This window comes from Filicampus tigris, chromosome 2 (assembly GCF_054856515.1).
Source record: "Filicampus tigris isolate MCC_2025a chromosome 2, RoL_Ftig_1.0, whole genome shotgun sequence".
Lineage (NCBI taxonomy): Eukaryota > Metazoa > Chordata > Actinopteri > Syngnathiformes > Syngnathidae > Filicampus > Filicampus tigris.
The window spans coordinates 24981961-25558676 of record NC_141218.1 but is presented as its reverse complement, the minus strand read 5'-3'; the positions used below and the strand labels follow the sequence as shown (position 1 = coordinate 25558676).

General features: G+C 40.8%; 22 protein-coding genes and 1 long non-coding RNA gene across 50 annotated transcripts; 7 read left to right on the top strand and 16 right to left on the bottom strand.

The window, feature by feature from the left end:
* Positions 1-84653: 84653 nt before the first annotated feature.
* On the bottom strand, positions 84654-127196 carry klhl4 (kelch-like family member 4). The gene is made up of 11 exons (XM_086023702.1): positions 126227-127196; positions 112531-112698; positions 110227-110363; positions 109595-109791; positions 100079-100291; positions 99155-99341; positions 98853-99077; positions 91932-92094; positions 89622-89834; positions 87747-87918; positions 84654-87522 (listed from the first exon to the last, which is right to left on the bottom strand). Exons 1-11 carry the CDS (start codon positions 126676-126678, stop codon positions 87463-87465), a joined length of 2187 nt encoding a protein of 728 aa, XP_085879828.1. The 5' UTR covers positions 126679-127196; the 3' UTR covers positions 84654-87462.
* Positions 127197-139821: 12625 nt separating this feature from the next.
* On the bottom strand, positions 139822-174975 carry ahnak (AHNAK nucleoprotein). The gene is made up of 6 exons (XM_086020670.1): positions 174785-174975; positions 166737-166800; positions 161525-161584; positions 161285-161441; positions 160951-161168; positions 139822-160636 (listed from the first exon to the last, which is right to left on the bottom strand). Exons 4-6 carry the CDS (start codon positions 161439-161441, stop codon positions 140660-140662), a joined length of 20352 nt encoding a protein of 6783 aa, XP_085876796.1. The 5' UTR covers positions 161525-161584; positions 166737-166800; positions 174785-174975; the 3' UTR covers positions 139822-140659.
* A 24589-nt stretch (positions 174976-199564) lies between these two features.
* Positions 199565-213701, bottom strand: eef1g (eukaryotic translation elongation factor 1 gamma). The gene is made up of 10 exons (XM_086020641.1): positions 213590-213701; positions 212663-212821; positions 212458-212521; positions 205012-205154; positions 204342-204485; positions 204088-204217; positions 202999-203200; positions 202478-202650; positions 200806-200930; positions 199565-199902 (listed from the first exon to the last, which is right to left on the bottom strand). Exons 1-10 carry the CDS (start codon positions 213599-213601, stop codon positions 199744-199746), a joined length of 1311 nt encoding a protein of 436 aa, XP_085876767.1. The 5' UTR covers positions 213602-213701; the 3' UTR covers positions 199565-199743.
* A 1162-nt stretch (positions 213702-214863) lies between these two features.
* Positions 214864-226759, bottom strand: polr2g (RNA polymerase II subunit G). Its single transcript, XM_086023530.1, has 8 exons — positions 226409-226759; positions 226160-226269; positions 223710-223869; positions 222286-222336; positions 222136-222201; positions 215500-215571; positions 215375-215408; positions 214864-215231 (listed from the first exon to the last, which is right to left on the bottom strand). Exons 1-8 carry the CDS (start codon positions 226418-226420, stop codon positions 215218-215220), a joined length of 519 nt encoding a protein of 172 aa, XP_085879656.1. The 5' UTR covers positions 226421-226759; the 3' UTR covers positions 214864-215217.
* A 431-nt stretch (positions 226760-227190) lies between these two features.
* LOC147151899 (uncharacterized) lies at positions 227191-230256 on the top strand. 2 transcript variants are annotated; one of them, XM_086024665.1, is made up of 5 exons: positions 227191-227357; positions 227434-227598; positions 227721-227820; positions 229161-229291; positions 229627-230256. In XM_086024665.1, exons 1-5 carry the CDS (start codon positions 227310-227312, stop codon positions 229918-229920), a joined length of 738 nt encoding a protein of 245 aa, XP_085880791.1. In that variant the 5' UTR covers positions 227191-227309; the 3' UTR covers positions 229921-230256. The 2 variants fall into 2 exon arrangements, with proteins under 2 accessions (XP_085880791.1, XP_085880792.1); XM_086024666.1 differs by having other exon boundaries at positions 227198-227312.
* An 11059-nt stretch (positions 230257-241315) lies between these two features.
* LOC147151898 (neuronal acetylcholine receptor subunit alpha-7-like) lies at positions 241316-281256 on the bottom strand. 2 transcript variants are annotated; one of them, XM_086020582.1, is made up of 9 exons: positions 281116-281256; positions 265088-265227; positions 261870-261914; positions 261287-261396; positions 251890-252137; positions 249608-249802; positions 246299-246385; positions 244587-244696; positions 241317-243692 (listed from the first exon to the last, which is right to left on the bottom strand). In XM_086020582.1, exons 1-9 carry the CDS (start codon positions 281183-281185, stop codon positions 243084-243086), a joined length of 1614 nt encoding a protein of 537 aa, XP_085876708.1. In that variant the 5' UTR covers positions 281186-281256; the 3' UTR covers positions 241317-243083. The 2 variants fall into 2 exon arrangements, with proteins under 2 accessions (XP_085876717.1, XP_085876708.1); XM_086020591.1 differs by lacking the exons at positions 261287-261396; positions 261870-261914; positions 265088-265227; positions 281116-281256 and adding an exon at positions 255573-255877 and having other exon boundaries at positions 241316-243692.
* Positions 281257-287816: 6560 nt separating this feature from the next.
* Positions 287817-290972, top strand: LOC147151897 (uncharacterized protein C3orf85-like). Its single transcript, XM_086020627.1, has 5 exons — positions 287817-287885; positions 288001-288036; positions 288486-288610; positions 289006-289091; positions 290440-290972. The coding sequence occupies exons 2-5, from the start codon at positions 288003-288005 to the stop codon at positions 290516-290518; spliced, it is 324 nt and encodes a 107-aa protein (XP_085876753.1). The 5' UTR covers positions 287817-287885; positions 288001-288002; the 3' UTR covers positions 290519-290972.
* A 2-nt stretch (positions 290973-290974) lies between these two features.
* LOC147151896 (neuronal acetylcholine receptor subunit non-alpha-2-like) lies at positions 290975-302232 on the bottom strand. Of its 2 annotated transcripts, XM_086020606.1 has the most exons (7): positions 302209-302232; positions 301753-301963; positions 298420-298571; positions 296139-296183; positions 295700-295809; positions 293519-294425; positions 290975-291866 (listed from the first exon to the last, which is right to left on the bottom strand). In XM_086020606.1, exons 2-7 carry the CDS (start codon positions 301820-301822, stop codon positions 291693-291695), a joined length of 1458 nt encoding a protein of 485 aa, XP_085876732.1. In that variant the 5' UTR covers positions 301823-301963; positions 302209-302232; the 3' UTR covers positions 290975-291692. The 2 variants fall into 2 exon arrangements, with proteins under 2 accessions (XP_085876732.1, XP_085876741.1); XM_086020615.1 differs by lacking the exons at positions 301753-301963; positions 302209-302232 and adding an exon at positions 296639-296729 and having other exon boundaries at positions 298420-298562.
* A 16485-nt stretch (positions 302233-318717) lies between these two features.
* LOC147151894 (neuronal acetylcholine receptor subunit alpha-3-like) lies at positions 318718-345955 on the bottom strand. 4 transcript variants are annotated; one of them, XM_086020539.1, is made up of 7 exons: positions 345702-345955; positions 327466-327605; positions 327338-327382; positions 327120-327229; positions 326388-326595; positions 325295-326281; positions 318718-321354 (listed from the first exon to the last, which is right to left on the bottom strand). In XM_086020539.1, exons 1-7 carry the CDS (start codon positions 345757-345759, stop codon positions 321229-321231), a joined length of 1674 nt encoding a protein of 557 aa, XP_085876665.1. In that variant the 5' UTR covers positions 345760-345955; the 3' UTR covers positions 318718-321228. The 4 variants fall into 4 exon arrangements, with proteins under 4 accessions (XP_085876665.1, XP_085876657.1, XP_085876683.1 ...); XM_086020531.1 differs by lacking the exon at positions 345702-345955 and adding an exon at positions 328660-328993; XM_086020557.1 differs by lacking the exon at positions 345702-345955 and adding an exon at positions 328473-328992.
* On the top strand, positions 329110-342549 carry LOC147151895 (uncharacterized). Of its 2 annotated transcripts, none has more exons than XR_015084235.1 (4): positions 329110-329277; positions 334174-334327; positions 334397-334459; positions 342310-342549. It is a non-coding gene; the product is annotated as an uncharacterized LOC147151895 (long non-coding RNA). The 2 variants fall into 2 exon arrangements; XR_015084233.1 differs by lacking the exon at positions 342310-342549 and adding an exon at positions 336895-337242.
* Positions 345956-358527: 12572 nt separating the features above from the next.
* On the bottom strand, positions 358528-383716 carry LOC147151893 (neuronal acetylcholine receptor subunit beta-2-like). Its single transcript, XM_086020408.1, has 6 exons — positions 383103-383716; positions 367083-367228; positions 366912-366956; positions 366090-366199; positions 363252-364236; positions 358528-362320 (listed from the first exon to the last, which is right to left on the bottom strand). Exons 1-6 carry the CDS (start codon positions 383155-383157, stop codon positions 362165-362167), a joined length of 1497 nt encoding a protein of 498 aa, XP_085876534.1. The 5' UTR covers positions 383158-383716; the 3' UTR covers positions 358528-362164.
* A 10301-nt stretch (positions 383717-394017) lies between these two features.
* Positions 394018-408609, bottom strand: LOC147151892 (E3 ubiquitin-protein ligase RNF38-like). 2 transcript variants are annotated; one of them, XM_086020394.1, is made up of 13 exons: positions 408268-408609; positions 407462-407735; positions 400319-400371; positions 399967-400148; positions 399429-399846; positions 399104-399244; positions 398803-398994; positions 398426-398587; positions 398243-398346; positions 397982-398063; positions 397775-397896; positions 397484-397583; positions 394018-394936 (listed from the first exon to the last, which is right to left on the bottom strand). In XM_086020394.1, the coding sequence occupies exons 2-13, from the start codon at positions 407727-407729 to the stop codon at positions 394874-394876; spliced, it is 1887 nt and encodes a 628-aa protein (XP_085876520.1). In that variant the 5' UTR covers positions 407730-407735; positions 408268-408609; the 3' UTR covers positions 394018-394873. The 2 variants fall into 2 exon arrangements, with proteins under 2 accessions (XP_085876520.1, XP_085876518.1); XM_086020392.1 differs by having other exon boundaries at positions 407462-407903; positions 408268-408608.
* Positions 408610-412517: 3908 nt separating this feature from the next.
* Positions 412518-422991, top strand: LOC147151891 (signal-transducing adaptor protein 1-like). 3 transcript variants are annotated; one of them, XM_086020410.1, is made up of 10 exons: positions 412518-412799; positions 412883-412954; positions 415380-415484; positions 415594-415650; positions 416286-416482; positions 416556-416687; positions 416866-416935; positions 417760-417862; positions 420907-421041; positions 421123-422991. In XM_086020410.1, the coding sequence occupies exons 1-10, from the start codon at positions 412698-412700 to the stop codon at positions 421236-421238; spliced, it is 1089 nt and encodes a 362-aa protein (XP_085876536.1). In that variant the 5' UTR covers positions 412518-412697; the 3' UTR covers positions 421239-422991. The 3 variants fall into 3 exon arrangements, with proteins under 3 accessions (XP_085876536.1, XP_085876545.1, XP_085876552.1); XM_086020419.1 differs by having other exon boundaries at positions 415380-415496; positions 416286-416467; XM_086020426.1 differs by lacking the exons at positions 412518-412799; positions 412883-412954 and having other exon boundaries at positions 414807-415496.
* ankrd13d (ankyrin repeat domain 13 family, member D) lies at positions 417387-433085 on the bottom strand. Of its 3 annotated transcripts, none has more exons than XM_086020375.1 (16): positions 432233-433085; positions 432006-432138; positions 431796-431920; positions 431360-431405; positions 430858-431001; positions 430577-430766; positions 428802-428868; positions 428506-428587; positions 428332-428393; positions 427901-428031; positions 427666-427823; positions 427474-427586; positions 425937-426119; positions 425084-425163; positions 424604-424837; positions 417387-422586 (listed from the first exon to the last, which is right to left on the bottom strand). In XM_086020375.1, the coding sequence occupies exons 1-16, from the start codon at positions 432314-432316 to the stop codon at positions 422523-422525; spliced, it is 1896 nt and encodes a 631-aa protein (XP_085876501.1). In that variant the 5' UTR covers positions 432317-433085; the 3' UTR covers positions 417387-422522. The 3 variants fall into 3 exon arrangements, with proteins under 3 accessions (XP_085876501.1, XP_085876490.1, XP_085876510.1); XM_086020364.1 differs by having other exon boundaries at positions 432006-432141; positions 432233-433084; XM_086020384.1 differs by having other exon boundaries at positions 425937-426109; positions 427473-427586; positions 432006-432141; positions 432233-433083.
* A 131-nt stretch (positions 433086-433216) lies between these two features.
* On the bottom strand, positions 433217-449193 carry kdm2ab (lysine (K)-specific demethylase 2Ab). Its single transcript, XM_086020355.1, has 23 exons — positions 448961-449193; positions 448516-448556; positions 444860-444998; positions 443963-444041; positions 443828-443874; positions 443528-443706; positions 443314-443420; positions 443106-443199; positions 442670-442823; positions 442478-442593; positions 441576-441702; positions 441214-441488; positions 441010-441087; positions 440552-440812; positions 440329-440457; positions 440178-440264; positions 439855-440091; positions 439690-439719; positions 438626-439608; positions 438327-438490; positions 435250-435396; positions 434458-434673; positions 433217-434368 (listed from the first exon to the last, which is right to left on the bottom strand). The coding sequence occupies exons 1-23, from the start codon at positions 448977-448979 to the stop codon at positions 434187-434189; spliced, it is 3891 nt and encodes a 1296-aa protein (XP_085876481.1). The 5' UTR covers positions 448980-449193; the 3' UTR covers positions 433217-434186.
* Positions 449194-450487: 1294 nt separating this feature from the next.
* Positions 450488-474797, bottom strand: stx3b (syntaxin 3b). Of its 7 annotated transcripts, none has more exons than XR_015084217.1 (12): positions 474316-474788; positions 462031-462105; positions 461844-461943; positions 461090-461164; positions 460937-461007; positions 460750-460858; positions 460595-460668; positions 459771-459905; positions 458232-458342; positions 453157-453276; positions 451116-452883; positions 450488-451025 (listed from the first exon to the last, which is right to left on the bottom strand). XR_015084217.1 is itself a non-coding variant. In XM_086020486.1 (12 exons), the coding sequence occupies exons 1-11, from the start codon at positions 474343-474345 to the stop codon at positions 453187-453189; spliced, it is 981 nt and encodes a 326-aa protein (XP_085876612.1). In that variant the 5' UTR covers positions 474346-474795; the 3' UTR covers positions 450488-452883; positions 453157-453186. The 7 variants fall into 7 exon arrangements, 6 of the variants coding, with proteins under 6 accessions (XP_085876612.1, XP_085876594.1, XP_085876560.1 ...); XM_086020486.1 differs by adding an exon at positions 457895-458005 and having other exon boundaries at positions 450488-452883; positions 474316-474795; XM_086020468.1 differs by lacking the exons at positions 453157-453276; positions 458232-458342 and adding an exon at positions 457895-458005 and having other exon boundaries at positions 451116-451196; positions 474316-474796.
* Positions 474798-475497: 700 nt separating this feature from the next.
* ran (RAN, member RAS oncogene family) lies at positions 475498-479078 on the bottom strand. Of its 2 annotated transcripts, none has more exons than XM_086023980.1 (7): positions 478940-479078; positions 478093-478139; positions 477918-478002; positions 476474-476599; positions 476196-476383; positions 475944-476114; positions 475498-475870 (listed from the first exon to the last, which is right to left on the bottom strand). In XM_086023980.1, exons 2-7 carry the CDS (start codon positions 478126-478128, stop codon positions 475826-475828), a joined length of 651 nt encoding a protein of 216 aa, XP_085880106.1. In that variant the 5' UTR covers positions 478129-478139; positions 478940-479078; the 3' UTR covers positions 475498-475825. The 2 variants fall into 2 exon arrangements, with proteins under 2 accessions (XP_085880106.1, XP_085880107.1); XM_086023981.1 differs by lacking the exon at positions 478940-479078 and adding an exon at positions 478874-478935.
* Positions 479079-481460: 2382 nt separating this feature from the next.
* Positions 481461-486595, bottom strand: ndufs8b (NADH:ubiquinone oxidoreductase core subunit S8b). The gene is made up of 7 exons (XM_086020346.1): positions 486478-486595; positions 484936-484984; positions 484354-484413; positions 484182-484271; positions 482689-482861; positions 482456-482584; positions 481461-481869 (listed from the first exon to the last, which is right to left on the bottom strand). The coding sequence occupies exons 2-7, from the start codon at positions 484982-484984 to the stop codon at positions 481738-481740; spliced, it is 633 nt and encodes a 210-aa protein (XP_085876472.1). The 5' UTR covers positions 486478-486595; the 3' UTR covers positions 481461-481737.
* tbc1d10c (TBC1 domain family, member 10C) lies at positions 485986-495920 on the top strand. Its single transcript, XM_086020252.1, has 11 exons — positions 485986-486087; positions 486895-487051; positions 487177-487359; positions 489508-489607; positions 489757-489864; positions 490817-490923; positions 491028-491142; positions 491227-491292; positions 491523-491712; positions 492538-492695; positions 494228-495920. The coding sequence occupies exons 2-11, from the start codon at positions 487026-487028 to the stop codon at positions 495686-495688; spliced, it is 2514 nt and encodes an 837-aa protein (XP_085876378.1). The 5' UTR covers positions 485986-486087; positions 486895-487025; the 3' UTR covers positions 495689-495920.
* On the bottom strand, positions 495750-523880 carry LOC147151883 (P2X purinoceptor 3-like). 6 transcript variants are annotated; one of them, XM_086020310.1, is made up of 15 exons: positions 509533-509616; positions 507392-507523; positions 506437-506497; positions 502357-502438; positions 501208-502134; positions 501044-501117; positions 500889-500937; positions 499419-499533; positions 499182-499281; positions 497860-497966; positions 497623-497729; positions 497478-497542; positions 497310-497396; positions 496508-496724; positions 495750-496134 (listed from the first exon to the last, which is right to left on the bottom strand). In XM_086020310.1, the coding sequence occupies exons 5-15, from the start codon at positions 501409-501411 to the stop codon at positions 496018-496020; spliced, it is 1242 nt and encodes a 413-aa protein (XP_085876436.1). In that variant the 5' UTR covers positions 501412-502134; positions 502357-502438; positions 506437-506497; positions 507392-507523; positions 509533-509616; the 3' UTR covers positions 495750-496017. The 6 variants fall into 6 exon arrangements, with proteins under 6 accessions (XP_085876436.1, XP_085876429.1, XP_085876447.1 ...); XM_086020303.1 differs by lacking the exons at positions 507392-507523; positions 509533-509616 and adding an exon at positions 506604-506925; XM_086020321.1 differs by lacking the exons at positions 507392-507523; positions 509533-509616 and adding an exon at positions 506679-506925.
* LOC147151884 (uncharacterized) lies at positions 502392-508232 on the top strand. Of its 3 annotated transcripts, none has more exons than XM_086020275.1 (6): positions 502392-503802; positions 503865-503989; positions 505617-506034; positions 506412-506529; positions 506628-506809; positions 507409-508232. In XM_086020275.1, exons 1-6 carry the CDS (start codon positions 503020-503022, stop codon positions 507673-507675), a joined length of 1893 nt encoding a protein of 630 aa, XP_085876401.1. In that variant the 5' UTR covers positions 502392-503019; the 3' UTR covers positions 507676-508232. The 3 variants fall into 3 exon arrangements, with proteins under 3 accessions (XP_085876401.1, XP_085876404.1, XP_085876391.1); XM_086020278.1 differs by having other exon boundaries at positions 502394-503787; positions 506625-506809; XM_086020265.1 differs by having other exon boundaries at positions 502394-503802; positions 506625-506809.
* Positions 523881-529542: 5662 nt separating the features above from the next.
* ssrp1a (structure specific recognition protein 1a) lies at positions 529543-545075 on the bottom strand. Of its 2 annotated transcripts, none has more exons than XM_086024128.1 (18): positions 544906-544998; positions 544244-544317; positions 542299-542484; positions 537760-537865; positions 537279-537472; positions 537093-537193; positions 536781-536910; positions 536516-536619; positions 535184-535312; positions 534852-535073; positions 534474-534546; positions 533661-533793; positions 533220-533265; positions 533001-533139; positions 532731-532898; positions 531007-531104; positions 530742-530922; positions 529543-529936 (listed from the first exon to the last, which is right to left on the bottom strand). In XM_086024128.1, the coding sequence occupies exons 2-18, from the start codon at positions 544295-544297 to the stop codon at positions 529865-529867; spliced, it is 2136 nt and encodes a 711-aa protein (XP_085880254.1). In that variant the 5' UTR covers positions 544298-544317; positions 544906-544998; the 3' UTR covers positions 529543-529864. The 2 variants fall into 2 exon arrangements, with proteins under 2 accessions (XP_085880254.1, XP_085880253.1); XM_086024127.1 differs by having other exon boundaries at positions 529544-529936; positions 544988-545075.
* Positions 545076-554872: 9797 nt separating this feature from the next.
* clcf1 (cardiotrophin-like cytokine factor 1) lies at positions 554873-561886 on the top strand. The gene is made up of 3 exons (XM_086023440.1): positions 554873-554897; positions 558507-558661; positions 559709-561886. The coding sequence occupies exons 1-3, from the start codon at positions 554873-554875 to the stop codon at positions 560840-560842; spliced, it is 1314 nt and encodes a 437-aa protein (XP_085879566.1). The 3' UTR covers positions 560843-561886.
* Positions 561887-576716: the final 14830 nt, after the last annotated feature.

The window sequence follows — 576716 nt, the reverse complement described above, 5'->3', positions numbered from 1 at the left end:
TGAGCCCTGAGCAACTGTGATGTCATTTTTCCGTTGACAGAAAGTGGCAAAATGGGTGGATTGAGATGGACAAAAGCGGGTGGATTGTACATCTTAATTCATATTCCACAAACGTAATAGTAATTTGAATGCCGTGTTTAGACTAGTGGGGCGACATATAACATAATATTGTAAAGAAAATGTTGGGGTTGGCTTTCCCTTTAAAGAGCAAGTCAACCCAAACATATTTTTTTCAAGAATATGTTCATTGCAAGCCGACTAGCTGAAACAAGGCACTCTGATAAATACTGTGTTTCTGGAATATAAATTAATCCACTCATTTTTTGCCATCTCCGATGGCAGCCCTTTTGTAATTTCTGTCGACTGAAAATTACATCACACCTACTCAGGGCTCAGGCAACGACCTGTAAGTAATAAATTAATACAAATAAATAAATAAAAACTGGAACAATGTGTTGGATTATAAAACATGCTGTGCATATAATAGCAATATTTTTAGTACCTTGCAAAGGACCTAAGAACGGAGTTCATGGCGCACACATGCATTGCTTTAGCTTAATATGTATTAATACTCACCCTTGATTTACTTTGTAAAAAGACTTTGAGCGACATTCTCTAAAATGTTATTTTTTTCTCTGATCTGACTTTTTCCCCCCCAAGGACATCTCCTCCTGCTGCCAAGACCTGTCAGGCAGGAGCATCTCAGAGTAGAGAGGTGAGAGGACACCAATTAGAAAGCCATCCTTGGCCAAGAGAGCCAGCGGCACAGCTTGCCACAGGAAGTGGGTTGTCTGACTTCCTGCATGGGGTCACAGCTGTTTGCAAGGAGGTTAGCGTTAGCAGCCAGTATGTGGTAGTATTTAGCGTCTGACGAGGGAGGCCTCATTTGAATAGCAAAGAACCGTTTCAATGTCACCAATAAATTTACATGATTTCTTTCCAGCTACAGCTGGGATCAGAGAGGGGACTTTGTTGGAATTAGAATAGCACGATGGTGTCACAGGAACAAGACCTGCTCGTTTAAAGTTGGCTGGCTTTGAGGTAGGGATTAATACTTCATTTCTATTCGACTAGATAACATCTTATGCTCAAAAATCCTTGCAGATAATACACTCACTGGCCAAAACATACCTGCAACATAAGCGGTATCAAAAAGTTTGTTATGCTCAGTTTTATTTGAATAAGCAGTGACAAGCATTTGGTACTTGCCTTTCACTCACCTGTATTGCAAATTGAAGTGTCTTCAGGCATTTTTTAAGATCCATGTGTTTTTCTCTGAGTATTTTTTAATATAAAAAATGCAAAAGATGAGAAAAAAAGACATCTAAAGGAAACATTTTTTCTCAAGGTCGTTCTTGACTCTACCCGAGGTGGCTTTTTGACATAAGCATGTTTACCAACAATGACACAAATTACACTTCCCAACTACAAACTTAACTAAAAAATGTTAAAGTTCTCATGTGCAAAGCAGATTCGGATGCAGCAAACGAACAACTGGAGTCCTAGCAGGGATGGAAGCATTTGATTGGCTCCTGCTATGAGCAGCTGTCTCAAATGGCCATATTTGGGCCCAACCCAATTACATTATCCCATCCCCAGTCATTGATTGGTCGGATGTAGTCATAAGCATTAATCTCCCTGTCTGAATATTTCACCATGTGTTAACTGTTCCAGGACCTTGCACACCCTCCCATTATCACCACCGCACTTCACAGCCCCACCATCAAGGTTGAAAGTCATGGCCAATCCTTTGAACTCCTTCGACTCTGGTGTTCCATTTGATTCATCGTGACTGTGGACAAACCATGCATGGACCGTAAATTCATTGCGTACAAGGTACAGCTTCATGCCAGTCAGCGAGGTTCAATCACTTGTTATTAAGTGTGTTTTTAAACCTGTCATTCGTGTGAGCTGCATGACAGACGGGAGAAGGAGGTCAAACAGATTTTTGGACCAAGGATCTTACCGACAAAATATCCTGGAGCCGTATCAGGAACCAATTTCAACAAATCATTTTCAAAAGCGACAGTGGTAAACAGAAGTTTTCTTTTTTTTTTTTTTCCCTGGCTTGCTATTTCCGAAAATGGAAAGGCACCTTCACCTGTTTGACAACGAATGACCCACTGGCCGAAGGGAGGAAAGAAAGAAACAAAACAGTATTTCTCACATCTTGCAACTTTGCTGCTCTGGCAAAGATGAAGCAAACCCTTAATAGTACTTCAACGTAACCCATCACATTGATTTGACCTTTGATTTGCTTGTGGAACAGTGCAAATGCTCTTAACCCAGCACAGTGAACAGGGGGGCTAATGTTAAATCTGAAATGGCTTCATCAGGGTCTGAATTACACGGAGCCTCAATTTCCCATTTAGTGAGCCCTTTTTTGCTCACAGAGATCAAGGGAGGAGTCTGTCCGCTCTCTATTGTCCCACTGAGAAAAGAAACTCATTTGCTTTGAACCATAAATGTCTTTGGAACGTAAATCATGTCTCCTAATCCCTTTACCAATGCCACGTAATACAAATTGTCTCTCAATTACACATCACACAATGGAGACAATGAGAGAAGTTTGCACACAGAGCATAGCATTGTCCTCCCCTTTGACTTTCAGCATGTTTGGTCATGCTGCAAACCTCTTTGGATGAGAGACATTGTGGACTTTTACTCACTGACTACATGCGTTATAAATGTAGGAGAAAAAGCTCTTGGGGTTTCACAAGGGTGAATTTCCCCTTGTGATCACTAATTCTGGCTTATCAAATACTGATGTCAGGTCATTGGCTGGTATAAACTAGGCCATGATAAGAACTCCTCAAGAATCACTGTTGAACAATGCTGTCAAGTATTAGAAGCATCAGCTAAAATCTTGCTTGAAGAAGTCCGAGAAAACACCTGACTTTAGATTTCAGGTGAGACTCTTGTTTTTCTTTCTATCACATTATTGAACAGTTTGGAATTTGAAAAATAATTATATGACCTGCATGGTTTTTCACCGGGTACTCCGGTTTCTTGCCAAATTTCCAAAAACATGCAGGGTAGGTTGATTGGACACTCTAAATTGCCCCTAGGTGTGATTGTGAGTGCGGATGTTTGTTTGTCTCTGTGTGCCCTGCGATTGGCTGGCAACCAATTCGGGGTGTCCACTACCTGCGATCCTTGTGAAGATAAGCGGTGTAGATAATGGATGTATGGATAATTAAAAGTTTTGAAAACACAGAGGCAAAAATGTTGACCTTGGCTGAAAAAAAATTAATTGTCAAAATTGGAATATAGTCTAATATTTTATTTTGGGTTCATTTTCATGTCCAACTCCAGAGGAGTAGTGCCTCACCATTCATGAAGCTTCCTAAAGGTTGTAGACTGTGGACGAACGGTTCCACTGTGGTTTGCAGGCCCTAGTTTTGCCAGATGTGCTGTAAGTTTTTAAGTTCATCCATGAGGTCAGCGGGGAAACAATTAGAAGCAAACTACAACCTTTGGTGCTCATCTGAAAACCACACCCCTGGTTATAGCGGCCCCATAGGTGAAGGGACTGGCGGCTTGATTCCAAACTAGGGACTGACGTCACTGTGCCCTTGAGAGAGCTGACAGGAACATGAAGTAATTTATGAGCACATTAAGGCGATTACTCCTCAAACAGAACTTTAAAGATTATTAGAGGTTGATCTGTAGTCATGTTGTCAATTGAATCAACCAACGGTATTAAATACATAGAGACAATGCTTCGGGAGAAAGTTCAGTTTGAACATATTGTAGTGCTTAATTTGCTTTCCCAAAATATGTTCACTCAGATTAACTTGCTTTATATCACATTTATGCAGCAGAAGGAAGCAGAACTGTTGCTAAAATTAAATGCTTGAATATTGACATCATAAGAAATCATTCTTTCTGTTGGTCAAGAAGAGACAGTCAGAAGAAGGGCATAAAAATGAGGCTGTTAAACTGGTAGATTCTTTCTGATGATGAAGCAGCACACATGGGATTCTTCTGTGCCTTTTAATGCCATTTCGCTTTAGAAATTGATGCATGAATGTTTTGTCAAGCTCAAAGTGTCATGGGAATTGATGGAGCACATATAGAGTCACAGCTAAATGTCAGCGGGCCTCCCTTGAGTAAATGATTCACATTGTGTTGGAAATAGAGAGGTGTGTGTGATTGAGCCAATTTGAACTCAAGTAGGAGGTGTTTGGCCTGCGAAGAGAAAAGCGACACTTTCTCCAAGACTTGTCAAATAGAGACTCTTGATCAGTGGTGGTAGGCTGATGCAGCTACCACTTTCATCATAATGTAAAATACTAGGAGACACAGGAGACCCTCAATCCTGCGCGTGGCACTTGCTCTATTTCGAAATTCCCACATCTTATCGTCATGCATGAAATACATATTATTGAAGTGATCACTCTTACATTATGTATTGATACCTTTGATCATTTCTCTGCTGTGTCATCGTGCATACTGCGCACAGCACAGTTCGCTGAAAGATTCAGCTTCATGATGGGCTGACCATATAATTTACATTTATTAACGATGCACTCTCCTCAATAGCTTTGAATATGCATATTTGAGCCAAATAAAATAACGCGACATACTCTATATGAAATAACAATAAAACCAAAAGATTACTGTACCATCTACCTTTTATTTATTGACAAATATTGAATCTTTTGTCTTATGTCTTCACTAATCACACTGTACACAGTATATAGTGTATACTATATTTGAGTTTCACTATTCACCAATCCACCCACAGTATTTGCATTCTTTTCTCCTATGGAACCTTTACCCAAGCTATTCATTGAAAAGCTCCCCAATTTGTTATTGCTGTGCTCTTTTTGAAACCACATAAGAGGCAGCAAGATGGAACCAAAGGCCTGTCTAAATAGGAAAGTAGTGCAATAATTGGCACAAGGAATTACACTGGCGCCTTGACTTACGAGTTTAATTCTTTCCTGGGGGACCAGATGTCCCAGTTTTGAGCCTTTTGTCCCGAATCCCAGCGGATTTTGCCAGCCCCATTTTCTTGTCCCTCCTTTACACCGGTCCCATCTTGGCGTCCCATTTTAGTATTTTTAGTCCAATCAGCAAATCAATTGTTTGGGCCATGTGTATGCCAATCACACAGTTGTCATAGCGATTCATATGATAAACCAATTAAAAATGAATTCAACCATTAACTTCCTTCCTATTTACGTTCACAAGGGTAAGTGGGGCAGGGTGCGAGTGGTAGTTTGTCGAAGTGGGTAGAAACGCTAGAAACGTTAGAAACGCTAACGGAAGCCCGTTTATTTAAAATGATAGTCGGACTGACCTATAGGCGATTACTATTTGGTCCGGCAGGACAAAATGGCGGATAAATGGACGGTGGAAGGGTACCCTGGCATTAGGCGGAAGGCGATGAACGGACCTCAAGATTTTTAGTAAATTGCCCAGCTCTGCCAAACAGTACTGACTAGTACATGAGCACATTACAGGGGGGTAGAAACATTTTACCATTTATTTGACGAACCAAAATCAGAACGGTGACATGTCAACTCAAGTTGAAGGAGCTGGGCATACAAATTTGTTCAAGGCTAGCTACTTTGCCAAAACATCGGGACCGAACAGAAACGATTGGATAATGATGAGTGCATTGACTTGTTTGGCACTGTTGAACGGTCAACCAAGATACTATTTAGCATTTGCTAAAGTAATAACAAAACCACCGGTCGGCAGATTGACTATCAATTAAATTTGTTACAAATAGTTACTGGTGAGAATATATTGTATATTTGTGTTGGGTGTTTCTCACTAAGCTTTGCATGGTCCTGGAGGTTCACATTGTTGTCAGAAGTCCTTGTGTGTAGTGGCACCAGCTGCTTTAAGCAGGTGATCCATCGCCACTCAGCTGCCATATAACAAGTCATGAGGGGTTTAAATAAATGAACACCTCACACACAACGCTCCATCATAAAACCTACCATCCCACAAGGGCATTATGTAGGTTGTCCTTAGTGACACCAACCAACAAGCATTAATTCAACAAGTTCCCCCTTAATTAGAATAATGTGACTGCATGATTACAATCCTGGGTGTTTTAGATCATTTTTAGTACAACTGAAGATTTCATTTGATCTCTTAATCCTTAAAAATGGCAATCATAATTTTAGTATGGATAATATGTTAGTATATATATTATATATATTTTAAAAATGCTATTTTCAGAGATTGCTTTTTCTCTGATAAGATCAGGGATATGAATTAAATCCTCAAAACAATTAAATTGGCCTATAGACTTGCCCCTCAAGATGTTTTTCCCCCCATACAGAAGCTGATTTTTTTTGTTGATAAGATATGCTTTGTATGGTACGCCGTCCTGCTTACTATCCCTAGTATCAGGGAGTGGTTCACATTACAGCATGAAAACAACGACAGTGTCAGTGCACATTTAACACGAGCAGCCCAAAGCAGTCACTTAAAGTCAGCTTTCAACTCTTCTTTGGATAGAAGACTGTTTTCACCAGCCCCTGGCTTTCATCCAAGCTTCTAACCCCCCACCCCACCCTCCCGGCCTGTAGGTTTAACAAGCATGATGCTTTGAGGAGTGACTTGTGATTCAACCCAAATTTACAAGCTGATTACTATGCAGACACTGAGTCGAGAGAGAACAAAATGCGCTCCTTATTTTTACCAACAATCTCGTGTCCAGAGAATCATGTTGTACGTCTGCACATGTACAGTATTTAATGTAACTTTGAAGTCATAGCTAAAAAAAAAAAATAAAAAAAAAAAAGGAGCTGGCTCTAAATTTAATGGCAATGTATCTTATGATCCTTCACACATAGCTGTGCAGGGGATCAAAGAGGGAAAAGTTGCGCCAAGGGCAATAAAAGATGTATTAAAATGTGTTTGAAGGCTATATTAGCAGGTTAAAAATAATGCAACTTGCTCAATTGAATACATAGTGTACATTTGCCTCCAGGTCATAGGCTGATTTCATCCTGAACTACCAAAACTGCTCTGATAACAACTGAGCCAACAAGAAACACAATCTTAATGAGCTGTTTTTCAAAGTAAAAGCCTCTGTGGGTGTGAAGATTATATATGCTATATATTTGATTTTGCCCTGCATGTGGTGATATTTTTATTCATTTTTTCGCCAACGTAAACACTTTTATCGCCTACACAGACAATGTTGGACTTAAACTATCTTGGATCAGTGGGGATGTTTGCATACAGTTCATCTAACACTTCTGATGTCAAACCCTTAGCTACACAAAGGTATGAACAAAGGAGCAATCCTAGTTGAAATTACCTCCCTGCATGCAAAGTAAGTGGAGATGCACGAATAGAACAAGAAAATATTGGAACCGTTTCTTCAAAGAAAAGTGTACACTATAATGCTGAGAAATTACATTTGTGTAGTCTCATAACTTCAATCCCTAATTATTGTATGTAAAACTGGAGGCGAGGTGTGATCGGGGCTTTCATCCTTTTGAGCAGGACTTGCTGCCAGGTTGAAAATGAGAAGCACCCATCTCACAAAAGGTCTCGGAGCTGTCGTTTTGTTTCGGCCGGAGTGATTCCCGTGGCCGAGCAATAGATTGAGACAAGTCGAGCTGAAATAGGCCGCCGCTCCCTCACAGGTGATCTATAGTTTGTCAGCACCAATCAGCCTGGAATGGGAGAAAAGTCCATTCATCTGCTCATGCCTTATTGAGGAGGGTGAGCTACTTTGGAATGCCTCAAGACCATAGCTCGTTCCGGTGGCATTATGGGATGGAGCCTCTTTATCTTCCATTTTATCAAATGTGAATGCATCTTTTGACTGACACATCCATAAGCTTCGTCTGACTGTAAGGAGTGAAGAAATGAATAAGCATGAGGAACCAATGAACAGCTCTTCGTGACATCCAGTAAATATCATCAGGATGTCTCATCAGAAAAATATATAAATAGAATCCCCTTCTTTTTCACTTGGTGCATGTGATTAAAGTATGACTTGACAAAATATGGTGTTTTAGCTTCTCTGAAATGGAAACATATGCATACATCACACAGATTTGCATTTAGACAAGGTATTTCAAGGGCAACATAGACTTCTACGATAAATATGTTCTTGTTATATGTGTACTGCGGATACCCCTCGGGAAATTTTAGATTGCAAGAATCCCAATTCCTGCGCTTCAAATCCTAGTGAATATCCTCACTAATCTGGCTGCACATTCAGTTAAAAAGTGATACCTTTCATCAAGGGTATAGTTACATAGAAAGAAATGCATAACGCATTCTGCTGACTCAAAGTTTGGTGTTAATACGCCTTTACATAATGCATAGTTTCTGCCAAGCAATTTGGTTTAAGATGTGCTCCAACTGAGCTGATAATTCCAATAAAGCGCAACAGCCTAACTTTATTAACTGCCACGTCAGAGAGTTTGTACTGACTGTTGCAGTGGCATATGTACAGTAGATGAGCTCTTCTAAAGAACAACTTCTGGGACAACTAGTTACAGAGCAGTCTGTATTTATAGAGCTGCAGAGATAGCCATTCCGTCCCAGGGACGGAACGGTCGTCTGTCCTGGATGGACGCCAATTTTGTGGACGGACAGACAGAGGATGACAACTCTTTTAAAAAGGACAGACTAAGCAAGGATGGAGGTGGGTTTTCGTCCGTCCCCACTAATCGTCCCTGACTGGATCACCGACTGACCTGTTGTGTTAGATTCTTTTAAAAAGCAAGACCACTGTTCTCCTCTGCGATACCACAGAGTTCCCTTTACCTGCCTGTACAGTGCACAACGCTGTAAGATTGCACAGGCATACTCTGCTCTTTAGTGGTTCAACACATGTAGTACCATGGATAACGCCACACGCGGAACACCACGCAGACGACTGACAGAAACACGCCCTGCCTTTCTTGTGTGTGTAATCCGGGATAAGGTATGTATTGGGCGTAGGAAAAGAGTGGATAGCAATTTTGTTTTGTTTACTAACTGTTAATATTTACATACCTATCCCTTTGCATGTAAAGTATGTCCTTATCCGGGACTGGAACACCTCTTGAGCGTAAAATCTCTGTCAGCGCAGCAACGACCCGTTTCCTTCTAAAATAACCTTGTGTTATTTTGCAATAATTATAATTATATTCCAATAATCACAAACGTTTTGCAATAAAACGCAATAGTATTGTGTTATAAAGCAATCTCGTCATGTCCCCTGGCGGACTCTGGTCAGATGACCGACCTGCGTGTATTTGGCAGCTAAATGCTATCTTGGTTAAACAGTTGTAAACAATTCAATCCACTCACGATACTCCCAGCCGGTAAGTGGTTGTAAATAGGAAATTAGCCAGCTAATGAGCTTTAACCCATGAAGGACGGGAGCGCGTTTCTACCACTAAAGTCGGGAGGGCTGTTGCGTGTTTTTCCCTTTAAAGCCGGGAGGGCGTATACGTCATTTTCTTTTTTTAATCCAATTCTCGGTCTCTTAGCCAATGAAATGCATCACAATATACATGTGACGGTGTCGTGAGTCCGGACGGAAGAAATAGTAATCACCTTTAGGCCAGGCCGCCTATGATTTTAAACGGGCTTCCGTTAGCGTTTCCGACTACCAACTTCGACAAACTACCACTCACCCACCGACCCCCGGCCGATATTTGAAAGGAAAGACTAACTCACTGCGGCAAGGAAGCCGGACTCAATGAGTATCCTTTTGGCACCTTCCAGGAGCTTTTTGGAGCTTTATGTACCTTTAAGGACCTCGGGAGCCTCGCCGCATTTCAAGGAGACGCATTTAGTCCAGCTGTTTCATTGGGAAAAGGTCACTTCCTCTCGCCTGTTCCCTCACTCAAATCTGTCCCCCAAACAACAACTAAATCTAACAATACTATTGTTACAGAAACCTCACCGCAGTCATTGAAGCCTCACCGCGAAAATAGATGATTACATAAACGGATAAAACTGGGCTTCCAATTAAGCTTAATTCAACTATTTTCTTAGGTTACGGCTTTATTGTTTATCGCCTACAAAATGGGTTTCCGTCATAGGTGGATAGATGGACCGGTCTGTCACATAGGCGGATGCCCAGCTCTGATCAATGCATTACTGAATTTCTTTGACCAGCTGTAGACTTTAAATGTGACAATTTAGCAGTAGCATGACTACATTTGAGAGGCCAGCTTAGTCGCCTCTCTCTATTGTGGGTGATGTTTCAAGCCAGCGCCTACCATCCAGTGTATGCTGAACCTTTTTCAGTGACTTTAGTGGGCTGCCATGGTGACAGTTTCTTGGAGAGCACCCGCTTCGTGCTATTGAGCTCAGCTGTTTGCTGTGCAGCACATATCAGATGAATAAATCCCACTCAGCCAGTGAGTTGTGTGTGAGAGAGATTCTTAACATTCTGTGAACCCAGCAGTAAATCAAACCTCACCAGTAGACCATCTTCCAAATTTAGCCTGCCCTCTGTGATGGCCTGCACCAACTTCGTGAAGTAATTCAAGATTTCATCTTAAAAGAGAGAATTTACTGCACAGCCATAAAAGCAAGTGCTACTACAGAGGCACAATGCATGTTCCAATAAAACAATATGAGATCATAAAGTGTGCACAATAATGCATCTTGGAGGCAGATTAAATGAAAATCAGGGAACCAATAAGGCCTTTAATAATACACTCTGTCAGAGAGGCTGTATAACTGGGCAGACATTTTTATATCTCAGTGTGCCAAATCATGATTTTTCATGAAAGTAACACATCAGCTATGGTCATAACTTGATATAAATTAGTGGCAACAATTCTAAGCGGAGAAAGAAGGACGTCCTTATTGAAATGTTATGTTGAAATACTCTGTGGGTCCACCAGACCAGGCATTACAAATGCAGTACAGCGTGTGATTAAACAGAAACTATCAACTACCAAATACGTTAGAGTCTGCTTTTGTTGAATATATGAACATATCTGAGATTCTGTATGGCCAAGGTTAAGAGATGCGGCTTTCTTAAAGTCCACATATAGCTAAGCCTTTCTCTTTGTTGCTGTGGAAACATCTTACAATTTACATTCGTCACTTGTGTTTTTGTTCATGAGCTCATGTGGGAATCAGAATGCACAACAGGGTTAAAGCTTGAAATGATTAGGTTATTGTAAGACCCTGGCTCTGAAACTTCAGACCATATTCACAGAGACCTGAGTCTCCCATGCGCGTAGGAGGGAAAAGCGTGCATAGCTGTGCGCTTTTCTGGCTGCACGGATTCTGCCATCAATTTAAGTCTTTCATTAACACTATTTCATTCTAGATATGAGCCCTGGGTGGAGCAACCCTAAAGTGTGGGCATTTGTTGTGAAAGCTGGCCTTCTACACATTCTGCCATTAACTTAAGGACATTCCCTCTTATGTGTTTCTGAGACTGTATTAAGTCAAGTGCCCAAGCAGGTATAAACATCATATTCCACTTGAAGGTTGAATAGTTATAATTTACACTACTAGAAAACAAAAGGCACCTGGTGATGGTGATGCCTGTCCCGCTGGGTCCAGTTTCTGGTCAGTTTGTTCTGTCATGTTAGGCGTGGAGGAGGACTCAAAATCAGGAGGCAAAATTCAACTGCAGTCTAAAGTGTTTCATTAAAAGAAAACAAAAAGGCCAACAAGGCACTGGAATAATTCCAAAACAGCATATTTTTATTGCAAAATAATGCAATAAAAAGTGAAAACGTGCAACAAAACCCAATAGTCTTGCGTTATTACGCACTCTTATAAATAGTCTTGTGATGTCCCCAGGCTTGCGCCTGTCTACATCATCATCATCATCATCTTCATCATCACATCATGACGGTGGTTGTTGGCAGCTAAAAAGCTGTCTGAGTTAAACAGTTGTATTCAATCAACTCACAATCCTCCAAGCCGGTAAGTAGATGTGCATAGGAAATTGGCAAGCGAATGAGCTTGACGCTTTTTTTTTTTTTTGTAAGGAACGGAAGTGCTTTCAAAGGACGGACTGGGTCGGAGGATGATAATTTTTATGAATAAGAACGGAGTGACGACGATGGAAGGGTACCCATGTCGGGGACGGAGGATGGGCCGGCAAAAATGGGTAAAGTGCCCAGCTCTGCTCTTCACTGTATATATGTTGTTTCTCAATGTGAAGAAATAAAAAGCTCAATTGAAATTCGCTCAAATGCAGTCTCACGTTGGCTCCAAATTCATGTATCCCCAACATTTCATCCATCCATCCATCCATCCATTATCTGTACCGCTTCTCCTCACAAGGGTCGCGGGGCGTGCTGGAGCCTATCCCAGCTGTCTTTGGGCAGTAGGCGGGGGACACCCTGAACTGGTTGCCAGCCAATCGCAGGGTACACAGAGACAAACATCCGCACTCACAATCACACCTAGGGCCAATTTAGAGTATCCAATCAACTTACCATGCATGTTTTTGGAATGTGGGAGGAAACCGGAGTGCCCGGAGAAAACCCACGCAGGCACGGGGAGAACATGCAAACTCCACACAGGGAGGCCGGAGCCGGGATCGAACCCGCGACCTCTGAACTGTGAGGCGGACGTGCTAACCAGTCGCCCACCGTGCCGCCCATTTCATCCTCTAAGTAAAAAAAAAAAAAAAAAATGTCTTGTTTTCAATGAACTTGAGACCAGTAGATGGACAAATGCATTGAAGGCTCTCCTGTTACCATGGCAACGGTGTACTGTATGTTTAAGTCAGTGATTAAAGAGTGTGCCTATTGGCTGTCAGGACATGTAGGACCTTAAAGGGCAGTTATTTCAGTTATGTCTTTCATTTATGTGCTGTTTAGAACTTGAATAGCATCAATTCTCCTTTTGTCCGATTTAAAAAAAAATTGCTTTTGTTTGGATTCCATTTTGATTGCACAGACTCTGTTTGATACGACAGTGTCAGTGCACATGTGTTCTTAGCTGCACTATGCACACTAAAAACAGCTGGGTTAAAAATAACACAATTTTCAAAATGGACCAATCCATCAATTTGGTCAGTTTAATCCCCCTTCTTGCGTTGTTTAGTACAGAACAGCCACATTTTTGGGGTTGTTTTGCAAAAAAATGCCCATTTTTGGGTTGTTTTTGTGGAAAACAAGTGGGTCAAAGTTGGGAGAGTTGGGTCAAATTGACCCAATTAGTGGATCGGTCCATTTTTGACTCAAAATTGTATACATTTTTAACCAAACTGTTTTAGAGCACGGTTAAGTATTAGCGGATGAAATAGAAATGGTGTCATAAAAACTACAGACATCCTTATTAGGTGTTTTATTCAACTGAAGTATTCAGTCTTCCTTACATCCATCCATACATACATCCATCAATGTTCTATGGCGCTTGTACTCATTAGTGTTGCGGCATCTCAATAAGTTTATACAGTGGTACCTCTACTTACGAAATTATTGGTTCTGGAAGAAATTTCTTAACTAGAAAATTTTGTAAGTAGGGACGTGTTTTCCATGTAAATGCCCTAATCCGTTCCAAGCCCCCCAAAATTCAGACATAAATGTTTCATAAAGAATAAAAATGCATCAAAACATGTAACAAATACATGTTACAATTAGATTATTGCACAATACATTAAATGATGTAAAAAAACAAAGAATAGAGTATAAAAATTATGGTCATTTACCTTTTAATTGCTGTCCTCATCACTTTTTGCCCTCGTTGGTTCATGTTCTCTCTCAGAAGTGGTTTTTGCCTGGCGTTTTGTAAAGAACTGATTTAATAACGTGGCGACTGTCGAAACATTACGGTCGTAGCATTTGGCGAGATCAACCAAACGCATCCCTTTTTCATACTTTTCTAGTATCTCTTGCTTTGTTTGTATGGACAAAAAAAACTATTTTCTTCTTTTTTTTTATTTTCCTCGTTTCTCCACCACTTTCTTGGGGTCCATAGCGAATACTCATCGGAACACCTCATGGCCCGAGGGGCGAATGACGAGGACGCTGCATAGACATATCTAGCACATATATATCTACCTACCTGTCTATCTACACACATAGACACATACGGCAGAGGTCCCTCTTACCCAATGGGACACCAGGAAGATGCTAGGTAATAGCCAATGGCAAAGCAGCTATGAGTATATTGCGTTCAGTAAACTCTGGAGCTGCGAGTAGCAGCCCATACTGTATTTTTACTTTTCGTATCCAGAAATTATTAACCCTAACCCTAACCCTAACAAGAGGCAACATTTTCCTGTTGAGGCATTTCGCAACTTGAACATTTCGTATGAAGATACGTTCGTAAGTAGAGGTACCACTGTATCATGTGAGCAATGCTACTGTTTTCATCTCTCCACTGACCTCAAATGGATCAACAGTCACGTTCCATTTAAACCTTCCAGTGGCGATATTCTCTGTGACACTGCTGTTACATGCGATTCTGCGTTCCCAACATCTGGCATGAGGCATCGCCAGTTTTGTCCCATGTCCTTCTGTTGTGTTTATCTTGTTGAACCGATGCCTTCACAAGTCTTAATGTTGGATCCTCTTGCTGGCACATTGCCCAGTCTTTGGCTCCTCATGGTCCTTGCCAAGTTCTGTGGCAACCATTTCTCTAAACAAGGCCCATTCCCCGGTGCTTGGTGACATGACAGGGCATCTACACTTGATGTATACTGACATTTTATGAGCAGACGGTACCCCACACACAATGTTGGTTGGGCCTGCTGGCTGAGTATATTACGGTATGAATAAGTAAAACTAGGTCACGGATCGTGACCCCATTGTACTCTGTGATAATGTGAATGGTTGTTTGACAGTTGTTTGTGAGATAAAGTTTTTAAACATGTTCTACTGTCAAATAAACTATCTGGTGGTGCACACAGTGACATTCACTGTTTTCAGGATCTATCGTAATTTCTCGAGCATCATACAATTTTTTTAATGCGTCCCCCCAAAAAAATCATAAAAAGGGAATGGGGAATATTAATCATGAGTACAAGAGAAAGTAAGAATATTTGTCACATTGTATAAACATTTACCAGTTCCCTAGGAATTGTGGAAAGAAATGTACTTTCATTCCAATATGATATCTCTCTTTAATGATAATGATTTATTATATAAAAACAGTATTTTTGCTGGTCACCAAGAATCATGACAGCCTCACGGAGTGGATTTGTACCAAAACGGTTGGGTGCCAGGAACAAGGAATCGGACGTAAATAAAAACATTCATTTCCTAGCCGATAACAAGTTTTTTTCTGCCACATCACCGTTTTTACAACATTCAGCCACCGTTGGAAACACTCGGTGCAGTTCTTCATTTTTGTGAGACGCCTTATAATCATGTGAGAGGGCTTCGTCTCATGCCAGGTACCGGTGACAGCTCAGATCAAAGCTCGAGTGCTGCCAGCTGAAACTGATAGCACGATAAAGAGAACGTTTTTCACCCAAAAAAAAAAAGGTGTCTGAAATCAGAAAATCTGGGGAAGTATAATTCATGAGTGCAAAGGAAAATTAGCTTTTGAAGAGCAATTTTCAGGGTGTGTATATTACACAAGTGTGTGTTGTATTCAGGAAATTGCAGTAAATGTAATATGCTTCTGATATTGTGGTTTTCAAGTTAATCGTCACACCGTGGCAAACTATGATCATTGTGGCAAATCATTCTTGGACATTTGTGTAAATATACCAGCTGTGGTTACGTCTCTTACCTACCGCTGTTCATTAAATAAAATAAAAAAATAAAAAATACAGGCATATAACCATATTTTCCTGAACTCTGAGTTTCATTGAAATTAATCAAAATGATAATAGATGACCTTCACATGCTGTCATCAATGTAATACAAATTGAGGACAAAACTGAGTTAATAAAACACAACATTGTCAGCAATCCGGACATTAAAATATGTGAGTAGAATAGTGGACAATTGAACAATTTGCATTCAGGGTCATATAGCTAACATTTAAGTACTGTGAGGATAACAAATGGAGGGATGATAAGTATTAGGACTGAAAATAAGGGTTCCATTATCTATCATGATTGAACTGCAAATTATAGTTCTTTTTCGGGCTGTACGTGCAATAAAAATGAAAAGAAATACAAAATATCTCGATGCACGGTAATAATGAAATGCATGTATTGAAACAGCTGTGGTTTTATCAATCGCTCCATCAGTGAAATGAAGGTGACTTGTATCGGGATTCTGCAGCAAGAGCTTTGGAGAACTCAGCTGGCGGCAAGATGCAGACCGGGAGATAGTAGCAGGCAGGGGGTCTATTAACGCTTTTGGGCGCCAGGCTTGACAGCTCCTTACTCATCTAGGCCCCACAGGGAAGCGTAGTCTTGCTCCAGCACTGTTGCAGTGGTCAATACCAGTGCTTCTACGCATACCACCCGGATGTTAGACTTGGATATTTTGTTGTTGAAACATTATTGGTCCATTTGGGATTGGATTCTGGGTAATAACAGGTGATCTTACTTTTTATTGCTGACTGCAGACAATGTTGGCACTCTGATTCTTAATTAAGGCGCTATGCATGGATGCTTAAACATGGTATGAGCAATCAAGGCAATATGTGGTTTTGTGAATGTGTTCGTGCACATGCATGAATCAGTAAACACAGTAATCAACAGCATCACATGCATTGTCCTGAGAGACTTCTGAGCATTGTGAATCTCGCAAGGCAATAATTGTGTCCATTTGGTGGCCATTTGTTGTTACTGTGGACCAGGAACTATCATACTAGCTCTAATAAAAGTGTCTTTGTTGCTTTACTTGAAATGTAATAACTTTAAAGTTACTTTTTTGGGCCAATTTCGTTCAGTAATGACAAACACCTGGAGAATCAGTGACCACATGCAGCCTCTATATAGTATATGTGTAATGTGTAGGCATGTATATCAAAATGAGTCAGAACTTGCACAGGTGAATTCCAAAACACAAAGCAAAATTGTTTAAGTCGGTCAAAATTTTCATAATTGACATAAGCGGATTAGACAATGGATGGATGGAAAAGCTCTATTAACAACTATTTAATAGATTTTAAGTTTCGATTTCATGAAATAAACATTGTGAAGTGTTACAATAAATGCGTTTGTGAAAGATGTCAGCAATGATCTCAAACTAAAACAAAGCAGTCGCTCATTACCATGCCTTTGTCATGATCCAAAAATTAATGACTAGAGTCAAGTCACATAATTCGAGTCCCTCACCTCACATCTGATAAACACTCTGACCTCTTCAAGCTTTTATTTTTGGTACTTCCAGTCATCAGCAGTTTTAATTTGCAAATAGCTAAATATTTAGATTTAACATTTACATTTATAGTACATATTAGGCTTTAGCATTAAAGCACGTGTAACATTTAATATTTGGATTTACCAGACAAATATAATTTGTAAATGTGGAGAAGTGATTGCAGCCAAATGTGATGAAATGTTATTTTCAGAATGAGCCGCTTTACAAATAGCAACCAATACTACAGTTCTAAAGTACATTTATTTAAAGGGAGGAAAAATATTTTTATGCCAACATTTTCTATACTTAAACATGTGTTCTATATTTGTGATCTCTTTGCATTCACAAAAGTTGGGAATATTTTACCATTTGACAGTTTCCATCACGCAAAAATAAAAAGAGTTCATCCATATGTCACTGATATCAATCTAAATGCATGCCTTCCAGAAAAAAAAAAAAAGATATGCTTTTGAATATATATATACTGTATATATATATTCCCATCCCTCTGCATATGTGACTTAATGATGTCTGACAGTGTTGGTGCTGTTATTGATGAAGCCTGGAAACATAATGAAAGTGAGCGCACCCCTTAACAATAGGTGACGGGTGAATAGTGAAAATATTCACACGCTCTGACACATCAAAGTTCTCTCTCCACTGTGAGATTCATGTCATTAGTGAGGTTAAAAGAAGTTGTTATACTTTGAGCCACATTGTGGAGCTATTTGTGTTTTCTTGTAAATGTTATGCCTTTGAAATTATCACTTGCTTCAGGATTACTTTGGGTAAAATTTGAAACTGTGTCCCATTCGTTAGTTGAGGAAGTTTGTTAAAGTTCCTTATTTATAAACTTCACCCAGTTTGACTCCAGGTGAGTGCCTCCAAGCTATGGTCATTGTTAATTAAGGCAGCTGTGTTCTGACTTATTGACCCTCATAGCTCAAGGGATTTTGATGGGTTATGGAAGAGCTCATGGAATCTGGCCCGTGGCCCAAATTCGTTCCGTTTTGGCCATCTGCAGTGTTTGATGCATGGCAATTTAAATCCTCTCATCTAATTAAATGTGATCTGTGCACTTGTGCTAAATGCCTTTTTTGCACAGGGAGAGATATCAGCTGTCTCTCACACACAAGGTGACATTCCACATTTCCATTATGCAGGATTATAACAGGTAGGTAGGACTTGGAGGAAAGTGTATGGAGAAGGTCGCCACCACGCTGGAAGTCGATCTTTTTTATTTCTGGTGAATAAGTAATAGTGATGAGCAGACTGCCAGCCACAGGGAATCGCAAGGATTTGGGGCTTAATTCACAGCTTAGCTACCCCATCTCTGGTGTCAGCACAATGCAAAGTTCAGGGCTAAATCATTAATGAAATAATGCCATCAGTCAGCCAACAGTCAATGCAAAATGTTGAATTGTAAGACACCTTGTGGTCAATACTTGTGTCCACAAATAGCAAAAACAGTGTTCCGTCTCGTGTGTGTGGATCATGAATATACTATGGAAAAAAAGAAAAAAAATTGTCAGTGACTCGTTAAAAATGGAATGCCAGTGAGAATGAAACACTCTTTTATGTGCAAGTAATCATGAGTGTGATAAAGTGGGCGCCAAATGCCCAACACAATCGCCTCCTACCGCAACTCCTCTGCTGGATATGGTGGGTCACTGCTCAGCTTGGGCCCAGCCTAAGCGAAAAATTCAAATAAGACACTTCATCTACTCCTGACTCACAAAGGGCACCATTTAAGCTCGTACCACCACTGATTAGAATGGTGCAAGGTATGAAGTAGTTTGGCTGGGTAAAGATGAAAAATAAATGCCTCTGGTATTTATGCCACCTTAGTGATCTTTATTTCCCAAGGCCAACATGTATCTCATCGAATGAATAACTCTTGCTTTTGAAAATCAACTCTGATTAGTATTGTTGTGTTTTGGCAGTAGAATTGCATCAGGGCTTATCTACACACTTCAAATTAGATACAGAGTTGGACTGATTTTCAGGTCTCAGGGTTTCATCAGACTTCCCATTTTATTTTGAATTGATGGTTTTTTTGTTTTTTTGTTTTTTTTTTCCTGTTACTCTTTATTTTGATGATCATGTCCTCATCCTCTGATCTATGGTTGTTTTCTACTTTTTTGCCACTGAGGGAAATTTTTATTTTATTTTTTCAATTTTCAAACTTGAATTGATTTACTTACACTTGAATATAGTTCCATTTTTCCCCCACTTTGATGATTGAATACTTAATGACTTTGTTGTAGTCTTTCCATTAAGACACACAACTGCAGGCAAAAGTTGAAGAAGAAAAATATCCCACACAGTGTAAAAGAGTAACAAACAAAATTAGGTCTTCCCACAGAGAGAGATTATGCAAATAATTACCCAAACAATACAATCATCAAAAGGCATTTTTGGTATGTCACAAACATTTGTCTTAGTGCTACTCTGCTCTCAAGTCAAGTTTACTTGTGAATGTGTTAAGATTCTTCCTGCTTATTTCTGAACTGTTTTCACTCACCCTTGGGTAACATTTTCTGAATGAATGAAACCCGTCCACAAATGGAGCAGAACATAACAGTGAAGTGCAGGTCTTTGGTGATCGTGATTAAATATGACAAATGTGAACTTGCTTGTGGACAGGTGCTATTAATCACCCCTGAGGGAGGGGTGATTTATAATTTGCACATCCTATGAGAAAGCCTCATTTAAAAATTATAAGTGATTTCAAAAGGAATAAAAATGTGCGTATAATCTCCATTTGTGGTGCTGCAGTCTTTCTGCTAGTGCAGATGTGTGACAACTCAAGCAGCATCTGCTGCGGGGATAACTGGTGCATTCTACTGTCAAATAATATGCATCAACAATGTAATGTTGGCACCGGGGCTTTGTGAAAAGAACAGCTTTTAGCAATCCTGTCTTGAAGCATTTGATGCTGAGTGTTGATAAGGCTGTGCAGTGATTAGCGTCTCTGTCCCTCAGTAGGTCTTGCCTTTGGGTTACTGTGGTCACTTCAGTGGAGCCCATCAAACACATTTGGGAAATATCTTCAGTCGTTTTCAATTATTAGAAGAGTGTTTGACTTCAACTTGGAATGTGATTTGTGTGAATTTCAAGCAACAGTAGATGTTTGTGTGAATTTAAAGCAACAGTGTGTACTTTATTATTATTTTTTTTTATTATTACCGGAGGCTCTCCTTCAATTTACAAAGTTAATATGAAATTAAAATCTAACATTTTTAACATGCGTAGGTTGGTCATCTTACTGAGATATAGGCCAATAAACACATAGATAAAAAGATACAGTACCTTATGACCGACCTCCAGAAAATGCCTGTCGGCCAAGTAATCAAATGTTTTCTATATCCACTAAACCAGAAACATGCATGTAAATTGCCTTGGCAGTTACAGTTATCCATGCTGCTCTATGTACGCACAGACTGACCAATGTTTGTGTCGATTTCAAGTAATCCGGGTAATCCGCAAAAATTAAATGGAAGGCAACTGGATTCCTTGGTTGTTAAAACATTTCACGTTAATACATCTTTAAGGGTTTTTAACTTTTTCAGATATGAAGAAGCCTTTTGCCAACCAAGCCCGCAGTAGGTCCACTGCAAATAATTACGACTCATTAACCAGCCAATAGTTGCATGAAGTTTGACTGAAGAGGGCAAGATGAATAAGAGAAATGCAAGCCACAGTGCAATGTCAGAATTCACACTTACATGGTAATGAGATGCCCCTAAAAATTTGAAATTGTGGCACGGCGCTATTTTAGGTTGTAAATAGAGGACAAGGAAAGGGCGGCAGTAGGTTAGCCTACTTCAAGTGAAGTACAACTGCACATTCAAAAGACTAGGCTCAGTATGAGTCCATCCCTCATTTCTAAGAACATTTGGCTGAGGAAAATAAAATGCGCTCATGCCACCCACCTGGATAGATGACAGCCACAGTGACAGAGAGGTGTGTTCACGTGTCCCCGCATCAAAACTTGTTGAGTTTAACCTGTGAAGAAGAGATTTGTGTCTGATCGCTGTCTCCATACATCAGCTTTACTTGCTGGATGCGTTTCAGGTCTCGTCATGATCACACTCAGCACTAAAGGATCCTCGTGGGGCATGCTTACTGTGGGGGAAACAGCCTCTCTTCATACAACTAATTTAGTCTCACAATTACATTCCAGTTTGCAGTCATATGCAATGTACAAATAAATGCAACATTAATACAAATTGATAGTGGGCTTACCACACATACAATGTGTGGTTAGTTTTGAGCTCTTTGATAAAGGTTGACTAACGTATCTAAATATAGTAAACAAAGCACTACCAACTTTTTTGCAAGGACACAATTTGTACTGTATTTACTAATATGGCTGCTCAAAATTAGTTTGTATGCCAGTGCTGGTGTATGGCAGTGCTTGGTGCTGTTTGTTGGTTGCTTCCAAAACGGTTAAGATGTGCAACAAAAACATATCACAAAAACAATCATTTTAGAATGGAATATTCTCATTCGGCGTCTGCTAGCGGCTATGGATATAACATGTAGAGCAGTAAGACCAATGATAATCCTCTGAATCAGTTTCTATTTATTTACATTTTTGAGGAGGCCAACATCACCAGCATCACCACACCAGGTACAATGAAGAGGGCATATAATTTGCTTCTGAAATACATGTTGTACTGCCACCGGAAGAAAGGACAGCCCACCCACGTGTGATAAAAAAATTTAAAAAAGCGGTATAGTCCTCATTAAAACAAATTGCTTCAATGTGAACACCAGGAGGCAACACTCAAGAAAGCAGAAAGGTCTATGAAGGTACAGCACAAATGCAACAGAACTTCCATCGTGCTGCAGAAGTAAAGTGGCAACAGAGGAAGGAGTGATTCACAATTCCAAACAACAACCATGACAGTCACTTATATATGCCACGATTGCAGTAGAAACTGTGGGTTAAAGATTGACCTTAAAGATCTATTACTGAAGTACCTGAAGACCCACAGATAACCCACCAGCCGGGAGACAATCATACTCGTTTGGAATGATCACCAATAATGATGATGACCATGAAGAGATTGTTTTACAGTATATGTATGTTAATATAGCAGGAAGGAAGAAAGAATACAGAACAGTAGATGGGGTAAGAGACCTGTATTTTGGGTTCCGACAGAACTTTACTCATCCAGTTCAGAAACTGTAGCCTATAGATCTTAGATAGCTATTGATAATCTCTCCTTAATTTATTCAGAGAAACTCCTTTTTGCAGCTGAAGGTTCTGGAAAAAAAGTGTTTAGTGTATGTGACATCTCTGTTGAGAAGGAGGGAATAGTAGTAGTAGTGGAATCTGCAAAGTCCAAAGCTGACACCCTTTATTCTCTTAACAGGACAGGAATTTCTGTGGTCCAGTGGCAAAAGGAATGTGTGCTGATACCGAATGGCGTGAAGACATCCTTTCAGTAATATTGTGTTACTTTTATGAACTGCTGTGCATCTGATCCGCTTATGCGTACTAAAGCACTCTTCGCTTGAAGTATCATCACCGTTGTAGTCAATTCGGTCATGAATAGTCTCTTATAGCATCCAATATGGACATTGAGTAGGCAAAATGGTAAGCGGGAATGAATGAAGTGGATAAATATCATCATCACTTAAAGACCCTGTAAAGTAAATTCGGAGATATGTCTTTAAATCAGTCCTTATCAAATAGGGGGCCACGGTCCACTATTTGGAGGGGGGGGGGGGGTTGGATGTCCTGACCCCAGGGCACTTTTTGCCTTACTAGAATAAAGTGTAATTGTACCTCCACTAGAGGTGGCAGTGACACTCTCATTGTCAGAGAGTGCACAAGGAATATTAGATCTTCAGAAGAGAAGTACTTTCAACAATTTTATAGACAAATTATACGATTTATCAGGGCTGGGCATTTCACTAAAAATTGAGCATCCGTTATTGGTCATCCGTCTGCAGCGTGTCTACCCTTCCGTCGTCCATCATTCGCCTTTTTTTTGGGGGGATAAAAAAAGAGGCCGCCTCTGATTTTAAACAGGCTTCCGTCAACGATTTCTAATGCAAACTTCAATAGCATCCCCCCAATCCCCCCACTGGCCAATATTTGAGAAAGAGAATATCTCAGAAAGAGTGACTCATCGTGACTCTCTGCGCCATGGAAGCCAGTTCACAGAGAAATTCCCCACTTAAATCTGTCCCCAAAGCAACAAGTTTCTATTGTTCCTCGCAACGTTCGCCGCGGCCATCGAAGCCTCGCCACAAAAAATAGACTAAAGACGGACTACGGACAAAAGACGGATTAAATACATGGGCTTCCGACTATGCTTAGTCCAGCTATTTTAAAATTGTACCCGTCATTTGTCAACCGTCAGCAAAATGGGCGTCCGTTATAGGCGCGTAGGCGGACCAATCGGTCACATAGACGGAATGCTATGCTATTTATAGTCATGGCGGAGAGTTTGGGAGGGCGCAAAATCTATTCTTTTTGGGGGGGCACAACAGAAAAATAATTGAGAACCACTGCTCTGAATATGCTGTCAACATGGATAAGGAAGCTTTCAGTAATTCTGATGATTTCGACCATGGCTAATACAAAGCTTGGGTTTTCTGGCATAAGTTGGCGTTGTGCGTTCTTCACATTTATTACATTACATTTAAAGTGTTAGCTTGACTTACTTTTTCTCAGCGGTCCCCCCATGCGCCGCCTATCCGAAAATGAGGTGCGTTAAATGGCCATACTTGGCTGAAGGGACGGAAGCTCTGGAAATCCGGTGGTCTTAAATCTTTCCAAGTCCAACTTTGAGAATTCGACAAGCCAACCTCCGGGGCTTGTATTTATCTGAAATTGACGCACACGGGCCGGCCCACTCGCACGGCATCGCTGTATCTCTGGCCAGACAGAATTAAAGCGTTCACCGCAACGAGAACTCCTCTGTAGCAAACACGGCGCCCCTGGCTGGCTAGCGGGCAGCTCATCCTCATGAATGGAGGTAAGAAGATCTCCTTCTGCTGACTTTGACTGTTAGCAATCGAAAGCTAACTCTAGCCGTAAGAGCTAGCGGCTGATGGGAAAATAACAAAGCGTTTGCATCACGAAATGTCTAAAAACTACGATCAATTGTCACTAAAAATCATATGCACATTCCTGATATTGTCCACTCTAACCGGTAATTAAAAAAAAAGAAAAAATGATCAGCACAATACAGTATTTTTTATTTTGTGGAGGTGATAGAGTTTTTTCCTCATAGGATCTCACATTTGATGTTAATAAAAACTAAACATTTTGCCGCCCGATTTTATATTTTCACAGTTTGAATGGACAAGGGTAGGAACGTGCAAATTAATTTTAGTGGCAATTAATAACTCTCAGACACTAGGTGACAAGGGAACGTGACAAACCAAAACAAGGAACAGCATGGATTAAGCCTCCCTCTGATGACGGTGACAGCCTGAGATGGAGAGAAAAAAAAAACACGCCCCAAAAGTGGGCGGGCCAATTTGCGGCTTTAGTCATCACAAAATAAGACCATAAATCACTACAGATTATTTTAGGGGGTGAATTTTAGTGCACACGTAAGTGTTGATGTTCAAGCCAATCAAGTGTCTCTTTAAGGGAGTCATAAAAAAGATAAGGTTCACCCAATGGGAGAGTATATTAAAAACTGAAGGGCTAGGCTTAAGGTAGAACATACAAAATTAGTTTGGGCTATGAGAGAATATGGTAAAAGATAAGGTTTCGCCCAATGGAAGACTGTAGTAAAAATGATGGAGTTCTCCCTGTGGATGAATATGGTAAAAACAATATGTTTAGTACTCTTGGAGACTGCAGTAAAAATGATAATTATCCCTATAGAAGAATAATGTAAAAACAATAGCGTTATAGAAGAAGTCAGAACAAAGGAGTTCATTTGCTGTTTTCTCCAGGGCTTTTAAAGACACTTGTTTCTGAGTGGCCAATGTTTTGTAAACAATGGCGAATGAGTACTTCAGTTGATTCTGACAGCATGTGATGCCCTCTGTAACAAAAGTGCTAGTCACTCTCCACGGCTTGATTAAACTTGGCTGCCTTGCTTGCATACTAATTGGATGAAGTATGGCAAAGTGTCCATGTTCTAATGCCGTAAGTATTATGATTTACCATCATTTTCGACACATAGGCCTTTTGAGTTGAAGATTGTATTTATCCATATGTATGTTTAAGTTAAGTATGTGAACATTTGCAAGCATAGAAACTAAATCAGCACTGGGAGCTTAGTGAGTCCTAAAAAAGTTATTAATTCAACCAAAATGTTGGAGTGCCTGCGGCTTCTTCCTGGTGGTTCACTTATAAATTGGGACAAAATGTGTCGGGAAGTCAAAGCATATATTTTTTAATGGGACAAACTCAATGAGCTGTGTCCCAAGTGGGTGTGAGGTGACACACAAGTGCACATACAAATGCTTTACCTGCAGAATTGTAGACCGGCCTAGCTGACGCCATTGAGAGCGGATATAAATGGCCCATAGCGGAACAATTCCCAGCAGGCATATAGTGATAGTCAAGCAAGTTCAAGGTATAATCTCTGTTGGCGCATGGGGGGGACTAATGAGTGACTGGAAGAAGGGGGGGGATGATTATACTTTACATACTAACCTTGGCAACTGAGCCTGTCCTTTAATGACGGCATAATTCAGTGTTCACCTTGGGAGCCTGCCATGGGTTTTGGTTTATGAGGTCACCCTGGTAACCTCAATCATTCAAGTGTGAGCTCTGTCTTTGCTTCAGTGACTTCCATAAACACACACACACGCACACACATATACATTCATTTGGACACTGCCCCTGTTACATGACCAGCAGCATTACAGGTTTGGATTACAATCTTGCTTTAGTGCCTGTTTGAGATCCTTGTGCAGGGCAGACTTGTAGTTATGAGTCGATTGATAGCTGTGCATATAACCCTGCATTACTATCAGTTTGAATAACAAGGTTGGCTTTGGTTTATGGTGTGTAGCCTATGAATATAATGCAGTTATTTATGGTTGATCCAGAGATCATCCTTAAACCTTTCTGTCAGCTCTTCTATTGCAGACAAAATAAAAGTCTCCCAATACTAAAAATACAGATGGATTTAATTCTCATCAATACTGTGTTTATTGCTAGAATTACACCCTATGTTGTGTTAATTACACTTCAACATTTTTATTCTGTGATGTTTATGCCTCCTGTATTGACTTTACTGCTGTCTACCTGTAGGGGAAAAAGTTTTTTTTTTTCCTATTTACTCCCAACCACCACTAATTGATACGCTAGCTTATTAAGTATTGATCAAAAAACGACTGCAGCACATCTAATAGCATCATCTAATTAGATCAGACATAAGCAACTGGCGGTCCGTGGCCTTGCTCAGTGTGACCCATGAGGGTTGCCACCTGAATCACGTTCAACTTCTAATTAGTTAAATCACACACAGCGGGGTGTCTACAAACAGTGAAAGCTCAGCAACTGCCACCCACGGACTGTGATTGACCATGCCTTTAGGTGTGTTGGGAGGACGGAACATGGGTCCACGGTGGTAGAGCTGCGCATCCATCGTTCTCACGTTCTCTCCCCATGCAGTCTTGGTGCCTGGCACATACAGATGGTAGGCCACAGCAGCATGACTGGTTGTAGAGACACTTTTCCTTACTTGAATACTTTCCACTCAACTTTCTCTCACTGAAAATATATTCTTAAAAAGGGAGACCACCACCCCGGTCTGCCAATCCAGAGGCCCTTTCCCCGTTGTCCACGCGATGTTGTAGAGGCGTGTCAGCCATGACAGCCCCTCAACATCCAGAGCCTTTATGAACTCCAAGCCAATTTCATCCACCTCGGTGACTTCAACCCGAGAGATAGGAGAGCCCACCTCAGGATCTCCAGGCTCTGCTTCCTCAGTGGAAGGCGTGTCGGTGGAATTGAGGAGGTCTTCGAAGTATTCTCCCCATTGACCCACAACGACCCGAGTTGAGGTCAGCAGCATCCCATCTCCACTATAAACAGTGTTAATGGTGCACTGCTTTCCTCTATTGAGATGCCGGATGGTGGACCAGAATCTCCTCGAAGCTGTCCGGAAGTCATTTTCCATGGGCTCCCCGAACGCCTCCCACACCCGAGTTTTTGCCTCAGCAACCGCCAAAGCTGCATTCCGCTTGGCCAACCGGTACCTGTCGGCTGCCTCCGGAGTCCCGCAGGCCAAAAAGGCCCGATAGGACTCCTTCTTCAGCTGGACAGCATCCCTTACCGCTGGTGTCCACCACCGGGTTCGGGAATTGCCGCCACGACAGGCACCGGCCACCTTGCGGCCACAGCTCCAATTGGCCGCCTCAACAATGGAGGCACGAAACATGGACCACTCGGACTCGATGTCCCCCGCCTCCGCCGGGACGTGGGCAAAGTTCTGCCAGAGGTGGGAGTTGAAACTCCTTCTGACAGGGGATTCTGCCAGGCGTTCCCAGCAAACCCTCACAACACGTTTGGGTCTGCCAGATCAGACCGGCATCTTCCCCCACCATCGGGGCTAACTCACCACCAGATGATCAGTTGACAGCTCAGGCCCTCTCTTCACCCGAGTGTCCAAAACATGCGGCCGCAAATCCGATGATACGACTACAAAGTCAATCATTGAACTGCGGCCTAGGTTATCCTGGTGCCAAGTGCACATATGGACACCCTGATGTTTGAACATGGTGTTCGTTATGGACAATCCAGAGAGGTGACATTCCATGTCCCAAGAGCTAGTTTCTGTAGCCGGAGATTGGACCGCCAAGGTCCCCGCTTTTTACCGCCGCCTAGCTCGCACAGCACCTGACCCCTTTGGCCCCTCCCACCAGTGGTGAGCCCATGGGAAGGGGGACCCACGTTGCCTTTCAGGGCTGAGCCTGGCCAGGCCCGGCCACCAGGCGCTCGCCATCGAGCCCCACCTCCAGGCCTGGCTCCAGAGGGGGGCATATATATTTTTCATCATTTAGTGGTCCAAAGGATCACATAAGTCACGGTTCGGATCGTTTATTGTATGAGCAAAAAAAACAAAAAAAAAACTAAACAAACAAACAAAAAGAAAAAGAAGTTAAAAAAAAAAAGTAAATGAGCCAAGGTGCAGCTGTTGAACTAGCAGCTAAAGATAACAGCTGCTAGCCACTAACGCCGGACACTTGTGCTGTATCATACAATGACAGCGTAATTAACCAGCAGTTTGTTCGTGTCTTAAATTAGCGACAGAATATGATTTCGAGACTGCCTTGTGTTAGTGTTGGTAGCAAGCGTTAAAGGTCAGGATGCAAACATTTTTCACAGTCTGTTAAAATTCATATTCTCTCTGGTAATAGGTTTTATAATACATACAAGTCACCTCTCGCAAGTTGTCAACCACAGATCGATTAGAAAATAGGTTTTACTTACTCATTTCGAGTGTTTCCGAACCTCATGGTAGCTCGAGGAATCGTGGCTCTAGCCGCCGGAAGTGACACCATAGACTGTGCAATTTCCATGCGCTACAAAGACAGCACATTCAATGGCGAGCAGATCACAGTGTGATTCCCAAGTCGTATGGCGAAAATGTGTGGCCCTTGCAATCTTCAACGTTGTTCAATCCTGAATTAGATGATGCACTGTATATTTCAGATGGCTGTTTTGCAAATACTGCTTCTGCACACCATTGTATTACAATATTCATTATTCACGCAAAATACCAAAACATTTAACTTTGGGTTTTTTCTAGTCCACTTTGGCTGCTATGATGTTAAAGGAGCTGCATGTGATTTGACACAATTTTTTGATACATTGTGCAGATGGGGTAAAGTGGCTCTCTTGTCTGCATTATTAAAAGCCTTAGATGTGTTTTTCTTGTTTTCGGCTGATGGAAATATATGATCACAAAACTGTGGAAAGCTAAAACACCACAGAAATTATCAAGCACTCACGGTTTGCATCAGTGAAAAGTAGAAAGATGAGAATGGTTCATTATGGAAGTACTGCTTGTTCTGGTTCTATATTTAAAAGAATAGTTTGGGTGTCTGTGTGATGACCGGTACAGAGGTTCTATTTCAAGCGGGGGAAAATCCTCAGTAGCTCTTGTCATACCAAGTTACATAATTATATACCAGTCTGTGGGACTAAAGAGTTAAATGTTGAGTGATGGGAGAAAAAAAAATTGGAATATCACACTGGAATAAATGTAATAATGTGATACAGAAGTTGTCAGTAGCATTTCTGCTGCAAATGCAAAGCATTTTTTAACCTCAAACTAAAGCCAACCCAGAGTAAAATTGTATTGATTAGACAAATCTTTCTCAGCAACCAGGTCTCTGCACCAGAGAATCCAGAAGTCAAGTTATGGGTTGCCTCCTATTATAACATCATTGAAGTGATTGTGGCAAACTCTAGTGTACAAATTGGCTGCAACATTGGGAATCTGAAATACATTCATGTACTGGTGTTGGGTCGTTTCGTTTCAAAAGAACGAATCTTTTCAGTGAACATGAGTGAATGGATCACTTCCTCAAGTGATTGGTTCTTCTTATATATATATATGTATACATCATACAGCATATATATATATATATATATATATATATATATATATATATATATATATATATATATCAAAGTACAAGTCGTCTGCCTCAAACCCGTTTGGTGGCCAATGTCGTCACACTACAGCAAATTAAATTGGACAAATTACAATACCCCCCTTTAAATTAGAGTCTATGCGCTTTCTTATTTTCCAATTTTTTTTTAAAATTCACCTCGACCCTTTGTCTCCATGTAGTAAAGAGAATTACAACCAACTGAAGTCAACCCAAACCTCCATGCAAGCCCACTAGTTGAAACAAGGCATTCTGATAAATATTGCGTTTGTGGAATAAGAGTTAATCCACCTGTTTTTAGTCATCACTGGGGGCGGCCATTTTGTCATGTCTTTCAACTGAAAATTATATCACAGCTGCTCAGGGCTCATCTAAGGACCGATCACAGCTTACCTGTTTTCTGAAACTGAGCCATGATTGGTCATTATTTGAGCCCTCAGCGCATCTGTGATGTCATTTTCAGTAGACAGAAGTAATAAAATGGCCGACCCTTGAGATGGTAAAAAATTGATGGATTTTACAACTTAACTCACATTCCACAAACACAATATTAACCAGAATGGATTGTTTGAACTAGGGGGCCTGCATAGAACATATTATTGCAAAAAAAAAAAAAAAATGTTTGGGTTGACTTTCTCTTCAATTAAAAAAAACAAGCATTGGATTCAACTCACGCGAACAGCCCCTCAGCCCTTTTCAAACACACACACATACACCCCCCACACACGCAGGCGCGCGTCTTTCAGCTGTTACTAAAAGCATGCAACTGAACACCAATTGATTGGCTAACCTTGTCTTGCTTTAGAAAGAAAATACAGTATATGTGACAAACACAATGCTGCATTTTAAGGACAAGCAAGGAAAGTCTATCCAATCTAGGCAGTATATGTAGCCATACGATGTATCTGTATCTACAGTATTTATGTATATGCTGCAGTATATGCTGTATGATCGTAGCTAAATATTAGCTGGATAGCTGGAAGCGGGCCGAAGAGTTGAGTGCGAGTGGGGGCGAGCTAACGTGCTATTGCTATGCATCGTCGGCGGCAGGAGCCCGAGGCTGCGCGCCATGCGCACGCACATTTTTTTTTTTTTTTTAATCGGTCGTACTTCGTTAGTAGCTCTTCGAAACTTAGCACCGACATTGTAAAATAAGAACGGTTCCGGGAGAACTGGAATGATGGAACTGATTACACTCGATTCGTTTTCGGTGTCCAACCCTAAGGGGGACACAGCCGTGCATGTGTCAGCACTCATTCATCCTCATAGTCAATATTTTGAAGCAGATGTAACGCCTCCTCTACTCTAAAGCTTTTTTTTTTCAAGATACATATATAGATCATGGTGACCAGCAGCCTTTATCAATGCAGCCGCTGGTTGCTATGGCAACCTTAATCATGCGATCAAAAAAATGGATGGCGTCACAAGGGGGTTGGATTATTTATATATATATATATATATATATATATATATATATATATATATATATATATATATATATATATATCAGTTTTGGGGCGGCACGGTAGTCGACTGGTTAGCACGTCTACCTCACAGTTCAGAGGTCGTGGGTTTGATCCCGACCTCGGCCTCCCTGTGCGGAATTTGCATGTTCTCCTCGTGCCTGCGTGGGGTTTCTCCGGGTGCTACGGTTTCCTCCTACATTCCCAAAACATGCATGATAAGTTGATTGGACACTCTAAATTACCCCTAGGTGTGATTGTGAGTGTGTGTGATCGTTTGTCTCTGTGTGTCCTGCGATCTGCTGGCAACCCCCCCCCACACACACACACACACTCACACAGCCCAAGACCCGCCCCCATAATAGCCTCCACTGCGTGTTGTCTGCTCTCAGAACACAGGCGTTTAAAAAAAAAAGATTTTAGATGCACATTTGAAAATTGGTGCCTGCCGGTCAGGCAAGCAGGACAGCGAGTCAATTTGCGGGACGCATCAAAAATCATTAAAATGCGGGACATTCACACGCAAATCAGGACATATGGTCACCCTACATCCATCACCATTATTTGTGTGATTTAATTTGAGAATGTTAATAATTTCATTTATGGTTTATAATATGGGATTATTTATTTACTGGATTCTGAATTCCAATATTTATATTAAAATAAATCTTATTGATACAAAAATTGATCAAAGGTGGTGATATCTCACCATAAAGTCGAAACACTTCATATTATAGCCCATACTCTATATTAAATACGCTCCTAACAAGTTAACTTTACCTGCTACAGTATGGTAGCAAATTTTGCATGCATGTTCCTTTGAAATTGTTGAAATCATTATTAAATAAATTCATCAACGATTACAAAAATAAATAAAGTAACTTTATTATCTTAAAAGCAACTTAAACTTGAGTAAAGCATTACTCCATAAATATAGTAATATTGTAAAGAAACATATCACTTCCACATGCAAGTAACTAGTAATATGTAATATATTACATTTAAAAGTACTTACCCAACATTGGTAACATCACTATCAATTTTGGTCATAAAGTGCAGCCTGTTAGAGGGAAATTATTTCTGCAGGAATGAGACCCTTTCTTATAACAATGAAATTGTATTCAGCATGTTTCAGGAATGGCGGCACGGTGGGCGACTGGTTAGCACGTCCGCCTCACAGTTCAGAGGTCGTGGGTTCGATCCCGGCTCCGGCCTCCCTGTGTGGAGTTTGCATGTTCTCCCCGTGCCTGCGTGGGTTTCCTCCGGGTACTCCGGTTTCCTCCCACATTCCAAAAACATGCATGGTAAGTTGATTGGATACTCTAAATTGCCCCTAGGTGTGATTGTGAGTGCGGATGTTTGTCTGTGTGTGCCCTGCGATTGGCTGGCAACCAATTCAGGGTGTCCCCCGCCTACTGCCCAAAGACGGCTGGGATAGGCTCCAGCACGCCCGCGACCCTTGTGAGGATAAGCGGTATGGATAATGAATGAATGAATGAATGTTTCAGGAATCAATAAAAGCTTCATACTTATGAGTATGTATAATTTCATAACCAATTCCAGAAGAACTTTACTTGAATAACACTTTTCTTTCTTATTATACTCAGTGATGAGTTGTGTAAGAATTGGCTTTGCACTAACTTAATGTGAATGATAATTGTCAGCTCATCCAAATAAGTTCCCGGCAGCGATGGTGTGATTTTCCATCTTGCATTGTATATTTGAACACCTGTCACTTTTCCACACTTGAAGGATGCCAGAATGTACTGGAAGAGAAATCAGCAGGCGTGTGCTTCTCTTGCCTGACAAGATACTATAACGAAACAACGGTCAGCACGTGATAATTGTTTGTGAGTTCAACTTCTCCCCTACAAGCTGCACTTTTTTTTCGCCTCTTTGGTTACAAGTGGAAAATTGTTCTGACCAAAACATCCATACCATTCAAGGGTGTCTCTGTATGCTTCAGTGCAGTGAGACAAAATCTTAAGGCCACAGTTTCGTGTCTAGCGCAATATGCAGTCTAACTGTGCGCATCAGGAACATGACCTCATGGTAGGCAAGTGAAGCAGTGCCATCCTGCTGTTCTCTGCATGTGAAAAGTTAAAAAAACAAAAAAACAACAACATAATGACTACATAAAATTATGTTCCATTTTAATTGTATGGTCCATGCTTTAAATGGATTTTCTTTCAATCAAATAATTTTCAATGATTTCATCATTAAAGTAGCTGAATTTGTAGTTCCTTTTCAAATGTGTGGGCAAGAAGTGAAGAGAGGCATTGAACAAGACTTTACACTGAAGTGATCGGATCGACAGATATTTTCGTTTTTATGCCAAATTGGTGATTGGTTGATCAATTAAGTCATTGATCAGAGCTGCAAAATAAGAATACGACTTTACAACAAACAATCTCATTCACTCCAGGGAGGTTCTGTGCTGCCTTCGTTAATATTTTTTTTTCAACTATTTTCAACGTTAAGTTGTGTTAAGTTCATTTTGTCTATTATCTATATTTTGACTGATTCGCTTACAACAGCCAATGCATGATACGTTGTAAACGAAACGAATCAGTCAATTTAATTTTTAAATAATTTCGGGGGGTCTGGGAGAGAGGGGGGTATTTTGGGTATTTGTGGACTGACCCGATCCCAATCACCCACTATTAGCGAGGATCGACTGTACTAAGTAAGTACTAAATAAACAAGGAAATAGACTAGTCCATCTTCTGATCGGATTGGTGATCGTTTTTTTTTTTTTACACTCGCTGATCGGCTCAGAAAGAAGATGTGCCATTTATTTTGCCCAGCCCATGTATACCTGTCTATAAAAATAGGACCCTTAGTGTAAAAAAAACATTTCCACCCATTTCTTCTACTGATACATCTACATTGAAAAACTGTGAAAAGAGGAATAGGTGTTATGTCTTTCACTCCTTAATCTAACATTAATTGTCTGTTCATAGGCAGCAGTGATGTCACTAAATTGTACTGTAATATGATCTCATCTCTCTGCCTTCCACCAACTTGCAGGCACCTATCAGCCACGAAGGGTTTATGTTACTAGACTGCCCCCCAGTGAATGCTCATGAAGGTCTCTGTTTCTGTGAGCAACTGATGGATGCAGCTACTTTGCAGATGACATCTCCGTTTTAAGGCTCGTTTGATGGCGACACATTACTTTAGAGTCATTTAATGGCAATGTGTTTCTTGCTGGGAATAGCACACAGAACTGATAATAGATCTGTTAAATTTGCTCAATAATTATTTTCAGAACTTTTCATTTCTGCACGTACTACATTAAATATGGCAAAAGGAGAGTGGTATAACAGCACTACACATTGTTATTCTAATCACATCATTTATTTACTTTTTTTTTTTAGAGATTTTTAGCACTAGTTGTGCAAAATCTATAATTGTTGCCCTGGTATTATCTACCACACATTAACAGCCTTTAACATTGCCATTGTCATATTTTTTTTTAATCAGTTAGCAGCTTTTCTCCTCACGTCACCAAAGTCACAAATCGACCTACTTAATTCATGATAATGAGTGGTGTAACCTTTGCTTCAATGTTAAAGTGTTGTCTATTGTTGATGCACATACCTTGTTTGTGAGGGAAGAATCTTCACTTGTCAGCGTAGTACAACTGCAAGTTTTGTTTCCTACGACGTGTGAGTGACGAGTCTACACTTTAGCAGATGGTGTCCCGTCATTTTCAGATGTTCAGCGGAGAACCTCTTGATAGGAGCTCATAAAAAATATATTGTAAGATTTCATTTTGCTTTTCTGTCAGTGTAACATGTTTTATTAATATACATTTGAATAAGTATTGGCATAACATACCATGACTATACTGGTTTCTTGCTATAGAGGATCTGAAAATTATAATCCATTGAGGTCCTGCTTCTTCTCACATGGATGAGAAAATTCCAGGACTAGTGTCACAAAAGTTATATTTCAAATCCAAAGTACAAATTGCAAGTTTTCCTCTTTGTACAGTAAGTATTCCCCTGGAGGCTAACACCTTTTCTCTGCCACACCTGCACTCCTGGAAGGGTTAGGGAAAGGTTCTTCTGGGTTTCTCCACACCTCCATCGCGATGGTCATTAATCATGTCCATTTCTTCAAAACCCGACCCTTAATACCTGTCAAATTGTACACTTACGACATAATTTGTACAAGTGGAAACACCTTTTCAAACATGTACGCCGTACATTGTTAATTTCCGTTCACGTGACAGAAGCCATTCGAACATAATGTGTAAGATTATATACAGATACGTAAAAGCAAATTGCAACTTTTGTAAGGTTCAGTACATGCCGGGGTTTACAGGTGTGCCCTTGAGTTTGGGAAAGAAGGGGGGGGGGGCAGATTGGGTGAGTAGGAATGTTTCTCCAGTAAGCCAATCATATTATTGGCCAGGAACTGTCAGATGTTGAGGGCAATGTGAGCAGTCAGATTGTCATGATGAAGCAGCCACCAGTTCTCCTGCCAAAGCTCTTCAAAGCTTTTTCTCGTGCACTGAATGAAGAAAACACCGCAGGATCTCTTTATAGACATGCTGGTTGATTGTCTGGCCCTGTGGCAAGGCCTCGCAGTGGCCATTGCCCCGCACATCGAAGAATGCAATTGGCATGACTGTGACTTTGGACATGGACCATCTTGCTTTCTACAGCTTTGGTGACATCGGCCTCTTCCATTGAAGGCTTGACATTTGATGTCCGGGTTGTACTAGAAGTACATTTTCCATTTGTCCATTCCAAGCCAAGTGAGAAGATCTCCAATATAAAAACTGAGATGGCAGCTATAAATAACTCAGAATTACTTTTATTTGAGGTTCACAAGTGTCTTGCCTCCTTAGTTTATGACAGAGACTTGTGACCATTGTTAAAATACAAAAAGAAGGAATGCATGCATTATACAGGATGCAAGAAGGGACAGAAAGGGGGAGGGGGACATCAAAAAAGACAGCTAGCTCTGGAAGAAAGTCTGCAAAACAAAGAAGCCAATTAGAGCAGCAAAATTAGAAGATTCTTACAAAGTACAGTGCCCAGTAAGGATTTGTTACTTAACAATTTAACCAATTTTATCAAATGAACATCTGAAAGAACTGGGATGAAAACCCTAAAACGTTTTTGTTTTCTCTGATGACAAATACCAGTTTATATTTCTGCCGGGATTAGTATGTGTGCCCAAAGGAGATTATTCTGAGTATTGCTCCATTTGTATATCGTCTATTGTTACAAAAACAATACTGCATCCCTCTAATGCACCCCTGCATTAATGACTTTGTACATTTAATTTCAGATTAAAAAAACAACAATTTAATAATAGATAACAGAAAAAATATATACAGCACTAAATAATAAAATAGCAGGGGAAAAATACATTCTTGCAGCTGTAGAAATAGGTTATTTTTGCTGCCTTTCACCCATTAAAATGCTTAAAGGGATGAATTACTTCACATTTTACTGGAAGCATATATTCTGCTAATCTATTGAACAATGGCTTTTGTATAGACATAATTTAATGAACATCTGGTTTTTAGAGGATGTCTAATGAATTCACATTCATCTTTCTCTAAATGGATAAAGTGCAGGCAATTACATTTTTAATGTGACTATGTTTCCGTCAATTGGATTGATTCACTGCTTCAGCATGGAACACATCATGTGATTTGAGAGAGGGTGCAATTCTGCGCGCTTTGTGGAGAACAAGTGTGTGTCTTCTACGCTAAAGAAGATCAAAATAGGATATCTGGGTGGGGGGCGGGGCTATATATTTCCATATATTGCTTTCTTCTGCCACCATAATTTCATGATTGTGCAGCAATACTCATTATGTCCCTGTTCGCAGAATAGGAAATGTTATGACAGGATCGCGGGTATAATTTGGCGCTTTCTGTCTGTCATTCATGTACAATTCAGAAATGTTTCATGTTCCTAATGATAAAGACCAGTTCCCAGACTTCCCAGTCCGAGAGACCTTGTGAACCCAGGACTGTAGTGCTGACAGCCATTTCGAGTGTCCTGATCACTAATGCCTCATTAGAAATGATGAGCTTCTTTATCACCCTTCTTAGGGAAAGGTTAGGCTACGGCCTGGAAGAAAGGTTGGAGTCCTTCACTCCGGACTTGATGGAAAGCTTTACAGGCCTGCAGTTATCGATTTAGGCCTTCAGGTTGGCTTTCCACCAATGTAGGGATCTGCACCGCAGCATACTAAGCTGATGCACAATCAATGACTCATACCATAGCTGGGCTCTCCGCGCAGACCCGTCAAATTATACGGTTACCATCCAATATTTGATGCACTGTGTTTTTAAAACTTCCTTCTGGAAGAATGACACACAAAGTGCACAGACCAATTCAAACAAGTAAACACTTGGATGGCACACAACATGTTAAACATAAAAAATGTACATATATTTGCAAAACCCAAATATTCTTGTCGAGAAAACAACTGTTCGGTCCTTTAATTTACATGCCTCAGTCCACATGATGAGTACATCATCTTAAATTCTTTGTTAAAATAAAATAAAATAAACCCAATCCTCAGTCGCCTTTCGAGTCTCCAAGTCCAGCTGTGAAATGTGCCCTATCCGTGCACTTTGTCGGCAGCAAGCTTCAATGTTGCCCTCCCTTCTCCTTTTCACAGAGACTTAATGATATGCACAAGCACACTCCGGGGCCAGCTTCCCAGAACATTAATCCACAGAGATATGATACTATGCTGGATGCTGTCATCCATCACAATCCCCCTGCTCTCTGCTTTTTCTCTCTTCCCCCGTATCATCATCATTTGCGCCCATTGTTTGAGTGGACGCTCTGTTGTTTATCCGTCTGAATGTCCTTCTCATCCATCTCCTTTGTATTGATGGAACCATCCATCCTATAATTCTTTTTAAATGTAAATTAAAGATGTGCTGTTTTACTCAGTCTGCAGGTGTTCTAATGCTATTGAAATCTTCAGGATATCTTCTTTTAATCAATGTGTTGAATTTGTGTAAAAAAAAAAAAAAGAAAATCTCACTTCAACCCTAAATAAGTCTCTGTCACACTAATGGTATTAGTCCACTTGAAAATGCATTTTTTCATAACCACCAACGATATGTCTACGTTTGTAATTTTTTTTTTTTAAAGTTTAAAGTTTTTTTGTTTTTTTACAGAAAAGTACAATACCGTAAGGGTATTCATACATGTTAAGTAGTAGTAATAGTCACATCACATTCAAATCTTACGAGCAACTTGTGAACTGCAAACTATACTTTTAACAAAGTTGAAAATAATGGATGATAAAAAGTAAAAGTAAGCACAATCAAAATCTGAGATGAGTTATGGAAGGTTTTAGTTGTCCTAAATTTTCAGTGAAATATAATATAATCTTTACATGAATAAAACTCAAATTTACTTAAAATGAACAAACTGAAAAATATATATTTTCATGTGAATTCCCAATCATGTGCTATTCATTTTAGCAACGGGTTTCTTGGGTTAGGGCATCTATCTATCTATCTATCTATCTATCTATCTATCTATCTATCTATCTATCTATCTATCTATCTATCTATCTATCTATCTATCTATCTATCTATCTATCTATCTATCTACCTACCTACCTACCTACCTACCTACCTACCTACCTATATTGGAATGAATTGGGTTATCTGTGTTGTGGTCGGATTTGTGTGTTGCTGAGTTGTGATGTTTCCGAGGTTCATGAATGCATCGTACGACAAGCGAGTGGAGCAGCGGAGAAAGAAGAGCGCGAGCAGTTGTATTTGGATTAATAAAAATGTGATAATTAAACTACGTCTGACGGCGTGTCCCTGGAAGACGCTACAATATGATAAATGTCGCTATTTAAGTTTGACGTTTTTGCTCCCTCGTCTAAGAAACATTCACAGTCGGATGATGCCGTGCATGTTAGACGTGTTATCTGCAACATAGCGATCTCATGTAGCAATGTTGGCACACAACTTTGGGACTCCTCCACGCACCTTTCCCCATGGGCGATGGGGAAGAGGAAAGCCAGAATGTTCCCAAACAGGAGACCGCAGTGTACGGGGTACCTTCGAGCTCTGTCTCTTTTCTGGCTCTCTCTTTTGTGCCGCTACCCTCCTCTCCCGCATGCAAAAGTCAGTAGCGCCTGGTCGTGAACCCGCGCTAAAAAGTGGACTGAACCTAACACAAGTGGACCGAACCGAACATGCCATACCGTAACGTATTAATACACCCACGTGTACCGTTACACCCCTACTATCTATCTATCTATCTATCTATCTATCTATCTATCTATCTATCTATCTATCTGAAAGCTACTTATGTTGATGTATTTTGGGGGGGGGGGGGTTATTCATAGCATAACTCAGAAAGACTACATTACAATTTCCTGAAAAATGTTTCAGCATCTATTTTTATATATATTCTCCAGATCAATATTGTTAAGTCAACACATGCCCATAAATACAATCCTTTATCCATTACATGCTCCATTACATTTCCCCACGGCATATGGACAAGCCATTAGGTAACAAAATCTCTCTGAGAAACGTAATATTTCACATCACAGGATGGTCACTTTGTTGCCTTCATCGGAACGTGTTGCCACGCCTTCCTCTCAGCTTTACTGTGCAGTGTAGAAGACAGATGGGGGGCTATTAGTACTGTATTAATTGCATACAGAAAATCACTCTGCATCAATCAAGCAATTTTTCCCTCCACTTGTCATGTGTAATTTGGTGACACAATGAACAAAAATCTTGGCGGCCCAGTTTGTTCTTATCTCTGCTGTTAACAGCCTGTGTAGCTCTGACAGAGTGGAACACTGAATACATCCTCCTCTTGTTTCTGCATGCCGTCGTGCCACCCTACTGAGCAAAGGTTCACGAAAGCGCCTCATTTCGAACTGATGCAAATGATCATGTCAAGATAGATTAGCTGCGAAGATCAGGCAAAGACTAATGATCATGACTGTCACAATGAATAGATGCACAGAAGTAGCGGATAGACGCTCTTTAGTGGCCATCATATACAATTATCTTTTCTGCTCACTCGCGAGAATGAATGTCACAAGTAGCCCTACAACTCAATCCAAATGCCACTAATGATTATAATGTAAATCAAATTACCACACGCAACTTTGACAGGTCATTTCAGATGTGTGGGATATGTTAATACGGTTGAATTGAATTGTTATTACAGTAAAATGTGTGCTTTATTCTACTTTTCCCTTAAGACAAGATATCAGCATTTCAGGAAGTAACATCACATTTTAAGTTAAGAGCAGATACACTGTTTACTTTAAAAGTTTAATTCAACCATGCGTATAACTCAAAATGCTTGTATCTCATCTTTCCTCTATGAAATGAATGGAAAAGTGATTAATCCATTCCAGCAACCTATAAAATACATACAAAAATGGTATTGTATTGTTTATGAAAACATACAGTAATAACATAATTAGATTTTAGAATTTAAAGAATTGTGTGTCATGATTTTATGCATTCATTATTCAGCTCTTTCTGGTGTGTATGCCCTTGCCACCAGGAGAGAGTATAGCATGAGATACATTTACACAAAGAAAATGATAACAACTGTTCTGTAAGCTGCAGTAATATCAGCCGCTTGCAGAGGATAAAGAATATACTGTATGTAGCTATTACTATATTTTCCTTCTACATGTGTTGCTGCACCATTTGTGCTTGAATATTCATCATTTAAAGGGTTATAACACAGCAACATCTATGCTAGTGAAAAACTTCCCTGTGGACCTCTGCTTGTTCTGTTATCTTTAATATTTGCTATATAAACATTAACTAGTAAATTTAAACAAATCTGTTGATTTCACGGAAACTTTCTGGCAGCTGGGGTTACCAGAAAAATTCTGTAAAAAATAAAACAACATTTGCGCGGTAAAGAAATTCACCAAAAAAATATGTAAATGAATATGCACTATTTGGAGTCACAATTGATTCACAAATTAAAATCTGTTGAGTCCACAAGCAATTATTGATAATTTAACAGGAATGTCTGGTATTCAAAATAACCCTTTTCCGTGCATGTTACATATATTTTATATATATTTTGCATCAAAAATATGTGGACGTCATTAAATATCATTCAAGAAAAAAAAGGACTTTAAAGAGGGAATCAACCCAAACACATTTTTTCAAGAATATGTTCCCTACCACTCAGGGCTCAGGTAACGACCAATTACGGCTCAGCTTCAGAAAAGAGGTCAGCCGTGATTGGTCGTTACCTGAGCCATGAGCAACTGTGATTTCATTTTCAGTTGACAGAAGTGACAAAATGGCCGCCCCCAGAGATGGCTAAAAACGCGTGGATTAACTCTTATTCCAAAAACGCAATATTTATCAGAATGCCGTGTTTCAAGTAGTGGACTTGCACAGAACATATTCCTGAAAAAAATATGTTTGGGTTGGTATTTAAGAGCCACAATCACACTTGATTTAAAAAAAAATAGTTCTGTCTAAGTTTTACTATATATCGCTGGCGTCAGGCCAAAACCTTGTACCTCCAAGACAGTCACTTTTCAGGAGACGCCAAAAATGGCAAGACCGTTCATCCATTAGCGCTACATCGTGAAAGAGAGCAAGCCATTTTCAACACTTTAGATTGGTCAATAATGTGTAAAAATAATACCTACATGTGTGGACTGACTGATATCGATTTTTGAAAAAATATTAAATTAACCGAAATGTGATTTATGAGGTTTTGGCCTGATGCCAGCGATACAGTGTATAGTTGGGAAAAAAACAGCTAGGTAATATAGCAACACATCAATGATTTTTCGGGATTTTGGCGTGCCGGTGGCCCTATTGAACAAAGACCAGTTGGTTCAAAACAAGGAAGTGAGGGATTCTGTTCTCCTGCCTTGTCACTAAGCGAAGAAGATACTGTCAGAACTGTAGTACATTGCAGGCAAATGACACGAGCCATGTCAATTGTTATTTTAGTCTATGTTGCGAGCCGCTAAAAATAAATGGCAGTAGTTTGGACACCCCGAAAAGAATTCGAACTGGAATCAAATCAAGGAACCAGAATCAGTCAAATTCAACGGCTATGTTTTGTTCTTGGTCATTTGTACCCCTGGCAGTGACTCCTACATTTCCAATGAATACTGTACCGTAATGCTACATAATGACGTTTAATACGCCCATTGGCTGTGCAAATGCCAATAGTTAACGCTACAGTCTAGAGTGGAACCAGTGAGAAAAATGAACAGAGATAGTGTGAGGGCAGAAAATAAAAACGGCGGAGCTAAAGTTAAAATAAATATATTTTAAAAATTGGCTGGTGGAAATTCTGTTTGGCTGGTACTTTGGGGAGACCAGCCACATCGGTTGGTTATTAAAAAAGTTAATTTAGAAACCTGAATGTAGGAGTCATTGCCAGGGATACAAATGAACAAGAATAAAACGTAACGTAGAGTAGTGATTCTCCACCTTTACTGAGCCAAGGCACATATCTTAATTTTGCAAAATCTCACGAAACACCACCAAACAAAAATGTCACAAAAAGTGGTTGCACATGTCAAATTATATTTTGCCATCAAACACATGATCATGTATTTGCTCTGTCTTTCACTATAGGTCGCTGGCATAGATAATGTAGATGGACAAAGATACATTATATAAATAAATACATTTTTGACCAATTAAGTGAAATGTAATAATTTCCCGTGGCATATTATATACTATATTATATCTATATATCTATATATAGTTGGGAATCTGGCGTGGAGTATATTCAACCAAAAAGATTGCCTCATGCATCACTGACCAAACTGGCAGCTAAATTTTTTATCACCACACACTAAAATGAATTTTAAACTGCATTTGGCAGGATTGGCATATGTTACTTTATTACCCTGGCTATCAGAGATTTTTTTACGTGTATAATCTCTCAATTAAAAATTGGATAAGGTGTTAAAAATCCGTGTCCTTAACTAAATATACTGCGGCAACAGTTTTCAATTCCTTGCCACAAGTGATATACTCTAGTTTGATGCTTAGGTTGTTTTAATGGAAGCATAATTGTATATTGTTTCAAATATAAATCACAGTTGATGCGTAAAACAGAATTGAAAATTTAAAAAGCAATTCAATCATTTGAATGGATAAATTGTTTATTGAGGAGGAAGGGAGATTTAGTAATTCACATACTTTATGGATTTTGCAAAAAATGATATAAAACTATTTATGTTAAAAAAAACACTGTGGACAGCACCATGAGCAGTTAGGATTAGACCTTATCAAACCATTACCAAAGAAGAAGATAGTGTTTTTAATGTGTTCCAGCATTTGTGAATTTATTTCTGCTCCACACCTCTTTTCCATGAAAACAGATTTGGCAGCATGGTTAGATCTGCAGAAAGCAAAGCAGAATATTGGATTATCTCTGCTGCTGCTCTATGAGTAACTGCTGTAGGCCCTCAGGCGCAGGTATGACAGGAAAAGTAAGAACAAACATTTTACCTCCTCTGAGCCTCTGCACTGCAAGCTTGGCCAGTTTAGTACGTGCAGGGCCCCTCTGCGAATACACCGTGTGCTACCATTGACACAGATTATAGATTTTTACCTGCTTAGAAATATGCTATGCGGGAGTGTGAAAATGTCAAGGAAGGCACCTAGGATCTGAGATTGACTGGAAATTTATACATCACCCAAATGCTGCTCTCTAAAAGAAAAACGAGGGAAAGTTCCTGTACATGCAGCCAGATTGTGTTGAATGCAACCACAGTTTCCTATTCCACCCCGAGCAAGAGCTGATATCAGGCAAATTTGCATTTACATGTATTTGCACAGATCCAATCAAACATCAAGGTGCCGACACAATTGTGGGCTTTCAGACCGGAATACCAACCAGTGTTTCAGCGGTAACTAATACCTCTGGCCCCAGGAAGTAGAGGGGAGGGTGCTTTATCTTTGAAACTGATAACATTTAAACCACAGAGGAGTTTCAAGCAGACGGTAGAGAAGGCCAGGTCGGGTCACTTGTTCTTGTTACAACCGCGGTGTCTCATGCAAGTAGAATGGATTCAGGGTAGACACGTTACGCTGTCATAGACCATTCAGTTCAATAGGGCATCTTTTGCTGTTGAATATTACATTTTTTAGAGAGTACGGTATATCACACACACAAAGTATTAACTCATAAACAGGATTGTAGTACTGCCATGGAGACCCCCCAGATCATGTACTTTATTGGATAATTCTATTGGTGGACACCTCATGATATGGAGATGTTAGCAGTTGAGTTCAGTTCTTGATTTAACTTTTTTAGAGTGATACATTATCTAATAATGTTTATTCCATGATATGATGCAATAACACAGATGAGAAATAACACCTTCACTACTCTAAACATGGCATTCTAATGAATATTGCATTTTTGGAATATGAGTTAAAGCGGAAGTCAACCCAAACATATTTTTTCAAGAATATGTTCTATGCAAGCCCACTAGTTGAAACACAGCATTATGATCAATTTTCGTTTGTGGAATAAAAGTTAATCCACTCGTTTTTACCCATTTCTGGGGGCGGCCATTTTGTCTTCTGTCGACTGAAAATGACATCAAACCTGCTCACAATGACCAATCACGGCTCAGATTAAGAAAACAGGCCAGCCGTGATTAGCCAAAATGGCCGCCCCCGGAGATGGCCAAAAAAACGAGTGAATTTTGCTGCTTAACTCATATTCCACAAATTAAAAATGAATCAGAATGCCGTGTTCCAACTAGTGGGCCTGCTCTTGACTTCCGCTTTAAGATCCTATCCCACTGAGCTGCAAACAATTGCAAGTGTGTTCGAAGGCAGTGAATGTTGCATTCATGTCAGCGTTGTTCACAAAACGTTCGCCAACAGTTTTAGCGATTTTTCAATATAGGTGAACGAACCCTGATGTGAACGCACATTTTTCTACCTTCGCCTACCTTCGCCAACAGTCAGAAATATTTGCCCCGAAGTGGGATAGGGGCTTTAAAGGGGGAAATCAACCCAAACACATTTTTTTCAAGAATATGTTCCCAGCGGGCACACTAGTTGAAACACTGCATTCTGATTAATAATGCATTTGTGCAATATGAGTTCACGGCTCAGCTTTTTTATAAAACAGGATTGGTCGTTACCTGAGCCCTGAGCAGTTGTGATGTAATTTTCAGTCGACAGAAGTGACAAAATGGCCGCCTCCGGAGATGGCTAAAAGCGGGTGGATTAACTCTTATTCCACAAATGCAATATTTATCAGAATGCCGTGTTTCAACTAGTGGGCTTGCATAGAACATAGTCTTGAAAAAATATGTTTTGGTTGACTTTCCCTTTAAGCAGCAAAACCACCTGTGTTTAGCCCTCTCAGGGGGGAGACATTTTGACATTTCTGTCGACTGAAAATGACATCACAGTTGCTCAGGGCTCAGGTGACGGCCAATCACATTTCACATGTTTTCTGAAGCTGAGCCATGAATGGTTGTTACCTGACAGAAAGTGGCAAAATGTCCGCCCCCTGAGATAGACAAAAATTGGTAAATTTTACTGCTTAACGCATATTCCAGAAATTAATCAGATACGCATAATACACACATGCAAAAAAAAAAAATTGTAAAGAAGATTTTGGGGTTGACTTCTCTTCTAAACAACAATGTCCCTTGCTTGTCGTCGTAACATATTGTAGTCTTTTCTTGAGGAATAACAGTAATCATTTCAGATGGTGGAGGAAGAAATTGTATGAGAGGTCAATAAAATATTCTACACTTTCAATAGTGATATGAGTAAAATTTAACAAAAAAAAAAATCTCATTCGTTGCCTTCAGGATGTGTTATTAGGGAATGATTTCAACAAGCTCTTAGTAGCTCTCATTAGATGGGGTATCTAACCAGAACAAAACTCACTTCTCCTAACTATGTGGAGGAAGTGAATTGGAAAATTAAATGGGGAGAGGAAAGTGAGGGAGCAGTCGCTGCCACGATCTTGTCACCGTGTCCCCGCTACCGTTAACAAGTCCACTGAGGCTCACGATGAAAGTCATTCACATGGTCTTTAATTTCACCTCATTGATTGGAATTTAAAGTCCCGGAATATGGCAAGGAAGACATTAAGATTATCTCTTCACTAAAGCCTGTGCTAGCCATTTGTTTCAAAATTGTGTGACAGCTTACAGGCTTGTCGTTTGAGTTGCATGCCCAAAAAAAATACTTGAGAAACTTTACAAACTGAAACTGCACTCACTGCAGGGTATCAAATACGTGACTACAGACTTTTAGTTGTTGTTGTAAAACATGTATTTATATGCTGCATGCTGTAGATCAATAAAAGCAACATTTCATTAATCTTGACAAGCTGTTCCTGCTCGATGCCAGATGCTGGGGACGCAAGCTGTCGAAACAATAGGCATGCTCTTCCTTGCTCACTTCCCCCTTGCCTCTGCTACTTTGTTTGCACTTGCAAAGACGCCATTACATCTGTCAGCAAGATATGATTTACATAAACATCAAACTATACTTCAGAGTATCTGTCAGAGAAACTCTTGAGACTTGCAAAATATTAGCATTTCAAGGTTGCACTTACACTATGTTCAGAGCTTTGCATATATATACTATTTAAAGTTTAGGCGGTGGCCCTTTTTTTTTTTTTTTTTAAATCCTGTAGGAAGAGAAAAGGCTTCGGACATTGTGTCACTTGTGTCATTGCTAAAGACTTTTTTTTGTCTGCAAAATACTTTGAGGTGAGAGGCATCAAGAAAACATTTTTATCCAAACCATATCCACCTGGTGATGAGAAACCAGTCAAGAAAATCAACATAAACAAGTATCAAATCATGCAGTAAGTGCATGCAATCACATCCTGAATTAATGGAAATTACACCTCTCAGGACTACATGGCTATTTCATCGATTTTTTTTTCCAGTGATTGTTTGTCACTGCTACTGGTCTGCCTGATAGAAACCGTGATGATGACAACTATGGAAATTCAGTTTGTTTACTGTGTGTGTTAGTTAAATGCTGATGTGTGTATGCTGTGTGGCGGCTAACGTGAGAGAAACAACCAGTGTTTTCCAGACGCAATTTGCATGTTAGTTATTGTTACTGAGCTAGACTGAATGTTAGACTTGATTTACACTCATAATGAGAGTGGGATTACTATTTTGATAGATTTTTATTTTACACCTAAACTCCATTGGAAGTCCTATAGTTCGGTTATATAATCCAAAATCAGACTGATAGCTTCAAGAAACAAGTGGACAACTAAAATCTAGATTTCAACCATTGAATGAAAACTAAGATGACTTCAAAACATTAATAACATCCTAAAATTATAAAACTGCATTAAGATAATAATAAAACAATGACAATAAAATGAGTAAGTTGAAATAAACATCAGTTAAAAGCTAAAAAGCAGTGCATGTCTGTGTGCTTGCTACTCAGGAAAATATGAAAATAATAAAACTAAAGGAAGAATAGCATGCACATAGGAAAGTGAGTTGCATCCAGTTTCTTACAATGACTCACTTCTAAAGCTTTCATCATCAACTCCATCATTGTTTTATCATAAACTACACAATCTTGTTGATCATCTATATTAATAGTTGTTAATACATTTTATGCGTGACAACTCTTAATACGTGATAGCATCCATTACTCGTCATCAAAGTTTGAGTGGAGTGTACATTTATTTGTTGTTGTTGTTTTATTTTAGAAATAGGTTTTACTACTGAAAGCTGTTAATTCTGATTTGCATTTGTAGGACATTTAATAATGTTAGCATGTTACTTTCTGTATTCATTTGTTGTACAGTTAATAAAAGCTTTTTGATGGCAACGGTGAGAGACAATAGCGGTTCTACTGCATGTGGTTTATTTTGGCTGAATTTTTGTAAATAGCAAAAACTGTGCTTAAGTTCAAAATATTCAATTATTATGGGATGAAGCCCGAACTGTTGAACTATATTCTGACGTTAGGATTCTCGTAGGCATATTAGAACTGCAATATGGACGTCAATTGAACCTGCATTTTAAACAATAGACTCTTGCTTCTGGACACATCAATATTGTAGGCGTGCGTGATGTTTTATCTTGCTCAAATGTAAGAATCAATACTCAATGAATTTGTAAATTAATGAATTTGAATCAGAGATGACTTTATGTGTCCCTGAACATGGATTTGATGCTGATTTAAAAAAGTATATTTACTTTTTTCTATCACATCACATTTTTAGATGCAGTATTTTCATTTTTTTGTTGTTAAATTTGACCTATAAAAGATTGCTCAATATAGATTTTACCATGCGTTGTAATTTATAGCTATGACATTTCAGAAAAAAAAATCCACCAGTGCTGAATCCAACCCTTAATTCATAAACATAAATATATTTACTATAATATATTATTTTTAACCCCGCCTACTGCCCGATGACAGCTGGGATAGGCTCCAGCACGCCCGTGACCCTTGTGAGGATAAGCGGTATAGATAATGGATGGGTGGATATATATTTTTTTCTACTATTATTATAATGAAAACCTGAACAAATGAGGGCAGTTTCTAAATCAGTGCAAACATTTTTTGAGAATAGTTTACTTGTATCTCTGATTTAAAAAATTGGTAAACATTTGTTGACCAGTGTAATCAGTGATTAGTTGAAATATTTTCTATTGGCATCGTTAGCAGTCTTCACACTGTACGTTGCAACTGTAAATTAATTTAAAGATTGAGCATATCGGTCAATAATAGAAAAGTGGCCTTTATTTGGTTTCACATTTTGATTAGCACTGAAATAAATAATACATAACAAAATCGTGCAGCATATCTACAAAACTATTTCCATAATGGGTACCGTCAGATAATTCTAAGTTTTCTCTTGGAATTAAGAGCAAGAAGTTTCTGGCTTTGTGAGCCTAAGACAAGACCTTTAGTGAATTACATAATTGGATGTCATGCTACATTTGAGAGCGTAAACTATTGTGACTTGGTATAGACTTCATGGCATTATAAGGAAGCAATATGTCAAAAAAGTACTCACAGAGCCAGATTCAGTTCGGTTTTAGCAAGCACCTTTATGAATAATTAAGGCATTCATGCACAGCACCCACTCCAACTGACACAATACATAACTGAAACATATGAACTCTAAAAGTGAGGCGGACAGTCTGAATTGCAGCTGGCGCAAACCCAACCAGTCTTGCAGAGCATAATCTTTGAGACATTTGTATTGAAAAACCTTGAGTTTTATAGCTCATGTTCTTTTATAACACACCTAACCAAATGTATGATTTATGTTCGCGACAACACAAAGGTATGTGTTTACCATTTTACTTGCATGGGTCACAAACAAAAAAAATGGAATGGCAGGCCACTGTTCATCCCAGGACACCTTTAGCACTGTTACCATGACAGCCAGCCTGTGGTGTTGAACCAAGGACTTTCTTTTTTGCTCCGCTAACAAGCCTGTAATCAAAGTCTTTGCAGGCAAGGAAAGGCCACATTGGATCATATGGTCGTCATGGGGATAAAGACCTACCGCATGTTGTACAGTATGTTGCTATCACATATACTGTAGCTTTTGTGACATTCTAGCATTATTCCTGGAGAAGCTATGTAAAGTGTAAATGTATTCAAACCAAGATTGGCAGATGGAGGCATCACATACTGAATGGTACTAGACAAAAACAATTCTGACATAATGTGAAACACATAAGAACTTGTACACAAATACACTAGAATTAGTGACTGGCGTTAGCTGGGAAAATATGAGCTTTTTTACTAATACACACCTTTGGAAAGTTGATATCAAAGGATGAATGAGGCAAGCGATCAAAATGTTAGCTTTAGGGTTAGTATTCATAATAAATAACAATAATATCGTTGCAGTAAAAGTGCATGTGAACCCTTTGAAATTACCTAAATACTAATAAAAAAGGACATAATGATATTTTTTTTTGTCCGCAATATGTAAATGTAACAGTGTAGTGTGGAAAAAGCATATAAACTTTTGGATTTAATAACTGTTTGATCCTCCTTTAGCAGCAATCACTTCAACCAAACCTTTACTGTGGTTACTGGTCAGACCAGCAAAACAATCAAGAGGAATTTTAGACCATTCCTCTTAACAAAACTGTCTCAGTGGAGCAATGTTTTTGGGATGGCTGATGTAAATCACTCTCTTTAGGTCATACCTCAGTACACCAAGGTCAGGAATCTGAATGGGCCATTCAGAAGGCATATTTTTTCATCTGATTAAGTCATTCTGTTGCTGATTTACTCTTCGTGTTACATCACTTGTCTTTTGTTTCACTTCAAATGGCTCTGCAAAATGTCTTAATAAACTTGGGAATTTATTTTACTGCTAATGACAGCACGGTGTCCAGGCTCTGAGGTATCAAAGCAGTCCCAAACCATGATACCCCATCCACCGTACTTCACAGTTGGAATGAGGTTTTGATGGTGGCGTGCTGTGCCTTTTTTTTTCCAGCCAAACAGCTGAAATTTGTTTGTGGAACATCCAGACGATCTTTTGCAAACATCGAACTTGTAGCAGTGGACAGCAGTGCTTTCTTTGTGGTGTCGTCCGTCGAAATCCATTCTTGTTTAATGTGACGTCATGTAATGTCTCATCATAGGCTTGTCAACAGAGATGTTAAGATCTTGCTGCAAATTTCGGAAAACCTTCAGTCAACGCTTTGGTTTTTTTTACCTCACTGATTATTCGGCGCTGTGTACTTGTGGTCATCTTTACAAAATGGCCAGAGCTGGAGCGAGTAGCAACAGTGCTGAACTTTCTCCATTCATAGTCAATCTCTGTTAGCATGGACTGCTGAACAACATCAGAGCTTTCCGAGATACTTTTGTGACCCTTTCCTGCTTCATGCATGTAATATTTAAAGTTATTCTGAGAGCTCTTTTGTGCGAGGCATGGTTCACATCAGGCAATGGCATGTTTGTTTTTATACGGGAGGGCAGCTTTACCATGCATCTCCAATGTCATCACTTTAATTTAACCTCTAGGTTGGTTGAGTCCTAACTCTGATTAGTTAAGATAAGATAAGATAAGAAGGCCTTTATTGATCCCACAGTTCTTGAAGAAGTCATTAGTCTTGAGGTTAACATACATCCATTTCGCCCTGCACTGTGAATTTACATTCTTAGTCCAGTAAAACCATTAAAACATGTAGTTGTTTATGTGGTAATAGTTAAAGAAAAATGTGTTTGTCTGTTGTGACTTAGATGAAGCTCAGATCACATTTGTGAAAAATTTGTGCAGAAATTCGGGTTATTTCAAAGGGTTCACTGACTTTTTTGGCACAACTGTCTATGACTGCAAATGACTAATATTTCTATTTGATTGGAATTATCTTACAGAGGTGGTCTACGAGGTACTTAGCTCAACATTCTCTCAGTGGAGTGCTAATACACACTCAGACGGCTTGGACAGTAATCCTTGTGGATACAGTGATTCTACATTGGCAAAAGGACAATAGTAATGATATTCACCTAATCTTCCTTGACATATTCAGGACATGCTTTTCATTAAGACAAAAGTGGATAAGAGAGCAATAAGCACTGTTTCAGAGTTTACCTAAATCCTTATAAAATAGGTAAAATTCACATTCTGGTGGAGCCTGTTTCTGGCTGCTCAGGATTAAACCAGTGCGGGTACAAAACATACTTTGATGCACATATTTTATTTTATTATTATATAATCATTCATTCATTCATTCATTATCCATACCGCTTATCCTCACAAGGGTCGCGGGCGTGCTGGAGCCTATCCCAGCTGTCTTTGGGCAGTAGGCGGGGGACACCCTGAATTGGTTGCCAGCCAATCGCAGGGCACACAGAGACAAACATCCGCACTCACAATCACACCTAGGGGCAATTTAGACAGTCCAATCAACTTACCATGCATGTTTTTGGAATGTGGGAGGAAACCGGAGTACCCGGAGGAAACCCACGCAGGCACGGGGAGAACATGCAAACTCCACACAGGGTGGCCGGAGCCGGGATCGAACCCACGACCTCTGAACTGTGAGGCGGACGTGCTAACCAGTCGACCACCGTGCCGCCCATTATATAATCAACCAAATATAAATTATATAATCAAACTGCATTGCATTTGATGGTGTGATGAGTGATGCTTTGTGTCAGACAAAACATAGAACATATGATGCCGGAGGGTATGGGCAGTGATACAAAATATCTCCTGAACATACTACTCATGGCAACATTGAAATGTGTGACTATCAAGTGGCTGAGGCGAGATCCCTCCACATATAATACATGAATTCAGAAAATACGGGACATTTATCAGATGGAGCAAATTACATATTCATTAAGACGTTAAGACAAAACGCTATATGTACCAAACGCTGGAGACCTATTATGCCTATCAAGTGTACAATGATGGGTTTGTTGTTCAGAGTGGATTATTATTATTAGTATTATTTATTTTCAATTGTTTTATTCACTTTTTTTGGTTTGTAATATGATTGTTAATATTTTCCATTTACGGTATCTTTATTTCTTTTTTTACACTTGATTGTCCATCCATCCATTATCCATACCGCTTCTCCTCACAAGGGTCGCGGGGCGTGCTGGAGCCTATCCCAGCTGTCTTCGGGCAGTAGGCGGGGGACACCCTGAATTGGTTGACAGCCAATCGCAGGGCGGACAGAGACAAACATCCGCACTCACAATCACACCTTGGGGCAATTTAGAGAGTCCAATCAACTTACCATGCATGTTTTTGGAATGTGGGAGGAAACCGCAGTACCCGGAGAATACCCACGCAGGCATGGGGAGAACCTGCAAACTCCACACAGGGAGGCCGGGGCCGGGATCGAACCCACAACCACTGAACTGTGAGGCGGACGTGCTAACCAGTCGACCACGGTGCCGCCTCCCTAAAATGTGATCATTTTAAATTTTTAATAATTACAATCAAGTGTGGTCGACTGGTTAGCACGTCTGCCTCACAGTGCAGAGGTTGTGGATTCAAATCCGGCCCCGGCCTTCCTGTGTGGAGTTTGCATGTTCTCTCCGTGCCTGCGTGGGTTTTCTCCAGGTACTCTGGTTTCCTCCCACATTCCAAAAAACATGTATTGAAGGTTGATTGGACACTCTAAATTGCCCTAGGTACGATTGTGAGTCTGAATGTTTGTTTGTCTCTGTGTGCCTTGCGATTGGCTGGCAACCAGTTCAGGGTGTACCCCGCCTACTGCCCGATGACAGCTGTGATAGGCTCCAGCACGCCCGCGACCCTTGTCAGAATAAGCAGATTGGATAATGGATTGATGGATATTATTAATATGGAGCCCATCTGTAGTCGTATCTAATCTTACTTTAATTGCTAATATGTTTCATTATATAATGTGTTAATCCAATTTATCTAAAAGTCGTCAAAGTGAAAAAAAATGGAGACTCTTGCAAATAAAATAAAAACGTGACTTTTTTTTTTAAACTTGTGCAGGACAACATTAAGCGTGGGCGATGGCACACATTTTCAACACAAACAAACAAACAAAAAAGCTTTTATTATAACTCAGTTTTGGGGTGGAAGTTAACCATATGTCAGCCATAGTTATTCCAAAAAGTGAAAGTGTATCAGAATAATTTCTTTTCTAGTTGCAAATAATGTAATAAGGAGGAGGAAAGCACTTATTTTTTCTTTTTAATTAGCTTGATCCAAGGAATTATCCTGCAATAATGTAATGACTCGATTCATCTCCCAAACCATCTGGTATGAGAGAGCTGTAACCTCTGGAGTTGATTGCTTTCCCCTGGTGTTATGTCCGGGTAATAGGCTGTTCAAAGGCTGCTCTGGGCTCGGACAGCTGAGTGGAGGTTGGGAAGGAGCAGCTGGCCATGGCGCCATCGGCTGGTGCCTGTCGGAGGGCTTCCCAAAGGGCTTCATGCGTATCTATAGTGCATGGACAGTATCTGTGTATGTCTGCACCCTCGAGTCTACGTTTTACATTCTTCACCGATTTAACTCGTACATGGTTTGCAGGGACACTAAGTTAGTGGTTAGCACATCTACCACACACTTCAAATTTCTGTGTTCAGGCTCCATGATCTCTCTGTGCTTGTGTAGGATGTTTGTTTATACAGTATTTGCCCTATCATTGGTTGGCGACCAATACCAATAACACAACATTGTTGTTGTTTTTTTGGTTTTTTTTCAATTACATCTCACTTGTTTTCTGAAGCTGATCCATGATTGTTAGCCTCAGAGGTGTAAGGTGTTAAAATATATAAATAAATAAATAAAATGTACTTTTTTTTTTTTTACATGTCTTTGTATTGGAATTTTAAATGTGTCCTGTTCATACTTTCAATATACATTAACAATAAGTACTCGGACAGCAAGGTAAACAAAAGCAGAACAAAATGAATAAACAAACGAAAACAGCAAAACAGTTAAACAGATTGACTCAAATACAAACCCATTCCCCACCCTCCCTACAAAGAAATTAGACCAATGAATTGTCTAGAATCTACATTCACAAGACCGTCAAACAGCACTTACATTATCAAGATATAACATACGTAGTTGCCTTATTGTCTCAAATTGTTGGAGTCTGCCACTCACAATAAATATATCTTATCCTCTCCAGATGCAGTGTGTAAATTAGGCCTTCTAGCAACATCTTCACTGTCGGAACCTTTGTACTTTTCCATAACATAAGAATCTGCTTCTTTGCTATTATGAGCCCATATGAGACAAAGCATTGTTGGGGTTTGCTCAAAGTCTTAAAAGCCTCAGATATCCCAAGGACAAGGACTAGAGGAGCCGGTTCAATCCCAATCCCAATGACCTCAGACATAATATCACATACATCAGTCCAAAAGTTATGAATCTTCGGACAGGTTACATAACTATGAAGATGGGTTGCAACAGAAACCCTACATTTGTCACATGTGGGAGAAGTATCAGGATAAATATTATGTAACCTGTTCTTTGTAAAATGAAGCATGTGCATAATCTTAAATTGAATAAGACAATATCTTGAATTGTATGAACAGGTATTAATATTCTCGAGTACCTTCTTCCATAAATCATTTGGGATATATTCACCAAGCTCTTTCTCCCATTTGCATTTGGGTAAATGAATCGGGTGGGGGGGGGGTGATCTTAAAGGCAGAAGAACAGTATAGATACGGGTTATTAATTTTGTCTCGTTCGGTTGCAATTTCAGACAATCATCTATCAATGACTTGGGATCAATCATTAAGTCTTTCAAATGTGTACGAATATAATCTCTAATTTGCAGATAATTAAAGAAACCACTACTGCTTAACCCGAATTTCTGTTGTATCTGAGAAAATGAAGCAAGTACCACTTCCATGTAAAGATCGCCAATACAATTAATACCCCTCTTATTCCACATACCAAAGGCACCCCCTGAAGCAGAGGGAGGGAAAGTAGGATTCTTATTTATGGGCAATGCCGGAGACATAGAGCTAAAATGAAAATAGGACCTAATCTGTTTTCAGGTACGAATCATATCATGAATGACAGGGTTGCAATTATACAGTGATTTATTGATTTTATTTGGAGCTAACAAAATTGTAGCTATTGGATATGGAGCACAGTCCTCTTGTTCAATCAGCAACCAGCTATGTGGGGCAGTCGAAGCATTTAACCATGAAGTTAATGTTTTCATTGATGAAGCCCAGTGATAGAGTAAAAGGTTTGGAAGTGCCAGTCCCCCGGTGTTCTTTGATTTGCAAAGATAGTTTTTGCTTATTCTAGGTGTGTTCTTGGAAAAGAAAAGTATGTTTCTTTGTTACTTTTATCCCTAAATACGTACATTTATCTGAAACAATTCGAAATGGGAGATCAAGCAGGAGTGACAAATCATCCATACAAACTGGCATTAAGACACTTTTTGTCCAGTTTATTCGGTAGCCTGAGAAGGTTCCAAAGAGATTAATTTTATCAAGGAGTGCCGGAATAGTAATCTGTGGGACTGTGATATAGAGAAATATATCATCTGCATACAGAGATATTTTATTAACGGTATTGTTAGTTGGTCAATCCTAATACTTTGAGCCAATGGTTCAAATAATCAGTGCGAAAATTAAGGGAAAGGGGGCAGCGCTGTCTGGTACCCCTGCACAATTCAAGTGAAGACGAAAGTACTCGATTAGTTTTGCAAAGGAGTCCTACGAGTGACAGAAACGTAGCTCCAAGATTGAATTTGTCAAGAACTTCCATCCATCCATTATCTGTACCGCTTCTCCTCACAAGGGTCGCGGGGCGTGCTGGAGCCTATCCCAGCTGTCTTTGGGCAGTAGGCGGGGGACACCCTGAACTGGTTGCCAGCCAATCGCAGGGCACACAGAGACAAACATCAGCACTCACAATCACACCTAGGGGCAATTTAGAGTATCCAATCAACTTACCATGCATGTTTTTGGACTGTGGGAGGAAACCGGAGTGCCCGGAGAAAACCCACGCAGGCACGGGGAGAACATGCAAACTCCACACAGGGAGGCCGGAGCCGGGATCGAACCCGCGACCTCTGAACTGTGAGGCGGACGTGCTAACCAGTCGACCACCGTGCCGCCTGTCAAGAACTTAAAATAAATAAATAATGAATAAATAATGCCACTCAATCTGATCAAACGCCTTTTCAGCATCAAGTGCAACTATAGCCAGATCAGTGGACGAACCTCACTTTGTGTACATGACATTAAAAAGGCGCCTAAGTCTGAAAATAGAACTTCTATTAGGTATAAACCCTGTCTGGTCCGGATGAACCAGGCACCCAAGAACTGGACTAAATCTATTAGACTATTAATCTATTTCCCCATCTACATTCAGGAGAGGAATGGGCGGAAAGAACTTGTCTCTAGCGGGTCTTTCCCTTTCTTATGAATCATTGTTGTCAGTCAGGGTCGACGGTAAAGTACCTGTTGTTTGGGCATGTTCGAATACTCTTAATAGATAAGTAGATAACTGTCCACTATATTGTTTATACAGTTCTCCCGGAAGTCCATCCAATCCTGGTGTTTTATTACTTTTCAATGAGGCAATAGCCATCTGAATCTCTGTGCATGTCAGTTTTGAATTCAATAAATCACGTTGTTCAGCACTCAACTTTGGGAGGTCACATCCATCTATAAATGCAGCAATAGATTCCGAGTCTGAAGTGGACTTGGCGGTATATAGATCAGAGTAGAATTCCCTAAATCTATAATTTATATCTCTTTGTTTTGTAAGTATTGTATTGTCACTGTCCCTTATTCCATACTCTCTATTGTTCTATCGTTTTCCATTTTTCTAAGTTGTCGTGCCAACAATTTATGTGGTTTGTCACCGAATTCAAAGAACTTCTGCTTAGTATACAGGAACATTTTGCTTGTTTTCATTGACATAATTTGATTGTACTCACATTTCAACATTATCTTTCTATGTAGAGCTATAGATGGGGATTGGGCATTTTCATTATCCAAAAGTTTAATTTGTTCCTCCAAATCTTTTAATTTAGCCCTATGTTCTCTTTTCTTTGACAGTTCAAACGAGATTATAGTACCTCTAATATAGGCCTTGAATGCCTCCCAAAGAATAGATTGATTAACCTCGGGAGTATCATTCATCTCAAAATAAAGAGAAATATGATCCTCCAAATATTCAACGGACTTTTTATCCATAAGGAGATGTGTATTGAACTTCCAAGAATTATGTAGTTTATCCAGATCTTCTAAACATACTGAAAAAGAAAGTGGGCTGTGATCAGAAATCACAATACTATGGTAGTGCACATTAAGATGTAGGGCACAAGCCTGGCATCCACTAAGAAGTAGTCAATTCTACTATAAGAATTATGCACTGGTGAATAAAATGAATAATCCCGACCCGAAGGATTCATTATCCTCCTAATGTTTAAGATATTTTCGAATTCTTTATAAATGCATTCAAGAATTCAGATGAAGCATTGTTGGAAACCCTCCTTGAGGAGGAACGATCAAGATATGCATCTGAAACAGTATTAAAATCCCCACCGATTATTAAATTAGTTTGTGAAATATCTGGTATAAAACAAAAAACTTTTTCAAAAAAAGCAGGATTATCAAAATTAGGGGCATATATGTTCACTAAAGTGACAGAAGTATTATAAATTTCTCCCAGGATTATTATATAGCGACCCTCTTTATCTGCAATAGTATCCTTCAGCAAAAAAGGTACAGTCTTCTTAAAACTACAACACCTCTTGCCTTAGAAGTAAAAGCCGAGTGGTAAATCTCTCCTATCCATTTAGTTCTGAGTCTGCCATGCGAGTTACGATTCAAATGTGTCTCTTGCAGAAACATTATGCCTGAGGTCAGTGTTTTAAGGTGGGACAGAACTTTCCTTCTCTTAATTGGATTATTCAAACCCCGCACATTCCAACTGGAGAATTTAAGAGAATTTATACCCCTGGTGTCATAATTCAGGATATTTCAATTTTCAAAATTGGTGTCATCATCACAAATCCTCCTAAATCGCTGGAACTGACTGTAAGGGAAGTTTTTTTTAACGACCATGGGTGGTGGTAACTGACTACTATAGCTCTTCTCTTGTCTACACGTTTGATAACTATATCTTCATTTATAGACAACACATCTAATGCATTTTCTCTTCCATAGTTAGATTATGTGCATTTCTTCTTTTTGATGTAAAGATTTTAGCAAATTCATATGTCACTTTTTTATAAACAATATTTCGGGTCGGGTTATTGATATTGTGCACAAATGTAGATTTGGGCTTAAATCCTGTTGTTGTCCTGGGTTGTACCCCAGATTGGAGACCAGCTTGATTAGAATTCATATAGCGCCACAATTTCAAATGAAGGTTAGGATGAAATTTCACAAAGTCCACTTTAGTTTGGCTTTGTTTGTTGGAGCACATGTAAGTCATTTGGACAACACAGCAATTTGAATGGGTGTGGGTTGCATATCAGATAATATTGATCACTCTTTCATCCCGTCCTTTTTCCTTGTATTTGTGTCTTATTAAATGACCAACCGATTGTTGTTTTCCATCTGTAAATTTGGTCTCTTTTAAACTTCGCCGCTTTGGACTGTTTAAGTTCTCTCTGTAATTTTGCCAGTCCTTCTTTTATTTCTGCTTCAAAAGAAATAAGTTATTCAAGGAATTGCAGAGATATTTCATCTTTCAACAAGACCCTGTCCTTTTGTATTTGAATTTGTTGGGGGTTTTTTTGCCTCTTCAATCAACAGGTAGCATGAGGGATTACTGTACTTTGTTTTATTTGCTTTCTTGTTCGCCAGTGAGAGAGCTCCTTTGGTTGACTACATTTCATCACGTCACAGTTTGCAGTCAACTAGCTTAGGAGAACTCGTAAGATTTTTGGTCGTAAATATTGAAGACTTTCATTAAAGAATGGATCGTTGTGTACTGGGGACAAATCCACTCTTAACATATCTCCCGTACAGTATAAGGAGTTTAAGGATTATTTTATAAGATATTAGATTGTCAGGCCTTTGACGTCCTTGGTTGGGAAGGGGCATAATTGGGAAAATAGTAGCCTGATTTTATATTTGCATGTGTGAACCAGGCCTTTGACATGGTCACAAGAGCCAGGGATCAAACCCACACCCTCTGGGTTGGGAGACGACCACACTACCACTTGAGCCATCCCGCCGCCGAAAAGACCCACCATCTAGGAGATACTTGCGCCTGATTCAAAACCATCACTAGCTAAAGTAAAATAGGGATAACAATGTAAACCATCCATCCATCCACATCATATGGTGGGTCATTTTGAGGTAATACTTTAATACATTTCTTGGTTGAAACGTATCACAGTATAACACTTTAGGCCTAAGGGGCTACTTTAAGCCGTAAAAATGGCTTTTTGTTCATGCATATGTACAGTAGAGGTGCTGTCGTATCACAATGAGTTATTTTCCCCATAAGGTAGGATATGTTTTATTTGATGCTTTAGTCACAGACTTTCCCCAAAAACTTCTCAATCATAAATGTGGTACTGAAATTGTGTTAAAATGTACAAAACTGTGAAATGTGTCTTTTTATTTATCTTTCAGCACCCTATAATCCTCTGATCCTAGAATTGCCCTTGGTAAAATCATTGTTACACTCTTTCATCTAATGCCGATTCAATTTGGAATTAATGTGACACATTAAACTCATTGGATGGATGGATTTTCTTTTGGAGCCTTTTTGTCACTTTGATCCTGTCCAACTGTGTTGCTGCCAGCTCTTTTGTATTTCTGCTGTGAGTGTTTTGCCCTGGCATACAATTGACATGCTCCACAAATCCGGCAACAAGTGGTGATCTAATGGCTAAGCATTTTATATGCTATATGCAAGAACTGAAACTATTCTTAGAGGATGTCAATATGCAAGTTAATAAGAAGCGCAGCCGAGTACAAAACGGAAACGGCAAAGAAAATTTGTGAGTTTGTGACTGTAGTTGCAGCTTGCTTTGTGGCATTTGTGTGATCTGCATATCAACAATTGGAGTACACTCACAGTACTTGTTTATCATATGCCGCAGCGTCTTACTGCAAGCAACAAGCTTGTTCAGTCACTCCTCAATTTGCTATTAGCCAGTTGTGTGTGGTCCACAAATACAGGTGACAGACAAAATAGAGCACACATGTACAATAAATTGAGATACATAAACTGGAATGTTAAGCCCGTCAATTAAGGTGTATGCGCGGGGGGCTGTGGGGAAGGGAGAGTTATTGAGGGTATCTTATCAACAACAGTTGAGCAACTTTATGGCTTCTAATAGGCACCCTGTAAGATTGAATTGTAAATGTATGACACCATTGTGCATTCAAAGGGGCCTATGTTTCTGCTTCATTTACCAGGTGCTATAACATGCCCAAACCATTTATTACACAGCGCAATCCACTATTAATATGAAGAGAGTCTCGTAAGGAGAAGTGCTGCCTTACCTTGGACCACACTGCACGCAAATCTCACTGTGACTTGAAAACTTTCCATGCACACAGCAAATTACTATTTGATTTCCATCCAGATTCCTCAATTAAAATTATACGGGTTTGCATTTCATTACCTGAGCTTGGGGCAATTTGCAGGTCATTAAGCCCTCTACCTGTATCTGGAGATGTTTGGAGGTGAGCATCTGGGGTTGAGGAGGCAGAGCATGAAATGAAATGCCCCTGGCTCGCCGTTATGCCTTTTGTCCACAAGGGCCGAGAGTATTGGAGTGTCATGCATAGTGAAAGTGGGTTTGTGTGGGCCGCAACAAATTGACTTGTGATCAGAATTGAAATAGAAAATCAACCATGAATGTTGGATAGCAGTCGCCGTTCAGTCACCACTTGTAAGGTATTTTAGGGCTACATAATACTGCAGCTGTTTTCTCCCAAATGAATGTTATTTTTAGTCTCGTACTGCACACACTGAGGAGTGCGACGTACCGTATGCCCGATTTCAAAACACCACGAAGGGCAAACATTTCATTGACATCTAAATCCTGTATGAATTATGACACCAGTCCCTATAAAACTCTGATTGATTTTTATGCCATGCAATAATAAAGATACCGCAAAGGAAATACTCATTTTAGAACTTCAATCAATCTGATCTCATTTCACCATTGATTTATTTTTCCTCTAAGGCACATCACATTTTTAAATAATTACAATTTTACCAAATAAACATCATGTGAATTGGTGGGTAACTAAAAGCCGCCGAGTCTCCGAATTGTAAAGCATTGCACGTGAGCAATTGGATTTCAAGTTTGCCCATGTATCGTTTTAAATGCATTTTTTAAGGTTTCAGGCACTGTAATGATATTTAAATTACTTCATTAGATATCATAATAATATATGTGATTATTAAAATGGATCAACTTGAAATGTAATTCTTTATTTTAGTCATGTCTTATTTGAATCCTAACGGTATACTGTCACAACTCTACCATTTGCACAAAACACCCTGACATCGAGCAACCCTTTCTGCGAATAAATGCACATCTAAATATTCTGAATAATTAGTACATGCCAAAGGGTGCCAATCCCATTTACGGAAGAGTTCATACAAATGGATTAGTGCAAAAGGGTAAAAATCTCATTAATGGTTTCCCTGGATCTGATTTAGCATTTGTCATTACATTTGGAAGATTGCTGTTTCATGTAAAAATGTGCCTTGCTTTATGTAATAAGTAATATCCATGCAAAGAAGTGTTTTATAAAAGGTTACTCGGCTTCCTACTGGAAACCATCCTGCAGCCTGTATGAGGCGAAAAATAAATATAAAAAAAAATAAACATGGCAAATCCGCATATTTACGCAGCAAAACTTTGGTGTGCCTCTTCTCTGCAAATAATAATATTTCTTAGTTGGGGATTATGCTTTGCCACAGGGTCCTCCCATAATGGCTTTCAGCTTGTCAAATCACTGCAGTGAACGTTTCAAAGATCACTTTCCATTGCAAGCTCTGACAGAGAAAGCTATTCCTCTCTGTTATCATGCTCGCGCAGTGTTGGGATCTCGCTGGAGATTTGCACGGTACAAGTTTTATTCGAGATGATATGCGGTAATCAGGCCCTTTGAGTCCTTCTGTCTGACTCTCCCCTCCTTTCTTTTCTCTGCCCTGACAAAAGCGGCTTCTGCTGGTGCACTCAAGTTATCCCGTGTTTAAGCATTGCATCAGTCCGCACGGCACACTGTTAAGCTTTAAGGGAACTGGGAAGACAGCACAGTCCTTCAGATTTGTCATTGCAGCGAGCTCGATTTTTGCTATACGCAGATCAATCCCTTGTTGACCAGATGAGGACTCAGCCCGGGGGTATTGCTCATGCACATTTTTCCATCCTCTCTGATACAAAGTGTGAACAAGTAGCGAGTGATCATCAAATATTCCCTTTTTGTGTTTTTTTTTTTGTGTCAGCATCAGTAATGCGTATTTGTTCTGCAGAGAGGCCCCCGCCTCCGCGCGCTGATGTCTTATTCCATACAGGTACAATACGATGTCATGGCGACGCTTAGTTATGCGGCGGAATTTATTGTCTGCACTGCAGCAGATTACCATTGCTTAACATGCCACACATGAGACTGTAAGAGGCAGCACCTTTCACAGCGCTGCATCCTCCTGGCAAATCTGTTGGAAATGTTGAGGCGTGCCGGGAAGCGTAATCATGAGTTCCTGCGCTGCGACACACTGCAGCCATGCCGCACTTCACTTGGACAATACAATGGAGCCAATAAAAAGGGTGACATTCACGGCGTGGATTTTCTATGTCACCTCGCTCACGACTGGGTCTTCGGTCACTCTCAATCCTAGATGCCATCCTAATGTGTATTCTTCCTCCAAACGCCAATCCATGGTAAAACGCAGATTCCGCCTAAATAATTCAATGCGGCAGCAAGTCCAACAGCAGTATCAGGCAGCCATGAGCCTCAGGACGAATTTGAAGGGAAGGCTTTTTACCAGGCTAAAGGCTGTGTAACAAAAGACATGGGTTTTCTTGCAGAGACTTTGTAGTAAGACAAGAATTAATCTTTTGAAGTTGTTATCTGCATACATGGCTCCTCAGATTCAGGCGCCAGGCTATAGGAGGACAAGAAAGGTTCAGATTTCATCTACCGTGGGCGATCCTTGTGGCAAAACTCAGTGTGGGTTTTCGCCTGTGTGATTCCCATTGCCCGGGGTTAAGCAAGAAGCAAAATGTTCGAAAAATTTATTAAATCAACCCTAGTGTGTCTCTGCTCAGATCTCATCTGTAGGTAATTATAGACTTGCCTACAGCAGAAATGCTGTGGCAGTAGTATTTTCCCAATACCACTTCACTGTACGTGCATATTGTAATAGCAAAGAACTTGGATTTTCTTGTCACGTACCTTCAATTCTTATCACTTGAGTCACATCTGTACTGTCAAGGGAGAAGTTACTTAGAGGTGCAAAGTAGCTCACCTAACCTTTCTTTGTCTTTCATTTTCTTTCTCTTGAAGGATTTGAAGCGATTTCATACACTCCTTACATTATACATACTGGAAAGGAATTTCCTTGTTTCTGCTGAGGTCCCCCTTGTCTGCAAGACGTTCCTTGGATTCACAAAGTGTTTCAATATGTTAATTGTAAAAGTTGATTTTTAATTTGTGCCACAGGAGTCAGGACGCCATTTCATATACTAACAGAATCACACCCAGCTTGTCTTGTGTGGATAGCAATTTGGTTTTGTTAACCAATTGTTAACATTTAGTACCTTATCCTTTGCATGCGAAGAATGTCCTTGTGTGGGACATCTTTAGACCGTGAAATCCTACTTGCACCAACGTACATTTAAACGAAGTGGAAGTCTTTGTTTCCTCTTAAAATAACCTTGCATTATTTTGCAATAATTATTTTATAAAAACTGACGTCTTGCAATAGTATTGCGTTGTTACTCAATCTTAAATATTCTTGTGATGTCCCCTGGCTTGTTCTAGTCCGCATCATCATCATCTTCATCACATCACAACGGTCTTGTGTTGGCAGATAAATGCTATCTTGGTTGAATAAGTCAATCCACTCACAATATTCCCATCCGGTAAGTGGATGTTCATAAGAAATTACCCAGCTAATGATCTTTAAATAATGTTTATGAGTGCACAGAAGTTTTTTTTTTTAGAGGCGGGGGGGCATAATATAGGGACAGAAGTGCTTTAAAAGACAAGGACGGACGGGGTTGGAGGATGATTATTTTTATGAATATCATAGTTTTGTTTTGTTATTGCCCTCCCCTCCAGCGGGAGTGGTGGGCGTGGCCCTCAGCAGCACACCTGTCCCTAATCTCAATCACTGGACTACTTAAAGACTGCCAGACCGACAACGCAACATTGGCTTATTTGCCTTCCTCACGACTCTGTCGCCAAGAGATCAAATCTTGTAGACCGGGGGTTGGCACCCCGCGGCTCTTTCATCCTTATGTTGCGCGAAAATAAATTATAAGTGTCCGATTGAAGTGTATTGGAATTTCTTCCAAAGACACGACGTCAGATGTATTTTAGTTATCGTCCTTTTTATTATTCCAACACGGCTACTACGGGCCGTAGTCGACGCCGACTACAGTGCAACAGCAGTTCCATCATAAGTACACACGGATCTCTGGTCCTTCTTGCCGTCCGCTCACTCCTCACTCACTCGCAGACCCCTCCCATCCAGCGAGTTGCGTGATGCATTCAGGAACCTCGGAAACAACACAATTTAGCAAAACACGAATGTCACCACAAAACACAGACATCCCAATTTACAGTATGTTATTTGACTCAAAAATGTGTATCATGTCTTCTTATTAAGTCCACGTTTTTAACTTCTTTCTTCAAACCTTGTGCAATTTTGGTGATCAGCATTCACCTTCTTCAGAGACATTTGACAGCACTTCATGACGTGTCAGCAAGCAGCCGGCGTGCGCAGAAAGCCCAGTGACACCAAAACTGCACAATGTCTGAACAAAGTTTTGTTGGTGTGTGTTTGTTTGTTTGATTGTAGTTATAAATTGTAAGATTAATGTGACCTTGAAATATTAAAATAAAATTATATAGTCTGCCTTTTTTCTTTTAGACAATAACAAGTGAAAATCGTAAGGTTCGCTGGATTACGTTGGCTTGTTTAATATGGATCGATGAGATGCTTCGTTGCAAAAACACCCCCTCACGTGTGTCGTGAGTTAAGTCTCTGTTTCATTTTATATGCACTTAGTTGGATCTTTGTTTTATTTACATCATGCGCTTAGTGAAAGCGTTGTAGCTAAAATGAAGATGCGTTGTATTGCATTGCAATTGCATGGGGGTGTGACATTTCAAAGGCTGGGGGCACGATGGGGGGCTTCACATGAGCGCGGACTTTGAAGCACTCGGATGTTGCTGGCTTGGCTTTTGTACTCTTTTAATCAATTCAAGCGTCAAATTACTGACTAAATATATTTTGTAGGTGTAGATGTGAATACAAGGTACACAATTTGAACGAAGTGGTGCCTGGGAACTCAAACAAGCTGGCGTTTTTTTGGAGGTTAATGTCAATAAGTGTTTGAAGCTCCCAATGCTCTCTTTTTCGTGGAAACCCGGACGAATTGGCTCTTTGAGTGTGAAAGGTTGCCGACCCCTGTTCTAGACGTTCCATGTTTATGCCCGTTTGCTCTTGCTTTTGCTATCTAGTTTGTCCTGGTTTATTCAAACCAGCGTTCTAAGTTGAACTTTGTCGGTATTGCATTTTTGTATAAATAAACTTTTTGTCAATTCTTATACCTAGTCTGCGATTAAAGAATCCAATTCTTTCTCGAGTACTCCAGAACTCTGACAACGAATAAGAATGGAGGTGCGGACGGAAGGACGGACCAGCAAAAAAAAGGAAAGTGCCCATTTTGTCAGCATTTAACTAAGTTTCTGTCTTTTGCCTCTTCCATTCCCTTCACCTTGAACTTAAACACTGTTGTAGGGTATTGAAGTGAATTTTTAGTAAGTAAATGATTATTGACAATAATATGCCGTATTAGTTTTCAAATAAAATTTCATTTGTATTTGCCTCTGTGGCATAAAAGTAAATTAGTCAGGCTCAGTCTGTTAGACACAATGTGTTGATTTTGGATACTCTGGTTATACTCCCCCAGAATTACCCCCTGGGCTATTCTAACACATCCCAAATTTGACTCTCCACTGATCACAAAGTCAAAATTGATTTCATCCGTCTATTAATCATCAGAGACTAAGTGATCTCATAGGATGGTGAATTAATTGCACAAGCGTTCATTTATTTTTTTGCTGTCATTTCACAGGCTTCCACTGTGAAGGGTTGCTGTGTAATTCCACAAAAAGCAATTTTACTGACACGACACAAAGCAAACCGCTTAAGTGGTCGGACAGTCAAAACTGTTTATGATGGAGGTTTGAAGTATTAGAGGCGTAACAAAGGCATAATGTTGCTCGTTTTCCAACGCTGTGCAAAGTTGAATGCCCAAGGATCAATGCCCATTCCCTTTTTGTTGAAAGCAGTTGTCACCTTTGTGGCCATCCCCATACTGAGGGGGAGAATTTTGATGTCTGTGATTTTTCTCCCATTTTCACATGGATGCAGTGTTCTTAGAGCGGTTGATATTCTGCTACATGGTTTCTTTTAGATATTAACTGCATATTTAAAGAATAAATATACAATTGATCAGAATGCAAACTCTAAAATAACCTGTTGCAAGTAAAGAACATTCAATTATTTCAGTCAACTACTGATGGGTCCTGCGACACCAATGCATTGGCGCATTTGCCAAGCTCATCGAGCAAACCCTGTGTCGGTGCGTGTAGCGCTTTAAGAAAGTCACGTGACAGGTACAGCGAGCACTTCAAACTGACAGGTACGTGCCACACTGCCTTCCCAAAAGGAAGCGCAACTTAGGGTGCATATTCCTGAACCTCAAATCTTTTAATTTCCTTGTTACATCCCGTTTCTCTCGCAGTACACATTTGATTTACTGAATTAAAAAAAAAAAATCTAAGTGACTCACTGCAGGTTTACTATTCATATTATTTTTGTTCGTTTTGCAGGTTAATTAAATGTCGCATTTGTTTCGACAGTATTGTCGTATTGCTACAAAAGCACCTCCTCAATATCTCTGTACTCCGGCATCATCTGTCCCATATGAGCAGGTCTTTTCCACAGCTGGGGAAATTGTTTCAAAAAAGAGCAACAGATTGAATTACAAAACGTTGGGACTTGTAATTAAAATAAAATCTGTCCACAAGCATAATCATTCACAAGTTCACTTAAAATGCCACATTATGATACATATTCACATTTATCGAATGTATCTAACAATACAAGACTCAAATTGTGGTAAATTGTGGATAGGACCAGATTAAACTGAGCCAAGTCCCTTTTTTTCCCTGCTAATGTTCTCCAGCATTCCCTGCTTCCCTTCTCCTCTTATGCTGCGTTCTCACCAACTGCGTTGGAAGCATTTCTGGCGGCGCGTTTCAATTGGAGTCAATGTAGTCCGCGTGGGCGGGCGCGGTTGTGTGCAGGGCGGTGCGAATGATGCGTTAGGAGCGGTGGGACGCGGAGCAAAGCACCGAAAATCCGCCCAATCGTCGCGTACAAAACAAAAGAACTTTTTTTGCTATTTCGTCTCGCGGCAGCCAAACGGCATCGAGCATACTACGTCACACACAGCCATACAGCGTCCTGTTCACTCGGCGGCTTTTTTTTTACAGTTCTTGAACTTTACCAAGACGGCAATATCGTTAGCATTAGCATAGTGTGTCGGCCACTTGATTGCGATGTTGAATAGTGCTGTCGTCTCTACTACCAAACGAAGCCCCTCCCCTCTCCGCTGTGCATGAATGAGCGGCTGCAGCATTCAGGTTTCAAAATTCAGGCGGTCAAACGCGAGCGAATGAAGCGAAGCGGAACGCTTCATCCGCGTTTGGTGTGAACGTAGCATTAGAACAATCATCTCTACCTTTTCCCCTCCCTCTAGATCTCCTTTCCCCCCTCCCTTCAAGGATTAAGCTGTTCCAAAGTCATAGATGTCTGTACCAAATGAAATAGTTCATTTACTCAAATACTTCCGTATTTATTAAACACAATTATACAATAGGCCCTAAACTACTAGCTTTTCTTTCAATACAGGCCTGAGAATGTTGCAGCGTGTGCCCTAAAAGATAACATGAAAGCTGAGTACTTGTAAAACAATATTTCCTGAAACACAAAAGCTGAGGCCTTGTACAAGAGGGTGTTTCTTGGTATCCCTGTTAACATCAACATCAGTGCTAAAACATCAGGATGATACAAATGGAATTTTCATTCTCATCATTTATCCTTTGACTCCCCACCACTCCTCCATACTCTTTCCTTTCATCCATTCATTCCTTTAACCTGGATATGGATCATATTAACAGGTTTTGTCCAAAAATCTATTTGCACACCTGCTGAACAGAAGATGTACAGTATTGTAACAAAATGCATAATGATGAAATCAGCATTGGAGCATATATCAATTACATTGCTCCACAGCGTAAATAAATTAGATGGGTCAATTTGAGCCACCGGCTCTGTCCCTCAACATATTGTTCAACTTATTCCATGGCTACCATATTGAAATTAACAAATTAAACTTATAAGTCAAGGCAGCACATTATAGTCTGTTAATACATAACAGCATATCATCGTACTATATAATGCCCAGATAGAACAATTTCATGATTACTGAATTTTTGGTGCCTTTACAGTCGCTGTCAAACTTGCCAGCAAGCTTTTATTTCTAATAGCAATTAATTGGCCAAAGACTATGGCGAAAAGATCTTTGTTCTTTAGTTAACTTTTGTTACTGATGGTGCTGTCAAACTGTACAATGATATGACTGGGGTTTTTGTTATTGTTGTTTTTAACGCAATAGAGGCAAGTGTAAATGTTCAGAGGTTCAAGTGGTCTAAGTGGAGTGTTTGTTTATGCACTGTGCATTTGTTACAACGTGTTTTACTTTTCAGTTAGCTATAATCACCGCCAATGCAGCCATCCCAATACACACTGCGCAGTTAACATACAGCATACTCTAGCAACATTTCTTTATTTCCATCAGAGGATGCCAAATGCAGACAGCGCACTGTTCTCTTCTGTGCTGAAAAGCATGACACCTAACTTTCCTTACAGCTGAAGTAATGGTTCACACCTTTAATTGTTGAGAGCCGTTCATCTTCACCAACAATAGCAGTGTAGGCTGAGGGTAAAAAAGGCAGTCATGTTTAACAAAAGAAGCAGTTTAGTCCTGGAGGCAGTCCATACAAGTGCATTGCAGGGACAGCAGTAATGTGCGGAGAGGGATGACACAGGCTGAGAAGCATAAAGCCAGTACAATTGTAACACATAAGTATTTTTCACCCTTTCATTGCAAAGATAAATCTGAAAAAGAGAGGCAGTAAATGTGTATTGAGTGTCCTTCAAGGGTAAGGCTTTTATTAAATATAAGTGGACATGATGTTCTCTTAATACGGGATAATGGAAAGACACTGAGGAGTCAGGAAAATGTACAAAATGTAGACATTTAGTACAGATGGTCATTTTCTGCTTGCAGGTTTCTATTTCCTCATTGGTCCATTTGATGTCAAAACCGCCTTCAAAAGTGTAGCGTACTTTAAGTACTGTTTGTTCAAATTGCCAAGCCTTTCAAGGAAGAAGAACTGCTGCATAAAAATATTGCTATTGATGGGGTATTTAAAAAAGAAAAAGAAAATGGTGATGGACAAGTCATATAAAAGCATGTTGATTCCCATTAAAATGAAAATGTTGGATACGTGTAAAGGGATACGTTACATCCACAAAAGCGTCCTAATTGCATTCGTTCCTCTGAGAGCTCCATCCACAAATGTTGAACCTGGATTCTCAAGCGTGTTGGCAGCAAGCTGTGAGAAAGCAGATGACTGGCTTCAAACAAGTAGCCGTGGAGATAGGATGTAAAATCTTGACAAACACTGAGAGAGCTACAATCCACATCCTTGTCATCTCACCCCTGACAGGCTTCCTCATGCATGAATTCAAAGCTGGTAAAACCATGACTGGATTCATTTTGATCTGACGTGTGTCATGTAGATGAGTGGAGTGGTTTTCACTGTACTGTGTCCACTACAAGGCGGCAATTGGCCCGTGACATCTGTTTGAACCAGTCACAAAGCCGGGACCAATCTGGCTTTTTTTCAACACTTGCTTGTGATTCTGGGTGCTAATTGTGTGAATTAAAATAGCAACGCAAGTACCAACATTAACACACTTCACTTACTTTTGTCTTAATGTCGCGGAGAATGCAAATTAAAAACGATTAAAGGAACGCAGCCGATGTGTTTATAGTGTGAGAGTGTGTCGTGTTGAGGTTCTGCGTTTGCGGTGAAATTGCATCAGATTGCTGTCTGTGCGGTTTCTTCACCCTCGGGGAGGATGTGCAAATTGGAAAATTGGGAGCAACCGCAGAAAGGGATTTTTTTTTTTCTTTTCACTTGCAAGGAGGAAACAGAAAAAGCCTCCAAGCCACTTTTTGGGTGGGGGGCCACCAATGTGCACCAGTTTGGAGTTTAAAACTCCACAGAGACAAACTCCCCAACCTTTTATTGTCATGAATACACTTTTACAATCATTTCACCATAATTGACACCAGAATTCAGCTTAATATTGAAACACGTAAGCAGTGGGCAACAATGGTTTGGATGCTTGTCAGATAACAAGAGGTTGGAATCGCAATTTCAATTGCATATTCTCTTCGTGCTTGTGTGGGATCTATCCAAGTACTCCACCTCCCTCCAAAACACTCATAGGTCTGATTGTGAATTGTGCTCAGGTAGGATCAACTCCAGCTATCCTTGCCATCCCGGCTACCCAAATGTGGGCCAACTTTTGACCCTGCTAAAGATTGCTGGAAGAAAATGATTGCATGGATAGATTTGGTGGAAATTCTAAAGTTGGATGCCCATGAGGTCATATAATTCTGAAAAATATGCCTCTTAAGTGCCAAGCAATGTCCCAATACGTTTCTCCATTATGCGCCTTTACTTATCAAAACTCGGGGAACATGTTAAGATTTTTTTAAGTTTGCAATGGTTTACTTCAATTTATAATTTTACACGTACAGTGTGCGTGACAACTAAGAATATTCAAAAGTAAAATTATTGAGGCAGATCTGTGACTAAAATAGGATACAGCAGGAATCCAGCCCAGGGTTCAATTGGTGCCCGTGTTCAAATTTCCACCGACCTTCTTTCATAACATTAACAGTCAGCACTGTTGAAAACGATAGAAAATACTGTGTACAAAAAAAACTATTTTATATTTCACTACCAGATGGCACCAGACCCGTGGCCATGCTCTCAGGTGTGTTAAAAAATACACTGAGTGCGCTTTGTCGCTCCAAACACACCACTCTCAGAGGCATGCTAGGTATAAGAGTGAATATTCAAACGCGCTGGAAATTGGCATATTGTTTCACTGTAATACGAAAAAAACTGTCTGCCTAATTTGCTGAGACTATGGCTGTTTTTAACTAATTCAATGTCAAGAGGCACTACCCGACAAAACATGAAAACAACAACAAGTTGACAACAAATGAATGCAGTGAAAAATTATAGCAACTAGAATCTGGTTGGCCCACACACAATTTCACACTCTAAAGACAGTTGGGTTAAAAATAATAAAATTTTAGATCAAAAATGGACCAATCCACAACTTGGGCCAATTTGACCTGAATTTCTTACAGCATAAAAAATGTAGTTTTGTACAGAACAGTGCAAGAAAGTGGGTCAAATTGACCCAAATAGTGGATCGGTCCATTTTTGACCCAAAATTGTGTTATTTTTAACACAACTGTTTATAGAGTGCACCTTTCCAAATCTGGCCCTCTTCGCAAAATGTTTGGATACCCCTGGTGTATTGTATATTAAAGTGGCCATATCATACTAAATCAACTTTCTGGAGCTTTTAACCATGTTAAAATGCTAATTCCTCACCCAAAACACCCTCAATGCCCTCCACCCTCCACTCAGCCATCTCTGAGCATTCTTGCTCATTTCCTCCTCTCTTAGCAACAGCTCCGGCCAATCCAAGAAAACGACTGGGTCCTCACTTTTCTACAGTATGTCATAAAGTGCTGATCCACCCCCACCACCTCTGCAGACTAAACACATGCCCGCTTTCTCCAAGCAGGCACCAACTGACTTCGAACGCAGCAGAGTGAAGACGACAAGCCGTTGACGGAGTGGTGTGTGGTGTGGGGCTGTTTGGAGCTAATGGAAAAGCGGCACTAGACAGTCTTGCGATAACAACGGTTCATTACTGTTTTGTGGGTGGTGTGCGTAGCAACCAGCTTTAGGACGATATCATGAAAGGGGTGCAGCTGTCACACGGGTAGAAGCAGGATTTTAGTGAACCAGGCATCAGGGGGGTGGCTGCTGGTGGCCGTCATTGCCAGGACTGCCCCGGAAATACACCGGTCGTTCTAGAAAATTCCGGATGGCCACCCCACCCCTGCCCTTCTCCCAGCTTTTTTACAACGTGTTGCAGGCATCAAATTCAAAATGAGAGATTATTTGTAAAACAACAATAACTTTCATCAGTTTGAATATTTAATATTTTGTCTTTGTAGTGTATTTATTTGAATATTGGTCGAAAAGGATTTTACATTACGTTCCAACTTCATTGGAAATGCAGTTTGTATTTATATAGCACAACAGAAGTTATCAAGGCACTTAACATAAGGAGTCGGTCTAGAAGCACACAGGAAAAGCCCAAGTGACCCCCACATGAGCAATTGTTGTACCTGTCAGCGAGGCAACAAAAACACAACGTTCACTGTTGAGTGCACACTTACATTGCTTATACAAACTCATAACCCTCTCGTAACAAACAAATAATAATCCATGGAATGGACTGGGTGAGTGAGAATGGTGTGGGGCATGACAAGCTAAATGTCAATGCTAAGGCACAGTAATTGGAGAGAAGGGGAGAAGCCGAACAACTCAGCCCATATCAACACACACGCAAACATTGGAAAGCATCTGAATGATGCTGATGGTTCAGTTTATTGAATGTCAATTTCCGCCTGTTGCAAATATAATTTTCTGATCAGAACTGTCAAAAGTAGAAATTTGTGTTTTCAAAAGTTAAATAATATGCGGCTCCATGATTCAAGGTGCCACTACTGATGGGCATTACAGTTCTTTTCAGTGAACTGAATTGTTAGAATCAGTTCATCAAAAAGAACCGTTCAAGATTCGTTCACCGAATCGTTTGAGAACGACCCAAAACTAGGTGCCACTATGTTGGCCTGTTTACGATACTGCTCGAACGCTAATCAGTTGAATCCAGTGCTTTAAGTGGAAAGAAACTAAGTGCCAGAATTCCCCTTATTCGACTGTTGCCAAGTAAATTACGTAGTGGGAAACAGCAGATTATTTAGTCAGTTAATTGAGAATTTAATATATAATGGATAGATAAATAAATAAATATCGATAGATAGATAGATAGATAGATAGATAGATAGATAGATAGATAGATAGATAGATAGATAGATAGATAGATAGATAGATAGATAGATAGATAGATAGATAACAAGTTAATACCTCATTTGGTCGTTTTACCAGAAGTCTGGCCATTCGTAATTCTGGCCAATTCTTGTTGACACTGCTAGCAACAAGTGAATCGTTGCTAGTAACGTAATGTTACTGTTAGCTGGTGGCTCTTCACTTACAAGACTTGTGTCAACATTACCCACTTCTGCACCAGTCCAGGTTCTTTTTGGGGTGTTTTGGAACCACGCCAATTTATATGAGTTTAAATGTTTTCAACCTTTTTCTATCACACACTCGACTTGTGAGAGCGCCTCACGGGGGACAGGTGTGTGGTGCGTACCAGATAGTGATACAACAGATAAAAAATAACTTACGGTTCAGATGGGATCACAGATTTGAGTCATGGAGGAATCCTTTAGGGATCGGATCAGCAAAAAAACCCAAACAAACAACAAAAAAAACAAGACAAACTAGAGCTGCAAGCAGCTTTAAAGGGCCCTCGCAGCCCTGGCAACGTTGGGATACCGGCACATTGGGATCCTCGCACATTTAACGAACATCGGAATTGAATAATCGAAATTAACAAAACTAACAGCAGCTTTTGTATGAAAGAACAAAACATGTACTTCATTTAGCCAGTAAGTGGCGCTCCCACTACGATGAAAAGTTAGTTCGTTGATGTCTTCAGGTGTAGATTCTCATCAAATGTGTGAAATTTTGACAAGATTTTATCATGTGGATCACATTACAGCTGCTTTTAAAGTCAATGTGATGCCGAATTGTAAAGTAAATTCAAAATGGCGGACTTCCTGTTAGGTTTAGCACATGGTTCCAAGAGACTTTTTTGTAGGTCTTGACCTGTTACATATACCACCAAATCTTCATCGATATAGGTGAAACGTACAACCGGGGCTGATTTTTTGAAAAATTCTAGGGGGCACTAGTGAGCCATTTTTTAAACAATTGCAACGTAAAACAAAAAAAAAATGATTTCACCAGGCCTGATGTGTGTGCAAAGTTTCGTGAGATTTCATGCATGTTTAGTCCGTCAAAATCAGCGTAGCTTTATTTGCAAACTGACCATTGCCATGGTGACACCTTTTAACGAAAAATCACAAATATCGCATTTTAACATCAGGAAGGTCTACAGAGTCTTCCGAGCAATTCTGAGGTCGACCTGGAGAAAAAGATCAAAGAATAAACCATGTACTTTCTTTAGCCAGTAGGTGGCGTTACCACTACGATGAAAAATAAATTCGGCGATGTCTTCAGGCTTTGACTTTTATCAAATGTCAGTAGGTTTTTAGAAGAAATGATCATGTGGGTCAAGTTCCAGCAGCTATTGTAATCAGAGCAAATTCATACTTTAAACTTAATTCAAAATGGCCGACTTCCTGTTTGGTTTAGCATCTGGCTCCAAGATACTTTTTTTGTGGGCCTTGAACAGTTACATATACCACCAATTTTTTTGCAGATTTCGAAGACACGTACAACCGAGGCAGAATTTTACAAAAATTTCTAGGGGGCGCTAGCGAGCCATTTATTACAAATTGCACAAAAAAATAAAAAAATATATTGATGAATTCCCCAGGCTTGATGTATGTATTTTGTGCATGTTCAGACCCTCAAAATTAGTGTTGCTTTTTGGGCGAACTGCGTGCTGCCATGGCAACAGCTTTTCATGAAAAATGACAAATTTCGTATTTTAATATTAGGAAGTCCTAAACACTCTTCTGAGCAAAGATGAGGTGGACCCGGTAAACCTGCTAGGATAAAAACGTCAAAGAAAAAAAACATGTATTTCCTTCAGCCACTAGGTGGCGCTACCACCACGATGAAAAATACATTTGTAGGTGTCTTCAGCCCTTGGCTATCATCAAATATGAAAAATTTCGAGAAGTTTGGATGATCTGAGTCAAGTTAAAAGAGCATTTATTGTCACTTTGTATAATCAGACTTTGCGGCACCATCATGGCTACGCCCTTTGCCGAAAAGTCACAATATTCGTCGTAGAGCAAGATCAACGTCTTGAGGCTTTTCTGACAAATTTTCAGTCGGATTCATTCAACGGGCTTCGTGCAATAAATAGAAATGTAAAAAATGACATTTTTTGTCGCCGGACTGAGTTCATTGAAATTTTTTTAAATGTCCAGATTGGCTCGGGTCCTTCGCGCCTGCTGATGATGTCACGCTCTATATTTCTGTAATATATTTCTTTGCCTCTATGTTTGTCACCCTCCTGGCTAAATGAAAAATAAAATACTCGCTACTTTTGCGAGGCAGCTCGTACGTCACTTCCGCTTATGACCCGGGAAGAAGCCGCTGCCCGTCTTGTGAAACAAGATTAGCGGAACGTTTGCGTTTCTCCTGCCAAATTGGAATCAATTTTCTGGTTGACTCGGGCTGTAAGATTGTATGAACTGTACATGATGTGAAGTAAAACGGAGAGGATCAAATGATTGGTATGATGTCTCAAGCCGACTCTATTTTAGAGTGGCGAGGTATGAATGCGGGTGCTCCTGTCAGAGAACGCAGGCCCGTATTCCACTTGACACGTCTATTTATTGTGGTTTGCAACAACAGACAAAGAATAACCCAGCAACATAATCCAATGCACATCGATTAGTTAACAATATGCCTAAATATTCCAATTCACTGTATTACGCAATTAAAAGCCAAACAATACATACACATTCACACTTCATCACTAGAATAGTTAGCATACTAGCCGAAATAACTAGTATTCATCAACGTGACATCACTCACGAGAAATATATCTAGGCTATTATGTACAGCAGTTACCTGACACGGACCTAAATGATTAAACTCACCTTTTAACATGGACACACAACAACAAACGTGGTAAAACACGGGCAATCTGCAACTACTGAGTTTGCTGGCATGAACAAACTACTAGCTAGCTGTGTCGAAGGAGGAAAAAAAAACAAAAACCACGTCTCTCGCTAACAACACTTAGTGCTTGAGGAGCATTCAATGCCTTAATAAAGCGTCTTTTACGCCAAATAACTTTTCACCACAATCCGATTCTGAAAGTCACAAAAAGTGATGTGAAGTCTTCAGTAGGCACGCAGACGACCGAAGGACGATCCTCACAAAAGTAGCGGTAATGTTCATTATAACAACAGCCAGGGGGTGGCAAACATAGATGCAAAGAAATATATTACAGAAATAGTGTAACGAATCGAGTTATCTGTGTTGTGGTCGAATTTGTGTCTTGCCAAGTTGTGTTGTTTCCGAGGTTAATGAATGCATCGCGCGGCTCGTTGGATGGGAGAGGAGCGGAGGAGGAGAGGTGTTGCACTTTTTTGACTGAACGGTTGTCGCATTGTATTGGCGTCGGCGGTGGCCCACAGTAGCCGGTTGGACTAATAAAAATGTGATAATTAAACTACGTCTGTGTTCTTGGAAGACCCTACAATATATTTTAATGCGTGACGTCATCGGCAGGCGCGAAGGACCCGATCTGCTACTCACACCGGCTTGCTGCAGGCCGGATTTAATAATAAAGCAATATCATCCCATCGGCCGTAGAAAACCTTCTCTCGGGCCGGATGTGGCACGTAGGCCTTGACTTTGACATTAGTGCTGTACACTTTAGACTATGGCTGCAATGGAATTTTTTGTACATCTTGGGGTGCTACACGTGTCTGCCAATTTTCGTAGGCCAAGTTCAAACGGGCTGGAATTCTGTATTGTTTTCCTACTCTAGGTGGCGCTACAGAGCCTTTTCGTTTGCGTCGTTTATGGCGACTTTAAAATATAAAAATTTTCTCCAGGCCCGATGAGACTGCAAAGTTTGGTGAGTTTTCCTGCATGTTTAGGGGCCAAAAATACAATTGAACACGGAGAACATAGAAAAAATAAATAATAATAATAATAATAATAATATTAATAATAATTTCTACAAAAACAATAGGGGCCTCGCAGCAGTTGCTGCTCGGGCCCTGATAATAATAATTTGGTCCCATTAAATTATTAAGGACCATGAATGAAAAAGACCTCAAAGTGCATTTTAAGATACGTCCTCTTCTTTTAAAACTTAGAGAGTGGATTACAAACAAACCTATGCCAACAACATTGAAAAAGAAAAAAAGAAAGAAAGTAAAGCAACAGCCGTCGGACTGTTGTAGTAGAGTGTTTTTGTCAATGGGCTGTTACTCCATGCTGACTGTATATGTCGAAGAAGCCTTTGACTTACTTCCAGGGGCGGAGCCATGGGTGGGCCTGGGTGTGCACAGTCCCACCCAGATTGACAGACTGCCCACCCAGTGAAATTCATGAAAAAATATATTATTTTACATTTTTAGTTAATTATTATTAAATTATTTTGGAATTTGTTTTTTGCTGTGTTTTTTATTTTATTGAATATCAAGAATGGCATAATTGTGGTTGTCTAAGGAAGCTCCGAACTTCATATTATTCAGTTTGTCATTTGATTTGAATATACGATGTGTCGGGACAGGAGGATTGTGCTCAGTGAGAGAAATATTCAGGCCCACCCTAATTTTTCTAGGCCCGCCCATTAGCCCCCTTCTGTCTCCTTCGCCACGGTGTATTTTCCGGATGGTCCTGGCCATCCCACCCGCCAACCAGCCGTACCATCCTGCCCGTCAATGATTACGTTTCAGTGCGTGACGGCCACACCCTGTCACTGACTGCGTTTCAGCGCATGATGTGCCGCAAGTCACCCCTACCGCCCAACCCCCATCATATCACAAAGTGCAAGAGAGAAATAGACACATAACAGTGAAAGGGCAAAAATGGTTTACAATTGAATAGCATGTCAAGATATCTTTTTCATTGCTATTTGGGAAAAGGGATCTTAAAATGTTGTCCTGTCTGTACTGTGATATTGTGAAAAGGTGACATCGGAGGAAAATATGGCACTTATATTTTCTGAGAAAGTTGAGGGAATATTAAGGACAGATTATTATTCCACAGCAACAACAGCAAGACTTTTATTGACATTAGAGCATGCATTACACCAAATATGACCTCTGTATTTAACCCATTTAGAAATTAGCAAAGCAAGCAAATGACATTAGTGACGCACAGTGGAAAGCTCTCCACCACATGACGAGTGCCTTGCTCGAGGGTACCTCGGTGATAGGAGGAATGCAGGGGTACCAAAATCCCTACGGCTATTGGTGTAATCAAGCAAGGGGCCCTCGAGTTACAGGAACATTAGCCTCCACTCTCATATTTGCCCCATGTGTTGCAACATTTTTGATGCACGTCAAGAGCTCTTTTGCCCACCCACAGTTAGACAGTTTTCTCACTCTGAGAGTGACTTTAAAAATGCAGTGATTTAGAGTCCCAGCCTGCTCATGGTACCGGCCTCTCCCTGTTGCAGATGGGCCGTGTACAGCATCTCCGTATCGCCCGTGTGGCTCAAGCATGACGCCATGTGCGTTGAAAGCGTTGGGCAGATGGGACGTGTCTGATATCACTCACTCAACGTAATGAGATGAGAATGTGCTTCAGCAATCCCGCGGCCCGTCTGATGGCAAGAGACATGGTGCCCACTCGTACGGGAGGGATCTTTCCCCTCTTCAAAGATAATGAGATGACAATGAATTCAACTATCATTAGATGGAGGAAGGCTTCCAAGGGGGAAAGATGGAGGGTGGAAAGTTGTATGGAACTCGTCCGCCGCCTTTGATCAGCCAAGAGAAGCAACTGTCATTCTTTGTATGTGGACTCATGAAAACTCTGCTATCTAATTTATCGCCACAACGGTGGCTTAAATAGGAAGTCACACCAGGCATATTTTGTCCAGTTTTTTTCAAGAATATATTCTATGCAAACCCACTAGTTGAAACAAGGCATTCTGATAAATATTGCATTTGTGGAATAAGAGTTAATCCAGCTGTTTTAGCCATATCTGGGGGCGCCCATTTTGTCATTTCCGTCGATTGAAAATGACATCACAACTACTCAGGGCTCAAGTAACGGCCAATCACGGCTGACCTGTTTTCTGAAGCTGAGCCGTGATTGGTCATTACCTGAGCCCTGAGTAGTTGTGATGTCATTTTCAGTCGACAGAAGTGATCAAATGGCCGCCACCTGACATGGCTAAAAATGGGTGGATTCCGCTGCTTAACTCAAGTTCCATAAACACAATATCAATCAGAATGCCGTGATTCAACTAGTGGGTCTGCATAGAACATATTCTTGAAAAAGATATGTTTGGGCTGACCTCCACTTTAAAGGCTAGAGTTGCTTTTGTAGCTCCTGAACCCACTTCAGTACTTAGCAAAACAGGAGCATGCATTTTCAATATAAGTGTAGTAAAAATCTATGAATGCAGTCACAATGTCCCCCCATGCATTTTTTAATAGTATGAAATCAATTTGCCAGAAGCCAAAAAGAGAAGAGGCAAACAGAGTATTTTTCCTGACATGGCTCCAGAGCTGCACGTCAAAAGTACTGTGTTAATGGGCTTACTTACGTTGGCATGACAAGAAAATCTTTTTTCAAGTTGACAATTTGTTGAAGCACTTGTACGAGGATCTACCTTGTCTTTTGTCCCTGCGGTGAAGATGATCCCCTACATGCAGTTTATTTTTTGTGACATATAAACCTTTTTTTCCCTCAGTAGTGTTCTTTGGAGCTTTTAGATTTGCGAGATAAAGTTGAACACAGATGTAGAGGATGAATGGTCATCATGTCATCGGTCAACGTGTTTCGAGACCACATAGAGACCCCCCCCCAAAAAAAAATCCAGCACGATTGATATATTTTATTAAATAAATGACTGAAGAAATGAATAACAAAACACAACCACCCACACTGAAACCAAACTTTCAACACAATTTATAAATAATGTTGAAATACAAACTGGAATGTGCAAAAATTTAAGATTGAAAAAACACAAGCCAGTTAAGAAAAACAATCAATTCATTAAAAAAGAAACAAAAGCAGAAACGTTTCAAATTCTACATTGCTGCTGAATCCTCTCAGCTGCCCAAGGTCCCTTTGCTCTGCTTCTGTTTGTTAGTCTTATGCCCAGTTGTGGGCAAACAAGAGAAGGGCATTTTTGAAATTTTACAGAGGTGACTATTCCGCCATAGTTTGTGGAAAGCTTCTGAACGTAAAAGGTCAGTATAAGACAGCAAGTGAATGACACAGACTATGTTCACACTGCAGCACAATTTCTATTTCTTTTTGCCAAAATGGAACATGATTTTTTTCATGCAGAGTGAACAATACAATTCCGATTTTTTCAAGTCCAACCCCGGCCTCTTTCGTATGTGGTTATAAATCGGATATGTATGCTACGTGTCTGCAATATGAATACTCATCCGTACACATCCGCCCTATATGTCAGCAAAGCCCAATATGCTTTCCGCACAGTCAGGGGAGCGTTTTAGGAGACAGACTTGCAATCTGCTAAGTATAGTGTTGACTTTATATTTGACTTTAATTCAATTCCACTTGAAACATGAATCATAAAGTTCACATTTGTGGTGCTAGTAATTCAGCCATGCAGATGGTTCATTTATTACACACGGCAAAGACATGACGTAATCTTAAATAGACGTCTCTATCAAATGAGGAGATCAATAAGCACTGCATAATTTTTCCAAAATATTTCTCCCTACTCCCGCATCGCTCCTTTGTATATATGAGATGATAAAAAGATAAGACCCCTACATATAGGGCCATTTTTACTTCCTTGAACACTGTGTCACTCAAGATCATACTTTGTACGCATGTGTGTCACATTGCAGACACATTCCGTTCAGATTAGAAGTCGCATTTGTTTTTATAATGTGAATGAGTACGTAAAAAGATTGCATTATGACAACAGTATAACAAATGTGACCAAAAATGCCTCCCCCTCCCGCACCTCCCCATTAACGTCTTTCGACATTTGTTTAACAGTTAAAAGTTTTAATATGTTACCCAAAGCATTGCCTTTACCTGGAGCAACGGTTGCAGTTTGACCCTGGAACAGATTATTTCAATTTTCATTTTTTTAATTAGATGAAAACTGGTATTCATTTTATTTCCCTCATTAATTATTTAAATAGCTAAAACCCAATGTCCACTTTGGCAAATCTTCCACTATTAGCCAGCTGGCTAATTCCCCACCACAGAGATATTATGTTTTTAATTTCTTCCAAGTTGAAAAAAATATGCTGTATAAATAAACACCCTTGTAAAAGACCAGCTATTAATATAAAACAGATTCCAACTCATGGTGTCTTGTTGCTTATTTGTCACATCTCGTTTCATCCCTGCAGCTCACTGTCACACAAAATAAATAAACTGAGAGACAGAGACAAAAGAGTAATAAAAAAAATAAAAACATGAGAACAGGGATCCAAAATAGCACGATCTGTCTGCTTTTGTCAAGCAATTACACACGATTGTTTCAAACTCTGTGATACCGCCATCCCTTTAAAATCTGACAAATCCTCTCTCGAGTCGTTTTGGTTAAAACTCAGCAAGATATGTTCATTTGAAAGAAGAGACAGAAGACACCTCTGCTTCCAATTTCCCTTCATTTCATCATTTTAATATTTTTGCGGGGTGATTAGCTCAAGTATTCGTCCTTGGCTTTCTTAATGTCACTTGACGGTTATTTTAAAAATTGCAGTGCTGTGTGATGTGCGTCATGTGCAAGCGTGACGTTCTGTGCGGTACAACAGCACCCTCTCTTGATCATTTATGATACTGTCTGATAATGTCACCGTGAAGGAGCGTGCTCTTTTAATGAGTGATTGTTGTGTAATGCTCCTCCATTGTCAGTGCTGCAAGGTAGAAAACACTGTGGGCTGGTGGTGTGCGTGTGCGTGTGCGTGTGCGTGTGCGTGTGTGTCGGCGTGGGTGCGTGTCCGCGCATGTGCGTGCATATAGGTGTGTGCGCACTCGCCTGTGCCCGAGCGTCACAAATTGGGGGTGTGGAGGGATATGTAGGGGTTCTACATGAGTTGGGTGCTATTGGAATTCCAGTAGGGTGGGCCCTGGCTCCTCTCCTACATTCAATTGTTTTTATTAATACTGGCACACGTGTTTGAAAATTTCACGGGGTTCTAATGATGGATGGTTTACCTGCGGTTGAGTAGAAGCACCTGTGGCTAAATACAAACTGTGGTTGTGGTCGTTTCTGGACCAGCATTTGACACCTCTGTCAGATAGGATTTGCATTTTTGTCCATCGATATATAGACGTGTGTGTGTGTGTGTGTGTGTGTATATGTATGTATATATATATATATATATATATATATATATATATATATATATATATATATATATACACACAGTGATCCCTCATTCATCGCGATTAATGGGAGGACAGAACCCGCCGCGATAAATGAAATCTGCAAAGTAGAGTCTGACTTATGATTATGATTATTATTATTATTTTATTTGATATTTATTATACTGTTTTATTTTGGGGGGATTTGCGCCTCTGTTACTTGTTAAACAATCAATTTAACTATAAGTAAAAGTAATAAATGAAGTATATAAATACCAAGCTGTAGGCTCTAATAAGATTTTAGCTTCGACCGACCGCGGCAGCTGACGATCACGACGGAACGTTCGCTAAAAACTATGTTAAAGTTTTTATTTTTATCATAAAATTGACTTACCTTAACTAGAATGCCATAGTGTAATTTATCCAATCCTGCACTTTGAAACGCTTGTCGTCGTCGTCGTGAAAAGTGAAAGTAAAACGGCCTCTTCTTCTTCTCCTCCAAGAAGCATGGCCGCCGGATAGGGATCATGCATTAACTTTATCTTTGCACAATAACATTAATAAAGTCCTTTGGATAAAATGCAACGCGGGATTGTAGTTAAGGTAAGCTGTTTTAAGACAACCTAAGACAAACCTAACAAACACTTTCATACTTTATTTGGCGAAGTCTAAGTCGTCCGTGCCGCTGGCCGGCCGAGAGCGCGCTGCGCTGCGCTCACGACTTATAAACACAGCTGTTGTACTGTACTATCCGATTTTTACAAAACTTTATTAGAGCAAACACATCATTACAAATATGGAGGAGAAAGTATCCGGCTTGCCTCTGACTAAATCAACGGCACATTTAAATAGTGGACGAGACTAGTTGAGCTTTATAAAGTGAGTTTTATTTATTTACTCTCTTGTGTGTGAGGAACAGTTACTGGAGCAGATTATGCACTTTTCAATTGTGACACTTGAATAAATGTCAAATGTCACTTAAGTTAAAACTTTGGAAACAAATGCCTCCGTTTTTTTTAAATACAGTATTTTCTGGACTATAAGCCGCACCTTTATATAAACTGCACCCACTCTATGTAAAAAAATAAATAAATAATGAAAAAACGATATATAGCCCACACCGGGTTATAAGCCACACCTATCTATGTTGAAAAATTAGATACTTACTGCATTTACAGAACGATTTTGAACCGTAAATGTACATGTATGTACCCGAAAAGATTCTTTCCAAATGGTGCCTTTTAAAACAGCAGCAACTTGCTGATTAAAACGGAACAGAACCAAGAGAAAATAAAGTGCTTATCTTTATTTCACTGCCCGCTGCCACTCCAGTTTGTCAGTTAATAAAGTCCAACTTTTATTGCTGTACTTCTGAATACCACCTAATTCATAACATAGTGCATAGCACTATACCTGTTGAACTCCTCCAACTGCAGTCACATCGTGTTAATGGCAATTTTATTGGACAGTATTGCAATTCCGGTTAGAGCGCCCTTGGCGGTGAAAGAAAAATCCACAGAATAGCCGCACCTTTAAATAAGCCGCATGGTTCAAAACCTAGGGGAAAAGTAGCGGCTTATAGTCCGGAAAATACAGTATATATTTATAGAATATTTAAGTATCGCAATATGTATCGGATCGCAACCCAAGTATCAGGATCCGTATCATATTGTGACAGAAGTGTGTCATCCCAGCCCAACTGACTATAGTGTACAGTGTACTGTAGTCGATAGTAAACTGTGTTACACCTTTATTACATAATGTTACTTGTTTTAAAGCACAGGCATCAAACTGAAGGCCTGATTCAAATTAAAATTTGTACCAAACGTTGTAATTGGCATACAGTTTGTGATAAAAACTAAGGTTGAGATATTGCAAGAATTTTTTGGAGTGGGGTTACCAAACCCCATTTTACTTGAGCAATAGTTGAAACAACTATTGTCCTTGACCGCTGATAAAACTAGTTATCAATTTAGTAGTTACATATAATAATATGAGGCGATTAAATGTTTATTTCGTTTCACAGTCCTAACAGTCCTTTGAGAGAAACCATAAGTGCAATGTTATCCGCAACAAAATAGTTTGACACCTGTTTTAGGTAATAACAGCTCTTGTCTCGTTGCCGATGTAAATTACACCACATTACTGTGGTAAAAATAATGACTATGATCATAAAAAAATGACGTTATCGTGTGAATACAGAGCACCATTCACACAAAAATGTATATGTATTCCACTGTCTTTAAAAGTCAAACTCAAATAATGAACATAATCCATTGCTCAGCCTCAATGATAAAAAGAAAACCACTCTAAAGCGACAATGTCATAACACTTTCATTAGTGTCCATTTAGATTGGCCTGAGGTCTTTCTCACAGCCCTTCTACAGCATATTGACAAATTGAGGGATTGTTATAATAAGCTGCGATGTAATAATCAACCAACATAAAGTCCTTGATCCATTTTGGCATTAAATAGAAAGGGAAAATACACAGACCAGTTTGTAATTGATTGTGACGCAATGTTTTTGTTCTGTGTTGATATTTTGTCCATTTTATAAGACCAACAAGTTCCTGTATCAAACATTTACATATTCTTTGTTGACACTTAAGACTGCATTTTGTATTCAAAATCCATTTCCACCAATCTTGAGGAGGCTGTTTGTGGTGGAGCTTTGAAAACAATTTGGAGGGTAAATAATGAGCGGGGGGGAAGGAGATAAGCAGGTGGAGTTGGTCCTCAGTCTGTTGATGAGACACTCATGCTTGGCTTATAAATTGTTGCACCAAGAACAAAACTGACAGCGCCGACATAATAGCTTCTGAGGCCGTTTGGGTAAAAAATGTTTCATTTGTTTCCTCAAAATGTTCCGACATCCATTGAGAAACATGGATTTGAACATGCAGTGAACTTAAATGAGTCTATTCATGCTGTACAAAATCATGATTAAAAACATAGAAAGTAACATTCATTCTAGGAAACATATTATCATAATAGTTAGAAATTCATTATTTGTTATTTAATTGTTGTGAGTGGAAGATATAAAATATTGTAATAAAAACATCACATTTTTGGCAATAGGCCTTGGATATTGGGTCATAAACTTGGACAATAAACGCTAAACATCTACATGACCCTAGAAGGCATGTACAGAGCACACAGTAAACTTGACATAAGCCTTGAATACATAATAACAACTGCAGTAATCTGAGCACACATCTTAAAACAGGAATCTATCAACATAATTGTAGCAATATGAAATATCAATATGATATATCCTGTGTAATTCACAATTCTGTAAACCTTCATTCAATCCACCAGACTTCTAAGGACAAGCAAATTACTTTGGTCTTATATATTGCTACAGTCTTGATAATAAGCAACATATTTTAATGTATTAGGGACCAAAAAAGCTGATTACCTTCTGTGTTCATTATTCACAGTGACGTGTTTGTTTGAGTTACTGTAAAGGGAAAAAAAAGTAGCCCAAAACAATACAGTTCGGACAACAACCATTGGAAAATGTTGAAATGTATATATAAATCTGTAGTCCAGATAATGTGACCAAAGTGTAGTGTTGACATGTATGTATAAATCTGTAGTTCAGATAATGTGACCAAAGTGTAGTCCTACACAGAGATTTTTGGAAAAGCAGAATAACAAAGCAATACATCAACCTCTTGGCAAGCTGCTACAGCTTGGCCAAGAGTATGAAAACTGTTGATCGGTTGAGAATGTCAAGAATGCACATTCCAGTTTGGGAGCGGGTCCTCCCCAGTGGGCCCACATGTGCGGCAATGATGGGGGAGAGTTTTTTTTCTTCCCTCTCACAAATCTGGAAAGCTGAAAGGATAAAAACAAGTGACTCTCGGAGGACGCGTCCGTGTTGTTTTGGTGGTCTGCTCTTCTTCATTTGTTTATACCAAGCAGGCGTGGGACAAAAAGCGCTCAAGGCAGTTTCACCACCACCACGCAAGCACCTGCCCTGCCAATGTTTAGCGGGACCTCCTGCAGAACGGAAAATAGGTTAACATACAATTTCTTATTTGTGGATTTCAGATTAGAAAAACATTGATGAAAAGTAAAAATAAGATTAAAAAAACTGTCATTTGATATGGAGTATACTCAGTACATTCTACTTTTCTTTTTAATGCCGAACTGTTGGTGCAGAGCTTGGTGTAACTAGTGTTATGGCTGCTATATGTGATGTGTATGTGTATGATGTTTATTACCTCAGTCCAGTCATTGTTCTGCGCATCGTATGACTCAACAGTGTTAAGGTAGGATTGCCCATCATATCCGCCCACAGCGTACAGCCTATCACCCAGCAGGCAAACGCCCACTGCGTCCCGAGGGACGCTGAGAGAGGACACAGTGGTCCACGTGTCCGTCTTGGGGTCATACCTGAAATTTGTCACATACAGTATGTGTTTTGTTAAGACATACTAAGAGAGGTGAAATATTACTCTGACCACAGTACCAAAAATCCCAGGGATTAAGTATGCTACATTTGGAATTTTTCAAAAGTATGCTTCCTTTAATAATATAAGATCTTTGTCTAATGCAGTGATTCTTATAAAGATGGCACGAGTTGCAGGAGTGGCATGAGGGCTCCCTCTGGTGGAGCGCAAATGAATTACTCAAATGTTCAAACTGCATAAAGCTACGGTGAATTTGACCTTTTTTTAAAATTAATCCAGTAAAGTAGATTAGTCACATACAGATGACTTGCATAAATACAATATACTGTTTGATTAAGAATACACTGCTTTCACGAGTACCAGCAAGATCCTTTACCAGTGTGTACCTGCTGCTACAACAACTGAATGTTTTTCGGAATGAATAGTGTTAGCCACCCATCCAGCTATCATGCCTCATCTGATTTAGGGCAAAAGGCGGACCACATCCTGGACTAGTCATCACCAGTCAAAGTCAGTCGACCACTCACACTCATATTCACACGTTTTCTAAGTGGGAACTATACCTAAACAGTCTGCTCCAAAGTCAGGGGAATATGCCACTACGCCATCAGTGACTGAATAGCCTTATCTAAATCTTAATTCATTTCTTTGCCTTAATGGGCAAACAGCAACTCACAAGTGTACTTGGCTTGATTCCTCTTAATCACAGAAGCCTTAGCATTCACTAATGGGGCTTGTCTTTCAACAAATAGTGAAACTCTTGGAAGAGCATCTGGCAGATGATGGGTCCAAAAAGAGCCAAATTAAATGTGGGAACTTATATTTAAAATAATATTGATGGTCGGTTTTGTGGGGTTAAAAGTCGCATGTGATATGTTGTTGACTTACAGAGTGCCTAACTTGTACTAAATTTCATGTTCACGGTCATGTTATGGGTGCAATAACAAAAACAATCTATTAATTAAAGCAACGCACTCTGCGTTTGTTGTATATGCAGTGTTGTATGTTAGTCCACTGCTAAATGTAATTTCACATATGCAATACGGTAGATATTTTTTAAATTGCGTCAGCTGATTCACACTGATCCATAAACTGTTATTAGAAAAACCTCAGCTTTTAATTACTTTCCCAATCTGTGGAGATCACTCAAGCATTTAATCGTTTAATTATAATTAATGATCAAGATTATTAATGGATTTCCAAAGTGCAAAGTCATTACAATTAAAGAGAAACAAATGAAAAATGCACATGTGCCAAAATAGTTTGTATTGGTGCAAGCCAAATGGATAATTAATTGGCATACGACATCCCTTTATTTATTGACTCCTTTAATGTATTCATTTTTAAAAATCTAATATTGTATACATAAATATCTAGTATAAAGTTTGCACATTTTTGTAACAGTAGCTGAGCAAGAATTACTACTCTTGTACCGTACAGTTCTGTCACATACATGTCTATAGAGACCACCAGATGGTGCTAGACACCTTGAAATAAATCAATTGATGGAAAACATGACCTCAGGAGCATCCGTCTGGGGAAACAAATTATCTTTTGTTCCAGTGTGAAAGTCATCATTGTCGACACCCATGAGTGAATTCCTCGCGCACACTTGGAGAAATTCCAAAATGTGCTTGTGTAACATTTCTTTGTGCATGTTCCCCAGAGGAAAATAATTTCCCGCACCTTTCAACACAATCTGAGAGTCGGGAACAGTGGTTGGAGGCCGGGGCATCGTGTCCGCCCACAGCATACAGGAAGTTGTTGTACGTGGCCACACCCACTCCTCCTCGCCTCTTGGCCATCGGGGCGCACATGCTCCACTTGTTGGTGTGAGGATCGAAGCACTCCATAGACCTCAGACAAGAGCTGCCATCCCGGCCACCTACTGCAAACAATCTGGGAATTTCAAAGAACAATGGCGCTATAATCTTAAATACTGATAAAGTTAAAAACATCCATCTATCCACCTGGGGCTTTGGGAATAAGTAGAGCTGGGCCACTTTAACTATATTAGCAAGGGGGCTGTTTCTTTGTGCATTCAGATTTCAAATTTGTCTCACACGGCCAACTAGCTGGCCTAAAATATCAAAATCCTTTTTCCGTCCTTTGATTGGTTTGTCAGAACAAGTCAAGTTCACCTGGCACAATGCACAGTAAATAATCAGCATCTCCGGTAAGTATTATGTATTTTTTTTTACATGTTTTTGATATTTTTATCATATATATATATATATATATATATATATATATATATGTATTGATTCTGAACTGTTGAAGATAATTTACAAGACACATCTGTGTGCTATTATTGTGCCTTTATTAAGGTGTTTTAGCATAGTATTCAACGTTTCTATAGTTGCAACGTGATAGTTGGAACTAAGTTGGGTAAGTCCCCACTGAGGCCCCAGGCACCAAATACAAGTTCCATCACTGATATCACGAAAAGTGGCAGGAATGATTCAAATCAGCTGTCCCACTGTTGAGAAGCGGTTTCCTGCCGGAATCATCACGAGTGCCTTAAACCTTAAGAGCACGGCGCTCACAGGCCCAGCAGTAAGACAGTAGATAGAGGCTTGGAAAACAGTTTCCTCATTGTCTTTTTTGACCTACATTCAGAAATAACTGCACAAATATATTTAGGCTGTGAGTGTTCTTGTTACAGTCCCTTTCACATAGTGGGGCTGAATTGTCAGCCCACAAAGTGTTGTCTTGGAATAAATACGTGTGGCAAGGGTTTAACGAATTGCACTTCTAATATAATAGAGGTGGGCATTCCGTCAGACTGACGGACTGGTCCGGACGGACTTCTGATGGACTAACTAACAGACTGAACTGACGGACTGACGGTTACAATACAGTTCATCATGAAAACTTACGGACTGACGAATGACTGACGGGCACCCTGGCCGCTGACGGATGACAAATGACGGACCAGCAAAATTTCGTAAAATGCCCTCTTTTGTACAATTATGTTGCTGCAGTTTTTCCAATATCTCCCAGAGCTGGGCCTCCCGCCTATGTGATGGAACGGTCCGTCTATCCGTCACGACAGACGTCCATTTTGCTGATGATTGACGACTAACGGAAACAATTTTAAAATAGGCGCACTAAGTATAGTCGGAAGGCCCTTTATTTAGTTCGCCATTCGCCTATAGTCTGTCATTAGTCTAAGTTTCGCAGCAAAGCTTTGATGGCCACGGCGAGACTGTTTGCGTGTGAATATATTCAAGAAGGGAAGCAAAAATAAACAACTGAAACGATGTAATTGCACAAGCGTGCACACGCTAAAAACAGAAAACGGCTGTGCTCAAAATTTAACAACCACTTTCAAATTCTTTTTAAAATGGAGCCAGCAGACACCTGCCACCATTTAAAAGGCATCTGATTAACTAAAATTAATTTCAATTGTTCTCGTTGTCTTTTTTTCTGACAGAAGCCTGACAGAAGGTTTTGTGCTTGCACTGAATCCTATTTCAAACTGTTCGTAATTATTTCGCCCCAGGTCCCAGGTCCAGCTGAAGAAAAACAGCCCTACTCACTCACTCACTCACTCACTCACTCACTCACTCACTCACTCACTCACTCACTCACTCACTCTACTGTTAATAATGTGTAATTATTTGACACTATCAGAGAGCTTTTAATTTAACAATATGTCAATTAATGTTTTGTTGGAATGAGACTGAAATCATTCTTTGTAGGGACAAAATATTTAATTCAACTCTTGCAAACAAGTAACTTTTTAAAGCATTGCACCATTAATAATTTACGAGTCCTGTTCCATTCCTCACAATGTGGTATGTTTTGGTTTCTTTCGTTTTTTTTCTGTTGGCTGTCAGTTTGTTTTTCCCCTCATATTTTCCATCAATTTCGTCCCCCGGCTCGAAACGAAAGCAGCAGATGGTCAGGAAGTTTTTCCTTATATATTGCATAAATCAGCATTTTGCCATGCACAGGCTGCTAGCAAGGGTTAGAAAAGGCCAAGCAACTTACTTCCCATTGAGTGCGGTGACTCCCATTGTGCTCCGTGGTGTGGACATACTGGCAACGTAGTTCCACTGTCGGGCCTGCGGGTCCCAGCGCTCCACTGTGTTGAGATAGCTCCAACCATCATGACCGCCTACAGCATACATGGGGCCCTCCAGCACAGCAATACCTGCACATATTAAGCCATGGCAGATGCTGTGGTTAATCAACTGAGAGCTCATTGCAATAGAGACTTCCACTGTATTGCAAAGGCCAAGCACTTAAGAAATGCAAACTTGTTATTTAGAGTATATATTTATCAATGCCTATATGAATCGTGTTTTGTATTTGATTAAAATGGGATATAGTAGTACAGTAAAAAGCCACAATATACTGCAATTATATACAGTATTAATCTTCCTTATCAGAATGCCCTTTCAACTGGTGTGCTTGCATAGAACATATTCTTGAAAAAAAAATGTTTGCGTTGACTTTCTCTTTAAGGCAAAAGAAATGTTGAGATTAATCTCAAACAAATCTTAGTATGGGCTATAGTAATAATGATCTTAATTATGTTAAGGCCATTTGGGAATGGGCTGAGGCACAGTTGTAACATTTTTAAGTCATAGGAGTGACTGCAAACCCCAAAACTATTAATACTAAAAATGACTTATTATTGCTATTTCAAGTGCCAATTTTAAATTTATAACTACTAATAGTGAAGTAATAATTACACTAGTATTAGTTAAGCCTTTACTATTGCTAGTATGACTATATTTACAATTCATGCTGTTCATAATACTATGGTAAAAATGTAACATACACATTATTACAATCACAACTACTGAAGGATATGGGGGATTTGAGATAAGCCGGTATGATAGCTAGATATAGTCAAGTGATTATTGTATGGCAGATGGACAATCATGGTTTCATGTGAATTAGTATATTAGTGATACATGGCTCAGATAGTTATTGTGTTATAAGATGGTTATTGTGTTATACATTTTTGGTAATGGCACTACACATTTATGGTCATCATACACAATTAGCTAAATATCTTCACACGTAAGCAGTCATAAGACAGTGTCTTGAGTAAGATCACAGACACACACACGCACACCCTCGCACGCACACGCCAACAGGCATTCATTGTTATGCACACTTTTATCTGTACACGCAAAAACATAAAAACTTGTGGAGGGGAATGCTGCCTCGAGTGTTTCACAGGGCTGAGTCCTTGGGACTGCGGAGCCGCCAGCCAAGGGCAGGACTCGAGGCGCCAAGATGACCGAAGACTTGGAGTGACACGCCACGGAGGGAGAAGATTTGAGTCTACCGACATTTCTGATTAGATTCCTCTGTTAGGGCAGTATTAAATATATGTGAGGTCTGCATTTTAGATTTTAGATAGCGCTCTTTTCTGACTGTGCCCGTCACGGGTACGAGTCCCTCGCGAGGTTAAGAAAAGCAGCCCAGCTTGACTTTTGTGAGATTCCTGAATTTCAGAGAAGAAACAGACGGAAAATTCAATCAACTTGTGTGAGACTTTATTATTATTTTTATATTTGAATGCCTCCTTGAAAGATAAAACGAACACGCAGTGAGTTGTTTTTGTGAATTAATAATTGCGCTTGTGCCCTTGTGACCCAAACCTAACAACTCCAACACTACTAATGCTATTGTTACTATTGTTACTAATATTACCATTGATATTAATACTAATTATCCATCCATCCATTATCCAACCGCTTTTCCACACAAGGGTCGCGGTGTCCAATCAAACTACTATGCATGCTTTTGGAATGTGGGAGGAAACCGGAGTATCCGGAGAAAACTCACGCAGGCACAGGGCGAACATGCAAACTCCACACAGGAAGGCTGCGGCCGGATTCGAACACACGACCCCTGCACCGTGAGGCGAACGTGCTAACCAGTAGATCACCGTGCTGCCTTAATACTAATATTACTGTAATAATATAATAATGTAACTATTAATATTTAATACAACTACTGCCATTTCTATTGTTATTACAACTGCTACTTATTACTACTGCCAATACTATTACGACTTAAAAAAATGCTAATTACAGTACTCATATTCTTTTCTTATTACTACCACTACTATTACCTTATTTGTATAATTGCAATTACTATCACAGTCAGCGCTATTATAATTAATGTCAATGCTAGTTTTACTTCTACACACACACACTCCAAATTCTTCAATTACTGCTACTACTACAAATACAAACATAACATTTTATTCAGTAGCAGCACCTCTCTCAGCAGTGATGCTTGCTTGGCACATAAAGTCAACCATAAAGCACAGAGGAAGCCTGAACACATAAATTGTAGGACACAACTGGGCAAATCTTTTAAAACATGAAGACAATGAAACAGCCTTGTTTTTCTTTGGTCCCAAATCACAGAGGAAGCGTGTTTTACAACAGCACACAACATATTTCTATATTAGAGTTCAATAGCGAGAGTTGGATTATTTTGTGGGAACCAGAGGACAATACTGCACTTAAGAGAGGTTTGAACTTAATCAACAGTGTCACCAAGAAACAATTCTGACGAATGAAGCTTTCTTTTAGTATGGTTTTGGAAATCAAAATAAACTGTTTTTCTGGTCTTCAACCGTAAAGCTCACAGCAAGCTGTGGGGACACTGCGAAACACACAGTGCAGATATGTTTTGACTCAAAATAAGCATGGCACAGCCAGAGCAGGCAGGTATTCGGGCTTAACCAAACATCAAAGAAACACCCAGGTGATGTGTAAAGTGTTCTCTCGCTCGAGCTCGCTGAAACCCGAGGCCCCACCGAGCTTTGACAAGATCTCCGTGTTCTGTTACGCAGACCTCTTTCAACTGTGAATCAAAACGCTTCTGATATGAGATTTGTCTCATAGGGAGGGTTGAGGAAGAGCAGGGACAGCACTGCCCACCATGCTTTGATCGGGGAAATGAAAAATATCAAAGGTGTATCTCAAAAGATATGTGTGATTTCAGGTTCACAGCAGTTAGCACTTGGAGCATACATCCAGAAAATATCCTGTATTGCTGTAAAACTTTGTTGCCTGGCTGAATGAGCAAAAGCATGATATGAAAAATAAGTGTGTATTTAGAGATGAATTTTTCAGTCTTGGTCTACCAAAACTGAACACTGAATGATGCAATCATGAAGATTAAATACCAGAAAAGGGCATGAACTTAAGTCGATTAACACCTCACAGTGTATCACCACAATCCCAAGAGGTGTGGTGGGAAATTACCCAGTTTCACCTAATTTGTCTGAAAACTATTATTTATTAATTACAAATACAAACACTAATTCCAATGAAGTTGGGAAACTGTGTAAAACATAAATAAAAACAAAAGACAATGATTTGACAATCATTTTCAACCGATATTCATCTGAATACACCAAAGGGACAATATCTTTAATGTTCACACTGATGAAAATAATATATTTTTTTGTATTATTTTGGGACAAATAGACTCTCATTTTGAGTTTGATAGCTGCAACATATTAAAAATAATTGGTCCAATTGAACAGGTTAATTGGAAACAGGTGAGTGTCATTATTGGGTATAAAATGAACAACCCAAAAAGGCTCAGTTGTTTACAAGCAAGGGTGGGATGAGGATCACCACTATGTAAACAAGTGTGTGAGCAAATAGCCCAACAATTTAAGAACATAATTTCTGAAAGTACAATTGCAAGGACTTTATGGATTTCATCATCTATGGACGAGAATAATCATGAGAATGTGGAGGAATCTCTGTATGTAAGTGGCAAGGCCGAAAACCACCATTGAACACCCGTGACCTTTAACTCTTAGGTGTCTATATTACAATTCAGTGACACTTTTTTAAAGAATATTGTCAAGCTGTCTCAGGAGCACTTCAAAAAAGCATTGTCGGTTAACACAGGTTGTCACTTCATCTACAAGTGCAAGTTAAAACTCTACCATGCAAAACAAAAGCCATATATCAATACATAGAAACGTCCACAGCTTCTCTGAGCCTGAGTTCGTCTGAGATGGACTGACGCAAAGTGGAAAAGTGTGCCGTGGTCTGACGAGTCCGCATTTCAAATTGTTTTGGGAAATAATGGACATTGTGTCGTGCCCTGCAGGCAGCCAGTTCAGTGTGTACCCTTCCTTTGCTGTTTTCGACAAACTCACAAATCCCCCAAATCAAATAATAATCATTAAAAAACCCAGCAAAATTCCAACATGATGCAGCACTTAAAATCACCCAGTAATAATTTAATTACCATGACAGAATTTGACACAGTGGATCAAAAAACTATAACAGATTTGGTTCAGTAGCTGAAACCATCAACAAGCTGCCTTGACCCATTACCATCTGACTTTTTCTAAATGATTGCGATATCTGTTCTAACTGAATTACAGCAAATAATCAACTGTTCATTTCAATCAGGCAAGTTTCCTGAAACCCAGAAAGTAGCTGCCATCAAGCCCCTTCTAAAAAAGGATGCTGGATGAAAGGACCTAAAATTGAACACTGGTGCAGGGAAGGTGTTGGTGCTAGTCTTGTTGGAGCTCAGTGCAGCATTTGATACAATTGATTATAACATACTTTGAACAGGTTGGAAATTCGGGTGGGATTAACTGGCACACTCCTAAAATGGTTTAAATTTTGCTTAGAGGAAAGGAGTTACTTTGTGACCATTGGAACCTTGTCATCTCCATAAGGTCCTCGTCTGTTAGGGGGCTCCGAGTGGTGTCAGTGTTGTGATCTTCTGCTGTCACGTCGGAGAACCCTTCGGTGTCTAACGACCGAGCCAACCTCACAGCCTTATCGACAGCAGAGTTGTGAACTTCCTTAGGCGTAAATCCTGAGGAGTCTTGGATGACGTCCGGCCACAATTTCTTCCAGCTTGCACTTATTGTTTGTTCCTTCATTTCATTAAGAGCATTTTGAATGTTGGCCAGGCACGTCGCAATGGTGTAACCCCGCCAATAGCTCTTGAGGCTGAAGTCCTCATTTCTTTCACCAATGGAGGAAATTAGGTCCTCCATCGTGGACCTCGTGTAGAGGGCCTTGAAGGCCCGAATGACCTGCTGGTCCATGGGCTGTATGAGGGAAGTGGTGTTGGGGGACAGGAACTCCACCTGGACCCCGTCATAGTGGAGGTCGGTTGCACGTCCTCCCGCACAGTCCATCAGAAGGAGGACATTAAAAGCCAGCCCCTTCCCAGCGAAGTACAGCTTCACCTGTGGGATAAAGCAGTTCAAGAACCATTCAAGTGTGAGGGCTTTCGTGATCCATGCCTTTCTATTGAACATCCAGTAGACTGGCAGCAAGGCTTTGTTTTTATTTTTCAAAGCCCGAGGATTCAGGGACTTGTAAATTAGCGCGGGCTTTATCATGAAGCCCGCATCATTTCCGCACAAGAGGAGAGTCAGGCGATCTTTGTGTGCCTTAAAGCCTCGCCTCTTCACCTCGTCCTTGTAAAGGAATGTCCAGGATGGCATCCTCATCCAGAAGAGGCCAGTCTCATCCATGTTGAAGACCTGTTCTGGGACTTGAGTTAATTTTGGGAACTTGTCCTCAACTTAACGGCGAGCTGCTTCTGCCGAGGACGCCTCCCCGTACAAGGAAACACTGCGAAGGCCAAACCTTCGCTTGAACTTCTCAAACCAGCCTCTGCTGGCAACAAAACCATACTTTCCTCACAAGGTAGGCTCACTCGAGGCACTAGTGCTAGGCTGAGGTTCATCCTCACCGTCACTACCTTCGCCGTCTTCGCTCGACTCTCCTTTGGGAGCAAGGTTGTCATAGAGGGCTTTGGTTTTGGTCCGAATCATATTGGTGTCAAAACTAACCTTCTTTTCCCAACAGTCAGAAATCCACACTGATAAAGCCATTTTCCGTTTTTGCTACGCTCATTTTCAAGGTGTCATAACTCGCTTAGCATCCCTGGAAAATGTTATTGAGGCAGTCTTACGGATTTTCACCTTTTTTTTTCTTTTTTTTTTAATGTAGCGGACCGTTGATTCATTCAGTATGCACTGGCGTACTTTGGCCTGCTTTAACCATGTCCAATAATTTTACCTTCTCTTCCACTGTCATCATTTTTCTCTTTTTCTTGGGTTTGCTAGAGGATTTAGAAAGTTTAGGAGCCATTTTCAAGGTGAAGGTGCGCGGTGAGACTAAGCAACACTTAACAAGCAGGGTGAAATGTCTCAGCCAATCAGCATGCGAGATTCCCGAGTTGGGAGGGATATATTAGGGGATGATACTGACCAGCGAGAGGTGGATATTGATTTGTGTGGCTCTCACTCCCTTCTGCTTGCGCACGGGCACCATATTTTCTAAATGTTCGATGCTTGATGAATATTTTTTCTCAATTTTTAATTTTTTATGAATGCTCTCGGAAACTGAGGGCGCGAAACTGAGGGCGCGAAGGTTGAAGCGCGAAGTAGTGATGGATCACTGTACTCCGGTTTCCTCCCACATTCCAAAAACATGCATGGTAGGTTAATTGATCACTCTAAATTGCCCCTAGGTGTGATTGTGAGTGTGTATGTTTGTTTGCTTCTGTATGCCCTGCGATTGGCTAGCAGCCAGTTCAGGGTGTACCCCGTCTGCTGCCCGAAGACAGCTGGGATCGGCTCCAGCACCCCCTCGACCCTTGTGACGATTAGGCAGTATAGATAATGGATAGATGGATGTATTTCCACCTGTTGACATTCACACAACAGATGACACAGCTTCCAGGAAGTATATCACATTTGCGTTGAACTAAAGAGGCCCGAATTTCACACCGAGTAAGTACCTTTGAGAGTAAATTGAGAAGAGATCATTTGATTTGATTCACACTTTTGTCTAATGTTATATGTGTGCCTTGGATCAATAAAGGTTGGACAACAACTCCAATTGGATGGATGGGTGGAGACCGGATTCCACTTACCAAGTCCATGTCGGTGTGTTGACATGGGGGGCATTGTGGACCACACTTTGTTGACCGGATTATAACACTCCACCATGTTGGAGGTCTTGAGTCCATCTCTTCCCCCAACCACATACAACTTGTTGTCTATTACAGCCACTCCAAACTGCAGCCGACGTCCATCCATAACTCCAAGTGGGACCCAGGTGTTGGTACGCAGGTCATACTTCTCAATGGTGGTTGAACCTAAAACGCACAAATCCCGGAGTGAATTGATTGCTTTGCTATGTTTATATATCTGGTGTAAATGGGTCATACGTTACCTTTGGTAGCATCCATCCCTCCAACGGCATAAAGTGCCCCTACTGTGGACTTTCTGGGTTTGGTTCTTGGGCTCTGAAACATGGGACGACGCTCAGGCAGGAGATGGTACTTCATGGCCTCCATCAACAGTTTTTGGCATTCCAGATCGTCAGAGAACATCTTGTTGTTTTCCAAGTCAGCGATAAGCTGCAGTTCAAGAAATTAAGACCATAGATACACTAAATCTGAAGCCACACATTTGCAATCGCCAAAGTCAATGGGAAAGAAATCCATTAGCTGTATAAAAATGGAGCATTGTTTATATGAAAATGTTTTGGATTTTAGCATAAATGCTTGTTATTTCCTATCATTACAATACATTATTATTGTATTGTATTGCCTTGATTTACTGTATTTGATTTTGTAATCGAATAATATGTAATGTCTTTGAACTTTGGGTGGCCTGACAGTCAAGTACACTGAAAAAGTCTTTGTTGAATTTACTCAATTTTATTTTGTCAAGTGATTGCATGAAATAAAATCATCTTTTGTCAAGTGGTTGCATGAAACAAAATCATCTGAATCAAGTACATTTTTTAAGTAAACTATAATACAGCTACTTAAAAAGATTATCTGGATCCAGATGATTTAATTTTGTGCATTTGACGAAATAAAATTGAGTAAATTCAACACATCTCAAGACAACACTTTTTTCAGTGTCGTGACACTGTCATAAAAATAGTGCCGCAAGTGTCTGTTATACAATGATAACATATCCGGGATTGAAAAAAAAAAGGACGATGCCAGTCACGAAAATAGTGCCGCAAGAGTGTATTATACAATGATAACATAGCTGGGCTTGCAAAAAAACATACAGACAAAAAGGAAACCTCCACAGAAAAAAATGCATTTTCATAAAGCAGCAAGTAAAAATGATGTGTCACCTGCGGAGGAAGAAGAGGCAGGCGAATATAAGACAAAAGCACTCCGAGGTCTTGTTGTCGATGCTGGACGTCGTATCTCACCCACATCATCAGAGCCTGGAAGATGGTCTCCTCATCAGGCACGTTGATGTCATCACTGGACAGCAGTTTGAGTATCTCAGCCGTGGGTAGCAAAAGAAACTCCTGGTTCTGAATGACCTCCAGAAAGTTTTCCTGGTTGAAGAGACGCCAAGGGGAGAGATACTCATCAGTTGTTAGGCCAGAACTTCGCCTGATGCATGGGACTGTGTGTCTATTTTTATTACTGCAGCAAGGAGAGCAATGGCATGAACGCACAGAGAGGAGCGTTAAGGCTTCTAGTCTTCTTCATAGCTGATAACAGCAATGACTTATGCTCCATTGCTTCAAATTCCAAAGGCGTAGATATAACTGTCACTTGTTAAATAAAATGATGGTGGCTGCAAGGAGACCTAGCTGAAAACATCTCCCCCCCAAAAACTTCATCAGCTTACAAAGCATTTTTGCTGCTGATCATACTGTACATGACACCATTAAGTCTTTTATAAGCCTTTTTAACGAGCAACAGAAAGGCCCCGCATTATCATCACACCTCTGCGACTTTTGCCGTGGACGCTCTTCACTATTGCCCTCCTAAAGATTGATCTTCCTTTTACTGGCCTGCAGCCTGGCCATGTTACAACACTCGACGGTAACCTTTCCAAGGACACTATCTCAGGGCACTTCCATTAGGGATAATGTGATACAAAACGCCTTATACACCCCCTGTATTATCTTATCAACACGTGTGAGTCCAGCCAGGAGAGTTTAACATGTTTTCTTTGTGAACAAAGCATTCATTATTAAGATGCTCCAGTGGATGCTCAACAACGATCTAAAACAAGCCCACTATTGATCATTAACGTCCAGATTACAGTGTGTCGCTCAGCTCCATTACCAGAGCAGGATTTGAGATACTAAATACTACCAGCATTAATGAAAAGAGGGATGTGTATTGATCAGCTGTGGTTACACTTGATGGCGAGACTCTTTGACGTTACTTTCGGACCACTAAATTGTAATTACCAGCCTGACAAGAAGATTGATAGCTAAAAAGCGTTTGTTTCATAATGATATGAGAGGATGAGATTTCAAACGCTTGCAAACTCACTGGTGGGTAAAACAAGAGCAGGGGGAAAGGATATGCATCAAGTGAAGCCCTGCAAAAGAGGAATCGTGGAATAAATTACATCGGCCAGAGTTTGCTTGTTTTGTTTTTCCATTTAGCTGGTTTCCACACTACTGTGTAAAGCTAATGTATAACTGTAGTAGTTCCACTTCCTTTCTTCCTTTTTCCGTTTTGAAAAAGTAAATAGCACGAGTAAGATAAAAGGATTGGAAAAAAATACAAAAAATAAGAAAAAAATGTATATTTTAGCATGGTTCTGCACATTGTTGTTGATAGAGTAATTTTCATGCTTTTATTTGCAATATTTATTTTCATTCTCTGTGAACCAGGAAATAGCCTGCTAACTACAAAACACAAATATGGTTCTTTTACACTTCTGCTGAGTACTTCATAGGTAAATACTAGGGATGTTAATTTGAATACATTTTCCCGAAGAACGATTGGAAAAAATGAACAATCAATTCATTCATGAGCTGTAATTTTAAAATATAATTTCTCTGGGTTGGGAAAATCTATTCCTGAATATTATGAACTTCTCTTTGAAATTATTAGTATTGTCTTGCGCCAAACAATGCTATCGGGAGGACAGCTCTTCAGATATAGACCTTGACTGGTGATGTCAATGTTGCTCTTCTTCACGTAAGACTAAATCAATTGAATTTAACACTTTGAATTTAGCTATTACAATTCCATTATCGTAAATAATACAAACTGCTTTGTTTGCTTTAACTCTTTAATACCTTCAACTTTTGACAGATGACACTAAATATCCAGTGGCCACTCATGACCTGTAATGTATGCTTCGGCAAAAGAAGTGAATGTTGGCGGCTTACTTACTTCTCAATCTACGTCAAGAAAATACAAAGTTTAATGCAATTTTTGCATACCTTGAAGAGATCAAGACTGCCGTAGGATATTGTCCAGTTACACTCAGAGAGACAATGATATACAGTATATCGGGTTTACATTTCCACTGAAAGCGTTTCACTTTTGTCATTTCTGCCAGAATGTCAATTCTCTTTTTACCCACCAGGTATAGATTTTTTTTCTCTGGATAGGTTTTCCAATATTTGACATTTGGGCTACATTTAGACATATTTACACTTCACTCTTTTTGAATTCAATTTGATGCAAACTAATACGAACTAAAATAAATAATTGCTGTTAAAAAGAACATAATTGACTTGGTTTAGCAAAGTAACTTCCGTCCAATTATAGAAACCAACTTTTTACAAAGAGAGGTTGGGGAACCTCTACAGATCACATTCAAGGTCAGAGCGACCTCGTCAGTGACTCTTGAAGTGGCCTCAGCAGCGGCCAATCAGGCAAGCAAGCACATGATTTGTAGGAATGCAATTAATACCTCAAATCACACTGGTTTTGAATACATTAAAAGTGGTTACAGTGGCAAATTGTAAGGTTGGAGATTAATTGCTACTTTTAGATTTCATGAACAACACTTGTTTTACAGGTTTATTTTCTACTTGGACACGCTTTTGTATGCCAAAAGAAGGACAGAGCGACCCTGCATGGCCTTTATCACTTTTGACACAGACTGCAAAGCAAGTTTTAGTTTTAATCATCCACTTTGTATATTATTTGTATTGATGTGAATAAAGTTTTTAATGATCACTAGAAGTGCACTGTTTATTAATTATTTTACTAGCATTTTTAGCGGCTGTGGTTTTCACTCTCCATTTGGGTAGACCACTCACAAACGGTTTAATTACTATCATGTCTTCGATATGCCTATAAATGCCTGATGTCAAACAAATCGCCTTTTACATAATGAGAAAGTTAAGATGCATGCATCGAGACACAATTTGAACAGTGTTTCTAAAATGAGATATTCCATTTCAGTCAGGGAAAAAAAAGCTGATTTAAAACAAAAACTCTCTCCCCTGCTAACGTAGGGGACAGTCTTCCAGGAAGTCCACAGATCTTTCTGCTCATTACCAAAGCAATTGAACAGGAAGTTCAACCATCCTGTGCAGTTTGATGATTAGATTAACCTCCCGATCCTGGAAGCGGGCTTTGTAAACAGGCTGAGCAGATGTCCGTTAGGAGATAACGCTTACCCCGTCGTGTCACCCCTGCATGGCCAGCCAAGACCTTATCTGACAAGCATGTGTATGAATCTTAATCCAATGCAAATATTTCTCTCTGAAATGTAACAGTCAGAAATCCCATTTTGCCAGGTTGAGTTGGTGCACTAATCAATGTGCAGCTAGGTGGTATCGCTTCCTGGCAGCCGTTGAACTAAATTAAATAAAGTGAAAGCATCAAACTTTTCAATTTCTATTCAAATGTGCATGTCAACCATTTCTCTGCACACAAATGAGATGATATAAAATGAGACATCTTCATTTCATTTCTTTACAGGTTAGGACAGCCTATTTGAATGCAACTAGCCTCAAAATACAAGACGGTCACAGAGAATATGAGCGCTTGCCACATATTGACATTATCTGTAGACGACAAAGGAATGTGCAGCGTTCCATGACATTTATTTCAAAAACTGCTTGTTATGGAAAGGGTATTGAATTGACAGAAGTACTTCTTGCAGGGCGGAAAATACAATATTGAAATGTATTCTATATGTCAACTCATATTGCAATGTATTAAATAGCGCAACTCAACTTGTTGTGCACTTCAACAACAACCGCAACATACAGTTGCCTCCAAAAGTATTGGAACAGCAAGGTCAATTCCCATGTTTTTGTTGTGTACTGAAGACATTTGGGTTACCAATCAAAAGACCACACAACATTTCAGAATGCCAGCTTTTACTTTATTTGTTCATTTATTTATTTATTTATTTTTATTGGAATTTACATCTAGATGTGTTAAACAACTCAGGACAGAGCACCTTTTGATTGAAGCCACCCAGGTAAAAATATTGGAACGTGCATTCAATTAACTTACAGTGAATAGCATTTCATGTAACTGCATCAAGCTTGCGACGCATTGACTTTACCTGACTGTTGCATTCTTCATTGTGTGTCTTTTGGGTCTTTATCTTGTTACATGATGAAGCTTCTGCTGATTAGTTTGAATGCGTTATTCTGTAAATTGTCAGCCAAAATGGTTTTGTAGATTTCAAAATCCATTCTGCTGCGACCATCATGAGTTACATTATCAATATGTGTTAAATTATATAATATTCATGCCATACCACAAGATGCAAACCACTCATCAGCAAAATGAATCAGAAGGCCACATTGGATTTTGCAAAGAAGTATAAAGATGAGCCACAAATGTAAGGAACTAAGTTTTATGGACAGATGAGACCAAAGTGAGGGAAAGGCCAAAGTATGGAGAAAGAAAGGATCTGCTGCTGATCCAAAAGACACAAGCTCATCTGTGAATCATGGTGGAAGTGCTGTCATGGCTTGGTCTTGCATGGCTGCTTCTGGAACGGGCCCACTTGTCTTTTTTGCTTATGCAACTCATGATGGTCAAAACAGAATGAATTCTGAAGTCTACAAAATGATTTTGTCTGGCAATTCACAAAAAAATGCATCCAAACTAATGGAGAGAAGCTTCATCATGCAACAAGATGATGACCCAAAACACCGTGCCAACACAACAAAGGACTTCATTAGGTGGGAAAAGTGGAAGATTTTAAGACTGGTCAAGCCAATTATCGGACTTTAACTCAACAGAGCCTGCATTTTACCTCCTCAAGAGGAGACTGAAGGGAGAACCCCCAGAAACAAAGAAGAACTGACAGAGGCTGCAGTTAATCCTGGAAAAGCATTTATGAAGAAGAAGCAAATGAAGAAAGCAACAGTCTGGTGAAGTCAATGGTTTGCAGACTTGATGCAGTTATTGCAAGTAAGGGCTATGACACCAAAGAATTAAATGTTATTCTCATTAAGTTAGTTTAATATTATCCATTACAATGTTTTTGCTATCTTGAAAAGTGGGTGGCTTCAAACAAAAAGTGCCCTGTGCTGAGTTGTTTAACACATGGAGGTGTAAATACCAGAGCTGCTGGGCATTCCATCCCAGGGACAGCCATAAAATTCTAAGTTAATAATTTTTTGCGAAAAGCAATAAAGTTCATCAGTTCGAACATTAAATATCTTGTCTATGTTGTGAATGAAATACAGGTGAACATGATTTGAAAATCATTGGATTCTGTTTTTATTTACATTTTACACAAGGTCCCAACCATACCTGTGAAGTTGTAGGCTTTCGGCGTAATTTGTACAAGTGGAAACACCTTTTCAAATATGTACATTGTACATTGCGAATCTGTACGACCAATGTCAATTTTATCATCCATCCATTATCCTCTAACAGCTTATCCTCACAAGGGTCGCGGGTGTGCTGGAGCCTGTACCAGCTGTCATCGGGCAGTAGGCGGGGTACACCCAGAACTGGTTGCCAGCCAATTGCAGGGCACACAGAGACAAACAAACATAGACACTCACAATCACACCTAGGGGCAATTTAGAATGATCAATTAACCTACCATGCATGTTTTTGGAATGTGGGAGGAAACCAGGAGAAAACCTACTTAGGCAAGGTGAGCGCATGCAAACCCCACACAGGAAGGCCGGTGTCGGAATCGAACCCATGACCTCTGAACTATGAGCAACATGCTAACCAGTTGAACACCGTGCTGCCCTATTTTATCATGTTTACTTTTTATTTTTGCCACCATATATGTTTTTAATGGAGTTGTACTTCATTGCTACCGCCATTTGCAAACTGTCGTCTGGTCGCTCTCGTGAGATTCTCATTCTCGTGCCTCGCGATATTCTTGCGTGACCTTGATTCTGTCTGCTAAAACTGATTTCTGAACACGTGACAGCAGCCATTCTAAAATAATGTGTAACGTGTAAGATTATATACAGATATTGTTGAGACTTTTGAATTAATGGACAGATTTATTAAACTGTTGGCCGATAAATTGACATATAATATTGAGGTAAATGTGAAACAATGATGTCTTAGTTTCTCACGTTTACACTTCATTTATTTGTTACTCCTTTTTTATTCGGGTCTGTGAATGTCCGCGGTGTTGTGTACGCACGCGCGGTACAAAGGTTACAAATACCATCTGACTGTCATTTGTCATTTCATCTCAACCGTCAATAAGGAGCACACAGCCCGTTGGCATGTGGTCCTCTACTAACACAGATTCTCATGCCATTTTTGTTATTTATATACCTTTCATTCGCGTCTATTATTATGTGTCCGCACCAGCACTCAAAACGAATTAAGATTACACGGGGAGTTTATGTAGTTTGCAAGTTGCGGACGCTCGAGCACGGAGACGCATCGAGGCGCACGCGATCGATCGTGACAATATGAGTAACTGATATTTTATTTTTGCACTGTGGTGTATTGGACATTGTAACTGCTACATCAACTGCAGTGTCTTTGTTGAAGTCTGTGTGGAAGTGATTGTGTGGGCAGCGCATTTTTTGGTTACCGGTGAGTGGCAGCGGGGACACGTTGTGCGCATGAGCCAGTGGTGCTACGCATTATGGGTAATGTTAATCAGAGTTGGTAATGATTATTTTGAACACGTTTTGTGATTAAAATAAAATTCAACCTTTTGTTGGAATAAATAAAGACGATATGGTATACATTTTCAACACTATTGACACTAGTTATAAATATCAAACTTGTATGATAATTGTTTATAATGTGATTTATTAGTATCGTATGTCATTCATTAGAAGATACCAATCGTAATAAAATCATGTTTATCTGTTTTGTTTCAGATTTATGACCTGTAGTTTATTGTTCAATAAACAAAAACAAACACGAGTTTTGAGCGGTGTGCGCTTCTGATGAGCCCATTAGGAGGGCAAAACTAAAATATCCAAACAGATATGTACGAGCAAATTACAACTTTCAGTACACCCTGGAGTTGGAATTGTTTGAAACTTTTTGGGGTTGTACTTAAAGCGGAAGCCAACCCAAACATATTTTTTTCAATAATATGTTCCCAGCAGGCCCACTAGTTGAAACACAGCATTCTGGTTGATTTTGCATTCGTGGAATATAAATTAAGCAGCAAAATGCACTTGTTTTCAGCCATCTCTGGGGTCGGCCATTTTGTCTTCTGTCGACTGAAAATGACATCACAACTGGCTGACCTGTTTTCTGAATGTGAGCCGTGATTTGTTGTTGTCAGTGGTTGTGATGTAATTTTCAGTCGACAGAAGACAAAATGGCCGCCCCCCTAGATGGCTAAAAACGAGTGGATTAACACTTATTCCACAAACGCAATATTTATCAGAATGCCCTTTTTCAACTAGTGGGCTTGCATAGAACATATTCTTGAAAAAACTAAGGGTTGCGTTGACTTCCTCTTTAAAAATGTATCTAAATCCAGATGATTTTATTGTATTGAAATTTGAAACATAGTGTAAGAGTGAAAGTTTCCAAAACTATGAATAATAAAGGAGGTACAGATGCATGAAAATTACAGTATTCATACTTGGTTACATTACAAGCCTGCTGTTTAGTCTAGTCAACATCTTCATGTTACACGGTTCTATATGTTATACGGTACGATATTTTTAAAGTCTCATACCTGGTTGGATAATGTACTTCAGACATGCAGTTCTATTTAAATCTGATTTCACACCCATGTATGATTTATGAGAGGCTAGCTTAATCACCTGTCAGCTGCAACTATTTTTGCCCCAACTGCATTCAACCAATTTGGCCTGCCTTTGCCTCTGATGTTTTTTCACCTTGATATTTGTCCTTAGCCTCTGAAGTCTCCATGGCCAACCTGCAAGGATGCCTAAGGAGCTGCTTGACACTGAGCTGTCAAACAGACACTGTGGCAGAATTACAGTGAGGAAGAAAATAAAGTGTGTGTTGCTAACTCTCACTGGGAAGGACTGTTAGGTGGGAGGAGGTGCACTTCATGAATGTAAATTATCAAAATGGAAAATTGATCATAATAAATATCATTCAAAAAAGGAGCCATTACTTTAGTTCACCATAGTTTTAACATTTTCAATTGCATATTTTAATAAGTACTTTCAAATGTCATCATGCACCGTAATTTTTGTCACAATTTCGGACGGTCGTATTAAGCCACATGACGTACGATTCCATGCAAGTAATGTAGGAGGTCTCATGAAACCCACTATTTCATCACTAACACGCAACACTACCTTGACATAATATTACTGTGACTGAAATATTAATGTACATTTAATTTGGTTTTATTCAACAAAATGCTTATATGCTCCATTTACGTTCATTTACTACACCTGCCTCACGTCAATCACGTCAAGTGTGTGTGATAGGAATAGAATACCTGATATATGTACAATTGAAACACACATTGTATTATTAAGCCAAACTGTACACTCACCAACTACTTTTGTCATCAGTGGAGGTTCTAGACAATTTTTTCTGAGGGGGCCAGCATGTGGCCAGGGGTTTTGCCCGAGTCACATTCGACCTGCTTCTAGGTACCGTAAGTTAACCTTTCCACAACACAACACTAAGCAAGCCTGTAATAGTAGCCTGTTATAACAAATGTATATGCTCACATGGTGTGGATTTCTCGCCATTGTTTTTTGTCTATATTTCAAAATGAAGAGAATATAGGACTACATTTCTGCTACATAAAAATGAATAACAATCAGGCAGACCCTGAGACATAGTCAAATGATGGCATTGAGAGAGCTGAAAAGAAGCAAGTTGAGAGCACCACACAGAAAGAGGCAGAGGACTTGGGCAAAACTATTTGGACAGTACAGACAAACAAATGAAGACCCAGAGGGAGAAGGCTGAGCGTGAGACACAAGCAAAGTGCACAGTCAATATAACATGCATTATGTGATATGGAGGGAAAAAAATAAATCGCCTGCTTAATGTATGTGTGCTACTCTTTATTTTCATGACATTAAAATGATTAAGAAATTACCCCAAAATGCTTTTTTTTAAGGGAAAATGTGTTGCATATAAGATGTCAAACATTGGCTAATTTGTGGTCTTAGTCACTGGTCAGGCTTTGATAATATAATGAAATATACTGAATACAATTAAATAAAAGACCATTCAATACCATTAATAAATAACATGAATAAATACAGTGAAACAATTTAGGCAATTGTGTATGTCTCTTCATTTTGAACTGCAGACCAAAACGCAATTGTGAGGAAGACACAACATTTCAGCAGTACTGTATATAAATAAGATTTATCAAATTGGATCCAATCCAATTTGGAGTTGTTCAGGTCTGCACTGTTTCGTATTGAGAGCCGTTTCTAACAAGTTGTCACCTCTATAGCTACATGCAGGAGAAATAAGACACACCTCTGAAACCTGTATTTCCCTACCATGGTGTAGTTGTGAGCCACATTGAGAAGGTCTGCGCAGCCCTGGGCATCAGCAAAGGAACATATTCCCAAGCAGTTGGAGGGATGAAGCTGTTTCATCAGGAAGTTGCAGCAAACTTGGATGACTTGTGAGAGCTGCAAGAGGCAAGCTGCCGCCAATAAACTCTCGATGGTCTCCTCTTTCAACTCAAGGACACCTGCAATGTCACAGTGTGCAAGCTATATTTTTTATCCAACGACTAAAAGTAGCTGCACTGGCAAAAACTGTAACGGCCATATAGTTCACTCGTAATTTTTGCCATCCTATCACGGAATACATAAAAATGAGCATAAATCCTTTTCCTAGGTGTTAACATTCATTGACGTAATAAACACCAAACAGCTTTTTTAAACCCCCTCATAAAAGCTGAACAAATTATCATAGTAACATCCTGTTTTTAATTTTAAATACTTGCAATACAGTGAAAAAAGGAAATGCTTATTCACACGCAGAAGGGCAATTGCAATGTTGGATGAAGTCATGAGGATGGCCAGTCATTCACCTCAGTGATAGATCCATTTTAATCACGGTCACGTTCCAGAGGTCTCATAACGACCTGCAAGTACTTGTGAATGTTTTTATGAGCACTCACCAGTGTAGGCAAAATGAACCAAGGCGGTGAGGGCATCTGGATCCACCCCCTCCATCTTGATCTCCTCCTGTTTGGCCTCCCTCACGTCGCTTGTGAACATTGCAGCAAAGTAGTCGGAGACGGCGCTCAGAACAAGTCTGATGAAAAGACAATTCAAGTAAGGCTCAAACGCAGGTCAGCGGGCATGTATTGTGGAACAGACTAGCACAATGACTGAATATTGTTTTTGCATTCATTAGTTGGAGTATGATAATATCATAAAATACTGGGTGGTTTTCACTATGATAGATTAAAAACCAAAAACCTGAACAATATGCAAAGGCGATCGAGACAGCAATTAAAGTTGGTTTGAGATGTGTGGAAGAAACTGGAGTGCAAGCGGTTTGCAGAAATGGACAGCCTTTCTGCATTAAAATAAACGTAAAGAGAAGCACCTAAGGATTTTCTTGCCTGGAAACATGTTTCACTCTCCGCAATTATGGAACAGGAAGCATACAGTCACTTTACTAGGCACACATGCAAACTCTATCACAACCCAACATTAGCACTGTATTTATATTTCATGTTCATCCGCTCACTTTTGATTGATACTTTGAGAGAATGCTTCATGTAATGTCTATTTTGTGGGTTTTCCTCTGCAAAAGTGTGCCCACATCAGAAAGAAGTTCACTGAAGACAAGGGGAGGTGTTGCAGTTTACGTGCCAAACGTCATACACGAACTCCAGCGAGTCTAATTTCTGTTTCCGCAATGCACAGTGTAGTCGGGCATGTGCTCTGTACCGCCCAGATTTTGATGCAAATGGGGGATGCTGTGAGGATTGGCAGGGAAAACACTACGCTCCATCCCACAGGTGCAAATGCCCCATTTACACCCATACTTAATGGCGCAAAGTCTAGCAAAATACCAAAAGAAAGAAAACTCTAACCATTGTGCACACTTAGACTGCGTTTTGTGCGCCCAGAACGAAAACAGGGCCCCTTGTGTCTTTTATCATGGGGACGAAGAGGTATTCAAGTTAAAAAATTAATAATAATAATAATAATAATTTTAATAATAATAATATCATGTCTGAAAATGTTGCAAGAAAATTAATATATCGAAAAAATATTGAACAGTGACTCTAGAGTATCTCATCGAACCAAACTGTGCATTTTGGGTATCGCTACACATGCTATCGTCAATAGGTCATTTTCACTGTAAAATTTGGCATTCAGTAGATGCCCATTGATTCTCATGATACATTTCAAATTGTGCTCCATTCAGCCAGCCACCCGAGGGCAAGATGTCCACATAACGACACGCCTGTGCTTTGGATCCCTGTGTGCGTCTGCGTCTCAAATGTAACATGTCGATGTGAGAGGGCAGAGGTGTAATTAGATATCAGGAGTGGGTTTTATTTGTTTGCGCACTGCTGAACAATGTATTTGCTCATCTGGAGACTCAACAGTCTCCTAAGGACTATTTGATTATTTCTCATTCAAAACAGCCCAGTAAAACCAGAGCAAAGCCGAACATTCAGGCTGGAAATCTTAAAAGGGAAGACTACCCAAACATATTTGTTTCAAGAATATGTTCTATGCAGGCCCAGAAGTTAAAACAGGACCTTCTGATTAATATTGCATTTATGGAATATCGCAAAACCCATTTTAGCCATCATTTTATCCGACATTTTCAGTTGACAGAAGTGACAAAATGGCCGCCCCCTGAGATGGCTAAAAACGGGTGGATTTTGCTGCTTAGCTCATATTCCACAAACGCAATATTCATCATGATGCTTTCTTTCAACTAGAGAGCTTGCATAAAACATTCTTGAAAAAAACATGTTTGGGCTGACTTCCCCTTTAATGAAGTTTGTGCATTTCACAACGTTGTAATGAAATAGCAGAGCTGAACATCGTCCCTCCGTCCCCGAGTTAACGTCCTGCATATTTAATCGACCCACGTGCTCCCTCGTCGGCGACAGCCAATCGCCCTGAAGAACGTAATTTATAGGTCGGATGCAGGCGCCGCCATGGCACACACGCCGCCAAACGAAGAAAAAATATCAAACAAAAATAACTGTCATGCACAGCGTGATAATTGGTGAAATATGAATAAGAATATGGGTCACATGTCAGTGTGTCGGGGAACAGCAAAGTGCACAACAGTCTTTTATTTTTTATTTATTTGTGTCTGTGTCGACGACGGTTGGCTGACTCCGACCGACTCGGACCACGTGGGTCGATTAAATATGCAGGACAGGGACGGAGGGACGATGCCCAGATCTGTGAAATAGTAAATGAGAGCCGAGAGAAGCACTGACCTGTGAGCTGGTATCTTGTGATCGCCTGCTATTAGGAGCACATCACACAGTTGTTTATGCTGCAAGTAGCTCTCCATCTTTCGGAAGGTCTGCTCGGCGTGATTTGTGGCCTGGAAGAATTCGTCCGAAGAGTTGTTGTTCATTCTGGTGAAGGTGCTCAGAGCCAACCTGGAGAAGACAACATGAAAGAGGACTTGGATTATGGACTCTGAACCTCATTAGTTGCCTTTCAGTCCTTTTGTTCCCTATGAAAGTTCCAACAGCCCCCTGTTTTTTGAAGAATAATTTCACTTTAAATCATATTGATGTGACATGACTTAGACGTTGGTGTCTAGGGTAAGCTTGAGTTTATCCCATCTGACTTTGGCCCAAAGGCAGCGGACACCTTGGACTGGTTGCCAGATAATTGCAGAGCATACTGTATATAGACAAAACAACCAATCACACTCATATTCACACTAATCAATCATAATTTGGAATCTTCAATCAACCTAACATGCATGTTTTTGGAATGTGGGAGGAACCTGGAGTGTCCTGAGAAAAACTCAGCTCAGCTCAAGCTCAGGGAATACAATACCTGTATGTACATGCAAACTCCATACTGGAAGGCCCAAGCTGAGATTCAAACCCAAAATCTCAGTACTGTGAGGCAGATGTGTAAAGCACTTTTCCTTGTGTGCTGCCCATTGACGTACGTGTCATTAACCCCTAAATGTTCCAAGAGTTCAATTTCAATTTCAAATATTGAGTGCTGACAAAAACTTCTACGGGTACATGGATTCAGTATCAAATCCTTTGAAATCGTGTCACGCAATGAATTTTAATTTGATAGCCACAGTAACTCTAAGTTTCCGCTTTGTCCATTGTCCCGTGTCTTTGCGATTCAAAACAAAAAGAGACAAGCACAGGAATGATGGAGGAGGGGGACAATAATGTTTATTTGGACATGCGACACACATAATCAGTTGTCCTCTGTGGTGCTTCTGCATCTTTCCAAGATGAAATTAAAACTGTTGTGTACTAAACTGCGTAAATAAGTGGATAACTAAGTAGCCCAGTCCAGTGGGACGAATAGCGCTACAATCCGCAGCCTTCCTTTCAGAACAGGCCTGTGTTTATCTTGTGCACACAAATGTGTGCCAATCACAGGGAGACTTAACAAGCGAAGACGCCTGTTCATCGCTGCATTGTGAGAAAGCCGCATCTCCGTCCCCGCAGGCTGCGAGATTACACGCTGTTTCACCAGCATCCCAGTAATCCCTCTGACGCGTGCCGAACAATGCAAACGGGTCGCTTTGTGCCCTTCACCAGAGCTGCTCCATTCTGACATTTGGGCTTGTTTATTCCGCTGCACAAGAACAACCATGCCATGTCACAGAAGGATTTCACTGTCATCAGCACAGTGCCTCTGCTGTGTTCAGCCTGACGCTTGAGGGCAAAAAAAATCTTTGATATTTAAGTCTACTCTTTGTCACTCATACACAGGGTCGTTGCCTGGGATTTGGGGTCCTGTGTAAAAAGTGTCACTTTGGCCCCCTCCACATCAATGGTGCATGTTGAAATGTCTTAAAATCGGCATCACTCCCCTGTTCATACATGTAAAAGAAACTTTATTATAGGTATACTTTGACAATATTGATATCCCATAAAAGAAAATCACCAGATCCCGTCTTTATAAAGTTTTGAGGTTCCGTGGATGTCAAACTTAATTAGTGCCCAAATGCGACCACTAGGATTAATTATGATTAACTTTACTTACAGAGTCCAGACTGTTGCCATCAGAAAACTTTTATTTATTGTGAATGCAATATTTTAAGTAACATTTTAAACTTACTGTGTTGTTTGCTAACCAGTCTAATATTAAGGAATTAAAAACAATCAAACTATATAGATAGAAAAACTCATTAGATAGATGATTGATGAGGAATAAACAGTACTGAGCATTCCATCCCGGGGGCGGAATGGTCCGTCCCTCCGTCCCGGATGGACGCCTATTTTTGGAAGGGAGAACGGGGGACTTTTTAAAAAACGGACTAACTAAGCAAAGGCGGAGGTGGATTTTAGTCCGTCCCATCTCAACCTACTCGACGAAATGGGCAAATGACAAAATTGGCCATTAATAACCCAATTGCGCGTACTTGCTTGCATTGGGAACACCTTGGCGGCAACGCTGTGCACCGCACATGATCGGTCTGCAAAAAGTTTAAAAACATTTTTAAAAAACATGTCTGCACAAAGAGGAGAAGAAGAAAAGGAAAAGAAGAAGAAGATAAAAAAAAAGAAGGAACAAAGAAGAAAAATAAGAAGAAGGAGAAAAAGGAGGAGGAGGAGGACACAATCACAGAGACAGAGAGAACAGAGGGCAAGCTCAGACAAAGTGAATGGAATCAATACGTGTGGTGGCAAGCAGTTCGTCAAACCGTTAAACCAGAAGTGGGTGCCCATAAGGTAAATGGGTTCGAATAGTAAATTAGCCAGCTAATGAGCTTTAAATAAACCTCTGTCGTTAGCATCTCTCCCGTGGCATCATGCATGGATGATTTCTTTTTTATTTTTTTTTATTTTGGTGGGCAGGGGCGGACGTATGGACAGATCCGCTTTAAAAGGAGGAGGACGGATGGGGTCGCAGGATGATCATTTTTATGAATAAAGACGGAGGGACGAATACGGAAGGATGCCCAGGTCGCGGACGGAGGATGGACCGGCAAAACAGTGCCCAGCTCTGGTAATAAATATTGTCATTTAAACACTTTCAGGCTCTCTTTTTTTTACACTGACACAAACTATAAAATGAGGTATTATTTCATTCAGTACATATTGTGACAGAAATGCCATGTAAAACATGGAAACAAAACATACACATAAAACACGGATTCATGCTTCACAATGGCCAGTTATATGACAGCTAGCCAATCGGGGGCTATACAAGATGCTAAAATTGCAGTCGGCACTACACCTTCACTCAGAGCTCCTTCTCATCAAGCACAAGGACTCAAAAATGTGTAACAAAAAGTCTTTTGTTCACTAAAAGATGGCCAATAGCAGCCCCAGCTGATAGTCTTATCAAGCCAATGGGACTGGAACATAAATCAGGAAGTAAAAATTTAACCGGACCAACAATTCTGCTCTGACATTCACATGGCTACCAGCGATCATCTCAGACTGACGTGCCTCTGGAATACTGATGTGTAACTTCACCAATGTAAGCAAGCTAAACAGAACAACAGTGTGGGGAAAAAAAGGATGATAAACACCTTTATGCAGTGCTGCACCAAAATGTAATGGGTTTTTGCAGGGCCCATATGCCCACCCTCTGGATAATTTTGTGGAAATTAGTGACGATTTTTAATCCAAGCTAACTAACAAAGCAGAATTAAAAGCTGATGATTCTCAAAGTATGTTCCAAAAAATGACCAGTAAATCCCGTTTTGGTTGGCAGCACAAAGTAATGACTCCAGAAAAAATTGGTTATGCAGGGAGAATGGAGGGGCCGGTTGCTTATATTAACGTAATGATTAACAGAAAGTTGTGTCTGACTTTCTCTGAATTGTTCGCTGAAGTCATGAAAACCTGTCTGTGGAACTTTTTAACATTGCTCTCCAGTCTCTTTAGGGTCAGTTTTTATGGTTTTCGTAATATTTAAGTGCAAAGCATGATACATAGTGCTGCCATGATAATTCCCTAATGACTGCTTCATCTTGGATGGGAAGACCAAACAAAACAGAACAACAATGGGGCCATAAAAACGAGATGCACTCCTTTTGTATCGGCTCTAAGGCCTGCTAAAACGGATTTTTCATACCTGCTCATCTCTCCGACACTAATTGCGGTGGCATCGCATTCCAGAGGACGGTAAATTTCTCTGAGGTGTATATTTCTCTTGCAGGAGTGGGTGGTATCATCAAAGGTATACAGCCTGATTTTATTGAGGCACTAAAGCATCACTACACCCGTCTCAGGGAAATGACTGCGGCCCACTGCAATACATCGCATACAACAAATCAATTGACTCAAGAGTCACAGACGCTATCAGGGCCTGGAGAGGTCTTTTGTGTTGTCCAGGAACAGTTCACTTGAGGCAATGTAAATTATTCTAATTAGGCAAAATGTTTCAGCAGATTTCAAAACCTTTACAGAAGCAAATAATCCATGACAACCTATTTTTTATGGTCACACCACAATTATTCACTTTTAGAGTGAGGGGGCCGGGGGTAATTATATAAATTGAGCTACACTGTGGTTGTCTAAATGCGATACTGTACATGCATTTCATGTTTGACATATTTATTTTACTGTGCTTGTGCAATATCCAAGAGTTTCTTATTGTTGTGGCTACGTTGTTTAGCTCCATGGGATGGTCACAATATTAAACACCCCTCAGTATAACGGAGTGCATTTCTCCGCTATCGCAAAAAAGTTATCCTGCAAGGTTTGTATGTCTTCTACCCAGCTTTCCACCTTCTCTCCTGACTTCATGACAAATCTCTTTTTGAGCCTCCTTGCCTGTGCCATGCAGCTTTTTCACCTGATGACGCACAGTGATATCTAATCTATAGAGAGCAGATTTAAATAATCACATCACATATCGTTCCTGTGCTGCAACATTCGCACTGTTCCCCAGATTGGATGATTCAGACCAGATTAGACCTGCTGGGTAAGGAAATATGAGTCAGTCATGTTACAGGGAATCTCAGTGAAGCATCAGCTGCTTCCCAGGCAGCAAAGTCAAGCCATGATTATTTGCCACTGAGGGCTTCTAGACAGAGATTGGGTTGAGCTTACAAAAGCCTCATGCAGTTTTATACTATATATATTTCATGAGCTCCTTCCACCTCAGTGCACTGGCAGTCGTGCATGCTGGAGTTGTGTGAGTGGGGAAAAAAGTAGTAAATACACCGACTGTGTATTAATGAAATTGAAACTGAGGCTGCAATGACGAGTGCTGAGAAATGGTCTTTTCTGTTCTGTACTTTTTCTGTTTTGGTGGTTAACATTGCACTGGAATTTTTGAACACTTCTAACTTGTTGGTGTTTGTAATTAAGATAATAAAGTATTACTTGTTGATTACTTCATATAAACATTTTTCACAAACTAAGACCACACAAACATACAAACTTATTCCCCCAAGTATGAGTACAATTATTTTCTCAACTGTACTTCAGAGGTTTATAGTGTTGAATTATGGATTGTACCAGATTTTAAAGAAGAAGAAGAAGACAGTCTGATTAAGTGAAAATTGATAGAAATCTTAATGGCTACACTTTAAAAACAGTTGGGTTAAAAATAACACAATTTTGGGTCAAAAATGGACCGATCGACTAATTGGGTCAATTTGACCCATGTTCTTGCGTTGTTTTGTACGAAACAGCCCAATTTTTGGGGTTGTTTTGCATAAAACTACACATTTTTGGGATTGTTTTTGCAGAAAACAACTCCAGGAAGTTGGGTCAAACTGACCAAAGTAGTGGATCGGTCCATTTTGGACCCAAAATTGTTTTATTGTGTTATTTTTCACCTAAGTGTTTTTAGAGTATAATATGTACATTTATAGTAGAAGGCAAAGTTTGGATGAATTGTGTGCAACAAAAACTAGTAGTTATTATTATTATTATTGTTAGTTGAATACATTTGATTAAAAATCACTTTTCATCAAAGACAGATCTCAAAGTGCTTCTCATGCAACACTTCATACATATGGGAGCAGATTTTTTTTCAAGTATATCAAAGCAGCGTCAGCTGGTCTTAAATAGAAGACAATACTTGAACTTATTACCCAAAGTGCACCCAGTGTGTGAAATGGAAAAATGAAGCACTGATTTTTTTAAATGAAAAAAATGATATTTAAACCGTTTGAAATTAGCTGTTGTTATGTGGCCTGCAACGTTCTGCCTTCTGATGCTAATAAATGATTTATGTGTGCTAGTGTTGGTGGAGTCTTTATGGTGAAAATGTGCAGATTTTTGCAGAAAGCTTGTCACACACGGTAGGGGTTCCTCTAATGCAAGGTTGACTCGTATAGTAAAAGAAAGTCATTACTGTTGGCGTATGATTCATGGCTGATGTTATCATTAGTCAATGTCATCCTTTGCTTCCTGTTGCTAATGTGCTCTGTCATCATGAGAAATGTATGTGTTTTGTTAGATGTCAATCATTGGGCCATTGCGGTTACAAACCAGCATTTAACAAATGTTTTAAATATATCTTGGTTAAATATGTTTGTTAAATTAAATCATATCTATAAATTACAAGCCTTCCATTTATTTATTTATTTTACCAGTTTATTACAGTTATCTATGGCTCGGTGATTCTTTTCAATGCAAATGACTGGAAATGAGTGCCTCAGGATACTGCAGAACTGAGTCATGCCCTTTCCTAATAGCATCCATGTAAAATTCATGAAAAGCTGTGTAAGGGATTATTTTCTTTGAATTAGCTCAATTTGCAAGAATGGAAATTGAACAGATGCTGATTTATACAGAAAAGAGGGGATGTGTCCAGCATATATATATATATATATATATATATATATATATATATATATATATATTGCATGGCATTACTCGGCAGAATCTGTTTCCTCTGTCCAAGATGATCTTATGAGAAAAACAATGTTGAGAATGTATTGCAAAATGATCCTGAATGCATTTTATCCACAAAGATGTCATTCTGAGATGACAACTCCACTTTATTTAGCCATTCGCCACCTCTAGCATGTGCCACACATGGTGATGCTTGTGGGGTTATAAGGCCTCCAACAAATATCTGACTTACTGCTGCTGACATGAGAGAGGCGGCGGTATTTCTTTTCCAAGGCGGCGGAGAGGGAATTGAGATATCATTCAAACTAACAACCGCTGACTCCAACCTCTGTTAGTGTTTATGTGCAAGAGGTCAGGGTTTCCATTCCATTCAGGTTAACGTGGGCTATACATTCTGTGCCAACTATGGAGTCTGTTTGGATGAGGACAGGACAAATAGAGATGTGGCTGCATCAGACACAAGGGTGTAAGAAAGTGAGATTGGCTGTGACTTACTCCACTAAATTTGATTTTGCAACTCAACACATGCACAGCAGGCTGAGGGGCATGCTTCTAATTGTTAAAGTCACTATGTACCTAATAGAGCACCAATAGTTGGAGGCTGAGAGCACAGCACGAATGAGTCAATGTGTTTGTAAGGTGAAATGGGCAAACAAAATGTTCCCTCACAGTTCCGGTTTCCTTGGGTGATGGAAATTCACTCTCTTAATGAAATTCGATTTTTGTATGATGACATTATTTTGCATGAATTTTCAAACTACCTCTCCCCTAATATTAAAAACTAGAAAAAGACAGGAACATTAAATGTGCATAAAAATAGTTACTTACTTACATTCCTGAACAAAGTAGTTTTTGGGATTGAATGTCTTGTTTGGTCATTTTCAGATTTTTCAGAGAAGCCCATAAACCGGATCAAATTGAAAATATTTGACAAATGATACCAGTAACAATAACATGTGGTTTTTGACTGATATTTCATTTACTACAGGGCAGACAAACAAACAGTTCCAAAACAGAAAAAAAGAGCCATCCATCCATTTTCTATACCTCTCAGTGGCAAGTGGTGAGTTCAGTGAGTATTCAAGTGGCCTCTTAATCACGTCATTATGTCGCAAAATACTGTACAAAAACATTATGTAACTATGTGTGGCAGAGGCCTTTTGCATTAGTTGAGGAAGAATACCATTATTACTAAAGCAAACAATTACCTTTACCTTCCAATATACATCACACTGCAACAATTCAGAATCAGTTTTTATCACTATAAAAACTTTACAAAAAAATACATCGTACTCACCAGAGATGCTCATGTAGACACAAGTCGTTGACCTTTCTTTGCTCCTGCTTGTCTCTGTAAGCCATTTGTTCCACTCATACAAACTGTTTTGAAAGTGCCCCAAAAATCAATGTGGGTTGAGACAAGCCTCATAAAGTCCTTTTTTTTTAAAAAAGAGCACCTTGAAATTGTTTTTTTAGTCATGTTTGACTCATCCTCTTGTTGTGACTGATTGCTTCTGGGTCCAAGGTCTCAGTTGCTTTGGTCCTTTATTTTATTGTCTGTTCTTTCTTTATTGGGTGTGGCCTGGTGTCTTTAAAACTTTTACTTTGGCCTTTCTGTGTTCTGTCTGTTTCTTGGTCCATATTCCGCTCCTCATGTCGCAGTACATTCTGATCAGTCATGGACCCAGCAGACTCAGACAAAATCCATCAGCCATCAGCACTGAGGGAGCACTGACTACGTGTACATGCAGTCAATATTCGGGTTAAACAAGATTTGTGTTAATTAAAAAAAAACAAAAAAAAACAACTGCAACCCCTCAATTTCACAATGTAAAGTTACACAGAAATAGCTGTAACTGACATCTACAGTAGATGGGGCATCCGTGTGGAGAGTTGCGAGGCGAAGTAGGCCAGCGACTGTGTGACACATTGGCAGCGAAGCAGATGTCACTGAGATGCGTACGTTCATTTACTCCACCAGCCTGATGCCCCTATTACGTCTCACATCATAAATCCTTGACACATGATTTGTCACAATCCTTCAGGTCAAATCTACAAATGATTTGAGCCCGGATGTGAAAAAGCACAACAGTGTTCACTGTCTCACTCTTCTTGGAAAGTATATCAGTAGCGTTAGGATTATTTTTTTCACACAATATCCAGTCATAGTTTAATTTATTGTCATCATTGTGTCTGACTGCAAGCAAAGCCTGTGAAACTTTAAAATCCAACAATATGTAATAGTTTCACCGTAAGCCTCTCTGTTGTTACATTGGCAGCCCCCAAATGACCTTTTTAATGACATAAAATATTTTGGGAACAGCTTGGATAACATGTTTGTAATCAATCAATCAATCAATCAATCAATCAATCAATCAATCAATCAGTCAACCCATCCATCCATACGGACATACATCTATCAATCAATCAACACTGATGAGTGTGAAATATGTACATTACAGTCAATATCCCTATTTCCTTAGCTTCTGAGCATGTCCTTATTGCTTCTATTTTTTACATCTTGAACATAATCCCATATTGGATATTAAACAGATGTTGACTGTCTTCTGAGGAGTATCTTTACACATGTCACAAAAGAATCTGGACCAATGAGTCAGAAACCATATCACTGATGGTGTAGTGGTAAATTCGCCTGTCTTTGGTGCAGGCAGTGCGGGTTCAGCTCCGACTCAGGGATGGTAGGAATGTGAGTGTGATTGAGTGCCTGCTACAAGATGTGACTGACTGGCAACCAATCCACCAAGGTGTTGTCGGATTTTTGCTTGAATTCAGATAGACTAGGCTCCTTTTGTCTTCATTTCATTACATGTGTCTTGACTACGCACCTTTCAGTCATTTGTGGGTCATTTCTTTTTATTGTCCAGTCATATTTTAGCTTCCATCTGTTTCCATGCAAATATTATTTGCCCAATGCCTTCAGAATCCCCAGTGCAGTCATCGACCACACTCACACACCATTGAAATCATTGTTTCTTTTATGAATCAATAAGATTAGGATTCACCACTCTGCGCCCTGACAAATCCTCACAGTGACGGAAGGATTTTTTTCATCTTCTGACTGGTAGAGCTATGTTTATCTCGATTGGTTGATCTTAAAATGTGCACCTAGGATTGATTTCCAGAGGAGGTGTGATGTGAGAAGCAGAATTTGGACCCAGAAGCAGACTGGACATGGAAGTGCCAAAGTAAAAGTGTTTATATACTTCCTGGTAGAATTCCCGGAGCAACAAACGGGTGGAGGGCTTTGGAAGGAGGGCTGAGGGGGTTAGGGGGGAGCGGTTTCAGGAGAAAGACACAGAAAGTGGGATGGATCTGAAGGGAGGATGTTTTTTTTTTTTTAACAAACGAGGCAGTGTTTTTATAACATTTTTATAAACGTTTTTTTTATATACGGAGAGGGGGAAATATTCGGTTTCAAAGAGCCCGGCTCTATGTGTAGACAAGGCCTGAGTTGACCAAGGTAGAAATTCTCAGAATGGAGTCCATAACCCCCCTCAGGTGCTCCTTTCTGTCGCACAGTGACTACATTTACATGCAGCCAATAAACATTTTAAAACCCAAATATTGGCAGTATTCAGGTTTTTAAAAGCCATGTAAACGTGTGCAATAAACCGAATATGCCCTTATTCGTGTGTTTAAAATCTCAAATATAATGCCTGGGTTACTCCCATTCCAACCTGAATCGGAATATCCCAAATGCACGGGACACACTGTGCATGCTCAAACGCAAGGAATAGGCTACTGGTCTTTGTAGTACAGGAAGTGCTTGTATGAACCTGTGTTTGGTGCCCAACCCACCGGAATTACATGTTTAGTGATAAACAAAACATGGCGAAAGCTATGAGTAAATACGAGACCGCACTTTTAAAGCGAGGAGGAAACCGTCTGCTTCAGTCTTGCAGTGAGTGACATGTATATAGTGAGTTTTATTGACGGAAGCAATTTACAAGTGGAGATGACGTATAATTACGTCATGTCGTCCGTGCCTCGCCATTTCACTCAGGTTATAAAAATGAGGGGGGTAAAACTCTGTCCGCTCAAGCCATGTAAACGGGTTGTTCCAAATGACTCAGAAATCGGAATTTTGACCTTAAGAGAGGTCTGTCAGTGATTATATCTGTATGGAGTAATGAGGGCCTTTCAAAGAATGAACTTCACCGTTTGCACCGACCATTCAGAATATATTATCTCAGTGTCGTGACTTGTGACTGACAGAGACACATTTTGCAGCGAATTTTGTCCTGACGGGCTTTGCCTTCATTTCATTGTTGATGGTTACAACAACATGATGCAAATGAATGTTTGAGTAGCACTCAAAGATATACCTTATAAGAGGAAAATTAAAATTGCATTCTTACCAAAGAAATTTTCATGTAGTGCTTCTCACCGACTTATTTATTGGTACAATTGTATGCCATACACGGTGGCATTGTCGCCATAGAGGGAAATCAATGTACTGTATTCAAGTTAGGCGGGCTTTAGCGAGTGGCGATGTAAGATGGCCACAGGTGGCTTCCCTTATCCTGACGGCGAGTAAGCAGTTTTGTTAGTCCATTCATATATAAGTCCGTGGCCGTAGTACCAAAACTGTGCAAACCTCTGAAAGGTAGCATGGTGCCACAGAGCATCCAGACTCCCAGGAGTAGTAGTAGAAAAACAAGAAGAAGAAGAAAATGAAGAAAACAAAGAGGAAAGAAAGAAAAAGAAGAAGAAGAAAAGGAAGAAGAAAATGAAAACAACAAGGAGAAAAAGAAAAACAAGAAGAAATTGCAGGAGCTAAGCTAACTGTTAGCTTGTCTGGTAACTACTGTACATTGCAATCAGCACAACCAGTTCCTCCTCTATAAGTGTCTGGCCTTTTTAGGTTTCTTGATTTGTTCCTTTATGTTTGTGTTCATTTATTCATTCATCATCATTGTAGGTTTTGTAGGTCACATTAACTACCTAGACAGTTTTCTGTAAGAGCCTCATTAATTTTAGATTGTTAATCTTTTAGGGTATTTTTTTGTTTGTTTGCAGTATCACTCAAAAAGAAAAGGTGACCGAAAGCCTGATTACGGCTAAAACAGTCTTCATGAAACATAATAAATTTGATGCAGATTTAGATAAAGCTCTGGTTCCTCCATTTTCCATCATTTATTCAGTCAATCATTTTCGTGACTCAACAAAATCTAGGCAAATTCAGAAAGTTTGCATATGAAACTATTAATTTTCATCTAGATGAGGAAATTGTTGGCCTTGGAAAAGGTCTGCATGCTACTGAGGGTCATTCTAGTTTACATTGAACTCATAATATTGAAAAATCAGCGTTGACGTTTAACAATTTCATGTGTGCAAAGGAAGGCTTTCTCATTAAATTGACTTTATATATCAGATTACTTTGCACGGTTGTGAAGCCCATAAATGCATGTTACTAAAACCAAGTGCAGGAAGGCCAAGGGCATGTTTTATGATCCCACGGAGTGCACCCCTTTTAATATTTCAGCATCGTTGTCAAATATGATGGTGCTGCTGTATTTTACATGACCAACATGAACTCATGGCCCCTGAGAGCCAGCGAGTAACACACATTTTCTTTTCCTACTGTGAGCACATCTCTTATGCATGCACTCTTCACACATTGGGACCCTCCACCAAACATGGATATCTGCCAATTATGAAGAGCAAAATGTTGAACTGATTCCAAAACTGCATGCTAATTTAGAACAATTCCCAGTCCGTCCTATTATCCCCAACTTTCAGTGAACCCTGCTTGACACAATGTTGGCATTCAGTTTATTCACTTTGAGCCTTTTCTAAAATAAAGCAACAAGGTGCATTTAACTATTTAATTCCTCACCAGGTATATGAAGCAAGCATAGTACCAGTCACTTAAAATGTCACAGACAAGATTAAAGGGTGGTTTCTCCGTTGATATGAAGGTGCTTTCCTTTTAGCTTTCAGCCAGAAAGCACACAAGCACACACACAGATCGCGGATAAGCACATTTAACAAGCAAAACTAAGCAAAACTATAAAACTGTGACAAGACCTCTGGAAAGATCTGGACAATTAGAACTAAGGTTTGCAAAACACCTTGCCTTGTTATAAATCAAATCGTGTCTTGCAGCCACTTGCTGTGATGGCATTTGCCTTGATCAAACTGAGTATTGAAGCCACTTGCTGTGATAGCATTTTCCTTGCAAAGTGGCATAATGGGCATCAGGGTAATTCATGTGATAACGCTGCTGTCTGTTTAAAAGGGGCCTCTTGCTGTTAAGTGATGTCACAGCTTTTTCCCGCCTAACACATTAACCCCATGAAAGTCTGACAGGAGGTCAGAAAATGGGCTCAAAACGGACTGAAGTTGAGGCTTTACGTCTACTGAATAATGAAAATAACCTGCCAATGATTTACCCTGTCCAACGAGCTGTGGAGCATGAAAGCGAGTCCCGAGGTCAGCAATGATTCGCCTTATTCATTAGACTCACTTGGGCCAAACACTTCAAAGCAGAGCTAACATGCACAGTATACACTTTTCAGTTAATCAAAATAAGATAAGTGCTATGTTCCCCGTTCGGATACATTGATACTTTGTTTTGATCAACACTTTAAGAAAGGCATTTTCCTGAATATTCCAACGTACTTAGTTTGTGGAGGGATGTCAAAATGAAGAGGCCCGTGCTTCTCAGGGGAGCCTCACAAAGTAAACTGGCCTGCTTCCAGCAACCATTCTCAATTTCCATATTTTTCTATCCACAGCAGGTCTTGAACCTGTGACTCCAAACAAACAGGCTTCCAAGATGACTCTATAGCTACTGCCGCCCTTGTGTTTACAAATATGGTTGTAATTTAAAGTTGTATATAGCTGTACTGGTCCATATGGAGGGCTGTTTCAAGCATGGGTTACATCAATTAACTCCACAAGTGAGAACATATTAGAATTAGCTTTCAATGTGAGTTCCACACCACTCCAAACTACAACCCAAATTAGAAACATGTTTCTGACTCTCAGTAACGGCAGATTTTTTTTTTAAACTGACGCACACTGACACGCTTTAGATTGTGCAGGTGTAAAGAATGTTGTTGGGTGAGTGTATGAAAGTGACTGAAGTTGCACCACATGAACACATGGTCTATGAGGTCAACAGTCGTACCTCTCTCTGGCCTCAACCTCTGCAGGTTCCTCTGTGCTGCTCTTCACATCTTCTTTGCCCTTGTTGGGGTCCTCCTTCCTGGGGGTGCTGGGCGAGGGAGCGCTCTTGGACGTGTCCTCGTTGACCTGAAGGCCCGGCACGGTGTGCTGCTGTTGCTGCTGCCATGACTGCTGACCCGCTCTGACATAGACAGGTGTGGGTCCCGGCGTCGGCGCCAGGATACCGTGGGCCGGGCTGCTCGACTTCCGCAGTACTCCTCCACCCCTTTCCCGAGAATGACTCTTGAGCCGGCCCTGGACGGGGGTCCCCCTGTGGTCGGTGCCATCCTGCTGAATGTAACCTCCCACCCCGCCACCACCACCGCTTCCTGCCGAACCTTGGGACGAGTGGCTGAACCAGCGCCAGCGGAGCCTGAGGATCTGCTTCACATCAAATTCCTTCTTCCCCGACATTCTCCCCTGGCTTTGGAGACGAGGGCAATAGTACGGTGAGTGCCCAAAAACATGGAGAGCGGACAGGACAGGAGCCTCGTTTTCAGTCTTCACTGACTACAGGGTGCCTCTTCTACTCGGTTATTGTCTCACTACACTCATGACCGCCCCCCACCTCCCTCCTCTGTTACACCTCTATTGTTCTTTTAGTGATGGAGAGCGGTCCTCTGCAGCTTTTATTCTAAGCAGCCTCCCTCCAACTCTCCTCCTTTGCCTTCTCCCTCTCGATGCCTCCTGCGCTGCTGCTGCGGCTGCTGTTTGCTGCTGCTGCGCCGCTGGAGCTGAGTTAATGCACATGCATGATCCACACTCCCTCCCCTTTGCCACCCATGTTTCTCTCTCTACCCACTTTCTCTCTCTGCTTGTCTATCCTACACGGACACACCCACACACATGCAAGCACACACTTGTAGACAGTGCATTTGAGAAAAATATGAAAATGTCCCCACCCCAGCCCAGTCACCTCTGTCTCTGCTTGGTGTTCTGCGTGCACGGGGGTGTGCGTGCGTGTGTGCGCGCGTGCGTGTGTGAGAAAGAGAGAGCGAGAGAGAGAGAGAGAGAGAGAGAGAGAGAGAGAGAGAGAGAGAGAGAGAGAGAGAGAAGCGAGAGAGACAAAGATAACAGCACTGTCTGCTCTCACTCTCAAAGGGAGGTGGGGTATCATGGAGCAAGGATGATGAGGTCAAACCTTAACCACGTAGAGTGTGTCTTTTGCTGCATGTTAATGTATTTGTACATTACCTACAGTACATACCCACCCATCCAAACATTTTGACACCTGACTGGTCAATCACAGCAATGGAATAATTTCTGTAATGCTCAATGAGACTTACAGTCTGTAGTGTAATTACGCTTATATTTGGTGGGTGCTCTCTCCAGACTGTATTTTTGGCGCCTTCCACATATTCATTGGGATTTTCAAAGGGATTTCAAATAGCACCTTTGAGTTAGCAACCTGGTAAGAGTGCTGCTAATTTTTTACTTTTAAATAGTATTTTCCATTTTTTTTTGTCTTTTTGTGCATGTGTGTATGTGTGTCATTTAAAATGTACTGTACATTGTGTGCACCTATTGCAGACAGTTTTGGCCGTGACATTTATTGAAGGAGAACATCAGTGCTCTGTGGTTGCACCGTTCCGGCAGTTTGTTTGCAACAGCACCATTTTTGTTGGGAATGTCGGGACTGTTCAACTGCCGCCGTTTGACTGCGAAGGTACGATCAGGGAGAGCTTGTTGTTTTGCGCCTTAACATTTTTGCCGTAAACCTGTTTTTGTTGAACCGAAATTATCAGCGCTGTTGGACTTTCTATGGTGGTACAACTGGAGGAGCTGTCATCAACGTGGAGCCTGGAAGAGTAGTAGTAGATAGTTTTTATATTTTATAGCACACTGCACAAATGTGCTGGATGCAGCAAAACTAGTCCAGAATGGGGAGTGATAATTTTTATGAATAAGGGTGGAGGGTCGAGGCTGGAAGGGGACCCAGGTCAAGGCCGGGGGGTCGAGGCCGGACTGGCAAAAAAAGGGTCAGCTCTTGTTTTAAGTTAAGGCTACAATCATTTTTGTCCTGCTGCATCAGTAGTTCATTTTTCTGTATATTTTCTGAAACTAACTTAGTTAAAACTGATAAAAGTATCATTTCTGTGACTGTTGAAGGAGTTTTCTATAATGGAAGTGTACCAAAGGTTTTGTTCATGTGTATAGACATATCCACTCACCACTTCAAACCAAAATGCATCATGCATCTGTTCACATCTGCTGTGACTCTCACATCAAACACAATCCCATGGGGGAGTGTCAGAGGGGTTGGTGTGGTAAAGGTGAGGTGGTGGGTTTTCTCCGTAAAGGTAACCATGCAGATAGATATTCCCCTTCGCTGTCTTGGAAGACCCCTCATGAGAACAGCAAAAATAAATAAATAAACTGATGAACCCTCAAGGTCAGTGAGATGCCTGTCAAACCTTCAGAGCACTCTTTTAAGAACAGACCATGCTTGTGCATAAGCCACCTATTAATATCCAGCAGTACTCTAAGGGGGACTATATATACATATATCAACAGCCAAAATGCAATTCTCCTATCTGACAGAGGTGTCAAATCCAGGTCCAGAAATGACCACAACGACAGTTTAGTCTTTAGCCACAGGTGCTTCTACTCAACTGCAGGTAAACCATTCATCATCCGAACCACTTGTAATTTTCAAATAAGTGCAGCATATTAATACAAACACTCGAATGTAGGAGGGGACCCAGGGGGCGCTAGGTGGAGCCAAAGCCCACCCAACTGGAATACCAATAGCACATGCCCAAATAGCCCATATAGAACCCCCCCCCCCCCACATACATATATATATATATATATATATATATATATATATATATATATATATATATATATATATATATATATATATATATATATATATATATATATATATATATATATATATATATATAAACCGTCCCTTCGTACATCCCTTGATCTTCGTATATCAAAACAGTCTTTAATGGCCTCAAATATGTCAAATTTAAACCTTTTGTGAGAATAAACTGCATACTTGTGCTACCCTGAACGCAGAAGCAAGGTAGCAAGAACTGTCTGATTGACAGTGCATTACAATTGTATAATGACCAATTTCTACATCTTCTGCTGCTGATGTCCCTATGAACATCATCGTTATCGTATTTCAAGTGCAGTATGTGTAGAGGTCACTCAACTTCATTCGTGATAAGGAGAATAGTCTTATTGTTGTGAACCATAAAAACAGGCTCCAGTTGCAGAGATGAAAGAGTCAACTTGCACTCAAACTGCTTCGAATGTGCACCTCGAAAGCTCTCATCCGCCTCCGCTGCCTCCCGCCTCATACTGGGAAGAGTGTGTGGGCATTGTCAGCGGGAGGGTTATTTGTAACCAACTCCTGTGTCCACAGGCATCGGATTAATCCCTCCATGCCAAGGAAATTTAATGGAGTAATTACACAAACATAATGATGATATCTATAGGTCACAGGCTACGCCGTAGACTCTACGGATTGCATGTATTTCCTTCCATCCATCCATTATCTATACCGCTTATCCTCACAAGGGTCGCGGCCGTGCCGGAGCCTATCCCTGCTGTCTTCGTGCAGTAGGTGGGGGACACCCTGAATTGGTTGCCAGACAATGCATGTATTTCCTGATTACAAATAATTTGCTTTAAATGCAGAGGATTCCCTTTACTAAAAAATAAAATTGAACAAGAGTGGATGAACGACAGCATGTGTCCTGAGAAATGTTGTTGCCATGCCAAAATACCATAGATACAGTATATAAAAATTACATCACAGGATATCGTAATAATCTATAGATACTACACAACTGTGCTCCCTAGTGGGTTTTTGCTGTATAGGCGTATGATTTAATGTGATGCTTATAAATGTTAGAATGTCAAAGTAAGTGTGAATTTTCAGTTCATCAATTTTCATCAATCAATTTTTTGGAGAGAAGGCTGAATACTTCTTGGACTAAGAAAAACAAGTTTCCTGTTCTGAATGAGTCATACTTTTTTTTTTTTAGTCCTAATATGATTGCAAGTACAAATGCTTTCACCAAACCCTAAGATGAAAAATATGCATGATTAACTGTTACAGCACACAATCTAACAGAATATTGTTTTGTGTTCTTCATATACAGCATGCTGAAAAATACTTACAAAATTATACAAAATACATAACTAAGATTTTTGCATCATAAAATACTCAGAGAATAGAACGATTTGAATAAGCATACACGATACAGTCTTCATTATTGCGAGTGAAGCACTAGTGCCAGTGGTAAAAACACAATTTTATATATGGTCATAGGTAAAAAAAAATACATTAATAATGAGTGCAATGTCTACTCATAAAAAAAATGTTTTATGGACTGAAGTGTGATGTTGTTTTCGAGCCCAAAGGGGCCCGCATACAAAATCTGTTCCCAAATGAGTCCAGATAATTGACAGGGTTGAAATGCATGCCATGAGTGTGTGTATCAAAGTATATGGTGAAATCCCTGCAGGGTTTCTTTCCTTTTGTCAGAAACAAGATTTTTTTTCACTGTGCAAGTGTAGCTCACCTTACCTCATCTTCACCTTTTGTTGCTGACTGACTGTTTAGCAACAAAATATAGCGATGATAAAAATAAGGCCATAAAATGATTCTTAAAGTTGTGGATTATGTGATGCAATGCGGTGCCATGCTCATTAAGTGCAATTAATGGCACGAAAATAGATGATAAGGATTATATGAATCCCCCCCCAAAAAATAAATAAATAAATAAATAAATAAAGTTTAATAGCAGCCATTAAAGGGTAATTAACTTGGTTTTACTGGCCAAATTAATTACGTTGCCCATCTTGACTACATTTTATTGCACTTGCACTAAAGTCTGGCACATTGTGTCAGCAGCTTTGGCAATTTCAGTCAGATCGGGGATGTTTTTTATCTGTTGTTTCGAAGTAGGAAACTAGAAGAGCACTTAGTAGAGTGCAGACCTCTGCTAAAGTTGAGCTGATAACAAATAGCGTATTTGACCACACTCTGGCATTTCTGAAACCAGAGGAAAAGGCTCTGATGAGAACAAGGCAGTGAATGAAAGTATAGTGTTTTTTGTGAACCAATTTACTAAGCAGGAACACAAAATGAGGCGGACAACACAACCAATAAACAGTGATCTCTTTGCCGGAGACAATTCCTGCACTCAACTCTATATGCAACCAAATGCTCCCCTTACTTTAATACAATGTCAACTTGTCTCAGAAAATGCATTTACATCCTCTTATTAAAGCAGTAGTAAATACTCGGAAGAAATAAACCATTTAGTCTCATTATATTATGAGAACACAAGTCGATTTGAATGAGATATGGCCTCATATATAGAAGCGAGTCATTACATCGGGTCACCGCTTCAATGCACGCAGGAGTCAAGGACACCATCTGGCTGCACTCCACAAGACACATATGATGTCAGATGTTACACAAGTGTGCTAAAAGCCATCCAATGTCTTCTTCCCACGGGATAGAGTTGTACTAATACGCTTTGTCGGATAGTTGGTAGAGTGAGATCTAGTTTTATCAATTACAATTTATTCATGTCTACAGTCCAATATTCTGGGTAAATGTGACATTTCCAAGCAAACCCCTATCTAGGACAGTAAGACTTCAAAATGATTGTCCACACATACATGTACAAGATTGGTTCTACATACAGTCAAGGAAATAATTATTAGATGACTTTTTTACAATTTCGTATTCGTTTTAATGTACTACTAAAGGTGTATTATGTGACTATATAGCAGACAGAAAATCAAACATTGAATGCCTCAAAGCACCGTTTTTGGCAGTACAACACCATAGCTATTGATGTAATAACTTCAGTGATTTTGATCATGAGAGAAAACCACGGAACATGGCAAGATATCAGCTCCTAAATTAAACTTGTCATGATTATATTTGTCCAAACAAATTTACCTTTGGTTGTACCAGACATTTAAAACCAACAAGAAACTGAAGAAACAAGGGTGAGCTAAGAATTGTTTCTATGACTGTTATTAGCCATACGGTTGATACAGTTTGCCAGTCATTATAGTTCAGCAATAAGAATTCACTTTTACAATCTGTGAAGCGATGCATGACCACACAAAGTAACAATGTTTGGCCCAGCAGTGGTGGCCAAAATGCTCCCTCCCTTTGTTCCAGCAACCCTCAACCCTTAATAGTGAGTAATATACTCTATAATCTTACCTGAAAATTGATTCAAAGTTGGAAACAAACTTTTAGATGCAATACCATCACAACTCCGCGGCACTCTTTGTCTTCTCTCTCTCTCAACACACAAATTCTTGCCTCTCCAAAAAGGAAAGGGGGGTACTTTCCTCTTTCAAAGGAAGGAGTTCCTTCCTTCCTCTGCACTGAATAAACACTTGCCTTCAAGTCACTACAATCATGCAAGGGTTGTCCTGTATTTGAGGTGAAATGCTTCTTTCACTGCACACTCAACTCAACTAAACCCAACTTTATTTATAGAGCACTTTAAAAACAACCATAGTTGCATATGTAAGAAGGGTGCTGCTCCAGTGACCTGGTTCACCTGATTGTGTGTTTTTATCATTGTGATTGCCATTTGTGTAGTGGACAATCTTGTGTTTTAGCAGGCTTAATTAGATAACTGGAGAAGCTGTACCCAACTAGGTAATTGGAGACACCACTCCCTTTCCTTTAAAAGGACGACAAGCAGGAGGGTGCGAGGTGTTCTGTTTGTCGCTGCTAGAGACCCCGACGTGGACGATGTTGCACCAACGACTGAGGAAGTATCGTGTGTCGGAGGCTGGTGAACACGGGCGGCAGAAGTTAGAGCTTCTGCCACAAATCTGCAAGGCTGGGATGCTGACGGCATGACACCCACGCAGGACGGTGGCGAAGGACCTGGAGTTTGCTGTGTTCAACCTGCAGACAACGCGCGTTCAGAGGACGCCAATCACCCCCAACCCCTCTTTTAGAGACTATTGCATGCAAGTGTTTTAGAGTGTGTTTTATTGGTTTTATTCTATTTATGATTTGAAGTGGCTGGTCAAAATTGCTATGGCCAGCCAATAAAGATTGTGTTGTGAACCACTTACGTGCGTCATGTGCTGCTCTCACTCGTGGTCCGAACTAGAAGGTATTGCCCAGTTTGGCGTTACCACCACCCTCGTCACATATACAAAGTTCATCAAGTACATAAAGTAAAAACCGGACATATAAAAACAAAGACAATTAAAACATTAAAACAAAGACAGTAAATAAAATAAAACATCAAACCAAAGCTGAGTCTCATCCAGAGTCAAAAGCCAAAGAATAAAAATGTGCTTTAAAGGGGAAGTCGACCTCTGCTCTAGGAGATAAAGCTGAAGATATACTGTGTGTTCTGCCCCTAAGCAATGATCAAGAAAAGAAAAGTATACAGATGTGAAACAAGCCTTCGAGAACCACTGTGTGAGCAAGAAAAATGTAATTTTTGAGGATTTTGGAGCACAAAGAGAGGAGCTTATCAAAGACAGGATTGTTGTAGGTACAAGCGATGCAAAGTTGTCTGAGTCATTACAGATGTATCGCGATCTCACACTGGAAAAGACAATGTCCAGAGTGTGCCACAGTGAAGAAATAAAGAGGCAGCAACCTGTACTCCATGGCAGTATGAATGAGAGGCAGTCTGAAAACAGACGTAATGACTGCAAGGCCCAAAACCCAGAGGGTTCCAAAAGGAGGATACAGAAGCAGTAAATATTGGTCACATTGACTTCAATACGTTTTTTACTCACTGAGAAGATATATTAGCATTAGCACACATAAGAAATCGTCACGCAACCTTTCAGTTGGCCATCCAAGCGAAAAAGAACGAAAAAGCCAAAGTGAATTCGAGATGGCGTCTCGAGAAGGCGGGACAACTTGACTTTGACCAATTAGAAAGTCATTATCACCTAAGTGATATTCCCCAAGGGAAATCAAGTAAGACAGAGAAGATGCACACTTCCTCTTACCAAAACAAATGTTTTTCAAAATAAAATGGTGCATTGAAATATAACGTTTTCTCTACTGGGTTACAAGTGCACGTCTCAAACCAGGAAATAAGGACAGAGCCACAAGCTGCGGAAGATGTGCAAATACAATAAACCACAATTGGAAAGACTGCCCCGCTAAAGACACAGAATGCCGCAAATGTAATAGCAAAGCACATTTTGCCCGAAAATGCTGGTCAGCTGGCGGCATCCATGAAATCACTGATAAGTCTACAGAGTGTGAATCTGACCTCACCTTTCCTGGAGAAATGATTATCGACATGGACTGTGCAGTGTTGTCCACATTAATTTTGAGGATTTACACTGGCTGAAGCAGGCATTATGGACCATTGATTCCGGCCAGAGAATCAGAAGATAGGAGATTGGAAGTTCTTGAATGCTTTAATTGGTGTCAGGTTGCATCATTCTGAGTATAATTTGTGTGTATGCGTGTGTGTGTGTGTGTGGTCTGAAACAGAAAGAAATAAGAAACAGCTTGAATAAAAATGAACTCAAACCCAAGGGAGACACAATAATACTTTTACATTACAACAACAGCTATGAGGGCTGTAATACTGTCGCGGTACTATCCGCCGTGTTGGCCCAGCACTGTTCTATTTTTAGCATCACCAATTCTCATAACTCGAAACGTCACAAACGCGGCAACAGTCATGGCGCAAATCACGCGAACCGCGAAATAAAACAAATTAAATATATTTTCTAAGCAGGTAGGCAATATTTCGCATAAACCAAGTACCTACTTCGTATCAATTGATGTACACCAAGAACGATGTCAAGAGGAAAGGGAAATGTGCGAGGAAAAGGAAGTCCCACCGTTCAAGAGACACAGAAGGAACGCACCAAAGTGGAACCAAACCTTGGTTCCCCCAGACTGTGTTGAAAATGAATAGACAGAACATCTTGAATTAAATGGAGAAACAAAAAAGTTTAAATTAGACACTGGAGCAGGAGTCACAGCTATCCCGTTTCACCACTACTCAACAGACAAACATGGGACTTTGAAAGCCCCCTGCATGGCCCGGGTAATCATTCCTTGGAGGTAACAGGGTACTTCAGAGGAAAACTGATAAATACACTGAACAAGTATTCTATATGGTAAACAATTTATCAAAATTCCTGTTAGGGCTTCCAGCCATTAAAGCGTTGACTTGACTTGTGAAGCAAATATAGTTGTGTTCAGTTCAGTTCAGTTCGCTGATTGAAGCCTGTTTAAAATCAGAGGTGGACCGGCCTACAGGCTGGTACTATTTTTTTTACCCCCCGAAAAAGGCAAATGACGGACGACGGAATGACACCCACGCTGAAGACGGATGAGGAATAACTGACGCTCAATTTTTAGTAAAATGCACAGCTCTGCTGATTTTCATCCCAACTGCTTCACAATCGGCTGTGGACCGCTCCAGTGAGAGTTGAAGATCACGGCTTGAAGAAGCCAACAGTACCACATCATCTGCAAAAAGCAGAGTTCTTAGAGTTCATGAATTGAAAATTAAGATGAGTGTCAATTGTATGGACTATTTAGGAAAATGGAAAGTAACAGATGCACGGTGGTCGACTGGTTAGCACGTCCGCCTCACAGTTCAGAGGTCGCGGGTTCGATCCCGGCTCCGGCCTCCCTGTGTGGAATTTGCATGTTCTCTCCGTGCCTGCCTGCGTCGGTTTTCTCCGGGTACTCCGGTTTCCTCCCACATTCCCAAAACATGCATGGTAAGTTGATTGGACACTCTAAATTGCCCCTAGGTGTGATTGCAATTGGCTGGCAACCAATTCGGGGTGTCCCCCGCCTACTGCCCGAAGACAGCTGGGATGCCCCGCGACTCTTGTGAGGATAAGCGGTATAGATAATGGATGGATGGATGGATGGACGAAAAATAACAGTGCGGGCGCGGGCGGGCATAGTAATTTAGAGCATGATGCATCGCCAGATGTTTGTTACTAAATACTGCTGTTGAATATGGAACCAGTGTACGGCAGTATCTTGATGACATCGTCCAAAAGCAGACAGCCCAACCTTCTTGCTTACGGACCCAAAAGCAATAGCATCCACACCTTTGTCATTGTGATTGACAAGCATGAACTTCCATGTCAAGCAACAGGTTCAGTAGCAGACATTGATGAACAATTCAGGGCCCATTATGTATTTGCTTTGGTACGTCATACAGTTCTTCCCTGGCTAACTTTTTCACTTTTCTGCAAACAACCATTTTGACAATGAATAAACAAAGGAAACTCCGAGAGTTACGGTCATGAATGGTACAAAACATTCAACATTTTGCTTTGTTTTTGGTTAATTTATGCCCTTCACATTGACTACCCGATGTGCATAAAAAACATCTTTAGTTTTATTCAGCAGGTAATGCTCAAGCTTGGAAATGTTTGGCTGGCACCAAAATTTAAAACGTTTCAAATTCATCTTACCATGTAAATGGCGATCAACAGGCAGTAGGTACGACTAATCCCAAGTGCCTGGTCTAAAGTAACACGTGTTGTTTTAAGACATTTGCCGTGCCTGGCTGTGGTCTTGCATCAATCATACACGCACGGAGCGGAGAGCAGAGAAGATGAACAGAGAGATAAATATGAACAAATAAATACATAAATACTTTTGTAGACTTGGTAACATGCTACAATGTAGTATATTTCCAAGAATGTAGCATCTACATGGTCGATGATTAACAAAAGACTTACCTAGTCAATCTACGACCATTTTGGTAAATTTAAAGTTATCATACCGTAACTTTCTTGTAATGCTACATGTGTGGATATTAGCTAAATGTTATCATCGTAGATTTGTGGAGATGATGTACACTAAAGTACAGAATTTAATTATTTTGATTTGATTATTTTTCTTATGAGCCGTTGGGCAGGTCAGTTTTTTTTTCCTGTTTACTATTCTTCCTGTTGGAAGTTTGGACCGAGGAGGCCCTTGCATGTGCGGGAGGGAACTGTACACACACACTCAGAAGTCAAGGATTCAAGATGGCGAGCCAGACCCACTAACTTTGGTTCTAAAGACAAACGTCCTCTTTATCGTGCTGGAGGATCCGCCGCATGGGGATAGACTCATTGGTGAACTTTCTGCCAGAGGGTTAGAAGTGTTGGAACACACTGAACTCTGAGTAGAAATATTGGGACGCATTAAACTCTGAATAGAAGTGTCACATTTTGTAATTTGATATCTTAATGGACAGTGTTGTGGTTCAGATACTCTACTCACAAAAGGTTAGGGATGATGAATGCCACTCAACTCCAGGCATGTTCAAGGGAGGTGAGAGGCACCCAAGTATCATGTCAGACCATTCAAAAGCATTACATCAGCATGGTAGACGACCTGCAAGGGTACCTGACCACACCACCAGGCACAGCTGGGATCATCTTGAATGGGCCAGGGAGCATTTACGCTGGATGAGGGACCAGTGGGCCTCTGTGCTGTTCTCTGATGAAAGTCCATTCATGTTGTGCAGAAATAATGACCGCCAACCACGTTGGAGACGTCAAGGAGAGCACCATGCTTCAGCCACTGTTCTGTTGTCACCAGACGCGCTTTTGGAACTGCCCTATGATTTGGGAATGGTACAATCACAAGGCCATGCTATCTGAATAACATCATTAATCCAGTGATTGTGCCCCTACATGAACAACACAGGCCTAATTTCATCTTCATGGACAACAATGCTCCAGCTCATCGAAGTTGCATCATCACGAACGGGTGTTGGAGACTGGTGTACCTCAAATGGATTTGCCTGCACTTTTTCCAGACCTGAATCCTATTGAAAACCTGTAGGATGAGTCAGTCCCCGTGTTGAGGTTTGAAACTCTGCACCCCAGAACCTCAATGACCTGAGGACTGCCCTTCAAGAGGAGTGGGATGCCATGCCTCAACAGACAATAAGTCAACTTGTGAACAGCATGAGACGTCGTTGTCAAGCTGTGATTTATGCTCAAGGGCACATGACGCGTTATTGAGACGTCGATTTTTTGTTGTGGTGTGCCCACCATTGTTGTTAAATTTTGTTTCAATTAATTGTTTGAGATGAGGGAATGACCAGTATATCCTTCTACTTAAATGCCCTACTTTCATGATATGATATCACTGTAGCGTGAACATTTTACATTTTCCATGCATTTCACCTGAAAGCCAAATATCCCTAACTTTTTGTGAGTAGTGTATATATATTACACTTTATTTTGGGCTTTCAATGATATAATTAATTCTCTCACTTAAAAGAAGAGAAAAACAAAGAGTTAACTCAGGAAGATAACTGAACTAAGATGAATAAACCTCAATTCAGGAAATTAAAAACCGGTCAAACACAACTGAACTATCTAAACTAAATAAATCACTAGGGGGAGTTACATAAAATGAATTACCTCTGATTTAGAAAAAAGTCCAGGTGAAAGTAAAATACGTAGAATTAGGAAAATATTGTTGCTACCTGCAGGCTGTTTATAAAATTAGCAGTGTTTTGTTTTTTGTTTACTTAAAGTAAAATATACATATACTTTAAAACTACCTGGTCTCTGGCTCAGTTTTATGTTACCCCTCTCTTTAAGAACATAGAACTGATGCAGTAGCAAGATAGCGAATATGTACTAGTGAAAACTAGTACCTGCTACAAACACACCTGATTCAAAGCTTCTGCAGACCTTGCTGATTGTCTGATCATTTGAATCAGGTGTGTTGCAGCAGAGAGAGATGGAAAACAGGCAGGACATTGGACCTCAAGGAACCAGATTGAAGACTCCTGTTTTACATGTTAGGCCCGAAGGGAAATTTATGTTAGGCATGCATATATACATTTATATATATATATATATATATATATATATATATATATATATATATATATATATATATATATATATATATATATATATATATATATATATATATATATATATATATATATATATATATAAATATATATAAATTGGATTGGGCACAAATTTGAAATACGTTAGAACAAATTACCAAACGTTATATGGCCTTTACCAAATGTTTAATAGACTACAAATGAGGTCTTAGGCCCAAAGTAGGAAACTTTATGTTTTCAGTATTTTTTGGATTAATTTTTTTCAAGTAAGGTTAATGGCTCTGTTAGAACGTCAGTCTTTGTGCATGTTGTCTGTTGTTGTTTGAAATATTTATAAAGTTTTAAAAAATGTGTGAAAACATGTTATTAAAAGTTATTAGTAATATATATTATATACAATTCCTTCATTTAACAGCTCTAAAAATGAATTTAGTGTGGGTATTTTGTGTGATATTTGTTACTGCTTACACTCGAATTTGCAATATTTAAGGTTTCAACAAATAAAGAAGAAAATGTTAACATTTAGTAGCTACTCATTTTTTGTAATGAACATTTGATCATGATTGCATAAAACTAAACCTGTGCCTTTAAACCATCATGGTGGTTAACAAATCAAGTACACTTCATTAGTGACACATTGCAGCAGTCGGTAGCCTTTCAGAGCCATAAGAAACAAATGGAAAAAATGAAGAAACGTTGTCATCATGAGACAACATACATTCTATACATTTTAATTAGTTTATCAGAGAGAATGCACACAAAAGGAAAAACAAACAATTCATTCTCTGTCTGCACATATCGGATCAAATCTCTCTGAATGAAGTTTGTCGAAACACATAATCAATGACATTAATTGTTTGTGACATTTCATGCTGTATGAAGGGTGAAAAAGATGACCAGGAAAACTGTACAAAAAACAGGTTAGAATAAAAAATGATAACAGATGAAGAGCAAATGTGGACAAGGTGCGCTGAAAAGATATGAGTTTCTAAACATAGTGACTTGTCTGTGCAATTATGATCTATAAAACATCACCAAACAGAGTATGTTATACAGGCCCAGCTTTAAGATACAAAAATGACTGATTATACAAAAATCAAAGCTTCAAACAAAACTGGAAATGGTTTATATTTGTGTTTAAATGTATAAACTTCCTTCAAAATAACTACTTTGACTGTTTGGCGAAACAGACCCTGCATAAAATTAGACCACACCCATTCATGAACAACATTTAATTGAATGAAGCAGGACAAAATAATACCAGTAATAAATTGTTAGTGGAAAATTTGGTGAGATGGTATATTCTCAATAAATCTTGACTATGTACAGGAAAACAATATTTATTACAATACATTTTATTTACAGTTTGATAGGGCCTTAAAGTATCCCTCTTCTTTCTTCTTTCTGTCTATCACTGGTAAATTTAAAAATGAGATGACTGCATTTTCTCTCTTTATATGCGAACCGAGGTTTGAAAATAGTGTATGTCTGGTATCTGCTATATCTTCACGGGGTAAAGGTATTTTAGAGTTCGAGTTTCGATTGTCAACAATTTAATCATTTTTTGGTGATACAGACAGTTCAATTTTTGGGAACTTGAAAGCACCCCTTGACCCACTATCACTGCTGGATGATGATGACAATCTTGATTTTGGGGTGGCCAATGACACACCTGCACTACCCTCCACTCCTGCTTCACTGCCTTCACCATACGTCACCTCATACGAGCCCTTTGACTTGGAACCAAAACCTCCAAAGGTGCCAATCTTCAACTTGCCTTTCTTTCCTTTGACCTTTGGTCCACTTAGGTCTAATGAAATATCGCTACCCTCTGCTTCAAGGTGTCCTGAAGGGGAAACAACTGCGAGCCCACACTCATCGCTCAAAGAAGAAGATCGATGTCTTGACTTCTTGAAAAGATCCAGTGATGCTGACTTACTTTTGGGTGAAACACTGTGTCCAGCATCACCCTGAAATTGTAATTTTCCTTCTCCACTATGTACACTGAAATCTTTAGATACCTCTCCTTTTCCACTAGTACTCAGTTCCACTTCTGTACCCCGAAGGTCCCCTGCACTCCTGCCCTTTGCTTTTGCTTTGCCAAAAAAATTTGGTATCTTCACCTTTATCTTTCCTTCACTCTGCCTTATTTCTGGATTGGAAACGACAATATCCTGTGAGCAGTGAAGCTTTCCACTAGCTGCAACGTCTGTCGCAACCTTTCCATCATCCTCTTGGCTCACAATCTGCGGCAGAATAAAACCAAATTTTGGTACCTTGAGCTTGGGAAATGTCACTGTACCTTCAGGATACCGAAGGCCTCTAAAAGTGCCCCCTGCTGGAGAAATGTTGATGTCTGGCATTTTGATCTGGGGAGACTTTAATTTCACATCCAAACCTTCGTAACTAATATTTGGACTGCTGGTAACAGACCCCTGTAACTCTACAGTGGGGGATTTCAACTCCTCAGATAAAGATCCATCACCTTTGACTTTTGGGGATTTGATATCAAGCTCTACATCAGGAAATTGAAGTTTACTAAAAATTGGCTTTTTCATTTTTGATCTTTGGACATTAACTGTAGATGTTCCTGCTGTTACATCAATTGTTGGTGCCTCTGTGTCAAAATCTGGTTTCTTTGCCTTTCCTGTTACTTTCGGAAGTTTGAATTTACCCCTCTTCCCCTTTATGCTGACATCTATATCAGGATATGACAAATCACCTTTCATGTTTGAACTTTCAAATGCACCCTTAACTTTTGGATCACTGATATCCAATTCTGGTGCTTTGATTTCTCCATCAAAATTTGAATCAGAACTTGCCAAATTTAAATCAACTTTTGGCATGGAGATGTTTGGGCCTGAGATTTTTGGTATCTTTAATTTTGGTCCCTTAATCATACCACTGGGAATATTAATGTCAACGTCTGGTCCTTCAACACCAAATTTTGAGCCTTCAATATCACCTTTTGGGAAACTAACATTAACGTCTGGACTGTGAACACCAACCTGTGGGACTTTGACATCAATATTAGCTTTTGGAATGTTGACATCAATGTCAGGGCCCTCCAGTTTTGAACCTTTGAAGCCAAACTGTGGCATTTTTAATCTAGGAATTTCAAATCCACCCATAGAACCCTTAATGTCAACATTTGAATAATTGATATCCGTTGCTGTGGGTTTTAGCCCTCCCTCCAAATTAGGTACTGACAAATCTACATTGCCTTTGACTTTCGGACCTTTCAAATTGAAATCAGGTGTGGAGATGTCTAAATCAGCTCTGGGGAGATTGACATTAAGATTTGGGTCTTGAAGTTCAACTTTAGGGGCTTTGACATTAATATTGGCCTTGGGAAGGTCGATGCCAATGTCAGGGCCCTCCAGTTTCGGACCTTTGAAGCCAAATTGCGGCATTTTTAATCTAGGAATTTCAAATCCACCTGTAGAACCCTGAATGTCAACATTTGGATCTTTGATATCCATTCCTGGGGCTTTTAACTCTGCCTCAAAATTAGGTACTGACAAATCTACGTCGCCTTTGACATTTGAACCTTTCAGATTGAAGTCAGGCATGGAGATGCTCGATCCAGATATTTTGGGCATCTTGAATTTAGGTCCCTTGATCTTTCCACTGGCACTGTCAATGTTAACATCTGGCAATTCGCTTTCCAATTTTGGGCCCTTAATGTTCAAATCAGCTTTGGGAAGATTTACTTCAACTTTTGGCCCTTGAAGTTTAACCTCAGGGACTTTTACGTCAACATTGGCCTTGGGAAGTTTGATGTCAATGTCAGGCCCCTCCAGGTTTGGACCTTTTATGTCAAATCCTGGCATTTTGATTTTTGGCATTTCAAATCCAGCCTTGGGACCCTTAGTGTCAATTTTGGGGCCTTTAATATCAATTTCTGGTGCTTCAATGTCTCCCTCAATATTTGGTACTGCCATATCAACATCACCTTTGAGTTTAGGACCAGACAGGTGGAAATCCACATTAGGCAATGAAATGTTGGGTCCAGAGAGTTCTGGCATCTTGATTTTTGGTCCCTTGATCTTACCACCGGGACTGTCAATGTCAATATCTGGCCCTTCAAAATCCAATTCAGGACCTTTAATGGCCAAATCAGCTCTGGGTAGACTGTAATCAACTTTTGGGACTTTAATGTCAACCTCAGGCACATCTATATTTGCCTTGGGCATAGTTATGTCAACATCAGGACCCTCAAATTGTGGACCTTGTAAACCAAAGCCTGGCAGTTTAATTTTTGGTAATCCAAATCCACTGTTTGGCCCCTTAATGTCAGCTTTGACACCTTTCAGTTCAATTTCTGGTGCTTTCATATCGCCGTCAATATGTGGCAGCTCCATGTCGAGATCACCTTTGAGTTTGGGGCCCTTCAGATTCAAATTGAGATTTGGCATAGTGATGTTTGGTGCAGAGATGTTTGGCATTTTGAATTTTGATCCCTTCATTTTCCCACTGGGACTGTCAATATCAACATCTGGTCCTTCAATGTCTACTTTGGGTCCCCTAATTCCAACATTAACTTTAGGTAGACTCAAATCAACATCTGGCCCTTGAATATCAATATCAGCCCTGGGAAGGTTGATGTCTGTCTTTGGCCCCTGAAATTTCGGACCTTTTACATCAGCGCTTGGTACTTTAATATCCATGTCAGCCTTTGGAAGTGACATGTCTGAATCAATTTTGGCTTTTGGACTTTCAAGATTAAAATCAACATCAGGAAGGGAAAATTTTGTTCCCGTAAGAGATGGCATTTTGAGCTTTGTTCCTTTGATTTTTAAATTAGGATCCACACATTTTCCTTCTGGTCCTTCAATGTCAACATCTGGAAATTGTATTTCTCCACTGCCCTTAGTCAGATTAAGATCAGATCCTGGAATTTCAACCTTAGGAACCTTGAAACCAAATTTTGGTATCTTAAATTTGGGTCCTTTTATTTTGGGGCCTGTTACATCCATGTCTACATCCACTCTTTCAATACTACCAGTCTTTCCTTTGATGTTGACATTTCCTTGAGTCTGTTTCACATCAATTTCTGGATTCTTTATCTTTGGGCTCCTGAAACCGAACTTGGGCATTTTGAATTTCGATTTCTTAGTGCTGAATCCCGGAACATCAACAGTAACATCTTCCACATCAAGCTCAACGTTTGGCAAATCAATGTTTCCTTCACCATCACCCTGAAATTTTGGGAGGCTTATGTCAACTTCAGGACCCTTTACATTGAGACCTTTGAGGCCAAATTCTGGCATATCTAATTTTGGTAGTACAAATCCACTCTTTGGCCCCTGAATGTCAATTTTGGGACCTTTACTTTCTAGTTCTGGTGGATTTATACCTCCTTCAATGTTTGGTACCGACAAATCGACATCACTACGAAGATTAGGGCCTTTCAGAGTTAAATCCAGGCTTGGCATGGTAACGTTTGGCCCTGTGAGTTTTGGCATCTTGAATTTCGGTCCCTTAATCTTTGCAGTGGGGCTATCAATGTCAACATCAGGGCCCTCGAAATCCAGTTTAGTGCCTTTAATGTCCAAGTCAGCTTTGGGAAGATTGACATCAACATCTGGAGTTTGAATATCAATCCCAGGAACCTGAACATCACCTTCCAGCTTTGGTCCTTTGAACCCAAATTGTGGCATTTTCATTTTAGGCAATTCAAATCCAGGCATTTTAACATCAACTTTTGAGCCTTTAATGTCCATTTCCGGCACTTTAATATCTCCCTCGATATTTGGTATCGAAACATCAACATCACCTTTAAGTTCAGGGCCTTTCACATTAAGAGAGAGGTTTGGCATGGTGATGTTTGGTCCAGAGATTGTTGGCATCTTTAATTTAGGTCCCTTGATCTTCCAACCTGGACTGCCAACGTCAACATCTGGTACTTCAATGTCAAGATCTGGACCCTTGATGTCCACATCCGTTTTGGGAAGACTGAGATCAACCTCAGGGACTTTGACATCAATATTGGCCTTTGGAAGGTTGATGTCAACATCAGGACCCTCCAGTTTTGGACCTTTGAAACCGAATTCTGGCATTTTGATTTTTGGCATTCCAAATCCAGTCTTGCCCCCTTTGATGTCAACTTTTGGGCCTTTAATGTCCATTTCCGGCACTTTAATATCTCCTTCGATATTTGGTACAGAAACATCAACATCACCTTTGACTTTGGGACCTTTTAGATGGAAATCCAAATTTGGCATGTTGATATTTGGACCTGAGATGTTTGGCATCTTCATTTTTGGTGCCCTGATCTTCCAACCTGGACTGCCAATATCAACATCTGGCACTTCAACATCGAGATTAGGACCCTTGATGTCTAGATCAGTTTTGGGGAGACTGACATCAACTTCAGGGACCTTGATGTCAATATCAGTCTTGGGAAGGTTGATGTCAACGTCAGGACCCTCCAGTTTTGGACCTTTGAAGCCAAATTCTGGCATTTTGATTTTTGGCATTCCAAATCCGGTTTTGGGGCCCTTAATGTCAACTTTTGGGCCTTTGACGTCCATTTCTGGCACTTTAATACCTCCCTCAATATTTGGTAGGGAAACATCAACATCACCTTTAAGTTCAGGGCCTTTCACATTAAGAGCCAGATTTGGCATGGTGATGTTTGGTCCAGAGATTTTTGGCATCTTTAATTTAGGTCCCTTGATCTTCCAACCTGGACTGCCAACGTCAACATCTGGTACTTCAATGTCAAGATCTGGACCCTTGATGTCCACATCAGTTTTGGGAAGACTAAGATCAACCTCAGGGACTTTGACATCAATATTGGCCTTTGGAAGGTTGATGTCAACGTCAGTCCCTTCCAGTTTTGGACCTTTGAAACCGAATTCTGGCATTTTGATTTTTGGCATTCCAAATCCAGTCTTGCCCCCTTTGATGTCAACTTTTGGGCCTTTAATGTCCATTTCCGGCACTTTAATATCTCCTTCGATATTTGGTAGGGAAACATCAACATCACCTTTGACTTTGGGACCTTTTAGATGGAAATCCAAATTTGGCATGTTGATATTTGGACCTGAAATGTTTGGCATCTTCATTTTTGGTCCCTTGATCTTCCAACCTGGACTGCCAATATCAACATCTGGCACTTCAACATCGAGATTTGGACCCTTGATGTCTACATCAGTTTTGGGGAGACTGACATCAAATTCAGGGACCTTGATGTCAATATCAGTCTTGGGAAGGTTGATGTCAACGTCAGGACCCTCCAGTTTTGGACCTTTGAAGCCAAATTCTGGCATTTTGATTTTTGGCATTCCAAATCCAGTCTTGGCCCCTTTGATGTCCACTTCCGGCCCTTTAATATCTCCTTTGATATTTGGTACTGAGACATCAACATCACCTTTGACTTGAGGACCTTTTAGATGGAAATCCAAATTTGGCATGTTGAAATTTGGACCTGAGATGTTAGGTATTTTCATTTTTGGTGCCCTAATCTTCCAACCTGGACTGCCAATATCAACATCTGGCACTTCAATGTTGAGATCTGGACCCTGAATGTCTACATCGGTTTTGGGGAGATTGACATCAACTTCAGGGGCCATAATGTCAATATCAGTCTTGGGAAGGTTGATGTTAACGTCAGGACCCTCCAGTTTTGGACCTTTGAAGCCAAATTCTGGCATTTTGATTTTTGGCATTCCAAATCCGGTTTTGGGGCCCTTAATGTCAACTTTTGGGCCTTTGACGTCCATTTCTGGCACTTTAATATCTCCCTCAATATTTGGTAGGGAAACATCAACATCACCTTTGACTTTAGGACCTTTTAGATTTAAATCCAATTTTGGCATGTTGATATTTGGACCTGAGATGTCTGGGATCTTCATTTTCGGCCCCTTAATCTTCCAACCTGGACTGCCAATGTCAACATCTGGGACTTCAACGTCAAAATTTGGACCCTTGATATCAGTTTTGGGGAAACTGACATCAACTTCAGGAACATTGACATCAACATTGGCCTTTGGAAGGTTGATGTCAACGTCAGGACCCTCCAGTTTTGGACCTTTGAAGCCAAATTCTGGCATTTTTATTTTTGGCATTCCAAATCCGGTTTTGGGGGCCTTAATGTCAACTTTTGGGCCTTTGACGTCCATTTCTGGCACTTTAATATCTCCTTCGATATTTGGTACAGAAACGTCAACATCACCTTTAAATTCAGGGCCTTTCACATTAAGAGCCAGATTTGGCATGGTGATGTTTGGTCCAGAGATTTTTGGCATCTTTAATTTAGGTCCCTTGATCTTCCAACCTGGACTGCCAACGTCAACATCTGGTACTTCAATGTCAAGATCTGGACCCTTGATGTCCACATTAGTTTTGGGAAGACTGAGATCAACCTCAGGGACTTTGACGTCAATATTGGCCTTTGGAAGGTTGATGTCAACGTCAGGACCCTCCAGTTTTGGACCTTTGAAGCCAAATTCTGGCATACGGATTTTTGGCATTTCAAATCCTGTCTTGGCCCCTTTGATGTCAACTTTTGGGCCTTTGATGTCCACTTCCGGCCCTTTAATATCTCCCTCGATATTTGGTACTGACAGATCAACATCACCTTTGACTTTAGGACCTTTAAGATGGAGATCCAAATTTGGCATGTTGAAATTTGGACCTGAGATGTTAGGCATCTTCATTTTTGGTGCCCTGATCTTCCAACCTGGACTGCCAATATCAACATCTGGCACTTCAATGTTGAGATCTGGACCCTTGATGTCTACATCAGCTTTGGGGAGACTGACATCAACTTCAGGGGCCATAATGTCAATATCAGTCTTGGGAAGGTTGATGTCAACGTCAGGACCCTCCAGTTTTTGACCTTTGAAGCCAAATTCTGGCATTTTTATTTTTGGCATTCCAAATCCGGTTTTGGGGCCCTTAATGTCAACTTTTGGGCCTTTGACGTCCATTTCTGGCGCTTTAATATCTCCCTCGATATTTGGTACAGAAACGTCAACATCACCTTTAAATTCAGGGCCTTTCACATTAAGAGCCAGATTTGGCATGGTGATGTTTGGTCCAGAGATTTTTGGCATCTTTAATTTAGGTCCCTTGATCTTCCAACCTGGACTGCCAACGTCAACATCTGGTATTTCAATGTCAAGATCTGGACCCTTGATGTCCACATCCGTTTTGGGAAGACTGAGATCAACCTCAGGGACTTTGACATCAATATTGGCCTTTGGAAGGTTGATGTCAACGTCAGGACCCTCCAGTTTTGGACCTTTGAAGCCAAATTCTGGCATACGGATTTTTGGCATTTCAAATCCAGTCTTGGCCCCTTTGATGTCAACTTTTGGGCCTTTGATGTCCACTTCCGGCCCTTTAATATCTCCCTCGATATTTGGTACTGACACATCAACATCACCTTTGACTTTAGGACCTTTTAGATGGAAATCCAAATTTGGCATGTTGAAACTTGGACCTGAAATGTTAGGCATCTTTATTTTTGGTGCCCTGATCTTCCAACCTGGACTGCCAATATCAACATCTGGCACTTCAATGTTGAGATCTGGACCCTTGATGTCTACATCAGTTTTGGGGAGACTGACATCAACTTCAGGGGCCATAATGTCAATATCAGTCTTGGGAAGGTTGATGTCAACATCAGGACCCTCCAGTTTTGGACCTTTGAAGCCAAATTCTGGCATTTTGATTTTTGGCATTCCAAATCCGGTTTTGGGGCCCTTAATGTCAACTTTTGGGCCTTTGACCTCCATTTCTGGCACTTTAATATCTCCCTCGATATTTGGTAGGGAAACATCAACATCACCTTTGACTTTAGGACCTTTTAGATTTAAATCCAATTTTGGCATGCTGATATTTGGACCTGAGATGTCTGGGACCTTCATTTTCGGTCCCTTAATCTTCCAACCTGGACTGCCAATGTCAACATCTGGGACTTCAACGTCAAAATTTGGACCCTTGATATCAGTTTTGGGGAAACTGACATCAACTTCAGGAACATTGACATCAACATTGGCCTTTGGAAGGTTGATGTCAACGTCAGGACCCTCCAGTTTTGGACCTTTAAAGCCAAATTCTGGCATACTGATTTTTGGCAAATCAAATCCAGTTTTAGGGGCCTTGATGTCAACCTTTGGGCCTTTGATGTCCATTTCCGGCACTTTAATATCTCCCTCGATATTTGGTACGGAAACATCAACATCACCTTTCAGTTTAGGGCCTTTAAATTGGAAATCTACATCAGGCATGGAGATGCTTGGTCCTGAGATTTTCGGTATTTGGAATTTTGGTCCTTTGATTTTACCACTGGGACTGTCAATATCAACATCTGGTCCTTGGATGTCCAATTCTGTACCCTTAATTTTCAAACCAGCTTCAGGCCCTTGAGTGTCTACCCCCTTGGCCTTGATGTCAATATTAGCCTTGGGGGTTTTTATGTCAATGTCAGGACCTTCCAGTTTCTTACCTTTAAAGCCAAAGTCTGGCAATTTAAACTTTGGTAATCCAAAACCACTCTTAGAGCCTTTAATGTCAATCTTGGGACCTTTAATATCGAGATCTGGAGTTTTTATTTCTCCCTCTTTCAGGTGAAAATCCACATCAGGCATAGAGATGCTTGGCCCTGAGATCTTTGGCATCTTGAATTTTGGTCCCCTGATTTTACCACTGGGACTGTCAATGTCAAGATCTGGTCCTTCTATGTCTGTTTTTAGACCTTTAATATCCAAATCAGCTTTTGGGAGTCCAATATCAACGTCTGGCCCTTGAAGTTCAACGTCAGGGACTTTGATGTCAATATTACTCTTCGGAAGGTTGATGTCAAAATCTGGCCCCTCCAGTTTTGGACTTTTAAAGCCAAATGCTGGCATTTTGAATTTTGGAATTTCAAATCCAGGCTTGGGGCCCTTAATGTCAACTTTTGGGCCAGTGATATCCATCTCTGGTGCTTTAACATCTCCCTCCATATTTGGTACTGACATTTCAACATCGCCTTTAAGTTTAGGGCCTTTCAAATGGAAATCTACATCAGGCATAGAGATGCTTGGCCCTAATATTTTCGGCATCTTGAATTTTGTCCCCTTGATCTTTCCACTTGGACTTTCAATATCAAGATCTGGTCCTTTGATGTCCATCTTTCCACCTTTAATATCCAAATCGGCTCTTGGGAGATTTATGCCACCTGAGCCTGTAAGTTCAATCTCAGGAACTTTGACGCCAACATCAGTCTTGGGAAGGTTGATGTCAACATCAGGACCCTCCAGTTTTGGACCTTTGAAGCCAAATTCTGGCATTTTAATTTTTGGCATTTCAATTCCGGTTTTGGGGCCCTTAATGTCAACTTTTGGGCCTTTGATGTCCATTTCTGGCACTTTAATACCTCCCTCGATATTTGGTAGGGAAACATCAACATCACCTTTAAGTTCAGGGCCTTTCATATTCAGAGCCAGATTTGGCATGGTGATGTTTGGTCCAGAGATTTTTGGCATCTTTAACTTAGGTCCCTTGATCTTCCAACCTGGACTGCCAATACCAACATCTGGTAAGCTAACATCTACATCTGGACCCTTGATGTCTACATCAGTTTTGGGTAGACTGACATCAACTTCAGGGACCTTGACATCAATATTGGCCTTTGGAAGGGTGATGTCAACGTCAGGACCCTCCAGTTTTGGACCTTTGAAGCCAAATTCTGGCATTTTGATTTTTGGCATTCCAAATCCGGTTTTGGGGCCCTTAATGTCAACTTTTGGGCCTTTGACGTCCATTTCTGGCGCTTTAATATCTCCCTCGATATTTGGTAGGGAAACATCAACATCACCTTTAAGTTCAGGGCCTTTCATATTCAGAGCCAGATTTGGCATGGTGATGTTTGGGCCTGAGATGTTTGGCATCTTCAATTTTGGTCCCTTGAGCCTCCAACCTGGACTGCCAATTTCAGCATCTGGTACTTCAACGTTGAGATCTGGACCTTTGATGTCCACATCAGTTTTGGGGAGACTGACGTCAACTTCAGGGACCTTGATGTCAATATTAGCCTTGGGAAGGTTGATGTCAATGTCAGGACCCTCCAGTTTTGGACCTTTGAAGCCAAATTTTGGCATGTGGATTTTTGGCATTTCAAATTCAGTCTTGGCCCCTTTGATGTCAACTTTTGGGCCTTTGATATCCACTTCTGGACCTTTAATATCTCCCTCAACATGTGGTACTGAGACATCAACATCACCTTTGAGTTTAGGACCTTTCAGATGGAAATCCACATCAGGCATGGAGATGCTTGGTAACTTGAATTTTGGTCCCTTGATCTTTCCACTAGGACTGTCTATGTCAAAATCTGGTCCTTTGACATCAATGTTTCCACCTTTAATATCCAAATCGGCTCTAGGGAGATTTATGTCACCTTCTGTGCCTTTAAGTTCAACCTCAGGGATTTTTACATCAATATTAGCCTTGGGAAGGTTGACATCAACATCAGGACCCTCAAGTTTTGGACCTTTGAAGCCAAATTTTGGCATACTGATTTTTGGCATTTCAAGTCCAGTTTTGGGGCTCTTGATGTCAATTTTTGGCCCTTTAATGTCCACTTCAGGCACTTTAATATCTCCCTCGATATTTGGTGCTGACACATCAACATCACCTTTGAATTTAGGACCTTTTATATTAAAATCCAAGTGTGGCATGTTTATATTTGGGCCTGAGATGTTTGGCATCTTCAACTTTGGTCCCTTGATCTTCCAACCTGGACTGCCTATGTCAACGTCTGGTACTTCAACATCTACATCTGGACCCTTGATGTCCAAATCAGTTTTGGGGAGATTGACGTCAACTTCAGGGACCTTGACATCAATATTAGCCTTTGGAAGGGTGATGTCAAGGTCAGGACCCTCCAGTTTCGGACCTTTGAAGCCAAATTCTGGCATTTTGATTTTTGGCATTCCAAATCCGGTTTTGGGGCCCTTAATGTCCACTTTTGGGCCTTTGACGTCCATTTCTGGCCCTTTAATATCTCCCTCAATATTTGGGAGGGAAACATCAACATCACCTTTAAGTTCAGGGCCTTTCAGAGACAGATTTGGCATGGTGATGTTTGGTCCAGAGATTTTTGGCATCTTCATTTTTGGTCCCTTGATCTTCCAACCTGGACTGCCAACGTCAACATCTGGTACTTCAACATCTACATCTGGACCCTTGATGTCCAAATCAGTTTTGGGGAGACTGACGTCAACTTCAGGGACCTTGATGTCAATATTGGGCTTAGGAAGGTTGATGTCAACGTCAGGACCCTCCAGTTTTGGACCTTTGAAGCCAAATTCTGGCATTTTGATTTTTGGCATTCCAAATCCGGTTTTGGGGCCCTTAATGTCCACTTTTGGGCCTTTGACATCCATTTCTGGTGCTTTAATATCTCCCTCGATATTTGGTAGGGAAACATCAACATCACCTTTAAGTTCAGGGCCTTTCATATTTAGAGCCAGATTTGGCATGGTGATGTTTGGTCCAGAGATTTTTGGCATCTTTAAATTAGGTCCCTTGATCTTCCAACCTGGACTGCCAATACTAACATCTGGTAAGTCAACATCTACATCTGGACCCTTGATATCTACATCAGTTTTGGGTAGACTGACATCAACTTCAGGGACTTTGACATCAATATTGGCCTTTGGAAGGGTGATGTCAACGTCAGGACCCTCCAGTTTTGGACCTTTGAAGCCAAATTCTGGCATTTTGATTTTTGGCATTTCAAATTCAGTCTTGGCCCCTTTGATGTCAACTTTTGGGCCTTTGATATCCACTTCTGGACCTTTAATATCTCCCTCAACATTTGGTACTGAGACATCAACATCACCTTTGAATTTAGGACCTTTCAGATGGAAATCCACATCAGGCATGGAGATGCTTGGTAACTTGAATTTTGGTCCCTTGATCTTTCCACTAGGGCTGTCTATGTCAAGATCTGGTCCTTTGACATCAATGTTTCCACCTTTAAAGTCCAAATCGGCTCTAGGGAGATTTATGTCACTTTCTGAGCCTTTAAGTTCAACCTCAGGGATTTTTACATCAATATTAGCCTTGGGAAGGTTGACATCAACATCAGGACCCTCAAGTTTTGGACCTTTGAAGCCAAATTTTGGCATACTGATTTTTGGCATTTCAAATCCAGTTTTGGGGCTCTTGATGTCAATTTTTGGCCCTTTAATGTCCACTTCAGGCACTTTAATATCTCCCTCGACATTTGGTGCTGACACATCAACATCACCTTTGAATTTAGGACCTTTTATATTAAAATCCAAGTGTGGCATGTTTATATTTGGGCCTGAGATGTTTGGCATCTTCAACTTTGGTCCCTTGATCTTCCAACCTGGACTGCCTATGTCAACGTCTGGTACTTCAACATCTACATCTGGACCCTTGATGTCCAAATCAGTTTTGGGGAGATTGACGTCAACTTCAGGGACCTTGACATCAATATTAGCCTTTGGAAGGGTGATGTCAAGGTCAGGACCCTCCAGTTTCGGACCTTTGAAGCCAAATTCTGGCATTTTGATTTTTGGCATTCCAAATCCGGTTTTGGGGCCCTTAATGTCAACTTTTGGGCCTTTGACGTCCATTTCTGGCCCTTTAATATCTCCCTCAATATTTGGGAGGGAAACATCAACATCACCTTTAAGTTCAGGGCCTTTCAGAGACAGATTTGGCATGGTGATGTTTGGTCCAGAGATTTTTGGCATCTTTAATTTAGGTCCCTTGATCTTCCAACCTGGACTGCCTATGTCAACATCTGGTACTTCAATGTCGAGATCTGGACCCTTGATGTCCACATCAGTTTTGGGAAGACTGACATCAACCTCAGGGACTTTGACATCAATATTGGCCTTTGGAAGGTTGATGTCAACATCAGGACCCTCCAGTTTTGGGCCTTTGAAGCCAAATTCTGGCATATGGATTTTTGGCATTTCAAATTCAGTCTTGGCCCCTTTGATGTCAACTTTTGGGCCTTTGATATCCACTTCTGGACCTTTAACATCTCCCTCAACATTTGGTACTGAGACATCAACATCACCTTTGAGTTTAGGACCTTTCAGATGGAAATCCACATCAGGCATGGAGATGCTTGGTAACTTGAATTTTGGTCCCTTGATCTTTCCACTAGGACTGTCTATGTCAAAATCTGGTCCTTTGACATCAATGTTTCCACCTTTAATATCCAAATTGGCTCTAGGGAGATTTATGTCACCTTCTGTGCCTTTAAGTTCAACCTCAGGGATTTTTACATCAATATTAGCCTTGGGAAGGTTGACATCAACATCAGGACCCTCAAGTTTTGGACCTTTGAAGCCAAATTTTGGCATACTGATTTTTGGCATTTCAAGTCCAGTTTTGGGGCTCTTGATGTCAATTTTTGGCCCTTTAATGTCCACTTCAGGCACTTTAATATCTCCCTCGATATTTGGTGCTGACACATCAACATCACCTTTGAATTTAGGACCTTTTATATTAAAATCCAAGTGTGGCATGTTTATATTTGGGCCTGAGATGTTTGGCATCTTCAACTTTGGTCCCTTGATCTTCCAACCTGGACTGTCTATGTCAACGTCTGGTACTTCAACATCTACATCTGGACCCTTGATGTCCAAATCAGTTTTGGGGAGATTGACGTCAACTTCAGGGACCTTGACATCAATATTAGCCTTTGGAAGGGTGATGTCAAGGTCAGGACCCTCCAGTTTCGGACCTTTGAAGCCAAATTCTGGCATTTTGATTTTTGGCATTCCAAATCCGGTTTTGGGGCCCTTAATGTCCACTTTTGGGCCTTTGACGTCCATTTCTGGCCCTTTAATATCTCCCTCAATATTTGGGAGGGAAACATCAACATCACCTTTAAATTCAGGGCCTTTCAGAGACAGATTTGGCATGGTGATGTTTGGTCCAGAGATTTTTGGCATCTTCATTTTTGGTCCCTTGATCTTCCAACTTGGACTGCCAGTGTCAACATCTGGTAGTTCCACATCTAAATCTGTACCCTTAATGTCTACATCAGTTTTGGGAAGGCTGACATCAACATCGGGGACTTGGATGTCTATATTGCCTTTGGGAAGGTTGATGCCAATGTCAGGGCCTTCCATTTTTGGACGTCTAAAGCCAAATTCTGGCATTTTGATTTTTGGCATTTCAAATCCACCTTTGGGGCCCTGAATGTCAACTTTGGGGCCTTTTATATCCACTTCTGGAACTTTAATATCGCCTTCAGCATTTGGTACTGGGACATCAACATCACCTTTGAATTTAGGACCTTTCAGATGGAAATCCACATCAGGCATGGAGATGCTCGGCAACTTGAATTTTGGCCCCTTGATCTTTCCACTAGCACTATCTATGTCAAGTTCTGGTCCTTTGATGTCAATGTTCATATCTTTTATATCAAAATCAGTTTTGGGGAGATTTACATCAACTTCCGAGCCTTGAAGTTCAACCTCAGGGACTTTGACATCAATATTAGCCTTGGGGAGGTTGACATCAACATTAGGATCCTCCATTTTTGGACCTTTGAAGCTAAATTTTGGCATACTGATTTTCGGCATTTCAAATCCAGTCTTGGGGCCTTTAATGTCAACTTTTGGGCCTTTGATGTCCACTTCTGGCGCTTTTATACCTCCCTCAATATTTGGTACTGACACATCAATATCACCTTTGACTTTAGGACCTTTCAGATTTAAATCCATATGTGGCCTGTTGATAGTTGGGCCTGAGATGTTTGGCATCTTCACTTTTGGTGCCTTGATCTTCCAACCTGGACTGCCAATGTCAACATCTGGTACTTCAATGTCAAGATCTGGACCCTTGATGTCCACGTCAGTTTTGGGAAGACTGACATCAACCTCAGGGACTTTGACATCAATATTGGCCTTTGGAAGGTTGATGTCAACATCAGGACCCTCCAGTTTTTTACCTGTAAGGCCAAATTTTGGCATACTGATTTTTGGCATTTCAAATCCAGCCTTGGCGCCTTTGATGTCAACTTTAGGGCCTTTTATGTTCACTTCCGGCCCTTTCATATCGCCCTCGATATTTGGTACTGACACATCAATATCACCTTTGACTTTAGGACCTTTCAGATTTAAATCCATATGTGGCCTGTTGATAGTTGGGCCTGAGATGTTTGGCATCTTAACTTTTGGTGCCTTGATCTTCCAACCTGGACTGCCAATGTCAACATCTGGTACTTCAATGTCAAGATCTGGACCCTTGATGTCCACGTCAGTTTTGGGAAGACTGACATCAACCTCAGGGACTTTGACATCAATATTGGCCTTTGGAAGGTTGATGTCAACATCAGGACCCTCCAGTTTTTTACCTGTAAGGCCAAATTTTGGCATACTGATTTTCGGCATTTCAAATCCAGTCTTGGGCCCTTTAATGTCAACTTTTGGGCCTTTGATGTCCACTTCTGGCGCTTTTATACCTCCCTCAATATTTGGTACTGACACATCAATATCACCTTTGACTTTAGGACCTTTCAGATTTAAATCCATATGTGGCCTGTTGATAGTTGGGCCTGAGATGTTTGGCATCTTCACTTTTGGTGCCTTGATCTTCCAACCTGGACTGCCAATGTCAACATCTGGTACTTCAATGTCAAGATCTGGACCCTTGATGTCCACGTCAGTTTTGGGAAGACTGACATCAACCTCAGGGACTTTGACATCAATATTGGCCTTTGGAAGGTTGATGTCAACATCAGGACCCTCCAGTTTTTTACCTGTAAGGCCAAATTTTGGCATACTGATTTTTGGCATTTCAAATCCAGCCTTGGCGCCTTTGATGTCAACTTTAGGGCCTTTTATGTTCACTTCCGGCCCTTTCATATCGCCCTCGATATTTGGTACTGTCACATCAATATCACCTTTGACTTTAGGACCTTTCAGATTTAAATCCATATGTGGCCTGTTGATAGTTGGGCCTGAGATGTTTGGCATCTTAACTTTTGGTGCCTTGATCTTCCAACCTGGACTGCCAATGTCAACATCTGGTACTTCAATGTCAAGATCTGGACCCTTGATGTCTACATCAATTTTGGAGAGACTAACATCAACTTCAGGGGCATTTATGTCAACATCAGTCTTGGGAAGGTTGATGTCAACATCAGGACCCTCCAGTTTTGGACCTTTGAAGCCAAATTCTGGCCTTTTAATTTTTGGCATTTCAATTCCGGTTTTGGGGCCCTTAATGTCAACTTTTGGGCCTTTGATGTCCATGTCTGGCACTTTAATACCTCCCTCGATATTTGGTAGGGAAACATCAACATCACCTTTAAATTCAGGGCCTTTCACATTAAGAGCCAGATTTGGCATGGTGATGTTTGGTCCAGAGATTTTTGGCATCTTTAATTTAGGTCCCTTGATCTTCCAACCTGGACTGCCAACGTCAACATCTGGTATTTCAATGTCAAGATCTGGACCCTTGACGTCCACATCCGTTTTGGGAAGACTGAGATCAACCTCAGGGACTTTGACATCAATATTGGCCTTTGGAAGGTTGATGTCAACGTCAGGACCCTCCAGTTTTGGACCTTTGAAGCCAAATTCTGGCATACGGATTTTTGGCATTTCAAATCCAGTCTTGGCCCCTTTGATGTCAACTTTTGGGCCTTTGACGTCCACTTCTGGCACTTTAATATCTCCTTCGATATTTGGTACAGAAACGTCAACATCACCTTTAAATTCAGGGCCTTTTACATTAAGAGCCAGATTTGGCATGGTGATGTTTGGTCCAGATAATTTTGGCATCTTTAATTTAGGTCCCTTGATCTTCCAACCTGGACTGCCAATGTCAACATCTGGTATTTCAACATCTAAATCTGGACCCTTGATGTCTACATCAGTTTCGGGGAGACTGGGGAGACTGACATCAACTTCAGGGGCCTTGATGTCAATATCAGTCTTGGTAAGGTGGATGTCAATGTCAGGACCCTCCAGTTTAGGACCTTTAAAGCCAAATTGTGGCATTTTGATTTTTGGCATTTCAGTTCCGGTTTTGGGGCCCTTGATGTCAATTTTTGGGCCTCTGATGTCCATTTCTGGCGCTTTAATATCTCCCTCGATATTTGGGAGGCAAACATCAACATCACTTTTAAGTTCAGGGCCTTTCACATCAAGAGCCAGATTTGGCATGGTGATGTTTGGTCCAGAGATTTTTGGCATCTTTAATTTAGGTCCCTTGATCTTCCAACCTGGACTGCCACTGTCACCATCTGGTATTTCAACTTCTAAATCTGGACCCTTGATGTCTACATCCGATTTTGGGAGACTGACATCAACTTTAGGGGCCTTAATATCAATATTAGTCTTGGGAAGGTTGATGTCAACATCAGGACCCTCCAGTTTTGGACCTTTAAAACCAAATTCTGGCATTTTATTTTTACGCATTTCAACTCCAGTTTTGGGCCCTTTGATATCAATTTTGGGACCTTTAATGTCCACTTCAGGAACTTTAATATCTCCCTCGATATTTGGTAAGGAAACATCAACATCACCTTTAAGTTCAGGGCCTTTCACATCAAGAGTCAGATTTGGCATGGTGATGTTTGGTCCAGAGATTTTTGGCATCTTTAAATTAGCTCCCTTGATCTTCCAACCTGGACTGCCAATGTCACCATCTGGTATTTCGACATCTAAGTCTGGACCCTTGATGTCTACTTCAGTTTTGGGGAGACTGAGATCAACCTCAGGGGCCTTGATGTCAATATTAGTCTTGGGAAGGTTCATGTCAATGTCATGACCCTCCCGTTTTTGATCTGTATGGCCAAATTCTGGCATTCTGATTTTTGGCATTTCAAATCCAGTTTTGGTGCCTTTGAGATGAATTTTTGGACCTTTTATGTCCACTTCCGGTACTTTAATATCTCCCTCGATATTTGGTACTGACACATCAACATCACCTTTGACTTTAGGACCTTTTAGATGCATATCCAAATTTTGCATGTTGATATTTGGACCTGAAATGCTTGGCATCTTGACTTTTGGTCCCTTGATCTTCCAACCAGGACTGCCAATGCCAACATCTGGTACTTCAACATCCAAATCTGGACCCTTGATGTCTACATCCATTTTGGGGAGGCTAACATCAACTTCAGGGGCCTTGATGTCAATATTAGTCTTGGTGTCAACGTCAGGACCCTCCAGTTTTGGACCTTTGAAGCCAAATTCTGGCATTTTAATTTTTGGCATTCCAAATCCGGTTTTGGGGCCCTTAATGTCTACTTTTGGTCCTTTGATGTCCACTTCTGTCAATTTACTACCTCCCTTGATATGTGGTACAGACATATCCACGTCACCTTTGAGATTAGGGCCTTTCAGATTTAAATCCACCTCAGGCATTGAGATTTTTGAACCTGTGATGTTTGGCATTTCCAATTCTGGTCCCTTGACTTTACCAAAGGTACTGTCAAGTTCTATCTCTGGTGCTTCAACATCTCGTTCAGTAGTCTGTGAAGACAGACCTATGTCACCTTTGACTTGGGGGCCTTTCAGATTAAATTCCACCTTTGGCATGGTAGTGCTTGCGCCTGATATGTCAGGTTTGGGAATACATTTACTAATCTGTGTGCCTTCTCCTTTTAGTCCTTTGTTGTTTACCTCTGGACCCTGGATTACGACATCTGGTGTTTTTACGTTCCCATCCATCTTTGGAGTTGACATGTTCACTTTTCCCTTTATTTGTGGGCCTGTCTGACTAATCTCACTTTCATGAGTTTTTATATCAAAATTGGAACCTTTCGCTACAGGTGATGATATATTTATTTGAGGCTTTTTGAAATCGCCTTGTTTCTGCTCAAGAGTTATGTCTGGGCTGCGAATGTGGTACTTTTTTGTTTGAATGCTGACATTAGTATTTGCAGAAGGACTCTTCAATTCACTTCCAGCATCAGTAAAACCTCCGCTCAATGAGACGTTTGGAATATTAATTGGGCCGGATTCCTTTGCATGTGGGTGACTAACAGTAATTTCTGGTAACTTTACCTTTGTTCCTTCACCCTCTTGAGTTTTTTCTATGGATGTCACAAAAATCTGTTTTCCTTTTTCTGGTATAGACACACATATTGACCCTCCGTTGTCATTATCTGTTGTAAAAACCTCACTACCTCCTGTCCCTCCCATTGAAACATGCCTACTACCAGTGTTTGAACTCTCACTTAGCTTGTAAGAGACATCGCCCGAGTCAAAAACTCTTCCTTCAGCTCCCACTTTACCTGAAGGGCTGCCATGTGAGATCCTTAATCCTAAAGAGCCATCCCCTGACTCTTGCCCCTGTCCCTTCAAATCTGGACTTGAAAGCTCAAGTTGCTCACTTATGCCACTCGGCATGTCCACAGTGTAGGTAGTGATACGGCGGGTAACAGTTGTAATTGTGCTGCCGTCGCTACTTGTGCTGCTATGCCGCTCCGTGCGCACATCTACTCCTTCGGCAAGGTCTTCAGACTTGAGCCTCGGTTTGATCTTCCTTGTGTAAATCCTTTTATAGTCTTCATCATCCCCGCTCTGTTAAAAAAAAAAATTGCAGACAGACAGCATTAGAATAGCACTAATGTACAGATTATATAAAAGCAAAGCATGATTTTCAAATACTATTATTCAACAACACCGTGGGCTGCAAACAAATACAACACCATGTGGTGTTCAGTTTTTTTTTCTAACGTTCAACTAATGCATAAAATATATTTTGGAATTTTTTTAATATGTTTCAATAATAACCCTCTGTTCAACAACATTATGAGATTCAACCGCATATTTTAATGGATTCCCCAGTAGATAAGAAGTAACATGTTAAAAATGTTTTTTTTAAAAAGACTTACAAGAAGGATGTCTGGACTGGAGCTTCCAAACTTCCCCTCCCATGTCAAAGTACCCAATGGAGAACGGCATGGTGTGCTCAGGGGAGAGCAGCATGGGGATTTGTCTTTATTTTGTAGTTTTAATCCAACCTTGTGACGGTTCAGTGTCTTCAGCAGCTCAGCTGTTTCTTCTGAGCTCATATTGTCAAAATAGATTGTTGCACCCACAATCTGGTCACCTATTAAATAAAGGTGCATAAGTTTGAGTAAGAAAGATCATGAATAAACCAGGTTTTGTAAAATTTTACTTTGGAAACAAAACAACAGATTAAAAGAAAAACAAAAGAAAAACTACCTTCATATACTTTCCCAGACCGCGCTGCTGGTGACTCTCCTTTCACTTCTTTTACGAAGATCTCTCCTTCACGTGTCTGTTCAATAGTCAGGCCAGTTTTATCTGGACCCTCCCAATCTGGAAAGAGCACTTCCCTTGTTTCCTCTTCATCAGCCATCTGTAAATATGGACGCACAAATAATAGGTGTGAGGTGGCAAGCTTGAATTTATGTTTACCTTGTGCAAAACTATCTGAGATACCTTGTTTTGTTTCTTGTGCGATCAAGCCCTGGTGGGAAAGGACGTCACCCCCTGGTTTTCCTGCGCATGGAAAATATTTTTAAAACATTTCCAATGCACAGACAGTAAAAGCATTTTATTCCATTTCAGACAACAGTTTTTCCTCTCGCATGTCTCAATTCAGTACAGTATGCCCACTTAATCTAATTTGTAGTTACCAGTGATTAACACTAGGGGACGGTAAAATCCTTTCAGACAATACGAGCTGGACTGTTTAGTGTCACATCAGTCCCTATTTAGCAAAAGCAGCCAAATGAGACATCTCCAGCCTACATCCAAAATGCGTTAAAGTTAAAAACGGTTATTAGAGCATGTATACTGCCAAGTGCTACTATCACTGATCTTATGCGATCTTCAACATATGAACCGAACTACAAAGTACAAAAATACTGTATTCATTGTGCGACCTTGCCCAGATCTCCATGCATTCTAATACACTGTGTACAAAGCCTCACAAAAACTATTTTCTTTTGTTACCTGCTGGGTGTGGTCATTTGCCTTGCATTACTGTGCATAGTACTAAAATGATTATACTAGATAATCGAACCATAATTGAGAGTAAACAAACTAGGATTTCACAAGTTCTATTGTTTATCAATGCTAATAAAAGATGTGTGCAGAAGGTAGCATCCATCTAATAGCACCGTATGGGATGTGCAACATTAAACTCAGTCTATTGACTGAATGAAGCTAACATTGCTGAAAAGACAAGAAACAACATTGAACATTAAAATATGGATATGGATGCGCTTTATATGAGATGTAATGGATGTAACATTATCCTAAATTATAAGAGATATGCTGAATGAACATGGGATGCGGACCACGCATGGTAATTACTTAATGAGCTGAGCATCACTGATTTTTCTTTTCATTTATTTATTTATTTTTTATATAATGGCACTAGAGAGATAATAATCAATAAAAAGCCTGAGAATGTGTATAGATTACTCCTATTTCCAAAGATAATTCCCAAAATTTAAACTGTTCCTTCATACTGACAGCAACTATTTTGGGAGGCCTCAAGCGGAATAAACTAACAAATTAACAACAGAGCAACTCGGAACATTACTTTGTGTACCCACTCAATTAGCCTCAGCAAATTTGACAATATGTTACATATCATCAGAGCAATTTCAACATTTGGTGGCCAGCACATGATTATTAATAGCCTGGATAAGCGGTTCGGAAAATGAATGAATGAATGAAATCCTTTTCATTTTTAACAAAACAAAAGTCAAGCATGTTATCTATTGTATGAGTTATATAGAAACACATTTTCTAGTCAGATGGCAAAGTGATGGACATTATTAATTTATTAAACATTTATTTAAAAATACATCAACTTAACAGCCTCACAATGACAATTACACCTACAGGAATTCAAAACAGAAGATAATGAATGCAATAGCTCCTTCGCCGAGTGATAAAAATGTTTCCTTGTTGGACCTAAAAGGGGCTGATGCCTCACAATATCAGCACAGTCGACACGGATTACATTTATGATAAAGACAAACTTTTTAAAGATATTAAAATTAATTTAAGATAAACATTCTGTCTTGCCAACCAGTCCACTATTTAATACTTCTCTAAATACACAATTGTACTTGAGTTACATAATCTTTCCTCAATCAGTGAATATTTCACACACTTTAAAAAAAACAAGCAGCAAAAGGAAAGAAACAACACAGCAGCCATGGGCTTTTGCCCCTCTGTTAATACGAATGAAAACAAAACAAAGGAAAATCTATTAGGCACACACCAAAGTTATTACATTTTAACATTGGAGAATTTCATTGAACTTAAGATCAATTACCAACTGGTTGCATTGCAGCATTGCTTGCATCCTGGAAACTACCCATGTGCATATAACATGCAATATGCTAATAAACACATCCGTTTTAAGATTGGTCCTGTGTGACTAAAGGGATACGGAAAATGCATGCAATGCTTTGAGACAGTATTAGTATTGCTCTCCAAAATAGATTTTCAAAGACTCTCAGGTCTTAATACTAAGAGTTGGGGTCAATGCAGCAGCAAGTGCAGGGTAAAGGGATATTATGCAAGTGACTCCAAGGCATCTGCAACCTGATCCTCCATCTTCGTTTTAGCTCAGTTATTGTGTGATGTTGCATCGACTGAGGCTTGGAATATGAATCTATTCCGACCTCAGGCATTACAGCTCATGTTATTTGAAAGGCACTGTCATTACATTGCTTGAGAACACAATTTAAGAACGCAATTGGATCATATTAGACTCATTTTGACCGCTCCAATAATCCCATTCTGGCTGTGTTTGGAAGAATCAGAGAATTCTCCATGAAATGTTGCTAACGCTAAACCTCAACCTCCTCACTTTAGGCACTCATTACAAACCAAGCAAAACATAGCAGACAAACGTGTCACATGACCTAATGTTTTGCTTCTTACATTCCTGACATTGCATGATGTCATAGCAATATACTGTTCTGTCATTAATTGAACAGACATGCACAGACCACTAATTGGTTTAGAAAGCTCCCTAAACTGCTCATCTGTTGGTTGCTGCCTCGTATTGCTCACCATTTTGCCTTAACTGCATTCAGAACTTAATCAATTACGAGAATCGCGAGTATACAGCAGAATTCCATCACATTGACTTTTAGATGCACTGCAAAGTGCAATCGCAGAATAAACACATTTTTAATCTGTGTCAGTCAAACATGAGCATTATTATTCATTGGATTGGATTTTGATAAGAATTTTTGCTCAAATGTTTACCTCGGGTCTCATCAGATTGCACATGGGTGCCCACTGCTGTGTGGTCTGTTAGGGCAATTATTAATATTTGTTTACACTCTTCCCTTTAACAAATGTCATTGAAGTTCTTCGTCTTTCCCTTGAGTTAATTATTTGGACTGAGCTGTTGACGCATATTCTGCTATATTACTAGGAAGGGAGGAGGGGAGGGGCCATGGCTGACAGCAACAGGACTGGGAGGAAACAAACTTTAGTGAGAAAAAAAGGGGGCTGTAAATGATGAGGAAAAGATGAAAAGTGGGTGAGATAGCTGAGGAATTGCTAGAGGAATGTCACTTCACGAGTTAACTGGGGAGGGAGTGAAAGACAACAAGAGAAGAGAAATGCAAATATAACACATGGTTATCATAAGGGTGAGCTCCGAGGTTGGTGAGAGGTGACCTCAAGGCTAGTCCAAGTCATTCAACACCTCATAGAAAACATGAAAACATGCCCCTCTCTTTGGTAACTTACTGTTACTATAAGAATATTGTTTGTGCTCTCAAAATATATCCTGTTCTGTAGCTATATACAGTTGATGTCAAAAAGCCTACACACCCCTGTTCAAATGCCAAGTTTTGGGTGAAATACAGTAATGATACCAAGATAAATCATTTCCAAACTTTTTTTCTCCATCATTAATATGATCTATAACCTGGCCAACGCAATTTAATGTCTTATCTGTTCAAGAGCATAAATAAACAATTGAAATTGATGTGGTTGTACAATTGTGCACACCCGCTTATAAATGGGATATGGCCGTAGTCAGATTCAAACAATCACATTCAAATTCATGTTAAATGGCATTTGGCATATACCTACCAGCAAGTACTACGGCTTTGGCTGTTCCAAAATAAATTTCAGATGTTCTGGTAGACATTTTGGGACTTTTCTTTTACTTTCTTGCAAAAGACTGGCAGTTTTGTGCTAACACTGACTGGTACTTGGAACTGTAATTCCCTCCACCTTAAGGCCACAGTTAAAACGAAAGAAAAAAGGGCCTAAAACATAATGCTCTCACCACCAAGCTTCACCACTGTAGGTATGGTGTTCTTTTGGTGATCAGCAGTGTTATATTTATGCCAAACATACATTTTGGAATTATGGCCAACAGGTTTACAACCAGAACCAGACCATAACATAATTTCCAAGATTTGTGACATTTTATGGTCCGATGAAACCAAGGTTGAAAATGTGTCCTACGGTGGCGGCGTCATGCTTTGGAGTTGTTTTTCCTTCCGCCGGAACTGGGGCTTTAGTCAAAGTGCAAGAAATGTGAACAGATCAAAATAACAGTCAGTGTTAACACAAAACCTTCAGGCCTCCAGTAAAAAAAAATTTAAGTCAGGAAAAGCCGACTATAACATCTGAGTCTGAGTGTGATTGGTTCATTTAGAACACAGCCTCATCCCAGTTATAAAAGAGTTTGCATACTTATTTAGTTTGTTTAGTTTAACATCCGCTCTCCTTTTTTTTTAATCACTTGAGCGGTGCACCTAGCATTTCAACTAGGTTGTGTAGACTTTTTATATCCACTGTAATAGGGCGTCCTGTAACAATTAAGCTGAAAGGATCATTTAATTCCATGCAGACAGATCCTCAATGAGTAAGCTTCTGTTCGTCATAAGACAGGCATGCAGTCGCACACCATGACGGTCATTATCTGTTCTTTCTCTTTCCACGCCTGAGCGGCATTCTTTGTGTGCCGTGTTTATGAAATTTTGTGAGGAGGCACAAAAATTTTTCCTAAAAAAAACTCTTTTAAAGCGGATAGAAATTGAAGCAGAGAGAGAGGTGAAACACTCCATGCATCACATGTGCTGTGGTTTGGAATGCGTTTAGAGCAATACAGAGCAGGACAGTGAGCCAGACAAAAGTCTTTATTGACTCGACTGTGACCAAAGAACATATGGATGTGTCTCTCTGCTCTGCCATTGGCCTACGGGGACATCACTGTGGTTTCTACTCGTCTTTTTTTCCGCTCAAAGGGAATAAATCATCTGACACTGCTGACATAAAACGGGCGAGCCTGGCGGGCTCTTATGGACTTGTTTCATAAGAAGCGGAAAGGGGGTTCGAGGAGCCCAACAGGTGGTGGCTGGGGGAGGACGAAAGGGGGTGCAAAGAGGAGGAAACAGGGTGCAAAAGTATCAGGTTTCCGTTCGAGTAAGAACGGCGGAGGCATGATCGCGAGTCAAAGGAGGCTTTGCAACAAACATTCCAACACTTTTTGCTCTCTGTCTGCATAATGGAGGGCTGTTCTGAGGTCACACTGACAAGATGGCCTTGGAGTGCAGAAGTGGGAGGGTGGGATTAGAAGGTTAGTTTTGCTTCCCTGACCAGTAACAGATGTATATAGAGGATTCCTTTTTGACATAAAGTCAAGGGCAATTACCTTGGATAGCTCAAGTGCGGCCAAGGGCTTCAGTCCGACGCGTTGGTTCTTGTTTTCTTGACTTCTAGTGACAGAAAAGCAGACATGATGAGAGTATATATAACAAGATATGACCACACTGGAATTAGATTGCAGTAAACAATCAAATGTTAAAGTTAAGTGTTTAAAATTAACACTGCCTTTCAGTCTGCTGCTTGGATGGCTGTTGCAGAGAAAAATTAGATGTCGTGACAAACATTCTGCAATTTATGGAAAAAAGCAGACAAAGTTCAACATAAGATGACAATGATGATGATCAGCACAGTAGTTCCAATTCAGGAGTGAAAGGGTGGTTCCCCGTGACATGTCGCCAACTTTTTATCACATTGTTAACATTGGATTTGTTTAATTCAGAACAAGCAAAAATCGGAAAGTTTATCATTTCTAAATATTTGCACAGCCCAATTCTTATTCCCAAGTCTGACTTTTCTTGCACTGTTAATATGTTTTCTTGCTGTGACTTGCCCAAGCTCTTACATGACTAGCGCAGATTGTTGCTTCAGCCCACTGGCACATTTGGAAACAAAGCCTTCACTTTGTTAGAGCAAAGAACAAACAGAACCAGACTCAATGTGTATAAAGGCAGGCATCTACCAGTGGGAACATGCCCCTCGGAATAATTCCTCTGCGACAGACTGTGCAGCTTCATCATTAACCGCTCCCTTACTCGTCCATCGTGTTTCATTATCAATAGTCAGTTCACTGAGTTGTTGGCTTTCATAAGCCCGTGGTTTTCCTGATGTGTCCGTATTGCGTTTTTTGAATTGACGCTCCTCTAAAATAGAAGGGACATTGCTGAGATAAATGCCACCCGATAGCAGTTGTCCTTTTGTTTGCGTAAGGAGGCCTGTGGTACAGCAGCTGTGCACACTTTGCATCCCGCACTCTTGTCGCCGTATCATAATCATCAGGGTGATGTTCAAGCAGCAATTCAACTAAATGAATACAAACAAACTCACAGGCGTATTCACCTGATTTACAGAAAACAAAATGAGATCGGCGTGTCAGCTCCATGAGGTTACGACTCGCTTGTGGCGAGACTCGTTGCTTGTGTTGATTTCACAGTATGTCGAAAATACCACTCCTACACCCTTGATACCTATAAGGGGACCTCACGGCCACGAGTGGACACCAACAAATAAAAACAAATAGTGAACAAATAAAAACGCATGTCCACGAGAAAACACTGCCCCTGAAGTCCACAAGTCCACTCACGTTGCTTCACCTCTGCTACGCTTGCAGAAGGAGAAGCTCAGAGCATGGCCCCACCCCGGCCTCCAGTCGCACACATTCCGCGATAGAGCAGTCGAGCCAGCTGGAAGGGAGCCCAGCCTCTCCCCGTACTGACTAACTCCACAGAAATGTTCTCTTTCTGCCTCACTCGGCCTCCATTCTGTGCCACCAGCCCAGCACCCTACATAGGTGCCCACTCCCACCTGGCTCAGTGAGTGCACCACACCGTCAATGAGCAGGTTCTGCTTAAATAAATAAAAACACCACGCACTTTCAGACACGTAACTTTCTAACTAGCACACACTTTCAAACGCTAGATTTGTGAAAATCACGATCAAATTGTTATTGGCCATCTCTGCGCCACAGTGGCAACAAAAAATGTGTCGTGCACCTTGCTTAAAGAGGAAAGCCTATCCCAAACATTTTTTTTTTCTGAATATGTTCAGGCCCACAGGGGGCGGCTATTTTGTCACTTCTGTCGATGGAAAAGGACATCACAGATGCTCAGGTCTCGGATAAGGACCAATCATGGCCCAGCTTCAGAAAACAGGTGAGCTGTGATTGGTCGTTACCTGAGCCCTGAGACACTGTGATGTCATTTTCAGTCGAGAGAAGTGACAAAATGGCCGCCCCCGGTGTTGGCTAAAAACGGGTGGATTAACTCTTATTCCACAAACACAATATTTGTCATAATGTCTTGTTTCAACTAGTGGGCCTGCATAGAACATCCATCCATCCATTACCTATACCGCTTATCCTCACAAGGGTCGCGGGGAGTGCTGGAGCCTATCCCAGTAGGCAGTAGGCGGGGGACACCGAGAATTGGTTGCCAGCCAATCGCAGGGCACACAGAGACAAACACCCGCACTCACAATCACACCTAGGGGCAATTTAGAGAGTCCAATCAACTTACCATGCATGTTTTTGGAATGTGGGAGGAAACCGGAGTACCCGGAGTACATGCAAACGCCACACAGGGAGGCCGGAGCCGGGATCGAACCCACGACCTCTGAACTGTGAGGCGGACGTGCTAACCCAACCACCAACGTGCCGCCCTGCATTGAACATATTCTTGAAAAAAAAATGTTTGGGTTGACTTCCTCTTTAAACAGCCAACCCCCGTAGGTCAAATAAATCTGGGATTCCAGTCAGCTCACGTCGATTTGATGGCCAAATGTAATGATTTTGATGAACACAAAACAGCACCCGTGTGACTGTGGTTACGGCTCAAGTGTAAGTGAGGAAGCCACTTTAGAGGATTTGGCAAAGCGTGAAAAATAAAGGCCACAAAGAAGAGAAAGAAGAAAGGAGGTAAGAAATTATTGTCAACAGAATGGACTCCCTGTTCTCACACTTTGCAACTAAGGGGAGAAGGCCTCGGTTTGCTATCCCTTCAAACATGCAGATAGGCGATGCATGTGTGACACATATAAAAGGAATGCATGTCAAGATAAGTGGTTCTCTTCTGTGCTCCACAGTCAACGTTCAGGACTGCATCCCTAAACCAAACCGCAAGTCTTGAACGAGAACAAAGCCTGCCCACTGACGCCAGCTTGCCCGCTTATTAAAATTGCTGGGAGTTTTGGAGACGTTGGAAATTGGAAGGAAAAAAAGGAGATAGACACAAGGAACTTCAACGGACAAAAAATGAAAGGTGGAGTGAAGTTATTTGCAGGGCAGGTTTTCATTGTTTTCTCTTGCATTACTGGATATGTGAGGTGGGAGGACCTCTGATTGAATTTCCTCTCCTGGGGTTAATGTTTGAGAGGGAGTGTTTCCTCCAAAACACCAAGGCTTTGTCAACAATGATTGCTTTTATTGGATGGATTCCATTCTTTCCATTTATGCAATATTAGGAAGGTGGAAGAAAACGTGAAATAACTGTTTTACACGATAAAGCCAAAAGAGGTTCTGACTGAAATTCAAACTCAAGAGAGGTGCATTTTCTTTACCTCGGCTTATATTACAATGACAGAAACAGTGCCACAACAAAAACAAGATAGCATGCGAGGCTTTTGCACATGATCCATAGCAGCATTACACACTTCGTAATTAAGTCAGGATTTGTTTCTGTCCATCACAGCTGCCATTGGAACAAGAGCAAGTGCAAGTCCATTCATAGAGCTGGAGAGCAGAAGGTGAAGAGGAGGGCCGAATTGCAAGCATAGTTTCAAAATGTACAGTATATTTATAGATATTAGACTTCCTTGGCTGCAGAAGTGCCTGACAAATTAGACCTGGAAAACATCAGAGAAAGGGAAAGAAAAGTCAATTGTTTTTTTTAGATTGCATGGGGAAAAAGCAGGCCTAACACCTGTGTCACATGTGGCGAGCGTAACGTTTGCTGTTGCTGATAAAGGTTAGCAAAAAAAAAATCTGGATCTGCTTTTTTCATTGGTACGACACTTTTGAATTACGTCAGTAACAAAAAAAACCCAGAAACAAACAGAGGCAGATGGAAATATAACACACCCTGCAGCATGTCTTCCCTCATGAGAGACGATTTGGCTTGCAAGGCTTAATATGTAAATATTTTTTTGTTTTACGGCAGATGCATGACCACACCTCTCTAATCACGTTGTCTGTACAACAAGGCAGACAAATGCACACTGTGGACCTTATGAGACATTCCAAACTCGAGCACTGGATGGACTAGAAGGGAGTGGCTGCAGGGTGGATTGTCTCGGAGGGCTTTTAATAACTTCACACACTGTGGTTACATGTTTTTATGCTGCTAGAGAATGTGTAAACTGCCCTCACGGAGGCACTTTTGTATCTGCAGACCTGCCATTGTTTTATTTCCTCACTCTGTTCGAGTGTGTCTTCCACAGATCGAGGATGTCTCAGATTTAAATTGGGGCCTCTGAATAGATGTCTAGTGCGAGGTTAAATAAACACAAAAACAAAGCAAGTCGTCAACTTCATTAAGTTTAGCTGCTATATCGATCCAAGCACATTGTGGCTGCTCGGCCACACTGGTTGGCCCTCCTATCAACAATATAACAGGCCCAACAGAGGAAAAGGAAGAGGAAGTGTGCTAGAGACCACTTTCTTTCCGTTCTGCCTGGCTCATACCGCTCCTTTTGGCCACTATTGCCGGGCAATAAGAAAATAATACAGAGCAGGTGGTGCTGCAAAAAATGCCGAGCACGTCTTGCACTTCTGGCTGGTTACGTCTGCGTTAAGGATGATAGTGATGTTGTTTGTCAGTCAGCAAAAACTTTGCGTAAAGGGGATCTTCCAATCATTTACAGTGCACATACAGTTGTATTCCCTTATTTTGTCGATGCTGGATATTTCATTTTCTTCTTTCCTCATTGAGCAAGGAATTCACATTATTTACATTTCACAACAATAATAGTAATAATAATAATAATCAGAGATGGGTACGTTACGGTATTTTGCTGGACCGTCCTCCGTCCGAGACCTGGGCACCCTTCCGTCATCGTCCTTCCGTCCTTATTCATAAAAATAATCGTCCTCCGACCCCGTCTTTACTTTTCGTCAGCAGGCCCATGCCGCGCTGCAATCCCCCCCCGCCCCCCAACCCGCCGCCCCCAAAATAAAAAGAGATGATAACGGCAGGTTTCATAATTCGTAAACATTATTTAACGCTCATTAGCTGGCTCATTTAGCTATTCACATCCACTAAGCGGCTGGGAGTCATGTGAGTGGATTAGATTGTTTACAACTGTTTGCGTGTCAACCTACAAAGCATTTAGCTGCCAACACAACCAATGTCGGTCAGCAGACTACGGAGCCTGCCAGGGGACATCACGAGAATATTTCAGATTGCGCCATACCATTGCGTATAATTGCAAAACCTTTAGGTTATAATGCAATACGTTTTCAGTTTTTATTGTGCTATTTTGTAATAAAAATAATTATTGCAAAATGACACAATGTTATTTTAGGAGGAGAATGAAAGACTTCCACGTCTGGGTCATAGCTTTCAGGTTATGGCGGCGCTGGCATGAGCATGAATGATGGTTCGGAGAGATTTTTACGCTCTAGAGATGTCCCAGACAAAGAAATACTTGGCATGCAAAGGGATAAGGTATGTGCTAAATGTTAACAGTTAGTTAACAAAGAAAATTGCTATCCACCTTTATCCTCGTCAGTGAAATGGGCGCCCAACTTTGAGTACAATGTTACTGCAGGGAACGCACATGAAAAAGAACAAAAATGACTATCTAGTGTTGTGCAGACAGTTAAAGGCATCTCTTTGGTATCGCAGAAGAAGAACAGTGGACTTTTCTTTTCAAAAGAATCCATCACAACACGTCAGTCTGTACTTGACCAGGTTAGGGACGATTACAGGGACGGACGAAAACCCATGTCCCCCCTTGCTTAGTCCGTTCTTTTTAAAAAAAAAAATTCTCATCCTCTGTCCTCTGTCCCCAAAATGGGTGTGTGTCCAGGAAGGATGGACTGTTTCGTCTCAGGGACGGAATGCCCATCTCTGATAATCATAATATATATTCCGGAGCTTCCTCTATTGTTGGAGCTTAGTATTTATAAATGGCGACAAATAAGGCCAGTACAGTCTTGGCGGAGGTCTGTCCACTAAGTTCCATTCTAGCTTATGATACACTTTGAACATAGTTGTTGACAAAGGCACCAAAATGAGTGACAAGATCAAAATCGCATGACTTGATGCAAAAGAGTGTGATTTCCTTGAAAATGTTTTCAATGACTTCACATGACATCATAATGTGGTCTCTGTGTCAATTCATTGCTAGGCAACACAAGTATTTAAACAAACGGTATTTGCCTGGAGCCAGAACGAGGCCCCGCTCACTGGGGAGTCTTTCACAACTAGTTCTGAGAGTTTCATCACCTCCAATCTATGTTGCATATTTCATTTTTGTGTTGTGAGGGTAGGTACACGCGCGACACAACCGTTCACCCGGAGTAACGTGTTATACAATGCTTCACACCACATTATCACCGAGTAAAACACAAATTATGACATTCCAAGAGGACTCTTGCCAAAGTACACTACATGAGACTCTTCGCCCCCACCTACTACGCCCCAGCCCCCGCCCCACCCTTGATCGATTTGGCTCTGTGAGCGGCCTACGTCACAGTCCATCACCTACACAGGAGCAATTTGAGAAATGCCAGACAATGACAACCTTGCAGCAGACAACATGGAGCGCAAAGAGTATGCAGAGAAGAGCAACAGTGCACCAAAATGTTTTTTGGGTGTGGCAGCAGAGCGCTGCAGGGGCCAGGCGACTGCACACGTTGACATTTTTCTCTTTGCTACAATAGTACAAGAAATGAGTGACTTCTTGCTGTAGTTTTATTTTCCCTGTTTTACTCTCTTTTAGTGAATTTGATCTAGATGATAAAGAATCTATTTAAAAGCCAAGCTGAAAAGATGTTATTTTTTACCAAACTTTAAGACACAGGAAAAGCATCTTAGTCACAAACGTGCAGTCTTAGTTCCCCCTTCATGCCTTAAACCTGGTTTCAATTAGCTTGTCTTTCCAAACCACTGCATTCCATTACTCCCCTCCTCACCCCTGCTCCGCCCATCCCCCCCCACAGACTCCCTACTTCATACTCTCGTTTCCCTTCTCCCTTCATCTCTACTGCCCTGTACCCCAGTCCAAGAACCAACGTTATGAGACCGGGGACGAAACGGAGAAAGAGCAAAAATCTGGTCAAACAAAACATTTGGAGATTTTAGCTATGAGGTGAAAAAAAACAGTTTAGTTAAATCTTTCTACTGTATGACACTCTATTACTGGAACGTTATGCAAAACGCAGTAAGGCTCATAAAACAAGTTACATAAAAAATCATATAAAGATGAAAATTTCTTCATTTATTATTCTTTTTGGGCAAATCAAATATGCCCTCAAATGCAAAATCACGAGTAAAACTATACTTTAAATCGAAATCAAGCATATATGTCCTTTCTGCAGCCAGCATGATACTTTTTGGTGGATTTGCCCTAAATGTTTGAGCATGGAGATTTCGACTGTACAAAGGGTGTGCCTCTGTGAGGAAAAGAACACAGGGAGAGAGAAAAAGGAGGGGGTGGAAGGAGGCGAAGGAGAGGAATCCACACCCAGACTGGTTGGTGGCTACAGGCGCGCATGGCTGCGTAACTTTACTTTTTAAACGTCCACATCCCTTGCACGCCTTGGCTTTGGAAAGCCTTTGCAGAGGGTGACAGACAACAGGAAAACATCAAGTGATAAGATCAACACAGGCAATTTGACTCTTATCTTGACAGCCATTCCCCTATTCAACTGTTATCAAGTGTGAGGAATACTCCAGTGAGTCACATGTTGCATCTGGACAGAATTAGAATGTATCTGAGTATTTGCTAAAGCAAATCCCATTGCAAATACAACATAGTAATCATCACTGAGTTCATATTTTATGCAATAAATGCCTTTGACTCACACGCTGTGTTGCGCAGTTAAAGGAAAAGTGAAGTGCGCAATTCCAGTCCTCTCCATTCATGTGAAGCCTGCGGGTACACACCCACTTTTTAAACTTGCTCCATTTTAACTTAAAAAAAGGAATTATCACAGTATTTTAAGTTCCCCGGAAAAGAAAAAACCTTGCGACACTAAGACAAGTTCACTAGTTATAAAAACAATCCATGCAAATGCCATGTGAATTATCACAGGTTTGCCGGACTGCCAAGTTTGTCACTTTCAGTTAATTATTACATTGTTTTTCTCCCATGATAATCACTGGAGGCAAAGCTCACATGGCAGTAAGACGTATGCGTAGTATAAAAATGGATCTATACCTGTGCGCACAACGCTGCGCCCGAGAAGCCTCACACAAGCTTGAGCATCCTTGAAAACGTTGGCGTCTTCCCCTTCTCCTCAGCCCAAGAAGAGCGTTTCTCAACTTTGTCTGACGAGATTGTCTGACTTCTCCAACTTTTCGATCAAGCAAAGTTTCCAGGGCGTTTTCTTTCCCCCCCTCCGCACTCTCTCCCTCCCTCCTCTCTCTGCTGAGTTGATTTTAACTTTTTTTTCCCTGTGTGGCTGCTCCTCTGGGCTGAGCAGAGTGTTCGGATAGGGTGCTGGGTTGGCCTCCTGGTTTGCAGAGGGGAGGGGACCAGTGTGAGGGAGTGGTCCTTCGCAGCCATGGGACGGACTACTGCTCCACATGAGGGGCCTCTGAAGACACACAGCAAAAAATTGTTGCGCTTTAAAAAAAAAAAAATAAAGCAAAGGTCAACAGTAAGGGTATGATCAAATAATTTTACCTTTGTAACGTATCACAGGGAAATCTTGATTGTAGTCGTATTAAAAACATACACTACTCCGACGGAAGTGGCCTCTGAGCTCAGAGAGTGTCATCGGCAGGTTGCAACACAGGTACAGAGAGACTGGAAGAGTCACAGAAAGATGTAGAAGGGGATCCCATGCTGATGACCGCTACATTGTGAACAATGCCCTGAGAAACCAGATGATGAATGCCACTCAACTCCAGGCATGTTTAAGGGAGGTGAGAGGCACCCAAGTGTCACGTCAAACCATTCAGGGTACCTGACCACAGCACAGGCGTGATCGTCTCGAATGGGCCAGCGAGCATTTACGCTGAACGAGGGACCAGTGGGCCTCAGTGCTGTTCTCTGATGAAAGTCCATTCATGTTGAGCAGAAATGATGGCCGCCAGTCATGTTGGAGACGTCAAGGAGAGCGCTATGCATCAGTCACTGTTGTCACCAGACGAGCTTTGGTTGGTGGCGGTGTTACACTGTGGGCAGGTGTGTCTAGTCGGTACAGAACTGTCCTACACTTTGTGACAATCCCATACTACCTCAATACAATACAATACACTTTCATGATATATATCACTGTAGCTTTTTACAGTTTCCATCAATTTCACCTGAAAGACAAATACCCGTAACTTTTTGTGAGTAGTTATGAACAACGATTTAGAAAAATATACAGCGTAATATTTTTGCCCTCTATCACATATTGGGCAGCATGTCTGACTCAAGGTTGACGCCTCGGCTCCGGCTTTACTGTGTGGAGTGTGACTGTGCTTGCAGATTTTTTTTTTCCGGGTAATCGGGTTTGCTCCCACAATGCAAGACATGCATTTTACTTTAATTGAAGACTCTAAATCAGGGGTCTCAAACTTAACTTATGTGGGGCCACTCGAGATTGTGTCTTGTGTGTGTTTGGGCCACATCAAGTATTAATAAAGTATTGTAATAAATTACAGCTAATCCAATCTGTATAAATAGTTCAGAACATCAACAGTTCTTCAGAATGTGAACAAGATTGGTGACCCGGTCCGCAATCTAATTTCCCTGATATTTTACATGCTCCTCAGTATGTCTAGTTGACTAACGACATCTGATTTCTTGAGAATCGCAACTTTCTCTGTGGATTCAAGACCCATATTTGTGCCCCTGTTTTTTCACTCTGTTCCGTTTCAACTGACCATACAGATACGATTAAAGCATTCACTTGCTGACTTAACTTTTATTGGAATAGGACAATCCAATGCAATACAACGTCACCTCCTCTCGCTCGTTCCCTCACCCAAATCGGTCCTCAAGCAACATAAACTCGAATAAATCTAACAATCCTATTATTACACCTGTGCCATTCTGTCTCCTGTTTTTCTTGGAACTCAGCTGTTCTTGTCGCTAACCTTTCTCTTCATGGCATGTTTTAGAAAAGACATGATTGGGACTGTGTATGACGGAGTGTCTTTTCTGTTCCACTTAGTGTCACTTGAGAATTGTGTTTTACCGAAAGCTGTCATGAGCCTCAGCTATGGTAGCCTGTAAGTGATTCGGGAAAAAATGGTGACACTGTTGGTGACCATTAAACTTTGATGTTAAGTAGGAGTCTGCAAAATATTTTTTTGTTTGACACCACTGCTCAAAATTGATCATAGGTGTGAATGTTAGGGAACAGTTTGTCTACATATGTCCTGTGATTGACTGGAGACCAGCCTCGGTCACTTATCTCGGTTATGTGATCTTGGGGAAAAAAAAGTAGGGCCCCCAGCTTGCAAAAATGTGTTTATAAAACAACAAAACATGTTTGGACAGCTTCTTGTATAAGGGGAAGTGGTCAAATAATGAGAAAAAAAAGCCTAAAGTATCCACAAAATCTGTGCTTAAGAGACAATTTCGGCACTCCTGCTTAAGGTGCAGGTTTATCTATAGTTGACTCATATGCACCAAGCCCACTGTGCGTAATATGTCAAGACAGGTTTGCAAATGAGGCATTTAAGCAATCAAAACTGCTTTGGCACATGGGGCCCAAGCGCCTAGTATTAAAAGACAAGCCTTAGGAGTTTTCTAAAAGAAAAAAGGATTACCCCAAGATGGGCTTGGCTCTTAGCTCCCACTAATTATAACAGCTACATTCAGCGAAATGGTGAGCATAATAATGTATATGTAAGCATTTGTTTTTAGTTGGGTTTTTTTTCATACAGATCTGTCAAAATGTGCCTTCATGTGAAACCGGCCAGTGGCACAATAAAAAAGTTGGGGACCCCAGCAATAAAGGACAAGCAAAACAGAAAATGGCTGGACGGATCACATCTTGGTTGAAAAATGTTTTTTAGCCTGCTAAAACTCAGATTGTTAGCTGTTTTTAGGCTGATGCCAAGCGTGACTCATACTACCTCTTTTTAGATAAAGCAGCTTTGGTTTCCTTGTATGGTTTCTAACACAATTAAGGCTGTGGACTTAACATGGTAGCTAAAATCTGTTGAATTCTAAATCAAATGAAATTCAATTTCTTGTGACATGAGTTCAAAGGAGATTAATTTAAAACGTTTTGTTTCACATTTCCCTAAAATGGCAAAAGAGAACCGGCATCATATTGTGATATAAACATGTTACAATAGCATTTAACAGACTTTAAATGACTTAAGTGCTTTGGTTGAAAATTGCACATACAGTACTTACGCTAGGTTATACTTGAGGTTTGTATGCTTTTGAAAGACCATCTGGACCTTCTTTTACTTTGAACTTCTATCATTTCTTTCAGTCATACATTTTCTCTTTCTGCTTTCATTCTCCTTGTGATTATCACATACTGTCAAATGTAGCAATGTCAGCCAGTATTTATAAGTAGGACCATTGTGCAGTACTTTACTTCTTCCCTTCCAGTTTTTTATAAAGATGGTTATATATATTTAAACAGGTGCAAATTTCATGTGACCATTCAAAAGCCACCCATTGTAGCACGCACGGTTCCTCACGTTTCCCATTTTCTGTCGCCATCATCGGACATCAATCCAAGTCACTGATTTTTTGCACGAGGCCTTGCCTGTGTCACACCCAGTCCAAGAAAACTGCAGCATGCTCAAACTCATCTTTAAAATGCAGTTTGTGTGGAAACAAACAAAATTAAGCCTGCGATGTAAAATTACGTGCGTGACTCAGTTCGACATGACAAAGAAGTAGCAATGAAATAAGCGTCGAGGAGGGTGCGTTGTTTTAAATTCATGCTGGAGTCATGGCCAGTATCAGCATGCCAAATAGGAGCTTAGAGGCTTTTAAATAAAAACCCTGGATGAAAAGTTTAGTTACTTAAGTGTTTATTACTGTGCAGTTTACATGTGACATTGTACACCACACATCAAATGTTTAGTGTCCTTGAAGCACCTCTTGTCCAAGAGTCACACCCGTTTTTTTTTTTTGAGACAGGAAGTGACTGTGTCTTTGCTGTAACACAACAGGGAGTGGCACTTGCCAATATTATGTTGCACCAGCAGTCATCACAAGAATGAAGATTTTGTTATTCTAGAGACAGTGTGAAGGACAGAAGCTACTGTGTGTGAACCGGGATAAAAAATGCAGAGTGAGTTTAGATAAGCCACACTTTTAGTTTCTGGACTCCTTGGACTGCCGCTGTGTTGTAAATAAACATTGCAAATCTGCAGGACTTTGACCGAAGGAGGTTCTGTGACTGAGTAAGTGAGCACGTTGCCCAACATGAATTAAGTCAGAAATGATACAACAACTGGCAATTCTACAAAGCCGCTGCACAAACACCAAAACACTTTGGGGCAGTATATTCAGAAAACGACAAATCGTAATACCAAATATGAAAGTGATGCTTCACTATATTTTCCAATATAAATATTTTATTTTGACATTATTTCTAATTGGTTACTGTTTCTGGTGTTAATATTTGAGTGAAAAAGGTGTGTCTGAAAAGTTCCACAACGTGTCTCATAACAAAAATACAGTATTACAAATATTCAAACAAGTTTTCCTCTTTGAAGTAGGCTCCCTGAAGTTGCTCTTTCCCAGCATTGTCTGCCACGCCTCCATGCACCCGTGGAAGGATGTTTCCCGCATCCCTTCGCAGCTCTTTCATCACGCCCATCTTGATGTCATCCATTTCCTTACAACAGGTACCCTTGAAGACCCTCACTGAGCTTGGCAAAGAGGGGAAAAATATTGCAAAGAGCCATGTCGAGTGGCGTATGGAGGTTGCTCCAGCATGGCAATGTTCTTCTCAGCCAGGAATCGTCAGAAGCTCAGGCCATTGTGATCAGGTGCGTTGTCATAATGAAGCAGCTATGAGTTGTCCTGCCTCAACTCTTGCATCTTCTTACACAATCAACAAAGCAAACGCCACAATGTCTCCTTATAGATGTGTTAGTTGATCATGTGGTCAACATCTAAGGGGAAAACTTGGGAGTCATTGGGAGTTTGGGTTTGAAATATATCTTTTGTGGCACCAGACCCGGAACCTCTGACACACTTTGTATTATGTTCATAAAATTCTCCACACAAATACAGTAAGTCGAATTTCTATTAATGAAAGCAACTGCATAATAGACAATTGAATGAATGAATTAGTCATAAATTGTCCTCCCAGGTTATGGAGAACGCTTGTTCATATGCTAATCCTAAATAATTACAGTGCATTATGTTTCAGAAAAAGCACTCCCCTGAACACAGACTCCATTGCATCATATTACAGAGAGGTAATTTGTTGATTCGAAAATTCCATGTTGCATTTGTGTTGCTGCAGATGACAAGCATGGTTTGTTGTTATGCTCCTCTCTCGGTGTGTTCTGCTACTGCACCTGTTTGCTCAGCTCCTTACATGTTTGATTTTTTTTTTCACTTGTGGGGCGTGGCCCTGTGAAGAACTGTTTCAGCTCAGAGCTATTGCGGCTTCCAGATGGACAACTTTTGTGTCTTTTGTGTAACGAGATGCTGTGACAACCTTTTATATTTCCATGCTCACAGAACAAGTCGTGGGTAAACACAGTCTGTATTGCATCTTGGCTGCAAAGGGTTTGTGTTTACTGTTTCACAAGAATGTGCGTTGAAAATGACAAGTCAAATCTAAGCGAGCCTTTATTGATCCCCACCCACTGAAATCACTCAACAGTGGGTTCTTAGATGATCCGATCAGCAGATAAGCATACGTAGTCAAATAAAGCCAAACTATTGCACAATTGGGGATTTGTGTATTACAATTGAGAACATTTCCTTAACTTTTTTCACGTTGAGAATATGTTTTAATCAACCAAATCCCTGCTGCCTATCACTATTTCAGGGCAGGTCACTTGAGCTGAATACTAGGATATGTGGAAATGGGTGTTTTTCCTGCATGGTCGTAGGTGTGCCGGCCATCCTGAAGCAGAGCAAATAACTTGGCTCAGACACACTGTGAGTCACTCACGCTCATGGCTACAATGAAAACAGGATAGCTCAGACAGCAGAGGAGAGAACATCAAGATCAGATCGGGGAGGGGCCTTTTTGCGTACACAAACTTGAGCGTTTGTCATTTATCTGTCAGAAGCATAAAGATGAAGAGAAGTCTGAGCATTCCACTGCAGAAAGTTGATACTGCACATTAACCCTCTAATTCAATTGATATTTATTGTTAAACTGTTAAATCAGGTATGAGAGGCAGCTGACATCGGTCAAGTATGGACTCACATTGAACTCCAGATTGTGACCTTGTGAATAATATTCTTTGTGCATACAACTCTAAAAGCATAATATACGATAATCAATACAATTTGATGCTAGTTTTGTTGTAGCCTCAAAGATTCGGCCGAATGTTGAAAGCATCAATGACAATGTGTTTCTTGTCTTTGAAGGCTAGAAATAGGTGGTTTTGCATCGCAGTGTGCGAGTCAAAATTTGCATTTTGCGCCTCATCAAAACACAATGAATAGCAAAATTGAGAATCACGTTTTTTTCTGATAAATGAACAGCAGAGACTCTCCCACAAAGCTTCGCTGGGCAGGACGTTTGTGGCATAACACGCTTATGTCACCTACACTCGGGTAGTCGGCATGTCAACGCAATATGCGTGCTTCTTACGCCACAGCAAGCAACAAGCTTCAGCTGGCTAGCGAGTGCGGCTAAACACGTTGCGGTTTTGCACCTAGGTCAGCAATCAGCCTCCATGGTGGCGAATAACACTTCTTTCAAGTATCATTCTCACAAGGGGATTATGAGGAGTAATAAACAGAAGGGTGAGAAGCCATGCTAATTGCTAAGATAACCTAATATAATCGGCAAACACCGGAATTAAGTGTTTGGGTGAGCGAGTACACTTTTCACAGAAGTCTGTCGAGAACCACGTTAAATAATAGTTCTCAAGAAGAAATTAATGATTTTACCTAGGCCAGGAAATGTGAGCAATTTCTCAAATTAACATTCTTTAGATGATGCTAAACATTAATATTCAAAGTATTTAGTGGAAAATATTAATTTAAGATCTCAGATTATTGTAACAGATTTAAAAAGCATGTTTTTATTACATTACTCACATTTAGTCAAAAATGAACAAAGTACAGGGTTGCGGGGGTGTTCTGCCTATGTTTGCCTTGAGCCTCCAAATGCCCTGAACTGAGCCGGTCAAAGTGTGCTTATTCACGGCTTGTGCCTTGATGGTACGATGTAGCTCGGAGTTGCAACAACTCGTGACTTCCATGACATGTTGGCCAATGACATTTCATATGTACGTCGCTGTAATATGCTTTAATTGTGCAGAAATATGTTCACTCAAGCATCGGGGCACATTTCTCTGAACTGTAACAAATTGTAGAATTTACAGTAAATAACAGGCAAAAATGTTGCAGGTTAAGTATCGTAAAATTTCAGTTAATTACTGTATAAACATTTTACAACATATTACTGTTAATGTTTTACAAGTGTTTACTGTATATAAATTACAATTACTTACTGTATTCTTATTTGTAGAAAACAGCAATTAATTGTAATCTAGGATACAACTTTTTCTTGTATTCTAATAAATTACAGTAATTACCTGGCAACTAAAGTTGCCAATAAATTCCTGTAAATAAATAATACAGTATGTTGCTGTAAAAAAAACGTTTTCACAGTTAATAATGGTTTTTATGTTAGCTGCCTTGCAAACTATGCAGATTGTGAATGAAACAAATAGCACAGTTTCAGAGCTGCCACAAAATACTTTTTATTAAACTTTATTAAGAGAACTTCATTAAACATTAGAACAGTTCTTATCTTTTGGATCCTAAGCAGAAAGCCATTTGTAGTCCATCAGCCACCTCAGCAGGGAGGAGACTGCGGATTGGTGGTGGTCTTCAGTTTTTTGTTTTTGTACCACTGCTGAGGTGGATTCCAACAAAACAACTCAAGGCCTGGATGGACCAATCCAACGTTGGCTAAATGTGACCGACTCTTACCCAGTGTGGCGTCGGGCCAGCTTTTTTCACGTCCCGTTGGAAAAATACGCTGCAACGACAGACAGCGACGCTGAACATTAAAGTACCTTTTGCGCATGCGTGAGCTGTAATACCCTTCCATACCATCGGTGGCGGTAGTCATTATTTCTCATGGTTAGAAAATTCCAACCGGAAATCTATTGGCGGGGGGCAAATTATAAAAATGTAAACAATGCATTCAGCTATATTCTTCGCTCACGATGAACTCCCACGTGAACTAAACCCTCACGTTCTTGACACGGTATCGTAAAACCATCGCTCTTGTACTTGTAAGAAGATTGAGGCAGCAACGGCGTGCTCACTGTTTATCTGCATTTGTCACATTTGTCACCTGTCAGTGCTCTGAGCGCTGATTTGCTAGCTAACAGCCAATCAGAGTGACCAAATGTCACGACTGACGATGCCGATTCAACATGCGTAAATGCCAACCAGATGCTTCCTGACGGATTACGACGCTACGACGATGATCACTACACCAATCAGGCGGCGCACTCAGACGCCACAACGCTTTACAACCTCTGATGTCGGATTGATGTATCTAGGCCTTAAAACAGTTAATCTTACAGAATCAGGATGCAGCGGTGTTCTTTCTGCATTAACTGCAGTTCCCAACATTTCAAAATCCCCTTCAGTTGTGTTTGGTCACCGCGGGTTTCAGTGATGGTGTTCACTGTGTGGCTCCCTCTAGCGCTGTAAAAATGAAGCACAATTTGCAAAACGACGGACATGGTAGATTATTACTTTATTATTTTTAACTAATGAGACTGTTTCTATAATAGCAGAGGAACAAACACGGAGAAGCGAGGACATTTTTATACATCTCATTTAAACACAATTCCTACAAAGTTAGCTTTTCCAGATTGGTCTAAAACTGTCCAAAACGCCACAAACTTAAAACTTAACCGAATAAAACTTTCTCTGCCGACATTACCGCAACCCCCAAACCCCCTTCTGCAGCTGAGTGCATACGACACTTTAGCTGTAATGCTGCCTGTTTATTGGAGAAATGCAATGTGAAGACAACGCAGACTGCCCTCGTGCTAAATGTTACATCCGCCTTAGCTAAAGTTATGGAACATACCCGTCAATGAAAAAAACATTACTCACCAATCGTCTGATTTCTAAACCTTGCTCCGGATAGACAGGATCCACCATTGCTTCCTCTCCTCACGGAAATTCAAATCACCAAAATCCAAATAACAGTATTTACATGTAATACATTTAATCCACATGCCTGAACACTGTTGCTGTAAATTGTACAATATTTAACCGCAAAATTATGCAGCACAAATTACTGCAATTTGTTTTTATCCACAATGCATTGTGGTATACAGTTAAGCACTGTAAAATGAAAAAAAATAACAAACTGTACATTTTTATTGTAGAAACTACTGAAATTTGTTACAGTGTGGTCATAGAGGATTGGTGAGATGGACAGCACGAACGCTGGATTACGTCGCGTTGCCAATTGAAGTGTTGTCAAACACATTGCAGTTAACTCCCAACTGTTACTGCTCACTTTCAACCTGTTTGAGCAATCTGAGACATACATACATACCGTATTTTCCGGACTATAAATCACTTTTTTTCATAGTTTGGCAGGGGGGTGCGATTTATACTCCGGAGCGAAATTATTAACACATTATTACCTGTATATCATTTCACATGTTATTTTAACCCACATAAAGAACATAAAGATAAATCCTAAAAGCTATTAAAATGCATGAATAATTCAAACTGTTAAAATCTAATATTGTATTAAATAAGTAATTAAAATAGTATGATAAGAAGACAATTTGACTGTCTATAAATCCATCTATACAAAGTAGTGTACTGTTCCTTTAAAAGGCGCCGTGCCTGGCAGTGCATGAGAGCGGAGGAGAGAACAAATAATTACGAACGAAAAACAAAAATACTTTTGGACACTTGGAAACATTCTACATGGTCGACGATAAATAAAAGACTTAATCGATCTACGACCGTTTTGGTGAGTTTAAAGTTATTTTACTGTAAATTTCTTGTAATGCTACATGTGTGGATGTTAGCTAAATGTTACCATCATATCTCAGTGGAAATGATGTGTACTAAGCGCACAATTTTATTCATCTGATTTATATGGACACATTTATTTGCGTTACGCGATAGAGACAACTTGGATTCCGAGAGGGGGTGGAGACGGGGTCAACTTGTACTCCAGTGCGACTTATATATGTTTTTTTCTTCTGTATTATGCATTTTATGGCTGTTGCGACTTGTACTCCGGAGCGACGTATAGTCCGGAAAATCACACACATATATATATATATACATATATATATATATATATATATATATATATATATATATATATATATATATATATATATACATGTGTATTCTTTAGTAAAAACTTGCTTCAGGTGCCTGCTGAAAGTTGCTCCTCAAAATTAGAAATTTGCTTCTCAAATGAGTTCTTTTATATGCAAAACTGCTCCTTAAGGAACAAATGTTATTTTGAGTCTTGACTTTGCATACGGATTTGTACAGGGAGTATAAAACTATCCCCCTCCATTGTACAAGTCAGCAATACAAGTATACTGACACCAAAAAGTACCAAAAAGAAAAAACATTTAATCAAGAACAATGGGTCATCTGTATACATATTTAAGTTACCATTGCTGCCAAATCACAGCATACAGCTGAGGTGCACGAGGAAAAAAGCGTGTTTATGAGTCATTGCTCTTGCTTGCTGAAGCATGAGCTTCAAATGAGAGAGAAAAAGAAGTAGGACATACAAATTAGTGGCCCACCCATTGTTTATAAGGTTTATGACACAGCTAGCCTAAATGAAACAAACTGGTAATTACTAAAATCATGTTTTATGTTTCTGTAAGTTATAGGTTGTAGCTCTTTAACAGAGAATGTGTTTAGGTAAATATATAATTACTAAAGCTAGCTGTGCATTTTCCAATTTTCTGTTTTCCAAAAAAAATATAAAAAAATTCATCCCCGGATGAACGAGAATATTCTCAAGCATTTGTCCTCATGCGGTTTGTTGGAGAGCTGTGGAGCCCTGGGCTGGTTGGTTGCCAGCCAATCACAGGGCTTGTCTAAAAACAATAAATGCATTCTTTTTTCTTTTTAAGGACATGATATGACTTGTGGATGACTTGTAATTTCAACAGGTAAATTGAATAGTCTGCTTTTCTCACGTGTAAAATAGATTATGTTTAGGTGTTATCTTAGTTGTGTTTTAGTTGATCAAATCAATCTAAAGTGAAAGCAGAATGCCCCATGGCATCTCACCTAAGCAAGGTTGTGATTAACGCAAACAACACTCCCATTTAAAGTTTCGGCTCACAACAAAAGGTGTTCTATTTACTGCTTTTGAGCTGCGTTGAAATGCAATTAAGTCTTGAAAGAATCGCTTTTGCATCCTACAATATGTCGAGAAAGTGCTCATTCACTCTGCAAACTGAATTGAGTGCAACAACAACAACAGCCCTTTAAGATGTTCATCCACAATACAACATTGTCAGTGTGGTGACAAAGAACTTCAGCCAAACGCTGCTGAGGAGGACACCAACATACAAACAAGTGGTGTAAATGCGGCCTGAATGAATCATTGTCGCGTAAGTGGAATAAATAAAACAGCATGTGAGACGTTGAAAAATGTTCTTTTTTTTTTTTTTTGGCGGGGGGTGACAGGATGACACTACTAATGTAACATGCCTTATTCTGATTCTCAACTCATTCAAATTTGACAGACTTTTATGCACCATCCTCTCAAAAGGCCCGTATTAGTTCAGTTTATATAAATTTAACATAATACACATAAGAAGTGGAGCCCAAATTAGGAAACAGACCCACATTGTGTGTAGCTTTTTTCACATTGATTTAACTTCATTCATTTAGTGCCAATAATTACTTTCTCCAAGTTGATTGGGCCCTCTAAATTGCCCCTAGGTGTGATTGTGAGTGCGGATGTTTGTCTCTGTGTGCCCTGCGGTTGGCTGGCAACCAATTCAGGGTGTCCCCTGCCTACTGACCCAAGACAGCTGGGATAGGCTCCAGCACGCCCCGCGACCCTTGTGAGGAGAAGCGGTATGGATAATGAATGAATGAATGAATTACTTTCTCCTGATCTTCTTTGCTACTAAACTACAAGTAAAACAAAGGCAGTGCATTATTGTGGCCCTTTACCAAGACAAAAAGCGTTAATTCAATTTGTCTCCCGCAACAATCTTTGTTGTGTTGTTCTAATAGATTGACACACGTGATTTTGTGCTACTTTGCCCTGAAGCGCAGTGACTCAGCAGATGGAGCAAACACACTGGGAGCTCCTCAAAACAGAGAAAAAGCTCAAATCACAAACTACATGATTAGAATTCGGCCCAAATGAGTGGTAGCTGATGACAATGTTTAGAAATCGAATTATAAGTTGTTAGAACTCCTGGGTTGCACCGCTTACGTCACGTACATCACCATAGAAACGTATCACTGTTGTGTATCTGTCATGTATCTTTTTGGAAATCCCCCCCACACAAACACGCACAGAGATGATTCAAGAAGTTGGTCCTTGGGCACTGAAAAGAATGCGAGGAAAAGGATACATACTGAATTGCGGTTTCAACAACCAGTTATGACTCACAAACACGAGGGAAGAACAGGGAGGGGGTGAAAAGATTATTCTGGGATGGCTGCTATAGCAACAAAATAAGCAAGGGGGCAGGTACTAGCTGGGTTGTTTCCATAGCAATGCCCTTTGTGTGTATGGATAAATATCACATGCCACAAAGCAGTTTGTAATAAGGAACTTTGTTCCGCCTTCTACTGTTGTTTTGTTTTTTTATTTGGTCTTTGAGGTGACACACAGACACACTCCTCCCTTTGCAAGTTGAGCCTTGCGCCTGCCACCGCATCGATTGCACAGTCATGAAGTTGCTGACAAATCTCCTTCACTATTCTACTGTTTACCCAATTGAACATATCAGCTTCAGGACAGTCATGTATCACCATAGATACGCTCAGTTATGAAACATGTACGAGTACGTTCACAACAAATTAACCCACAGTGTGCCCCACTCCTTCCACAATGCCTGATAAACCACTCAGACCACTCACAGTCCACACCTTTGAAGTCTTGTTTCTTGGGTGAGAAATTTAGGGTTTTGAAAGAGTTTGCTTCACCCTCACACCACCTCCCGTCTGTTGCTCTACAACACAAGCAGACACCTTCCCGAGCTGTACATTCCACTCATAACTCTAAATGTTTCAACACCCAAACACTTTTTCCTCTGGGTGGGATGAAACCACCAGCAAGTCCACACATGAAATAGAAGTGAAGCGTTTCCAAGTGAGGGTCGTAGTATTTGTTTTCTCAAAAGCAGACGTCCAGTGCTCAGCTACCGCCAGTCTGTGGACGGCTCGATTTAACGTACGTGTTTTGCTGTGTTCTTCTGTTTAATGAGAACTGGCAAGCAACTACAATCTATACCATTTGCCGTCAGTAGGGTCGTGGGTAAATGGAGCGTATCTCGGCTGACTTTGGGCAGGAGGCGGGGTATATACCCAGGACTGAGCGTGAGTCAATCTCACGGCAGAAATTACAACTGGTGGCCAAGTTGAAAGCTGAACATTCAGTACACGCCCAAGCCACAAACTGTCTGGGAAGCTATTGTTTACAATGGGATGTGTTCTCAGTGTAGTATTTCTGATACTACAGCCTTAGTGGTGACACTTTATGATCACTGCTCACATCAATACTTCTCAATATTGTGGTCACCAGAGAGCGCCTTCATTTTACTTTCCTGTGACAGTGGAAGTCATCGTGCTCCACCTTCAGATTCGAGTAATATGAGCTCAAGGCGACTCTGGGGTTTCCCATCCAGAAAAGCAGGGGCTGCCTGTTTTCCCTCCAACGTACGTCTGCCTCTCTTCCCTCCCATCAGGCACTCTCACGCTGCAAGGCAACCCAAACTGCCCTAGAAATAAACACCTCGTTCTTGTTACGTAACTGCGTCTGCTTTGGTAACGATACTGTGTCATTTTGTATTTCGGCGAACTCTTGGGGCTTTGGGTTTTTTTTTTTTCGCCCCTTGGCAGAATCATCTCTGACCTCCCTCATTGCATTCCGGTAGAGAATTGCTACGCTGCATTTAAGTGCCACGGAGAAATGTGTAGCTTTGAGCAAACAAAGGAGGAGAAAGGCCCCCCAAAACAATCTGGAGGTCACTTTCTTGCCTGGGATACAGTTACACAACCCTAGACATGCATTCCTGTACTATTTTTTGTCCAAGCCCCGAGTTGCCATTGGTTAACCATTGAAATATCTACTGCTCCACGTCAAGGGGTAAAGCCCTCAAATGCTGAGTAAGGATTCATTTTCCTGCCTTAATTGCCCCTGAAGTTGAGAGTGTTTGTGTGCTTAGCGGGAATTTTAAGCCCAACCCCAAACTTGAGTGTAAGGAAGCCTCTATAAAACTCAGAGGGTGGCTCTGTGCATGTGTGGCAGCTAAGAGCTGTTTTTGTCCGCTTGCAGACATTCCTACGCCAACTGACTTCTATGGGCCATAAAGGCTTCGGCAAAGCCCTTAAACATGTCAAAGGGGGAAGGCCATGTCTATTTAAGGCCAGCGGCCATGGCTTCAGCTTTTTAAAGAAGAAAAAGTTGCACATCCCTTGTATAATTATATGTCTCTTATCTCTGATCATAGTAAGCTGAACCAAAAAATGAGCTTCTTTTCTAACAGCATCTGCAATGTATTGACAGTCTGAAGCTGGTTTAGATTTTATGCCAATGGATCCTATTTTGATCCACGGTAGGAGCAGAGATTTGAGCACCAAATCGTGCTAACTAGTAGGCCAGGGGTGGCCAACCACTCAAAGGCAAAAGAGCCACAATTTTGACAGTGTTACCACAAAAAGCTACAGCATACACATACACTTAGTACCTTGATTGTCGAATGTAATCCATTCCAGCACCACATTCAAACGAGTCCTCCACACACACCGTATTGCTCACTTTGTGTAAAAGTGAAAATTTTCCTCACAATCCTGTCACGGGCCCAAATTACATTTTCATCAGACAAACCTGCTGTAATAATATCAAGAGCTCACGGGTTGGTTTTATCACAATATTAATGTCACAGTAAGACATTTATTGCAATATTGTGTGAAAGCTCACACACCCTAAAAACAGTTGGGTTAAAAATAACACAATTTTGGGTAAAAAATGGACCGATCCACTAATTAGGTCAATTTGACCCAACTTCCACTGTTGTTTTGTACAAACCAGACCAATTTTTAGAAAAACTAATTTTTTTTAAAAACTACCCATTTTTGGGTTGTTTTTGCAGAAAACAAGAAAGTTGAGTCAAATTGACTCAAGTAGTGGATCGGTCCATTTTTTACCCCAAATTGTGTTATTTTTAACCCAACTGTTTTTAGAGTGCAACACTGCAGTATCAGCATTGCTGGAAAGTTCACGGTACAAGGTCTGGTCACTAATTTGACAGTATCATATTTCTTATTTTTAGCATTTGAAATGTTATACTGTCTAGTGACAGTGATTTCGTTGCTTATCAAGTCAGAAACACAGGAACACTGTGAATAAAGGCAACGGGTATAGAAAAAGCCAAGTAACAATAAATAAAATAATCACCTTGTTTGTTTCTTTTTCTGTGCTTAGTGATACGCTTACATTTGGAGGGCAACTTATCTCTGATGTGTTGTCCAAGGCAAGGGTTGGAAGTCAGGGAAAGTGGAAGCCTCAACCACGGACATTACACCCCACCAGACGACGGCACGTCGTTGTGACATATCCAAAAAAAATTTAATAGGACGATAATGTACTGTAGCTCCGAGCATACGCGGCTGACTTTTGTTTCCATAGCTCCACGGGAGAAATGTCACGTGCGCCAGTCAGCCAATCACCAGTGGATTTCTTCAAACGTATGTGTCAAATTATCACGTGGGTTACACAGCCAACAGGGGTGCCTGTATTGCCTGTATTAACACAAACCCGGAAGTGAGGTGCCGAAAGGCCACACTGGTGAGTAAAATTACATTTTAAGATGGACGGCTCATTATTTTGCAGTGAAACAAGACCGATAGCAAGGACAATAGCAAGGAACCTTTACCACACCATTCCATGCTCCACACCCCTCCTCACATACACAATGGGGTTGACGGAGCATTGCTAAGCTCATTTTCGAAAAGGGCTTCAGGAGCCGCAAGAACCCGGCCAAAGAGCCGCATGCGGCTCGGGAGCCGCGGGTTGGCCAGTACTGTCGTAGGCCATCGTTCTGCTGCTGTCAATTTTTGTTCTTGTCACTTCAAATCCATGTCTACAGTACAAAGCTTTGTGTAACTCCTGCAGAAGCAATGCCTTGGAGGTATCATTGCAGGTATTGTGTTAATAGTGAGTTCATGTGAAAATGTGCAGATGAAAACAAGTTTCTGAACTTACTTGGGGTATGTTTATTAAAATGTTTTAGTGAGATTCACATACACAGTACTGTAAATGCATTAAGACCTGGAAATTACATGTGTAATGTAAACACTAATTCATAATAATGTTGAAATTGCACTCATTTTTGTTCAGAAATGTCAGATTGCTCATATATGAAACAAGATTTGCATAGACAGAGCTGGGCACTTTACCCATTTTTGCCGGTCCGTCGTCCGTCCTCCATCAGTGACATGAGGACCATTCTGTTCCCGTCCCTCCATCCTTTTTCATAAAAATATCGCCCTCCGTCTGTCCTCATCCTTTTAAAGCGCTTCCGTCCTCACACTCCGTCGGTCCGCCCGCGCCGCCGCCGCCCATAAAAAAGAAAAAAGTGTCCGTTAGCTGTTCATTCATTAGCTGTTTAAATTCCTATGCACATCCACTTACCGGCTTGGGAGTATTTTGAGTGGATTGAATTGTTTACAACTGTTTAACCAAGGGCGGCACGGTGGTCGACTGGTTAGCACGTCCGCCTCACAGTTCAGAGGTCGTGGGTTCGATCCCGGCTCCGGCCTCCCTGTGTGGAGTTTGCATGTTCTCCCCGTGCCTGCGTGGGTTTTCTCCGGGCACTCCGGTTTCCTCCCACATTCCAAAAACATGCATGGTAAGTTGATTGGATACTCTAAATTGCCCCTAGGTGTGATTGTGAGTGCGGTTGTTTGTCTCTGTGTGCCCTGCGATTGGCTGGCAACCAGTTCAGGGTGTCCCCTGCCTACTGCCCAAAGACAGCTGGGATAGGCTCCAGCACGCCCCGCGACCCTTGTGAGGAGAAGCGGTACAGATAATGGATGGATGGATGGATGTTTAACCAAGACAGCTTTTAAGTTGCTAGAAACTGTGATGACCGTGTGATGTGATGAAGATGTTGATGGAGATGACGCGGACTGGAGCAAGCCAGGGGACATCGAGAGAATAGTAAAGATTGCGTTATAGCACAGCTCTTGGGTTTTGTTGCATGTTTTCACTTTTTATTGCGTTATTTTGAAATAAAATTATTTATTGCAAAATAAGGCAATGTTATTTTAGAGGAGAACGAACGTCTTCCACTTCCAGGTCATAGCTTTCAATGTTTTTTCCCTTGTCAGCAAAATGGGTGTCCACTAGAGGGTAGACTGTGCCTGTGAGAACAATACTGCAGGGAGAGAACACACGTGGAAAAGAGCACTCCAGTGTTGTGCAGGCTTAGCAGTGCAGTCTTTCTTTTTAAACGAACCCAACACAACACGTCAGCCGGGACTTGATACGGTTAGAGACGATTAGCGGGACGGACAAAAACCTACCTGTGTCCTTGCTCAGTACGTCCTTTTTAAAAGATTACTCATTCTCCGTCCGACCGTCCACAAAATGGGCATCCGTCCGGGACGGACAGGCAGACCTTTAAGTGCCTGGGATGGAATGCCCAGCTCTGAAGATAATCAATGCATGTGATTCACAAATGTACTTATTTGTAGGCCTACCCATAAAAATGAGTAAAACGGAACGGTTATTTAAAGTAAGTATTAGGCCACCAATATACTGGTCCTGTCGGGTCAACTTGAGATTCAATTTGGGTGAATGTGGCCCTTGAAATGAAATGAGTTTGATGCCCTCTTTAAAAGCATGAAATGAAACTGTTACTGTTACACTTGTTTGCATCCTTCTTTTCCGATAAACTATTGATGTTGCACTTTCTTAAAAATGAAAGGTTCAAGCTGTTAATTTTTCATTTTAAAAGTCAATAAATCTGTTCCTATTTGCACTAAAGATAAGCAGTTTGTTTTGTTCTTTGCTCCCATACTGTACTGAATGTGAATCAAACCATGACTTTACAAACAAGGTACGTACCAAAAAGAACTTTTTGGAGTACTGTTACACCCCTAGGAAATGTACATTTGTGGTTTCACCGATTTAACTGGCCCCCTAAGGGCAACCACACTGTAATTACTGTATGATGTGTGGCGCGTGAAAACAAGTTTGACATCCCTGATAGAGGGCGAGGACACAATCGATTCAACTGCTTATGATAGTTTGCTAGTGTTGCTAGCTGCTATGCACGTTGTACATTCTTTTCCAAAAAACAATGTCTTACCATTTTACATGACAAGGGGCTTCAGAGTTCTGCTGCAACAGAGGCGATGTGACCTTATACAAAATCAGAACAGGCCATAGTTTACAGTACTACTAACCTATGCCAACACAGCAGTCAAATCAGAATTACAGTAAAAATATGCATTATAGGGGAAGTCAACCCCAAAATGTTCTTACAAGATGATGTTCTATGCAGGCCCACTAGTCTAAAAACGGCATTCTGATTAATATTGCATTTGCGGAATTAAGCAGTTGACTTAAGCAGTAACTCAGGGGGCGGCCATTTTGCCACTCTCTGTTAACTGAAAATGACATCACAGTTGTCATGGCTCAGCTTCAGAAAACAGGTGAGCCGTGATTGGTCGTTACATGAGACATGAGCAACTGTGATGTAATTTTCAGTCGACAGAAGTGACAAAACGGCCGTTCCCTGAGATGGCTAAAAACGGGTGGATTTTGCTGTTTATTTCATATTCCACAAACACAATATTAATCAAAATGCCATGTTTAGATTAATGAAAGCTGATAGAACATATTGTAGCACCACCAGGGTCTGTTCAAAGAGGCGCTCCGCGGGCCGGGCATCACCGCCCATCCGACCTCTTTCATCTGACCTCTTTCACCTCTTTCACGTCCGCCACATGGACGTAAAAACAGTAGCCGCTGTTGAATAAAGTAGTTCACATTCCAACTCTCATCTTGCTCACTTTGTCGATCGTTACAACTGGTGACACCCATCGCCTTATGACACGCTACAATGTCCGAGGTGGCACGGACCTCTGGCGGCGACGATTCATGCCATCGCGGTGAAGCTTTCTCTGCACAGGAACCAATTTCCTGGTCCCGCTGCGCTCAAGTACAGTTTTGTCTGCGCAAAGTAACTGACGAACGCACAAAAGCTAATTACGTGCTGGAATCCATTCCTGAGTCAATATTCCCTCAGGTTTCGGCATGGTTTGACGACCAGCCAGACGAGATAAAATTTAATGACTTGAAATCATATTTGCTCACGGAATTCACCCTTACGCAGAGTGCTTGGGCCCAGCGCCTACTGCGTTTCTCGCTTTAGCCGCTTGGTGACAGGATTGCCCACCACATATGGAATGAAATGCAAGCACTTGTTTGCCTTCCCGATACTGACCGATCAACTAAGAAGTCGTCCTGATGCGAGAGCTCTGGCTTCAAACTTCCTCCGTGAGGGCCGCCCTTCCCAATGCGGACACTCTTGAGATGACCGAACTTGTCAAGCGAGCCAATGACCTGATTAATACCACACGGCGACCAGGCCCGGTCTGCGTTGTCACTGATTGAGCTGGCGCGGACGTCTGCGCCGTCCAAGGACCTCCAGCACAAGTCGAACAGGCCTCGGACTGTGCGCCATGGACAGCGGCTGCCATGTAGTACGTGCTTCAATCATGACATATTTGGCGCATCCGCTTGCAACTGTGTGCCCGGCTGCAATTGGTAAAAAAACTAGTGGGTTGGCCGCCGACGGGCACACCAGGAGCCGACACCAGGACGATGCTAGTGCATACTATTACTGGACACGGCGGGCTTTTTCTGTCTTACGGACACCCTATCCCGACGCAAGTTTCTGGTCGACACAGGCGCGATGCAATTGATCAATCCCGCTGGACCGGATGACCAACACATGCCCAATATCGAAGATAGAGGTAGATTGACAGTGGTTGCCGCTAACGGAACCGACATCGCCACGTACGGTTCTCGCAAGTTCCCACTCAGGCTGGCTGGACGCCACCTGGCATTTCACCATCACCGGGTGCAGACCCCACACCTGGGTTCGGATTTCCTATCTACTATCGCCTACTATTCGATGCCGTCAACCGCCAACTGATTAATGTCGACACATACCAAACCACACCACTCAAGCCCTGTCACGGCAGTATGGGCTTGGTCAGCAGCTGCATCACCACGACGAGCGGCTGCTACGACCATGTTTACAAGGACTTTCCGACCGTGTTCAAGCCGGAACCCCGTCAAATTCCCAGCCTGGCATCTACCACCATATCCAGACTTCCAGAGCACTGGTTCACTCCAAGTTCCGATGCTTGTCTGCCGAAAAGCTGCAAGCCGCTAAACAGGCCTTCTCAGAGATGGAGCACATGGGCCGGTGCCAGAAGGCGTCCAGTCCATGGGCGTCCCTGTGGTAAAGTAGCCTCCTGGGTCCTGGAGGCCTGTGGGGATTATTGCCGTCTAAATCTCCAGATTGTGCCCGACCACTAACGACTACCCAACATGGTCGACCTCACGTCTCAGTTGGATGGCGCCAGAGTGTTCTCTAAGGTGGATTTGCTGAAGGGGTACTTCTAGGTAACCGTGTATCCAGATGACATCGCCAAGACCACTATCATCACCCCATTCGGCAGCTTTGTGTTCAACTCCTCCATCTTTGGCTTGAGGAACAATGGCGGCAACTTCCAACGGATGATGGACCAAATTTTTGGCAACCTTTCCATCTGTGCCGTCTACGATGATGACATCTTTATCTACTCCAAAAGGGAAGAGGAACAGTAAAGCCACGTCCGCACCTTCCTGCAGCTTCTGAGGGACAACGGCCTGGTCGTGCGCCCAAACAAGTGCACCTTTGGCATGCCTAGGGTGGAGTTCCTGGGCCATGACATCTCGGCGTCCGGCGTGCGCCCTCTTCCTTGCAAAGTCGCCACTGTCGTTGAGTTCCCGACACCAACCACCGTCAAGGGCTTACAGGAATTTATCGGCATGGTGAACTACTACCACAGCTTCCTGCCCCGCATTGCAACTGTAATGGCGCCACTATACGAGGTCCGTACTGGCAAGCCAAAGACACCGGTGTGGGGCGGTGCTTAGCAACATGCTTTGGACGCCTCCAAACTGGCATTGGCTAACGCCACCACATTGTCGTTTCCGCAACCCGACACCCTTCTCACGCTTTTGACAGACGCCAGCAACGACGCTGTAATTTTCAGTCAACAGCATGTAGCAAAATGGTAGCCCCGCAAGATGGATTAAAAAATGGGCGGATTTGGCTCCTTAATTCATATTCCACAAATGCAATATCAATCATAATGCAGTCCTGCACCTGACCTTATATTGTGCAATACTCAATGTTTCCCATTTTTTTCCTATTTTTATTTTTATCCAATGCTGTTCCTTATATTTCACTGCAGCACTGCAGCACTGTCACTTACAGTATTTTTTCCTCTGTACTATGTACAGGCTAAAATGAGTGTTTCTTCTTACTTAATATGTAGATGTATGTTGGTGTGTACATGTGTATATTCACATGGTTACTGCGTATATTTAGATAGGTTTGATTCTGAATGTTTGATGTTAATGTTATACATTAATGGCTACATTATGCCGGCGTCTCTGTGTGACCTATATCTTTGCATCTGTAACGCTGAAAATTTCCCCACTGTGGGATCAATAAAGATCTTCTTATCTTATCTTATTGTATCTTATCTTATAATCAGATTGCTGTGTTTAGACTAGTGGGGGTGCATAGAGCATATTATTGTTGTATAAATGTTTTTTTTATTTAAATGTTGACTCGACTTACCCTATGAGTGCTTTTTTTCAATACTTCTTTTTTTTTTTTACAGTATATAACAGCAAAGAAATTCACATATTATATCAAAATTGCATGCCTATGCAGTTAGAGTGCATTTGGAAAGTATTCAGTGCTTTTGTTCCATTATAACAGGGGACACGTATCCATGCTGCCTATGGGACTTTTCTTAAAACAGCTCTCTAGTGATGGGTCCTCGTGATTTAATTTCTAGCAATGATGCAGAAGTCAAGATTGAAAAGAGATTTATAGAAAAACATTGTTGAATATTGATATTCATGTGTTCCCTACCTTGTTAAATCATAGATGATTATTGAGAGAAAACATTAAAGTGATAAGCGCATTTAACTCTTTGTATAGGTGGACATCATTATTAATAATGAATAAAGGTACTTTCAGAAAATGTGTTTGTCAGTGTCTCAAATTAGTAGTCTTTCACTTAAATTTGTATTTAATAGGTAGATCTCACTTCGTGCCTTATTCCAAAATTGAATCTTTTTTTTCTGTCAAAATCTCTCAATTTTGAGAGTTAATGAATTTGGAAAGATTTTTCAAAAATGTCATTAAAGGGTGTTGTGTTGAATAAATGTATTCCATTTTGGAATAAAGTACTAACTGTGACAAAAAAAAACAACAACAACAAAAACGCTGTGAATAATTTCCGGATGCACTGTAATGCGTGTTTTATAGGGTGGTGATTATTTAAACCTTGTAGGTCTACGGATTATTTCTGCTCTCATTAGGTGCTATGGGTACAATCTTAAAATTAGAGGCTAACCAGTGTCCCAGATTGGAGTGTGTTCGACCTGGGAGGTTTCACCGTATATCCTGTAAAAGCAGATGCTCGGCACATGACCATGGCCATTTCTGAAGTTCCCACGGGACAGGTGGCGAAAAGCCTTGTAAGGACCTGAAGTTGAGAGAAAACCGATGCAGCGTCTGTGCGCCTCCTACCTCAGGAGCTCCACACTGCAACTGATTTTAGGAAGAACACACCCGCGCCGTTTGTGCGGACAAAATGTGCAGAGAGGAAGGAGGGGAAAAACTGTGGTTATAAAGAGTTAGGGGAAAGGCTGGCAAGGGTGGAAGGGAAAATGTTGCAATTGGCCCAAGACAACAGTTTGTTCATGGCTAACTTTAATAAAGTCTGAAGTGACTAAACATGGGAACCAGGATATTGTGTAGTTTTTTTCCCCCGTTACTATGTAGGAAATCTGCCAAAAAACATAAAAACTGCATGCTTGTGTTGATTTCACGTTTCCTTGCACGATGGGAAGCGCTTTAACAACACCCACTTGTCACCAGTATTGTTGTAGCCACTACAATGCTATGGGCGATGTTATTTGCTCAAGTTACAGTGGCCCTCTTCTCTTGTCCACTGTGATCCACAGGATGGGTGAGTCATGTGTTCACTGCTGTGGGAACATTTCCATGAGCGCGGTGAGCAAACTAAAATGGCCTCCCTGGTTCAACACCGGAGTGGGTTTGCTCTGCGCTGGTTGGAAAAAATGACACATCTGAGTCATTGTGGGATGCTTTTTCATACATCTGTCATTTGGGTTGTGTGAGATGGAGTGTGTGTATTTCTATGTGCGTCTCTGTGAGAAGTGTGTGTGTGGAGGGTGGGGACTCAATCGGACGGATTTCATTGGTTAAATCCAAATTTCTGAAGTTTGCTTTAATCACGAGTTAGTCATTTGTATAGGCAAAGTATTTCCGTATTCTCTCTGAAGTTGTACCCAGTCTCACAATAATTGGGTGTGGTTCAAATATGAGCTACGGTTTGTTCCTGTCAATAGATCAAGTTACTGTCTGACCATAGGTTTTACTACTAATTATAAGAATTTATGATTGAGAGACTTTGCTCTTTTAATTTACTGAATTTTTTAATCCCTTATCCTGTTCAAGGTTGCAGGGAGCTGTGGCTCAAACCAACTCAGTAGCTCACTATGAACAAAAGGCAGCAAAACATTCGTTGGGACAGCCTGCAGTTTTTATATTGTTCAAGTGTTCATGCAACACCAAAGCAAACAACTGTAAGTACAACCACTTCCCTATAGTCTTATGCAAATTACAAAACTTGTTTTGTCTGATCACTACCATCCAGCTTTTTAAAAGTATTAGTTGCCCCCTGCAGGAAGTAGCGAGAGGTGCAGTAGACGTCGAACTCATACCAGGTCTCCAGAATTAGACCACCTAACGGTTTTAGTACTTGGAGCAGAATGGCCCCTAACCTGAAATGTTTGGGGCACAAGCACAGGATTTTGGGACACACTGACTTGCAAAATAAATATTCATCCCACTCATTTGTACTGTATTACTGATAAGTGGGCTGAAGTGTGGAGCAGTAGTGCGATTGTCTTTTTTTTGCATTGGCACAAGTAGATGAAAATTGTGGTTGGACTGTCTCAACCATTTAGGGTCTGCCTGGAGCCCTGCATAAGTATGGTAGAACACTTTTTGGATGTAAATTAGTGGAGAACTTGAAAACACTTAATTGACATTTAAATCTCAGCAAACTACGGCAATTGAAAAGATTTAATATGGCTTTAACTCTCAGGACTTCAGCATCAATTTCACCTGACTGTTGTGGACTTGGGAGATGTTTCACCTCTCATCAGCAGAGACTTTATAAGTTCAAACAAATGGCCAAGGTAGGACAGCACTAGCAAGGATGAAGCCAAAATGTTTGGTTTAAAGAGAGGGACCACAAATCAAACTCAGATAGCGTTGTGAAAAACACTTTATTTTGTAGGTGACAACAAAACAAGTTTGGGGCCACAGACAAATCCAAAACACCATCAGTCTCAGTTGTGTTAGAAACTGACAGCTCAAAGTCTGTAGGGTGGGAAGCGTCGCAAGCAGAAGCGCAAAGTGCTTTCTTTCAAACTGTAGCATGTCCACTCATTTAAAGATTTTGCCCTGGTTGACGGCTTTGCCCACATGCTTGAATTCTCCCTCCCATGAGAAGTATTCCTTCACCATGATCTTGCACTCCTCACTGTTTGGATCCAGCTTGCGCCAGTCATATGACTCGTAGTCGATTTGCCAGTCTGGAGAAAGCTGGGGAGTGGAAAGAAAACCAAAGCGACTTTTTGAATATCAGTGATTCAGCCTTGGGTTTCGCAAACCTTGTTTTGCACCACAGTGTCAGATGAGCTGGTTGGTCCAACAGCACAACTAGGCACTCTTTTTTTGTAGAGTTATATGTGATTTTTTTTTTTTTTTTTTTTAATGCAGAGGCCACTCCATGAAGTTTCTGAAAATGTTAACTTAGCTTCACGTTCTCTCAGGCCACTCTTTTGATAAGCATTGAAAACGTGTGCAGTGTTCTCACCCTCCACTTTCTGTTCCATTGTAATCTTTGTATTCAATTGTGACCACAGCATGAACCAGCCTTTTAAACTCACTGAATCAGAGATGACTGGGATGAATATGATCTCAGTTTGCTCTTCCCCTGTCAGATTAAGACAACATGCCATGGCTGGGCACTGCCTTGCCCAGTGACAGGGGATGACACTTGTAAAGGGCCAACCAAGCTCACGTACTAGGCTCACATACTGGGCCATGCTCTGAGTACATGAATGTGGCAATTTAATGTGATTGACAGAAATGTATTTATTGAAGGCCTTTTGATAGTTTTATTTCACTGAATTGCATTCATTTTTGAATGTTACCTCATTCACTGCCAGACATTTTCAGACCCTCATATCCCCTAACATTTGAAAGAATTTAAAAGAAAAAAAGCTAAAAATTCCTGGGATTGAATGGCTGCTACTGTGAAAAGACAAATGCGTCAATGGCAGTGAATGGGTAAAGGTGATTCGGTGGTTCTGCAGGTTTGATGACATTTTCAACACTCCCAGAAACTTCTGTACCGTTGAGTTGTAGCTGAAGCATTTTACAATAACAGAACATGACACTACAATGACAAGCCATACATTCTGCATTTCCAAGATTACTCACAGGGAAAGCCAGGTTTTGGCCTCTGAAGACCCAGATTCCAGAGATGGAGCTGTTCTTGCTGGTACCAAACAAGAGAACACTAGCAAAGGCATTCTTTCGGAGTTTGTCAAGGCGCTGGAACATCCCTGAGGGGGACAATGGGGATAGCATTATTTGGCCAAGTGGTAATAACATAAGAACAAAATCTCGTCACATTTAGTCATTCCTATTAGTGATAGTTTAAGTCTAGTTTTAGTCGACGAAAAATCAAAAAGGTTTTAGTCGACGGGAAACTCCCCGAAAAAGTTTTAATGTAGTTTTCGTAAATTTAGTCGATGAAAATTCAAAAAGGTTTTAGTTCGTTTTAGTTAAAAATAGGCATACGATATTTCATACATACATTCCGTACATAAAGGAAAACATTTAACTGATTTGTCAAAAAATGTAAGTACTTTGGCGGCTAACCGCATTGCTGAGGCTAAAAAGTCATTCAACAATGGTGAAATAAAAAAACCTGTGGATTTGCGTTTAGTATTGTACCCCCCCCCATAGACAGTTTTCCAGGAGCGACATTTTATCACGTAAGGGAAATTCTTGAAAAAATAACACCCGCAACAAAAACGGAAAAAGTATTCTTCTTATCACTTGGCCTCAATAACTGCACAGCCAAATTCAAATACCATATTAGTTGTACATCTTTGGTGTATCGTTCAACTGTTGTATTTTACAGGAAAAGAATCGTATTCATGGATCAAAGGACGCTAGTAGGGCTTTCTTTGAATCGAAACATACATGTATTTTTTTTCCCACATTAATTTCCAGATTATACTCAAGTAAACAACGGTTCAAAGCTTCGTAAAATATTGTAGTTGAAAAATATCATTATGGAAATATAAAAGTCTAAACACAGTATTTTGATTAATATTGGGCTTGTGGAATATGAATAAACAGCAAAATCCACCCGTTTTTAGCCAACTCAGGGGCGACCATTTTGTCACTTCTGTCGACTGAAAATGACATCACAACTGCTCAGGGATCAGGTAACGACCAATCACGGCTCAGCTTCAGAAAACCGTGAGCTGTGATTCGTCGTTACCTGAGCCCTGAGCAACTGTGATGCCATTTTCAGTGAACAGAAGTGATGAACAGAGATGGCTGAAAAAAAGGGGATTATCTCTTATTCCACAAACGTATTATTTATCAAAATGCCTTCTATCAACTAGTGGGCCTCATAAGAAACACTCTTGAAAAATGTTTGGGTTGACTTCCCCTTTAAACTCACTGAATCAGAGATGGTATGAACATTGAGAAAAATCTCTCTTCCCCTTTGAGATTAGGATTTTGTGCCATGTTAAGACAACCTTGCCAAATGTCTGTGGACAACTACAATGGGGAGACCCAATTTAGAAGAGATGTTTTTTTATTATAGATTTCAAGATTTTGATACTTTGGATTACAATAAAAGTACATTTTAAATTTATTGAGATCATGTCATTGTTTTAGCTAAAAAATGTCACTGATTGATGATCCGAACTAAATGTGTTTCAAAATTAAGAATTTGCTGATAGAAAAAAAAGCGCCACAAAGCCAAAACAAATTGCTCACGCACACGCATGAAAAAAATTCAACTGAGCTGTTCATCAAAAGAGAGCAGAAAAAGAATACCTCTAACATCGAGTTCATTTCAGCTCACCTGAGATAAGGTTGCAGCTTTTGAAGGCCTCTGCAAGCTCTTCTGGATATTTGTACTCTGCATACCAAATTGAGAACCCTTCTGGGTCAAAGTTTTCCCAGAAATGGGGAACGGCTACTGTTAAGGTGTCCTCGTTTGAGTACTTTCTCTTAAACTCATCCATGACAAATGTGCTGCAACAAACAAATGATAAATTAGTAATATTTAAATGCAGATTATTAAAAACGTCTTCTTTCAATGACAAGTGTTGCACATATCTTGTGTGCGTCTTGCAGTTGTCATTTCAAATGTGACCACAGAATGAACCAGCCTTTAACTCACTGAACCAGAGGCGACCGGGATGAACTGTTATGGACTTAATGTTTTCTCTTCCCCCATAAGATTAAGATTTCATGTCACAAACAGACACCACCTTGCCCAATGACGGGGGACAAGCACATTTCCAACTATCAACACAATATAGGACAATTTCAAAACTTATGTTTGACCTTAGTAAAGATCCAAGTTGTACTTCTCTCTACCTCTTGGGTAGCTCTGCAAAGGGGTCCTTGGTTTTGGGCTCTGCAGCCAAAGCAGCATCACAGTCATCCATCTCTTCTGGTTCAGGCTTCTTCTCCTCCTTTTTCTTCTCTTTCTTCTCCTGAGGCTTGGTTACCTCTTTTGCAGCCTTCTCTTTCTTCGGTGGTGCATCTTTCTTGGGCTGCATCTCAGCAAACTTCTTAGCTACAGCCAAAAAACAAAAAAGGTAACACTGTTTCTAAGACACCATCATAACACTTGTCTCACGCAACTCCTTGGCTTGATTGGCAAGCATGATGAAATTAATTTAGAACATGGGTCTCCAATCCTGTTCCTCGAGGGCCGGTGTCCTGCCTGTTTTCCATCTCTCCCTGCTGCAGTCCACACCTGATTCAAAGGAGCAGGGTCATAATCCAGCTTCTGCAGACCTTGCTGATTATATGGTCATTTGATTAAGGTGTGCGGCAGCAGGGAGAAATGGAAAACAGGTAGTACACCGGCCCTCGAGGAACAGGACTGAAGACCCATGATTTAGAACATTACAAGTCAAGCCAACTTTATTGGCTAAAACGTAAACCCCAAAATTTTCTTTACAATATGTTCTGTCAGAGTTGACGTAGCACACAGAGGCCATTTATTTGGCCATGTTAAGTGTTATCTGACCTTCCTGTGTGAGTCAATATCAATCATACTCAAGTTTAACAAATGGCATAATTGTAACTTTACACTTTCGTGTTGCAGCCATCTTGGATCAGGAAGACATAAAAACTCATAGCATACGTCCTTGGTCGCATGCAATTAACGGCAAGAGAATTCTAAGCGTAGTAAATTAGAATGATTCCTGACAGCCGTCAACCAATCAGCACAATTGTATGCCAAAATATATGTCTTAAAACGTCACATCTGTTCTGAGCACCGTTGTAGTCCATAAAGGACAACTAGCAATAAATTAACCTAAAGTAGCAAAAGCTCCCATTTCTTGACTAGTCTGATCTTATTCAAATAGTTGACTCATTTAATTTACTGAGCACTTTTCCATATTTCATCTGAAATTAACGTGTAGATGAGGTACCAGCGATGAAGTGACGCACCATCAAACTGAGCCATTTTTTCACACAGCTTGACCTCTCCGAGAACTGCCTTGAACTGGGGCTGGTTAACACACGTGACGAACCAACGGGTCACGTTGGGATAAGGCTGACGGAAAGATGGTTCAAGAACCTACACAGGGAGAAAGGGGGCTGTAAGATCCTGGGGAACATTGCATTGCATGTAGGCTTTTGTCATGCAAAATGTGCTTTGCAAGCTATTCAGGTATATTGTATCAATACTGTTGAGGGCTAACCTGCTTGTACAGCCACAGCATGGAGCAGGCCACAGTGATGTCCGCAAGGCTGACCCTCTCCCCAACCAGGTAGGTACGAGTATTCAGGTGTTGGTTGAGCACCCCGAGCACCTTCTTCACATCCTCCTTTGCCTGCTCTGTGGCCTGGGGACACCCAGACAGAAGAATTATGTAGGAGAATTACTGATAAAAAAACAAAACAAAAAAAACTGATAAATCCATTAAGATCATTGCGCAATCAGTGATGGAGGTTGATAAAGCGCCAACAAGTAGATTGTGACCACCGCATGAACCAGCCTTTAACTCACTGAATCAAGAGGTGACTGGGATGAATATGGACATAAAATTATCTTCCCCTATCAGATTAAGACTTTGTGCCATGGAAAGGACACAGCCGTGCCCAATGATAGGGGACTGCATAAATAGACAAGCCAGATCAGACCTAGATCTGAGTTCATAATTTAAATGCACCACCCACCATCAGGAATATACGCTGACAGTGCTTTCACTACGTCCTTATCAATTTTATGAAGTGATTAGATAAAATGAGCTATTTTGCTGATTGAGAAAAGTGCAGGAACATGACGCTAGCTTACACACAAAACATGTCAAGAGAATCTGAACCGGATGATGAAGACAGACTATTGTACTATTTGAACATGCTACGCACCTGCTTGTTGAACTGCATGATCCCCAGAGTGGGGAACACCCATGTGCTGGCTGGAGGGACAATCTCAGAGTCAGCAAAGCTCACCCACTGGAGGACCTGAGCTGAAGCTTGGGGTGTGGCACCACGAAGGACATCATTGCCCACTGTATTTGAAGGGGCAAAGTAATCATGAGATGTTGAACAACCAGTTTAAAGTGCATCAATGTTGCCTCTACCACCACTTATTTTTCTATTCTTCATCCAATCTTTGTGTTAAATTGTAACCACAGCATGAACCAGCCTTTTTAACTCACTGAACCAGAGATGACTGGGATGAATATGATCATTTTGCTCTTCCCCTGTCAGATAAAGACAACATGCCATGGCTGGGCACTGCCTTGCCCAAAGACAGGGGACGATACTTGAAGAGTCAACAAGACATTGAAGGTAGAGATCAAATTAATTAAATGCCATGATATATTTTTTTTCTTTGAAATGCTAGTGCTTTTAACTTGGGTGAACTTGATTCTGTATAGTTCTGCAAATTTGATTAAATCCGACAAACTGGGAGAAAACACTTGTGGAGTGCCAATAAAGTGCACACACCAAGTTGCGCTAGAGGTGGGCGATTTATATCGTTATCGATATCATCGTCAATCTTGCTTTCACGATGTATAATTTTACATTATCGAGTATTAATACTGCCTCTAAAAGCGTAATGACTGGAGTCATTCGCCGAATCAGCGGGCAAGACCTGGTCACGTGACTCTGTCCGCACTGCAGCGGAGCCGTTTCAAATAGAGTGTCGAGCCTCGAGCGGGGATTCATACTAGCGAGGTGCGAGTCCACGTCGTCCGTATTAAATGGTTTGGGGTTAACAAGACTGACGTCGGTGGGAATAACGTTGTTAGATGTGCCAAAACCGTCAGCGTGAAGAGCAATTTTGTTCCACCACGAGCCTTATGGATTTCGAGGAAAACAAAAGCTTATAAACACACACGCAGAAAAAAGTCGCCGAATTGAACCAAAAAACAAACGCACGCACTCACACACTCAGTACTTTAGCGAGCAAAACAAACGTGACATCCTGGATGATCGGTTAACATTCAGTTTATACGCTTGTAGTCCACATTATTCATAACTAGCCTGTATTCCCGAGGCATGTTGTTGCACAAACTACGACGGGTTATTAGTGTGATACCAGCATACACCCACACAAGAATAAAGTCACAAGTCTATATATCACAGCGATGAGTGAGTGGGAAAATGCACTTTTCGGGTGTTGTAATGACGTCTTTTTTTTTTTAACTAGCTCGGTGACACTTCGTCACACGTCACATATCAAATACATTTTTTCTCATTCTGATTGCTGTAGTTACCACCTTTTTCTCATTCTGATTGCTCTCGTAGTTGGCAGTGGTACACCAGTACTTACTGCAGCTCAAAATGTCACATCATTATGGAATAACAGCAGAGACATTTAAATGACATAAATATTCCCAAAAATCAATGTAAGTCTATATATTATTTTTTGTTCTATATTGTTAAATATGGTCGTCGAATATCATTATGTTTAGCAGAAGCTGTATTTAGCGATTTAAAAAGAGATGTTCACAAAAGCTGTCCATCCACAATCGGTCTGTGAAGCAAGTGCAGATTTAAAATATTTTTTGTAGAATATCGTCAAATTATCGTTATCGTGTTTTTTGAAAAAATAGATTTTTTTTTGCCCATATCGCCCACCCCTAAGTTGCGCTAATGACTCTATGAATGCAGCAATTTAAATATGCATGTGGACAGTATGGCATTTGTTGAAGGACTTTTGATAGCTTTACTTTATTAATTGTATGTACATATAAGTGTGAGTCTGTACTTATTAGGGCTGCCAGAAACTATTATTAGGCTAGTCGACAAATCACCAACAGTAGTCGCGATTAGTCGAATGTAATGTACATTTCAGCATCTCGCACAAGCAAGCAGGTGCACTTCTAACCATCAATAGCTTGCATCTTAAATTCATTAAGGTATGTACAAATTAGCCCATTAAGACCAACATCTCGCCAAAACCTACAGGCGACTACAGAATCACCCTCTAAAACCTGAAGTTTTCCCAGAAATTCAGCACCTACAAAAGAACTTCTCTCTCAGCCCCTGTTGCAGATAGAAACATAATTGCAGAGGAATTTGACAGCTTAAACATGTGCCTTTCACACTGGCCTGAGTTTATTATTTACGGTTTAATCAAAAATATAACAAAGCGTCAGTGCAAGAGAAGCACTATATTTAATAAAAAAATTGTGGTAATTACCATCCTCTATTGTGTTACAAAGCTGTCTACAAATCACGCTCGACTAGTTCCACCGGTTCAAAGTCCACAAATGCGTTGTCTGTCTCATTTCAGAGCGCTTGCGATCGTCTGCGTTCGCCTTTACTGTTCGAAAAAACTCTGGGACATCCTGAGGGTTGTGACACCGTCACGAGTATATTCAGATGCATTTCATTGGCTATGGGACAGAGAATTGGAAAAATAAATAAATAAATAAAAAAAAAAATAAGGAAAACGACGTACACACTTTCCCATCTCTCAAGGTAGAAAGACAATAGCGCTCCCGGCTCTAGTGGCAGAAATGCGGTTATGCGCTAATGGGTTAACAAAGACAAATAATATGATTACATTCAGATTTGATAATACTTTGCAGCTTGTATCAGCATTCCTGACATGTTTATAAATTGTGGTGCAACTTCAATTGAAGGCAATAAATACAAAAAGAAATACTTGTAAATGGGTGGTTCTCAGAAAGTGTGGTCCAATTGGATGGTCAAACACTTAAGGTCTTAGAACAGTGTTTTTCAAACTGTGTACCAGTGTGCCGCGAGATATTGTCGGGTGTGCCGTGGGAAATCATCTCATTTGTGTGCCTGTGCGGTCTAGCGCCTGGCAGCGTAATCATGTCTTTACTACATTGTATTACTCTTCCATACCAACAGGTAGCAGCAGCAGGTAGCTAATTGTCTTTGTTTAGAGACAAGCGAATTAGTGACGCATGTGTATCCAAACAGGCCCATGTTTCACACTGAGTAACAATATGAAACATTATAAAATACTTTTCTCTTTGTTTATTTAATACCTATTCAAGACCTTATAACGTCACTCTTCGGTGTAAAAAAATGCTTATACAAACAATATAACACATATTGTTAAAATAAGATTTTTTTTCACTATTTCAGCTGGTGGTGTGCCGCAGTATTTTTTTCAATGAAATAAATGTGCCTTGACTCCAAAAAGTTTGAAAAACAAGGGCCTAGATAGACTAAACCGACGTCGGAGGTCCTGAAGCGTCGTGGCGTCTGAATGCGGCGTCTGAAGTAGTAGATCTAGTGTAGTGACCACAATCATAGTGTCGTAACCCGTCAGGAAGTGTCTGCTGGGCGTTTACGCATGTTGAATCGGCGTCGCAAGTCGTGACTTGGTCACTCTGATTGGCTGTTAGCTAGCAAATGAGCGCTCGGAGGACCAGCGAGAAGTGACAAATGCGGATAAACGGTGAGCACGCCTTCGCTGCCTTAATCTTACAAGTACAAGAGTGAGGGTTGACAATTCAAGCATTGAAAGAACGTGAGGGTTTACTTCGCATGGGAGTTCATCGTGAGCCAAGAATTTAGCTGAATGCATTGTTTACGTTTTATAATCCGCCACTGGCCAATCGCTTTCTGGTTGGATTTTTCTAATCACGAGGAAAAGTGACTACCGCCGATGGTATGAAATAACATCTCACGCATGTGCAGAGGATACTTCAATGGTCAGCGTCGCTGTTTGTCGTTGCGGTGTATTTTTCCAGCATGACGTGCCGACAGCAGGCCCGACGCCACAGGCGGTAAGCGTTTGTCACTGTTGGCCAACGTTGGAATGGTCTATCTAAGGCCTTCACCCACTTAGAGAATCATTATTTTCTACCCTTTACACAAAATCACATTTCACTGCTTACAATATTGCAGACATACTTGCAGAGATAAAATAACTTGACTGCGATTTGTGCTACTGCTCTATGTGTGTGAATGTATTTTGAGTGGTGAAAAATAGCCATCGTGGCCACTTCCTCGTCGTGACATGACAACACACCCATGTAATTATGAGCCTTTTATACCCTTGAAACGCATCGGCTTCAAAAACAATTACCAATAAACTTGTGGAAAGTCGAGGCAACACAATACCATTTGAGTCCCACGCTGAGCATAATATAATAAGTCGCCAGAAAAATTTGGTTTATTAACTCGTTTCCACACTACAGTAATTTACTGTATATTTCTACCAGAACGACTTTAGTAAGTTGAACTGGAAGTTCAATGGCTTCGCTGCAAAATACAATGTTAACATTTTTTTAAAAAACTTTTTTTTAAATTCTATGACAACCAAGTACGGTGCGCGTTAAGCATGGGTTTATTTGGGCCACTTTGACGACGCATGTGTTCATACAGCAGACAAGACAGAGGTCGCATTTTTAATGTAATATGAACGCTTACACAAAAAAAAAAAAAAAGGATTTTTTAGGGGGGGAGGGAGCAATTCTCTCTCTTGGTGCTCGGCATGTTTACAGAGGCCGAGGCAGAGGCGTGTGGTACAAGACGCGTGATACTTAATGCCGCGTTTATCCGACTAGTAAAATACAAAACGTTTAATAAATCGTAGACTGTTAAACGACTAGTCGCGCACATCCCTAGTAGTGACCACCGTCGTAGTGTCGTAACTCGTCAGAAAGCATCTTGCGGGCGTTTACACCTGGTTGAATCGGCGTCGCCAGTCGTGACATTTGGTCACTCTGATTGGCTGTTAGCTAGCAAATCAGCGCTCAGAGCAAGTACAAGAACGAGGGTTGACAATTTACGTATTTCACAATACCTTGTCAAGAACGTGATGGTTTACTTCGTGTGGGAGTTCATCATGAGCGATGAATATAGCTGAATGCATTGTTTACGTTTTTATAATCCGTGACTGGACAACAGCTTTCCGGTTGGATTTTTCTAACAATGAGAAATAGTGAATACCGCCGCCGATGGTATGGAAGGCTATTTCATCTTATGCATGCGCAGAATGTACTTTAATGGTCAGCGTCGCTGTCTGTCGTTGCGTTGTGTTTTTCCAGCGTGACGTGCCGACAGCCGGCCGGATGCCACAGGGGGTAAGCGCCTATCACTGTTTGCCAACGTCGTTTTGGTCTATCTAAGGCCTTAAAAACCTGCAGTAAATAAGTATATATGTACATACATGGATATGTATACATTAGGCTTATATAAACTTTATATTAAGGCAATTAAGGCATTGATGTCATTCTTTCAAAAAAATGTTCTTAAAAATCAAAATTGGCTAATTCTGTGTTCAAAAAGCATAGAGGCTATATCTGGCCATGAAAACGATCATAACACCGGCTTAATACTGCATTACAGTAGATGTCACAATAATGGCTCCGTAAACCTCTGTGCACATTTTCTACTAGTGACATTTAAATAAATAAATGGGAACTAGTTTTCTTAAACTTTAATTTACATTTATAATCAAGTATAGAAATAAACGAATTTACTGTATCTTACTCTCCCTCATGTGTGCTAATTTTCATAAATGTTTAACAATGTTTAAAATGTTATTTTCTTATCAAGCATATCCTAATAGTTTTAATTAATAACATTTTGAAAAATTTTAAGCTGTTTTGTCAGTTATGATTTTGCGGCTTTTGCTGACTTTAGATTTTTGTCGAGGTGCCGTTTCGGTACCGAGATATTTTATGCAGGTATCGAAGTCAAATTTTGGTATCGTGACAAAACTATAAACGACGAATGAACTATTAAATTGTTGACAATTTCGATATTCGACATTTAGTCGACTAATCTTGGCAGCCCTAATAGTTATGCAGGTTTGACGATCTTAACCCTCCCAGAAAAAAAAATATATTCTGTTGAGATGTAGCGGAAACATTTTTTTAAAAAAGGTGGAAATGGTGACAAACCATATATTCTTTAGTTGTTAAGAGTGTGCAATAGAGAGTTAAGCAAGAGCACTGCGTTTCAAGACTCACGCACGCACCGTAAGAAGAGAAAATATTGCAAACGGTCCAGCGAGTGAAGGTAGGTTAAGGCTACAGACGTTGGCAAAATTGTAATACAGTAAATCTCTTCTACAACTCACAACTACTTGTAACATTACTATGAGTCCGTTAACGTTATATAAACACAAGTGAAGCAGCAGCTCTGCTCACTATCAGTCACTCTACCCATGACTTAAGTGTGAATCACTTGAATTTAGAGCAATTTTAATTCCGGGCAAAACACATCAAGTTACTTTGTGTATTAAATGTGCTATATAGATAAAGCTGCCTCCCCCCGCTAGTAGTTAGCTCGCAGGATAACTCCCAACTAGCCATTAATTTGCTGCGTCAACCCCATGGCTGTGGAGAAAGGCTGAGCCATTTGAAATAAGGTTGCTGATAAAATTGATAGGGAATAAGAAGTGAGCGAATGCATGTGAGTGTATGTGTTTGTGTTTGTAAGCCACATTAAAGCTGTAGAAATTCATAGTAAAGCACTGCGAGTTAAAGTCAGTGATGGCTGTGCTTGTGTCACGACTTTCTGCCACAGAAAGCGAGGATGACGAAGACGGCAGCTGCATTTGAGATACGCAAGAATAAAAAACATCCACAAAAAGAAACGGAGAGATGAAATGTTCATTTTGCCGCTGGCCAGTTGCTGCGTAGAGGATTTTTTGTTTTTTAACTTTAAAACAAAGATAATAAGTGATATATTAAAGATTAACATTTGTTTTACAGTATATTGAATTTGGGGGAAACTATTACTATGTAAACTTAAAGGAGATCCTGTATTTAATTGTATGTTTTCATTTAACTTTATAAGACATGCTGCTAAGGTTGGGAGCTCCCTGTACATTTTGTTAGAATTTTAAAACTAAGTTGTCCATTTTCTAAGATATAAAAAAACTAACATATTGCACATCGCAAAAGATGTTTAATAAACATGTGCTTAAAGTCATATAAACAGTGAAAAGATGGAGTTTTTTTAAATTCTAAAATTATATGCCAATTTTTTCCTTTTTTTATGCATATTAATATCGGCTTCAAATAACGGCCTCCTGGACTACTAATAATCGGTATCGGCCCTGGAAAACCCATATCGGTCTAGTGTGTAAGACACCTATATATTCCCATTCTACACCTTAAAAGAAAAATATTCAAGGTCCTGTTTAATATCAACTAAGAGACTACTTCATAAAGACATGGGGTTGTCAGACACCATTTCATGGTTTAGTACTTCAATTTTCTTTTCGTTAAAATTTAATATAAAACTTCAAGTATGTTTTAAGTTTTTCTTTTTTTAAAGAATTAGTTTATTGTTTTGCTTTTTATAGGAGCGTGTGCTATAACAGCTTCTTTATTTCAAAGAAAATAACATCATAATACTTACAGTAATGAGCAATGGCATTACTCTCAAACAGACAGAAACCATCATCTCCCTGGTAGGCAGGCACCTACAAACAATTGGTTAAAAGAACATTTTAAGAACACATTACCAATTTGGTTACACATAAATGGCCCAAGTCATTCGTCAAACCAGTTTTTGACCTGCACCACACCAATCTGATCAGAGGTTACCGAGGATCATAACCAACCTTGCCCTGGGGGAAGTTGTTGAGAAAGGCAGGGGTGCGGTTCGTCTGCCCGAAGGTAAAGGCAGGGGCGCTGCTAGCCACTTTGAGGGCAGCACCGCTGTACTGGGCAGCAATCTGAGCCTTGAAGGCCCTCCAGTTCTCTGGATATGTGTACAGAGTCTGGAGATGGGACATTAAAAGATAGGCATCATTTGACCCTTTGCATGTATTAAACAAAGCTTGAATATAACTCATTGTATTTTTTTTTAAGTTAACCGACCAGTGATGCTAACCAATGCCAACCACATTTATATTTTCCTGTATTCTGTCTGAATAAAGCATAGCAACGTTGTCAGGGAGCGTTCCCACCTCTATCCACGCACGACATCACTTACGCTATGCTATTTAACCGGCCATGTAGGGCGGGTAACCAATTCCTAAATATATCTGTAAATACCTAAGAAATCCAAGAAAAACGCTTAAATAGCGCTTGACATTCCCGTGTCTTCAAATGCGATCGGCCCTAGCTAACAACCACACACGAAAACGTATCACCAAAAAAACAACCCAATGCTCAAATATGGGTGAGCGTTGAAAATATGGATTTCATTTTAAACAAACAAGAGCGTTGAACGGAACAATTGGTACAACTTTATTTTCACGATATAAAAAAAGCTAACGTGGCACAAGCCTGGTCCGGGAGATGGGCGTCATTGGCTGACAGCAACGTCAGTGTAGCACAAAGCTAACATTCGTTACATTCGTACAGTGGTCCTGCAATTTATTTTACATGGCAAATACATTTCGGTATCATGACGTAAATAACAGAGAACGGAGCTGGTGTTCAATTGTGACGAGTAACAACAATGATTGCGAAGATTTAGGGCAGATTGTAAAGATGTAGTCAACGTGAACGAAAATTTCAGAGCCACTCTCCATTTTACTCACCCCTGCCGCCATCTTCAGGACGAGAGAAAGAAAGAACGACGGCGCAACTTGATGACGTATTTACGCCACTAGACGTGCGCGGAGACGAGACCTAATGAAGATTTCTTTCAAAAAAAAAAAGAAAAAGACGAGACGTTTCATTTTCGAGAGCTGTAACTTGTTTACGCTTTCAAAACAAAACCGTGTCTACTCCACGAGGAAAATTATTCTTTTACTGTTTTGAAATTCTTTGAAATTGATTATGGACAAAAAAATAGTCCTTCGACTATTTTCTTCATTGGAAATATTTTATTTGTTATAGAAAGTCCTCTTACAAGTACAATTTAAGTTTGATGTGTTTTATTTTGTTTGTTTCTTTTTATTTCTAATGTTTATTCATTATTACGGTACTTAAGATCACTCTATGTCAAGTAACTTATTTGTTGATACATGAGTGCCTTGTTTGTTTGTGCATAATTGTTCAATTTAAAAAAAGCAAACTACAATTAAATTAAAAATAATAAAGATTGGATTTGAAACACTTTTATGGATAAAAGAATTTTGGAGGATTAAGTTCTGGTTGTTATTTTCCTACATTCACATTTTATCTGATTATTTTAAGCATATTTTCCATGTTTACTAACATACCGAGAAATATTTTTCATTTTTCCATTTTGAATTATTAGGCTTAACAATTGACTTTTTCTTTTCCATATTGGTGTGCCACAGTCCCCAACACATGCTCCACAGATTGATTCTGAGATGTTTTGGGTGGGGAAACATGATTATGAGCCACCGGTCCATCATCCATTTCCTTTGGCCTCACTCTAACAAATGCTGCTCTGCATAAATAAACGGAACTTTTCAGACACTTTCAACGTCAGAAGTCGTTACAGCTAACGAAAAAAAAAAGGCCAACTCTATTTTCTTCCTTTTCCACTTCCTGGAGGTATGTTTGCCTATAGAAGCATATGCTGAAATAAGAAAAACATGAGATGTTTCAGAATAATATTTAATAACGTCTGCAATTGGGTGGCAACCAGTTGAAGGTGTACCCCGCCTAGTGCCTGAAGACAGCTGGGATAGTTCTATTCTCCAGCACACCCTCGTGAGGATAAGCTGTTTGGATGATGGATGGATGGATTTTATAACATGCAATAGTACCTCAGCAATGCCCAGTCAAACTCACCAGGTAACTATTAAATAAGTGCAAAACACAATTATGTATACAGTATATCATATTCACAAAAACAAAATGAATGTACTCACAGCATTATAATGAAAACAAGAACAGATTTATCAAAATTATTTTATTATGCCCCCTAGGTGATTTTACAAACAATGAATCATGTAAGACACTGTTGAACAACAGATATACATGAAAGTGACAAATCACAATCTTGACAGAAATAGAAGTTGCCAATAACACGAGTAAACCTTGCCCATTATATAAAATGAATACCAAATAAAACAGAAAACTAAAAATAAAGTGACTCATCACAGTGATGACCGGAATAGAAGTGGACTGCCAATAACATTTTATTACATAAAGAAAATACAACAAAATGTTTTAATGAGGCTCAATCACCCCTTAAAAACAGAGACTACATACACTGAGACTACACTAAATGTGCCTCCTCCAACGCAGATTAGCTCACAAGACCTAAAAAAAAAAGAAGCAATACACTTGTAGTCATTATTAGTTATGTACAATAATTCAAATATACGTACATACTTAATATTCACTGTAATGTATGGATTCTATTAAAATCTGATACCACCCTGAGAATGTGGAGTAATACTCACCTAGATAGTCATCCATGAGCGATCCAATGGCAAACTGAAAAACACACAACATTGTTCTTACTGGTTTTGTTCAAACACGCAAATAAAGTATATATTGCTATTTTTTAGAGAAAAAAAATACGTACAATGTCATTTTTGTCGACTCTTGTGCCTACAATTTTTAACCTGATCTCATCATCTTGCTGGATCACAATGTCCTTGAAAACAAACAAACATAAACAAAAAAATGGATACAACTTCAAGTATCTTGGAAACCTTCGACTGAGAAATTCCAAAGTTGAAAAATGACATGGTATCACTTGGTGTTGAAACAATCGTGACTACTGTGCTAAATAGATGAATGAACCCCATCTTGATGGGTTTCCAAGACTTTTTTTTTTTGCTGTTTACATGTGACGTGTTCTTCTCCGATCCGCAGTCTTTACATGCTCGACGCTGTTAGTCAGATCAGCCGCGTGACACGCGGAGATCGATGTAAAAATCACATGATTTATCAAGATGGAGTTCATTCAGATAATTGGCACATTATTCGCAATATTTAACACGTTTATTAAAGCAGCGCCTTGAAAAAAAAAAAAAGTTACCGGTACTTCAAAACATGCTCTCGCGTCTCAGACGAGCTCTGTTAAAACGCTGCCATTTTAAAGTACGTATACAAGGACGTCACTACGCATTTACGTCAAAAAGAGCATGCGCAGACCGGACATAGCCTGGCTACTGGCTATTCCCAACAGAGCTGTTTACATGACGCTCGTTCGGATTGGTAAAAGGAATACACTATCCATGTGAATCCGAATAAAATTCCATTCGGATTCGGCCTCCCCCAACCCCCGTTTCACATGTTTATATGGAACATTTTCATTCCATTTGGTCATTCGGATCCACTCTAATCGGAATAAACGGCTCCCTATAAACTCGTCTGACCTCCGCGTGTCACAGTGGGGCTGAACACGATTGATCAGATTAACAGGGTGGCGCATGTAAACGGCGGATCGGAAAATATCACGTCACAAGTAAACAGGTGATCAGAGATCTTGGTTTGGAATTTCAGTCAGATTACAAAAAAGTAAATGTAAATCCGGCTACGAGTGTTAGACTGCTCATCTATACTTCCACTAAACGACACACGCAGCGATGGCGAGTTACACAAAGGTGGGAGCACGGCGAAAGATTTTAGAAGCAGAAGCCAATTATTCAACGGACTCTTCTTTAGTGACCTCTGAGGATGATTCTGATAAGGATTATTCCCCTAAAAACTCCACAGAAGAGGAAGACTCTGTGGAGGAGGAGGGAGAGAAGGAGGACATGACGATGGTGAAGCAGCAGGACGATGAAGAATACAAGGGCATGTGGCCATCAAAAAACAACAAAATGTTGTGGTCTCCGACCCACGATGTGGCAGGACATTTTGTCCCCCCTCCAATCCCCACCCCTGGGCCAACATTATACGCTGTGTCCAGGATCAGCAGCCCGGAGACAGCATTTAACCTCTTTTTCCCCGAGGACATCATCCAGCTGATTGTGGACATGACCAATCTACATGGTCAGAGAACCATTAATGGCTGGTCAACCCTAACGGCACAGGAGCTGCGGGCATACATGGGGCTACTGATCCTGGCTGGTATATTCCGATCTAAAAACGAAGCAACGGCCAGCCTCTGGGACAAGATGATGGGACGTCCCAGATTTGTTGAGACGATGTCGTATGGGAGATTTTCACATATCACCCGCGCCCTGCGCTTCGATGACAAACTGCGCAGGCCACCGCGTGAACAGGCCAGTAAAATGACCCCAATTGAGAAGCTGTGGACCAAATGGAGCAGCCTGCTCCCACGGATGTTCAACCTCGGAAGGGATATTTGCATAGATGAGCAGCTTGTCTCGTGTAGGGGCAAATGCTCATTCAAGCAATGCATGCCCTCCAAATCGGCTAAATACGGACTGAAGATCTGGACACTTTGTGATGTTGCCACCTCATACGCATGGAAGCTGGAGGTGTATACAGGGAAGCTTCCAGGAGGACAGCTGGAGACAAATGTGGGCATGAAAGTAGTTTTGGGACTGTGTGGATCTTTGGTGGGCTACACGGTCACAGTGGACAATTTTTTTACCTCAATACCCCTGGCTCTGGAGTTAAAAAAAAACAAAATGACTCTCGTCGGAAAAATCAGAAAAAATAAACCAGAGCTTCCTCCACAGCTCCTCCAGCTGACTAATAGAGAGGTCCTTTCAAGCAAATTTGCTTTTACACACATTATGACCTTGGTGTCTTATATCCCCAAAAAGGGAAAAAACGTTTTGCTGTTAAGTACTAAGCACCAGGAACCGGATGTGGAGAGAGAGAAGAAGCAGCCACAAATTATACTGGACTACAATAAATGCAAGGGCGGAGTGGATCGCCTGAACCAGGTAAGCACAAGTTTTGTTTTTTATCAAAAGCTTTCTATCGAAGCTCTTGTCATCTGATGTTTTGTTTTGTTTTGTTTTTGCAGGCGTGTGGCAATTATGGGAACCGCCGGCGGTCACTGAGGTGGCCCATGAGCCTTTTTTACCACATGTTGAATGTGTCGTGCTTCAATGCGTTTGTGTTGTACACGCATGTGGACCCAAATTGGAACCGCCCAAAAAGGTATAAACGACGACTTTTTCTATTAGAACTTGGACTGGCGCTTACTGAACCTGAAATTGAGCGCAGAAGGCCAAAGAGGCCTCATGCTGATGTTGCCCAGCAGGGTGTGGCAGAGGAGGCCACAGAGCCACTCTCTGCCAAAAGAAAACAATGTGGTCTTTGTGACAAGCCACTGAAAGCGTCAAATTTTTGCAAAAACTGTGGCATGGCCATCTGCCGCAAACATATGAAGGTATCTTGCTGGAATTGTTAACTTTTTTTTTTTTAAGTGTTAATTGTGTTTGATCTTGTACTTGTTCTTTTAGATTGTTCAGTAGTTGCTGGTTGTTTCATTGACAAATTCTGTTAATTCTAAATTCGACATAGTTGTGATTTTTTTTTTTTTTTTTTTTACCTTTTCAAGGTTCTAATTGCCATGTATAACATTTTGGAACATTGGTGGATTTTACTGCTTAACTTATATTCCACAATCACAATAATAATCAGAATGCCATGTTTCGACTATTGGGCCTGCATAGAACATACTGTAAAAAAATGCTGTGGTTGACTTCCCCTGTAAGGGCCATTTTATTCAGAGGAGACAGACTTCTTCACTTTCGTCTTAACCCTTTCCAGGTGACATCACAACAAATGATATTTTTCAATCTCTCCCTGTCCTTTGCATCTTCCGCTCCAACACTTTATCGGCTGAAGTCTTCCCTCATCACATCAAGTAATCTCTTTGGCCTTCCTCTTTGCCTTCTACCTGGCAACTCCATTCCCAGTATCGTTCTACCAATATATCCACCAAAGCTGGGCACTCCACCTATGTGACCGGTATATCAATCCGCATATGACGGACGCCCATTTTGTAGGCGATAAACGAAAGACGGGAACCTTAAAAAAATAAACGGACTAAGCATCGGAACATGTTACTCCAGTCCTAAAGGCTTTACACTGGCTCCCAATTAACTGTAGAATAGATTTTAAAATTTTGCTACTGGTCTATAAATCACTGAATGCTTTGGGTCCTGAATACATTAATGAAATGCTAATTGAATATAACCCTGTAGGGCTCTGATATCTGTAGACTTGGGTCAATTAGTGGAGCCCAGAGTTCAAGATAAACATGGTGAAGCTGCATTTAGCTGTTATGCTCCACACAAATGGAATAAGCTGCCAAAAGAAGTGAAGTCAGGCCCGAGTGTAAATGCTTTTAAATCCAAGTTAAAAACGTTTGCTTTTTTCTCATATCTTTGATCAACGGTCCTCTAAACAATTTTGAATATTTTTTTTCCCTTTTATAGTTTAGAAACCCACTTTTATTTACTTTTCAATGTTTTTAAAGTTTTCTGTTTATGTTTAAATGCATTCTAGTAATATTTGTAAGCCACTTTTGTTTTCTCTGCTTTGCTTTTGAATGTTAACTGTTGTGTTTGTAAATGCTGGTCGATGTTGTGCCTTTGCTTGTGTGAAGCACATTGAGTTACCTTGTGTATGAAACGTGTTATACAAATAAAACTGCCTTGCCTTGCCTAAGCATAGTCACAAGCCCATTTTTTCCATCTATGTAATCGTCTATCTTCGCGGTGAGGCTTCCGTTTCCCATTGACCTAAAGGGAGACGCATTCAGTACAGCCTCGGTGAGGCTTGCATGCCGCAGTGAGGCTTCCCTGCCACTGTTAGTCTTTCGTTTCAAACATCGCTCATCAGGGAGGGGGTGTGGAAATGGGGGCGAATCGAAGTTTGTAGACGGAAACGCAAACGGAATCCCGTTTAAAGTGATAGGCGATAATGCCAAGGTATGATATCCACTTTACACTGGATATGCATTATAAAGTCTACACATTCCTTTTCAAATGCTAGGTTATTGTGATATAAAATTAGATAAAGATAAATAATTTTAAAACTTTTTCCTCCATTATATAGACCTATAAACTATACAAGTACATATAGTTGCCAAAAGATGTAATATTGAGGGCAATATTTTGTTTGAAAAAGTAAAAGTTCTAGTTCACCACACAAAGTGAAATATTTTGAGCCTTTGTTTCGATTTTGATTATGGCAGAAAGACAGAAAAATGAAAAAAAAAGTAGTATTTCACAAACTTTGAATATCATGACAAAGTTCAACATTGTAGGCTCCCTGTGTCCGAAGTCAGCTAATTAACGCAAAACAACTGCAGAGGTTTTCCTCAGCCTTTAAATAGTCTGAGTCTGATTTAATAGGTTTCAGAATCATGAGGAAGACTGCTGACTTGACGGTTGTGCAAAAAAACATAATTGACACCCTTCATAAGGAGAAACGGTCTCAAAGAAATTGCAAAAGAAGCTTCTTTTTTAGCCATGTCAGGGGGGCGGCCATTTTGTCACTTCTGTAGACTGAAAATGACATCACAACTGCTCAGGGCTCAGCTTCAGAAAACAGGTCAGCCGTGATTGGTCGTTACCTGAGCCCTGAGCAGTTGTAATGTCATTTTCAGTTGACAGAAGTGACAAAATGGCCGCCCCCAGAGATGGCTAAAAACGGGTATCTTAACTCTTATTCCACAAACGTAATATTTATCAGAATGCCTTGTTTCAACTAGTGGGCTTGCATAGAACATATTCTTAAAAAAATCTGTTTGGTTTGACTTCCCTTTAAGAATCAAAATCCACCCCTTTTTAGCCATCTCAGGGGGCGGCCATTTTGTCACTTCTGTCGACTGAAAATGACATCACAACTGCTCAGGCCTCAGGTAACGACCAATCACGGCTCAGCTTCAGAAAACAGGTCAGCCGTGATTGGTCATTACCTGAGCCCTGAGCAGTTGTGATGTCATTTTCAGTTGACAGAAGTGACAAAATGGCCGCCCCCAGAGATGGCTGGAAACGGGTGGACAAAAAATAAAGTTAAGTTGTTCTAGTAGGCTTTTCTTGGCATTTAGGTTTTTTTTTTCTTTCTACTAGAACCCTAATTCTATCTATCTTGTCTATGGTCCAAATTCCATCTGAAGAAAAAGAGTGCCGAGACATGGTGTTGCCACCACCATGCTTTCTTGTGGTTATGATGTTCTTTTGGTTATGAACAGTGCTGTGTTTTCACCAAACGTTTAGCAATTATGGCCAAAAAGTTCAACCTTGATTTCATTGCACACTAAAAAAAAAAAAAAAAATCACCCAAACACATGTGGAAAAATGCTTCAAAGTCCAGTGAAACCAAGGTTGAACTTTTTGGCCATAATTCCAAAAGTAATGTTTGGTGGCAAAGTGTGTGCTGATTCCCATTTAGCACGGGTTTGAATGTGACAGGTTCATTCTGAAAACAGCCACATCTCAGTTAAGAGTGTGTGCACACTTGAGCAACCCCATTACTTCGGCTGTTTATTTTTACTCCAACTCTCGAAAATACACACATAGATTTTTTTTCAGAAGAGTTCTACAGATTCTAGGTCTCAATATGGTGGGAAAAAGTTTTGATATAACCGTATTTAGTGTTTTTATCTTTTTATAGCAGTTTGAACAGGAGTGCAAAGACTTTTTATATTCACTGTATGTCCTCTGCAGCTTTGTCTCCAAAAAATAGTCTTTTTGCTGTCACTCTGATGAGCTTATTCTTGATTCTGTCCATCCTTGTCACTCCTAAAGAGAATCTTAGCATTTTCAAATCTACCACCTCCAGCTCTGTCTCCTGTCTTATGCTCATTGCAACTGTCTGCAAACCATGCAACCCATTACTATTCAATTTTTCAGTTGTTTCAACATTTAAAAAAAAACAATAAAGTTTTAAGTTTAAGTTTTTTATAGATTATTTTCATGTAAGAAATTTAAAGCCGCAAGCTTTTTTCCCCTCGCTGGCATAGATGAACAAAGATACACTATTTGCAATAAATAAAAACAAAGTGGTGGCGGCGGAAGATTTGTTATTATTTTCAACCGCAAAGAATGAGGAAGAAAAAGAAGAGAGTAAGTATTGTACCATTTTTTGCATCAACCAAAATCACTTCAAATTTCTTACCAATTACACAATAGTTGAGGTAAACACAAAAAAAAGTTGCTGACATGATGCGTAAAAAACATGCTGTCAGAACTGTTAAATCAGAGTGAGAACAAAATTTGTCCATAGAACTGTACTTTGACTTCATCACAAAACAGAGTACCGGCATATATTTTACCTCGTCGACTGTCTTGTAGCATGGTGGGTTAGAGTTGGGATCAAACTCCATTTCTGAGGGGATGGACTACAAAAAGAAACATCCGTTAAGAGTTGATGGAAAAATGTTTGGTGTGCAAAAGGCGGTAAGTAAAAGTGAAAGCTGACTCACGTGACGGGAGATGAAACATGACATGGGTCCAATTTCGGTGAACAAACCGACCTGAAGAACCAGAAAAAATTCAAAAACATCAAACATGACTAAGAGAAGCTAAACTTGAACATTTGATGTGTACAAATGCAAAGTGACAATTCAACATTTTTTTTTAACACTTTAGCAAGCCGATTAGAAAACATAAAACCCTGATCCTACCAGTGTGATGTGCCCAGAAAAGCTCACAATGGAGGCATCCAGGACACTTTGTGATCACATGCCTAAGCCACCCCAAGAGGAGCAACTGTACTCTTGAGTCCCTCCCAAATGACCAAGCCTCTCACCCTATCTCTAAGGAAGAGGCACTTTTATCCGGGACTTTGTTGTTTTGGTCGCAACCCACAGCTCTTGACCATAGTGGGTGGGAACGTAGATCAGCCAGTGGGTGGGAACGTAGATCAGCTCAGCTCCTTCTTGACCACAACAAACCGATACAGAGACTGCATCACAGCAGATGCTGCACTGCCTGTCCATCTCCTGCTCCATCCCCCCCCTCACTCGTGCTGTCGTGCACAAGACCCCAAGATTCTTGAACTCCTCCCCTTGGGGCAGGATCTCATTACCGACCTGGAGAGGCCAAGGCGTTGCACCCTTTTCTGACTGAGGACCTTGATCTTAGATTTGGAGGTGCTGATTGTCACCCCAAACAATTCACGCTCTGCTTCGAACCGCTCCAGTGAGAGTTGGGGATCGCAGTTTAATGAAACCAACACAACCACAAAATCTGCAAATGGCAGAGGTGTAATACTGAGGCCACCAAACAGGGGCCTCCTCTTTGCCTTGGCTGTGCCTAGTTTGGAACCTGCCATGAGTGTAGAGCTAGTCCACTGTTCCACGGCCAGGAAGATGGTGACAACAAATGTTGAAATTTAATGCATGATGCCATTGAACATTTGTACCCATTAAATATTCTCACTTTCACACTTCTTCCATCTGGCAGATGCTACAAGAGTATCGCAACAGAAAAACAAGACTACAAAACAGCTTCTACCCTTATGCCATCAAACACCTGAACAAATGACATAACAATGTAGAGCTGTAAACCACACTGCAGTATTTTTTTAAATCTGTATCACTCTTGAATGTTAACACTCTGCAGTACCTCTGCAACCTATAGCAATTGAATAGCTGAATTATTACATCTCGGCACATTAATTCACATTTTTGCACTAAATTAAAGAGTACTAATAAACTCACCTACACTGCCCTTTTCAAATTGTCATTTTATAAAATTGTTATTCATCTTACATTATTTCTAAATGTTTATGTCTTTCATATTCTCTGCATAGGTGGAGGGAGACTGGCAAATTAAAAATGTCATTACTCAATGTTACCTTTTTCTTTTTATTGTTAACATGACCACTAAACATCTCGAATCTCACCTTGTTAACCTGAGTCACAACAGCATCCACAACCTCCCCTTTAAATGGCCGGAACACAATTGCCTTGTACTTGACTGGATACAAAACAAAACCTCTGCCTGGCTGGATCACTCCTGCCCCGATGTTGTCAATAGTAGTGACTGCGATGACAAAACCATACCTGAAAAAGAAGCATAAGTAAACAGTCCTTTGGTAGTGTAATATGACTATTATAGGGCTGAAACAGTTTACACTCAGTGTTTAATTTACAATTGCCCTGCGACTGATTGGAGACCAGTATGTCCAAGTTTGTTGTGCTAAGCATTGACTGGTGATTGGTGCTATCTTGAAGCAATGGATGCAAAACAAGAGTGAGCAACAACAACATAACACCAATCAGCTCTGACTCGTTCAATACTTTGGGCAACTTTAGGCCTGATTTAGAAAGATTTCAAATAGAATTTTCCAGAGCTGGGCATTTTACGAAAAATCAAGCATCCGTTATTCATCTACAGTGTGGGTACCCTTCCGTCGTCCGTCATTTGTCTTTTTTTTCAGGGGGGTGGGGGCGAAATAGTACCTACCTATAGGCTGGTCCGCCTCTGATTTTAAACAGGCTTCCATCAGCAATTCCAACCGCAAACTTCGATAGCACCCCCACTGGCCGATATTTGAAGAAAAGCAGTGACTCACAGTGACTCTCTGTGCCATGGAACCTTGTTCACAGCCTGGTCCCTCACTCAAACCTGTCCCCCAAGCAACAACAACTCACTATTGTTCTTCGCCGCGGGCATGGAAGCTTCGCCGCGAAAAATAGACTAAAGATGTTCTACAGACGAAAAACGAATTAAATACATGGGCTTCCGACTATGCTTAGTCCGTCTATTTTAAAAAGGTTCCCATCATTCGTCGACCATGAGCAAAATGGGCGTCAGTCATGGGGGATAGACGGACCGCTCCGCCCCCACATAGACAGAATGCCCAGCTCTGGAAGGTGCTAAGTTCCATGTTTGTGCCAACAGAATGGGCATGCTGTTAGTGGATGTGTTGCACAACGTTGATTGTGTATAACAACTAGTACGGGAGCTGATTCACTAACTGGCAGCTGCATGGTTAGCATGTTTGTCGCAAAATTTTGAGATACAGAGTTCCGATTTCAGATCCAATCTTCCTGTGTGGAGTTTGTATGTTCTCCCTGTGCTTACATCGGCTGGGTTTTTCATAGTATTCACAGTAAAGTGAAACGCGCAGGACCCATATTAGGCCCCAGCGTCTCAACGTGGCCCGTACCTTTTTACTTTCATCTATAGCACAGGTGTCAAACTCAAGGCCCGGGGGCCAGATCCGGCCCGCAACATCATTTTATGTGGCCCGCGAAGGCAAATCATGTGGGTTGACTTGACTTGATGTTTCTTTCAAATTGTTTCACTTTTAACGCTACATATGAGCTATTGCAAACATTTGTTAACAATCCCTCCTTCAAAATAAATTGAAAATAGTTGAACAAACTATTTACAGTGGTACCTCTACTTACGAACGTCTCTTCATACGAAATCTTCAAGTTACGAAACGCCTCAACAGGAAAATATCGTCTCTTGTTATGAAAGAAATTTCAAGATACGAACGGTAAAAACACAGTATGGGCTGCTACTCGCAGCTCCGGAGTTTCCTGAATGCAACATACTCATAGCTGCTCTGCCATTGGCTATTACATAGCATCTTCCTGGGATCCCATTGGCTAAGAGGGACCTCTACCGTATGTGTGTAGACATGATATGTGTTTGGATAGTTTTACGTGAATTAGAAACGAGGAAAAGAAAAAAAGGAGAAAATTGTTTTTATTTCTAATTGGGATGCGTTTGGTTGATCGCGCCAAATAATATGACCGTAATGTATCGACAGTCGCCACATTATTAAATCAGTTCTTTACAAAACGCCAGGCAAAAACCACTTATGAGAGAGAACATGAACCAAAGAGGGCAAAAAGCGATGAGGACAGCAATTAAAAGGTAAACGACCATCATTTTTATTCTTTACTCTATTCTTTGTTTTTTAAATTATGCACAAGTCTCATTTATTGTGCAATAATCTAATTCTAACACGTTTGTATGTATTACAGGTTTTGATGCATTTCTATGCTTTATAAAACATTTATGTCTGAAAATTGGGGGTCTTGGAACGGATTAGGGCATTTACATGGAAAACACATCCCTACTTACAAAATTTTCTACTTAAGAAATTTCTTCCAGAACCACTTAATTTCGTAAGTAGAGGTACCACTGAATTGGCTTCTGATTTCAAAAGTAGTTATCCATCAATATGTTGTGTATACGTGATAATATAAGGCGATCATACGTTCCTATGGGTTCACAGTCGTAACGGCCCTCCGTGCAACACCATAAATATTATGTGGCCCGCGACAAAAGTGAGTTTGACACCCCTGGTCTACAGAATGCAGTATAAATACTTACTTTCCGGTACACGTGCCCTCCACTTCAGTGAAAAGCTTCTGCTTCACGGTATTTAAGAGATTGGGACCAAAATACCTGGGGTGAAGTAAAATTTCATGTTCCAAAGATATCTGTGAAAATAAAAGGGCATCACATATATGAGTCAAACCACGTGATTTTTAGTATTCGGACCTATGAAACACAAAGGGCATCTACTATATAATTTTTAAATTGCCGAGATACTGTGAAGAGAATAAGACCCACACTTACGTGGTAAAACATTTCTTCCTTTTTGTTTTCTATCTGTTCACGATGATACTAGTTTTGTCACATAAATGGCCAAAGATGGTTTACCGTGCCACTTGTAAATTTATGCAATACTGCTCCCTATCTTTTAACAAGCGTTGAAGATAAAGCGGTAGTAGAAAATAATTTCCCCCTGCATTATGCCTTTCAGGTGGTAAAATATCTCGGAATAAAGTCGTTTACAGTAAGAGCAGGTGAAGCAAAAAACAATTAATTAAATGTACGTCAGATCGACACAAGAATGAGATATTTTTCTGTAGTGCGTTTAGGGCGAAAATGTGGAATTTTTGATAAATTGTATTCTGTCGGAACTGAAAGTTCATATACGATTGACCCCCCCCTAGCGGTCGGAGGAACAGCATAACCCGGAAGAAATCGTTCGGAAATGCTAACGTAATTTGGAATTGCCTGTTGCAAAAGACCTTAGGCACGCCCACGGGTACCGTAAAGCAACGGAGGAAGACGTAAACACACGATATGAAAGTGACGCACGGCGAGACCGCCCCTTTGTTTTTCCTTTTTCCCCCAAAATCTTTATTGAAACAAAACATAAATACAATACAGAACACTAAAACCGTATTCATGAAATTACCATTTTGTAACTACGAAATATACCGGTGTACAAAAAAAAACAATGCCAGGGGATTCACGTAAACGTTTATACCGCCCCCTTCTCCCCCCAATTATTAATTTTATGTATTTATTTATTTATTTATAGACCTCCCATTCCTATGACGAGTGTGTGAAACGACAGGCGTGTCCATAACACGGTACTGTGATTGGATAGGTTTCATCCCGAAAAAAGTGAAACTGAGTTTTTGACTGTAAAGGATAAATACTGAAACAGAGTGGAAACTTGATTCTAATGGCGAGTATCTTTGTCCGCAGGTTGTTTCTGTTGTCCCCTCACCTTGTAAGTTGTCAGTCAAATCATTCGTTCGACGTTTAATATTTCCGTGTGTCTTGTAACCGTGCTTCATTGCGTCCAGAAATCCTCGCGTTTGGGCTGTCTGCTTCTGCGAGCCGAGGAGAATGCCGCCGGGGCAAGACCTTTCTCCAGTGATCCTCCGGAAAGAATCAGTCGCTATCCAGTTCCTTACAAGAAAGACTTGCCCTCTGACATAGTGGAACTTATGGAGGAAGTAGAGTCCAAGGTAGACACAAGCACACACACTTACACGCACACAAACATACACGCGCGCGTACGCGCGCACAAATACACAAAGCGCCATGTGATATAACTGCGATATTGTGACCGTAACGTGTTTGTTTATAGGGAGGATTCTTACCAAATGTCTTCAAAGCCCTCTCTCACAGACCTGCAGAGTTTCGAGCCTTCTTCTCTTACTACAATGAACTCATGAGCAAAGAGACAGGTGTGCATGCAGGATACTGAATAAGAGTATGACATGCATTGTTTAAAGTGGACATACTGTACATACGTTGTGTTGTATACAAATAGCACACAAGATTTGACTTCGAGCAACGTCTCGGGGGCTGCATTGAGGCAAGTCTTTACGACCGAAATGTAGTCCACTAGTGGTCGCTTAGGTTGCCCCCAAACCCACGCTATCTAGAGGGAATGTTCATTTGCTATTTTTTTTTCTGCTGTCAGTCGTGTAGCTCCACTGCAGTGTTTCTGATCTTACGACACACAATATAACACAAATGCCACTAAAAGTAGATGCACAAGTTAATTATGTGTCTTCTTCCATCTAGTGGAAGAGCATTTAGTCGCTGTGCCTACTATACATGGGTGCCATACAAGTCCCATCCAAAAGGGCTGAACGGTCAATTCCTTTGCTTTTGTTGTATACTGAAGTCATTTGGGTTTCCAATCAAAAGATGAATATCACCCAAAAGTTCAGAATACCAGCTTTTATCTACATGTGTGAAACAACTCAGGACGGAATACCTTTTGTTTGAAGCCACACACTCGTCAAGTGAGTTTAATTCCATCATTTAATTCTTTGGTGGCATATCCCTTACTTATAATAACTGCATCAAGCCTGCAACCCATTGCCTTCACCAGACTGTTGCATTCTTCATTTGAAATGCATTTCCAGGCCTTTACTGCAGCCTCTGTCAGTTCTTGCTTGTTTCTGAGGGTTTCTCCCAACAGTCTCTTCTTCAGGAGGTAAAATGCAGGCTTTATTGGATTAAGGTCTAGTGGTTGACTTGGCCAGTCTAAACCTTACACCCCCACCCCAATGAAGTCCTTTGTTGTTTTGGCGTTGTTTGTTGGGTCATTATCTTGTTGCGTGATGAAACATCTCCCAAATAGGTTGGATGCATTTTAATGTAAATTACCAGACAAAATGGTTTTATAGACTTCAGAATTTGTTTGGCTGTTAAATTAAGTTAAATTCAAAATATTATTTTCTGGTTAAAATCAACCAGTAGTCACAGTTAGTGTACGAATGTCACTGTCCAAAAAACACATGAATCAATGAAATTTGTTTTGTTGTTGTTTTTTTAATTAAAAAAAATCAAAAGAATTTTTTGTTGTTTTAAAGATAAAAAGAAAAATGTAGATATTTTACACACCTTTCTTTGGGCATCAAGCAAACCAAAACTAATTACAATGTACAATATCACGAAGGATAAAAAAAAAAAAGTATGTTGCCCTTCTGTATCGGTGAATTGCATTCTATGATTCTAATGCAATCACTTTTTGTATTGATCAATATTGTACTGTGATTCTTTTGGCTTCCAGGTGGACTAACCAAGGCAGATCGTGAGCTAATTGTGGTGGCCACCAGCATCCATAATAAGTGTCTTTACTGTGTGGTTTCCCACAGTGCACTTCACCGCATCTACTCAAAGAACCCTACCCTCGCAGACCAGGTAGCGTCAGTGACAGACTATTCCCTATTGTTTATGCTAATTAACATTTAAGTTAAGTCAGATCCATTTGTATATTATGGTACACAAAAACAAACATGGACAATTGAATGTACTGTATTATGTAAGGAGCAGAGTCAGTACTGTGCATACTTCTTTTTGAAGTTCTGTCTACATGTTTCTCTTGAGAGCATTTCATTGTCATTGTTATACATATTGACCCGACACTCCCATTTTCTGTAATGTTATATGGCACGTGCCACTCTAAAATAGTTTTTCTGCCTGATGTCAGCTCACATGAGAAAATCCTCATGAGCTCCCTCTAACTTCTCCCTCAGGTTGTGGTCAACTATGAGAATGCAGAGCTGCAACCGCGAGAGCGAGCCATGTTGGACTTTGCAATGGCAGTGTGCCGCGCAGACACCATCACTGAGCAGCATTTTAAGTCCTTAGAGGAAGTGGGCTTTGACAGCGAGGACGCCTGGGACATCGCTGCCATCGCGGCCTTCTTCGCCATGTCTAACCGGCTCGCCCACCTCACTGACATGCGGCCAAACAAGGAGTTTTACAACATGGGCCGCATACCGCGGGACAAGAGCAAAGACAAGGAAGGGGGGCAAAACAGCAAGTGATTTACTAGACAAGTTGATTTTAGGGGAAGATATTTTAAATATATAGACTTAAATGTAAATCAATCAATAATATGCTCCATACTTGGCATACAATGGTGAAATGATCACTTTTGGCTGTCATTGTTGGGATGAAAAAACATTAAATGTTTTGTTCATTATTTATTTCCTTATGCATACAGTCTTTAGTTGTCTTTCTTGTTTTGGTGTTATGTGTCACATTAATATGAAAGTTATGAACTCATTCAAAACATAAAAAATGTGTGGATTTGTGTTTTTTGAGCAGAAGATTGTTCCAATGAACTGCGCTATTCATAAACTTCAGATATTTCCTTGTCACTGTACTGTGCAGAACTTATTTTTTGGCACACTAGGTGGCACCAGAACATCACATTGTGGGAATGATTTAAATTTACAATGTAAAACTATTCCATGAGATCTTTTATATGTGTGTGTGTGTGTGTGTGTTTATATATATATCAATCGTCGCTGTCATGTGAAAAACACTTATCTCCATTTTTTTTTCCATTTTTTTTTTTTTTTACTCGAATCATGTTTCCGCATTACAGAAATCACATTCAAGTAAAAATTTAAAAAGTTTCCAAAATTGGAGATACGTGTTTTTTCACAGGACAGCGATGATGATATATATATATATATATATATATATATATATATATATATATATATATATATATATATATATAGCACATATACTTTCTGTGTCATATATACATAGCGGCACTGAAAGTATTCAGACCACTTGAAATTTTTTCACTTAATGTGTTATTGCAGCCTTTTGCCAAAATCTAAAAAAGTTCATTTTATTTCTGATTAATGTACACCTAACCCTATTTTACTTGCTAAATTGTGTAATTGTCAGCAGTCATATTCTGTATGCTGTACTGTCAATTTAAGGGCACCATTAGTCGAACAGTTTTTCTCGTCAAATTGTTTTCTAGAAGGAGCAAAACGATGACATTTGGTGTCCTGTATAGAAACATGTTGGGTTACATTCCAACTGATATCTTGGATTCAAAGATTGGGAAAACTACAGTATTCACAGTCATGATCATCTATGGATTAATTGCTGGATCTCTACACAGAAATGCAGAAGCTCATCCACAAACTCTCGTTTCAGATTAGAGGGTCCCAGATTGGTAATCCAAATGCACATTCACTCAGATTACTTCCCTGTGGATTACGGGTTATGTCCCTTCTCATATTTGCTTAGAGAGAATGATTTAAGGTGTTACTATTTTTGCTCATGTCTGCATGGATGTGTTCTATTTGTGTCTTGTTTTGTAGGTTCACTGGCTCCCAGTGCATTTCAGGGTTCAATTTAAGATTCTCCTATTTGTCTTTAAATCATTAAATGGTTTCGCCCCGGCGTACCTCTCCGAGCTCCTCCACTCCTACGCACCTTCCCGCAGCCTCAGGTCTGCAGACCAGACGCTGCTCGAGGTGCCAAGGACCAAGCGGAGCCTCAGAGGGGATCGAGCCTTTTCTGTGGCTGGTCCTTCCCTCTGGAATGACCTCCCATTGATTGTTAGGCAGGCCCCTTCTCAGTCCATTTTTAAAACCCAGTTGAAGACACATTTCTTTTCTCTGGCTTTTGATCAGACCTGAATTTTTCTGCTCTTTTCCGGTGTCAATTTTATATAGTGTTTTATGTCAATTTATTGGCTTTATTTATTTATATTTGATATATTATTTATGTCTATATTTATTAATACATGTACCACAGCCTTTTATTATTTTTGTTTCATGTATTGTATTGTAAAGTGCTTTGTTACAGCTCTAGCTGTTATGAAATGCGCTATATAAATAAAATTGTATTGTATTGTATTGTATTGTATTTTCTCCGTCAAACTATGGCCTGATTTGCAGTGTCTCTGAGCACACTTGCACGGATGGCATTCATATTAAACAAGGAAGGCTGTTGTTACTCTATGATATTGTTTAAGATTTGGCATCGTTGGACACAATTTTGACACATTCACAGCACATTGGTTTGATGTGGAGATTGAGTGAATGACTCAAACCAATGTCAGAAGTTTCCTTGTCCTTGAAGATTGGCGAGACCACTTTCTGGCAGACTCAGATGTTTTGCTCATTTTGCTTGCGTGTGCCATGAATATGAATATCATTTCGCGCCCTCGTGCTGCTTGTGCCTCTGAAAATTTTTGTTCTAGCATAGCATACTTCTGAGCTCAGCAAACTGATGACGGACCACGGTACTGGTGGTGGATTATGGTAGTCTATTACCCCTTTTGCACTGCATGATATTTACTCAGCTTGACATGGCTCTATACCCTCTGTTGATGCTTTTCTATTGGCAAAAGCGGGTACTTCCAGGTACTACTGGGATTTATTTATGCCCTCTTGGATAAAATGTGTCTCCTTGTCAGTAGATCCACATTCTTGTTGTTGTTTGTTAAGAGGTCACTATTTGACTGAAGCATTCAGTGCATGGTTTTAGTTCACCACTGTACTATTTTGAAGTGTAAAACTGATACAAGTGGAGCTGTGCTGAGTCAAGGCTATACTGTGGAGTCAGAAAACAGCATAAATCCAGCCAAGCTCACTAGTGTTCTTTCATTTGGTGATGCATCACATTAGCATTCAAGCTGTCCTGCTATAATGATAGGAACAGTAATTTATGACAGCAATAAATATGCCATGATTGTATTAATCAAATAACATCTCATTGAATTATTAGGATGTAGGACACGGGAAAGCCCAATTACTTCTCAAAGATTTCAACAAATTGTGCTTGCTAAAGCGTATCTACAAATGGTGGTCAAGGGCTCTGCAAGTGGAATGAGAGGTGATGCGATTGATGACGACTTAAGATAGTGACCTTAGAAAGTAGTAGTTTCAATTTACATTAGGGCCCCAAGATGAGTTTTTCTTAACGTGCCCTAAATGACTGAAAAAAAACCCTAACTTTGGTTAACCAACCTGTCTTCATTCAACAGTTTCTTGCTTTGATATAGTAAAATCATCAGTTAAAGTGGGAAAAGGATAATGCAATCAGTAGAGACATGATCATAAATAAAATATGGACTGAATTGGCCTCTAAAACGACACATACTGAATGCATCAGAAAGTTTGTATATGATGGCACAAGAAAGTTTGTATATGATGGCACAAAAAAGTGCAAAATGTGAGGATTCCTAATTACAAGGCTATTATGTTCTTATCTATAATTCAAGTTAATGGCTCTTCAAAGCACATACCGTTCTTTAAGAGGGTTACATGACATATGATAGTGTTACATTTAATGACTCTCCATTTGTGTATCCCAGTCAAGCATAGCCATGAAAGCTAACCACATTGCAACAAAGTCTGGAAATCTTGAAACTATGGATGGATGATGATCCTATACTGAGGATAAGCGGTTTGGAAAATGGATGAACGGCTGGATGGACACTACAGATGCATAGTTTCCATAAAACAACAATAACAAAAAACGGTAGTGTTATGAGTGACATTTGTTTAAGTGCGAGGATGAGAGACTGTTTGACCTTGAAGACCTGACAGGTGTCCTGGCAACATGCAGGGCAAGGAGAGGAGAGGCGCAGCCTCCAGCAGCATTACTTCTCAACTACAAACACTCCCCTTCTGAAGTGAGTGGACTGAGTGGAGGATTGCATGGGACTGGCATGGGACATTCAAGGCACGGGTATCATTCAACCTAGTGGTTCATGTCGAAAAACACACATTCCAACTGTCACAGATCCAAAGTTTAACACCATAAGGTAGGGGTGGGCGATATGACGATATTAGATCGTTAAGCGGTTTAAAGTGCGAACTCATAAAGCCGAAAGATCGTTTGATCGTCTACATGGCACATTCTAAACAGTTTAGCTCTATGGCGGCGCAAAGCCGCTGACACGTAAACCCGACCAACATATCACAGCACGCACAGTGCACGGTCCATGACACTCCCCGCCTCCCTGTTTGTTTGTATAGCGGGAAGCTAGAGCGGAAAGTCACCACGAAGCAGAGTTGGTCCCGAAAAGAAACTCCACATCCACTGTGTCGATTTGGTTTGGCTTTTGATCGAAGGAGAAAGCGCAAACCAGGACGTCAGCGCCAACAGCCAAAGCAAACGGAGATCAGACACATGGTAGCCAGAGGCAGCCGCTAGCTCCAAGCTAACGCAACCCACGGCAACACAGTCATTTAACAAGAGTACTCCATATCAAAAAACAGGCAAGCAGTGCAAAGAAGTAACTGAGGCAGTGACTTACTACCTTGCTGAAGACATGTTTCCCATTAAAACAGTGGAAAACAAGGGCTTTAAAAGACTCTTCAAAGTACAAGGCCCACGTTACGAGCTGTGTTTTTATGTTTACGTTATGTTACCTTTTACGTTTACATTCACTGCACATTTTGATAAAAACTGGCACTATTCAAATTAAAACCTGTTCAGAAAGCTTAACTGACTTAAAATGTCATTTTTTTTCTTTTAGAGTTTTATACACGTTTTAAGTCTTAAAAAACGATGTAAAAAAAGAATCATGATAAAATCGTGATCGTGATTTTATTTTTAAAAAATTGTGATGATATTTTTGCCATATCGCCCACCCCTACCATAAGGGGAAAGCTGAAGCAGTTGGAAACTACTTGCAAAAGATTTTTGCCTTCATTCAGCTTTTTATTCTTCTTTTTTTGCAACCAAAAATCTATAAAAAAGGAAGAGTCTCATCAAGGGGTGCTAAGAAAAGCAGTGCGTTGAGGGGATTAATTTTGACAATTAATGATTTGCCAGAAAATGGTGTCTTCTTTAGGCAATTATAAACCTTTTGAGGGAGATATGTATTACTTGCAGTTTTTCTCCATTTGCAGCAGAGCTCGGTCCTCACCAGAAGTTTAGGAAACAAACTCACATTCTAAGCAGTAAGAATCTAGCATCATCATCCACATCGTCATTTGCTATCAAAGTTGTACACTTTACAGTAGTTACCTTCTTTTTACACATGGGTAAGAGTTTAAGAATGTGACAAAGTGAGTGTATGGAGTGCAAATGAAATTAACAGAACTGGGCAGTCCGTCCCGGGGGCCGGAACGGTCCGTCAAGACAAACGCCCATTTTTTGGATGGAGGACAGGGAGCGATAAGTTTTAAAAAAGGGTCAGACTAAGCAAGGGCGGAGGTGGATTTTTAGTCCAGAACAAAGGTTGGTGTAGGGGGCCCACACAGCACATTCTATCATTATATTGTATACAGTTACGATTATACATGAACGCATCCTACAAAACGGGGACCTACCATGGGCCCTGTGAGCTTGTGGGCCCTGGGGCGACCGCTCCCTTGCCCCCGCTCTGTCTCCGCTACTGCCTGTGATTGACTGATGACCAGTCCAGGGTATAGTCTGTGATTCACCTCGAGTCAGCTGGAATAGGCTCCAGTTACCTGTGACCTCAACGGAAAATCATAGAAATTGGATGGGGATGTCGTTAATATGTTGTCAGCTATGGGCATGTGAAGCCCTTTGAGACTTTCTTGTGATTAAGGGCTAAACTAATAAATTTGGCTTGACTTGACTCAAACATGGATAACGTCTTGAAAATAAATAAGTAAAATAAAATCAATAAACTAAAAATGGCTCAAAATAAAGAATAAACCCTACCACAAAAGAACTTGAATAAGTCCCCTTTAAACCCTAACCCTTTAAAGATCAGGAGCGAAACACTGAGCAATAGTAATATTCAGACCCACTATAGTAGTTTTACTTTCTTTTCTTCGGTAGTCTGATTAATAATAAGAAAACAAAAAGAGAGGAGACGAAGGAGCCGGGTAGCGGGTTTTAGGAACTGTAATAGTACACTTCCCTGCGCTCTCCTTGCAAGGAAAAAGACAATATTGTGCCGAGTGTCTTCTCTCCTCATTGTGTGCGTTGTTTACTAATGTCTCACTTGGTGTGAACCTGACAGTAGCTTTGGTACGTTTGTACCATAGGTTATTGATCTGGGGAAATAAATTATGACAGTGTTTCTTTTTTGCTAAAGCCTGTTTCACACGGCAAGATTTTAAAATTGTCGGCCGAATTCCTAACTCGGAGAGACCCCACACACGACAGGAAAAAAATCACGGGTATAACAGTTTTGAACGTACCGTGCGTGGTGTGCACCCACACGGCAAGATCAACACGTCACGCACAAACCGATTCATTCACAGATATTCCCACGTCACATGGAAAATCTCGTAAAAACCCTCGAGATTAAACGAGACTTCGGAGTGAACAAACATGGCGGATAAAGAGGCAGCAGGGGTCTCAATAACTCAATAATCTTAAACCCGGTTCACACGGCGGGATAATTGGCCCGATTTCAGCCCCGAATACACCCGTCCCCCCGCGCCCCCCGACAATCCTAGGTCGGTGCCGACTCAAATCAGAGGTCAATGCCATATTGGACGGTGGTGGTTTGACTTTGTCCCCTTGCTCCTCAAACCATGGCTGAGATTCAAATGCAAACAAACGAGCAAGCAAACAAACAAAAAGTGTAATGCTCTTTCGTCAGTTCATTAGACACACAAAACCATCCTATACCTAATAGTGTGTGTGGTGACTCTATTCCCTTATATTGTAGTTTTGTTGCTCGAGAATTATGATTGAAGCTTAATTGCCTCCTAAAATGTCTGCTTTGTTTTGTAAGTTTTTACCCCACGAAGTTGACATCAGCTTCACACTGAGCTCAGCAGTCTGACCATTTGACACGACGTGAACACGCAATCTGCTATCACGCACCCCCCCGCTGCGCGCAGTCTGCACGACAGTGTTTATACGCACAGAAACTGTTTATGAGGGAGCGTCTCAAAGCTGCAGCCTCCCTTCCTGCCATTACACCCTACCTTGCTGTCACACCACACAACGCCCTGTTTCACGACTCACACTCAAAACATACAAGGACACAAGTCAACAACATATGTTGTCATCATACACTTCAGTCACTTGAAGGTGTAAGAGCAGCAGAGAAAACGCATCCTCACAGGGAGTTTGCAATGTTGATGACATTGAGGGAGACCCATCTGTTACAATCGTTCCCTTATGACCAGCATCTCACTGTCTAATGCAAGCCCGCAGGAGGCAAAAGTTCCCACAAAAACTTCCAAGAGATGCTTGAACTGCTTCTGAGCTGCATCCATGATTACTGTGGAACTTTTCTTTATAATCACGTCACGTGTAATGGGGATGGAGGTTTCCGTTTAATTCTTAGTTTTTGAGTAATTACAAGGTGAGGAAAGACCACGTTTCTCAAGACAAATGTGTTGAGCTTCACAGCAATAATGGATTAATTAGATTATCAGAAAATAATCACCTATGCGTCTGAGTGTGTGTGTGTGTGTGATGGTTTGGGCTTGCCTTCAGGTTAGGGCTTTCATTTGCATATTTTTACAATCTCTGGAATGATTTATCTTCACAACTAATACTGTCTCACTTCTAGCATTTGCTTGTGTTTTGTTAATGTATCACAAAGTTAATGGTGTGATTGTGCATGGCGTCACTATCTAATGGCCCAACAACCACCCAAATTGTTGTAAAGCGGAAATCAGCACTTTACATTACAAGGAGAGATAATGATGCATTTGCACATGTTCAAAGGCATTACACACACAATATAATGAATATTTGATATGCTCGATAATGTCTATTGTAAGGCCTACTCTACGTAATGTATACTACAGTATAAAAGATCCCCAGTCCGATGCAATCAATAGAATATTGAAATTGTTGGAACAATCAGACCAAACCTCTGTATCACCGTTAATATAAAGTCTTGTAAAAATGTAATCCCAAAGTCAAAGTGTCCACAAACTGTAATCTGGTCTCAAACTAATGGGAGAGCAAAACAATTAAACATATTATTATTGATATGTTATTATATTTAATTATTTAATTTAGGTAAGAACTGTGACAGACTAGCCTTTGGCTGTGTTATCTACAACACTGAAATGACATACTAGGCTATTTGAAATATGGTTCATGTAGGGAGACACACTGTACTGAAGATGGGATATGAATGTATAATGCTGACGGTGAACAAGCCCAAATTAAAATCTTTATCTAAAGAAATAATTATTCTGGAAGAATGTCTGTCTTACCTAAAATGAACCCGGATTGCTCTAAAAGAGAGGGCAGTCCTTCCCCAGGGACAGTAGGCCAGTATTAAAGACATGTTCATTCCCAGAAAATTAAAAATATTCCAGAATCACAGTCCAGCCCCTGCAGTGTATTAGCAACTTTTGAAGAAGTTGTTGGAATGAGCGGAAGGACTAAGTTTTGTAAATTGGGAGCCAGGCTTCCACTCTTCTGGGGAGACTTTGTAAAAGCGTTTTAGAGTGTGCCTGTGAGAATGTTTGCCCATTTAGGAATATGTGTGAGGAGATCACTGAAGTGAATGGCTCACAATCTCTCATCTCATTCATCCCAAAGTTTTCCACATGCACCAAAACCTTTATGCTGTTTTGTCTTTGTCTTTTTCCATACAAGTTGGAAGCATGGAATTCTCCAAAATGTCATTAAAAGATGATAAATTATGAAGAAAGGCATACAATCCCAATCAGTTATATGACACTTTTGCTCATATAGGCTACATACAGTCATTAACTCGAAATCACAGAACACAGTGTTCCAGAGCAGGATTGCACAATGAATACATGTATTCCTGTTCTTATATTCCACATATGTATAAAAACAGAGGGGCATTAAATCAGGTGGAAATTCCATCCAGTCGACATTTGCTTCCGAGCTAACAGCGGAAATCTACGCCCCAGTTCCCGTTGGGGGAGGCGTTGACATATTCAATGGACAATTAGGTGACCTGAGGGAAAAACAGCAGTGAGGTCAACGACAAAGTACATTGTGAAACATTATGAACATTTGCGCTGTGTGTATGTGTGGTGTGATTAATTGGATCCACTCACATCAGCAGTCATTTACTTTGACTAAAAGTGACACCCAAGCCAATACAGTCTCAGAGAACATGTTTCCCTACTGCCTCAATATGACTCTTACACTCACAACCTTAAGTCTGTCTGGTATTGTCTTTTATCTGATAAGCTGCAGTCTAATGTAATGGTTGATCCTCCAATCCAATCATTCTCTCGCATTTCTGAGAATTTAACATAACAGATGTGTCATGTTGAAACAAATAATAACGTTATTAGTTATCATTGATTACTAGGGATGAAACGATTTATCGAACATCGATATAAATGCTTAAAATATGCATCGAGGTAAAAAAATAAAATAGTCGATTCGCAACGCCATGTTAATTATAGCCGCTCTGTATGGCGTTAGATTGATGCCACAATTACGTCAGCTGTCCGACTCCTGATTGGTTAAAAATTGTGGCCCGATTAACACTTGCATCGCAAGCGTGAATCAGCGTATTTTATGCGTAGTAGAGAGAAGAAGCAAGCGTAAAAAACAATCTTGTGCGTGCAGGTAGACGGTTTTGTACACCGGAAACACAATTTTGTATGCGGTATTTGACATTACGCTGATGTAATTGTGGCATCAATCTAACACCATAGCTCTCTCGTGTCATGACTGTCTGCAACGCACATGCGCGGTAGTAGTTATCGGGGTCATCCGTGAATGTTGTCATGGCTACCCAAGTGAAAGTTAACAACAAATTCAGTTAATTAACACGATGTATATCTCACCTTTCGTAGCATCACGGCAGTGAAAAACTAGCATCTAAAACGGAAGCACGTTATGGCTGATTCCCGATTTCATATATGACATAAGGACAGTCTAGAGTTGCCAACTCCCGGAAAAATAAATAAGGGACCCCTCATCGGCAGGGACGGCCGACCTGACTGCCTTCAACTAGGGATGGGCAGATTGATACCAAAATATTGATATTCCAATCCAGAGTACTCAATTTTACGTATGGATCCTCAAGCAAAAGTATTGATATCTGCAATTAATTCATATATACTGTATAATATATTTATCAATCCATAATTTAGAAGGTTGTATTATCATCCAATCAGCATTTTTGGTTCAAGTATGTGTTGCCAAGGGCAAAGAGCTTTCTGCCTTGGCAGAAACAGACTGCTGGCTCTGGTCCCGCCCACCAGAACTTTGTAAACGCATTGTATTGGATGAAGAACGATCAGGGTGAAGGCCCACGACTCGTAGGCACTGCATGGAGTCCACGCCACGGTTGACAAGATGACATGGAAGTGATAACAAAATAGTTCAGAGTAGTTTGGTCCCACTGATGATGTGTACCCTCCCACTGGTGTGAGCGCAGCGGCAGTACACGTGGTTTTGTTTGCAGCTTTGTATAAAAAAATTAAAAGTCACTTCCGGTATCAATATCAAATAGGTATCGCGATATTTGGTCCAGACTTGGTATCGGATCGAATCCAAAATCACTGGTATCGCCCACAACGACCTTCAACCTTCATGGCGTGATTTTTTTTAGCTCTTTTTGTGGGTGAAACAATTTTTAACTATTCAAACCCGAGTTGAATAAGTATTTCTTTTAGTATTTATAGGTAGTTTCATAGTATTAGTGTAACTCAGAATATTGTATAGTTTTGGCTTCCATTTTAAAATGCCCTAAACATTGAAAGCTAACAAAAATTAAGGCCACAGTATCGCCTTCAATTTCAATTACTCCATCATTTATAAACAGGAATGTTGGCACAAGCTGCACAGTTTAATACAAGTTGAATGCACTTTCATCTTAACTGTCTTTATTATTCTTTTGTGCATACCTTAAAGAATTCTAGCTGTGAGCGACCGATGGAAGAGCCTGGTGCGATTATGCCGTGGTTTCCGATCCGATTAGTTGACTAATCGCGACTACTGTTGGTGATTAGTCGACTAACAAAATTATAGTTTGTAGCAGCCCTATTTGACACACTTGCACCAAACATCATTGCGTATTGCGTTTGTGGGTGGCTGCAGCACCACATTAGCGCACAGAAACGAGCATGGTAGCGATAAAAAAAAAATCAAATCAAATCGAAAATCGGGAACTGAAAATCTAATTGAATCGGGGCTTGAGTGACTTGTTACATGCCTATTGATTACTAATCTGTCATTAAAAGTGTTATTTATTCTACTGCATTTATTGCACTTTTTGTTTAAAACCTCATACAATGCCCATGTTCAATTAAAACAAAGCTTCTAATTTTTTTTGATAGTGACACTAAGCAGAAGACGAAAAAAAAGTTAGAACAGTAGCAAATAATCCATTCAACTAAAAACACAGACCAAGTTTTCCAAGTTTTATTATCTTGCTAAGAATACAAAAGCTGTAATACATTTTTGGATTGCCATCAGAAATCCCATTTTATTTGGGAGTTCAACGTCCCCAGGAAAAAAAAAAAAAAATCATGCTCCACATTCTTCGTCGCATTTTCTTTGCTATTTCCATTTTGGTCTCAAACAATCTGAAATTCTGATTTGAGAGTTTTAATACCACCCAAAAGAAGCAAACTGTGTGGAAATGATTTGGTTACTTGGCCACTTTTTCCTGTATAATGTGGCATGTTAAATTTGTTGAGAGGTTATTTTTCCTGGCATTTCAAAAACGGCCAGGCTCACTGAAGTTAATATGGTTCATCATATTCATGTATTCAAACATGCTTTTTGCTTATTTCTTTCCTGAATGTAAGAAGCTTTAAAATTGTCTTCCATCCAATTTTCAGCATTTCAGGATAGTGATATTTGCAGTTGCCGTCAGGTTGCTTCCAGAAATAAAGCTGGGTTGAGACAAAATTATAAACGCAAAGTATGGATATTCACTCTGTTCCACTTTCATTGATTATCGCCTCGAAGATCTAAAAAGAGACAGTTATACAGAGAATAAATATACTTTTATTATGGCCAAGGGTGAACATTTACACTTGAAAGGACACAGAGGAAAACGACAATCAGCACAACATAGATGGAAACTTAAGTCAACTGCTTTGTATATAAACATACACAAAACCTATATTGACACACAGCTTCTATAAGTATTCAGTATTTTGTAGTGGCGTGAAGTGATTTTGAATTTTTCCTCAAGCCTTTTGTAACTATCCTTGCTATCTGAGGGTGACACGCCATGAGAATTGCGTTGGAATATTGTACCGAAACCTAAGTACTTTATCAAGTTTGAACTAATTTGCGGCAAAACAAGCATTGCAACTGCCTGTGTGAACTCTGCGCTCTTTCGTCTACAGTACAAAGCAACGCACCACAAAAACAATCTTGCCACAATTTACAGAAATCCTGCAGATATGGCTGACAAGCTATTATTGTCCCTGATTTCAAAGCAGTTAGTGTTGTGAGGTTAGGTTTAGGGCATATAAAATCCCACTAAATATTTTCTTGAATTTGTTTTGTATTAATTACATTGCATTACATTTCTTACAAATACCACTAAATACTTGTGAGAACAGACAGTCCAGAGTGTCACAAGTCACATTAGCATTCCTCTTCAATCAACATTTTAATATAAGCAACTCTGAACAATTTTCGTATTAGCTTTCCGTACAGTTTCCAAGCAAACAGTTAAGGATGTTAAACTTCAACTACGATAAACTACATTTGATTGACACCTTTGTATCTGTGTTATTGGTCCACTCCAACCAGTCAGCACAAAGCATTAATGCACAATACACTAAATGCTCACAACAGATTTGAATACAGCACATTTGTGATCACTCAAAATAAAGGGACTCGGGTGTGAAATGTGATTCTTAGCAACAGTAGTATTCATTTTCCAAGTGAACATCTCTACACAAGTACAAAAGCAAGAGGGTGTGCACATTTGTACAAGCACATCATTTCAGCAGTTTATTTTTGCTTCCCCTCCATAAACGATTGTTTACCCCCCAGTTTAGTGTGTTGTGCAGGTAAGTTTTAAAATGATTTATCTTGGTCTATTTATTTTTATCTCATAAAAGCTTGCGTGCGTGTCCGTGTAGGTGTGTGTGCGTGTGTATCTCAACGTTTTGTATCCGCTGTATGTAATTCATGATTTGGCAAGTGAGCTCAGATGGACAGCATGTTTGTAAAAATGTATGCGTGTTTGTTTGCACATATCTGAGACATAAAATAATTATATTTACATCAGCACTATTCTCATTAAAGGCCCACTAAGAGCGCTAGATGATATATACCTATATATTTTTCCTACATCCAGCTAGGTGAAGTCCTTGGAGACAGCCTCAATGAAGTTGGGCGCTGACATGAGTATGGTGAAGGTACAAATGATGGAGAAGAGCGAGAAGGCCACCAGGCACAAACGGTCCACCACCGCTGCTGCAAACTTCCACTCACTGCTAATGGCCTCAGCCTCATCCTGATCCCGGAAGCGCTGGGCAATGTAGGTCACCTCCTCCAAGATGCGCTGAATCTCCGGTGGCGGGATCCTGACTCCCATACCTGCACCCATTCCCAAAAGATTACTGCAAACACCGGGGGGCTCGGCCTCGTCACCAGGGGAGCAGTGAGCGCGACCCCCCAGTGCTACACCAGAGTCGCTGGAAGGTGGGCAATGTGGACCCTCCACTGGGTGGTAGCTGCCAAAGTAGAGGCTCATTGAACCGTTGGAGGTGCCTGAGGTGCACGGTGGGCAGGAAGTTTGGGACAGAGGAATGGAGAGGCTTGGGATGGCGCCCATTTCAATAGAGTTGCTGCTGGAGTGGCGCTGAGTAGTATGGCGCTGCTTGTAGCCGGGACGCCTGCGCTCATCGCCAGGTTGCTTCATGCGCAGAAACCAAGCACACCAGTTCAACAGGACCACCCGAACCTAAACATGTATAGGGCACTCATAGATGATTGAGTTTACATTTTCAGTGACCAGTTTTTAAATCATTCACTACCTATCACTATTATCTTACATTATTGATCAGAGAGAAGTTAAATTCTGAAATCATAAATGTACATTTTCACTGAGGAACATCCATGGTGCTTGTGAGTAAAAATGAAAAGGATCAATTTGTCAAACTATCGTTGACAGATTTTTCAGTAAAATATCAATAGAAGACTTAAATGATGACACCAAATTTATGGAGGGAAATAATTATTGCTACCTAATGTAAAAAGGTGACAAAAGTTAGGCTTGAAAAACCATTATAGGAAGTCATCATTTCATTTGCACTTAGCTTAAACAAGTCTTCTTGAACATTTCAAAACATGATATGAATCAACTAGTTTAATATAATTTTTCTCTCTCTCTCTCTCTAACGTGTGTCCTCTCGCTCTCTTCCTGTCCCTCTATCTGTCTTTCCTTTGTTTACTCTCCGACCCAACCGGTGGAGGCAGACGGCCACCCCACATTGAGTCTCGGGTCCGCTCGAGGTTTTATTCCCCCTAGAGTGATTATTTCCTGCCTCTGTCACCAGTCCTTGCTTGTGGGGTTCAGTTTGGGTTTAGCTGGGGCTCAGTTGGGTTCCAGATGGAGCTCAGTTAATCTTTTAATAAGTGAGGAGTGTGTTCTTTGACCTGCTCCATCTGTAAAGTGCCCTCAGACCACTATTGTTTGAATTGAATATACATAATTCTACGTACCAACAATTATTTCCCAAATTTATTGCTATTGTGTATAAAATACAAAAAGAGGGAGAAAAGAAGGACCTTGTCACTTGCTATATCTGATCACACGTACCATAGTTCCAAAAAAAAAAAAAGTTCCATCACTTACCCACTTGGGCATCTTGCCTCCCTGAGGGTCATGGTGGTGAAACTGCAGAACGATCACAGTCACCACCACCGACATTCCTACTATCATCATGGTGCTGGCGAAGTACTGAGCTGGAAGACACAAAACAAACGTGATCAGCCTCAAAGTGCTTCTTCTGTGTATTCTTAGTCCATCAAGTGCCGGCACAGCCGACTAGTGGTTAGCAATGCCTCGCAGTTCTGAGGTGCAGGGTTCAAATCTTGACTCTGGAATTTGTGTGTGTAGTTTCTGTGTTCTTCCCGTGAATGTGTGGGTTTTCTCCGAGTACTCACGTCCTCACACATTCCAAAAACCAGTATGTTTGGTTAATTGAAGACTATAAACTACCAAGAGGCCAAAACATTAGCAAAGTAATTGAAGAAGGGGCCAGTGGTTTCTTCTCACAAGAACATAAATGTGAGTGAAAAGAATATAATTTCTGGTGATTTTACGGGTAATGATAAAAGACGTATCGTCTATTTCAGGCAGCAGTGTTGAAAATAATTAACAGCCACATTCAATGTGGTAAAGATGAATCATTTTAATTATGACGACGGTTGGGCTTGTCCTCCGGGTCATTTAAAATAAATGTTATGTTCGGTTGGGTAGCCATTTATCTCTAAAAATGTATCCATTCTATTATCCAAACCGCTTATCCTCACGAGGGTCGTGGGCATGCTGGAGCCAATTCCAGCTGTCTTTGGGCAGTAGGTTGTTCATTTAATACCTCTCAGACAGTGCCACTTACATTGGAGAAAAAACATTTACAAATATTTATCCCAGTAATACCATTAAATCTGTGGCTTGTGCATTGGTGCATTTACCTGCCGTGGTATATACTAATCTGTAATCAAAGACATTTCCAGTTTATTGGAAATTCCCATAACGTACTGTCATGACTAATGGAAATTTTCCAACTTAAAAAAAAAAAGACTGATAATGATGTTGTATTGCATTTTATTCTATAGTGCTGGTCCACTTAATGTGGCTGATGAGTGCACCTGAATTTCTCAGTTGGGTAGAAATCTCAGAAATTACTTGGTCACTTCAAGGCCTACTCTTTTTTTAAACCCGATTTGTGCGTATTGAACTAAAAACCAATAAATACAATTTGCGATACTACACCGCACTTATATAGTTTTTAACACAAACGTCAACACCAAAGCTATCTCATTTCCTACCAACTCTCTTTCATCTTTTATTCATCCTTATTGATTCTTCCACCCTACCCATTGAAGAGTTTCTTGTCTTGGTGGTGCTGACAGCTTTGACCTGGGCCACACAATTTTACCACAGAACCCCTCTGGGGGGCTGTGAGAATGATGTTTGGACATCCTCAAGCTAGGCCAACTGAATCGTCCTTAGAATGAATTCTTCTCCAGGTGACCATAGCTAGAGGTCTGGCAGCACCGAATAACACATTTATCATAATGCCGGTGCTTATACTGCTGGCAGAAACAATCCAAGGGACAGCCAAGTTGATATCATGATGTGGTCATTAATGTTGGTGTGTTGACTGACAGAATCTAAAGTACAGTCACTTTTTGCTTTTGCCATATCGCAACAGCATGCACACTCATATAAATAGCTCACCAACACATTTCCACTTTAGGATATGTCAGGTTCTCTTCCTCAGGGGGATTCTGTGTAGATACAGTATATGACACATAGAGGTACACATCAATAGAACCCACCGATGAGAGGAACCGAGTCAGAAGTGGCCGGCATGATCTCAGCCACCAGAAGCATGAAGACGGTTAGCGAAAGCAGCACGGTGATTCCTTACAAAAAAAAAAAAACAAACAGACAAGGCAGCACATAAGGAAAATGATTTGTGTGAGTGGAATCACTGGTTTGTGAAATTATTCCTGTAATTACTTATAGATGCAAAATGTTATCATCTCAAAACCACAGTGATTTGTGAGGTGCAGCATTGAAGGAAGGGTAGCCCTTCAGATATCTGTCAAATTCATGTTAACTTGTGACTGCTCATCCACATGTGGGTATCCATCAAAAACCATGGAGCTGATAGAACTCCACTCAGAAATTCAATTATTCCGAGCGGTTTTACATGCATGTATTCATGACTCGCTACATGATTTATGAGAATGTTTGCATACACATATGCACACACAGTATTGCATGCTAGATGGTAAAATGTAGGTTGGAACTATTCAATGCTGTCAGCATTCCTTCTTAAAAAACGAGGGGGGTCGGGGTATATGAGACCCACATTCCCACACTGATTTGTGCAAAAATCAAGTAAATGCTAATTTCAATGTTCTAAATGAGCAGGATACTTTAATAATTCTACCTTTATGGGGCAGAAATGTCTGTCACAGAATTGCTTCTAATGACATAAGAGTTGCTCTGCTGTTAAAAATCATTTAGCAAAATACACCAGAATTTAAATTTCAGCTACATTAAACAGACTCATGTCTTTCCTCTCTTAAATTTGACTTTGCCACCATCATAGTATACTCTGACAAGGTTGGTAGGTGTGTTTCATGATTGGGTATAAAAGGAGTGTCACCGAAAAACTCAGTTGTTCACAAGCAAGGATGGGGAGAGGTTCACCACTTGTGAGCAATTGCGTGAGTAAATAGTCCAACAGTTTAAGAACAACCTTTTGTCAACGAACAACTGCAAAGAACTTAGGGATCTCAATCTCATCAGCTTCGGTGCATAATATCATCAAAAGATTCACAGAATCTGGAGAAACGTAAGAGGCAAGGCCCAAAACAAACATTGAATGATTATCACCTTGGATCCCTCCGCTCATTGAAAATGTGTGGTGCATTGTAATGCAAAAAATACCACAACCAGAGACCTTGGCCTGTTGAGCATCTGAATGGGAAAGAATTCCACCTACAAAGCTTCAACAATTTGTGTCCTCAGTTTCCAAACACTCATTGATGTTGTCAAAAGCAAAAGTGATGTAAACCAGTGGTAAACATGTTGCAGGCATCAAATTGAAACAAGTGAATATTTCCTCACCCAAAAAATAAAAAAATTGAGTTTGAACATTAAATATTTTGTCTTCGTAGTGTATTCAGAATATAAATTGAAAAGGATTTGCAGATCATTGTATGTTGTTTTTATTTATTATGTTTTGCACAGTGTCCCAACTTCATTGGAATTGGAGTTTGTATCTGTCGCCGCTGCAGATATGTGGAACAATTTTCTGGAAACTGCCCTTGAGAAGTTTATCAATGAAATTTCAGAAACAATAAAATCAACATCAACGGGAATTTTTGTATGAGTAAAAATATAATAAGAAACACTGTGTTGTCATAATACCTCTGAATTAATTATCCATGCATCCATACATCCATTCATCCATCTTCTTCACTGCGTATCCTGTCCAGGGAGCTGGAGCCTATCCTAATTAACTTTTGGGCAAAACCACCATATACTGGCCAATCAGGGGCATATATAATTCGATACTGTAGACCACAGTATTCTTTTGACTCGTTTGCAACACCACGTGGGAATTAGTGGATGCGCTCTAGAGTGGTTATATCCTATTTGGCTGGCAGGACTTCTTCTGTAAGCCTAGGTTCCTCTGAGTCCCGCTCTGCCCCTCTATCGTATGGTGTTCCACAGGGTTCTATTTTGGGGCCATTGCTATTCTCTTTGTAGTTTCTGCCCCTGGGTGCCATCCTTTGAAACCATGATATTTCCTTCCACTGCTATGCGGATGACTGTCAATTCAAAGACTGGATGTCACTGAATTTCTTAAATTTCATTGAAAAGCAAACAGAAGTTATGGTGTTCGGTCCCAGTGGCTCTTCTACATCCCACCCTGTTGACCTGGGCCCCCTGGCTTCATATCTAAAGCCAACAGTCTCAAACTTTGGTTTTAAAATGGACAGTGATCTTAAATTGGACCAGCAAATCAGCGCTGTTGTAAAGACCAGCTTCTCTCCCCTTAGACATCTGGCTAAGGAAAAGCCCCTCCTTTCCCATCAGCACTTAGAAACAGTCATCCATGCCTTTGTTACATCTCGGCTATATTACTGTAATGCACTATATTTTGGAGTCAGCCAGTCCTCTCTCAAACATCTCCAGATGGTCCAAAATGCTGCTGTCCGCCTACTAACTGGAGCTCGGAAGATGGAGCACATTACACCAATGTCTGGCCTCCTTTCACTGGCAGTGAGCTGGAAGTGACCCCCAGTGCATTTTAGGGTCAGGGTTCAATTTAAGATTTTCCTATTTGTCTATAAATCATTAAATGGCCTCGCCCCGGCGTACCTCTCCGAGCTCCTCCACTCCTACGCACCTTCCCGGAGCTTCAGGTCTGCGGACCAGGCGCTGCTCGGGGTGCCGAGGGCTAAGCGGAGCCTCAGAGGGGATCGCGCCTTTTCGGCTGCTGGTCCTTCCCCTTGGAATGACCTCCCATTGGATGTCCATTTTTAAAACCCATTTGAAGACACATTTCTATTTTTGCGCTTTCGATCAGACCTGAGACTGACAGTTTTCTGGTGTCTATTGTATATAATGTTTTGTGATAATTTATTGCTTTCACTTGTTGTATTATGGCTATTTTTTTGTTTGTATGTAAAGTTCTTCGTTACAGCTCTAGCTGTTGTGAAATGCGCTATACAAATAAAATTGTATCGTATTGTATATTGTATTGTATTTACACTCACATTCACGCCGTCACTGAGTAGGAACCGAACTCGCACTTCCAGCACCAGAGTTAGGTGAATTTACCATTAGACCATCAGTGCCCCTGAATTATTTAATGAACTATTTTTGTATTATCAACTACAATTATCACATCCGTGATTTGATTAGAGATTATTAGTGTCCTCAACCCCATCAAACTCCCTCACTGATGCAGCATCAATGTCACTCTCACTTCACAAATGCGGACAGAAAGTCCCACAGGCACACTCCTAAATCTTGTAGAGTTTCCCATAAAAGACAAGGTTATATCTATAAAGGCATTGCCAACTCCAAAATTGTTAATTGTTCACATCTGTGCATCATCTTACCAAGAGAGATCTTTTCTCCTGAGTCAGCAGGCAGCAGGAAGACCAAGAGAGCCAAGCCAGAAATCAGCACACAGGGAATGAGCAAATTGAGGCCGTAATAAAGCGTTCTGCGGCGCATGGTGACTGTGAAGGTCACGTCAGGGTAGGGCTCCTTACAACAGTCGTAGTACAGCTCATTGCGCTTGACTGGGACACCTGAGGGACACAGGGAGACGCAAGTACAAAAAAACATGAACACAATCATCCCATCTGTCTGTGTAAACAGCCATATGGGCGGAAAAAGGATAAATGGAGGGATGGGTCACACAATTGAGGAAATATATCACAGTGCCTATATTGCAACAGCCTCGTATGTTATTAGCCATGGCCTGACTGGTGAAACACTGGAATGAAGGGAAACATGTTGAGAATTATGACCATAGAAGCGAATAATCTTTGATATGTTTCTCACATACTGTCCATGTGTCAAACAATTGTACACCTTGTCGATTTTTCCCGTCCAACCCTCAGTTGCAGTCAGCCAACGCCTCTTCACTGTTCAAATATGCGAAGTCACTCTCCTAGCTGGAAGGCTACATTTGGGTGGTGTTCCAAAACTGACTAATAAACACAATGGTTGTTTTCTCTTTGGCTCTGTTTGAAACGGGGTTTCCCCCAAACATTTACAATTTAAGATCCAAATTAAGAATTTGCCTCATCCCACAGGCTTACTAAATAAAGTGGAACCTCTACTTACAAACGTCTCTTCACACGAAATGTTCAAGTTATGAAACACCTCAACAGGAAAATATTGCCTCTTGGTACGAAAGACATTTCAGGATACGAAAGGTAAAAGTATGAGCAGCCACTTGCAGTATGGGCTGCTACTCGCAGCTCCAGAGTTTCCTGAACGTAACATACTCATAGCTCCTCTGCCTTTGGCTATTACCTAGCATCTTCCTGGCATCCCATTGGTTAAGAGAGACCTCTTCCGTATGTCTCTATGTGTGCAGACAGACAATTAGATTGATAGATCGATGCAGCGACCTCGTCATTAGCCCCTCGGGCCATGAGGTGTTCCGATAGTTTTACGTGAATTGTCATGTCATGTCATGTCATCTTCCAAACCGCTTATCCTATATAGGGTCGCGGGGAGTTGCTGGAGCCTATCCCAGCCGTCAATGGGCGAAGGCAGACTACACCCCGAACTGGTTGCCAGCCAGTCGCAGGGCACACATAGACACTGTCACTGAGTGGGAATCGATCCCACGCTGCCCGCACACAACTCAGGCGTGTGTACCACTACACTATCAGCGGACTTTACGTGAATTAGAAACGAGGAAAAGAAAAAAATGAGAAATCGTTTTTTTTTTGTCCATACAGTGGTACCTCTACTTATGACATTAATTGGTTCTGGAAGAAATTTCTTAAGTTGAACATTTTGTAAGTCGAGACGTGTTTTCCATGTAAATGCCCTAATCCGTTCCAAGCCCCCCAATATTCAGACATAAATGCATCAAAACATGTAACAAATACATGTTACAATCTGATTATTGCACAATAAATGAGAGTTGTGCATAATGTAAAAAAACAAAGAATAGAGTAAAGAATAAAAATGATGGTCGTTTACCTTTTAATTGCTGTCCTCATCGCTTTTTGCCCTCTTTGGTTAATGTTTTCTCTCAGAAGTGGTTTTTGCCTGGCGTTTTGTAAAGACTGATTTAATAACGTGGCGAGTGTCGATAAATTACGGTCATATTCTTTGGCGAGATCAACCAAACGCATCCCTTTGGAAATACTTTTCTATTATCTCTTGCTTTGTTTGTACTGTATCACCTATTCAGCAATGCAAATGGTGCTGGCCTCTTGCAGAGCAGTTTTTCTGGTGTGCTGTCTCAAGTTTTAAAAGCAACGTTACCGTGGATGGGAAAATACCTTTACATCCAATTGCCATGTACCTAAGGCGAGTATAAACAAAGTATAACTTTAAAGCAATTGTTGGCTTTCCCAAAATTATCGTGATACGTTTATTTTCGGTACCTCATCAAATATTTGTTTGCCTCTCCTACTAATACTTTCAATTCCATCACTTTAAACTTCAGTTTGCGCTTGCAACGCTTCAAACTATTTTTCTATGGTAGAAATCATAACCTCCACCTAAAGCGCAAACTCTTCTTTGAAATACGACAGTCTCCTCCACTTTTACAAGGGCTGTAAATGCTGCAATGGATGTCCAAAGTAATATTATTGATTACATTTTTTTATTGCGATCCATTCATCCTCCAGCAAAATAAGCAACTTACCGACAAGATCCCACTCGCCATTTGGTATGTATGTGGATGTGTCCACGTCCAGCATCTGGAGGTCCAGCAGCCAGCCATTGTGTGTCCAGGAACCAAACTTCAAGTCACACTTTTGGACATCGAAGGGGAACCAACGCACGTCAATGTAGCAAGTGCTCTTCAAAATGCCGGGCGGGATGTACTGGCAGTAACCCGACGCATTCACCAGAACGTTGGTGTGGAAGGTGGCATCAAAGCGATCATCCGCACTGGAAAGAGAGTCACAAGAGAGAATTATTTGTACTATGTAGACTCCATGGATACATCAAAATAGGTGCTTAATTTAATTTACTATGAGGTAGACCAGTGGTTCTCAAAAAATTTTTACACTATAACCTCTAAAAAATACTTTGTTCTCCAAGTACCATCATAAGTTAAATACAGAAGCGTAATAAGTTCAAGTGTTCATCAAGAACGAGTCATAAAAATATTTTTAATATTGTGAGTAGACAGGGTTTGGAGGCCGATCACCATAAATAGACTGGTTGTATATGAATGTTCCAATCACAAGGTGAAGGAATACATTTGTTTAAAGTCAAAATCAACCCAAACACATTTTTTTCAAGAACATGGTCACAGCAGGCCCACTAGTTGAAACACGACATTCTGACGAATATTGCGTTTGTGGAATATGAGTTAAGCAGCAAATTCCACCCCTTTTTAGCCATCTCAGGGGGCGGCCATTTTGTCACTTCTGTCGACTGAAAATGACATCACAAATGCTCAAGGCTAAGGTAACAACCAATCACGGCTCAGCTTCAGAAAACAGATCAGGATGAATTTTGGGCCAATCCCCTTTACAAACCTTTTGCAGTTCAGCAAGATTCCTGGGATGTCAGGTGTGAATAGCAGAATTGAAATCATGCAACATCATCTCAATTGGGTTGAGGTCAGGAGTTTATATACAGTATAAAAGTATAAAAAGATGGAAAAGATTATCAAAGAAGTCTTTGTTCATCATGCCAAAGTTAGAAAATGTCTATTAATAAAGTTCAGCAATGTTGCTTCTTTTCCAAGGAGTGGCCAACCTGTGAAGAGGTCTGCAAGACCATAACACAGAATGCTAAATGAGGTAAAATAAATAAATAAATAAAAATAAAACCTAAGAACCCAAGCGTATCAACTGATGACTCACAGGATTCGCTGCACATGCCAAATCTGATATCTGTGAGCAAATCTACCATACAGTACGTAGAACGTAGATATAACTAGAATGGGGTTCATGGGAGGACACCATGGAATAAGTTGTTGCTGTCTAAAAAACAATGTTGCATGATTGAAGTTTGCGAAAGAGCACTTGGACCTTCCACAGCACAACTGGCAAAATATTCTGTAGTTTACAGATCAAAGATGAATTGTTTGCGAAGAACATGTCATGTGTGGAGGAAAAATGGCACAGCACATCAAAACCTTATCCCAACCTTATGAAGCGTGGTGGGGAGCATAATGGTATGGACATGCTTTGCTATTATTATTATTTTTATTATTATTATCCATCCATCCATTATCTATACTGCTTTATCCTGACGGGGGTCGCGGGGGTGCTAGATCCTATCCTAGCAGTCTACGGGCAGTAGGCGGGGTACACCCTGAACTGGTTGCCAGCCAATCGCAGGGCACACAGAGACAAACAAACATTCTCGCACACAGTCACACCTAGGGGCAATTTGGAGTGACCATTAACCTACCATGCATGTTTTTGAAATGTGGGAGGGAACCGGAGTACCTGGAGAAAACCCGCGCAGGCACGGGGAGAACATGCAAACTCCACACAGGAAGGCCGGGGCCAGATTCAAACCCACAACCTCTACTGTAAGGCGGACGTGCTAAGCAGTCGACCACCATGCCGCTCTTATCCATCCATCCATTATCTGTACCGCTTATCCTCACAAGGGTCGCGGGGCGTGCTGGAGCCTATCCCAGCTGTCTTTGGGCAGTAGGCGGGGGACACCCTCAATTGGTTGCCAGCCAATCGCAGGGCACACAGAGACAAACATCCGCACTCACAATCACACCTAGGGGCAATTTAGACAGTCCAATCAACTTACCATGCATGTTTTTGGAAAGTGGGAGGAAACCGGAGTACCTGGAGAAAATCCACGCAGGCACGGGGAGAACATGCAAACTCCACACAGGGAGGCCGGAGCCGGGATCGAACTCACGACCTCTGAACTGTGAGGCGGACGTGCTAACCAGTCGACCACCGTGCCGCCCGCCGCTCTTATTATTATTATTATTATTATTATTATTGTCATCATCAACAACAAAGAAGATTTCTTTGAATACTGGAATAACTTATAGCCTTCTCACCGAGTTGTTGAAAACCACAATGAATAAATAAGGACAAGAATAGCGGTGCATGCATGAAGGTTCGAACACCTTATATAACAAAGAAATCATACCTTCAATCAAACAACTACGAGGATTACAAAATCTTCAAAACAAAATGCAAAACAAATGAGCATACTTAATAAATGACTACTGTGACATTTTTGTGGTTTCTAAGACATTCAATTATTAAATCCATTTTACAATGATAGTATTTTTTTGCAATGACCCAGCTGTTTGGCAGATCAAGTAGTCGTGTTTAACCATGTAAAGATATGTGTCATAAGAGTTTTTTTTGTATATTGCACACAATTTCCCCAGGCAACAATAGTTATACCGGCGCTAGTCATAATATGAAAACTAACCTTGGACATAAATGGCACACATTTGACAATCCTTTTCCCACAACTATCCACACCCGTTAAGACTCCCAACCACCGTCTGTTGTTAATTTGAAATATATAAAAGCACACACAAAAACGCCATTGCATCCACAATCTAATCCCAAATTTGAGAGACAGTGTCCATTTGTGCAGACCCGGCTGGAGCTTCATTCAAATCTCCGACAAGAGAAAGCATGACCTGCATCTGTGGAAAATATTTGAATGGACACCCTTTTATTTGTTCTTGCCTTTTGTCAAAAATGAATCGTATAAACATGTGATTTATTCTTCTTCTATGTGTGCCACTATCACATGTGGCCCCAGGTACCAGGAGATAGAAAAGTGGGGGCGGCAGAGGCAAAGCCACGTCATGAATTATTCAAGCTTTTATTATTCAAAGACTTATTTAAACTGAAGGTGTTCACACTCTTGTAATCCAGGCAATGTAGTGTGCGTGTGAATGTGTAGGCGCGCACACATGCTGTACTTAATACAACTTTAAAGATGTATGTTGTTTTAAACCTAAAAATAGCATCTTTGAATTGGAAAGTATATGAGACAGAAAAAGGCAGGGCAAATAAATTATCTGGTTTGAAAATCACCTGTGCTGTCGCTATGACCTCAGAGGAGAAGTTCTAAAATACAAAGTCAGACATGTAATCTCCGCTCTTTTATGACTCACAAGCCCTGCCTTCATGCACAGCCAGACAATCCATCCATCCATCCATCCATCCATCCATCCATCCATTATCTATATCGCTTATATACAATCAAAACAAGGGCACTATTTTTGTGCCCAGCAGAAGTGTAGTCTAGCCGTCCGAAGAAAATGATAAAAGCTTGCATTTTCAATTTTATCAATTTGTTTTAGAGAAATCAGTAAATAACTACTCTCAAACCACCCACTTTCTGTTCAGCAATAGCGCCACACACCTGCTTTCAAAGTCCATCCAACCAGCCATCCATTTTCCGCACCGCATATCCTCACAAGGCTCACGGGCGTGCTGGATTTTTCCAACTTTAAAATCTCACCAAGCCAACCTCCAGGAGTAGTTGCCTATCTGATACATGCCGCACCGCGACACGGAGCTGCATTTCTGGCATGGCGGAAGCCAGCGTTTGCCCCGCTAACTTTGGCTGCATAAGCGGTGTTCATCTGACTGTTTCCGAGACGCAGGGCTCCATCTCAGGCCGGGAAGAAGCCAATTTCATCCTGCCTCGGTGGTCAAATGCTAACTGCTGTGCCGACAGCTGCAGTGGTGTTAGCAAGTTAGTTGCTATGGCTGGTTGCCCGCCTATGGTATCTAAAAAAACCTGCACTACGTCAAAATGACTGTAAAATACGCTAATTAAAATAGTGTGCCGATCGCTTTTATATTTTCCCAGGTTGAAGTGCACAGGAGTAGGGCTCTGCATATGAATTTTGGTGATGATTGTTCAGTTTTCAGACACTGGGTGAGAACAGAGCATGACAAAACAAGCCAGGAAACAATATTACAATGCTTGCCTTCTTCCTTCATTGACGTAGTCAGCTGAAGTATGAAAAAAGCAGTTCCCGCCCATAAATAATCGGCGTCATTAGGATGTGCCGAATGTAGTCATAAAAAAACGCATTAAATCACTTCTGAATTTGTCAGGGGTGAATTTTAGTATTGGCGTGGTTTTTACATACAAACCTATTCCATACAGTAAGCGTCAGTATTTAGCCCAATTTACGATCTCTTTAAAAAAAATAAAAATAAAATAAAAAAAAGCCAAATGACATAGAAATTAACCATGATGACAAAACAATTAGAACCCTGTGCAGCATCCTGATTAGTAGTAATGTCACTTAGTATGTGTACAGTGCACCGAATCGCCTGATATTTTCGGTTCTATGTTCTATGAACAATTAGATTCGTTATTTGCCTAAAGAAAACAAAATCACATATTCAATGTCAACTATTCAGTCATTTAGCGCTCAGGCCAATGCAATAACTGAATTTCTGATTTGAAGCCATCTGCTGGCATCTTTGTGCCAAGTAATATGCTGAGGTGAGTTAAGAGTTTGATTAAGACATAAGCTTTTTTGCCATCTTGTGGGATCTGTAGGCAATTAAAAACCTTTTGTCATTTTGGGGCCAAACAATTTTGTGTGTGCTTGTTGAAACAATTATGGACTGTACCCCTTTTGACACGGCACGATGTGGCTAGGACATCTGTTTCACAGCAAAAACCCAACAACGTACAGTTGAACTGAGCACCCTGACTTGCCCTTAAGTTTGAAGGTGAGAGTGAATGGATGGCCCTGCCATTGACTGATGAACAGTCCGAATTGTACCCCACAAAGTCTTCTGGGATAGGCTTCAGCTCATGCGTGACCCTAGACAGGCTAAGTTGTAGCAAATGAATGAATCAATGAACATCCTTTTTGAGAACCAATATAAAGTCAACCCATAAAAAGGACAACTACATTTCTGTCATTGGCATTCATCACCTTGGCAACCCGTTAGTGGTCTATGATACTTGTGGACTAGCCTGGATGCCTCCCCTGTTGTGTTAGCGCTTTCTTTGATACCAATGCTTGGTAATTTTGTTTTGTATTTAGTCAATTCTTTTGAAATGACTGAACTGAGGGGAAGGCTGCCCAAGTTCATGTTTTCACAGTTCAGAAATAGTCAGTCAGGAAATCCTGACATCAGGCGCTGTGTCTGGGCTCAGTGGTTAATGAGATGGCCAAGAAGCCCACAGGCACAGGCAAGTAGTACAGTACAGTGGTCCTGTAGTTTCAAATGTGACATATTTATTGTAAACAGAGAGCATGTAGAGCAAATGAAGCGCGCTAAATAGATTATTTCACGCATCTTCCTCAAGTCATCAACTGTAAGAAATGTGGAAACATACAGCATGGGATCATTTACCTGAAATAATGTTGTATTACATAACTGTTGCAGAAAGTTGTTTATTTTGTGTGAATATGACAAATGATAATGATGTAATTTCACGTGTTATGCATGTGGTTAAGTGTTAATAGTTCACAGTTGGATCATGGAAAATTCAATGATTTGTCAGACTAAACAATTATAGCAAATTGCACTTTCACCTGTCCAGTATAATTATAATTTTGTATTGACTAGATGGCAATGGAATTGATTACATAGTTACATGACTGAAGCTGTGCACCATGCATTGTAAAAACATGACATTAATGCATTTGCAGTTTTGTTTAAATGTGTTAAGTACCCAGCAGGATTACATATTTTTCATGTGTATATCTGTACCTTTTTCTGGTTAAAACGGTTCATATGAGCACATACATCTATTTTCTGTTTTGTGCACTGCTTGTCCTCATTGGGGTCTGTGCTGCAGGAACACATCTTAATATAGAATACAAAATACTTGTGTAAACAGTTTACCATGAAAATATTTCTAATAAATAATATTTTTTCCAGTTAGTCCATTTGAGTAATACAGTGTATGTATCTTAAAAAAAGCAACAACAATTGATTCATACGGTATTGTGGATGCATTTGCACATTTCGTGTACATCCTAAGATAGCACATTTAACCTAACTTGAGCTGGGAGTCCTTCATGCAAGTGATCAACCATTAGTCAAGTGAGACCACTGACTATACCCTACAATGAGAAAGGAGACACTATACCATATAGTGGTTGTTTTCTATCTCAGCCTCTGTTATGAGTTGCATGCCCTAAACGAATTTGATTTAATAGAGAGGATGTCCCTTTTCAATACTGGTAAAAGTGGTTGGACACTCAAGAGGCAACAGTAAATGGTTGGCAGATGCTAAAATTCATGACTCGTCACTTGGATTCTACAAATGTGATGCCTTACCATGAGGCAGTATGCCCAGTATTGCATTTCCTTGATTTCTCATGAAAATTAGTCATTAAGACATTGAGAAATATCGTCAAAAGTCAGGATGTGATGGTTGTCCCAAATTACTGGAAATGTATACAAAGAAACATTTGCAAACTAGCCAGGACACATCTAAAACATTCACAGTGCCCGATAAATAAAACGGTTTATTTGTTTGTTTCCGGCTCATTGACCTAAAAAAGTATCCTGCGATAATGACAGGAGGTGGATGACTCATCAGGAACATTTTCAGATCAGATATGTTTCAGAAAATGATGCCATCTGACCTCATAGGTCCCACAGGTCACATAAAACAAATGACCTGAACGTTCTCCCATCCGAGCAGCATGCTAATGAGCGCGTCCACTATTGAAAACAATGAGATTACAGTGTTACCGCATGCTTTCCGATGGCATACCGAGTAATGGCGTGTGTTATGCCTATGGTGCCAGTAGTGCAACAATTACCTGCCTGTTTTTTTTTTTTTTTTTTTGTGCATCTCTTTGCCACACTACACTGCACACCTGAACTTTATTGAGTGACCATATCGCCAATTACAGCACCATAGAGGTTGTCTGCAAATTTGCATTCCATTTTATGGCCGAACCCTGTACTTTTTAATCCCTCCGTGGGAAGCAAGCAACATGAAAAACATGAGCAAATAAATAAAATAATTGTCACCTATAGTCATGATTGATGATTAAAATTAAAGAAAACAATAAAATCATATTCTCCTTGGCAGAGGTAATAAATGTATTGGAAAATAAATTTAGCTATTTGAACAACTATGAGTTGATTACAACTATCTTAAAGCGGAAGTCAACCCAAACATATTTTTTTCAAGAATATGTTCCCAGCAGGCCCACTAGTTGAAACACGGCATTCTGATTAATTATGTGTTTGTGGAATATAAATTAACCAGCAAAATGCACTCGTTTTAGCCATCTCCGGGGGCGGCCATTTTGACAACAACTAATCACGGCTGACCTGTTTTCTGAATCTGAGCCGTGATTGGTCATTTGAGCAGTTGTGATGTCATTTTCAGTCGACAGAAGACAAAATGGCCGCCCCCAGAAATGGCTAAAAACGGGTGGATTAACACTTATTCCACAAACCCAATATTTATCAGAATGCCCTGTTTCAACTAGTGGGCTTGCATAGAACATATTCTTGAAAAAAAATATGTTTGCGTTGACTTCAAGTAAGGATAATAAGTACAATAACTAAAAATATTTTCACAAATATACCAGGACAGGAGAGTCAAAAATGCAAGAAGAGTTGAGAAACCTGCAAGAAAACAAAATGGGACAAAAAAAAGGATAAAAAAACGTACTGAAAGCTTGACAAAATCATGTTGTGCGGAGGGTATGATTTATAAACAGAAGCCGGGAGCGCTCAGAAGATACAATAAGGTAGAAAATTGAGTGGAGTGAATAATGGCAAGAAGGTGAGTCATGAACGTAAAATGGCGAATGCGAGGAGAAGTGGTGAGGTAGGATGGACGATCGAGAGAATAACGCACAAAAGGGAGGTTGAGGGTAAAGGGTTGAGACAGGGAAAGAGAGCAGCAGGATTAGGACGGGTAATCCGGCAGGTCTAAAAGCTGTGCTTTGAATATTTGGGTTAATACACCCAAACCTTTGTTTTGTCCTCATGCTGCCTTTGACATGCAAGTGTGAAATAGGCCTTTATTGACAGTAGTAGTGTTGATGAATTAAAAAGATGGATTTCACACCCAAAGGTACTTTTTTTATTGCGGGTGAAAAATATTGTGGGGGTCATTGTTTAATGTTGAAGCAATAATTGTTCAGATTTTTTAATAACATACATTTTGAGGTGTTTGGGTTGGTTTGTCTGCTGTATCATTGTTTTCACATGATAGGGATGATACACTGTCATCCCAAATGGTCGTATAATTAAAATATCAAATCTTTGACCTGTTTTCTCTCCAAATAGAAATAAGAAATATGTACATTAACTGTTCCTTAGCCAGAATGAACCAAATAATAAACATGCGCTTAATGAGTGAGATTATTTTGCAGATATTTCTATTTCTATGTAGGGATTAAGCAGAGCACCTAGTAAAATGCTGCTGGATGAGAAGGATTAGACTGCAATAGAAAAAAAAAAAATATTCGAACACATTTTCATGACAGGGAAAACGCAGGATGTTCATATTCTCATCAAATAAAAAAAAAACATCCCTCCATATTAGATGACATTTGGTACAGATAATAATTTGCATCAGCTGTTTGTTTTGCTTCAATCCCCTTGATTTTAAACAAGATCAAGCTGCTGTGTAGGAGAACAAGGAAGAAGAATTGAAGAGAATTTGAACAATGCATTAGGATAATTACAAAGTCAGCCTATTATCGCCTGAAAAATCCATTTAGGATTAGAGGATTGAATGAACATCTCAGAGGGATTTGGACAAACATGTCCACACATTAATCTTCAGTACACAGGTGGTGTCGAAGAAAAGGTTCAACGGCATCATTGACCCCAAAAAAAGACCATTTTATCACTCAGTTTCATCAACATTTAGAGGTTCTTCACGCTGCTACTCACACGTTTCATATACATGTGCCTATCACGTTACTGTGCCATGCTTTATAATCACCGGGGTTTGCAATATTGTCATATATAACGCCCATGAAAAGAAACAATAGAGTGCAGCACAGCAATGATGCACGTCTGAAATCAACCTGCTTGAAGGCAGAACTTTGAACGGATGCACACATGATGCTGCAGCATATAAATTAGTTTGCAGGAAGAAGGAAGAACTCTCACCTGTTGTAGAGAAGGATGTCTGGAGTCCAGATCTGGTCTGAAGGAAATCGAAGGTTCTGGACACCAGGGTAGCTTTCTGGGTTCCAGCTCAGGTAGATATCTGTCCAGTACTGAGAGACAGAGAGATATTCTACTACTACATGACATCTATTTGCCCTATTGTGACAACGCTTACATAGGCGAATGAGAAGGGTCATATCTTTCGAAGGGAGTGTTTTCATGGTCTTTCATTCTGGTAAAGATGCTGACAGCGCACAATCTTGCGAGGGCTTATAAAAATTCAAAATACCATTTTCATGCACACATGCTTTTCTTACAGCTGTGATTTTATGCTCTGTGCCTTTTATTAGATAGCTGTAACTTTCTGTATTGCAGGTTTTGATTGGACGAAATAAAGGCCTACTAGGGTTGAGAACTATGTAACACACCCAGGCTCATTTATATTGGAAATAACTGTTCACCATAAACAGTCAAGACCATTGAAAGCGTGTCATGAAAACTAAAGTATTTGTGACGTTCTTCTGGATGAATGGACAAAATAAGTCCCACAGACATCTTGTAGAAAATCTTCCTAGTGACTCACCAACTGCAGCCAGGCATTGGTCATCAGCACTTGGTTCTTCTCATCCTAACACCAGAAAGATATCATAAAAAAAAACACACAAAAAAAATTATGCATCATCCTGTGATTAGGGGTGTCCCGATACAACTTTTTCACTTCCGATACGATACAATACTGCAGCCTAGAGAGTACTGTCCGATATGATGATATCAGCAGGAATGATTATTACTTTTTATGAAATATTAGAAGAGACTTGATGAAGTGATTATATTTAAACAAGGAACAATAATCAGATATAGTCAGTACGAGAAAATAACCCATTTCTTCCAAACATTTGGGGTACATAAATTCAACCTCAAACATGGGAATGTACTGTGCTCAAATCAAATAAATAAAAATAAATTAAAGGACCCTGAGAAATAATAAAGACAATAAAACCAAATTATACTATTTGAAGCGCAAAATAACGATTCAAGTATACTTCAGGACAGACCTGGGAAGAGCAGGAGTGGTCCGAGTGGACTCTGGAATGGACTTGCTTGTATGTGAGTGCTAATATCCGAGATTTGTGATGTAAGATTGAGATTGTGACAACAGAAATCGGATACTAAAGGGAAGCTGAAATTATGATCATTTTGATATTTTTAAATAAAAAAACGATTAATCGATTATCAAAAATAATTATCAATTAATTTGGTAATCAATTAGATGCCGTTTAATCCATTAATTGTGCACCTCTACATTATTGCTAGCATCCTTTTCTTTTGGCTCAGTTATCGAGAGAGAAATAATCACATCATAGTAATGACAAATTCAATTTTATAGTAAAAACCAAAAAAAACCCACAGTTTACAGCTTTATCTATCTTGCTTTATAGATGCCTTTAGATTACACGGGTGGATTTTTTGTTGGTGAGAAATATAATTTGTATATGTATTAATTATACATATGTGGACAAATTAGGGTCTTCAGTGCAATGCCTATTTTTAGGACTGTGGATGAAGCTGGCGTACCCAGAAAAAAATAAAAGCATAAAAAACATGCAAACTATGCAGAGTCTGAGCTGAGATTACTATGACAGCGTACTGCCTCAGAAGTGAGGCAGTTTGGGGTATTTTATGTACTTTAGGAAATGAGGTTGTTCATGTTCTGAACGCTGCAAAGTGACATTTTCCATGCACTGTAAACAAAACACAAAAGCTGTGCACGGATTTGGGGGAAACGCAGTTTCATGAAATGCAATCGTTGTTTTTTTTTCAGTGCTGCATCGGCTAATCCACCACATCTCTATATGGACCTTTTCCTTTCAGCGAGAAATGTGGCACATATGGCACACACTCCACAATGTCAGACAGCAGATGATGCAGATGTTAGTGCACAGCTTAATGTCCGTCTCCTCAGGGATAGCACTCCCCTGTGGTGTGTTTGTTTGCTTATAACTTATCCGCACGACTTCTGGGAAGTGAGCTTCTTAGTATGTGGATGTTGCTACTTCAAATAATGACGTCATTTATACCAATCATCATCCTTCATGAGATGAGCATTTATGCTACTGTAGGTACATAGTGTGGCTGCTAATCATAGTTTAAATGGTCTATTTGGGCTTTCTACTGTATTTGGTGATAATGCCGTTTCCCATTAGCAAGCCCAGAGATCTTTAAAGTCCTTGATGAGCGGCTCCCTAACCGCTCACCTGTAACATCATGAAACTAAACAAGCCCTGTAAAGGTTAAAAAAAAAACTTTACAAAAGAAGTGCTGTCTCTGTCTCTTTTGAAAAGAACTAACAGAACTGCTGTTATGCTTCTTCTACACGGCGCTCTGAAAGTCTGAACGGCAAATCGAAAATTAACCTTGCAAAGTATTTCACTGCAGTTGTTCACTGTTGTGGCTACCTATAGGATTGCTTCTACACTGTGCCATCCAGTCTAATTACTTTCAAGAACTTTTAAATAAAACAAGACCTTAACAGCGTATTCTAAGACACAACTAATGAACGACGCATGAACATACTGTACCGGTGTGTGTGCATGGTGTGTGTGCGTGTGTGTGTGTGTGTGTTAGCATCAGCAAATGTGTGAAGTCAAACAGCAGAAGTGCATTACTTCTGCCAGTATTTAACAGTGCTATATGAGAACCAAGGGGCAGCACATTATGACACATGGGCGCATACAGCTTCAGCTATACACACATTACACTAAAAGATGTCCACAGAAAATAAAGTCATTCGTATTGCCCACAGAGAGAGAAAAATATTCAGGATACGACTTGCAGTGGGACCTTAACTTAGAGGAGCTGCAACTTTTGAAGTTGTGAGTTGACACAGGGTGGATTTTTTTTATTTGAGGTATGAGAGACCTTCTACAGAGCCCATAAGGTGACATGGAAGTTAAAAAACAACAACTTTGTGTTCCCTCGCAAAAATTGCGAGATAACGCAAAGTTTTTTGCGAGGGAACGCACAGTTTTTTTCCCGAGTCAGTTTAGCAGCTAGCCTAGCCTAGCCTCTAATGCGCGGCTGTTTGAGAGATGACAGTACGTCAGAGATGGGCAAACCGTGTTTAATATCAAAAACTGATTTTAGGTCTTTGTATTACAAGCGAATTTCAAAGCAATTCCATTGAACCAACCCACGGCTGAAAACGCTCCCTTTGTTGCTTTTGTTTACCTGGAAATTACTCGTAAGTACATAAACACGCATTTAAAAAAAATGCGTACCCTCGCAAAAAACTTTGCGCTATCTCACAATTTTTGCGAGGGAATGCAAAGTTGTTGTTTTTTTTTTTTTTACTTCCATGTCACATTAGGGGTTCCGTACCTTCAGATGTGCTACCGCTTGAATAAAGTAAAAAAAACAAAACAAAATCAGAGCTCATTCAACAGGACAAACAATCGGTCAAACACATAATGAGAATACTCGCAGTCTGCCAAAATTCACATCCAGACTCTCACACACAGATTAACCAGCGAGATTCCTGACATCACTCGCCAGGCCACACCGCTTGTAGCATGCATAACAGTTTTTGTTGTGACTACGCTTGTACCCAAGTACAATAATTATACTTTATAAAATCTGCTTATTCCTCTACATTATGTTTGCTGTGTTGTGTTGTGTTGTTGTGCCCTAGCTATGAGTCAAGAGACTGGTCAAGACACGCCACGCCACTATGCAATGATGAAAAATTGTGGCCCCCTCCCTCTGCTGTACAAGGTACTAACATGTTCTGTACATCCTCCTCACCACATCTATTATCTGCAGAAGAGTGAAGCCCAGCTCCACCAGGATGGCAGCTGAGTCATTGACCACTGGTCTTTCCAGTCGGTTGTAGTTAGCAAGCAGCTCCTTGTAAAGTCTCCTCTGGTACTCTCCTTGCATCGATCCTAGGGACCAACGTAGCAAGAGCAAAGTTACACAAAGTGGCTAATTTCCATACTACAGTAAAGCATTTTTTCACAGCGACACTTAGACAGGAGAACAGTACATTTCCTCTTGCCATCAATTCTTCCATTCAGCCGTCATCCACATCGTATTTATCCTCAGCTGGCTCACAAAGAGAGCAAGTCAATCTCAGCTTTGTCAAGAGTAAAGGAGCATGCCTTCTGCTTGGCAGGATGTTGATCGGCCCATTAATGCCAAAATGGGAAGCGCTATGGCAGGTTAGCTTTTGAGGTCAGACAAAAGAAAAACAAGCTACAAGAAAGAACATGTCTTAAATTAATGATAAAAAAAAAACAGAAAGACTGCATGTTAATTTTTGGTTGGCAGAAATGATTTAAAAGTAGATTTAAATCCTGACTTCAGGTATATATATATATATATATATATATATATATATATACGATACCGATACTGGTATCGGTAAGTATCCCGATACCTCATTAATAACACTGGTATCTGCGAGTACTTACGAATAACGTGCCGATGCCATTTCCTGATGCTGTACTAGTAAAGAACGTTGAATGCAGCGCTTTGTATAGTGTCGGCGATATGTAACTACTTCAATATTGAAACTCCAGCTAGAGCGAATATTGCAAGAGGCGGAACCAAAGTGGCCAGGTTCAATGCGTTAAACCTGATGCAACATTTGAGAACGAAATGTGAACGAGCACCAAGAGTTTGCGGCGGCAGTGAGCATTAACAAGGGGAATTGACCGCAACAATAAATCCTGCCCAATTTACATTGAATGCAGCGCCTTGTACAGTATCTTGCTCATTCACGACATTGGTGTGTGGTGACTGTTCAATATTAGCCGTCGCTATTGGCCCAGAGCGGACGCTCTTAACCAATGGCGGGGCTGCTTTTTCATGCTTAGAGAAAATGAGAAAAAGTGAGGTACAGGAGAAAATAATAAGAAATAATGTCGGCAGCAATATGGAACTACTGTACTTACTCTACTACATAGAAACTCCAGCGAGTACAACAGCTAAGTGCAAAATTTGCGGTGCGAAAGTTGCAAGAGGTGGAGCTTAAGTGGCCAGGTTCAATACGTCAAACCTGATAAAACATTTGAGGACGAAACATGTGAACAAGCACCAAGAGCTTGCGGCGGCGGCGGCAGCGGCAGCGAGCATGAACAAGGGGAATGGTCCGCAACAACAAACTCTGCTCGATTTTGGATTTTGGAGTTGAACTTGTTGGATTTTTCTACTGCTTGTTTTTGGTTTTGAAAGTGGATTTGGGAGCGGACGTTGTATATTATTTCTTATTTTTTCCTGTTTCACAAAGGTTTTTAAGTCTGACTAAGCCATGATAACAATGTTTTTACATCCAAGTGAGTATGCAGTTCTTTAGAATTACAAGGAAAAAAATGCTCATATATATCTTTTTTTTTTTTTTTTTTTTTTCAAAAGTCTGGTATCGATACCACTCTAAATTGCCCCTAAGTGTGATTGTGAGTGCGGATGTTTGTCTCTGTGTGCCCTGCGATTGGCTGGCAACCAATTCAGGGTGTCCCCCGCCTATTGCCCGAAGACAGCTGGGATAGGCTCCAGCAGGCCCGCGACCCTTGTGAGGATAAGCGGTATGGATGGTATCAGTACAGTATCGGCATCGGCCGATACCGACCAGTTGGGTATTGGAATCGGTATCAGGGCCAAAAAATGGCATCAGAACAACATTATATAATTTTTTTTTTTTCTACAGCAGTTAGGCATGCACTTCCTTACTTAATCCAATAATGAAATCGGAACAATGAAAAGAAGAGATGCAACAGAGCCTGGATTCAGAGCTTATAAATACTTTTTTCTAAATTTTGCCGGTCCGTCATTCGTCAGTGGCTTGGGTACCCATCCGTCATTTGGCAGTCCGTCATCTTTCGAACCGAATTTTTTTTTTTTAATTAATTAATTAATTAATTTAGTTTAAAAAACACCTCTTCCAAAGATAATAATAGCTGGCACATACTGACTTTACCAGCCTGGGGAACATGACTTTCAGTTTCTGTCCGTCTGAGCAGTATTTATACACAGTATTTCAACATTTACAATTAGCTGTTGCTGTTTTCCTCAATAAGGAATCATATGATAATAATACCTAATTTCACTTTGTTCAAGTTTACTTCCCGTTTCCATTTCTACAGTGGTCAGTTTGAACAGTGAGCTAGATGGATGAAAGCATGAGGGGAGGATTGTCAAGATTCAAACCTAAAATCTATTGGCTGTATAAACAACAACTCTACTGTACTACACAGAAAGTTAATTGTAAAAAAAATGATAAATCAATCCTCATGCCAATCATCAAATCTTCTCAGATCATCGCATCTATTGCCAAACAAAAAGGCACCCTGAAATTGAGCTTTTATGTCCAGGATCCTACTGAGACTAAGCACAAAAGCGGCAAACACATTTTACAACATTTTCTGTCATCCTGTAACATTGTAGATGAAATACTAGACTACAGGCTATTTAACAGCTGCAGAAAGACTCTGAAGAAACAGTGCAACCAAAGTCATAAAACTGTGTACTTTTGCACAGTGTATTCAGACACCAAATAATGAGCTTGTGTGCTTTGTCACAGTGGGAACTGAGTTCCACACAAACATGAAAAAATAATACAATCAGTAGTGGGGGGATATTGGTGCCTCTACTATTGCCTGCCTCATGAAATTGTGCTTATGAGGAAAAAATAATCATAGTCGTCAATGCCCGAACAAACCACGTGTGGCTCACATCAGGCAAGAAGCGAGGCATCCAAGTTTATTTTTTTATTAATCATCTCAGTAATGAAGCTGATATGAAAAGCAGACAGTGGAGTCTTGTCACAGACATTCCTGTAGCAGAAGGAAGCAGGAATTGCTCTGCTTTGCATCCTGGGGCAGCAGACTTTCCTTTCCTTTTTTTGTCATTGATTCACCACAGCCCATTAGTGCATCTTCAATGAATGAATTTTTTTTTGCAGATTAATTTACAAAGACCAAATGCAACATTCGTAGTGGACATTGTGTATAAAAGTAAATAAAAACAATACAATGATTCACAAATCCTTTTCAACCTATATTCAATTGAATATACAACAAAAACAAGATGTTTAATGTTCAAACTGATTAATGTTATATTAATTAACGTAATTATCTTCTCATTTTGAATTTGATGCCTGCAACATGTTCCAAAAAAAGATGGGACAGGGGCAACAAAAGACTGGGAAGGTTGCAGAATGAGGAAAAACACCTGGGCGCTGGTGTTCAAAACTCGCTTATTTTTTAACCACTGATTAAATAGATTTAACCGACCGTTAACTTTAATGGCACCGTTATTGTTAGGTTTTCGCGGACGACGACCCAAACACAGGAGGCAAAATTGTGTGCAAGATTAAGTATTTAATTTAAAACAAAAGGCAAACAAGGTGCTGGGAAAATAAACTAACAAAATGTTGAAGTCTCCAAAAAACAACAGGGAACAGAACAGAACAAAACAAACACAAGGACTCGGACTAGACTGGACTTTAACAAGACTTACAAAGACAGGATAAAAAACAGACGAACCAACAATGGTTGAAAGAAAGCTGGCAACTAAATACAGACAAGTTAACGATACAACGAGGAACACCTGGACAAGACAGAGAGGATAGGAGAAAGCTGGTTGGTTAACACAAGGGACTGGCATGACAAGCACAGGTGGACTCAATAACTTAACGTGAGACAAAGGGACACAAGGAAAAGCATGAAACTAAACTCAAAAACAAAACTCCAGACTCAAAACACAGACCATAACAGTTATGTTGTTGTTCAAAACTGGGTTAACTTTAACCAACAGTTAAATTGACGTTAAAGTTAACACACCTAAGGATCGCCGCTAACTTTTTAACTGTGGTTAACTCTCAATATATATTAACTCTAGATGGCGTTCATGGCTAACGCTGACTAACCAGTGGTTTATGGTGTTGATTCAACATACAGACGTGTATTTTTTTTTTCTCATCAAATTTAAGATGTGTTTTAGTATTTTTAACTCCCACTAAAACAGTCTCACTAACAGTTTGGAGGCAAATGTGTGTCCATGATGATCCATCTATCCATCCGTCATCCAATGCGCTTCTCCTCACAGGGGTCGCGGGCGTGCTGGAGCCTATCCCAGCTGTCTTTGGGCGGTAGGCAGGGTACACCCTGAATTGGTTGCCAGCCAATCGCAAGGCACACAGAGACAAAGAAACATTCACACTCACAATCACGCCGAGGGGCAATTCAAAGTGTCCAATTAACCTACCATGCATGTTTTTTGGACTGTGGGAGGAAACCGGAGAACCCAGAGAAAACGAACGCAGGCACGGGGAGAACACGCAAACTCCACACAGGAAGGCAGGGGCCAGATTCAAGCTGGCGGACGTGCTAACCAGTCGACCATCATGCCGGCATCCATGAATATCCATCCATCCATTATCTGTACCGCTTCTCCTCACAAGGGTCGCGGGGCGTGCTGGAGCCTATCCCAGCTGTCTTTGGGCAGTAGGCGGGGACACCCTGAACTGGTTGCCAGCCAATCGCAGGGCACACAGAGACAAACATCACAATCACAACTCACAATCACACCTAGGGCCAATTTAGAGTATCCAATCAACTTACCATGCATGTTTTTGGAATGTGGGAGGAAACCGGAGTGCCCGGAGAAAACCCACGCAGGCACGGGGAGAACATGCAAACTCCACACAGGGAGGCCGGAGCCGGGATCGAACCCACGACCTCTGAACTGTGAGGCGGACGTGCTAACCAGTCGACCACCGTGCCGCCATCCATGAATATGTCAATGTTTATTTTTGTGTGTAGCTGACGTGAGAATGATGATTGGCCAAAGTAGACCAATACTCCATCACTGTGTGTATCATTCCTGGAAATGTCAAAGGTCACCAGCCACTGCTTTTTAGGTCTTTAAGAAGGTCACTGATTAGCGTGATTAGTAGCAGCATTATTAATTATCAGCCCAAGAGAAAATAAATCAATCAATTTAATTGCTAAGTAATATACCAATGCGTTAACATAAGGTCAGACAGTATTGGCTTTGGCATCACAGATGATCAGGAATTATTTGGCATAGATCAATGTGTCAAAGTGACAGAAACAAAGCCAGAAGAATCTTTGGTGAGAAATTTAAATCTATGAGAAGCATCCATTCAAAATTGGAACATGTAAGACAAGAAGTACCAGTTCCATTTTAGATCAGCTACCCTAAATGATATACCGTATTCAAAACACCTCTTGGTCTGAAAGATACAACATGTGAAGAAGGTCTACCCATCCATTTTGTTTTACTGCCCTTCCTGTTCAGTGAAACATAAGGGACTGGAGCATCTCCCGGATGACCAACTTAAGTTGGGTCACTCGTATCTCAAGGCACAACTGCATAGCCAGCCCTTACTCACAAAAGACTCTCAATTATTTTGACAACTCAACTTTTTTTTATAAAGCACTTCAAAAATAACCACAGCTACATACAAAGTGCTGTACAAAAAGTAAAAATCAGACATATGAAAACAAAGGGAGTTAAAACAATCAATTAATAACATAAAAACAGGATCAGAGATGGAGGGATCCACTTGTCTATGATGATCAGGCTGCAATGGATGCAACATTATTCACATGATTATTCACATGATTTCATAGCCAGAACACCTCTGGGCACTAAAGCAAGCCCAAGGGTATCAGCACCACAGCGGTGCAGTGAGGCAGTGGTGCTTTTAGTTTTGTAGCACTGTACAAAAACGAACGTGTTTCTTATGCTCCTGTTTTTGTCATCCTCATGGACCTATTTCCTTGACGTCGACATTTCATCTGAAAGCAATATTGAACTTTTTCTATGCAACCAATGAAGAAGATTTGGAGAAATTGGAAAGTGAGCATTGCAGTGATGAAAGTACGCCTTGCATATTTTCATGCTGTGTGCTAACTTTCAGTGAGTCCACGCTGGAACACACAACCCAATCATCTAGTGACTCCATTTGATGTGTGGGTCAGATTTGGTTGAACCCAGGATTAATTTGGGCTACATGTGTATGCATGTCATAAAGTATGAAATATCCTGACTGGAGCGATAATCTTAAAGGTTCAAAGGATTTAACTTTTTATATTTTCTCTTATCTCTAATCTTAACTGCAGTTTCTCTAATGCCGTATCTTCTTTTCTTTGATAAGTACCCAAGATATGAACACTTCATTTATTCCAAAAGGCTTTTCGTAATCCACCTCGTATCCAATGAAGCACCGGAAGTGGCCACACTCGGCTGTAGGGTCGGCCACCTGGCCGGAGGTACGGTGCTCTAATTTTTCCATCCATCCATCCGTTTTCTGGAACGCAAATCCTCACTAGAGTCGCAGGGGTGCTGAATTTTTCAAAGTCCAACTTTGAAATTTCACCAAGCCAACATCGGGAGTTCTCGTGCAGCAGACAGTGACGCGCTCTCAGCAGCCACGAGCGCACGCTGCGCCGGCCGACGACCTACTTCCGAGATGAAGCTCATTGCTATAGTGAAGCGGAGGTCCATCTCTGGTCGGAAAGAAGCCAATTTTGTCCCGCTAACTTCGGCTGTATATTAGCAGCCGAATGATAAGTTCTGCCTCAACACTGGGAATGGTGTTAGCCAGTTAGCTGCAGGGGCTAGCTGCCAGGGCTGGCTGCCTGCATATGGAGTCCCAAAAACTTTAGCTTCGCTAAATGTCTGAAAACTATGACCAATCCCCACCAAAATTCATATGAACTTGACACTATTATTGTCCACTTCAACCTATTAAAATATAAAACGATAAGCACAATATTTTCAACTTTGTGGAGGTGATAATGGCTTTTCCTCAGAAGATTTAATGTCAATAAAGTCCAAAATAGTGTACTGATCGCTTTTATCTTTTGACAGTTTGAAGTGGACATGAGTAGGGCTGTGAATATGAATTTTGGTGACGATTGATCACCGTTTTCATACATTAGGTGACAACACAACGTGACAAAGCAAAGCCAAGAAACAATATTACAATGCTTGCCTCCTTCCTTCAATGACATAGTCAGACTGCGGTATGAAAAAAGCAGTACCCACCCATAATTAATGTGCGTCATTAAGATGTGCTGAATGTTGTCATAAAAATGCAATTAATTACGACTAGCCTTATCAGGGCGGTGAATTTTAGTGTTGACATCGTTTTTACATACAGATCTACAGGAATTCCTCATTTTACGAACTAGTTCTGTTCCTACACTGGCGATGTAACACAAATTTCCGCGTAGGCCTATGTCGGATTTCATCGTTAAAGTCTAAATGGGTTTTTTTTATAAATAAACGAAAATACATTAAAATAAAAAGCATAAGATACTGTACTTAGCATTACTGCTGAGAAGTGGATGGGAGGAGGAGAGGAGGGCGAAAAAGGCAAAGATAATGCCGGCACGCAAACAGATGCGATGGAGACACTCTGTGCATGCTCATTGCTCAACCGCAACGAATAGTGATCTTTGTAGTACAGGAGGTGCTTGTGTGCAGAAGTGCGGTGATTGGCGCACAACCACCGCAAATACCCAAGCAGAGATAAACAAGCTCAGAGACGCAGCACAAAAGCACACTTTTGGAGCGAGGAGGAAATTCATTCATGTGGCGAATGACATGAATATCAAGTGTTTTATTGACAGTGGAAAGTAACAAGCGGAAATGACGTCTATTTGAGTCATGATGCCGTGTCTCGTCGTACACAGTGGGTTATTCAAATGCCGGAGCAACTCTGTACGCTCAATCATGTAATCGAGATATTCAGAATGTTTCAGAAATCGAAATTTTGACTTTAACCCAAATATTGACTGCATGTAAACTTAGTCACTATGGTGCTGGGGACAAAATGGAGGAGGAGGCACGGGTGTCGTAAAGTCGAAACGTTGTAGGTCGCGTACGTCGTAATTTGAGGACTTCCTGTTTTACATAAGTGCCAGTGCTGAGCCCGATCAACGTTTATCTTTTTTTTTTTCCTTTATTTAAGCACAATGAAGAAAATGTTAAAACTGTACATAATGTTACAGTGGCCCACAATATGTTATATACAGTGTACTTCCATCCGTCTGTTTTTTAATGAACATTTAGCCCATCATTTTTGGTCATGATGGTGGTATGCAGAATTTTTTTAAGAGGTACTGTACTGTCGGTTCAAAAGGTTTGAGAAGCACTGGACTGAATGACATCACACCACTTTTACTCAAAAATAGAGTAATTAATACAAACACGTGGCCCTACTTGTACTTATTAATATAATAGTGAATATATAAAAATACAGTTTTTCAGTGCACTATGACTTTAAGTGGCATTCTACTGTGCCTCCCAATTTTCTTGAATGCAGCCGATAACAGACCACCCATATTGCAGTTAAGCATCGTTGGAATCATAAGGGTTTTAAATGTCACATGAAAATTTAAATTGGAAAAATCAAAAGCTTGATTTTATCTTCCCTAATCTCTCCATCTGTTTTTGTCCCAACCCGATGCTTTATACACCATGAGTATGGCTCATGAAGCTTTAATTTATGCAACCTCATTTTTAGTATATTTTGTATGAGCATCCTCTCTTTTGATCTCCTTCTCTCCTCTTCTAGTCTTTCTGGCTGTCCTGAATCCACTTGCTGTTTTTGTGTAATAAATGAACACATTCCACAGCCAATTTGGTTTTGGGTTGAAATAAACAACAAGCCAAGAAAAACATGATTGGCACCATTTCCAATTAGTCTGCGTCACCTAAAAATGGATTAAAGGAATTTAGTATGATCTCTCTTTATGTATGTGTGTGTGTGTGTGTGTGGGGGGGGGGGGGGGGTTGGGTGAACTTCCTGAATGTAAATACATTTGTTTGGGGTTAATCAGTCCATTATTCTTTACTGCTGTCAAACAGCTTGGCAATAACATGTAATGCCTGTGACTTTGAGACACTCATCAGAACCGGTCTATCCAAAAACAGACTGCCAAAGGGACCCTTTCTCCCTTTCACAGGCTCTCGCACACTTGTATCTCATGAATACACTCAGAAAAACACAGTAATGTTTGATGTTTTGTCTGCGCTTAATTGCGCTAAACCAACTCAGGCTTCAGCGTCTGACACCCACACATTTACTTGCTGATTGCAAATTAGCTGATGTAAATTATCACTGTGTAATTTAAGCGTATTGTTCAATAATTCAATGCAACATGGTGTGGAAAAATATACTCAGAATTACATTCTAAAAGTAGCAGTACTGATACAACACAGTTATTGAAATACTCTACCTTTTTAGCTGCGTATCTCTACCAAGTGCAAAATTATGAGGGTCAAACGTATTATTCAGTTCCAAAGATTTAAATCTTTGCCTCTCTACTTCTGATAAACTATACTCTTTATCATATGCACATGTAGTCCATTTGGGTTTTGCTGCATATAAACTGCATATAGCTGCAGAAAAAATGCCACTGCATAAGAACTCATGAGGGTCACATGGTCTCATGAATCATGACAAATAAACAAAGTGGTGAACAATCTGCACGAAAAAGAGACAAAAAAAGCCTAATCCAATTAGTGGCATTACGTTAAATCAACTTTGATTAAAGACACAAAGTCAGATGCTCTAAGGAGTTCAAATCATACAAACACTAAACGGATTTGATCGGATCAACACAAAACATGATGCCACATTTGAGAAACATGAAAGAGATTCGATCCCTCAGTGTTTTGGGGCAGTGTGCAAGACCTGGAGGGGTGGAGGGGGGGCGGGTTCTGCACAGAGAAAGCGCTGGCAGCCCACCTCTCCCTCAGGGCTGCTGGTGAGTCAACAAAATGACAACTCTGCACATCTCAAATATGTGCTGGCTTGTGTGTAAGTGTGTATAAAAAGTAATGCAAATATTACAATCCTGTGTGAAAAAGGTCTGAAAAATAAACTCCCAAAGCGGCCTTTGTTTTTTAATCAATAATGTTGACACATTTTTGGTTCAGAAACAGAGACGAAACTAAAAAACACCTCAATTGAACTTGAGTCCCTCGACCACTTAAGGTAAAATACACTTACTGGACCCTCAATTAGGAACACTGATGCAAAAATGAGGTCAAGAGAAGATCGGGGGAGTTTGTGCAGTGAAGTTTGCTGGTGTTTAGAAGCTTCGATCAAAAAAGGTCATCCTGTTAGATAATCTACGAGGGAGGAGATAGCTGGGCACAAGTTGAATGGAAATATTTGTCAAAGAAATCAGAGTTGAAGTGAGGTAAACATTTTTTGGCAAGGTGTCAGGGGACCTGAAAACATTCTATGAAGAGCTTGCCAGATTAAAACCTCTAGATGTCTGCTAAAAAGGTGAAGCTGCCTAGATTTATATTTACAAATGCATTTATAAATCATGATTACAAATATAATGACTAAATGTGTTCAAGTCACTTAAGCAATCCATCCATCCATTATCTACCGCTTATCCGGGGACGGGTCGCGGCGAAAGCAAAGTACAATACGACAATTATTTTCAGAAATTAAAATTCTGAAGGTATTTCTAGTAGTATTCTATTATTCAAATGGGAAGTCAACCCAAACATATTTTTTTTCTAGAATATATTGTATGCAGGCCCACTATCTGAAACAAGGCATTCTGATAAATATTGCATTAGTGGAATAAGAGTTAATCCACCTGTTTTTAGCCCTCTCTGGGGGCGGACATTTTGTCACTTCTGTCGACTGAAAATGACATCACAACAGCTCAGGGCTTTAGGTAACGACGAAACACCGCTGACCTTCACCTGTTCTGAAGCTGAGCTGTAATTCGTCTTTACCTGAGACCTGGGCAGTTGTGATGTCATTTTCAGTCGCCTGAAGTGACAAAATGGCTGCCTCCTGAGATGGGTGAAAAGGGGTGGATGTTGCTGCTTAACTCATATTCCACAACCGCAATATTAATCAGAATACAGTGTTTCAACTAGTGGGCCTGCATGGGTTGGGTTGATTTCCCTCTTTAAGGAGTTTTAAATCACTGCGAATTTTGTGCAGTCAAACGTAAAAAGAGGAACACATGACGAGCAGAACATATGGACAAGTGTCTTAATGGCTCTCTCGCTGGATCGAATCATATAGGAGAGTTTTATAATCTATGGTAAGGGATCACAGCCCTAAAACCACTTGACGTTTAATCCTAATCCAGGGGCATAGACCTCCCATGTGTCTTCAACTTTCATGCTCATTGAACCCTCTCATAATCAGCGCAAATCCTTCTAGAGTTGAAACTGTACAAAAAAAGACTTAAAAGCCACAATAAGTCAAACATGTATTGTTTAGTATTTGTCACTCATAAGAAGTCATTACTATTGAGAAGTTGAAATATGTGATTGTGTGACTTTTTAAACGTTGCAAATTTTTTCAGTACTGAACTACAATGTTAAAGAGTGTCACATAAACCACTTTATACCCAGAGGCGGGCATTCCGCTTAGCCGACAGAAGCGCAAACGGTTTAAAATGATAGTCAGACCGACCGATAGGCGATTACTATTTGGTACGGCTTGACAAATAGGCGGATAGACGGACGGCGGAAGTGTATAGCCAGGCTGCAGAAGAAAAAAAACTCAGAACAAGGCATCAAACAGTCTAACCTACATATAGGCCATGATTAAAGAGCAAAGAGACTGGGGAAGAGTCACTTAGACTGGGGAAGAGTCACTTATTGCTGACGGAGAGAAAGTATTTTTCATGTGCAGTACAGAATGAAAGACATTGAAAGACACCAAGAGAAAGATGAAGCATTGAATGGAAATTATGCAGATAATATTACAGCATCCGGGCCGGGCAGACTCGGGCTTTCGGGCGTTGGAACCTTTGCGAGGGTCAAGAATAAAAGATCATTCCAAAAAGTTGTAGGGTGTGAGTAAGCTTGAGACACAACACAAGGCTAGTGGTCGTTTGAATCGTATTCCCCAACCAGAATACGAATGTTGTTTTGATGAGTCTGACTTTGAAAGTTACTTCAACTTCTATGTAAAGCTTGTGTTCAAAGTTAGCAAAAACTCAGGGCTCAGTGGGGAAGAGGGATAAGAATTGAAAAGCAGTTCTCTTTGAGAGTTTCCTTTCTTGACTGATGATTCCTCTTGTCGATTCCATTAATGTGGCAATTGAGTGGTGTCAAGAAGTGTATTCTGTTTCCGAACTTTATCAAAATGTTGTCAAGGCAGAAGCACTCTAAAGTTTGGCTGTATTTCATGTGAAAAGATAATACCGAGGTTACTTGGAAGCAGGACTGCCAAGATTAGTCAACTAATTATGACAACGTCGCCGATCTAATTATCGACAATCTAATTGTCGACAATCTAATTATTGACAATGAATTTTAATAGTCGACGCGTTGTTTATTTATTTTTGGCTCTGTGTTTGTCTCTCGAAAAACGCACATGCGCAGTAGTTGTAATACGGGTCATCCGTGATGTAAGCACAGTGGCGTAGGTGATGTAGAGTTGGTGGGTTTTTTAAACCCATGGGCCCTCTTGTGGTCAACCTTTTTTTAATGTAATGCTACGGCGGTTGACCAACGCACCGTTATTTTTCTGGAAAAAAAGCAAGGTAGAGGACATTTGCAATTGCAACGATGCTTAAAAGACATGAACAACCAGAAAAGGAGTCGTGTGGTGCAGATAAACAGAGGGCAAAAAAGAAATAAAAAGTTAAATGAGGATGCCAAACTGACAGATCTCTTCTGTCGTGGTGGGAGCAGTCAGGCCAGGGATGACCTGGCTCAGAGGAGCAGCACGGCTGCAGCAGGTAAACAAGCACTGTCTGCCTCATGAAATGCAAACTGGGACATATACGATTTTTCTTTCACCAACTTTTAATTAGAAGGGTTCACTCTCTCTCTTGTGTGCTTGTTTGAAGCCGATACGACAAACGCCCTCGGAGGAGATACTATTTGAAAACAGGCAATTTTTTTTTACCTAACTTTTAGTTTGAAGGGGGAATTGCAAACTTCCTGTTGAATTTAGCTGGGAATTGTCAATGTATGAAATGTAGGTCTTATCAACTTCTGAACTCGTTTATTTTGTATTTTTCCAATAGCCCGTTTTGCTGTCATGCAGCTGCACTTTTATGTTAACCAATGTTTATTGAAGTTATTCTTAGATTTGGTGGTATAATAGCACCTTGAGTTGTTTATTGGAGGCAAATTTTATTTTGTGTATTGATTTGGGAAAGTGTTGCTATGCCCGTCATTGGTGTGCAATGGCACCTTAAATTATTTTATTGTAATTAATTGTATTTTATGTATTTATTTGTATCGGGATTGTGTTGGGAAAATGTTATTCATTTAGTTATGGTGGTCACGTATGTCATTTATTTATTTATACATTTAATTTTCCTGTTTCTGCGACTGGCAGGCGACCAGTTCAGGGTGTAGTCCGCCTTTCGCCAAGAGTCAGCTGGGTCCAGCACCTCCCTGCCAGGCCCTTTTGCCCTCAAAACTCATGTGAAATACAGCCCAGCTACGCCACTGTGTAAGCAGAAGCATTGTGGGTAATCACTGTCATGTCATAAGCCATGTACAGCGTTAGCAGAGTTAAAGGTTTCACCAAAATACTTAATAGGATGCTAACCTCCCTTTCACGGCAGCGATAAACGAGCATATAAAAAGGAAGCATGTTGTGGCTAATGCTTGATTTCATTTTCTGACATAGGGTCAGTCGTTTCTAGAAGCTAGTTGTAGTTAGCACACACAGCTACCGTGTGCGTCTGATGGAATGCCGCGCGCGATCCTGTTGCGGTACATATTGTAGTGTCTGCTGTGGATTAGGGAGGCATCAGTCAAATAAATGGAGAAAGTATCAGAGCAAGTTGCCCTTCATTTCATGTAATTCTAAAGGTCAAATTGGTACGGACGGCCAGGGCAATTTCCAGGCTTTATCTAACTATCCTTTTTCTATTGTACTTATCCTCTTTTGGGTTGTGGGTGAGCTGGAGCTAATCTATTTTACTTTTGGCAAGAGTTGGGGTGCACTGTGGACTGGTCACCAACCAATTGTCCCCTGTAGAAAACAACCATTCAAACGTACATTCTCACCAGTTGAAAATTTAGAGTTCTTAATGAACCAACATGCATGTTTTTGTACCCAGAAAGGAGAAGATCCACATAGGAAGTCAAGTCCGAACCCCGGCTCTCAGAACTTTTAGCAGACCATCAGTCCAATGTACTTCCAGTTTTTAGTTGGTCAGTATGTTTTTTTTTTTTTTAATTCCGAAAAACACAAAAACCATACTGGTAACCGAGATGCTAAAGTTGGTTCGAGGTGTGAGAATTAGAGACAGTGTGCGCATGTTCACTGCACACCGCACACTGCATTTAATAGTCTACAATGACACAATCAATACGATGAAGAGGGCTTTAAAATGTTATCAAAACATTTCACCATCATGCGTCTATCCATTACCCGTACTGCTGGTCCTCATCAGGGTTGTGACTGAGGTGGAACCTATCCCTATCCCTCACATCCCGAACTGGTTGCCAGCCAATCGCACAGCAGCGCATTTCGGCAAAGGCCATTCATCCTCAAATTCACACCCATGGTCAAAGCAGTTGAATTAACCTAACATATTTTTTTGGAATGCAGGACGACGCTTCTGGTATGTGTTAAGCAGGGCTCAGGTAACGACCAATCACGGCTGACCTGTTTTGTGAAACTGAGCCGTGACTGGTCGTTACCTGAGCCCTGAGCAATTGTCATGTCATTTTCAGTCGACAATAGTGACAAAAAGGCTGCCCCCTGAGATGGCTAAAAGCGGGTGGATTTTGCTGCTTAACTCATATTCCACAAACGCAATATTAATCAGAATGCTGTGTTTCAACTAGTGGGCCTGTTGGGATCATATTCTTGAAAAATATATGTTTGGGTTGATTTCCTCTTAAAGGGACCAAACAAAAAATTATTGTATTCATTATATATCCATCCATCCATCCATTATCTATACTGCATATCCTCACAATGTTTTAAATTAATAAGTTGTATTATAATGCACTCTATATGTAAATTTTATGAAACAAAGATATGAAAGCAAAATATTGCACATTGAAAGAAAATAAGCAGTGTATAATGTGAATGTTCATATACATAATATTGATATGTAAAACATAATGGCACAGTGTCCAGCATTGTTTATCTCACAGTGGAGAATTGTTGTACAAGTAAATAATGAGGAGCATAAAAGAATATTCAAACCCTTAAAGGGAAAGTCATACATACGTTTTTCAAGAATATGTTCTATAAAAGCCCACTAGTTGAAACAAGGCATTCTGATAAATATTGCGTTTGTAGAAAAAGAGTTAATCCACCCGTTTTTAGCCATCTCTGGGGGCGGCCATTTTGTCACTCCTGTCGACTAAAAATGATATCGCAACAGCTCAGGGCTCAGGTAACGACCAATCACGGCTGACCTGTTTTCTGGAAGCTGGGGCTAAAAACGGGTGGATTAACTCTTATTCCACAAATGCAATATTTATCAGAATGCCGTGTTTCAACTAGTGGGCCTGCTGAGAACATACTCTTGAAAAAAATATGTTTGGGTTGATTTCACTTTAAATAATGATAAATATTTTCAAAATTATTTAACATGAAAAGTATCTTAAAGGGGTATTCATTGTATTAGTTGTACCTCAAGTACAGTAATCCATGTTATTCAACTTAAAAAAATACAGATTCCTAACTTCCACAAATAATCAACACAGATGTCAGTGTCACGTTCACCCAACCCAACACACACACACCTTATTTGTTCCAAACTGTGCCCTTACTGATAGACCTCGAGCGTACACTGTAAATAATTTGTTTGTGTCATACATACCTTTGAAGAGAAGGGCTGTCCACACGTAAAATCCAACCGAACATGCGGCCCATAACTTGTGGCTCCGCATCCTGGCAGGTGTGCACCGGCCCTGGCTGCGGGCTCTCTGATGCTGATGCTCTTTCGTCTTTGGAGGGTACAAGAGGCAGGAGATAGAGGCGGGGTGAAAAGAAGAGAGGAGGAGAGCGAGCGAGAGAGGAAAGGAAGGGAGGGAGGGATGGAGAGGAAGGGGGAAACGTGCCCGCTATTGACAATCCAGAACAAGTGAAGATTAGCGCGTTCACGAGACTTTACCAGACTGCGCTTATGGCGGTCAAGGAACGATTGAAACTTAATTTGCCTGAAAATATGTATTCAGAGTTGTTCAAATGACATGATACAGGTTTTAATCAGGTAGGCTACGCCCCTCATGTATTTAACGGAACGGTCCAGCGAGGATGGCCCACTTTTCCCTCAAAAATTCTCTTTAAAGAGGAATTAACCCCAAACATATTGTTTTCAAGAATATGTTTTATGCAGGCCCACTAGTTGAAAGAAGGCATTCTGATAAATATTGCATTTTTGGAATAAGAGTTAATCCACCCGTTTTTCGCCATCTCTGGGGGCGGCTCATTTTGTCACTTCTGTCGACTGAAAATGACATCACAGTTGCCCAGAGATCAACGGGGGTGTCAAATCAGGTCTAGAAAGTAAGAATCCTGCCACAGTTTGGCTTTAGCCGCTGGTGTTGCTACTCAACCAACAGGTAAACAAGCCTCTGGCAGGCTAACAAGCTTCCGCCAGGTAAACGAGCTCCATAACCCTAACCCTGGTCGGACAGAAGACAGCGTTCGCCTTGCTAACTTTGGCTGCATGGGGTGGTCTGGGGCTTATTGCTTTTACCTGCGCAGAGCTCCATCTCTGGCCTGTATGAAGCCTATTTTGACCTTTGAGTCTGTCAAAACTTTAACGTCAATAAATATCAGAAAACTATGACCGATCACAACCAAAATTCATTAGTACATTTGTACTATTGTCCACTTCAACTTGTAATAATATAAAAATGACCAGCACAATATTTCCTCATAAGAGCTCCCATTTCATATCAATAAAATCCAATCAAACTATTGTACACTTTGAACGAATCCATTATCGATACCGCTTCTCCTCACAAGGGTCGCGGGGCGTGCTGGAGCCTATCCCAGCTGTCTTCGGGCAGTGGGCAGGGGACACCCTGAATTGGTTGCCAGCCAATCGCAGGGCACACAGAGACAAACATCCACACTCACAATCACACCTAGGGGCAATTTAGAGTGTCCAATTAACTTACCATGCATGTTTTTGGAATGTGGGAGGAAACCGGAGTACCCGGAGAAAACCCACGCAGGCACACACAGAACATGCAAACTCCACACAGGGAGGCCGGGGCCGGGATCGAACCCACGATCGCTGAACTGTGAGGCGGACGTACTAACCAGTCGACCACCGTGCCGCCCTACATGCATACATATATATACATATATACATATATATATATATATATATATATATATATATATATATATATATATATATATATATATATATATATATATATATACACATTTATGTTGTATATGTATGTGTGTGTGCATGCATAATATGTAGAACATGTCACATCTTATTTAGTCAAGTTTACACTATCAACATTTCCACCACTTGTAACGTTTGTTGTTTTTGTCGTTATTCTAGGCCAGTGTGGCTCAGAAGCAGATGAGCTCTACAGATAATTCCCGACAGAAATAGAATCCAAGAGGCAATGAGTTGCAAAAACTCTTTAAATGTTCTTACTGACTGACTCATTCTTTTCCCTGTTGTAGTTCATTCAAAAAGCAGTGCTGCTGTCACATTTATATCTCAATTGTATCTCATGCTATTAGCTTTATTTGCTAGAGAATTTTAAGAGACGGTGGGGCCGGGATGGCCATGTTTTCACTAACAAGTTCATTTTATATATTTTTTGATCAGGAAAATGAAACGAGTTATCATTTTCTATTTTATCAATAGATTTGGGAGGAATTAGTAAATAAGTGACTCCATGAATAACGCCTATTGTTAATGAGGAGACTGGCCGCGCCGCCTACCGTTCTATCCTTGTTCGGTCGGAGTCACTGGAGGAACAGATTACAAACTATCCATCAAATACCAAACATCCATGCTCGCCTGATTGCTTGCCCACTGCCAGTGGCCGTCTGCCTCCCGAGAGTTGACACGAGTTTAGCGTCGCTAAATGTCCAAAATATAAACCAGTCGGGGTTCGTGTGTGCATTCATGCTCTTGTCCGCTTCAGCTTGTGAAAGTGGAGGAGCAATCGCCACGGTATTTTTGATTTTGTGGACGTGATCATGATGAGATCACGTTTGATGTCAATAAATCCAAACCATTGTGCAGAACACTTTTATATTTTCACAGGTTGAAGTGGACAAGAGTAGTAATGTGAATTTGCATTTTGGTGGCGATTGGTCGTTGTTATAGACAACAGAACTGACAAAGCGAGCAATATTACCACGCTTGGCTCCCTCCAGTGACGTAGACCGCTGAGACCGATAACATAACATAAGCCACGCCCCAAAAGAGGGCGAGGCAATTTGTCGTAAATCTAATCACAAAAAAGTCCTTAAATCATGACAGAGTCTTTTTTTTGGGGGGGGGGGGGGTCACTTTAGTACTGATGTCATTTTTACATGCAAACCTCCGGTCCTCGACGGCCACTGTCCTGCCTATTTTCCATCGCTCCCTGCTGCAACACACCTGTTTCAAATGATCAGCTCATCAGCAAGTTCTGCAGGAGCCTGATCCTGATCCCGATCGTTTGAATCAGGTGTGTTGGACGAGGAAACCTCTAAGACATGCAGGAGGCCCCTGAGGACTGGAGTTTGACACCCCTGCTTTAATCCATACTTGAAGCACACAGAGGTTATTACTGGGTTAAATGTTAATTTTCCAGGACCAAAAATATAGCACGTGATAAATCACGTGTGTATTCTCAAACTGTATTAGTCAATTCTCAGGTGTTCTCCAGAAAGGGGAAGTCAACCCAAACATTTTTTTTTCAAGAATATGGTCTATATCCAGGGCAGGCCCACTAGTTGAAACACGGCATTCTGATTAATGTTGCGTTTGTGCAATATGAGTTAAGCAGTAAAATCCACCCGTTTTTAGCCATCTCAGGGGGCAGCCATTTTGTCACTTCTGTCGACTGAAAATGACATCACAACAACCAATCAAGGCTGACCTGTTTTCTGAAGATAAGCCGTGATAGGTCGCTACCTGAGCCCTGAGCAACTTTGCAATATTCCATAAACGCAATATTAATCAGAATGCCTTGTTTCAACTAGTGGGCATGCATAGAACATATTCTTGAAAAAAATATGCTTGGGTTGACTTCCTCTTGAAGTTAAAATTGATGTACAGTGAGAGTTGACATTGAAAATATAGTGTTAAAGACTGAAAAACAGATTGAAAACAGGGGCGGAGCTATGGGTGGGCCTAGGTGTGCACAGGCTCACCAAGATTGACTGACTGCCTACCCAGTGAGGTTTGTGGAAAAAAAAAATATTTTTAATTGACTTTTTATTTGAGTTTTGTTGTGGTTTTTTTTTAATTTTATTGAATATTAAGAACAGCATAATTGTAGTTGTCTAAGGAAGTTCTAGTGATGGGCATGACAGTTCTTTTAAGTGAACTGAATCAGTTCATCAAAAACAATCATTCAAAAGATTCATTCACTGAATCGTTCACGCCCTACCCACCACCACCCGCACGTGGGTGTGGGCAAACGTAAGGATGGTAGCACTTTAAAAGGTCGAGGACGGAAGGGGTCGGAGGAATAATAACTAGGCCTACGGAGGGACTAGGACGGAAGGCTACCCAGGTCGCGGACGGACTGGCAAAAAAGGTTCAATGTGCAAAATGTGCCACTGCACAGGGTGGCATTTGTGGGAGCAGGAGAGTGGATCCGCAACAAGCCCAAATGACACAAAATGCTACTGTTGCTGCTACTGCTGTAGAAGCAATTTACACCCCTTTGCGAGCACATCGCATTATAAGCGTTTTTCAAAGATTTTTCTAATAAACGCTGCAGGGAGCGGTGTTTGATGAAAAGAATGTATGACGTCTTCATTGTCTGAAGATCTCTGTAGTTGGTGGAAGAGCTAAGGTTAGCTCATTGTTGCTAAAAAGTGACTGAGAGTGTCATAACTGCATTTATGCAGTATGCTCTTGCTTTGCCGAAACGTAAGCTAACTGGCGACAAATGTCTCATTGTTTGACAATCGATGAGTTGCAAGTTGCCAGGTTCTCTACATTTTTCAGTTCAAATGACAGTTGTGTGGCATACCAGGGCAGTTGAGGAGCAGGTGAGATGATTATCTGATTTGCTGATTGGAAGGAAGCAGAGTTGACAAACTGGGTCTAGCTTACAACTTGGTACAGTATTAAAATGGCATACAAGAAAAGAACATGACATCGACAAACTAACAAGTCTGTGTCCTTGATCTAATCCAAACTGTTCTGTTGAAAAATGCCAGTTAGATTTACTCCCTGAAAGAATTCGATTCCCAACTTCCAGTCATTCCAAACACCAACACACAGGATTAAAAATGTAGAGTTTTCATGAATATAAATTTCGTCCATGCATCAAATTCAGCGATGCAACGGGGGTACCGCCATAGTGATGATGTAATACATTCAAATACTTATCAGATTCGTATTTGAGAGAGTATCAGATGAATCCTAAATGTGAAAACAGTTTGGATTCGCTAATTATATTCACCCCCATTTAGTGCCTTAAGGGTTGCACACACAAGTGTACATGTGGAACGAAATCTTTCCCAAAAGTTCTCCAGTTAAAGCTCCAATTGATGAGGAATGTTAACTATAAGTCACCAGCACAAATTAAAAAGTCTTGACAAAAAATCCAAAATGCATGCCAATAGACGACGAAAAGACCATTGAACCTGCATAATGGTGTGTTACTTTTACAATAGAACTATGATCTGCTCGTGGTTGGGTGCCAGAAGAGAGATAGTCAAGAGTTAAGTACAGAAAATGGCGCAAAGAGCAGACAGAGATGTTAATTCTCTTATCTTTAATACATGAGCAGTGTTCCACTAATGGACTTAAATGTTGTGGCATGGCTTTTTCACTCTTTTATCTTTGCTCTGTATCTCCTCAGCTGTGTGCAGTTTTCTTTTTTGTTCCCTCTGGAGCACGAGCTGTCCTCTGCTGCTCTTATGACTCCAATCAGGATGACCCAGGACTGAAAACAACAAAATCCGTAGCAACTAGGGGTGTAACGGTGGTCGACTGGTTAGCACGTCCGTGTCACAGTTCAGAGGTCGTGGGTTCGATCCCTGTGTGGAGTTTGCATGTTCTCCCCGTGCCTGCGTCGGTTTTCTCCGGGAACTCCGGTTTCCTCCCACATTCCAAGAACATGCATGGTAAGTTGATTGGACACTCTAAATTGCCCCTTGGTGTGAGTGTGGATGTTTGTTTGTCTCTGTGTGCCCTACGGTTGGCTGGCAACCAATTCAGGGTGTCCCCCGCCTACTGCCCGCAGACAGCTGGGATAGGTTCCAGCGCGCCCCGCGACCCTTGTGAGGATGAGCGGTACAGATAATGGATGGATATATATATTTATATATATATTTTTTTTTTCCTAAAAAGATTATTTATTTACATAACACTGTGCTTAGAGGGCTGGGCTGCTGGAGTCATTCATGAACGTAGTCAGAACCCCACCCAGTGGAGAAAACGTTATTGTACTGACACACAAACAAAGGCACAAACAGAAAGAGACAGAGAATGTGTAGTTTAAAACGAATTGTGATTGTGAGCCTGAGCAGTGTAGTATTTGTGTGACTCAGTAAATCCAAGCGGCTGGCCAAGCATTGAAGGATTTATTTACATGCTTATCGGTACATAACTGTAAGACTAAAGGCTGAATTTTGGTTGAGCAGTATAGTTCCAGGCTGTTTGATTAAATCAGAGGATGATGACAGAGAAAACAATAGTCAGAGAGAGCAAGTCAAGATAATACAGGGGCATGACTTACAAATACAATACAAATTTATTCATATAGCGCATTTCATAACAGCTAGAGCTGTAACCAAGCACTTTACAAACAATACAATAAATAAAACAAAAACATGTATTAATAAAGCTCAAAGAAGTATTATTGGAACAACCGCTGTGTACACTGCTTTTGCTGCACGGGTGTAGTTACTTCCTAAATCTTAAAGCATCCTTAAAGTTATTCAGGTTTCATACACATTATCTCATTTAAACTGTAACATCAAGAAAGTCAGCTCATTAAACAGCAGAATTGTTTATATATATATACATATATATATATATATATATATATATATATATATATATATATATATATATATATATATATATATTTGTTTTTTTTGTATTCTTTTCCTTTCAAGTAAAACTATTGTTTATCTTTATTGGTATTTTATATAAATTTGAAAACCATATTGACACATTGACAACTATTTCATGCAGTCGTCGTCTTAACCATAAATTTCAGAGGCTAACATGTCCCCAAAGTGAAGCAATGTGTGTGTGTGTGGGTGTGCGTGGGTGTGTGTGTGTGTGTGTTTTGGACGGTTACCTTCTGAGTCTTGTTTGTTTGACTTAACTCATTCCTGTCTGCTTCTTGGTGAAAGAAACTCTTGTTCTCGTCCACATTCATTTGTGAGATTCTCAGGTTGGAGCTGAGATCAGCGCTCACGCTGCAGGTAAATTTGGAACTTTTTTTCTCTGGATAAATAATGTACTGTATTTTATTTTCCTCCCTTACAATTTTTATATATTTAAACGACGCACCTAAAATACTTATTTTTCATTTTATAGACATGAAGTTTGTAATACTGCTTGCTCTTTTAACTGGTAAGTACATAATCATCATCGTAATTATCATATTGTCATCCAAATGTGTACCCTTGCATGGACTGCCCATAACGTTCCCTGTTTTGGCAAAAATAACTGTACTTTACACAACCCTCAGTAATAAACAAAATTAATTTCTCAACAATGTTTATTTATGATCTCATTACGAACATAGAGGCATTTTCATAAAGCTCTTGTATTGGACTGTGCAGGCATATACCTGACATTGTGGTTGTTAGTCTAATGTAAAAATGTGGGGGGACAATATACAAAATATTATCTCTGATTGGATGTATGCTTTGAATATACAGTGTTTAGACACCCAAGAATACTTTTTTCCCCACACTATTAATTTATCACTCTCCAACCCAGACAGTGTTTTTTTTTTTTTTTTGGTAGAGGGTGTGTTGCACTGTTGCAGCTAGCTTCTGTCATCATTTTGTCTTTAGGGGTTCTGGCGGCCCCGTTCATGAGAGAAGAGGAAGCAAATCACTTCATACGGCTGAAAAGACAGTCGGGATACTGGGACCCCCACAGTTCTCAGAACCAGTGGGGTTACACCATCCAGGAACAGGTGACACAACTGCCAGTAGTTTTGGGCATATAGCACATAGCAGTATCTACTGAAAATCTCACCTTTTCCCTGGAATAAAAGCATTGCTTTGGCTCCCTCTTGGTGCCAAGGAACTGCGTTGAAGTGACTTGGGGAGCTTCATGTTGTGCTTTGCTGCCATCTTGGTGCCAAGGAACTATGCTGAAGTCAGTTGATAGGTTTCATGTAGTGCTTTGCCCCAATCAAGAGGCATATGCAAGCAATAATAAATATTTTTAAGTGAACGTCAATTACTTGAGAATTGTCACTATTCACTTGCAGGGGCTTGACTGTACGATATAGTCATTGGCAAAAAAATAAAATAAAAAGACCTTAGAATTTGCATGAATTACTATGACACTGATTTTGTCCCTCAGGCTAACGAGTACTGGACAGCCCTTCGAACAGACGCCCAGTTCTACATGGATATGGGCAACCTGATGTTTGACCGCTCTGTGGCGGAGTAAGTGAACACTATTATAGCTGATGTGGTGGTGCCCAGTGGCCATGTTGTATTTTTTGGGGCAAGTGACAGTGCCCCATCAAATCCAGCCAACGGTGCTCTGGTATAAGCTTAGTGTGCATGTCAGTGTTCTGGCCGAATCTCCCAATCCTTTCTCTTCAGCAAAGTCCGTTGCTCCAGGTTGGCAAGCAATCAACATAGGACACATGACTGGTGTACACTATGCAAGTTTCTTTTTGTCTTGGGATTTGATAATTCACTACATAAATATGTTAATACGTGCACCATAGCTAGATGGATTTGATTGATTTTATTTCAGTTTAAATCAATGTGAATCCGGGCGGCACAATGATCAACTGGTTAGCATGTCCGATTCACAGTCCAGAGGTCGTGGGTTCGATCCCGGCTCCGGACTACCTGTGTGGAGTTTGCATGTTATCCCTGTGCCTGCGTGGGTTTCCTCCCACATTCCAAAAACATGCATGGTAGGTTGATTGGACACTCTAAATTGCCCCTAGGTGTGATTGTGAGTGCGGATGTTTGTCTCTGTGTGCCCTGCGATTGGCTGGCAACCAATTCGGGGTGTCCCCCGCCTACTGCCCGAAGACAGCTGGGATCGGCTCCAGCACGCCCGCGATCCTTGTGAGGATAAGCGGATTGGATAATGGATGAATATGAATCCAGTCTTTTAGTACATTACCAGTGGAAGAGAAATTACTCTGGGTGTGCATCTCTCCAAAAAAACGATTCGATATGGTTTTCGATATGTTAGGTGCGAAACAATTCAAGGACGGTTAAATTTGAAAGTAGAATGATTCGGTTCGGTTCGACTCAATGAGATTATGATTCGATTCCTTATAGTATGGCTCAGTTTGATAGTGTATGATGAAATGACTTTTTGGTTATTTTACACACATTTGAATGAATTTGTCAGTATTGTAAATGTGCTAATTCTTCCTAAGATATATCTGTCCAATAAAAGACGATTCGATACGTATACATTTCAAAGTGGAACGGTTCGATTCGATGCACTCACACCTTTTAAATCAAAAAACGTTTTTCTGGTTCAAACCATTTTTTGGTACACCCCTAGAAATTACCCAAAAATAGCACATTACTGTCTATGTTAAGAAAGAGTACTGTAGTTCAATTCTCCTACTTGGTTTCCTACATAGGAGAGTGGTGTACTACAATTTTCTCACATTAAAAAAACAGCACTTAAGTTGTACTTGCATTTAATATTTTTAAATTGATATTTTAATTATTTATATTGCCCGGGCTGAGCTGACATAATTTGCATCATCAATGATGCCATTATGATAGTAACATTTTTCTATTCATGTTGCAGTGAGAACAACAGGCTGTACATGGAGATGTTGCGCAATGCTAGAGCTCACTTGGACAGCCAGACGGGAGGACGCAAATAGAAAACAAGAGGACGAATGATATGAGTGTTGACATGATAGACAAACATGATTATATTGTGACAAATACCAGGGGAATGTTTCATGTTTGTGCTATAAATCTGCTCTGTAGCCACTGCGGATGTTTTAGATGCAAATGAGAGTTAAGAGGGGCAATTTAACATATTTTGTTTACTGTAATAATTTAGCCACACTGTCTATCCAATAGTATTACAGGAAACAAATCATATGAGCCATGGAAGATATAGCCTATCTGGAACACCATTTAGAACTTTGCTGGGTGAGACCCACTCTGGTATTTCATTCCAAAGTAGAAAAACTGTTTAGATTTGTTGTGAAACATGCTGACACATCTTAGAATGTTCTTATTGTGTAGAAGTAGAATGATGCCCATTTAATGTAATGGATGAACGATGAAGAGTGTTGTCGCTGCAATAAATATAAGTAGCAAGAATAATAGCCCATTTCCAAGTCATTCTTTTTATTATTGTTATCATTATGGACTACAGAAATAGTGGTGATTCTGTTCTGAGCAAAAAATAATCATATACTGCATACATACCAGAAATCAAAAGAATCTTTTTATAAGGCCTTTAGGCAAGAAATACTGCCGTTTCCTCTTTTTCTGACCACTAGGGGGTACTGACACATACTGACAATCTTGCATCTGGTACACTTTTATGCATTTTATGCAAACAACTTCCATGCATGCATCACGTTCCAATTTTGCTGGACCAATTAAAACAATTTATTGGAAGACCTATGGATGAATAAGATTTTTTTTTCAAAACTTTACTACAGTCAGTGATAGCTACAATATACTTGGAGTCACAGTGTGTAAATATTGAAAATTAACATTTCAAGCAGAGATAGTGGATATTTGTCTATATTGTTTTACTACTTGAATTTTTCATGTTACGTGATACAGACTTGTTAATGTAAATTCTAAACATTTCTAGTAAGGATGTGTATATATGTAAAAACAAAACAAAATATATATATATATATTGAAATCTGTCTAAGAGAACACATTGAAGAGACAGGAGTTTCAGAAAGTCACAGCTGTGTGGAAGACCAGTGTGTGTAAATAAGCGCAACAGTTGTAACAAGGATAACAGATCCCCCTTCAGAAAATGACTGTAACTGATTTATACCCTAAAATATCAAGTGGTCAGTCCTAAAGCTGCGAGCTTGAAGTTGGATCCTCACTTGCAATTGGCGGTGGGATTTTGAGGAACATATACAGAGCTGGAGTGAAGATAAGGACGGTGCCAAGTATGGAGACAGTCAGGAATGCCCACAGGAAGATCCTGTCTAGCACCTGGGCCACAAACTTCCAGTCTTGAACCACCTGGTATAAAAAAGGAAAAAGGTAAGTGCAGAACAAGGCCAGGGTGCAATTACAATATAACAGCATATTAAAAACAGGATTTTTCACATACAGAATGTCAAATTGTCGCAATTGGCATGTTCGGCCAGTAGTTTTCCTTTGTGCAGACAAAAATATTAAGCGGATGTGCAGCAACTGCTTGGATAAGATTCACAATGTCTTTTGATTACCTTCTGCGTAAATGTGTCTTTAACATTATGCGTTATACTCCACTGGTTTCAGGAAATGCACACTTATCTAGAATAATATAAAACTCATTACTGCTGTTTCCCCGCTATTAGTGAGGGACAGGGATTAAGCCCAGCCATTGATAGAGAAACTCTATGAAAATCGTTCTAATCTAATTGACAACCCCCCTGAAAAACTTCAAATTGCCAGCCGGCAAAGCATTTGGCGAAACTCCTCAACTCGCACTAGCATAACACTGATGCCAGCAAGCCTCAACAGGATAGCGCCGAAGCAAGACTTTGATACTTCAATACTTCAAAGGGATTCGGGCTGGGCACAAAAAGAGGAATAGCTTTGTTTTTTTGGGGTTTTTTTTAGCAAATAACGGATGATAGGATGCCAAAATAAAATGTGCAACTAGGTGAATACATGGGGGGGCCACTGTGTTACTCATTGAGCTGTAGAAATGCATCAAGAGCGCTGTGGTCTGCCAGTGATTCCCAAACATGGTGCTGTGGGAATTGATCCAACTCCACTTCAATTGTTAATTACAAATACAGTATATTCTTTATCTATCTATGCACATAGTAACAGGCAGAACCATTGAATGCCTTTCCATTTGATGAGAGAAGGTACAATAAGCTTGTGTTATCCACCTTTTGGCATTCATACAAGAGAATATGCCATAGATTCTTGTGTGTATGTCAGCTTTGTGTTCAACTAAACTGGCCCAGATTTCACACAGAGTAACAAAATTTCTGAGCAAATTGAGATGACCTCATCATTATTTCAGTATTCCTACTTTATGTGGCATATTTGTTTGGTGGTGTGCCGTGAGATTTCCCTCATGTACAGTGGGTGCCTTGGCTCAGTAAAGATTGGGCAATACTGGTCTGGGGTAGTATCTTAATGTCTGATTACACACATTTTCACTGTTCTTTTCCACAAGATCAAACCTGGGCCTTTTTAACTGAACACAAAGCTTGCATGAAGCCATGGCTTATTCTCCTGCCTGAGTGGAAACAGGTGGATACACAAGTTTCTTGTACCTTCTGCCATCTAGTGGAAGAACATTTAATTGTTCAGCTTTTCGGTAAGTTGCTGGCATAGATAGATGAACAACTATATTAAGTGTAATTAATAAATATTTTTTGGCCGACAAATCTCTCACGTCACACATTGGAGTGCCACAGAACTCTGGTTGGTAGTCAATGCTTTGGACCAGCGGTGAGGAACTGCTACAGAACTTCAGGTGAGGCAGCTCGAAAAATGCAAAGAATGTTTATTTTTAAAAACCTGTTAAAGGCCAAATGTATTTTTAGTTCCTATCTCGTAAAAAAAACTCCCGAAAATCAGTTAGGGGAGGGCCACTGTCATTTCATATTCTCAGAGGAGTTGTTTACTTCCCCGTACAAAGCATTTTGACCGCTTTGAAGTCATCTTACCTCTCGAATGAAGTGTTCCTTGCGGATGTGTCTGCTGATGTAGCGCACTGAGTAGATGGCCTTCTCCAGCATGGTGGCCCAGGCCTCGTCCTCCTTTCCATCGGAAGCGGCCTGTCCCCCGCTCGCCCTCTGGCCTCCTCTGCGACCTCCAGATCGTGGCTTGACCTCGGGACTTTCAGGAGCCAGCTCCGGGTAGTGGTAGCGGTCAATGTGACCTCGCATGCACAGCACCCTGGGCAGCTTCTGAAGAAAGAGGTTGCGAACCCACGGCGACATGGGGTGGTAGGTGGCCGACGAGCGGTGGTGCACGTTGATGACGAACACGGTGACGATGATGGAGAGTGTGACAAAGATCATGATGAAGAGCAAATACTCGCCGATGAGCGGGATGACTTTGGAAGACGAGGGGATGATCTCCTCGATGACGAGGAGGAAGACAGTGAGCGACACGAGGACAGAGGTGGAGAGCGACAGCTTCTCGCCTTCGTCAGACGGAAGGTAGAAGACCAGCACAGTCAGAAAAGACAACCCCAGACAAGGGATGATGAGGAAGAGGGTGTAGAATAACGGCAACCTCTTCAGGATGAAGGAGTACGTGAGGAAGGGGTAGGAATACAGGCCGTCCTTCCTGTTTCCCTTTGCGCCCGTGGCGTTGAGGATCTCCCACTCGCCGTTATCGAAAAAGTCCTTCCGGTCCACGTGGTTGTCGATCAGAACAAGGTCGACCATGTTGCCGTCGTAGGTCCAAGAGCCGAACTTCATGGTGCAGTTCTGGCGGTCAAAGGGGAAAAAGGTGACGTCCATGGTGCAGGCCGACTTGTAGCTGGCGGGCGGTGTCCAAGTGATGACCCCGTTGTACTTGACAATGGCTTTGGTCATCAGGGAGCCCTCAAACCGCCCGTCAGCGCTGAAAAAAAATCGTAGTCACAGAATGTCTATTTGGTTTTTGGGGTTGTGTAAATCGTTAAAAAAAAAAAAAAAACACGATTATGTAGAATGGTCGATGAATTAATGAATGTTGAAGTCCATAAAGTTTTGGCCCACATGCCATGTCTGCAAAGCTATACTAGTGACAGTTTTCACTCCTTCCGTTTCTTGTTATTGTTGATATTGTCTTTTTGTTATTCAATGTCTAGAGTGATCTATTGTCACCAGTCACGGTTGAAGCAGTGGTTCGCAACCTTTTCTTACACCAAGTAAACACCTCAAAAAATACTTTTTTCTCCAAGTACAATACTACCACAACAGCCGACATTAAAATGTAATAGCGCCGTGGGTCCAAGTTTCATCAAGATTGAACCGGAGATTATATTCTTAAAAGGTATTTCTAATATGATTGTAAGTCAGTTTAACATTACGCACATTCTGAACATTAACACTTTGCTTGAATATAGGAAAATTAAAAATTATACTTAAAGCGGAAATCAACCCAACCATATTTTTTTCAAGAATATGTTCCCAGCAGGCCCACTAGTTGAAACACGGCATTCTGATAAATATTGCGTTTGTGGAATAAGTGTTAATCCACTCGTTTTTAGCGATCTGGGCGGCCATTTTGACCAATCGCGGCTCAGATTCAGAAAACAGATCAGCCGTGATTGGTTGTTGTGAGCAGTTGTGATGTCATTTTCAGTCGACAGAAGACAAAATGTCCGCCCCCAGAGATGGCTAAAAACGAGTGCATTTTGCTGCTTAATTTATATTCGACAAACGCAAAATTAATCAGAGTGCCGTGTTTCAACTATTGGGGCTGCTGGGAACATAATCTTGAAAAAAATATGTTTGGGTTGATTTGGGCTTTAAATAATGATTCAGTTGAAATGCAGTATTTTGAAAAAAAAAAAAAAATCCTTGATGTTTGAAGACAACAGTTCTAAAAAAAATTTGGGGAATGCATTGTACTTAACTGTTAAGTACAACTGAACTATACTTGACCAACTGTATTGAAATAAATACAAAGTTTAAACCTTTGTAATATGATGCACAGTTTGAACATTTAATTAGAAATTCTTTAGTGTACCATTGGAGGGAGCCCCGGTACAACTAGTCGTACATGTACCACACTTTGACATTCATTGCATTAAGAAGTAGGTTTTTCTCTTTCTTTCTTTTTTTTTTTTACATTTTTTTATCAGCCATCTTGCATGTTTATGGAAAAATTATGAAAATGTTGGATCTTACTTTTCATACAGGACAATGTCTGGAAGCCAAATGTTTTCAGATGGAACTCGAATGGAAGTAATGCCTCCATATTTATCTGGATTCCAACGCAGCTTGTAATCAACCCACTGCTGCTCAACAGAAAAAAAAACACACACCGCTTAACACCACTTTTATTCATTAATTGTAAACATCAAAATGAAGGTTATGCCATTATTACCGGTAGTTACTTATGGTGGCTACATGCAGCATTTTATTGTCCGAGACTTTGATTGTTGTGTCTCTTTGCGGATTATGTAATGGAAGATAAATCCATCCATCCATTTTCATGCCAAATGTCCTCATTTGGATTGAGCTTTTCAACTTTTATCACATATACAATGAAATATGTGTATAATACACTTTTTCATTTCAACACCAACAAACAGGTACAGTGCTACAAATGTTGACTCTTGCTTACCTGCCAAAGCCAAACATTAGTCGTCATTAGCTGGTTCTTCTCATCCTAAACAGGATAACACGAATAAAAGAGTGACATGAAAAATATTGTATGTTTATGAAGGAAAATACTTGCTTACATGCTTTAAAAACTAACCAATAGAACAGTCCCTAATTGATTCGGTTGTATTTGTATGGCTGAAATATTAATCCATCATAGGCTAATTGACAATGACAACACATTTGGAGTTATATTGCGTATAATAGTCATTTAGACAATTATGCCAATCATTCACCTCATTGGATTCATTTGCACAAGTGTATTAGATCCAATAGTAGCGCTGCAAATAAGAACTGCCTTTGCAAAGATTACACTATGTTCAGTTTGCATTGACACATTATAATGTCATAGAACAATATTAAATATGTTACTGTGTTTGAACTGCATCATACTAAAGTGGAGATTATTTTCTTTTTAGAGACAGAATTTGTGGAATGAGATCTCATTAGATGCAGGCGCACCTGATGAAATGGATGTTAAGTGTACAGTCACATGTTGAGGCATCTTGAAGGTTGTGCTATGACATCAAACATCACTTGACTGGACCTGGATCTTGAAGTATCAATTTAAAGAATCTCATTTATTTTCCCAAACAGCAACAGGAAGGTTTGAAAACCTGAAGAACTAAATGAAGGAGGACAAGAACCACAACACCAACCATGGGCCTATTCACACACTGAGATGCATCGACGAGACAACCAGAAAGAGGGAAAGATTACAAAAAGAAAAAAAAAGACATGACTTAAAATCTGTAGACGTCTGCAGGTGAGGGAGTGTTTCCGATGAGCCTTGCATGGCCTCAGCTGTCACCCTCACTTGGACGCTGTGGCCGTCACACTGAGCAGAGGTGAAGCATGATCTAATAGTGAGCTTTGCAGCAGCCAATTAGGTAGGCTCAGGGGGACAGCGCAGTACACATTGTCGCCACACTCTCGTTCTCTTTAGTCCAAAATTCAAAAGGACCACCTGACCGAAGCTGTTCTTTCCCTCACCCAAGAAGGGGCTTTGTACTCAGCTCTTGTGGCAGGTGGAAGCTAAAATGGTTGGGGTGAATATTTCACGCTGGAGAGCGTGGTTCATCCATTAGCATCCTCCATTTTCCTCCCTTTGAACAAACCAAAGCATTTCATCCTATCGGCGGCAGCCCCTGAAATATTAAAACAGCACTCCAGTCAGAAATGGGATGCTCGTGGAGATATGAATCGAGTCTTCTGGCTCTATTTTCAGTAGAATTCAGGAACAAAGCTTCATTTAAGATAAAAAAAATAAAAAAGAGAACAAAGAAAACCAAGTACATGTAACTGATGGTGTTAAAGAACATTTGGACATTACCATAGATTTACAAGCCTTAGAAAGAAAAAATAGTACATTTGAAATTTGGCTTGCAAAACGTTTTTTCCCCAAACAGTTAACCTTGAAGGTAAAACACCCTTTAAATCACAAAATTTGGGATTTTCCAAAACTTTAGAGGCAAAATATAAGCACTGAACAAAACTGAGAGGTTCAAATTGTGATCATCAGTCACCTGAGCCTGACCAACAAGATCTCACTTTAGTGTATACCATCAACACCGCTTTCTTCAGGTGTGTGCGGCTTTTTGCTGCGCTTACTCATCCTTCACCAAAGAAAGGAGCAGCCTTAACAAGGAGTGTTGGGACAGGAAGAGTGTAACGAGAGGAAAGTCCAGAAATGACAAATTTGGCTCACATTGAAAGCATGAATTTCAAGTGTCACAATAGCCATCTTCACTTGTGAAGTTAAGGCTGAGTGTTTTATTGCTTTTACAATATTATTATAGCTGTGACACAGCCAATTGAACTGTCTAATATTAAAGTATTGCTTTGGCGCCATTGTGTGGAATCTTGTTGAGAACGAACTATACCCTGTAAACGTAGATGACACAGCGTAGAAGGTAAAACTGAACATTAACTAGCCAGTAAGAAAGAGAGGGACTGCAGTGTATTAGTGTGTGAGTTCGTTAGTCTTACACGTTAGTCTTACACAACAAAAATCGGACTTTACAAAGGTGACAATTATCAGCATGATGCAGTGAAGTTTTACACCACTGAAGTGTACCACCCAATAATGAACAATGCGAAAAAGGCCAACTTTTTAAAGCAGCTCTTGGATTGGATGACATTGTGCAAGTGTGTACCTAATGAAGTGTAAGCACATTTACGTCAGAAATTGTGAAGTCTAAGTTAGGAAACACAATTAAAAGCAGTCGTGTGTTCCCGCTCACCACATCAACCAGCTGGGAGATCTTGAGTCCGAAGCGGACTCTGATGGTGTCGTTGGCGTGCTGAATGGGCCTCACCCAACGCTGGTAGCCTTGGAAGAGATTCTTCAGCAGAGCGTCCTCCATTTCCGCCAAGGATACAAACTCATTTGGTGCTAGAATGAAGACAGTGACAGTGAAACATAACATCCAACTACCGTAAATCAAATGAAGTAAGAATGTGACAGTCTGGTACTGTATTTGACGGTGGATGCTCTTCTTTATAGAAATTAAATGTATAATTATATTGTTTACAAGTTGAGCAGTCATCACTGCAATCATAATGTCGTGCATAAATACATATAATACAGTCATTCAAACTTTCAGAAATGTGTCATTTGCCTCTTTAGGTCTCACGACATGATGAGATTTCTTTAAAAGTAGCTAAAACCAAACTGAGTTTTCTTAGTTAATGGACACCTCATCAGCACTGTGTTGGATTATTTTATATTCGCAGACAATGTACCTAACTACCATTGTGCGCCCTATGTATGGGTGAATGTTAGCTTTTCAGTGTGTCTTCGTTTACTTTGTCATTCTCATGTGCATCTAATCGCTAGCCGGCGTCTATGTTTTCATCGTTGGAACTAGGACTACTTCCTGCTTCTGTGTCTTAGAATCATGGGAAATGTAGTCCTATTGGCCTAGTACTTCGGTCAGCTGAGCGTTTCTGGCTATGCGTTTCCAAAGTTACAAAGTGGGATAGTATCATTGTTGTCTGTGGAACAGAGAGGTAAACGTTAAGTTAAACTCCTTCCTATTTACTTTCACATTCATGGGCATCTGATTTTGTCATACCGGAACTAGAACTATTTCCTGCTGATACTCCTTTTGAGTTCAAAGCAAGGCTCAACTTCATTCTTTTGTTTTAACAGACATTTAATGTTGTCCACATGTCTTTATAAATGAGAGCTGCCTTTGACGGCAGCTGCACCTGCTTTCGTGTGTGAGAATCATGGGAAATTATATTTCCAAGGTTACAATGTGGGATCGGCGCAAGGTAAATAAAATAGCCAGCTCCAAGAGCTGCCGAGACCAAGGAAAAAAAGTTAGATAATGGTAAGTGTATTAGCTTATTTACAGCTCTTGAACTGTCAACCATGATAGCAATTAGCATTAGCCAAAGTAATAACACAACCACCAGTCACCAGATCGACTAGCGATGTTGAAACCTTTTTTCCGTCTGTCTGAGGATCCCCTCCTCCGCCCGAAGCGAAAATTACACGGCGAACAAAAGCAAGTGAGCGCTACCCGATGTTTTCAGCTGGTCTGAACATAGCATAATAGTGATTATGATTATGTATGTTAAAAAAGAAAAAAAATGTTCATTGATATGGCACCTAACAATACGGTACGCCCAACTGTCTGCAAACTACGCTAATACAACTTACTAGTCTTACTAGTAATCAGAGCTGGGAATTTTACAAAAATGTAACCGTCCGTTTATCGCCTTCGCCTTATATCCATCTTTTTGTCCGGCCGGAATAAATAGTAATCGACTACAGGCCAGCCCGCCTCTCATTTTAAATGGGCTTCCGTTTACGTTTACGTCAACAAACTTAGACCAACTTTCACGCATGTGCAGGCACTAGTAGTCTCGGAACACTAATTGTAGCATGAAAACCCACTAGTAGTTTCACCTAATTAGTAGCATGCACTTGTTCCACTAGTTTGCCAAAATTGTCTGACTCGTAAGGAGTGTACCAGTAGATGGACCTTAAAAAGGGAGTTTGCATTTTTTGGCCTATTAATTGTATTCAATAAATATGATTTTATGCTTGCGATCAATGTGCCAGCAGCACGCAACAAATGATCGACACCTCTTATGTCGCATCTTCTGTCTCTAATTAGTTGTTTTTCCTCAGGCGTGGTGATTTCTTGCATATCATATTAGAAGCGCAAAATAGGGCAAAAGTTGGATGAATTTTTTTCTCACAAATGAAATTGATCATGCTTTCCTGTCAAGCCATAATGATTGTAGTAACAAATATGACAAAAGTGATTTTTGGGGGGATTGCAAACTCCCCCTTTTTGATGGATATCAAGGATACCGAAAAAATTGCTCAAAGTGCAATTTGTTATTATAACAATGAAACCTTGCTAGATCGATTCCCGCTCAGTGAGGGTGTCTGTGTGTGCCCTGCGACTGGCTGGCGATCAGTTCAGTGTGTAGTCCGCCTTTCGCCCATAGTCAGCTGGGATAGGTTCCAGCACCTCCCCACGACCCTGTACAGCAGGAGTGTCAAACTCAATTTTTGTTGGGGGCCAAATCTAACTGATGGCCCCTCAGAGGGCCGTTATGACTGTGAACCCAGATAAATGTATGATCGCCTTATATGATCACATATACACAACAAATTGATGGATAGCTAGTTTTGAAATTAGAAGGCGGTAAGTAATTGTTTGTTCAATTATTTTTCAATATATTTTAAAGGGGAGGATTGGTAACAAATGTTGAAAGTGAAACTTTGCAAGAAACGTGAAGTTGATGCACATGATTTGCCACATAAAATGAGGGCTACATAAAATGATGTTGTGGGCCGTATCTGGCCCCCGGGCTTTGACTTTGACGCCTGTGCTGTACAGGATAAGTGGTGTGGAAGATGACAAAAGATGACATGAACTCTTGCTATTTACCTGGGGATAAGGCCTGAGCCGAAGCGCTATATAAATCTAATACATTATTATTATCATTATTATTATTATTATTATTAATAGTGAAAATATGCAAGTAATGAGGAACTACACAAAATGTTTGTAATTACCGATAGATGTCAGCAAAGTCCCTACTCTATCAAAAAGAAACACCTCAACTCACTTCAACATATACCGCGACACCAAGACGCATGGCGCAAAGTAGTGTAATTTACAAAAACAGCAAATATGTTTTTCAGAAAATAACAGTGGATACGTTCTAAAAAGACTACTAAGTAATATACAATACGGCATATAATTATGCTAGTATTAGTTAACATCTCGCATTTGACTAGAAGTAGCCTAGTACTACAAGTGAAGTGCTAAATTGTCAGTTTTGCGTCACTACAGTAACATGTATGCCCTTCGAGCCAAACTTGTCCGGTGTGCAGAAATGTCATTCAGTAGTAGAAAGCACGAATGGGGAAAAAAAACCTTACTAATGTAATAAGACATATTTCGTTCTACATGTGCGCCCGGCCTGTCTTACCCGTGAGGACAAAGAGCGGATCGGTAGCCTACTTGAGCTGGCTATCATCAAGAAAATTAATAAATGCTCGGACGATTTCCCGTAAACACGCGTGCATTTGCGTCAGTTCTTACCACTGATGGTGGCGAGGACGAGCGGGCAAAATACAGCCGAGAGCACAAAGAGGAGCACCAACTTCATCATGTCCTGTGCGCTCGTGCAGCCTCTTTTCGCTAACGTCTGACGGTCAGAAGACAAGACACGCCGAGGTTCCCATCAAGTCGAAGCGGGTAGGCTACGGTCCCAAACCGGGCAGAGAGGCTGCGTGCACACGCTGACTCCGGGCTGGAGCGTCACAGGGTGAAAGAGGAGGTGGGATGGAGGAAGAGAATGAGGGGTGGAGTCACAAGAATGGATGGAGAGCATGTTTGCCAATTATTTTCACAACAAACACATTTACAACACAGCATAGTCATATTTTGGATATATAGCTGACATATAACCCTTTACTATTGTGGAATCGCACTTTGATAAGAGTTATCTATTTTTAGAAGTGGGGCGGGGTGGCAAAATTTTGATGCGATACTTACTTATGATTTTAGGGTACAAAGCGGACTCTCAAGCGCAGACCTTCCAAAGCTTTCAGTTTTAAAATTTGTATTCTAACATTTTAATTGACTGAGATGTAATTTAACACCTCACGTCAAATGTAAGACTCGAGTCCAACTCCTGTAGTTGCTGGTGACGGATGCTTCATTTCTGGATGGACTTCCATGGACGTCCACTAGAGGACGCCAAGTTACATTAAAAATAAAGGAAAAAGAAAAGCCTGTAGTTCAAGGGCACCCTTTGAACATGCACAGCACAAAATACTGATATTGCCAGGTTCAGAAATTAGAATGCAGTTATCTACAAATTTGAAATATTCATTCATATCGGGTCGCTGATGGTATAGAAGTACGCTCGCCTGAGTTGTGTGCAGGCAGCGTGAGATCAGTTCCCACTCAGTGACTGTTTCTGTGTGTGTGCCCTGCGACTGGCTGGCGACCAGTTCAGGGTGTAGTGCGCCTTTCGCCCGTAGTCAGCTGGGATAGGCTTCAGCACCTCCCCGCGACCCTGTACAGGATAGGTGGTGTGGAAGATGACACATGACACATTCATGGTTTCAAAGGATTACGCTTTACAGGTCAGCTACTGCCAGATACTAATGGTAGGCTCAGAGAGGTTACAAAGCACTTGTATATGATTTTCAATATTTTTAGTCCTATAGGGCATATACTATACTCACTACACATTCAAACAGCACAGCAAAATGGTGAAACCACATTATACAGCAACATAAAGTAGATAGAGAGTGACTGAACAACCTGAGTGTGCGAGACACTAATACACAGCAGAACGTCCCATCATGATTCAATCAATTGCCATATAAGACAGTTTGGGATGGACTCCCGCAAACAAATGCACTGAGAAACAGATGTTTCTATACATGTTGGAATGATTCAGTTACCTTTCACAGGATGTGTGTGGGTGTGGGTGTTCCATTGAAGTGTGAGAATACTCATGGGAACATCACCGGAACAAGTGAGTGAGTGCAGCCAAATGTTCACTAGCTCCAAATGACAGATTTACAGCATAAAACTACCCATTTGAAATGACTGATGTGAAAAATGAGAAAGAGACATACATGTAACACTGCCATTATTGAGATGGCACACACACACACGCAGTCACAGTGGGTTTTCTCGGACGTCACCACTTTTGATAGTGTTGTATGTGCTGAGAAACATGTCGGAAGAGTGTGAAAATGTCAAGCTGACGTGTTAAATAAACAGTTGATGGGTTAGTGAATTATAATAAATAAGCATCCATCCATTTTCTATGCTGCTTATCCTGTTCCAAAAAGTAGGCCACTGCAAGATAAAACAATTAAACCAAAGGGAAATAAGAAGACTTCACAATCATGGGAAGTAAAATACAATTTTTAAAGGCCACAAATAATTTTTCAAATCAGTCAAAGGTCCATTTGTTGAGATTGGTCAGCCTGCCCACACACGGTAATATTGTAATATTCCAAACAAAATGTCCTTTTAATATAAAACAACAACATCATTTCCATTTGACATGCCCAACAAACTCCCTTCTGACTCATCCACCACTGGGGAAATGCACCGCATTTGTTATTCCATTGCACGGCTGCTTCGGTAGATCACCAGCTAGTGATAGCGACATAAAGTAGTAAATGGGATGTGACTTGAATGGCGCTTTTCTACCTTTGTTACTCAAAGCACTTCACACTCAACCTCATCTACCTACTGATGACGCAGCAACTAAGGGTTCAGTACCTTGCTCAAGGATACTTGGACACGGTCACGATAGCCGGGGATCTCAGCCACAACCTCTCAGTTGGAAGACCACCACTCTCCCACTGAGCTATGCTGCCTCCGTAAACTACACAAAACACATACTATATATTACCATTGTCATTGTAATAAATCAATACCTCAGCCTTTAGCACAACTACAAATCAAAACTTAAGGAACAAACATTTTCTCCTAAATGGGGAAGCTCATTTATTTATAGAGCAAAGTGCATGTTTCTTTCCAAGTTAATGTCCTTTTTTTTAGCTAGTTGAAAAGTTCAAAAGCCATGATTGTTTTTGGAAAAACAAGCTGCATTTTTTTAATGACAGCACATAGCATCAGATAGGCTACAAAGATAAAATCTACAAACCCTGCAGGTGAAACGACCCAAACTATTTTGGTGCACGTACTCGCAATGTAAGCCAAAGCTCATGTTCGCTAATTTGCATCTTTATCTCCCCCTCTGTCCTCATCGTGGGTTACAATGATGGGCCGTGGTTGGGGGAACGGGAGGCTGATTATCACAATGAAATTATCCTGATTTTCTGCTCCACTTGGAGTCAGGGAGGGCGCGCAGCTGCTGCCTCCCAGATCGTCCCATCCGCCTCCCCTCTAATCATTTGGAAACAAAATTTCTTGTGGGCTGGAAACCTGTCGGTTACAACCATGACAACTCTGGACACTTTGTAGAAGCAAGAGAGACAACAGAAACCAACGGAAACGGCATCTACTTTTCTTGGGTTTGTATTGCTGTGGACTGGTTAATTATGTCCTCCGTTGTTGCATAAGTACATTGTGAATAATTTGGCTTGGTGCAAAAACATTTAATAAAGCAGAGGAAACAGCTGTGTTTCCCTAACGCCTGCAGGTTATTATCGTAGAATCTGTTTGTTGCTGAATGCGTTTAAAAATTGGTAAAAGCAGCTCAAGTACAGAGTATTGTAAAACTATAAAATCGCTGGTCACACACACTCACATTTGTTAATGGACAGAGGATGCCATCAGCACTCTAAATGATAAAAATAATGAATTCCAACGCTTTAATTTTAATCAGTGGCACTTCAAATTGTGCATATTGGCCATTTTACATCTCTTGAAAAGCAATACTGGACATCAAGTGCTGAATGAGGAATGTATCAAGGAATTGATCAAATGAATCCTGGTTTGTCTCAATCCCCAAAATGAAAGACAATCAAACGACTCAATATGCAATATCAGTAAATCATTTATTTCAACTGTATTCTGAATCATTCAGGTGGCATACAATTAGAGAAGTTTACAAAGTTAGGCACAAAAATGATAAATGAATAAAAAACATTTGTTTGATCATGTTTTTGTTTTGTGTTTGCATAGTCTATACTTGTGTGTTTGTGTGTGTGCGCGTGCGCGTGCATACGCCGCAAGCCAGTTGGCAGAATGAACTCTGGCACATCAAACATGTTGTCATCAAATGTGAGTCAGCTGTGCTTCTTGTGTCTCATCTGTACTTGTGCATCATGCATGAATATCTGTTTGCTGTATGTTGTTGCGTGCGTGCATAGGTAGGTGGGTAGATAGGTAGGCGCATAAAAGTGCAGGATCCAAAGAGCCAAGAAATGGACGCCAAAAAAGGCAGGCCTTGAGATAGAAGTGACACAACTTCCGAGTTGTTTTTTTTTTAGATACAAAGCCATTGTTTGGGCGGGTCTCTGCTTTGATTTGCGAGCAAAATTTTGAAATACGAGCGTTGAACACAAATCAACTCACTTCATGACATGCTGCAGTTTCAAACATAGCTAACAATTCTTGAAAAAAAATGCTTCACAAGTTCAATGTCGAACCAAACATAAAACAAAGATAATTACGCTGAAAAACACTGCAATGACCACAAGAATAGAATATTCAGTATACGCATGTATAGTCTTCAAGGCAAATGAAAATAAGATTTACTCAGTAACTCTGAGTGACTCAGTAGTCTACAGTAATACCTTCAGTTGTTCAAAGTAGAAAATGAATGTATGCCTGAGTTTTGTTGTATTGTCTGTTGACATATGTTGTTGCACCATTTGTGTTCAAATATCCATTCCTTGAAGGGGTGTGACGCCACTTAATAGATGCTATTCTTTAGTTCGTCTATGGCTTTTCCCATTATGTGTTAGCATTAAGCTAGCAGATTTACAGGCAATTATGGGTTTCCTTTTAACATATTAAGGCCTAAAGCGCCTGGCTCAACATCTCCCCAAAACCTATGGGCGACTATAGAATCACCCTCGAAAACCTGAAGTTTTTCCAAAAATTCAACACTTAAAAAATAATTGATCGCAGCCCCTCTAACAGATAGAAACATCATTCCAAAAGTATTTGAGAGTTTAGACATGTGGCTTTCACTAGGCCTGCATTTATTGTCATTATGTACTGTTTAAAAAAAAATGTAGAAATAAAGTGTCAGTGCAAGAGAAGCACTTACAAAGCCGTCGATATTGTCATTGTCTACAAAGATATGTCATTTTCGACTGGTTCCATTGCTTCAATGTCCACAAGCGCGTCGTCTTTTTCACTGCCGCCACTTCACTTCACTTCAGAGGCCCCACGATCGTCTGCGTCCACCATTATGGCTTGAAAGATTTCCGAGCCATCCTCCGTGGGCTTACGACACCGTCACGTGTATATTCTGATGCATTTTATTGGCTAAGAGATCGAGAATTAGATTTTTTTTTTTAAATATGACGTATACGCTCTCCCGGCTTTAAAAGTAGAAAGACGCAACAGCAGTCCCGGTTCTAGTGGTTGAAACGCGGTTATGTGCTCCCGGCCTTAATGGGTTAATACATAACGTGAATTTTTATTTGTTTTATATTTAGTTTGACCTGTAAACTTTAACCGAGAGTGAAATTAAACAGCTTGAAGCCTCTGAAGCCTTTGAAGGTGTGTTCACTATCTGCCAAACTGCTGCTTGTTGTGAACTGAGCTCAGTTGAGTTCGCTACCACAATATAGCGCTCTTATCTCAAAGTCAAAGCAAAACATCATCAGAGTGGTGGCACATATCTTGAAATTATCATAAGTAAGGTCACTAATTTCTTAAGGCACCATTTTATTTACAAACTTCTCCGGACTCTAATTGAAACCACAACCAACAAAAAGTGATTTGTGAGTAAAACGGGTTTCTTGGGATATATTGTTATTTGTAGTAATGTAAAGGCTGAATATTGGATATACATGTAGTGTACGTGGCTCTTGTACTGATCTCTAATCTCATTATTTTGTGCAAACGTACAAACTGCACTGACCTGTGATGTCTTTCTCCATTGTATCTAACATACAGTACATGTACTGTAGTTAGTTAGCTACTCAACACTGCAGGGCACCCTCGGGTGTCTGAGTGTGGGTAGGGTGTCTCAGTGGGATTTGACATGTTCACAGCGAAATTCGTCTCTCTTTCCCATTTAGAGTCAAAGAGATGTTGTATAACCATCAACTGCCTCTGGACAAGAGCGACAGATAATGAGGCGCCTTCTGTCACGTCACATATGCAACACATCACGTGCGCTTAGAGCTGCAGTGACAGCCTCATGAAGACCTTGACTTTTGGCTGACAATATCTCATTGTATCTTGAACCTTTTAATGGAAATGGTGTACTGTAGAAGGCAGAAGATAATGCACCTATCAACATTCATTATTCATCATGCACTGAAGGAAGCTTAATCGTATTGATGCTTAAAAAAGAGAAGAATGGCCCAATACACGAGGACACCACTAAAACAAAGCACTCAGTGGAGTCTGTATTAAAGTGTGAATCTATCCATTCATCTTCTATCCCACTAATGTCCTATTTAGGGTTGTGGGTAGCTGGATCTTATCCCAACTGACTTTGGTAAAACGGTTAATGACACCCTGAACCAGTTGCCAATCACACAATGCAAAATTGGGCCCCCCCCCCCCAAAAAAGAATGAAATGATGCAATGAAATTGGGAGTATATCATTTACTTGTTTAAAGAAAATTGATCAGGATGGAACAGGAAATTTTGACTTGCTGAGTAAACATACATATATACAACCTACCTTCAGCTATAGAGTTATGGTAAATCTTTTTTGAAACTAAACTTACTTATAACCAGCAATAAAATGTCATAACAAGTTATTATAAATAACATGCTTATTTATTTATTTATTAGTTGGGTGGTTGGTTATTTGGTTGGTTGGTTGGTTGGTTGGTTAATTTATTTCCGAGATGGCTGTGGCCATGAAATTAGGCTTCACCTCAAACAAAAAGATCTCAGAAAGTGAGGTTAAGAGATGATTGGAAGACTCAGAAAGTAAGTAATGCTTTCACTTTGGTCCAAGCGCATCTGCATGCTTGTATAAGTGACTGTTACCAGATTTCATGAAATATTGAAAGATTTGATGAATGTGTGGACTTTGACCACAATTGCACAAAACTGTTTTTTTCTAATGCAGGTTTCTTTCCTTTTCATCCAGGCAACCACTATGATACCGAGAGGGATCCAATCTATTAAACTGAAGAGGTTGAAAGTACCTCAGTTATGGATAAAAATGCAAGAAATATGATTCAAGCCCAACATTCCATTTTATTCAATTCAATTAATTTGCATTTTGTTGATATTGGCCCAAATCACACCAGAGTTGTCTCTGGACACGTGACACATGGAGCAGGTCTAGAACCACATTCCTCACTCAATCAAGAGATCAATGGAAATCCCAATACTTTTATAAAATGCCAAAATTTGAGGAAAAGCACACTTTTTGTAAAGCCAAGTATCCCAAAAAAGTAATCATTGCTATATAAATGACCAAGAAATGAATCCCCCAGATTATTTCAAAGCCTGCTGCATAATGACAAAAATGGAGTTAGGTTAGTTGTGTTTTTACATTCAATTTAGATCTAATGACTTTTATTAAAATAAAAATGACAATACAATACTGTTCTGGTCTACTCTGTTTCGTGGGTGATAACTGATATTTGCTGACATCTTTGGCCTAAAGAGTAATGTAGCCAAGTTGCATGCCACAGTAAACTTGGATCCTGAACAAAATTTATTACCATCACTAGTGTGAATGGTTTGTCCACTGGCTTGTCAGTTGCATACTCCCATCTTCCACAGGCAAAGCATGGAACAATTGTGGTAAAAAAGACTGTAAATGCATATGCATCCAAGTGAGTGTACAATTTCTTCCCTTATCCTCTGATGTCTCGTTTCCACATGCAGTTTGTACTCAAGTAGCCTTTTGTTTCTGCTTGACAGTTGGTATTGTGTCGGATGCTGGCAGTGATGAAACCATTACATATTTCTTCTCCTTTGCATTCTTTTTCAATTTTCAGATAGCAATTCTTGTCCTTGTTTTGAGCTAACGTTTGCTCATTCCTTTGAAATGTAATTCAGAGGCCTGTATAACTGTTAAGTTAGCACTGGAGGCTTCTCACAAAGCTTCCAGCCTCAATTGTCTCTTGAGTCGTGTTTCTTGCACCAGAGGATGAATTTCCTTCACAAGCAAGCAACGTGGCTCAATTGCTTTTAGCCTAGTAGTGCGGGATCTGCTACTGGACACATTTTCCCACATGCGTTTGGGAGATTTTGTTATGGGCCAGTGAAACCAAGGTTGACTGTTTTGGCCATAAATCCAAAAGCTATGTTTGGCGGAATCACAACACTGTGCATCACCAAAAGAATGTCACACCTAAATTGAAGCACGGCATCATGAACAGGGGCTGTTCTTTTTTGCAGCTGGAAGTGGGGCCTTTGTCGAAGTGAAAGGAATCATAAACAGTTCAAAATAGCAGCCAGCTTTAGCACAAAACCTTCAGACTTCTGCGAGAAAGCAGAAAAAAAAAAATTAAGTCGGGAAAAGCCCACTAGAACATCTGAAATTTATTCAGGGTTAATCAAGTCACAGTTGTGTGCTGACTCACATTTAACATTGGTTTGAACGTGACTGGTTCATTCTGAACAGTCACATCCCACTTAAAAGAGTGTGTACACTTGTGCAAACACATTATTCCAGTTCTTTATTTTTACTTCGATTCTCAAAAAGATTTTCCCCAAAAAATCTGTTGAGTTATACGGGTTATAAGTCACGTTAATGGTGAACATATGTTGCATTTGAGCAGTATTGTGTAGACCTTTTATATCCACTGTGCAAACATCATTTGAGACACTTTTCACCCTTTCCTTTTCAGTTACATGTAAGATTCTGTAAATTTCTCCCATGTGAACAAAAAATTAAATTAGCAGATTTCCACTCGACGACACATTACTGGCAAACATGCAAAATAGTGAGTGAACCTTTTGGGAAAATAACGGGGTAATAGGAAATGTCGAATGATATGTAGTGAAGAAGGTGCCCCCATCCTTCCATAAGGCTTGTTTACGTGGGGAGCAATTAAGAGTCGTCGGCCTTGTCACGTCTCTTCAGGGGGGAAGTTTGGTATGGATTGTGGAACATCACTTTGCTGCATATCGATGTCGAGCATGTGACTTGTATAAACCATAATTCATTAGGAAAGTCTACTTAGTGTGTTTCATGCAAGTCACACATACAAGCACAGTATCCTTTAGGTGGGATTTTATTATTCGACTGAACAAGATAGGACAATACTAATATTGCCTACTGCTAATTATTTTTTTCAAAATGGGTTGAAATTGTGCTATTACTGTGGCAAAGGCATTGTGTAAATATATCATTCCAGGATACCACAAATGATTTGGAGTGATAATGAAAGTCAATTTTTAAATATTGTTGAATAGCAGGACAACATTTTGGTTATCCAGTTAAAGTGCATGACTGGTGAAAAGAACGAGCTGCACTGTAAGAAGAAAATAAATAAATAAGAGAAAAAACAAAAGACCGTCCGTTTGAAATTCTGTATGGAAGACTATTTATGTTACCCATTATAAATAACTCATTAGGTCCTGGGCAAATGGAAGACATTGATTTAACTAACTATACGAGGGAAACGCTTTACGACAAGGATGTGAAAATGTCTAATCAAATGCCGATATTTCAACAACCAGTATTAATTTCTACTCGAAAATGAAAAATGTGATGGCTCTATTTACGAAGACAAACAAACAAACAAAAAAAGACAGTTAAGGTGATTTACCACAGCTCAATAATCAATGCAGAACTTTAATGAAAACTAGGGACCAATTATTGAAAAAATCCCTTAAAACAGGTCTTGTCTCTGATAGACAATTCCCTAATATGCCCTATATGGCGTGGGAACAACAGAGTTTTTAATTGATAAATTGATCATATGGGTTATATGATCAATTTATCAATTAAAAACTCTGTTGTTCCCACGCCATGGAAAATTGCCAGAATTACTCGTCGTTTAGACAATTATTGAGAAATGGATTGCTAAACAATTGGTAAATCATCTCAATACAGGTGGAACTCCGCTTCATGCCATGCAGTTTGGTTTTTGTTCAAATTACTCGACTGAAACTGCAATAAATATATTTCTTGAAAAATAAATAATAATAAATACTACTTAGATTCCCCCCCTCTTGTTGGTGCAGTTTTTCTTGATTTAAAAAAGGGCATTTGATACTGTTGACCACCATATTTTATTGTCAAGGCTACTAAAATTCAATTTCTCAGAACAAGCTATTTTTGGATCAAATCGTACTTGTCCACTCGGTCAAATTGTGTATCTGTCAACAATCAAATCCCCTTATACTGACATTGAGATTGGTGTTCCTCAAGGGTCCATACTTGGACTTATTTTCTTTTCTTTATATATTAATGATTTGCCAAATATCTACCAAGATATTGACACACAGCTTTATGCAGATGATGCTGTAATTTTTACAAAATTTAAGTCTGACATAGAAGTACCTGAGGAACTAACGTCTGCAATAATCGCTATAGATGAGTGGCTTACCAAATCATGTCTTCTCCTGAATTCCAAGAAAACTGTCTGCATTGTATTTTCAAAGCGTTCAAAAGTGTTGTCAAGTTCAAATATATTTCTGAAAGATGAGGAGCCGCAGCTTGTACAGGAATTTAAATATCTTGGTATCACGCTTGATTGAACTTTTAAAAAGCATGTTAAAAATGTATGTTGGATTGTAAATTTAAATCTGAATAATTTCAGACAAATAAGATCGTTGCTCCCAGACAGGATTGTTCAAATGGTTCTTTATTGTATGATCTTTTCTCACATTGAATATTGCATGACTAACTGGTCACTAACAAGTTTAAGTACACTAAAACCAATAGAATCTCTCTTCAAAAAAGCTGTGAAAGTATTGGATAGAAAATCATTTTCCACCCATCACTGCCCTATCCTCCAGAAACATAATATTTTAAGTTTTGATCATAAAAAGTTAAAACTAGCCTGCTCTATATATAAGACTGCATGGACTTGGTTCCACACCTTTGAGCGAATTAATTATGTTAAGATCCAGCATCAGTGGGAAAAGAACCAGAGCTTTCACTAGAGGTGACTGTGCAGTACCACATAGACAAACTACTTTCAGTAATCAAGTTTTATCAGTTAAAGGCACTGTGGTCTGGAATGAGATTCCTATTCAAATAAGAGACTGCACCACGTTAAGCACTTTTAAAGTCAATCTAAAAAAGTTGCTGAAGAGAAACCAAAGTCGTGAACACTAATTTTAAATCAAGCTTCTATGTGCCCTCTTGTTAGTATTATTGTTATTATATATTTATTTTTTGTTTTTGTTTTGTATGTCACTGATGTGTCGGTTCTATATGCTGATTTCTTTCTGTCCTTTTCTTTATTGGTGTTGTTGTTGTAATGTTACTTCTTTTGACCTGCTAGGGACTGCAGATGGAAAGTAGGAGTTGGCTAATTCGGGCATATTTACATGTAAATCTTCATTAATATGCACTGTCCCTTTTAAATAAATAAATTACAAATTACAAAATTACAAATTACAGAGGAATCTTCCAAATGAATCTCTACCCCTGCAAGAAGGCCAGCCTCCCATCAGACCTTGTGAAACCCCAAGTGTTGGTCCAGGCCGCAATGGGAAGGCCATTCCAAGTTATTGTTGACAACCTTGACTGATGTGAGGACCTGGGACTCCCCCACCTGTTTTGGGGTTGTGGAGTCACAATCGCGCAGAGTCACTGACTATCCAGGCTCCCTCTTACATTGACGGGAGGGTGAGATTCGATCTAAACAAAGGTGGGTTGTCCTTCAATGCCTTTCCTGAGGGGTCACGAGGGGGAACTGGCACAAGGGCACTGTGCGCCACACACACACTTGATCAAGCACACGAAGAGAACACTTTTAGTTGCGCCACATATAGATGTGAAGTGATGGTAACCTCTCCCCCTTGAAAATAGAAAGATGATTGCAGCCAAGAGGGGACAGCCGGTGGTGGTGCGGCGATGCTCAACTGTTTGAAAAAAATTTGCCAATGAATGTAACAGACCTTTGTGCCCTAGTGACTCTGTTATTACCTGTGTCTGCACATCCCATGCCTGTACAAGAGTTAACAACTAAATGATCCACTGCCATGGCAGAACATTGGCAACATCAGAAAATAGCAGCAAATTGGCAAAACCAAGATGATCCAACATGCATTGATGCCATTCGTGTTCCCCGTGGGGTTCCGCGTGCGTACAAATGATTAGTGAATCAGACAACAGCAGGATTTGAGTCCTTCCTTTGTCCCTATCACGACAAGACAAAGTGAGTCTATAAAACTGCTAGGGCAACGGTGCCCAGTACGTACTCATTCCCTTGATAAAACGCTGCTAAAAGTGTGACTGTGTAAACTGTGTGAGTGGATATAAACAGGATTGTAAGTGACAACTTTGTGTGGACGCAATAGGCAAGAATCCTCCGCCACTTGTGGTAGAAGCTTGAGGATTGCCACACACTGTGTTGAGTGTCACCCTGTTTTAAGGTAAAAGTCAGTGTAGGACAAAAACTGACCCTACGTCAAAAGAATGGGGAAAGCTGAAAGTAAAATCGGTGATAAAAGTGATCCTAAACAAAACCTCGCATGCAAAGATTGGAAATTTGTGGAGCATCACTGACCTTCCAAAATACAACACTTAAACCTTTGTATAACAAGATATGACTTTGCCGGCCATCTTAAAAAAGAAAATAACAATTATAATAATATCAATAAACCTACAGGATTAAATAAGAACTAAATGAGAAAAAAAAAACAGTGAAAAAGAAAAGGATGGCGAAGACCTGCGTGCGCTTAAATTCGGTGTGTTTGTGCAAATCGTTTGTGAAACCCCGTGTGAAGTGTGGAAGTGAACAGAGTGATTAGGAATTAAAATACCACTAGGTATTTTATTTCATATAATGTAGTAGGATTATGAACAGCAGACTGGTGTGGATGCAGAAGCAAGAATTCTCCAGCTGAAAAGGTTGAAGTGAGAATTACCACAACAGGAAATTTGAATTGCTCTCCTGCTGATAAAAAATCCATTTAAAAGAACACCTTAGGTGTTAGCAAACTGTACCAAATTGTCTATAAAATGGGGAAAATGGGTAGTAAAATTAAATAAATGAAAAAGCAATGTAAGGATTGGAAGTTTGTTGAAAAACACACAGAGTGACAAAAAGACAGAGTGAGACATTAATAAACAACGCACACAATGAGTAGAGAAGACACTCGACACAATATTGTCTTTTTACTTGCAAGGAGAGTGCAGGGAAGTGTACGATTACAGTTCCTAAAACGCTCTGCCCGGCTCCTGCGCCTCCTCCCTTTTATTTTCTTAGGAGTCCCTGATTACAAAGGTGTTCCAGCTCTAAGGGAAAGTTTAGCGAAAGCAGCTGGAACACTCAGAACCTGTTTTATTGTATTGTCTGTGTGTGTGTGTGTGTGTGGGGCTGGGGGGAGCCTTTATCATACATATGTGGAAGCAAAGCACACTAAGCAAGTTGGGCCTAGATATGGAAAAAGCTAAAGCTAAACCCACAAGGTAATAAAGCTAACAAGCCTAATCATGAAAAATCTAACACATGAGTCATTATCCATCCATCCATTATCAATACCGCTTATCCTCACAAGGGTCGCGGGGAATGCTGGAGCCTATCCCAGCTTTCTTTGGGCAGTAGGCAGGGGACACCCTGAATCGGTTGCCAACCAATCGCAGGGCACACAGAGACAAACAATCATTCTCACTCACAATCACACCTAGGGGCAATTTAGAGTGTTCAATTAACCTGCCATGCATGTTTTTGGAATGTGGGAGGAAACCGGAGTACCTGTAAAATACCTTACAATAATTATAAGAGTAAATATGGTATAACCTATGAACAATTATTTTATCAAAAGTGAAGAATGTCTGTTAGCAGTATCAGAAGACAGTGGATGTTTTCACCACAAACTCAACCAGTCAACCCGAATATATTTTTTTCAAGAATATGTTCGATGCAGGCCCAATAGTTGAAACAAGGCATTCTGATAATTATTGCGTTAATTATTGCGAATAAGAGTTAATCCACCCGTTTTTTGCCATCTCCGGGGGCGGCCATTTTGTCACTTCTGTCACAGTTGCTCATTTAACAACAAATCACAGCTCACCTGTTTTCTGAAGCTGAGCCATGATTGGTTGTCTGAGCCCTGAGCATCTGTGATGTCATTTTCAGTGGACAGAAGTGACAAAATGGCTGCCCCCTGAGATGGCTAAAAATGGGTGCATTTGGCTGCTTAAATCATACTTCACAAACACAATATTAATCAGAATGCCGTGTATCAACTAGTGGGCCTGCATAGAACATATTCTGGAAAAAAATGTTTAGTTGGACTTTGACTTTATGAAGTTTATATTTGTATTTGCATGAAATACAAAATACTGCATATGAATCTTTATCAATTACAACTTTTGGAGCCGGATAGAAACGGTAGCCTATATCTGATATTAGTGTGACTGTGTTATTAGGGTAACAAAGTATTGTTAATTGAAACAATATAATGTCCTACTAATAAAACATAATGGCAGATGACTCGCTGCATTTGTAACGATGATCATTTGAGTTGTACGTGAACTTTGAGTCTGAAACCCAAGAAAGTGCCAGAAGCAATTGGTGTTATAATACCAAAATACTCTTAATTTCTTCGACAATGTTCCTGCATTCATCTATAAATATGCATCCGGTCTTTCTGCACTTGTGTGTCTGCCTGTGTCTGTGTGTGTGTGTGTGTGTGTGTGTGTGTGTGTGCGTGTGTGTGTGTGAGTGCATTCAGAAGGCCCCCCCTCGGAATGAATTATTTAGAGGAGAGTCTCCTCGACTTATCCACGGTCGAGCGGCCTCTGGCACGTACAGTTCTGCTCACAGCGGCACAAGAGACCCTAATTCGCCAACGTCTGCCGCTGTCTTACCCAATAGTGCCACACACTCTTCCCTGCATGCTCTCGTCCACAGCTGATGTCCCTTTGCGCAACTTCTCCACCAGAGAGATCAAATCTTTTGGTGTTTGAGGCGACGCATGTATGTTACATATATGATGCCGATATGCTACACTGTCATATTTTCCAATACATTGGATTTAAAACAAAGATTGTGGCTAGCCGCTATCCCGGAGCCGCACTACGTGTCCGCAGAGGAGAACCATGTAAAATATTCATCCATATGGCTGGCTTAATAATGTATTATCCCTCAATTTAGCACCCAGAGCTTTGCTGCGCTCAGCTTTGCTCCGACTGCCACCAAGCACAAGAAGTCCAGTTATTGCAGCTTTGAAAATATCACATTTTGACACTTACAAATTCCGATTAATGTGGTGGAACAGGTTTGAAGCAGATTGTAGAGGGCGCCCCTTCTCCAAACGTGCAGCTTGGCTGCGTCCTTGCATTGCAGATTTGTTCAGGTGCTTAGTATATTCAGACAGTCTGTCTTGTTTACAATTTTAGGTCAGGTATTTATTGCTGGTTGCTTATTACAAGGATTATGCAAAATCTTTTTTTTTTTTGTGGCAGGGTGCATGAGCTAAGACGCACATTTTGGTATGAGTATGACAAGTGTGGATCCAAGTTTACATTACTGATTATCGGACATTTTCATTAAGGCGGGGGGGGGGTTGATAAAAAAAATCCATTTAGGCTTACACTATGATGCTGATCCAAATTGTGATTGTCTTGCCGTGGGAGAAGTCTGCCATCTACAAGTTCCAATCTAATTGCCCATGTTTGTGAAGGGCCGCTTAGTAAAATGCACTGTGTCCAAATATAGCCGGAATCGCTTCACAGTGTGGCAGCCCGAATGCTTATGTGACCACCCCCTCTATGAGCCAGAATAAAAATGATGGGATACTGCTTCATTGCTGTATTTTTTACTTGACTCCAACCTCTCTCTATAGGCCTAGATACACCAATCCGGCATCGTAGCCCGTCTGGTGCGCGTTTCAGCGTTGTGATTCGTGACATTTGGTCACTCTGATTGGCTGTTAGCTAGCAAATCAGCGCTCAGAGCACAAATGGGAAGTGACAAATGTGGATAAACAGTGAGCACGCCTTTTCTGCCTTAATCTTCTCACAAGTATAAGAGCGAGGGTTGACAATGTAAGTATTTCATGATACCGTGTCAAGAACGTGATGGTTTACTTCGCGTGGGAGTTCATCATGAGCAAAGAATATAGCTGAATGCATTGTTTACATTTTTATAATCCGCCCCTAGCCAATAGCTTTCCGGTTGGCTTTTTCTAACCATGAGAAATAGGTATGGAAGGGTATTACACCTTATGTATTTGCAGAAGGTACATTAACGGTCAGCGTCGTTGTCTGTCGTTGTGTATTTTTCCAGCATGACGTGCCGACGGCCGGCCCGTCGCCACGGGGTAAGCGTCTGTCATAGTTGGCCATCGTCGGATTGGTCTATCTAGGCCTTTAAAGTAATCTCCAAGCACCTCAGTCCTGCCTCACATCCACACAAACATACGGTGAAGCTCACACTTTCCATTTCTCACTTTGCAGGTGTCGTGCAGTCTTCCCCCACCTCTGTCAAGCACACACGCACACACACACACATATAAAAATGTTGCACGCAAGGGGGGATTAAGTGTGACTGGTCGAGTTGCTGAAAGCCACTGGGTGGGCCCATTTGAAGCCAAGCCGCGATCAGACTTGAGGGTGAATTTGTCTGTAACCAGCAAGAACTTTCAATGTGTGTGAGTGTCAGTGCTGACAGGCACATTCAGGCTGAGCTGTGACCACAGATAGCTGGAGCGGGAGAAGAATAATAGAGAGTGCTGTGCTGTGCTTTTGCTATGGAGAGGATTCAAGAAGTTCACTTCTCCAAAAACACATCAACTTGTCCCAAGTGGGTGACGCAAGTGACGCAACGTCATTAGGCAGAATTTGTAGCGACAGCTATAAACACCAGGTCAGGTAAATACAGCAATTAAGTTCTAACTTTTTCACTTGGACTGTGGCATAAAGTTAGTACTTAATAAAGGCTATGTGTGTTTTATCACTTAGCAATTATGTGCATGCAATATTAAAATTTGGAAAATACTAGTGCATAATCAAAAAGTGTAAAGTGTGCATCAATGAAATATGATACAATCTGAGCACTGACTTAACAGTGAAGCAAGACCTATTTCATCCGCTTTCACTTGAGTGCATCTTGGTATAATTTTCTCTCATTACTTAGTCACTGTAGCTAATGTTATGTGATGCATGAAAAAGTTAATGGGGTTGATAAAGTGTTTTCAAGAAGAGATTCCTGATATTACTGCGGACTTTGCTTTTCTACCCTTTGCTTTCTTCTTACACAAAACTCCGACAACCTGAGAAACATTTTTCCCCCAAAGTTTAATTTCCATTATGTTATACAAAGTGTCTCCATACATGGGTTTCTTGCTCTGCAGTAAATTCCGCCGTGATAATTCCATTCGTTGTGACGATGAGGCAAACCAATACAAAGCCATAGCCGTATCTCCTGTTCACAGTCCATGCATTTCTCACCTGTATTCCACAAACATTCCTACAAGGATACATAAGGTGTTTTAAAAAGAAAGAAACAACAGGCAGAGTTTCACATGATCCAGCTGTCAGAGAAAAGTAGCTAAATATGAAAGATCATGCTGTCACTTTCTGAAAAGTGCATTGTCTCTCTATAATACTGTACTACCTTTATATTAGCACATCATTCTGTCTTCTATTCTGGTGTTCTAAAGACACTGACTATGTTTACACTGACTATGTTTACATGCCGTCAATATTCACGTTAAGGTCAAAATTCTGGTTTGTGAAACATTAGGAATAACCCGTTTACATGCGTGAGCACAAAGTTACCCCACACAAGATAATCGTGATCAATTGGAATATCCCCATCTAAAATGGGGCGTACGGACATCATGATGCAAATAGACATCATTTATTTTCACCCGTCAATAAATGACATTATATTCATGTGTTTCCCGACACTAATAAAGTAGCCGTTTCCTCCTCACTCCAAAAATGTGGTTCTGTGCTGCGTCTGAGTTTTGTCAAGTTTGTTTATCTCTGCTTGTATATTTCCGGTGGGTTGCGTGCCAGATGCCGCGCATACAAGTAGTTTCTGGGCTCGAAAGACCAAGATGACTTGCAAATAGAGCATGCGTAGAACACAAACCAATGTTCCGTTCAATGGATGTATTCCCATACGCATTTTTCTGACCAAATATTCGGGTTAGAAAAAGAGTATCCCAGGGATCTTATTTGGGTGTTTACATGGACTTGCTTATCCGGACTATTGCTAATATTCAGTTTTTGAAAGTGTTATTGACTGCATGTAAACATAATCAGTTGTGCTCTATTCAGTAATTAGTTGATATGCACTGTTTTTCTTAAAAAATATTTTGAGTTGACCTTATACATGTGTGAATATATAAGAAAATTACAATAAATAACATTTGAAATACAGTATTTACTGTGCTTGATTTGAACAATTATCCCATAAAGAGAACACCATGGCTGGTAGAGGGCTAACTGTACATGAAAAGTACTCAGCCCTCTTGACTCATACATCTCATTTGAGTGCTCTGTTATTCAGTGACAAACATACAGTTTTTCAAGATACGGGCCGCGGTTCTGCGGATTTTGTGCTTGGATTTGCGAGCAAAAATTTAAGATACAAGCACCTTATGGTGGCAGTGAACTCAACTCTGGGGTATAACGGTACACGTGGGTGTATTAATACGTTTCGGTATGGCATGTTCGGTTTGATCCACTTGCGTTCGGTTCGGTCCACTTATTAGTGCGAGCTTATGCACGGGCGCTATTGACTGTTGCCTGCGGGAGAGGAGAGTGGCGGCACAAAAGTAAGAGCCAGAAAAGAGCCAGAGCTCGAAGGTCCCAGCGTACACCGCGGTCTCCTGTTTGGGATCATTCTGGCCGTTTTGATTGACAAGGAACCAGGTTCACTCTCACAACCGCTCAAACGCCTATTTGGACTTGCGGCCATTTATGAAAAAGCCAAAAGACAGAAAACTCCAACCATGCGGAGACTTGCGCTGATCACAAAAATAATGTTTGTTGCATTTAAAACAATCACATAGCAAAAATGTGGCAAAATGTTTTGATTCTTTACATTCTATTTAATTACGCCGTAAACTATCTGGTTTTATGAAGTAGAATGTCATTAAGTGCGATTTTCTTATTAAAAAATGCAAGCATTTTGTTCCGTTTTTTGGGAGGCTGAAACGGATTAATGACATTTCCATTCATTTCAATGGCAAATGAAGATGATTTGAGAGAATGGGTTGAGTTATGATTATAATCACGGATGGATCAACCTCATATGTCAAAGCAACACAGTATATAGGATTAAAACGCGTGATAGGTCTGGAAGATCTATGAAATAACACATTTTAGCATTGAAATATCAGACTGGTGGGCAAATCCTATGCAGCAATTCTGACCACAGTGATTATACAGTACTGTACCATAACAACAACTGAGAGGACATATTGAAAGAAAATACATGGAAAAAGAAGAACGACACCATGTGCCTCAAGGAAGACAAGCCGACATTCGTGGCATTTGAGGACAAAATCATCGAAAAGGAGAACAGATGTTATTTTGTTCCTAACAGTTGTGGGGGTACTACATTAGATGGCTTGCGTGCACATCAGTGTGGTGAGGCACGGGGTGACTCAGGAATTCTGGGTAAGTCAAGTGCAGGGATGTGCCATTGACGGCGAGAGGTGATGACTGACGAGTGCCGGGGAGGAACAAGAGAAGGGAAAGAAGACAGTCCAACGTGTCATGTGAAAGACCTGCGGAGAGATTTTTCACACAGTGGTGACCAGCAAAAGTGTCATTCATTTAAAAAAACTGATGAGTGGCTGGAGGAAGAGCCCCAGTGTTCCCAGTACACACACCATCACAAACACCCACAGGAAGATCCTGTCAATGACCATGGCGACATACTTCCAGTCGTCTTCCACCTATTGAGGACGAAGAAAGACATTAGAGGCAGCATGTTATGTTGTACTAATACATACTCATGAGATACACCAATAGAAATTATCATCAATGATCATATTATATTTGATTACAATTAATGCCTACGTATTCACAGTTCAGCATTCGCCTGTTCACTGAGTTTTTTGGGAAACCTATCCTCCGTTATTTGCTGAAAAACTCACTTGTTGTGTACTGTTTATGTGCTTCAGCCAAAGCCATATCTAATATAAATGTATTGCCTTAGTGCCATCTGATGGCAACTTGTGGCCAAGCAATTATGGTCAAGCAAGTGGAGGACCTTCATTTAATCAGGCCATAGCCTTGTCTAAAAAGTGCTTTGCCACTATCTTGTGGCACCTACAGGCAATTTGGGCTTTTTTGGGTAGGTGTCAATTACTCGCAGAGCGTGGCCCCATTCCCCATGAATAGGCTAACACTGTATACTACTAGTCTGGCCAAAATCACATCAGAAAGAATTTATGGACTACTTGGACCAGGTCTGTGACTTACTTCCTATTCCGTCAGCCACCATTTTGCTAAAGACCCCATTCTCCAAATGCAGTGGAGACAAAATTAGACTGAGGGTTTTTTTTTTGCTACTTGTGTGGAGCACACATTTCGGCAATTATCAAATTAATTGTACTGCTAAAGGTTGACGGGATTTAATCACGTACCACTGTTGTTTAAATGGAACAACTATGCCAGCAGGTTTGTTGCCTGAGAGTTTGACAGAACAAGAGACAAATACCTACGTTAACAGCGTAAACTAGGTTTCCATATAATAAATTGTGACCACAATAGTCGAGCTCTGGGGGATCTAATTTTGCAAGATCTGTGTCGGACAAAGGTGGGGGTGTCAGAATGGCAACAAATGACATGTTCCATTCAATGTGCTTGAGGGACAGCATCTTTAGGCAAGCAGTGGAACCCAATCTCACTATTATGGCGATTCAATCCTGTCCAAAAAGGTACACAGCAATGCTCATTTGAGCCATCCACCATCTTATGGAACTTTAAAGTATCCTTCACATTATACAGCATTTAATCATGTTTCTGTCCATTCATTTTCCTGCTCTTGTCAGTGCAGCAGGAAGTTAACCAGAACCTCATTGGCCGATCAATGGCGAAATTGAAAATACGTCACGGACCTGGTACACGAACAAACCTGGATCATAATACCATGACAAGTTGATATATTCTAACATGTACATTTTATAAAGTGGAACCTCATTAAGTCGGATATTGCTAAACCTGACTCACCATTGAGTGTCTTGTTTGTATACTTAAAAAAGGTAAACATCTTCATGAGAGTTAAGAATGTTGAAATGTCACTGAGAACATTTCCATCAAATGTTTTCGAGGGCAACAGTTTGATCCTGGCATGCATTATTTCCATCTCTACCAGTGTGCCGTACTGAATTGCGTTCAACTTGCACCTTCTGTAATAGCAGAGATAGTCCTGCATCGAGCCAATCTCCTCCTGTGAAACTGGAACAATACACGTGGACCAAATAAATGTCAAGCTATTGAGGTGGCTGCACATGTAAGCGTACAATTTGTTTTCTAGCTACAGCATATTGCTATTAGGTCAAAACATGTTTGCGTGTGTCTGCATGTGTGTGTTTGCTCTGGTATACTCTTTGATCATTCAGGTGTGTAGAATCGGATGATGGCTGCTGTGGCCATAATGCTATTGTTGTGCCCAAAAGAGGAGCCTGCATGGCTATTCTTCACAGCCAGATCACGGCGTTACAAAGAAAAGATGGCGCAACAAACATATCAGGCCCATCCAGAGTGTGAGGATGAGATAGGAGAAGCCCTTCCAACAAGAAGCTTTCCTCTCCTTTTATAGCCCAATGTTAACACTCTCAGTATAGAGACAGAGTAAAGTACACTGAGGTTTGACTCAATGTGTATCTTTCTGGTTTTCTAATGTTGTATAGACCAGAACTTGAGAATATATTTGTCCTCTGGCTCAATGATGTTGTTGCTTAAATCTTTTAGGAGGGTGCTATCAAAAGGTCCCTCATCCCTTAAAAAGCATGTGGCATAAGTACATGTCTTTGAGAATTACAATATGGGCTTCACATGTACAGAGGAAATAAGAAGTCTACACACCCCTGTTCAAATGCCAGGTTTTTGAGATATACTGTAAAAGCATGAGTCCAAGATACAACATATCATTTAAAAAAACGTTTTCTGCTGTACAACAAAATGAAAAGACATTTTCAAAATGGGAAGTGAAAAGAACAGAAAAAATGTGGTTACATAAGTATGCATGACATCTGATGACTGGGATTTGACAGTGTTCAGAATTAACCACTTATGTTCAAACTGGTAATTGACATTATTTCAGTTGCTTATTTTACTTCCCCTCTCAAAAATATTTTTTTTCAGTTGAGCTGAAGAGAATACATGTAATGATTTATCTTGGTCTCATTTTATATCACAAAAAACAGGCTTTGAAAATGGGTGTGTAGACTTTTTATAGCCACTGTATCCTCCAGGTCTTCATTTGGACATCACTTATGCTCCGTTTCCATTGTACCGCTTCTATCCTGAAACAGGCTGCTTTTTCCCTGTGTGGTCGCTTTTCCATTACACTTTTTCAAAGCCGAGTGATTACAATGAAACCCTTCCACAGAATTTCTTCCAATCTGTTTCTAGAACGCAGGGCAAGGAGCGCTGTGACGTCAACTGATTGGCCGACGCATGGCTGTGGCTGTGTCCAAATGTGCACTCTATTCCCGATACAGGAAGTCATCAATTTACAAACGAGTTCCGTTCCTAGACTGGTGATGTAACCCGAATTTCCGCGTATGTCGGATTTCACAGTGAGTCGAAATTTACGTCAAAATACTTAGTATAAAAATTTTTAAAAATACATTAAATTAAAAACATAAGATGCTGTACTTAGCATTACTGCTGAGAGGTGGATGGAGAAGAAGGAGAGGAGGGCGAAAAAGGCAAAGATACTGCCGGCACGCAAACCAACATGACCGAAGCACAGCACAAAAGCACACTTTTGGAGCGAGGAGGAAAGCGGCTGCTTCATTCCTGTGGTGAGTGACAAGTGTTTTATTGACGTGTGTCGCCGTTCACAGTGGGTTATTCAAATGCCGGAGCAACTCTGTCTCTGAACTCTGTCCGCTCAATCATGCAAACAGGTTAATCAGAATATTTCAGAAATCGGAAGTTTGACCTTAAACCGAATATTGACTGCATGTAAACGTAGTCACTATGGTGCTGGGGACAAAATGGATGGAGGAACGTCGTAGGTCGCGTACGTCGGAATTCGAGGACTGCCTGTATACAGTAGTGCACTTAAGGGGTTATGTCATTTTGTAAGGGTGTCCGAATGTCCAAAAATGTAATGCACTCAAATTACCCATAATGCACAAGGTCTGCAGAAGCTGCATAACGATGCTGATCATTTGAATCAGGTGGGTTGCAGCAGGGTGACATCTAAAACATGCAGGATACCGGCTCTCGAGGACCGGAATTGCCCATCCCCGGGTTAAGGGATAAATAAGGGTGTACTTTCGGACACAGCTTCAGTCATTTCTTTAAGCAATGAGGCAAGGAACTCCACTGCACACTTCCATTTCCTGGTTTTAAGCGAGTGAGAGACAGCCAGCCACTGGCTACCGCCAAGTCAGAAAAATACATATAGGACACAACCATACTTAACCATACAGTGGTACCTCTACTTACGAAATTAATTGGTTCTGGAAGAAATTTCTTAAGTAGAAAATTTTGTAAGTAGAGACGTGTTTTCCATGTAAATGCCCTAATCCGTTCCAAGCCCCCCAATATTGGGACATAAATGTTTTCTAAAGCATAAAAATGCATCAAAACATGTAACAAATACATGTAGTATGAATAAATGATACACAAACTGAGCACTGTATTTGATCATACCTCTTTGGCTTTGTTGCGAGTCCTCATGTTCTCGGCGATGTACTTCACGCTCTCAATGGCCTGCTTGACCTCAGGCGAAATGACAGAGAATGCCACGACGGCGTTCACTTGAGAGGGGGAGTTCAAGGCCCTTGGCAGTTTGGGCAGCTCTGACTCTGGGGGTCTCTGTGTCTGAGGGCCCTGAGATGAAGGGGGCACCTTGGCAGGAGGGACAGGTGTGGGAACTTCCTTGCCTCTGTAGGGACATCTTCTGTTCATATCCCGCTTATTGTCACGGTTCATATCCCCATACTCGATACAGTTCATGGAGCCGCCGACTGAGGAGGCCCCTCCTCCGCCTGCCCCACCATCCAGCGGTGGGCAGGCCACGCCCCCTGTGATACCTCCAATGCTCACACTTCCTGAGCCGCTTCCGACACTGTTCTTTCTCTTTTTGTTCGCTCCTCCTCCGGTCCCCGCTGTGATGCTGGCAGTAGACGAGCCGCCTTGATCGATCGGCCGCCTCATCAGCATGACTCTCGGCAGCACCCCGAGGAACACGGACCTTACCCACTCGGGCATCGTGTGAGTCATGGGGGTGCGGTAGTGAACATTCAGCACGAACACGGTGATGACAATGCTGAGCGTGACAAAAATCATGGTGAAGAGGAGGTACTCGCCAATCAGCGGGATGACGAGCGACGTGGAGGGGATGGTCTCCGTGATGACCAGCAGGAACACAGTGAGGGACAGCAGGACAGAGATGCAGAGGGTGACCTTCTCGCCGCAGTCGGATGGGAGGTAGAAGACTAGCACGGTGAGGAAGGAGATGAGAAGGCAGGGGATGATGAGGTTGATGGTGTAGAAGAGCGGCAGGCGGCGGATGTAGAAGGAGTAGGTGATGTCTGGGTAGATCTCCTCGCAGCAGTTGTACTTGATGTCGTGCTTGTAACCGGGTGCGTCGATGATCTCCCATTCTCCGCTTTCCCAGAAGTCCTTGAGGTTCACCTAGATCACAAATTTGAATTAAACGGAAGCCACACGTTGTTTTAAGTGCATATGATGTGACACAAGATGACCGCATTGTCATAATAAAATTTGGGGATCTTCACACCTTTGACCCAATGAGCACCAGGTCGATCTTGGCCTTGTCATATGTCCATGAGCCAAATTTCATGGAGCAGTTCTGGTAGTCAAAAGGGAAGTAGGTGATGTCCATGGGGCAGGAGGATTTAAAGATAGCCGGAGGAACCCAAGTGATGGTTCCATCAAACTTCAACAGAGCCTTGGTCTTGTCCTCCACCAGAAAATCCCCCACAGCACTACAAGAAAGCATATCCAAGAAACCCAGATGTCATTTCGTGTAAAGCTCTTCACAACATTTAAATGGAAATGTCAGCACACGGTGAGCTAAATATGCAAATTAGACCTTTTGTTTATTAAAGTGCTTTAGTAGAGTAAATCCACTTCAGCAGACAGAATAAGCATGCGATAACAGATTATTATGTGATCTAATCAGGGTAAAATCTGTTGTGTCTAAAAATGGATAATGAAAGGCATCACCCCTCTCTCATTTTGCAGCCTAAGTTGAGACATGTGACAACCATGACACGGCCTAGAAAATTTGCATTCCCCATAATTTCAGTGTAACGCCATTCACCAAAAATTAGACTCACAGAGGCATACCGGTAGTTCCAGTCTTCTTATAAGTGGGTGCATCAACAACATAAATACATGCAGTGAGCCTTAAGTTATCAATTAGTTCTCTCTCCAGGTACGTAGTCCAATGTATTGTCATGACAAAGATGATTTAAAAAAAACAGACCAACTGATGAATCAAACCTACTTGTTGTATAAAACAATGTCTGGCCTCCAGATCTTATTGGATGGAACTCGGATGAACTCAATTCCGTCATACTCAACTGGTGCCCATCTTAGTTTGTAGTCATTCCAAACCTAGACAGCAGAAAAAAATAATAATAGCCCAAATAAATATTTTGGTCACAGGATTACTTGTCAACAATCAGGAAAAAACATTAGGGGTGACCCATGAATGCAACTCACATGTCTCAGCCACAGATTGGTTTCCATAATTTGATTCACCTCATCCTGACAAGAAAATAATTGTTACGTAACCTTGTAAAACATATTTTTGCTTTTTCTTCTCAAAATGATGTTTAAGGTCGGCTTACCACTTTGACCAGTTGGGATATGGACACCTCAAACTCCACCGTGACCGGATCAGACACATTCTCCACTGGTCGGATGAACTGGTTGTACCTTCGGAATAACCTCCGAAATAAACGGTCCTCTGCTTTGGATGCCAAACAGCCTAATGAAAGAAAGTCAAAGACAAACACTTTGAACAGCATTGGTAAACTGTATGTAGAAAGATGAACATTCACTAAATAAAGTCATGTCAATGCTGTTTTCCACTAGGTGCTAGTCTGTCTCTGTAAATGTGCTTCACCTTCAGAAAAAGAGATCCAAGCAGACGATAATTAAAACAACAAAAGGAAATGATGGATAGTATATAAAAATGGAAACAAACACCATCATTATTGATAGAGAGGCAACGTTTCCACAAGTAATTGAGAAAGACAAAAGTTGGGATAGCACCGTGTTCAAATGTGTACGTGAACCAGAACTAAACCTTAAATTATTGGTTTGACTTTGGGATTTATAAGAGTCATTGAGAAGGGACTCGGGTGTCGAAAGACGTCACGCCAATGAGAGACTGCAAATATCCTTGAAGCCAACGAAAACTACTGTTAAAGACTATTCTAGTCATATAGTGTACGTATGTACATGCACATTGTAAGGCTGGACTGAAGGTCACATTGTGGAAAAGTGCCAGGAGTAACACTGCTGCGTGGGATGGCATACAGACCCCCTCACGCCTGTCCGAGCAGAAAATGTTGCCTCGCTTGGGACAGTGAACACTCACACCACCAGCACACTGCACCAGTGTCCTAACAAAGCCTCCACTTACTGTCTATACAAACATGAGTCATCCACATTAGAGTGATCAGCATCCCTATACATCCCCATTAGCTCCAGCATGATTGATGATGGAAAATATGGAAGACTTGTGAGGTCAACCATCATTTCTTTCACACCAAACCCAAGCAAGCATGCCTTCCCTGACCTTGCATTGTGCACCGAGACACAGTCATGTCGCAACAGAAAATGACCTCACCTCAGCTCAATGTTACCAATACTAGATAATCAATCCAAGCAAACACACAGTAGGCAAATAACAAATTATCAAGCCACATTACTTCAAGGTCGATGCTTCCGCCAAGGCTTTTAAGCTGAGAAATGATGCACACTCAATTCAGCCCCATCCCAAGTACATCAACCTGTACTTCCTGTGCTGTACTAACCACTATATATATGGAGGTCAATGTGCTTCACCGGCAGGGCAACTGGAGCACAACCCCATGTACACGCAAAAAGCTGCATTCACCAAAAACTAAATAAAACATGAAGCTTTCATAGAATATCTTCCTGCAAGGCTTCAAAAGCACCATCGGCGGCATGTTTAAACTCCATTTATTGTATTCTTTTCTGTTTTCTTGTCAGCTTTAATCCTCTTGAAGAGTTCCAGTGTGGAAAAGTGCTGCGTAGGTTGCATTATTGTTCGGCAACATAGTTTGCCAATCTCATAGAAAGCTATTAATAAACAACTCATGCACATAAAGCTGAGTCTACTGAGGGCTATAGTGTCTAAAGTTTAGACAACTTCTTTATGACTTTAAAAGTCATAAAGAAGCTGTGCCTTTATTGCCCTGGGGACTACACGTGAAGGCAGAATGTAGACATCCTACATTAAAGGCTGCAATGTTGTGTGCACATCTGGCTCTTGGCGTGTGTTTCTCCTCTATTCTGACCTGTCCAGGGAAATAACGGAGCTGATTTATTTGAAAAGTTACCTTACTGACACCTCAATTTGAAGTGCACCAAGAAAGATTAAAGTGCAAGACAGAGGGAAAGCTGAGAAGGCAAGTATTTCCATTTAACGTTGAACAAGAATGTCACAGCTCTGGGTGGGGGTTAATCTTCTTGAACAGGCACGTGTGGTCAGGGGAGGAAGAGCCTTGCCTGCATCATAAAGCGTAAAAGTTGAGCAAATAATCATTTAATAAAATTGTTTATTTCAATTTTCTGGTCTGTGCTTTATATTGATTTTCTTTTTGAATCCAACAATGTCCATGATTTCATAGTCCAAATTGCTGAATTTAATTGAATTTCATATTCATATACGTACGGTACAGTAAATGGGAGGGACGTGAAATGTGGCAGCAAGCAACATCACCTCGCTTGTGATTGTGCAATCCCTTACTAACTGGATTGTGGAGGCTTGTTTTGGCAAGGGCTTGTTTCTGGCTGTCTTTCCATCTCTAATATTTGCTAATCATATAAAACAGCAGACTAAAAAAGAAAAAAAAAGGGTGAAGCAGACTTAGCAGTAGGATAAGGCAGGCAATAGAGTGGGGCCACCAGATTTCCAGAAGCCCCCCCAAACATCTCAGTTAAAAGAAAGGATTACTCGTAATTACCTTTTCTTAGATTTAAAGCAATTATTCATGTTTTAGTCTCAAATGACATGCTTAAACACACCAGAATGCTTAATCTATCATGTTCGCTTTGACTGCTCCCCCCTTCATTCTCATGTAATGGACTATTCCATCTTCAGGATGGTGTTTCAAACACCAGGTCAGAAAATATCAGTTTACCAGTAGCTACTGCAAGGCTGCTAATTTAATATGAAATACGTCACTGCGTTTCGTTTGTCTGGATCTGATTCACTGCTCCGACATCCATGAACGTCACTGTACTTCACTGGCTCATTGTTGTTGTTCTATCATTACAAATGATAGATACACTAATGATATATATATATATATATATATATATATATATATATATATATATATATATATATATATATATATATATATATATATATATATATCCTGAAAACTTGTCGTGGAACACAAATCAAACAATTGCAAAATTGCTATATTGAGTGTTGCAGCCGAAATAATGTGATATGTAAGGCATACATATTGGGTTAACAGTCAACAACTCAACAACAACAAAGTATGAAGATGTTCAAAAATGTTCTATTGTTTTAATGTATACATTTCACGACACTAAGGTTGTATTAGTAACATTTTTTTTCTTGATTAGACACATTATATACCGATTTCTTTAACCTGACCGGTGGTTGACTGTTTAGCACGTCCACCTCACAGTTCAGAGGGTCGTGGGTTCGATCCCGGCTCTGGCCTCCCTGTGTGGAGCTTGCATGTTCTCCCCGTGCCTGCGTGGGTTTTCCCCGGGTTTCCTCCCACATTCCAAAAACATGCTTGGTAGGTTAATTGGACACTCGAAATTGCCCCTAGGTGTGATTGTGAATGCGAATGTTTGTCTCTGTGTGTCCTGCGATTGGCTGGCAACCAATTCAGGGTGTCCCCCGCCTACTGCCCCAAGACTGCTGGGATAGGCTCCAGCACGCCCGCGACCCTTGTGAGGATAAGCAGTATGGATAATGGATGGATGTTTAACCTGACAAAGGTGATTTTATTGTTTTCTATTTCTGCTTCTGGGAAAAGTTGGTATATAGAAAAATGGCTTTCCAGAAGTTTCCTGGGGTCACTGGAGAGGCGAGCTGAGTCTTCCGGAGTAATGAAACAGTCGCCCTCCGGGGACACTTGTACAATCTCAATGCCCGGTACCTGCTTTTAAAACACTCGGTGCACTCCCACAACCTTGCCTAAGCCTCTAATTGGGTGAGGGGAAAGCAGAGCAATTATAATCAGTCAATTAATTGGACCTTGTGTTCACCGTTGAAAAATAAGTTGAGCTATTTTTTTTTTACGCCGGAACTTTGATTCTCATTATGCCCTCTCCCACAAAGTACATAAGTAGTGATTAAAAAAAAAAAGTTAATTATAAGCTTTGGCCTCAGTTGACCCTGTGTCCAACTTTTACATCATGGAACACGGTGGCATATTATTTCAGGCTTTTAGAAGGAGAGGTTTGGTTTGTGAAACTCCCAAGATAGTATTCATGAAGGCACGTGTGACAGCAACACAGTCGGTGGTAAAACATTCATGACTTTAGATGCTTTATGAAGATTTCATAACAGCTCAACGTGATTTACTGTGACTGAGATCCAGATAAGATCAAGAACAATTTAAACACTCTAAAAAAGGGTTTGAAGGGGAAGGGCAGCATAATATCAGGGAAATATGTAAACTGACATTTTCAGGTTACTTTTAATTGAATTAAATGAAACCAGAGAGTTCTTTCAGCATCTCAACATGTTAAATGGAAATTCCCATGATTAAGTGTGCTTTCACACCTAGGGGCTTTATTTTCGTAGATGCATCCCGTGTAAAAACTGGTACATCCTGTCGGTGCAACTTTTGGTTAGTGTGTTTGGGAATTTGGTAGACCATTCTGGGTGTTCCAGCAGATATAGAGCTTTTTTTTTTTTGCATGCCCCTGGCACACCTGACAATTTAGTGACAAAATACAATGATCCGGAGGGTTTGATGCCTGGTGTTCACATATTTATGAATAAAAGTTGCATTAGACTAATTGTCTCCCGAGCGTCGGTGTGAGACGTGGTCTGAGCAGGGGGAAGGTTTAGATTTTCTGTCACTAAATTGTTATGGCACCTGGCACACCTCCAACGACACTCCCTACACCGAAAAAAAGATCCTTTGGATTTACTTAATTTGACCGTGTACATTGGTTGCACATGATTAAAATGTAGTAAACCTATGTAAGTTTCACGTGTCTTGCTCAAAAACAAACAAATTATATGTATCACTTTAACACATTTTAATAGTGTGCAACCGAAAGCCAAATTGGCAAATACACACAGAAAGCCTTGCATTGATACGAAAATCAGGATCCGCCGAAATCTACTCCAAGGCGCAGATGCACTGGAAATTAGAGCTGCTAAAAGTTGACTTTCTATGGTCTAAATCAATTGATGGGTATGCTTCTCCACACCTCTAAAATTGTCCATCATTGTTATTGTGAGTCTCCGGCCTCCCTGTGTGGAGTTTGCTTGTTCTCCCCGTGCCTGCGTGGGTTTTCTCCGGGTACTCCGGTTTCCTCCCACATTTCAAAAACATGCATGCTAAGTTGATTGGACTCTCTAAATTGCCCCTAGGTGTGATTGTGAGTGCGGATGTTTGTCTCTGTGTGCCCTGCGATTGGCTGGCAACCAATTCAGGGTGTGCCCCGCCTACTGCCCCAAGACAGCTGGGATAGGCTCCAGCACGCCCCGCGACCCTTGTGAGGAGAAGCGGTACAGATAATGGATGGATGGATGGATGTTATTGTGAGTGCGATTGGTTGTCATGGAGTATGTGCCGTGTGATTGGCAAGTGACCAGTCCAGAGAGTACCTTGCCTATCTCGCCCAACGTCAGCTGAGAAAGGCTCTGACTCATCTACAACCCCCATGTGGATGAGTGCTATCCAAAATGGATGCATGGATGACACCTGTTCCTGGAAAATAGTGCATTTACTAAACTACAGCTAAGTGTGTACGGTTTCCCCTCAAAGCCTTGTCAAAACTGCTCATATTTCTCAAGCTCAGACTGAATAATCACAGACAATTTTGTTCATCAAAATGAGCCTGACAGTAACAGACGTGAACGTGATGACAATGTGACCAAGTCTTTGTTCTCGGGCGAATGAAAACAAGTGGAGCAGTCACGCACGTTCGGCCTCAAATAGCCACTATGATTGAGAATTAGCCAGTGTGCCTCCATATCTCATGGCTCCAGGAACCCAAAGAGCCAAAGCCTGTGGGAGGCTCTTTGATCAGGCATGTGCTTAACAGGATGAGGCTGGGAGCAAGTGCTGGACACTCTGAAGAAACTAATTACACTCCAATAATACACGCTTGACAGTGGATGTGTGTGTAGGTGTGTGAGCACGTGGGTGGGTGTGTGTGTGGGGGGGGTGTGTGTGTGTGTGTGTGTGTGGACAAAAGGAAAAGTGGGAGAGTGTCACCAATGAAGAGGTTTTGAGGCTTTTTGATGTCCTGCTTGTGACATGTTGAACGATGTAAAAGTGCTTCGACTCACTCATTTATACACATGCTCCGAGGCTTTGTGCACGGGGGTTCCTATATGCTCCTGCGTGTGTGGTTTTTTGTGTGTGTGTGTCTGTGCGTGCAACACGCATTCTCTCACCTTTGCCTCGAACAGCATGTGATTTTTGTTTCACTGATGCATGAAATCCAGTGGCCTATTGCTCGCATGCTTTCATCTCTGAGGATGTGGGAGTTGATGTCTGACGCACTGCGGAATCTTAATTTCTCATTCAAAGATGACATGCGTAAAAGCTAAAAAATACATTTGGGACTAGGAAAAAATGTAGGTTGTGTTTTGTGCAATGATCATGCTGATTAATCAGCATCTAGATATGCCAAACCTTTGAGGTGGATGGATTATCTCGGCAAAGGAGAAGTGCTCACCAACTCAGATTTAAACAGGGGTGTGAACAGCATTTGACAGAAATACACATTGTGTGCATATAGATTTTGGTTTTTTTTAACATATTTAACTCTGTAGCACTTTGAGATTGCTGAAATATAAAGTGCAATAGAAATCCAATGTATTATTATTATTATTATTTTCGAAAAGCTTTAGCTCATGAAAAATGGGAACAAAAACAGAGGTGTTTCATTCTTTTATTCAGTGTATTTCATAGTCTACTGGCTTTTACCCCCCAAAAATCACATTGATTATATGTATAGAGGCCTCTAACACTCAAGTATTTCATATGATACGTTTGGCTTCATAGGCTTTTAACTTTTGAGATCATGGAAGACAACCCTCATTTTATATGAATATGTTTTGCCAGGTGGAAGCGTGCCCCTGTTCTGCATGTGCATTGATCAACTCTGCAAAAAATTTGCATAAGTCACGTGAAGTCACCCTGTATAGGATAAGCGGTTTGGAAGATGACATGACATGACATGACACGTGAAGTCATACAATAAGTAAGGTCAGATCAGGTAAGAAACCAACACATGACACAGAAAAAGACAGATGTACATTTTTTTTTTTGTGTGTTTCATCTCCAGTGAACATGTGTTGGATGATTTGAGCAGTTAGAGAGCCAAGAAGCCTTCCAGGTATAATGTGAGGCAAGTACAGCGGTGGGTGCAGGGGAGGGCGGTTGGTGGATCATTAACACAACACAGAAAGATCTCATGATGGACAAAGCCAAATGTGACTAAGTGGGGGTCAAAACACAAGGTCATCAAAAGCTGTTAGATTCGTTGCACGCCAGTGTCATTAGAAACAGACAATTATGAACATTTTTGTCTGCTTTTGCAGACATCAGCAATTAGCAATCATCACATTCTTATGACCTATTGGCCCTTTTGCATTTGTATGAGACAGAGCAGGTTATTATTTTGTAATTGGCCATTTATTATAGTTATTATAATCCCACGAGGATATATTTAATGGCGTACATTGGGGCCTCTAAGGTCAGACACAAGCCATTCTGGGATGCTGGTCAGCCTCGATATGATGGATTTCTAATTTGCCTTAAAGCGGAAGTCAAATTAAACATATTTTTTTCAAGAATATGTTCCCAGCAGGCCCACTAGTTGAAACACTGCATTCTGATTAATTTTGCGTTGTGGAATATAAGTTAAGCAGCAAAATGCACTCGTTTTTAGCCATCTCTGGGGGCGGCCATTTTGTCTTCTGTCGACTGAAAATAACAGTACAACTGCTCACAATGACCAATCACGGCTGACCTGTTTTCTGAATCTGAGCCATGATTGGTCGTTGTGAGCAGTTGTGCTGTCATTTTCAGTCGACAGAAGACAAAATGGCCGCCCCCGGAGATGGCTAAAACGAGTGGCTTAACACTTATTGCACAAACGCAATATTTATCAGAATGGCCTGCTTCAACTAGTGGAATTGCATAGAACATAATTTTGAAGAAAAAAAATGTTTGCGTTGACTTCCGCTTTAAGGCTGCAAAAAGCACCACCAAAAAAAAAAAAAAATTAATTTGCTGTACAGGCAATGTTTTTGTTTGTTTGTTTGTTTAGCATTTACCATTAACCATGTTTACCATTCTTCACTGTCATCCACATGTTAAAAAAAAAGCGAACCAATGTTAATATTGAAACATAAAAGCAATAACACACTTGTCGGAACGTTAAGGACAAATTACAAAGGCCTAGTGCAAACGTGCTCCACAGGGTTGAAGTGAAATGAACCACTACAACTTGGATGACTTTTGAGACATAATTGTCATTTTAATTCTGCAATGACACATTTTACAATGTACAATGTCAGCTATACATCAAGATGTTATAGTCACTGTGCAGATGCATGATGTTACTCTTCGATTTATGGTTACAAAGTTTCAGGGGTCCTTGGTTTACAACGGACCTAGGCAGTTGTACGTAAGAGGGAATAATGCTGTAGACTAACCAATGCTAAAGCAGTAGTAAAGTCCTAATTACAGCATACACAGTATTTGTATGGAAAATATTTCTATAGGACATGAATATAAAACAGTCAAATAGAAAAGCATAAGTATGGCAGCAGAGTGTGCCTTCTTTTACAATGTACAGTATATAGCTATACTCTATAGCTATACTATATCTTAGACTATATGTATTCTTGCCAAACCTCAGCTCGAAAAGTAAATAAACGATTGCCTATATGCCGAATGAGAGCCCAGTGTGTAGAAAAAAGGCACACTTAACTCATTCAGCACCGGACCTTTTCAGACCCTCTGCGAAATGACATATAAATATGTCAATGGGAATGAGTTATGACAATGAAAAGAGAGACCCAACTATAGTGTTTGTATACAAACATCCATCCATTATTTCCTATACCGCTTGCTCGGGTCGTAAGGCTATCTCAATGGATTTGGGGCTCGAGGCAGGGTACACCCAGGACTATCCCCCAGCCAATCACAGAGCACATATAGACAAACCACCATTGACACATTGACACAATTCACACCTAAGAACAATTTACAGTATATTCTTCAGTTCACCCGAGAAGCCTGTTTTGGGGATGTGGGAGGAAGTACCCACACAAGCACGAACAAAATATGCAAACTCAACAAAGGACATCTTGGATTCAAACCTCCAACCTTTAGACATGTAAGGCAGATGTGCTAACCATTGACAAGTCCATTTTCCATAATATGTGTTTATGTCTTTTATCACAGTCTGTGGCATGATCCCATTTCCAACATCCATTTCCACAAAGCATTTGGATTTTGTGTGTTTGTGTCAGAGTGTGTGTATATAAGCCACACACCAAATGCCCTTTCTCACAATGCAAAAATATATATACTGAATACACCTGCATATGCCAAACCCAATCGCAATGTTGTGTGAGAATCCGCTAGTACTTTTCAAATTATTCAGGACAAAACAATGAAAACATAACTTCCACAACAATACCCACATTATCTACCATCAGCATTCACGGTGTGAGAATCGAGTCATTATCTGACGTCTTGGGACGAGAACGTGTTGCACTTGCAGCTGCAGCTAATGTAGTGAGCACTGCTAATGTCTTCTTGTCTCTGCAGTGCGGCCGAAACAGAGGAGGCGATTACACACAACATTAGAGAATCATCAGTGTTCACATGGGCGTGACCTGACACTATAGGTGGCTGCTAAGTTACAACAGGCAATGGCCTGTGCCACGGGCCTTCATCAGTTTAGCGGATGTAGACTACAAAATAGAGCTTGAGCTCGATCAACTGTTGTCTAATCCTTCTGTGAAAGTCACGCTTACGACAAGGAATAGCGCAATGGAATATCACTCACAGTAGAAGTTGAACTGATGTAACTTTTTGGCGGGAACTCTTGTTTGCTGAAAAACTTTGCTATTTGCTTGTTGTACTAAAACCAAAACAATAAAAAAGTACAAAGTATTGCTTTGCCTTCATGTGGGGCCTCTTGGTGCCAAGGAACTTTGTTGAAATTAATTGAGAATTTCATTTAGACAAAAGTAGTGTTAGGCTGCCATCTTGTGGCATCTTGGTGCCAAGGAACTATAATGAAGTGAGTTAAGGAGTTTCCTTACGACATGCAGTAAGTAGTGTTTTGTTGCCATCTTTTGGCATCGTGACTTTTATTTGGACAGTGTCTTTAGATAAAATCTTTATTTTGGGGGGGTACGTGAATTATTCACATCCTTTCCCTATTCGTAGGACAGCTCTGTCCCTATCCTCCGCGAATAATGGTGCTCTTGAATGCAAGAGACTACTAAAAATATTAGGTTTGTTGACATTATGAAATGGTCCCTTCACAAACAAAACAAATTCAATACTATACAATACACTGAATGTGTGTATGTTCATGTTGTAAGGGCTAGGCTATAATGTTTTTACCGATAATTCGGTACCGGTAGAGTGAGACCTCTTCTTCTGCCTGCAGTTGTAATTCAGAATGTGAGTATGGTCAGCGGAGTGGGTGGGGGTGGGAATGAGGGGTGTCAGTGGCAATAATCATACCACAATTGTGCTAAGCAGATCCTGCAGCCCCCGCATGGGCCTTAAGCCACGCGCAACCACACGCGTTCTCGCTGATTGCCTGTCAGACTTCAATGCAACTTTATTACATCTGGGAGGGAAACCAGAGAGCTGCTTGCTAGCATCAAACTCACGGGAGCATTTAAGTCTGGCGCAAGAGCAAACACGCTTGGTGACGCTGCGATGCAAGGAGACATCTCTTTGCAAGCACATCCAAGCAACACAGGGCTTAGTGTAAACAAAGCTGCTCAAGGGGAGAAACCCAAACCAATGGTGATTTTACATTAAGGGAATTAATTACATTAAAGCAATGCTCCAGCCATCCAGCAGACGGCACTGTGTTGTTTTTTCGTACAAAGTGCTGACCAAATTGTGCAATAAAGGTGTAATTTGTTTTCCTTCAAAGTGTCTTCCACTTCAAAGCACCATGAATTGCAGGGTGCCTCTTGAATGTATAATAAAAATAGTAGAACGTATAAAGATACACACCTCCTTTTGCCTTCGAGGAAATTATGTGGTTGTAATTACTTCACTATGGCATGTGGTAACAGCGTGTCCCATAGATACAATTATTGGGAGGGACATAATCATGGAGTAGTTTATTTATTTATCAATCGTGTGGAACTGACACATCGTATTATGAAGCAATTTAGGTTTACCCAATTCCCCATTGTGGATTCCTAGTCCTTAAAACAACACACAGCGCCGGCACAGCAGAAAAGGCATCTGTAAAGCGTAAGTGTAACGACATTAATATTGTTTCTGTCCTTTGTTTAACGGGTGCGGCAACCAGGACCTTTGTCTCAAGTTGACAAGGAGACCGTGACAGATTTTTTTCCTCTTCTTTTTCCAAAATTGTCCAAATGAAATAAAAGAATAACCACAACCTTCTCTTGTATCCTTCGACATACATATTAACAGCCAGCTGGATTGCTCCTTTATAGGCAATGTTATTAACGGGCCAATAAAAAAACAGTAAATGAAGATAAAGGGTCAAGCCCAAAACCTACCACAAATCTGTTTCATGCCAGCTTGGCCGGACATCCCTCTAAGCTGCTTCATCAGGCAAACTGCTGTGGGCCGCTAAAACATATTATGCAAGTCATCTGATTTCAATCACTAAATCCTAAACCTTAAGACACTGTCTCATCTTCAATATTGCTGATGTGCACCACAACCAAGTCACAGGCCGACTCTTTTTTTGAATGTCATGCCTGCCAATATTGGCCACACACCTCCAAGCCACTTGAGTCTGATTATTCCGTGGAAATAGCTTGATTCTACTGACTGCAGGTTCAGCGTTTCATCTCTTGTGTTGACAAATTATCCGATCATGGCTGGCAGGACAGGAGACAATACCCTCTGCATCGCACAATTCAGACCCCCACTGTCAGTTTTTCTGTGGGTTTTTTTTTTCAGACTGTTATCTGTACACACAGTAAGCTTCAGAATCATCATAGCCAATGAGGGATTGAGCAAAGAAGGAGAGGGCAGAATCCTGTTGTTTTTGTTTTTTCCCTCAGGTTTTAACCCAAATAACCAAGAGGCCTGCGACGACTCACAGCAGATGTCCTCTTCTTTGCCCTCCTATGTCAGAGTACTAAGTCGATGTCTACTGCAAGTAGTCATTGTCCAGTTCCCTGACATTTTTCCAATTTTGGGGGGTGGGAGGCGGTTGGTTAGCCAGCTGTGTCAAAGCTGTCTAGATGAAGCGCAGCTAAGAGAGAAGTCGATCCATGTGCATGCGTCAAGTTCAAGGCTGTGTGTGATTTGACGACATGCACACCATGACTACAGTGTGACAATATGAAGCACTCAGCACTGCTCCCGAGGGGGAGTACAGCATATTTATTTCTGCACTTAGGGCTTTGAAAGTGAAAAGTTTAAAAATATTTGCACATAAGAAAACATTCATAAGAACTAAAATACTTCTTATCTCTGTGCTGCACTTCTCTCCTGGGAAAGACCTTTTGGGAGCAACTTTTCAACGCAGACGTATTTAGTACGAGCAGTGATTCCCAACAGATGCAGTAACTGTGTACACCCTGTCGAGTTTGAGTGACAGGGTGAAAAAGTGTTGCTAGGGCAACCAGAACAACAAAAGTAACATGATTGCCATTGAAGAACGTTATGATTTATCATCCGGAAAGCATACCTCATGTCAAGCCCGGGCTGTGCTGAATCTTACAAAAGTTGTAATTTGCCCGTACATTTCTGTATATAATCTTACACAGTATCTATATAGAATCTTATAGTGTTTATCGCTCAACGGGGGGGGGGGACTTTGCTCATGAAAGTCGGGCCGAAGTTTGCAGTCGGAATCGCTAACGGACGCTGCGGACAAAATTAACGTACAAAAATTGATATATGGCGTACACAATTTGAAATGATCAAAAAACGTATAAAATACGGGGAAAACGTACAAGTTGACAGGTATGGGAAAGATGCTCATTATGCTCAGGACTTCCTATTCACAAGAGAAGACCACCTCCTGGGAAATAAGCTTCACTCCTGGTCTCATTTGGTACCTTGGCTATTCACGTTGAGTACATGCAGGAGAAGTGTAATTTTGTCAAAAAAAAATATTCAGATGTAGTAACAGGAAGTAAGAGTATATTATATTCATCACATTAAGATCATTAATTAAATGACATGAAATGTGTTCCATCATGTGTGGGTTTAAACAGAGCCGGACATCGCCTAACCATCACGAAGTTCCCGTCTGCATATTTAGCCGCCCCCCCCGTGGTCCTGGTCGGTTTGAGTCGGCGTCGAGAACAGACTTAACCGGTACCACGTCACACGCAGGTGCCGCACACCTGACACGCAGCCAAATAAAGAAAATAAATAAATAAATAAAACAGTGTTGTACACCATTTGGTCCCACAGACGCAATGACATGTGCCCCATATTGTTTTTATTGCACCGATCACCACGCTGTGTGTGTGTGTGTGTCTCTTATTAATGTTTTTATTCAATATGTTTTACTTGTTTGGTGGTGGGTCCGCTTGTGTGGCATCTGCGTGTGATGTGTACATTAAGTTCTCAATGGCGACTGGCGGTCGCCGACGAGGGATGGACTGGGCCCACACGGGTCGGCTAAATATGGGAACTTTGTAATGATTAGGCAATGCCCAGCTCTGGGTTTAAACCACCCACTTACAGGGTCCACTACCTAATGATTTCTAATATTCGTGGTTCCACCCGTTTTCAGTATGCTTTAAATGTAAATAGCTACTTTTGTCACAAGTGGCCTTCCACACCGCTTATCCTGTAGAGTAGGGGTGTCAAAGTCAAATGGACGGAGGGCCAAATAAAAAAATTTGCAACAAGCCAAGGGCCGGACTGATAGAATGTTCATTGAAATTTTTTAAAACGTCCAGATTGGCTCGGATCCTTCGCACCTGCTGATGATGTCACGCTTTAGATTTCTGTAATATATTTCTCTGCCTCTGTGTTTGTCACCCCCCTGGCTGTTGTGTTTGTATGTTCGAAGTTACTAAATAAAAAATAAAATAAAGTACATTACTGCTACTTTTGCGAGGCAGCTCGTACGTCACTTCCGCTTATGACCCGAGAAGAAGCCGCTGCCCGTCTTGTGAAACGAGATCAGCGGAACATTTGCGTTTCTCCTGCCAAACTGCAAACAATTTTCTGTTTGACTCAGGCTGTAAGATTGTATGAACTGTACATAATGTGAGGTAAAACGGAGAGGATCATATGATTGGAATGATGTCTCCAGCTGACCCTATTTTAGAGTGGCAAGGTATGAATGTGGGTGATCCTGTCAGAAAACACAGGCCCGTATTCCACTTGACACATCTATTTATTGTGGTCTGCAACGTCCCTCGTTAATAACACTTAGCGCTCGTGGAGCGTTCAATGCCTGCTCACAATGTGGGACATCTCAGTACTACATCGTATCTCAATGATGAATTAGCAAATGCCAACAATTACTAATAATAAAACAATGTGAGATTTCTAACATGAAGTATTTCTTAATAAAGTGTTTTTTACTCCGAATAACTTTTCATCACAATCCGATTCTGAAAGCCACGAAAAGTAACGTGAAGTCTTCAGTCGGCACATAGACGACCGAAGGACGATCCTCGCAAAAGTAGCGCTAATGTTTGTTATAACAACAGCCAGGGGGTGGCAAACATAGATGCAAAGAAATATATTACAGAAATAGTGTAACAAATTGGGTTAGCTGTGTTGTGGTCGAATTTGTGTCATGCCAAGTTGTTTTGTTTCCGAGGTTATTGAATGCATCGTTCGGCTCGCTGGATGGGAAGGCATGCGAGCGAGAGTAGCGGAGGTGGACGAAGAGGAGAGCCGTTGCACTTTTTTGACTGAACGGTTGTCGTACTGTATGGGTTTCGGCAGAGGGCCCACAGTAGCCGGTTGGACTAATAAAAACGTGATAATTAAACTACGTCTGTGTTCGTGTATGTTTGTTCTGTACAGGGTCGCAGGGAGATGCTGGAGCCTATCCCAGCTGACTATGGGCAAAAGGCGGACTACACCCTGAACTGGTAGCCAGTCAGTCGCAGGGCACACACAGACACCGTCGCTGAGCGGGAACCGATCCCACGCTGCCCGCACACAACTCAGGCGTGTGCGAAACTGCACCATCAGCAACCCATAATAATTATGTCCACTTCAAATGAAATATTTTGAAATACATTTCTGATATGATTAACAGTTGCCGATGCCCTTTCAGTCGTGGATTGAACAGGAAAATCAGCTAAACACAAATTTAAAATGAAAGCACTCACAGGGAGCATGGAGCAGATGCTAACACTGAACGAACCCCAAGGTAAAAGGCCAACCCAAGCTTTAGTTACAGCTCCTGATGTCACTCACTACGCCAGGTCCCTTCATATGTCATTTCACAGTGGGTCTGAAAAAGTCTGGCACAGAATGAGTTTTAAAGACGCATGTCAACACACAAATACTAGAGTGTGTGAGGTGACTTTCAGCTTTATTACAAAAAAAGTTATTTCTTTAGATTATTTTATTATGTTATTATAAAACATGAAACAGAAAAGTAAATGTAAATGATGTGTAAGTGTAATAGATTTTTTTTTTCTTTTTAGTGTGACCATTCTTTGTGGAAAGGTTAGGAAACGATCCTTGACCCGAGACTGGGCTGCTAGCCAGTGGTTGGGGACCCTTGCCTTAGAGCAGGGGCGCCCAAGTCCAGGCCTCGAGATACCCTTATCCAGCCTGTTTTAGATGTTATCCTCTCCTACAGCACACCTGATTCAAATGTTCAGACAGCTCATGTATCAGGTGTGTTAGAGGAGGGAGACATCTAAAACAGGCTGGATAGGGGCTCTCAAGGACCGGACTGAACATCCACTCAGATTTGTCCTTCTCTCTGCTTTGTCGACATCTACGCTGCTCACATAGTTGCAAGGTGTTTGGAGACTGCTATAATCAGTTCTGATGCAGCCTTATAATGTGAAATGTCCCTCTTCTTTGACATGTCATCCCACTGCATTCATTCACATCGCGAGTGATATCTACAAACTGAAATGCAAATGCAATAGTTTAGAGAACATTAGAAGACTATTCGACACAATAGGTTCTGTCAAGCAACAACACATAGCTTTCACGTGGGCTTCTTTCCTCTGCCTAACAATGACCTCTGGCCTGTGCATTTGCAAGGGATCCACAGCCCTGCAGATTGCATCAACATCAACCGTATTTGTATTAACGTGTTGTTTTTTTTACAAACTATAAGCTGCATAGTAGCTCCAGGCATTGAGGTATGGGTATGTTTATATATCTACTGTATATGCTTTCACTGTCCACAACTTTAGAAATAGTTGCATCTGAATGAGTGCATGTACAAAACCTGTGCAACTGCAAGAGAGAAAGGAAATAACAATGTGTCAGTTTGCACTGGATAGCAGGGGCGGAGCTACGAGGTGGCCAAGTGTGGACATGGCCACCCCTTGTCACTCTCTGGTCAAACCCACATCAAGGAAAAGATTTTTAATCCGTGACTTTTCTGCTATTTTCACATGGATAACGCCTTTGATAATCTTTTTAGAGCCCTTAATACTCTACCACAATTAATTTAGCGTAAACGCATACTTCAAGAATACACTTACAACTGAGCCGAAGGCAAACTTGAAAAGAATCTGCTTTCAAATTTCAGTGTGCATTTTATTTCATGAAACCCTGACTGTAGATGGTATGATAAAGAATGATGTGTGTGCACACATCTGGTCACTCCTCAGTGAAGGCCTAGATAGACCAATCTAACGTTGGCTAACTGTGACCAACGCTTACCCCCTGTGGTGTCGGGTAGATTGTCAAGCTGGAAAAATACACCACAACGACAGACAGCAACGTTGTACCTTAAAGTACCTTCTGCGCATGCGTGAGATGTAATACCCTTCCATACCATCGGTGGCAGTAGTCACTATTGCTCATGGTTAGAAAAAGCCAACCGGAAAGCTATTGGCTGGGTGTGGATTCTAAAAACGTAAACAATGCATTCAGCTATAGTTTTCGCTAATGATGAACTCTCCCTACGAAGCAAACCCTCACACTATTGACACAGTATCGTGAAATACTTACATTGTCAACCCTCGCTCTTGTACTTGTAAGAAGATGAAGGCAGCAAAGGCGTGCTCACTATCCGCCTTTGTCACTTCCCGTTTGTGCTCCGTGCGCTGATTTGCTAGCTAACAGCCAATCAGAGAGACCAAATTTCACGCCTCACGACGCCGATTCAACATGCTGAAACGCCCACCAGACGTTTCCTGACGAGGTTCGATGTTACGACGGCGTTTGACGGTGTAATCACACGCCCCAACACCGACGTCAGATTGGTGTATCTAGGCCTTGAGGTGTTGTGTCACCCTGGTCACCCCACTGAAAAATTTCTGGCTACGCCCTTGCTGGATTGTACATAGGGTTGAAAAGGTGTGGAACATTTCTGGCAACTTTCTGGTAAATTTCCATGGGAATTTAAGATGGGTTATTTTGGAAATATTCCAAATTGAAAACTTTCCATGGGAATTAACAGGATAGTGAGAGCGATTGAATGAGAATCATTTTCAAGAGAAAATGTAAACATTTACTTCTATGCCAAATAAAGAGCTCTCCTTGCCCACATCTGAAGGCATTACATTACCTCAATTACTCCATTTTTTTTCTGCTTCATTTGAGCGTCGGCGTAGTAACACAAAATTTTGGCTACCACCACAAAGCAAAAACACAACTAAACACAGCTCATAACTTGAAAAACTCATAATAAATTGGGCCAGTCACAAGATACCACTGTACTTGCATGAAATCTGGTTGTTTTAGTCAGTACTAAGCTAAAATACATTTTTCCCCAACAACACTGTGGAACAACAACAGCAGACCATCAGTTTTGTAAATTCAAGGTTTTACTACCTTTAATTCCCATGGAAAGTTTCCAACTTGGAACTATCATGGAATTTTGCAACCCTCATTATCACTGCATCACAGAGAGGTCTTTCTCATATTTACCTTATAGCCAGCTCCCACCACATTCTGACCACATGATAAATATGATGTTAAAAATTGATTTGTTTTGGATCACCTCATAGACTACTTGTCTTTCCTCATTCCCGCATCTATGACATCCTGTTCAAGTCTGGTTACCACCTAGACAACATCTTAATCTTCCCTATCTAGAAAGAATGCGCTGGACATGGATGCACGTTTAACTTGCTTCTACAAACAAAACTAAAACCGATTCCATCCATTGAAACAGTTGCTAACATATGAACTGGAAGTCGTGTCGTGCGTTTAAATTGCAACTTTTGGGGTTGTTTTTGCTATGTGAGTGCAGCACCATGCAGCGCGCTTACCTTGCGCTGTAAGCAGGACCAGCAGGAGAACGACGCTTGATTTCCCGGGGAGAATCATGGATGCATCGGACAATCTGGGATGTTATTCGGGATTAAAAAAAAAACACGTACTGGTAATTAGATTAGATGTCCGGCCAGTGATTTCCAACCGACGCCAGTCACGATTCAGATTAAAGAACCTTTTTTCTAAGCGCCGCGAAGGAGAGGTTTGGACTCGCGGTGCGCTTCGCCGGACAACTTCGGCGCCTCCCCTCCTTCCTCGCTCCCTCCCTCCTTGGGTCTCTATCTCACTCTCTCTCTCTCTCTCACACACACACACACACACACCCACACACACCCCCGCACACGCACACACACACTCTCACCCATCGTGACTCAGAGGTGATAAGTTTGCAGTCATGGGCTCCAAATAATGCCCGAGGAAAGCCAAAGCTTCGTTGAAATGTTCCGGAATGCGTTACGCGTTGTGGTGTGCGTGCGTCTGTTGGTTTGCACCTGCTAGCATGGTTGCGTTTGCGTGCGCGACGAACTAATTGTACATCCAATTTCCATTAAACTTTGGGAAAAGTTGAGAAAGAGAAGGAAGGAACCCACAGCTCACACTTTAGAGACAGATTCAAACGAAAGTGTCCGCGGGAAAGTTTAAGCACTGTTTTATTTCACGTCATTATGCCTTTTCTCATTTTTTGTTTGATGGTTTGCAAACAATGTTCAAAGCCAATTACCGTCACCTACAGAACTGGAGCGAAAATGAACAACTACCGGTACATGTATTTGTAAATTTCCCAACGTCATCGTTTTCCATTCATTTCTTTTCTAGGCTGATTTTACATGCCATAAAGTGGTTATTTTTGTTTGTTAGAATATGAACATTTTATGTCATTTTCTCAAATGAAAAGGCAGCATGTTGGCTTAGTTCAAAGGTTGTGGGTTCGTGTCCGGTTTAGACTTCTTAATTGTGTGGAGTTTCTCCCGGGCCTGCATGGGTTTTCTCCGAGCTCCACTTTTCCTCCCTCATTCCCCTCCAAAAACAGGCTTGTTGGGTTTAATGAAAACTCTAAATTGTCCTAAGATATGAATATCTCCCTATATATGTGCTCCACTTTTGGCTGGCAACCAGTCCAGGGTGTACCCTGCCTCCCGGCCGAAGTCAGCTAAGATAGGCTCCAGCACACCTGCAACCCAAATGCACGGACTTATACAGTTTATAATGGACTTAGAATTGGTCCCTTGCACAGACACTGTTGCATTTTTGCCATAAAGAGACAGAAAATAACGTGAAAGCAGCGGAGAAATCAATGTATTCAAGTTAGGCGTGCTTAGCGAGTGCAACCCAAGATGGCCAGCGGTAGCTTCATTTCTCCCGATGGTGAATAAGCGGCATTGTTAGTTCATTCATACACAGCATATAAGTCCGTGTACTAATGACGATAAGTGGTTCAGTAAATAGATGGAAGGATGTATAATGTTTTTTTCTTTACGTAAACTTTTTGGCAGGAACCTTTTTTGGGTTGTGCAGGAAAAGGAGCAATCTTTAGTTGGTGCACATGCTACTTAACTTAGACCCCGTAAATTAGGATTTTCGATGCGCGGCAGATTGGTTGAAGATTTTGTTGTTCCTCACAAGACAGTTAATAAAAAAGGACACTGAGAATTCCATGAAGAACAAGGACCCAGTCAACAATGAGCATACTAGTAGGCTACATGAACGTTTCAGCATTTATTTGCACTGCACTAGTTTTCATTTATAATTCAGCTCAGTTGTACGATATTGCTTAAGGTTCAAAGTGCTTTCCATAAGGTTATTTGAGCCTTTGTTTGAACTCCAACTAGTGTCCCAATTTGTGCCAGAAGACAGAAAAATGATGATGTTATAGTGGGCCAATTAGTTGGCCCTGTGAGGCAAAACTGAGATCTTGATTGGTTAAAGAAATGGTCTCATTGCTAATACAGTTAAGTTACATCAGCCAACACATCTGATTCTGAAACTCAGAGGCAGATCAGACTGACATGGCAATGCATTGAGGTGGAAATCTGATTTGACCAGAAAAAAGCTAACAGCCACATTCATATATGGACACATACATGTATATGGAACACTGAGTAGCCAAGAAAAACGCAATGGAATGTTGAGAATAGACTTTTGGGAATGAATTAATACAATTTCATGGAAGAATGACTAGAATTTAGGTTTTAAATGTACTGTAGGTCTTTGCTTCTGATAGTGGTTAGGTCAGTTGAGAAGGCCTTGCAAGCCCTGACATCCCACCACTGTAATATACAGCATGCATTTAAATGCTTGGAGTCAGCCCATGAATGTTATTATGCTGGGTAACAATTTATTTTATTTTGTTTTCTTGTGTATTTTACAGAACTGCACTACTAGAGAGAGTACTCTGACCTGCACACACCAAGAGATAAACTGGAAATGACCCATTTCGACACTTAATTGATTTTATGCAAACAGCAATGCTTGGGCATCTTAAAGCATTAGCAGCTCTGTAATAGAGCTGTGCGGGCTGCACTGTCCATCCCAATCAAATAATGGGAAGTTATAATTGCATAGGGGCACTCTGCAGTTTGCATTGTATTCACGGGTATTGTGTCTTCTTACTGAAATAGTACGGAGTTGCTTTGTTAATGTCTGACACAGAACTTGTTTAAAAAGTCACGTCTTTTTACATATAAATGCATAGCAGGCTCAACAGCAGGTATATATTATGTAGAATTGTATCGCTGATGTTCACACTGTATGATTGGCCGTCCCATACTGTTTTATTCGCTATAAGTAAGTAAGTAGGTAAGTAAGTCATTCATCCAAAAACACATTGGGCCCTATTTTCATAGGTAGGCGTCGATGCGCTTGGCGTAAAAACAGGCGCATCTTTTTTTTTGTGCAGGTCGAGTCTAAAATCGAGCATAATTTTATAAGCAAATTTGCAGAAGAGCTGGGGGGCATGTAACAGGGAACTCCCTCAGTCCCCGGAACGCTAGTGACGTACAGCGCAGTCAACCAAATTCACAAACAAGCTAAACTAGACTTGCCCCGGCACACAAAAATGAAGATGCGCCCATTTAGTCTACTTGTTTTCTGAGGCCAAATTATGCGGTGCGTCTACGGTTAGGCAGCTCTGTGTCTCGGAATGCCCAGAGAGGCAGATTAATGTGGCCCAGAGGAGTTGTACCACGTCAGTGTTTGTGTTTATTAATATGGTTGTTAGTTTAACCCATGAAAAATTGCCCTGCATCATACTGTATCAAATATTTTGCCAAACTTCTCAGTGCACTTGTACACCACTTCAAACTGCGACCACAATAATAAACATACTGTTGAATGAATGCAGTACATCAGTGAATGTATGTGACAACTCTGCCATGCATGCAGAAGAGACTGGAAGACAGAACAGGAAGTGACAAGGATTTATTTTTTTTATAATGTTCACTGGCGGTTAGTATGCTGTACTCTGGATAACCCTGAGGTGAAAGCCAACATGTTGTATCCACTAACAATGTAAGGATTTGCACATGAGGGGCACTTCCATTAAGTTTGACACAGCTTTTCCTGCTCCATCGCGTCACACAAACGCTAGCGTCACACTAGTCTAATGTGACAACTAGATCAGTGGTTTTGATGCAACGTAAGCTGCTGCTGCTCCGCTGAATTTGTGGCCGCAAGAAGGAGCTTCGCACTTTTGCAGCTGGAAGGTCAGCAGCCAAGAATCTGACGACCAGTGGAAGTGCTCGGTCCTCAATTTTAAGCTCAATTAGTTTTGTCGTTGGGAAGGCAAGCCAGTCAAGGTTGTTTTCAGAGGTCTGAGGATTGGAGGCTGTGCTGATTACAGTTAGAGGCCTCCTGGCGGAACCAAAAGCGGGTAAAAGCAGGGAGCTATAAGAGTGGGCATGATGGATGTGTTCATGTGCAATTGCATGCAAATAGTCCAACCTTTTAAGGCATTTTGCATGTCATCCTTTGCGTAAAGCTGTCGCCTGTCATTTAATCCACACTGCCTTCAATTGTGATGGGATGGAAAACATTACATGCCTGACAATACAGACCATTAAGTCAAAAGTCACATTAGAAGAATATAATAATGCAGATAAAGGCGGGTTGGGATTAGGCACAGAAATGAGGATGATGATGATGATGTGATGACTGATGATGATTTTGTTGTTTTTGTTAATTATACCTTTTTCCCCTCATTTATTTAGTAATATTATTTTATTTTAAAAAAATGTACAACTCTGTGTTACTAATCATGTTTATTTATATTCTGGTTGCTACTCCCTCACTGTTTTTTATTATTTTTAAAAAAACTCAGTGATAATAATGGTTGTAAACATTTAATAAATATGCTGTTTCAACTCAACTCATTCCGACTATTCAAGCCAAGTCATATTATTGTGGTAACTTTTTTCTATTCCTTTTGGTAATGATTACCTTTTATATAACTGTATAGAGATGGGCATTCCGTCAATACTGATGGAAAGTCTGTTCATTCATCACTGACGGCGCCCGTTTTGCTGACAAATGATAGGAAACTTCGAAAAACTGACAGACTAAGCACAGACAGACGTGGATTTTCGTCCGTCACCGGAATCGTCACTAACCGGGTCGGCCGACTGATGGAAACATGCGCTGCCTGTCTTGCGTGTCTTTGTTCACGGACATCAATAGTCAATCTGGTGACCTACCTGTGTTTGTGTTGGCTGTTAACTAAATCTCGGTTCCCATTCTCCAAGCTTGCTCCTTTTTTAGGTTGTCCCGACTTTATGGTTCAAGTGGCTTCCAGATGAACTGGCTCCGGGTTCCAGCTGTGGCTGCGTATGTGTCTTGTCTCCTGTTAGTATGAGAGTAACATTCTCTAACTGGCCAGTAATGCTGATTCTGATATAAGTGATAGCTTGAAAGTGAGCAGCTGCACATGTAATCACATGTCAATCATCAAATGTCCCGAGCTGAAAGGAGCAGAACTTCAGCAATGCAGAAACTAGTCGGGTGGTCTGTGACCCTTTAACTTTCTCTCCTGTCTTTTTGGTCCTTGTCTATGTCGTTGTGTGGTCACACAAGACAGGCATGATGAAGAGTAAGAGGCAAATAATGGAACATCTCATAGGAAGCAGAAAGACCTTGAGGCCCTGATGGAGGCGGCCACAAGAAGCAGAAAAGGGCAAGTAGTTACATCAATGAGAGTCAGACAGGACTGTCCTCGTCCATTTGCTTCAATGTGACACTCACTGTGGCTCCGGTTATTTTATTTCTCTCATTTTTGCTAACCTCTTTCAGGACCATCGTTCATGCACGTCTCTACTATTATTTTTGTTGATGTATTATGACCTGTTTTAATATGGACCATTGTAAATTATTTGACCAACTCAACCGCGCAAAAACTGAGTACCTACCGTATTTATGAGTGCCTCATCTTTTTCGTTTTTTTTCAGGTTATGAGCCATTGCCGAATCGATTTTTTTATTTTCATTTTTTGCTTTGCGAGCTTGAGATAGAGTGCTTGAGTAAAGTGGGTGGAAAAAAAGGGGACTGACAGTTGCACTTTCAGCCATTTATCGCAGTGGTCGCCAACGTATTTTCTGCCACGGACCGGTTCATACAAGTCTATACCCTTCGCGGCCCTGCACCCCTGGGTGGCGGGGGGCGGTTAGGGGCGCAGAAACTTTCCAAATTCGTCTGTTTATTTTACTAATTTGCAGAGCTGGGCAGTCCGTCCCTGGGCCGGACCGGTGGGACCCTCCGGCCCAGCCAAATTTCATCTCAGCCTACTCGGTGAAAGGCTTCTTTTTAGGCTTCTTTCAAAACAAATTGTGTCCGGGTGGAATAACAAGTTGCGCGCAGCACTCAAGTATGACACTGGCACATCATGCACTACTTCCGGATATACGCCGTAGCAAACCTGCTGTGTAGTGGTTTGCTGGTATGCTTTTATTTTGAAGGCAGGGAAGTGTGAAGGAGGGGAGTGTGGAAAATAAGTAACTTGTTGCTTGCAGACTTGGACTGTTGGACCCAAATAATTATACAATACGACTAAACCAACCCCATGGCTCGCAATGGAAGTAAGTACACGCAGCTGGATTGTTGTGTCTTTCACAACTTAATAACTTGGAGAAGTCTCGGAGCTCAGCTTCTTTTTATTGCGTAAATGGCATTCATTCACAGACGAGTTGAATCACTGAAAAACACTTGAAATTATATCACTCCGCACACGTCGCGGGGCACTGAGGAAATCACAGGGCGAATAACTACGCCTGGAAAAGTAGGTCTATACACTGCATGGGTAAGTGCATGAGTAATTGGCGCGTTTGAAGCTTGTCCGCAGCGGGTTTGAATAGTAAGCTAATTGTCTTTAAATAAACCTCTTCCGTTAGCATCCCTCCCGCGGGGGCATCGTGCACGTTTTTTTTGGGGGGGGGGGGGGGGGGTTGGAGGTCGGAGCGGGGCGGGGGCCGATAATGTTTACAAATAGGGCCGGGGGGTCGCGGCCGGAAGGGTACCTAGGTCAAGGGTGGAGGGTCGCGGCCGGACGGGCAAATAAGGGTCAAGTGCCCAGCTCTGCTCTTTTGCTAGCTTGTGCATTTAATATTAGCATGACACGATGGAGACAAGTAGACATGCGTTAAGAGTTAGTCATAGATGGATGTCACGGAAAGAATCCGATCTCTTTTCGAAATAAAATGTTTTTCAGCCTCGGATAATAAAGAAACCAGAATTACTGCACGTTTTTTGTTAATGTTGTTGTTCTTTCATCTGTGCGGCCCGCCACGGCCCGGTCCAAAGTGGCCTGCGGCCCGGGCTTTGGGGACTCCTGATTTATTCAACGGGACTAAAAATCTAACACACAAATACAAAATGAAAATGCAGACAAGGAGCATGCAGCAAACCTCATATTAAACTGACTACGAAGTGAATGGTCAACCAGTTATGGGGTCACAGCTAGTGCTAGGCCACGCCCTCCTTAAAGCCTCATTAAAACCACCATCTTATTTCTTGTCATTCTCATTAATTGCGTTTGACATGTATATTTGACAATACAGTGCCATTTTTCTTTAGTAAAACATGCACCACTGTATTATTATCCTAAAGAGCAGAGTAGAGAAATCAGAACACTGTCAAAATCAGAGCATGAAATATATGGCTCTTTCTATCCATGACCCACTTGACCTATAACCCCACAATCTAAACCTTCTTCAGCCTGCTCGCTCTAATCCCAACACACCGCTGTCGTCGCTTTCTGATGACCCATTTAAAAAAAGCTTTCAGCATCTTCTTTCACATCCTGTCAGTCACCCTGTGACCCTCAACCTCCTTCAGCCTTCAGGGAAGACCCCCTTTCCTTCCCTCTCCAAACTGCTTCCTCCTCTACAATCACACTCCAGTGGCAGTGACACCACTGCCTCATTTAGTCCCTCTATCCAGTGCTGACTAACTGCTGTCTGTGCAGCCATTTGGTGGCCTCCTGCAGCCACTAGTGGTGGATAGTTACTCCTGCTTGAATGGCACGGCTCTTAATTAAGTCATGTTTGTTCCCACAAGGCTTTTGGAGGGACACCTTCAGTCATATTTCTCTTGTGACTACATGTCAGAATTTAACACTTTTCACCAACATTCATTTCACTATAGAAGAGTAAAAATCTTCATATTATTTATATTAAAAGCAATACAGTGACCAACACTTGCTGACTACACTAAACTGCCAATTTTGCCATTTGAAATCATATATAAATTGCAACATTAGCAATATATAGAGATAGAAAATGGATTGAAAAATGAATAGTCTTTACATATTATACTGTAACTACAAATTCTACCCTGAAATAAATAACAGATAGATAGATAGATAGATAGATAGATAGATAGATAGATAGATAGATAGATAGATAGATAGATAGATAGATAGATAGATAGATAGATAGATAGATAGATAGATAGATAGATAGATAGATAGATAGATAGATAGATAGATAGGATTGGATTGCAGCATAAAAACATGATTCAAAAATTATCTCAACATTCTATTGTATTATGGTATTACCAGAGGTGGGCATTCCGTCAGACTGACGGACCGGTCCGTCAGTCCGTCACTGATGAATGAGGGATTGCTGACAATTGATGGGACGCTTTTTAAAAGCGACGGACTAAGCACTGACAGAAGTGGATTTGCGTCCGTCAGAGTAATTGTCAGTAACTGTGTCCGTCGGTGACAGATCATTCAGTCTGTCACTGAGCGACGCCGTTTTTCTGATGTGGATTTTTTTGGAGTGGGGTGGGTTTACCGACGGACTAGTGACCGACTAACTGACGGCCTTAACTAATGGACGTACTGACCAACTGATAATTACAATTGATTAATTATATAATTAATTAATTCACTTAGTCTTAAAAAATGACGGACTGATGAATGACGGATGGGCACCCAGGCTGCTTGACGGATTAGAAATGACGGACCAGCAAACTTTAGTAAAATGCCCACCTCTGGTTATTACTCTGTTTTTAGAAATAATAATATTAAAGAATACTATTTTTCCTTATTGCGTAAAAAAACACACTTTTGGGGTTGGAACAATCTAATGGCATTCCAATTCATTTCAATTGGCCAAGATAAGTGTTTTGAGTTACAAGTGTGGTAACAAAATGAATTAAACTCGTATCTCAAGGCACCACTGCGTTGTATATAACTGAGAGTAAAAACTCATTTTTACTTTTGTCCTTAAGTACATTTCAGACTCTGCACTTTTTCTTTTTACTTAAGTACAGGATCTGAATCAACACATCTACTTATAGCAATCTTTTATTTTTGTACTTCTACTTCTAGGCACAGAGTGTAACAACTTTTGCCACCTCTGCTTTTTGTTTTGGCCTGCCTTCTGATATACTGTAAAAGAGAAAGCAACAATGACTCTAACAACCACTCGCGAGCAGCACTGAGAACCTAAGCCCTTTAGGAAAAACAACTTGAGGGAAATTTTATTGCTGAATCAGAAACATTACGTAGTTACCACCGAGGCCATTTTGAACCTGCAGTGAGGTTTGCATCACCTTTGCCTACTCCCTTCACTCAACAGCTGGGCCCGCAGGATGGATGAGCCCTGACGCAATTGCGTGCCCACCACACATTCGCTAATGCAGTTATGTAGTGCATAAATATTGACCGGGGTGCTGAAATGGCAGGGATAAATCGGAACGGCCCTGCGGAAGATAATGGACAAGATGGACGGCATCGGCGGACTACAGGAAACACATCAAACTGCTGACACTCGCCAGGCTTCATCACAGTGTCAGAGTATACACATGCATGAATGTATACATGCATGTTCATCCTCCTTGTCATGTTTATTTAACTGCTGACACTCCCCAGTTTGCATCACAGGTTCACGCGATGCAAGCATGTGAACGTATGCGTGTGTATGCTCCTTATTTTTGCTGAGTGGGCTCCTAAAATGAGATGACAAATAGTATGGAATGCATACACATACATGTACTGTAAGCAGTGCGGCCTGCACTGAGCATAAGTACTTATTGATTTGGCATGAGAACATGAAGAGGTCCTTAATGTTGACTGCATGGAGTCCAGGCCTTCATATTTATGACCTTGTTTCATCATCCCTCCCTTTCTCAACCTCAAGTAATCCACTGTCATCGTTTACATCAACTGCACCGCAACACCAAATCACAGTGAGTGACTTTTATGCTTGTTCCCCTTTGTTGACGTGATCTCACCTGTAATGTATCTAAGGACTACTGCAGTGTTCTCAAATACAAAGGGATAAAAACTGTGCTCGTTTTGAATCTTAGTTACTACGCGCCAACAGCCTAAAGTGAATCGCAGCACCTTTGATGAAATCTCCAGCACTCATTTTAAAAATGTATTCCAATACAGTTACAAGTTACCTGTTAAATAATGTAGTTAGTAATGCAATCCAAGTACCATAATATGAAATAGCCTAGTTAAACTTTATTTCTTTTTACTCTAATATGTCATGCCATGTCTAAAAACGTCAGGTTGAGTTTGTCCTGTGTTCTTTTCCTGTTTAATTTTGTAATTGTCTCTTGTCTCATTTCGGGCAACTTTCTCTTCCCCTGTTTCTTGATTGTCTTCCTCACCCTGATTGTTTCCACCTGTTCCTCATTATCATTTGTGTGTGTGTGTGTGTGTGTGTGTGTTCTCTCTCTGAAACCGGCTTGAGTTACCCCTCTTTTTCTGGTTTGAATTGCCTCCCTTTTTGAAACGGAAAAGTTACGACTTTCCCTCATTTCAGGGTCAGCTGACTCTGAGTTTTCACTAAATCTGCTTCCTGAAATGGACCCCTGGTCTCATTTGGGTCTATTGAATTTTTACGTTAGGGTTAACCCTTTTTTGTTAGTCTTCTTATTTGCTTATCTATTTTGTACAATTAAAGAACAAAACAATTCTAATCTTATTCTGTTTTATTTATGATTTTCCTGTCCGCAAAAGCACTTTTGAAACACGTTTTCAAAGGTGCTAAATAGTTATTATTATCATTATTATCAAAGGTAAATAGGTAATTTCTTTACAGGATTATAGTTTGTTTGACGCTAGAATTTAATGAAAAGACCCAAGTGTGCTTTACAGTATAGCTCTTGACATACAGTAAAGGAAAAGACAAGAATTCCTCACTGACACACATTCTCAACAAAATCTAATATTGTATGGTATTCAACCATGAGGTAATTGTCACTTCCCAATCTTCATTCAGAAGTTGCTTTTATGGACATTGACGCAGATGTCAAGAGTCTTATTTGTGAGTCATGCGGCTACGCACAGGGAAATGGGCAAGGACAACTTTGCACTATAAATGCTGAATTTGACTCCAATTCCACAGCTGTCACAACGTCTGTGGGATTACGTCGCCGTTTGCAGCACATTTGTGTGTATGTTTGTGTGTGTGCATTTACTTTAATGATGTTGTGGGCCCGTCACTGTCACGGATTAGCATCAGCGCAAGGAATTGTGTAAACATGACGTGATCGGCAGTGGCATGACGCCAACAAATACGCAGATTTGTATGATGCCTTCAGGCTCCATTTTCGGCTTACCGTCACACTTTTAGGAATCATCTTCTATCTGATAACGAAAGCAAGAGAACACAAGATTTTCCAGACTTAAAATCGGGTGCATGTGTGTGTTGTCAGCATTGCCCTGATACTTGTTTACATAAGTTAACAGAAGGGGAAGTTAAACACCCTGCGGTTACAGAATTGGCTAATGAAGCCTTTTGTTAGCTGACCAATTTAAAGTGCACTAAGCACAGAGAGTATATGCAGGATGCAGATTCTGAACTTTTGGTTGAAATACTGAAAAGGGTTGTAAAATGTCTTTAGGTTCAGAGTATTTACCCCTGAACAAATTATTCAACTCAATAAAAAAAAAAACAGCCGACCTGAGGGCCTGGGCAGAAGTGTAGGGATGGAGCAGCTCAGAGAGGTAAGCCGGGAGGGAGACCATTTAGAGATTTGAAAACAAAGAACACAATTTCAAAAGGAACTCTAAAATGCACAGGCAGACAGTGGAGGAATGCCAGAATAGGTCTTTCAGTCCCTTCTATAAGTCTTGGAAAGGCTTTGTTTTTGTTGTATACTGAAGACATTTGGGTTTGAGATTAAAAGATGAATATGAGAAAGAAAATTCTGAATTCCAGCTTTTATTTTATGGTACTTACAACTAGATGAGTTAAACGATTACAACGGAAAACGATTACTTTTATGAACGAGGACAGATGGACAAGGACGGAGGTGTATGCAGGTCGTGGACGGAGGACGGAATGGCAAAAAAGTGCCCATCTCTGGGTATCACAATCCACTGTTCAAAGAAGAAACATACTATACAGGCCATACCACAAGACGTAAAGCACTTACACATCCTATACCAAAGGGATGGAAAGGCCAAAGTGTGGAGAAAGAATTGATCTGCTTCTGATCCAAAGCAGACAAGCTCATGTGTGAAGCACGGTGGACGTACAGTACTGTCATGGCTTGGCCTTGCATGGCTGCATCTGGAACCGGCTCACTAGTCTTTCTTGCTGATGCAACTCATGATCGTAGCAGCAGAATGAATTCTGAAATCTACAAAACCTACAAAGTCTGGCAGTTTACCAAAAAAAATATCCAAACTAATCAGGAGAAGCTTCATCATGGGTTAGAGAACAAGACAATGACACTAAACAAACTGCCAAAAACACAAAATATTTCATCAGGAAGAATAAGTGGAAGGTCTACTGGTCAAGCAACGGATCATGAAATCTTAAATTCATCTTTTGATCTGAAACCCAAATGTCTTCAACATACAACAAAAGAAAGGAATTGACCTTGCGGGTCCAATACTTTTGGCGGGGACTGGATTTGCTCCCTCCTTGTGTTACAGTTAAGAGGCGAGCAGTAGTATTTTGAACTAACTGGAGCTGTTTTGGAGAATTGATTTATCCCCCATTCAAAATCAGTAGTTTTCTTGCATGGAACACCAGACACCAATCTTTCACCAGTCTCTTGTGTCAGACGTCACTCAAAATTAACGGAATTATTTCTGAGATACCAGATAAGATAATACTATAAGAGTGTCTTTGCCCAAATCTGCTTGGATGGGCTCCAGTTCACCTGTGACCCTAAGAAAAATAATTAGTATATAAAATGGATGGCTGGATACCAGATAATAGGCACTTTGATGAAGATTGATGAAGAATTGCCATCCGTGCACAAGAAATCTTTATGCAACTACAATAAGCCCTTAGCAGAGTTAAATGGTGTGATGCCTCTCTTTATATTGCTGAGTCAAACAATGCAGGAGCAAATGAACAATAAATGTTGCTTTCACTCTCCTTTATTGATCCAGTTAGCTGACATCGACTCACGTTTCCTTACATCCATCCACAAGACAAGCAAAATGACTTGAAAAACATGAAAAGATGCAAGAAACGTTTTCTTTTTTTGCTCACATTGTAATGACAATAACATACTTCTTTATAGAAATAATTAGGGCTTGAATGCATTTCTGAGAATAGACAAGAATTTTACATAGGAAAAGTAATAGAGAGGCTGTTTGGCTTCTTTGTTCCTGTCAGTATACAGTATGTTATTGCCGTAATTTCCTTGGTGATGGACGCATACAATTAATTACATATATTTCTTTGTACTCCGAGAAGCTTATCGTCATCAGTTTTGTGGTTTTACAGTCGTACAAGCAGTCCCCTAGCTTGCTGTGCACCAGTCTGAGTCCAGCATGTGCGTGTGAGAGAGAGTGAAACTTCACACACTGCTCTTCAAATATTTGCGCTGCTCGGTATTATTACGGCACGTGTGCTATTGGGAGGGGACACATGGAGGTGATCTATGTATCCACATCATTGTTAGTTCCCTTATTGGCACAATGTGTTAGCTTTTTTTTTTTTTTTTAAATGTCTTTATCTGTTTGTTTTTTGTTTTTGTCTTTGGGCTCTTGGGAAAGTAGACAAGGGTTTTGTTTCATGCATGTGATTCCGGAAGAGTAGAAAAGAATCCATAAAAAAGTCAAAGGAGAACAAGGTCCTGAGCCACCAATAGTCAGGTTTGAGCCGATTTACATGTCATTAACATGCCATCTGGTTATATTATGTGATATCCAGTGCACAGGTTTAAGTAAAACTTAAGATGCACCCTAGAAGGCAATGGCATTTATCTCCTAATTCATGTGCGCTAGGAAACTTAAGTTACTGCTGGACGGTTTTGTTTGCTTTTGCTGATTTTTCTTAAGAAATAAACACATAACTCATCTTACTGGTGACATGCTTGAAATGGATCATTGAGAACAGACATACTTTTTTTGAAAGACAAACACACTCCTCTGTAATGTCATTTTTCAGGACTATTGATTTGTACAGATCAACAAGACATGGTTGAACTCTCACTTAATATTTTGAAATTGTGTTTATCTCCACTAATGGACAGGCAAGTTTGGATGACAAACTCAGAATAGCTGCTGACATCTCGGGACACACCCAAAAAAATCTACAATACACTACAATATATGAAATGAAGTCTTGGGGGACACTTTTTCTGTCTTGAATTACCCTTGCACTTAAATGATTCATCTTAACAGGATGTTCTGGACATCTGTGAGTTTGGGGAAGCCACTTTTCTGTTTCAGCATGACTGTGTCCCAGTGCATAAAGCAAGGTCCATTAATGGAAGTGTGAATGATTTTAGTGCCGAAGAACTTTACAGAAATGCCATCAAACAATTTCAGGATGAACTAGTACAAATAGTTATTCCCTACTCCAATGTCAATTTAAATTGTGATTGGAATCAGAGAGGGTCATACAAGATCAATTGGCACCCAACAATGGTGACATGGTGCCAGATCTCAGCAATAGTGACTTTGATCAGATGAAAGCAACTAAAGTAGCAATTTCTTCATCAAAACGAGATGAATCTCAGTTCTCCTGCTTGATCAAATGGCAGGACAGGTGGAGGATAAAAAGGTTGGGGAGTGAGTTCAGGAGCAGAACAGGTGCTACAGCAGGGGTGTCAAATTCAAATGGGCGGGGGGCCAAATAAAAAAATTTGCAACAAGCCGAGGGCCGGACTGATAGAATGTTCACTGAAATTTTTTAAAATGTCCAGATTGGATCGGGTCCTGCACGCCTGCTGATGATGTCACCCTTTATATTTCTGTAATATATTTCTTTGCCTCTATGTTTGTCATCCCCCGGCTGCTGTGTTTTTATGTTCGGAGTTACTAAGTACATTTTTTTTAAAAAGTACATTACTGCTACTTTTGCGAGTCAGCTCGTACGTCAACTTCCGCTTATGACCCGAGAAGAAGCCGCTGCCCGTCTTGTGAAACAAGATCAGTGGAACGTTTGCGTTTCTCCTGCCAAACTGGAAACAATTTTCTGGTTGACTCGGGCTGTAAAATTGTATGAACTGTACATAATGTGAAGTAAAACGGAGAGGATCATATGATTGGTATGATGTCTCCAGCTGACTCTATTTTAGTGTGGCAAGGTATGAATGTGGGTGCTCCTGTCAGAGGACACAGGCCCGTATTCCACTGACACGTCTATTTATTGTGGTCTGCAACAACACAGACAAAGAATAACCTGGGAGACATCACCCAATGCACATCCATTAGTTAACAATATGCCTAAACATTACAGTTCACTGTATTACACAATTAAACAGCCAAACAATACATACAATACACATTCACACTTTTCATCACTAGAATAGTTAGCATACTAGCCGAAATAACGAACTAGTGTTCATCAACGTGACATCACTCACAAGAACATATCTAGACTATTATGTACAGCAGTTACCTGACACGAACCTAAATGATTAAACTCACCTTTTAACATTTACACACAACAACAAACATGGTGAAACGCGGCCAATCTGCAACTACTGAGTTTGCTGGCACGAACAAACTACTAGCTAGCTGTGTCAAAGAAGGAAAAAGAAAAGAAACTACGTGTCCCGCTATCAACACTTAGCGCTCGAGGAGCGTTCAATGCCTGCTCACAGTGTGGGACATCTCAGTACTACATCGAAACTCAATGAATTTATCAAATGTCAACAATTACTAATAATAAGAATAAGAAGGCCTTTATTGATCCCACAGTGGGGACATTTTCAGTGTTGGATAAATAATAAAACAACGTGAGATGTCTAACATGAAGTATTTCTTAATAAAGCGTGTTTTACTCCGAATAACTTTTCACCACAACCCGATTCTGAAAGCCACGAAAAGTGACGTGAAGTCTTCAGTCGGCACGTAGACGACCGAAGGACGATCCTCGCAAAAGTAGCGCTAATGTTTGTTATAACAACAGCCAGGGGCTGGCAAACATAGATGCAAAGAAATATATTACAGAAATATTGTAACAAATTGGGTTAGCTGTGTTGTGGTCGAATTTGTGTCATGCCAAGATGTTTTGTTTCCGAGGTTATTGAATGCATCGTTCGGCTCGCTGGATGGGAGGGTATGCGAGCGAGAGTAGCCGAGGTGGACGAAGAGGAGAGCCATTGCACTTTTTTGACTGAACGGTTGTCTTACTGTATTGGCGCCGGCTGCGTCCCACAGTAGCCGGTTGGACTAATAAAAACATGGTAGTTAAACTACGTCTGTGTTCTTGGAGGACGCTACAATATATTTTAAATCGTGACGTCATCATCAGGCGCGAAGGACCCGATCACATCTGCTACCCACTCCGGCTTGCTGCGGGCCAGATCTAATAATAAAGCAATATCACCCCAGGGGCCGTAGAAAACCTTCTCGTGGGCCGGATGTGGCCCGCGGGCCTTGACTTTGACATGTGTGTGCTAGAGGAAGAGGGCTAAAGTGCATCAGCATGGCAGGTGATGTAGTCATACTGTAACATGTGAGAAAAAGATTGCTTGGTGCTTTGGAGAGGAGGGTAGGAATGAAGGTTGATTTTTTTTTCCCAAGTTCAGGTGTCATCCCTCAGTTCTGGTCCATGTCTTCAACAATGGGGGTGTTGTAACTCTGGAACAGAGGCTGCATAAAGAGGCCCACGGTTCCCACCACACATACACACACAAAGATCCACAGGAAGAGGCGGTCGATCACCATCGCCACGTACTTCCAATCCTCAATGATCTGTAATGAGACAGGTGAGTGTTAAAAAAAAAATCCCATTATTGCATACACAATATCTAAGCTGGTTTAATGTAAGCCTATTTTCAAATGCATTGTTTTCATTTTCTTTAAAGAGTTTGCATGTTCTCCCCATGCCTGCGTGGCTTTTCTCCGGGTACTCCCAATTCCCCCCTCATTCCCAAAACATGCACGGTATATTAATTGAGCACTCTGAATTGTCCCCAAGTGTGATTGTGAGTGCGGATGTTTGTTTGTCTCTGTATGCCCTGCGATTGGCCGGCAAACGGTTCAGGGTGTCCCGCCTACTGCCCGAAGACAGCTGGGATAGGCTCCAGCACGCCCGCGACCCTTGTGAGGATAAGCCGTACGGATGATGGATGGATGGATGAATTTAGCAACAAAAAAAAAGTTCTAGCTGGAGTATGTGAGGTACAAACAGCAGTTGCATGCTACTAACACTATATTTGCTACAAGAATAACATTAAAGGCAGAAAGGAATTTTGCTATTAATTTCAACAAATAATACAGTATATACAGTATGACTATAACTAATCCACATTATACATAAAACATGTGAATAGCATATTGAATCAACTTTGTTTTAGTACACTTCCAAATCCATCCATCCATTTTCTAATGTAAGATCCATCCATCCGTTTGATGTCCTCATTAAATTCCTCGTTTTATACCAAGTACAGTAGTGAAACTGTGTATCATTTGTATATTACGTCTGGCAAACTGAAATGGAAATTAACCAGCACACTCTGCTATATCAGTAAGAAAGTGATTTGTGTTTACACTTGGCGTAGCAGCATGGTGTTAAGATGCATCTTCTGCGCACATATTATAAAAATGGCCAAAATCAAGAGATTTGCTGAAGAGTTATTTGCAAATCACACACACGTTGAGGCATTTCCTTTCAAAAGCCTACCCCTTCATCATCATCCTCACTCTTCATCTTGTCCGCAATGTAGCGCACACCATCCACGGCGTCCTCCACGTCGATGCTGCTTTTCAGTGTCGTCCTCCTCCTGAACTCTGTGTTGTCGGCAAAGTCGCCGAACGTCCAGCCGTAGCGTTTGGCCGACTCCTCGTTGACGTAGAAGGACGACGAGGAGTCGGCCAGTCCCAGGGAACCCGTCCCCGCATCTGCTCCCGCTTTCTTCTCCGAGTACGATCGCTGTTGGTGTTTTTTCCGGAACCTCTCGCGTATGTTGGATCTGCCTGGTCTCCGCATGAAAAGGTAGGACGGAAGTCGGTACATGAAGACACGTTTGACCCAAGGAGGCATGGTGTGCGTACTAGGGGAGCGATGGTGCACGTTGAGCACGCAAACACTGGTGACAATGGAAAAGGTGACCAGCACCATGGTAAACATCAGGTACTTCCCGATCAGAGGTACTGCTAAAGATGTGGGTGGCACAATCTTTGAGATAAGGAGCAAAAACACAGTGAGGGCCAGGAGCACGGAGATGCACAGCGTCATCTTCTCACCGCAGTCCGATGGCAGGTAGAAGACCAGAATGGCCAAAGATGTGATCAGGATACAAGGGATGATCAGGTTGATGGTGTAGAAGAGAGGTTTTCTCTTAATGATGAAGTCGTAAGTGATGTCCAGGTACCTGATGTCATCGGGGTCTTCATTCTTGCGTCCCGGCAGCGACACAATATCCCACTCGCCGCTGGGCTTGAAATCGTCGCGGCTGGCAAAGTCACTCAGCAGGATGAGGTCGATCTCGGTGTGGTCGTACGTCCACGAGCGAAACTTGAGGGTGCAGTTCTGCTGGTCGAACGGAAAGTCGCGGACCTCAATCTTGCAGGCCGACTTGTAGATGGCGGGAGGGAGCCAGGCCACCTCGCCATTGTTGGAGACCACCGCGTTGGAGTAGAAGGAGACTTCGTAGGTGCCGTCAGCACTGAGGGACAGACAACGAGAGATTAAGAGGAAGAACACAAAAACAAAATCGACCCCCCCTCAAAAAAAATCACTACAATCCAGCCTGTATCATTAATGTCTTTGATTGTCTCTCGAATGAAACTAGTAAAGTTCTTGTTCTTCAATGTAGGTGATCAACAGACTTCCAGTCCACCTGAGATGTGATTTTAAGGTTTCCTTACTTACTCATAAAATATTACACAGCTTAGCGCCTTCCTATCTTACTGACTTAGTGGTGTTTTATGCTCCTCCCAGAGCCTTACAAGCTGTTCCTTTGATGACCCTGGGAGCTCAAAAGAAGTCAAAAGCAAAAAGCAGCAAAAGCAGGTTCCACAGCATTCCCTATTTGGGCTCCAGTACTCTGGAATGCCCCTCCCGTGAAAATTAGAGTAGGTATCTCTGTAGAAATGATGAAATCTTGACAAAGAACTTATTCCTACATTCTGGCATTTGGTTAAAACCACACCTAGTATGTAGTAACTACTATAGTCTCTCCAAGGGCGGGTCTAGATACACCAGTCCGACATCGGTCATCGGCAAGCATCGGGGCGCCGGATTGCGTATATTTTTTATTTGAAGGGGCAAGCAAGACATTAAGACAGTAAAAAGTGGAGAGGAGGCATGAGATGATAAAAATATGTGAAATATTATATATTTTGGGGGATTAGGTTTGGGCGGCCCAACATTTATTTGAGGGTGCCAGGCCCCCTCTTGCCCCTGCCTAGACCCGGCCCTGAGTCTTTTGCCCTGTCTCACCACCTGACATCTGGATTTTGGACTGTCTAACAATTTTCAGGACTGATTCTGTCAATATTACATAGTTGTTAAATGCCTCCTTTCAACAGGTGTTACAGAATGTTGTTATCATCTTTGGGGGAAAAGTCTGTATCAGAACAAACTGTAGCAGCATGTCAACGATCTCCCCCTCACCGGCCTCCAATGTGCTGAGACGTTCCTTTTGACTTGATCTCACCAAAGCTACGGGCGATGCATTATAGATACATAGACTCTCAATTATAAAGTAGGTCAGAAATCCAGCTTCACATTCACTTTCTATTACTATGAATAGAGTTCAGGAATGGAGAGGACGTGTCGACAACAGTAAAACTGGGAGCCCCATCATCTTCTATCGTTTGGCCTTGGGATCCATTTTGCCTGTTGTGCAGTCTTGACGTTGACCGGCAATCTGTCTTCATGAAAGTTTCATGGCTATGAGGCGAGTATAAAAACTGGTGCACCGCTACTGACCACAACACACATGAAGCATATCCACACAACCAGATAAGCTGCGACCATCTCACGTTTACATTTGATTGATTTATCATCATTTTTATCAACATTCCCAGAGGCAGCAGGGTAGTGGACTTATGCTTTACTACACCACTGAGACTAACATCCACGTGTGGCGGTGTTGATTCACCAGCATGCCTAGGCCCGTGCCTATTAGATATTAGATAGTCGCTTGGTGTGGGGCCACTCTCGAATTGCTTTACAGAACCCTTGATTGATGTTGACGTTATCTCCCTGGGGTGTCCTCTCATTTGCAATCAAGACTCTTTTACAGAAGGAGTCTGGCTCTGCAGAGCTCCTCCCACCACATACTGATGGCACTGCCTTGATCACTACCTGTCAGGTTCACACCAAGTGAGACATTAGTAAACAATGCACACAATGGGGAGAGAAGACACTCGACAACAATATTGTCTTTTTACTTGCAAGGACAGCGCAGGGAAGTGTACGACTAACGTATTTTCTATTGAAACCAAGATGGTTTTGTGGTGTGTCTAGCCCACTGTGTCTGTTGTTTTATTTTGCAGCGAGTTGTAGCCCTACTTGTTGTAGAGGACGATGTCTGGCAGCCAAATGTGTTGTGTCGGTAGGCGGATTTTCTTGATGCCATCATACTCGTCGGGGTCCCACATTAATCTGTAGTCGTTCCACACCTGATGAGTGTTTAGAAAAAAGACACTGAGGAAACAAAGTCCTCCTGCATTTTCATTCTCACACAAACAGAGTCTTTAGCAATAAAATATGTAATCATGTGTTAATTTTACTCATTGAAATGTTTGAAAACTGATTAATTAATTGGAATACCATCAAATTTTGCGACTCTTTCCAAAATATTTTATGAATATTTGAACATAAATACAACATTTTCATGACAATGTCTAAATTTGACACACCACAGAGAAGAGTAGTAACAATCCCACGAAATTTAAACAATTTAAAAAATTGTCAAGTATATAAGAATGAGGCTTCAAAATGGTGGCAACAAGCCCTTCTCACACCTCTCAAATGCTGTGGGTGTGTCCACTGAATGCCTGAAACAACATCCTGTTGAACTGCTCAACAAATATCACTGTTACAACCACAAAAAATGGATGCTAATTTGACTACCTTCTATTTTCTGTCTACATTAACTGCATGTTAGAGCCAACTAAAAAAAACTGTATATCCGCTTGAAGCCTCCAGGAATTTATCATACCGTGTCGTTACGGGGCTTATTCAGTGCCACAACAACGAGGCATTCTAGAGCGGCTACGCCAGCATAAAGTTTCTGTCCACATGCTGGTCACATTGGGACTTTTTTTTGGGGTGAGTGACTCATATGCACACACAGCGTAAGTTAAGACATGAGACCAAGAGAAGACAAACCTGTGTGAGCCAACAGTTGGTGGTCATGATCTGTTCCCTCTCATTCTGAAACACATCAAATGTAGGCTCATACACATCCTGATGCCTCTTAATAGGAATTCTATTTATCGTAATCATAGTCATCAACCATCAACATGATCACATTTGAATGACTGGCACAGCTGATCTCACCACATTGATGAGCTGAGCGAGAGACACTTGGATGTAAATGGTGACTTGCTGGCTGTTGTTGACAGCCGGTCTGATCAGTTTGTTGTAGCGGTCTGCCGACAACAGGTGACCCACCAGACGTTCCTCCACCTCTGCACACAAGGCAGCTACAGGCATACACAAACACACACACCATAAAAAACGGTATTATTCAGGACTGTGCCTAGTATCCAACGTACTATACATTCACTGGCATATATGTGGTAATAAATACATAAATATGCCATATTTATCGGACTATAAGCCACTATTTTTTTCCTAGGTTTTGAACCATGCGTCTTATATAAAGGTCATAAGCTATTCTGTGGATTGTTCTTCCACCGCTAGGGGTGGTCTAACCGGAATTACAATACAACACAATTGCCATTAATTGGATGTGACTGCAGGTGGAGGAGTTCAACAGGTGAGGGTACTATGCACAAGGATATGAATGAGGTGGTACGCGGAGGTACAGCAATAAAAGGTGGACGTTAACTCACAAACTTGAGTGGCAGCAGGCATTGAAACGAATAAAGATACCATTTACTTGTCATCTTTTCAAAATAAACATATTTAAAAATCAGGTTTTTTGTACCGAAAATATACCGAACCGAAGTTTCGAAGAAACCACACCGAATCGAAATATGATGTAGCGTACCGATACACCCTATATATATATAAATATATATATATATATATTACATGTTGAAATCCATAAGGTTGAAAACCGTCAAAACCGTTCAGTTCAACTGAACCCCTAACCCTAGATCGACACCGTATTCCTAAATCCTAAACCTTGTTTGACACTCTACCTCTATACCCTAACCCTAGTTTAACCCCTACTCCTAAACAGTAACCCTAGTTTGACAACTTACTCCCAAACCCTAATCCTAGTTTGAACCCCTACTCCTAAACTCTAACTCTAGTTCGACACCCTACTGCTAAACCCAAACCCTAGTTTGAAACCCTAGGGCTTGGTGTGGTCAGGTGTGTTGAGCTCCTCATGCAGCTGTCTTTCTTTTATTCATCAGCTTCAGCATCTATGCAGCGGGATGACTTCCACTCCTCTGTAAAATCTATCGGTAGATTCCTGGTATAGTCTTGCTGACGTTGACGTAATGCATTACACAACGAACTGTGACGCCATTTTGGCAGGATAGAAAACGTTAATGACAAAGCGCAAATCAGAACTGTTATGAGAGAGGAATGTTTGGATGGCACGTCCTGTCTCCCTATGTCTGACGTACCGACATGCAACTAAATAAAACCCCAAAGTCTCTTAACACAATAATGTCAGATTAAAGATGGAGATTCATTCTTGACTAAATAATGAATTAACACACATACCTGTATATCATTTGTGTTTAATACATAAGGTTGACGGTTTGCAACAAGAAATTGCAGATGTAAATGCAAGCCAAAGGGGGAATTTAAAACATCTCTCACAAATAGGACAGAATTACACATAGCTCCATATAAATGTCTCTACGGCTGCATATAAATGTCTCTAACTGCTAATTTTGTGTTGAGCACCACTTTTCCAGATGTGACAACATGGTTCAAATGGTTCAAAACAATTTAGGAGAGCAAAGCTTTAATGTGGCTCAATGGTTACACATTCTGACATGATAATTTGATCTGATAGCACTGACACGCTAAATAAGCATACATCCAAACACACTTTTTCAGTCTGCACATTTTCTTTTTGTAGCTCAATGGAAAAAAAACTAATTTACAAACAGATAGCCTTTTCCAACATTAGGTTAACAAGAGCCCATCTGGGGAAAAGGCAGGATACTGGCTGTCAGCCAATCTCACACATGTTCATAAAGTAGCGATAGACAATTTAATTTCTTGCTGCATCTCTGTATCATTAACAACTAGTGGTAGTTTGTCAGAGTTGTTAGTTGGAAACACGAACCGAAGTCCGTTTAAAATGATAGTCAGACCGGCCTATAAACGATTACTATTTGGTCGTGCCGGGCAAAATGGCGAATAAACGGGCGGCGGAAGGGTACCCCGTCTGTAGGCGGAAGGCGATAAACGGACAGCAAATTTTTAATAAATGCCCAGCTCTGCAAATTTGTAAAAATTACTAATGTGCGAGGTGCATCAGAGGTGCATCAGTAATGTCATCAACATTACTGCTGAGTTATGCATTATGCCTCAACAGCCAAGTTAGGAATGTTTTTGTTTTACATCTTAACATCAATTAACAGATGTTTTCGTTTAAAAGTGTTACTAAAAACATTACCTGTATAGGTACAACATGTCTTTTTTATACTTGCAAAAAAATCCTACTAAATTCTTGGAAGAGCAAGCTCAAGCATCCCAACTAATTTTATTCCATAAAGGCAAAATATCTTCTGGCTGTTATGCAATCCTATTCCATTGGACGCCATGCCAAAAATGTCAAACCACAGAGTGCAATTGCCTCTAAATAAACATTCCACTTCTCTGATTTTGACTTCCCTAATTTCATCATCTCAGCCGAGTGCTTATCGGGACGATGCATTCATATCTGGCTAACGTGGGGTGTCGAGGGGGCCTCATGTTGCATAATGTGTGTGTCTGAAGTGATTAGCTATGCTGACTAGCTACCCGGGGCCACATGTAAGCAGATTTTTTTTTTTTTCCATCCTGCCGCTGCGCACAGGTAGATGTTTGGGCTTCCTCTGATACGATGCGTCACATCTGAGGTGTCGCTTATGACATTGTTTGGCTTTAGTGAGTGAACAAAAACAGGTTAATGTTACATCATAAACACAAGCAGTTGTTGGAAAAGATGCATCTTTATGTGAATCTGGGGAGCACCACACATGACATGTGTCTAAAATATCCTAATATGTGGCCACGAAATATGTAATAATATATGCACAAAATACTGATTTGAGGTCTTAATATCATTCTAAATGATATGTGTGTAAGCTAATGATGCGCACCTTTCGTAGAAAACTGCAATAGCCGATGTGGTGTCTTTTCCTCTTATTCTGTTCTTGCCAGTAGCCTGCAATTCCAGGTTTTTCATAATGTCTTTGTTAGTCTTACCCAATATTCCCCACTACTGTAATACCGTGCAATACTCAACATTCCCCACTACTGTTAGTCTAGTTTTATTTTTATCCAATGCTGTTCCTTACATTTCACTACAGCACTGCAGCACTGTCACTTAGAGTATTTTTTCCTCTGTACTATGTACAGGCCGAAATGAGTGTTCCTCATATTTTTTATGTAGATGTAGGTTGGTGTGTATACACATGTGTATATACACATGTTACTGCGTATATCTACATAGGTTTGATTCTAAATGTTTGCCGTCAATGTTATACATTAATGGCCACATTATGCCGCCGCCCCTGTGTGACCTATATCTTTGCTACTGTAACAACGAAAATTTCCCCACTGTGGGATCAATAAAGGCATTCTTATCTTATCTTATCTTACCCAGTATAAAATAATATTGTATACTATAGCTGTGCATTGTCCTTCGCCCTGGCGACTCCCGTTGGCGGTTCTAGGGAAGGTGCACTCCATTGCTTACCCGACTGTCCGGTACTAGCCACAGCTGCTTCGTCGACACAAATTTGTGCTTTGTGGCCAAAAAATTACACATTCTTTCCCAAATTATACATATTTTGGGGACACAAATTTATAGTTTGTGGCCATAAATTAGTTATTTATAAATTAGTGTGCATATTACCATTACGTTGAACTTATTTCGTCTACACAAGTTAGTATTTAGTGGCCACAAATGATTATTTTTTTCACACATTATATCTATTTTCTACGTCATATTCTTGGGTACTTAGGGAATCTTATGGTGCAAGCAGGACATTCTGACCCTATGGATTAGAATCTTCTCACAATATGTTAAAATCCAAAATGCAACCAATTCTGAGCGATTTCTTGACCATGATTAAAAGGCAACTAAACTTGATATTCAAATTTTTCTTCCTGGTATTTGCTGACCTATTCTAGATTACCCGCGTATTTTGAGAGGATGGTAAAAGTACACAACGAGAGACGCACATTAACTCACGCACACGCTCACGGCAATAGTTGGTGAAGTGATGTTTAAATGTCGTGCTGCAAGGTCTCACTAATTTGGTGGTCGAGCAAAATAGCATAATCCTCGATTGAATGGGTAATGAAAGAATTGTGTGTGTGTTTTGGAGGGGGCATGTGTATTTTATCTGAGCCCCCCATACACACTAGCTACATTGCAAAAATCAAGGATCATGTGTATATATGTATATCAAGTCTATTTACAACACATACAGTATGTTGCATGTCAGCATATTGTTCGCAGTGTGCAGCTCGTACAACAAGAAAGAGCCTGATTTGACACACACACACACACACACACACACACACACCCCAACGCACACAGTCACCGCAGGGCTGTTTTCATCCATGTATAATCAACACAGAACACAGTCTGACTGGGTCAAAGAGCTTCAGTGACAGTTGCTGGTTTCAAACACGCTGCCAGAGTTTTGTACATTACAAACTCCTGAGCCCCATTTATTTTACACTATGTACATGTAGGTTGCTTCTACACAATCACGACTGTTGTGAAAATCTGCTTCCCATGCGCAGGTAATTTGATGTTTACAGGGGAATGTTACAAAGTACATTTATGGTTTTTATCATTCTCAACACTAATGGTATATTGAATGGGATTAAATATTAAATTTAATTAAATAATATTATTACTGCACAACATGTCTACCTTTGTGAAACCATTAATGCTCGTTTTTGACTAACTGTGACAGTGAGGTATTAATTCAACAATGTTTATGTTTGTTGTAGTTTGCAGTGGTGCACAGCTGCGCTACAACAGACTGGGAGCTGTTGAAAATATTGCAAATTTCCAAACATTTGACAACCGCACGTTGTTATTGCACTCTATTATTCTGGTTATTGTGTGTCCTTTGTAACAGCCTGGTTTGCTATTCATGAATTGTGTTTGCTTGACAGGACAGTCAAAACTGCGGGGCAAAACAGCGCAAAGCAAATGTAGATGAGACAAGAGGTCAATGGTTGTTTTTACAGCCAAAAGGGACAAACGCATCCGCCTAGAACAATAAAAATATGTTGCTTAATATGTTACTTGCTGATCTTTCTTTAGTAGTTGCAAAAGTTAGCTTAGCTTTTATTTGAAGAGTCATAAATTTCAGGCTCTGTGAAGCAATCAGTCCATGTGAAAATATGAATACTGATGACCTCGGCTGCCTCTAACATCATGTCTAAGGTACTATTCAAAATGAATTGAATTATTCAAAACATTGGGTAGTATGTCTGCCTCGCACTTGATAGATTCTGGGTTTGAATCTCATCTCAGGACCTTCCTGTGTGGAGTTTGTATGTTCTCTCTTTGCTTGCGTTTGCTTTTTCTCCATGTAGTACGTCTTTCCGCCCATGTTCCAAAAAACACAACACAAACTACATTGCCCATAGGTGTGAACATGAGTGTGAGTGGTTGTATGTCAGTATGTGCCTTCCAATTGACTGGCCACCAGTCCAGGGTGTACTCAGCCTTGGGCTTTAAAAGGGAAATCAACCCAAACTGATTTTTTTCAAGAATATGTTCTATGTAAGCCCACTAGTTAAAACAAGGCATTCTGATAAATATTGCGTTTTTGGAATAAGGGTTAAACCCCCCGTTTTCAGCCATCTCTGGAGGTGGCCATTTTGTCACTTCTGTTGACTGAAAATGACATCACATCTACTCAGGGCTCAGGTAACGACCAATCACGACTCAGCTTCAGAAGTCAGGTCATCCGTGACTGGTTGTTACCTAAAGTACTGAGCACTTGTGATGTTATTTTCAGTCAACAGAAGTGACAAAATGGCCACCCCCAGAGATGGCTAAAAACGGGGGGTTTAACTCTTATTCCAAAAACGCATTATTTATCAGAATGCCTTGTTTCAACTAGTGGGCCTGGATAAAACATATTCTTGACAAAAAAATATGTTTGGGTTGACTTCCTCTTTAAGTCAGTTGGGAGACGCTCCATCCCAACTGTGACCCTGATGAGGACAAGCACTATAGAAAATGCATTTAGTTCTTCGTTTACAAAACATTTAAAGCAGTGACACATGAACACATGTACAGAAGCGGTGGACCACAACTGAGTCCATAATGCTGTGCGGTAACAATGAGCAACAACCAACAAATTCAATTCAAAAGAAAAATATTCACTCTAAATGGATCTCCAAGTCAGCTCAAGGATGACACTCTGCTGTTGATCCAAATGGCTTTTGCACTTTAGAATTGTAGATGTGCCTGTAGTGCTTTCTAAACATGCAAACGTCTGAGTAGTTTAAGAAGACTGCTCAGAGATGGTTCATTTCCTATTCATAGGCTCACTGTATTTAATTTAGCGTGTTTTGTCCGAGTACAGATGAATCAAAAAAGTCCCGATGACCATGCAGGAAATGAAGCAAGTTCAGTGTCAGGGTCTTGTCAGTAGTTTCCACATGATAACTGTAGGGGAAGCACAGAAGAAGTCGTCCTTCCTGTTCAGAGTTGTGAGATTGTGAGCTGGAGCTTATCCCAGCTGACTTCTTGCAAAAGACACTCTACACAACACTACAAATCCAATATAAATCCAGGAGGGCTCTTAGGTCAGCAATCTCAGGTCAATTAGTGGAACCCAGGTTTCAAAGCAAACATGGGGAAGCGGGATTTTGCTGTTATGCTGCACGCAAATGGAATAAGCACAGGTGGGCACGTCAGTCCATCAGTCATCCTTCGGTCATCATTTCAGGCCTGCCCAGTCCGTCCGTCACGGCTGTTGCAGGCAATCGGCGTCGAGAGCGTACTTAATAAGTCACACACAGATTCGTAGATTTGAGTTAAGGGGGGAAAAAACAGTGCTGTATAACTTTTGTACTGCAATGACATTGTCCCGCATTGTTACACCAATCACCACGCTGTGTGTATGTGTGTGTGTCTGTTTTTTGGGGGGTGTTTTTTCCATGCAGCGCATGTGACGTAGTAAGTATGTTCTTAACGCCGATTGGCTGTCGCTGCCGACGACAGACTGGGCTGGCCTGAAATAATACTGGAAGGATGACTGATGCACTGACATGCCCTCCTCTGGGAATGCTAACAGAAGTGAAGTCAGCCCCAAGTATCAATGTTTTTTTCACATTCCTTTAATTTAGATCTTTTAAGCATTTTTAAAAATAATTTCGGCCCACCCTTGGTCAGTTCACCGGCTCATTTTTTTGTACGACAATAAACTGGCAACAGGGGTGTGTAGACTTTTTATGTCCAGTTGACATGTTGTGTCAAGATATCAGCATAAATCCTCACTTCAAAGAGTGCGTTTTCTGCATTTCTTTAGCGTTTATGCAATACATGACTAAGGGGATTCACATTGATAGTATTAATAGCTATCTTCTCCCTCCACATGGTCTCGTGATCAAACCTTTTTTTTTTTCAATTTTTTCCTATGGTTAAATTCTTCTTATAGAAGAATGTTTTTTTAACAATTATGTGTGCATCTGAGACGCAAATCACGTTGGCTTTTCACAATCAATTGTCATTGCCAGAAGCATTTGATTGATTTTCATTTCAATATTAAGAGAGTATAACTCATTCACTACCAAGGACATATTTATTTGTCTTTTCACAGTCCAGTCATTCAATCCCCGGAATGTATTTATATATATTTTAACGTTAGGGTAAAAGGGGGTCTGAAAATGTCTGGCAGTGAATGAGTTAACTTGATTTTACACTTACATTGGTGTGTGGAGAATTAACATTAAAACGCTTGTAAAATGGGCGCAGAATACACCTGCCACCATTTACCCAAATTCTGATTCAATCTAAATACATTTCAGATGTTTAAGTAGGATTTGACTTTTTTCTATCAGTCAGTCAGTCAGTGCCTGGTGACTGGTGCTTGAAACTGTTCACAATTTCTTCCGCTTTGTCCAAGGCTCCATCTCCATGTGAAGAAAAACAGCCCCAAAGCATGGTGGCTGACACCAGCATGCTTCACTGTAGGTATCTTGTTCTTGTGGTGATCAGCAGTGTTGTGTTTGTACCAAACATACCTTTTGGAATTATGGTCAAAAAGTTCAACTTTGGTTTGAGATTTCTGCAAAAACAAAATTGTAAATCTCCTAAAGCATGTTAGAAAATCGTGTTACGGTCTGATAAAGCCCAAGATAGACACATTTGGCCATAATTCCCCAAAAGTATTTTTCCCACAAACACAACCCTGCTGGTCACCATACCTACAGTGGAGCACTTTGGGGCTGTCTTTCAGCTGGAACTGTGGGCCTGAGACGAGGTGGATGGAGTAAACAGCAGTCGGTGTTAGCACAAAACCTCCAAATTTCTGCTAGAAAGCAAAAACAAAGTGACAGAAAAAGCCTACTAAAACATGTGAACTTTATTTGTGGATATTCAGAGGCACTGTTGCCAGACGTGTGCTGACTCCCATTTAACATTAGTTTGAATGTGGATGGTCACAAGAGGGTGTGCACACTTGTCCAACCATTTCAGTTTGCATTTTCACTTCCCCTCTTGATTTTTTTCCCTCAATAGAGTTGTACAGGTTGTAGGTCACATTAACGATTGGAAAGTTTTTGATCAATTTATCTTTGTCTCATTTTTTAATATCACAAAAAAAAATGGCATTTGACTAGGGGAGTGTAGACTTTATACATCCACTGTATTTCTGTGATTCCACAGCACCAAATTTAGGTGCAATTTTAGAGGCATATTTTGCCAAATATTTTGGTTGGATTAGGTCATTTTACTATCGTTTGCCTACTATAGTAATAGCATATATGCCATATGTCATATAGCTTCATGTCATTTTAACAGAATCTGAGTTATTGCACAATTTGTCATATCTGTGAGAACAGACATTTAACATCATTTGGTTGAATGATAGCTACCATTTGACATGTTTGAGTGGAAAAACACACTGCACATTTGATTTCACTGGTTTGCTTGCTCGACAGCCTCGGGCGTCTTCGAGCTGTCGCGTTTGACAGGGCAGCAAACCCGAGTATGACAGCCGCATGGCCGGATTCCATGTTGACGTCACCCGGGCCAAAAATCAGCAGAGGAAAATGTGCGTGGTTAAGCATTCAGACTGAACCAGTAGTGCAAACACTTGTGATCTGACAACAGCAAGATACACGTCTCCTGACATCTCAAAGTGTGTGAGTTGGCAGCTTTGGATGACAGAATCACGAGGTTTTGTATTTGCGGCCACACCGAAGGCCGTCACATTCGTCACGCCTGCAACGGGACGGCAGGATGACTGGAAAAGAAGAGGTGCTCTGCCACAAAGCAGAGGTACATTGTACACACATCACTCCACATTACGCTATCGCGGATATTTGAGTGAGGAGGACAAGTGCTGAGAGTTGGAGCATCATGACAGTCCATGACAAGGTTTCAAATCCCCGGAGACAACGAGCCGCCTGTTAAGACGATACAGAGGGAAGTCCCCACAAGAAAAGCACACTGTCAAGTTAATATAATCACACGGGGAAATAAAATTGTATCATGTGTTAGAGAGATTACACTACAATAGAGATATCACGTTTTATCCTGACAAAATCAGAGCCGAGCATAAAATCGTCAATTTGTTTGCAATAAAAGCTGCTTCAGTCTGTTCAGCTTCGATTCATAGCAACTGCTGTGGAGATATGTCTTCAGGCTTTAAAGTTTATAAAACTGGTCTCCAGGATGGCAAAATTCTCTTGGACTTAATCCCACTCAGGACACCATCTTTTCCAGCGCCTCCCTCTAGTAGGCGTTATTGAACAATGCACACATACGGTACCATTCTTCTTAAAGCAACACTGGGCAGGAAATCGACCTTAATAAAGTTTTTTTCAAAACTCTTTTGATGAAACATTGACTTACAAGCAGTTGAATGTGACTTTTGTCATGCACTAGGGGGGTCTGTATCGTTTTTACTGGCACCAAGCAACTTTGAGGAGGATGGAAGCAACCCTGGCACACACAAAAAATACAAATGTCCTGAATTGCTTTGCGGCATACTAGCTTCCTCCTGTCGATATAAGGACGGAATTCGATTCGAACGTCTACGCGCTATTACTGGTGTCATGGCAGAAGCCCCAAAACAAACAAAAAAAACCAAAGTATTGTTTAAACAAAATTTGATTCATTACGTCATCGCTATTCATCTTTCACACAGCCACTGGAAATAGAAATGCAATTCAGTCCAACTTGCAGGCCAGCAAGAGCGCAGGATTTCACGACACTACACCGCTGGGGAAATGTGGTTGACTTTCACCAAAACACTACCGCTTTTGTCCAGATGACACCGCCATAATCAACAAAAACTGGCATGACATAGTGTTGCTTTAATGTCTCTCTTTCGTTGGTACATTTTTGTATATGTCTTCTATTACATACTATGAATGCGCCTTGACTGGATTAAAACATCCATCCATCCTTTTTCTAGACCGCTTACTTCATTACGGTCAGTCGTGAGATGGAGTCACCGGTTGTATTGATACTTGAACAGTCTATAGTGGGGAGGATATTTTATCAGGTCCTGAAAGACAATGGGTGCATCTATTTTTGAGCAAGATGAGCCATTTTTGCCCCATGCTCACAGGACATCGACGACATCACCGGAAGATACACACGTAGATAGGATCAAAGAGGAAGACAATCTTCAGAGATGTGCAGAGGAACGTGCAGACTATATTCTTGAGACCGTTATTTTTCAAGTTGTACATTTTCAACTTTTGCCTTTACTTTTTGTTATGTTTTTGGTCATTTTGATGTTAGCTAATAAGTCAAAGACAGTAAATCCAAAATCTGACCAAGGGCTGGCATCATTATCGCGTTTGTCTTTCTGATTGAGAGAAATGTAGCCGACAAAGAAAACCCTCACAAGCTCATACAAACTCTACACAGGAAGACCGAAGCCCACATTCAAACCTCCAATGAATGCGCTAACTGCTCATCCATATGCCATGGGATTAAAGCATTTAAAGCAAAAAATGTATGAAAGGGAGCTGTTCTAGGGAGTGTGTACTATTTGGTGCAAGATTACATAAACATTAGCAACACTCATTTTACAGTTCCTGAATATCGCACGCGCTACAAATTTCCTAAAAAAAAAAAATCTTCTTTTGAAGGGTAGACCATTCAACAATGATTCCATTCTGACAGGTCACAATGACTTTACTGTGACTACAGAAGGTAGGTGGCACTAGCGAAGCAGCGCTCAGTTTGAAAGGTATGTAGAGAAGTCTTGGGCTGTCAAAATAAAGCCAAAACGAAGGTTGGGGAGACTTTGGGGAGAATACCAAGAGGTCTCATCACACATGGATGCAGACACACACATACACTTGTGTCTGCCTTGCTGCACTCTACACTCCTCAATAATGTATTGCCTCTAAAAATAAGAATGCCATCATTTCACATGCGCTAAGACTGCAACACAATCAAAGGTTATTTACCAAGACGTGTGCACCAAATCAAGTTATGCTAAACTAAAGCTGGTCAGGTTTAAAAAAAAAATTTTTTTAAATCAAAGGATAAAGAGGCCACTGCCGCTCCAAATGTTGCTTCCTGTAGGTTACTTTTATGATAGTGATGTCGTGATGTCAATTATTCAGTGGGTGGCCATCTGAGGTGGTCTTTCTGAGGCCGAACAAGCTGAGAGCTAACCTCCTTAGGTTGAGAGATTTCCCTTCTTTATTTTTTATATTTCCCCCTAATCCATCAGTTTCATACGGAGCCCCTGAGGTGACATGGAAATAAAAACAAACAACAACTTTGCGTTCCCTCGCAAATATTTGCGTTCCCTCCCAAAAATTGTGAGATAACGCAAAGTTTTTTGCGAGGGAATGCATTTTGTTTTAAATGCGTTTTTATGTACTTCCGGGTCAGTGTGGCAGCTAGTCTAGCCTAGCATCTAATGCGCGGCTGTTTGAGAGACGACAGTACGCCGGAGACTGCCGGCAAGAATAATTGAGGAGGCCTTGGAACGCTCCTTGCGGTCAAGAGAAGTCCTCTATTGTTTAGCACTCACATCAGATGTCTTTCACTTATTTGGAAACCGTGCTTAATATCAAAAACTGATTTAATGTCTTTGTATTCCAAGTGAATTTCAAAACAATTCAATTAAACTCGCCCACGGCTGAAAACGCTCCCTTTGTTGCTTTTGTTTGCCCGGAAATAATGACCCGTAAGTACATAAACACGCATTAAAAAAAAAAAAAAAAAAAAACATTCACTTGCAGAAAAAATCTGTGCGTTATCTCGCAATCTTTTCGAGGGAAGGCAAAGGGGTTTTTTTTACTTCCATGTCACCTTAGGGGCTCCGTAGTTTCATTTACAGTTACAGTCTCGGTTATAGGTCACATTACACAGGCGAGCCAATAAAACCATCATACTGAAGCAATTATTTCTGCTTACCTTAGCTTTGGGCTTATTAAAAGCCCTCATATAATTGTGATGCATCTTCACAATAACTCATTCATAAAGTGTTTTTGTTTTAGGAAATTAATATGAACAGTATTATTGGAATAAAGATCTATTAAAAAAACAACAACAACAACATTTGTATTTTCTGAGGATTTAGTCCTGTTTTTTTAGAGACTAAAGGTGTTTTTTCATGATGTAAGATGTAGTCTTAAGAGAAGAAAGTTGTAATTTCTTTAATTCACTTGTTAAATATGACTTCCTTATCTCTTTAAAATATATTTAATTCTCATGAGCTTATTACTTTTGAAAATACATCCATCCATCCATTATCCATACCGCTTCTCCTCACAAGGGTCGCGGCTTTTGAAAATACAACATAATTAAAAATAAAGTGTTCTTGTTTTTGTTCAAATGTCTGCTTTTGTGTTATAAATATAAAAAAAATACAAACTTTTTCGAAAACTTTTCCCAACTTTTTAATGTGGTCTATAACCTATACACTCAATTGAACAATGAAATTAATATTTTTGAGAGGGAAAGTCAAAATAATCACTGGTTACACAAATGTGTACAATCGATACCACCCCCCCAACGTCTAGTGCAAAGCAGAGTCTAACTGTGCGCATGGGTAGAGTTTCCTTTGTTTTGGTTTTTATGCCGAGCGCAAATTACTTTGTCATCAAATTGCTGGATGAGTCAGGATTGGTTTCATTGAACCATAACAAACACGTGGAAAATGTGATTCAGTTATTTTTTATTTCCCCTCTCAAAAAGATTACAACCAAAATCGAATGAATTATATAGGTTTTAGGTCACATTCATGTTCTAAAAATGTTTCATGTCCTGAAAAGGTACAAGTTTATTCTCATAACCAAATCATATATGATTTTGTTATCGTAGCATTACAATTTTTTTCTTGAAAATGGGCATTTTTTTAAATTTCTCTGACATTCAAGGGTACACGTGGGAGTCATGTTTAATTGATGTTAGAATTATGAAGAGGTCCTAGGAAAAATACTCCCCTGTAAGGGATCCCTGGATCCCAAAAAATGGAGAACTTCTGTTGTAGTGAATGACAAGCAGGGAGGGCTTGCTGCAGCCTCCTCTCGCTCACCCCCCCCCCCCCCCCCAACTTTTCAACACTTTGCGTGCAGCAGCAAGAGGAGATGTGGTGCTCAGAGAGAAACAACATACAAATAGGTGCCAACAGAGTGACTCATCTTCGTCAGCTCTTGCCAGAGAGCTCATTTGCAGCATGTCAAGCAACAGCTGTTGGCCTGAGAACAACACTGGGATGAAACTTGCATATTTCTGCCCATCCGCATATGTGGTAGGACCCGGGGCCACACACAGTAGTGTGAGGGCTCCATGCACTTAACTTGGATTCACTTTACTCCTTTTAAACAATACAAAAAAATATATTTACAGTGGCTTGTGAAAGTTTTCGGCCCACTTGAACTTTTTACCCTTCTGCCACATCTCAGGCTTCAAACAAAGATTTAAAATGGGATTTTTTTTATGAAGCACAGGTGGGACACAATTTTGAAGTCGAACAAAATTCATACGATATTTTTTTTTTAAGAAATGAAAAACTGAAATGTCGGGCCTGCAAAATCATTATACATGGGATGAGTAAATACAAGTGGGAAAAAAGGAAGAGATGCTCTGTACTTAATGTATCAATTCCTCAGATAATGGAACCTGACCTTGAAAACTAAGCAAAAGGGGGTGGGGTGTGGTTCTCTACTCTATTGTTAAGTTAGCTTCAACGTTGATTAATTACTGTAAAAGAGCAAAGGAAAGTCATCTTAGTGGGTAAACATATCAAAATAAAGGTCGAAATTCACATGGGAAGTATTTCATGTGCAGTGCCATTTTACAGTTACATCATGATAATGATTTAATTGATCTAATACACTCCAAAACAACCTTCAAATTCTTCGCAAAGATCATAATTTTTACATTTGATTGACATTGTTCAAGGTCTCATTTTTATGTATGCGAGTGAATTCGGTATTCTGAATCAAGCCACTCGATGATGACATGTTACCTGTTTTGATATTTTCCTATGTGGCATTAGTAATTACCACCCACTGAACTCAAAAAACATGTTTGGTTCCACTGGAGTCAAACTGTTTTTCTGCAGTTACAAAAATATTTTGTACTCATCCAACTCAGCCAAGCTTTGAATTCACATTCAAACATTGAAGATAAAGTTTTGGTGTAGGCCTGTTGAGTTGTGCAGCAGCGCATGCAGTGACACAGTTCAGCACACTACAAATATACTTAAAATTAGTTCACCATCCTGTATTTTTAATTAGGGTTTTTGGGTATTTTTTTTAGGTTTATCTCAAAGAATCCGCTTCCAACACTCTTATCTTTAGATGGCCTTGGCATTGACAGAAAGCCATTTCGGCACATGAGGATAAACAAGATCACATCATGAGATTAAATTAGGTACAATCCAGTGTGTGTGTGGTGGGGGGGGGGGACGTGTGTGCGTGTGTGTGTGTTTGCCATACCTGGTCTACTTACATCCCTTAGTGAAGTCATCAAACCAACTACCTTGTCAAATTCTGTGAAATGTATGCAGTTTATCTTATTGTACACTTTTTCCGCAACTTAATTGCACAATCTAATGAGAGCTTTATCAAAATCTCTTGTTAAATGTTTTGAATGCTTTTTGTTGCTTTTTACTGTGTTTCAATTTTCATTATATCTCCATTTTAAAAACTGATGTCACCTATGGGACCCACAATTTTATAATATATATTCACACTCACAATCACACCTAGGGGCAATTTTGAGTGTCCAATCAACCGACCATGCATGTTTTTGGAATCCTCTGCACTGTGAGGCGGACGTGCTAACCAGTCGACCACCGTGACGCAAAAAAAAAATATATATATATATATATATATATATATATATATATATATATATATATATATATATTTATTTATTTATTTATTTATTTATTTATTTTTAAAAAATTTGGGGGGGGTACCGTATCCTTTAGGGAAATGGGCAAATTAAACAGTGATACAAACAAACAGTGATATTAATTCTGTACTTCTGATAGTAGCTAAATAAGGAAACATTAGAAAGCTCTTTTCATGAAGACTTCAACTGCGACGCAATAGATAGATAGATAGATAGATAGATAGATAGATAGATAGATAGATGGATAGAGTGATCATTTTCTTTTTAACAATTATAATTTTGTTTTGATTCAGCCTTTTAGTGGTATTAGATTGCAGACGTGTACCTAATGAAGTCGCCAACACAATTCCTCTCTGAGAAAGTAGCACTTCAGGAACTGAAATGTGCAACGCTTAACTCACAACCACTGTGACCTTCGTTGCTGTGTTATTTCAAATATGTATTCTCAATATTTAACACAAGATAAGCTTCCCCGAAAGAGTCAACGCGGCGCTGCGCATGTGACAAGTGACGATTTAGCCGAAACATGTTTGATCCTCTTTGACTGACGCCCCGCCGTACAAGCCCTTCAGCCGCGATTTGGAAGGATTTTGAAAAAGGAGATTACTCACTTTGTGGCACGGTGGCAACCAGGAGAAGCAGCGCGGCTTTCGCCAGGACCGCCATCGTCCAGAGGCTGCGAAAACGCGCGTAAACTTGCAGATGCAGACGCTCTTTTTGTGCTCCTCTTCAACTGTAGACTTGGAGTGGAACAATAATGGATTATAAAGGGCGTCGGTGCGTTGGATCCCGCCGGGGTAAAGTGTCTATCTGAGGCTCGGAGGCATGGAGAACTCCACTGACCGCTGCCCGGGCGCAGTCAGTCTGCAGGAGCGCACCGATTGTGCAGCGGCACCCGGCTAGAAAGAGCACAGTGTTCCCCCTTGCTTTCCGTCCTCTTGCCCGATACAAACGGGGAGTTGAGTGGACAAATGTGCGGCCATGCAGGAGAAAACAGCAGTGTCACAATCGTGCTATCTGCTAGGTGGCCATTCCTCCGATAAAAGATTCTGGCTTTTTGGTCTTCACATGGCTCTGCAACCCGCCCAGTGCGCTCCCCAGTCGGCCTCCACTTGCACGCCAACTCGGTCTTAATGGACAAAGGACATCTGTGAGAAGAAACTAGCGTTTGAATATTCTCTCAAGGATGAGCATTTAAAATCATGCAACTTTATCAGCTCCGGTGAAAAGAATAATTATTGGAATGATTCATTCAGTTCATTAAGTGTTTCTGAATGGGGCAGCTGGACCTAAACAAATTGGTTTCGTTTTTTATGTTTCTGACCAAGATTTTTCATAAATAAATAAATAATTACAAAGGCCGACGTGTGTTGCAGGCCTTATCAGCAGCACGAAGGTTGGTGCCAACTGCTGGCTCTGGTGAGAGAGATCTGACATTAAGAAACAGAACAAGCAAAGGTGATACTATAGAGCCAAATGAGGTATTGCACCGCCCTACGCCAGGGCGTTCAGAGATCAGGAATATCCAGCGAACATGGACACTTCATCAGAACAAGCATGCGCTCATAAGAAGATCTACAGAAGCGAGACTATGTAGTTTACCAAAATCTAATGATCAGTTAGTTGGACTTGGAGTGTACTTTTAACAATCAAATGCAGTTTTATTAGTTGTGTTAACACCTGTGATAAGGAATGTTTTAACTGGGTAGAAACATGAACAATGATAGGTGTAATCAACATGGAAACCAAAAATCAGTCTATCTTTGAAAAACAAGTCATTCAGAAGCTGAAAAAAGATGGAAAATTATGAGCCATTTCACGACATTAGCCATGGACTGAAAATGACATCACAGTTGCTCAGGGCTCAGGTAACGAGCAATCGCGGCCCACCTGTTTTCTGAAGCTGAGTGTACCACATTGGTATGTAACAATCAGGAGGTTTGCGCTCAAATATCTTATTTCATGGGAACACACGCTGAATGATGTGTGTTATTGTGTTAATAACGGGTTCCATTTTTCCGAAGTGTCTTAATTACGTGCGCTTACACACCAATACAACGCTCAGCAAGGAGCTGACGCAGCAGATTAGCCAGCCACCTACCCGCAGCGTCAGCTCCGTGTAGGGTTGCCAACTCCCTGAGAAATAAATAAGGGACACCTCATCGGCAGAGATGGCCGATCTGACTGCCTTCAACCTTTCTTGCGTGACTTTTTTTTTCTTTTTTTTTTTGTGGGTTAAACTAACTATTTAACCCCAGTTGGCGGCACGGGGGGAAAACGTCCGCGTCACAGTGCAGAGGTCATGGATTTGGATCCGACCCCGACCTTCCTGTGTGGAGTTTGCATGTTCTTCCCACGTCTGCGAGGGTTTTCTTGCCTGGTACATGCATGGTAGGGTGATTGAACGCTCTAAATTGCCCCTAAGTGTGATTGTGAGTGCGGATGTCTGTGTGCCCTGCGATTGGCTGGCAACCAATTCAGGGTGTCCCCCGCCTACTGCCCGAAGACTGCTGGGATAGGCTCCAGCACTCCCCCGACCCTTGTGAGAACAAGCGGTATCGTTAATAGATGGATGGACGAACACATGAAAAAGTTGTTATGCAGAAATGTACTTTAATACAAACTAACAAAATGTACTTATCAAAAACAAATATTCTCAAACACAAACCTTTCTTGATTAACTTAAAACTGTATGAATTAATATAATACGATAAATAATGAGCAGAACATTCATAGCATATGAACAGCTCAATGCCACATTATATTTTTTCCATTTATATTTCTTCTGAGATCTTGCTGCAGCGAAGAGCGGTTTATCTTTGACTACAGCAGAGTAAAACTCTCAGGGAGGTGCTGGAGCCGATCCCAGTTGACTTTGGGCGAACGGCAGACTACGCCGTGAACTGGTCGCCAGCCAGTCGCAGGGCACACGCGGGAGCCACGAGAGCGTATGCAACATCAAGTCTCATCTGAAGTCAGCGTCACATCATCACACAACCAAGTGATTTCATGACTGATGCATTCATGCACACAACACAAAACGAATCCTGTCACAAGCAAGCCAATTGTATTAACCTACCATCTCGTTCCATTACAGACACTCCCCTACAGCCCTCCACCTGTCTCGTCTAATGAGCGTAGTCTATGCAGCCTAAAAGCAACTGAGGGGAGCAAAGGGAGGACAAATGTAATCACAGTCACTAAGAGCTCATTGTTGAGTCGAAATAGCAGCACGGCACACGCGTCACATGAGACAAACAACAGTTATGAGCGTAATCATGTGAAGGAATAATTATAAAATAGTTATCACACATTTGCTGATTATGCTAAATGAACATATGTTTGAGTGATTTAGTTTACAATACACATATATATATATATATAAGAACGATGTGATATTTGCCTGCAGAAGAAGGATATTGCTTCCGCTCTTGTATGTGCTCGCAATGAAGAAATTGCTTCTGCCTTCATATTTATCAATAGCAGACTTGTTGACACCATCTGATAAGGTTTAGAAGGTTGTGGATGTGACTGAATGTTTTTGCAATGTAATGCTTTGGCGTAATTATGACGCATGGACAGTAATCTTTCACTCACGTACACACACATAGAGAAACAAGTCCAAGTGTTTCCAACGGCTTGCATAAGTCCCCCGCCCCTTAGTTTGGAAACACCCTTGTAACCAGGGAATAATGAAAGTTAATAAAGAGAGGTTACGGAGAGATAAGGTTAGAACGTATGGGGCGTTCTTCTCACGAGGACAGCGGGAAGCAGAAATGGTGCTATTTCTCCGTTTTCCTCATGAGCTGGTAACAAGGAACTGAGCGTCTTCCTCTTCATTGGGGTTGTGTTATGAAATGTCGAATTGATGAACCTGACATAATGTTTGTGATAACTGGGCCGTCTCATACATAGACCTGTTTCCATAGCAAAGTGTTTTAACTTGGGCCCAGTTAATGTAGCCCAATTATATTCTCATGTAATGTGTCTATACATATGTGAATTATTTCAAGAGAACTAAATGGGCCAGGAAATCTAAACGGTTTGCTCATTATGGAGACTCAGACGGACTCACGACTAAATGCAGTTGTTCGTTCACATTAAACCTTCGGCTGCTGCAACCAATTAAAGTGATGTCGTGATCGCAAGGTTACATTTTCAGCCTGGTCAGCGACGACTTCAGTCATCTTCCTCTCTCGCATCTACAAACAACTTCACACAACTTGTAGACTGTGAAATAAGAGGGAATAAGACTCTGGACCTCCTGTATGCCAATATCAAGAGAGCATACAGACGGCTGTTCTTTTCTCACTTCTCTGGGAAATCTGACCACAACCTCATACACCTTCAGACCAACAACAGGCCGCCATTAGTCTTAAGACACAGCTGAGGCACTGCAGGAGTGTTTTGATGCTACTGACGGGTTTTATGCTTTTAAAGATTACAATGAATTATGAAGAAATATTTCATTTCTTCACTGACTATTGTTGCTTGCATTGTTGTTATTTATTACATTCTTTATATTCATTTTTATGTACAGCACTTTGTTTAGTCTGTGGTTTTTAATTGCTCAAGAAATAAAGTTGAGTTATTTGATTTACCTCTCTCTTTTTATGTCTTTGTTTCATTGTGTCGTCGTACGCTGAGCTGGTTGAAAAAAGTCACCAACCAAATTTCACGTTAGGAGCAGAGTACAGATCTGATTTCAAATGTAGGGAGTAATATTAAAAAGTCATCAGGAAAATAAATACAATAAGACAAATGAGGGACGGGTGCCCAAGCCGCTGCCGGCTGATGAATGACGGACCAACAAAATGGATTAAATTGCAGACGTCTGCAGTCTTCAATATACTTTGTGTCGTAGCTTGTAGGGGCCGTAGGTGTAGTCCGTCCACTCCCCTCTGCTCCCAGCCGTACAGTTAGCCAGAGAAGGAAAATTGCCTCTTTGCCCACCAATGCAGAAATGCGTCTCTTGGAATGACTGTAAGACTGGTAGCTTGTCACGACACGTCATCCTTCTGATCCAGTGGACAGAATCAGAATGATGTGGCAATAACTGCACCTCATAGTCTGGTTTTCTTTGTTTTGCATAGTGCTTAGTCTTCCTGCTCATTTTTTTATTTCATTTTTATTTGGACTATCGGTGACCTTTGTGTCCATTCTTTCCACTCCTGTGGCCATGCTCCATTTTGTAAAATTACATCCTCACGTATTTCTTCTTACGGAGTTTCCAATGGAGAAAACTGCACAAATGGAAAAATATATATCAACGTGGTTGTAACATACTGCACGTAACTGTACATACAAACTCATTTTCGTGAAGGCCTCACGGGACGAAGCTGTCTCCATGGCAGCCCTCCGACACATAAAGCCTCTCACGTAATCTTCACTCGAGGGCGAAAGCACACACAACACTGCACCATAATCCAAAGCCAGCAGCAATCTGACAGGCTTGGATACCAAACACGTGTTGTGGGGAGGAAATGTGACATTTACACCATAAATCATGTCCCCATTTCACAGTCGTGCTCGTATACGACGTGTGGCTCGGTGAAAAGGCTTCGTCAGACCTCCACCGAGGAAGCTCGCCACGAATCAGCCTAGCCGCTAAAATCCAGTGGAGCCTCCTAGTGAATGACGTTTCCTTTCTGCTATTCAGTATTTGATCAAAACATGTTCTTCAACATCAACTACTGTGAAGAGACTCCCCTCTGTCATGCATCATCGGTTAATGGTGAGTATACAATTGATTGTTTTTAAAATAAATACAGCTCCAAACTACTTTTCACACACAGATGATAGTTCTAAATGTGAAAACGTGAGATGCTCCAATTTGTATAAGGGCATAAGTTCATCCAAATATGAGAACACATTGTATACACGGGGCCAGAGAAGGCTGATCTTTTTTTCCACGGACCATTTCCCTCATATATTACTTTAGTTTTAATAGATACAATAAAAAAAAAAAAGATTTTTCATAGCACTGGCTGTGGACATGGTGAAACACATGGCTTGAGATGTGCCGGAAAAACATTTTTTGTACTAAAAAATATAATAATACATTTTCATAAACATGGGGAAAAAAATCCATTCCCTTTTCTGTGCAACATTGATTTAGGATTAATCTTCCTTATACTAATTCAAATGAAAAAAAAAGAAAAGATCTGTATTTCATAATGTGATCTAGACGTTATCATGAGGATATTCTTGGCCCGCATCAAAACTGACCTGGAACATACTATGTGTTCATGGAAAAAAAAATGGGTTGAGTATGTTATGTTATAACTCGCTAGCGTCGGGCCAAAATCGTATACCTCCAAAATGGTGACTTTTCAGGAGACCCCAAAAATGTCAAGTTTGTTCAACCATTAGCAATGAAAGAGAGCGAGCCATTTTCAACACTTAAGTTGCTCAATAATGTGTAAAAATAACACCTCCATGTGTGGAATGACCAATAGTATCGATTTTTGATCAAAAAATCGTGACTTTTGAGATTTTGGCCCGACGGCAGCGATATATAAAAGCTGAGTGACAACTTTTCCCTGGTCGCTCCCAGGAGTGTGAATGACTGTAGCAGACTATGGAGAAGACTAGAGGCGTGCGTTGCCCATGTCAAGCATGTCACAGCAGAGTTGGTAGCACATGTCACACAGTGTACGTATCATAAACAAGCGTGCTGCACGCTGCCACAAGCTCGTCTTCGCCTCGTTGCATAAAAGTCTTCACCTCACGTTACCTCTCCCACTGAGGCACTCCCAGCTTCGACGTCCATATTAGCGTTCACATCCCACTAGTGTCTGTCCGTCTGTCTGTTTCGATCGTGTACTTGTGTCCTCCTCCTACTCGGCTCACCTTCGCGCTCAAGTGTGTGACGCCATGACGGTGAGAGATTCTGACAGCTAGGCCGCTCGCCATGCGACGAGGGAAATCCCCTTCAAAGAAATGTTTTTCTCTCTCTCTCTCTCTCTCTCTCTCGCTCACTCTCTCTCTCTCACACACACTTTTCGTTTGGAGAACAACTTGGATAGCTGACGCGTGCACATTTAACCCTCACGCTGCTGAGTGCAGGTGTATTCGTTGTGATGGAAGAAAGGGAGACACAAAGTGCTTGCATGTGTGAGTGTGACCCTAAAGGAAGTAGGCAGAGCTCCGTGCCCTCACTTTCTTTTTATATTTACATAAGAGCACGATGGAGATTCCATGTAGCCTGTCAGCTTGGGACGTCACACGCACACAAACACACACACACACACACACACACACAGAAATGCACGCAGCCTTGCATGTTAAACTATGAAAGACGAAAACACAAAGTCATAGTGCAGACGTGGGCAAAGTACAGCCCGGGGGCCACATCATGCCCGCCCACAGTCTCCGACTGGCCCTCGGAGAGACCACAAAGTCAAAATAAAATGTCAATTATGCAGTGCTTTTATTATGAAAGTTGTGCTTTTGTTTTTTGTGCACACGTGTGGTACAAGCGCAGTAGCAAGTAAGGGCTACGACTTAACCGCATCAACCTATACCATATCTACACACGTAGCATTTTATTGAAACAAGACAATGTGCTTTTTCTCGATGCATTCCAAATACAATACACTCCAGTTTTTCATGTGGCCCCTATGCAAAATGATTTGCCCACTCCTGTCATTGCAGAAAGTATTAATTGTTGCCTTTAAATACGGATTTTAGTTTAGTTTTTTTGCTTACTGTACCTCAATGACCATAAAAGGTGGTGTGAAAGAGTGTTTGCCCTTTCCTGATTTTTTTTTTTGCATGTTTGTCACACTTAAATGCTAACCATCATTAAAAGAAATTAAATATCAGTCGGCGACAACATAAGCCAACACAAAATGCAGTTTTTAAATCAAGGTTTTTCTGTTGAAGGGAGAACAAAATCCAAACCTACATGGCCCTGAATGAAAAAGTGATTGCCACCTAAACGTAATAACTGGTTGGGCCACCCTCAGCAGCAAGAACCGAAATCAAGTATTGTCTATAAATGACAATGAATCTTTCACATCTCTATGGAGATATTTTGGCCCACTCTTCCATGCAGAGTTGCTTTACTGGAGCAAGGGAGGCCAGCAGTTCTTTAGACATTGGTCCTTTGTGACGTCCTGGTTGAGTTCTTGCTGTGTTCTTGGGGTCATTTTTGTAGGCCGGCCACTACTGTAAAAATTCACCACTGTTCCATGGTTTCTCATTTTGTGGTTAATGGCCGTCTCTATGATTCGATAAAGTCGTAAAGCTTTAGGAATGACTAAGTAATTATTTCAAGACTGATATATCTCCCTGGCTTTATTTTTCATGATATTGTTCCGTAATTTCTTTGGATTACGGCATTTTGTTGGTTCTTTTTGAGATATTTTGACTGACTACATTTTGACACACAGGTTCTATTTAGGTGATTTTTTGATGAAACAAGTCTGGAAGTAATCAGGCTTCGTGTGGTCAGTGAAAATGAAGCACAAATATGATTTGCCACAGTAAAGTCACGATTTAACAAGGGTGCAAGTATTTTGAATGAATGAATGAATGAATGAATAATTTATTTTCGGTTGTACGCATAATACAGAAAAGAAAAATACACAAATCATTTCAAATATCAATTGACAACTGAAAAAAGGAATAGGCTGAAGCACCAGGCTTATTATTACCTATCCTATACTGTCCCATGAATCACGTAGAATTTCAATAGAACAAGATAAATAAATACTATATACTCACATTTTAATCTCTAATTTTACATTTTATCAATGGCCCTATACACATCAATTATTTTACATTTACATTTTTTCTTAAACCTCAACAAAGAACAATACAGATTCAACGCATGGTCAAGTCCATTCCACAATTTCATCCCCAAAACTGAAACACATCTGTATTTTATGTTGGTCCTTACTTTACATATTTCAAACATAAATAAACCTCTTAAATGATCATTTCCTTGTCTTAACCTAAAAAAGGTCTGAATACCAACAGGTAGGTTTTTATTTATGACACAAAAAGGGATTTCCAATGTCTTCAGATACACAATATCCATGAATTTTAAAATAACAGATCCTATGAATAATTTATTAGTTGATTCTCTATAGCCAACCTTGTTAATTATTCTATTAGCCTTTTTTTGTTATTTAATAATACCATCTATATTTGTTTTATATACATTTTCCCAAATTTCAGCGCAATATGTCAGGTGAGGCAACACAAGAGAAGAATACAATACATGAAGCGCTTTCTTGTTTAACAAATCTTTTACTTTGTAGAGAACACTGCATATTGTTTTTTTATCAATTGCAGTAGCTATATTTTTCGCAAATTCCATCACTGCTAGAGATGTTGATCGCTTGTTTCTGAAGCCATACTGGTGGTCATTTAGTAACTCATATTTTTCAACAAAGGCATCTAGTCTTTCTCCAAAAAGTTTTTCAAGTATTTTAGAAAACTGAGGTAACAAAGAAACAGGTCTGTAATTTGACACAATATGCTTATCACCACTTTTATAAATTGGAATCACTTTTGCTCTTTTCATTTTGTCAGGAAAAATATCTGTTGAAAAAGATTTGTTACAAATATAGGTAAATGGTTCAATCACACAATTTATCACTTCTTTTATAAGTGTCATATCAACATTATTAGTATCAGTTGATTTTTTTTGTTCTTAAACTTTCTAACTACTTCGAGCACATCACTCGAACAGACTCCTCCAAGAAACATGGAATTACAATTATTAAAAACACAATCAAACTTTGTAACTTCATCTTTCGGCAAGTCAATCCATCCATCCATCCATTATCTGTACCGCTTCTCCTCACAAGGGTCGCGGGGCGTGCTGGAGCCTATCCCAGCTGTCTTTGGGCAGTAGGCGGGGGACACCCTGAACTGGTTGCCAGCCAATCGCAGGGCACACAGAGACAAACATCCGCACTCACAATCACACCTAGGTGCAATTTAGACAGTCCAATCAACTTACCATGCATGTTTTTGGAATGTGGGAGGAAACCGGAGTGCCCGGAGAAAACCCACGCAGGCACGGGGAGAACATGCAAACTCCACACAGGGAGGCCGGAGCCGGGATCCAACCCACGACCTCTGAACTGTGAGGCGGACGTGCTAACCAGTGCTAACCACCGTGCCGCCACATATATATGTATATATATATATATATACATATACACACACACATATACATATATATATACATATATATATATATATACATATATATATGTACATATACATATATATACATATATATATACATATATATATATATATACATATATATATGTACATATACATATATATATGTACATATACATATATATATATATATATATATATGTATATATGTACATATACATATATATATATATATATATATATATATATATATATATAAGGCCTTATGTTCCATGTTTGTGTGACTAAATACAAATAGCTTCCTTGTTGCCTCATTGGGATCGGTACATTGCTCCCTTGTGGCGAAATAATAGCTTTAAGGTTACATCTGCTGTTTGACCCAAATGATACATATTAATATAGGCCCGACTGTGCACCATTGGATTTTGCAGTTAGATGCTGCGTGTGTACCGTGCTGTGTCAATACATGACTACATGACTACAGGTGTGGGCTGCCAGCCAAACAGCTGTGTACTTGCATGTTATGCGCAGGGACTTACTACACCATGGAGGATGATGTAGGCTACAGTAATTAATGTATTTAAACTTGAATAATAACAGGAATAGTTCTCTGACCAGTGAAAATAAGAAAGCTCGAAATCCCAAAGGGGGCGGGACGTTGATCGACTGGTTACCACGTCCGCCTCACAGTTCAGAGGTCGTGGGTTGGATCCCGGCTCCGGCCTCCCTGTATGGAGTTTTTCATGTTCTACCCATGCCTGCCTGCGTGGGTTTTCTCCGGGTACTCCGGTTTCCTCCCACATTCCAGAAACATGCATGGTAAATTGATTGGACACTCTAAATTGCCCCTAGGTGTGATTGTGAGTGTGGATGTTTGTTTGTCTCTGTGTCCCTGCGATTGGCTGTCAACCAATTCGGTCTGTCCCCCGCCTACTGCCCGAAGACAGCTGGGATAGGCTCCAAGCGCTCCCCGCGACCCTTGTGAGGATGAGCGGTATAGATAATGGATGGATAGAAATCCGTAAGGTGTTGACTGAGGGTAAAAAAAAAATAAAAATAAAAAATAAAAAAAAACTCAGGGTAGTCCAGAAAAAAACGCCCACACCATCTTGTGGTAGCTTCAAGGAAGTGCACCACTAAGACAAAACTCAGGAAAAACATCTAACCATTGCGAAAATAGCAATTTAAATTGAAGTACACGATGACAAATGAACACTTTGAAAGCTTACGTTTAGCCAATTGTGACAGTTCCAGGGTTGTTGCTGTTGTTTTTTTTGCTGTGGGCGCACCACCTTAATACACAAGGTAATCTCCTTGAGTCACCCCTGATCCAACGCTCCTCAATGAAAGAGTACAGGATTGTAAAAAAATACAAGCGGCTAACTTTAAAAAGTTCATATCAAGCCTTTTATTTGGTATACAGATATTCATACATTTATACAGTATACATATTGATATAGTGAGATATTTATATAACATGTGCCACTGCAAAGTCACAAACATTCAAACTAACAAAAAAAAATTTAACAAAAATGCATAATGTGCTTAGTTTAGTGCTGTAAAGCGCTTGTAATAAGTTGAGACAGGAATGAGGTAAATGTCAGGCAGGACAGTCACTCATTATGGTCAAAATAATTAGTAATTCATGAAGTGTCAACTTAGCGCAAAGAAACAAAGGTTAAATAGTGGCACCATGGACCCTTGAATTCAAACTAGAGAAAAAGGAATTTCCTAATACACATTGTTTATACTGTACATAAAGATACATAGTGCAGGAACGTACAAATTGAGTATTACCAATCACTCATGAGAAGTTTTCATGTCATTACTTTGACACACATACATACGCACACACACACACACACACACACACACACACACTCGGCTCACATGCACACCTACACGCTCATGCTCAAATGTCGAGAAAAATCTCACACACAATCCCCTTTCAGAGGCTTGCATAATAAAGCTGACCAAAATAATTCTTATGGTGCACACACCAACACACACAGTAATTAAGTATGCAAAGTAGGAAGGGTGTGTCTTTAAAAAAATAATAATAATAAATGACAGCGGGCACACTCAACTTAAATAGAAAGAGTGAAGGAAATTGTTTGTCTGTTTTTCCGTGGGTATACAATCTTGCACATCACATGTATGTGACAGATGAGAAAGAGGCGGAGCAGGCAGTGCTGAAAATGTCTAATAGACATTTAAATTGAAGCGCATCATGTGATCATTCAGAGTCTCTCTGGACCTCGGAGGCATCGGCCCTGCAAATTGGACACGTCCGATTGGCCTGTGGGAAGAAAGGATGACTTTTGTTCACGACATTCAAAATGCACGACTGCCACCTAAAGGACCGGAAAGGAGAAGGTTCCCAACTAAGATCCGTAATATTAATTATTCTCACAGATCGATCAGAGAGAATATATGCCTGCGGTTATTGTTGTATAATCTCTTTGTATGTAATGCTGCTCCTTGTGCCAAAGTATCCAATGTTCGAAAATGTTGAATTACTGGAACACGTATGCTAATTTCCATGAGCTCGTCTATGGAGGTTTGTATAATATTTTGTTAGCATTAATGTAGCGGACTTTCGTTGGACGAAATTATGATTTGGTTGAAGATTGTGACGTTTGAAATAAAATGTTTAATTCTCTTTTGTTATGTGACTGGGGGTGACAAACAGCTTGACGCAACCACACTTTGCATCTTGGGAAAATTGTGCGAGCAAGAGACTGAATAGTCAGAATATGGGAGGGGTAAAACTATTTCAACAACGTCATGTAGTCCTTCTATATCATGGAATTGCACGCATTGCGGTTGGGTCTGGAACATATCCCCTGAAATGGTGGTTCACTTACAGTAATGGATAATTGACTTTTCTTTGTAGAGAAACGGTTGTGTCTCTGGAGCGCCTGTCCACCTATCAAGTGTGAAATTGAGAAACCCAATACATCTGCGTGATTTTGAAAATATGTCTGCGAGCAAGACATTTTGAATTGTTTCGAAATTGTTAACTAGCCGGTGGCGGCTTTGTGCAAGGGCCATTTATTTGCAGTCTGGACAGAGTGGCGTGAACATCTCTGAATGGGCTATCACAGTCTCAACAAGCCTCCAATACCACCACAAAAAGTCACTCGGTTTGTTGCTTGTTGATTTATTATTTTCTAAATAGTCAAAAGAGGGCCCAAAAAAGTCACTCAGTTGGCAGCACCGAAAAGCCACTTTCTTTGTCGTTTGCCTCTTCCCCAGTTGTCATAGCAACAAAAGCCGTGCTCTGGATTTGCATAAAACAGAACTGACCGGTGATCTGTGAGAAGCGGATACTGTGCTGCAAACGTGTCTTCCACCGTTGTATTTTGACCGAAGAGTGTCAGAGACTTTTTATGAAAACACCTGGGAACTGCTTAAAATTATGAAAAAAACATGCATGAGGATACTCGATTACATGATCACTCGTTTATTGCGGTTAATGGAGACAAAAAGCCCGCGCGATAGGTGAAAAAACGCAAAGTAGAGGTTGCCTTATTATTTTATGTTATATTTATTTTAGTTATATTTTGTGGGAATTTACGCCTATGTTACGTCGTTGCGAACCCCCGACATGGTTCCCACCCTTCTAAATACTTGTTATGCAATACATTTGACTTACATTGAACTAAATGCAAAATGAAGAATAAATACCAAGCTGCAGGCTGTGAGAGGAACGGAGCTTCAACCGCGTCAGCGGACGATTACGACGGAACGTTCGCTAATAACCATGTTAAAGTTTTCATTTTTATCATAAAATCGACTTACCTTCACGAGAATGCTGTAGTGCATTTTATTCAAAGGTACAATCCTGCACTTTTAAACGCTTGTCGTCGTCATCGTTGTTGTGCAAAGCAAAAGTTAAACTGCTGCTGTTGCTGACGCTTCTTCGTTGATTCCTTCTTCTTTGTTGCCTTTCTACTTCTTTTAAAAAAAGCACGGTCGCCGGAGGTAATCGTGCCTTAACTTTCTCTTCGCACAATAACATCAACAAGGTCCTTTGGATAAAATGCAACGCGGGATTCTAGTTAAGGTAAGCTGTTTTAACACAAACTTAACCAAACTAACAAACACTTTCATACTTTATTTGCCGATGCCTTCTCGTCCACTCCGCTCACAACTTATGAACACAGCTGTTCGCTGTACTATCCTCTTATCCGGTTTGACTGTGACTAAATGAACGCCACAGTTGAACAACATTATGAGTTTCCGAACATAACGTTGTTTCGTCGTCGTTGTCGTGCTGAGCGCGCTCTGCTCACAACTTGTAAACACAGCTGCCGAACGGCACATTTGAACAACGTTATGAGTTTCCGAACATAAGGTTGCTCAAAAGTGCTGTTCGCTAGCGAGAGGCTGCGATGATGCGCACCCAGTCAGTTCACGGGATAAATCCACTTGTGCTCTCGTCGGTCGATCTCGCGCTGGGAACCAATCACGCACCTTTTATGAGCGCTTGCGGGTGTGTACAAAGCCTCCAAGTCAACTCATATCTATGAAACAATGCGTCTTTCTGCAATAAGGCTGCCGATACGGCTGTGGTGTTTCATTTTTAATTTGTTATGAATGCTTCTGAAAAATCTGCGGTGCACTGAGGGCGCGAAAGTCGAAGCGCGAAGTAGCGAGGGCTCACTGTAATTTACAATCAGGCTCTGTGCGTTTTTTCTCCTTTTAGCTGCTGGGCAAAAGGAGATTGTTTCCGGTAAAATACAATACAATCCACAGATAGGTGGGAGGATGTCGTTTTAATGAGTTGTGTGTTGAGTTCCAAACGGTACGAGTCAGCCAGCTCCACAGGGCGGGTACCTACCTTCAGCCACTTGTCGACACACTTGCCATGGAATTCGTGGCTGCAGGGCAGAACTCGCAGCAGTTGTCGAGACTCAAAATCACTCATACACACCACACACCTGTGAGACGACAACAAAAGCACAACAAACTTGATGTGAAAAGATGAGTTTGAAAGAGCATGTCTACTTATGGGAATGCTTTAAATCAGCGGTCCAAAACCACCCAACAAAATTTTGGGGGGGAGGATCATAAGTGACTAAAAGAAGTTGCTTTCATTAAAAAGGTGTGATGGTCTGGCGGCTGCACTTACAGTGTTTGTTCAGACTGGTGGTTATTTGGGTTGAAGCGATAGGATGGAAGTTGCTCAATGTCTCCCTTGGTAAGTCCTCTGAGTTTGGCCTCCCCAAGACGCTCGGCAAGATTGAGGAGGGCCTGCACCCGAAAATAATTAGTATCCAGGTTTAAATTAAATAGACAGGGGGTTTTCTTTTTTTTTTTAACTGTCAAATCGACAAACCTCGTAATTTTCCACTTCTCCATCATCGACATCGAGCTCGAGACTGATTGCAGGGCCAGTCGGCTGGACTGGCAGCATTGACCTACAAAGAGAACATTTTGAACTGTTCACATGAATTAATTTCAATTGAAAAACTGTCCCATGAAGTAAATGAAATGCCAATTCTGAAAAAAAAAAAAAATCACTTGACAAAATGAAAACTTGGTGTACTTCGTAAAAAATGGAAATCTATTTTCCAAGTGAAAATGGAGATCAACTCACAGGAAGTAAGGCAGGAGGCTGGGGTGATAAGGCGAAGGCGGTAGCGGCTGTTGCGAGCGGTACCTCCGGCCCGCGAGGCGACGGGGGATGAAGTTCGGGTAGGACTGGGAGACAGTTGACATGAGCGTGTCAGCTTAACGGCATTCCATGCAACAGCAAACTGGAACTTTTCTTAGCACTCACCACTCCAAAGAACTCCTGGGGCAGGGGCTCGTGGGAGAGGAAGTGGAGCTGTGTGGAATGTGGGGTGAGCGCTGGGTGGGTGGCAGGGGGGTAGTGGAGTCCCGCACCCAAAGACAGATGCTCTCCCAACAGCTCCACGTCATTCTCTATCCTTTGTAAAGGCTGCAGGGGGGGAAAGGAAGGAGGGATCACACGTGTGTAAGCACAGAACTGACGCTGGACGAAAACAAGCTGAGACTGTGTTGTCTGTCAGCTCTCTACTTGTTTGGGCTGAAAGTTTTAAAGGGACAATATAACAGATTGAGATGTTTAAAGCTTGTGATTTTATGGATATCCTAATCCTCCTTTCGACTTCTCCACAACTTCATGCTACTTACTGAACGGGCCTGCTGTGTCGTGTAGGGTCCAAACTGTCCAGGCTGTGGCATGTGAGGTGGATGGTGGGAGAGGTGTGTGGGAGGATGTGGGAGGTGAGGAGGTGGGGGGAGGAGAAAGGCTGGGTCACTGGACAGCAGAGAAGGGAATGGGTAGGCCATGGGTAGGTGCTGCACGGAACAAGTCTGCAGGACCTGACAAGAATTATATGAGAGGTCAGAATGTATCATCCACGCAAAGTCTGAAAATGCGCTAGATGTCGACTGTATTGTATCAACTTAGCCGCAATACAGCAAAACCCACAGGAGGAGCGACGCTGCAGACGGGATAATGCTGTCCACTGAAGACTACCGAGCATGCTGGGATTTGCTGCGGGGCTGAACGAGGCGGCAGACCAGGTGGAGCCCCCGGGGGGGACACAGTATACGATACTGGAGCTGAACCCTAAACACGGGGAACAAGGAGAACAAGGAGAATAACCCTTGTTCAGTCGGACAGGAAGAACAGACTTTTTATATTTGTACTTCAACAAAGAATATTCTGTATCGTGGCTCAAATCCTTTTAAGACAAACCAATCATTTGAAAACCAACCAATCGAGACTAATTGACACAAATTTAAGCACTCACCTGTTCCTGGAGGTCCAAAACCCCGCTGCTCTGTTGCTGCGATGGGTGCGGGTGGCCGTGCTGTGGATGTGCCGCAGGGTGCAGGAGTCGGGGAGACAGATTTGAGGATGGATGAAGGGGCCTCGGGGAGGGATTTGAGGGATGGTAAACCTGCCGCTCTTCCAACCCAGGCCCCGGCCCTCTAGGGGGCTGCTGGCTATAGAGCGGGTAGCCCTGAGTGGGGGCTGAGTGACGGAAATTCTCATCCTGGTGGCCCGGGGACAGCCCATGGTGGGAGTGCAGGTGGTGGTGGTGATGGTGAGGGTGATTGTTGGGGTGGTGATGGTTGTTGTTGCTGTTGTAATGGTGGTGGGGATTGTGTGTGTGGTGATGACGCGTCAGGCGGTCTCTGCGGCCACGCGGGCGTCGCATTGGAGGGCTGGGAAGGGAGAAGAAGAGCTTGCGGTATAAGCTACTCTACGTTGTAAAGTAAATCCATCTATTAGTCACACCTGCAGAAAAATAAATACAATAAATGTATGTGTGTGCGAGCGCTTACCTTCTTCGATTGCGGACAGGTGTGTGACATCTTTCTGGTGCGTAGTGGGCATGCGGCCTGCGACTGGGGGGGAGCTCCCAGGGGCGAATGGGAGAGGAAGGGGTAGAGGGAGGGGCGGAGCTTAGATCTAAAATGGACTGCTGGGAAAGACGCTGCCTTTTTGGGCTTGGGCTGTCTTCCATCTGTGAACAGTGGACCAAGAAGTGGGAGTGGTTGGGTGACTGTTCAGGCAAATATACAGTATATACATGGGGGGAATCACTACAACAAAGCTAAATGACAAGTAAAAAAACATTTCAAAATAACATTTGCGAACTGAGGCCAAATCCAGCGATATAGTTTCATGGCTTACTTTGTCTCGATCCTCACTGAACACATTATCTGGATGGAAGTGTAACACTCCTCCTGCAGGCAAAAGAGAGGGGGAGAGAGGGCGAAAACATAATCAGATAAGACTGCGCTGAGAAAAACATCATCACAAGACACAGGCCTACGCCTGTTAAGCCAGCACAACAAACTGGTGTTCCTCAATCTGATTTTCCTGTGCAGGATCACAAAAGATATGAAACAGTGATCAGTCTGTTACTCCAAATACAAATGGGCGTAAGACCTTGACCTAATCAATCAGTGTTGCGCTTCTTTGGGCCGACAGGCTTTTCCAATAGCTGCTTAAAACAAAGCAGAGAAAGCTCTGTGTGGAAAAAGCCACTCTGGATCTTTCATCGCCTCCGATGATTTGCTCAAAACAGCTGCCACCGTATGCTTTTTCCTTTTTCAAGGGACTCTCAACTCCTCATGACTGGATGGTCACATGCCTGTAGTGATATGTTCCTCAGTTATCTACAGGCTTGGTTGGCATTCCCATACTGACCACACAAGCAAGCACGTTTTCCACTTACTCCAATAATGTTTTCAACAGTAGCGATGTTGTTTTTAAATATTTGTTGTCAAATGTTTATTTCTCTGTTTTCGCCTCGGAAAATGTTTTTGTGCTGTGCCCCATCTCCAAAACAATGCATCAAAATAATTTTTTGCCAAATCCTGTTAATTAAACAAACTACTACAAACAAAATATTTGTAAGGGGTAATAACCAACAAGCAGCCCAGTAATGTAATAAATATGAAATGGAGAAAAACAATGTGAGGCTGGCTGCATATCTGACAGAGCACATGTGCAATCTGAATGTAGCACAATGCATCCAACGCCCTCATCCAACAGGTCTAGTCAGAAACAACAGGTCTGAAAGCAAACCCTAGCCCTTTGTTGTCCTTTGCAGAGCCACTCCGGGGCCATGTGAAGTCTGCGATAGTGACGGCTCAAAGACGCCCTGCTAGCGACTGAAGAACACACGCCAAGACGGCTGACTGACACTGGAGCAAAACGCTGCCTTCTATCTTTCTCCATCAACTTCGAGACCTCACTGGGTACTTGTCCGTCGTGCGTATTGTGGAGAGCGGGGGGGATGCGGGGGCGGGGGGTCGGGCGCAGGGGGTTACTGAGGCAGACTGATGGGGCAATGCTGGAGAGAAAACAACCTTATTTCGTCAGACTAATTGTGCTGTTGAAGCATAACACCATTGATTCCATTCTCTGCGTTATTATAACTACTTAACTTTGACGTAAAATAGTTCACAGTTTGGACCTTCCTCTACTGTGTTGTGTTTGCCATACAAGAAAAATGGTGTATAAACATTTAACATAACGTGCGTGAGATTGCTATTAGAAGCCTGGTATTCTCTCGAAATAAAAGCAGTCTGCAACTTCATATTTAAAAAATAAAAATAAAAAAAAATAAAAACAACAACAACAATGAAAAAACGGTAATGTTTATGAGTCATTGCGGCATGGTCTCACAATGTGACTCATGACCAAAGGGGCATTTGTTTGATTCCCGCAGCTAGCATTTGGGTTTGGTTGGTTTTGAGCTGCAATACAACAACAAAGAGGTCTCAAGAGTCTTAACTGGCAACAGTAGCGACTTAAACACTTGGATGATCTTAACATTGGCATTTATATAATAGGTTTGCATGTAAAAATGACATCAGTACTAAAATGCCCACCTCAAAAGATCTGTAGTGATTTAAGGGCTTTTTTTTGTGATTAGGTTTACGACAAATTGCCCCGCCCTTTTTGGGGCGTGGCTTGTTATTTTTTTGGTCCCAGCGGTCTACGTCACGGGAGGGAGGCAAGCGTGGTAATATTGTGGGAGGCAGACGGCGACTGGCAATGGGCAAGCAATCAGGCAAGCATGGATGTTTATTTCCCCACTCCCCCTTCTCTCCCCGGCTAACAGTAGAATAACTGTACAGCTAATAGCAACAACTAGCTTCAGGCCGTTAAAACAAAAGGCGTTAGCACCACAACATTAGCTCCTTACTGTCCGCGCAGCGTGTGGAGGTGATCATGAGCCTGCGTCTTCATCCAATGCAGTCGCGTGCGTTGTCTGACACCGCTTGCAGCCACGAGAGTAAAGCGGCGTCAGAGTGAGGTAAGACCACAGGGGTCTTGAACGTGAGCATCCGACTCCACAACCGAGTGTGGCCGCATTGGAACGCACCATTTCGGCTGTTACGTTCCATTGGACGGCGTGTTGACGGTCGAAAACTGGGGGCATTCCTCATCCAAATAAATGTGCACGTCCACTCATTCCCACTTCAGTCTCTGTAAATATCCTGACTGGTGTCAAATGCCTCGCCCGTCCTAACTGTGATCAGCAAAGAAGCAGTATTTTTTTTTTAATAGCAAAGAAGCAGTGTGCGCTCGTCCCAGCATCAATCTATGTAGCTCTGCTCACTTCCACATTTCCTCATTCTCATATAACTCAGCCACAGAGAGGTTAATCCTTTTGATATGTTGAAGTGGTCATTAGTAAGGATGTCCACATAAATTTTGGTGCCAATTGATCACCGTTTTTGGGCGTTATAAGCAATGAAAGTACAACGATTTCCAATGGAGAGTTTGTAATCCGTTCCTCCAGTGACTCCGACCGAACAAGGATCGAACGGTAGGGGGCGCGGCCATTCTCCTCATTAACAAGAGGCGTTATTCATGGAGTCATTTATTTCCTCATTTCTCCCAAACTTATTGATAAAATACAAAATGACAACTCTTTCCATTTTCCTGATCAAAAAATATATAAAATGAACTTGTTAGTGAAAACATGGCCATCCTGGCCCCACCGTCCCTTTAAGCATTGCCTTGCGATGTTAACGATACAAACAAAACAGGGAGACAGGACACGGCGCTGTGAAGCCTGCAACAGCAAATGTGTGTGCGATAGGGACAGTCGGAATAACGCAAGCCAACACTATTAAGTGACATGTCACGCCTCTGACTGCGGAACATTGACTCACAATCTAAAATTCCAGACTGGGGGGAGCAGGAGGACTCTTTTGCTTGGGTCAGTGTAGCCACAAGACATAATAATGGGCGTGGTTATTTTTAAAGTGGTATTATAGAAACAAGTACAAAGGGGCTACAGAGTATGCGTGAATATCACACAAAAAGTGCTCACACCACACACTCAATGACAAATCATTGATGATAAAAATCCTGTGGGATAATTCCTCTATAAATTACAATCACTGAAAAATAACAAAAATCATAGAAAACAAAAAGTTTAAAGTCTGAATTTCATCAGTGCATTTAGACCTTGTTTAGTACAATTTTGTTTTAGTGCATACATTAAATTATGGTATACAGTATTATCAGTTTGTATGACATTTCTTAATGGTTGCTCAGTGGGGGCTATTTTGGCATTTCTGGCAACACAACAACAGCCTGGTATAAATCATTCATGTCATTCTCTATTTTCAAGAAACGGATTTTGGATCACATTCAGTCTGACATCACATAAAAATAAGATTACTTTTTCATTTGTAAATAAAAAATTTTAAAAAAAGAAAAGTAATCAAGGTTGGTTTTGAAGCAGTGAAACAGCTAACCTTTCTCTGACAATTTTAATTTTTGCTAAATTATGCTCATGCCTCATTTGGCAGGATGAAAACAAGTAAGCTTTGCAGAGTGGCGAGGATAAAGACTACATGCAATATATAGGACAAGGTTCAGCTCTGATTTGTTTTTGCACAGATACACTCACTGGCCACAACATGAGAAACACAAGCACAAGTCATTCCGTGACCCTCCCTGTTCGTAACTCAAAGCACTTGTATCTCAAATCATATTCCCCCCAGTAATGAATGGAAATGTGAATACCATTAATGTGTTCTGTCCTGCACCCCCCGAAAAAGCTGGCCATTTGTCACATTTTCCCCTTCAATTCAATGGACACTGTAGTTATCCTTTTGGCAAGAGTGCCTTGACTACCAGTTGGCAGTGTAATGCAGACATTGCTACACATGGCGCTAGTGACCCTTTAGTGAACCACAGTAATATTAGCTCCTCTTTAAAGAGGATATAAAAAAATATATATGCCTGTGAGTAGGGCTGGACCGATAATTCAATATCCATATGTATTGAGATTGACACGTGATTGATATCAAAAGAAAATGCCTTCGATAAAATGTTTGATAGAAAAAAATAATTGAAAAAAAAACAAACCCAAACGTGGCATGGTGTGCGATGTTGGCAGCGCGCATCAGCCTCCAAACACGAAGAAGCCGCTAAACCAATGAAGAAGCAGCAGCTAACCCACGGAGCATGCATGTGGGGCCGTGCGCCACACTCACGTTGAGTGAGCATGCGGCGTAACTTTGTTCAAATAAATGACAAGTCCACATTTAAAATAAAATGATATTATGCAAGATGACCCGATTACACACCTTCGGATGGAGACGTGGTGTACAGGTAAAGGAGTCTTTGACATGCTAGCGCCAGTTAGCCATATCCGACCCTCGGCTTTGCACTCAAGTTAAAATCAAGCAAGTAAAATATAAATGAACTATGGCAATAATGAGTCCGCTAAAAAGATAAAGTAGTCCTAAGATGGTTGATCAACGATAATGTATGTACTGCAAGAGAGTATTAGTTCACTTACATTGGGTGAACATTGAATGCAGGCTAATGTGTGTCTCAACAATACTGCTTTGGAGTCGCACCTAATGCAAATATGCGTTTTCAATGAACTGGTGGAGGAGAAACTGCACATTACGCGACATAATGTACAGAAAAAGAGTTAATAGTTTCTTTTTTTTTTTTAAATAGGTTTAAAAAAAAAACAGTAATTATCAATATTGACTGATATGAAATACTTAGATTGTGACAGTTTTTCAGACATATCGCCCTACGAAGCACATTGTTTAAAACTGTTAATTTAATCTTTATATTCACCAGTTTATTTTACTCTTTCATAGTTACATTGACCTCTTATTAAAGGTTAAGATTTAAAATAAAATAAGATTCATTTTTTCTTATTTTTTCTTATTCAAGGTTCATTTTTTTTCTGCGTCATTATTTTCAATAGTGAAAAAAAAATCAATATACATCGTTATCAACCAATACTAAACACTTATATTGCGATATACTTTTCAGTCATATCGCCAAGCCCTACCTCTGAGTATTGTTATATTATCTGTCTACATGCGTTGCTCCACCACTAGTACTCAAATGTCCTTTGCTTAATAGGGTTATATCACTGCGACACGAATGCTATTCATTAGCCTTGTTATGCTGTTTCTATTTACACGTTAGCATTTAGCTAGCTGATTTGTGGCAAAGTTATCCAATTTTAAATAGACATTCAATTCTCTTCATGGCGACGTTATGTGGTCAGCGCATTTAAAATACACATTATGCAATAGGGCTGCACAATATATCGAAAAAATATAAATATCGCAATAATGGAAAATGCAATATGCATATGGCAAAGACATGCAATTATTTTTTTATTTAATTGTATACTTTTATCTCAATTTGACCAGTCAGACGCAAACTTCAATGCCCATCGCCATCCAATAATTGGACATTATCTTGGGGAATTACAATTAACTACGGTAGTTTAGAACACATTCACCTTGCTTACTTCGCCGCATGAAAAGATTTTGACTTCTTTCATAAGATAATAAAAATGTAATTTCTTTAGGTACACGTTAAATATTGCAATAATATTGGTATTGCAATATCATCATCCCTATCATATATTTTTCCAATATCGTGCAGCCCTAGCATGCAACTCTTTTTCTTTATTTTAACAGAGAAACTTCAACTAGGAGTGACAAGCAGTTTTAAGCCTCTTTTTTGAACAGTTGGCTAATTGCCAACTGAAGCTTGTTGTGAAGTGAGTTGACTTCACTGCCATAATAAAAAGCTCATACCTCAAATTTCTGTAACCAAGGAAAACTAAATCATCTGAATGTTTCTGGCTCGAAAAACCCGCATTACGTCGGATTAAGGCCTAGATTCACCAATCCAACGTCAGAGGTCGGGAAACGTCGTAGCGTCTGATTGCACCGTCTGATTGGTGTCGTGACCACCGTCGTAGAGTCGGACCCCGTCAGGCAGAGTCTGGTAGGCATTTAAAGCATGTTGAATCGGCGTTGAGTCGTGACATTTAGTCACTCTGATTGGCTGTTAGCTTGCAAATCAGCGTTCGGAGCACGAACAGGAAGCAACAAATGCGGATAAACTTGTGAGCACGCCATTTCTGCCTTAATCTTACAAGTACAAGAGTGATGGTTGACAATGTAAGTATTTCACGATACTGTGTCAAGAACGTAAGGGTTGGGTTGACTTCGCGTGGGAATTCATCGTGAGCGAAAAATATAGCTGAATGCATCGTTTACGTTTTTATAGTAGCCACACTGGGTAAGGATCGGTCACAGTTGGCCAATGTCGGATTGGTCTATCTAGGCCTTTACTCGTATGTCAAGGCATCACTGTACATCAAATTCAAAACCTGTAAAAAACTGCATTTATAAAGATATGTTGTTTTTTTAATTGACATTGTCAGAGGTGTAGTAATGTATCACATACATCTCTTAAAGGTTGGGTCAACTGGTATCGCTTTTTTCAATTGTGATGGATTTATATTGTTTTCTTATAGTCAATAACATTAAAAAGCAATTTGATCTGAAGACTATTTTATGGTTAAAAAAACATTTTTTTTTCTTTTTTAAAACTGGCGCATACCCAGTGTGATAACACTACAAAACTAAACCATGGTGAGAGCTGTTTCTGATGTTTAACTACTCAGCTGAGAGCAGCAAAGACCTCACGTTTGATGTGGTGCAGTCCTACAAACATGCAAATTACTGATAACATAATGAACAAACATGTTATTATCAAACAATTCAATATTGTCGTTGGAAGAACATAATTTGTGATATAGAACTACCGAACTGGATCTTATTGGACTGTGGTGGTGAGTTCAAACATTGGACAAACGTTACCGAAACCTCCACTAGAACACAAAGGGTTTTTGTTCGAACCACAGCTGCTCGATGAAGCTCAGAGTGAGGCTGCCTGATAGTAAGTAGTCATCCTCTGAGCTATCACGTACGAATGTAATGGTGCATCTAGCAGGCCCACGCGACTTACCGTTTCCTGGGTGCCGGTGAGCTCCGTGGCGTTGCGCCCCTGCGGCCAAGTAAGTACCCGGCTGCTGCGGCTGGCTATCAGGGTAGCCGCCGCGGCCGCTGTGGTGCGGTGACCAGCCGGCGTTGCTCTGCTGCGGGAAGCTCATCCCCCCTCCTCCACCGGCGCTGATCATGCTCCCGCTACCGCCGCTGTTACCTCCAGCGGGGTTGCTCACGGCGAAATGATAGAATCCGGACCGGGAGCGAGAGCGTGTCCTCGGGGGGTCCATGGTTGGCTGGAGCAGACGAGGAAGGCGGCGGTGGCGGTGGCAAAGTAGGCGAGAGACTCAAAAGAAGAGCGGAACCTCCCTCGTCAGACAGCTTCCCAATCTCGCTTTTAAGATAGTTAGCTCGGAAGACGTTCTTAGACAGATAGTGCTACCTGATGTATTTGAAACTAGGGGCTTAAACAAGAGATTTGACACTTTTAGACCCAAAAAGTGATGAATACCAACAACAAAAAAACTGACCAAACAAAAAGATGTTGACACTCGAGTATATTTTTTTTCTTCGCAAAGTGAAGTCGACTACGACCACTTACAATTACACACAAAGTCAACACATTCGGTTTATTACGAATTAACTTGTGTCCGATACAAGCAACATTTTGGGTGCATGTATCAGCGAGTTTACTGGGCGAGTTAAAGCCCTCACTGAAGCAACATGGCTAAGCTACCAGGCGTTAGCGACCAACAAGAGAACCAACGAGAGCGACACGATTGTCGCATTAACTTTAATATTTTAAATGACACGAACCGAGAAACCTACCCGCAAGTGGTGCACTTCCACCCCTTTGCGATAGCAAACTATACTGGCATGTTCATTAGCATAATGTCGGCTCCCCTGAGCTAGCACAAGCTAACAGGAAGCGGGCTCCGGCAGGAAAAACAAGTCCAACCGTGGCGACGTTAAGCGAGGACAAAACGCCGTATACTGTCGCTATACGACCGACAAACTGAGCTTACAGGCGAGCTGCTTCAGACCGCGTTCTTCCCCGGGCACCGGAGATGGAAATATGAATGTTTTTTCGTGTCAATTAAATACCCCTGTTGGGTTCGATATCAAATGTTTTCTCCGGTCAGCGGGGAGTGTAGTGGAGATCAATCAATGGGGGTTTCACACTATGTCAAGTCACTATCAATCGATCCATGATAAACTATACAGCACATACTTGCCTCGTTTTGGGCTAAATTACCTACACATAGTGTCTAGGTGGAATTAAAATCTTTAAAGTGTACACACAAATACAATAAATGTGACAAAGTAGTACAGTGGTTGATTTCCAGCGTAATCTTTTTTCAGCGTCGATTGCTAATACCTAGAAAGACTCTTGCAAGCGTTCGCCCAGCTCATTAATAATTCAGCAGTTTCAAACGAAAAATACTACAGTTCTAACTGTACTAGACTTCCAGCCTTCCACGTTGCCATTTCAAGCAGCAAAAAAGAATTAATCATTCATTTTATTGTGACATCTAAAAGCTATTACCACCAACTTCTAACGATTCCACGTGACTGCCTTTGTCTCCACATTCCACATCAATGTATTTATATTTACAAGACAGAAATAATTAATTATTCGTATAATTATTCAAAAGCATGTGTATTTTGATTTCAATTGCATGTCATTTAAATAGCAGCATATCAATGTAACAATGACGTGCATAACTACTGAAACAATATAAGGCAAGCCTATGCTTACTATTTGGGCCGTACAAGTAAACACATTGGAACACCAATTTAGGAGGCTTTTTTCAATACTAAAGTCGACATAATAACATTTCTAACAAGCACTATAAATCTATTTTCACTAATTTGCAGGTGACATTGTTAATTTTACATAGGGTTTATAATACCCAGGTGTATTTTTATTATAGTATTTTTAGTCATTTGTGGCCTAAGGCAAACTAAGTCATGAGGTCCTCCATGTCCATGCACTGCACTGACATTTTTTTTTTAATTTTCACATATTTCATTTTACTGTGTTTCATACTGTTGACCATAATCAACATTTAACAGGTGGTAGTCCTTTTTTTTCAATGGTTCAATTAAGGCAAGATCTACTCTCCTACTTGCCGTCAAGTATAAATATGCATTTATGTGTAACTGTGTATGTGAAAATACTTTTTTTAAACCCCAAAATGTTTTACATTTTGGACTAATGTACATGTTCCTTGTACATAAATGAAACATTTATTTGTCAGTATTTTTGCTAGAGACTTACGGTAACTGCTTCAAACAGAGACTGAGGGCTTATGGCCTGAAATTCATATCATGGTATTAATTAATTGAATCTTTTGGTCCTAACAGTTAGTGTAAAAATCCTAATGAGAATATTTTTGATTGGGTTATTTAAATGTGAAAAGCTAAATATTTCCTGTTGAAAGGGTTCAGAAAAAAATCATATTCAGTCTTCTTTATGCTTCTGTTCATTCAAACTTTGCGTTTTCATGTTAACATGTCTGCTTTTTCTTTTATGTAATGAAATCTATTTGACAAATAAAAAACATTGTCTCTTAGCAAACCTAAAATGATTTAAAAATATAATTCTGAGACCTATTATTGTGTAGATCTCAAAACTCAGTACTCTCTGGTGCAAAATAGTGTAAATAATATTGATGATATTATAAATATTAAATAATCGATCTGCATCGAGCTCTTCGCCATGGCTGCGTCAGCCGTTAGCTGGGGTGGTCTCGCGTCCTCCAGAACTGGTCTGGTATCACTATAGCTAAAGTATTTTTTTAATCATTTTTTTTAAATCAGGAGTGATGACAGTGATGCCACATCAGATTTGGATGGGACTTGTTTTGGTGACAGCTGGGGTGGTCTAGTGTCCTCCAGAACTGTTCTGGTATCATGAGAGCTAACGTAAAATTTGTAATCATTTTTTTTAACTCAGGGGTCATGACATTGAAATATGCACATTTCAGGGGATTTTACTTTGAAATGCCACATCAGATTTGGCTGGGACTTCTTTTGGTGGACATCTGGGGTGGTCTCATGTCCTCCAGAACTGGTCTGGTATCACAATAGCTGAAGGATATTTTTTTCATGCTTTTTTTTTAAATCAGGGGTCATGACAGTGAAATATGCACATTTCAAGCACTTTTATTTTGAAATGCCACATCAGATTTGGATGAGACAGCGATTGGTGAACATCTGGGGTGATCTAGTGTCCTCCAGAACTGGTCTGGTATAATGATAGATAAAGGACATTTTTAATCATTTTTTTTAAATCATTGGTGATGACCGTGAAATATGCATATTTCAGGGGACTTTTATTTTAAAAGGTCACATCGGATTTGGACGGGACTAGTTTTGGTGGACAGCTGGGGACAGCTTGTGTCCTTACCTGCAGAAATGTTCCATATTTCACAAATTGTACTTTATTTTTTAATGCATCTCAAGATTCAAATGAACCATTCCACATTCTCTCAGAAGTGGACTAGCTGCATTATAACAGAGAGCCAATTTAATGTAACCGCCACCTTAGTTTTTGTCTGGATACGTTTTGATTGTAATACACATTTTCTGTTCATCGCTGCTGGCTCGTCACCCTAACGCGGTTCTTGCCAGACTTATGTGAAAAGTCTATTGTACAGCTAAGTACTCTGCATTTCACTTTAGAGATTAGCACGCTTCGCGACTTCTTGTTCGCCTCTGTGAAAACGCTACTTGTTTTAGTGGGGTCATTTATCCGTCACCACGGAGGAGAGGATCCGCAGTACGCAGCTCGTTGCTGCTGCTTTGCACGTGCTTAGATATAGTATAAATAAAACCTGTGCTGCTGCGGCGAAAGCTAGTTGAGTAGCCGTGAACAAAATGACTTCCAGGAGTACGGGCGACAGTGTGACGTAGACACAAAGCTTTTTTTTTTTTTTAACCAGATCGGTGCTGGATTGTGTGACCTGTTCACAGTGGCATGCCGCTGATGGTGAGCATTCGGGATAAGTGACCTTAAAAAAAACACACAGCTTTGACGATCTCAAAATCGCATTGTCTGAGATCGTGATTTCGTCCTAAAATCGTTCAACCCTACATTGATGTCAGTGAAAAAAAAATGGAAACCTTTGGTAGTTTTGATTTGTTTAATGTTAATTTTTGGGTGGCACGGTGATCGACTGGTTAGCACGTCCGCCAGAGACAGTTCAGAGGTCGTGGATTCGATCCCAGCTCCGGCCTACCTGTGTGGAGTTTGCATGTTCTCCCCGTGCCTGCCTGCGTGGGTTTTCTCCGGGTCCTCCGGTTTCCTCCCACATTCCAAAAACATGCATGGTAAGTTGATTGGACTCTCTAAATTGCCCCTTAGGTGTGATTGTGAGTGCGGATGATTGTTTATCCCTGTGTGCCGCCCTGCGATTGGCTGGCAACCACTTCAGGGTGTCCCCCGCCTACTGCCCGAAGACGGCTGGGATAGGCTCCAACACGCCCGCGACCCTTGTGAGGATAAGCGCTATCGATAATGGATGGATGGATGTTAATTTTCATCTCATGTTCTCTTCTCTACTTCGTTGAGGTAATTTATACTACATTTTCCCTCACAGTTGCACCAACATGTTTGCTTTGTTCCAAAAAAAAAAAAAAAATGTTTGCTTTGGGCTGTCTTCCTGAATCAAGTCTGCACTTGTGCGGGAAGAAGGTGGAAAACCCATTGCATGAGAAGGGAGGGGAGCAGACAAAACGATCATGATAGATTAAGCCTTATGATGTGTTTGTTTTAAGAATAATTGCTTTAATTGTAAGAACAAATATTAATCCATTTTATATGTTTGTTTGATATGCCCATGGAAATCTCTGATTTGTTGGTGTGAAATCTCACAAGTACATATATCTGCCATGAAAAACAAAAACCTGTTCAATAATTAACCTGTTTTATAGTTGAAGGCTTCACATTCTGATCGTGTAGTTTATGTATGTAGAGGTTTTATATTGGGGGTGTTAAATTATTGACTACTTCCTCATTTATAAATCACCAAAGTGCTTCCTCATTCTCACCAACCTGACCACATGATGACTGAATGAAAAGAGGTGTGAATAAGTGTAAATCCATCACTATTTCAGGAACAGCACAAGGAAAACACAGAGAAAAAGCTATGCGGATGCTCTGAGGAGTTTCTGGGCTGCATACAAGTGAATTGAGTCAAACTGGGATTAAACCAGGATTGCAGGAACTCGTAGAACGCGAAACGTTCAGGATCATGTCTGTGCCCCCCAGAGTGGTCCACAAGCGGAGGGCCCATATCACGGCTCTGCCTCTCTACTATTCAGGACACCTGCTCAAGAAACATTCCTACGAGATGGTAAGGGCAAATGATAAGAACTGATTTGGAAATAGGAATGCAGTGTGAAGCTCAGCTATCCTAATGTCTTCTATCATCTTCAGGATTTCAAGAAGTACTTCGCAGAGCTGCGTGGAGACACCTTGTTTCTGTACAAAGACGAAACGCAGGATACAGTGAGGCCAACTCTTTGCATTTTTCTTTATTTATTTATGATTGGCTAAAATCATCATTCAACAAGCGTAAATAAACCCATTTAAACACTGCTGCTCAATAATCATGATGATGGCAACTAGGGGCGCTGTTTTATGTATAGAACATTGAGTAGTCCCCAAAAAGAAACTAACGAGTCACAATTAATAAAACAGAAAGACAACTGCTAATTTGCCAGCTGCTACACCAAGAATGGGGCATCAACTATTGAAAACAACAGCAATTCAAACACAATAATAAAACAATACTTCCTTAAACTTATGTTTCCATGTGACAGTGAGATCCAACTTTAACTCGCGCTACTGCAAACAATTGCGTCAGATATAGGCAGTATTCTGAATCACTCTCTATCCACTATATAAAGGCCGATATAGTGAGTTTGGCATTTTGTTGTGCTGTCCGAATGTGTAGTGATTAGTGAGTACAGGTTATTAGGATGTCAAACTCATTTTTGTCTCAGGCCTCGTCATAGTCTCTCTCCCATGGTCTCAGGCCATTATGACTGTGAAATTAAAGCGAAAACAATATAACTACTTCATCATATTATTACATATACACAATTATCCCTGCACTTGATTGTTATGTATATCTATTTTTAACAACAAATTTAAGTTAAATCAATCATAGTGGCAAGTTAATATTTTAGTATGAGTAGTAGAAGTAGTAGAATTAGTAAAAAAAAAATTCTTGTAAAAACCGATGAAATTTTGGGTACAGATTTTCTGCCAAAATGAAAAGAAAAATCCTTTTATCCAGAAATATTAAATAAACTTTTTTTTTTTTTTGCTTTAGTGGGTCACCTTAAACGATGCGGCAGGCCGGATCTGACCCCCAGGCCTTGAGCTTGACACCTGTGCCTGATAAAGAATCAAACACATATTAACACAGATGGACAATAAGTGATTTGATTGTATTCATTCTGTAAAATACACTCATGTTAAAACAGTATATTAATAGTAGGGCTGGAAAAAAATATCTTATCGCGATGTATGGTGATGTTTTTTATGGCAATACCAAGTATCAATATGTTGATGAAGTATAGATACTTTAGATACCTTATGTTGTTTTACATGTTCTATAACATACTTTTGGAACATTTGAGGTCCTTAAAGTTGAGCTTTGTGAATGGAGTTTTATTTATTCCACTCCTGTGTATTAGGAACAGTTACTGGAACAGTTTATGCACTTTTCAATCATGACACTTGAACAAATGTCAAATGGCACTTAAGTTAAAACTTTGCAAACAAATGCCTCAGTTTTTTTTAATATATATTTTTATATTATTTAAGTGTCGCAATACGTATCGGATCGCAACCCAAGTATCGGGATCCATATCGGATTGGGACAAAAGTGTATCATCCCAGCCCTAATTAATAGTATTACAGTTTATTTATTTGTTCAATATTTGTGATATACAGGTAGGCTCTACCAGCTGATCTGGTATGTTGAATTTATGGGACAGCAATGACGTAAATTAATGGTGCAACTGAGTAATATTCCAAAACTATTCTATATCTCACTACTACCTCGAAACTCAATGAATTTATCAAATGCCAACAATTACAAAAAATAAAACAACGTGAGATTCCTAACATGAAGTATTTCTTAATAAAGCGTGTTCTACTTAATAACCTTTCACCACAATCCGATTCTGAAAGCCACGAACAGTGACGTGAAGTCTTGAGTGGGCATGTAGACGACCGAAGGACGATCTTCGCAAAAGTAGCGGTAATGTTCATTATGACAGCAGCCAGGGGGTGGCAAACATAGATGCAAAGAAATATGTTACAGAAATAGTGTAACGAATTGGGTTATCTGTGTTGTGGTCGAATATGTGTCTTGCCAAATTGTGTTATTTCCGAGGTTATTGAATGCATCGTGCGGCTCGCTTGATGGGAAGGCGTGCGAACGAGAGGAGCGGAGGACGAACAGGAGAGCTTGACTGGACGGTTTTGTACTGTATTGGCGCCGGCGTCGTCCGACAGTAGCCGGTTGGACTAATAAAATGTGATAATTAAACTACGTCTGTGTTCTTGGAAGACGCTACAGTATATTTCAAAGCGCGACGTCATCAGCAGGCGCGAAGGACCCGATCACTTCTGCTACCCACACCGGCTTGCTGCGGGCGGGATCTAATAATAAAGAAATATCATCCCAGGGGCCGTAGAAAACCTTCTCGCGGGCCGGATGTGGCCCGCGGGCTTTGACATTGACATTTGTGGTCTAGGGTGTATCTCGCCTCCTGCCCAAAGTCAAAGGCTTCAGCTCACCCATGACCCTGAATGGAAATAGAAATAGAAAATGAAAAGATGGATGGATGAATACAATGGCATTATGTCTAATTATCAATTAAGTGAAGTCATTTTAATGAAGTCTTTCCTCTGTCAGTACACAGAGAAGCTGAATCTGCTGCAGCTGAGGTCCATGCAGTTAGCGTCTCCGTATAAAAGGAAGATGCCCACCATCTTCACCCTCATGATGCACACAGATGAGGTCCACTTGAAGGTGTTCTGCAGTTCAAAAACTAGGCTGTGATGCGATGTGATAACTGCAATTTATTCGATGAGATCGACATTCATCTATCTATTTTGGGGCTCTACAGATGGACAACCCTGATACAGGAGAAGAATGGAGGGGTTACATCATGACCATGGTCAAAGTGAGCTAACGAACACTTTTAGACGCTCTAATACAGGGAAACATTTTAAGAACCCAGCAAGCCATAAGAAAAATGTGAAAACATTTGAGCTTTTTTCAGAAGCACTATACTTAAAAAAAAAACAAATTACTGTTGGTATAGTATTAATGCATATGATGCAATAATCAAACCATTGTTCGCAATTTCACATTATGGGCACCATCTATTACTGTAGCTAGGGTGGATGGGCAGATTGATGAACAATGGGTGGATGGAAAGATAGGATGGATGGACAGAGTGAGAATGAAAGAAAGAAAGAAAAAAAAACAGAACGAAAGAGAAAAAAGAAAGAAATACACAGTGGGAATTGTGGAGTTCTCCTTTAATAACGTAATCACTGGCAGCATGACAGGAAATAACATGCAGTGCACCGAAACTAGGAAGCATTCGTACATCTGGTGAACAATTAACTAACCCATTTAAAGACAAACTTGCTTTGAGTTTTTGTTTTAGTGTGCGGGCGATTTCCATTTCAATGAGACACTAGTTCCCTATAAGTACTTTCTTTGTCATAAACAGGATGAAGGATTAGGTATAGTTATCCATCCATTTTCTATTCTTTTCTGAGAGTAAAGTAATTCCATTTCACCCTGTAGAAAGAGATTCCCAGTCAGCTGGAGCTCCTGCCGGGCCAAAGGTTGTTGCTTGAAGATGCTCTGGCCCAGGAGAAGATGAGAAGCTCCAAAGTGGAGAAACCCCCACTCCCACCTCGACCGGCCCATCTTCTTGGGGCCTCAGCATCTGTCCCTCCACATAAGGACACGCCTAACCACAGCAGGCCAGAGATGTTACCGTGACTACAATTTCTTTATTTATATTGTTTTTATTTTTCCCCAACCATTAAATGTTTTCTCTGCTTCTTTCAGGTGTTTCTTCAATGTGACTCGACAGGAAGCTGAGCAGATGTTGAGGCAAAACCCGCAGTATGGAGGCATCATCCTCCGCCCGTCCACCATAGCCAACAACTATGCCCTCACCCTAAGACAGGTCACAGCCCAGTATGTGACTGATTCTCATTAATAATCACTTTGTCAGATTCAAGATCCAAAATTGCTAAGAATATACCGGTGTAATAGTGTGTAGAAAAACCTCTAATATTGTTCTGAGCTTTAGTTGATCTTTTTGGTGAACAAGTTTTACTAGGCATTACAGTAATGATAACTGGTTGTGTTTTAGGGGGCCTGTCATGAAGAACTACAGGCTGATTTGCACCAAGTCAGGATTTATCATCCAATTGGAAACAGCAGTATGTTCTTCTTGCTCTCACATCATTACACTCATTTATTATAATACAAATTCAACCACAGGCGGCACGGTGGTCGACTGGTTAGCACGTCCGCCTCACAGTTCAGAGGTCGTGGGTTCGATCCCGGCCCCGTCCTCCCTGTGTGGAGTTTGCATGTTCTCCCCGTGCTTGCGTGGGTTTTCTCCGGGTACTCCGTTTTCCCCCAACATTCCAAAAACATGCATGGTAAGTTGATTGGACTCTCTAAAATTGCCCCTAGGTGTGATTGTGAGTGCGGATGTTTGTCTCTGTGTGCCCTGCAATTGGCTGGCAACCGATTCAGGGTGTCCCCTGCTTACTGCCCGAAGACAGCTGGGATAGGCTCCAGCACGCCCGGCGACCCTTGTGAAGATAAGCGGTATGGATAATGGATGGATGGATGGATGGAAATTCAACCACAGTGAGTTTAGCATACATGGATACTCAGGCAGCACTTTATTAGGAACACATGCTCAACCCAGGAGTTACATCCAAGAGCTGTATGATCAATTCTGCCTTTACACAAAGATAATCAAATTCAAATATAAAAGATCACAATTGTTTTTGTGAATACAGTCGTAATGAATCACCTGACAGCAGTGTGTAATATTTTTCCCCTCACGAAAAAATGTTATCAAAATATCAGAAACAGCTCGGAGAATGCAGTGCAATTCTGCACCACTGCAAACTTCAACCACAATACTAAATAATTAGATAACAGTAATATTATATGCTCTGACACTGTCGACACAGCACTGTGGTTAAGGACATTTTTGATCTGCTTTACACAGTCTGTTTCCCTTCAGGTGACAGTCTCTTCCCTGCGGGAGGTACTTGAATATTTTCTAGAGAAGACAGAATACAGCCTTCATCCTTACATGCCGGGTGACATCTACGACACTCGCCTCGGTGAGCACAGAATGTGATCAGTGATAAGTTGTAACCCTCTTAAACTATTGTCTCAACTGAAATCCTTTCACATATCATACTGAAAATGTGCTCATAATTTTCGAAAATGCTTATTATATGAGCACATTTCAGTATTGCGTGTAATTATTTCAGTAGTGTGTATGTCCCCTCCATGAGCCATCACCTTATCGTCGTGGAGGGGGTTGAGTGTCCCAATGATCCTAGGAGCAAAGTTGTCTGGGGCTTTATGCCCCTGGCAGGGTCAGCCATGGCAAACAGGTCCTAGGTGAGGGACCAGACCAAACACGGCTCAAAAGACCTCTATGATGATTAAAACTACTGGAAAAATGTTTTCCCTTGCCCGGATGCGGGTTACTGGAGCCTCCCTCTGGAGCCAGGCCTGGAAGTGGGGCTCGAAGACGAGTGTCTTGTGGGCGAGCCCGCACCCATGTGCCCCAGTCGGGCTTAGCCCAAAAGGACAATGTGGGTCAACCTTCCAATGGGCTCACCACCTGTGGGAGGGGCCAAAGGGGTCGGGTGCAAAGAGAGCTTGGTAGCGGGCAAAGGCGGGGACCTTGGAGGTCCGATCTCCACCTACAGAAGCTGGCTCTAGGGACATGGAATGTCACCTCTCTAGCAGGGAAAGAGCCTGAGCTGGCATGTCAGGCAGAGAAGTTCCCACGAGATAGTCGGACTCGCCTCCACACACAGCTTGAGCTCTGGTATCAGTCCTCTCAAGAGGGGTTGGACTCTTTTCCACTCTGGGGTTTCCCACGGTAAGAGATGTAGAGCAGGTGTGGGCATACTTGTTGGCCCCCAGCTTAGCGCCTGTACATTGGTGTTCACTTCGGCGGACGAGAGGGGAGCCACCCTTGGCCTTCGGGTGGGGGGACGGGTCCTGACTGTTGTTTGTGCTTATGCACTAAACAGCAGTTCAGAGTACCCACCCTTTATGGAGTCCTTGGAGTGAGCGCTGGAGAGTGCTCCTTCTGGTGACTCCATTTTGCTGGGGGACTTCAATGCTCACGTGGGCAATGACAGTGAGACCTGGAGGGGCGTGATTGGCAGGAACGGCCCGGCCCCCCTGATCAGAACCCGAGCGGTGTTCTGTTACTGGACTTCTGCCTGTCATAGCGGCAACCCCCGAACCTGTTGGTGGACACCAGCGGTGAGGGATGCCGTCAAGCGGAAGGAGTCCTATCGGTTCTTTTTGACCTGTGGGACTCCACAGGCAGCTGATGGGTACCGGCTGGCCAAGCGGAATGCAACCTTGGTGGTCACCAAAGCAAAAATTCGGACGTGGGAGGAGTTTGGCGAGGCCATGGAAAATAACTTCCGGACGGCTTCGAAGAAATTCTGGTCCACCAATACTTGAGCCAGAGTTCATGAGCAAGCAGAGGAATAATCCGACCACAGACAAACAACTTGGCAGTCCTTTAGCACTTGGCTAATTGCAATGAGCTGCAGGTGTGCTGCTGGATCTAACTGCCCACTACTCCGGCTAGAAGGAGGGGAAAAAAACACGGAACAGGGACATGAAATTGTCAACACTGTACAGTATACTGTATAGTGAGTGGGGCTGGAGTGGTGCTGACCTCAACACGGGACGTCGTGAATCCGTGTAGCGAATACTTCGAAAACCTCCTCAATTCCACCGGAGGGTGTGTTCCAATTATAGGGGGATCACACTCCTCAGCCTCCCTGGTAAGGTCTATTCAGGGGTGCTAGAGATGAGGGCCCATCAAGATGTTGAATCTCAGATTCAGGAGGAGCGGTATGGTTTTCGTCCTGGCTGTGGAACAGTGGACCAGCTCTACAGTCTCGGCACTGTATTCGAGGGTGCATGGGAGTTCACACAACCAGTCTACAGATGTTTTGTGGACTTGGAAAAGGTGTTCGACCATGTATTCCTTGTGGAGGGAGTATGGGGTATCAGCCCCGCTAGTACGGATGGTTCGATCCCTGTACGACCGATGTCAGAGTTTGGTCTGCATTGCCGCCAGTAAGTCGGATTCGTTTCCAGTGAGGGTTGGACACCGCCAAGGCTGCCCTTTGTCACCAATTCTGTTCATAACTTTTATGGACAGAATTTCTAGGCGCAGCCTAGGACTTGAGGGCGTTCGGTTGGGTGGTCCCAGTTTTACATTTCTGCTTTGTGCAGATGTTGTGGTAGTGTTGGCTTCTTCAAGCCACGATCATCAACTCTCAGTTCGCAGCTGAGTGTGAAGCAGTTGGGATGAAAATCAGCACCTCCAAATCTGAGACTTTGATCCTCAGTTGGAAAAGGGTGGAGTGCCCTCTCCAGGTTGGGGATGACATCCTGCCCCAAGTGGAGGAGTTCAAGTATCTTGGTCTTATTCAAGAGTGAGGGGGGAATGGAGCAGGGGATCGGCAGCCAGATCGGTGCAGCGTCTGCAGTCGTGCGGACTCTGTACTGGTCCGTCATCGTGAAGAGGGAGCTGAGCCAGCTCTCAATTTACCGGTCGATCTACATTCCTATTCTCACCTATGATCACGATCTGTGGGTCGTGATAGAAAGAATAAGATCCCCATACAAGAGGCTAAAATGAGATTCCTCTGCAGGGTGTCTGAGCTCTCCCTTAGAGATAAGGTGAGAAGCTTGGTCATACGGGAGGGGCTCAGAGTCGAGCCACTGCACCTCTGCATTGAGAGGAGCGGAGAGGAGGCTCGGGCATCTTGTCAGGATGCCACCTGGACGCCTCCCTGGTGAGGTGTTTCAGGCATGTCCCACTGGGAGGAGGCCCCAAGGATGACCTAGGACTTGCTGGAGAGACTATGTCTCCCAGCTGGCTAGGGAACGCCTCAAAATCCCCCAGGAGGAGCTGGTTCATGTGGCTGGGGAGAGGGAAGTCTGGGCTTCCTGCTTAAGATGCTGCCCCTGCGACCTGACCTCGGATAAGCGGAAGACAATGGATGGATGGATGGCTAGTGTGTATGTGAGAGCGTTTCAATAGCGAATGCAAGAAAAATAAAAGTGAGAACTCTTCCTTGAATTACGTCCTGACAGCATCTCGTACTTACAGAGGTGACACCTCCCGAGTGCATCACTTCTCCACAGAAAAATTTACCCAAGGCACAAGTGGTTCCTGTGTTGCGATCACAGACCAATCCTGGGGAAGGTGAATATGTGATCCCTGAAGATCACTACTTGAATAAAGGTGCGAATAAAAATGTGCCCAAATATTACCATAATTGTTTTGTGTCAAAATGAACTGAAAATCTAAATTATTGTCGAATAGTTCAGATGGTTGAAGACCTGTGGCAACGACAGCGGAGGAACTGCACTAAGAGCGAGCGCACCATGAAAACCCTCACGGGCACAGCACCATTTCACATGCAAAGTACGTCCATGTGAGACATTTATTATATTGTTTGTATTTATTTTGTCATGAGAGAATGTACTCTTTCCTTGAGAATGTCTTGCCTGGAGCTACAGTATTTGTTTTAGGACTACAGGAGATCACTGCAATGAAATCCAATCTGTCGCCCATTATCCTACCTGCTGTTTTTTTAAGATAATAGAATTTTAAATACTATACTGTAGTTCAATAGCAAGCTAAAAAAAGTGGGTTTATTATACAATATGCCACTTCATTGAGATGATACAAGCTAAAGTGGACTCTTAAAGCCAGAATACATATTACTAATGGTCAGAGCTGGGCATTTTATTAAAAATTGAGCGTCCGTTTTTCGTCATCCGTCTGCAGCGTGGGCACCCTTCCGTTGTCCATCATTCGCCTTTTTTGGGGGCTGAACGGGGGGTTTGAGTACCCGCCTATTGGCCAGTCCGCCTCTGATGGGCTTCCGTTAGCAATTCCGACTGCAAACTTCAATGGCACCCCATCCCCCACGATTTCAACAGTGACTCTCTGGGCCATGGAAGCATGTTCACAGCCTGGTCCCTCACTCAAATCTGTCCCCCAAGCAACAACAGTTCACTATTGTTCCTGGCAGCGCTTGAGGCCTTGGCCCGAAAAATAGACTAAAGACAGACTACAGATGAAAGACAGATTAAATACATGGGCTTCCGACTATACTTAGTCCATCTATTTTAAAATTTTACCCGTCATTCATCAACCGTCAGCAAAACGGGCGTTCTTCATAGGCGGATAGACGGGCCGCTCTGTCACAGATGGAATGCCCAACTCTGCTAATGATGATTGTTATGTACACAGGAGTAACTTTCAAAAAAAAAAAAACATTTTTTTTTTTTTATAATTTCATTATTTAATTTTCACACAAATACAAGCAAGTCAAATGTTTCAAAGGTTCTAATATTCCTATATGTTGTTTTATTATGGTTTTCTTCATATGGTGCCATGGATCATGTTATAGGTTTAAAGAATTAAGACCGTTCATCACTCTTTAAAGACAGCAAGACTCAGCAAAATATATAATTATTAAAAACCAAAAAATAACCTTCCCTTTCGCCTCCTCCATTGTCATGTGATTCAGAGTACTAGTTTGCACATTTGTCACTCTTGTTTTTCACACTTTTTAGGGACATTAATCAGATAAAGAAATAAATAAATCATCTGTAATAACTTAGCATCTCTGGGTTTAAAAAATAAAACTAAAATCAGAATAAATTAGGAGTGTGTGGCCCCCAACAAAGACCCGCCTCTCTATTTAAGTGGCATTACTTCTCGGTGAGTGATAGTTGCAGGATCCTCTCTAGCTCCTCCTCTTCCTCTTTTCGCTTCCTGTGAAATGTTAGCGAATCATCAGATTAAATAAAATGATGCAAATTTGATATTGATCTACCAAGACATCTACACGGGGGCAGTCTAAGGTGTTAATCACATTCTAGATCCAGACTACAGTAAACCCCAGTTGTTTTGTAGGTGACAGGGACAGAGCCCTGCTGGTAATAGCGAAAACAACAAAAGGTTTAGCACTGCCTATAACAGCGGATCCCCCACAGTTTCTCAGGCGAGATGCATTACTCCAACATACAGTGGTGCCTTGAGATACCAGTGACACAACTTAAGTTTTGTAAGATACGAGCCATTGTTTAGACGATTTATTTGACTTAAAGTGGAAGTCAACGCAAACATATTTTTTTCAAGAATATGTTCTATGCAAGCCCACTAGTTGAAGCAGGGCATTGTGATAAATATTGCGTTTGTGAAATAAGTGTTAATCCACTTGGTTTTAGCCATCTCTGGGGGCGGCCATTTTGTCTTCTGTCGACTGAAAATGACAATCACAACTGCTCACAACGACCAATCACGGCTCAGATTCAGAAAACAGGTCAGCCGTGATTGGTCGTTGTGAGCAGTTGTGATGTCATTTTCAGTTGACAGAAGACAAAATGGCCGCCCCCAGAGATGGCTAACGAGTGCATTTTGCTGCTTAACTTATATTCCACAAATGCAAAATTAATCAGAATGCCGTGTTTCAACTAGTGGGCCTGCATAGAACATATTCTTGAAAAAAAAATATTTTTGGGTTGACTTCCGCTTGAAGTAAAAAAATTGAGACATTGCGCTCAGTTCACAACAAGCAGAAGTTTGGCAGACAGGGAACAATTATTCTTTTTTTTTTTTTTTTTTTTTTTTTAAAAAGGCTCTTCAAGCTGTTTATTGCCACTCCCAGCTGAGCTGTTTACTGTCAACTTAAACATAAAACAAAGAAAATGACATGTTCTGTATTTAAAATATTAACATAGCTTTGCCTTAGCCATGTCCGCTTATCTTAATGCTAAAACAATTCAAAACGCCATTGAGTGAATAGCATCAGTGTTGTGTTGTTACAACCTTTTGGGAACAGACATTTGAACTGAAATGCTGAAGCAAGTCATGTATACAGATAATATAACAATACTCACAGCCATATATTCTCTATCCTCTGCAAAGTAAGACTATTACCGCAGTTTACTGAGGAGCTGTGACTGTCGTCATGTCCACTTTTATTTCTTTACTTTAAAATGTTTTTAAAGTTTTCTGCTAATGTGTTTAAATGATGTCATTTTGTTAGCTACTTTTGTTTTCTCTGCTTTGCTTTGAAATGGTAACGTTTGTGTTTGTAAATGCTTGTAAGCGGTTGCCTTTGCTTGTGTGAAGCACATTGAGTTGCCTTGTGGATGAAATGTGCTATGTGAATAAAACCGCCTTGCATTATGCTGCTCCCAGGTGGCTAAGAGGTGCACACCACAAGGAGCAGCACAATATTCCCATTGAATTTAAGCAAAAGATGTGGCAAAAAGGTTTAGTGCTTAACTCTTTACATTAAGTACTGTATGTCATTACTGTATGTTTTTATAAAGCACAATATTATACAATCATATTTTTCTTTATTATTATTTAGCTTTCTGGTGGGGATGGCCGGAATGAATGAATTAATGACATTGCTATTAATTTCAATTGGAAAAGATTATTTGAGAAACAAGTGTTTTGAACACCAAGTGTGATGAAGGAACACATTTTAACTCAAGGCCACTGTACCGCTTCGGTGATGCCAATTACATCATTCCTATTAGCCAGGACTTTTGCACCATCTTGTGGCATTTTAGAGCATTATAGAAAGAGCACAAAATGCGAAAGTTATTTTTCAGCAAAGAGTTGAAAATTACACAGACAAAAACTTGAGCACATTAATTCATGAAAAGCGATGGGCTCACTATAACTATGTGTACTAGTAGAAAAGTGAGCAAACTTAATTAACGGCAATGATAACCGGCTAAAAGCTAAAAGCTCTCTTCCTAAAGGACAACCTCACCTGTCTATTTCCTCCTGCTCACGGCACGACAGCTCCATGGCCATGCGCAGCTGCTCATCGAAGCTGCTCACCCCACCAAAGTGTCCCGATGATGGTGGCTCGATCGCTGTGCTGTAGGAGAGAGGGTAAATGGTGGTGGGGTTCAACGGGGAGTCTGGTGGGGGCTGGCTGGGGTCCTGCGCGTCATCTTCCCCTCTGCTAGCCAACGAGATAGACAAAGACTCCTGAATGGCCCTGTTCAAAAGAGGTAGAAATAGGGAGGAAAGAGAGAAAGGCATCACTGCTCGGCCTCAGTAGAGGATGGCTGGGAGTAGTAGCTGCTCCCTGAGTGGGTTGAAAGGAAGCGCTAATCACAGAGTTCTATTCACAGATGCTTAATTACATGACTTAATTCCTTTCTTCCACCAAATTAGGCAGATACCATCATGATTTTAGAAAATGGACTTCCGCATTGGCTAGCCTGACAAAAGGTCAGCTCACCTCTCCAGCTGAGTATCTTCCTCATACAGGGGAGACTGGGGTCCTGGACGACTGTTGGTCAGGGCCTCCCAGATGGTCACCTAAAAAAATTAAACGGTAAGAATGTCAATGATGAAGGCTAAACTGTGACAAACAATATGCTACAAACCTCTAGTCAATGAACATGTCACCAGATACCACAAGAATTTAGCAGGATTTCCTTTAAAAGTAACAGTAACAATGAGACAATTATCCTTCCAACCATTGCTTGTCCTCGTTAGCATAGGTGGCTATTTTACTAAAGTTTGCCAGTCAGTCTGGATTACGAGGAAAACTTGACGACCACACAAGCACGCTAAGCAAAAGCTTAAACACACACACACTCAGAAAACAGTCGCCAAGTTGAAGCAACAAATATAAACGTACGCACGCACACACATACACTCGGTACCTTAGCGAGCAAGTCAAACGTGACATCCTGGATGATCGGTTAACATTCAGTTTACACGTTTGTAGTCCGCCTCATTCATAACTAGCCTGTATTCTCGAGGCATGTTGCACAAACTACGACAATTTATTAGTTGACGCCAGAATACACCCAAACATGAATAAAGACACGTACATACCACAGCGATGAATGAGTGGGAAAATGCACTTTTCGGGAAATTGTTGTTTTGTTATTCAACTTTATTCTGAATACGTTGGGCAATGTATGAGAATTGGTGCATGGAGCATGGTACATCATAAAATGTAACTGTAATTACACAGGGATATGCAACTTCTCAAAGTGTATTTCTAGTTTACTCTAGGAGGACAACATTGTGAAAATGAAAGCGGCGATAAACTGAAGCGGTGACTGAGGTTGTGTCCTAACCTGGTCGCTCTCCGTGCCAGCGTCCAAAAGGCTCTGCTGGATGGCGAACTGCAGCAGGTTGTCATCCTCATCTCTCATTGGCTCGCTGCGCCCTGGTCCGAGGGTGGTGTAGTCCGCCGGGGGCTCAAACACCGAGGGGTCCACCTCGCAGTGGAAGGGAGCGGCCGACTGCCCTGTGATGACAGTTGACAACAAAATGGAGATGATTACTACATGCAGGGGAGAGAGAAACGCAGAAGCTTTGCGGAAGCGAATATAGAGAGTATATAGTATAAAGTAGAGAGAAAATAAGCATCTTGAGTTAACTGAGCATTGGGAACGAGTGCCATAAAGACAGCCATCTCTGCAGTGTGACTCCCGTCCCTCTGTTGTTTGTCTGGTGACCGACTCCCATCATCGCTGAACGGACGACAGGACAGCAAGTCCAGCCATGAAGCGACATCCCCTCATGGACTTATAAGTCCGTGCATCCTCTGTGTCTCCCCAACACGTAACAAACTGGTTTTGAAAGGCTGCACTACTGTATGGTTAAGTTTGTCGGCAAATTAACCTCGTGTGACAATGAGAAACAGGGGTTCTGGGACGCTACTTTTTAAGTAGCTAACTAGCTGCGTTTGGCATATTTTGAAGGGGGAAAAAAGCATCTACTGTTGTTTAAGGTAAGTAAAGGTCTTTTAAAAATTAATCTGTGTAACCTCTTTCTTTGCAAATATCCCATGTTATAACGTGGAGACACGCGGCCATTGATCCAAAGCGGTCAATGTATGTACACATGAGTTTTTATGGTTAAATTTAGCCATTGTGGCTTTTAATCAGGTATGTTTTGTAGTCCGGAAAGTCTGGTATTGATTTTCTTACCTATTTAAAATAAGACAAACAATTCCATTGATGAAAGATAGAATTAAAAACAGTAAGTAAAAGATACAAATTAAGTATCACAACAATCAAGAGAAACAATACCGTTCAAAAAATCTGGTAGTAAAACACACTTTCGCGCTCCAAATTTCCTCTTCGTCGCATGTAACTGTGGCACAAATCCAAATCCTGACAGAAGTGGATTTTTAATCTTCAGAGTAATCGTCACTAAACCACGTCTGTCAGTGACGGACCTCTTAGTCCCTTACTGACGGACACCAGTTTTGCTGAAGTTTGATTTTTTTGGGTGGGGTTGGGTAGGACGAACTGACGGACCGATGGACTTACCAATTGATTACAATTAGGTTCGGCTTGAAAAATGACGGACAGGTACCCAGGCCACTGATGGATGACGAATTACGGACCAGCAAAATTTTGTAAAATGCCCACCCCTGCTATTTCACACTATGAACCTACGAGATGTGTAATTCTTTTATTAACTAAATGCATCTTGTATGAAAAATGAGTTTGAAATCACGGAATAGAGTTTTAATTTTTGTAAACTATATGCACCAATATAAAGTGATTTGACTACCACTGACTTGAACTGAAAACGATGACAAAAACATATGTTGTGGTTGTGTGATTCAGACAGATACGGCGGTGTGAATTAATAGCTACCTGCTTCTTCTGAGCTCTCTGGTTTGTGAACCGTCACAGAGCTCACTGGCTCGTCACAGCCGCACAAGTTACTGAAGGTCACTCTGGCATTCAGCACGTGAAACAGCGGAATCTCTGAAGAACAGAGGCAATTCAATGAGAAAAGCAAATGAGGTAAATGATGACCAGCCCCCAAATGGGACTTCACTCTCACCTATTTTGACTGGAAAACCCGGAGGCAAGCGTAACGTGATGAAGTCACGCAACTTAGCAAAGTGAGCGTTGGAGATGGCCATAAGGTCGATGATCGGCGTCACCTGTTCGGCCAGCGACAGAGGGTGAGTCTCACTCAACCACAGATTCGCCTTGAACCTGGAGATGACGCAGACATAACAAATCTTGCGTTCCCTCATGTATGGTCACATCTTGTTGCCATGGCTCAGTCATACCTCTGCACTTTGCTGGTGAGCTCGATGGGACGTCCAATGTCCCGGCCGTTGAGGTTGAACTCTGGATTGAAGTATTCTTCAGCCGTGATGGCCGTGGGGTTGTGTGGACTGGCGCACTCGGACACGTTACTCTACACGAACATATGGGTGACACTGAAATGTGAATTTGTGCGACAGACAGCAAGATGTCTGTGTACTCGTGTTGGTTCTATACCGCAGTCAAAAACGGATTTTAGCTTAATCCAAGACTCTAAATCTGTTTAAAGGTGCAAATCCAAGTGTTGTATTGGATCGTGTGCACATTTAACATGTTCAATATAATAGAGGGTAAAAACGGTTTTTCAGTCCCTCTCAGGGACTAATAAAGTGTTATTCTCTTCAAGAAGGCGACATGTGGTGTAGGTGGGATGATTTGATTCAGTGGTGCTTACCCCATTGTGAGCTGTGTGTTGTTCAGCTATTCCCAGGAAGGACTGCAGAGGAGTTTTGGAGCCTGAATGGAATATATTGCATAAAGTGAAAGGGACATAATGTGTTTTACAGTTTAAGGTTTGGATAATGTACTTTTGGGTTTGGTCGGACATGAAATTGCTCTGTGAGCTCACCTTTGCTCCGGGACTTATCCTGGTCTGATAGATGCTCCGTTCTTGACCGAGTTACCAGCTCCACATTGGACGCACTGTAAACCTTGAACACCAACACAAAGTGTTATTTCCAAATAGAAAATATTCACAGCAGACACTAGACAATCTAACTTGAAATAGCAGTGTGTACCGTTGGAGACCAACAAGAAGAAAATAAGTTCAGCAGATCATATTTTGGGTTCAAAAATACACTACAGTATCTTGATATAAAATTACTTTTCTGAGTTATCTATAAAAAAATAAGTCATAAGTCTCACCTTGGCTTCATATCCACTGACCATTTCACTCTTCTCCGAACGCCAGCCCCAAATTCCAGACTTGTTCCTAAAATGAAAAGTACACATATGGGTCACAACCAGCCTGTTTTATGTACAGTGGAAACTTGACTTACGAACGACACTGTTTACAAACAATTTGCGTTATGTACAAAATTTTGGTTGGAAAAATGACCTTTACTTGTATATGTACTATTTTTTATATAAAAACAGTCTTGGCATGGACTAGCGGCTGGATCCATTTTGTGCGTCTTCTTGGGCTGCGTAACCTTTATTAGTAATGTGCATAACACATTGTTGTCAAGTACTGAAAAATAGTAGTATCCCTCCGCGGCGGAAACCCATTGCATATGTAGGCAGACATACAGCCTCCGCATCCTCTATCATCCAATCACAAATTATTGCTGTGGTAGCCTAATAGAAGTCTCCAAATAATTGTATTTTAATCAGAAAATACTATCTACACTATCGTATATATTATTATTATTATTTATTTAACTGTAGCATCTCTTTAATTAAGCAATGGTAATGTCAGCGGAATCACATTAAAATAGCCATTCACACATGTTGTCCGGATGTTCCACCTAGGTACAATACATTTACCCAATCACAGATGACAGAAGCAGCCGTGTCCATGCCAAAGAAGCGCTGCCCTCTGTAAATAGAATGCGCTTGCTACTGATAACCGTGACAATTAAACAATTAGAAAATTAACAAAATAAATGTGCAGCAAATTGCAAAAATTGTGACATCTGACTGATTTTGGGGGGAAAGAAGAAGAGAGGTTTCCCTGGATCAGTAAGCCAAAATCAACAAATGAATAAGAAAAGAAACAGACAACGAAAAAAAAAACATTTGACTCAGAACACTCTTTTTCGATGGAAGAGCTGCAGTTCTCCTAACCACCACCTGCCCCCCCCCTTAAGATAATGAGCCATATACAGTGTTTTTTGGAAGTGTTTTATTCTTTATAATAGTGTGTTTTCACTTATTTCTAATTGCATTGTATTTATTTTTAACCACACACTGATTTAAAAAAAAAAAAAAGGTAGGTATAACTTAGTTTGAGGGCTGGAATGGATTGCAAGCACTTCCATTCATTTCGAAGGGAAAACATTCATTCGATTTTTGAATGTTTCAGGTTACAAACCAAATCACTAGACTTTACGCAATCAGGGTTTTTGGAATCAATTGGCGATCGGCGAGTTTTGGAAAAAAAAAGAAAAAAAAAAACAATCAGAAGATGGCACAATTTAACTAACTGAACAACTTATTTACTCTACACTCGACCCCTGCCAAAGCAAAAATACATTGGGAAAAAATGTAAACCCCCCCAAAAATCTTACACCATCATTTACAACATCTCCTTCTCTAACTTTAATGAAAAAAAATGCTTGAACATGATCGCCAGTCATTCTGGTGGCCAGGGCTTTTGCTCAAACTATTTGCTATCTTGCGTCAACAGCTGTAAACACGTCTTACTTTCTTACTAACTACAAGTTGCTCGTGTCACATTGTGCTATCGGTGTAAAGTCTAGAAATTACGTTCGTAACTTGAGGTTCCACTGTATTTAAATTCTACTTTGACCCATTCTTAAAGCTTACAACCTCTCATTATTTCACTTGGGGTAGAGACTGAAGGTTCAATGATCTAAAATTAAACAAATCAAAAGCATTTCCTCACTAACAATATCTATCCTCTGGTGGCTCTCACAACACAAAAGAGGGGTTTATTTTCAACATTACATGCGCCTTACCGCTCAAAGGCAATGTTGCGTGTGTTGAGGTGCGTTGAGACGATGGGCGACGTGAGTCTTTGCGCGGTGTTCTCCTGCGAAGGCTGCATGGCGGCCAGCAGGGATGGCGCGTCGCGTGGAGACAAGACAAGCGGCTCCGTGTACACCACCTGCTTCTCATGGTCCACCTCCATGACCACAGCCCCATTGTCTAGAAAGGAGAAGGGAGGGATGACATTAGAGCACCAAGGACTTGGTAGGGGAAGATATTGAGGTCACGGTCAGACTTTTGTCACACAAACCTCCACCCTTGAAGATATAGCTCCGTCGCCCTTTCAGCCAGGTCATGTGTTCAAAACCCAGGAGGGTTGTGTCCACGCGGAGACACGAACCACTCTTCCACACCCGGTACACGTCACTAGGGCACACCTTGGACACCAAAGGCACTAAGGGGGAATTGGTACAAGTCGTATTGGAACAAAGAAGACAGGAAGTGTGATGCACATAACAGCCATTACATTAGGAACACCTGCACAATCTAATAAGGTGAAATACAGGACCCACACAAGAAGAGAGGTTGTTTTAATTAAATGTAGAATGACACTATCATACTAAGAGGTGTTTAATATTGTGCATCTCTCATATATCTAAAAAAAAGTAAACAAATATATTGGATACAGCCCCCAGTAAGATGCAGTTCAATACCACAATAATATTGTTAAATTATTTGTTCTCTTACAGTGTCATTTAAAAACTTCATAGAAGCCTTAGTGCTGAAAAGATTAAAAAAGAAAAAACAGTCACCCCAACTGGTGAACTCCCACTTCATCTCCACATAGAAGTCCCGCGCCTGAAACAGACAAAGATGAAAACAGAAAGATCACTGATCACACAAGAAAAGAAAAAAAATCTCAAGGGATGCAAAAATGTCACAAAAAGTGGATACACAGGTTAATTATAATTTAGTGGAAGAACAATTAATTGCTGTGCCTATCACCATACTTCGTTAGCATAGATCGATGAACAAAGATAAATGATTGTAGTCAGAATAATTTTCCATCCCACAGCATACCCGATTGATCTCTATAGCAGGACACAATTTGGGAATAACTGAGCTCAATGATGTGTAATGTTGGATATTATTCTTGAATCAATTGTGAAAAAGCACAAGTTGCCGCTTCGGCAAGGTGAAGTATTTCTTTATATTATTGTTTTTTTTGTTTTGTTTTACCTGTCTTACCTGTCTTAATTTGCTCAGCAGCTCTGGGATGCCTGCCAGCCGCTCAGTTGCCCGTTTGAAGTCTCTGTACTGAAGCACCAGTTGGACCAGCTCAGGATCCCCAGTGCTCACTGCCTCCTGCAAAACTGAAACCCAAACAATGACTGTTCATCAGTGATGTTTTGTTTACCCCCTGCAAGAGAAAACGGGAGGCCACAACGGAGCACCCACTCGTCCAGCCTTGTGCGTTGCAGTGTGTCGGGTCTGCCGTGTATCTGAGTAGCACTCGGGTGGACTCCAGGTGGCCCAGGGACACTGCGAGCTCCAATGGTGTGCGCCCCCTCGGATCCACTCGCTCCAGGTCCTGCTGCGGTAGCACACACACACATACATGCAACAAGCAGCTTCAGCGCAATGCAGTACGACACTTTAAACAGAAAGATGCCAAACAAACCTACCTCTGCCTTTTGAATCTCCTGGTCGAGCTCCTGATACTGATTGTTCCACACCAGCAAATGCAAAGGAAACTCTTCCTGGGCCATGTCTGTCGCTCGCTCGCTTGACAGTATTTTTGATTAGTATTTTTTTTTCAAAAGCTTTTTGCGATGTGACTTAGCGACTTCTGGTGGCTAGCTAGTTGGTTAGCTAACAGGCTAGCTCTGACAAAGCAGCAGCAAAATACATAACCCAAAGACGAAAGGGGAGGGGAAAAAGGGTGCTTCGCTGGTAAAACTTGTAACGAAACAAATATATCCGCGTTGCTAACGCGAAGAAGTCAACGAACCTGAACGTCGTGTGTACCTTTTTAAATTAGTGGGCTGAGTTTCCTGGCGAACTCAGCCCACTAATTTGATGTAGCGGTGACGAACTAAGGGCTAGTGAGCTAGGCTAACGTGAATAACTGGCGCACAACTGTTTCATGCTCCACCTTTCCATTATGAAGGAAAAACACTTAAGGTGGGAAACACCTTCCATCGACGTCCGTTCATTATCTCCCCTTAAGTGAGTGGAATCCGGCCGATGTGGAAGCTTGCCACCCACATCCCTGGTGTATTCGCAGGACTTTGTTCAAATATGTGGCCTTTCCTCGAGTTGGACATCCACGACTCGTCCGGTGTTGGCGACAGCTGCTGCCGACCAAGCTCAACTCTTGTCCACTTGAAATCCAAGCGCATCACTTGTTAGTCTGCAGAATCGGTGTGACATCTTTGGGTGAAAGGCAACAGTACGGCAGATACTATTTTATTTATCTGTAGAGGCGTCGCTTCTCTTCCTGGTTATGGAGGGTGGAGCCGCCCATCAGCTGACTGGCTGCAGGTCATTCGGTTCTCTATAACGATTGTGTCGTTTTCACTGGAAATTAAGATCAATTTTGACATGGGGGAGATATATTTACTAAGAGTAATTTATGGAGGTAGGGGGGGTCATCAGTACTCACAGAATAGTTTTTAATATACTGTATTTTATTTTTCTTGAAAAATACATAAAACAAAGTACAAAAAAAATCTGACATAATTATAATGCTACGAGGATCCCCGTTTTTGAACACCTAAAAGAGGAATAACATTTACACAAAAGTGTATATATATACTGTATATTCATTTGTAGACATGAGACCACAAGAGCTCTGCCAGGAGTTTGTATCAGGGAAAGGTTGTACTTGTTGGGTGCAAAGAAACAGACAATTCTATCCCCATTTATGTCCCCTTTCCCAAATAAACAATTATACATCTCTACAATGAACTGCGTCATGACATTCCATGAAAAAATGTAATCCCAGAAAAATATATCAGAGGTGGGGAGAAAGGGTATGCCTACATTTCTCAAAACAGTCTTTTGTACAAAATCAAAGAAGAGTTTGGAAACAATAGCACCCGATGTCTAATGGTGGTCTAAAACGCACCATTGATGTGACACCTACTCCTTGGCTTATCATTGAACACTTAAGAACACTGACGGCCTCCTCGCCCTCTCGTGGAGTAGGACCTAGTTGCCATATTGATTAGACTCATTCTTATGTTCATGCATACTTCCAAAGTAAACAAATTTACAACTTAAGAGATTTCAGAGTTTGACTTTACTTTAAAAGAATATCAACCCACCACTGCTGTGCGTGAAGCAAAAGGGTGTCACCAAAACAGAAGCAAAAAGTGACAGATTCAGCTTGGAGCTGAAATTTATTGGGGATATGTAGTCTACAACTGTATATTAATGACTTATTTTCTCCCCACCGCTCAAAGGTAAGACAAAAACAAAAATAAGGACTCCTGAGTCTCTTTTTAAGTAAATTGTCCCTTTCACCAACAGCAGATGAGTGAGTAAGCACTCTTGGTGAGGTCCTCACCCCTGCGTCACTGTGGTACAGGTGGACAAGAGTGTCCTCGCTTTGCCGGGTCACTATGGAATCCATCTTTAGGATATCCTCTGGATCAGTTTTTCATCCGACAGGCAGTAGAGCGTGTTGACTGATAGCTCTGAGATAAATGATTCACACGCTTTGCGGGAGACGCCTTTACAGCCTCGCAGGTCGAGTAGCGATATGCAGGACAGGCGGCGGAGATACATCAGACATGTGTCTGTGAGTTTATTGCTCCCTGAAACAGACACACACAAGTCATCATTAAAACTGCTGAAATAAAACCGTTTCTCTGGGCTCTGCATTTGAATACCATCCGTCCCTCACCTCCTAAGTTGAGTTCTGTTAGTGTGTTCCGGGTGGACGAACCCACCGCAGTCAGCAGGTTGATGGAGTGGTCTGTGAGGCTGTTGCAGTGAGAAAGATCCAATTTCGTCAAGTGGGGCATGTGGCGGATCACCAGGCGCAGGGTAGAGTCACTAATGTCCAAGCCAGCAAGTCGCAAACACTGCATGGTCCTCAACTGACTGCGGTTGTCAGAGCCTAGAACATCACCAGGAAGCAAATACGCCAGTCTGAATGCTTCAAGAATCACAAAACATCTCACAGGTTGGGTGAATATCACACTAAGTGATGCATTTACTAGTAGATTTTAAGTCAAGAAAAATGATAGTGAAATATGAATATACAGACTTAAGTGTCACAAATGTTCATGTGTCTTCAGGTGGCGTGGCCCAGTGAGTGCCCTCAGGAGCTCTGACTCCAGCTCAGGTTGAGCCAGTTACCACGCGCTTAGTTTCGTTTTACCATCTTCTCCATGTTCTTTGCAAGTGGTTTACTTTTTGTAGTTGTGTTTGACTGTGTCCTGTTCAATAAATGGCTGATGTCAGCAACTGTCGCTCTTTTTGTTTTCACGTCACTCAAGTGGCAGCATAACTGGCTTGCTCTAACTCAAACTTTGGCTTTTGGTGACAGAAGGCAAAATAAAATAAAGTCAAATAAAAATAATTGACCAAGCGACATCCCATAACTCGAAAATCTCAAACTGGGCCACTCGGAAGTCAAAGTACTATTGTATTTAGGCAATTAAAAAAAAAAAAAAGAAAGAAAGAAAGGCACCTGGAGGCGTGACCAAGTCCCTGATCTGAGTATCTTTGACCCCGTCTGCGTACCGCACATCCAGAGTGCGGAGGAGAGGGCAAGCTGAGGAACAGAGCGCAGAAATGGATGTCCAGGAACAACCTGCCAACATCAGATCCTTCAGACCTAAAAAAACAGAAGATTGCAAGTTTGCTGATTTAACTTTTTTCTTTTTTTTAAATGAAACAAGAAGGGTTAGGATTCTGAGTTGGGTCATGTATGCCGAATAGCACAAGAGCGCAAGATCGCTTGAGAGAGAAACGAGAACGTAATTTCAGGTGGAGTTTAATTATCTTAAATTTATCTGCTACTGGTTTACAAAGGCGCACACGATGTTATATTTTCTTTATTTAATGTTTGAGTCAAAGAGATGTTTGTAAATATCTTTTAGTTTTCCATAACGGATGAGCAATAAAACAATTGTGGACATCAGTAGCCTGTTCATTTTACAGAGAACATAGTACCAGGCTTAAAGTAAGCGGGTTCGCATCACAATTTGCAGTCAAAATTCACATCACCTATACTATTACAGGTGGTGATATTTTGTTGCGTTTTGGTGTAGTCAAATGAACAAAATATTTGTTTCCTCTTTGGGTGTCTTCATTTTAGTTGACACTTGCACTACTAGGCGGCATGGTGGTCGACTGGTTAGCACGTCCGCCTCACAGTTCAGAAGTCGTGGGTTCGATCCTGGCCCCGGGCCCCCTGTGTGAAGTTTGCATGTTCTCCCCGTGCTTGCGTGGGTTTTCTCCGGGTACTCCGTTTTCCCCCAACATTCCAAAAACATGCATGGTAAGTTGACTGGACTCTCTAAATTGCCCCTAAGTGTGATTGTGAGTGCGGATGTTAGTCTTTGTGTGCCCTGCGATTGGCTGGCAACCAATTCAGGGTGTCCCCCCGCCTACTGCCCTCCAGCACGCCCCGCGACTCTTGTGAGGAGAAGCGTTATCGATAATGTATGGATGGACTTCCACTACTAATAAGGATTTAACAATTCACTTAAGCCGCGATTGGATTTTTTATTTATTTATTTATTTTTATTTATTTATTTATTTATTTTTTTAAATCGCTACCATGCTTGTCTCTGTGCGCTAGTGTGGTGCTGCCGCCATTCGCAAACGCAATACGCAATTATGTTTGGCGCAAGCGTGTCAAGTAGGGCAGCCACAAACTATTATTTTCCTAGTCGACTAATCACCAACAGTAGTGCTGAGTTGCACTAATACCATGAAACTACCTATAGTTACAAAACAAAAATACTTGTAAACATATTTCACTTTTTGGGGCATCAATCCTTTTTTAATGGAGAGGAGAATGAAATCAGATAAGTAAAATTAGGGAGAACCACTGTGCTAAATGAAACTAAACCCTTGTATTGGTTTTTACTTAACCTTAATCCAAAAGGTTCTGCTTTTCTTCTCTAACATGCACAATTTAATCTACACATTCAAAATGTGGTATGCATCTGGAATGGATTTTTTTTTTTTTTAACTCTTAGATGGAAGATGATTTTTTAGCAATCTAAATTCGTACATTCTAATGAGTCTGTATGGTATGTATTTTATTGTTAGGTGTTGCCATTAAGGGTTTGCGGAAAAAAGGTAATGTGTTAACTTGGGAGTGCTGAAATTTCCGATTCTAATCATAGATGCTACAGTATGTTAGTGTACCACGACAGGACATGCATGGTAGCCTGTTTGTGCTAACTACAGCTATCTTTCAGAAACTACTGTCTCAATGTGAGAAATTAAATCTGGCATCAGCCACAACGTGCTTCCTTTTTAGATGCTCACTTATCACAGCATTATTAGTTATGAAAGGGACATTTACATCATATGAAATGCACCCAGACTCGGTCGCTAACGCTAACTCGGGAGCCATGACACCGTTACCCACAATGCTTCTGTGTACATCACGGATGACCTGAATTTACCACTACTGCGCATGTGCGTTGTAGAGAAAGAAGCATGCCTTTCCATGGGATACAAGGCTTTTTTCGAGAGGAAAAACACAGCGGCAAATAATTAGATGTATAAATAAACGACGAGTCCAATCTTAAAATTAACTGTGTAAAATTAACTTCTCGATTTTGATCGTTTAAGTTGTCGTATTAGTAATGTAATCTTGGCAGTTCTAGTGTCAAGTAATTTACCCAATGTGCGTATGCAAATTGTTTACAGCAGAGACGAGAGAGTGGCTATGGTTAACATGGCGTTGCGAATCAATTATTTTATTATTATTTTTTTACATCGATGCATATTTTAAGCATTTATATCGATATAAAAATCGATTTTCGATCAATTGTTACATCCCTAACTACTACTCTAAGTTTGCTTCTTATAGTATAAAGTCTTATTACTTGCCAGCTGGTCTAAATTCATAAAATGCACAGCCATGAACCTACTGTATTATGTCACATGCTAAAATGCTCACTGCTCAAATGAAGTTGCATAAAGGCTGTTCATCCCTTTTGATGCAAGAAATGCTAAGTTTGAACATAAATGCATATTTGTTTGAAATCACCCAAAGGAAAATGTTTCTAGATAATAAAATAGTTTGCTGCTATGCACTAATTGAATTTAAGAAATAGAAACTGTTAATTATATTTAAAAAAAGAAGAAACCGATTGGTCGTTCGTTAAAGTTTTTTCCCTTTTGTATTCATATTTGCTCTTGAATCAAGCAAAACATATATTTTATCTGAATATTTGATTACTTGATGGAATAGTACAGGGGTGGCCAAGTCCGGTCCTCGAGAGCCACAGGCTTAGGTTCGTCCCTACGGCAACACACCTGATTCAAATCATCAGGCTCATTATCAGGCTTTTGCAAATCTTGCCGATGAGCTGATCATTCGAGGTGTGTTGCCGTAGGGATAAACCTAAAACAGGCTGGATCGTGGCTCTTGAGGACCGGACTTGGCCACCTCTGGAACAGTAGAATTAACCTGCAAAAAAAAAAACCTGCTCCTCCGAACTACAAAGTTGCTCCTCGGGTGAAGTCATTAGCTAGCAAAAAAAAGCTTGTCCCTGTTCAATAGATTATATAAAAGATGACCTGGAAGGCGGCCGACAAGCCAGCCGAGTTGTTTTTTGGAGATGTTGGTCCAGGAAAGGTCAAGCGAAGCAGGCTGTCTCTTTATGATGCCTGTTAGCGCTTGAGGCGTGATGGTGCGTTTGACACTCAGGTCGATCTGCGCCCAAAGTCGCTTATCGAGGCACCTGCGCGGGTGAACATAAAGAGTACGGTATGACTATTAACGAGCAACAAGCTTCAATCATACCGCATGCTACAACTGACAGCAGCGGGTGAGTATTACTCGTACATACACTGCAATAAAAAGGTCAAACACTTACCATTTATACCAGTTCTTGCAGACTGCCATACACACACAGAGATCTGCTCGACTTAAGTAACGGAAGACAGAAACCCACACTTCCCTCTCACAGTCCGGCCCACTCCCACTTCCCTCCCTGTCAGCTTCACTGCCTCCCCCCTGCAGGGCGGACAAAGGGATGCGATGGTGTGGAAGCTCGGAGGCGCAAGACGAGGAGGCACCATTGCTCAGTTTAGCCGCACTGCTCGACTTTTTCCTTTTGGCAACATCGTGCCCCTCCATGTGGTGGGATGTGCGCATGTGTCCACTGCGGGTGATTTCTGACACATGATTGTTGGAATGTTTATTTGGGTTTCTAATAGGTGGCCTGATGAGGGTTTTGTTGTGGTTGTGTTTTGTCGGAGCCGCAAATTGAGGGGTAATTGCCTCGAGTTTGGGAACGATTGCTGAAGGCTCCTGCTTCTCGTTGGTTGGCCTTTGGAGTGTCACTTTAACAAATGAGCCGTCCGTGCTCTGCTCCATCTCCTCACCATCATCCTCTGTAGCATTTTGGTTGGCGTCTCGCCTCTCTTCCTCTTCTCGGTCTTTGGATGCACGTCCACCTTGCCTCGACTGTGGCTGATTCTCCTTATTGCCTGCCCGCCTGCCATTTTGCGCCCTCTCCTCTTCTTCGTCATCAGAGCTGCTGCTGTGAGTGCTGCTGCTGCTACTGTTTTCACTCTGGACTTCTAAGCCCTGATGGTACCTACTACCTGTCATTCCTCTACCCGCTCCTCCTCCACGCAGCCTCACCCCTCTCCCCCGCCCTCTGCGGGGCTCTCCCTTGGCTTCAAAGGAAAGCCCAGGAGAAGACTGTTGCTGGAGGGACCCGGTCCCTCTGGAAGAGCTTCCGTGAGGGGAGACACTTGGCCAGGAGGTGCCCCGACCTCTTCCCTGAGATAATGTGCCCACTGGAGAGCGCAGGCGGGACTGTAACCTGGCGCGCTCCATTGCTTGTTTTTGCTACAAATGAAAAGAAATATATTTTTCAACACATATGGCATTTACAGACAGGTTTATTCCAGAATCATGTCTTGAACTTACTGCAAGAATTTTGCTGCGCTCTAGTTTTATCTGCAACAAAAAAAAAAAAAACACAGCCCGCAAACAAGGAAGACAGCATTATTCTCACATTACACGGCACACATAATTACATTCCTGCTTGCATTAATTGCATAGAAATGCAGCAACACATTTTTAATGGCTTACCCTTTTCTTTAGTCGAAGCTCCAGTAGACTTGCTCTTTTGCGGTTCTGTCGATGCTGCAGTAGCAATTTCTGAGAGGGTGGCGGGGCTGTAGGTCGAGCTGTGGGTCGAGCTGTGGGTCTGCCACGTCGGCCCCGCGTCGCCCTGTCACCTACGCCGATGCCTTCCCGATAGGCAAGTTTGGACGGAGGCAAGGACATTGAGCCCTCTGACGCTTCACTTTCCCCCTCACTGGAAGACTGTTGTGTCAGGAAGAGATGGATCATGTCATTGTAAAAGAGAATACGAGGGGTTATTAGCTCGAAAGAAAAATAGCACCGCATACCTCTGACTCCGAGCCTTTGCTGTTAAAACACCTAGGACATTCCCAAAGGCTTGGCAAATCTGTATTAATTTTCCCCTCGCCAGGATCCTGAAGAGAGGGAGTGGGGAGTCAACCATTTGTATATGATTTACCTTGTTTAAAGGACCCTCACCTTCATGCAACGCCGATGGGTGATCCGTGAACACACGGAGCACTCCATGAGTGTGTGGGTGCTTGGGTGAGATTCTTCTGCTTCCCCTTCTTCACAGATGGCACAACGGGCTGTATTTGGCAAAGCAGGCTAGAGACAAGAAATGTTTGGTTTGCGCAATTGCCCGACAAACAAAAACAACACAATATTGTACTTTTCCCAGGCCTCTCAGAGACAAACTCACCATGAGACACTGTCTCATGATGCAGCCCTTCTTCATTCTTCCAGGCCCGCCAAACTTCCTCATGTCAAGACAGAACTGGCAGTCGCCGCACTCTTTCCTGGAGCAGCCAGCACAAATCTTGCACCGCACTCGCCGGCGCCTCAACGCAGAGATGCGCGATCGTTTGTGGGATCCCTGACCAAACGGTTTGTGGAGGGGAGGGGCCAAGCGGGGACGGTAAAGTGGCGCTGGGGGGGGTGCTGGGGGTTGGTACCATGATGGCTATATAAAAAAGCGAAATGAACATCAACTGAATTTTATATATACCGGTATACATATATATATTCAGCATTGCATTGAGGTCAGTACAATTATGATTTTAGACACATTATTGCATTTTAGTCCTTTGTGCATCCTATTACCTGGATGGAATTATGAGATGATTTTGTTCAACTTTGTAACGAAAACATTCAACTTACTCTTTTAGGCCATTTGACAATGGGTTCTCCAGTGTAGGACAGCTTAGGGATATCCGTAGCATGCTCTTTCAGAACAGTCTACACATGAACACAGGTGGAGGAAATTATAAATCTGATCTGGTTTAACACAATGATAAAGCGATTGAAACTCTTGCGATTTCAGTTTTGTACGTCCTTATCAGGTGACCTCAGCTAAATACCCACCCTCATGTCTTCTAATAAGGCTGCAGCATTCTCGATCCCAGAAGGGACACACTTTTTGCTCGCAGGCAATTCCTCTAGCTTCCCCACGAGATTCCACAGCCCTTCAAGCTCAAACGGTGTCAATATATGCCGAGGTCTGATAACTTGATTGTTCGCTTCGGTTTGGACTTCTTCGTCTTCAGATTCCTTCGACTTTATTTCAACATCACCGTCAACGCCATTGGAGGTACCGTTGCCCGTGTTGTTATCAGTCCCAAGGTCCGCTCGAGTCAGGCCTGTTAAGAGGCAGACCTACCCGTAAGTATCAAATAAGAGACGATTGAGGAGCAGCAACTGTCAAGGCTTGTGTTAGAAGTCCTAACCTATGCCGAGGGAGTATTTTTGGAACTCAGGGGTGAGGTGGGAGATGTTTGTCAGGCAGTAGAGGTATCTCTCCAGTACATACCAGCACATCTCATAGTAAAATGGATAGCGAAACTTGGCTGGGACCTAAAAGGAACAGAACAAACTACATGAGCAAAAATATCCACTTTCCCGCAAGTAAAAATACCAACCAGGATTTGTACTTAAACAACAACAACAAAAAAGCACAGTGGTATGTGACTGAGCAGTGAATGCTTGCGACTGTTTGCACACGTAGTGAATGTTTTTTTGTCAGCGTTCGTTAAAGGTTGCAAAGACATTCGGAAACAGTTTTAAAGGGGAAATCAACCCAAACATATTTTTTTCAAGAATATGTTCCCAGCAGGCCCACTAGTTGAAACTTCGGCATTCTGATTAATATTGCGTTTGGGGAATATGAATTAAGCAGCAAAATCCACCCCTTTTTAGCTATCTCAGGGGGCGGCCATTTTTTTACTTCTGTCGACTGAAAATGACATCACAACCGCTCAGGGCTCAGATAACCAATCACGGCTCAGCTTCACAAAACAGGTCAGTCGTGATTGGTCGTTACATGAGCAGTTGTAATGTCATTTTCAGTCGACAGAAGTGACAAAATGGCCGCCCCCAGAGATGGCGAAAAACGGGTGGATTAACTCTTATTCCACAAATGCAACATTAATCAGAATGCCTTGTTTTATCTAGGAGGCTTGAATAGAACATAGTCTTGAAAAAAAGTGTTTGGGTTGACTTCCAGCTTTAATGGTCACATACAGTTTGACTTGTCGCAAGCCAATTTTGAACATTCAAAATTTCTTGGCAACAAGAAAAACTGACAATGTGTTGCGGAAATGGCCTAAGAAATATAGGCCACGCTGCTCACCCGCGTGCGATCTTCAATGCTGTAGATGTTGAGCTGCATGGGAATATTAAAGCTGTGAAGGAAATTCCCCCCAAATACCAATGTGTCCTCAGGTGTGTACACAGCATGGATCCACCCTGCAATGACCCACACACGATGGTGATATGAGTGTTTACCTCTATTACAGAGTCAGTGTATTTATTGGTGCCAGACCTGATGGAATCATGAAAGTGTTGCCCTGCTTGAGCTCTATCCTCTGGCAGTCATGACACTTGTCGCCCAAGAAGATATCTCCCTGTTTTCCTGATAAAACCCAGTTCTCATACATCTCCAGGTTCTGAGGGGTGGGTGGAATCAACCAGAACACCTGCAGCAGACACAGGTGAAAGGGCATCAGAACAGGACAGTATAAAACACTGGCGCGTCGGGTTAAATGGTTAAATCCTTCTATAAGGAATGGCTGAACAATATAGGCCGGAAAATGTCAAATCAATATTCAGTTTGACTTTATGCAACAAAAAAAAAAACATACACGCAATAATTATTTTCTTAAAGGCATAAATAAATAATACACTATATAAAGAGATTTTGCTTCAACTTTTTTTGTAATCAAGTTCTTCAATTAATGGTTTCAGCCCTACGCACAAACCTTTCCTCCTCGGAGTATGTGATACCAGACTGAAGTGCCTCCAAAATCAATATGGAAATCTGTGAAGCAGCCCTGCACACTCATCAGACAGTACCTATGACAAATGAGACAGGGATAAAAACATTTAAAAGTGGGTGTTCATTAGAAGTGTGTTGGACTAAATCCAAGCTACTGTGTTCTTTTTCCCTGATGTTTTGGATCAACTTACTTCTGTACTTTGGGATAGTGCATGTCAATGATAGCATTGGTAGAGTCCCTCTGTCTCTCCTTGAGATGGCGAGGCCACATGTTGTCCACCCAGTCAATCAGGTCCACCTGAGATAAACAATAGCAAGTACCGTCAGTGTAAAATATCTTCTGTTTAAGCGTGCGTCCTGTATGCACTGTAAAACCATACAGCAGAAAAGTCGGCGTGTTCTTACTGATGCCGGCCGTTGGACCAGATTCTCCAATCTGGTGTGGCTGAACTCCAAGCTGATAACATTGTAAAGTTTCTCTCTTTCGGACGGCGGCGTCTCATAGTAGCGCCGCCACTGCGCCATTGACATCTCGATTCCCTTCTGGGTGTTCACATCCATCACATCAACAATGCGCCGACTGCCTGTGATAAAATAAACAGAAGTTCATTTAGTAAGGAGACAAGTTAGATCAGCTGTATTGTATGTTTGTTTAGTTTGATATTCAGCGGAAGGTTTGGTGTTGGAGAATGGACAGAGGCTTACCCACAAACACCTTCACATCACTCACGCTGAAATCAGAGTCTGGCATTCTGCAAGAGTAGGTGTAAATGAAGCCGTTTTTAATCCGCATGTAAATGATTAACGTCTGCTTAAATGTGATGTCATGAGGAAACTAACTGTATTCCAAGGCCTTCATCTTTCTCAAAGATGATGGGGTCCCTCAAACCTTCTCGTTGGATGTATTCAAATGTGAAATCTTTGGAAAAATAAACAAATAATGACTAAAATGAATAAAGTAAATAACATAAATCCGTCTTTGCAAGTGCACATGGAGAGTTCTCTCTGAAATGTCTAGACATGACTTTAATTCAAATAGCTTTGCAAACTTGATTGAGTTGCTTGTAAACTCACACCAACTAAGAGTGTGTGCGCTGTGCCATCTGTTGTGGAGCCTTTTTGTGTGACTGTGCTTTCTGAGTGCATGCCTGTTTGGTCAGATATAATATATAGCTCCACGATGGCGAAGACGCTACAGCCCCCCAGCTAAAAATCTGGTCATATAATTACAGTAAAAGCCCAAATTTCATTCCAGTAATTCCTATTTGGCATGAGAATCATAATCATGAAAATAAAATGACAAATTCCCCTCATAACAGTTTTTGATATGACTTTGTTCCACACACTTCTAAACTTACTGAAGTGCTACAACTCGAAATGAAATTCATCTTTAGTTGAGGAAACAAATGTTTCTAACTTGGCACAAAAACTTAAACGCCCAACTTCAGCATGTCTCCCTCAACTTGTTACTCAGTTAGGTTTTTTTGTTTCACAACACAAGAGACGCATCAGTGAGGCAATAAGAATGAGTATTAGTTGACTTGATTTTTACACAAATTTGATTAATGTTAAAATGTCACTTAAAATATTGCCTTTACAGGTTTTAGGATGGAGACAGTTTGACCATGGAACTGTTGCTAATAAAGTGTGCAGTTGTGCAATTTGATATAAAGTACACTGATGCGCACAAACTTTTCTAACCTAATTTATCCATTGATGTAAACATTGATAGCTCACCTTTTCCCTCCATGTGTTTGATCAATTCTGAGCCAAACCTGCTGCACTGCAACTTTTCATCCAGGTCGAACATACGTCTCCCTTCGATTTCATCATCAGAGATTCCGTCATCCTGGTACCGCCGACGCGTACCAGTACGCTGGTGACAATGAAGAAAAAGCAATCTTAGCATCTAAATCCCTATAAACCAAATAAAAAAAAACATAATAGAGAGCAAGGCTATTCAAGTTAACTAACAAAATAATGAAAACTAAAATTTGACTACTTTGAGACGCCGTTTGGCCACAGCAGCCAGATAACATTCACAAGATGTGCATGGGAAGCTTCTTGCTAGAGGTGGGCGATATATACCGTTATCGATATCTTCGTCAATCCGACATTCACGATGTGTAATTTTACATTATCGAGTATTAATACTGCCTCTAAAAGAATAACGACTCGAGTCAGTCGACGGCCGCAAAGTATGAGGAAATGCTGAAAATTCGTGTGCATTGACGGCACAGGAGGAGGAAGTGATCATTCGCCGAATCAGCGGGCAGGATCCGGTCACGTGACTCTGTCCGCACTGCAGCGGAGCTGTTTTTGAACATAGAGGTGTGTCGTGCAGGGATTCATAGCGAGGCGCGAAGCGCGAGTCAACGTCGTCTGTAGTCTGTAAATTGTTTGGGGTTGACAAGATTGATGTCGGTGGGATTAACATTGTTAGATGTGCCAAAACGGTCACCGAGAAGACCAATTCTGTTGCATCACGAGCCATATGGATTACGAGGAAAACTTGGCGACCACACAAGCACGCTAAACAAAAGCTTACACACACACACTCAAGACAACAGTCGCCGAGTTGAAGCAACAAAAATAAACGCACTCACGCACGCACACACTCAGTACTTTAGCGAGCAAGGCAAACGTGACATCCTGGATGATCGGTTAACATTCAGTTTTCACGCTTGTAGTCCGCATCATAACTAGCCTGTATTCCCGAGCCATGTTGTTGCACAAACTACGACGGCTTATTAGTCTACATAGCACAGCGATGAATGAGTGTGAAAAGGCACTTTTCAGTAAATTGCAGCTTTGCTATTCAACTTTATTCTGAATACAGTGACCAATGTATGAGAATGGGTGTTGTCATGACGTCTTTTTTTTTTCTCTGACTGGGTGACACTTCGTCACACATCAAATGCATTTTTTATCATTCTGATTGCTATAGTTACCACCTTTTTCTCATTCTGATTGCTCTAGTAGTTGGCAGTGGTACACTAGTACTTACTGCAGCTCAAAATGTAACATCATTATGAAATAACAGCAGAGACATTTAAAAGACATAAATATTCCCAAAAATCAATGTAAGTCTATACATAATTTTTTGGTCTTTGTTAAATATTGTCATAGAATATCATTATGTTTTGCTGAAGCTGTATTTAGCTATTTAAAACAGGTGTTGTTCAAAAACGCCACAATTCCACAATTGGTCTGTGAAGCAAGTGCAAAATTAAAATATTTTTTTGTAGAGTATCGTCGATTTAAAAAAATATATATAAATTTTGGGGGCAAAAAAACAAACAAACAAACAAATATATATATATATATATTTTTTCCCATATCGCCCACCCCTACTTCTTGCATACATTTGTCACCATGTTAAGAGATGAAGCAGTGATATATTGTTGTGTTTATTATTATGCCAAAAAGTTAGATGCTACGAGCCACTATTTTCAGCTGGTCAACCAAATAAAATAAAAACTTGTGTTTTAATAATAATAATAATAATAATAATATCTCACTAAAATTACGTTTGCAAAACTAACTAGAATTATAGTGAAAATGTTTTCTTCTTTGTCAATTAATTTCATACATGAGCTTTCAATGTATGCAGAGTTTTGTAGTTCCAGTATTTGTTTGGCTGACGGTTATTCATTTGCTTATTTTTTTATTTTATTTTATTTTTTTTTTAATCAGGGCTCCGCACAACATTTTTTTACTAGGATCACAGTGTCAACTAACCTTTTAGAGGCCCAAGTAGACAATTTACCGGTGCACAATGTAAATCGACATGTGTAAATGTTCACATTTCCACAAATTTTTACTATATTACTGATAAAAAGGCTGGACTGTGGAGCAGACATTTGTCTGCAATAAAATATATTCAAGAATAATTTAAAAAATAAATAAAAATCTACAGTTTTATTGGTCGCACACGGGTGAGTAGATGAATAATTTACTTGCGCTGTCTCAAATTTTAGGAGCAAAATGCCACCATTTTAGGGCAGTCTGGAGCCCTGTACATGATACTTTGTTGAGTTTTTACGACGCAATACGATCACATGATCTTTTATGAATTATGCACCAAACAAATATCCCAAATTTAAACAAATAAAATAAAAATGGAAACTTAAATGTAGCATTTAAAACAAATACAACTAATAAAAACTAACAAGCGCGTTCTAAACACTAATCAAACTCATTTTGAAAAAAAAAAAAAGTCAAAACGAAATAAAAATTAACAATAAATTAAAAACCCCAAACTATTACAACTCAAGAGCGTGACCACAGAAGGTGTGCTTTTAACATAGCTTACTTAACCTTAAGATTGAATCACTTAAGATATTTTGGTATCAGGACAAAGACGGATGGGCAGACAGGTTGGCTTCGACCGGTTACTATGAATCTTTATGATGTGTGTCGGTTAAAAAAAAACAAAAACAAAACAAAAGAAACTTTGATTTTAATGTGTTTTTCCAATCCCCAAGACACACTTCTTGTTTCCCAACGATACCGGCGTGCACCAGAACTGATACAGATATCTGAGGAAATGGCTACAATCATATATAACAATGGCATAATGATATAGTGCCAGAACAGAAGGATAAATTGAAATAGATCACCATTCCAGTTCATGTGGGTACCACACAATAAAGCACGACAATAGAGCAGGGGTTAATCTTCTACACATTGCCCCCCCTTGCCATTCACCACATGTAACACTTTTGGCTAGACAGATGGATCAGGCTCCAAAAACGCCATCAGATATCCCCACCCCCACTCCTTTCTTTATGTAACTAAACTGTACTGCTATTAATTTAACTTGAGGGCTGCAAAGCGTGTGATATTTATTTATTTTACTAAAACAGCACAATAAAATAGTACGTGCTTTATTTTCATGTTTGTAATATTTTATGAGGTTTAATTCTGGCATGTTACAAAAAAATAGTGTAAATAAAGTGCTAATAGTGAAGAGCGTTATCAACAAATGCTGTAATATAATCCAATAAAAGCAGCAGTTCCTTTGAAAAATAAAAAATAAATACTTATTTTAACTTACAGTCTCCCAAATGATAATTGAGTATGATATTAATAACATTTAAGAAATGAAACAGAACCAGATAGTGGGTGTGAAGCAGCTCATAGCAACACTATCAGGTCAAGACAATGAACTTGACCCTCTTTTGAACCTGGAGTCGTTCAGACACGTCCATTGCCTCCGTTTTACCACCCACACCAGACCAAACAAGAGCTGGACCACAGCCGCAGCGTCAAGTTCCCCACGCATCGAACGAATTCTATCTGTCCCATTTTGTAACTGATCCTTAACTTAATCATAATCACCTGCTTTGGGCGACACAAAACAAGAAGAGTCTGTCAGGCAGTTTACTTACCAGGCGTTTGCTGTATCGCGTATGAGGATCCTCCATAGTCTCTAAACGACAGGCAAAGTCTCATGAGAAGCGTAAAAGCAATAACTCCAGTGTACTCCAATGTTTTTGCTCTGTTTTGACACTTGGGTTCTTCTCGGTTGTTAAGCTAGCTACACACCACAGCGAGCGTTAGCCAATAGTGTTGTTTAAGCCAGGAAGCTAAGGCTAGCGTCTCGTCCCAAAAATGATTTTTAAAAACAAACATGAAGTCGCGTTTTTTAATATCGACGAGTGTTGACTAAAGCGGAGTTATTTAAAGAGTGACATTCCAAACGAGTAACAGTGTTTAAGTGGTGGTAATTCCACGGCGCTGTGGGCTAGCCTAGTTCCAATGTCTTCGATAAGTGGTCGCGAGCTACCTAGCCGATGTTAGCAACGGCAGTTGTGAGCTTTCCAAGCATTTTACCTCTACGTTGGGACGCCATTTAGTCGCAGTAGCCGAAGTGACGTTTCACAAGATGAGCGTAGTAAGCTTCTCGGATAACTTTCTCCCCATTTTACGAGGCCGAAGCACTGATGTATTGTTGTGTTAATTATTATGCCATAAAGTTAGACGGATTCGACGCTCCGATCCGCCATTTTCAGCTGGTCAAACAACACACACATATACACGAACCGAGGGAGAAAAAAAACAGTAAAACAGATTTACCACACCCCCTACTTACAACAGTGTTTGGATATATTTGCATAGAAGCACTCCCATTGGACACAGCCTGTGCTATGTAAACGAGATTAGAATACGGGGGCGTTTGATTTGGACATCGGTTTGCGCCGTACAGAAGAATTTGTAAGGAAAATCGATTACACTGGTCAACACATTTTTACTAAATATTTTCAACAGAGATGCAAGTAGATTTATCAAGATTATTTTTTTTAACGCTGATTTCGAATCTGCTCCTCGTTTTTTTCCCTGGAACCTCATGTTTGAATAATAATAATAATTGTATTACTACCACTACTACTAATAACAATAATAATACATGTATTATTTTACTGCTACTACTAATGATAATAAGAATACTAATAACAGTACTTTTATTTTACTGCTACTACTACTACAATAATAATAATAATAATAATAATAATAATAATAATAATAATAATAATAATAATAAAAGGGCAGGTGGTACAGTTCATTCATAGTAAAAGAAAAGCGAGTGTGTAACAACTGTAATAATGTGTACATTTTAAGTTTTCATCGTATTATGGTTGAATTAGTTACAATAAATGAATCAACTATTTAATAAGAAAGGTTAAATGTGTACATCAGGGGGTGGGGGTGGATTGAGGGGTAGGTAGAGTGTGTCAGAGCCGTAGTCAGCCGGGAGGCATTGTCCCTCCAGCGTGTCCTGGGTCACCCCTGGCTTTTTTTGGCTTTCCTTTGGCAAATATTCTATTTAATTCTACAGAATAAATAAACGAAAACATACTTAGATCTCCAAGTACCATCATAATGATCAACATTAAAATCCCCTCACCTGAAACTTCTGAATTATTTTATGCAGTTTTTATATTAAATTCAGTGATTCTGCAACCGCTGGTGGTACCACACTTTCAACCCCAACGAACTAACCACTCATTTAATGAGATGTAAAAAAAATCATTTAGATTGATCAACTTTAGGAAAAGTAATTGTACAGTATTATTGTATAAAATAAGTGGCTCCCCGCTTGAACAGTTGTACGTTAAAATCGAGCGCGCCATTATCTAAACCACGCCCCTCTATGATGACGCTCAGGGTTGTTCTCTTCTTGCAACTCGGAAGAGGGGTAAAAAGAAGGTAGATAGATACACTATGTTCCTTCAAAGTGTAATATTCCACGATATTGATTTGGACAGAGAAACAAGCGAATAATGTTTAGAAAATATTGAGAGGTATATATACAAATATATAAATCCAGTTAGCCGAAGAAACGACACGTACACCAGCTGGTACAACGCACAGCTATCGTTTATTACATAACAAGCGTTTCTGGGTTGACAGGCAGCCAGGGAGTGAGTGACAACTCAAGACGAAAAAAAAATTACTGTACACGCATTTTGAGAGCACGCACGCACAAAACAATCACACACGAATCATGACATTTGTGACATCAAACAAGTCTTAAAATACTACTTCTATCCGAATAGTCATTTGAACGCGTGTAGTCTGCCTGTTAAATCCTACAAAAGTAATAAGTATTAAGTAAAACTTAATCTCCAACACAATTTTGGAACGCTTGGAAAACATTTCATACGGTTTAACGTTGTAATGTTAAAAGGGTTAAAGTTGAAGCCTTTTAACATTACCACCAGGGGGTGGTGTGGTGCAGCGCGTCAAAAACATCACATCATTATGATTCATACAGCAATAAAATAGTTAAAATCAAATATATCAAGGGGGAATGAAGTACAGAAGAAAACAGGGACACAATTATAATCACTCAATTCAATTAGGGTAAGGAAACGTTTGTTTTACTTGGCGAAATCCTCTGAAGCAAACACCACACACACAAGACAAAAACATTGTATATTTAGACACTTTTTTTTTCCTTTAATCATTTGTTTTTTATAAATGGTACCTTTTAAGAGAAGAAACTGTAGAGATAGGAGAACACCACGATTCCAATGATGGCACAGCACAAAGTTATCATCATCTTTTTCTGTAGACACGGGACAAAATAATTATTCAATCTTTGTCAACTTAAAAGGCGTGCGGCACACTGAGTGGGGATAAGGAAAACCAAAGGAAAGAAAGTGTACGTGTCTGTGTATAAAACGTGTGATCTCAGAAAAAGCAGAAAAAGGAATAAAGAACTTACCTCTTTGTCGACATTTCCTTATCCTTTGAAAAGTGATGATTCACATTTATCAACAAATGAACCAGATGGCACCAGATTACAAGGGAACACCAATTCAACCAGACATACACAGAAAATTCTCATTTGCATTGAAATTATGGACTTCTGAACATAAAACTATGGACAATCAAATCATTTTGTCCCCTTGTTACAGGAAAGATGGCTTTTTCTTTTGTAGTTTTTTCTTTCTTAAAGGCACCATTCACGCCGCAGTCCACATGTAAATACTGTATGTCTTTCAATGGCAGTGGCTCTTGAACACACTGTGCAAGGGTTGGACTCATGGATTGCAGTCACTGAGCAGGCCCAATGTAAAGAAAGTCTTCATGTGAGACTTGAAAATAAGAAGTCTCAGAATTTATTGATTATTTTTGCTAATAAAACAAAAAAACATTGCAATCTGACTATCAAACTCCCGCAATAAAACTTAAGATCAGATTTATTTCAAGTGTTGTCTCACAGTACCTACACTGTTATGTATGGGATGAACAAATAACTACAATTCTGAAAACAATATGTGATCTTTGGATTAAGTACGATGGTAGGAATATTTGATATATTTTATTTGTTTGGCAATTATTTGCTCAAAATTATGAACTTATCTGAATAAAACAACTCGTTGGTAAAAAGAAGCCACCAGCCAAGCTACAGCTTTGAATTGTGTCCATTATGTTGGTGCAACTTTATTAGCAACACATCCATCAACAAGCAAAAATTCACAAACATTTTGAGTACCATAATTACTTGTGGTACTACCTGCCCTTGGCATTAAAATCTTTCATTAAAAATATTTTTGTATGATGTCATGCTTGTTTGCTCATCACCTACAATGAGGAGCAAGGACTTCACATGTGCACTGACTTTTCAGTTAAACAGGCATATTCAGGGCTCGAGGCTGGCGACAAACAAAGAGATAACCTGACTATTCATAATAACGGAATATTTACAACAGAGCTCAATTATAGCAACAATATGAAAGTGCCAAAACTCCCAAGAACCTTTCAATTTCCAGTACATTGTGAAATGTGTCAAAGGCTCATAGAAGGCATGCAAGTAAAAATAAGATGAGGGAGGTGACGTTCTTCGAGCGGAGAGTCAGGTCCTCAACCTATTGCGTATTAAGTCATTTCCCACCACTTGAATGATGAAATGAAAAAGACACTGGAGTAGCGCTACATTGTGGTCCATCACCAGGTTCAGTCTTGTGTCTTCATTTGAAGCGGAACGAACAGTCTTTAGCCTCAGAGAATTAAGATCATAAACATTCTACATCACAAGCTGTTCCTCCAGATGTTCAACGAGACAATGAACGAGAAGAAGTACATGAGGTACAGCGCTCTAAAAGTCTTTCCTTTGGTTTTGCACGTGGGTGATGGATGGAGTGAAGGTGATCATGATGACCGAGGTCCTGCTATAGAGTCTGTGACAGGATGACGGCGAGGAGGATGACAATAAGCACCGCACAGATGAGACAGATAATGATCATCTTCTACAAAGAGGGAGAACAAGAATTAGTGCAAGGTGAAAGTCTCCAGTTGCACAGGAGGGGAAACACAGTCGCCATAACCACCTCTTTGTTTGTTAGCTCGACTCAGTGGGAGAAGACAACACCCATCCGCCCAAGCGTCACACCACAAACACATACAGTAAGTTATCTACACACAAAGCCTTAGTGGGACAGCAAACTCATGCAAAGCCCTTTCAAAAGAAGGCTGAACACCTACACCCTTTGTGAGAGGTTATTTGTTCCCGAGTTACTCACCCTTAGCAATCGTCTTACTCAAACATCTCGTCAGCTGCGCGTCAGACCCACTGACAACCCGATTATGAGAGCTAGCACGGCCAGCAAGACCAGAACAATCAGCGCTACGTGCACCAATCTCTGTTGGGAAGTACAGATGGGACCCTTCAAGAGAACTTTCCACCATCCAGTGCCATCCAGCATGGTTGTTATTTGAGTGTGTCACAATCTATGTTTTTTGGCGATTGCACAGTACAGTAGACATACCGTATTTCCTCAGATAATGGCCTCCGTTCTACTAGCTGGCCTGTCCTCAGTGAGGGCTGGCCAGTGGTGGCCGTGTGTGCATCCGTCATTTTTTTAATCATAGGTGCCACAGTCATGGTTTCATGCAATAATATTCACAAATTTCACACATCCAGAACAATGCCCATCACATTCATAATCAAACAAGAACAAGTTGAAGTAAAAAGCAACCTTTTGCTGATCTTAATTTATAAAATGGCATTTTATTTGCTTTTGTGTACTATCGAATAGTCTACTTCAATCTCATGCACTGACTCACCAGCAAACAGCCATTCAGAGTTAATTGTCACAGACGATCGACACCATTTTGCATACTACGATCAATGGCTCATTCATTCAAATCATATCCAAAAAGCACAATGACACAAAGGTCTCTTCATTCTTAACAATTTTAAAAGTTGCTTGTGTTGAGTGTGTGTACTGGAGGGAAAATAAGTTAGTAGTGACTAAAACAGACCATCCGTACATACGATCTCACACACTGCTGCTGCCATTACCAGTGCCATCATGTCAAAGTGTTACAGTCTATATTATTAATGTGAGAGTATACTGTATGTGTATTGCTGCTCTGACAATATCTATCTACTAGGGGTGTAACAGTACACGTGGGTGTATTAATACGTTTCGGTAGGGCATGTTCGGTTCGGTCCACTTATTAGCGCGAGTTTACCCATGGGTGCTATTGACTGTTGCACGCGGGGGAGGAGGGCGGAGGCACTAAAGAGGAGCCAGGACGCCAGAAGCCGTGATAAATCATAAATGCATGGATGAATGGCATTATAATGGCATACGCAAACAAGCCAGAGCTCGAAGGTCCCCCGTACACTGCCGTCTCCTGTTTGGGAACATTCTATCTATCCTGTTAAAATCGCCGATGGGGAAAGGTCCATGTATAAGTCCCAAAGCTGTGTGCCGACATTGCTATATGAGATCGGCGGCTATGCTGTAGCTAGCACGTCTATCATAATAGCACTTAAAACGACATCATCCGACTTTGAATGTTTCTTAGACGAGGCAGCAAGCAGTATTTTTAGCCAAAAACAAAGTACAACAGCTCTGTTCTTCATTCTCCGCCGCTTCTCTCTAGGCTTGCGTCGTTCGAGAACGTAACGGCTCTAGGAGCCGGCTCTTTGAAGTGAACGACGAGAGCCGGCTCCCCAACAATCAGGTGCCAGCTCCCTTGGAGACGCTTTTTTTTTCTCTTGAAGGCGCACATGATTGGTCAATATGTGTGGTGTCGTCTCTGTGTCCGCGCTGCTTAGTGTGCTGAGCAGAGGGGGGAGGGGCGGCAGCCTGGTACACAGCACAGTGAGCACACGAACGGGTCAAGAGAGGAGCGAGAGCGCAAAACTGATGATAAAAAGAAATAAAAGTAAAAAAGAAATGAGTGAAAACAGGAGAAGGAGCCAAATTTGGACTCATTTTAATTATATTGATGGCTCTACTAGAGACTGCTGATCTTTTTCTTATTGTTTTACACATTCTAATTTATATTTTTTGGGTGTTTTTCAGGCATTTGGTGTTGTTTCAGTCTAAATTTGTTAAAGGTGAATTGTAAATAGTTAAAAGTTCTTGTATCTTATAGTTTATTTATTGTAGCAGTGAAGAGTTAAAGGGACGGTGGGTCCGGGATGGCCATGTTTTCACTAACAAGTTCATTTTATATATGTTTTGATCAGGAAAATAAAAACAGTTGTCATTTTTTATTTTATCAATCAATTTGGGAGAAATTAGGAAATAAGTGACTCCATGAATAACGCCCTTTGTTAATGAGGAGAATGGCCGCGCCCCCTAGCGTTCTATCCCTGTTCGGCCGGAGTCACGGGAGTAACCGATTCCAAACTCTCCATTGGATATCATTGTATTTTCATTGCTTATAACATCCAAAAAACGGCGATCAATTGGCACCAAAATTTATGTGGACATCTCTACTAATGCCCACTTCAACATATCAAAGGTATTAACCTCTCCATGGCTGATTTATATGAGAATGAGGAAATGTGGAAGTGATCAGAGCTACATAGGCTGGGACCAGCGCACACTGCTTCTTTGCTTTAAAAAAACAAAACAAAAAAAAAACACTGCTTCTTTGCTGATCACGGTTAGGATGGGCAAGGCATTAAACACCAGTCAGGATATTTACAGAGACTGAAGTGGAAATGAGACGTGCACGTTTATTTGGATGAGGAATGGCCCCAGTTTTTCGACTGACAACACGCTGTCCAATTTGGAACCTAAACAGCCGAAAAGGTACATTCCAATGCGGCCACACTCGGTTGTGGAGTCAGCCTCGCTGGAACTTTTTGTTCGCTGAACATTGACACTTGATCGATGAGGGCTTAACTCACTCTCTGGCGGCTGCAAGCGGTGTCCTGGCGACTGCTTGGGAGGCAAACCCGCGACATGAAGATCGACGCAGGCTGGACGTAGAGTAAGGAGCTAATGTTGTTGTGCTAACACCTTTTGTTTTAACGACCTGAAGCTAGTTGTTGCTATTAGCCGTCCTATTATCCTACCTTTAGCCGGGGAGGGAAGAGGGGGGCGTAAAGCTCGTGCTCTTGTCCGCTTCACCTTGTGAAAGTGGAGGAGCAATCGCCACGGTATTTTTGATTTTGTGGAGGTGATCATGATGAGATCACGTTTGATGTCAATAAATCCAACTATTGTGCAGAACACTTTTATACTTTGCTGAGTGTTTAAAGATTTCAGTGTCTTAATAATTTACAAAATTAAGAGATCTTTATTGTTAGTGTATTTTTTATTCTGGTGTAATTTCTTAGAATGTCACCCGAATGGTTCGCTTTTATTTATTTATTTTTTAAAAACATGTACCATTTACTTGTCATCTTTTCAAAATAAACATATTTTTAAAAAACAAATCTTTTTTTGTACAGAAAATATACAGAACCGAAGTTTTCAAGTAACCGAACCGAAACGAAATGTGACTTAGAGTACCGTTACACCCCTACTATCTACCCATCATAACAATGTAGCGTAAATATAATAAACATCTAATCCACAACCTGATAATTTTTGCAATTCAGTAAATACACACCACCTGCCAACAATTAGAGGAAATACGGTATAAAGATTATACACATACTGTGAACACAGCATCCATGATAGTGAGTGCACTCATAAACTGAAGTCAACAGAAGGAAGTGGGTCAGTTCCACAAGATGAACTTTGAGTTTATCGCTCATCCTTCTTACAGAACTACACAGTCCATATCAAAACTCCCATCAGAGCTTGTTAGCGACATCAAATACAAGTTACATTTCACTTGCTGTCAAAATAGGCATTAAAATAAACATTACTAATGTTGACTACAGCAATTAATCAATTTTTGTCACCAATGCTGACTTACCTTGGCAGGTCAATAGAAACTCTTAAAAACACACAAGCGGACAAAGAGAGAACCAAAAGTATAGAAAAGAGCATGTGTGTGTCTGTGTGTGTGTGCGCGCATGTTCAAGTATGTGTTTTAGATTTAGTTCTGCTGTGGTTGGGGTGGTTGGATCACAGAGGAACAGGCAGGATTACAGTGAGGGTCCAGGGAAGGGTACTGATCTCCCAAAAGCATGCTTCAAGCGGAATTTGATTTCTTTGCATTTTCTTGTATTGACAGGATGGTTTTTTTAAGGAAACGGTTATAAACGGGTACACGCATATTCTATCATTTGTTTTTAAATTTTGAAACTATTTAAAATATTTGTATGTTATTTTGGGGGGAGGGTCCCAATTTACCCCCAGTTTTTCGTGGAAAACATATTGAATGTCTAAAAGCGTTTTTTAAAGTCATATTTTGGGGTTTATTAGCTCGGTATAATTAATAATGAATTTCCACGTGGGAAAATAATGCAAATAAACTTTGGTGGTTACAAAGTTGTAAAAGTGCAGTGTGTTCCTGGACATGTGACTCCAAGTTTAGTGGAGTCAGTCATTATTTTTCTTTTAGTCATCCTGCCCACTACTTTTTCACCCATCAAAACTATAGTAAAAAGTATTAGAAACAGCTTGTAGTGGAATTACAAACTGCAACAACAGCAACACCCCCCAAATCACCCAAAAAAAAACCCTCTCTGACTGAACCAATTAAAATGTAACATTTTTCTTATTATTAAGGCAGAATTTGTAACACAGCTCTTGTATTGGATCTCACTCGGACGAAATGAGCCGAATTCTTCCTTATAATAACAGTCTTCATTTAGTCTCAATTCAAACAACACAGCGTGTTTGAATACTACTCTATTGCGTGACCACATTTTCAACTTAAGCTTTATTGTTGCGCTGTACTATATGGCTGCTTTCATTTCACCATCGTTGTCGGGCGACTACAGAAAAAGAGCGCTGAAACGTTGAGGCCTCGTCAGGTCACAGTTTGAGGTGACAAAATAAAACGAGTTCCTGCTTTTGGGAAACAGAACCACTGATTTCCACGGTGATAACTCACGCGTCGGGCCTCCTGCTGAAACTTTGCGGCTTTCTTAGTGTCTGCAACTGCTCGCTCCACGAAGCCCACTGATTGGTCCATGTTGCTCTCAATCCTGTCAATCATTCCCCCCTTTCGTGGTGCATGGTGCCCAGAGCAATTATGAATTAATTAATACATAATAAATACATAACATAAGAGGGGGCACGTTGAGATAAATGGATTGTAGCTGCTGTGTGTAGCTAGGCCCGTGTCTGCGTGTGTGCGTGTGTAGGGCCATAAAGAACAGGCAGTCAGAAAAAGTGAGAACAAAAAAAACAGAGGTCAAACTGATAATCAGTTGGCTGGATAACATTACCTTGCGTGCTTTGGTCTGGTACCTTAGAGCCTTTTTGGTCTGCTCTTTAGCAACCATGATGTGGTCCACTGACTTGGAAACATTCTGCTCAATGTTGTCTACTATGTCACCCTGGAAAAATAGAAGTAGGTCACTTGGATAATGTTCAATTAACAAGTAAAACAGATAGAGTGGTGCCTTAAGATATGAGTTGAATTCATTTATTGACCATGTGTCTAACTTAAAACACTCACACCTAAAACGATCTTTCCCTATTGAAATGAATGGAAATGCCATTAATCCACCCCAGCTACCCGCCGCGAAAAATTTGATTTCTAATTGGGAAAAAGAAACAGCAATCTGTAATATTGTAGTAAAACATACAGTAATGGCATAATTACATAAAATGTACAGAATAAAACCGCTTTAGCCACATTTTTTCATGAAAGGACGGATCGTTCTGGAAGTATATGGCCCCTCTATCCTAGCAAGATGGCGCTTCAACATGGGCGCATCCGGAAATTCATTCTGACGCCCGTGCGCTACTCTGAGAGAGCAGTGCGTGTGTTCTGAGAGGCAGAGCACGGTTCTTCCCTGTTAATTTCCGAACAAAACCTGTATTCTAAAACAATCAGCAGTTCGTGCTTGAACCGTTTCCATCTGTACTGACTGACACAACGGCACGGTGGACGCCCACCCCCGTCCCGTTGCCCTCCACATACCCCTGACTTACTGGTCTAATGAGACACCGGGTATTGCATTTTTTGGTATGGCAATGAAATTCCTTGAAACCTACGAACAGCTAAAATCTTAATTTTTTGCTTACTGTTCACTTTATTTGCCACTGGAGCGAGTTGTGTTTACTGCCACCATACAGTGCTCAAATTTATGCTTGGAAGTTGAAAAAAAAATCCCGAACAACGCCTCATACCTCGTAAAACTTAGGTCGGGTCACTCATCTGTACCACTGTATTGTACTTGAGGGGTTAAATGCAAATAAGCAATATAGTATGGTAGAGGTTTTTGGTGGTTAAATGTACTTGTATCCTTGTTGAAGTTAGAGAGACAGAAAATCGTTTTTAAAGAAACAGTGCAATTAGAAAGACATACATCAAGTGTCACTTACCTCAATAGAGACTTCCCCTCAGAAAGCATGATGATCAAGCAAATATACACTATTATACCAGATGTGTGCCATTTATATGAGAAACAAAACAAAACAAAAACTCATGGCTGCAAAGGCTATTCCTGAGAGCTACTCTGATGCTATGGGCCTAAGAAAATGCTTTCATGTTGACCCATAAATGATGAGCGATGATGAGATGGAGGTGATATAAGACAGTAAGAGGAAAAGTGACATTTTCATGGAGCTGGAAAAGACAGAAGGAAGACAGTCAGATCAACACAGGCAGCACAAGAAGAGCAGAAACGAGTTGAATGCAGTCAGGGTGCACACAAATCAGAGGGAAAGAAGTCAATGAATGCAAAGTGCGAAGGTGACTACTGACTGGTTTATGATTGGGAGCCATGATGGACGGGTGGATGGGGAGATGGGCGTACCTGGTTCTCTACCAGCATGGCGATGTCTACAAACATGTCGTGCAACTCCTTGATGCTACTTTCCAGACGAACAATGTCTTTGTGCCGGGCTTCAATCTCACTCAAGGCTTGTTTGGAAATGCCAGAGTCCACAATCTGCAGAGTCAGTGCAAAAGGTTTGAACACACACTTGTCCAAATGCATTCATTTATTGTGATCCCTTCTCGGGGTTGGTCTCCAGTGGTATTTAACAACACACAGAGATTTTATATATTTTATATTTCTTTCTGATTCATTCAAACATGCCGTGGATTGAAAACCTCAAGTTAATGAACTCTGAAAGGTATTTTTCCCCCCATTTTTTCCCACGTTGAGACAAACATACCATGTTGACATAAACAATGAATTTAATAAATACCCCTCTTACGTTCATGTACCGGATCTCATTAGTGTGTGTAGGCGTACCAAAGTTTCCAGGGAGCGCATAAGTGCAGTCAAGCAGCCTTAAATGGCATGTCCAATTTCCGACAGGTAGCATATTTGAAAGCAGCAGTCATTGTACAAAAAAATAAAGAATAAAAAAATAATGCACCCATGTGAAGATCAATACATGCATCAGTTGAGGTGCACCGTAGAGAATTGATTAAATATAATGCTCAGCTTATTGGCTTTTTGGTCAGGCTGGATTCAAGGCTCGACAATGGGAAATGACTTTTGAGCTCACTGGACCGGATTCAAAGTTAAACATTAACCAGTTGTTTTGTGTTTTAATGAGGCACGACAGCTTGGACTGAAGTTTATTAATGAGCAAGGCAAAGTGCAAGACATAACAGTACCACGCTCACCCCTGCAGTAAACACAGCAGCATTGCCGCTCTCCAACATCTCCTCCAGTTCTTCGTCAGTTGTCGCCTTTCCAGCTGGAATAAACAGCAAATTAATTGTTTGAGACTAAACCTAATGCCCGGATTATTTATAGACATTAGAAAAGTATCACTCACTGATCTCTAGTTGTCTCTGAATGCGTCCTTTACTCCTCTCCCTGAAGTCCACCTGGGCTTCATTATACTTGGTCATGACCTCCACAAATTTCCGAGACAACACTGCATGCTGGGAAACAGTAGCATAAAATGATTGTGGGGGTGGGGGAAAGAGATTGATAACCCCAAATCAAATAATGTTTTTAACCTGGGATTTACGTATCCGCATGTCAGCTGACACCCGCTCCTGTTCTTCTGACTCCAGATTCCTCTCGATGGCTGCAGAGAAATTCAGATTACTCGTACAAGTTTGACTTGTATTCCCATGAATATGTGTGTATACTGAAGGATCCCGGCTCACTCTTGAGTTTGTTTCTGGCGTTGTTTGCCATTTTCTTGATGTCATTGGTGATTGCTTCCAAGTCATCCTGTGTTTCTGAAAGGAACAGAAACACACATGAATGTACATTTAACTCAAATTTCTTTACCTTTAAAACAACCACTTTTTAAGCCACCCTACATTTATGGTTATAATAATATTGAATCAACAAATGTGTTTTTGTGTGGGTATAGAAAACCTTCAGCATTCTCAAGGTAATGTACAGCACTCACCAGACAACATCAGTTATACCTGCACCGTCTATAAAAATCCAGTACAAAAGCTACAGCAAAAAAAAAAAAAAAAAAAAAAAAAAATCTGACTTCTTGGAGAGGAAAATTCTCCTTTGTAACTGAGGTATTAAACTAAGTGTTTAATCCAGCAAATACTTTGGTTGTGGACTAGAAGTACACTGTATCACTACTATACAGTGCTTACTACTGAGAATAGTTCTTATTTAGCTAAATGAGCCGAGTATAACTACACGTACATAAGACCCATTTCAACGATGTCAACACACAAACTATAGCATTTAATTTTGATAGAGCTGCTCTAATCAGATCTTAACTCTTATTATATAAGTGTGTCTAATAAGGAGACCATTGAGTGAATTTGTGTGTATAGTATTAGTGACAAGACACTGAAAAATATATATATCATTTAACCATGCATAAATAGGACAGATAAGCAAAACCAAATGGCATTAACATGAAATTGCTGTGTTGAGAGGTCTTACTTTGATCTGACGTTGGAGCCGACAGAATGACTGAGAAAAGTTTTTTGACCACAGCCACATTCTCGTCAATTTTGTCGATGCTGTTCCTGATGTCCTCAATCTGAAACATACAAGTCATGTTAGCTGTATGTAAGCCAACGTCTGAAAGCACCAACTTGCAGTGAGATTGGAATTTTCAAAAGCTCACCTGGGAAAAGAACTCATCCATAAAGGCCGCGTTGTCCATAGCGATCTCCACTTCATCGTCATCTTGATTGCATGTCTGAATCCGCAAAAGCAGAACAAGAGTCAGCATTTGAAAGCCAAAGCAAGCGTGGTGATTACTTCATTAATTAAATGAGACATTTTGTGCAGTTATTCCATGAAATTATATCATCTCCCAAGTTTCTATCTATATAGATACCAGTGAACACATTTGTTGTATTTTTACTCGTGCAGGTGGGATTTTCATCACCAAACCACACTGAGTGGTGCAATGGACACATTACTTAACACAAAATATCCCCCGCACGCCCCGACTCTCTTCCCCTCGTCGCCATAAAGTTCAATATATTGATTATTTATCAGACGCTAACGGTGTTAGCTAATGCCAATCTAACCGCGGCTCTGACGGTTTCTGTGTAGCACAGCCATCGCCTCTGTAGAACGAAAATGGATCTTCATCTAGTTTTGCTGCCAGGTCAATAATAGCTTCGATTTACATCGTATACAGCACGTTTGGTGGAGAAACTCCACGTGAGGGCAGTATTTTAGATATCAACGACTTGAGATGTCACAGTCAAGAAAAAAATCTGAATGGCTTGCTTACAGACACATTTTCCGAAATAGGCAGCTCACATAATTGCTTGGTTGTGAAATTTCACACTTGATGGGTGGCTAGGTATTCTTGAGGCCAAGCAAATAAAAACTTAATTATACAAAAAGATATCTCAGACGCAGCATTGTATAAACCTGTTTCTTCATTTTGATTCATTGCCATGTGTGTACATTTTGTTGTGGCGGCACATGAGTTTTCTTTCTAAAACTTTCAAAGCAAGCACCATTAGTCAGTCAGCTTTCCTTTTAGCAAGAAGTAGATTACAATCCAGCCACCTAAGTAGAACACGCAGCGCTGTTAGAGACATCCTGTTGAGCAAAGTCACCTGAGGCCAAAGTAGTTGCAAACAACTCCAATGTACACAGACGAGATTGTAAATTAAGTTTAGAAAATGAAGGGGGAAGTTGGAAATTGTATTTCCCACTTGGGGGAGGGGGCCTGGGGGGTGAATGAGGAACCCTATCAGCTGTTTTAAAACGGCGCAGTAATAGAAATGTCAGAGCACTGCAGAAATGAATTTTCTATTAACTATTTCATCAACTACACGCTAATCGCCAGTAGGAGCCCATGACTGGCCAAGCCTATTTCTTTGTGAATTCTGTTATGTACAAAAACAGAATATTGTGATGTATTTTTTATTTATTTATTTTTTATAATATTGTGGGCTTTTACACAGTATAGTGAGCTTTTTTATATACCGGCAACCTCCCCACAATATCGTCATAATTATCGTATCGTGAAATTCATATCATGATATTATCGTATTGTGACATTTGGATGTAGTGACATCCCTAGTGTGCACCTAGCCTTAGTCTTCCCCTACAACAGCGAGGCAAACCGAGCAGCTTCACCGGCACCAGCAACTTCACCCGTGCTTGCAGCCCAGAATCTTATATACTGTACTTATCTAAACAACATATTGTACAACGAATGTCTGTCAACACAGTATGGGGGTGAGAGGGCAGTGTGGGTCACTAAAGCATTCTGGAAGGGACACGTATGAGCTCTCTACAATAAAGTATGACATTTAATAATTAAATATGGAGATACTAGTCCATGTTATGTTATAACATGTATAAAAGCAATTATAAAATGTCCAAACAATAAATCAGATGCATCAGTCATGTATTTTTTCATGTTGCGATATATTAATTGAAAAAAATAATCATCAGGTTAACTCTTCAGGGTCCGCTTTCCTGCCTGTTTTCCAGCCCTCCTTGCTGCAACACCCCTGATTTAAATGATCAGCTCATCAGCAAGCTCTGAAGAAGCTTGACAACGATCATGATCTTTTGAATCAGGTGTGTTGCAGCAGCGTGAGATGGAAACCAGGCCGTTTTCTAGCCCTTGAGGCCAAGTCTGGAGACCCCTGGGTTACACAGAGCACCTTTACAAACATTACTTTGCTGAAGCTATGTGGAAAGAGTCATTAGCAGCCTTGCAGCAGAAACACCAGTCTGACCCTGATCACACCAAACACATTTTGTGCACTTAAAAAAAAAAGTCACAAGGTCAGTAAACACAGATGGTGCAGCAGGTTGCACACACAGCTTTCTGCAATGTTGATGAATTACATGCAAAGGTAGCAGGGATCAACCCATTTAACAAGTAGTCAATAATAGTCAAACCCTGCCACAGGGGTTTAAATGCAATTGGTGTACACTCACGTGGGTCTTCTCCATGCAGAAAAATCATGTAGACGGAAATAAGAGATGCTGATATTGCTGAGTAGAATATGCTTTCCTACAATCTCAATTATAATCATGCAGCCTTCTCCAGACACCTAGAAACACATACTGTGTTTCAAAAATTGACAGCAATCTTAGATGATCAGCAAGACATGCTTACATGCGCTTTTTCCAGCCACTCCAGCTTCGTCCCACCCTCGAAAAACCATGCATTGTTGGTTATTTCAAGACTCTACGTCCATATGTGTGAATGGGTCATTCCTAGCTATAGGTGACTTTTCTGTCCCCAGAATATAAATGTTAAAACTTTATTTCAAATAAGTGGTCATGATTAAACGGTTTATAATTCGTTGAGGTCTTCTTTGTAGGATTACATAACACAAAATAATGCTTGAAAAATACATCCATCCATCCATCCATTATCCAAACCGCTTATCCTCACGAGGGTCGCGGGCGTGCTGGAGCCTATCCCAGCCGTCTTCGGGCAGTAGGCGGGGTACACCCTGAATGCGTTTCCAGCCAATCGCAGGGCACACAGAGAAACACAAACATTCGCACACACAATCAAATCTATGGACAATTTAGAGTGTTCAATTAACCTCCGTGCATGTTTTTGGAATGTGGTGGGGGGGGGGGGAACCGTAGTACCCGGAGAAAACCCACGCAGGCACAGGGAGAACATGCAAATTCTACACAGGAAGGCCGGGGCCGGATTCGAACCCACTACCTTTGCACTGTGAGGTGGACATGCTAACCAGTCACCCATGAAAAATGCATTTATTTTTAATTACCTATTTTGGAACATAATGCTCCTTTTTTTACGATGTCCCCAAAGCAAATTTTCAGTTTCAACGAAACATTTGCGATATAATTTAAAACAAAATAATAAATACAAATCATCGCTGTCCTGTAAAATGTGTCCATTTTTTTTTCATTTTTACATTAATGGGGTTTCCATATTACAGACCTCGCATTAATGGGAAAATAGTAAAAACAATGACAAAATGTTCACAGGACAGCAACAAGTCCCGGGTGTACTACGAGAACTAGACTAGACAGTCACATTATCTCTATACTGCTCACCTTGCACTGACTTCCGGTCAGGTGATTTTAAAGTTTAGTTACTTACCAGGGTTTTTCCTGCATTCAAAATTGCAAAGCGGCTGCTTTCAGGTAATTTGGTGCCCGCATCTCGCCAGAGCGATTGATATTGCTCCACACAGCGCAATTGATGTTCCTTTGCGGCAGCAACATTTTTTAACTGCAGTTGCAGCGTTGGAAGCGCTAAATCAGGCCTGGCTAACCCGCACGCTGCATGCAGCTCTTTTCACAATTTCATGCGGCTCTTAAGGCTCTTTTTCTGCTAATGCCATTTTGACTGTCAACTTGCAGTGCGCCGTTGTTAACTCCATTCATTGTGAATGTGATGAGAGGCGGCACCACAAAATGGAGCGTTGCTGGGCGGCGCTGCGCGTACTCGGACGTCTGGCACGACGGCAAATCCCCTCAGATTTAAATATATTCTACTTTACAGCGGCACCGTTATGAAGTCAGAAAGCTTTTCCAATAGAGGGGCTGGCAAGACATTTACGGCATGAAGACAATGGAGGAAACCTTGATGAATCAAGTGCATTTACTGTAGTAACCCTGAAAGATACATCTTGTCTCCTCTTGATTTTCCTTTTTAAAATGAGCAAAGACTGGGCTTTCTTTGGATGCATTTTGTAAATGAGTAGGAAAATCCTCCCTTTTGACTTCCTGGTCGGCCGCTACGTCAGCACTTCCAAATATGGGCACGCTGTTGCATGCCTGATAAAGGGCTTGTTCGGACGATTGAACAGATTATAGTCGGCAAGCGAGGTACAAGGTGAGGTACATGCATCTCACCCATGCACTTTGATGCAAATGAGATCGAGGGAGAAAAAACGTTAAGTAGTGCTGCCTACCATAACACAGTTTTTGTTGAATGTAATGGCAACGCCACACAAAAAAAAAAAAAAAGAAAGAAAAACAGCTACACCAGCACAAATACACAGCAAAACTATCATATCTTGTGACCTCATATGCTGGTCTATTTTATGTGTACCCATATGTATAATGGGGCTCTTTGCAGTAACACTTTAAAAATTGTGTCTCTAGTAAATTAATTCTTTTACGTGATAATAGTTATTCTTATTGGAACTCTTAACTCAAAGTATGTTCCCTGTAAAAGAAAGCGAGTCAGTTGAATTTACAAAATACGTGCACATCATGACGCATGGTCAGGATGGTACCACCTCTGCCTCAATCCGAGCCAGGAAAAACCCTGCTTACTCATAAAATAATATATGGGGCTTGGCATCTTTCTATCTTGCTGGCTTAGTGGCGCCTCATGTTCTAACCCAAGTCTTACGCTCACAACACACTGGTCTTCTGGTGACCCTGTGAGCTAAAAAATAAGACAGTGGGTTCCAAAGCATTCTCTACAGCAGTGTTTTTCAAACCGTGTGCCGCGAGATATTGTCAGGTGTGCCGTGGGGAATTATCTAATTTGTGTGCCTGTGCGGTCGAGCGCCTGGCAGCGCAATTATGTCGTTAATACATTGTAGTAATCTTCCATACCAGCAGGTGGCAGCAGCAGGTAGCCTTAGAGACAAGCGAATTCGTGACGCATGTTAATCCAAACAGGCCCATGTTTCACACTGAGTATCAATATAAAATTGTGTTTATTTAATTCCATTTCAAGACGTTATAATATAACTTCATTCTTCAATGTTAAAAAATGCTTATAGAAACAATATAACACTTATCTTGTTAAAATGAGCTTTTTTTCCCCACAATTTCAGCTGCTGGTGTGCCGCGGGATTCTTTCAATGAAATAAATGTGTCTTGACTCAAAAAAGTTGTAAAACACTGCTCTACAGCACAGGTATCAAACTTAAGGGCGATGGGGCCAGATCCGGCCCGTGACATCATTTTAGGTGGCCCGCCAAGGCAAATCATTTATGTTGACTTGACATGTTTCTTTCAAATTGTCTTCACTTTTAACACTACATATGAGATATTGCAAACATTTGTTACCAATCCCTCCCTTAAAACAAACTGAAAAGAGACGAATAAACTATTTATTGGCTTCTGATTTCAAAACTAGCTATCCATCAATTTGTGTATATGTGATAATATAAAGCGATTGTGCATTTCACAGTCGTAATGGCCCTCCGAGGGACACCATAACTATGATGTGGCCAGTGACAAAAATTTGTTTGACACCCCTGCTCTACAGTATTTGGACTCCAATACTCTGGAATGCCTTCTGCAAGGAAATTAGAGTGGCTCTCTCTGTAGAAATGTTAAAATCTTGCCTCAAGACTCCACTCTGACATTTGGTTAAACCACATCAAATATGCAACTAGTTCCTTGCAGTGCCTCACCACCTGACATCTGGATTTGGGCCGGTTTTACCGACACTTCTCCCTCACATCACCACACCTTGCTCCTCTGTCAATCACCAAGTTGCCTCGATGGGATTTCTGGTGGGAGGCGCTAACAGGTATACAGAGGAGCGAGAAATGAGGATTTAGAAAGTTGCAAATAGAGAAATGAGGTGAGCCCTCACATGCACTACCCTATTTACTTCCATAAGCACTGCAACATGTGAAGTTGTATTTCGTGCACAGAGGTGTTACCTTAAATGTACTCCGTTCATATTAGAAGTCACATTTGTTTCACAATGTCAACAAGTACATAAAAAGATGGGATTTAACAAAAAAATAAATCTATATAGACAATGAAATGTGAATAGAGCTGACCTGTCTCCTTTTATTATTTGTAATTTCTTAGTAAAATGAAGTCCACCCTTATCGGATATTTATGTTTTAACACCTTTCACGTTCAACACATGAACTCTAATTTGCATTGCAAATTTCTGCGTTTCATAATGGCCCCACTGTGACAACTGTGGACAGATTCAGGCAGTGACAAGTTTTTCTTTTCTTGTTGCCTCAGCAAGTAATTCCCAGAATATGAAACCCAAAGGAGTACAGTCTGTGGCGTGAACGAGCTTGATAAGAGCAAGCGCTAACTTCCTTCCACTACCATTCACTCAGCAAAATGAAGTCAGGAAGCAGATGATGTACAGTACACAACAAACGCAAGTCACTGGTGGATAGGTAGGTACAACTAATTCTTGCTTATTCAAGGACTCAATTTTAAGTATTGAGTAGGGTTGTCAAAAAAATGGACAGCTTAATATTAATCGATATTAAAGCAAGTATCGATTCAAGATATTCAATGACTTTGGTATCGATACTTTTCATTCTCACAGCCTCATTCTTATTACGCTGACACGCACCGTCCTTCCAGACGCCAATAGTGTTGCTGTGTACACCAGTGTGCGGGAAATAGACAAAGAAGAAGCTACTTCCTCCAATCCCTTCACAATAAGCCTCAGACCACCTCCGACAGGCAAAACCAAAACTTATCAAACTAAGCAAGCAGTGTTACAAGGCAGTCCCCAACAAGTCAAGTAGCGCGACAAATGTGGCCAAACGTGAAAAATAGACACCCCAAACTCTCTGAAAAAATGAAACAGGTGGGTATTATCGTGTATGGTTACTAGTGAGCGTATATCGAGTTGAAACAACAAATAACTGCTTGGCGACATTGGCGCTAAACGCTACCTGAGAAAATATCCGCAACACTAAAGCTAACGGTTAGCTTTGTCGATTTTTACGCCCATCGTGGCACTTTTAGTAAAGCTTATTTGTCTCCATCATACGCATAATATGTTGTACTGTTCTTAACAGACAGAGACAAGGCCACACGGAGAAGTTTTAAGTTCTTAAGCATTACACATGGTCTGATAAAGCAGTACATCCGCAAATAAAGCTTGTTCCACAAATAGAGTTCCAATTTGTTCCAATTTCACAGTCCAGCCATTCAATCCCCGGAATTTATATTTTTTTTCTATTTTTTTTCAAACGTTAGGATAAAAGAGTGTCTAAAAATGTCTGGCAGTGAATGAGTTGATGTTTACAAAAATGTAAGACAATAAAATTGCATTTGTTTGCACTGTTACAAAGATATCTTGATTGTTGAATTGATGAGCTTTACCCATTTAAAAATTCAACCTAAAAATGTTCAATAAGGTGATTTTTTTTTTCCACAGTGGTATCAAAATCGGTATCAAGTATGGAGTACGTTTTGTTAGTATCGAATTGAGGTAAAAAATTTGGTATCATGACAACAGTATTAGATGATACAGTAGTAGTATTGATGCACAGTTGCTTCGAAAAATAATAAAACCCCAAACACCTATCAGTATTCTATCAGTAGTCCATCGCATCATTTTCTGTAGTGCTTGTCTTTTTTTTACAGCCATAGCTGAGCTGAGGCTTATCACTGATGTCTGATATAAGCACATACTTCCACTACAATGCAGTTATATCCCTTATCTTCTCCAAAACTCTTTAAAATGTGCTAAACTGTCAAGACCTTTCTCTCCATAAACCGTGGAAAGGACATGACGCAACGGCAAGATACGGCGATCACGGGACATGTCAGGGGCAAGAATGCCACAACGACATAAGGCGTGAGACTCAGAGTAGTGTGGTAACATAATCCCACAGCGTGTTATGTGTTAATGTAGCAGCACATTCTGATAGCAGGATTTGAAATGCCTGTATGATTGAGAAGAAGCCAGAATGGTCTTAGGCCAAGCAGCACTGTTTAATTAATCGTACAGGCTATTTAAATAATGTTTTTACATTTTAAACTGGCATGCAATTGTGCAATTAAGTTAAACACTGTTCTTGTGAAAATTTAAAAAATAAAATAAAATATTGACTAATGACAAATACAAAAGCGTAAAGCTGAAGATGATGATGAGGGATGTGGATGGTGATGCTGGAGTCGAAACTGCTTTGAATGAGAGAGTGTTTCTCATGAGCTTTCAGCTATGTACAGTACTTATTGTACTTGTTCACCCTGGTCTTAATTTTAGGATACTGCAAGTATCTCAAAAAAGCCACAAAAATTCATAGGGGGAAAAAAATGTTTCCCAGAAGTTAATAGTTTGATATTCACTCAGCATATATGCTGACATCTCATATGACGTCATGTGTAACAGAGATTCCAAGTTGTGCGTGACATTAAATGCTGACCTTTGTCATGAAAGAACACCCCCCCCACATATTTGCAATTCAGCATTCGCTAATTCACTTATTTTGACATTAGGTTTCTCTTTCATGGCCAATACTATTACAAATATAACAGTCAGTCAGCGTGAGAGGAACATTGTAACAGAGGTGTCCGTGTCTGCTTTGGCTCACAACAGTTTCCCCAAACTAGGACTAACACAGCATCAAAACTAGTGAATCCATAGCAACAGCTCAGCAGAACATCGCTGCGCCTATCTACGACCGCCAGTTTGTGTAGTCATTAAGTGAATCTAGCAATTTCAGGTCAGTCAACACAGAAGCTTTAACTGCTACGTCGACCAAGCTGGCTAAGAATCAGTGGACTTTCGTACCAGCGCAGGCTGCCCCACAAGCATCGGCACAACTCCTGCGCTTCACTATGCAGCCAAACATTCAGTGTTTTAGTATCTAAAAACAAGTCCCAGTCGGTACAGTGCAGGAGAGCCCATCACGTCGATCGCAAACGCATCGTGGGTATATCGCCATCCTATCATCTGTCCTCACTACTGTATTGCTACGTTCATACCAACTGCGTTGGGAGCGTTTCTGGCGGCGCGTTTCAATTGGAGTCAATGTAGTTCGCATGGGTGGGCACGGTTGCGTGCGGGGCGGCGCGAATGATGCATTTGGAGCGGTGGGACGCGGAGCGAAGCACAGGAAATCCGCCCATTCGCTCCATTCGGCACGTATAAAACAAGTAAACCTTTTTTGCCATTTCGCCTCGCGGCAGCCAATCAGCGTCGGGCATACTACGTCACAGTCAAACACAGCCACACAGTCCTGTTCACGCGACGTGTTTTTTTTTTTCTACAGTTCTTGAACTTTACCAAGACAGCAATATTGTTAGCATTAGCATAGTGTGCAAAAAAGTGGACTTGTTTTATACGCGCCGAATGGAGCGAATGGGCGGATTGTTGTTACTGCAAATCTGCTTGAGGCTGCCTATCAGGAGCTACTGTTCGGACTATGCGTCCCTGGCTGATTCCATTCAGTGCAAGTCATCAAAGTAAGGTAATTACAAAACATTTTTTTTGGTGTATTGTGTTATATAGGTTGATGCAGTCATGCAAGCTACACTAGCATATACGGTACACATAAAATAATTCTCAATACATTTATGAATACGTAATGTGTTTTGCATTTTTAGTAGGTAGTAGGTCATTTTGATGCTGTCATGTCACAAGTAGCTCTCAGGCTGAAAAAGTGTGGGCACCCCTGCTGTAAGCTGGTTAGTGTTTTTTTTTTTTTAAGGGTAAAGCAATTGAAGATGTTAAAAGCATCTGAAATGGTGTTAATGTGGTTTTGGATCATACTTTGTCATATATTTATGGCTTAAACTATAGGTACTTAAAATATAGGTAAAGATAATTACAAACTTTAGTGATGTTGCTATGCCCCGAATAATGGGGGTCCACTTTATTGGCAAATCGTGGTAAAGGGGCAAAAGACAGAAGAGGTAAATGTCAGGTGACCTCACAAAGCATTCCACATGAGCGATACACAGCCAGAGAGTAAACATATTAAGATAGAGAATATTGCACTGGTAATAAAACGTAATAAAACCATGAGCTGAAGACAGAGGATGGAAAAAGAGTTACAGTAATTAGAAGAGCTATATGCGCTCCAATAAGGTCAAACCTATTAACTTCCCAGCATGCCTCAGCCGCTATTTGTTCTTCATTTCCCTGAAAAACAGGCCGGCTGTGGGAGACATAGAAGCCTGGGGTGATACCACAGCTGAACAACTTCAAACACAACAAATATTTGGCATGGACTTGGATGTAGCTATGGTAACACATCCCCAATTGGTACAAGATACAATAACATTTGGCCTCACCCTGTATTATATTGTCTCATGATTCTGTCACCGATATTTTCAGGAAAGGGAATGCTAAAGAAAGGCAGTAAGGATCCACATTCAAGACACGTTTGGTGTGGAACCATATATTTTTTCTTCTTTTAGAGGTGGGCGATATATATCGTTATCAATATCATCGTCAATCTTGCCTACGCGTTGTGTAATTTTACATTATCGAGTATTAATACTGCTTCAAAGCGAGTCGGCCGCAAAGTTGGAGGAAATGCTGAAAAATCAGTGTGCATTGACAGCAGAGGAGGAGGAAGTCATAATCATTCGCCGAATCAGCGGGCAGGGCCCGGTCACGTGACTCTGTCCACACTACAGCGGAGCTGTTTCCTCCTCATTTCATGGAGGAGTGTCTAGCGGGGATTTATAGCGAGGCGCGAGCCCACGTTGTCCGTAGTCTGTAAATGGTTTGGAGTTGACAAGACTGACGTCGGTGGGAATAATATTGTTAGATGTGCCAAAACGGTCACCGTGAAGAGCAATTCTGTTGCACCACGAGCCATATGGATTAGGAGGAAAACATGGCGACCGCGCAAGCACGCTAAACAAAAGGTTAAACACACACACTCAGAAAACTGTCGCCGAGTTGAACCAAAAAATATAAACGCACGCAAGCAGTCACACACTCAGTACTTTAGCGAGCAAGTCAAACATGACATCCCGGATGATGGGTTAACATTCAGTTTACACGCTTTTAGTCCACATCATTCATAACTAGCCTGTATTCCCCAGACATGTTGCACAAACTGCGACGGTTTATTAGTGTGACGCCAGCATACACCCAAACATGAATAAAATCACAAGTCTCCATATCACAGCGATGAATGAGTGGGAAAATGCACTTTTCTGTAAATTGCAGTTTTCTTATTCAACTTTATTCTGAGTACGTTGGCCAATGTATGAGAAATGGGTGTTGTCAACGTCTTTTTTTTCTCTCTCGCTGGGTAATACTTAGTCGCACGTCACATATCAAATACATTTTTTTCTCATTCTGATTGCTGTAGTTAACACCTTTTTCTCATTCTGATTCCGCTAGGAGTTGCCAGTGGTACATCAGTACCTACTGCAGCTCAAAATGTCACATCATTATGGAATAACAGCAGACATTCAAATGACATAAATATTCCCAAAAATCTATGTAAGTCTATACATAATTTTTTCCTTTTTATTGTTAAATATTGTCGTAGAATATGTTTTGCAGAAGCTGTATTTAGCAATTTATAAGAGATATTGTTCACAAACGCTGTCTATCCACAATTGGTCTGTGAAGCAAGTGCAGATTTTAAATATTTTTTGTAGAATATCGTCAAATTATCGTTAAGAGTTTTTTGAAAAAATATGGAGATAATTTTTTTTTTGCCCATATCGCCCAACCCTATCTTCTTTCCTAAAAGGTGCTGTAATAATTGTAAAATTCTCTTCTTCCTGGCTTGAAATTAACAGTCACAAACGGGAAGGGACATGTCAAGTGACCTCCTTAACTGATATTAAGTGTCGTCAGATGGCTGTAAAGCATTAAATATCAGGCAAATCGTAAACCAAATAAACGTACGTTCATTTATACGTACGTATACGAATATATAATTTGATTACCCACTAATGACATTAGGTAATCAGATATGAACACAAAAGAAGATTAAGGAAGCACCATATAGATGACGTCACGTGACATACAAATTGATGACAAGAAATCTAATTAGTACTGCATTTGAATTGTATCTTGTCTGCTGGACACATGACACTGACTGCACATCATTTTAAATCGTACGTTACTTTTGATACCTAAATGTTAAATGAAGATCCTTTTAATACGTTTAAATATTTAAAAAATGTTTGTATCCCCCATTTATTTCAATAACGTCGGTCAGCGGTTTGAGTCGTTGATAAAAGAGATACGTAGAAGTAAAACGTTCTCAGAACTCACCGCTCTTAGTTGCTCCAATCGGTCCTTCATATTTCAGCGTGTTCACTGAACGCCTCGAACACAAGTAATTGGGCCCAAATAATTTGAGAACGCTCCCCTTGGTGTCTCTTCTCCTCAACCAGCTGGCGAAGCTAGCTGGCCGACATGAAACCCACCGCCAGTGGCCTTGAAGGCGAATTTAAACTCCTCAAAAGTCTTGTCAGGCTTGTTGGACCAAAGACTGTACTTTTTTTCTGAAAACCGGAGTCCTCTCGTCGTTTTTCCATACAATATGGCTGCTGGGTTCGAAGCCAGTGTTTTCTCCTGTCTAAATCTCCTCGCTCAGGGGATTAAAACAACAGTTGCGTGGAGCCGTATAATCTATCTCTCCGCTGGCCTCCGCCGGTAATCATTCTAAAACGCACTTTTCACACTCGCGCATGCGCAGACAAATGCCCGAACACAAGGATGAAGCCGCGCCCACAGCCACCTGCGCTGCCGGTGCATTCAGGTGTCTTGGGACGAACGGCACTCAAATGTGCTCCTGATATTGCACCGATTTATCAAAAAATCAATCGACAAACTTTTTTTTTTTTAGTTCCACCAAATAATCAGAAGGTTTGATTCATCTTTGCGTATCCAGAGAATGAATGCAAACTCGAGCATACTTTTTCCCGGACTCTAGAAATTCAGAACTACCTTCCAATTGTTACATAATGATTAATTACATTTTGGATCATCTTGACAAATTACACTAAAATATGTATCCAGCTGGTGCGAAATTACGTTCATCAGCCCATAAAAGATCGCAACATTGCTTTGAGTGATCATGCAAAGTGCACTTATAAATCCTGATCAAGGTTGCGGGTATCTTGGTCACAGTGGGCCTAAGATTATTATGTAACAAAAACAAGAAATACTGTACGTATATAGAACTGAACTCTAAACATGACTGACCCCTGGTGGTCTTGCGAATGAACACAATTCTGTTGTTTTTATATTGTAGATAGTAGGGCAGGCAAACAGATGTGAGGACGTTTGTGATCCAGGCTGGCATTAACAGAGTCACCTTTCAGTCTTCTGCCTTTATTTACCAGAACATGTACTCAAATTTCAATATAAAACTTCGTGTGACAATCCTGGGCTCCTTTACAGCATGGAAAACCTATGGCCCCACAAAACAAAACAAAAAATCTCTGAACATGTCTTGAGAACGTCTTTATTCAAACTTTCCTCCCTTAGTGCTTCCAACACACCGTACAACAGCATTGCAAGCTGGCTAAGCGTAGTGGATGGTGCTCAACGAAGAGAAGCATGTTGTCATGCTAATAACACTAAGGTGGTTGTGTCTATACAGTGAAATTCAACAGCAACTTTTTCCCACCGGGATTATTTTTTTTTCAAACTGAGTTTTAAAACAAAAAAAATAATTAAAAAAAAAATCTGAAGGGTTTTTACAGTTATGGGGGCAAAATTCCAACAACTTGACTTCCACAGAGGGGAGGGGGAGAGGAAAGGAGACTGGAACATGTTAGAGGTCATCTTCTTCATCTGGGAGTGCTGTTCTTGATGCAACCTGGACAAACAACAATTAGATTAAGTCGATGCCTTCTGAGGTTTACAGTAGAAATGATTCATATTCCACTTACTTGAAGCTCCTCCTCATACTTGGCAGCCATGGCTGGGTCCATTGCAACTTCTGGGGGAGCAAGGGCGGGCATTTCCACAAACTCCATGTTGGGATCCCCGGCTAATTTCTTTGCTAGCCACAGGAACGGCTTCTCAAAGTTGTAGTTACTCTTGGCTGAAATGTCGTAGTACTAGCAAAGACAGCAGACAAAATGTCAACCTAGGGAGTCACATGGTTTTATGTATGATGTAAAGCTGTTTGAGAATATTACCTGCAGGTTCTTCTTACGGTGAAAGACGATACTTTTGGCTTTGACTTTCCTATCTTTGATGTCAACCTTGTTACCGCAGAGCACAATGGGAATGTTTTCACACACGCGCACCAGGTCACGATGCCAATTGGGCACATTCTTGTAGGTGACTCGTGAAGTGACGTCAAACATGATGATGGCACACTGGGCTGTGGGAGACAACAGTTTATGTTCGCTTGACAGCAAGTCTCTAGTTTGATTTAGATTCATTTTAATGCCATGTGGAATATTATGGTCACCTTGGATGTAGTAGCCATCTCTCAGGCCTCCAAACTTCTCTTGCCCAGCTGTGTCCCACACATTAAACCTGATGGCTCCTCTATTGGTGTGAAAAGTCAGAGGGTGCACTTCCACCCCCAGAGTAGCTACAAGTACAAGAGTATATGCATAAATACTTCTCATCATCACAACCACTAAACCAAATTTTAGGGCTGGGTAAGCACTCCTATAGAATCTGTTTTTCTATGCATTTTCAATTAGTAATTGAAAAAAAATCAAATCAAATCAAAAAGAAAAAACCAGGCGGAGGATTATGGACCGCTTAGAGCAGTGTTTCCCAACCTTTTTGAGGAAAGGCACACAACCTCCCCCCCAAAAAATTACTAAATGTGAACACATGGCTGATACCTCCTGCCATCTAGTGGAAGAGCATTAAATTGTTCTGATTTGCTTGTTTACTTTCTAGCTTGTAAGCTAACGTGTGACATCGTGCATCTTGACTTCTCTGATCCAGCTGTGAAAGGACACTTAAACCTCTGCCATCTATAGAATGAAGAAGATGTTGGTTATGATTGTGTTACTGTTCTTGTTTCATGTCACGTTTTTGAGACTGTGGGCCAATGAGAATTTAATTTTGATCCTGTTTTACACAGCCTGCGGACTGACAAATGCATTCCATACAACAAATAATTCTGAGTATGAAAAACCGTGAAATTGGATGAATTTGCCACAGGACACTGGTTGGTAATCAATGGTTTGCAGTGGTTCCAAACTTTTTACACCAAGTACTACCTTAAAAACAGCCTGGTCATCGAAATACTACCATTAAGGACCAGTGTTGCAATGCAGCAGTATAGTGGGACCAAGAGTAAATCAATAACGAGGCAGAGGTTTTAATATTTGTGAGCTACTTAACAATATGCAGTTTGAGAATTGAGAAAACAGTTACATATTTCAAAATAAAAACTTGTATTCTAATCATTGTCCTATTAAAGTGCATTATAGAAGTCAAAATTAGGAGCAGAATAAATGTTTGAAAAACATTTCTGAAGGGTTATGGGTTAAGGTTTATACTGTACTCAAGTTAAATACAACTGAACTGCACTCAACAAATGCATTGCAACATTACTTGTGCATACCACCAGCTGTACCATGGTTTAGAGGAATAAAACAATCACTTGAATAACACCGATATTTGAATTCTTCTTTCAACCACAGAGTAAAATGAAGCGAGGAACTGTTGTGTATTTGTCTCAATTGACTTGACGGTCACTTAAAGAGAAATATATTTTCAGTGTTAGATTTAAAAAAAAAAAAAAAAAAAATACCTAAAGTGACCCTTCCTTTTTTTGTTTACCAAGTGAAAATGGAATATTGCATCATAATAATAATGGATATTAGGGTTTTTACACGGATCATATTCTCCTCATTGTAGTTGGTGGTTTTCTTCTCAATAGCACTCACCAACATATTTCTTTTCAAACTCTCCTGTAAGATGTCTCTTCACAAAAGTTGTTTTACCGGTGCCTCCATCACCCACCAGGACAAGCTTCAAAGAGATCAGAGCAGTTCATTCAAACTGGATTTATTCATCTTTACATCACATGTACAAAAATGGGGTACAGAAGAAGTCATTTACCTTAAATACAGCCGCTGCAGTATCGTCCAGGGACATGTCTGCGAAAACTAGGAAAGCAAGGCGGGATTATTAGCACGTTTAAAGTACGCCATCCTCGGCTTCATGTTGAGGTCGCCAGAAAAGCGCGGCGTTGCGCCAACAATTGACCTGAGACAAATGCAACCCCCCACCCCGCCAAGTGCTAAAAAATATCGTCGTTTAAAAGAAGCCATTTTTTGAATTGACGCCCGTTCGTTACAGCACCCAGTTCTAGTATGTTCCATGGTAGCCTAGCCCAACTTTCGACGTGCGCACTTTTGCAAATTTAGATATTCCGTTATGATTACGCGCTATGGAAAAATGAACACAATCGAGAGTCATCTAGCTGATAGGCGCGTAGCTTTACTGTGAGCCATCCAAACGCGCAAGTGCACTTTTGCAGAACAATCGAAGTGGAAGAAACTAAGAAGTCTCAGGCCGTAGCAGACTTAGGACGACAAACAGCTCACAGCGCAATATCTAACGGGGATGATTGGACCCTAGCGCACGTATTTGTAACATACAAGAGATGTTTAAGCGACTAAGCAGCGGTAAAACAACAGATGTCTGTTGCTAGCCTGTTAGCACGCAGCATGGGCGCCATTCTTTCTTTACGCCATGCTAACATGCTAATATGCTAGCCGGCTCGCAGTTACACAATCGGCCAACTAAAAATGTTGTATTAGCAGGGCGGAAGGACGACCGACAACGCTGCAGAGATGTTAGCAGGCACATTAATACTTAGCGGGTTGTTAAAACATACGTAATAGATTTCTGTTAACACTTGGAACGTGGAGCGGCCCGCGAGGCAATGAGAAGGCAGACTCACCAGTTGTGTTGCGAAGCAAGGAAAGAGTAAATGGCTGCGTACGCGGGAGATTCGGCGTGGACGATGAGTCAGTTTCCGCCCTGATCACGTGAACAACACAGCGGCAAAATCTCCCCCCGAAGACAGCAACCACGGTTGTTGTGACGTCACCACCTTTTGTCCACTTCGTCTATGACTTCATAATTAAGTGTACGCTGTTTCGTGTGACGTATGAACGTGTTTTTATGTGTAGTGTTTAGGAAGGAAAAAAAAACGGGCAACGTTTGTGGGGTCCTTCAGCTTTTCCAAAGCACATGCAGCTTTTATTTATTATTGCTTATTTTTTATATTGGGAAAATCAGTTCGAAGGGTCGTCAGACATGCTTTTCCACACAGAACACACACATAATTAGTGAATTCAAATTCTGTAGAAATTGCCCGTGAATACTGAAGTTGAAATTAACCTAGGACATGGCGCCCACATATGTGGACTTCACATTTTCACTTGTCTAGAACACATTACAGTGCTACATTTATCTCTACAAGGGCCTGGTGTCCACTTCTGAGGACATTATACTGCCACTTAGTGGTGAAAGAAGAGTATAACACATTCTAGGTTGGACTCAAGATGGCTGCCAATACACCCAGAAGTTCAGTTGGTTACTCCCAATCCAAATGTCGACCATGTAAAAAATTCACTCAAATTTCATGGCTGATTCTTGTTCAGATATGTATATAAGTGTTCAGGGTTCATTACTTTTATAAAAGTTATAAAGGTTTAGTAATGTACATGTATGTGGACAGAAGGTCTTAATTAAGAAAAGTTTGATGATATCCACAAATGTGGACAGAAAGGGTTAGTTTTTAAATTGTATTTGAGTATCATTTTGATAGAACCATTACAAGAAGATATGACATCATGTTATGTGGGGCGGCATGGATTGGAATAGTTCTCCAGATGTCCTGAATGAGAGGAACATTTTGAAGTTGGAATGGTTTGCACTCGCAGCAGTCAAGAAATGTGGAAGGAGGTAAATGTGTAAAATATCTCCTAAATTTGGGAGTTTTATCATGACAATTTGGGAATTTAGGGGGATGTGAATACTTCATAAAATGTCCTAAAATAACTATTCTGGAATTTAAATGGTTTGAATCAATTAACAATGTGGACATTGGTGGTAAATAATGTAAAACAATTTAAATTTGGGACCATTATTGTAAAATTACAGGACTGCGAGTAGTTCCCAAGAATCCTGAATGAGCTGAATATTTTGAATCTGAAATGGTTTTAATTGGTCGAGCAATGTCAGCGAAAGAGAGAAATCAATAAAATCGCTCTTAAATTTGTGGATTTTATCATGAAAATGTAGGAATTTTGGGAATGTGAATTTGGTACCAAAGATGTCCTGACTGGGCTATTTTGAAGTTTGAAAGGTTTGAATTGGTAAAGAAAAGTGGAAGGTTTTAAATGTGTCTTAATTTGGGAATTTTATTGTGAAATTTGGGGAATGAGAATCGTTCCCAAGACGTACAGAATGAGCTGACCCAGCTGAGTATTTTGAAGCTGTATTGGCTGGAATCAGTCAAGGAGATGGAAGGATGTATATCTTACATACAGTACATGTTCTGCATAAAAAAAAGCAGTTTGAATTTTTGATTGGCAAAATGGGGAACTTCTTTGTTGAACATCTCATTACCATGAATGGGTTTTCATGGGTGGAAAACGTGGAGTCCTGGGAAAAGTGGGAATTTCGAAAATGTGGAAAAAAACTGATGTCATGATAATTTTGTTGATCTAATTTAAGTTAGAATGGTTGAAGAAATATGGAAGGAAAAGAAAGGCAATAAAGTGTCAGGAATAATAATTTTGGTGTAGAATTAAATTATGTGTCAATTCTCTTCAGCATTCACACATAGCAGCAAAATCACCTTCCAAATACAAACGGTTTTTTTTTTTCAAACGTTTCAATCAATCGAAATGCTCTTTTTGGGGAGGCATAGTGATATACATTTCCTGAAGACCAGGTGTTTCTTCATGGAACATGAACACAATTATCATCACAAAAATCAGACAAAATGATTTTTTAGCTTCTCCTCAAGAACAGGGTTGAGGACGCAAGAGCATCGGATCCAGCCCGCCCCCAGGAAAAATAGAATGCACAACCATTAGATTTGATTTAATACTTACACTAGTTATAAGAGTAAATATGGGATAACCTATCTACAATTATTCTAACAGTAGACTTTCCAATTTCATTTGATACAACCATCCATTATCTGTAGTGTACAGCGTATCCTCACCAATAGGGTAGCACTTGTTTAAAACTACAAGTTTTCAAAACGTGTATTTTTTTTTTTCCCCCACAATCAACCTCTTCTGAACTTCTGAAACAATCATACAGCGTTGATTCAACAGTAATTCTAAATTAATTAACATGACGCAACTTTTTGTAGTCAATGTCAATATATTTTTTTTATTTTACATTTTAAGTCTACTGTATAGTACTAATAACCAAATCGTAAAATAAATACTTTAGTCAACTTTTGAAAATCTACTTTATTTCAGGATTTTCATGGCATCAGGAAAAGTACAAACATAATGCTGCCTCAATGTCCTGGCTGTAAAACAAATACAATAAAAGTTATTTATGTATGTAGCTGGAAGCGTGTGCAGATACTACCGGCTATAGCTGGACTCAAGTCCTCATCTGTGAAAAATATTAGTGATGAAACAGTCTCTGATGCACTGGAGGATACTATAGATATATTCATGACGGACACATACGGACAGCTTGGCCAGGCAGCTACACCCTAGCAGTCTATCTGTACAGGTAGTCTGCTTGGATGTTGGCTGCAATCTCAGATTCCCATTTGTCACCATTGTTCAGCAGCTTCTCCTTGTTGTACAGCAGCTCCTCGTGTGTTTCTGTTGAAAACTCAAAGTTCGGACCCTTGGGGAAGAAAAGAACAGCCATAAGTGTCAAACTGCTTTCTGCATTTGGACTACAGGAATTTACACGTGAATAACATGCTAATATCATTGCTCATCTGTTGTGGAAATTCACTCATACCGTGAATATAAAATGTCTTCATGGTGATAAAAAGTCTTCATCTTTAGGGAAAAAAGGGGCTGTTTATTTTTGTTTAAAAATAATTTCCTAGTCTAATAAAAGCCAATTCTGACAAGCTACCTATCCATTTGAGATCAAATTCAAGGGCAATATCAAATTCTACCAGAGAAAATACAATTCTCATGTGTCATTGTCTTGATTGTCAAAGACATTCGTAATTAAAAACAGCAGTGGAGCGCCGCATAGCCTCGTACTGCTGTTTCAAACACTCATGGACCAAATATCTAAAACACCTCTCAATATGACTACAACAACTAGAAACGCAAAGCCGCACTCGACCACCTTGTATTCCCTACCCAAACTGAGCATTTTTTATTTTTACATTTTGACTTGACTTTCGTACTTAAGGTTGCTTGATTGTGCGAATGCACCTCATCATATTTCTAATAAGCCCTAAAGCTCTCACCTCAACAATGGCATCCACAGGGCAGGCTTCCTGGCAGAAGCCACAGTAGATGCACTTGGTCATATCAATGTCGTAGCGTGTGGTCCTCCTGCTACCATCAGCTCGAGTCTCAGCCTCAATGGTGATGGCCTTGTTCGGGAAAAACAAAAACAACAAAGTCATTCATGAATCACTGGTTTCAAATTAAAAGGAACAAGCACTACAAACACAAAACGGTGTAAGATCATGTTCACCTGAGCGGGGCAGATGGCCTCGCAGAGCTTGCAAGCAATGCAGCGCTCCTCCCCACTGGGGTAGCGACGGAGTGCATGCTCCCCACGGAAGCGGGGTGACAGCGGACCCTTCTCGAAGGGATAGTTGATGGTCGCTGGTTCGCGGAAGAGGTAACTCATCGTCATACCCAATCCTGAGGAAGGTGAGGCACCAAGCAACAACATAGCAGTCAGTGTATTTTACCATCAAGAGTGGAGAGTCCTTCAGAAATTGTGAAGAAATGCTGTCTCCAAATAGTTTTAGTGAAATAGGGCATATTATGTAAAATGTACTTTTTAATGCTTGGATACAAATAGTAGGGTTCCTACCGTGCCTGGCCACCCATTAAGTGTGAAATTAAGCAACAGGGAAAGTATTTTGTTAGCTACCCATTTCTGAAAAATTTGTATTTTGTGACCTAACAGCGGGGCGAATTTACACAATGCCCCCATACAGTTTCTCTGCCCAGGACCTGGGAGGATAGGCTGGGCAAAGCAAGCAACAGTCATATACTACATGGAAACATTGTCAAGCCAAAAGCTAAGCAAAGAGGCAGGGTTAGCAAAGACTAGGATTAGCTAACAGTTTTTGATAAGCGGCAGACACTCAAATGTTTGGTGTAGTCTGGGAATATTTGTATTTGGCAATGTGTCCGCTGCATGGCTTATTGACATACAAATATGACAATACAAAGGCTTTAACTGTATTTGTGGGGGCTTAAGGCCTAGATACACCAATCCGACGTCGGAGGTCGTGAAGCGTCGTGGCGTCTGATTGCGCCGTCTGATTGGTGTCGTGACCACCGTCGTAGCGTCGAAATCCATCAGGAAGCGTCTGGAGGGCGTTTATGCATGTTGAATTGGCGTCGTGAGTCGTGACATTTGATCACTCTGATTGCCTGTTAGCTAGCAAATCTGCACTTGGTGCACGAATGGGAAGTGACAAATGCGGATAAACAGTGCGCCTTTTCTGCCTTCATCTTCTTACAAGTACAAGAGCGAGGGTTGACAATATAAGTATTTCACGATACTGTGTCAAGAATGTGAGGGTTTACTTCGCGTGGGAGTTCATTGTGAGCAAAAAATATAGCTGAATGCATTGTTTACGTTTTTATAATCCGTCCCCGGCCAATAGCTTTCCGGTTGTATTTTTCTAACCATGAGAAATAGTGACTACCGCCGCCGATGGTATGGAAGGGTATTACATCTCACGCGTGCGCAGAAGGTACTTTAATGGTCAGCGTTGCTGTGTGTCTTTGCGGTGTATTTTTCCAGCGTGATGTGCCGACAACCGGCCCGACGCCACAGGTGGTAAGTGCCAATGCCATATGGCTTTTTATTTCCACCCTGGGGGGGAAATACTAACATTATATTATACTCACAACTCTGTATTGTAAACATCTATCTTTTTGAAATACTATTTAAAATAGTTTGTTTTATGTGGGTAATAGTGTTAGAATATTGGGAAACGAGACCTCTGAAGAGTTCAGTCCATAGGAGAGTCGTTGCAGCACGGTCAGTGATGGACTTGAGGTCTGTCTCCTGCTCCACGGCATTAACATACTCTGTAATTAGAGGGAGACATTAAAAAACATGTATTGAATGCAAATGCTAAACATGAATCAGTTAGCTGGCTGAAGGACTCACTGAATCCACTGCGTTGCACACCGACGCTGAAGGGACGCACACTAGTGCATCCCAATGTGCCTGCAATCACATAATATTTCCTGACTCAAATTATTTGTCCTTATTTTGTATTTAAAGGGGAAGTCAACCTAAACATATTTTTTCAAGCATATATTCTATGCAGGTCCACCAGTTTAAACAAGGTATTGCATTTGTGGAATAAAAGTCCCCCCATTTTTAGCAATCTCTGGGGGGGGGGCCATTTTGTCACTTCTGTCGACTGAAAATGACATCACAGTTGCTCAGGGCTCAGGTAACGACCATTCACGGCTCACCTGTTTTCTGAAGATGAGCCGTGATTGGTCATTACCTGAGCCCTGAGCTTTTATGATTTCATTTTCAGTTGACAGAAGTCACAAAATGGCCGCCCCCTGAGATGGCTAAAAAAATGTGTGGATTTTGCTGCTTAATGCTTATTCCACAAACACAATATTAATCAGAATGCCACGTTTCAACTAGTGGGCCTGCATAGAACATATGATGAAAAAAAATATGTTTGGGTTGATTTCCATCTTTAAAAATATCACAGTTGAGTGGCAGTACCTGTCTTGGAGTAGCAGTAGAGAAGACGCAGCCCCAGTGAAGCAGACATCTGAAAGGCAGTTTTTTAAAAATCAGACAACCAAACATCTTTGCTCAGTGCGCGAGAAGAAGCAACAGTTGCGTCAGGACAAGTCGTGGCTCACAAACAATGCTCTGAACACCTAATAGTTCCAGTTTTACTCGTGAAAGTCGGTCGAAGTTTGCAGTCGGAAACGCTAACGGACGCTCCGGATTAGAGCCGAAATGGGCAAGACGAGATCGGTCTAACAAAAAACGAGTTTTTAATTTATTTACTTTTTCTCGTACAAAAATTGTTATACGGCGTACACAATTTGAACTGATCAAAAAACGTATAAAATACAAGGAAAACGTACAAGTTGACAGGTATGAGAACAGTAAAACCAAAAACAAGTCTCATGCCGAGTCACAAGCCAAAGAATAAAAATGTGTTTTTAGACGAATTTCAAAGATGGGCAGCGAAGGGATGCCTGAGTAGTAGTTACGTGCTGCCTCTTTCAAGTACCAGTCAAGAGGTGAGCAGCAGCATTTTGGACTAACTGGAAGCGCTTGATGGAGGATTGGTTGACTCCAAAATAAAGTGCATGACAGTTATCCAGCCGAGATTTGATGAAGGAATGAATTACTGTTTGAAAGTGCTGTTGAGGAAGGGGCTTTACCTTAGCAAGCTGCCTAAGATGAAGCTCGATTTAACAGTACCAATTTGCTGGTCCAATTAAATACTGTATCACTGTCCAGTTTGAGACCCAAGTTCGAGACTGTTGGCTTTAGAAAAGGTGCCAGGGGGCCCAAGTCAGCAGGATGGGATGTGAGAGGGCCATTGGGACCAAACATTCTTCATTCATTCCAGGTTTCTTTTCATTGAAATTCAAGAAATTCAGTGCCATCCAGTTCTTGATTTCCTCCAGACAGTACAAAAGTGCAGTTGTAACAGCGCCACCTCTGATTCAACGCCTAAATTGTGCGACATTTGAGGTACGTCAAAAGAATGGGAATTAAAAAAGAGTTGGGAGCATTCACGTGTTATTTCAAGAGCCTGAGCCACGACGTTGGACTATAATCACTGTTGACGGATACCTTATTACGTTAAACACGTGCCCCACCATGGCAAGGCTAAAGCCATCGAGATACAGTGTATGATCCAAAATGTCCTTATCAGCTAAATTATATGAACGCACTTGCAAGTTAAGTATACGTACGCACATTGAGCTCATCCTCATTGAATACAAATAATAATTAGGGCAGATTTCAGCAAAGGGATACGTAATTTAAATTTTACTGATACGATTGCGCTCCTGACGTTTAATAACGCTTGCATTAGTTATTCGCCAATATGTAATCTCACAGGCTAGCACGAATGCTAATTTAGCAAAAATAGAGGACACGCACAGAGCACTGATCGTCGCATTTGTTCTTGGAGCCCAAAAGAATGGTCATCAGTCACTTGACAGTTGATGATGATGACTTCTGAATGGACAAAAACTAACGTATATGTTTCTTATGTTGACCTTTGAAGAGTCTTACCTCTGCTGTCTGTCGAGCTCCTACCAGAAGACACCGCTAATTGTCATGCGCACTGAAGGCTAAGATGCATTCCACAGCCCTCGGTCGTTTGCGTTTTCATGTGGGACAAGCAATAATAATAAATCATTAATCAAACAGAATACACAATAAATAAATAAATAACAATCAATAAATACAAATATAAATATAAATATAAATATAAATATAAATATAAATATAAATATAAATATAAATATAAATATAAATATAAATATAAATAACCACATCTTAATGTGCCGTGCCCTTTTCCCAAGTTGGATTATTCTTTTCTAAAAGGGGGAGTGCATTGTTACTCACACTGATGTCATGATGAATGTGTCATCTTCCAGCAATAAATATGTCTCAGACAAGTTTTCCATAAAGGTCCATGTGGTTTAGTTACAGAGAAGTAGATTTGAGGCAACACCATGCGTCAGTAACAGTGGGAGATGGCGGCAGAGAGAAGAGGAAGTTGTTCATTTTCCACCACCACAGAATCTCACACATCTTAAATTCAGTGACTTTGAGTTATGAAACAGGACGGACATGCGAGAAGGTAATTCCTTTTAAATGTCTGTCGATTGAACCATTTGCATGTTGTTTTGTCACAAGGTGAGACGTTATCTAAGATTACATGTGTAATGTTGAATTTTAAGTTAATTTATATTTTTTTTGTTGCAGCTTTAAATCAGTTTCATCATCTCTCATCTCATCTTCCAATACAATACTGAGGACATCAAGTCGTGCAGGTCCAAAGATGTTCAGCGATGAGGACAATTTTGGGTCTGATGCGGGCTCAGAGGTCTGTCATGAACTTCAGACAGACCGTTTTGGCTTCATAGTGTCGAATGGATCTGAAACCCGGTAAGCAGTTCCTTCTTTGTGATTGTGAGTAGCCTCACTTCTGATTCACTGATTATTAAACAGATATTAATTGATGGCTAGTTGTGATTTTTATTGTGAAACGTTAAAATTGAGGGCAGCAGAGTGGTCTATTAGTTAAGACGTCTCCCTCACTGTGCTGAGGTTTGAGGTTCAAATCTAAACTGTATGTTCTCCATGTGTTTGCATATGTTTTCTTTGGGTACTCCGGCTTCCACCCACATTCCAAACACATGTATGTTACGTCCACTGAAGACTCTAAATTGTCTTTAGGTGTGAATGTAAGTGTAAATGGTTGTTTGTCTATATCAGGGATAGGCATCTTAAATGATGGAGGGGGCCACAATTTTTCATCAGTGCTCCTGGGGGGGCCACATAGAACCACGCACTTCCAAACCAGATGTATGACAAAAATAACCCTTTAAATATGGACAAAGTACGCACAGAATATGTGGTCTCAATGTATTTCATTTTTCATAATACATTTCTCAATGCATGTATAAAAGATCGACTTCAACAACGAAGCGTTTGAAGCAAACAACAAAATAAACCTCACAGTCCCCCCAAAAAATTTTACAAAAAACTGATAAACCTCCAATATATATTTTTCACGAAAAACAGGGTTTTGTTCCCCTGAAAAAAAAACCGAAAAAAGAAAAGAAAAAAATAATATTGAGAACATTTTGAAAAAAATAACAACAAATAAGTGATTTGCGAGTGGTGAGCCGCAAGTATTTGGGGGTCCACTCTCATAGAGGAAAAATGATTATGCTCCCCCTCATTTTTTTTTAGGCCCAAAATGAGCTGGGTTGGGCTCCATTTCACCCTTGACCCGACAAGCAGGTTTGAAATAGACAGATGGACTTTGAAATTCATGTTGTCCTCCTGAATAAAGGACATGATTACCAGCATAATATCTTTACATTTTTATGAGCTACAAACTCAAATTGTTTATTGAGTTCAACTAAAAGTACAAACCTTTAACAATAAAATATGCAGTTGAAAATTAAAGGTCAACCAAGCCGATGTGGAACCGAAGTTGAACTAGAACGCAGTCTAGGTACCTGGAATATTTTGCATTTGTTTTCGTGCTCCTCACTGACTACAAACTAACCTGTTACCATGGAGCCATCACACCGCTGCCGTGTGGTTTTCCTGTTTCCTGTCCTGCTTCTGGAACCCACAATATATAAAGCGCAGATAGTGCACCAAGTCCTGCTTGCAGCAACTATGCACAACTGTTTATTGTGAACAATACTTCCTTAGTTTAATGCAGTGATTCTCAAACATTGTGACTTGGCACACTAGTGTCCCATGAGAGATCCCAATCTCACTTAATTGGTCCGAACGTTATTTATTTAATGCAAATATACCTTCATTCATCTGTTTATGCCCGTGATGTAAAGTACCAGGCATAACGGTTAAATGATATTCTACCAGATGACAATTATCCTGTGTATCAACTTTTTGGGACATTTTTGTTTGCGGTGTGCCATGAGATTTTGTTTCTCATGTAAAATATATGCCTTGGCTCAGTAAAGGTTGAGAAACACAGTTTTAAAGCGGAAGTCAACCCAAACATTTTTTTTTCAAGAATATGTTCCCAGCAGACCCACTAGTTGAAACATGGCATTCTGATTAATATTGCGCTTGTGGAATATGAGTTAAGCAGCAAAATCCCCCGCCTTTGAAGCCATCCCAGGGGGAGGCCATTTTGTCTCTTCTGTCGACTGAAAATAACATCACAACTGCTCAGGCCTCTGGTAACGACCAATAACGGCTGAGCTTCAGAAAACAGGTCAGCTGTGATTGGTCGTTACCTGAGCCCTGAGAAGTTGTGATGTCATTTTCAGTTGAGAGAATTTACAAAATGGCCACCCCCAGAGATGGCTAAAATCATGTGGATTAACTCTTATTCCACAAACGCAATATTTATCAGAATGCCTTGTTTCAACTAATGGGCTTGCAGAGAACATATTCTTGAAAAAAATATGTTTGGGTTGATTTCCCTCTTTAATGGGATGGCATTATGCATATACAGCTGTAGAAATGAGATCCCTGTAGAAATCAGCAAGATATGTTTTCATCATAATAAGAAAATATTGCAGTCACTTGCTTGTTTATCATCAGGATGGTGGGCCCACATCCTCAACTGGTCAGGCAGAGGGAAGCCAAGTGGATCAACATCATTGACCAATGGCAGAGCATCCTGTTAAAGAATACTAACATGGTATGTGGTGTAAATAAATGTTTCAAATCATCAGGATGAATGGCTGTCATGCTTATCTTTGCTCTTCTTGTAGAACGTTAAAATGTCAACAATATTGTGGTTTAGCGTCTGAATTAGCGTCTGTACAAACCCATGCGACCTTTCTGCAGGTCAAAGTACAGTGTCAAAAAGGCATCCCGACTTCACTCCGAGCCAAGTGTTGGCCTCTGCTGTGTGGTGCTACCAACAGGATGAACCACAACAAACAACTTTTCCAGGTATACAAAAAAAAAAATATGCCCACCTAATTCAAACAGACAACTAAAAGTTCAAGATGCATGCAGCAATGAAATATTTTCATTGCGAATCCTAAAAATTATCATGAAACATTGTTGCCATGCTCCACCCACATTAGTTTAGGATTAGGGTTAGTCTTGGATGCCTGCTTCTGATTAGGGTTTAGGTTGCCTTGGAGGAGTTTGTCAAGGTATGAAACCTGAATTGATTGGCCCCAAATTGCTGCATGAAACCAAGATGGCAGACTTTCTGTTCAATTTCGGGCATGGGGTCTTGACCCCTTTTCGTGTGTCCTGTTATGAGAGACATTTTCAATGAATTTCGTTTTAATTGGTCAAACTGGTACTATGAGCCCTTTTTTTCCTAATGCGCCGGGCGCATGACTGAGTGAGTTTTGGGGTCGTGTTTGGGACCCCTAAAATAAATAAATGCTCACCATAAGGGTTGAAGCGAGTAGTGAGCTAGTCCACTTTACTACGACGTATCGACGCTTAAAACTTGAAATCGATTAATTGCTAATCACGCTATTGCCATCTCGTCAATTAGCTAATTTGCAGCTGACTTTTGACTCACTTTTTAAAAAAATTCCATCAAAATATGTCTTTATGTGAAACCAAATTGTAGCACCAAAATTTGGGGGGACCACTGAATAGTGCTGAAAAAATGTGTATTCTTAGTTAATCAACATTGACTCAATATTCATCAGATTATACTCAATTCCCCCAAAATCTTTAGTCATTTAACCCTTAGTTCACCATGACACACTTTGGGAAATGCAATGCCTGGTGCTTGGCCCCAAAATAGGTATTTGATCCTAAAACTCTCTTAAATTACCTTAACATTGCAAGTCACATACTTTATCACTCACTGATTTATGTTTTAATTGATCATGCAATTATTCTGTTTGTCATTTGTTTTTTTTGTTGTGGTTAGTCTCTGGATTCACAAGCCGCTCTACAGAAGTGGGTGGATATTATCGACAGGGATTTGGACCGACAGTTTCCTTTCCACGAGATGTTCCTCTCCAAGAATGGACATGGGTACGGGACCTTTCTTCTGACACTGTGAAACAGAAAAGACATGAATGCATGAAGGCTGTAATGGCGCTTTTACCAGAACATAATCATGTTTTATGTGTGTTTAGGCAGCAAGGTTTGTTCCGGGTGCTAAAAGCATACACTCAGTACCAACCAGAGGAAGGCTACTGCCAGGCGCAAGGGCCAGTGGCTGCTGTTCTCCTGATGACTATGCCTGCAGAAGTAGTTGCAATTATGATTGTCGAATCAACACATAAAAGATTATATGTGGTTTTGATGTCATCTTATGGAGGCTAACCTTGGCAGGAGGCCTTTTGGTGTCTGGTCCAGATTAGCGAGCGCTACCTACCTGGGTACTACAGTCCTCTACTGGTGAGTGTGCTCTGTTTAGCAGTGTTTCCCAACCTGTAGTGAGCAAAGGCACATGCCGTATGCTGAAAGAATGATTATATGTGGTGGTAATGAAAGTGCATTTAATTGTTCTGCCTCTCACTATATGTTGCTGGCATAGATACATGAACAAATATACATGATTAGTAGTAAATCTATAATAATTGTTAGATCAATTACGACATTTGATATGAACTGCAAGTCTGGTGCAGGAGGGAGTCTTGTTCGACGCAACCGTGCTGACCTCGGTTTTGAAAAAGACGTGTCCATCCGCGTACAAACACCTGCAGCGCCACGAAGTGGAGCCCCTCATGTTCGCCACAGATTGGTTGATGTGTTTATTCACGCGCCACCTGCCCTTCAACGCTCTCCTCCGAGTATGGGACCTGTTTTTCTGCAATGGTAAGTCCCTGTCTCATACTGACAAAACGCAAAAAACGTGAACACCAAAACACTCACTAGACACCTGCACAATTTCATGAGCTCCAATTAAGTAAAAATCCCAAAACACCTGAGAGGATAATGCTCAGTTTTGCATGACTTTCCGCGCAGAATGATACTTTAAAGGGGACATTTGGAAAATTGATTTTTTAATGAGGGCGGCACGGTGGTCGACTGGTTAGCACATCCGCCTCACAGTTCAGAGGTCGTGGGTTCGATCCCGGCTCCGGCCTCCCTGTGTGGAGTTTGCATGTTCTCCCCGTGCCTGCGTGGGTTTTCTCCGGGTCCTCCGGTTTCCTCCCACATTCCAAAAACATGCATGGTAAGTTGATTGGACTCTCTAAAATTTCCCCTAGGTGTGATTGTGAGTGCGGATGTTTGTCTCTGTGTGCCCTGCGATTGGCTGGCAACCAATTCAGGGTGTCCCCCGCCCACTGCCCAAAGACAGCTGGGATAGGCTCCAGCACGCCCCGCGACCCTTGTGAGGAGAAGCGGTATCGATAATGGAAGATTGCATGGACTTTTTAATGACTTTATACAAGTAATTGGGTCTCTGGACCAATTTTTAATACGACGAAACCTTGCTGTTTTCTAAAAAGGTTTATAAAATGGCATGAAGCGCCTCAACTCACTTCAACATAGTTCCATGGCACCAGGATGCCACCAGATGGTGCCAAAGCAACACTCTTTTTGCTTTGGCCTTTGCAGAAAAATAGCAAACAGGTGAGTTTTTAGCTAATAACAGAGGATATGTTGCCCAATCACAACCACTCTGTGCTGTCCAAGGGGTGAGAGTGCTGCTGCAGGTGGCGGTGGTGTTGGTGCGTCGCGTGTTGGGTCGAGCAGAACAGAGGAAGAAGTGCCAGGGCCAGATGGAGACTCTGCAGAGGCTGAGGGATGTCAGGTGTGCGGTCCAAAAAGAGGACGACACCTTCATAGCAGAGGTATGGGCAATATACAGTAAAAGGGATTTCCTGTATATTTAGGAAGGCTGCAGAGAATCTTTTTTGGAACATTTCCATTTTCAGTTTTTGTGAAGTCCTCCAAAGGACATTGTAAATTCCTGAAAAAATATGCAACAATCGGACAAGTGTTTATTGCTATATACTGTAGCAGACGGATTAATTGCCCACCAGTTTGATTCACACTTCTGAAATAACAAAATTTGTAAAATTACCTAGCATTATCTGTTCATCATTATCAGCTCAACTCAACTCAACTTTATTTATAGGGCACTTTAAAACAACCAAAAAATGAATACAGCCCACAACAAAAACGACTATGTCTAGTATTTTGGATGACCTCCACTTTTTGGACAGCAACATGTCCGCTAGGCCTGAAATGAACAAGTTCTCAGTCTTTTTCTTGGGGTCTAAGTATTTCTGCAACACGGTCTTGAATCAATTAGTTAAGAAAATGACTGTGCATTTGTGCATACAAATGAACAAATCTTGTCTGCATTCAATGGCCCACACTTGTGGGAGTATTTTGTAGTATGGTATCCCATAGAAAATCTTGATTCTGAAAGGAAACTAAATGTGTTCTTACAAACCTGTTGGGGTGTAATCATTTATGATGGGCACTGTATATATACTGTATTAGAATAAAGTTTAAATACGTAAATGAGAAAAGCTGTATGAAAAGCGCAAATATACAACTCAATGTGCTACAGTTCAACTACAAGTGCAATATCATAAGTTATACAACAGGGGTCACCAACCTTTTTGAAACTGAGAGCTCCTGATTAATACAAAGGCCTACCAGTTTGAGAGTACACACTTCTGAAATAACACATTTGGTCAAATTACCTTGATGCTGATAAAGGGCAAATAACAATAACTGCCTAACTCATTTTTTGCTCAAATCAGATTATTGCAGGAAATGACTCTTCATAGTCCAATGTAAATGTTGCAAAAATGCAAAGAGCCAACTGGACTATGCAATGGACTTTCCTGCAATAATCTGATTTTGTCCCCCCAAAAATACAGAGTTTAACAGTTATGTTATTAGCGTGACGATATGTTATTATTAATAATTAATGATACTAATTTTTGAGAAGACACTGATCAAATTAATGACTTCTCACAAGAATAAGGAAACAGATAAATATCAATAGGCAACACATTATTATTATTATCTGCCAGTATTCACATTTTGAAATTACAACATTCCTAGAAAGTCACAGTGTCCCATCACTGGTGAGCTATTTTTCAAATAGGCCCACAGGATACTCATGTGGTCCTCGAGGGCTACTCGGTATTCGTGGGCACTACATTGGTGACCCCTGTGATACAGTATTATCAAATTAATACCTCTCTAGCTGTGTTTGTCATAAGTGAATCTGACTCTTCATCTCATTAGCGTGTACCTAAAGGAGACGAGTCAATGTAGTGTACGATTATCCTTCAACATTAGCCATTAGCCATCAACATAAACATTTTTACCCTTACAAATGAGATACATGTTCATATTGCAGGTGTGCGCTGTGCCACTTTCCTTAAGTGATCTGGAGAAGCACACAGAGAAGGAGCTGGCCAAGTGGAGAAAAGACAGACCCTCGTCCACCTTTGACCCCCGAGGTCGCTGCCATGGATACCGCGTGGCGTGGGAGAGGGCTCAACTCAACCAGGCGGAGGTGGACAGGAAAGAGAGAGAGACGGGAAATCTGTCTGTGCCTCTTGCCCGCTCGGCCTCCTGCCTGTCACTGTCGCCTTCGCTCCTTCACAAGAGGTGGAGGAGAGGGGGGAATGTCGGGGTAAAGAAGGCCGGAGGTGGAGATTCGAGGCATCGCTCATTGGGACCAAATGATTGGAGAAGCTGCAATGAGTTGAATTTTCAGGTGACAATGGAGGACAAAGGTGTCACAAAGGGTCAAAATATTCCTTTGTCTGTTGAACATGCCTCTCACCAGTACCCGGAAGATGAGCATGGAGTGGAGGTAACCTTAAACAAGAATGAGTCAGAAGTGAAAAGTGTGGCTAAGGGAGACGCGGGTGATGAAATTGCAACATCTCAGAGTACAGAATTGGATCAGGACAAGTCTATTGAAGTTATCAACTGGCAGATGAATGCTGTCACAGTGACTGACAGGAGCTTGTCACCGGGGGATGCATCCGGAGAAAAACGTCATAGGGCTGAATCATTAACAGAAATCAACCAAGGATCCCAGACAGAGACACAAACTAACGACCTGGCACAGACCCAAGATGATGAAGTCAGGAAACACGTAACGACGCAGCAGCAATTAGATGACATTCGAAATCGTGCCAAGCTCTGCTCCATAAATACCACTTGTAAGTCCCCGCTTCAATGCATCCATCAGGTAGGAAGAAGTGAAGCGTGTTCTCTTTGTTGTCAGTCAGAAAGCAATAACACAACTGAACAAAAACAAGCACATCAGGAAATAATTCCCAGCCTGAAACAAGCCCCGGTAAACGGGACTCTCCACTTTTCTGGTGACATTTGCATCCGAAAGTCCTCCAGCACCCGCAGCAAGTTAACACGACACCTGTCGGAAGATCTCTTCTCTGACCCCGGTCTAAGCATTAGAGATGCCGAACCTCCGAGCCAGACGGCTCATCAGACCGGACCTCACGAGCCTGCCAAACATTTCAGTCTTTTCCGCAAGCAGCCCAAAAAGTACACGGAGAAAGGCACAGCCAAAATCCAAGTTCCCACCATCTTGATCCAGGATTTTAGTGATGGGATGGAAAAACTGGTTGAGGAGAAGGAAACGAGCTCTAGGGAGAGGAGGGCGTGGTGGCGGAGTGAGCGAGAACGAAGGGGGAAAAAGGAGGAACATTTGAGGAAGGGAGAGAAAGAGGTAAAGAAGGAGAAGGAAAGAGAGAGGAGGAAACCACAAACGAGAGGAAAAAGTTTTCAGGTGCAAAGAGAAACAATGAAATGTTCCCTTTCGTATGCTGAAGCTTACTTTTAATACCGTGCATCCTCTTTACTTCATGGTCGAGTTCGGTTGATGCATTCAAATCCTCTTTGAGTGTAAATAAACAGAATCAGGTTTTTCTTTATTTTGTTTGATTTATTCAGTGGAAAATATTTGCATCTTGTATACAAAACAAACTTCAAGTGCTTCATGTTTAGCTACAACACGATTGCCAAAATTCACAATGTAACCCAATAATAATAATAATAAAAATAAGTTGATATTTCACACGGGCAGTTGCTCTCGTCTGCATTATCTTCTCAGAGTAAAGAGAAGAAAATCTCAGTCAGTCTCAGGCAACATTTTTTTCAACCGTCACCCAGTCAGTCTATTTGTGTGTCATCCTCACTGTCACTGGCCAGCACTTCCTGGTTGCTCACCGGCTGAGTGCTCATCTGAGATGACGGCGGAAGCACCGATCCAAACAACAAGGAAAAGAACTGTAACAGTACACAACAGCAAAAGAAGTATTGTCAGAATTTCATCGTACTTTCTTGGCGATACATTATTTTTTCTAACTATTCAATGGTATTTTAATCGGTACCTAAGGATATAGCAAACAATTCAAGAAAAGAGTTCAAATTGTTTAATGCCGCTCCCACTTGACGTTTGCTGCCAAACTAATATTTAAAACAAAACAACCATTTCCCTAGTCCGCTAAGCTTAATACTACGAAACAATGCAAATTGCTGTATACGGGCTAACTAAAAGCACCTATGTGATGGGGTTATAATATAATTGAACACACGGAACAAATCTTGTATCTCAAGGCACCGCTGCATTTGTTTTAATGGAGGGGGGAAAAAAATGAACCTTTTTATTTGGTGGCCCCTCTTTTTCCACAGTTTCTTCTTCCTCCTCTGCTTCACTGTGCAGCCTTGTCCTGTGATTAGCTACCGCCCGCCGCTTTGAACTTGTGGAATCCGCTGTAGATGGACCCGGTGCCACACTGGTGTCCATGGCGATGAGATAGGAGTCCATGTCGTCATTCATGAAGTCATCGGGAGGTGGCGTTGAGGGCTTGTCCCCTCTGGAGGAGTGACATTAGTAAATATGAGAATGAACAAGTTAGGCCTCGGGCCCACAAATGACTAGCTAACGGCCCTGAGTTGAGCCAACTGGCCTGGAAGCCAGAGTGGCTTTAAATATTTGTAAATATCTGGAACAATCAGTGTTACGGCCTAACAAGTATGCCTTTGATGATTTCCGTAACAAAATCCAGGCGATCCGTAGCCGTAACAACATTTAACAGCTTTACAAACTTGGATACCAGTTTATTCTTTTAAAGAGGAAGGAAGCAGATGTCATAGGATGTCAAATTGAGCATACGAGGGTTTGTACAAGAGTGTTGAGAGGGTCTGGCCCACAAACACTGCTCGACTTCATCCCAATGGTGTCTGTCGGGGCTGTTAAGTTTAGTTCTTCCGCACTAATTTCATCTCATCATGCCTAAAAGGACGTTGCTGTGTGTGCTGGGCCAAGGTCATGTTGGAGCATAAAATAACCAGCCCCACAGAGTACCCACCAACTTCAAAATGTATCAAACCAAAACCCCAGATTGCATTCCTCAAAACTTTTAGAACATTCCTAACATGCATTGCTTTTGTTTTTTTACCTTGTGTCGTTTCTGGTATTATCCGAAAGTGTGGCCAGCACAAAGTTGCCTTCCAGGACGCTGTCTGATACCGAGAGCACAAAGGGGCTGAAACATAAACATGCACGTGTCAATAAACGGCAGTGAGGCCCATTGAGTTAACATTGCTACTTGAGTGAACATATATACCTCCCCGGTTCGTCAGAGTACATTGAAATAGGGAGACCTGTATTCTCAGCAAAAAACAGCAGACCCTGCAGAAGAGATGACAAAAATCAACTCAGCAATCCTAGCACCTCCAAATGTGTTTAAAAATCTCTTTAGTTCGCCTCACTCGAAGCTCCTTTAGGCAGAAGGTAATGCTGTTGTGAGCTTGTACAGCAAAATGGTCAAACTCGTCGGAGGCCAGACAGAGTTCCGTCAGCATGGCCTTGCAGTGCGCTGAGAGGAGAAAAAAACAACACAAAATGTAAGTGAACACAGATGAATCAATTTTGACATCATTTTTGGGATTAGAGCTTCACTTTAGGAACATTCACGCCAATCAATAAAAAAAACACTCAGGAATCACCTAATTCCTCATCCACATGATTCCTGAGCCACATGCGTTCATCGCTGACGGAAAGAGTCACTTCCTCCAGAGATGGCGGGAAATGCGCAACTGTGTCCACCAGCAACCTCCGAAAGACAAGGCATGTCAGCAGTTCATGAATTTCATTTTGTAGGGTAAATTTATTCCTTTAAAATGTTTATGTACCAATTGCAGTTTCTTCATAATTGAAAGATGAAAATGCCCCATAGGAAGGTGTTAAGCAGAAACAACGCTTCGCCATGCAAACATCCACTAGCTGCACAATGCGAAACACCATAGATGGGCTAACAAATAGCATAGAAGTTGCAATATAAAACGCAGTACACAGAAATACAATACAACAAAAAGGCATATAATTTCAACTCTGCGAGTTGTATTACTGCAGCTTGGTTACGGCCGTCTTCTTTGTACCATTTTATTAACTAACCCATTTATTAAAAGTGTGTTTTCTGCATGTGTGCACCACACTGCCTCCCTGAGGGGCCAAGGCACGCATAAGTGAAGCAGCACACATACGCGGTGGTGGGCGCGTCAGTGAACGTCCGTCATTCGCCAGCGGCGGACCAGGAAGTCCATCATTATCAGTCTGTCATTAATTCAGGTTGGCCCAATCCATCATCGTTATTTTTCATGTGCTTCCTTCATCAGGCAATATTGCATTACGTCACTGCTATTTTAGCGGAGTCAGCAAAAAAAACCTTTTTACAAGGTTAACAGCACACAATTGTATTTATTAAGAAACAGTTTGGACCAAGGGCGGCACGGTGATCGACTGGTTAGCACGTCCGCCTCACAGTTCAGAGGTCGTGGGTTCGATCCCAGCCCCGGCCTCCCTGTGTGGAGTTTGCATGTTCTCCCTGTGCCTGCCCCTCGTCTTTGCTTCTCGGTTTCCTGGAAGTCCGACGACAGCATAAAATTGCTTCCGTCAGCGTTTCAAAGTTACTGTCAGTCATCAGTTTGCCAGCGAAAACGGGAGTCATTCAGTGACGGACCCACGGACCTTCCGGCTTGTGGTAACGGACAGGTGTAAATTCCTACCTCTGCATATACCTCACAGACAAGTGGAAGAGGATTATTCCGTGTGTATGAGAAGAGTTCTATTTGAGTGAAACCTCTGTCACCTTTTGTCTTTTCAAATCATATCTCATTAAAATCAAACATATTTTCATCAAAAATACATAACATTCTCTAGCATTAGTACTCAGCATCAGTGAGAATGAGTACCCAAATGTACAGTAAGTATTTGCATTTGTAGTCAGCCTAAAAAGGTGGTATCGGTGCCTCCCTATCAAACAACAAACCTTGGATTGGCTCGAAATACGTTTTTGCAGCTGTCCTTATCAAACACGGCCTGTAAGCTCTCACTGTCCTGGAAAGACAGGTTGTGAGTCTTCAAGAGGCCTGCAGATTACAAAACAAAGATGGGATGCAAATAAACAAAGACTGCGTCAGTGATGAATCGAGATAGAAATTAGACATGTTTCAAATCCTTCATGTGACGTAATGTCAGCCGGGAGGAGGAAGTGATGTGGCCATACCGTATTTGCAATGCAGCGTGAAAGTGAGGCGATCCTTTTGCCTGTCCAGATGGATGTGACACTTTTCCACTGTCTTCTCCAGAGATGCCAGGGACCTGAACACTGCCTGCACACTCTGGACATTTGCATAAGAAAATACACACACACGCACAAAAGGTCATTCGCCTTTTTTTCGGGGAGTAGGGGGGGTGATAACAGTAACCGTCTATAGGCCGGTCCGCCTCTAATTTTAAACAGCCATCCGTCAGCGAGTCTGACTAAGCTTACACTAGCACCACCCCCGCCAATGATGGACTGCAGACGGACTGCAGACGGATGGTGGACTAAATAAAGGGGTTTCCGTCTATGTTTAATCGGACTATTTAAAAAAAAAAATTCGGCGTCCGTCAACTGTTAGCAAAACGGGCGTCCGTCAGTGACAGATAAACATACCGGTCCGTCAGATAGACGGAACGCCGAGCTCTGCACATCACACTAACAAGTGGCGCTGACCAGGTTGGCGTGATTGAACAAAAAAAACCAACCTTTTTTTCCCTTCTTTCTTTCCTTCCTAAAAAAAGCAAACTGTGTTCAAATGCAAATTTAAAACTATAAACAGGATGACTTGTCAAGTCATGAGGTCCAAGTCTAAGTCAACTCGAGTCACTTAGATACTAAGTCTCAAGTCAAGTCATTCCAGTGTTTTTAACAAGCAAGTTGTAAGTCCTAAAAATAGATAACTTGTGTCTGACTTGAGTCAAGTCATATGACTCGAGTCCCCCAACTCTGGTCACGACATGGCCTGCCATCGGTGCCCCATGGATGCAAATATGAGTTTGTCGACGCCGCACTGCGCTTTGCTATTTCCATCCATTATCGATACCGCTTATCCTCACAAGAGTCGTGCTGGAGCCTATCTCAGCTGTCTTTGGGCGGTGGGCGGGGGACACCCTGAATCGGTTGCCAGCCAATCCCAGGGCACACAGAGACAAACTTCCGCACTCACAATCACACCTAGGGGCAATTTAGAGAGTCCAATCAACTTACCATGCATGTTTTTTTTGGAATGTGGGAGGAAACCGGAGTACCCGGAGAAAACCCACGCAGGCACGGGCAGAACATGCAAGCTCCACACGGGGAGGCCGGGGCCGGGATCGAACCCACGACCTCTGAACTGTGAGGCGGATGTGCTAACCAGTCGTCCACCGTGCCGCCGCTTTGCTATATGTTATGTGAAAAGGATTCAAAGAGAATACACAGTGTAGAAAATAGATGGATGGATGAATGGATAGTAATGGGACTGTTTCTTTAATCAATAAGATGTCAAATTTGCCTCACATCATGTATGAGGAAGCCGGAGAATACGTGGCAAGCATGGGGAGAACATCCAAGCTACACACAGGTAGATTTGAACCCAGAAATGTGACACAGAGGTGCTAAACACTAGGATACCGTGCTAGCACCAAATGATAGAGGGAATTCTCATCTCACCTTTATTAACATTCTGCAGCGGAAGGCATGCCCATTGGGGACAATGTACCTGCACAAAACACAGAGAGATGGACACTTGTTAAATAACCCCACGCCAACACGGACAACGTTCCTTGACACATGCACACAGTATACCCTGCCCACACAGTCTGCACCTGCTGAAGAAGCGAGGCGAAAACAGGAAGCAACCATATGCCGACCGAGAAGAGTTCACAGACCGCAGGGCTAGCTACAACAGTGGAGGGGAAAAAAACAACAACGCTCATAATAAATAGCAAGTGTCCCTCTACGGGAAGTGTCACCATTCGGGGAAATTTACCCCATGATCTTCCTGAGGTTCCACGTACAGCTCGTCGCCGATTCTGGACAAGGAGTGGATGGCTTTGGCCAAAACTGGACCGTACATACGCAAATAGAATACACTTATAACTTCCAAAAAATAACAGCAATACATGAAATTAATGAAAGGAGGGGTGCGGGGTGGTCTACCTTTCACGTTTGCACCCGTCACAACGCAGTCCATTTCTGTAGCTACAGTATTTTTACTAGCAACTAAACGAGCAACTACTTGCTAAGGAGGAACAGCAGGGTTTTGCTCAGGAGGAAAATGTATTCTATATGCCGTAGTCATGATCCGTTTGGGGAAATATTTGGTTTCGTTAATCCAATTTTGACCTGGCTAGAAGAATCACACGATGTATCGTTGTTGTTTACGCCGCCACAAATCATTTCCGCAATGTGGACCAATCGGAATAACAGAATATGGAAGCGGGGCGTGTTTTTACATTACGCATGCGCATCTAAAAATCCATGAAAAACCATATCATAATGGCTTACGTATATTTATGAGAAATAAACGATGGATCATGACACCGAATTCAGTAACAGTATTTGAAAAACAGTATTTGTCATTTTCTATTCTGTTTTATACTGTAGCCACAAATCCTCGAATTTTTGTAATATACTGAAGACTTGTAAGAATAAAAAAAGTAACATTTTATTTCCCTGAATCTATTATTATTATTTAAATTTTTGTATTTTTAAAATATTCTTATTTTTGATTATGTGTTGTATCATCCCGATAGTTGTTTGTCCTGAATTTGCACTATTTAGACATGACCTCTGTGCTATATGTGCAATTTGTTCAATAAAGCATTTAAAAATAATAATTAAAAAAATAAAAATATATAAAAGTGAAGACTGAAGACTTGTGTAGACTGAAGATGTCCCCCCAGCACCTCCTCCCCTAAAAACAAAAAAAACAACAACAACAAAAACTAAAACTGCTTTACTAATACAAAATTGAACAAAAGCAACTGTATTAATGGTTTTAAACAGTGATAATATTTTTAAGATGCTAAGTGCAGCCTCTTTTTTCTGTTGTAAATGGAAAACATAAGGTAGTAAGGTCATGAATACAACTATAGAAAATAAAGTGAGTGTTGCTGTAAGGGCACAATTATCTCACCTCACTGGTCTTTCTTGTCAGTCAGCTTCGGTGTTCCACCAAGCATCAGGAACGTTGTTGTGCACTGTCTCTCCACCCAACACTGCTGACACAAAACGACTGCTTGAGTGGAGTAGAACCACTGGACATTATGCAGAAAGACGGATAATTTGAACGAGAAGAAAAAGTAAAAAAGTGAGGAATCGAGGGAAACTGGAGCTGAGGTTTCTGCAACGATTGCTGAGAGTCAACTAAAAATATGCATAGGATGAGATCAAGTTTGACAAGAAGCTCTCACTTGTGGAAATGTGGAATTAACCATTCAAGATGAAGAAGTCTTAACGTGAGGTGAGAAAAAGGTGAAGAAACCATGGAAACAGACTGGAACATGTCCAAAGTGGATAACAACCATTCAAAGATTCTTTTTAACAGCATTGACTCTGTATTCAACCATTTTCCTTAACTCATTCATTGTCATTGATCAATTTACTTGTCTTTTAACAGTCCAGCCATTCAATCCCAGGAACTTATTTATATATTTTCAATTTTTTTCAAACGTTATGGTAAAAGAGGGTCTGAAAATGTCTGGCAGTGAATGAGTTAATCATTCTGTGTGGATGGGTTTTATCCCATATACTTTATATTAACTCTTTTGGACTTAAAGTCTTGCAATTTTGTAATTAGATGTCTCAGGCGAGCAATCAACCAGACAGTCAGGCGTTACTGCAATCCATGTTGGAGAGACTGAAACTCCAGCCTGGAAGAGAAAAGCATGCACACGAACATACGGATGAACCACTCCCCCTTGTTCCCACATGGGGGGCAGATGGAGTGGGATCAATCGAAAACTACAAGAAAGAAAGAGATGATCTTACGAATGGTTATGCATTTGGTGTTCCTGTAAAAAGATTTGGAGTATCGTCCATGGATGGTAGTTTTAGCCCAAAAAATGAAGGGAGACTTCAGCCAGTTCATGACTTTGAACATTACAGAGGTCACTTTTTGTTCCCACCCCAGAGAGACAACAGACACATGATAAACATGGTGTCAGAGAATGTCAGGTTGCCTCAGATCTCCCATGCTTCAACAGAGCAGCACTTTTCGGCAAAAGCACTCCCTTCCCAAGAGAGAATGGATGCTGGGGTCCAACGGGATAACATATCTGGAAATAAAGTCCAGGACCAAGGGTTGAAACACAATGTCAATGACTGGTTATGGGGAAGCACTGATTTTACAGCGCACAATCGAGGGAATAAATCCTTTCATGCTGAAAATGGAGGATTTGGAGATTTGTCTCAATGGGAAGACTTGCAATTGGTCCCTCATAAAGGCAGCAGCATGACCAAAAGAAAGCAACAATCATTTGAAAACAAAGGAAGGAGATGGACTCAGAAACTCAAGGAGAGATGGATGGAAAGGACTGGCAAAAAAGGAAAAGACGACTCGAAGGAGGTTGGGACAAGCATGGTGCGTTTTACAAAGTTAATTCATTTCCCCTCATGAGACTAAAATCCTCTTTGCGATTCCAGATTTCAGCACAAAGCCGTTTTATCAACACATCACATCATGACGCAGAAAGGACCCACCCATCTGCAGGCAGCGGTGAAAACTCGACTGCGCAATCAGAAGATGACACAACTGACGCATTTATCAGGTTATTAATCTGCAGTGCTGTATTTGTATTGCTCTGAAACTAACGCAGGAGTCGGCAAAACACTTGCCGAAAGTTCTTACAGATACCGAACGCCTAAAGCAAAATATGTAAGATGTTTCTGAGATGTTTCCGAATAATCACTTCCACTGCTGTGTTTTTTGTATAACACACCCTTGACACTTAACCATCGGTTACGTGTTACAAAGTAACTCCAAAATTGTAACATATTCATGCACGGGTTTCAAGAAACGATTAAGCTAACCCGTTACTTTTTCCAGTCTAGTTATCCAACTATAGTTACTCTTCTAATATCATAAAACATTACTTTGTATAATGTATTTGTTTCTATAGGTAACACTAGCATTTGAGAGGCTGTCACTTTTTACTACAGACAGTGGCAATTAATCGCCTGCTAGAGATAACGGTAAGAAAGACTTGACAAGAATTCAATAAACAGCACACTCAGCACATGTTGTGATTTAAAACTAATTTATAAATAATAAAATACAGGAGGACACCTGATTCCTAATAACAATAATAACTAATAACTCACTAAAGACACTAAACACGTAAAGGAAAACTCTGGTATTTACAGCTTGAACATGGTGAAAGGCATTGTGGAAGTATTCAAATTCGCACCGTCAGAGCCAAGGCGTGACATCATCGTTTTCACTTTCAGTGCATTACTTACATGTCCATAACAACAATGGAGGAAAGAAGACTTACAACTGTCCATAGGTGTGAAAGTGCGTGTGAATGGTGGTTCGTCTATGTGTGCCCTGCAATTGGCTGGTGACCGCGTCATAGTTCACTCTGCTTCTCACCCAAAATCAGCTGGGATAGGTTCCAGCTCACCAATGACCCTAATAAGGACAAGCAGTATAGAAAGCAGATGCATGAATGGATGGATAATACCTTTGCAGGTGCAAAGAACTACCTTTCTCAGGGCATTGAACTGATCGATCGATTTGGGATAACTTGTTGGGTTTCCACACCAACACTCAAACTAGAGCTGTCTCATTTAACCTATGTGCCTGAGCTGATGGGCCCTGCATGCTCGGATGAGAGGCGAAGCAACTTCTAAGACAGGCATATCCTCAAGGGCCGCTGTCCTGCTTGTTTCCCATCCCTCCCTGCTGCAGCACTAGCTGATTCAAATAGTCATCTCATTAGCAATCTCTGAAAAAATGTGATAAATATCCTGATCAATGAAATCAGGTGCCTTGGAGCAGGGAGAGATGGAAAACGGACCTTGAAGACCGAGTTTGGACAACCCCTGTGCTAAGAAAACCAGAACAGTCCAGTTTAGATCAATACTATGCCTTGAGAATAAAATAATCAGAATGGATGAGAACAATCACAGGCATAAAGACCACTACAATGAAATATCCATCCATCCATTATGGAGCCTATCCCAGCTGTCCTTGGGCAGTAGGCGGGGTTCTAACTTGTTGCCAGCCAATCGATTGAGAGAAATGAACATTTTTGGTATGTGTTGTTTTTGCTTTGTATTGAATGCTTAGAATTGCCAGACTTATCATTTAAGGCTCTTAAACTGTGTGGAAGACGGCCATTGTAATCTACGTTCGACTGCGGTGACCTCGATTTTGCTTTCCTTTTCTTTCAGATTAAGCAATGACTTTCAGTTTGGCTTCAGCTCGGTCAGCTTGCTGGAGGAAATTGTCTCAGGCCAAGAGTGGGCCAAGTTCCTGAACACTTCCTCGTCAGTCCCCTCAACCAACCAGAAGACACCAGAGAAGACACCGAGCAGCGTGGATGTCACACCTAAACCAAATCATAATGGGCCGTCCACTTTTGCTAAGCGCCAGTCAGGAGATTGGGACAAGCAGGGGACCTTCAGCGGTAGCGAGTCATTGCCGGTTAATAATGTTCCTGTCAGTGCAAACTTTCCGGGCGCCCCTACACAGAACAGCACAGCACACAGAGAAGCTGATAAATCAGAGCCAATGGAGCAAGGTCAAAGTCAATCATATGAGCAATTGAAGCAGAGTGAACTCACACAACCAAGAACTTCCCATGTGGAGGTTAGATACCACTTAACTGTTAATGGCACAGACCAACAACAATGAATGATGTTAACACATATCAAAGCAGTGCTTCCCAACATTTATTGAGCCACGGCACATACTTTACATTGGACCTTCTACCATCTAATGGACAAGCATTTATTTGTTCTGTCCGTCACTACATGTTGCTGGTATAGACAGATGAATAAAAAAGATATTCTGTATTAAATAAGTAATACTTTTCAGATAAATTAAATGAAATCAGATCATTTCTCGCCACACTCAGGATGATTTCTCACAGCACGCTAATGTGCCGTGGCACATTGGTTGGGAATCACTGCCTTGACTAACAAAGGCAAGAATAATACTTGGCATCCTATATTCTTGTCATGCAGCGTGCAGACATTCTGGATGACTCACCGCCGACCAGCAGAGTCAACAGGAAACGACAACATCGCTCAGATGAGACGTCTCAAATGGGCTGGAGACGAGAAGGGCAACAAGGACAAGGAGGTCAGACCTCCAGAGTTATCACGATAATAAAACCCACAAGAATAATAGACGTTAGAATGTATGATGGACGTAACGAATTCTTTCTTTGGTTTCAGAAGAGTTGCCAAGCAGCAATGAGATGAACGACGCAGAGGAGTATAACACCCCACCCTTCTTCCGCCCAAATGGATCTTCAGCACCTCCTGTTCCCTCCCATTTTTCTCCTTGTGGTTCTGCACCCCGGGGTGTCCTCAGATACTCCAAATCCCGGAATTCGGATTCCTCTTGGGAAAGCAAAAGGGTAAGTGTCTTGGAATGCTGAGGTGGAGTACCCCATGTCAAGCCTCATGGGCGACAATTCCACTTCTGATGCCATTTATCACACAACTCAGAGGAGTGGATTTCAGTTTGTCTTTATTAAAAAAATCATGCTCACAATAAACAGAGTTAAAGCAAGAAATTTCCAAGTCAATGATCACATAAAGGAAACAACTTTGTATTTTTGGACATGTAGTCTAACTGCTTTGAGCAGAGCCCTTTGTCTTTGATTTTAGATCTACAGTATTAAAAGTGTCTGCAGTATTTCAACAAAGATGTCCTAAAACACACATTACTGCTAAAAGTTCATACCCTCTACTTGTCTGTAGACCTGTGTTTGCCCACAGTCTGATCTTTTCCTCAGATATCACATCAGCACATTAGCGTACAATCAACAAATGTATGATTACTGACACCATTGAAAAGATAATGAGGTTCATGGCGAAGGCTTGGTTGTACTGCTTATATGGAGGCAGTTACTGTATACTATTATGTGCTGTAGGCTCTGTCTTCTTTGCGTTGCTCTTATGTATGTGACAGAGTTATTATTTATTGAAATGGATACCTCTTTCTTTGCTTCAGAGACGAGTGGAGCCCAAACGGCGGGTTCATTTTGCTGAGACAGTTCAGGAGATACCACCGGTTGTGTTGGATCTGGACACTTGGGACTCAGAGGAAGATGGGACAGAACTGGGCTCTGAATTAGAGGAAGAGGAGGAGGAGGAGGAGAACACCACAGTAGAGCAAGAGAAGGAGGTGTCAGCACGCCGAACTGCTCTTCCTGCATGGATACGGGCCCTGAAGAAAAAGAACACTGGCAGGAAGCACCGAGAGTCATCATGGCACTAAACACATCTTTTACACACTGTTTTTCACTACACTTTAACACATTTAGCTATGGGATCAAACATTGTGTCTTTACGAAGATAAGAATGCACATTTTTGATGGACACAAAAAGGTATTAGCCGAACAATAGTTATTATTATGGTTGTTTGCAGTTGTGTAGAATTGCACTGCATAATATTGAGAGCTGTCTGTAGTACAGTATTTCGGTTACCTCATGTAGTTACTAAAGTGTTACTTTAGTGAATTTCCCTTGTGGATAAATAAAGTATTTATCCATCTGTCTGTCTATCTATCTATCTATCTATCTATCTATCTATCTATCTATCTATCTATCTATCTATCTATCTATCTATCTATCTATCTATCTATCTATCTATCTATCTAGTTAAAAGATGCAGCTGCAAACTACAGTGGCCTTAATGAACTGTTCAATTAACAACCATTTAAAGTGAAATCATAGATGGGTTTCTAAAGACAGACATTTGAAGATAAAAACACACAGACTGAGAACTATGCAGTACTGAACTTTAGAGATACATCATTAAACTATTTTTCACCATTTCAGTTTTCCTGATTTTTTGGGCGTGGCTAAAACACACACACACAAAAAAAGTGACACATTTTGGATTCCGGCATTAGTCCCCCCCTCGCTGTCATTATATAAATCCCCAAGTGTGGAGGCGATGCAGTGGATGAGTTCGCCACTTTGTCACCCATCCTCCGTCTAATGGAAGCCCCTGAAGTTTGTTAGCTCTAGGGCTAGTCGGTGGCTCGCGCCTCTCATCATGGTATGAAGAGTCCCGTGAAAGAATACTGAAATACATACTGAAAGAAATACATTTAAAATAAACCCGAAAGCTCATGTACGGAATTACCTGACACAGACAAAAATGAAGGACATAGTCACAATAATTATAGCTAGTTTTATAAATCATGTAGGAAGCTGGAGCGCAAATGCCGTGCGACTAAACTTGAGGTCTTCCGTCAGGCATGGTGCGACAGCTTACTGATATACAAAGAAGCACTCCCTTTAGACAAAACTAATTATTTCTCCAGATTAATTGTTCTAAATAAAAACAACCCTAAAAATCTATTTGATACAGTGGTAATGCTAACGCAACAGCAACGGACCTCCAATAGCTCCTCCCATTCAGCTCATGACTTCATGCAATTCTTTACACAGAAGATTGAGTGCATTCGCGACGAGATTAATTAACGACACCGTTCCTAAAACCCCATTGAATTCCGCGATTACTGATGCTAGCAGGGGTACTACGACTGATAACTGTCTGACACCCCATCTCAATTTAAAATAGTATCTCTTGAAAGCCTAACAAAATTAGCTTGTGCGGAAAAACAGACAATTTGTGTGCTCGACCGGCTTCCTGGCAAACTCACCAAAGAATTGTTTACGACCCTAGGATAAAATAGCATTAATTTATCACTCACCTCAGGCACTGTACCAGCAGCTTTTAAGACCGCTGTTATTCGACCTCTGCTTAAGCGGCCAAACGTCGATCTGGAGAACCTCAGTAAAAATTAAGCCGGTTTCAAATCTCCCGTTTTTTTGCGAAAATTCTTGAAAAAGTCATAGCGCAACATCTTAACGATATGGCCGCTAATAATTGATTTGAAACCGACCACTCTACTGCGACAGCCCTTGCTAAAGTGACTAATGATGTTCTCCTAGCTATGGACTCTGACACCTCATCAATACTACATCAATCGATCGACGTTGATCGATTTACTCGGTGTCTGTTGACAGTGTAAATCGATCGACGTCGATCGATCTACTCTGTGTCTGTAGACAGTGTACACAATACTCAACAACATGAGAATACCAAAAACTTAATACTTACATCTCTTCTACAGTTCTTTTCCTCCTTCGAAGACTTTCTTCATTCTCCTCTCCAATTCGATTCGCTCCACTCCCGCCAAAAGATAAGCGCGTCTTGCACATGCGCGAGAGTGCTGCTGCTTTCTTTTGAAAGAAGGAAAGTCCGCCCACAACTTCGGTTTTCAAACGAGGCGTCCAATCAAATTCGTTTACTTGATGTGACGTAACTTTAGTGCCTAACGTCAATCTTCGGCAGCGGAAGTCCATCCCCATTCAAAATGGCGCGCGGGAGTGACTTTAATAAATGCCAATTACGATAGCAAATGAAAATTACATTTTCGAGACGATAGTTTGTTAACATCATACAGCATTAAAAGCAACACAATACAGCTTTATTTATATTGCGCATTTCACAACAGCTGCAACTGTAACAAAGCACTTTGTATGTAAAAACAACAACAATACAACAACAAAGACGGCTAAACACAACCCAAATTTAAATGACTATTTTTGGGCTAAATTTGTACCACATTGGATGGGCTAAAACACAACCCAATTATCAACAACTATTTTTTGAGTAAATTTGGACCACATTGGACGGACTAAACACAACCCAAATTTAAACGACTATTTTTGGGCTAAATTTGTACCACATTGGATGTGCTGAAACAATAGTCAATTTTCAATGACTATTTTTGGACTAAATTGGGACCACATTGGACGGGCTAAACACAACCCAAATTTAAACAACTATTTTTGGGCTAAATTTGTACCACATTGGATGGGCTAAAACAATAGTCAATTTTCAATGACTATTTTTGGACTAAATTGGGACCACATTGGACGGGCTAAACACAAGCCAAATTTAAACGACTATTTTTGGATTAAATTTGTACCACATTAATTTATAAATTATAAATAAATTTCAGATGTTTGTCTCTGTGTGCCCTGCGATTGGCTGGCAACCAATTCAGGGTGTCCCTCGCCTACTGGGATAGGCTCCAGCACGCCCCGCGACCCTTGTGAGGATAAGCGGTACAGATAATGGATGGATGGATAAATAAATTTATATCACTTCTCAATGTTTCTCATTTTTCCCAAGATTTTTTTTTTTTTTTTCCTTGTCCTCCTGGGGGTTAAGATCAGGGGATGTCGTAAATATTTGGTCAATTATGAGCATGTGAAGCCCTTTGATACTTTCTTGTGATCAAGGGCTATATAATTAAATTTGACTTGACTTGACTATAAATGTAAAATGTAGTTTAGTTTTTTTTTTTTTTAAAGCACTCTCATTTTTACTTTATGTTGTTAATGGAAATATCTTTTCAATTTTAGTTTTAACTCCATTTATTGAAACTGAGGCAACACAGTAGCGTACTGGTTATCACATTTGGTTCACAGAGGGGTTGTACAGTAGGTTTGAATCACAGCTTGGTCTTCCTGTGTGGCCTTTGCACAGTGGTTTTACTTTTTTTTTTTTCTTGGTACCTTGGCTTCCTTTCACATTTAAAAAACATCATGCTAGATTAATTGAAGACTTGAAATTGTCCATAGGTGTGAATGTCAGCGTGAATGTTTGCAATGTTTTATGGGCCCTGTGGTTGCCGCTCAACTAGTTCAGGGTGTGCCGCGCTTCTTGCTCAAAGACAGCTGGTATTTGCTACAGCTCATCCGCGGCCCTAATGAGGATGATATGTGGTATTGAAAATGGACAGATGGATGAGTAGCAGCAAGTAGCATGCACAGTCTTGAGTAAAGACGCTTATTTTCTAAAGACTGAAAAGTATAGCCATTTAAATGTCCAGGATGCAATGTGACTGTAAGACAGGCAGCCTGACTTTTATATATCTACCCATTTGAGTTTAATCATGATGTCAGTCAGTCACAGCCAAAGGGTGGGACTGATAATTGGAGCCACACCTCATAATGCAATGATGAACACATAACCCTTTAACACCTGCCTTCCTGCCATATCTGGCCAATTAAACGACTAGATTAAATTAGTTTAGTCCCACAATAGGGAAATTTGCATCGTAACAGCAGAAACAGTGGATGTAGGAAAGAAAAAAAGACAGCATACAAGAAGGACAAAGAAATATTATCAAGCACTTTACTATAACATACAACATTATCTGAGGCTCGCCGGCTGTCCAAGTCCTAAACGCATAATTTGATGAGGGAGCAATTATATATGTATATATGTATATATACATATGTAACGATGACAGTCCTGCGCTGTCGTGCCAAACCTGAGCTTCAAACATGCGCAGACACCATGTCCCTAGTTGTGACTTAATTAAAGAGAGACTCAAGTCAATCCTTTTCTTTAAAAATAATATGTTGTATGTGGCACCACCAGAGCTGGGCACTTTGCTTATTACGGACCGGTCCGTCTATCCGCCTATGACAGACACCCATTTTGTAGGTGATAAAGGAAAGACGGGAACCTTAAAAAACATAGTCGGAAGCCCATTTTTCCAATCTATGTTATCGTCTATCATCTTTTTTTAGTGGTAAGGCTTCAATGGCCGCGGTTGAGGTTTCCGTTTCCTATTGGCTGAGGTCGAAGCTTTTTGGCAGCTTCTGGGTCATAAAAGGACACGTATTTAGTCCAGCCTGCTGCAATGAGGCTTCTATGCCACAGTGAGTTTTTTGTTTCGAAAATCGCTCAGTTTTGGTGCAAGTGGAAGCTGGTCGAAATTGGCCGACGGAAACGCTAACGGAAGCACGGGGATTCGGCCTATAAGTGATTACTGTTTGGTCCGGCCGGACAAAAAGGCGGATAGATGGACGGCGGAAGGGTACCCGCACTGTAGGCGGAAGGTGATAAATGGAGCGTGAATTTTTTGTAAAATGCCCAGCTCTGGTTACAACCATCTACAAGGCAAGGTACCGAAGCGAAACTTAAACCCGAAAGGACAAATATTTGTTTTTATCTGTTTGCATTCAATCCTTTCCGCTTGGCTTCATAGTGACCATGGTAAAGCATTCAGCGAATTAGAGTACTTCATCGCACTGCCATTTCCATTACATGCATGATATTGATTGCTGTGATCAAATTAGTGCATCAAACTTTGTGGCTAACTGCTGTCAGTACGGCTGAGACTTCCCTTCACAGTCACTATCTTAGCTAAAGCCCAGTCAAAGCCATAAAGAGCCTCTTAGCTGATGTAATAGCCACTTGGTGAAAGGAGGAGGGCTCCATTTCGACGTTTGGTGTGTGTTTAGAACAATTATGTTAGTATCTGAAATGAAATTGCGGATGTGCCAAACAAACAGAAATTCTCTCCACGATAATGCAATTTTGTACTGAATAAAAGAGGAAATTCAAATTAGAGCTCCATTAGAGCTCAGCCGACCACGATTGACCAGAAAGTGACTAATAATGGTCCATTTGGAAATCTCATGCGAGACACACGTGTATCCTGATCATGCCACACCGACACAGGCACACGCACACACACGGAAGCACAGTCTTAAGGAGTGGAAGGAGCTCATTCTGGTATAAACAGTATTTGCCACAATTCCCACACAATAAAGATGAGGACAAAGACACATCATATTTATTTTGTGCCAGGGAGACCAATTACTACAATGTGTGATACATTTCTTCTCACTACAAAAATGAACCGTCTAAATTTAAGAAATAAATACTTGATTTGACAGGATTCAGACTAAAAACAAGTGAAATGATCTGCCAATGCAGTAAGATAATTACACTTGGTAAGATTTCTTGCCATAAGAAAAATTATCTTGGCTTTTGAAAAGAGACAAATATATTAAAATCAGTGGTGAAACACTCATTTCAAGAACTATATTAGGTCAATTAAAGTTGAAACTAACCTGTCATGCATGTTTTTGGAATGGGGGGGAGGTCAGCAGACTACCCGGAGAAAACCCACGCAGATATAGGGAGAACATGCAAACTCCACACAGAAAGGCCGGAGCCAGATTCAAATGCACAACCTCTGCGCTGTGAGGCGGACGCGCTAACCAGTCAACTACCGTGCCGCCCTGGAGTGCAACAAAAAGTGTGAATCAAGTGTGCTCATATTGGTACACCAGTTAAGAGTCACTAGGAGGTTCTTGAAATAAGTTTTTACAGCTAAAAGTTCTCTGAAAACATCAACTATAGCATTAAACTGAGACTTTGACAGTAATTTGTCTTATTTTATACAATACAATACAATTTTGCATGTAAATGAACCAATTATAGGATCCACAAACTATTTATGTAAGAAATATAAGACAAATGTATCAATATTAATAATCTTACAAATTCTGCTATATTGTTCAAAACAAGATCAAAAAGACTTTTTAGCTTGATATAAGATTCTAAGTCAAGGTTAGATTTTTGCAGTGCATTATGGCTCATGTAAGCAAAGCAAACAAGGGACAGCTGTAATATCATTTAGCTTGCGTGGGTTCATCGTTAACTACTAACAATCCTCTAAAACAGAACCGCTTGCAATGCAATTATAGCTTTAATTATTCATTAATGCTCCCCCTCTGAGTTTCAATAAGAGACACAGCTCCAACAAAGCGCTAACCAAAAGGGCAAACGTTTGAGAAGTGTGCCTTTACATTGGAAAATAATGATATCAATGCTGGAATATGGGTGCCACTGGGAAAGTATTTTAGTGTCACTGTCATACTTATTTCCACCTTGTTTTTCTTGACACAAGAGTGTGACTTTTGCTTTTGTGTCTTACCTGTGCTACTGTATATAATGTCAAAATGGCAGACCCCTGAGATGGATGAAAACGGTTGGATTAATCTGCTTAATTCTTATTACACCGTTACAATATTAGTCAGAATACCGTGTTTAGACTAGTGGGGCGTACATAGAACATATTATTGCAAAGATTTCTTTTTATTTACTTGAGTTCCCCAGTGTAAAATAGATTGTAGCTTATCTTACTGCAGTTTGCAAGTAGCTTTCCCAACACTGATTTGGAGGGACGCCTTGAGTGGAGGTTTTGTTTTGGAATTGTGGTGTGTTTCAGGTGGCGGGTATGAAAATGGGTGGCTTGCTCATGGAGTGATCATTTACATTGCATCATATTTTGTTCTTCTGCTTTTATGTTTTGAGTCAACAATAAAAAAAAGATTTAAATATGAAATCATGTTTCTACTCTGAGTTTCACGAATAGACACGGCTCTAACAAAGCTCCAACCAAAGGGCAAAATCCTGCAGGCGTCGCTCTTGAATGTTTACCTCTTGATTTGCTTATCATAAATACTCCATGAAGTTGCTCTGCAGTGCAGTCCGTCTTTACACAATCTCTTAAACTTGTTGAACAAAAACTGCAGGATCCACAGTCACGGAAAGGCTTAATGATTGGTGGCAACAGCAAGAGGTTCGGTTCGATCAACTCTGTGTCACACAGGCTGGTCAGCAGTGGTCAGAGAATGGGCTCCAGAGTCGCAGGAGCGCTTCATAACTTCTTTGATGGATATCTGGCTGCTGGGGCTCGGAGCGAGGGACGCTTCTAACTGAGCCTCTATCTGAGCCTCTATCTGAGCCTCCGACACCTAAAGACGTGGGCGAATGCATTTATTTATTCATTTTACAAAATGGTGGTTGATCATAGGACATTGTGAACTCAAGGAAATGCTTCTACCTCTTCAAATTTCTTGGCTTTGTATTGTTCTGCTCCTTTTAGGAAGTTCAAGAGGATGAGGTCACAAAGAACTGTGCCCTGCCATAAACAGAGAATGAAGTGAAGATGATGGCAACATTGCATAAAAAAAACATTCATTTTCATGGTTTGGAAACTTACAAGTCCAATGGAAGTGAAGGCAGCAACCAGGTTGATTAATGTTGGGATCATGTCAAACTTTCCCGCCTAATACAAGAAAATAAGGAATTCAAGCTCTTGCAAAGTTGAACGTTTCCGACAGATCGTTGCCAGGACTGCTGAGTGGCTCACAAGAGTGAGGGGTATGACAGTTCTTTTAAGCGAACTGAATCATTAGAATCAGGTCATCAAAAACAACCGTTCAAAAGTTTTGTTCCTCTAGAACAAGGGGTCTTCAATCCTGTTCCTCCAGGGCCGGTTTCCTGGATGTTTTCCATCTCTCCCTGTTGCAACACACCTGAGTCAAATGATCAGATAATCAGCAAAGTCTGCAGAAGATGGTTTACGACCCCGATCATTTGAATCAGGTGTGTTGCAACAGGGAGAGATAGAAAACATCCAGGAAACCGACCCTTGAGGAACAGGAAGACCCCTGCTCTAGAACAGAACGACGAGAAAAAATGAGGTGTAATTCTCTTTGTTTTATGTTGAGTTTGACAGAAACTTCAACCGGGAGTGCCACAAAACAGCTTGAAACTGTTTTTTTTTTTTAAGAAAATCCCAAAGAAAAGTGAGCTGAGTTGACTTCATGGCCACAATACAGCATCAGAGGCGGCAAGTCCAGGTCTAGAAAGTAAAAACCTTGCCACAGTTTGGCTTTAGCACAAGGTGCTTCTCCTCCGGTTGAGTAAAAGCACCTGTGGCTAAAGCTAAACTGTGGCAGGGGTTTTACTTTCTACACCTGAATTTGCCACAGCGCTCATATTCCAAACGATACTCTCAAAACAAAAAAAATGTCCAAACAATAGCTCGTTGCATTATGTTTGTTCAAACTACTGTACGGTATATAATTTAACCTTTCATTGTCTTAATAAACTAAAATAAAGAATACAATAAATACAAAATGTAGCCTTCATACAAACAGCACTTTCTTTATATCATACTTTATGAAAACCAAGTCCTTATATCTTCTATATGTACAGTATAAAAATATTAGGGCTGTCGATTTAGCGTGTTAATCCAACCCCCTTTTGACGCCGTCAATTTTTTTATGATCGCGTGATTAAGGTTTCCATAGCAACCAGCGGCTGCATTGATAAAGGCTGCTGGTCACCATGGTCCATACACGTATATTTGAAAAAAAAAAAAAGCTTTAGAGTACATGTTTATTAAAAAAAAAAAAGCTTTAGAGTAGAGGAGGCGTTACATCTGCTTCAAAATATTGACGATGAGGATGAATTTCTCAGTTGACACATGAACGGCTGAGTGCCGCTGCCCTGCGGTGATAGTCGCGACGGTATTGTAATGCTTAAAAGTTGTTCTTAATTATCTTTGGAGGCCGTGGAATGGCGGGTTACAAAAGGTTTGACTTTATGTATTTCTTCTGGCGTCTGCCTTGCTAAAGAGAACCGACACGACAGGACAGTGTTTTGTTGAGTCTTGTGAGTCAGGCGTGAACAGTCTCGCTCTAATTCACCTCTCTCTCTCTCGTTTCTTTTTAGCGCCGTACCAAACCAAATCAAAAAGGAATAAATACTTAAGCACAATATACATAAAGAAATATATACTCACAAAACAATATTGCAGCATTTTCGAAAAACAATAAATACAAAATAATATGCCGTTTGCTCCAAAGCAGGTGTATTTTATAACAGCAGGAATCATGCAGCGCAATCAAGAGCCGCACGGGACAATCTCAGCGGTACACCACCTGTTTCTCGTTCATTTATCTGACATAATTTACATTAAAATATACCCACAACAGAATTTTGATAAACAAAATACTTTTAAAAGACACTCGAGCAGCGAGTAACAATCTTTTTAGTCGATGAAGTCATTGCCAGAGTGCAATAAAAAATGACGTGCGTACAAATGACTGCTCTCGTATAGTTCTAAATCTAAGCGGCGGATGAACAACAAGTCGCTCTCAAGACGAAATAAACATATCTGTCAGAACAACACTAAATGATTGTGTGCGTGTGTGTCGGTGTGTGCATTCGCGGACGCGTGTGCGTGTGGGTGTGTGTAAGTGCGTGTGTGTGGCTGCGTGCGTGTGCGCGTGTAGGTGTGTGTGTGTTTGAAAGGGCTGAGGGGCTGTTTGTGAGAGTTGAATCCAATGCTTGTTTTTTCAATCGAAGAGGGAAGTCAACCCAAACATTTTTTTCGAGGATATGTTCTATGCAGGCCCCCTAGTCAAAACAAAGCATTCCGATTAATATTGTGTTTGCGGAATATGATTCAAGCAGCAAAATCTAGCCATCTCAGGGGTCGGCCATGTTATCACTTCTGTCAACTGAAAATGACATCACAGATGCCCTGAGGGCTCAAATAACGACCAATCATGGCTCAGTTTAAGAAAACAGGTGAGCTGTGATTGGTTGTTACCTGAGCAACTGTGATGTTATTTTCAGTCGAGAGATGTGACAAAATGACTGTCCCCGGTGATGGCTAAAAACAGGTGGATTAACTCTTATTGCACACACACAATAATTATCTGAATGCCTTGTTTCAACTAGTGGGCCTGCATAAAACATATTCTTGAAAAAAATATGTTTGGGTTGGCTTACCTTTTAAGTATTTGCATAAGAAATTCAATCCTCTTATTCATGTTAAGGGTATTAAAATTCAAGAAAATAATGGGACAGATAAATCAATGGATTTTTTTTTACAATAAACCAAATATGCGATTAACTATGGGTTAACTATGAAAAAAATGCAATTAACTACGTTTAAATATATTAATCGCTTGACAGCACTAAAAAATATACTCGCATCCTTAAACAGTTCCGGTTCATAGTCCTACTTCAAACTATGGTGAACAAATGTGTGTTAAAACAAGAAACTCCACCCTTCAACTCACTTTGCCAGTGACCATGACATCGAAGCGGATGGCGAAAGCTTTGTGCAGCGTGCGATATTCAGTACCATTCAGCGTCTTAAAGTATTTGGCAAACCTACGTAAAGAGAAAGCCGGCATGAGGCAGAAAAGGGAACGAAAGGGAGGGAGATGACAATGTGAGAGAATGAGCAACCAACCTGAAGTTGAACCCCTTGGAGACGGCGTTCTTGGCAAAAGGAGCGTCCAGTCGGGTAAACGAGTACTTGGGTACACAATACTCAATGTCCAGGTCTAGATTACACTTCCACTCAATGTTTATTCCAATTTCACCACCCTGGAAAAGAGAGGTTGAAGATAATGGAAATACTGAGGATCTGTAAGTGCATTGAATCATGATAAGGGAATGAGAAGCGGAGAAGCTGAACACAACACAAATACTGCAGGTTGGTGCATCTCAATAAATGACAGAGTTTCACGAAACACACAGGAAAATAATTCTCAGAAGGCAAATTGCCACAAGCACACAGAGGACATGCAAACTCCACACAGGAAGGCCGGAGCCCAGATTCAAATCCCCAACCTCAGAACTGCAAGGTGATCTAAAGAAGAATCTAAAGAAGACCTTTTTAGCCAGGCTGGCCACATTCTGGTCGGTGTATTTCAGTACGTCGCCCACACCAAAGATGGGGCAGAAGGGATTGGTTTCAGAGTTGTATTTACACTCCTTTATCTCCTCAGACGTCATGCTGGATGGAAAGTTTCCTCTGGGGGAGAAATATTCAAGTCGGTTAGTGGTTGCGGTGCACATAGTCATAATGTGTGTGACCTACCTGGTGACGTTGAAGAGAGGGAAGCGGATGCTGTTCTTGATGAAGATTGTAAAGTTTTCCACATCGAACATGGGTTCACTGCAAGAGCAGGCGGACAGAAGGACGATGAGAATGGAGCCAAGCGGCATGTTCGATTATCGGCATCTGAGTGACATGTCTCACATCTCGATGGTGTCGTTCTCGACCGGACACCATCCCTCCACCTCACACTGACCGCTGGACTGGTGCTCGCCGGTGAGACAAAGGCCAGTAATCCTCCCTGGTTCATCAGAGGGAGTGACAACAGCTATTGCTAGTTTTTTTTTTCTTGCGCTTAAAGGGGGCGTTTGCTATTTTCAATAAAGTCACTTCATAATTGTTAAGACTATCTGTCTGACCTAGCAGTAATACATTAGCAAAATAAACTGTGAAAAAAACAATCGTCCCTCTCGGGCCCCATCTTGGACTTTTAATAAGATTTTTAAGAACCCACTGCACCCGAAGAATAACAACCAGTCAGAGACAGAAGTCATGACCACCGAGGTTTCTATCATTTGCCGTGCACTTGTGGCCACACACATAGGGGCCTTGCGCTGAAAAGCAACTTGTGGAATAGACACCTCTGGAAGATTAAGAAAAAACAAAAAGCCCATTTCTCATTTGCGAGCAACTAGGTGCAAAGCAAAAAGAAGCAGATTAGCGGGACCTCGGGCAGCTGAAGATTCTGAAGCTATGGGGAATTAGCAACATTTCTGCTGGACAGCTAAATTTATCGAATCGTTTCAATTTTAAATCAATTGTACGTCACAAAATATGAGATTTTGAAGTGATAAGTTTTAGTACTCATTTTGATTTGCGATGACTAATCTAATTGTATGCCATGATCAGAGGCATAGCTACGCAGTGGCCAGGGCCACGCCACCACCAAGTGGACATTTTTGACTACTTTGATTAGTATGCAGTTTTCTTAGACAACTTGGTACTCTGCCACAAGTTATTGATATTAATTGCATGTTCAAATAATAAATATACAACTGACTTGAATATAAAGTGTAAAAGAAAGTGTCAGTAAATAACATTCAATTCTTACAGTGAAATTCAATCAAAATCCTTACTTTCACATCGTAAGAAGTAAATAACATGGCCGACCGAGAAGTCTTTGTTTATGATACCATCCACAATCATGGTTTCAAATAAAATACACACCATACCGTATACCAATCTTGCACACACATGCAGGAACAGGAACAAACCAAAGTCAAAAGTCATGTTTAGAATTGTGACTAAGATTTTTGTGTCATTGTGCTTTTTAGATGATTTTATGATTGGAATGAATGAGCCATTGACGGTGTTTGCAAAATGGCCTTGGCTGTCGGTGACAATTGATCAGTCTGATTAGCTGTTAGCTAGCGAATCAGTCCATGAGATAGAAGTAGACTATGAGAGTACGCAAGAGAAAAGCAACAGCAAAGAAAATGGCGTTGTCTAGTAAATGAAGCTCAGCAAAATGTTACTTTCTACTTAGTCTTGTTCCTGCTTGATTATGAGTGTGATGAGCATTGATCTGGATAGGTGTGAATTTTATTTCATGAAACCCTGACTGTGGATGATATGAGGACAACACACACGCGAACACCTTTGACCGCCTTCACTGAGCTGTCGCGTCATTTTGGCCGCCCCACGGAGAAATTTCCGGCTATGTCCTTTGGCCGTGATGAATGGCCGTGTTTGAGAATCATACTCGTGCATGCTAGTGAGGAGCGTGGCTTTGGTCAAAAACTTGGGGGACAGCAGCGCAGGGGTGGGATTAGTGAAGGCAACATTCAAATCTTACTAGCGGTTTTAAAACGTCAAAAGAAACTTCAAAATATTAAAAGAAAAGATTTATTGGTGGCAAGAATTTGAACCTGGAACAATCCAATTAATTTTATATACCAAATTTCCAATGTGAAAATTGTTTTGAAATTAAAATTACAACTACTTTGAAGCCCACCAGAATCACAGAATCGATCAAGCTTGACTTTGGAGGTTGTGCTGTTGTCATTCCGAGAAGAAGAGAAGGTTCATTTACCGTTAGTAAGGATGGAACCAACATGTTGCTCGCAGTCTTCGTCTGTGTCACAGCTATACCTACTCCCTTTCTGAAACATGCAAATGCACATTTGTGTTAGGGTCATTTTAAATCATTTTATAAAGATCTCATTTTCACATGGTCACACCAAGCAAATTTATTTGACAAAAATAGCATAAAGGGATTTTAACCCAAAACACATTAATAATTGAGAAGTAAAGTGAAATTTAACAGCAAAATTTCACAAAATGAATAAAGCCACACAACCCTTTCACTTATAGATCAGGTGTCAAACTGAAGATTTTGTGGCCCGTGAAGGCAAATCATGTGCGTTGACTTCATGTTTCTTTCAAATTGTCTTCAATTTTAACACTGGGATATGAGATATTGCAAGCATTTATTATCAATCCCTCCCTTAAAATTAATTGAAAAATAGTTCAACTATTTACTGGGTAAATAGAGCACAAACCGAGACGGCGCATGACAATCACATCATTAGCCGCATAAAATTTTTGTATTTGTGATTTGTTGTCAGCGAGCCAACCATTGCTTCTAATGATGTGAGTGTTTGCCACAACAAATCCCTCAAATATTACTCTGGTCAACAGCAAATTTTAATCAGACCTTACTTTAAGTGTCCCTAAAATGCCTAAATGTATTTTTGATGCTGATTTAAAGCATGTCTTTACTTTTCTAGCACATCAGTTTTTTGAGATATTTTTTTTATTTTTATTTTTTTAAGTTTGACCTACAAAACCTTGCACAATATGGATATTACCATGTATTGTAATCATAGCTATGACATTTCTGAAAAAAATCTACCTGTTGCTGAACCCAGTCCTTAATTCATAAATATTACTAAATGTATTGCATTACATTTTTATTATTATTATTATTATTATTATTATTATTATTATTATTATTATTATTATTATTATTATTATTATTATTAACCTCGATGTGCTAGAGAAAAAAACAAGAGGAAGATTCAGAATCAACAGAGAATGTGTTAACCAGTGTTAACTTATTATCGTCATCTGAGTTATGTTTTACTGAGCAGGCAAGACGGAGATGTTTGTACAATTGTTTGATCCTGTGTTGCAAAGTATTCCATTTTCACGTCTATGATTGTCATGAGACTTTTCTGCTTAGCCGTCATTGGCATTGTTCTGTGACGGTATTTAAAAAACAAATTAAAAAAATAAAAAGTTAAAAAAAAATTGCAATAAGAAGTGTTTAACTTTAGAGGTTCCACGAAAATGAGTTGACCAGTGTTATTATACAAATTAGCTGTGGAGACCCACGAGTCATGAACTGGAGAAAAATGCAGCCAGTGGACAGAATGAAAAAAGTGACTGTTGCTTTACATCAAGTATCGTCTCCTGTGTTTGGGCTCATAGGGCATCTTGCAGCTCCTTAAGAGTATCATGAGTACAAAATTCAATACACTACAAGGTGAAAAAAAAATTGTTGCCTCGCCTCACCTCCCCACATTTTCCTTGGAACTGATTCTCAGTGATGATGAGTTTAGTCATGATGCAGAAGACAGCAGCACCCTGCAACACACGCACGCACACATTAAGTACATCTGCGGCAACCCAATGGGAATACTTGAAGATGTGTCAAACACTTTCCAAAGAAAGTCACGTTGCGTGATAGGTGCTCTTCGTACCTGTTGGGGGAAGACGTAGTCGGCCACATCCATCATGCGGTTTTGATGGTAGCCGAAGCCCTTCACTTTAGTCATGACGGATGACTCTATGCCGGTGTCGGACACCTGGTAGGCTTTCTCGTGGATGAAGACCCAGCTGCACAGAGCGTTTTAGTCAATGTTGAAACATTACAAACTACATCACCAAAGTAGCACATTGAACTGTCACAATCTTCTTAACTGATCGAAGTTAATCAAACCACCCATCCATCTATTTTTCTGTAGCTCATGTGCACTCCTCATTAGGTTGCAGGTGAGCTGGAGCCTATCCCTGCTGATTTTGGCTTATTGGCGATTTAGCAGCATTTTTGAAGAATTTGGGGGGGTTAAAAATTATATATGTTTTTTTTTTTTTCTCTCCATGCATTTCAATGGCTGGCCCAGTCCCTATTCCCCATGAGTACCGGGGTTCCACTGTAGATACAAATGACCATTAACATTAACACCTACGAAAGCCGGGCATATGTACGAAAACTGAGACAAAATGTAAGTGAAATAATTGTTGAAAAACAAATCATATGGAGATTTGAGCTTGTTTTTTTTTCAGTGCTTTTAAATGTTACCAAATAAAACTTGCATTGATTTACACCATTATTGATGTATTTTGAAATATCTTTTATTATGATATTGGTAGCATAATTGCTCAAGTCATTTTTTTTAACTTAGAGCCACAATATATAAAACAACAATGTGCTTGCTAAAAATAGCCTGTTTTTCTTTGTCTGTGCACGTTGTCAGTCAGTCAGGCAAAGGTTGAAAAAGGCAACTTGTCATATTTTCATCTTTCCAAAAATATTTCTAAAATATGACTGAGGTAATTATGCTATATTGTTGTACTATACTGAGGGGTATTTATCATATTTTGCTCCTCACGTGTGCAGTAAGATGTTTAAGTATGATGTAGTCCACTGCATATTGTTAAATTCAATCTCCATGTCGTCCTACTTTTTTAACATCATTAAAGTCTAATTTGAATCAAAAGACAACAAATCTGAACCTCCAGTCACTCACCCGACAAAATAAGCGATGATGAAGACTTGCACGATCCTGTTGATGATGCCCACCGACCAGCTCTTGACCACCACGGATTTGGTGGTCTCGTAGGTGAAGAAGTCCGTGACCCAGCCCCACACCATGGTGGTGATGCTGGTAACCAGCGCTCACTTTTCAGTGGAGGATTTCTATGGAAAAGATGAGGAAGGTAGCTCGCTATAAGGGGACTTCTCGTTAAAGACCGACCCTGGCTCAGCTGAGATTTATTGAAGATGTGGCTGATGCTTGTCCCTCTCCATCTGCCACTCCATTGCTGGACCTCCCCTTCCTCTGTGCAGATGAGGGGATGAAAGTGTCCCTCCCTCTTTGTCCTCATTCTCATTTTTCATTCACCACAAAGCCTGAGTGCTAGTGTGTGCATTTGCAAGATTATATATATATATATATATATATATATATATATATATATATATATATATATATATATATATATATATATATATATATATATATATATGTGTGTGTGTGAGATCACTGACTAAATCACTAAAACATAACAAAACGGGGTTCAATTAAATATACAAAAGTAGGCAACGTAGCAATAAAAAAACAAAAATGACAATAAGAAATGAGATATGGGATGATTAATAGCATAAATACAAGTAATAGAAATAATGATTGCATAAAAATGAGTCGGGTTAGCAGTATAGAAAATGGATCAATAAATGAATTAAAAAAAACATGAATAATGAGATAAAGTTAAAGTTCAACATTTTGGAATGTTACCCAAATCATATAATAACAAATTGCAGATATAGTGCCCTTTATTGTGGGCAGCCGAGGTCGCGCCTGTGCCTGTGCATCGTGCTGTTTGAACAGCATTTTAAAATGATCCACGTGGATTATCACATGGCTGGATTATCTTGGCAAAGGAGAAGTGCTCACTCACACTAATTGTCAATAATATTTGAGAGAATGAGGCATTTTGTGTTCATAGAACAATCTTAGATCTTTGAGTTTAGCCAATGAATAATTTGAGAAAATAACAAGTGCCTATATTTTTGTTTCGTATACATTCATTGACTCTCCATCCATGATAATAATACACTACGACTGCAACTTCTACTACAATTTATAAGGAACAACATGATAGTAAGTAATCATCAATTCATACATAATTATAAATTGACAGACAAAGGACCCAAACAACAAGGAAAACATATAATATAGTCATACAAGTACCATATGATGGAATAAATTGAAGGAATAGATAAGTACAAGTAAGGCCCCCGTAGATGTGTGCTAACTGTCACATCTGAGTGAAAATATGATTTTTATAGTTCGTTTTATTACTTGTATTGGTACTTTTTAATGATTGAACAGTGTTTAAACAGTCACCTAAACTATTCCAGTTGAACCAGGAGCAACTTACTTGGCAGGCAAGATAAATGTCACTGTTTTGTACATTTTAATGCAATTTCTGTGAACGAGAAACAGAATCAATGTTGAACCACAACAAAAGAGGTATGTATTGGCTTTTTAAAACAAACATATTGAAACCCCATTAATTCCTGTAGTGGACCTAAAATGGACTGCAGACTTTGGGCCCTAATTGAAGTTATAATGTTCATGGGCAGCCAGTCAGTGAGCTTGTCTGTAGTAGCGCCTCGGCTTCAACATTAGCACATGCACATGACAACCGCTAGCTTCTCTCATTCCAATTCAGTGGGGAGTGGTGCTGTCTGCCTCTGAGCACCTGAAATTGTTTCCTAGGGGGAAAAAAAGTCAGCTAACACCTACCTAACAACATAAACAGTGAGCTATGCAGAAGAAATGAGGAATGGTAAAAGTGGTAAAAGTTAAGAAACTCACACATTCTGGTTTAGGCCGGGTACACGACTTTGTCACTGTCAAGGCAGCGTATTACTCTGTGCAGATATTGCAGCTTGTGCAGAACCCCGTTGGGATTTTTGAGGTAAGGCGGGTGCCGTATTTTTGTTGTTGAAATACATAAAAAATACAAAGTACAGTATCTCAAATTTTAAGGGGGGCTGGAATTCAATTGAGCACCTGTAAAATGGACTAGAAATGCCCATGATTTGCAACCCACAGAATGAAATACAAAATCTATTCCTGTTTGTCAAGAATCTTCCTTTTGCAGTTCCATTTCTATCCATCCAGAATCCCTGAAAACCGCAGTTGTCAAGCACCTGTCAAGAAATTCAATTTGGCCACTATGCTTCACACAAATGGAACCAGTTTCCCGATAAACTTAAATTTGCCCCAACTCCAGCCAATTTTAAGTCCCAGTTGAAAACCGTTGTTTTCCCGGGCTTTTTCTGTTTCTTTTATTTAGGTCCTTTATTTGCTGTTTCCTTTGTTTTATTTCTGATTTTAACCATTGTTTTATTCTTTGGGTATTTTATTCTGAATTTACTTAATTGTTGTTGCTGTTTACTACCCTTTGTGAAGCACTTTGAATTGCCTCCGTGTAGAAAGGTGCTATGGAAATAAAGTTGCCTTGCCATTGTCATTTTGTCGGAAGGAGCATTTCCATTCAGTGATTTTAGTACAGGTGTATTGAGAAGATTTTCCTAAAAGTTGAAAACATAAAACCCACTTAAATTGATCATTATGACAAAACTTAAATTGTCATCATCAAACATCACTTGTAGCACATCAAGTGGAGAGCAGTAAATAAAACAAATTGGATTCCAAGTGTGCAGGCCCTCACAAGGCCTCATTGTAAATGCATTATAAAGTGTAGCATAATTGAGAATAACAGCGACATGCGATACGACCACTTCTCAATACACTCATGAGCAGCAGCAGCAGCAGCATTAATGCTGGAGATAAATGCGAGTAGTGATGCAATGACAGTGAAAGTACTGCATGTGTATGTGTGTGGACTGTGTCATTTCTTAAGTGGATCCATTATGTTTGCGGTCAGTTCATTGTAATGCGATCCATGACCAAACACATGCTTATAGGAGGGGTGGCCGAGATCTCAAAGGGATACGATTAGACTTCCTGTTATAGACCCAGTGAAACCCATTACATTGATGCAAATAGGACACACATTTGTTTTTAGCCCATATGCAAATAAAGGTGATATGTTTCCGTTAGTAACGAGGCAAGCCCTTGTCCTCGTGTAAGTTCAGAGCACGTTCAGAGCATGTGTACACATTGATCAGAGCATGTGATGGAATGAAACGCTGTGGGGAAACATTCAACATGGATCGAGTCTTTGTGCAGTCAGGACAAATTGCAAATGTGAACTGAACTCACTTAATAACAATACATGACTAAAATGTAATATCCCAAGAAAGAACATCTTGATGCTACAAGAATGATGTCATTGCATGAGATTGTAGTTGTAATATTAAGAGAATACATTCATATTTTTCAGTTAAAAAAATAACTTTTTATAAGAGCAAAATATTTCTTATGCTATGCAAAAAATGTGACATGAGAAAAGTGATCCAAAAATAATTTCAAAAAATGTGCATTTTCGAAGGTGGGATTTTTGTCAATTAACGTGAGGGTTTTGCAAAAACTAACATTTTTCAAGTTGCTGAAAAAAACACTGAGTTCAGGGAGTGCTGGAAAACCTTCCACACACACATCAGGGGCTCGGTGGCACGGGAGGCTATTTTGGAGAGGATGGATTTTTGTCTGTTACTGTATGTAGTTTTTGCATTAGCCTTACATGATTGCTGATAATCAGTCTCACAGAGCGTCATTGGCTGGTTGCAATTGTGATACATGGAGACTGGAAGACTCGCAGAAAAACATAGAAGTGGTTGTCCTTTCCTTGGACCATGATAAACTCTCCTAAACACAGGTAGGGAAAATGTGTTATGGCCTGACAAAGACTGATGTGTGGAATACCCCCCCAACCCTGCTCCTAATTGCTTTAACTTGACTAGAAAATAATCATCATTTTGGACTATTTTCTGGCATGTCACGGACCAAACAGGTATCTGAATCATAATTCATTTTTGTTTTTGCGCATATTCTGCACTGTCAATTTGCAATTATGTCCATTTTTTTCAATAATGAGATGGAAATTAAAACTTAAAAAAAAATAAGATAAAAAAATCGGAATCATTGATTAAATTAAATATTAACAATCAACAATCATTAAAATCATTTTTACTTCACCTCTCAAAAATATTTTTTTTAAATATCACAACGGTCGAAAAAAATCATTAGTATTTACAAATCTTGCTCTTTGTCTTTATATCAATAAAATGACATTTGAACAGTGGTCTGTAGACTTTTTATATCCTCTGCATGTGCACAAGGCCAACGCGCTGCCCACTCTTACAATTAAACCCATGGAATCCTGATTTCATTCAATGATCATTCACATTATTATTTCTTCTGAAATGAGCCACGAAAGTGGGGGGCAGCGTAAGTGACAAAGTGATTGTGACAACATGCAGCCGAACGAATGATGAACAGGAGGAGGCCACTCTCAGATCAACCAACAAGAAGTGCAAGGAAGAGCAACTCCTCGCGGAAATTGGAGTCAGAGTGGCGGCAGGCCAACCGCACACGCATGGGAGTGTCTGCATCGTAAAAACCAACCTCTTGAACCCTGAATTAAGATGCCTTTTAACAAACCTCCGTGTACTTAGGCATCATCATCATCATCCTGCCGTTGGAAACCAAACCTCCCCACCACCGCCGCCGGTGTCGCTAGCCGACTTCCCGCCGTTAGAGCACACTCGCAAACCGCCTTGCCTGGTTAATTTAGCCTGATGCACGACGCCATAGTGCAAAGGAATCCCGCGGGATTTTTCCAGAGGGGAGGAACTATCCAGTAAGAGGTTTTTTTTTGTAATGGAGAAAAGGCCATCTCAAGATGTCAATTTCCCGCGTGCGCCATTTAATGTGGTGTATCGTTTAAAAGCTGCTTTCGGTAACAGTGAAGATCGGGAAGGAGGGTGTGAATCCCAAATGTGACAGAACAGCCCAAATGGGCTTGTGTTAACTTTGAAAAGAATGCAAAACGACCGCCAGCCATCCATTTTCTAAAGTGCGTGTCCTCATCGGGGTCAAGGCTGAGCTGGAGGCGCATCCTGGACTGGTCACAGTGACAAACAACCATTCACTCACATGCAGGTTTTGGCCTGCGGGAGGAAGCAGGCAAGCACAGGGCAAACGTGCGGACTCCACAAGCTGAGATTGGAAACGCAGGCCTCAGAACTGTGATGCAGATGTACTCAACCACTAAAGCACCGTGCCACCTGCAACATGACCTGAGCGCGTGAAAGACATTAGAAATATTTCACTCAAAAGACCAAAATTACCTACCGATATTTGATCCTATCCGGAACATTGATTTCATTGTTTTTATTATCGCGTCATACTGAAATCACACCGAGAGTTGTTTTGAACATTTTGATCATCTTATGTAACTAGATGAGATCAAAAACAAAACACTCCTACTCTCTTAGTATGATCCTGGCAAACCGAATCGAAACCGAACGCGGGTTGCCGATGCGTCAAGTGACAATGTTTACGTTTTAATGACGCCAGGTGCAAGGATGGGAAAGTGCACGTCAATTTAGCAATATGGTCAAGTGTTTACAGTACAAGCCCACGCAATACTAAAGAGGTCAATTTAGCCTCACAGAACGTGTGTTGCTGACTGATTTGTAAATTAAAGAGATTAGCGGTAGTTGTCATTTCCTGCCATGCGTCTCATTTCATCCAATTGAATTACAGGGAAGCATAAACTACACATTTATCCTCAGAAAACTGATGATGGAAGTAAAGATGCAGCTAAAGAACATTTGAGTTTTTTTTTTTATTAAAAATTATTTTTATTGAAGCTGAGAAAAATGACAATGGAAACGGAACTAGTAAATGCACCATTAAGTGCTACAAAACTACAATGTGTACCCACATGGAACGACAAAGGGAGGAAAAACCACAAGAAAAAAAAAATGCCAACACTTATCTGTGAGGAAAGACCTCGTAGATGGTGATTCGGGCACATTGTGCTAAATCGTAAAGCATGACTTCCAACTCTCCTGATTTGTTTTGTTTTCAGTCTGGTCGTGAAATCAACACGGAGAGCGTAAATGCCTGGTCCTTGAGTGAGTAATATTGCGTGTGTTTAATCCGACTCTTCCTCTGAGCTCGCAGGTGTGGATGCAGCCTCCTCTTCCTCCTCCTCGTCTTCTGATTCCTGGTTCAAAAACAGAGGAAAAGAAATTTGAGCTGCGTTTCAAGTTTATGAACGGCACGTGACTAAAAAGTGCTAACTGTGTAATAAATCGTTAGGTACTGCGACAGTTCATGTTTTTTGTTTGATTGTTTTATACTAGTGGCCGAGAAATGTTTTTCACGCAATTACTGAGGATCCTTGAGATAAAAGTGACCTACAATTTTCTTTTCTTTAAGATACGATTCATCGCTCGGACATTTTTTTCTGCTTTATCTTGCCAGCAAAATATGTAGACAGACAATTGAAATTCACTCACAGGCATATATTCTTTAGCCTCTGCGAAAAACACCCAACATTAAACACTACTGAAACTTTACACAATAACTTAGCTGTGAAAATCTTCATTTTTGTCTGTATGATGATTATATAATATTATATTACATTATAGTGCCCCTGGTGGCTAAGATGCGCACACCTGAAAGGACGGAATGCATCAAATGTTTTTTGATTCATTGAAATGGGGAAAGATTTGAGTTACAATGAACTAAAGTCGTAAGTCAACGCACCACCGCGCTTTAATGGAGAGGCGGAACAAATGAAGTTTGTGAAGCGAGGCCCCACAGCATAACAGGCCGAGCGACTGGATTTTGTTTTGGCCTCATGGACGCTAACATTACTCAGAAGCGATTTGGAACGTGAGACCATCAAGATGTTGTGCAGCGATTGGTTTTCCACCGCAGGGGTTGTCGGTATACTTCCGGAAAGTGAGAGAAAGCCACAGATAAAGTGCAGATAATGCACATCGTCAACGGACGCTCATATCCACCTTCTTCTTCTTCTTCTTCTTGGACTTGCTTTTGTGGTCCGAGTCGGACGAGCTCTCGCTGGTCTCGATGAACTCTTTGCTTTTGAAGCTCTCGTTGCCGCCGCTGCGCTCCCTCTCCTTGTCTCCTCCGGAGGACTTCCGCTTCTTGTCCTCCTTTTTGGCTCCAGACTTCTTGGCTTCCCTGGCCGGGAGAGAGGGGTCGGATGAGGACACATCCACGAGAGTGGCCCGACCGCCGTGGGTCGCGTGAGGTGATGAGTCTTACCTCCTGGAAACGGAAGACTCTCCTCCGCCGCTTTCCTTGTACTCTTTCTTTGCAATGTCGTACTGCCGCTTGGCTTCGCCTGCCTTTGTGTCCCACTCCTGAAAGAACGCGCAACATTGTTACGGGAGGTCTGTTCTTACACCCAAAAATGGAGCAGAGCGCAACAGAATGTTGGCCATTATACACATGTTGCACTTTATCTTCCTTGTTCACTGAAATGATCGCAAACTTTGCACATTCTCTTTTTTTATTTCCTTCCTGCCTCACTGTCGTCATGCTATCTTATTTGTACATAGAGCGGTGCGTGCGACTGTCGTAACATTAGTCGGTTTTGAAAATTGATGCCTGGAAGGCTTTGCGGCAGAGTTGGCTTGGAGGTTTTCTTTGTAATCAGATCAGTGTTTGGGAGAGAAGAAGAAGAAAAAAAAAAAAAAAGGACTCATTTCTGCTTCAAAACTATACTAATTTAAAACCATATTTGTGACACCCAAAACCAATGTTTGGCCATTTCCACGTTGACCACGCGGACATTTGTGGTTGTCGGACGGTCCATCAGCAACAAAAATCCGACTTCCATTGAGAAATACTCAGAAATTACACTTACACGGAAACGTGTACATGTTTGGCCTACTACCGGCAGTAATAACTCAGCTTTGCTGCTATTTAAGTAACTAATAGTAACTAGTGCTATTTAACTAGCACAGAACAAGCTCAAGCTTCTACGTTACGGGAGCAAAGCGTCTTCTACTAAATTGTCGTGACAGGTTAACGAACTTGTCTCGCTCGGTGCAAGTTAAAGCTTCTCCAACTAACCTAGCTTAGCATAGTTTGCGCTATCAACACATAGCTAAGCTGCGATCGAGTGTGAGCGTAAAGTGATGTGATTTTTGTGTATTTTTTTTTTTTTTTTTTTTTTTTACATAGAAAAGAGTGTGACTGTCGCAACTGCATCTCCCCCCCCCCCCCCCCCCCCCCAAACGGAAGTTCTCCCGTCCACTGCCAGCGAGCCACCGGAGCGGCCTAAAGAGCTGAAAAAGGCACTTGACCCGGCAAGAGCATGATGCCAGAAACTGGCTTACATGAAAATTAACAAGGAAAATTGTACTTCCTTTTGAGTATTGCGTTAATACACTTCAACTGTGGCAAAAGTGTTATTTGTAGATGAGTGGTTATTACTGTCAGACATTTTAGCTAAAAAATGCGATTGAAGTTATTTGATTAATTGTTGTTGAATTTATTTGCCCTTCATTGTTATCTTTTTTTCCACTAATACTAAACACAAAAGGAGCCTTATTCTGCTATATTTTTTCAACTTTCAAAGCAATTAGGAATACTTACCATTATAATAACTATACTCAATGTACTTTTTTTTTTTTTTTTTTTTTTTTTTTACAAAAGAAGTACTTTTCAAATGGAATAAGTACTTAATTCGGATGACGCTCGCAGGACGAACTCAGGCTCTGAAGCATTCATTTGAATTTGCCCTTGTGTTCTTTTGTCATTAACAGCTGCAGTGTGCCAGCAAGAGACCCCTGGGGACAAAGTCAGCTTTCTGGATTTGGAATTATATAACCACAACAATATTTTAATTCGTATTAGGAGTGGTTGTTTTGTGAGCAACTCTCAGTTAAGCTTGGACTTTCCTAGCTTGAGCCAGAAAATGATCTTGTTTGAACCAAGCAAACAGGGCAGTCGACGTATCCTTGGTCCTTGCCATCCCTCACCTCTTTCTCGTCTTTGCCCAGCTGTCTCCACATTTCTCCGGCCTTCTTGGAGATCTCAGTGACAGAGATTCCGGGATTCTCCGACTTGATTCTCTCCCGGCTGGAATTGAGCCACAGCATGTAGGCACTCATCGGCCTCTTGGGGCCGCCTTTGTCTTTCTGCTTCTTCTGTGGTGGTTGGGGGAGAAAAAGAGAAAAAAAAGATATTACTGCTGCTGTTAAATGTGAGCGCCAACACTTTGGGCAGCCTTGCAACTTTCTGCTTCTCACCTCTTTGCGTGGCTTCCTTTCTTTTTTCTCCTTCACCACTTTGGGCTTTTCGACTTTTTGCTTCTTCTTTGGACTGTTGTCGTCACTCCCGTCGCCTTCGCTGTCACTGCTGTCGCTGGCCGACGCCTTGCTGTCGTACCTGAAGGTGGAGCGGAAAATGTTACGTCAGCGCGGTGAAAACTTCAAAATGCCTTCCCAGGAGTCGAGCTTTTTCCTTACTCCTCTGCAATGTCGTCATCCTCCTCGCCAGGGTTGAAAGACTCATCTAAAGAACGAAAAAGAAAAGGGAAGCCCGCGTTCAACCCAACATTCTAACCCAAGAGTGTCAAAGTCAAGGTCCACGTCATTTTATGTGGCTGCATAAAACTACCGCGACTTTTGGTTGACTTCTGTTCAAAACTTTGAGAGAAAAAGAAAATGAATCTGTCCATTTATATGATAAGTAGCTCGCTTTGGGATTTGTTCCTTTACTGTGCCGAATGTGAACCCAACAGTACAACCGACCACTAATGTATGTAAAGAAGTGCACTTTTTGTCATACAGTTACACCCCAAGCGATTATACGTGTGTGTGTGTGTGTGTGTGTGCGTTTTCACCCTGGCCCGCAATGAAAACAAACTTGCCGCTCTTGCTCTAAACAAGTTGCGCTCGTCAACTCACCGCTGCCGCTGTCGGAATCGTCGCTGTCGTTGCCCTCCTCTCTGATCTTTCCCTCGGCCTTCATGCGCTCCAAGTAGGCGTCGTGCTTGTCTTCGTCAGAGTCGCTGTACTCGTCAATCTTGCCCTTCATGCCCTGGAAGCATATTACCTGGTTAGGAAACACCTACAAAAGCAAAAAAAAAAAAAAAAAAAAAAAAAAACTCCCCACACAATCCACCATTCCCATGGAGACGATCCCGCGCCTGTTCTAAAGAAGTGAGTGTATTTAAAGAAAGAAAAAAAAAAAAAAAGTTCAGTTCTGTTACAATTAGTCTCCTTAGCAAAAAGGTCCTGATTGCGTTTGAGGCCAGCCGCGTTTGTGCATAAAAACCGGAATGTGTCTGCATGTGTTCGTGCTGCCTCCGACTACAGTTGCGTTGAGTTGAGTTGAGTTATTGCACACCAAAAGCCACCCCAGGCCACAAATCTGCACAATGCACACACACGCACACGCAGAGTTACTTGCCACACGCCTGCACCCGACCGCACCAATGTTAGCCAAGAATCACTCCTCGGATCGTTCCCAATCCAAAACCAATGCTCGCACCACACCCAACCAAAATGTAAATCAACAATATGGGGCTGGATTTCGGGCAGCACGCCATGCAAGCATAAATCACGCCAACCACGAAACGAACATACGAACCTTCTTCTACACGGGTACAAGCACACGCGCACAAGTACAAGGAGAAGGGAGGGTGACAAGTGTCATTAAGTGGGATGAATTATGATTGACAAAACGGCGTCACGGCCGAGAGCGGGCGAGCGCGTTACCTCTTTGAAACCTCTGTTCTTGATGTTGAGCTTCTTGGCGTTGACAAAGTCAAACAGTTTGCCGTACTCTTCCCTGGAGGGGGACGCCGAACAAGTATGTTAGCCAATGCGAAGACAAATTAGGGATTTATGGCATTAGGATGACTTTTTTTCTTTTTTTTTTAGGATGGAGCTAAAATGCAGGTGCACTTCATTTGAACTTCTCTCTTCTCTGTGTTTCAGTAGCGTAAAGGTTATGGTGCATTTTAGGTTTGTCTTGAAATTTCAACCAAAAGCCCGGTATCCCGAACTTGCTGAGTAGTGTGTATTATAGAAAGGGTAAATTATTCTTGACCGGTGAAATGACTCAATAACGTGCAAAGGACAAGCCGCGGTCACCTCTCGATGTTGCTGAAAGTGTATTGGTTGCCCTGCTTGGTCTCGATCTCAAAATCGAAGGAACGAGTCGTGGTGGTGCCTCGGGCGAAGTTGACGCAGGAGATCTCCTCGAAGCGCAGGTGCACGGGGGGCTTGTGGACGTAGATGAAGCCTCTCTCCAGGGGATAGAGGAGGCCCGAGGTGGCCTTGTAGGAGCAAGTGATGCACTGAGCACCAGAGTGGCTGAGAAGGATGTGGCATAATTTCTTTTTAAGGGCTTCACTTAAATTTAAAAAAAAAAAAAAAGAAAGTAATCAAATGTGACTATAGGTGCAGGTGTTTTTGGGGCGTACCCCTGGAAGTTTCCGGGCACAGTGATCTTTCTGTTGACCAGTGCCTTCATCACCCTGCTGACCAGCTCGTAGAGAGACCCCGACATGTTCTTACTCAGTTTGCCCTCAAAGCGGCGCTCCACATCGTCCCTGACGACACAGAAGAAAAACGACTGTCAGTGTCAACCATTCGAACTGTGCTTCCCCCCGGTGGAAAAACTTTTTACAACAGCTGTGTGGACTGAGAGCCAAAAAGGGACCATATTTGATTGACTTCATGGAAACTTCCTTAGATACAACAGCACGATGAAATCCAATGCAAGAGTCTCAAAAATGTATTTATATGGTTTCAGAAGGCAATATACGCTTAACTGTGATTATGCTACTTAAGGTCCAATCGGTTTTAAGTATTTTTTTCAGTAATACTAAAAGCATTTGTTTGAGGTATTATTTACTGACATGAACATTGTGGTGAGAATTTTACTGACAATGAATTGCGTGTGGATGTGTACATGGTAAACTGATGTGCGAGTGGTGGTGAGTTTTTGGAGCTCTAAAAAGGAAATATTGTGCTGGGTTTTTTTTGTTTTTTTACTGTGCAATGACTATAAAGGTGATTCTGATTAGTCTTTTCTATGACTTCTATTAATACGTTTAGTTTTGTGTTGTCACCACCTAATGTTGACCAATTTGGGCATATGCAATGTTTTGCGGTCCACACACAGCCATATTGGTCACAGCCAATATCAGGCTCATTTGAAATGGAAACAGAAATAGACGAGAATTGAAAAAAAATAACTGCAGTCGTGGCACTTTGACCTGCAGTATAAATCAAGCATTATGGTACTTGTAGTTCCTGTACATCAGTGTTTTTCAAACTGTTTGCCGCGGCACACCTGCGATATTGTCAGGTGTGCCGTGGGAAACTATCTAATTTGTGTGCCTGAGCGGTCTAGCGCCCGGCAGCGTAATCATGTCTTTACTACATTGTGGTACTCTTCCATACCAGCAGGTGGCAGCAGCAGGTAGCGACAAGCGAATTAGAGACGCATGTTTATCCAAACAGGCCCATGTTTCACACTAAGTATCAATATGAAACATTATAAAACTTTTATTCTTTGTGTTCATTTAATTCCTATTTAAGACGTTAGAATATAACGTCATTCTTCTATGTTAAGAAATGCTTATATAAACAATATAACACTTACATTGTTAAAATAAGCTTTTTTTTCCCCCTCACAATTTCAGTTGCTGGTGTGCCGCAGGATTTTATCAATGAAATAAAAAAGTTTGAAAAACACTGCTGTACATCACCAAGTGTCCGTCGAGTGTACTTGCTGCACATAAACTCACTCGCTCATGTTGAGGGAGAGGCTGATGTTCTCCTCTTTGGAGAAGAGCAGAATCAGGAAGTGGTATCGTGTCTGGCCCTGCTTGATGGGAGGATCCAGACTAATCTACGCCAAAAGACAAGAAGCGGGACGTAGAGCATACGTGACGTTCACAAAGAAAAGCTATGTCGGAATACAACTGAGACGGCAACCTCTCACCTATGAGAAAATATAATAGTTAATAGAAATTCGGTTGAAAAGAACTTGAAAGCACAAGGCCCACTTACGACAAAGAACATCTGCCTCTGGTCCTTGTGTGGCAGCAGGAATAGACGAAGGACGGTGGTGTAGGGAATCTTGTAGTCGAACGTCTTACCGTGGAGGTGAAGGAAGGTTGGGTAGATGCGGATGTCATATCTGGCACATACAGAACGTGTTCAGTACAGTTGAGGAGTGTCAGGGGTGGGCATCAAGAGCCACGTTTGATTTTTAAAACTGACACAGAGAGGAGTCGAGGCATTTGTAGCTGTAAGGGCAGCGTAGGCCTTACTTTGCCCACCCGTGTTCAGAATGACATTTGAGGCTTGTGGGTAGTTTACCTTCCTCTGGGCGTAAGACACTGTAGCTCTTTGAAAATACACACAGCGTCTCCCGTGGCCTGGATCACATCCGCCTTTGATAAGACATTCTGGGCGAAGGCCTGAAGAGGGGAAAAGCTGAGATTTCAGCGCAGCGGCTAAATGGCTTTACAGAGAAAGCGGCGGAGGAGGAAACAGCCCTCCCACCTCCACAGGGTCTTGCCGCTCGTCCGCCTGGCCTGGCGGGACATAGAAGCGGACCTCCATGAGCGAGACCTCGGCGTCGTCGTTCTGGTGGAACTCCAGGGTGACTTCATTCTTGCCCGTGGCACATTGTGACACATTGGATAGCGGCACCTCAAAGGCTGTGGTGTCATTCACGTCAAATGATAACAGCGGCCCTGCAGTGGAAGGAAAAAAAATGGTAAACGCTACAGTCTCATTTTATGCATCAATAAAGGCCAACATTTTTTTTTTTTTTACCCTGGTCTACCCCTACTAAATGCAAAAAAAGCCAAGTGCAAGTTTGTTGCCAACTTAACATTACATACAGTAAGTGATTTCCTGGAGAAACTTACATTTAGGTGAGCATGTGTACACAAATTGAATTTAAACTGTGACTAGCGTTCTGTGCCCTAAAACAACCACAAATGCATAATGAGTGCCGATTGTCATGTTGTGTTTTTACCAGAGAACTTGGCCGTCCCCCAGTTCCACCCTTTCACACACATGTCCTTCTCTGTTAGCTCCACGCTGTAGTTTTCTTTGAAGAACTCTGAGATCTTCTCAAAGTCCTGATGCGAGGAGACAAACGCAAATCATTTGTCGTTAGAAACATCCCGCGGCATGGGTCAAAGCTTAGCAAAACATTTCCTCACCCGCTAGAAAAAAAGTTGACGAGGGCTCAAGGGGCTAATTAAATCGACGCCGTTAAAACCACGCCTATCAATCGGGCCTCCCAGGACCACAGGAGGTGAACATAATCCATCCAACTACTTTGTCCTCTTCCTCTCAACACTGCCGCTGACAGACAAAGTTTATTTAGATTGGGGGCTGGCTTACAACCACACAACACACACACCTTAATACACACACGCAGGCACTGTCCTCGTCACATGTGGAAGTGATTGCGGAATGCACGGAAGAAGAGAATGAGACTTTGTCGGAAAGAGAGTTTACACACCTGGATATGTGTGTTTGTCTGCATGCTTATTACTGCTAATTAGAGGGCATACAATCAGTGTGTGGGCATGTGCGCGTGAGGCCCATCAGTCCGTTTGTTAACGATGACCAAGGAACTGTTTAAAAAGGACAGCACGTGTTTTAGCGCTAGAGTGTTTCACGTCGGGCTCATTCATGACCGTTTTCTTCGACTGTACACCACCATGTCGTTGTTGTCCTAATAAACACACGTCTTACAACAAACACACACGCGCGCTTCAGTCCAGACTGCGGTAGCCATGACGTCTATAACAAGATACCAATGATTCCTTTGGTACAAACAGGATGAGTAGGACTCTGGCCACGCCGCCTAGTTTGACCTAGCGTGTGCGTGATGTCATTGGGCCACGGGGTCAGTTGTCGATAAGTAGGACATAGTAGTGTCTAAAGTGTACGGGACACGATTTTTACAAATGTTCATATGTTGTATTCATAAATAAAATATCCATGTCGCAATGAACGGTTTCTCAAATTGATAGACAGTAACTGAGTATTTCATGGATTTAGTATTACGTTTTGAAAATCTTCTGGGCGACAGCTCCACGGCGAAATTGTGAAGAAGATGAATGAGATTATTGAGTCACATCTCTGACTTGTTGGCTGTGAAGTGTGCTCATCGTGGTTTATCTTCTGATTCATTTGGTTTTTTGATTCACTTGGATCATGCTGCCACGTAGCGTTGCCGGCTTTTGTTTGAACTGACGGGAGGACAGCCTGAGCCTGTTTCGGTCACCAAGGATGTGGTTTTACACAAAAAAAGGAGATGGGAAATATCGTAATATCAATATCGCTACAGTCAACATCCATATTGCATATGGTGTTAAAACTCTGTCAAACATTTAATCACTGTAGTGATATCTCATGAGACATACCTCTTCACATGGAAAATCTCATTGGCTGCAGTATCATTTTTTTACCAAGAGAGGGCGCTAACAGTTGTTTACATAGAGTACAATGGACAATGTGTCCTGGAAAGGTCGGTGTGGCTGGAGTGCGAAAGGATGTATGTGGTTGGCGTTGGTTGGCCTGTGCTGTACATGCAGAGCAAGCGTGGAAAATACAAAATGAGTGACACCGTCTTAATTTTTGATGATGTCTTGAATGCTCATATCTAAATATCAATAAGATCACGATATATCGCTCAGCCCCAACCCCAAACGCTTATTGAGTGTTGCCAAAAGGAAAGGATGTAACAGTGGTTAACATGAGCCCTGCGAAAATTTTGTGTCAACTATTTTCTTTCACAGCCCTAGTTTGAACAAACATCTTGGCTATGGTGTAATCATTTGAATATACGTAGATTGAAAACGATTGGCAACTTATTGTATTCTGTTATTTACGTTTTCACAATATGCCATCATTGGATTTGGGGTTTGAATATCACAGTATTTCTATTAAACATTTGCACATTCGGTTACAATAGAAGCAGTAAAATGCAATTGCTACTTTTTGCCCCCCAGCTCAAAGAGTTAAGGCAGTGATTCTTAAACTTGCTTTAAACCAAGTATAACCTCATGAAGAGCATTCAATTATAGTAGCATCACAAATTGTACCCTAATTAATGGTCTTGAAGATTAAGTGCAAATGTACTAAAAAGTTAAATATGACTGAGCTGTAGGGAGTTACTGTTTTGGGAGCCTTGAAATGAATGAAACCAGAGTGTAACTGCATTTAGACCATGTATATATTTAATTTCTGAGCCCTGCTAATAGGGTTGCGTCAGGAAGGGCATCCGGCGTAAAAATGCTTTGCCAAATCAATGATGCGAATCGAGCGTGCACTTGATTCGCCGTGGCGACCCCTGAGGGGAAAAGCCGAAAGGATAACAAGTTAACAACAACATATATTTAATTTGTGAATGCAAAGCAAGTATTGTATTCTTGGAATTCAAAAAGACTGTGTGCTAATGTTCAAAAAAAAAAAAAAAAAGTGAACATTTCTACTTTAGTGTTTAAAGGCGAGCTTGCTCCAGAACAGAGCTACTCCCAGGCACACGTTCAACATCTCGCTAAGGTTACGACACATCGGTGTCTACACAGCCAGAGGCCAAACTAGCAGTCATTGACCAATTACTGACACTGGCTGAGGGATCCTAAACAATGACATCACGCTGCGGTGCTCAGCGACGTGAGGATTTATCTCTGCAAAGTGGTCTGATTAAACCCAAGAGAAAGCTGCTCACGCCACCTCGGGTTATAGCAGAGCCTTCTTTCCACTCATTTCCTGGCATCCTGACAATCTCTGTGCACGCACGGCAGCGAGGGAGAGGGAAAAGAAAAACACACAGGGAGATAAAAACAAAACCTTTTTTCCCTCCACAGCAGTCTCAGCCAAATTGTTTCAGTGAACTGATGTAAACACTGACTTACACGAGCCCATGATTACGCTGTTTATGCAGCACATGTGCGAGCGCCGCTTTCGCTCATTAATCCTATTAGGGCCTGACACACACACACAAGCAGACTTTTCAACAACTCGTTCACATGGGGGCAGCACAGTGGCGCTTTGGTTAGCACTAACGCCTCAAAACCAGAATTTGAGGTTGGAATCTCAGCTAGGGGTTTGCATGTTCTCCCCTTGCTTGAGTTTTTCAGTTATGACCCATTGTTTGGTGGATTTTTTTTACTTTGTGTTGCAAGCCAAAAATTCACTTCTGGCTTCTGTTGTCACGATACCAAAATGACTGATGAACTGATACCACAGCAAAAACCGCAAACATCAGTAAAAACAGTAGAAACTTGCCGTACTGTTATTATGCGGAGCCTCAGAAGCTGAATACAGTACGCTACAGTCTACCAAGGCGTGCTCACTTTCAACATACAAAATACTGCACATATTTTCCAGGAGTGACTAATAAACAGCTTAAAGCAACCACCCGTAGGTTTGCTTTTGGAGAACTAGTTGCTAACTGTCGAACCGCGCCGAAGTACTGTCACCAAAAATTCTTGGTATTGGCGCTGAACGATGTCAGGAAAAGATTGAATTGAGACTTTTCTGACAGATGTGGTGATTTAGATTCTCATTTTCTTTTCTTCAAATGCAGATTCAGTGTAATATTCATATATATGTGTAACATTTGAAAAATATCTTACCATCAAAACATATACATTACAGAGATATATTATTCTAATATCGTAAGGACACTAAAGAGGTTGTGTGAGGGAGGCAGTCCTTTCTCATTTTTTTTTTTTTCTCGGTACATCAGTACGGTTATATTATGCAACCTCAGTTACGAGCAAGCTTCAGATATGCCGCCGCTCGAGGGAAATGGGGAAAAAAAAAAAAAAAAAAAAAGAAACGCAAAAGTTGCCAATGCACTTTTCACCTGTTTCGTAAGTGGGCCAAAAAAAAAGAAAGAAAAAAAAAAGACAAAGACAAAAATTGAAAGCTTGAACATAGAGCATGGAGAAGACGCCAACACTGAACTAACCGTAAGGTAAATAGCCAACAGGACTGACTCCAGGCTCCTGACGTTACTCACTTGGCCACTCTCTACACAAATATGTCACGGTGTGAGCCAGACTTATTAGCTTAACTCATTAAAGCCTGAACCGCCTGTCTTGACATCTCCCCAAAACCGATGGGCTACTATAGACTCACCCTTGAAAACCTGGAGTTTTCCCGGAAATTCAACACCTACAGCAGATAGAAACATAATTCCAAAAGAATTTGAGAATTTGCCAGACCTGTGACTGACAAGTTCCACAGGAGCCCCAAACTAGCTGAGAATTAATGGATGGATATTGACAGAGATGGTTATGGAGAAGATCTCTTACCCACACGGCAATAGAAGTCGTTTTGAAGAATCCCCCTAGCTGTGTTACAGCCCACATTCATTAATACTGCAACCGACCAGCATGCCTGGGTCTCTTCCCAAAGTAAGGTAACATTTATTTCACTATGGGGTTCCCAAGTGAGGAAACTAGGCCAATCACTAACATAAAAACAGCTCCTCGAAATGTAGGGCCCGAGGAACTGATGTACTGATGTGTAATTGGACACTCACCGTGTCCCTGAAGCCGTCGTATTTGTAGATGTGCCCCGTGCTGGTACTCAGCTTGATTCCGTGGCCCAAACACACGCGTCGCCACTGAGCCAGGCTAAGTTCACCTGCCGGGATGCTGTCCACCTTCCCCGTCTTGCTGCTCTTGTACACCACGTTCTGCTTGCTGAAGCGCAGACGGCCGTCATTCTGCAGAAAAGGCAAAAAGAACAGTTCTCTTTTGAAAAATTAACTAATATTCAAATGTTTGGGAAATCTTAGGCTTTTGTTAAGTTTGTTCAATCTAAAGTGTGCAGAAAATGTCTGATTTGGACTTTTAGTAGAGGACAAAAGAATTTGTGATGTTTGAAAAATTAAACTAAATTAATGAGAACTAGTTTTCCTAAAGTTTAATTTACATGTAAGTCTATAAATATAAATAAGTGTAATAAAATAATGACCCTGAGAAAATTGATTTTTGGTTATTTTATTTTAACATAATACTTAACTCATTCACTGCCATTGACAAATGTATTGTCTTTTCACAGTCCAGACATTCAATCCCAGGAATTTATTCATGTTTTTTTCAAACGTTAGGGTAAAAGAGGGTCTGAAAATGTCTGGCAGTGAATGCGTTAACCTTTAATAAGAGGTCAACGTAACTATGAAAGAGTGAAATAAACTGGTGAATATAAATATGAAATAAACTTTGTTATAAACATAATGTGCTTAGTAGGCCTGGGCAATATAATATATCACAATATACTATTGTGATTGACAATTAAAGGACTTGAAGCTTCTGCGTATATTGACCCGAGCAGCAATGTTCTCCCATGCCCCTCCCTCGTTGCCATCGTGACTCATCGAAGCAGGGCTACATTCATGCTGTCTTTTCATAGTTGTGGTGCATGCGCTTAACTTCAGGTGAAGATAGCCCGTGGTCAATTCCTTGCACGACTTGCATTGCTCACCCAAGCAATGCTTGTAAAACTTGAGCTTCTTATTATGTTGAAGGTAGGTCTTAGGGAAGACCTTATCAATTAAATTATTCATAAATAAGGATACAAGGTTATAATCCAGATTTCTAAGTAGTAAATAATGAAACTGGCGTTACTTGTGTACATCATCCGTAAATGGTCAGAGTACACAAAATTAAATACAATTGGCAAACATCGGGCCGATTGATTATTATTTTGGCCAATGTATCAAGAGCTTTAATCGGACGATTTAATCATCTTGCCGATTAATCGGCCAGGCCCTAGTTTTTGACAAATTCAGTGGCCATAGTCATGCCTTGTCCTCCTGGGGTAATATAATACATTGACATAAGGATGCACGACATTAAACCACAAACTATCATCCCAAAATCATTCTTTTTTTTTCCAATCCGCTCATCCCCATGAGGATCGCGAGCGTGCTGGAGCCTATCTCAGCTGTCTTTGAGCGGTAGGCGGGACACACCATGGGCTGGTGACTATTCAACTGTAGGGCACACATAGTTTCAATTCCAAGATCATAGCCCTTTTAAATAAATGACTTAATTGCGTTGAGTTTGAAGAACATGCGTATGTGCAGCTTGGACTCTTGTTACTTCTTCTGCTAACAGAAGTTGTCTCTCAGTTGAAGGGCATCACTTCAACATTGTTCCTTGACACCAATGTATTACTTTTCTATTTGATAGGGCTTTGGAGCATTGAGAACACCAAAATGCCAATTGATTAATTTTTTTCAGTAAATAGCTAGTGACAAAACAGAAGTGAATCGGTGAATCCGTGGATATGCATGGAAACAACAAATACTTTGGATCCAAAGCCCATCGAAAAGGATTAACATCCAACGGTCGATCATTGTATGAACTCATTGTTAGTATGTCTCATACTTCAAATCATATCTGGTATTCTTTTGTTGTCACACAGAACATGTGTCCATTAATAGGTGAGGAGGCTTTTTGCTCCAGTACTGTACTTACCCAGGAGCCTTTGACTTCCTGGTAGATCTCGTTGAACTCCAGTGTGTCTCCCATCTCGACTACAGGCTGATGCTCTGCAGACACACATACGGAATTTAAATTATTTATCGAATACATAAACACACAAAAACGACGGGTGTTTTCAGATCTGTTCACAGTAAACGGCGTTAAGCAAATAAAACGAAAAGAGGAGGCAATAGTAAAGGGGAAGGTAGCTTATTGTCCAGTGTCCACACACATACACACACACTCGGGAGTAATGCTTCAGTAAACTTGCACTTTCCTCAAGTATCCTCGTTTCATACCAATTGCCACTGCCCCCTCTTAATCCTTGACTAGTATCACGTTAGCACTGTTTCCATGTGACATTTTGCGTTTCATTAATTAAAGTATACAGAACACATTAAACTTATCGCTGAGACATTAACAGTAGCTAAGCTAACTTGAATTCCACGAGGTGCGCTTCTTTTACTCCATTGCATTGCGTTGCGGTCCTTAAAGCTTGCAGCCCGTAAGTGGGTTAAAACGAAACGGAATCAAGCACCGCCCCGTTTAGACACCATACGCTTTACATCGAGCGCTACGAGCGAGCAAGGCCGGTGTAAAGAAACAAGTGATATCGTGAATTAAATTGCGAATGTAAAAAGGATAAAGTGACAGACCAGACGCGTCGTGTTACTTATATTACAGGCTTGTCTGTAGTTAACCGTTCACGCTTCGTGTGGAAAAACTTCAAAGTCCTACTGTCAATATGATGAGATGGTCCGCCTGTTTCCCGCGTGTAGCATCAGACGCTAACTCACGTCACAGGAAGCACTCCTCTATTACTTCCTGTAGCACAATGAAACGCTGTGTAAAGTATCCATCCATATATTATTATTCCGATTAAAAAACAACACAGATCCAAAAACTAAATAGTAATAAATCGTCATATTCGACCAACCAATTTGTTCACGTAAATTATTTTAACGGTTTGTTTTAGCCGCGTTATGGCCCAGTGATGCAATGATAATTTTCGACCACGAGATGTCACTAAACCCATCTAATGTTAATAGATCAGTGCCACGTTCTAGTTGAAGACGTTTCATTTTTTTTTCTAAATCACGAAATTCGAATAATGATGGAGAAATAAGTAAATCGAGGCGTACAACGAAATTTGCAAATTCATGCCTCAATTATAATTTGGAGGCTCAAATAAAACGCATTTTAATTAGGGAGTGTCCTTTATAATGCTAACATTTGTGTTATTTATGAATTACAAGGAGGAAGAATTTCAAACCCCACCGTTTTGTAGTGAAAACAGACATGAGATGTAATAAAATACAAACGGAAACTAAGGAAAACAAGGGCAAGTCCAAGACATGCAACAACATATGTGCAGCTGCTGCTTACCAAAACATATCATTTAATAGCTTGTTGTGCCAAAAACATGCATCTTTCCAAGTTGTATCCTTCCTCATATTTGCACAAACTCTGACAACATTAAGTATGTTGCTTTTTGGGAGGTCTGCGTGGGGACTGGCTTGTTTTCCAGCATGATTATAATCAGTGCGCATAATTTGTCCACCTACGTGCTGCAATACAAACCGGCCAGCGCTTGAACAAACTTTGGGAATATATCCTAGAGTTTACTGCATCGGATTATAGCATTTGAGGCCTCACCGGGGGCACAGTTTTCAGTTCAAGTGAGATTGCAAGATGAATAAGATCTACAAAATCACTGGTGAAAAAAATAATTATAATTGTATTATAAAGAAATGATCATTGAGGAAATGTAAAAACTGAAGAATATTCCGATTATTTTAGTCCTGCATTACTGTGACGTTGCACGCTTCAAAATAAATTGCATGATATTTTCCCACATTGTAGTCACTTTTTAGAGCAGTGATTTCCAACCCGCTATATAATCATCAGGTGTGCTGCGGGGAATTATCCAATTCCACTAAACGGATCCCAAAATTATTATACAATAATTTGCTCATCTATCAATGTCATCTATTGTAGGCTACCAAGAGTGCAGGCACAAAAATTAAATGCTCTTCCACTAGATCTAATAAGCATACTTAACCTTTTGTGACATTTGGTTTTCCTTGCGAACATAAAATATGTGTTTTGGATCTATAAAGGTTGGGAAAACACTGTTTTAGAATATTTTAATTGCGTGTGTGGTCATTTATTTTAATTTTTTTCCTGAAATCTATATTTGTGCGTATTTCAGAATTCTTATGTTGTTGTTTTTTAAAAATGTGCTTTTTAATAAATCTGAACATTAATGAAAACGAGTCGGTACTTATTGCGGCATGCGAGCAGGCGTAGAAGTAGAACACTGTGCAACCATCTTATTGGATTAATACTCCCAACTTTTTTAAAGCTGATGAAATAATTGGAGGGTGTAAGGGGCGCGGACACATCAAACGTCCACGAGTCAGCGTGCGTGGAGGATGATGAGGAGTGCGTGCGTGGAGACGGAGATAAGTTGAGACAAGTCCCGTGGTTCCGGGGCGAGCAGTGATGCGTCAAGCCGGTGAATCAGCCGAAAGGATAAAAAAGAAAAGAAAAAAGAAGAAGAAAGTCGGGATTCGGGGATGGAAAAGAGGGGAGGAAAGGAGGAGAAGAAGGAGGAGGGGGGAGGAGGAGGAGGAGGATACAAAAAGCCTTCGTCGCCTCGGAGAGTGTCACACGGATCACAGATGTCCGAGCAGATGCTCCATCCTGACGAGCAGCTTCTTCAGAGCATAACATCACCTGCGTTGGACACCTTCGCCGTACGCAACCTTTGCCTCAAAAGTGAAGAGGAGAAAAAAAAAACATCTTCAAGTACTCCACAGCTGCTTGATGAACCTCTGAGCACTGAAGGGAAATAAAAGGATTTGGAGAAAGGAAAATGACGTTTTGCATAGGTAAGTACAGAACTGGAACCAAAAATGTTTTCCCCCTTCTATTTGTTTGGAAGAATGTTTTTCTTCTTATTTTAAACCCGTCTTCTCTATAATAGACATTGAGAACTCATCAACAATGTAAATAAGTCTTCACTTTGCTGTGTTCTAACGTAAGAGCCTCTGTCAGTTTCTTTTTAACGATTTTCAAAAACAAGGAGAAATTCAACAAGAGAGTGCATTTGCCTTAATTAAACCTTTGTGGATTACCATGACTTGGATGACTAATAATCAACACAGACATAAAGAAAAAACATTTTTAGCATACAAATTGGTATTTTATTTGATATTCTAAAAGTGACCAAGGGAATTACAGTAGGTGTGAATAGCGATGAAGCTTAAAGTGTTATACAGATTACCATGTAAAATGTGTTTGTGTCTAAGAGTTTTTTTTGTTGTTGTTGTTGTTTTTGTTTTTCTGGACATTATCCTAACTTGACTATTGACCGAAAATGACTAAATACATTTCAAAAGACAGAAAGGAAATAAAATGAACTTTAAGTAAAATATTTCCAATTTGTTCAATATGCTCAATTTGAATTAAGACTTAAAAAAATGAAATCAATAAAAAGACACCAGGCAATGAGCGATAAAATTTATTTCATACAAGGAGAAGACAGGGTAAATTCTATGTATGTTTTTAGTACTTGTGGATTATCTTTAAAATGATACATAGTTAAAGAAACCAAAAGATTTAGGGGTCACAGCAAGCTTTAAGCGCCTGTCTCGTTAGCTGTCACTGATATGTGAAAGTATATGATTCATGTTAGTCACACACATGCATGCACGTATGCACACACACACACACACTCACGCACACACACACACTGATTCCCATTCCCTTTTAAACAAGAAGTCTGTCCTCTGGCGATTAAACAAACATAACATGCAGGCATAAACACAAAATGTATTATTGTGATGGTTGAGTGGATGAGTGTGCGAATGCACACACGCGCACACACACGCGCGCACACACACACACGAAACAAAGAACAATTGAAAGATTGTGCAGAGAGGTGGGGATCCTGATGCTATTTGATTGGCCTGCATAGATATCAAGCAGACACGGAGGGGTTAATTCCAAGCAAACTCCCCACTGACACAAGTCCACAGCACCCACAGGGGAAGAGAGAGCAGCGGGAAGAAGGGGGGGTGAACATATAAAATGAGTCGGTCACGCTTTGAACAGTTACACATGCTGTTTACATTTTTGCCAAATTAACATGGCCCCTCGGTGTAGAAAAAAACTCGCCACAGCCCCCCTTTCAAATCCTCTCCTCCACCCTCTGTCTGTCCTGCAAAACGGCTGCAAGTCAACATACAGTAGGCTACACTACAAATGTTAAGTAGCTGTCATATGCAAAAGTGGATTATTTGTAGCTTTTCTGCGAATGTATTACTCCGATACAGAAGGGGAATTTTACTGAGCAGCTATAGGGATCAACTACTTTCATAATTTCATGTAGACCTATGACACATTAAAGCGATTGTAAGTCAATTGGTGCGAAAGCCGTCAAAGGAAAACATTCTTGCGGAGCTGTTGTGAAAGCTCATTATAAATCAAGATGTATTGTATTGTATTGTATTGTATTATGTTATCAATTAACAGATTCATCGTTTCCTTTAGAATGCAGCAAAAGGGCACAAACATGAAAAAGCATGCTAACTTTTCCCAGTTGCTTGTCTTCCAAAACAATCCAGTTAGATTACAAAAACAGAATAAAGAAATGATCTTTAAATTCTCACGGTAAAAGTGAAAGATTTTAAATGTATTTAATTACTTGCCGTACTCTTTTTTAAATCCATATTCACAGTTTTTATTTTTCACAATTTTTACATATTCACACTGTTCACTGTTTTGAAAAGTCGAAAAACATGTAACCCACAAATGCGCATAGTAAATGTTCGTCTGCATCATCCTCGTCACCCTAAATTTAGGACTTTATAAAAACTGGTACGAACAAATTTCCCCACCCGTGCTTTAAAAAAGGGGGGAGGTGATGGGGGTTGTCTGAAAAAGAGGAAGCAAGGAATGAAAGATGAGGATGGAGGCAACAAGTGGAGCCAATTAGTGAAAGGAAAACAGAGTGAAGGCAATTAGGCCCAAGCCTTCGCCAAGTTTCACTTTTCACTGAGATTTTGGCAGAAGTCCGGAGGGGTGGGGGGGGGGGGAGGGGGGGGGGATCAGAAATTGACAGGTTGTGTGAATAAAAGTGACTATCAAAGATTCGGGGCGGCGCAGTGGCAAACAACACAGATGCTCATGTTTGACAGCATGCACTAAGGCATTGATGTTCAGAACCATCGTAGTAAATCCAGTGTGGGAGTGTGGACCAGTGCAATGTATGTGTAGACACACTGGTTTGGTTATACGGATTATTCAGCCTGTGTGTGCGCGCGCGGATATGCGCTGCCCTCGATTCATATGTGTGTGTCTGTGCCTGCTCGTTTGAGTGTGTTGAGTTAGTGAAGGAATGCGCATTTGATTGGCTACAGGCTGCTCATAAATCTGGCCTCTAACTGTACACACACACATGCATGAACATACACACACACAGCATTGACCCTGACCCCCAACTGTCACCCCTACTAGCCCTTCCAATGGCCTCACGTGCGATGTTAAATTATCCTTGAAAACAACAACAACACACTCAGGTGTCACGGCATGACCTCTAACAAGTTCTTCCTGCTATTATTGTAACCATGACAGCCAACCTATGACATTGCGTTAAAATTTAACCAAGTTCTGACAACAAGCCCTCGTGGGATTTGCGTGACTTTGTGCTTTGGCGTTGCAGATATGAATACAGTGTGAACTAAAAAAAAAAACGAGTGAGGTTGTTTTCTCACAAGTATTTTTTCATCCTAACAGTTTCAGATGAAGTGTGACTGCCGAGGTTAAACACAGGGCCAAGTCACATGCGATGTGAACTTGAGGCGTCGTTGTCCTGTCTGGAGAACTCGTGGGTGTTGAAATCAAACCGCATTATGTTATCTTTTGATTCACTTCCCCTTTCATATTTTTTGTCCTTTCTACTTGAAAAAAAAAACATATACCACTGGAGACGTTTAGTTTATATCATTTTATAACTACATCAGTAATTCCCAACCACTGTGCTGTGAGAGATTATCAGGTGTCCCGAGAATTTATCCAATTATGCAATCTATACCTGCGTACAGTGATATACATAACAATTAAATGGTCTTTCCCTCCATGGCAGCAGGTACAGTTGACCTGTGTATCCATCATTATATTGTTTATATTTTTGGGGAACTGGTTTTATCTGGTAGCCCCCAAAAAATCACATGCAACTTTAGAAATCAAAAAAGTTGGTGGATATAACAGTTTTTTACTATGTATTTTAATTCTATTTATTTATCGATGTATTTTTTTTTTTTAAACATTCGGCTGCATGCTGCCGGAGCCCCTGAATCATTATGAAAGTATTGTCTTATTTTCTTCGTTTTGTTATTGCTTTAAAGGATATCCTCTCATTTTTAGGGCATTTCTATCAGCACATAAAATAACGATTTCTATAAAAAACAAGCAATAATTATTAGAAATTAATCCACAACATAATACAGGCCCAATTTATGTGCGTGCCGTGATATTTTTCTAATCTAAAATATGTGCCATGGCTCAATAAAGTTTGGAAAAGTTTGAACTAGATAGTTCAATTCGCCCAGAAGTTCCATGTGAATGCCAAAAGAAAGGAAAGAGTCAAGGACGATAAACACTGGTTAGTAAAACTGAAGATCATAAAATAAAATAAAATAAATAAATAACAACAGCAACAGTGCAATTAATCTCTTTGAGAGTTGAATATAACTCTGTTTCAGATAACATTTAGTCCCACTCAAAATATAGAAAAGAAATTACACATGGTCAGTGTCAAATATTCAATTAATTGTACTCAAATTCAATGCCAAAAAGAACAATGAACCGTTTGAAGATATTTACCCCGGTGGTGTGTTCACACTATTCAGAGTAATATGATTACACTTACATGTAGTTAATTTTGCCCCAAATTTAATGTAGAATGATGCATTGTTTTTTTTTATTTCACTACAGTGTTATTCTATACACTTACAGCTGTAGGTCCTATTCTGCTATTTTACTATTATGCAGCATTCCCGATTTGCCGTGATACAACCTATGAAATGGAAATAAACACAAACATACTGTATAGTACAATAACAGCATTGATTACTTATCTTTTGTGAGTGAAGGTTACCCATATTTGTCTTAATGGTGATGTCGGTGCTAACTTCAACCTTTTAGTGGCGGCATGACATAATTTCATAGCCTCTGATCCTACTGAGGACAAAAGTCCTAAATTTATAGACGCGATGAGAGAGAGAAATGTCAGCCGCCCATAAGGAGCCGCACATTTTCTGCTGGATGTGAACATGTTGAGTGATGGCCCTGCTTCAATGGGGGTTCTTCAAATGACCGCAAGGATGATAAAAGTCAAAAGATAATCAAGGGTGAAGTGCAAGAGCATTAGTCGGTTTGATTGTTTGACTCTCGGCATTTGCACAATCACAACTTCAAACGCGGTTTCTCTTCCGCTAATGGCTTCTTTCATTTGGATAATGCGACACAACAAATCTGGAAAAAATGCTTCAAAGACAACATATCTGCTGTCAAGAAGGGAATCAACGCTTACACGCACTGGGTCAGTAACCAGTGGGTAATCCTTTTACACATAACCCGGTGAAGGGAGATCATTTTGAAAAAACTAAAAGACTTTGGTGCCCATTGTGTTTCCATTTGTGAGTTTTTCGTCCTTGTTTAAAGTTGGATTGACTCAGCAGGCTGGAAGAGGATGATTTCAGTTTTCTTATTTTTTATATTTAAGACAGAGTCATGATTCAGTAGCAGTATTAATGTGGATGACCCGCCTCATAATTCTTATGTCTCAGTGACATGTTCCTGCCACCTCCCTTCTTGCATTTCAAACAATGGGAAAAGCCTGAATTTTCCAACCTCCAACCCAATAACAATGGCGACTCCCAAAACAACAAACCAGCCGCATAATAGCACATTATTTTGCCATTTAGGGTGAAATACAGTAAATCGCAACATCCTTTCTGCATTCTCAAACAAAGAAAATAGTAGTGCTCGTCAAGGTCGCCATGTTTTTCACGCACGAATGGAATGTGACCTTGTAATATTTCTGACTTCTGCGGAGCCTGTAATTCAGCATATGTTGAGATTTAAAACAAAACTGTTTGTGTTGTTTAGTACGGAGCAGTGATTCTCAAAGTGTTCTACTAGTACCACGAGTGGCAGGCGGGTTCCACTTTGTGGCGCGGGAAAACTCCCTTGCCCAAGTAAAGTTCAACTGTCTTGAACTTTTACTACAATATTGCCTAGGGATACACATCTAGGTGGTGGTGGAATGGTCATTCAGTGACCATGCTTGGAATTCAAAACACTTGTGTTCAAATCATCTTTCGGTTTTGAAATTAATAGAAGTGCCATTAAGACATTCCATCCTCCCCAGAAATCAACTTAAATGTTTGGTGAACGTTTTTTTTTTACCAAGAAAAAAACACTCTGTACTTCATCCAAACATACAGTAATGACAAAATGGAATTGAAGGTAAAAAGATGGAACAGTTGTTGCCAATTTTTATTTATTTTTTGCTTTGGACATTTTGCTGCTGGGGGCAATATAATACAGAGAAATGGTTATACATGGAGAACGGCACTCCTTTGTAAGCTGCAGTAATAATAATAATAATTGTTCTTCATCGGGAATAAAAAAAAAAGTATGCCTGGGAGTCTTGTTATATTGTCTATCTACATGTGATGCTCCACTGTTTGTGCACAATTACCAGTTGCTTAAAGCAGTGTTTTTCAAACTGTGAAAAAAAAGGTAATTGTCAGATGTGCCGTGGGAAATTATCCAATTTGTGTGCCTGTGCGGTCTAGCGCCTGGCAGTGTAATCATGTAGTTACTACACTGAAGTACTCTTCCATACCAGTAGGTAGCAGCAGCAGCAGCAGGTAGCTAATTGTCGTTGTTTAGAAAACAAGCAAATTAGTGACGCATGTTTATCCAAACAGGCCCATGTTTCACACTGAGTATCAAATTGTAACATTATAAAATACTTTTTTCTTCGTGTTTATTTAATTCCTATTCAATACGTTATAATATAACGGCATTCCTCAATGTTTAAAAAAAAATCTTACACTTATATTGTTAGAATAAGCTTTTTCACTATTTCAGCTGGTGGTGTGCCGCGGGATTTTTTCAATGAAATAAATGTGCCTTGACTCCAAAAAGTTTGAAAAACACTGGCTTAAAGGGTTAAAACACCGCAAAACTGAACCTATTCATTAGCCAGTCGATGTCATTTTACATTTTTTGTTAGCATTAAGCTAAACTTTAAACATTGTGGTTGTTGTAAATACAGTTGTAGTTGTTTTTGTTTTATGTTTAGTTAGAAAGTGAAGTTCAACTGAGAGTGGCAATAAACTGCTTGTGGCCTATTTTTTGAAGAATTACTTATTATCTGCCAAACTGCCACTTGTTCGGAAGAAGTGAATTTGGTTGAGTTGAGCACAAAAATCTGAATGTGGGTTGTATCACAAAAAAAAAAGGTGGGTCACTTGTATCTCAAAACACCACCTTACATTTGAGTTACATTTTTAAGACTGTTGGTTTTTAAACTTTTATTTAGATAAAACATTTTCTTACGTGCAATACATTTTAATATGATCATTATTTAAGTTCAGTTTTTTATTTTCCTATATTAAAGCGCATTGTTAAGATTCAAAATGCGCATGTCCAATGTTGCAGGGGCTTAAAATGATGAATTTAATGTACTTTCTTAGGAATAAAACCTCTTCTTTTAATGAACACTTTTAGGCTTATTATACTAGAGAGTACTGTAGTTTTCCTGCCTACTTGAGCGGTCATACCGATGTTTAATTTATTTTTCTTTCGTATAAAAAAAGACCACAGCAAACTGGAAGTTCATGTTCGGACAATGTGGGGACGCACTTGTGTTGCTGTAAGGCAGTCGCCCCACATGAGAAAATGATCTGTTTACAGCGGTGCCCTGAAAAGAAGTCGTTTCCACTCTCCACCAGGTACATGCATGCAATCTCAAGCCCGCGGCACTTACATTGAAGTCTGGTCCAATGCCAGCTCTAATGAAGTCACTCATTATAACATTATATAACAACAACATGAAGTTGGGTTTTACGGTATGTTAGTTATGCCGCTCGTACAAAAACGGTTTAACCACGGTGAAGGAGGATGCTCCGCAAAATAAATAAAAAACATCATCATAATGACGATGGACCATGACCATCAGGGATGGAAAACTTTGGGCATTTTGTGTACCTTCCTCTGTGTGCAACCCTGGCCAGGCCAGGCTTTCCTCTGTGAAAATGATCCATTTTGTTTCATCATGTGTGGGTGCTAATGAATGTTCCACAGATGGTCTTCAAACGTTCACAGTGTCAGTGGCACAAAGGTGCAAATGGCTCCTGATAGGTCATCGGGTTTTGTGGGACGAGGCCATCCGAGCAGGTTCTGCCGGCTGACGGGAGTTGTTATAGTTGACTTATTTTAAGGTGTGTGTGTGTGTGCGTGCGCGCGTGTGTGTGTGTGTGTATGTGGGAGCGGCCCGGGACTACCGAAGAGTTTTCCAAAATACTCAGTGGAGACGCTTTGATGTGGGCAACCGGAGGCTTGACGGGTAGTGTTACAACTAATGAGCCCGAATTGGAAATGTTGCTGCATGTAGTTCTTCGTCGGACAATTACAAGATATCCATCAGTCAATTTGTCTAAAGCAGTGGTTGGTTGTCCAACTGTTTACAATGATGTACCACCTCAAAAAAATACTATCATGACCACGATTAAAATACAGTAAGCCTAAGTGTTTAGAAAGAGGTTTTATTCCGATAAAAATGATATACATTCAGTATTATTGTATGCCACTGTAACATTATGCACAGTTTGAACCTTAACACTACGCTCAAATACGGGAAAATAAAACATGTACTTAACTAATGAATCCATTAAAATCAACTGCACATAAAAAGTGTACGTACCAAAATAAATGCAGCTAAACTCTACTTTGTGATTCTTTCATGTACCACACTTTGAGAATCACCGGAAAATGATCTCTTTAACATTACATGCTTGAGTTAAAAGTTTATTTACATTGATGTCTAGTGTTTTATAGAATCACAGACGAGACTATTTAATGACTTGTAATGAATCCATTGCTCATTAGTAAGATGTCCCAAAAGAGTATAAGTTACTAATTTGTTCTTTGAGTAAATGATTTTGATTTCAATTTGGCTAGCACAAATGAAGTTAGAAGGGACACACTATAGAGTACTGCATGTTGTATTGTATGTCTTGTATTGTATTGCTTGAAGTATCACTCAAAATTAACATGGACTTTCATTCATATTTTCTTGTCAGATTGTTCCCCACAATTACTTGGCCAGCTAACCACAAATATATCATACATCAAATGAATATGACAAAACAATTACAGTATGTGGAAACATGCTTGACAAGAAAATGTGCTACACGGTACTGTGTAGTTAAAAGACAAAGTGCAAACTACAACCATGATAAATATATTTTTAAATGAATACCGCTCTGTCCATGAAATCTGAGCATTATTATCTTTGTAAAGACAGTAATTGTTCATATGGATATAATTATCTCATGTAACTCGTAGTGAATATTTGCTTTTCCTCGCATGATAAAACATCCCAGAAATAAAATAAAGCTGTCCAGCACAGGAGAACATTTTTGTCATAGCTGGCACTGAAAGAATGAAATATGGCCCATTTTGCTTTGACAGTTCACTTCAAGTTACTCCCTGACCTTGCGAGGCTGCCATGACAGAGCCGTGAAGGCTGGGAGGAAAAAAGGGCCGAAGAAGGGGGACGAGGTGGGCTAATCGGGGTTAATTGTCTGCTGTTATTTTGACCCGAGGCGTCGACGGGATACGCGTTTGAAGGGGGAGCAGGGAGGGAGAGGTAATAGGCGGCAACAACAAAGACCAGTATGGTGACGCGAACAGAAGGCCTCAGGTGTGTCAGTCGGAGAAAAACTGTCAGGGTCGCTAAAATCGTTGTGCAATCCATAATCCACACCTGTTAAACAGCGGCTTGTTTCGACCATAATTACACACATGAATCACCGCCTACTGTCTGGGTGTCATGCGGCGTGAGACAGGCAGTTAGCAAAAGAGATGACAGACAGAATATGTTTGCGTGTGCGTCTAGTGTGTGTGCATTTAAGCGGAGTGTGTGCGCGTGGGTGTGCGTGCGTGTGAGTGTTTCTCAGAAGACACAGAAACTCTTCAGTGCTTCTAACTCTGGTTTCAAACAGAGAAAATTGAAGCTGAAAGGTGGTTTTCAACAAAAAGGGACTGCATGTTCGTCGGTCTCTCATCATCCTGCTTTCACACACACACACCCGCACACCCCCCCGCACACACACACCACATACACGCGCACACACATATGCACACAAATTACATGACACAGTGATACCTTGACTTCCAAGTTTTATTTGTTCCAAGACCAGAGATGTGAAGTACAAGTACAGAGTAGTTTTTTTCCCAGTACTTTGTAATTCACATTTATTTTTTAGAATACTTTTTTTTTATCCGTTACATTTTATCACCAGTATCTTTACTTTTTACTCGATACATTTTCAAAACAAGGTTGTTACTTTTGTTTTGCATGATGCGCGACAATTTAAAAAATAAATTACACCAATGTTCGTGGCTTTGCCAGTCATATCAAGGATATACGACAGAAGATAATTTAATTGGAAGGTGAGAAGAAGTAAAATGATCGAGGACGTGGAGTGTGTCGACATTGTAAATGGGCTCGACTCAGCAGCTGGCTGACGCCCAGCCATGGCCTTATCTGAGAAAAAAAAAATCAAAGTAAAGCTAAATGATTACCCTTTCGTTAGCTTGGCCCTGGCTAATGACGTTAGTTTTATACTTTTTGAATGAAACGGCAGTTCGTTCATAAAAACTTGATTACAGAGGTGGGTCCACCTGCATGGTGTTTTAAGTGACGACCTTTCAAATTTTATAGCCTTCAAATTCTATGACATGAGGAGGAAACATCCGGTAAAAATACTTTTTACTTTTACTCACAACGTACATTTCAGAGCCTGTACTTTTTCACTTTTACTTGAGTAAGTATTTGAATGAGTACTTTTTCTTTTACCAAAGTCATTTTTTATACAAGTAATTGTACTTTTACTCAAGTACAGAATGTCAGTACTTTTCCCATCGCTGTCCAAGACCAAGCTCATAACTGAATTTGCACATACTTTATTAGTACTAGCAGATACATTTTTCCCGTTACAATGAATTAAAATGCCAGTCAACCATTCCAGCACCCACTGCAAGAAACACAAGAAAAATAGCACTGTATTATATATAAACATTACAAAACAATAAACGAGAGTGTCAGGAAATCAACTGGTTTTATAAACTGTAACTACTGTACGCAATCGTGTATTTGTGTTTTGTATGTATGCCTTTAAGGGGCGCGGCCTAGTGAATAACATCGGGGACTGGAGTCGGGTTGGCCGTGTCAGTTCAGCGTTCAGTTCAGTTCGTTCCGAGTGTTCTCAATTTGTATTTGTATGTTGGACAGTTTGCCCCATTGAAAAAAAAAATTGGCTCTCCTTGCCCACATGCGAGGGCATTACAGTAGCTTAACTGCTCCTTTTTTCCCCACTTCGCTCGAGTGGCCACAAAAAAAATCAGCCGAGCCACGGCTTGCGACTCCAAAACCTCGTAAATTGGGACACCTGGAAGTCAAGTGCTGTATATATTCAAAGTAATGTGAAGCACATTCACATACAGGAAATACAGGTTGTAACTAACACATGTTCTGCAAACTACACGCCATTCATCGGACCGTACCGAGCTACTAAGTGAGGTTTTATTTGAAGCCAGTGTAAACCTCTGACAGCCAGAGAGCCCAAAATAAGAGTGGAAACGGAAAAAGCTTTATTGGCAGTGTTAGATGAGTGCGCTGGCAGTGTGTAAACAGACAAGGCCATTGCCATAGAGACAAAAAAATACACCGGAATATTGTAAGAGAAGAAAAAAAAATACTTTAAACAATGACGGAGCAGCAACTGAGGCAAAGTTTGGAATTAATCGCCGGGGCTCATTTCTGGGGCTGTGTGGAATCATATCAGCTATGTTGTGATTATGAAAACCTCCGAAATCTGTCAATTATTAACTACCGCAAGCGTTGCAGTTGGAACACTTTGAATAATATGTCAGTGTGCTGTCTTTACAGTTCATCAAATCCACCTGGTGCTCTTATTGGCTGCCGCCATGGTCGCCACCGTGGGTTCGTCCCACAGCTTGGCCAGTGAGAGAAGTTCAATAGAGAGCACGTACGAGCTCACCAAATTTCTGGAATACCAGCTTAAGGAAATCAAAGATGTCTATGTGAGTTTTATTTATTTTATTTTTTTTAGTGACATGACTTGGTTTGTTTATATGCGTGCTGTCTATTTCCTGTTTATACTTTTTGACATACGAAGATTATTAGGTATAGTTGGACTCAAAATGATTCAACCCTCTTTGTAAATCTTGTCTTTCTTCCAAATATTTACAAATGTGCAGTGTTTTGTTGTTAAAATTGTTAAAGCATAACAATTGAAATAGCTCAACTCAACCGAGATTACACGTTTGTAAACACGCGTTATTTGTATATTAAATACCCCCGCCCCAATTTCTATGCTTGAAAATGGGCAACAAAAATGTGGAAAAGGCAGACTGTATCTCTTCCAATTCTAGTTTCAAAAGATTTGTAATATGTTTGCATTGAAGCTATAACAAATATAAGCACATTTATAATCAAATGAGGTTTCAACTTGATTGGATCCAGAATGGACAGTTCAATTGAACAAGAAAAGTCCCAGTCCACTTGTGCACACAGTCAAATATGAGCAGGTTGATAAGGTTGTTATTTCTTTTCAAATATGATTTCCCCCCACCCCCACGGATCCATAAGAAATTCTGCATCGAGATGAAAAAGTACCACCTTTTAAGCGGATTTGGTCAAGGTCTACCAACACATAAATGGGAAGAACTGCAACACAGAGAATCACATTTGATCTTTAATCATTTTACCACATGAGTGCTACCGACCAATGTTACTTCTGAGGAATTACTTGTGGGAATTATATGAGTTCAAAAGAGATTTATTGACATAAAATACCTTTGTGCCATTTCTGTGTCAGTTCATATTATTTCTAATAGTTTAAGCAGATATGTCAAGGTTTTGTTAGTGTTATTTCAAACATTTACTGCACATAAGTGTTCCTCATACAATGGAAGCATTTTGTTTTTGGTGGCCCTCCTGTGGGTCTTGATCACAACGATGCCTGCACATCTGTTTGCTTCTGCTTAATGTGCTTGACAAGATCTGAAATTCTTGAAATTCAACTTGGATCTGAACCTTCCGGTGCGTGTTTGTGTCTTCCCCCGCAGTTGACCTACCTGGGTCCCCCGTTCAACGATAAAGACTTTTCGCCGCCTCGGCCCAACAGCTCGGCTCTCTCCTTGCCCAGCGCCGCCACCCGCCTGGAGCTGTGGCACGGCCTGGAGAACCAAGCCCGTCTGGCTCAGAACCAGAGGGCCTACTCAGTCCTGTTGGCGGCTGTGAGGGAGCTGGCCCGCTCCACACTCTGCCCCTCCCTCAAGACCTCCCTTCTGCACTTCTGCACGGGCCTGGACGGCCTTTTGGGCTCCATATCGGCTCTCATGACCACTCTGGGCTATGCCCTTCCCGAAAAGAAATCTGGTGACCTTCAGCGGGTGGCGGGGGGAGACCGCCTGGCGCCTCTGATCAGCGGCAGCTCGTACAGGTCCAGAACCAGGACGAGGACGGGGCGACGGGACCGAGGGGAGAGGCGGGGCGGCCTCAGCGTGGACGTGAAGCGAGGGAAGGCGAGGAGGCGGCTGGAGGCGGCTGCAGATGGAGGACGGGGTGCCGCGTTGAGGGCGAAGGCCAGAGGAGAGAGGAAGAGAGGGAGGCGGGAAGAACCGGAAGTTTTGAAGTGGGACTGGGAAGAAGAGGAGCGAGAGGTAGGGACGAGGAGATGGGGGAGGAGCTTGTTGAGCGTCGGCGAGGATGCGGAAGCGGATGAGATGCAGGCCGATTCCGCCGCGGTCGCCCCGGCGGGCGAGGGATACAGCTACAACTTGGACTTCCTTCACGCGGACACGCTCAGGAAGGAGGACGGCGTCATCGTGGATGGAGGGAAGAGCTTCTTCGTGGACTTCTCCTCTTTACATCGGCAACGGCGGTCTCCGCGCTCCCTCCTCCCCCCCACGTTGCACCCACCTCCATCCAGCTTCTCCGTTCTCTACCAGCTCGGGCCTGGCGAGGAGCGCGGCCTCGTCCCCACGCCGCCAACGCTGACACTACACGGAGGCCCCTCGCTCCTCTCCTCCTCCTCCTCCTCCTCCTCCTCCTCGTCCGCCGTGCTCCTCTCCGTGCGGCCAGCCATGAACGACTTTGCCAGGAAGGTGGAAGGCTTTTGGATACTGCGCGAGCTGCAGAGCTGGTTGTGGCGTTCGGCAAAGGACTTTAACCGCCTCAAGAGGAGACTGAGAGGCTGAGAAGACAGAACACAGCGCAATGATCTCACACGATGTGCAGTGTGAACCTTGACAGTATTTGCACTCGGGATGGGCATTGACTCCATTTCCTTGATCGACTACGGGGGAAATCAGCAATCGATTAATTGAATAATCACAATTTATTTAAGGTGGGCGGCACGGTGGACTAGTTGTTAGCACATCCACCTCGATTCTGAGGTTGGGGGTTCGAATCTGGGCTGCAGTCTGCCGTAGCATGTTCTTTTTCCAACATTCCAACAGGTCCATTGAAGACTCTTAATTGTCCTTAGGTATGAATGGCTGTCTTGTGTCTGTGCTGAACAGTCCAGGGTGTGCCCCAACTCTCGCCGAAAGTCACCTGGGGTGGGCTTCAGCTCACCCCAGGTGACCCTAATGACGACAAGCGCTATAGAAAATACATGGACAGGAGAACTTGTGTTTCCACGCCCATGTTGTTTTGCACAACTTGGATGTAGCTCTTGTGGGTCTTCTTTACACTGCAAACTACTTGCTAGCTACTAGCGCTGCTTAAGACGTACAAATCAACAATCGATTCCACACAATCAAATTCTTAACGACCCATGAATACGTTATTCTGCCCATCCCTAAATCACACAAAGATAGACGTTGACATGACTGTGAAGCCTTAAAAAACACATTCATGCTGAACGTTATTCAATATGCAGCTTTAGGTCCATGTACTGGTGTGCCTTTTGTCCTTACGAGTAAGACCATTCAGGGCACAAGTAGACTGACTGTCTTACTAGTCATGTTTTTTACACTACTAGTGCCTACTAATGTGAAATTAAACTGCGCTTCACTAGTTATAGTACGATGCTCAACTAGCAGGCATGTGACACAAACTAATAGTTTGCTGGACCCTGCTAGCACCATATTGCCCACTAGTAATTTTGCCTCACTAGGAATATGCAGTTGTCCTACTAGTATGCCAAATTTGTCCTACTATTCCATGTAGGACAATTTGCAGAAATGGTCATACAGTAGAGGGAAAAAAAAACATTACTAGTAAGACACCAACATTCGACTACTGCACCCTTGTCATTCTACTAGTGCACTGAATTGTCATTAGGGATATCAGATTTATGAAAAGCTCTTTGCATTTATTCGATATCCTTGATAACCAGTTTAAGGTCCATGTACTAGTATGTTCTTTGTCCTCACTAGTAGGTCACATTTGGCATGCCAGTAGGACAAAAGCATTTTACGAGTGAGGCAAAACTGTACACCAGTTGGCAATTATGTGCTACTAGTACTACTAGTGACATTAGAAAATTCTACTAGCCAACATCTAGTGCTTTGCTAGTTGTACCAGTAGCATGCATATGTCAACAAGTGCACAGTTTTGCCTCACTAGTAACATGTAGGATACCAAAGTTGTCACACTTTTCACCAGAAATGTCAAACAGTAGTGGAAGGCAAATATGTCATTAATAAGACACAGACATTCTTCTTGCGCACTCGAGTCTTTATACTAGTGCATTAGTTGGCTTACTAATGGTGACAAAGCGCGTTCTAGTACATGGACCTTAAGCTGGTTATCAAAGATATCGAATAAATGCTCGGATGGCTTTTCATAAACGCATTTGTCCCTTTCGTACGGGAATGGGAGAATGAGGGTCATTTGGCAGGTCATCACAGAGACTAACACACACACACAATTACTTGCACTGTTGCACACACTCTGAGACTGGCTTGAATTACCGGACTTCATGGCTCGTAGATCACCAGCAATACTGCTGCAGGTGGTTACACACACACACACACGCACACACACACACGCAGACACGCACACGCCCCCACGCGTGCGGACACCGTCACACACTTGATGGTCAGCTGAGCGACAGTGCAGCCATTGTGCAAAAACAGATTCAGTGACACAACTCGTGTGAATCAGCAAACATTCATCGGAAATGTTATGAATGGAGAGTAGACAAAAGAAGAGAGGAGGAGGAGGAAACCGCCGGATGGGTGAACAGGTCGCAGACGAAGGGGCAGAAGAGGAGAGGAAAAGGAGATGAGTCAGTGGACGAGCGCTGGAAAGAATAGCCAGTGGGGGAGAGCAATGCTGAGTAAGCACAAGTCGGCTGGTCACTTACAGTAACTGTACAACAGCACTATACACTATAACCAGACAGACGCACACACACACACATAACGTAACCTCTGAGGTGGAACGTAATCCATTCTAGGATGCTTCATGAATTTAGAATCCAACTTTTGAATAGAAAATATTACAAACTCGTGTAATGCTTTTCAGCGCTAAACTGCCTCCCTCGTAGAAATTGGACCAACATGTTTTCGTAAAATTGTAACATTCTAAACTGTCATACAAAAACATAAGTAACAATAAAAACATTCTCAAGCTTATTAGCTTGTACCACAAGTGATAGACGTATCATGTCCATTGTACACCTTTTATTATTATCGTCAATTTAGCCCTATTGTACTGAGCGGGCAGAATATATATATATATATATATATATATATATATATATATATATATATATATATATATATATATATATATATATATATATATATATATATATATATATATATATATATATATATATATATATATATATCCAGGAAAAGTCTTTTTGTTGATACTGAGTTCCAGTACAGCCCACCGCATATACCGTACTTTTCCTGGCTTTGCGCGAACGCCAGCTCTTGTGGTTTGGTGTTTTATTGAGTGGCGATACTAATACCGGGTATACAGCGATGAAAACATTTACAAAACAAAGGACTTTGGGGGTTATTTTGACATATTTATACAGTAGTTGTGATTTGAGGGCTATGTTGAAATTTCATGGAAATTTAAAAAAATCTAATTTAAGAAATCATCATTTCCAAAAAAAAAATCTAATAACCAAGAAAATATGTCAGCTTCCTATAAATTCTACCGCGTTTGTGCAAAACGCAACAAAATGATTGCGAGAACAGGTTCCACCAAGGATCGAACATGGAGCAAACATACCACTAAGTTATTCTCGTATCATTTTCCAGGTTCTGAAATGAGGAGTTTTCATTGGCTGTCATGTTTGGGGCTCAGCAAACACGTGTGATCCAGAAGAAGTAAAACATGATGCAGCCTGATGGAGATTATATCTAATACGTGAACAGGAGAAACTTGATGCTCCACTATAAATCTTTACCACAGGTATTTGTGGGCAGGTTATTGATAACCTCTCTTCTCAACCATAAATCCTCTCTGACTGACTGCCTCTGCACAGCTGAGTGTTATGCATGTGTGTGTTTGGGCTTCACCGCATGTTGCTTTGGGCCTCCTCCATTTTTCATTCTAGCGTAGAGAACAGTTCACAAGAGGAGCAGGGTGCGCTCTCATCTACTGGAAATAAAAAGGACAGCAGTTGGCTTTTGGAGACAGTCGGCACCAGCGTTTAGTGTGCAGAAGTCTCGACTTGTCGCACAAGGACACACACCTGTGTATGTTTGGGACTCACATGTGAAAGTGATTATTTATGGCGTTTTGAAAACTCACGTGTCTTCATTTTGTCCCCCAGAAAGAATCTATGATATTTCGAATGTGCCTTTATGATGTGGTTTGAGGTTATGAGACAAAAGTCTTGGGCCTTCATTAGATTTGTTGTTTTCGTAATGTTGTCGCGGATAAAACATTTATTTTTCAGTCTTGTTATTATGATACAATCAGAAATCACAGCAAAAACATTTGTATGGCAGGAAGTAAAGTTAATGTACGTCATTGTTGATGTGAGGGATGATGTGAACTTTTATTTTGCGAAATGTCCGTGACTAAGACAACATCTGAGAAATGATAGCAAATTGTAAATGAATGTAAACATTTTTGGGTCGACTCTAACTAATGGCACATTTCCCACTAGTGTGTTGCATGCCAAAATCGCTGGTGCACATTAAAACGAAAAATCTAGCGGTGGCCTAAGACATTTGAACAGGACTGTATTGTATTTATTAAGAGATGTTTATTTATTTTTATCCAGTGTGGAAAATACTGTATCGAAAACTCAACAGAAAATAAATACTATAGCTTTTGTACACAATGTGCTGTGTGTTATTGGTCATTGGGGAACATATTTTACAGATGTTTTCAAGTGTTGTTTGGCAATCGAGCCAGGTCATATTGATGCCCCGCCCCCACCCCCAAGGCCGAGAAAGGTGTGGCTGTGCCACACTGCATTTGTCTGCTCGGGTGAAAATTTACGATCTCTCCCCTTTTCATCTTTTCCACCGCATTGTTCCTGCTCCCACTTTTTCGCATCATACTATCCCACGAAGCTCCTCTTGCCGCTAAATATCCCTCTGACCCGTGAGTGCAGGGAATGACATCAGCGCAGGTACAAATATACCCCTCGTAATCCCACCGCCACAGCGTCTTCTCGTCTCATGCGTCCTCTCACACCCGTTTTGTGTGGCCTTCTCTCTCACCTTTTATTGCTCTTACCTGAGCATTTTTCCCATGTGCTCTCTGGCTCCTTCTCATACGCCCCAGGCCGGATATGAAAGCATCAATGAGGATATCCCGTCGATCACCTCCAAGGTTCACACCTGCAAAGCATGCGACTTCAGCGAAATGTGTGTGCGTGGACGTTGCTGCTGCTGCTTTTCCACCGCACAGTAACGCCTCCACTTGTTACTTTGAAAGCATCCCGTGGGAAAAGTGCAAAAACCACGGAGCATTAAACACATCAATCAGAATGAGATATGCTAAGAATCAACAGGAGGAGACTCAGGCTCCTGAATTTACTTTACAAATTTTGTTCAAGAAGAGACTGGACGCTGTGAGAAAAAGATACTGTAGTTCTCTGCTGGCCTATACAACTATCAGAAGCTCTGATTTAGACGTACTTTTTTTCAAATTAAATTGTATTAACTTATTCCCAACAGCCTTTTTCTTTCGTGTTTCTCTGCTTCCAGTTCATGCACGAGGATGTTGTTTGTAGTTTTTGTCCAATCAGAGTTCAGCCTCTGTGTTACCGTGCCACTCTAATCCGCTCAGGGCCTTCAGAATTAGTACTGCTAGTCTGTTTCTTTAAACAATCAATCACATTTGCAATTTGCTTCACAGAGCCACATCCTATGATTGATTGGGAAGAGAAAATTGTTAGAGCCAAGTTTGACAAGCAAAACACATCTGCAACAATGACATATGTCGATGACATATAGTGACAGCCAGGCAGAATAATGAAATATTGTTTATCCATGTGTGAGTATATCACTATTGTGAGTAGAACGTCATTTCCAAATGTCAAATTCGAAACTCACCAAAGGCTACCCAGAAGACAGTTTCGGGAAACTTTTCCATAACACAATGGAAAATCATAGCTTGTCGATGTGCAAAAGTGCCCTTAAAAGCAGCATTAGCCAAGCAGGAAGTGACTTCTCTGCATGGTGTCACTGCTGACACATTATCACACATTACTCATGAGCGAAAGTTGGGGATGTGGGGGGCCGTGCTGACTGGGACATGACACATGTACATGAAAACACGCTCAAGACATACGCGGTGTGTTTTTTACATTTAGTTAGCAATGAATGAGCGGCTGCCACCGGTCGACAAAGACAGCTTTGTGTGCTCCTGTGTGTGCGTGTGTGTGAGAGCATGTGTGTGAATCATTAGCTACATGTCAGAGCTCCTTCATGCAATGCTGACTGGCTTTTAATTGCCTCACCACATTCGCACTGATACGTAATACAGTAGGACATGCGAGTATGACGTGCTGTTCAGGCCAAATATACACAGACACCATAAAAAAAAATTCACAAACACTAAGCATCCTTTTGCATTCACCCAAAAAAAGACAACAAACTACAAAAATAAAAAAAAAATTTTTTGAATGCAGCAAGAACTCAACATATGCGCCAAAACACCTATGACACACAAAATCTCTCACTAACCCAAAAAACTCTCACTTTCACCAAAAAAAACCTCTCACGTCACCAACAAGCTCTCATCTTACCAAAAACCCTCATTCTCGCCCAAAAACTCTCACATATAGCTAAAACATCTCACACAACAACAAAAACTCTCTTCCACTCAAAAACTCTCTGACAAAAAACCAAACAACTTCTCACAGTCACCTAAAAGTCTTTCACTCAAACCAAAAAACCCTCACATAAACTTCTTATGTGAAACACACACCCAAAAAAACTCTCACATGCACTAGGCAATCTCTCATATGAACCAACAAACACACACAATAAAAAACTCTCATTCACACAAGTGTATCACACACACTAAAACTTCTCAAACTCTTTATCTTCTCACACTCATTTGTGAAAACTTTCTCTCACACCAAAAAGCCTCTCATTCACAACCTAAAAATTAAACTCTCATTAAACAAAAAAAAACTCTCTCACCCACACACCTAAAATTGACACACCTAAAAACTCTCACTCAGAAATTGCCATGTTCTTGTGAGTGTTTTTTATTTATTTATTTTTTGATGACTGACCATGAGAAATTATTTGGTTTGAGATTTGAGAGGTTTGTGAGTTTTTTGTGAGGCTGTGAGATTTATTGGTGTGTATGTGCATGTGAGATAATTTTTGGTTCGACTGAGAGGCAAAGTATTTTGGCGTGGTTAAGAGGTGATCATGCTGAATGTGAGAGTGTTTTTGGTGTGAATGAGAGGATTTTTGTGCGAGTTTTAGTTTGTGTGAGTCTTTGTGTGTGATTGTGTGTGGGTGGGGTGTGCAGGGTTGCGTGTATGTGTGTGTGCTTGTGAGAGTGAGAGGGATTATTTTGGGTGTGTAAATGTGAGAGTTTCTAATTTCTAATGAGTTTTTTTTGCTAACTGAGAGGTTTTTGGTGTGGGATGTTTTATAAAGTGAGAGATTTTTGGTGCCTTTTTTCAGAATTTTTCACTGTGCGTTCGAGGTTTTTGGAGGGCGAGTGAGAGGATCCTTCAGTGTGAGAGATGTTGTTGTTTTTTCCCTCAATGTGAGAGGTAAATGTTATCTTTGGCCTATGCAGCACTTGCACATGAGAGTCCCCCAGTAAGAAGACAGGTGATGAGTGACGAGTCATCATCGTACAATAACTGCCTCATTAGGCTGACGAGTTTAGCTGCTGACAGATGAATGCTCATCACAGGCTGCTGATCAGGACGAAGACGTGAAGAGGAGTTAATGCGAGAGTCGTATTGTTGAGGGAGACTTGAAAAATCAAATGTGCCCTTGGAAACAGCACCCTTAAACTTGCTTTATTCTGAAATGATTTGACTGTTATTTGTACTGTACTTATGATGCAATGATTCATCCATTGTCGATGTCGTCGGCTGCCGATAAAAATTTGCACATGGTTCACAAACAAGCATCAGAGGTAGTTGTTCGATGCTTTTTTTCCGGATGGATAAACTTGAGATTTACATCTGGGCAAGGTTTAGCGTTAATACGTGTAGATATGTAATTTTAATACACAAAGTAACTGAGTAAACTTTTTTTTTTTTTTGGTTTTTTTTTTTTTTTAGTTCTCAGTTTTTATTCTGTAATTACAACAATATAATTGTACCAAGGCAACACAATGGCAGCTTATTCACCCAAGAGCGCTCACGTTATATTTAGTAACACCGTCACTAACGTCAGGTACATTTAACTTGACCTGATATAATAACCGGATAAAATACAGTTTTCATCAATTTATGTAAAAGTACAACAATGTATGCCAAATTGAAAGCTGTCTTCTTTAATTTCCCAATACAAAAGATCACTTAAAAATTTCTGAAATGTTCAGTTACGCTGCAATGCCATCCAATTCACATTATCTTCGTGTGGCCCATTTCTAATTTGAGGATATCCGAGTCTATGTTGGAAATGGGAGCAACAACTTGGAATTGTGTCACTTGAAGCATGTCGTGTAAATCCGGCTTTTGATTGTGGTGTCAATCGCGCAAGTGCCCATTGTCTTTTGTCTGACACACCCCGCAATGGATATCCAATTAAAACTGGTTGAACTAAGGAAACTCGTGACTATAAAAAAGTAGGAAAAATGCTGCCGTGGCTTCTTGATGTTCACTTTTGAATGTTTGCTCACACTGGCTCCCAAATGGTTTTCCATGTGTGTCTTCCTTCCGCCATGTCCTATAGCATCCCATCTATCTGAATAATCTCCCATTTTGTCTCATTTGGTGTCATTTTTTTTCTCCCCCTCCATTTTCACCCCACGTGTCCCCTTACGGTCTGCTACAATCAAAAAACCTTTTCACGCTTCCTTTCAATTCCCTCGGCCACCCCCGTGTTTCTCCCTCTTTTTCCATCTGTCCGGCGTCTTCTCTCTTTCGTGTCCTTTCCCTCACTATCTGTTCTGCTCACCTGCAGCACATAAAAATTCCTTTTTTCCTTCTCCAGAGGATTGTCGGGTCGCTCGGGGATTTACCGCATTCCTCCATGCTGTCTGTCTCCCCCTTTTTCTCGGGCTTTGGCAGCACTACACAGCTTGTGATCCAGCCCATCTTCTTCTTTGTCTTTTTAGCACATTTATATCCCCCATCTGGGCTTTTTTTCCCACCTCCCTCCATCCGTCTCGGTCTTTATTCTAACACGCACTAATCCTACGAGCTGTCAGTTTGGTGACCTCACCCTCGCCACCATACCTGCCCCACCTGGCCTCTCCCTCCAGCTGCCACGAGCTGGAACATCCCGCCTACGCACTCTTCGCTGGAGGGCGCGGGGTTGGGCTGCAGCTTCTCACCGAGCTTTAGGGGGTGCACGTAGAGGGAGGGGTGCCGCTCCAGGGCTCGGGGGGGGCTTGGGATGAAGTTGATTTATACCTCCATCTATTGTTCACCGAGTGTTGAGGAAGCGAAGCGTTTCATGTCGCAGTCCGAGACCTCCGAGGGGCTAAAGACGACGACCTGTCGTTAGCCCTCGTTGCTCTTTCAACATGTTTTCAAAGGCAATTGGGGGGGGAAATTGCTTCATCTGCCAGTTGAATGGCTCTGTGTGTGAAATTGAAAGACGGAGGACTCTCAAGCCATGACAAGCGAAGACTTATCTGATGCTGAGAAGCAACAACAATACCTTCAACTTTCAACCTACCTCACCTACTGTATTTGGTCACTTCAACTTGCATCACCTGCCTCACTTCCAGACAATACATCCGTTATGTGATTTCTACCAGCAGGAAAAGGTAAGAATACTCACGTAATATTCAAAATATTGTCAATGAAATATAATGAGGGTGGCACGGCAATACACTGGTTAGCACGTCTGCCTCACAGTGCAGAGGTCGTGGGTTGGAATCCGGCCCTGGCCTTCCTGTTTGGAGTTTGCATGTTCATCCCGTGCCTGCGTGGGTTTTCTACGGTTACTCCGGTTTCCTCCCACATTCCGAAAACAAGCACGGTAGGTAGGGTTGAGCGATATGGGCAAAAAAAAAAAAATCTTGATATTTAAAAAAAAAATCGATAACGATAATTTGACGATATTCAAAAAATATTTTAAATCTGCACTTGCTTCACAGACCAATTGTGGATAGACACCATTTGTGAACAACACAAATTATGTATAGACTTACCGGTACATTGATTTTTGGGAATATTTATGTCATTGAAATGTCTCTGCTGTTATTCCATAATGATGTGACATTTTGAGCTGCAGTAAGTACTGGTGTACCACTGCCAACTACGAGAGCAATCAGAATGAGAAAAAGGTGGTAACTACAGCGAGAGAAAAAAAAGACGGCGTCATGACAACACCCATTCTCATACATTGGCCACCATATTCAGAATAAAGTTGAATAACATAACTGCCGAAAAGTTTTCCCATCAGTGTGATATGTAGACTTGCGACGTATTCATGTTTGGGTGTATCCGCACTAATAAGCCGCTGTAGTTTGTGCAACATGCCTCGAGAATACAGGCTAGTTATGAATGATGCGGACTAAAAGCGTTTAAACTGGATGTTAACCGATCATCCAAGATGTCACGTTTGACTCGCTCGCTAAAGTACTGAGTGTCTGTGTGCGTGAGTGTGTTTATTTTTGTTGCTTCAACTCGGCAACTGTTTTCTGAGTGTGTGTGTTTAAGCTTTTGTTTAGCGTGCTCGCGCGGTCGCCAGGTTTTCCTCGTAATCCATATGGCTCGCGGTGCAACAGAATTGCTCTTCACGGTGACCATTTTGGCACATCTAACAATGTTAATCCCACCGACGTCAGTCTTGTCAACCCCAAACTATTTACACTGTAAATGGCAAATGATTATCACTTCCTCCTCCTCTGCCGTTAATGCACCTAGGCTCCAGCACGCCTGCGGCCTGCGGCCCTTGTGAGGAAGCGCATTGGATAATGGATGGATGGATGGATGGATGGAAATAAAATTTAAAGAAAAGTACCTTATTCCTATGTGTCAACATAAAGAGAATAAAGTGAACTCCCACTAGTGGCGGGACGAATGACGTAATTGATACCCTCCAAACAGTTTGGCAATTGCCTAAAGGTGCCACAAGATGGGGACAAAACACAACTTTGGTTTGAATCGGGCTCCTCAACTTACTTCAACATAGTTCATTGGCGCCAAGTTGCAGCAAGATAAATGGAAAATTGCTCCAGCCACACAAATATGTAACACGATTTTTTTTCGAGGATTTTTTTTTGACCAGTTAATAGGAGGGATGAGAAAATAATATATAAATATATTTTAGAATATCAAATCAAATGGTGGAGCACTTAACTGGAGTTACACAGATTTCTGATTGTGCTATAGCAGCCCCAAGCACCGGTGTAGCGCCATGCTAGCATGTTTCAAAGAAAAATAGAGGTGCATTATACTATATGGTATGAATTAAATACAGTAGAATGTAAAGAATTAGAGTGTAATTCTGCTGGCAATACTCCTGATTTTCGTCCTAAAGTTGTTTGCCACCATTTAGTGCTTGGAACTCCAATTTCTAACTCACAACTCAAGACAAAAAAATTCATCCAAGCGATGGCACATTTTGAAAAATTACATTTGTAAGTCGAGGTTCCACTGTATTGTGTTGGATGATGACTTCCACTCCGACAAACTCAGAAGCGAATTGTGCCTGGCAGGTAAATTCAAATCAGCTTGTGAAAACTTGCGAGCAGGATGTTTGTATTCACGGTCTTTACATGGGCTTTGCGTGTGTTTGTGTGGGCGGGGGGGTTAATGGGCTTGGGGCTTCAGCCCAGAAACAGCCGTGATTTTAAGCCACACCAGGGGCTATAGTACGCTAAGTGTGTTTCTTGGGGTCAGGGGTTGGGATGGGGTTGAGGGTTGGTTAGAGTTTGGTTTAGATTAGGGTTAGGGTTAGTTAGGGAAGTTTTGACTTGTTCAGATGCTGATCTGACGCAAAAGCTGCAAAATGCATGCTAAATATTTCTACCGTCTACTCCAAAAACAACAAAGATGATCGCTCATTCGGCTCTATAGTCACTCTCGTGGCTCCAAAATAAGGTGCAGTAAATCCAACTTTTTGGTGCTTTTGGAAGCACCATAGAGCAAAAAAAGTTTCTCCTCTCTTTCAAACGTAGCATGTGTTTTTTCCTGAAATATTTCATGTGTTTAATGCACTTTTGTGCGCCTCGACGTCGCCTTCCTCTTGCCCGTGTGTCTCTGTGTGTGTTTTTGTGGAAGACGTGATGAAAAGAGACAAGCGAGAACTGTTTCGAAGACAGGAAACTGCGAGTGAGCCGGGCCAGATGGATGACACTCGGAAGATGACCATACGAGTTCGATTGAATGTGATTTTGTCCATGAATGACAACGCAAACATAAAAGCAGAAAGGTCGGCTTGAGCTATAGAAGCATTCTGATGTGCACAAAAATTTGGGGGCATGTCAGCACCTTATTTTAAAGACAAAACACAGCCTAAGCTCACGGAGGTTGTCATGTAATTAATTGTTCATCATTTTCGTTTTGATCATTTTACTGCAATTATACATATGCCTCCACCACACTCATTCGTTTTTGATTAATGGCGTCTTCCCTCGAGGCTTCGACTGAGTCAATGAAGCGTTTAATACGTGGTCGACGTTACACGTTTGACGCGTCACGCTTTGTCGGAGTCCCAAAAAAAGCTTGTTGCGGGCCAGCTGTCGAGCCGCGCCAACATTGACATACATTGCGGCCTCTCCTGCGCGCTGCACACACACAGGAAGAATGGTGCCAAAGGTAAATAAAAAGCTTTTAAACTGTCTATGTGACACACAAAGACTGGAGAGGGTAGACGAAGCAGACTCCAACATTGGTGGTGGCCACACACACTTGTTTGGTTGGCCTCTAGATACACCAAATTGAATTGCATGTCGTATTTGGACTAACACACTTTGGGAGAAACACATTCAACCCCGACTTTAAAGACCAAGTAAGTATTATCATAGTCTTTGAAAACCAACAACCTTTCATCTGTAACTCATAAGATGTTCTTTCAAGAATTTTGTGGGATTCTAGTGTACGGGAACATTAATAACCTGCAAAAAAGAAAAGGACTATTCCTTTCACCTGTTGAGCTGGAGCCTATCACGGCTGACTTCATGTGAAAGGCAGACTACACCTTGGACTGGTCAGCACATATACAGAGAGAAAAGCATTCCCGCTCACATTCCCAGCGTCAGTGAGTGGGAACTGACTTCAGGCGAGTGGCCAACAACACCATCATTGACTGATGATAAAATAATAACTTCCATTTAGTAAAAGTGCATGGATGCTAGTGTAAAACAATTGAATGTAAATATTTTATCACTTAATTTTGACGCAACAGTTTAGAGTGGGGGGGGATCAAGCATGGCCGCAAATAGCGGAAAAAAAAAAAACACAAGTAATTGACGCCCCCTAAATATTTAGAATTGCTTGATGGAGCACAATGGTGTCAAAGCACCACTTTTGTCTAAACGAAAGCCTCCAATTCGTTTCAACATACAGTTGTGCCTTCAGATAAGAGTTTAATTCTGAGCACCTAACTCAAAACATTCATATCTGAAATCATATTTCCCCCTTGAAATGAATAGAAATGCTGTTAATCTGTTCGAGCCTCCCCACAAAATATTATGACGTGCGATTTGTTAGGGAAAATAGCATTCATAATGTTGGTCCTCTATAACAACATAAGATTAAAAAGTATGTGAAAATAGCCAAATTCAAGCATTACTATAGTGCTAGAATTGGTGTACAATTCCTTCTAAATTATCGTGGGAACATATTACTGGAGTCTGGTTCTCACAAAAAATGAATCTGTTGACAAAATTCTCTGTGGTGGACTCAATCCGAAAATAAAAGCAGTTGCCAAAAAAAAACAAAAAAAAACAGGTTTATTCCACTTGGAGTCATGTGTACACTGACACGCACACACGCACAAAGACACACACGCACGCACACGCACGCAGTGTAAGAATAAGTTATGTGTACAACAAAAGTAACAAGCAGGAATGTACAAGCCGTACCAGCACAAGTTGTTTCCAATAAACGTCATCAAGTGGTCGGCAGAGCAGAGATGACATGCACAGGTCACTTTGCCGCCCGTGCTCATGCGCACGTGATAGTCAACATGAATCCTCATCAAAGTGTCGGGCGGACGATCTAATAAAAAGCGACGAGAATGTGATTTGCTGTTACGTGCCCCGACTTGATTGACACATTCTCGAATCAAATCAAAGCAAAGACAGCTGGGAGTGATTTCCCACAACTATTGTGGTTGAGGCACACAGAAGGAAGGAATGGGGAAGTTCCAGGGAGATGGAGGCGCTTTCTTCACTGTCACCGCAGGACCTCATTTCAAGCTTTTTTGTTTCATTTGTTGATTGCTCAGGAACATTGTAAAGTGGAACACATGAGTAGCACACAGATAAACAGAGGCTGAAAGAAGACAGATAGTTTTCAATCAGTGCATGCATATTGTGTTAATGTTACTGAGAGCTAAAAGCATCGTGAAAGGCTCTGTTTGTTTCTATAGTAGGCCCTAAAATCAAAATATATTTGTTCCAGCCGAGCACAGTATTATACTCTTTTTAGTTAATAATTTTCCTAATAATTTCCTTTCAAGCAGCCCAAGGATACCGTGTGTGTGTGTGTGTGTTTTTTTAGGGCTTCAAAACTGTTATGCAAGAACCGAATAAGTGGAGTCAGAGAAAGTAGTTATACTGCTTTTCCTTCTTTTCTTATTCATTTTAATTTGTCCTAACTTATTATTAAGGAATGATTATCAATTTTACGGAGTAGAATGTCATTGTTAATCATTTATAAAATTACAAATTATAATTACAAAGCCTATAAAGCCAAAATATTTCAAGACTCTTTAAAATGACGTCAGAAATTTTCTAAATTTCTAAATGTAAAAAATGATGACTAGTAAAGCACTTCAGTTCGGGCATGAGTACACGCTCCTCCACTACTTAAAAAATTTGAGTGCCTTGCTTCTCATTTGCGCTTATCTGGCAAAACTGTGAGTTTGCTAGCTTTGCCTACTCCCCAAAAATGCATCTTCCCTTTGGACAGTCCAATGGTGTGGCCCCTTTTAGAGCGCCTCGTTGTCAGTCGTGAATGCGCACATGTCACACGGAGAAATGTTGAAGTGCGAGGGGGGAATTTTTTGAAGTCTAACTTGACAGCCAATGTGTGGATCTTCGGGCTGGTGTGGCTGCTTTTGAGCGCCACCGGAGTCTTTAAGATTTGCTCAAACATTCATTTGTTTAGGCATAAGAAAGACACCGGATGAAGTAGCATCCATTTTCCAAGTTGTCGAATTGATGTTTGATTGACATTAGAGTGGGGTGTGATTTCAGCACATTCAGTGGACACGCCCACCACATGTGAGAGTGAAGAGAATAGCTTCATTTCTCATGATTGTTTTTAAGCCTCATTTTATATACTGAATGATTTTTTTTTAATCATTCAGATTTAGCAACTAACTCTGTGGTGTGTTAAATTTAAAATATTTATTTATTTGAACTTTACAGGGACTTTAATAATCGAAAATAACAAGCAATAGCAAAATGTCATCATAATTACCATGATAGCCTCATGTGATTATCGTGGACAAGTCAACAGATCCAGCAGCTCAGGTCAAAGATTGATTCTATTCAGGCAAATTTGAAATCAGAAGCTGCTGAAAAATTAAAAAGCCCCAAAAAAACCAAGCTCTGAATATTTGTGAATATTGTTCATGAATATTGTATGGCCTAGAACAATTTATACATTTTTTGACACTTTCTTGGATCACTATTTGCCAGACAACACCCAGACAATGAGCATTCTCTTTGATGCCTAATTTGATATGTTATAAGTATGAAACATTGTGTGCCGCATATAAATGTTGAATCATATTGTTCTTGCAGGTGACACATCATACTTTGAAATGATACCTCAGCGCTATCCTAAAAGTTCAACAAATTTCAAATCAAATTTAGAGTAAAGTTGCTTTTGCATTATTTTCTTTGGACTCAGAGGCCTGCAGACACGCTAGCAGGGATGATGTGCCAGGATGTCTTCCAAGCTGACACAATTGAAAGAAGATGTGAGAGTGCAGTTTAATGTGGCCTGAGTTATGCTTTCAAGGCCCATTTAGACCTTCAGGGCACTGAGTGATTAGCATCCCTACTGCTCCTCTGCACGCTCCCTCTCTGTGGTCACGGGTTTGACTCCCGCTGCGACTGCCTCAAACTGAAATTGCATGTTTGCACTGCGGTTAAAGACAGCAAAGATACATTATGTAGGGGAGGAGGTGAATAAAGACTAATCAGCACATTTGATGCTACAGTCTGACAATGACAATTACCACTAAAAAGCGGGTACAATCAAAGAGATCCCACAATGCTGTTGGGCCCGCTGGCTTGAATTGTGACTTTGAGGCTCATGAGTTGCCTGAGTGTCCACTGAGAATAGGAAAAGCATATTTGGAT

Excerpts from the sequence above, each read along its gene's own strand:
- ahnak (XM_086020670.1), bottom strand. The coding sequence starts at position 161,441 with ATGGCTGATGAAGAGGAAACAAGGGAAGTGCTCTTTCCAGATTGGGAG. Across the intron at positions 161,169-161,284 it reads GTCTGGGAAAGTATATGAAG|GTGACCAGATTGTGGGTGCA; the intron begins GTAGTTTTTCTT and ends TTTATTTAATAG. Across the intron at positions 160,637-160,950 it reads CCAGTCCAGACATCCTTCTT|AGCGGGGATGATGAAGACTA; the intron begins GTAAGTCTTTTT and ends TTTTTTTAACAG.
- kdm2ab (XM_086020355.1), bottom strand. Across the intron at positions 441,489-441,575 it reads AAAATACTCCCTCGGCATAG|GCCTGACTCGAGCGGACCTT; the intron begins GTTAGGACTTCT and ends GCCTCTTAACAG. Across the intron at positions 438,491-438,625 it reads TGCAAGAACTGGTATAAATG|GTGCCTCGATAAGCGACTTT; the intron begins GTAAGTGTTTGA and ends TCACCCGCGCAG.
- ssrp1a (XM_086024127.1), bottom strand. The coding sequence starts at position 544,297 with ATGGGAGACACACTGGAGTTCAACGAGATCTACCAGGAAGTCAAAGGC. Across the intron at positions 542,485-544,243 it reads AGGAAGTCAAAGGCTCCTGG|AATGACGGCCGTCTGCGCTT; the intron begins GTAAGTACAGTA and ends CCTTTTCTGCAG. Across the intron at positions 529,937-530,741 it reads AGAAGAAGAAGAAGAAGAAG|GAATCAGAAGACGAGGAGGA; the intron begins GTGGATATGAGC and ends TTTTTGAACCAG.
- tbc1d10c (XM_086020252.1), top strand. The coding sequence starts at position 487,026 with ATGAAACAGGACGGACATGCGAGAAG. Across the intron at positions 487,052-487,176 it reads CAGGACGGACATGCGAGAAG|CTTTAAATCAGTTTCATCAT; the intron begins GTAATTCCTTTT and ends TTTTTGTTGCAG. Across the intron at positions 491,713-492,537 it reads GGACCTGTTTTTCTGCAATG|GGGTGAGAGTGCTGCTGCAG; the intron begins GTAAGTCCCTGT and ends GTGCTGTCCAAG.
- ndufs8b (XM_086020346.1), bottom strand. The coding sequence starts at position 484,984 with ATGTCTGCTTCACTGGGGCTGCGTCTTCTCTACTGCTACTCCAAGACA. Across the intron at positions 482,585-482,688 it reads AGGCCATCTGCCCCGCTCAG|GCCATCACCATTGAGGCTGA; the intron begins GTGAACATGATC and ends TTCCCGAACAAG. Across the intron at positions 481,870-482,455 it reads CTGTGGATGCCATTGTTGAG|GGTCCGAACTTTGAGTTTTC; the intron begins GTGAGAGCTTTA and ends TTCTTCCCCAAG.
- LOC147151893 (XM_086020408.1), bottom strand. The coding sequence starts at position 383,157 with ATGGCGGTCCTGGCGAAAGCCGCGCTGCTTCTCCTGGTTGCCACCGTG. Across the intron at positions 366,957-367,082 it reads TCGCTCAGCTCATCAATGTG|AATGAGAGGGAACAGATCAT; the intron begins GTGAGATCAGCT and ends GATGTGTTTCAG. Across the intron at positions 366,200-366,911 it reads CCAACTGTTGGCTCACACAG|GTGTGGAACGACTACAGATT; the intron begins GTTTGTCTTCTC and ends AACACTCATCAG.
- LOC147151883 (XM_086020336.1), bottom strand. The coding sequence starts at position 523,877 with ATGGTGTGGGGCTGGGTCACGGACTTCTTCACCTACGAGACCACCAAA. Across the intron at positions 522,587-522,702 it reads ACTACGTCTTCCCCCAACAG|GGTGCTGCTGTCTTCTGCAT; the intron begins GTACGAAGAGCA and ends CGTGTGTTGCAG. Across the intron at positions 518,485-518,772 it reads TGGCCAGCCTGGCTAAAAAG|GGTGGTGAAATTGGAATAAA; the intron begins GTCTTCTTTAGA and ends TCTCTTTTCCAG.
- eef1g (XM_086020641.1), bottom strand. Across the intron at positions 205,155-212,457 it reads TAATGCCATTGCTCATTACT|TGGGCAATGATGTCCTTCGT; the intron begins GTAAGTATTATG and ends CTTCAAATACAG. Across the intron at positions 204,218-204,341 it reads TGCTGTGGCTGTACAAGCAG|GTTCTTGAACCATCTTTCCG; the intron begins GTTAGCCCTCAA and ends CTCCCTGTGTAG.
- polr2g (XM_086023530.1), bottom strand. Across the intron at positions 223,870-226,159 it reads GAGGGCACGTGTACCGGAAA|GTATGGTTTTGTCATCGCAG; the intron begins GTAAGTATTTAT and ends CTTCTTTTTCAG. Across the intron at positions 215,572-222,135 it reads GCTACAAGACAGTCGACGAG|GACATTGTGATCCAGCAAGA; the intron begins GTAAAATATATG and ends TTTGTTTTCAAG.
- LOC147151892 (XM_086020394.1), bottom strand. The coding sequence starts at position 407,729 with ATGGACCCCCCGAGGACACGCTCTCGCTCCCGGTCCGGATTCTATCAT. Across the intron at positions 400,372-407,461 it reads TCACCGGCACCCAGGAAACG|GAGGAGTGTTACACTTCCAT; the intron begins GTAAGTCGCGTG and ends TTTTGCCTGCAG. Across the intron at positions 400,149-400,318 it reads TCAGTGAGGATCGAGACAAA|ATGGAAGACAGCCCAAGCCC; the intron begins GTAAGCCATGAA and ends CACTGTTCACAG.
- LOC147151894 (XM_086020531.1), bottom strand. The coding sequence starts at position 328,738 with ATGCAGCTTTTTGCGTGTACATGGGGTTGTGCTCCAGTTGCCCTGCCG. Across the intron at positions 327,383-327,465 it reads TATCCCAACTGGTCAAAGTG|GATGAGGTGAATCAAATTAT; the intron begins GTAAGCCGACCT and ends TTTTCTTGTCAG. Across the intron at positions 321,355-325,294 it reads CTCGCAACAAAGCCAAAGAG|GTGGAAGACGACTGGAAGTA; the intron begins GTATGATCAAAT and ends CGTCCTCAATAG.
- ankrd13d (XM_086020364.1), bottom strand. The coding sequence starts at position 432,316 with ATGGCCCAGGAAGAGTTTCCTTTGCATTTGCTGGTGTGGAACAATCAG. Across the intron at positions 432,142-432,232 it reads AGGAGATTCAAAAGGCAGAG|CAGGACCTGGAGCGAGTGGA; the intron begins GTAGGTTTGTTT and ends GTGCTACCGCAG. Across the intron at positions 427,587-427,665 it reads GGGTTTTCCAGTCAAAATAG|AGATTCCGCTGTTTCACGTG; the intron begins GTGAGAGTGAAG and ends TCTGTTCTTCAG.
- ran (XM_086023980.1), bottom strand. The coding sequence starts at position 478,128 with ATGTCCCTGGACGATACTGCAGCGGCTGTATTTAAG. Across the intron at positions 476,600-477,917 it reads GTTTGAAAAGAAATATGTTG|CTACTCTGGGGGTGGAAGTG; the intron begins GTGAGTGCTATT and ends TTGTACTTGTAG. Across the intron at positions 476,115-476,195 it reads ACCGTAAGAAGAACCTGCAG|TACTACGACATTTCAGCCAA; the intron begins GTAATATTCTCA and ends TGTCTTTGCTAG.
- LOC147151897 (XM_086020627.1), top strand. The coding sequence starts at position 288,003 with ATGAAGTTTGTAATACTGCTTGCTCTTTTAACTG. Across the intron at positions 288,037-288,485 it reads ACTGCTTGCTCTTTTAACTG|GGGTTCTGGCGGCCCCGTTC; the intron begins GTAAGTACATAA and ends TTTTGTCTTTAG. Across the intron at positions 289,092-290,439 it reads TTTGACCGCTCTGTGGCGGA|TGAGAACAACAGGCTGTACA; the intron begins GTAAGTGAACAC and ends TTCATGTTGCAG.
- LOC147151899 (XM_086024665.1), top strand. The coding sequence starts at position 227,310 with ATGGCGAGTATCTTTGTCCGCAGGTTGTTTCTGTTGTCCCCTCACCTT. Across the intron at positions 227,358-227,433 it reads TTCTGTTGTCCCCTCACCTT|AAATCCTCGCGTTTGGGCTG; the intron begins GTAAGTTGTCAG and ends CATTGCGTCCAG. Across the intron at positions 227,599-227,720 it reads TGGAGGAAGTAGAGTCCAAG|GGAGGATTCTTACCAAATGT; the intron begins GTAGACACAAGC and ends GTTTGTTTATAG.
- LOC147151884 (XM_086020265.1), top strand. The coding sequence starts at position 503,020 with ATGTCTCAGGCGAGCAATCAACCAGACAGTCAGGCGTTACTGCAATCC. Across the intron at positions 503,990-505,616 it reads ACAACTGACGCATTTATCAG|ATTAAGCAATGACTTTCAGT; the intron begins GTTATTAATCTG and ends CTTTTCTTTCAG. Across the intron at positions 506,810-507,408 it reads CCTCTTGGGAAAGCAAAAGG|AGACGAGTGGAGCCCAAACG; the intron begins GTAAGTGTCTTG and ends TCTTTGCTTCAG.
- stx3b (XM_086020486.1), bottom strand. The coding sequence starts at position 474,345 with ATGAAGGACCGATTGGAGCAACTAAGAGCG. Across the intron at positions 460,859-460,936 it reads TGCGGATACGTAAATCCCAG|CATGCAGTGTTGTCTCGGAA; the intron begins GTTAAAAACATT and ends ACTGTTTCCCAG. Across the intron at positions 458,006-458,231 it reads ACCAGACCAAAGCACGCAAG|GGGGGAATGATTGACAGGAT; the intron begins GTAATGTTATCC and ends GCACCACGAAAG.
- LOC147151898 (XM_086020582.1), bottom strand. The coding sequence starts at position 281,185 with ATGCGGAGCCACAAGTTATGGGCCGCATGTTCGGTTGGATTTTACGTG. Across the intron at positions 265,228-281,115 it reads GACAGCCCTTCTCTTCAAAG|GATCGATGCAAGGAGAGTAC; the intron begins GTATGTATGACA and ends GTTGGTCCCTAG. Across the intron at positions 261,915-265,087 it reads TTCTGCAGATAATAGATGTG|GATGAGAAGAACCAAGTGCT; the intron begins GTGAGGAGGATG and ends TTCTGGTGTTAG.
- LOC147151896 (XM_086020606.1), bottom strand. The coding sequence starts at position 301,822 with ATGATGAAGTTGGTGCTCCTCTTTGTGCTCTCGGCTGTATTTTGCCCG. Across the intron at positions 296,184-298,419 it reads TCTCCCAGCTGGTTGATGTG|GATGAGAAGAACCAGCTAAT; the intron begins GTGAGCGGGAAC and ends TATCCTGTTTAG. Across the intron at positions 294,426-295,699 it reads GACATTGTCCTGTATGAAAA|CGCTGACGGGCGGTTTGAGG; the intron begins GTAAGATCCAAC and ends ATTTTTTTTCAG.
- clcf1 (XM_086023440.1), top strand. The coding sequence starts at position 554,873 with ATGTGGGCAACCGGAGGCTTGACGG. Across the intron at positions 554,898-558,506 it reads GGCAACCGGAGGCTTGACGG|TTCATCAAATCCACCTGGTG; the intron begins GTAGTGTTACAA and ends CTGTCTTTACAG. Across the intron at positions 558,662-559,708 it reads AGGAAATCAAAGATGTCTAT|TTGACCTACCTGGGTCCCCC; the intron begins GTGAGTTTTATT and ends CTTCCCCCGCAG.
- LOC147151891 (XM_086020410.1), top strand. The coding sequence starts at position 412,698 with ATGTCTGTGCCCCCCAGAGTGGTCCACAAGCGGAGGGCCCATATCACG. Across the intron at positions 412,955-415,379 it reads AAGACGAAACGCAGGATACA|TACACAGAGAAGCTGAATCT; the intron begins GTGAGGCCAACT and ends TTCCTCTGTCAG. Across the intron at positions 416,483-416,555 it reads AGCAGGCCAGAGATGTTACC|GTGTTTCTTCAATGTGACTC; the intron begins GTGACTACAATT and ends TGCTTCTTTCAG.
- klhl4 (XM_086023702.1), bottom strand. The coding sequence starts at position 126,678 with ATGTCGGGGAAGAAGGAATTTGATGTGAAGCAGATCCTCAGGCTCCGC. Across the intron at positions 110,364-112,530 it reads CACAAGATACCAGCTCACAG|ACTTGTTCTGAGCGCCGTCT; the intron begins GTCAGTGCTTCT and ends TCTTTTCATCAG. Across the intron at positions 92,095-98,852 it reads AACACACCGACATGGACTTG|GTATTGCTGTGCTGGAGGGC; the intron begins GTAAGTGGAATC and ends TAATATGTGCAG.